Raw genomic sequence first — 519,400 nt, 5'->3', positions numbered from 1 at the left:
CAAGCTTATTTCCAAATTTTTAGAGCTTTATAAGTGACAGAATTGTGGATAAGGGATTGTGGACATATATCAAAGGTTATCAGTTTGGGGAGATAAGAAAAAAATTTATATTTGTAACCCAATATTTTCCCCTTGTGTATGGTTTATTACTATCAGCCTTTTGATAAAAATTGGTCAATTCATGGAAGAAAGGTAAATTGGAACAACAGATTGACTATTTATTAGTATGACCAAAGGACTTTATGCATACAGTTCTCAAGTCAACAGGAGCTGCTGTGGAGAGGATCAACTTTTGACAAAAGTGATAGGGAGAAAATAAAGCAAATCATGTCAACTATTTGGAAATTAAGATTCAAAGTTGAGGTCCGAGATGGATGCATAACATTCATTAAAGAAAGTTAAGCAGAATTTAAGTTACGGTATTTAGATTAGATGGGTAAGAAAATACATTTGTTTAGATTTAACTACCTAATCAGGGTGATTATACCATTGTATTTATTTATTTATATTTTATTGATTGATTTTTTGAAACAGGGTCTTGTTCTGTCACCAAGGCTGGAGTGCAGTGGTGTAATCAAGGCTCATTGTAGCCCCAACCTCCCAGGCTCAAGCAATCCTCCCACCTCAGCCTCCCAAGTAGCTGGGACTACAGACATGTGCCACCACATCCGGCTAATTTTTAAATTTTTTGTAGAGATGGGGTTTCGCCATGTTGCCAAGGCTTGTCTCAAACTCCTGGGCTCAAGAGATCTGCTTGCCTTGGCCTCCCGAAGTGCTGGGATTATAGGCATGAGCCACTGCGCCCAGCCGGTTATGCCAGTTTAAAGTCCTTATTCTGTGTGAAGCTTTGTGTTACTTTTGTGTTTCAGTACGTTCCCCTACCTAATCCTTATAAAACTCTGTCTAGGTTATGCAATTTGTGGGGCCCAGTGAAAAAAGAAAATGTTGGGCCCCTTGTTCAAATTATTAAGAATTTCAAGATGGCAACAGAAGAGCATTGAACCAAACACACGGCACTTTGCAGCTTTGCAGTGTGAGCCCTGCAAGATGGCACGAGTCAGATGCCGTGAAGCTGGGTGTTATGTCCTCATTTATCACAGGAGGAGACTGAGACACAGAGGAGCTATGTCTTACTCAAGGCCAGACAGCTTGGATGCTGAAGGTGAGCCTTATTGGTCATTGTACCCTGAGTTCATCTCAGGGTAGATGCTCAGTGAATTCTATAGGACAGCAAATTGGGACAATCCAGCACGTGTCAATAAGTATCTAGAACTTTTGTAGCTGTTGTTGCAGCACAAGAGAGAGCAAGGTAAAACCCGACAACATGCACAAATAGTTCATGCGAGTAAATCACTGCAAACATGCAGGAGATCCTTCTCCCGACTCCCCCGCCAGACTTTGTGGGGCATGTTTGTTCATTCCTCTGGGTGGGTGTATTAGTCCGTTCTCACGCTGCTAATAAAGACATACCCAAGACTGGGTAATTTGTAAATAAAGAGGTTTAATTGACTCATAGTTCAGCATGGCTGGGGAGGCTTCAGGAAACTTACAATCATGGTGGAAGATGAAGAGGAAGCAGGCACTTTCTTCACAGGGTGGCAGAAAGAAATGCAAGCAGGGGAAATGCCAGATGCTTATAAAACCATCAGATGGCATGAGACTCATTATCATGAGAACAGCACGGAGGAAACCACCTTCATGATCCAATTACCTCCACTGGGGTTCTGCCCTTGATACATGGGGACTATGGGGATTACAATTCAAAGTGAGATTTGGGTGGGGACACAGAGACAAACCGTATCAGAGGGTAACATGAGCCGTCTAACTTGTGAAGGTGGCTCATTAAACAATGATTTTGCCTAACTGTGGTAAATCAAACTTAATTCTAATTAGTGTCTTCCAAAGAGTAAAAATAGATCTTTAATCGCTCACATTCTTGCTGAGCACAGAGAGGACCGGGGAGCTGGGCTTTCAGAACTTCTTACTTTCAGAACTTTCAGAACTTTCAGAACGTCTTACTCCACATTTTACATATTTCATGCGAAATCTCAGGTCAGTTGCATGGCAGTTGCTGACACGCTGCTGACATGCTTGGACGTGGCTTATTTTTAGAGGCTGTTGTCATGAGAAACTCCATCGCTAATGGCTATAACTGTGCTTGTGCAACTATGACAAAGAACTTCCCCCACAATGCTGTGGCTGGAATGATGCTAGTGAAATTCAGGTGGCAGTTGAAGACAAGAAGATGGAGAACGGCCTGAGATGTGACAAATACTTGCATTCACCACATATGAAATTTGGGATCGGCCTTGGCATAGGATGGCACATGAGGACTTCGGTGTTCTCCCCTCCTCCTGCAGGATTCCAGCGAGATTGGAATGATCATGACAGCTGACACATCCAGCTGAGACTCCTGGCATTGCTCACTGGCCTAACATGAAAACGTTTCTTTTGCCTCCTACTGGCATGGAGGCTGTGGAACAAACACCACTGGGATCACTTAGGGTGCTCCAGGGAAGGTGCCCTAGATGATGGCATGGGGTCTGTCATCTCTCTCCCTGCTGTCCCAACAAGCACAGAGGAAGGAACCAGCAGGTGAGGGGAATCCAGCCTCTTAGGGATGTCACCAAGGCCTCTTAGCTCTTCCCATGCTTCCATTCCACCATCCCCAGCACATTGACTTTCATCCTCAGCTTCAGCCTCTCAAATCCACAAGACATCGTTTTCTCATAAAATTGTGCCCAAATACAGGAAGAGTGTCTTATTTTGGGTTCCCCTAAAAGCAGAGCCTGATATATAATTTGGGAACTGGTCCAGAAGTGGGAGTGAGAAACTGGGGACCGTGAGGCAGGAAGGGAGGAAAAGGCAGCGTAAGGGCTCACTGTGGAGGCAGGTGCCGTGGTCTCTGGGAATCATGCAGAACATGGTCAGAATTTGTTCACCTGAAGGTGATGCTCCTGGAGACTTCTACCAGTGCCCCTGTTCCCCAGCGGCTTGGAGGGTTTTGAATGCAGGTGTTTGGCATGGCAGTGGGGCAGTGCAGGAGAAAACTCAAAGGCAAAAAGTCAAGGTGCTCAATGTGGGCTTGGGGTGGTGCACTGCCGGCTCAAGGTGAGTCTGAGCTCGTGAAGATGCTCTCCATTATGGTGGTCTGAAGTGAAGGTTCAGTACTACGTGCTGCCTCAATACCTGACAGTAGGAGGGTAAGCTCCCCTCCACTCTGCTCCTACAGATAAGGTTCCCTAGCCAAACAATCCTCCTTATCACTGTGACCAGCCACAGTTCCTCCTTATTCTTATCCTGAGTATAGGATTCAGTTCCCTGCCAGACCAGGGAATTATTCAAATAAGCCAAGCGCATCCTCCCATGGGACTCAGGGGGCGCCTCATCCTCTTGATGCTACAAAAACTGCTTCCCACAGCCCCTGCTTATTCACCCTGTTCCCAAGTGCCCTCTGTTCCCTGGGCCCCGCTTAGTGTGGAGTGTGCTGTGTTCTCTTCCACAGGCTGTGAGTATGTGTGATTGATAAACTGCTGGCAGCGCATCTGTCCAGTGTTGGGTGTTGGGAGTTGAGTGCTTAGCTATCCCCATTACCCTGTGGTGGGACTCTCTCCCTCACCAGTGGGGTGTCACGGAAGGAATAAAAATCACTGTGACTCAGAATGTCCATCACCACTGCAGCTGAAATTAAGGTGGGCTAAGGGATTTGATGCCGGGAACTACAGGCATCTCCTGCAAGGGGGGAAGTTGGGGGATTTTTTCTGTTCTTGTGTCTCTTTTTATCAGGGTTGGAGAATCTTTCCCAGAAGCCCCCAGCAGGTGCCTCTCATGTCCCATTGGACAGAACTGGGTCACCTGCCTACCTCGGAACCCATCGCTGGCAAATGACAAGGGCATTAGCGTGACTGAATGGAACTCATCACAGTTCCCTGTGTAGGGGTAGAGCCCCTTTCCATGATCATATTTCTCCTCAAGGCCTGAATGAAACTGGGGTTCTGTTAGTACCAAATAAAGGAGGAACAGCTGTTGTGTGCACAACCAACAGTGTCTATTCTCCAGACAATGGAGAAACCCCTCAAGGCTTTAGAGGACAGAAATAGTGCCATCCCTGATGTGTTCAAACTCTGGTGACAGTAGGAAAAATAGAGAGGCAAGAAACTGGGCAGGCTCACCAATTAGCTACCTGAGCTGAAGACAGTGACCAGAGCAAATAGCAAAGAATATGGGATGTTCCCTGCAATTGTGGTCATCATTTAAATACTGCATTTTATTGGTTCTCAAACTTCAGTGTTCTCAGAATCCCTGGGATTCTGATTCAGAAGGTCTGGGCTGAGGCCCAAGAGGATGTATTTTTAACTCACATCCCCCAGGTGACTCTGAAGCAGTCACTTGGCCCATACCTTGGGTATCACTCCTCCAGTGAGTTAAAAACCCAGGCTGGGACTGTGACAAACACAGCGGCAGCCCCAGCAGGAGTAGAAGGTAGGCTTAACCCTTCCTGAAGTTTACTTGTCCAGCCCCTACTTGGTGCAGAATCCAACACCACTGCAGACCAGTTCCACCGTCTTGAACAGTCATGCCAGGAACCTCCAACAGCTCAGGTGCTGCGGTTTCAATGTCAAACTTCTTACTCAAGTGGGACGACTTCTCCTCTTACCCTGGTGCCTCCTTGTGTATCTGGTGACCCTCATCCTTGGGTTCATCGGATAGCTGTCCCTGCCTTTCATGTGCTGGATTGGTTTTGTTGTACCTTCCTGTGACTGCTGACTTGGCTTGAGCCAAACATCATCCCACACACATGCTTCCTCATTTCTTCTTTTCATTTACTGCGAGCCTACGTGCCAGGCATTGTTCTAGGCTATGGGTTTCTGACGTGGAAAAAAACGGGCAAAGTCTCTACTCTCATGACACATGACATGAGTCACACAGTAAGCAAATCGATACAGAGTGTAATAGGTTGAATGGTGTCTCCCCAAAATATGTCCAAGTTCTAACCCCTGGTACCCGTGAGTGTATCTTATTTGGAGATAGGGTCTTTGCAGATGTATTAAGTTAAAGATCTCAAGATAAGAACATCCTGGTTTTAGGGTGGGCCCTATATCCAATGACTGATGTCCTTAAAAGAGAATAGAGAGGGAGGTTTGAGACAGAGACAGATGGGAGAAGGGGGAGGCAGAGATTGGAGTGATACTGCCTCAAGTCTAGGAACACTTGGATCACCAAAAGCCTGGAGGGGCCAGGAAGGTTTCTCCCCTGGAGCCCTTGGAGGGAGCACAGCCCTGCCGACACCTTGATCTTGGATTTCCAGTCTGCAGAGCTGTGAGACAATACAGTTCTGTTGTCTCTGCTGCCCAGTTTGTCAGAATTTGTGATAAAAGCCCCAGGAAACTTACACACACAGTAAGTCAGCAGTAAAAGCTGGGAAGGAAAACGAGGTAGGTTAGAGGTCGCAGCGGGCTGGCGGGGAAGGAGATGCAGCGTAATTAGGAACACCTGGGTCCTCATCCTGCCTCTGACTCCCCTGACCCCTGCCTCATGGCCTCTTCATATTCGTTCCACCCCGGCTGTGTGCTTAGACCCTGAGTCATGCTCTCGCCTCCCACTCATCTGAAGATGGTAGCTCAGTGGGGACTCTGTTTACTCTCTGGGGAAAGTAAGCAGCTTCCTTGTGGGTAGGAGCAGGGGTCACAAGCTGAGATGAGGACGTGGGTGAGGGGCAACCCAGACAGCAAATGTCCCTTCCTCACAGGCAGCTGCTGCATCGCGGGGATTAGGTGGACATGGCCAGATCTTCTACTTTCTCAAGAGAAGCTAGAAATCTAATAGGAAAAATGTCTGACTCTTTTTTTGTTGTTGTTCATTCACTTAAAAAAATTGAGCTGAAATTAACATAGGATGAAATTAGTTAATTTTTTTTTTTTTTGAGATGGAGTCTCACTCTGTTGCCCAGGCTGGAATGCAGTGGCTGATCTCAGCTCACTGCAACCTCCGCCTCCTGGGTTCAAGGAATTCTCCTGCCTCGGCCTCCTATCTGGGATTATAGGTGTCTGCCACCACGCTCGGCTAACTTTTGTATATTTAGTAGAGATGGGGCTTCACTATGTTGGCCAGGCTGGTCTCGAACTCCTGACCTCAAGTGATCTGCCTGCCTCGGCCTCCCAAAGTGCTGGGATTACAGGCACGAGCCACCGAGCCCAGCCTAAAAGTAATCGTTTTAAAGTGAATGATTCACTGGCATCTGGTACACCAACAAGTTTGTACAACTGCCACCACTATCTAGTTCCAAACATTTTCTTCACTGCAAAAGGAAGCCCCATTCCCATTACATCGGCCACTTCCTATTCTCTCTAAACCCCAGCCATGGTAGCTGCCAATTTGCCTGTTTCTGTGGATTTACCTGTTCTGGATATTTCATATAAATGGGATCAGACCATTAAATATTAACAGCTAACAACAACAAAAGACACCATGTGGACCGAGTGAACTGGCCCCCGGACTTTCTGTTTCTGACCTCCTGCTTGGCCTCTCCTATCAGTGATGGGGTTCACAGGGCAGCTGTCTCTGGCTTGTTGGGATGCCGAGAATGCCAGGTTAGGGCCAGGCTGGGGCCAGGCTGGGAAAGTCTGCCCTGGGGAAGTGGTTTTGGTGGCTGTGCTGTGAATCTGATCTTCTCCCTAAGAGGAAATGGGGCTGCGCCCCCAGGCCTGGAAGGGCAGCCCCTTCCTTGTCTGTGAGAGGGCTCTGAGGGGTAAGAAATGATGCTCCCCTTCTTGATGGTCCCTCTAATGTGCTACTAGGTGAGGGAGAATGCTCTGGAAAGGCACCTAAACAAGAGGCAAGTGCAAGGGTGATAGCGCCAGCGCGGGGCCCAGATCTCATGGCTGCAGAAACCCATGTGCTCAAGGATGCCCCTTTTCTGCCTAGAATTGTGCTCTGCAGAGCAACTTGTCTACAGGTCTGTTGTTTTTCCCCAGGAGAGGTGAGATCACACTCTTCCTTTCAGTTTAAAGCAAGGACAGCATTAGACGTTAGAACTGGAGGCTGCGCTCATTCCTCCTGAGAGAGTTATTCGTTCTTTTTGTAATGGTTCTCGAGCACCTGCTGGGTACCTGGTTGGATAAAAACACATGAACTGCCAGCCTGCAACTGTTAGTACAGGGTGACAAATTAAAAAAAAAAAAATCAGTGTTTCCAAGTGTTAGCAATAAGGAACAACAGGGTCAAAAGTAGGGAAAAAAAGATTTTACCAGGAAGATGGGGAGGGGGAGTCATAAAAAATTCCATGTCCTTCTTCTCACGCCACTGCACAAGGTCCTGGAATTTGTTCTCTGCACAAAAGCAGGGGTGGAGGTGGTTAGGGGAAGGGCTGGAGGGCAGGGCAGGGGGGTGAGTGGAGATCCAGCCCATTTGCTTACTCACCAGGCCCCCAAACAATGGCTGTCAGCAGCTGCTGCCCCAAGTAGGTGCTTTTTCCTAATTCCTTCAACCCGGGGGGCCACCTTTTTCTAATTTGCACAGAAGCGGTGTGAGCTAGGCTCAAGGCTTTGCATATTTCTGCTCTTCAGTTTGTATTTTGGGGTTCAATTTTGCAGTGCCTTTGCTGTTGTTTTTGGAATATAGGTATATATAGAAATGGGATTTATTATCGTTGTAAACAATCCTTCTCCAAGCAGCTTTTAAAAAATATGATTACCTCCCTTCTGGCTGGAATGATCGAGGTGTGGTGCTGCCTAAAGACCAAGCGAAGGATACAGTGACTCACTTAGATTCTTTCCAATGTTTAATTCAATGAATTAGGTTTTCTTTAGAGCCTATGAGTCACTTTCCCTGCTCAGTGACTTGCATGACAGAGCGGTGAGATAACCGGGAAGTTAGGGAGCCAACTGGTAGGTTTAGTGAAGGATTCTAAAGAAATGTAGACCTTTAAAAGACCTGGGAAAAACCCAGGGTCCTGGACAAGAGTCATTTGCGAATGCAGTCCCCAAACAAGGAGAAACATCTTCCAGCAGTCACGTATTTTCACCTTCTCACATTTCACTTTTGTTTAAGAAAAGAGTCTGACATCACCAGCGTGATTTGCCATGTCAGAAATACCGCGGGTGCCTTTGCAAACAGCTGCAGCGTTTGTGCTCTGCTAATTCTGCAGTTTGGGGAACTGTTTTGTCCACTGAGGTTAGAGTAATTGCCTCCCACTCCCTACTTAGCTAGTCTGCATTCCCGGCCTACCCTGTGAGAGGGATCTATAGCAAATGCCATTTTCATCTCAGAATCATCAGAAGGTGAACTTGAATAACGTGATCCCTGTGAGCAAAGCACCTATATATCTGGGTGCTATGAAATGCATGGAAGGATGGTGAAGGAAACAGATGTTATCTTGTTTCCTCTTCAAATTTGGGTTGAACAGTGAAAAAGCTGTTGTGTGTCAAACATGAAAATGGTAAAATGATCAAAAGAATGTCCGTCCTGTCGGCTCAGTCTGCACGGAGAGGACATGTTTCCTTTTTATCAGTGTTTGTAACCTGCAAAGGAAAAATGGTTTTATGGGCAACATTTCGAATTGGTCCATGGATAGGCTATTTGTAAGAAATGCAAAATCACTGTAATTGTTTTTGTGTGTGAATTGCCATGTGCAAGAGGGGAGAGTTTGTTTTCTTGTGACTGGTTGTTAGCCTGGCCATTGGCTATGATTTGTCTGGCATCATGAACAGAAGGAAGCTACAAAATGAACTTGTGGTATATTCTGGTTATCTGTTGCCATGTGTCAAATTACCCCAAAACTGACCGGCTTAAAACAACAGCCATTTTTACTCTTTGTGCTTTTGTGGGTGAGGAGTTTGGGCAGGGCTCAGCTGCTCCGTTGTTCTGTTCCATGTAGTGCTGGCTGAGGTGGTGGTGTTGTATTCAGCTGGCAGATGGACTGGTCTGGAGGGTCCAGGACAGCTTCCCTTGTAAGTCTAGCACCTCAGTGGGGATGGCTGCAAGGCAAGGCTCAGCTGGGATTGCTGACTGTGTGCCAACACTTGGCTCTACAGCACCACAAGCACAGGAGTCCCAGGGAGAGAGCTCCAAGACACCCATGTCAGGCTTCCATAACCTACCCTTACTAGACCCTCAACATTGGGCTTCCATAACCCGCAATTAGCAGACACTCAAAGCAGCTGTTTGAAACCTTTTCCACTACTTTCCCTCAAACCTTCAGCCCTAGCACCTCCTAGCTAGGACATGTCTTTATTCACACCTTCCTGATAAAACATGGGCCATTAGGCATAAACCAAGTGAAATAGAAGAAAACAAAAACCACGTGGGTTCTTGAGCCAAAGGACCCATGTTCAAAAGTCATCATTTATCGTCCTTGAGACCTTGAGCAAATTACCCAACCGCTCTAAGCCTTAGTTGCTGATATGGTCTGGCTGTGTCCCCACCCAAATCTCATCTTGAATTCCCGTATGTTGTGGGAGGGACCCGGTGGGAGGTACTTGAATCATGGGGGCAGGTCTCTTCTGTGCTGTTCTCATGATAGTGAATAAGTCTCACGAGACCTGATGGTTTTAAAAACGGAAATTTCCCTGCAATAGTTCTCTTCTCTTGTCTGCCGCCATGTGAGACGTACCTTTCACCTTCCACCATGATTGTGAGGCCTCCCCAGACAAGTGGAATTGTAAGTCCAGTAAACCTCTTTCTTTTGTAAATTGCCCAGTCTCGGGTATGTCTTTATCGGCAGCGTGAAAACGGGCTAATACAGTTGCCTTATCTGCAAAAAGGGGTTAAAATACCCAAATCATTATTGATTGAATGAGGTATGTATGACAAACACATTTTACAGGCATTAGTAAGTGTAATTTCAAATGTAATTGACTTCATGTACTATTTCTGCCCAACCTGTCTTAATATGGGCTCTTTACCTGCCATTGCCATTTATTAGAACAAATGTAGAACAAATCGCTAAAACTCTCTCTGAGAACCATAATTACTTTCAGAGCTGAAGAGATGACTAAATAAAATGGCGCCTGTGAAAGCCTATGTTGCTGTCAGGTGCATTATAATGATGAATAACAAATCAACAGCATCAGAATTACAATCGGCTCATAATTGCTTTGTATTCTACATGGTCAGAAGTGATCACCCATTTCTCTGCCTGTTGCTTATTTTCACAATGCTCTCAATGTTGGAGATGCTATGGAATGAGGAACAGAGAAAATAAACTTGTTCAAGGGTGAGAACAGACAACAGACATCAGCAATAATTGATGTAGTCTAAGCATATGTGCATAATTCACTATTATAATGAAATAAAACTCAACCAAGTTGATCTGACACATTTAATGATATACATATTTAATGATATCCTTACTTCTACTGCATGGTCATTTGGCATAAAAAGTAAGATTTAATGTAATGTAAATAACTGTAATTAGTATCACTTGGGTGCCACCAAAGCAAATTTGTAATTCATTCTATCTTTTGTTATTTTTTCTAGGATCCATAATTAGTAATGACGTTAACAGTTTTCCCTGATAACACCTACTGTTTAGTTTTTTCGTTCATTAATTTACTTTTCATTCATTCATTCATTCATTCATTCCTTAATTCATCCATCAAATATGTATTGGGTGCCTACTGTATGCCAGGCATGGTTCTAGGTACTGTAGATACAGCTGGTCCTGGGGAGACAGAAAATAAAAGAGCTTATTTCAGTGCACTGTGAACTCTCCCGTGATAGGACGCTTTGGGCACTATAAGGGCGCAAAAAGGGGCACATAATCTAATTTTGAGGTTACAATGAAAACTCACTAGAGGAGAAGATGAGCCTTAAAATATGACTAGAATTTAACCAGGACAAGAGGTTGGGTGAGGGGAAGAACAGCAAAAGAGAGCTTGTCACTGGGCATAGAGATCAAGTGGGGTGTGGCTGGGGAGGAGAGGGAGGAATGAGCTGAGGCCAGCTCAGGAAGGGCCCCACTGGCCACATTAAGTGGCATGAAGCTAATAATAAAGATATTTAAGGGAGCCAGACTTGGTGACTCACTGCGTGTGGGGGCCTAAGGGAGCAGGGGAGCTAAGGAGGCCATCTACACTTTCGAGTTGTGAAACTTGGTAGAGAGGACTGCATTTTACATTTTATTTCATTTTAATTGATTTACATTTAAATAGCAACATGTAACTGGTAGCTACTATATTGGACAGCACAGATTCAGATCCATATACCAACCATCTAGGACGCATCTTCTTGGATGTCTGATACACCACTCACACTCAACGTGCTCACAACAAATATCTTACCCTCAACACGGCTCTTCCTCCTGTCTCAGAGGAATATGGAGGCTTGGAAGTTGAAGAAACTATTTCAGGATTATGAGTGTAGTCAAGGGAATTAAAACTGCAAGAGGTGTAGTAGAAAAGGGTGGAAAAGAACCCAGGGGGTTTAGCAGACAGAAGGCTGTTGGCAAAGACCTTTTCAGTAGAGTAAAAGGGCAGAAGTCAGATTGGGTTAGGAATTAATGACAGATATGGAAGAAGAGACAATAGTGGTGGCAATGCGAATAAAAGCAAATTCAAGGGACACAGGCCAACTGCAAGGCTTGGTCCCAAGATGTGGCATTGAGAGAAAAGTTGAGAAGATTTGGGAGAGGTTTCTCGCTTGGGGGTCCAAAAATGTGTTGATGTGCTCTAGTTGAGTGCAAATAGACAAATGGGCTTCTATGGCACAAATCATCCCTGTGCTGCAGGTGTGGCTGTCTCCCTTTGGTGGGGGTATGAGGAGAGTATAATATAGCTGGTATAAGCTGTAAGCAGACACAGGAAGTAGGGGAGAATCAAGTGGAAAGTGGAGGGGGATGACATGAACTTCAGTTTTGCACTTGTTGGATTTTAGGTGTCTGGGGAATATTGATTGGCACTGTCCATCGGGAAGCTGAATATGCTAGTCTGAGTCTTAGGGTAGAAGTAAGGAATGGACGGATGCATTGGGAGTCCTTTGTATTCAGTGGCAGTTCCAGTTTATCTATAAAGGAGGGCTTTGAGGGCAGCAATCTGGCTGGAAGTAGGGAAAAGGGGCTGCATTTACATAGCTCCTTACATGAGATGAAGAAAATGTCAATTGTCTGCACTGGTGAATGGAGGGGGCACGGAAGTGGACTGTCCCAGCCGCTTGGCTACCATCACTGCTGTCTAGAGGTGCTGCTGAAGCTGCAAAGGTGGAGGACCTCTCTCATAGAGAGAGTGGCTCTGTAATTTGTCATACAACATGAGACACTTTGGGGAGAGAAAGCGGGACAACAGGTGTAGACTAGGACTGTCCTGAGGACACTGGCCTGTAAGGTTACCAGACCCAAGGAGTGATGGTGGAGGGATGGGGGGTGGTGAGCAGGCACTGAGCAGAAGCTGCATTCTAGGGTTGAGGGAAATAATGAGGCTGATGAAGGAGACAATATGCGTAAGGTGATGAAGAACGAGAGGAGAGTAATGTCCCAGGGGTCAAGGTTAAAAGGAGTTGAAAGGAGGTGGTCATGCGTGTGGCCAAGTCTGTGGTGGTCAGGTAGGAAAAGGAGCAAGACAAGTCCCATAGGTTTGTTCTTTAGGAGTCATATAAGGAATGTGTCCTTCACAGAGTTATGAGAGTGGTGCTGGGATTACAGGGGTAAGGAGAGAGCATGGGGGCAGGAGCAAGAGGCTCAATGACAGCCTACTAGGTAGCAGTTTGGTGGAAGATCCGGCAAGGAAGAAGGCATTGATTTCAGGCAGGTGTATGGTAGAACACTGCTCTGGGGAAGTGTCAGTAGGTGCTCCTGGGTAACAGGTATTTGGTAGCAGTGATATGGCATTCCCCTTTTGAAGATTCACAACTCATAATAACCATTATTTATATTAACACGTTAGAAATGACTGCACATTAATTAATATACATAATGTGGCCAGGCGTGGTGGCTCACACTTGTAATCCCAGCACTTTGGGAGGCCAAGGTGGGTGGATCACGAGGTAAGGAGTTCAAGACCAGCCTGATCAATGTGGTGAAACCCCGTCTTTACTAAAAATACAAAAATTAGCTGGGCGTGGTTGTGGACACCTGCAATCTCAGCTACTTGGGAGGCTGAGAGAAAGCAACACTCTGTCTCAAAAATTAAAAAAAAATACATAAACTATGTATATATATACACACACGCACACATAATGTAATGCACATTAACAAATACACAGCATAATAATACTCGTGAACACTTACATAGGGCTTATATTGTGCCAGGCAATGTCTTAAATTCTTTACCCAGAAAAATTAATGAAATCCTTACAATTACCCAAAGATGTAGGTACTCTTATGACTCCCATTTTATCGATGGTGAAACTAAGAGGTTATCACTTGCCTAGGGCTCCCAAGCTGGTGGTGGTGGTGCCAGGATTTGAGTCTCCATCTTTGCATAAACCTGTTTATTCTATAAGGGGTGGAGGGCTGATTCTTGGTGATGTTCAGGACCTTTAACTAAGAAAGACCAGAGGAGAAAGTGACCCAAATCAGAGCAGAAGGAAGGGATTTGGGGCTGAAGGAAGGGCTGCTGCTGGAGTGGCAGCCCACAGTGTCTCCTTCTCACTGAAGGTGACATCCACGGTGAGGAGAGAGCAGGGTAGGAGTGGAGGTGGGGAGCTGAGACAAGTGGGAAGGTTTGTAACAGCTGCAGAGAGGAATGGAAAGGAAATCATGGAGTGATTAGGAAAATGATTGTCAAGAAGCATTCAGAACCCAGCTGTGAGACGGAAAGCATGAATTTGTGGTGGAATCACTCAGCTCAGTTAAAATTTCTTGCCATCAGCATTTAGGCAGTTACGAAGCAGAATATGTTGTCTTGACCCCAACTTTTTGCTCTATCTATGCTTTGGGGGTGATAGGTATGATTGCTCCGTTAGTTTTTTGGGCCCACTAGACTCCTTCCCCTTCCTTCTGACTAATAAGACTGTGTTCAGCTCTCTGCTCCCATCCCAAAGACTTGAGACAAAAGAGAAATCTGAGCTGTCACGATGTGAATTTCCTACTTAGGACCTCATCTGCAGAGTCCAGGTCAAACCTGGTGACTCTGAAGAACTAGGGGTCCAAAGTGCCATCAGGGAGAAAAAGAGGATGGGGGGAAGGAGAACAAAGAGCCTCACACAGCACCCTAATTGTCCTCTCTATGCCAGGTACCAGAGGGCACCCCATACAATCACCATTCAGGGTCAAATGCTGTGCCAGTGTTCCATCCAGGGACATCTAAGGGAGCCCCCAGTCACTGATTTGGAGGCAAGTTGAGCTAAATCATTCTCCCTGCCCCAAATAGAGAAATATCACAGGCTCCAGCATGGGGGAGACAGAACAGACAGAAGGGCCCTCTGTGGCCAGCTGAGGTTCCAGTAGAAGGGTAGAGTAGGAGGTAGCACCTACAGAGAAATGGAAGCCATTTTAGGGGCAGTAAGAAATTAATGTCAGATCCTTTTGGGGTCCATATGGTTTTAGGCATGCTGCTGATCAGGTCGCAGAGGATAAGTAAGGTTCGTGCGGAGGAAGAGAAATTTCTGCAAATAATAGGGGCTCTGCAACAAGAAAGGGACATCTGAGGACCGATCAGACTGACACCAGAGCCCTGTGGGGTGCAGAGCAGCACCAGGCAGAACCAGGATGAATCAGGGCAAGGAAAAATCTGGCTGGACCAGAACAGAAACATGATCTTACCTCCACAGGGTTCCTCGTGGAGAAGGCAGAAATGACTAACTCTAAGTCCACTTCCTCTTCCTCTGTGTCATTATCGTTTCGGTGTCTAATTATGTTTAATCAACCATATTGTAAACTACCTTTAGTTTTCATCCTGTGGTGTGAATTCAGTCATTCTGACCAAACCTATAAGTATTGTTAAGGATAATTTTCTGAATGGGGTGGCTCCCTCCTATCTATCAAATTCAAAGGTTTAATTCCCACAGTGGGAGAAACTGGGACACCTGTTGCTGCTAGAAAAGGTTACTAGTGTTAGACTTACGTCTGTTGGGGGTGTTATCTCCCAGATAGTTTACATTCAAGAACGTGTTTAACTTAACCTTAAGTCACATGGAATGTGTTTCCTCCTCTCTCTTTTACAACTTTACGGATACTTATATTTCAAATATGATACAATATACCCATGTAAAGTGCACAGTCCAAGGATTTTTGAGTATATTCATACAATTGTGCAGCTGTCACCACAATCTAATTTTTCGAAAATTTTTTTTTTTTTGGAGACAGGGTTTCACTCCCATCGCCCAGGCGGAAGTGCAATGGCATGATCTCGGCTCACTGCAACTTCTGCCTCCTGGGCTCACGTGATTCTCCTGCCTCAGACTCCCAAGTAGCTGAGATACGCCACCACATCTGGCTAATTTTCATATTTTTTGTAGAGACAAGGTTTTGCCATGCTGCCCAGGCTGGTCTCAAACTCATGGGCTCAAGTGATCCTCCTGCCTCAGCCTCCCAAAGTGCTGGGATTACAGGCATGAGCCACTGTGCCAGGCCAAATATTACAATATTTTTAGTATCCCAGAAAGGAACCTCTTTTCATTAGCAGTCACTCTCTATCTGCCCCCCTCCCTTACCCTAGGAAACCATTAATGTACTTTCTGTTTCTGTGGATTTGTCTACCCTGGAGAATCCACATAAACTGAATCATACAATATGTGGTATTTTGTGACTGGCTTCTTTCCCTCAGCATTGTGTTTTTAAAGTTCATCCATGTTGTAGTATGTATCAGTACTTCATTCCTTTTTGTTGCCAAGTAATATTCCATCACATGAACAAATCGTTTTTTGTTTCTCCATTCATCAGTTGGGTTGATAACATGGTATTTCCATACAGTGGAATATTATTCAGCAATTTAGATTATATTTCCACATTTTGCCTTATGAATAATGCTGCTATAAACACTACATCCAAGTTTTTGTTTGAATGTATTATTTTAATTTCTCTTGGGTCTATACTTAAAAGAGTAGAATAGCTAGGTCACATGATAACTCTATGTTTAGTATTTTGGGGAACTACTAGACTGCTTGCCAAAGTTGATGTACACATTTTACATTTCCACCGGCAATGAATGAGGGTTCTAATTTCTCTACATCCTTACCCACACTTGTTGTCTGTCTTTTATTTCAGCCGTCCTAGTGGGTGTAAAGTGTTGTCTCCTCGTGGTTCTGATTTGCATTTCACTAATGACTAATGATGTTGAGCATCTTTTCATGTGTCCTCTCCTCTCTCTTTACCTTCCCTCCTCCTATACAGGTTTCTGGAGAGACTTCAATGTACATAGCATGGGGACAAAATCATGTCCTCCATGATTTTCCAATATTGTCTCATTATTGGCAGCATAAAAACAGACTAATACATTCTCCTTCTAGTGACTTCAAGGTCTGGAAAAGGACAGGACCTGCAGCGGGGCTCCACAGGCAGGGGGTGTAGCAGGCTAAATGTAAAAAGGAGGTGAGATGTCCAGAAAGGAGAGATGGTAACTGGGCAACCCAACAACTGCAAGGGTTGGCTATGGCTTTCCTAGTTGGCTAATGACCATAATACTTGACTTGAATGGGGAAGGGTCTTGGAAAGTACCCCTAGAATGAGTGGGGAGATGCTAATGAACTTCCCACACTTTATACTCTTAAACTCTGCCAAAAGGAGGAAAGAATGTGGAGAGGATGAGTCTCTCACAAAACTGATTGATATATTGTTGAATGGTAATGTCATCTGCCATTAACTTCTTGCTGCAGAATGACCAAAGTGACAACATTGTGGGTGCTAATCCAAGTGGCATTTGTTGTTTGTAATTGGGCTTAGCATTCATATATGATCTTCCATCTATCACAGTTCTTGCACTTGATCAACCATCTGTGCTTCCCAGAGTTTTAAATCACATCTTGTTAAAATATGCACACCCAAAGTAGCTCGAACATTAACCCTCTTCACGGCATCCCCTATTGTGGTACAGCTCTAAGCAAACTGAAATAATGCTACATTACACTGAGAACACAGTACCTTCTCGTACATCCTAGTACCTTCGGCCCGTGGAGTCTGGAAAACAGATATTGCCACGTATTAAGGGACACGTGTCATTTGACATTAACAAAGATATTAATAAAATTGTTATTGGTGGCTAGGCATGATGGCTCATGCCTGTAATCCCAGCACTTTGGGAGGCCAAAGTGGGCAGATAACTTGAGGTCAGGAGTTTGAGACCAGCCTGGCCAACATAGTGAAACCCCATCTCTACTAAAAATACAAAAATTAGTGGGGCGTGGTGGCCGGTGCCTGTAATCCCAGCTACTCAGGAGGCTGAGGCAGGAGAATTGCTTGAAACTGAGAGGCAGAGGTTGCAGTGAGCCAAGATCACGCCACTCCACTCCAGCCTGGGCGACACAGTGAAATTCTGTCTCAAAAAAAAAAAAAAAAAAGTTACCGGTGTACACAGAATCAAGTTTCTTAGAACCAAAAACTCTTTAAAAATCCATTTAATGAAGGCTAGTTTTGAAAAGAGTAATATCATCACTGTGTTTTCATAATGAATGTTCAAGTGGAGGATCCACTGTTTAACCTGAACCAAGTCAATGAATTTTCCGAGTTTGACTCTCATTTCCGGTTATTCATGTTGTAAAATGTACACATCCACCCTTGCAATGATTTAGAGGAAAATAAATGCACATTTCTAAAAAGAGCACGTCATGCTTGATTGCTGGCAATGAATTTTCCCAAACATTGGTGCCACTCGATAAATGATAGTTTGGAGAAAATTTAGAGGGGGCTATCTTATGATATCAAAGAATAAAAATCAAATAGATAAGAATAAATAAAACAGAAAGGAAAATATTTCTTTAGTCACTCTTTTTCAAATACTACCAAGAAAAGATGCCATTAGGGTGAAACTGGGGTGGAGTTGAATGTGTTATGTTGAGTTTGCCAGGCTCGTTCCTCCTTTTAGCTGCTTAACCTGAAAATGCAATCTGCATGATTCAGCCTCCTGGCAGAACAGATAAGGTCTTCCTGCTTGAATTTCACCTTCTCAAAACTGTCCTAAAGGCAAGCTAGGGCTTACCTGGCCTGGTCAACTATGGGGGGGCATTCCACTTTCACTCCTGTCAAACTGCTAGGGAGAGGGGAGGGCAATTCAGATAAGGAAAACTGAAAGGGATTTTCAAATATTTACACACACACACATGCTGCATGCACACACACACACACACACATATCTGCATCTCTTACTAATTCAGACAAATGAGTGAACTTCAGATTTTTTTTTAAGTACAGTGTTTATTACTTTTAAATATACGCAGCAATTAGGCCTAGGATAGCAAAGCATTGCCAGCAGGAGTCCTCAGGGAATCAGATTTGATGACTGCGTAAGAATGCTTTCCAATTAACTTATTAATGATTTATGAATACATGGTTCTCTGGAGTGCCTACAAATATTTAAAAAATGTAATTACTTATAGGAAGATTCAACAGGCTAAATTTTTTTCCTTCAAACAAATTTTGAATACACCATCCATTTACTTAGCAAACTCCTTCTTTACACATAGCAAAAAGACGCATTGGAGACCAATTCTTATTTTTGTTATCAAAAACATCCAGTTTTGAGGAGTCTAAATTATGAGACTTTGTGCATCTAGAATCTTAAGGTAGTCTATTCACAAGTTTACCTAAAAACAGGGGATTTGTAGGGTCACCCCAGCAGGAAAGGGTTTCCCAAAGATCTTGTTACACCATTTTTGCCCTGGTGAGAAAAACCTGAGAGAATGAACAATGACTATCGCACTAATAGTAATGGCAAGTGATATAAGTTGAGATTCATTTAAATTTTAAAAATCACATTAAATAAATATTAATTTTATTTAAGTCTTCATATATCTTAAATCTCATCTAACTTTGTAATTCAATTACTTAAAAAAATGTTTCTGGCTGGGCGCAGTGGCTCACCCTGTAATCCCAGCGCTTTGGGAGGCTGAGGTTGGCAGATCACCTGAGATTAGGAGTTTGAGACCAGCCTGACCAACGTGGTGAAACCCCGTCTTTACTAAAACCACAAAAATTAGCCGGGCTTGGTGGTGGATGCCTGTAATCTCAGCTATTTGGGAGGCTGAGGCAGGAGAATCACTTGAACCTGGGAGGCAGAGGTTACAGTGAGCCAAAATCGTGTTACATTGTACTCTACCCTGGGCAACAGAGCGAGACTCTGTCTCAAAAAAACAAAAGTTTCTATCCAGACTGACCTTGATGATCTTAATCTAAGGGTTGTATGTATAAAAATATGTGGTGATGGCACTTTAATTGTTTGATGGATCCAATAAGGAACTGGTTTGAGAGAAATCTGAAGCTCTAGTATGTTTGACCATTAAAGAGAATGGTCATATTTATCGAACTAAAAATTTCTTTACTTGTTTAAGGAATCTAGTGGGCTCTACAAATGTTCTTTGTTGAGAGTAAAAGGCTTTAAGGAGTATAGATTCCAAAGAGAAAGCATCCCTATTATAGCAACTCTGGAGAAAGGTTTCACAATTTGCCCAGGAAAAAATCTAATGATAACAAAAAAGTACTGAAGAGACTAAACAATTGTACAGTGGGAAGTAGGTCTTCTTCAGTGTTAGGGCCACTCAAAGATCCCCTTGGTCAGGAGTTCCTTGAGTTCCTGTCATATTCTCTTCTGTGCACCCAGAAAACTTTGTACATACCTCCTCTAAATGCACATAGTGTTGTACTGTTTCTTTGGCATTTATAGATCTTACTCTCCCTTTGGCCAGGGAGATCCATAAGGGCAAGGAGGGTGTCTCATTCATCTTTTTTCCCTAATATAGTGTCTGGCATTGTTTGATTGATGAATGAATGAATAAAGAAATTAATGAAAAATTATGGCATGAGATGGAGGCTGAAAGAGTGGGAAGAAAGGTTCTGCATTCTTGAAGTTGTCCCTTTCAGCTTGTAGAAGACACTTGCTAGGAAATGAAATAGGTTCCCCCAAATTTCTCTGTTGAAGTCATACCCCCAACATGACTGTGTTTAAAGATAGGGCTTCTAGGAAGTAATTCAGGTTAAGTGAGGTCATAAGCATGGGGCCCTCATCTGATAGGACTGGCGGCATTTTAAGAAGAGGAAGAAACAGAGAGAGAGATCGATCCCTCTACGTGCACATTTACTGAGGAAAGGCCAAGTGAAGATACAGTGAGGAGGTGGCCGTCTGCAAGGCAGGAAGTGAGCCCTCCATAGAAAGTTTTCATGCTGGCATCCTGATCTTGGACTTCCAGCCTGAAAAGCTATGAGAAAATAAATGTCTGTTGTTGAAGCCACCCAGTCTATGGTATTTTGTTATAGCAGCTTGAGCAGACCAAGACAGCACCTTATTCCATGCCCTTCCTTCTCTGATAGATTCTTCCCTCTCACAGGGATGGATCCCTTGGTCCTGCTGGCTTCACTGGTCAGGGCTGATTGGACCAAGGTGAACAGCAGCCCTAAGATTCCCTCCAAGAATTGGGGTTAAGACACACTTGCCAGTCTGTCTCTTGTGGGTGTTTGAACTAAGGGTTTTAAAACTTGGATGTCATGGGGTGTGCATGTCGAAGCCAAGGTCTCCAGGGAGAGTTATGCAGAGAGAAGCAGAGATTAGGAGGGGGTCATACTGGGGCCACTGAGAGGTGCTGCTGGCTGGATGCTTCTGGCCGGCCATGGTATTCCTCCCACCCTTCCTTGTGATTCTTCCTACATCTTCCCTGTACCTCATTCTCTTTCCTTCCGACAATTTGAATGAGTTTCTGTTACTTTTCGTCAAAGCAGCTTGACAAAGATGAGGCGTTTTGAAATTCACTTTCCCTTTCTGGCTTGTGTTCTCAGAAAGGAGACTATAGATTAGGAAGCATGTAGAGGCATGTGACAAAGCCTCCTCTTCATTGGCAGGAAACATTTTTCAAGTGCCCAATTTTAGGAATTCTCTGGCATATTTTCTTTCTGATATTCCTCCCCCAGTGTAATCCTGTGATAGAGTGTAATTCTATGGTTATTTTTGTCAATTGGTGGTAGATCGTATATATAATGTTTTCCAAATTCAAAATGGCAACTGAGAAAGAAAACTGTCCCAAACAAGGTCTGCTATAGAAATTTTTTGCCACAATTTATAACTCCTTTTGGGAAGAAATTAGCGTTTCTGAGCAGTAGTCTGACACACTTGAAGAAGGTTAAATAATCCATTTGGAAAGTTATCTACCTACCCACCCAACTGACCATCTGCATTTTGAGAAGTCTGATGTCACCAGGCATAGTTGATACCATATCATAACAAAGTATCATTAAAAAATTTTAAAGCATGATTCTCATATAAATATAAAACAGGATATGTCAACGCTTTTTCAACTCATTAACGAGAGATCCATCTGGCTTAAGAATTAGAGGACATTCTGAAGTATTTATTATCAGTGAAGAGTGTAAAGATAGCTATCAAACTGGTTAATGTCCCCCATGACAATAAAATAGTAACTCTTTTGATTATCATATATGCACACACACATACATATATACATATACACATATGTATATGTATGTATGTATATATGTATGTATGCATGTATATATGTATGTATGTATGTGTGTGTATATATATATATAATGTGTATATATTTTGAGATGAGATCTCACCATATTGCCTAGGTGGGCCTTGAACTCCTGGGGTCAGATGATCTTTCCACCTCAGCCTCCTGAGTCAACACAGGCACAGAGTACCACATCCATGATTATCTTTGCGCCCAGACAGACATCATTTTCATGTTTACTGAACAGAAATCTATGAGTTACCCTATAACTTCACAGAGTCTGTGACCTAGTCAGTGATAAATACTCATTCAAAGGTACATTCCCCTAAAGAATTAAATCATCTTTGGATGGGATAATTAATAATGCTCCACTCTAAGACTCAAAAGTCACAAAAGCTTCCTTTTTCTTATTTCCAAGTTTGGAAAATGTTTCTTTAGTTGCTTCTTTTTTTTTCTCTTTTCTTTTTTTCTAAGACTTCTAACAAAAGGGACATCTTTGAATTGGTTGCTTCTTCTCTGTGGAGAATTCAGAATAAAACTTTGACACTTTTTTTCAATTGGCTGAGAAATTGCTTTAACACTTCAATATTAAAAATTATTAGTAAGGTCATCCAAGTGCCAGAAAGCAGCCATTTCTTGGACAGATTATTTTTCACCATTATTTGTTTCCAACCATTTAAAAATGAATTGGCTACATTCTGATATAGGTGGAAAATATTGTTTTGATAAAACAGCAAATCCACTTTATGAAGCTTTATTATTATTATTGTTTTTATGTATTTATTTTTAGGCAGGGTCTTGCTCTGTTGCCCAGGCTGGAGGGGAAGGATGTGATCATGGCTCACTGTAGCCTCGACCTCTTGGGCTCAAGTGATCCTCCCACCTCAGGCTCCCAGGTAGCTAGGACCACAGGCATGAAACACTACACCTGGCTAAAAACAGACACTTCTCAAAAGAAGATATTTATGCAGCCAAAAGACACATGAAAAAATGCTCATCATCACTGGCCATCAGAGAAATGCAAATCAAAACCACAATGAGATACCATCTCACACCAGTTAGAATGGTGATCATTAAAAAGTCAGGAAACAGGTGCTGGAGAGGATGTGGAGAAATAGGAATACTTTTACACTGTTGGTGGGACTGTAAACTAGTTCAACCATTGTGGAAGTCAGTGTGGCGATTCCTCAGCGATCTAGAACTAGAAATACCATTTGACCCAGCCGTCCCATTACTGGGTATATACCCAAAGGATTACAAATCATGCTGCTATAAAGACACATGCACACATATGTTTATTGCGGCACTATTCACAACAGCAAAGACTTGGAACCAACCCAAATGTCCAACAATGATAGACTGGATTAAGAAAATGTGGCACAAATACACCAAGGAATACTATGCAGCCATAAAAAATGATGAGTTCATGTCCTTTGTAGGCACATGGATGAAGCTGGAAACTATCATTCTCAGCAAACTATTGCAAGGACAAAAAACCAAACGCCGCATATTCTCACTCATAGGTGGGAATTGAACAATGAGAACACATGGACACAGGAAGGGGATCATCACACACTGGGGACTGTTGTGGGGTGGGGGGAGGGGGGAGGGATAGCATTAGGAGATATACCTAACGCTAAATGATGAGTTAATGGGTGCAGCACACCAACATGGCACATGTATACATATGTAACTAACCTGCATGTTGTGCACATGTACCCTAAAACTTAAAGTATAATAATAAAAGAAAATTTTTTTTTGTAGAGACAAGGTCTTACTATGTTGCCCAGGCTGGTCTCGAACTCCTGGGCTCAGGCAATCTTCCTATTTTGGCTTCAAAAAGTGCTGGGATTACGGGTGTGAGCCACCCCACACACCCAGCTTTATTATTTTTATTAGAACATTGCACCTTGGCAGAAGTAAATGCAATTTTATTATATGTATTACCTGGTTAGCATTTACTGTAATTGTAAACCCAAAACTGCTTGTTGAATTTTACTATTAGATATTGAGGTCCAGACAGTATTTTTGTTGGTAGTATTTTCTCTATTTTAGATAGAAATATTTTGTTAAGCCATGATTCTACAAATATAAGGTCCAGTGGAAAAGCCTTTGGGTTTTCTTTTTTGGTAGGGTCCTTTTTAGCTTAATCCTTCTGTGGCAGTTTTATATTTTCTCAGATGGATAAAAAAAGGATTCATCTTCTGTGCTTAGCTTTCTATGTCATAAGATTTTATTTTTGCTGGGGTCTAAGTTTTAATTATAAAAGCATTTTTATTAATAATATTTTGCAAATAACAGCACTTTAAAATATATCTCTGTTTGTTTTGTAGCAGAATGCTGTCAGCAAGTAGTCATTGTCTAAAGGCTTTAAGATAAAAACTGAATCTCTCTGAAGAAGCAGCAATGTTGCCTGTGGGCTGCAGCTTCAGCTCCTGCACAAGTTTCCAGCCTGCTCTACAGATTTCCAACTTGCCAACCCACACAATTGTGTAAGCCAATTCCTTGAAATAGATCTCCTCACATATAAAATATATACAGTTTGCATATATGGGTGTGTGTGTGTGTGTGTGTGTGTGTATGTGTGTGTGTGTGTGTGCATGCCCACATACATGTATGCATACATATACATCTTACTGAATCTGTTTCTCTGGCCAAACCCTAAATAATAATACACATTTGTGACTGGTAAACAAGGCTAGGAACTAGGAAACCACCTTCCTCCTTCCTACAAAGAGACTCCCTTTGAAGAGCTTAACTTTTAGAATTTGCTCCCCAATTCTGAGAAGGTTATGTATACTATGCTACCTTACATCTCTCCTTCTCTATTTTCATAATTCATTTTGTTAATTAGCATTCCCAAACTTTTATAAAGTACATTACACAAATACTGCTAAAGAGTCTTGTAGTATCAAATGTGTGGGTGTATCCATCAGGATTCTTCTTTTTTTAAAAATTAAACTTTATTTATTTTAAGTTCTGGGATACAGGTGCAGAATGTGCAGGTTTGTTACATAGGTAAGCGTGTGCCATGGTGGTTTGCTGCACCCATCAACCCATCACATACAGCACATTAAGCCCCACATACGTTAGCCATTTATCCTGATGCTCTCCCTCCCTGCCCCCTAACAGGCTCGGGTGTGTGTTGTTCCCCTCCCTGTTTCCATGTGTTCTCATTGTTCAGCTCCCAGTTATGAGAGAACATCCAGTGTTTGATTCTCTGTTCCTGTGTTAGTTTGCTGAGAATGATGGTTTCCAGCTTCATCCATGTCCTTGCAAAGAACATGATCTCAAAAGTTCCTTAAGCTGAAGTTCCTTCAGCAAAGTCTCAGGATACAAAATCCATGTGCAAAAATCAGAAGCATTCCTACACACCAATAATAGGCAAGCAGAGAGCCAAATCATGAATGAACTCCCATTCACGATTGCTACAAAGAAAATAAAAAATACCTAGGAATACAGCTAACAAGGGATGTGAAGGACCTCTTCAAGGAGAACTACAAACCACTGCTCAAGGAAATAAGAGAGGACAGAAATAAATGGAAAAACATTCCATCCTTTTAGATAGGAAGAATCAGTATAATGAAAATGGCCATACTGCCCGACGTAATTTATAGATTCAATACTATTCCCATCAAACTACCATTGACATTCTTTACAGAATTAGAAAAAAACAAATTTAAAATTCATATGGAACCAAAAAAAAGAGGCTGTATAGCCAAGACAATCCTAAGCAAAAAGAACAGAGCTGGAGGCATCACACTACCTGACTTCAAACTATACTACAAGGCTACAATAAGCAAAACAGCATGGTACTGGTACCAAAATAGACACATATACCAATGGAACAGAATAGAGATCTCAGAAATAAGACCACATATCTACAACCATCTGATCTTCTACAAACCTGACAAAAACAAGCAATAGGGAAAGAATTTCCTATTTAATGAATGGTACTGGGAAAGCTGACTAGCCATATGCAGAAAACTGAAACTGGACCTCTTCCTGACACCTTATACAAATATTAACTCAAGACAGAGTAAAGACTTAAATGTAAAACCCCAAACCATAAAAACCCTAGAAGAAAATCTAAGTAATACCATTCAGTACATAGGCATGGACAAAGATTTTACAATGAAATTGCCAAAAGCAAATGCATCAGGATTCTTAATTGCAAACAACAGAGATTGACCATCACTGATTGAAGCAAAAAAAAAAAAAAAGAATTTATTAAAAAGATATCAGGCAGCTCAGAATAGTTGATAACGTTGAATGGCGAGGCTTGGAAAACGGCCAGGTGGATATGTCATTTGCACCCAAGAGCACAGTCAAACATCCTGCCATGAAACCAGTGTGCTGAGGACATTGCTACAAGCCATACTGGCTCCTGGACACGTGACTTAGAGGCTACTGCTGCCCAAGCTGCCCTTGCAAACTCAATGCCGCTGTTGCTACTGCCACCTCTGTTGGAATATACTCTCTACTGTCGCGTGTTTTGGGGTCACCAGCTCCTGATTCAAGTCCAAGGTGGGTGCATTTGATTAGTCACGTCTGGGTCACATGATGATGCCCTAGTTGTAAGTGTGCCTGGGAAAGCACTTCGTACTTTTAGTTTCTATGGGGGATAGAGGGCTCTGCTTGGGAGGAAATTCTCCAAGTACAGGAAGGCGATTTGGATGGCAGTCAGCTAAAGAGGACAAATATCCACTACTGTGCCTTTTGGTACCACTCGTCTGTGGAAGGCAGCATGGCAGTAGCAGCCTAGATGCCATGGCACACATCATGGAGTTCTTAGCTGTTATCAGCATGAAAGCAAGACTGGGAGAGACCGGGAGGAGCAGACTGAGCAGCCAAGTGACTAAAGGGACCTGAAGATGCTACCCATGGGCTTGTGGACCACAATGACCAGCAGGAAAAGGGTGCCTGCAAGGAGTGAGTGCTGTCCATCGTCAGCCACAGATCCTTAAAGGAGCATCTATGAATGAGGAGGGGAGCCTGCCTGCAGCCCTACTCATCACCATCAGGCAAAAGCATCCCAAGGGGGGCCAACGCCTGGGCATCTGCTCATACAGCACTGACACCTGCCTGTGCCTGGAGACTTTGGAAGCTCATCTGATTGACATGGGGTAGACATTCCTGATTCAACATCCAAGGACACTTGTAAGCCATCTTATCCCCTACCTCCAAAGCAGAGAGTGGGATGCTGGACACCCAGGTTGCTGGGGGCAGTCATGGAAGGGAACAGATGCCACTCACCCAGCATCTGTCCTTGGGTGGACCTGAGCCAAACCAATTTGAGATTTCATTCACTGATTGTTTAACTCATGCCACCCCTCCTCCCGTAAGGTTGGGATGGTGGTGAAATGAACCTCTGCTTATACAACTTAAAAGTCTTAGATTTGTAAAATAAAATCGACCCACAAAAATATCTGAGAATAGTTGATAGTTGCTGTATTGATTAGGAATGCTTTTAGTTTTGGGCAAGAGAAAACACAATTGACAATGCTTTAAATAGACAGGGGTTCAGTTTCCCCATGTAACAAGTGGGTTTGGGAGAGGCACCTGTTATTGTTGGTTCAGAGATTCAGAGATGTCAAGGCTATCATTTCTGTAATTTGAATGGTTATGCCCTCATGGTTATAATACGGCTGACTGCAACAGTTCCAGGCATCAGGGCCAAGTTCCAGCTGGAAGAAGGTGTGAAAGAGACAGCTGGGTCTGCCTCTTTCATCAGGAAAGCAAAAGGATTCCCAGGGGCCCTAGTAGACTGTCATTTAAGCCAGAATCATGTCATAGCACCACCCATAGCTATGAAGGTGGCCGGGAAATATTGACAGTTTCCTGTTGCTCTGCTAGAGGCAGGCAAAGACATTGAAACAGGGATGGATGAGCCAACAAACAGTGACTTCTGCCACTGCCAAGTTTATCACGTGAATTAATATTGATTTTTGAACTGATTCCTTCATTGTATGTTGACACTTGCTAGCCCACAGTTTATGACAGGCAACAAAAGTTTTCCCCCAAAATTATGAAAGTAAAGCTGTCAATAAAATTTTATTTAGTAAACTCTGTCTCTCTTCTGCAAAATAGAAAGAGGTTACTATTATATGACTGTAATAATGGGCAAAAATGATGAATTGCATGGAGCGCTAGTGAGCTAAGAGAGCACTGTAAAGCTCTGTAATCCTGAAAATCAGACCTAGAGAATGAAAGCTATGATTTTTAAGCATTAAAATGTATTAAAACACAGCACAAAAAGAAAACTTGGTTTCTAGTCCTGTTTCAGTCAATAAATAGCTATGTGACCTCCAGTGAGTCAGTCCTTGTTTTCTTTTTAATAAAATGATCATCTTCTCTTTTTCTTTTCTTTTCTTTTTTCTTTTTTGAGATGGAGTCCTGCTCTATCACTTAGGCTGGAGTGCAATGGCACGATCTCGGCTCACTGCAACCTCCACCTCCAGGGTTCAAGCAACTCTCCTGCCTCAGTCTCCTGAGTAGCTGGGATTACAGGCATGTGCCACCACACCTGACTAATTTTTGTGTTAGTAGAGACATGGTTTCCCCATGTTGGCCAGGCTGGTTTCAAACTTCTGACCTCATGGTCCACCTGCCTCAGCCTCCCAAAGTGCTGGGATTACAGGCATGAGCCACTGCACCCGGCCACATAAAGTTATAGTCTTTTCTATAAAATAAAACATATTCTCAATTGGTTATTCTTAGATCTGAAATTTTATACTTCTCTGTGATTAGTCTTCATGTCTATGTGGGTGGACAAGAAAGAAATCATTATGTGTCCAATTATTTAGTCTTCTAAAATTCAAGAGTTGTTTCTGAGCACCTACTGTGTGCTAGGCAATGAAGGCACCAAGGATAAATCTCATGTTAAAAGACCAGTTGAGTGGAGGTTTTAGATTGAGGCTTACTTTAAAATTTTCTCAGGAGGCTGGGCATGGTGGCTCAGGCCTGTAATCCCAGCACTTTGGGAGGCCAAGGTGGGTAGATCACTTGAGGTGAGGAGTTCAAGACCAGCCTGGCCAACATGGTGAAACCCTGTCTCCACTAAAAATACAAAAATTAGCCAGGTATGGTGGCACATGCCTGTAGTCCCAGCTACTCGGGAGGCTGAGACAGGAGAATCGCTTGAACTCAGGAGGCAGAGGTTGCAGTGAGCCGAGATTGCACCACTGTACTCCAGCCTGGGCGACACAGCAAGATTCCATTTTTAAAAAATTGTTTTTAGGAAAAGAAATAAATGGAATTATTTCCTGAGGCAGTTTAATCTAACTCCTTCAATGGTAGGATCATTTCCGGCCATGGTCTGGACAGGCAAGATCAAAGGAGCCTGCAAGCTCCTTCACCTCCAGCATCTTCCCCACCAGCCAGTCATCTCACTCAAGGTTCCCATCACTGAGCTGATTCCATCTCCAGAAGGTCAAGTTTACGAGTATAGCTGTAGGAAGGGTGTGAGAGCCACCTGAGCCAGCTATCTTGTTCTGACCAACAATTTCTCACTGCAGAAATTAATCTATAATATTAGCAGGAAAGCCACAAGGGGGTCCTACGGGGGGTAGTGCCCCGGGGGAGGGAGTTGTTCAGTATTAATGGTAGACCAGGATGGCTGGGGAAGCTCTGAAACCCAGGCCAGACCCAAGGAAGTCCACTCTAGCTTGGGGATCCTAAACAGCATACATCTTTCTGGGAGCAAAGGACTTTCAGCAGGAAGGGAACATCAAAGATAAAAGTGTGTAGGTCACATTTTGCCTAAAAAGGCACAGATCAGGGAACTGTAAGATTGTATTAGCCCAGCTTTACCCCCGGTCTCTTTCTGAAATCAGAAAGACTCGTGTCAGCACAGAAGTGCCCAACACAGAAGCTTCCCTGAAGATGCCCCTCCCTCGACGCCCGCCCCACCGCCCACCTTCCGTACTGTCTGTCATCTCAATAGAGTCCAGAGGCACGAGGTGGAACCAGGGCTCCCAGCTCCTTCTACTCTTCTACTTATGTAGCCTCGGGGAGGCCACTTCATCTTTCTCTGTGTCTCATCTGTAATAGGTAGGGGCACTGATGATAATGGCCAAGTTTAGAGGATGTTTTAAGATAAATTGAGTTAATACATAAAATTACCTAGACAAGTATTAGTTCGCATGTCCCCTTCTTAGACCTGCCCTCTATGGACAGACTTTTCCCTGGAAGCTGCATATTTTGACCAAGCAGAGTTTTTACCTCTGTTAAAACAAACACTGTTTTCTTGAGGGCCTGGTTCTAAAACCTTCTAAGGTGATTATGAGGGTTACACTGAACTCTGATGATATTCTAGTGAGGGAGGCAGGACAATGACACTGTGCATTCCCTGACAGCAGCAAGGAGCCCAGCGACCTTGAGTCCCAGGCTGGCTTCCTCTTCAGGCTAACACGAGAGGTGCCACGGGGCAAAGATACCCTTTGCAGGCAAAGTTACACAAACTGTCTACAAAAGCGGACGACTGGAATGTCATTTCTACTTTTCTCAGTTTCTGAAAAGTGTTTTTGCCACTTAAGGATGTTTCCCCCTCTGGTGGGAATGGGAACACTTGTTCAAGAGTTAATTAGGGCCCAGCACAGTTGCTCACACCTGTAATCCCAGCACTTTGGGAGGCGGAGGGATCACCTGAGGTCAGGAGTTTAAGACCAGCCTGGCCAACACGGCAAAAACCCGTCTCTACTAAAAATACAAAAATTAGCCGGGTGCTGTGGCGTGCGCCTGTAATCCCAGCTACTTCGGAGAGTGAAGCAGGAGAATCACTTGAATACGGGAGGTGAAGGTGGCAATAAGCCAAGAGGGTGCCACTGCACTCCAGCCTGGGTGACAGAGCAAGACTCTGTCTCAATTAAAAAATAAAAAATAAAAGGCCAGGCACAGTGGCTCACGCCTGTAATCCCAGCACTTTGGGAGGCGGAGGAGGGCGGATCAACTGACATCAGGAGTTCGAGACCAGCCTGGCCAACATGGTGAAAACCCATCTCTACTAAAAATACAAAAAAATTAGCTGGGTGTGGTGGCAGGTGCCTGTAATCTCAGCTACTTGGGAGGCTGAGGCGGGAGAATTGCTTGAACCTGGAGGCAGAGGTTGCAGTGAGCCAAGACTTGGCCATTGCACTCCAGCCCGGGCAACAAGAGCTAAACTCCGTCTAAAAAAAAAAAAAAGTTAATCAGGTTTTAGCAGGCCTGACAAGGAGACGAAATCCTCCCCGCCTCATGGAGATCTGGGGCTGGTCTTCCTAGAGTTCATAGTCTAGTGCAGGGGCTCCCAACCCAGGTCTGTGGTCTGTTAAGGAACCAGACCTCATCGTAGGAGGTGAGAGGCAGATAAGCCAAAGAAGCTTCATCTGTATTTACAGGTGCTCCCCATCGCTCACATTACTGCCTGAGCTCCACCTCCTGTCAGATCAGCCAGGGCATAAGAGTCTTATAGGAACACCAGTGCTATTGTGAACCGCCCATGGGGGAGATCTAGGTTGCACACTCCTAGGAGAATCTTAATGCCTGATGATTGGTCACTGTCTCCCATCACCCCCAGATGGGACCATCTAGTTGCAGGAAAACAAGATCAGGACTCCCACTGATTCTACATTACGGTGAGTTGTATAATTATTTCATTATATATTACAATACAATAATAATAGAAATAAAGTGCACAATAACTGTAATGTGCTTGAATCATCCGGCAACCACCCCCTGCCCCATCTGTGGAAAAACTGTCTTTCACGAAACCAATCCCTGGTGCCAAAAAGTTTGGAAAGCACTGGCCTAGTGGATCTGCTGTGACCAATATAGTAGCCACCAGTCACACTGGCCATTGAGCACTTGAAATGTGGCTAGTCCAAATTGAGATGTGCTGTACGTGTAAAATACACATCAGATTTCGAGGACTAGTACGATAAAAGAATGTAAACTGTCTCATGAATAATTTTTATATTGGTAGCATATTGAAATAATATTTTGGCTGAAACAGTAATGACTTCATTAATGAATGAAGAAACTGAAACATACTATTAAAATTAATTTCACCTGCTTCTTTTACTTTTTAAAATGTGGCTCCTAAAAACATAAACTTTCACATGTGTCAGGCATTATATTTCTATTGGACAGTGCTGGCCCAGATGAGAAAGATTTTGCAGATACGAAATATTTCTATTCAAATTTTTTTGGAAAGTGCTTTAAGGCAAATTTGCTTGGAATTCATACATGCCAATGAGGTATTATTCTGATGGGTGTACAGTGTTTAGAAAGTTATCTTTATTACCTATAGATTAAAACTCAAAGTTAAACGTTTCTATGGAGGTCTTAGCTGGAGAAATAGCTGTGAAGGTACCAGACACGGAAGCAATGAGAAGAATCTAAAACTTACAGTCTAAGACTAATAATCAAGACTGTGCGAATTAATGTTGAAATCTTCTAAATTTCATTTTGAATTATTTTTTCCTCCTAAAGCTAGAAACACTCAAAATTCCACATTCAAACAAATGCTAAACAATCAGGGGAGAGCTAAGAGAAACCTAATGGAAAATAGTCAAGAAACGGCACCTGGGGCCCAGTGGCAGGCCAGAAGCTCTGGGCTTCCCCGGAACCGGAGCCGGCTCCGAGCATGCAAGTAGCTCGGGAGCCGGAGCCCGGGAAGCGCCGAGCCGCGCCGCGCCGCGCTAGGGGCGGTGGCCAGGCCCAGGCGGAGCATTGCCCGTCGCCATGGCAACGGCAGGGGCAGCAAACAGCCGGCTAGCCGCGCGGCCTGAGCGGACTCCGGAGAGCAGACGAGGGCAGGGCGCGGCGGCTGCGGCGGGGTCCTCCCTGCACCGGGGGATCGCTACGAGTCCCAGCGGAGCGCCGCAGCACAGCGCCATGGACAAGCTGGTACTTTGCGCGCTCGGGCCACGCGGCTCCCACGCCCAGCCAGGGCCGCCGCGGCGCATGCGCGGCCGAGCGGCCCGGGGTTCCCTGGCTCGCGGGGTTGGCGGCAGAGACCAGGGAGGGGCTCGGCTTGTGGTCCGGGGTTTTCAGAGTTTGGGGGCCAAAAGCACTTTCTTGACCTTTTAGGGCTGGGATTGCTGTTTCTGGAATTTCGCACGTTTTTTTCCTCAGGTGGTAGTTGTCAATCACGCCTACCAGGGCACCCCAAAATGCAAAACGCACTAAGTTCAGGGACTTCCTTCTCTTCCTCTTGCTGCTAAAAAGGCCATTGGTTGTCTGCGACGTGGACCCAATCCACCCATTGTCCCATAGCGAGCATCAGAGATATCCAGGTGTGGCGAAGGTCGCTTTTGTGTCTGTCGTTCGTTGGCTGTTACCAGCTCTCATTAGCCTTTGGGTTTGGACAAAAGCGAATGTTTAGTTCCCCTGGAGAGAGGGAGGGGTACGGTGGGCAGAGAAAGCCCCGCTGGGTGGGTTCTTTCCGTCTCTTACATTTGCCTCGGTGCTCATCGGAGCAGGTGCAGCTGGAAACGCACGCTGTACATTTACATCAGCTTTCATGTCATTAGTCTGGCTCTTTTTTTTTTTAAGTGAATATTGTGGATTTAAGAATAATCCAAGTACAGTACTTGTTTTTGCATTTATCTTCAAGGACGATTGCATTCATATATATTTTCATCAGGTACGCTATAGTCATATAACTGTAGGGATCTATTATGCTAATCGATAAAATATGCACTTTGTCATGATTTTAAAGATATAAATTTATACTTGTTGAATTAAGAGCAATGTATCTAGATTATGCAAATAATACTTCAGCGTTTTCCTCCTCTGTGTAGATATTTACCTTGCTCAAAATTGGCTTTTATTTTTGTGTGTATCCTTTTATAGTAGACACATATTAATATTCTCATTTTCATATAATTTATGTCATAAATACTTGGAATTTTCACTATATTTTGTGTTTATTGAAGACATACTCGTTAGCTCTTTTTAGTATTTCAAGTGACTGTTCTCATTTTCTGTCAAAGAAAATGGGACCCTGAAATGACAGATGACATTGTTACTTCTAATACCAATAAACCAATGACTTTTTCTATGTCTTAATTTTAAATCCATATGTAATACAATCTTACATAAATTTACCAAGTTTTCCCCTTGAAGGATATAAAGCATGGCTATTATCTTTCATCTGGGTTGTTATATTTTATTAATTATGCTTGCTTTCAGGTTTCAGCGCTATGCTCTTTGCCCCTAATTTTCTCTTGGTCTGTTCAAGTTGAACTTAAAGAATTTGAAAATTATCAAATATCTCTTATTTAACTTCCATAGTAAACTAGGAAATTACATTGATATACCTCTTTTCATCGATGAAATTTGCAAAGACCTCTCCCCTCCCTCCAAGTGTTGCTAGAAAACATTTAATAACATGGGAAAATGTTTACAATTAATGAGTGAAAAAAGTAAATCATTGAAGCAATAGGTTCCAATTTTATGAAAATAAAAACGGTATATAAATATCTATAGAAAGCAGAATAAAAGGACATACACCAAAATATTGATACTGATTATCTCTGGCTAGTGGCATTAAAGAGGATATTAATTTTCTTTATTTTTAACATTTCTATAATGAATATACAGATTTTATACATACATAATTTATAGTTAGAAAAAATTATGAAGAATAGTGACCTCAAAAATGTTTGCACAACATTTTTCTCCTAAGACACACTGAGCATCCTTTGGTAAATATTTTTGGTTTTCTGTTCACTCGGGCACATCTTTGTAAACACTGGCTTACAACTCTTGCTCTCCCCAGCTAAGTAAGCAATCCCCATTTTACTTAAGCTGGAAGTATGGTGGAAGGTGGTAAATGAGCATATGCAGATCAAAGTGAAGACCAGCAATCATGAAACAAACCTATGGCCCAGTCCTCCTCTGTTTCCTGTACTGCATGATTTTCTTAACCCTCATATTGGCAGGTTAGTGCCCCTAGTCCAAGATTGATTTGGAAAGGATTTTGGTAGCCCTAATAATTGATTATGCATTCTGCAAATATGGATTTTTGTGGTTATATTATTTAGAAAAGATAGAAGCAAATAGACACTCAAGCAAATAGAAGGTGTAGAAATTGTTGCATCCCTGAAATGTCACTTTCACAGAATGTTCAATTCTCGCAGGAAGGCAGGGTCCCTTGTGTTTGTTTTCCCCAGGTGCCTGGTAATGGTGTGGCCAAGGCTTGTCTCAGTATTGGGAAAAGGATACAGTGAGTATGGCTATTTCGAGGAATTGGTTCCTGCTGCATAAGAAATGCTAGGAGGAAGTTTACCTGTTACATTTTCTCCTTTAGTCACGCTAAGCTCTTTCCTGGCACTCACCAGAGCGGCTGTTTATTTATACCTCTGTTCTGTTTGCATTTGGCTTTGCTTCTTATGGCCTTTCTTTTAACAAACAGACAAAAAAAAGAGTTGAGCAACTGCTCACTCATTACTTTGTTTAGGAATAAAAACCGACGGCTTCAACTCAAGAGTAAGTTACCTACCGGGGATATTTGTATTTCCCAGAATGTTGAGTTACAGTCCTGCCAGGAAACCAGCTTCGAGACAGGACATGGATCAGTTTGTCCTGTCCTTGCAGGGGCAGGCCCGGCCCATAGCCAGGCCCGATGCATGGGGTGAAGGGCGTAGAACTGGTGGAATGAATGCTTTCTTTTTCTGTTTACCTCTCTCTAGAGAAAATGCTTAGAAAGTGAGGCTGGAGTTGAGAAAATGGTATTACAGATACCTGGGCAGTTCAGTTCAATTCCATAAATACTTATTAAGTACCTACTATGTTTAAAGTACTGTGGAAAGGTTCTGGGGAATATGACCTTTCCTTTCTTCTTTTCTTCCTCCATTTTTCCTTCCCACTCCACCTTGCCCTCCCTCTTTTGTTTTTGTTTTTCTTTTTTTTTTGAGACAGAGTCTCGCTCTGTTGCCCAGGCTGGAGTGCAGTAGTGCAATCTGCAACCTTCATCTCCAAGGGTTCAAGCAATTCTCGATTCTTCTGCAATTCTCATACCACAGCTTCCTGAGTAGCTGGGATCACAGGCACCTGCTACCAAGCCCTGCTACTTTTTTGTATTTTTAGTAGAGATGGGGTTTCACCATGTTGCCCAGGCTGGTCTCGAATTCCTGGGCTCAAGTAACCCACCCGCCTCGGCCTCCCAAAGTGCTGGAATTACCAGGCATGAGCCACCGCACCTGGCCACCCTCCCTCTTTCTTTCTTCATTCATCTCTTCCTCCCTCTCTCCCTCCATCCCCTCCTCCTTCCCTCCCTCCCTCATTTCTTCCTCTTTCCCTCTCCCTCATCCTCTTTTTCCTTCTTTCCTTCCTTCTAAAATACATACTGCATGCTTTTCTTTTCTTTTCTTTTTTCTTTCTTTCTTTTTTTTTTTTTTCTAAGACGGATTCTTGCTCTATCGCCCAGGCTGGAATGCAATGGTGCGATCTCGGCTCACTGCAACCTCTGCCTCCTGGGTTCAAGTGATTTTCCTGTCTCAGCCTCCCGAGTAGTTGGGATTATAGGCATGTGCCATTACACCTGGCTAATTTTTGTATTTTTAGTAGAGACGGGTTTTTGCCCTGTTGGCCAGGCTGGTCTCGAACTCCTGACCTCAGGTGATCCACTCACCTCGGCCTCCCAAAGTGCTGGGATTACAGGCATGAGCCCCTGCACCTGGCCTACATACTGCATGCTTTCTGACAGACCGTTTTTTCAAATTCCCCTTTAGGACGCTGGAGCTCTCCTAACATTCATTACACAATTAATGATGCTTCCCCTCTTTTTTTGTGAGGACCAAATGAGATGAACAAATTGTGACCGCTGTCCACTGTTTTTGGGTAACTTACAGCAAGATCAGTGGCCTGCCTTCCAGGAGATGGAGTCAGTGTATTGAGAAAGGAGAGTGCACATGTGATAATTGTCAGATTCTTATGAGGAATCTGTCCAAAGCTTATGCTATTTTAATGTCTATTTAATAGAGAAAGCCTGCCATTGTACCTATCCCAGATGGGGTAATAGAATTATGATCAGACTCCCATAGGTCATCATTTCTGCTCTGAGGAGGTAACACGAAGAGTCAGAATATGAGAATATCTTTCTTTTTTGAAGCCGCTTCCAGATTGGGCCACCAGGGCTTGGCTGTGGGGATGTGGCCTCAGCTCTGTATCCACCCCAGGGAGTGGGTGTGACTTTTCTGGACTGCTTGGACATTGGAAAAAAAAACAAAGTCATACTCTTGGAAGGCTGAAAGCTCTGTGGATCATTTCTGAACACTGTTTAGCCTGTTGGCTACACAATGAAAGAGCTTGTGATGCAGTGGTGTCCTGAGATGTCCATCTGATTGTTCATTACAAAGAACTGGGCAAGGCCTAGCTCAGAGAACGGTGTCATTGCTGACTCTAGCAATGTTCCCCAAAGGAAGATCAACTAAGTATCAGGAACTGCGTTGGGGCTGAGGATATGTCAGGGAAGAAACAGACAAGAGTCCTCACCTGGGTGGAGCTGACAGCCTTGCGGGGCTATGGAGAGGGCGTGGAGGGCCTGGTCCACATCCAGAAAGAGACCAGGAGAGGCCAGAGGAGGAACAGAGCTGTCCAGCCAGAAGAAATGACCTCTGAGAAGACCCAAGGCCACTGGAGGCTCGGAGCGGAGCTCATTGTGGAGGCAGCAGCAGGAGGCAGGAGGAGATGCTGCAGCCAGGGCCGAGGACCAGATAGGGCCTGGGTGATCATCAATAAGAAAGAATAAAAAAGACCAAGCCCTCCTGTCAGTCAGCCCACAGCACTTAGAATTTAGTAAAAGGACATCAGCATTGTAACTGACAAGGCAGGTTTTGATAAGTACCACAGCATAAGTGCTTACTATGTGTTATGGGCTAAATTATGCCCTCTCCAAGTTTGTACATTGAATTCCTAAATCCCCAGTACCTTGGAATGTATTTGGAGATAGGGCCATTAAAGAGGTAGTTAAGGTCAAATGAGGTCATATGTGTGGGCTCCAATCCGATATGATCGGTGTCCTTGTAAGAAGAGATTAGAACCCTGACACACACAGACCGAGGGGTGACCATGTGAAGATCCAGTGAGAAGGTAGCCATCTGCAAGCCAAGGAGAGAGGTGTCAGAAGAAACCAAACCTTAATCTTGGACTTGTGGCTTCCAGAAAGCAAATTTCTGGTATTTAAGCACCAAGTCTGTGGGATTTGGTTATGGCATCCTGAGCTGACTGCCATGCTGTGCTAAGCAGTTTGCCTAGTTCATCTCAGTTAGTCCCTGTTATAGCCTCGCGCTGGTATGTCAACTGGATTTTACAGGTGGGAAAATTGAGGCTCAAAGAGGTTAAAGCTCAAGGTTGGCTCAAGGGCATGCAGCAAGTATATGTTAGGGATGAACTGAAACTCAAGTCATTCAGAGCGAAGGTCTGGACTCTTGCTCACTTCATCTTTTTGAATAATGGGTGATGGGAACACAACGCCAGGGTTGGGTGTGGGGAGGTGTTGGGTGGGGGAAAGAAGCAAGACAAAAGGTGTGGGTCTGCAAGGGGGGTGGGTTTGGAACAGGGGGCTGCAGGAATCAGGACTTGAGGAATGGAATAAGCTCCCCTGGGAGTGATCCCCAAGAGGCTGAGTCCCTTGTCCCTGGTGGTTTTGCCTTCCGGCTGCCTCCTTCATTCTGCCAGCCCTGTCCAGCTGTCAGGTGTGGGACGCTCCCTCCTACCCTGTCTGTTTTCCCATTTCCCCTCCAGACTCATTCTCAGCCTTTTCCATGCTAGAAAATTATCTGTGTGCTTTTGTTCATGGAGTTTCCTCCTTTAATTCTGGATGTGAATTTAAAATGCAAACTCCAGAATATAAGGAAGAAAAATAAAACACCATATTTTTGGTCTTTCAAAAAGTCTTTTACCAAAACTTATCGATTGTGCAACGATGACTTAAAAGGAACACATTCAGGTGCTGCATTTTGAAGATTTTTCTCATCAGCTGATGCAAGTTAGGACGTCCAGAGTCTGTTAACCCCTCAAGGAGCTGAAGTGGTGTGAATTCCTGGCCACAGGCACAGCAGCAGTTAAGTGTGTTGTTTGCTCAGCATTCTGTGCCCCACAAACCTTTATTTTTGTGTTCCTGTGATGTTGAGGATAATGAGATGAAAGATGGACAAGTACCTGCCCTCAGGGAAGTTAAAACTGAGCTGGAAGAAACAGAGAGGCCATTTCAATGATTATGTTAAGTTCTAGGTTGGAAGCATTCGCTGGACTGTTTTTGTCATAGAAAGCTGGAGAACAGACTCCTGCCTGGGAGGGTCAAAGAGGGTTTTCTGGAAGGCGATGCTTGAGTTGAGGTTAGATGAGGAAGTGGAAGGTAACAATGTGGCAAAGGGGAGGAGGCTGGCAAAGGAATAGAGGGCTTGCCACTGGTGGGGGACTGAGTGGTTTGGTGCAGCTGGGGCGGGGGAGAGTGATAGAAGGATGTTGAGGCTGAGGCTGCAGAGGGACTTTCAGGTCCCACCATGAAGAGGCTCGTGTGCTGAGTTTCGGGACTTATCCTTGAAATATGAGCTGCCTTGCTGAGTACCACGGTGGCTCTGGAAGCATGCGTGGGATGGTTTGGGACACGATGGGCCAAGAGAGGGAGAGACAAGTTAGGAGGTGATCGCAGAAATCTAAGGAAGAAAATAATAAAGGAGATTGAGAGGCTATTGAGATCAACCCATCATTTCACAGTTTAAACCAAAGCTCAGAGAGGTTAAGTCAGTTGCCTAAAGTCACACAGCTAATGAGCAGCATAACCAATACTAGAAAAGAAAGATGGAAAAGTAGTCATAATTTCCAAAGGCCTGCTCTGTGCTATGCATGCTACATACATGTGCAGTTTCCTTTCACCTCACAGAGTAAGTGTGGTGGTTTCATTTCAATGATGAAAATGCAGAGGCTCAAAGAAGTTAGGTGGCTTGCCCAAAGTCAAACAGCTTGTAAGTGCAGTGATGAAACCCAGATCTTTGCACCACAGTGTGCTGCTGCCATTGGGTATTGATAACTTTTGCAACGCAAGATGCATTATTAATAGGAAAAAGGGAATAGAAAAGGACTCCTTGTTCTTTAACTCCTGGGCGTTTCTGACTCCACATTACTTGGATTTCAAAACAACTCTGTTGTTTGGTACTCAGGACTTTTACCTTCTTCCCCTCTCTGGTATAGGCAGCAAAAGCCTTTAATTAGCTAGCCCGCAGCTCATCAGAGAAAGGTGGCTGTAACTGATCTCTCCCTTTGCTCTCCATGTGGCCTGACATTTCACAGGGTTCTCCTCTCTTTTTCTCTTTCAGATAAGGAACAGCTGGGCCAGGGGGACTCTTGACCTAGATTTGGTGGCCCTGTTTCACAATAAAAGATATTTAAACAGACACGAAGCAGCAATATTTGAGGCATTTCTTTTCAAGTGAAAGAGGAAGTTCCAGAAAGTTGGAGCTTGTTCTTGATGTCATTGCTGCACAGCAGATTACTCCCAAAGTTAGTGGCTTGAAATAGCAACAATCATTGTATTTTCTCTTCCGATTTCCATAGGTCAGGAAACTGGGGAAGGGATGAGTTGGGTGGTTCTGGCATGGGCGTCTCTCCTATGGGGCTTGGGAGGCTGGAATAGCTGGGGCTGATCCAGCACCTCTCTCTCTTTGTGTAATCTCAGACAGCTCCACGTGTTGTCTTCACATGGGTCACTTTGGGCCTGCTCCCAGCAGGGTGGCCTCAGGGCAGTGGGCTGCTTTCATGGTGGCTGAAAGCTTCCAAGAGAGAGTATTCCAGAGAGCAAGGCTTGGCCGCATCACTTTTATGACCCAGCCTTGGATGTCACTTCCACTGTAATCTATTTGTCAAAGCAGTGACAGTCTCTCCTCCACTCTGCATTGAGAAGTGGAGACCCCACCTCTCAATGGGAAGAATGTCAAGCTCACACTGTGAAGGATGAGCATGTGGGATGGGATGTTTTTGTGGCCATCTTTGGAACCACTGTCTGCCTCAGAAGTCATGAATGGAGTATGACAGAGAGGTGAGAGGGAGGAAGGACTAATTTGCCTTCTTTCTGACCAGGGCTAAAGGTAATCTCTTAAGTGGCTTTTAATTTGCCATTAGATCTTACCTACCAAAGAAGGCAAAGTACTGCTCACATTATAAGTGAATCTCTATTATTCAAATCAATACAGGATGAAAAATGCACATCCATTTTCTTCACTATCAAAAAACAAGAAATGAAATTCTCCCAGGCCCAAACTTTTTTGGTAAGGGAATATTTATTATCAAGTGGAAACATTTTTAAGAATTTTATGTGTAACTCTGATGTTTTCTTCTTCAGATTTATAGTTAATAGCAAGAATATAATTTATAGAAATAGATCAGTTAGATTAATTTACTGCTATTAAGACAAAATGAAAAAGGACAATGAGAATGATGTATTTCTATTATTAGGTGACTATCAGAAATACTATAAAAATGTTAGTCATTAAAAACAAAACGTTTTTGCTTCAAAGCATCCAGGGGTTGTATCAACTGGAAGTTTAAGTTGTACATTCTTTTGTTTATCAAAAAGGACATCTATTGCTCAGTTTTCAGTTACTATCATAGTTGTGTTTTGTTCTTTAAAATGATTTTGTTCTTATAAGCACAACTTATGGTTGTTCTTTGATTTCTGCCAAAGTGGCTTTTCTGAACAAATATAAATATATATATTTATTAATAAAAAGTAAGTACATTTGAAAGATTATATCAAGAAGTAGATCCTAAAATTAATTAAAGTAAGGAAAATCTTTTTAAAAAAGTAAACTCAAATTCTTCTGTTAGACATTGCAAATTTCTAGCATTAGTGGGAACTTTTGATCTGCTAAACAAAAATACTTGTAGTTTTTTTAAGCTACTGTGTGTGTATGTATCTGTGTATTTTGAAAATATGGATCTATGTTTATAATGGTAATATCTTGATGATTAAACATTGTTTACAGAATACTATTTAAACACATATTGTTTTGCCAGACAAACCAAATAAATAAACTTCATTTTTTTTTCTCGTTGAAGTTACTAAATTTAGTCAAGTTGATCTGGTTTTAGAATTATGTAAACTCAGCCTCAAAATTTTTCCAATTTTTTGATATTGTCAACTTTAAAAGTACATTTATGTGTTTAATTTTTAACCTTAGAAAAAAACATAAAAACATCAGATAGCCAGAAAAACTCCCCAAACATAATGTTCTCTTCAGATGTGCACCCCTGAAAAGATACACATATGCACTTCACTAGAACTATGCATCTGAATTGTTTTTTCTAACTGATTTTTTTCAGTATTGTATGAATAGCCAAAGATATTAAAATTCATGGCCTGGCACGGTGGCTCAAACCTGTAATCCCAGCACTTTGGGAGGCCGATGCAGGCGGATCACGAGGTCAGGAGATTGAGACCATCCTGGCTAACATGGTGAAACCCCATCTCTACTAAAAATACAAAAATTAGCTGGGTATGGTGGTGCACGCCTGTAGTCCCAGCTACTCAGGAGGCTGCAGCAGGATAATCACTTGAACCTGGGAGGTGGAGGTTGCAGTGAGCTGAGATTGTACCACTGCACTCCCGCCTGGCGACAGAGCAAGACGCTGTCTAAAAAAAAAAAAAAATTCACACCAGCAAAGGGTTGGATCACCATTGGGCTTATTGCTTTATTCTGGCTTTGTTGGTGCATGAACTCTCTAATGGGCTGAGTGGTGGGCAACATCTGCCTTACACAATGCGCTTAGCTGTCTGTATAGGGTATGATTGGTGCCTCAGCTTCTCTTTTGCTTCAAATTTTACCAAACTAAAGTCATCCCTTTCAGTTATAAAGTATCCTAAAAAAAAAAAAAAAAAAAAAAAAAAAAAAAAAAAAAAAACTAGGCTGGGCACAGTGGCTCATGCCTGTAATCCCAGCACTTTGGGAGGCTGAGGCGGGCGGATCACGAGGTCAGGAGATCGAGACCATCCTGGCTGGCTAACACGGTGAAACCCTGTCTCTACTAAAAATATAAAAAATTAGCTGGGTGTGGTGGCGGGCGCCTGTAGTCCCAGCTACTCAGGAGGCTGAGGCAGGAGAATGGCATGAACCCAGGAGGCGGAGTTGGCAGTGAGCCGAGATCACACCACTGCACTCCAGTCTGGACGACAGAGTGAGACTCCGACTCTGTCTCAACAACAACAAAAAAAAAACACAAAAAATCACTAAGTATCTCAAGGGAAGAAAATTGCATTACTTTTCTTTTTTTCCAACTTTTATTTTAGAATTAGGGGATAGGTGCAGGTTTGTCACAGAGGTATATTGTGTGATACTGAGGCTTGGAGTGTGAATGAATCCTTCACCCAGGTACTGAGCATATTACCCAATAAATAGTTTTTCAGCACTTGTCCTCTCCTTCTCTCTCCCCTCAAGTAGTCCTCCATGTCTGTTGTTCCCATCTTTACGTTCATGTGTACCCAGTGTTTAACTCTTACTTATAAGTGAGAACATGCAATATTTGGTTTTCTATTCTGTGTTAGTTTGCTTAGGATAATGGCCTCCAGCTGTATCCATGTTGCTGCAAAGGACGGATTTCATTCTTTTTAATGGCTATGTAGTATTCCATGGAGTGTATGCACCATATTTTCTTTATCCAGTTCACCACTGATGGGCACCTGGGTTGATTCCATGTCTTTGCTATTGTGAATCCGTGCTGCAATGAACATACCAGTGCATGTGTCTTTTTGGTAGAATGATGTATTTTCCTTTGGGTATGTACTCAGTAACGGGATTGCTGGGTTGAATGATAGTTAACTTCTTAGTTCTTTGAGAAATCGCGAGGCTACTTTCCACAGTGGCTGGCCTAATTTACATTCCCATTCTAATAAGCATTCCCTTTTCCCCGCAGCCTTGCCAGCATCCTTTTTTTTTTTTTTTTTGGCTTTTTAACAAAAGCCATTCTGATGGGTATGAGATGGTATTTCACAAGTAACTCCATTAAAATGTGGGCAGAGGACATGAACAGGCACTTCTCAAAAGAAGGCATACAAGCAGCCAACAAACATTAAAAAAATGCTCATCATATAACTATCATGAGAGAAACATATTCATTTTCTAGGGCCGCAGCACTAAATTATCACAAACTGGGTGGCATAGAGCAACAGAAACTTACTCACTCACAGTTTGGAGGCTGGGAGCTGAAATCCAGGTGTTGGCAAGGGCCGTGCTCACTCCGAAGGCTTTTTCCGGGCCTTGCTCCCAGCTCCTGGAGGCCCCAGGTGTTCCTTCGCTCCTAGCTGCATCACTCCAGTCACACGGCTGTGTCCTCCCCGTGTCCTCACATTGCCTTTCCTCTGTGCTTGTCTCTGTCCAACTTTCCTCTTTTCAGAAGGACGCCAGTCAGATTGGATAGAGCCCACCCTAGTCACCTCATCTTAACTTGCTTAAATCTGCAAAGACCCTATTTCCAAAGAAGGCCACACCTTGAAGTACTTTGGGGGTGGTTGGGGTTTCCAAATATATTTTGATGGGACACAATTCAACCCATAACAGTATTATGATGCATGAACCTATTATCAGTAATTTCTCTGTTAGTGTGAATTCTTTTTTCCTTTAAAATACATGATAAATTGTTTTTTAATCTAAAAGTCAAACCCTCAATGAGGTGTTACCGCACACCTGTCAAGATGGCTATCATAAAACAGCAGCAGCAACAACAAAGTGCAAGTATTGGAAAGATGGGGAAATCCTGGAGCCCTTGCACGCTGTTGGTAGAAATGCAGAATGCTGCAGTTGCTACCAAAGACAGTATGGAGGTTCTTAAAAAATTAACAAATACAACTACCAGATGATCCAGGCACCCCTCATTTCTGGATATTTATCCAAAAGAACTGAAATCAGGATCCCAAAGAGATAGCAGTGTTCTCGTGTTTATTGCAGCAGTATTTACAATAGCTAAGATGTGGAAACAGCATAAATGTCCATCAACGGATGAATGGATAAAGAAAATGTGCTGTATACATACAATGGAATACTATTCAGTTTTAAAATGAAGGAAATTCTGTAATATGCAACAACCTTGAAGAGGTTATGTTAAATAAAATAAGCCAGTCGCAGACAACTAACGCATGATTCCACTTAGATGAGGTATCTAAAATACTAAAATTCATAGACGCAAAGAGTGGAATGGTGGTGGCCAGGGGGCTGGGGGAGCAGAAAGTGGGGAATTGTTAATTAAGGGGCATGCGGTTTCAGTTAAACAGGATGAGTAAGCCCTAGAGATCTGTTGTACAATGTTGTACCTATAGTTAGCAATAATGTATACTTGAAAATTTGTTGAAAGGGTAGATCTCATGTTAAATGTTCTTACTACAGTAAAATAAAATTTTAAAAAGTAATTAATGGCAGGCCTGTCACCGTGGCTCACACCTGTAATCCCAGCACCTTGGGAGGCCAAGGCAGGCAGATCACTTAAGGTCAGGAGCTTGAGACCAGTCTGGCCAACATTACTAAACCCCGTCTCTACTAAAAGTACAAAAATTAGCTGGGCATGGTGGCGCATGCCTGTAGTCCCAGGTACTCGGGAGGCTGAGGCAGGAGAATTGCTTGAACCTGGGAGGCAGAGGTTGCAGTGAGCTGAGATTGAGCCACTGCACCCCAGCCTGGGTAACAGAGTGAGACCCCGTTTCAAGAAAAAAGAAGTAATCAATGGCCATGGGGAAAAAAGAAAAGAAATTCTCAAGCAATATGAATGTGTGTGCAATTCAAAACATGTATTTATCCCAGCCCTGCCCACTAGCTCCCTCACTAGAAACAATCATTTCAAGAGTTTTTTGGACTATTTTTTGTTATCCTCTCAGAAAGAATATGCTAGGCATTTTCATTTATAAAATGGAACGTTACTTTCCTCATAAGATAATGTTTAGAATAAAATGAGTCAGTAAATGTAAAATACAAGGTGAGATAAGGTACTTAATAAAAGTTATTCACTTTCCCAACTCAGAATAGGTAGCCTAGAGTTGGGTTTACACTGGAGCTATTGAAGCTTGGCTTTCAGAGCCCTTCACATACATGGGAAGGGCCAAGCAATGTGTTCAATGTGCATGTGTTTTTGTAAAATCTGCAAAAGTAAAGTTCTGTTGTTTGAATGTCTGTGTCCCTCCCAAATTCATGTTGAAACTTAATCCTCACTGCAGTAGTATTAAGAGGTGGGGCCTTTAAGAAGTTATTAGGTCGTGAGGGCTCTGCTCTTGTAAATGGGAGTAATGTCCTTATAAAGGGCTTAAGGAAGTCTGTTAGTCCCATCAGCCCTTCCACTATGTGAGGTGCAGCAACAAGGTGCCATGGATGGAACAGAGAGTGAGCCCTCGCCAGACACTGAACCTGCCAGCATCTTGATCTTGGACTTCCCAGCCTCTAGAATTGTGAGAAATAGGCCAGGCATGGTGGCTCATGCCTGTAATCCCAGCACTTTGGGAGGCTGAGGCAGATGGATCACCTGAGGTCAGGAGTTCAAGATAAGCCTGGCCAACATGATGAAACCTGAGGCAGATGGATCACCTGAGGTCAGGAGTTCAAGATAAGCCTGGCCAACATGATGAAACCCCATCTCTACTAAAGATACAAAAATTAGCTGGGCGTGGTGGTACACGCCTGTAGTCCCAGCTACATGGGAGGCTGAGGCAGGAGAATTGCTTGAACCTGGGAGGTGGAGGTTGCAGTGAGCCGAGATCACGCCATGGCACTCCAACCTGGGTGACAGAATGAGACTCCATCTCAAAAAAAAAAAAATAGAATTGTGAGAAATATATTTTTATTATTTATAAATTATCCAATCTAAGGTATTTTGTTACAGCAGCCCAAATGAACTAAGACAGAAATTGGTACCAGAAGTGGGGTGCTGCTGTAACAAATACTTGAAAATGTGGAAGCAGCTTTAGAACAGGGAAATGGGCAGAGGCTGGAAGAGTTTGGAGGAGCAGGCTAGAAAAAGTCTGCATTGCCATGAATGGAAATAAAGGATAATTCTGGTGAGGGTGTAGAAGAGGAGAGCTGTAGAGAAAGCCTGTATCTTTTTAGAGATTGCTTAAGTGGTTGTGATCAGAATGTTGGTAGAGGGGGTATAGCTCAGGGGTAGAGATTTGACTGCAGAATGTTGGTAGACATATGAATAGTAAAGGTCATTTGATGAGGTCTCAGATGGAAATGAGGAATATGTTATTGGAAACTGGAGGAAAGGCCATCCTTATTATAAAGGGACAAAGAACTTGGCTGAATTGTTTTTGTGTCATAGTGTTTTGTGGAAGGCAGAATATTTAGTGGAAGAAACCTCTAAGCCAAATGTTGAGGATGTGGTGTGGCTTCTCTTGACTCTTATAATAAAATATGAAAAGAGAGAAATAAATTTAAAATGGAATTTATAATCAAAAGGGAAGCAGAACCTAAAAAGTTGGAAAATTCTTAGCCTGTAAAAAATGAGAAAACATGTTCAGGAGAGAACACCATGGATGTGGCTCTACTAGGGCCACCCCTCCAAAAGAAAAAGTGGTAAACTTTGGTGGTATCATGATGCTAACTCAGCAGGCACCCAGAGTGCATGAGCTGTGGGGGAATGGCTGTCTCCAGCTAGATTTCAAAGGATGCCCTGGAGAGTGTTGGAGTCTGGGCAGAGAACTGCTGCAGGGGCAGGACCACCACAGAGAGTCCCCAGTAGGTAATGCCTGGCAGAACGGTGGGGTTGGGACCACCACAGGCAGCCTACACTAGGGCAATGCCTAGTGAAGCTGTGGGATTGGGGCTGCCCCTGAGATCCCGGAATTACAGAGCCATCAGTGTGCAACCCCAGCCTAAGAGGGCTGCAGGCACAAGACTCCAACCGTGAGAGCTGCCCTGTGGGCTGTGCCCAGCAAAGCCATGGGGCCAGGCTGTCCAGAACCTTGGGGGTCTAACCTCTGCCCCAGAGTGACCAGAAGGTGGGAGATGGAGTCAGCCTTAAGGTTTAATGTTGTTTGCCCTGTTGAACTTTGGACTTGGTCAGGTCCTGTCACTTCTTTCTTCTTTCCTATTACTCCTTTTTGGAGGGGGGATGTCTATCCTATGTCTGTCCCAAAATTATATTTTGGAAGCACATAACTTCCTTGATTTCATAGGTTCACATGAATCATACCTTGAATATCACCCACATCTGATTTAGATGCTATTGGTATGAGACTTGGGACTTAGACTTTAAAGTGGAAGCTGGAACCAGTTAAGAGTTTTTTGGGACTATTGGGATGGAATGAATGTATTCTGTATGTGAGAAAGACATGAATTCGGGGTCGGGGGTGGCGGGAGAATGCTGTGGTTTAAGTGTTGTGTCCCTCCAAAATTCTTGTTAAAATGTGATGCCCAGTGCAATAGTATTAGAAGGTGGGGCATGGAAGCGAAACTACCCTGTGGAGGAGAGAGTAGATTTGAAATGCATGAGCCGGAAAGCCAGAAAGCCAGTGTATGGGAAACACCTTTAATCATCAGAGGTGCCCAGAGTGGCAAATTGGAATCTCGTCAACCAAAACTGGAAATTTTCTACCGTCAAGGCTATTTCTGATAATGCAGTGATACAGTTGTAAACACACCATACCTTTCTTCCTTTATGGTAGGAATTGTGTATAGTATGCTTTATAAGAATTCCTGTGTTTGTAGGGTACAAATCTGTAAACTGTACTGCAAAGAGCCATGCATCTCTCTGTGAAGTTGTGTGTTTTTTGCATTCCATCTCTCCATTATAAAAGTCAAGTTCCAGTCAACTCTGCTGAAGGAAGGACTAAATTATTTTTGTATTCACTCTGGAAAATATTACCAAGTTGTTGAATAAAGAGAGGGTCAAAAAGTTTGTGGCCAAAAACACACCTATATATCTATATCATCTATATGTATTATCTGTCCATATCATCTGTATATTTGATATGGAAGTCTTTCAGGAAGTTAATTAAAACATTTTGCTACTTTTTTTAACCTGGATTTTGTGTTGTCAGTTTAAAAAAAGTTGTAATTTGTTATATTTTATTTTTTGTTTCTAAGTAAATATTCAGTTTAATACCTGGCTTTGTGTTCATAATTTTCTAATTCTCTTTCTTAATATGGACCCCTCAGTTTGCATAAGCCTCAGGCCCCACTAAATCGAGATGCAGCCCACGTAGGCCTAAGTCAGTTGCTACCCTGGTGACATGGAAGCTCGTGCAATGGAAGGAGGGAAGCAGGAGGGAGAAAGAGGATACAAGGATGGAAGAAAAGAGCTAAAGATTAACTTTGCTTTCGTCACAGTTACCCTGAGGGCTGACTTTGGGGGTTTGGACATCAGGGCATTGTCTGTAATTGCCCGCTACTGTATATGTGGTGCGCTGTATGTGGCAATGTGGGAGACTTAAGAAGAAACTGAAAATAGGGCATTAGTTCTCAGCCTCCTCATCGGAAAGACAAGCTTGCCAAGCACTGCTGAAAAACCTACACAGATGAAATGAGAAACGAAAACTGACTCAGCACAAAAACGCATGTGATTATTATGGCATGAAATGCATGGGAAGGGTCAATGTGGTGTGTAGTCTCAAATTGGCTTCTACCAGCCACCCCAGGTCCTGTCTGTGACAAGCTTGCCACCCTGAACTCCTGGAACGGGTCTTCTGGCTTGCGTGGATTCTTGTTTGCTGAAACTCATGTGTGATGGATGAATGCTGCTGGAGATGGATTGTGGCAATGAACACACGCAGCTGTTCCCAGTGAACCTAAGCAGGCGAACAGCTAGCCACGCAGGCAGAAGAAATTTTATAGGCAAATGCGGTAATGGCAGTAGACAAATTAGGTGAGCAACAATCTGAGCATCTGTGCTCAGAGCCAAGGGGAAGAGGTGGGTGAAGAGCTCTCAAATTGAGGTCATTCATCTCCAGCCAGCTTGTGGGTTCCCCTTCCATTTAAGCTTATGAGCAGAAGAGACTATTTGACCTATGGTGTGACTCCTTTCTAGCAATACTACTGAAGAATAAGATAACCTTATTTTCTGTGTCAGGTCAGGCTTTGAGTGTAAGTAGTTGTGTCAGGGTTTAGGTATCTTTTCGTATCAGAAATGCGTAATAAGTCATTTTATAACAGGATTCTACTCTTTTTGTTCTTCATGGTCAGGTTATTTTGCATGGTAAGACTGTAAGTTGCTTACAGTAGTAATTTTTAAGGTCTATGTTTCTTGAATTTATCTACCGTTGGCCTTTACAGAATGATGATCGTACTCTTCTAGGTCAGTGTAAATAATTCATGATCTCAGCGGCAAAATTCCTTTTTGGGGAGGAAGTTGTCTTTGCTTGTTGGGGGCTGGGGGAACTCTGGTTAGGTCAGGAGAGTTAGGAGATAAGACCTGGGGGCAAAGGCAGAGTGAGCATGGAGAATGATTTATAGCAGTGCCACCATCTTAGGGCCGGCCGGTGGGTGGCTGAGAGGCAGAGAGGTGGAGGCGTGCGGGAGGAAGCGCAGTGGGAAGCCTGTAGGCGGAGGCTGGGATGCGTGCGGGGCAGGAGTCATGGGAAGATCCCCCGGGTCAGAGGTGAGCAGAGGACAGCCTGACAGCAGGCATGCCTGAGGCTCACCTGGAAATTGCCTTCCTCTTTCCGACCTTTGAGGAGGTCTGCTGTCTTCACAAGCCACTTTATCACTTCGTGGAATTTGAGCAATGGGTTGCATTATATACCTGCTTCCCTCAGAGGAAGGTCACAGCTGGAGGTGATCTTGCACCCTTAGCCGTCTGGGATCTGCTGAAGTCTTGGGGAGGGTGTGGACTGTGTGTTTGGGTCAGATTAATCTCAAGAAGCCAGCACATTACAACCGATTTCTGGCTTTATCATTGCGTGGGGCACGTCTGTACATTAGGCAAGCTGATTCCACAACCACCCACGAAGCCAGTCTCTTTTTATAGCTGTGCTCATGCATGTGAAGCTTTTTTGGAAGATGGGATATAGGATTCACGTTATTTATGCCCTTAAGCTCTTAAGGAAATACTTAAGATTATGTCTAAGTCAATGCTGAGCATATAGGGCAATTACACTTACATATTAACCATATGATCTTTTCATGACTAAATTCTATGTAATCTATATTTTGTTATATTTGTAATAGTACAGTGGGGTAGAATATATGAGTTTTTTTGTTAGCTGGTAAAATTAATCTCAGAATCTTTGGGTGTTGGGTCCCCTTTTCTCAGGCTTGCTTAGACCTAGAACCTTAAAAATGAGAATCCCTCCCAGCCACTCCATTTATCTTTAAAATATGTTCCACCTGCTTAAAGAGAAAATTTAGAGACAGTGATAAAAACTCAGAGTATTTAACTCCTTTCTGAATGTGTTGAGCATCTGCATCATGATTACATTTGTTCATTAACTTCATAATGACTTTGGATCCTAATTTTATCTATGTTAGAATTCTGCATTCTCCATTGGAAAGCTAAGCATGCGTAGACGGGCATCGCTAAGGAAAAAAGTGGACACCCGTTGCCTCTTCATTGAGGATGTTAATCATGCTCTGTGTCTATGACTTTCCATTGCCCTTTCATTGGCTTATGTCTAATAGCCGCAGACTATGCTTTAAGGGTGTTAATGAATAACAGAAATAGATTTCCACTTCTCAAAAAAGAGCTTTGGTGTTTCTGGGACTAATTAAGGCATCTGAAGAAGTAACTGGGTCACTGCCTAGCAGTCTCTGTAGTGATGATTGGTTTAAGAGGGGAGAGGCTGATTAAGCTTCACCTTGGGACTTTTAATTATGTCTTGGTAACTGTATGGAAATATACACCCAGTGAACTAATAACTTAAATCTTATTATAAAGATTTAAAAATGGCCAATAATGTATTTTTACCTTTTTGATCTCCTTTTAGTATTGGGAAATAATGACATTAGAGGAGAGTGGAATACCGATCACTCGATAGTTGTTCATGAAATATGTTATGTAAGTACAACTCCATTACAAGGGAATCCCCTGGATATGAAAATGTATTCTTGCAGTGGAGTTTCTGAAAACTAGACTTTTAAAGTCAGGTTTTTAGGCCACTGGCACCAAAGTGAAATAAAACAGGGCCCAGCACATCACTAGTAAATTAGGAAGTGCAAAGAAATCAGGTTAAAATTTGCATCCATTTTGGTCAAAGCAAAATTAGGTACAAATGACCTTTACAAGAAAGTGATACAAAAATTCTGAAAAGAGAGCTCATGGGCTTTCCTTCCTTCTCATTCTTATGTCTATCTGTTTCTCAATTTCTTAAATGTGATTTGTGGGATTTTGTGAGTGATCTGGGGCCATGGTGGTTTTTTTGTTGGGGTTTGAGGCCTTGGTGGGATTAGGATGCTTGTGGAGGAGATGGAAGAATCAGTCAACTGAGGCAGAAGAGTGAGATTTTGAAGAACAAGACTTGGCATTTGCAGTGACATGAATAATAGTATTTTAAGACAATCTAATCCTTGACTATTTAAAATATACTTGTTCAATGGAAACTGTAAGCCAAATGGGCAAAAGGAACCTTGATTCATTCCCTGTGAGTTTGTGAAGCTACTTTGCAGCTCTTTGGGTGTTTGTCTTCATCTCTTGTCTAGTACCAGTTTTATTTATCTGAAGATTACTGTTTAAAAGTCCGTTCATTCTGCTTCGTGTACTGGAGGATTTGCTTCATGCTTGTTAGAGATGACACTCAAACTTCTTTACAGAATTTAATCCTGACCCTGTTTTTAAGGGGTAGACACATTTATCTCTTTCGCAGATGGAGATTTTTGCCTAAAGTCTGTGCTGAGGGACAGAGAAAAAGAAATAGTTCTCTTCCCGTTTTTAGGCTACATGGGTTTTCAAGATATATTTGTATCCCCTTTCTCAACATGTAAACCTCAGTCATAGGAAAATGAAGGGCTCCCCCTCACACCTCTGTTCTGTCTTCACGCCTCCCTCGTTTCTCCATGACTCCTCTTTCCTCCTGACTCCTTCCTCATCCTTGTATACAATCTCCCTCTCCCCTTCCTCCTCTTCCCCCTCCTCCTCCTCTTCCCCCTCCTCCTCCTCTTCCCCCTCCTCCTCCTCTTCCCCCTCCTCCTCTTCCTCCTCCTCCTCTTCCTCCTCCCCCCCTCCTCCTCTTCCTCCTCCTCCTCTTCCTCCTCCCCCTCCCCTCCTCTCCTCTTCCTCCTTCTCCTTCTGTTCCTCCTCCTCCTTCCACTTTTCCTTCCTTTCTTCCCCCTAATCCCTATCCTTGGCTCCTCGGGTCTGGGTCTGTCTGACAAGCAGGCATTTAGTCCAAAGGGAACGATTCAGCCCATATCTTCTTTCTCAACCCAGTACTAAGCAGGGCAGCCGTCTTAGTCCACCTGAACTGTTTTCTTTTTTGCCGTAGACCTCAATGGACTTCATTTGTTCCCTTTCAGCTCTCTGGTCTTGAAGGAGACAAAGTTTTTAAATAGTGCAGACTAACATTTAAGGTTTGCTTTGCTCTTAGCTTAGGCATTTTCCCTTTCCCTCTTTTCACAATGTGGTTTTCTTTTACCTAGTTAAAAAGAAAAATTAGAGCTTTCATGCCAGTCAGGTTGGGGCATGCTCTAGAGAGACAAAGTCAAGACTTGCAACTGGCAAGAAGTCAATCCAGCCCCCGACACCTACTGTGCTCTGAGAGGGGAAGCAGCCCGCGGGAGGGATTTTAGAAAAAAAACTCAAACTGCCTCTTATTTAAAAGGTGTTATTTGCATGTTTCTGGCTCTGTGCAGTTAATTTATTTAGGGTTAAATATTTCAATGTTATCTTTTTTCTGGTTACACTTTTTCTTTTCCTTCTTTTTTTGTGATGGAGTTTCACTCTTTTTGCCCAGGCTGGAGTGCAATGGTGCAATCTTGGCTCACTGCAATCTCTGCCTCCCAGGTTCAAGTGATTCTCTTGCCTCAGCCTCCCAAGTAGCTGGGATTACAGCCACGCGCCACCATGCCTGGCTAATTTTGTATTTTTAGTAGAGACGGGGTTTCACCATGTTGGCCAGGCTGGTCTCGAACTCTTGACCTCAAGCAATCCGCCCGCCTTGGCCTCCCAAAGTGTTGGGATTATAGGGATGAGCCACCGCGCCTGGCCCCAATTTTTTTATTTTACTTCATTTTGTTTTTTGAGATGGAGTCTCGCTCTGTCGCCCAGGCTGGAGTGCAGTGGTGCGATCTCAGCTTGCTGCAAGCTCTGCCTCCCGGGTTCACGCCATTCTTCCGCCTCAGCCTCCCGAGTAGCTGGGACTACAGGCGCCCGCCACCACGCCCAGCTAATTTTTTCGTGTGTTTGGAAGAGACAGGGTTTCACCATGTTAGCCAGGATGGTCTCTATCTCCTGACCTCGTGAACCACCCGCCTCGGCCTCCCAAAGTGCTGGGATTACAGGCATGAGCCACCGTGCCGGGCCGCCGGGCCCCAATTTTTTAAAGTTTTTAGAACAACTGTGTGTTGTTCTCTTGTGAGTCTCTTCCCTATCCCCATCCCTGCCCCCCTCTTCTTTCCTTCCATCCTTCCTTCCTTACTTTTTCTTTATGCTTTTAATTTACTTTTTCTCATGTTTTATTATTTAAGTGCACAGAAGCTGGAGCTGGACTTCCTGGGTCTGAATCGGCTCCACCACTCATTAGCTGTGTGACCTTGAGTAGGTCACTTAACCTCTCTGTGCTTCAATGTTTTAATCTATAAAAATGGGGATGGTAATAGTACCTACTTTGCAGCCCTGTTGTGAACATTAAGTGAGTCAGTATTTATGAAGTGCTTAGAACAGGGCCTGGTATAGAGTAATGCTAGTGATTGAAAATAAGACAAGTAAACCAAGGAAAAAGAACATTAAAAAAATCTGGAAACCTACCTCTAAGTCTCAGAAATATTAATCACTATTAATAGTCTCCCTCGGCTGGGTGCGGTGGCTCATGCCTGTAATCCGAGCACTTTGAGAGGCCGAGGTGGCTGGATTACGAGGTCAGGAGATCGAGATCATCCTGGCTAATACGGTGAAACCCCGTCTCTACTAAAAATATAAAAAATTAGCCGGGTGTGATGGCGGGCGCCTGTAGTCCCAGCTACTCCGGAGGCTGAGGCAGGAGAACGGCGTGAACCCGGGAGGCAGAGCTTGCAGTGAGCCGAGATCGCGCCACCGCACTCCATCCTGGGCGACAGAGTGAGACTCCGTCTCAAAAAAAAAAAAAAAAAAAAGTCTCCCTCTACATGTATGCACACATTATTTATTTATTACAAAAATTTATTTTTTACAAAATTGGATCATACTTTTTTGGGACCGGATTTTTTTTTTCATTTTACAACATATCATAAATGTCTTTCGACTTAATTAAAATGCTTCTTCAAAACCATTTTTATGGCTGCATAGAATTTCATTGTATAGCACTCCAGTAAATGATTTTATGGATTTCTTATTGTGAAGCTGCACTTTTTCTTGTAGAATATTTCCTCACATGAATCATTAGAAAGAAATAGTTCCACCCACTGTTGTTATCATAATATCCCTACACTTCATTTCCATTCTGCAAGCAACTCATTCCCCACTACATGGCTCTTTCTGCTTTTCTTGGATCTCCAGTGACCCTGCTTACCACACACCTTCCATCTCTACCCCGGCTGCATTTCAGAAATGCTGTTCTAAAAGACTTTTTGGGCCAGGTGTGGTGGCTTACACCTGTAATCCCAGCATTTTGGGAGGTCGAGGTGGGCGAATCACAAGGTCAGGAGTTTGAGACCAGGCCTGGCCAACATGGTGAAACCCCGTCTCTACTAAAAATACAAAAAATTAGCTGGGCATAGTGGCAGGCACCTGTAATCCCAGCTACTTGGGAGGCTGAGGCAGGAGAATCACTTGAACCCGGGAGGCAGAGGTTGCAGTGAGGTGAGATCGCACCACACCACTGCACTCCAACCCAGGTGACAGAGTAAGACTCTGTCTCAAAAAAAAAAAAAAAAAAAATTTGGGCTGGGTGCAGTGGCTCATGCCTGTAATCCCAGCACTTTGGGAGGCTGAGCGAGGCAGGTGGATCACTTGAGGTCAGGAGTTTGAGACCAGCCTGGCCAATATGGTGAAACCCCATCTGTACTAAAAATATAAAAACTAACCAGGCATGGTCGTGCACACCTGTAATCCCAGCTACTCTGGAGGCTGAGGCAGGAGAATCACTTGAACCCTGGAGGCAGAGGTTGCAGTGAGTTGAGATCATGCCACTGCACTCCAGCCTGGGTACCAGAGCCAGACTCTGTCTCAAAAAATAAAAATAAAAAAAAATTGGTGTTTTGGTTTTCATAACACCTCCTGTAAACAGCAAACACAATTCCTTCCAATTAAAGTACAACAGAGCCACAGCCCTCCTCAAACATCCTGTGATACAAATGCCTCCCTCTCCAGAATGGGAGACCAAAGGGACAGTGGCATCAAGGTTTGTATAGTGATGGGCAACTTAAACAATTCTCTACGATTTACATTCATTCCACTTTTATTTTATCTATGATACTACGATTTTCTACTGTTTTAATTTTCAGATTTCTTAAATTCTCAGATGATAGCATAGTAAATTTCAGTTTGTCAAAATAGCAAATCCTTATCAACCAAAATAAGAGCGGAGGCGACCCGGGAGTGAACCTTTAAACAGGCAAAGATGATGAAAGCTCACCACCTAGTGGCTTCCCATGAAATGGCTTCTTTGAATTTGATCCTATTTTGGTTTGGGTTTCCATGTGACAGGTTTTTCTAGTTTGTGACTCTATGTTCATTTTTTTTCTACAGGCAAAAGTAGACATTATTTGAAGGGTCCTATTGAATAATCTTATTTAAGATTAAACAAGATTAAATTCTTTTTTTTTTTTTTTTGAGACTGTTGCCCAGGCTGGAGTGCAGTGGCGCCATCTTGGCTCGCTGCAATCTCTGCCTCCTGGGTTCAAGTGATTCTCCTGTCTCAGCCTCCCAAGTAGCTGGGACTACAGGCGTGCGCCACCATGCCTGGCTAATTTTTTGTATTTTTAGTAGAGACAGGGTTTCACCATGTTGGCCAGGCTGGTCTTGAACTCCTGACGTCAGGTGATCTGCCTGCCTCAGCCTCCCAAAGTGCTGGGATTACAGGCGTGAGCCACTGCACCTGGCAAGATTAGATTCTTATACAAGATTCAATTCTCTTGTATTTGAGAGGTGGTGAGGCCTTAAACTTGGTTTATTTGCTAATATCTTATTTTCATTCTCTGGTGTGAGCAGTTGATTAGTGTTATGTGGCTAAAGTAGCTGTCACCGTAATCTGCTTGGAGGGGTACCGGTTGTTTTACAGCTTCAGTTAATTTAGTATATATTACATTTTCAGTTACCAGAAAACTAGCCAAGACTTTTTCATCTCTACTATATTCAGTGTCTAAGTGTACCATAGACCTCATTTCAACCAAGAATGTCTTGGATTGAGTTCCCTAAAAAGCAGAGCCTGAGGCAAGGATTTGTGTTATGAAATTTATGAGGAGTCCAATCCCAGGAAGGCAAGAGTGAGGGAAAAGTGTGGAGATGCAGGGGAGGAGGGAGAATCAATATGAGGGCAGGTTATTTAGCTGGTTGCATCCAGGTAGCAGTCTGGCGGGCTTCTGCCATGAGGCCACATGAAACCAGGGCAGTCGAGGAGGGGGAAGGAAGGAGAATTTTTCCTTGCTCCGGCTTCCCACTGGCGGACGTTTCACTTAACCGTATTAATTCCTCTGCACTATTAGTTACGCATGATGCGTGACAAGCAGATCCCAAGTGTCTTGTGGAACAGGGAATCCCTGGGACAGGTGGCGAGAGGCATGCAGACTGTTCATCCCAGATTCTGCTTGCAGGAATCTATAGAGGAACGAAGTAAATATCGATTATGGATCTTACTTTGTTTTCTAACAAATGCTTGCCACCCTTACAATAATGATATCTGGGTTAGGATTCTGTTGCTTGCAAAAAATGTATACCTACTAAAGCAGTGAAAGGAGCCTGGGCCAGGGTTGTCTCGGGGAATTACAGCTTGGGTAGTGATGATGCCAGGTCTCAGGAAGGTGCAAGAAGCAGATGCAGGTAACCTAGGGCTCTCATCTCTGCACACATGATGTGTCTGCATCATTCTTGTTCCTGTCTTTCTGAAGACTGGCTTCGTTTGTGTCCATAGTCTTTTTGGAGAGAGAAGCCAATCACTAGTGTTTGAGCTTCACATTTACCACCATCAAAGAGACAGGTTCTAGCTTAGCTCCAATTCCAAATTCAGGGATGGAAACTCTGATTGGTCCAGCTTGGCCCGGGGTTCTCCTCTGATCCAGTCAACCCTGTAGGGTGAAAGGGCTCAGCCATTTCTGGAATGACTTGAAGTGGTCTAGAGGCAGTAGAGGGGAGGTTACCAGGGAAGTGGAGGATGTAGGCTGATGTAGTGATTGACACACTATTTTCCACCCCTGGGCTGCTGGGAAGCTCAGAATGCACACACACAGTCCTTCCAATATTCACTCCCCAGCGAATCCTCTTGGAGCCACAACGCATTTCCCCTCATCCCCTCCGCCTCCGGCAGGAGACCCTAAGACTGTGTCCAGCTTTTGCACTTACTGGGGATGTCTCCAGGTCTCTTGCTGGTGGGCACTCCTTCGGTGTGGTCATGATCCAGGCCAAGGAGTACAGCAGGGGGCTAAGTGCTAAATTATTTAATCATCCTCATGACAACTGATGCAAAGTCACGGAGGGGGAAAAAGGAGGGCTGATGAAACCAAAATGCCCGTTTGAAAAAATCCCAAATGGAGCAGACGCTTCATTGAATACTTTGGAGATTGGTCATTGGCACAGAGCCCGGGCCATTTGTGGACAGGGTTAAGGAGCTGAATGGGGTCAGGGGTTCTCATGGGCATCCTGTTGTTAACTGGGCTGTGGTGTAAGTTCCTTGCTTGGCTTACTTGTTTATACCAAGTTCTACCCACAGGAAGGAATTCCCGACTCAAGGGTCTTCTGGTGAGTTCTCTGTTGGGGCAGTGTTCAGGTGCTGGTCAGTTTTGCCAGGGGTATACGCTTCCTTTGGCTATTGTAACAAATCACAAGCTTAGTTGGCTTAAAACAACACACATTTGTTATCTAACAGTTCTGCTGGTTAGAATTCAGGCATGGATCTCTCTGGGCTGAAATCAAGTCAAATGCAGTCAGATGCAGTCATGGCTGCATCTTTCTGGAAGCTCTTGGGAGGATCTGCATCTTTGCTTTATATATATATATATATATATATATATGATTATACTTTAAGTTCTAGGGTACATGTGCACAACGTGCAGGTTTGTTACATATGTATACACGTGCCATGTTGGTGTGCTGCACCCATTAACTCGTCATTTACATTAGGTATATCTCCTAATGCTATCACTCCCCCCTCCCCCAACCCTACAACAGGCCCCGGTGTGTGATGTTCCCCTTCCTGTGTCCAAGTGTTCTCGTTGTTCAGTTCCCACCTATGAGTGAGAACATGCAGTGTTTGGTTTTTTGTCCTTGCGATAGTTTGCTGAGAATGATGGTTTGCAGCTTCATCCATGTCCCTACAAAGGACACGAACTCATCATTTTTTATAGCTGCATAGTATTCCATGGTGTATTTGTGCCACATTTTCTTAATCCAGTCTATCATTGTTGGACATCTGGGTTGGTTCCAAGTCTTTGCTATTGTGAGTAGTGCCGCAATAAACATACATGTGCATGTGTCTTTATAGCAGCATGATTTATATTCCTTTGGGTATATACCCAGTAATGGGATGGCTGGGTCAAATGGTATTTCTAGTTCTAGATCCCTGAGGAATTGCCACACTGTCTTCCACAATGGTTGAACTAGTTTACAGTCCCACCAACAGTGTAAAATACAGAACCAAAGACAAAAACCACATGATTATATCAATAGATGCAGAAAAGGCCTTCGACAAAATTCAACAGCCATTCATGCTAAAAACTCTCAATAAATTAGGTATTGATGGGACATATCTAAAAATAATAAGAGCTATTTATGACAAACCCACAGCCAATATCATACCGAATGGGCAAAAACTGGAAGCATTCCCTTTGAAAACTGGCACAAGACAGGGATGCCCTCTCTCACCACTCCTATACAACACAGTGTTGGAAGTTCTGGCCAGGGCAATCAGGCAGGAGAAAGAAATAAAGGGTATTCAATTAAGAAAAGAAGAAGTCAAATTGTCCCTGTTTGCAGATGACATGATTATATATCTAGAAAACCCCATCGTCTCAGCCCCAAATCTGCTTAAGCTGATAAGCAACTTCAGCAAAGTCTCAGGATTCAAAATCAATGTGGATAAATCACAGGCGTTCTTATACACCAATAAGAGACAGACAGAGAGACAAATTATGAGTGAACTCCCATTCACAATTGCTTCAAAGAGAATAAAATACCTAGGAGTCCAACTTACAAGGGATGTGAAGGACCTCTTCAAGGAGAACTACAAATCTTTGCTTTTTTGAGCAGTTAGAGGCGGCTGCATACCTTGGCTCCAGGCTCCTTCAAAGCTGGCAACATTGCATGTCTCCGTCATGCTTCCTGTCATGTCTTTCTCTGCCCCCCTCTCCTGCCTGTCTCTTCCACATTTAAGAGCCCCTTATGATTACATCGAGCTCTCCTGGATAACCCAGGGTAATCTCTCCATTTGTAAATCAGCTGATTAGCAACTCTACTTCCACCTGCCACCTAACGTAACTGAAAATGCCACAGGTTCTGGGGATTAAGTCATGGAGGTCTTTGGGGGCCAGTAGTCTGCTGACTGTATCAGTTGTTTTCTGTGGTTCCAGCGCTTGCGTCTGAAAATTGTCTGAGTGATTGAGCCAAGAGGCAAGCTTGGAGTGGTTCTGGCGTTTTAGCTTCCACAAAACCTTAGCTGATTGCCTTGTAGATGCCATTTTTGAGGACTCTCTTTTCTTCCAGTTAAACAGGAAATGATGTCATCCAGAGTTTGGTCATGCCTCCATCAGTGTCCTCCAGGAAGCCTGGGGGGCTCTGCTCATTCCCATAGCCTAGAGGTTTTTAAAGCATGGTCCAGGACCCCAGATCCTTTCAGACGGTCCTAGAGGTCAAAACTATGCACGTGCTTATTCTACCTTGCCTGTGCAGCTGTCTCCCAGGGGCTCTGTGATGTGGGCAGCATCATCACACTGATGCTGATGGAATGTGTTTGTGTATTCTTGTGTTTTAAACATGTCTCAGTTTCAATTTTTGTACAGTAAATATCAATAGCTATAACCTCCCCATACAAAGGTTCTTTGGAGTCCTTGATTATTTTTAAGAGTGTAAGGGGTTCCTGAGAACTAAAAGTTCAAGAACCACTGCCCCAGCCATTTAACGACTTCAGGCTCCAGGTTTGGATGGGAACCAGCAGGGTGGGGTGTTGTCTGGAGGGTCACCCTCACCCACAAGCTCAGTGGAAGAGGAATGAACTCCATTTGGAAGGTGTTCTCAGCCCTCACCTTCATCCAGCATGGAGGCAGCTGGGCACTTGTGTCCACCCTGCTGCTGGGACTGGTCTTGGGATTGCATCAGCATCAACTAGGAGTCAGAAAAATCCAGATTCCTAGGGCTTTTGTGCGGTGGTTCTGATGCAGTGGGTTTGCAGCAGGCTTGACAATCAGTATTTTCCCAAGCAACCCAGGTAGTTCAAATGCCTGCCAGGTTTAAGAATGGCTGCCTAATCTACCAGATATGCCCCTTTTCAGAAATCAGGAGACCAAGGTTGTGGAGGGATTCTAAGTTCACCAAGAGATGGAAGGAAGAGAAAGCAGAAGGGGAGCAATAGAGGCTGTGAAGGCAGAGCTCACCACAAGGCCTTGCCGTGGTCTTCCTGCTCCAAGGGTGAGGGACCTGCTGATTTCTCTCTGCCTCTTGCAAAAAGGCAGAAGGAAACCAAAATGATGATGAAAGCAATGCAGTAGTGCATATGTCTACTCACTCATGCAATAGTGCATATGTCTACTCACTCATGCAATAGTGCATATGTCTACTCATTCATGCAATAGTGCATATGTCTACTCACTCATGCAATAGTGCATATGTCTACTCATGCAATAGTGCATATGTCTACTCACTCATGCAATAATGCATATGTCTACTCACTCATGCAATAGTGCATATGTCTACTCACTCATGCAATAGTGCATATGTCTACTCACTCATGCAATAATGCGTATGTCTACGTGTGTATGCACATACTGAAAGGCTGAGCAATGGGGTAGGATGAGGCAAATAGAGAAAATAAAGACAACTAACTTGGGCATGAGGGTCTAACAAATAATTTCCTTTAACCAAAATACAATCAGATAAAATTAGGAAAAAATTGAAAGTTTATTGTCATACGATAAGAGAAAGTATAGATCTTCATCCGGGAGATTTCAAACCAGGTGGTAAGAAGCTCGCCTTGCAGTTTGGCAGCACAGTGTTTAGGAAGCATAACGACGGAAGTATTTTGACCTTTTTCTTGATTGGTTGTTATACATGAACATTCTTTTTAGGGCAAGTAGAACTGTTAGGGCTGATTTGTCTATAGCCGATTGGTTTAATTTCACCAAATCATGCTGACAAGGACGTAAAGCTTACGCCTTGTGTTTCAGTTATGATTAGAGCCAGCACTTCTAGCATCTCAAGGAAATCAGGATGACTTCAGTGTTGGCCACATGGTTATGGGTGGATGGCCTTGGGTACATCTAAACTGTGACCTCCAGTTTTACTTTTCTGTAACTCTTCTTTCCCCTCCTTGACCGAGAAGGATTCAGAGATCAAGATGATGTCAGACTGATGGAGATCAAGATATTGATCTGTTATTACTGATAAAGCTGATTAGAAGTCTACAGCCATTCAGACATCCCCACCATCTGGATGGATGGACCCTCCCTCTTAGGGGCTGTCCTGGTAGCACTGATGAGAGCAGACAGACAGCAACTGCTTGGAAGATGGGGGAGAGAGCCAGCACATTCCACTTCTTTCATAGTGCCAAATCAAAAAATCCACTTACCTTGCTTCTTCCCACAGGCAAGGGATGGGGAGAGAGGCCAGGAGTGTGAGTCTACCTGAAGTTCCTCCACAAGGAAGTATGAGGCACGAGGAATAACTGACATTCAGCTCCATCCACTCCTTAGTCTCTTTAATAATGTTCCACTCTAAGCCAGGCACGGTGCTGGGTGCTGGGGCACAAGTGTGAACAAGACACATATGTGACCTTAAAGAGCTCATGATCAAGTACATTTTCTTCAGAAATGTATTTCCTAGACCACTGACATCTGAATCATCTGGATTTTCACTCAACACACGTTTTGAACACTTGCTATGAACCAGGGGCTATTCTGGGTGCTGGGAATACAGCCGCAGACACAACAGACCAAGACCCTTCCCTTCTTAGCTTCCATTCTAGTGGGGATAGTATGTACTATGTCAAAGGCTGTGGGCAAAAATAAGTGAAGCAAGGGAGCTGGAGAAGGTTGCAGAGAGTGGGTGGGAGGCAGGGCTTGCTACTTTATATAGTGGGGATCAGAAGTTGGCTCACTGGTAAGGGAGCATTTGAGCAGGGACCTGAAGGACTTGAGAGAATCATGTGGCTATCTGGTACATGGAGTTCCAAGATGTGGGAGGATCACATGCAAAGGTCCTGTGGCCTAAGCTTGCTTGGCATCTTAATGTAACAGCTGAGGGGGACCCAGTGCCTGGAGGGGAGTGAGCAAAGAGGAAAAGTGGTAGGAGATGGAGTAGGAGAGGTATTGGGATGATCGTGGGGCTAGCAGGAAAAACATGAACTGACCTCCATTCTGAAAGGACAATTCTGGTCTCTGTGTGGGAAAGTGGAAGGGGAAAGATAGAACCATTTGGGTGCTACTGCAGTAGTGTGGGTGAGAGATGATGGTGGTGTGGCCCAGAGTGGTAGTCGTGGATGAGCTAGGAGGTGGTCAGATTTGGGCTATATTTTGCAGCAGAGCTGGTGGGGTTTCAGGGTGGGTTAGAAGTGAAGGGGGATGAGAGAAAGCAGACCGCAAGGCTGGTTGCCTTAGCAATGGAAGGAGGGGGAAGACCGAGAGAGGAGTGGGTTTGGGACAGAAATGGCACATGATGTGGGAGATGCTGAGTTCGATGCCCGAATTTGAGATGTCCACACAGAGAACAGGGAGTTGGACATCCATGTCTGGAGTTGGAGGAACGTTCAGGGTTGGAGATAAGAAATTGGAGGTTCACTGGTGTCACCTCGGGGGGTTAGAATGAATGGAGAAGGGCTGAAGCCTGGGCTCTGAGCCAACATAACCTTAAAGGTCTGAGGGGTGAGAGACTGAGAAGGAGAAGCCAGCAGGTCAGTGCAGGGTCAGGAGAAGGAATGTCCTGGTCGAGTGAGGAAGGCATTTCAAGAAGAAGGGATGGGCTGGGCACGGTGGGTCACGCCTGTAATCCTACCACTTTGGGAGGCTGAGGCAGGTAGATCACAAGGTCAAGAGATCAAGACCATTCTGGCCAACATGGTGAAACCCTATCTCTACTAAAAATACAAAAATTAGCCAGGTGTGGTGGTGGGTGCCTGTAGTCCCAGCTACTCGGGAGGCTGAGGCAGAAGAATCACTTGAACCAAGGAGGCGGAGGTTGCAGTGAGCCAAATTGCTCCACTGCACTCCAGCCTGGGCAACAGAGCAAGACTCCATCTCAAAAAAAAAAAACCAAAAAAAACCCCAAAAAACTTTGCCAAATGCAGTTGATCAGTAAAACAAACTAAACAAAAAACCAAACAAACTTTGCCAAATGCAGTTGATCAAGTTTGCCAAATGCAGTTGATCAGTAAGATGAAGCTCAATAGGCTTTAGCCACGTGAAGTTCTTAGTGCCTTGATGAGCTGTTTCCATGTAGCTAAGGGGACAAAAGCCAGGTTGGGGTGAATTCAAGAGAGAATGAAGAATGCAATGGAAGTCATAGAAACCATTGTTTAGAGGCATTTTGATGAGAGGGGAGCCGCTGGGGCTGGTGGTGGTAGTGTTGTGGGACCAAGGAGGGGTTCATTGATTTCACACATAGTTGTTGAGCACCTACTGTGTTTCAGGCTTGGCTTTAGGAGTTTGGGCTACATTGTGAATGGAACTAAAAAATCCATGTGCTGGGGAAGCTTACATTCCAGTTGAGGGTGATGACAATAACATTAAACCAACACATTTTATTGATATGTGGGAAGATGGTTCATGCTATAGGAAGAAAGAAGGGAGAAGGTAAGGAGCCTCAAGCGTGTATGGCGGGGGGAATTGAAATTTTGAATAAGGTGGGTGAGTAGGCCTCATGATGAAGGTGATGTTTGAGGAGGGACTTGCTGGACATGTAGGCTTTGGGTATACGTACATATAGGGGAGGCCATTGCTGCAAAGGGAACAGTGAGCCGGAAAGCCCTAGGTTGGAGTGTAGGTGGTGGGAGGGAGTCATGAGGAGAGACTAGGAGATGAGACCAGCAGGGGGAAGGAACTAGGGTGTCTGTGTAAATGGGGTGGGGTTCTCGAGGCCTTCGTGGAGATGTTGGCTTTTACTCAGAGTAGAATTGGGAGCCAATGGAGGGCAGAGGAGGCTGGCCAGGTGAGAGTAGAGTGGTGAGACCAGGTGGCAGACATTGTATTAGCCAGGGTTCTCTAGAGAAACAGAATCACTAGGATGTGTATTTATGTCTAAATTCACATACACAGTCATATTCACTTAATGATGGAGATACATTCTGATAAATGTGCCATTACGCAATTTCATCATTATGTGAACATCATAGAGTGTACTTACAAACCTGGATGCTATAGCCTGCATATCCTTAGGCTATATGGCATAGCCTATTGCCCCTAGGCTACAAACCTGAACAGCAGCTTACTGTACTGAGTACTGTGGGCAGCTGTAACACAATGGTAAGTATTTGTGTATCTAAACATAGAAAAGGCATGGTAAACATATGGCATTATAATCTCATGGGACACTGTCATGTATGCGGTCCATCGTTGACTGAAATGTCATTATGTGGTATGTGACTGTATATACACACACATATATACACATAGACACACAGAGCCTGGAGACTACGGAGAGCAGATATTGCAGCCTGAGTCCAAAGACAGTCTAGAGGTGGAATTCTCTCTTCCATGGAGTCCTCTGTCTTCATTCTATTAAGGCCTTCAACTGACTGGAAGAAGTCCAACCACATTCTGGACGGTAATCTCCCGTACTGGAAGTCTACTGATGTAAATGTTAATCCCATCTAAAAATGTCTTCACAGCAGCATCTAGAGTAGTGCTTCACCAAATATCTGGGTACCATGCCTGGCTGAGTGGGCACATGAAATTAACCACTGCAGTGGTGGTGAAGGGTGCTGGGCTCTGGTGCGAGGTCTCTCTCTCGGCCGGAGGCAGGTGCTGTTACAAGCTTGAAGCCACAGTGTGTCTGTGCGTGAAAGTGCTCCATATTCTCCCCTCCATAGGGACGATGCTTGGCCCCTTGGGCCTCAAAGCTGCACCTGCTCTTCCACTCAGCTCTCACAGAGTCCCCCATGGAGCTTATATACGCAGCCTTTTCCCACAGGAGTCAGGCCTGAGTCAGGTTTAGGGCCTGGAATGTTTTCCGAGAGAGTCACCTCTCTTTCTCTCCCTCTCATGATTCTCCCCTGGGCTCCTGTTTGAGACTCTTTCCCAGTGGCCAAAATAAGATAAAGGGAAGAAAATCCCTCAAAACCCTCCCATAATTCAACTCTTGTGAACCCTCCCAGCCCCCACCAAGGACTTCCCCTGCTCATCTCTCATGTCCAGATGTGTCCAGGTACAGTTGGATCCCATTTGGGGTTGGATCCCATCCTGGGCTGGGACCCAGGATGCTGATGTGTGAGATCTTGGAAAATTTCCTCCGCCTTCAACGGAGAAACTGGAGTTGCTAGTCTGGCAGTGAACCAGTGAGGCAAGAAAGGGGGAGGATTCAGTCAAAGCCAGGAAAGAGGGAGGAGGAGGGGAAAATTGAGGGGAGGGAGGAAAGTTAGGAAGGTCTGCGTGCAAGACTTGGAGCAGCTTGGGATGTGTGAGAATGAGGGAGCAGAGGATCTTGGACTTCCCAGCCTCCTGAGCGGTGAGAAATGAATTTCTGTTGTTTATAAGCCTTTCGGTCTATGGTAATGTGTTAGAGTGGCCTGAATGGGCTGAGAAAGGAGCTGGGGACAGAGACGGGAGAGACATGTGCATCCCACGTCCTTCACAGTGGCTTTTCAGTGAGGTCCCGGAGAACCTGGGAGATGTCCTGGGCAAGCCTCCACCTGAGTGATCATTGCATGGACAAGCAGAGGCTGAGAAGTTACAGCTCTTAAAAGGATGCTGGAAATATTGATTACAGCTCCTTTCCCAATGATTCCTAGAGTTGCAGTTAATAAGCCTTCCTACCAAGACTGCTAACAGGAGTGACACTGTAATGAAACATTTCCAAAACACCTCTGTGTCCCTCCTTAGCAACAGAATAGCTTGGGAGTAGCCCCACCTTGTGGAGAAGTCTAAAAATAGTTTAGTGACACACCGTTCAAGGTTAGGGAATTGAGACAAAATAAATTTGAATTTTAATATTTTTACTCTCCAGAAAATACCTGGAAGTTTTATATAATCAGACCAATATATTTTATGTGACACTTATAAATGTTATTTTTCATAGGTGATGAAGTCACTTTCATCAGTTGGTATGAAGTCTTTGTAATTGCATGAATACAGTAATCCCTCCTCATCCTCCGGGAATGTATTCTGAGACCCTCAGTGGATGCCTGAAACCACAGCCTGGACCAAATCCTGTGTGTGTGTGTGTGTGTGTGTGTGTGTGTATACACACACATTGTTTTTTTCTATACATACATACCTATGATAAAGTTCAATTTACAGATTAGATACAATAAGAGATTAACAATAACTTAGTATAAAATGGAACAATTACAACAATATACTGTAATAAAAGTTAAGTGTGGCCTCCCTCTTTCAAGACATCTTATTGTGTTATGCTCACCCTTCCTGAGATGGTTTAAGATGTTAACCCAGAAAGCTACTGAGTGATGGATGGGCGGGTAGTGTATACAGCATGGGTACTCTGGACAAAGGGATGATTCACCTCCTGGCTGGGACACAGCACGAGTGTGAGTGAGATTTCATCACACTACTCAGAATAGTGTACAATTTAAAACTTATGGATTGTTTATTTCTGGAATTTTCCATTTAATATTTTTGGACGACTGTTGGCTGCAGGCAACTGAGGAAAATGAAACTGTGGATAAGGGGGAACTACTGTATCTAACAATAAAAAGCCCATATGGCTTACCCTTAATTTCTTGCACAAAGAATTATTTTCATAATTCTAATGCATTCCCTTATGTTAGTTTTAACTAAATCTAGGACAAAGTGTGCTTGTGATTATCTTGGACTTGGACTTCAATGTCTCACACTGTATCTCTCTCCTCAGAACTTAGTTCTTTTAAAAAAAATTTTTTTTAGACGCAGAGTCTTGTTTTATTTCTCAGGCTGGAGTGCAGTGGCATGATTAATGCAGACTTGAACTCCTAGGCTCAAGCAGTCTTCCTGCCTTGGCCTCCCAAAGTGCTGGGATTACAGGCATGAGCCACCATGCCTGGCAGAATTTAGTTCTGATTCAAAATCTTGTGCAAGTTTAGCTGACTGGAGGAGCAAAATTATATATGGAACCCTAAATGCAAGATAGCTGCACAGGAGTCTGGGAAATGTAGTTTTTAGTGACAGGTTATTATGATACAAAAGAGCACAAATACTAGAAATGTATTAGAATGGATGTTGAGTGAGCCAATCTTCAGTATCCACTAGACACTGAAGACTGCAAAACAGAATTTTATATAAGGCTGAAATTCATCAGATATGTACTGGTACAGCCATACTAATTGTTGGAAAGTTGAATACTTTCATTCCATATGGTAAGTAAACCCTGCCTCAGAACTCTTAAATGCCCCCATTTTTGCCCTGTCCATTCTGTCTTCTCACTTGGGATCCTTTAAATTTCTCAATCATCCAGCAATGTAAGGACTAAATTAATCCTGGCACAGAGCTATGGGCTGGCATCTGTTGTTTGTTGGTGCCAGATATGGTTTGGCTCTGTGTCCCCAAGCAAATCTCATCTTGAATTGTACTTCCATAATTCCCACATGTTGTGGGAGGGACCCAGTGGGAGATAATTGAATCATGGGGATGGTTTCCCCCACACTGCTCTTGTGGTAGTGAATAAATCTCACATTAGGAAAAACCCGTTTTGCTTGGCTCTCATTCTCTTTCTTGCCGCCGCCATGTGAGACATTCCTTTCTCCTTCTGCCATAATTGTGAGGCCTCCCCAGCCACTGGAACTGTAAGTCCAATAAACCTCTTCCTTTTGTAAATTGCCCAGTCTCAGGTATGTCTTTATCAGCAGCATGAAAACGGACTAATACAGTGCCCAAGTTCATCAATGCCCCTACAGTTCTGCCTCCTGGATGCCTGCCGCGGTATTTGCTCCCTCACCCTGTGGACTCCAGAGGGCCAGTCTGTGCCTCATCAATACTCCCCAGCTCTTGAGAAGCCCTGGAACATCATGCTATAGGGCTGCCCTGGCCTTACCAGCCTCCTGGCCACCGATACCAGCTTTCCATGGCTTCCGAGCCATCTTGTGTCTCCTCCTGGCAAGGTGGGCTCAGAGGCAGTGGGGGAGTAGCGGTGGTAGTAGTGGAACCTTAATGGGCAAAGATGCTCATTGAGGCCTGTGAAGCTGTGGCTGCCGACTCATGGAAATTGTAGTCTCTTTAGGACTTTGGATATAGAAAGCCAGGAAAAGAGGGTGGGTAGCAAAGGGTGTCATGCAGGCACCAGTTCAATGTTTCAGCCTCCCTCGGCATGAAGGACATAGAGAAGGATGGATGGGACTTATAGGGGGTGATTTTGGGCCAGGAAATCTCCTTTTCACCATCCCTATTGAACTTTACCTTGATTAGATGAGACAAGTTCATTAAAACCCATCAAATGCCATCCTATCATAGGTATTAATGAATATGTGTTGTCAATCCAAATAATAGAGAGGGATATTCTCTAAAAGAAAATGATGTTGCTGGGCATGATGGCTCATGCCTGTAATCCCAGCATTTTGGGAGGCCAAGGCAGGCAGATTGCTTGAGTCCAGGAGTTCAAGCCCAGCCTGGGCAACATAGTGAAACCCCATCTCTACAACAAACACAAAAAATTACAGGTGGTGGCACTCACCTGTAGTCCCAGCTACTTGTGGTGGGAGGATTGCTTGAGCCTGGGAGGCAGAGGTTGCAGTAACCCAAGATCGCACCACTGCACTCCAACCTGGGTGACAGAGTGAGGCCCTGTCTAAAAAAAAAAAAAAAAAAAGAAAAAGAAAAGAAAAGAAAAAACTAATTAAAGAAAAGACAAAAGAAAATGATGTTTATTCAGGAATAGGGATCTCAGTGGGAATACCTGTGCATAGCAAACTAAGTGCGTATTCAGGAAAGTAAAGGAAGGCACAAGTTTGAAAAGGAAAAGTGAGGATGATCACATAATTGTTTTTAGATAATTATCCTTGGCCACATGTACCAATAAGAAGAGTGACGTCAGTCGGAAGTCAGACAGGCAGTTGATGGACAGATGTCCTTGCAGAAGTATTTTGAGGTTGCAATGGCTTTTATGCAAGGTTGTGGATTTTGCAGAGTCTTTCGTGGTTGTTCTTGCCATCGGGCATTCGCACACGAGAACCTTCTGTTTATGACCTTCTTTGGTTCTATTTGCCAAGTTTTTTTTTTTTTTAACATAAGTGACTCCATTTTGATTCTGACAACTTGCACAATGTATATCTCTATATGACTATAGATATCCACATCTCACTGCTCTGTGCCAAGGGTTTTCTAAAAGAAGATTAACTCATTTGGGTCCTATAATTAACATCCTCCTCCTCTCCATTTTACAAATGAGGAAACTGAAGCACAGAGAAAGTACTTGAAGCCACAGCAGAAGAGGAGCAGCTCAGCTGCAGGGCCATCCCCTGAACACACCCATCTCATGGGTTCGAGCTTATGAGTTATGATGTGGCAATGAACACTCTCGAAGACTTAGTGGTTGTATTAATTTCATATTCTTACTGTAAGAAACTTGGTGACCTAAAGCAGCCCAAATTTATTCTCATACAGTGGTTAGAGGGCAGGAGTCCAAAGTCAGTTTTACCGGGCTAAAATCAAAATGCTGGCAGTCATTCCTTCTGGAGCTTCTAGGAGAGAATCATTTTGGTCCCTTTTTCAGCTTCTAAAGGTCATCTGAATTCCTCGGCTCCTGGCCTCCCTCTGGCATTGCTGCAACAGCCCTTCTTTTATCACATCAACTTTTCTCTGAACTTGCCTCTCCTGTCTTCCACTTATGGAGATCCTTGTGATTACATTGGGCCCACCTGGATAATCCAGGCTCATCTCCCCCTCACTGAATCCTTAATCTATTCACATCTGCTAAGCCCCTCTTGTCATGTAAGGTAATATATTCACAGGCTTCCGAGATTAGAAATGGACATTTTGAAAAACATTTATTTATTTTTAGAGATGGGGTCTTGCTATGTTGCCCAGGAACACGGGCATTTTTTGGGGGGCAAAATAATAATGTTCAGAGTCTAAAAAAATAGCAGATAGGCAGGATTAACTTGCAGCTCCCACTCGAATGGACAGAGCAGCATGTGGAGACTCACATCATGAACTTTTGCCCCAAGAACTACTGCAGGAACATACCAGGAAAGCTGAGAGAATCCACACACACTTTGAAGGAAGTGGCTTGCTGCTGCAGGCCCCATGAGACAGCTGAGAAACTCCGAGTGCCCAAAGTGTGAGAGGGGGAAGGTCTGCTCCCGAGCACTCATCCTCACTGCGGAACCTGAAGGTCCAGATCACAGGAGAAGGATTTGACCTTACCTAGAGCTGAGATGAATTGAGAGAGTCAAGTGAAATGCAGAGGTAGAGGAAGCAGCGGGAAGAGTCCTGTGGGCACTCTTGGCCTCCAGGGAAGCCATTCCTGACTTTGTTTCACAGGGGTCCTTGGAGAGAGCTGCCAGTGGAATTGGGGAAAGACCACAGGGAGAAGGAAACTTCCAGTTGAACTTTGTAACAATTTTGACCAAACGTGAAGTTTCTTGGACAGAATCCCGGGGAAGGGGTGAACAGGGAGTGTAGCTATGAGCATAGAAACTGCGCCAGGTGGGGAGGCATGGAACCTGACAGCCCTGCTTGCTTTCTCAACAGGGAGGCTTGTAGCCTGAGGCAAGTTCTCAGCCTGCTCACCGGCTGCCTGGAAATAAACTTGCTGCTGTTGGGGGGCCACGGTAGGAGTGAGACTGGCTTTCCAGCTGCATGGGAGCTGGGTGAGGCCTGTCACTGCTGGCTTTTCCCCACTTCCTTGGCCACCTGTATGACACAGGAGAAGCAGCCATAATCCCCCTGGGAATGTAACTCCATTGGCCTGGGAACCACACCCCCATCCTCCACAGCAGCCACAGCAAGCCCTGCCCAAGGAGAGTCTGAGCTCAGACACGCCTAACACTGCCCCCACCTGATGGTCTTTTTCTACCCACCTTGGTAGCTGAAGACAAAAGACATAATCTCTTGGGAGCTCTATGGCCCTGCCCACCACCTGAGAAATCCTAATACATATCCAGGTGACCCTAGAGTAAGCTTGTATCCTCCCTATACTACCACAACTGATGCTGTCTTGAAAGCATCACCTCCCAGCTGGAGGCCAACCAACACAAAACCAGCACATTAAGCAAAACTACCATCAAGGACCCTCACAGAATCCACTTCACTCCTTTGCTACCTCCACTGGAGCAGGTGCTGGTATCCACAGCTGAGAGACCTGAAGATGGATCACATCACAGGGCTCTTTGCAGACACTCCCCAGTACCAGACCATAGCCTAGTAGGTCCACTGGGTGGCTAGACCCAGAAGAGAAATAACAATCACTGCAGTTTGGCTCTCAGGAAGCCCTGTCCCTAGGGGAAGGGGGAGAACACCACATCCAGGGAGCACGCGGTGGGACAAAAGAATCTGAACAGCAGCCCTTGAGCCCCAGATCTTTTCTCTGACATAGTCCACCCAAATGAGAAGGAACCAGAAAAACAATTCTGGTAATATGACAAAACAAGTTTCTTTAACACCCCTAAAGGATCACATTAGCTGATCAGCAATGGATTCAAACCAAGAAGAAATCACTGAATTACCAGAAAAAGAATTCAGAAGATCAATTATAAAGCTACTCAAGGAGGCACCAGAAAAAGGTGAATACCAACTTAAAGAAATAAAAAAATGATACAGGATAAAAATTTCCAGAGAAATAGCCTAAATAGGAAACAATCACAGCTTCTGGAAATGAAGGACACAGTTAGAGGAATGCAAAATACACTGGAAAGTCTCAGCAACAGAATAAAACAAGTAGAAGAAAGAACTTCAGAGCTTGAAAACAAGGCTTTTAAATTAACCCAGTCAGACAAAGACAAAGAAAAAAGAAAAAAAATGAACAAAGCCTCCGAGAAGTTTGGGATTATGTTAAACTGCCAAACCTAAGAATAATTGATGTTCCCAAGGAAGAAGAGAAATCTAAAAGTTTGGAAAACATATTTGGGGGAATAGTTGAGGTAAACTTCCCTGGTCTTGCTAGAGAGCTAGACATCCAAATAAAAGAAGCTCAAAGAACATCCAGGAAATTCATAGCAAAAAGGTCATCACCTAGGCACATAGTGGTCAGGTTATCTAAAGACAAGATGAAGGAAAGAATCTTAAGAGCTGTGAGGCAAAAGCATCAGGTAACCTATAAAGGAAAACCTATCAGAGTAGCAGCAGATTTCTCAGCAGAAACCTATAACCTAGAAGGGATTGGATCCTGTTGTTAGCCTCCTTAAACAAAACAATTATCAGCCAATAATTTTGTATTCAGCAAAACTAAGTTTCATAAATGAAAAAGATAGTCTTTTTCAGACAAACAAATGCTCATAATTCACCACTATCAAGCCAGCCCTACAAGAACTGCTAAAAGGAGCTCTAAATCTTGAAACAAATCCTCAAAATACACCAAAATAGAACCTCCATAAAACATAAATCTCACAGGACCTATGAAACAATAACACAATGAAAAAAACCAATGAGGTATTCAGGCAATAACTAGCAAGATGAATAGAATAGTAGTACCTCACTTCTCAATACTAATGTAAATGCCATAAATGCTCCACTTAAAAGATACAGCAAGGCAGAATGCATAAGAATCCACCAACCGAGTATCTCTTATCTTCAAGAGACTCACCAACACATAAGGACTCACATACATTTAAGGTAAAGGGGTGGAAAAAGATATTCCATGCAAATGAACACCAAAAGCGAGCAGGAATAGCTATTCTTATATCAGACAAAACAGACTTGAAAGCAACAACCGTTAAAAAAGACAGAGGGATATTATATAATGATAAAAGGACTAGTCCAACAGGAAAATATCACAATCTTAAATATATATACATCTAATACTGGAGCTCCCAAATTTATAAAACAATTACTAGTAGACATTAGTAATGAGATAGCAACAAAATAATAGTGGAGGACTTTAATACTCCAATGACAGGTCGTCAAGACAGAAAGTCAACAAAGAAACAATGGACTTAAACTATACCCTAGAACAAATGGATTTAACAGATATTTACAGAACATTCTACCCAACAACTACAGATTATACATTCTATTCATCAGCACATTGAACATTCTCCAAGATAGACCATGTGATAGGCCACAAAACAAGTCTTGATAAATTTAAGAAAATTGAAATTATATCAAGTACTCTCTCAGACCACAGTGGAATGAAATTGGAAATCAACTCTAAAAGGAATCTTCAAAACCATGCAAATACATGGAAATTAAATAACCTGCTCCTGAATGATCATTGGGTCAACAGTAAAATCAAGATGGAAATTAAAAAATTCATTGAAATGAAAGATAATCGTGACAAAACCTCTGGGATCCAGCAAAAGTGGTGCCAAGAGGAAAGTTCCTAGCATTGAATGCCCACAGCAGAAGGTCTGAGAGAGCACAAATAGATAATCTAAGATCACACCTCAAGGAACTAGATAAACAAGAACAAACCAAACCCAAACTCAACAGAAGAAAATAAATAACCAAGATCAGAGCAGAACTAAATGAAATTGAAACAAAAAAATTACAGAAGATAAATGAAACAAAAAGCTGGTTCTTTGAAAAGATAAACAAATTGATAAACCATTAGTGAGATTAATTAAGAAAAGAAGAGAGAAGATCCAAATAAGCTAAGTTAGAAATGAAACAGGAGATGTTACAACTGATAACAGAGAAATACAAAAGATCATTCAAGGCTACTATGAATACCTTTATGCACACAAACTAGAAAACCTAGAGGAGATGGATAAATTCCTAGGAATATACAACTATTTTAGATTAAACCAGGAAGAAATAGAAATTCTGAACAGTCCAATAACAAGCAGTGAGATAGAAATGGTAATAAAAAAATTGCCAACAAAAAAATTCCAGGACCAGATGGATTCATTCACAGCTAAATTCTATCAGACATTCAAAGAAGAATTGATATCAATCCTATTGACACTATTTCAAAAGATGGAGAAAGAGGGAATCCTCCCTAAATCATTCTGTAAAGCCACTATCAACCTAATACCAAAACCAGGACACGACATAACAAAGAAAGAAAACTACAGGCCAATATCCCTAATTAACATAGATGCAAAAATCTGTAACAAAATACTACCTAACCTGATCCATCAGTATATCAAAAAGATAATTCACCATGATTAATTAGGTTTTATACCAGGGATTCAGGGATGGTTTAACATATGCAAGTCAATAAATGTGATATACCACATAAACAGAATTAAAAAGAAAAATCACATGATCATCTCAATAGATGCAGAAAAAGCATTGGACAAAATTTAGCATCCCTTTATGATTAAAACCCTCAGCAAAAATGACATAGAAGGAACATACCTTAAGGTAATAAAAGCTATCTGCGACAAACCCACAGCCAGCATTATACTGAACAGGGAAAAGTTGAAAGCATTCCCCCCAGAGAACTAGAACAAGACAAGGATGCCCACTTTCACCACTTCTATTAAACATAGTACTGGAAATCCTAGCCAGAGCAGTCAGACAAGAGAAAGAAAGAAAGGGCATCCAAATCAGTAAAAAGGAAGTCAAACTGTCACTGTTCTCTGATGATATGATAGTATATTTAGAAAACTCTAAAGACTCATCCCAAAAGCTCCTAGCACTGATAAATGAGTTCAGCAGAACTTCAAAATACAAAATTAATGTACACAAATCAGTAGTACTGCTATACACCAACAGTGACCAAGCCGAGAATCAAATCAAGAACTCATCCCCTTTTACAATAGCTGCAACAACAACAAAAAATGAAATAAAATACTTAGGAGTAAACCTAACCAAGGAGGTGAAGGACCTTTACAAGGAAAACTACAGAACACTACTGAAAGAAATCATAGACAACACAAACAAATGGAAACCCATCCCATGCTGATGGATGGGTAGAATCAGTATTGTGAAAATGACAGTGTGGCCAAAAGCAATCTACAAATTCAATGCAATTCCCGTCAAAATACCACCATAATTCCTCACAGAATTGGAAAAAGCAATCGTAAAATTCATATAGAACCAAAAAAGAGCCCATACAGCCAAAGCAAGAGTCAGCAAAAACAACAACAACAACAACAACAACAAAACCAAATCTGGAGGCATCACATTATCCAACTTCAAATTATACTATAAGGCTATAGTCATCAAATCAGCATGGTACTGGTGTAAAAATAGGCACATAGACCAATGGAACAGAATAGAGAACCCAGAAATAAAGCCAAATACTTACAGCCAGCTGATCTTCTACAAAGCAAATAAATACATAAAGCAGGGAAGAACACCCTATTCAACAAATGGTGCTGGGATAATTGGCAAGCCACATATATAAGAATGAAACTGGATCCTCAACTCTCACCTTACACAAAAATCAACTCAAGATGGATCAAAGACTTAAATCTAAGACTCGAAGCCATAAAAATTCTAGAAGATAACATTGGAAAAACCCTTCTTGACACTGGCTTAGGCAAAGACTTCATGATCCAGAATCCAAAAGCAAATGCAACGAAAACAAAGATAAATAAATGGGACTTAATTAAACCAAAAAGCTTCTAGGCCAGGTGCAGTGGCTCATGGTTGTAATTCCAGGACTTTGGGAGTCTGAGGCAGCTGAATCACTTGAGGTGAGGGGTTTGAGACCAGCCTAGCCAACATGGCAAAACCCTATCTCTACTAAAAATACAAAAATTATCCGAGTGTGGTGGTGCACATCTGTAATCCCATCAACTTGGGTGGCTGAGGCAGGAGAATCACTTGAATCCAGGAGGTGCAGGTTGCAGTGAGCTGAGATCACACCACTGTACTCCAGCCTGGGCGACAGAGCAAGACTCTGTCTCAAAAAACAAAAAGCAAAAAGCAAAAAACAAAAAACAATGCTTCAGCATAGCAAAAGAAATAATCAGCAGAGTAAACAGACAGTGGGAGAAAATCTTCACAAACTATGCATCCAACAAAGGACTAATATCCAGAATCTACAAGGAACTCGAACAAATCGGCAAGAAAAAATCAAACAATCCCATCAAAAAGTGGGCTAAAGACATGAATAGACAATTCTCAAAAGAAGATATACAAATGGCCAACAAACATGAAAAAATGCCCAACATCACTAATGATCAGGGAAATGCAAATCAAAGCCACAATGTGATACCACTTTACTTCCACAAGAATGGCCATAATCAAAAAACCAAAAAAGAATAGATGTTGGTGGGGAGGTGGTGAAAAGGGAACACTTTTACACTGCTGGTGGGAATGTAAACTAGTACAACCACTGTGGAAAACAGTGTGTGAAGATTCCGTAAGGAACTAAAAGTAGAACTACCATTTGATCCAGTAATCCCACTACTGGTTATCTACCCAGAGGAAAAGAAGTCATTATACGAGAAAGATACTTGCACACAGATATTTATAACGGTACAATTCACAATTGCAAAAATATGGAACCAGCCCAAATGCCCATCAATTGACGAGTGGATAAAGAAAATGTGATATATACACACACACACACACACACACACACACACACACACACCATGGAATACTACTCAGCCATAAAAGGAAACAAAATAATGGCATTTGCAGCAACCTTGGATGGAATTAGAGACCATTATTCACTTAGAGTGAAGTAACTCAGGAATGGAAAACCAAACATCGTATGTTCTCATTTATAAATGGGAACTAAGCTATGAGGATGCAAAGGCATAAGAATGATACAATGGACGTTAGGGATTGGGGGAAAGGATGGGAGGGGGTGAGGGATAGAAGACTATTCAGGTGATGGGTGCACAAAAATCTCAGAAATCACCACTAAAGAACTTATCCATGTAGCCAGTGGTATCTATGGTTACACCTGTTGGTGTCCATGGAACCTTGGTATCCTTGATATCCATGGAACCACCTGTTCTCCAAATACCTATTGAAATAAAAAATAAAATAATAATAATATTCAGCTCACTACAACTGTTAGTGAAGATTTTGAATATGTAAAAATCTCAGTATTAGGAGGGCTAGGACATTTTCGAATATATTTGCTGTTAATTCAGGAGGAACTGGGTGAACATCCAGCCCCATGAACAATATAACTGATATTAAAGAGAAATTCTCCAGGACTTTGCCACTGAATAACTGTCAGATTAATGGAGGAAATTGGTTGGAAGAGACTGATGCAGTTCTCTATGCCAAATAATGCCTTAAACAAAGCGTGTCTTTTGGGATGATATGTGAAACATAAGACTTTGTTAGTTGTTCTATATACAGTTTGAATGTTTCATGAGAAACTTACTGTTTTCTAAGGTATGAAAACATGATTTTCATTATTCCTTAGAGTCACATTGGTTTCCTGTGAAAAACTTGCATTATGACATGTAAATAAAAATATTATTTTACTTAGAAGAACTCAGTTTACATACAATAATTCAGGTGCTTATCAATCATGTCCAGTTTATCCAGAGAATAAAAGGGAAGGCATTAAAAAAACGGATTTGTCTCTTGACTTACATATCAATTTTTTTAACATATAGGTTTAAAAATATTATTAATGCCCTCTCAATAATAAACACTTGAGGGGCTCATTCTGGTAGAATGGGAGAGAGTTCTAGAAACACATGTTGACCCTCTAGGGTGCCGTGTGTAAGAATGAAAGGCTATGATGATGGAGGGGAGGGACTGGCGTTAGGGAAAGCACCTTGAAGGAGTAATTACTAACCAAGTTGGAAACAAAGAACAGGAGCTTCCCCAGTGGACGAGGTGGAGGGATTTTTCACGGAACACAGTATTGGGAGACACATGGTATGTTTTGGACATTGAAGGTATTACTATCTGGTACAAAGGGGACAAAAGAGAGGAGATTTAGGGTGAGAAATGACAAAGGGTCCTGGGGCCCAAAGGCATTTATCTGTTTAATTCACAATATTGGCACTATTTTCTCTTCTCATTCCTGATCCTACTTCAGATACTGTATATATCTTTAAACACACGTTGGCATCACCCTCAGATCTTTGTATCCCCAACTTCTGCTCAGCCACCAGGTTCTGTCAGTTCTGTCTCATCTCCAACCCTATGGCCACTGCCATGGTTCAGGGCCTTTACTCGGGTCCACTGATCTGGGACTTGGAATCAGGAGGGAATGATCTAAGGTCAAGGCTACTTGCAGCCCAATTTTGGTGACCACTGAGGCAGGGCTGAGAGTCAAGTGCAGCTGGAGTCCATGTCCTCCAGTGTGACCTTGAGCGATCTCTCTGCCTCTAGCCCCTCTTGGTTCCCATCTAGTTTCTGAGCCTGATCCTCCTGTCTGTCCTGTGTGCCTTTTCAGTAACATTCCAATAACCTCCTTTCTTGCCATTTACCCAGTCACTGGGAGTTGATTCCAGGACCATCAACCAAGTGGGAGGTCTGAGACTCAGGAGAGACTCACCCAGTCACTTGCAACCGTGGAGGAGCCAGAGGGGCTCAAAAGGCCCGTTTTGGTACTAAGGTGCTCAGTCCTTGCAATGTTCTAGGTGACCCTGGGCTGTCTGCTCTGAGTCCTATCTGGGGTGCCATGATTGTCAACTAAAGGAAAAAAAAAGTCAAGTTTTTAAAGAATTAAAGTTAGCTTTATTTACAGTTTTACTGAGGACTGTAGGCCAAGGCCTATAGCTGAGGAACAGTCCTATCAGACTACTGTGGACAGTGTTTTAGCCTACTGCTTATGTAGAGGTGGCCAGGGATCGGTACATGTAAAATTACAATAGACTTGTTTAGAAGGTATATTGAAGCAGAATTGAAGTTTGCGGTTGTGTGCAGGGGTGCATGCCTGTGATCCCAGCGCTTTGGGAGGCTGAGGTGGCAGGATTACTTGAGGATAGGAGGATAGAGATCACGTCTCTACAAAAAAACATAAAAATTAGCTGGGCGTGGTGGCACACGCCTGTCGTCCCATGTACTCAGGAGGCTGAGGCAGGAGGATCATTTGAATCCAGGAGTTCCAGGCTGTAGTGAGCTATGATCGTGCCACTGTGGAGGAGGGGGGTAGTGGGGAGAGCAATTTTATTAATGTTTGGGTATAAGAGTATATCTGGTTATAGATTATGGAAGTATAATTACTAATCCTGTCAGACATTATCTTACGTGTAGGAAAAAACAAGACTAGGTTATTTATTTTTTATTTATTTATTTATTTTGAGACAGAGTCTCGCTTTGTTGCCCAGGCTGGGTGCAATGGTGTGATCTTGGCTCACTGCAACCTCTGCCTCCCGGTTTCAAGCGATTCTTCCTGCCTCAGCCTCCCGAGTAGCTGGGATTACAGGTGCGCGCCACCACACCCAGCTGATTTTTGTATTTTTAGTAGAGATGGGGTTTTGCCACGTTGGCCAGGCTGGTCTCGAACTCCTGACTTCAGGTGGTCCACCCGCCTCGGCCTCCCAAAGTGCTGGGATTATAGGCGTGAGCCACCGCGCCTGACCAGGTCATTTATTTTTTAAGGAATGTAATGATTTAGGCAAGAGGCATGGAGGACCATATGCTCTGTTTTGTTTGTCTTTTTGTTTTTAGAGAGTTGTATGTCATCTCAGAGTCAGGGGCTTTGTGAAATTATTCTGGCAAGAAGAAATGAGCAAATATGGCTTTTTATGATTGTTACTTTGTCTCACACCAAGCAGGAGCTCTAGCGGATCCAAGCAGTGATAGGAACAATATAAACACAGGGAGAGGGAGAAGGTGGCTGGTCCTCAAAATGGCGGAGCACTTGGGCAGGGAGATGCTCCCTGCTCTTGGGACACGGCCACTGTGGTGGATGCACCGCCGCTGTGGGGTGTGATGGACATGGCACTTACCTGTGAGGCTGGCCGAGCAGCTGCCGGGACAGTTTGTCTTTGCTTGTGTGTCTTAAACTCTCATTACCTGTGACAAGGACTCCCTTCCCTGACCAAATTTTGTCAGGGCCCTCTTTTTGACTAGCTGGGTTCTTGGCCCTGTCCTTGGCCTGCCAAGCCCAGTTTTAGCAGGAATCTTGCTAAGCCAGTTTAGGGAGAACCCGTTCCATCCCCTTTATATCTAATCAAGTTCTTCTTTCCCACCACACTTGATATCTCATCAAATTCCTCTTAGTAATTTTCCATCTACTGATGCCTGCCTGTTGGCTAAAAATCTCCAGCTGCTTTTGCTGTATTTGGAGTTAAGCTCAGTACTGAAGTCTGTCTTCTCTAACTGCAGTAGCTTGAATAAAATGTCTTACAATTTTTTTTTTTTTTTTTTTTTTTGAGACTGAGTCTCGCTCTGTTGCCCGGGCTGGAGTGCAGTGGCGCGATCTCGGCTCACTGCAAGCTCCGCCTCCCGGGTTCACGCCATTCTCCTGCCTCAGCCTCCCGAGTAGCTGGGACTACAGGCGCCCGCTACCACGCCCGGCTAATTTTTTGTATTTTTAGTAGAGACGGGGTTTCACCGTGTTAGCCAGGATGGTCTCGATCTCCTGACCTCGTGATCCGCCCGCCTCGGCCTCCTAAAGTGCTGGGATTACAGGTGTGAGCCACCATGCCCGGCTCGCTTTACCTTTCCATCTCTGAGTTTCCTCATTTGGAAAATGGGAATGGGAACACTCACTTTTGTTAAAAATTACACATACTGGAAACGTACTTTGCCTTTCTCACTCTCAGTTTCCTCATCTGGAAAATGGGTATAGTAATACTCTCTTTTATTTTAAAAAGCTGATTTTTATATTATTAAATATATACAGAAAAGAACTGGAAAGTGGTCAAGGGAGGGAGGTATAGAAAAACTTATTCAGCAAAGAAGCTTCTTCCTCACCTGCCTTTCCTGACTCAAAGAAATCTGTCCACAGCAGAACTGGGCCTGGGGAAACTCATTCCAATTTCTTTCCTCCCTTGGAGGTTGGGGAAAGAGTGGAGATTTCAGAGGCTTTCAGGATACTGAAGAAGGTAGGGGGAATGATAGGAAGCTATTGCAGCCTTTTCCAGTTCTTCTCTCTTCTTGTGGAACTAAGCCCAATCCCATCTCACAATACTCGATATCAAAAAGATGACCCCATGGAAGTGGGCACACGTGGGCACCTATGTGCTGAGCATGAGGCTGGTTGTGATGAGTAAGTGAGGCATGGTGCGTGTGGAGTAGCCACGGGGAGAGGGTGGGTGTGGGAGGAGGGATACTGAAGGACTCCCAGAGAGGTGAGCATGGAGCCGGGCTGTGCCTTGGCCAGGGGTTCCCCTATGCTGACATAAGAAGAGAGGCACAGCCAAGTTGTGTGTGATGTTGGTTTAGACCAGAGGCCAGCGAATTTTTCTGTACAGGACCAGATAAATAAATATTACAGACTTTGCAGCTCTCAGTTGTAACTGCTCAAGTCTGCCATTGTAGCATGAACGCAGCCATGGGCAATACAGAAATGAATAAATACGTCTGTGTTCCAATCACATTTTGCTTACAAAAATAGACAATGGGCCAGATTTTGCACATGAGCCATAGTTTGCCAACCCAGAGAGTTAGGAATTCTGAAAAAGGGATATTAGTTTCAATCATACCCCAGCAAGATGATGACGATGCGAGCCCATCAGTGCCTAGTGTTCACCCCTCCAGTGTTGGGGTTCACTCATCTGTGCACCTCCTCACATTCACTGTAACACAGTACAGTCCACCTCGTTTCTCCTCACCTTGCTTCTTGCATTTGCTCCACCAGAGTAACCTAAACTCAACAATTTTTTAAAAATCTCCTGGGATTGAAAGAACTTTTACAGCATGCTAAATCAAAAACTAAAGATTTGGATTTTTTTTTTTTTTTTGAAGAAAAAAGTGCTCCCCTCATGCCGTAGGGAAGCAGAACACTCCTTTTCTATTCTTGTCTTTGCATTTTGACTGTAACTGGGAGTGAGTCCAGTTCTGGGGGTGTTTTTCCTGGACTCAGTCATGAGGAATCTTTTTTTTTGAGATGGAGTTTAGCTCTTGTTGCCCAGGCTGGAGTGCAATGGCGCAATCTCGGCTCACTGCAACCTCCACCTCCCGGGTTCAAGAGAATCTCCTGCCTCAGCCTCCCAAGTGGCTGGGATCACAGGCATGTGTCACCACGCCTGGCTAATTTTGTATTTTTAGTAGAGACGGGGTTTCACCATGTTGGTCAGGCTGGTCTCAAATTCCTGACCTCAGGTGATCTGCCTGCCTCAGCCTTCCAAAGTGCTGGGATTACAGGTGTGAGCCACCACACCCAGCCGAGGAATCTTGATAGAACTCACACAGAATTCCAGGGAGAGGACTTGGGGTAAGGAATGAAGAGGGAGACCCACGGGGGTAAAACCACCTCCAGGTCCCACCTTTTCTCTGCCTTGGTGGCCCCAATCCTTTTCTCAAGGACCCCACTGTCCTGGGCGCTGGGCTGGTCCGAAAAGGGACCTGCACTCATGGCATGAAGATGTGAAGCCTGGTTCTGACTTGGGGCTGGTTTGGCCAAGTTGGCCTGATGAGGGGCACCTCTCCCCAACCTTCACCACCTGGCATTCTCGAAGACATAGAGAATCCACACTTGTCTGCCTCTTCCCTCTCTATCAGTCTTCTTGAGTCTTCAGTGGGATTCATTATATTCAAAATGGCCTGTATCTGCAGTTTGGAGTTCTGCAAGGACTCAAAGAACTCTTTCTAAAATTAAAAGCCATTGAGAACCAGGCACAGAGGCTCATGCCTATAATCCCAGCATTTTGGGAGGCTGAGGTGGGCTGACCACTGGAGGTTAGGAGTTTGAGACCAGCCTGACCAACATGGTGAAACCCCATCTCTAATAAAAATACAAACATTAGCTGGGCGTGGTGCCACATGCCTGTAATTCTAGCTGAGACAGGAGAATTGCTTGAACCTGAGAGGCGGAGGTTGCAGTGAGCCAAGATCGCACCACTGCACTCCAGCCTGGGTGACAGATGGAGACTCCATCTCAACAACAACAACAACAAAAAGGCTGTTGAGAAACATAAAATTCCTTCATGATTAATTTCTGACATAACATTGTAGGAGCTTGTGATTTGTGTGACTTCTCTTTAAAATGCATTAAGGTTTTGTGTGTTCTAATAATTAATTTTGTTAACTATCTATGGCACTGTAAGATAATAATTTGGGGGAGATTTTAAGGTTTAGTATATTCCTGTTAAAACATTCTATTAGAACATCCTTTAACTATCGTTTTTGTTAATGTTACCTGTAGTTCTAACAGATTTTGCTTATTTTATTTTAGTACTGGTTTTTGGCACATAGCTACTGTATATTCATAGTTAATTTTACTTCTTACGAAAATAAAATGGCTGTCTTGGTGCAAATCTTTAATGCCTTTGTCTTTAATTCTACTCTATGTAAGAGTAATATTGAGGCACCTATTCCTTTTTCTGGATGTGTGCTGTTATCTTTATCCAGTCTTAAAAATAAAATCAATGGAAAGAAAATTATCAGAAGAAAAATAGGAAGGGACATGAACAGGCAATTTACAAAAATAAAAACAAAACAAAACACAAATACCCAGTAAATAATTTTAACATGTTCAGCTTCACTTGTCAAAGATTTGCAAATTAAACTTGCAAGAAGATAACAGCAACTTACCATTTCTCATCTACCATATTTGTAAAGATGAACAAAATTACATTAAATTTCTCATGGAAATCAAAGAGTATAATTTTGGAGAGATGAATTTTATAATAATTTATTGAAATTAATAAGTAGAGATTTATACCAAGGATTTGTATGCAGGGATATCCATTATACTGTTATTTATAATAGTGAAAAATTGGAACCAATCTAAAAGTAAAAAAAAAATTGGCTAAATAAATCAAGGCCTATGTAATTGATATGCTATGCAATCGTTAGATCATATTTTGAAGAATATTCAATAATATGAGAACGTGTACATGATACATTTTAAACTAAAAATAAAGGTATATATACATATATACATATGCATGTGTGTATTTTATTTTTAAGAAAACGGGAGCTAGAATATTTATTGCTCATGGAGTAGAAGAATATATGTTAATAGTGTTCATATTATGGTGATTTTTTCTATTTTCCAATCAATTTTTATTATTTTCATAATAATAAAGTATATTTAAAAATACAGGTATTGGAATTAGTTAAAAGCAGTTAATGATCTTAAAGAAAAGATGATGTTACATTTTAAATGAGAGGAAATGATCAAAATCAACTCAAAGAGTTCACTATGTAACTATCAATATTGGGATTACTATATGGATATATTTACATATTTTCCTCTTTAAAGATTGAGATAAAAGTTTTTGCCTCTTCAATGTACCATCTTCCACACAGTAAGATATATTTTATTATTTATAATTATTTTATTATTTAACTTGGGCCATATGATATAGATAGAGAAAATGTCTAAATTGGAAATTTTTGAAAGGGAAATCATCGGAACATAAAGACAAGTTTCTTATGGGTTAGAATTGAAAAAGAGAAGACTGGCTTCTCTTTCATTAAAGCATTCAGTAACTTTCCCACTATTCTATCTTCTTTGTAAATATGAGACAATAAGTGTAAATAATTGATAACCTTTGATGTACTCATGAGACATGGGTCTGTTTTGTATTTCCTTAGCTCTTCAAGCAATGGTTAATGGGTGAATTATACTTTCAGCCACTGGATGGCAGCTAACCTCCACTAGTAGTCAGCTGTTTCCAGAGTCTCTCCTGTAGTGTAGACTGTGCTTTGTTTAGTGTATTGTGCTTGAAGGGAGAAAAGAGTTCAACATGCAGTATCTCTGGATTAATCTCATTTTATTAACCTCCGAACATAAGATTTTATAGGGCATGAGATTGAAATGCTGTAAATCTTGTAACTGGAATCTGAGGATTTCTTCTTAAAAAGAAAAAAACTAGATAAACCTGTCTGTTGATTGCAGGTACAGTGTTGTTTTCATGGTCTGTAGATCCATTACTAATAGTAGAACTTTGCCAATTTGGCATCCCTGCACTACAAGTAAAATTGCAACAACAATTCCCTGTAAGGAAAATATTTGTGAACTTTAGCTGAGCCATGGTAAGTTGATGCTCAGTATATTGAAATTCACTCTTATGAATAATTCAGTTCATGAAATTTCAGTGTGCAATTCTATCCCATTTGATAATCACTCAATAAAATGATAATAAAAAAGAGCACCTGCTATGCAGGAAAAAATGTGGCAGTTGAATCATGCTGTAAACCTCACACTTCGGTCTCTGCTAATAGAGGAACGTAGAAGTGCAGGATAAGCAGTTTCTCTCCTCTGTCTAACTAGGGGCACACATGGGCAGAGTGACACTCAAAGGAGGGGCTGGGATTTGCCTTTTACACTTACTTCTGAGTTCTTTTACTGCATATCTTCAAATAACTCACTATCTATAGCAACAAGTTGACAAAGATAAAAGACAATAACAAAAATGAGAACAACAATGGCATGAAAAAGGACACCTTCAAGGGGATAAAAACAGAATAGAGGTATTACTTAATGAGAGAAAATAGTTTTGGTTGATGACTATACACAGGATAGATGATGTTTAAAAATTACCATTCAACATATATTTAATGAGCACCTGTTATATGGCAGATATTGTGCTAGTCACAGTATTCATAGTCTTTATTTTAAAAAAATATCCCAGCATAAAGTTTATTTCTAAAATGTAATTATTATTTAGTATGAAAATGATTCGATTCAAGGAATGAGCTGTAGAATTTCAGAGATGGGAATCATAAGATTCAGAAAGAATGCTATAGAGGAAGGGCCATGGGAACAGATTCTTGACATGTGAATGGGACAGTGACCAGCAGAGATGGAATGAAGTGTGTGTCAGACCCTATGAAAGTGCATTTAGGGAAGAGCATGTACCACTCCACTGGTGAGCGTGGACAGTGGTGGTGGTTTGCAGGGAAGGTAGGAGATTCTTGTTCTGTTTTTCTTCATTGTTGCACGCTCTTGGCAAGGACTTTCCCTCCCCTCATGTCTTGCTTTTCCGCTGTATATTAGAGTAAAATTTAATATTGAAATAAGAGTTTTGAACTGATTTTAAAAAGGTTTAATCTCTACCAGAGTTAAATAGAACTAATTAGGGAAATATAAACTCTAATTAGATTGTTTACTATTTTGAAAACCTTCCGTAGGACAAACTTTTGTGATTTAAAATGTTTTCCATTTTATTAATTTTCTTTTTTTTCTTAAAGAGAAAAAAGTAATTCCCAAATGAGGATAACAGTTTGGAGAAAAATTGCCTTCAGCCTTAGTTCTTTTAGTCGTATTTGCCTCACATTTTCTCCTAGGAGACTGCTGTTTTCAACTTTGTGTATTTCCTGGATTAAAAAAGCGATAGATTTTCTCTTACTGCTCTACATCACTCAGTGAATTAACCCCTCCAATTTTTGTTTCTTTGCGTTTGTTATTATTATGTAATGAGCTGGGCACATCCTGTTTTCTTCCATTCTTTGTTTGGCAGTGAAACCCACTGAGGATGCTGAGTTCTCTTGGTGTATTAGTCTGTTTTCACATTGCTATAAAGACATACCTGAGACTGGGTAATTCATGAAGAAAAGAGGTTTAATTGATTCATGTTTCCACAGGCTTAACAGGAAGCATGGCTGGGGAGGCCGCAGGAAACTTACAATCATGGCGGAAGGCGAAGAGGAAGCAAGCACATCTCACCATGGTGGCAGGAGAGAGAGAGAGTGAGGGGGGAAGTGCCACACACTTTTAAACAACCAGTTCTTGTGAGAACTCAATCACGAGACAGCAGTTGGGGGACGGTGCTAAACCATTAGAAATCATCCCATGAGCCAGTCACCTCCCACCAGCCTCCACCTTCAATACGTGGGGATTACAGTTCCACATGAGATTTGGGTGGGGACAGAGAGCCAAACCATATCAGTCTGCCTTTGACTTCGCGTTGATTGTGTGGTCCTAAGTTGTTGCAAAATGAAGCACAGAATGGCAAGAAAATTGGTGATGAGTGAGAGTGGACGTGTGAGAACTGGCTGAGATGATTTTCCTTTAGGCTTCAGGGTCAGAAAGAAGGGAGATAGAAAGCAGCCAGGGAGGTTAAAAGAGAAAGAGTCAGAGATGTCCCAATGTGGAAGGCAGAACAGGCCTCACTCAAAAAGTAGCAGCGAGATCAACGCTGGGGCAGTTTAATGGGCAACGGGGAAACACTGCCTTCCTTCTGGAATTTTCTGTTGGAACAGATTCGAGTGTTAACCCTCTACTTTGGGAAAGGGGGAGGAAGAAAGTGGAGAAGCAGAGAGAAATGACTTTCCCTGGCCTGCTCTCGCTCACTTTCGGAACACCTCTCTCAGGAACATATTTTCCTTTATTTTCTTCTATTACAAAAGGAAGAGCTTGCAGACTTTATTTAAGCTTTTACATTTTTCCTTCTAATTTTTAGGCATGCAATTGCTCCTCCTTCACTAAAGTGATTTAGACCAACTTCAAAACTGAGTTTTATGAAAAGTTCTTTCATTATCCTGTAAACCTTATTGCATATAAAAGGGTATATTTTCCACGTGTCGACTCATGAGCTTGGTATAGCAGCCTGGATTCCTGCAACCTTCATAAGGTCTTATAATTTAGTACTTTATTATTTCACTTAGTTAGTTTTATCTCCTTTAATGGATTATAAGCTCTTTCTGGGAAGGAAGTGTTTTATAGTTGAATAACATCGTGCAGGGTATATCAGGGAAGCTTAATAAATATGTTTTGATTGCCTTTGGTGAGATGAATGAGTACACTAAAGTATTTTCTTAAAATATGTAACATTTCCTCTTAAATCACACCTAAAATATGGACTTACTTTTCTTACCATGTAGAAAAAAAATTTTACCACCAGGTTTGACCTTTAGGGTCTTTACTGTCTTTTGTTTCTATTAAAACAGGAACTGGCCGGGCGTGGCAGCTCGTACCTGTAATCCCAGCACTTTGGGAGGCCGAGGTGGGTGGATCACATGAGGTCAGGAGTTCAAGACCAGCCTGACCAACATGGTGAAACCTCGTCTCTACCAAAAATACAAAAATTAGCTGGACGTGGTGGCAGGCGCCTGTAATCCTAGCTGCTTGGGAGGCTGAGGCAGGAGAATCACTTGAACCTGGGAGGCAGAGGTTGCATCAAGCCAAGATCGCGCCATTGCACTCTAGCCTGGGTGACAGAGCAAGACTCCATCTCAAAACAAAACCAAAAATAAAACAAAACAGGAACCATCCCACATTTTGAATGATATAATATTTGAAAGTTAAAACAATCAAAAGAAAGTAATTGTTCAGATTAATTCCATTGCAAATACAGAATCACCAAGTAAGGGCTATATTTTCAAAATTCTTGCCTTATCTTGTTCTTTATGTTTTCATAGCAAGGTCCATTTATGTCCCCAACTTGGAATTTACTTCAATCAATGACTGTTGATTTATGTAGTTAATTGTGCCATTTCATTTGAATGTTTGAACCTACCCAGGGGCTACATTTGAATATAAGGCCCAATGCTAACTGTTTCTAGTAGAAGAGTTCATGATAGATGGAAAAGCAGGAAGCTGACAATTCTTTTGGAAGCAGGAACAAGGTATTACATTCTAAAGCTATTGTCAAATGTATTTATGATAGAAATGTATATATATATACACATTCACTTTAATTGGGTGTCATTTCACCTCTGCTCTGTCAAGAAGTTGTGATGTTGGTTTTAGTAAGAAGTGTTGAAACCCATCCTCAAGAAAACTCTGAAGGGACATTTGATCCGTACAGTTTCTATAATTTAATCTTCTTAGCAATAAGATGAACTTATTCTTTATGTGTATGAAAAATGAAGTTTATGTTTGGTCTCTAAAATAATATTTTATTAATAGCAATTTTGCTCTTGAAGGAAACAGCAGTGTCAGAGATTTGTCTTGTGACAACACATTAAGTAGCAATGACGTTTATCCCAAGTTATGTTACAGTGTTTAAGAAAGGTGAAATACTGAACACACAGATAGTCTCAGCTACTTGGGAGACTGGGGTGGAAGGATTTCTTGATCCCAGGAATTCCAGGCTGCAGTGAGCTATGATCGCACCACTGCACTCCAACCTGGGCAACAGAGTGAGACCCCGTCTCTTTAAAAAACCCTGAAGAAAACAGCAATGGGTAAATAAACGGGTTATTTTTGTCCTCCTTGGCAATGTAAATTTTGTTTTCTTGATAGTGGAGTAACTCTAATACAATTTGTAATTGTTGGTAGTTTGAAATTTAAAGACATAATTAGGTCCTGGATGGGATTATAAATGGGCTGGTGTTCGTTTAATGAGCAGTTGGAAAACCCAGAAATACAGTCATGGGTAAGACATATCGATCCCTGCCCTCTGAATTTGCGGTGATATTGGTGGAGGTTGGGAGTCATCAAAAACACAGCCCCTGAGCTTCCCCTTGAACTCTGATCTGCCACCAAGTGCTCTCTTTCTGGGGTGATCAAATCATTCTTTCTCTGGCTAGAAACATCTTCCTTTGATGTCTCCCTGAGCCTATTTTTAAGCTTTTCAGAGACAGAACTTTCTTTGCAGAAATTGCTGCGTGCTTTAAAAAAATGGATTTGCTCTCTCTGATCACATTCTTGTAATCAGGAGTTTTCTGCCTTTCAAATCAATGCATCTCATTTTAGTTCCAAACTCCTTAGTGTGGGCGTGAGTGCTAACCATCAGTGTTTATGGATATGTCTTGCTTATTTTCACGGATTTTTATTTGTGATAAACGTCAAGTTATCCCAAGTTGGGAAATCCCTCTATGATGGTAGTTAATTAATGTGCTTCTGATGGGGTGATGTTAGAGGCCCTGGGCTGGGGTGATTCTTTGTTGCTTTTAGAAGATGTCTCTTGAGTCAACAAACAATTCCTATTATCAGGATTTTATTTTACATTAAATGCCATTTGATTCACTTTTCTCATTAAATCTTTCTATAGGAAGATAACATGATTTTGAGGTTACCATTTTCATGATATCTTAGCACAAGAGAAAAGCAAAGAGGACCTAAATGCAGGGTTAAAGGAGAATTTTTATGTTTGCTGGTAAACCTAACTCTACTTTTTACTTTCTCTTTTTAATGAAAACTAACATAGCTGTGATAACAGCAAAGATAGCCCCCAAAATGATCCCTCAGGGAAACTGGAGCCCTCCACTTTCCTTTCCACAGCTGTCTGGTTTCTGCAGGGTGGTGTGTGTCTGTTGATGGGACAGAGCAAGCACAGGAGGATGCAGGCTGGCGAGTTTCTCCCCGTTATTAACTGCTGCTTGATGTCTTCAAAACCAGGGACCAGATCTTGGCATGAGTAATGACTTATGAAATGAAATATATTTTCCTTTTCAATGAATGCCTTATAAACTCAATCACAATGAAAAAAACAGAGAATATGGGCCAGGCATGGTGGCTCACGCCTGTAATCACAGCACCTTGGGAGGCTGAGGCGGGAGGATTGCTCGAGTCCAGGAGTTCGAGACCAGTCTGGGCAACATAGGAAGACCCCATCTCTACAAAAAATAAGTAAGAAATTAGCTGAATCTGGTGGTGCACACCTGTGGTTCCAGCTATTTGGGGAGCTGAGGTGGGAGGATTGCTGGAGCCCAAGAAGTTGAGGCTGCAGTGAGCCATGACTGCATCACTGCACTTCAGCCTGGGCGACAGAGCAAGACCCTGCTTCAAAAAAAAAAAAAACAAAAAAAAAACCCCAAAAAAACCAAAAGAGACAGAGTATATGAATATTGTTACTTTATATTCAGGAAAATAATCATGATTTGGTGCCCTAGAATGCCAATGTGTGAAGTGGAAAAATATCAATTAAAAGGTAGCAAAATATGAAGACCATCAGCTCCTAATGCTTTCATAAAGCAAGAAGTATCACATTAATAAGGGTTCTCTTCCTATCTCTAATTAATTGTGGTGGTATATTTGTATGGACTTTGAATTTCTGAAAGTACAAGTAATTAAGGCATGGGGTTATTCCCAAGCTGTTGGTTGTCCTTTAGATGATAACTACAAACAAGCTTCTAATAAAGAAGTTTTTTTTTTCTTGGTTCTATATGCCATAATGCTGAAATTTTGGTTCTAAGCAAGTAACAACTGCAATAACCAAGCTAGGCGATACTATCTGAAGAGACTCAACATGAAACATAACTGTGCTATGCAGCAGGACCAAAAGCAGGATGCCAGAAAGACTTACTATAATAATCTTGGTGATTTGCACCTAAAATTGAATTTACATGTCTTCATTCACAATCCATGAGCTTTGTGTGTGTAGGTTTGGGAGAAAAATTTCAGAAAGCATTACAGCTTTATATACAAAGAATACGGCTGGGCGTGGTGGCTCATGCCTGTAATCCCAGCACTTTGGGAGGCTGAGGTGGGTGGATCACCTGAGGTCAGGAGTTCGAGACCAGCCTGACCAACATGGAGAAACCCCACCTCTACTAAAAATACAAAATTAGCCAGGCGTGGTGGCGCACGCCTGTAATCCCAGCTACTTGGGAGGCTGAGGCAGGACAATTGCTTGAACCCAGGAGGCGGAGGTTGTAGTGAGCCAAGATCATGCCATTGCACTCCAGACAAAAAGAGCAAAACTCCATCTCAAAAAAAAAAAATACAAGTATCATGGTTTGGGGAGCAAAATTTGTTCAAAATATGGGCATCTGGAAAGGAAAAAAAACTCTTATGGAGAAAACACTATTACCATAGGCATAACAGTACTGCAGTGTTTAAGTGATAGGCCTCATCTCAGATGATCAAGTGGTCTCATAAGTTTTCTAATGTTTTGTGTACCATGTTATAAGATAGTACATGTAGAAATCATATTAAGATAACATTGCAGTTACTTTCAGCATGCAGTATGCTTGGGATCTGAGATCCTTCACTTAGGTTGTGCATTTTTCTTGGAGCCAGAAGTTACCTGCAAGATCACTGGGCCACCCATCTCATATAATTTAGGGGAAAATGGGGCCAGTGTAGCTGGCTCGTTGTTAATCAGAGGCCACCTAAGCAACCAGTATGTACAGGATTCAGGATCAGAAGCATAACGTCCTAAAGCCAGGACAACATTATTTCTACAGGTATGTGGAAGTGTTACCAGGGAAGACAGAGATACTTCTTAGACAGTCTTTTCTTTAATGTATCCCTCCGTTAGTGCCCAATATTCCTAATTCTTACACTTTCTACATGAAAGGCACTATGCAAGATAACATCTGGGAAGTGCGTTTAGCCCCAAGCCGCTCTCTTCCTCCAAACGGCAGAACTTAGATGCTCTTAGTGTTTACTCTAAATGCATCCGCTTTCTGTGTCCTCCTCTGGAGTTTCTCCTCTCTTGCCCATCCTCTCTTTTGAATTTTGACAGATGAGGCTCCCAGGAAACTTGTGCATCTTTTCAAGATTACCCTGTATAATTTCAGTCCATAAAAATGGTGACAAAATCAACCAACCATATCACTCCATTTGAAGCTCTTAGAATCACTATCTTCTTTTGTGAGTATAGCTCAAATGATTATGGCATCAATACTATATTATTGGTTCCTTTATTTCCTTTTTATTATGAGTTTTTTCTTTTTATTGTGAGTTTTAAAATTACAATTGTATAAAGAAAAAGATACTGGATGTTTATTGTCTTGCATATAATCATACTGGCCTTCATGTTTTCAAGATGGAAAGACCAAAAGGAAAAGTAAAGAATTAGAGCTTTATTTACATTTCCTTAGTCATCTAGTCTCCAAAATGTACTTTTTCTAGATTCCTCTGCTTCTGCTTAAGTTATGATGATTCTTTACCCAAGCTGGGAAACATGGAATCCTCTCTGACAATGGTGTCCTTTTCTCTGTTACCGGTTGTCAAGTTCCATTGTTATTTGTGTGTGTTTTTTTTCTTTCTGGTGTGTTCTATCTGTTCTTTCTCATTCCTTCCTCAACCAGGATTTCTCTAGAGGAGTAGCTTAGGGGCAGCAATATATTGGACAGGGACAAGGAGACTTGCCTCTTTTATTCAGCTTGCGAGTTTATTCATTTTTAGGTGGTTTGGGTGACCACAGTTTCCACCTCCCTCTGTTGAATTCTTTATTTCTTCATGCCCAGGAGACTGCCTTCAGTCTCTCTCTACTTCATCCTTACCTGCATGCAGCTATAATACCAGCATAACCTTCCTAAACAAGACTTTCATTAATTCAGTGATTCCTTAATTGCCTGCAAGGCCCACTACCTTAGATTGACACCCACCATTCAGCCTCAACATACCTTTCAGAGATGAATCAATCATTTTTACTTAAAATTGCAGCACAAGACGGGCTCTGTTGAATTCCAGTCTCCAAGATAATTTTTCACATATGTTACACTCTAGTTTTCCTATCTACTAATTTGAATCTTATTCTTCTATAGGGCTTGCCTTAAATTCTCCCTTCTCCAAAAAGTTTCCTTTGATCATTAGAACTCACAAAACTGTATTCATCTGACCTAATCCATTATCAGATGAAACACATTACTGTGTCATTAACCACCAAGAAGGAAAAACACCTGTCCATTAAACTAGGCTTCATTGCTTTCTTAGAATTTCAATTTTATTTTAATTGAAGCTCTTTTAAACATCACCCCCGTGCATCCATACAAAGATAAGTGCAATGAATTAGTTAAGAAACTTCTAAAACTTCTTCACATGTAGGGTCTGACTCTTCTGGGATTTTCTTCCAATCTACTAACATCCTTCCTGCAAGTTGCAGTGCTGGTGTTTTCTTGATCTTCCCAGAAGGTGACAGTGAAGATTTTTAGAAAACAACCGGGACACACATTTCTTCCTCACATGGAGCTTCTGTGGTTTGTTGGCTGTAACTTCCTGGTATTGTTGTGGCCTTGTGGTGCGACTTGGGTGACAGCTGGGTGTGCACAAGCTCTGGTAAGGACACTCATGTCATGATTTTTGTCTGGCCAACAGCAATTATAAGAGGGCATTGAATATAAGATGCAATATCATGTTGCATTGGGAATGACCACATTTCCATATGGTAAAGCGTGAAGACAAATGTGCAACGCTTAATGGGTGAAATATGGAACTCTTTCATCCCACTGAACTCATTTGCCATTTTTATATGCTGTAGTTTGTATCATTGTTTACAAGGCTATTAAACTGATGAATGTGTTTGATCCTGTTGGGCCTCAGTAAGACATTCTTAAAGATGGAAATCCATGAAAAATGTGTAGCTAGTAACTGATAAAACTTGGATCCACTCTTTTGCTAGGACATACTCAGAATTTGAGAGCAAAATTTTCAACCAGCTCTCGACTGAAATGTGTGGGTTAGGTTAAGATTTAGGGATTTGTCCTCTCCATTGATATTGCCATAAATGGTAGTCATAACTCTTTTGCAGATAAAAAATGTGGTTATATATTTCATTTATTAGGTGCCTATGAGGATCTAGGAGATTTAAATATATTTAAATCATTACCAGTCTGTTAGGTAAGTGGTTTTATTTCTAACATCTAATTTAGGAGACAAAATATCTGATGTCACATAGCTGGGATTTAAGTTCAGGTCTGTCTGACCCCAAAGTTGCACTTTTCTATTAAGCCATATGGAACGGGATGTACATACGAGGCTTCAAGATGCAGAGTAGATGACTCCATAATTTAGAGATGAGTTTAGAAAATTTTACACTTTGGAATGTAAGCATAAAGGTAACAATTCAGAACATATGTCCACATAAAGCTTATACCTTATTTTCTTTTAAAATGACACTTATCAAAATTTGTAACATTTTACTTGTAATTATACATTTATTTATATATTTGCTTAATATCTACCCCCAGTAAAGGCAAGAATAACCATTTTTTATTGATTATGAGATGTACATTTTTCATATTTTAACATCTGTGAAATCAGAATGCACCTTAAAATGGATATGTTTAATAGGCAGCATTATTTTTTCATTCCGAGTGTTGCATAGGATAATTATGCATTCTACAATTAATATTTTTAAATGTCTGAGTAAACATCTGTTTTTATTAGCTGTTCTATTCATAGTGTATAGTGCAGCGTCTGGCTGTGTAAAAGGCACTCACGAGCTTTTGTTCAATGAACGAAAGGGGAACTTCAAACTTTGCCTGCAGGTACTTGGATTTCTGGATGAAGCCTTCCGCCCACGTGAGGTCCATTGTCTACTCTTGTTTTCCCATTATGTCTGACAGGATTTGTGTATGACCAATATTTTCAGCCTGGAAGGATGTACTATCCGCACAGACGGGGCTGCAGACCTCCCTCGTGTGAGTCCTATATATAGAGCCCTGCCAGCTGAAGCTGTTGCCTGGTGGAAACTATTTGTAGGCAAGCCTTTCTGAGTTTCCTACTGAACAATGTTTGATCATTTCCCTCCAAATACCAGAAATTGACTTTCATTCTGGCAGGGGCTGGCGGGGGTAGGTGGCCTGTTGTAAATTCAGCCTTGGCTTGCTTTGTTTGTGTTGTTCAACAACTTCCAGTGAGCCTGAGCGCTCAAGAAGATACCTTAAGACACCATCTACCTTGCCCGAGGGGTTGAAATTCAGCCACACAGACTGGAAGTCTTCGTGGTTTGCTGTAAAGCCTCAAGAGAGTCATGGTTATGCCTGCCAAACACAAAATGCATGCCATCAGCCATCTGTGGAAGTCTTCCCAGGAAGTAACTCTCCCCAAGCGATGCGTTGTAAATGGGCTGCTGCTGCAATGAGGATGGTGCCTAAAATACCATTAGGGAAGCACCGATTTAAATGTAACTAATGAAAGATAATCGGCGATGTAATGAATTGTAACATGTTTGTCCTGAGGTCATGTGTTGACGGAGGATTCTTGGGGTGGATAGGAGATGCCATGTGAGGAGGATCCGATCCTACTGCTATTTTGTGGTGTCTTCAGCACCACACAGAGAAGGGACTCAGAGTCTAGATACCGTCTTCAACACTTTTTATTAGAAACGGACAACAGCAGCTTACCAACAACCAGAGGTTGACTTCAACAAATATCCTGCAGGGCCTGGCCTGGTGGCTTATGTGTATAATCCCAGCACTTTGGGAGGCCGAGGTGGGCAATTGCTTGAGGCCAGGAGTTTGAGACCAGCCTGGGCAATGTGGCCAAACCTGTCTCTACAAAAAATACAAAAATTAGCCGGGTGTTGTGACGCTTGCCTATAGTCCCAGTTACTAGGAAGGCTGAGGTGGGAGGATCACCTGAGCCTGGGAGGTTGAGGCTGTGGTGAGTGGTGGTCACGCAACTGCACTCCAGCCTGTGTGACAGAGTGAGACCTGCAGGTCTCAAAAAAGAAAAAAAAAATCCTGCAAACAAACTTAAACTTCCTGTGTTCTAGTTATTTACTTACCAAATAATATTGAGGTCTAAATGTTGTCTGTTAACCTGACATATGGAGGCCGTGCCCTAGCATTGGATATGGACCAAGTGAATCTCCATGTTCTGAAACCATGTCAGCACCCTGCCTTCCAAGTCAGGCTCCACAGAGGTTGACTAGCAGGATGTTACCAGGATGAGTTCCCAATTTCCTGATTATCCTTGGATGACCTTTTAGGATTTGAGTTGCTGGACTGTGAATTCCAAGGACTAAATTCTAGATTCAACAAGACCAACCTTAAGTGTCCTGCCTTTTATTCAACTCGATGGGAGAAACCATACATGAGAGATCTCTCAAAGCATTTGGCAGTGTTTTCCCATTACATCTTCACAGTTAAGATGATCAAGATGTTTAGCCACATAGGATAAATTACCTTGGCCGAAGTGTATGTGCAACTGTGTGAGCACAAGTAATTTATGGACATGGTTTGCTATTTGCATATGAAATAGACTTCTTGTTCTTTGTGGTGGAGAAAATGGCTCCTATGGGTCACAATTAGCCTATCTGGCAATTAGTCACAATGCTGGCAGTGCATCGTGCTTGCAAAGTTGTTTACACAAAGTAAGACTGAGTTTCTCGACGTGGACAATATATTCAGAGCTGTGGCTTCTCAGATTTCTAATCTGATATGGTTTAAAGTTTCTCATTGTTCAAAGAAACTATTTAGATATCACTGTTGACTCAATGCTTATTATTGGGCAGTGAATAGAATTAATTGAACAACAGAAGGAGTTGTGTTGCTACCGAGCAGTTAAAATGCTTTGATTGCTTGATAAACATGATTAAGAGGCATGGTTCAACTGTATAGTGTATAAACAATATTACCCTAACAACACCAGGCTTCGAGAGAGAGGAGAGGCCCAGGGCAGACACTCTAGGAGAAAAACTTGAGTGGTATAAGTGGAGTTTTAATTTTTATTCGGTGAACGTAGTGAATAATACATGCAAATTAGAAATGTGAAAGTAAAATGGAAGTAAAAGTTTCCATTTGGAAGCCTGTTGGATGTTGAGCAGGTCTGCCAGGAGTTAGAAGACCATTCCAGAAGAGCTGACTCCAGCCTGTCCATGCCCGGCTACAATGTTTAGGATTGGGAGGAGACAGCTCTGGAAGCAGAGCGTCACTCGAGTTTTAACGGTAAGGTGCTGTTGTCTGTACCTTTACATGTGTGTTTGGGATTATCATCTGTCACACCTGGGTGGAAAAAAAAACTTGAAAAAGGTTCAAAGTCACACACTGATGAATTTGCGAGAAACACATTTTTTAACTAATGTTCACATGGTGCATAGGCTACATATTCATTTTTTAAATAAAAAAAATTTTGCATCTGTAGGCTTTTCTGCACATTGCCGCTTAAACTACACACATAGAAATTCATGCTGCATCTTTTGGGAAGATGCTTTCCTGGGGTCAAAAACACATTCATGGTGGTTTGGGCACTTTGTATTCTTTCAAACCTGTAAACTTTAGTTGGTGATTAGAAATAGTTAAGGCAGATTCTAGGCTGCAAGGTTTAGGCTTTGAAATCACTCCCCTGTTCTATATGCCTGCAAATGAGGTCACAGACAGTGGGATGCATGGCTGTGCCTTTGGAAATCACATTGAAGAATGAGCTTCCCTAGCATAGGGCTCAGCTCAGCAGCTTTTTATTATGCAAATGCATAGAGAGGGATTTGGAAACCTCTTCCACTGCCAATTAATGTCAGAAGAAATTGGAGGTTTCTCTAGGACTCAGTTCTCAACCATTAACCCATGCTTCCTACTGGGCTTGATCACTGTGTCTTTTGTGTATCCCCAGAAGCTCACATGATCCCCCCTAGCCTGTTGTTTTTACCACAAAAGAGCAGGCATCTACCTCTGAATTTTTTAAGTATGCCACCACCTGCCACCCCTCACTTGCCCAAGCCACAAGATTCTGATGCATCCTTCCCAAGGTGAGCGTCTTCCAGCCAAGCCCCTGAACTTGCTTGCTGGAGTTAGAAGACCATTCTGGAAGAGCTGACTCCAGCCAGTCCATGCACTGCTTATTCTTTAAGACCAAGTGCTAGTGTTACCTCCTCTGAGAAGCGTCCCCTGACACTTTGAGGAGGAGGTGCGAGTTTCCTTCCTGTACCCTGTCAGCACTTTCCTTCCATGTCTTATAGAGTCCTTGTCACATCACTGTAGTGAAATGACATTTACCCACATGTCTCTTTCTCTTGCTAGATTGTGAGTTCTCTTCATTTTAAAATAATCTTCCTTTAACACAGAGCTTGGTCCATAGTATATGCTTGGTCCTTAATATATGCTTGTGGAATAAGTTGAATGAATTAAACATTTCACATGTCTGAACATTTTTCCTGTGCTTCAGTACCAAGTCTGAAACACCACAATTGATGATAAAATCTCAGATATAATTAATGAATTATTCTTCCTTGACATGAACAATGTTTTGAGAGTAAGTCAAGTATTTTGGAGGTTTCAATTATATATTTAGGATGCTGGTTTGGTTCACTCCACTGAAGTATAATATTAACAGAATTACCTTAATAGTATTGCAGTGGATTATGTAAATAATTACACAGTTTCTACTTAGTGCACTGTGTTAAAGAAAAAAATTATTCAGCGACACTTGTTAAAGCATGGTAAAGTAAGACTTTATTCATGACCGTCATGTTAGGTATAAGGACCTATCTGGGGAGTGATGGGAGAGATTGGGCTCAACTGTGAATGTGGCATGGCCAAGTGAGGATTTGTAGCCAAGGAGCAGGGCAGGGGTCAGTGGATAGGAAAGTGCTTAGAGGAAACATCAATGGGGAGGGGGATTCTGGCTAAACTGACGACCTACCAGGATTCTTGCTGAAGAAAGGCCAGGGGGATGAGACAGCATGTGGGGGATGGTGGAGGATGAGGAACCCAATCCAGCGACTGACGGTGATCAGATATTGAGTACCCTCTACAGGGGTTCTTGTTAACTGACTTAGCAGAGTTCTTTGCTAAAACTAGATTTTACAAGGAAGTGTACAGATGGGCCTAGGAGAAGATTCAGGAACCTGACTAAAGTTTGGCCAAGCAAAGAAAGTTTGTCAACTGATAAGATAGCTTATTATATTATAACTTCATGATCGAAAACGACCAATGGGAAACATTCCAGAGCTACCTAACTATAAGTATGCATGTATTTAACTACAAGTCCATATATATTTAACTAAGTTCCACGCTAAGGTCTGGAACTATTATTGAAATGATGCTATGTTATAATTAGGCTACTGTAATGTAATAATTGACTTTATCCATAAATATCATGCCAGTAACAACCAAATGTACCATAAACAAAGTCAAGCCATATGTCTTTTCTCTTGTATAATAAACACACATTATTTTCATTAAAAAACTTGAAATTATTCTGTATATATTCATTCGCTCATTTGCAAAAATTATGGTCCAGATCTGATGTCTGTCTTTTTTCTGCTTTTCTCAGAGATAAAGAATGCTTAGTACCAAGTTACAGGTGTAAGATGGACATGAATTCCAGACTTGTGAATTCTGTTTTTCTTTAATTCCCTAAAATGAAACTGAAGTCTATAACTTTGTTGGTTGACTTTGTTGACTTCCAGAAAAAGGAACAACTTGAAAGATAGATGGTAGTCCTCTAGACTGTTAAATTTACCTAATTGCAAAGCTGGTTTTAAAATGGAGAAAAGTCTTCTCCCCACTGCAGCGGAATGTGTGTTGTTCCTGTTTTGTGCTGTATGTGTTTGTGTTAGGGAATGCTGTTGCTCATGAACTTTCAGATTGCTGCAGGTTTTCTCTGAACGGTGAATCTCTTGTGGGTAGAAGCTGTGGGGGAAGAGAGCACACCTCCCTCTCCCGCTGAGAAGCTCTGCAGGAGGGCAGCCATTGTTTCCAGTGGGGTGCTTAGTAGAAGCCAAGACAGAAAGAACCTTTGCTCTCAGATTATCTTTTGAAATCTGAAAAGATGTCAGTTTTCTCATTCTCTGGCAAATTAACCAAACCATTTTCAGTGTGCTGTTAATCAGGCCCAGACCTGTTTGGCCAAGTCAACAAATTTCACATAGAGCAGATCAAAACCATTTCCTTAGAGCACTGGAAGGTGAATGGATCTAGGGTTTAGCTGGGAAGAGAGAGGTACTGTCTATTTAAAAATTGTTTTTTCATTTTTAGAGACAGTCTCACTCTGTCACCCTGGCTGGACTGCAGTGGCGCCATCGTAGCTCACTGCAGCCTAGAACTCCTGGGCTCACCAATCCTTCCACCTCAGCCTCCTCAGTAGCTAGGACTATAGGCATGCATCCCCGCATCTGGCTAATTTTTTAGTTGTAATTTTTGTAGAGATGGAGTCTTGCTATGCTGCGCAGACTGATCTCAAACTCCTGGCCTCAAGCAATCCTCCCGCCTCAGCCTCCCAAAGTGCTGGGATAACAGACATGAGCCATTGTGCCAGTCCTGGTGCTGCTTGTAAAGGCCCACTGAGCACTCTCTAGCCTGAACTAGTTAAGGCCAAAAGATGCCCCATCATTATCATGCCATAGCTAGACCCTGGGGGAATGTAACTGTATGTGCAAAACCTATCCATTCCACAAATCTCTCTTGGATGCCTACTTTGTACTAAGTGCTGTGCTCTGTGATATGACAGGGAAAAACCCTTCTAGATGCCATGGAATTTAGAGCTGAACTTGTTCTTTCTATCATTCAATTTTTGCACAAGTCTAATAAGGAGAAAAGGAGAAGTTAGAGTTAGAAGATCCCAAAATTTATGTCCTTGAGCTTTCTCTGTTAAGTTTCTACCTCAAGTGAGAACTCGGTCATACTAATCCATCAGGATCAATTTGTAAAATGACTTCCTTGAGAACAGTGATGTCAGGCTGGGCTGTACATTAGAATCACCAGGGGAGCTTTGGAGAAATGCCGGTGCTTGGGCCCCGCACCTGACCAGATAAATCAGAGTTTCTCAGGGTTGGGAGGCCCAGGCATCAGTATTTTACTGCTCTCCAATGATTCCAATGAGTGGCCAGCTTTAAGCACAGTGGTTTGTTGTATGAATAAGGGAAGTTTTGGAATTCCACTCCTGTGCCACATATAACGTGAATGGTGACATATTATATATATATATTTTTAGCATATGGGTAAGGGCCATTTGAGTTATATGGTCCCTGCTGCCAGAGAGACCTCTTGAAATTCTGCATGAGAGGCATTTCTGATTTTGGAGTGAAATCACTGTGGGGTTAGGGAAAGAGGATATATGGCCATGTGAAGGTCCACCAGATCTCACTTCAGGTCCAGAAATTTGGTGTGCAGAAAACAGACTCTAAGTTAGAATTTGGATGATGGAATGTCGGGGGAGGTGAGGCTGTGGACACTGGGATATGCCTACAGCAGATTTGGGGTTGGTCTGGGTGAAAAATTCACACATCGTAAATGCTAAAGAGAGAGTTCTTTATTTGCCTGGAAGGAATGATAGGTAAGGGAGTGAGTAAATAGGGAGAGCTAGAGGCCTTGGGAACGCCAGCAAAAATAGACAGGATGCCAAAGTTTATCCCTGGACAGAAGAAAATGGATGGTACCACACGCTTAAGTGCTATCTCTTTGCAATAGAGGAAAGTGTGGCTCTTGTTAAATAGAGGAGGGCTTCACTAAAGCACCTGCTGTGAGTGGGATTAGCCAGCGTGTCATCTCTTTTCTTTCCCGAAGCCACTTTACTGAAGTGTGCTTAATTCTGGAAGGAGGTGCGGTGCTTCCTCTGCAGCTGTGGCCCTTCACCGGGAAAAATGAAACGAAAGGGGAGTCAGAAAAGGCGAGACTTGAAAAGTACAGTTAGGAGTGGAGAGTCTCTAAATTGTGGTTCTCCCAGCCAATTAAAGAGCAGGTTAGGCTGGGCTGGGAAGCATCACAGAGCAGCCTCTTCTCTCTGGGAGAGGCTGGGAAAGGAGATGGGGCCCTGTGGGTTGAAACAGAAGAGCCGGAAGACAAAGAGGGAGGCTTTTCTCTGGGGAAGACAGGGAAATAGGGTTGATTGTAGAGGGCTCTAAGGGTAAATGAGTTAGAGAACTGCTTCCCTCAGTTTCTCTAATTCAACAAAATAAAATGGGAGGCAGGTAAAGCAAGGTTAGCTGTATTTGCTGTAAATTGAGGGGGAGCTACTATCCTACCCAGGGTAGAATTCTGTGTAGTCATTTACGTTCCAGGCACAACAGCATGGATCCTATTGGCTTAATTTTGATTCTGCAATCGTGGACTCACATTGGTCTAGAATAATTTGTTCCAGCCCTTAATTACTTGAGAGTGACTTGTAAAATAATTTTTAAATTATTTAGAGATATTAATTGAGGATCTTCAGTGTGCCAGGGCCTGTTGTTGGCACTGCTGCTATCGAATAAATCAAAATGGAAAACATCCCTTCCCTGTAAAGCTGGTGCTCTGTAGGAATGATGAGATTCTCTTGTTATTTACTTTGTTTTACTGCTCAGGAGATAAGAAGGATCAGGTAATATATGTGGCAGATAGGAGAACTAAACCATTTGGTGTCTTTAAAGAAAGAAAAGAAACACATATTTTACCAATAACCAGGTATTTCAGCCAGGCATACACGTTGAATAATTTTCTTTTTCTGCTCGTGAATTTGTCCTGATTCATCCACAGTTGGGGAAAGTGAAATAAAGTGAAGTTAGCTTGCCTGAGATGATCAAATCCATGTCCTTGGTTTCGTTAGCACTGTGTTCTCATCAAGTGATCAATTATCTGTGGACTTGAGATTGACTTTGACAGCCAAAGGGAAATCAGTCATGGATGTATTTACCTTAATTATTTAAGATAAGGAACTTTAACCATATAGTAGTTCTGTCTTATCCAGGGGGAATATATTCCAAGACCCCCACTGAATGCCAGAAACCATGGGTAGGATTGAACCTATATATACTATGTTTTTTTCATATATATGTATATATATGTACATTTATATATTTACATTTTTATATATACATATGTACATATATACACCTATGACAAACTTTAACTTATAAATTAGGTGCAGTAAAAGATTAACAACAACAATAATAATAAAACAGAACAATTATAACTATATACTGTAATAAAAATTGTGTGAATGTGGTCTCTCTTTCTCTCTCAAAATATCTTATTGTACTGTGTCTACCCTTCATGTGTGGATGTGAGGTGACACGAAGCCTGCATAATGAGATGAAGTGAGGTGAATGCTGTAGGCATTGTGATATAGTGTTTGACTGCTACTGACCATCTGATGGTATAGCAGGAGGACCGTGTGCTTTGGGTGATCCTGGATCATTGAGCTATGATGATGTCAATGATTGGGTGCCGGGAGCAGACGATGTTGATGATTAATGGTTAGGTAATGTCTACAGTGTGGAGATGCTGGATGAGGGGATGGTTCATATCCCGGGTGGTATGGATTTGGACGGCATGAGATTTTATCACATTACTCCAAAGGGCACAAAATTTAAAACTTATGAATTGTTTATTTCTGAAATTATCCATTTAACACTTTTGGAACAAGGTTGACCACAGGTAATGGAAACCATAGAAACGGAAACCTTGGATGGGGATAGGAGAATGGCTGTAATTCATAGAGTACATTATTTACAATGATCTCAGATGGGGATTTTAACCTATATTATTCTCTATTATATTTGTTACATTACTGTATGAATACAGATATATAAAGAACAAAATGCTCAAGTCAAACAAATAGAAATATATTCATTTCAATGTGTGCAACTGAACTTCCTTAAGTCAGATCTCTTTCTCTTTCTCAGATTCAGATGTGCAACAAAGCTAATCATGTCACCTAGAAAAACTTTTTTCTTTTAACAACCAAATATTCTTTGGCTGCAGAACCCATTCCTTTCCCTACCCACTTCCCCGTGCAAAGGTATTGTATGAGGACCTGGTATATGCAGTATGATGTCGATAACAGTGATACTGTCAGATGGAAGCAGCAGTGAGTAGGGGGAATCTGGAGCGTCACCTACTGACTACCCAAATGAGGAACTAACCTCCGAGACACTTTCAGGAGTAGAAGATGGGGTGACGGTGTTATCATTTTCTGAGAGACACAGGAGTGCAGTGAGAACTGAATACATTCATCCCAACTGGAAGCACCTGGGTACCAGTCCACACTGGCACTAAAATACCACTGATATAACTCAGGAAATCAGTGCTAGTTAACTGGTCTCCATCTACAACTCCTCGTATAACCCTTGTATGGGGTCTCCTGCTAGAGCACACTAGATAACTGTTAAGCGCATATTTTTTAAAAAGTGCTTATGGAATATCAATTTGAAGTTATGCAAAATTCTTAGTTGCCCTTGGGCATCCTATGTCTTGGTCTGGTCCTGTGGACAGCAAGGGCTTGATTCCCAACCCTGCCACTTTCTTAGTTGTGTGCTTTTGGGAAAGCGGTTAATGGTCCATAGTCTTGATTTCCTGGTGTGGAGATAATAATGTCTGCTTCGTAGGGATTTTGTGACAATTAAACCAAAACATAGTGAGCAAATGATGACTAACAGAACCAAGCTGGCAATGCAACCAGGGCAAACAATGCAAAATATACACTTCAGGAGGGTCTGGGAAAAGATGTCCTTACTTAGGCACAAAAGAACTCTCAGACCCAATAGCCCCATCCTCCATCCACTTCTGCTGGCTGCCAATGGGGTCAGTGGAGTAGATCTGTGTCAGGAACAAACCTGTCAACAAGGCAGAGCTTCATAAGGGTGTAGGAAGCTTAAACATTTGTACAATTAAAAGAAATCGTTATGAAAATGTTTTGTTTCACTTAAAATTTGATGTCCAGGATCAAATCCTTGGTCATGCCATTTTAATTCGAGTGCTGTTTGATTTAGTGTGATCACCAAACTGCATGCAATTTAACCCTCACAAACCTCTTTCAAGTTGGGACTTTTATCTCCATTTTACTTTTATCTTCATTTCTATAAGGTCTCCCATATAGTTGAGGATTATAAGCCTAGAGACAAAATGAAAGACTGATCATGTATGTAGTTTATACACAGTTTGTGTATATAAGCATGCAGACTTGGACTTTGGTTCTACAGAGTTAAAGGCAAATGTTAGTATTTTTTAAACATCAGATGGATAGATTAGTTTTGAGACAGTCACAGAGCTTTTTGGGGTATTCATTAGGATTTGTATTTTAAAATTTTGAGCCTGTAGATTGTGTAAACGTTTGAAGTCATGAGAAGTAGTCCACATATTGAAGAAGGAATGAACCTTGGCTGTCACCTAGTCCAACACTTTCATTTTGTAATTGAGGAAATTGTGGCCTGGAGAGGTTAAATGAAAGATGTGAGGTCTTGCAATTAGTGTCAGAGCTGGGACTAGAACCTTACCACCTCATTCTGACATCAGTGCTCCTTTGTCTATGGGGGATTGGCTACCTGGGAAGCAGAGCTTCTTTCTTGTGAGGTAGTACATTAGCCACTCTCCCATTCTAAGGCACTAATAACATATCACAAATTGCCGCAATGTTTTAATGCTGCTCTAGATTTCCTTGGACATTGAATAGGTTTCTGGCCATGTTCCCCACCCCTGTTCATTGGTGCTTTTTCATGCAATGCAAAACAATTTTAGTAGGACTCCAGAAAAGTCTTGACATAGTTTACCTCCTGCCTTCTTAATCCCTCTCTGCCTTCACTTTGCAAGTGTCCTAGGTGTTTCAAAGGCCAGCAGCACAAGCCAACCCCCAAAGAACTAGTCACCTGACTGCTTGTTGCTGCAGTTCCTTAGCAGCCAGAAAGCTGCAGGGTTAGGTCTGCGGATTGACAGTGCGCTGTTCTAATTACTAAATATTTGTTTGACATTATTGACTTTTTTATGGTAGTTAAAAAGCAATTTCAATATTCCCAGGATACCTTAGTGTAATGCAATGAAAGTTGAGATTGATAAACATTGTGGCATTTCATCTATATGACACTAGGATTGACTTCATATTACTTGTCTTCAGGCAATAGAACAATCAGTTTACATAAGAAAATATATTCAAGTCTTAACGTGCTTTTAAATATATTAAATAACTTCTGAAAACATTTACTTAAAAATATGTCAATAATTAGCTTTGTATAAATAAAGCCGCTTTGGAAGTTTCTTTCTCCTGTGATATTTAAGTAAAAATAGAATAATTAGTCTTCTATTTTAGGGAGTGATTTCCCTCTTTTTCATTAGAATATTTTTTCCTCTGGAATCAGAAACAATTGGGTTATGAAGTAATGTGTTGCCATGGGAGAATCTTATTTAAATCTCTGTGTTCTTTGGAACGCCTCAGTTCCTTGCCATGGAAGAATCTTTTTTAAATCTCTGTGCTCTTTGGAAGCCCTCAGTTCCTTTACATCTTGAATCTTCTGGCTGTCTACTTCTTTTATTTTTAGTTTTGGCTACCAAGCATTTGCCATCTCTTTGTGTTGTTGCTGAATTCCTGGCTCCCTGGTTGACCTCTGAGTTCTCAAGCTGCTAAAGATATTTAGCACAAACTTAGAGTGATCACTTAGAGAAAAGTCTTTTATTTCTCCCTGCCAGGAAGGCAGAAAACAATTCAAAACAACAGGACATCTTCCTGGCTTTAGTGACATTTGAAAAAAGTTTTAAATGTACTTTTATTTGATGTTTATGGAATGAACTAACATGTTTGTTTTTAAAGAAATGGTGAGAAAACAGGTAGATTATCTATTTTTTAAACCCGAATCCTGCCTCTTGCCACCTCCCCAGCAAAGTTGTCTCTCAGATAGGTAGTCCTTCAAGTTCAGAGAAATGTATGTCAATTACATAGGTCTAACAATAACCTTTCAATTGCTCTGAAATCTCCAACTTTTTCATCTTTACTTTTCCATAAGTCTTTTGTACCTTAAAAAATTCTTTCTTGACTCTAAATTTTCCTCTCTATTACTACGATACCCTATTCCTTTATAGTCAAGTTTCTGGAAAAAGTAGTTTATATTCAGCATTTTTATATTTCTCTTTTCCCAATCATCCTTTTCTCAAGTCTATATTTATTTCTGTCCAACCAGTGAAATTATTCTAACAAAATTACTCTATTATTTATTTTTGCATTACAAACCATACCAAAACTTAAGGGCCTAAAGCAGAAACAATCATCTGTTATCTCTCTTTATTCTGTGAGTGACTGGGCTCTGCTGGGTGGTTCTTCTGCAGGTGCCATTGGCTGGCTTTCTGTCATCTGTAGGGGAAACTTAGGTTGGAACATCCAAGACAGCTTACTCAAATGACTGAAAGTTGGTGCTGGGGTCAGCTAGAAGGTCAGATGGTACCGCTGACCAGAAGGTTTTGTTCTCCTCCATGTGGTCTCCCTACATGGCTGAGTTCTGAGGCAACATTCTAAGTGCAAAGGCAGAAGGTGAAGATCTCTTAAGAACTAGCCTAGGAAGTCCCATCTCATTTACCCTCAGATTTTTTTTTGGTGAAAACTGGCCATAGGGCTAGCCAAATTCAAGGGGAGGGGAAATACAGTCTGTTTCTTGACAGGTTAGTGGCACAGTCACACTGCAAAAGAGCTGTGAGAAGCTGCAACCATCCTGTAAACACAATCCCTAAAGATATCCTAATTAACCCAACCAATCCTGTGTAGCATTGTTTCTATTGGTCACTCTCCATGATTTATTGATACTACGGTTTCTTGGTTTCCTTTCTATCTCTTTGCACATTCATCCTTAGCTTTTTTTTTTTTTTTTGAGGTGGAGTCTCACTCTGTCACCCAGGCTGGAGTGCAATGGTGCAATCTCGGCTCACTGCAACCTCTGCTTTTTGGGTTCAAGTGATTCTCCTGCCTCATCCTCCCAAGTAGCTGGGATTACAGGCACATGGCACCATGCCTGGCTAATTTTTGTATTTTAGTAGAGACAGGGTTTTGCCATGTTGGCCAGGCTGGCCTTGAACTCCTGACCTCAGGTGATCCACCCGCCTTGGCCTCCCAAACTGCTGGGATTACAGGCATGAGCCACTGTGCCCAACCTCATCCTTAGCTTTCTTTATTTGCACTTCTTTTTCTCCTTGCTCCTGGGATACTGGTGGTCCCCAATTTTCTTCACTTTTTTAGTGTGTTTTCATTTCAATATGTCTGTTAGAAAATCATATCTGCACTCATGGTTTAAACTTTGATTTATTCATTCATTTGACAAATATTTATTGAATGCACATACCACCTGCTGGTTGAAAGAGCTGTTGATGTGTACTTTTGCAGGTTCTGTACTGCACAACTCCAACAGGTACCACATTGTTTTCACACTGATTTGACATTGTAGCTTTTATATTGACTGCCTTCTCTATGTCTATGTCTATATGTGCCTATGTCTATATCTATATATATGTCTGTATCATATCAGTGGTTCTGAACAGGAGAAGTTATTTTGTCCCACAGGGGCCATTTGGCAATGTCTGGAGACATTTTTTATTCTCAGGAGTTGGTGGTGGAGGCTACTGGGACCTAGAAGTTAGAGACCAAAGGCACTGCTAAAACCTCACATTGCACAGGACTGCTCCTCACAGCAAGAATGGTCTGTCTCATAAAGTCATCGTGCTAAATTGAGAACCTGCATGTTATCTGTATCTGCAATGCAATTTCCCCTTGAACATTTCCAGTGGCCTGTCTGCCTCGTCCACCTGTGTATTGAGTCACCTCAAAATCTTACACATCCAAAAGCTGAACTTATGATTGTGTTGCTTCAACCTGTTCCTCTTGATGAACCCAGTGTCTGGGAATGCCACCATCACCCACCTGACTGCCTCTGGGCATGCATCACGCCAGCCTACTTTCCACACTGCTGCCAGAATGATGGATTTTTTAGTGCTGCACAGACAGCTAAGCACCTATCTCTCTTGATTTGAAACTCATCAGTGATTCTCCGTGGATTTTACATAACAGTTAAACTTTGTAATGTGGTTCAGAAAATATTTATGATCTGACTTTTTCCTCATTTCCTATTATGTTTTCCTAGTCCTTTTTAGTTCACACATCCTGGCTACCTTGTGGTTTTCAGAATGTGCTTTTGTGTGCCTCTCAGCCTTTGTGTATGCGGAAAGGCGACTGTCCTAGGAGTATGACCAACCCTCCTTCAATGCTAGGCTTCAGCCACCTCCTCCTGAAAGCTGTCCTGTCATCCCCACCCCTACCCCTTATCAACTCCAGGCTAGAGTGGGAGACCCTTCTTTTTGCTCCTTCTCTGTAGACCCATAAATGCCCCTGCATTTGGAGACCCATAAATCTGATGCCCCTGTGGCAACTGCCATGCCATCTGTCATATTTAAATTCTCAGCTCACATCCTGCCAGCCAGGCCATGAGCTTTTTTGAGGTTACCAGGTAGTGTTAGTCTCTTCAGTGCTGGCACATATTAGGGGTTTAACAAATGTTTGTTGATTAAAAGAAGGGATCCAGAGGGGCCACTTTTCCTCTTCCCAGTGGGAGCTACTGGTTGGCATTAAAGGTAATGTATTATTCCAAGAATGAATTGGAAGCCGAATGTCTACCAGTGTCAAAATAGTTGAATAAAGTATGGTACATTCATACTGAATATTTTTGCAGCTTTTACACAGGATGGAATAGTCTGTATTAAACTAGAAAGAAGTCCATGATGTATTGTTAAGGGAGAAATGCATGAAAACATTTGATAGTATGATGTAAATATAGGTGTGTGCATATGTTTGAATAGGATTGTATGATCATACAGTATAAGGAAAGACATGCTTCAAACTGCCAACATTGGTTACATTAAGCATGCCTTATTCTCATAATTAACAATTGATAGTTAAAGAGCAAGCAATGGTATTCAGAAGTTAATTTCAAGACCAAATATGTAGCTGTAGATAAACAATAAAGATAGGAGATACTGTAGAAAAAATATTACTTTAATGGCTTAGGAAAATGTTTACAAAAATGGAGATCTCTTTTTTTGATATTCTGTTGAATGCTTATATATGCATAGAAATAGGTGTGTAAAGATTTAGAACAAAATGTTAACAATAATAATTTCTGGATGGCAGATGATTTTTCTCTCTTTTGGCTTCTCTGTATTAGGCAATTTCACAACAATGAGCATGCTTTATTTTCATAAGAGAAATAAATTATTTCTAAAAATAGAAGATAGTACATAAAAATTGGTACCATTAAGCTGTCTGTTATCTGGATACCTAAGACTTGAAAAAACAACAATTGTATGAAATTATTACAAAATGAATCCACTTGAGAACAGCAGTTTCCATGTAACATTTTTGTTCTTTTCTTTTAGCAAAGACTGAAGGAAGAGAAGGAAGCCAAGCGGGCTCTTTTGGATGCGAGGCATAACTACTTATTTGCAATTGTGGCTTCCTGTTTGGACCTGAACAAAACCGAAGTGGAGGATGCCATTCTTGAAGGGAATCAGGTGGGATGCGTTTGACTTCTCACTGACTTGATTATGGAGGGCACAGATGGTCTGTTGACACAGTCCTGTGGCAGGATCCCATGCTGTGCCCAGAGGGAGGTGCCTGTCTTAACGTGGACAGGGCTCCATTCTGACTCTGTACTGGTGCTTGCAGAATGAGCTTAAGGCTCTCCAGCTCTCCATGTTGAATAGGGGCATTTATAATTGTGATTTGAATTCCGTGATTCTGATGGCATTGTCTGCATCTGTCTACATCCAGTGAAGCTGGGCTCTCATGCCATTTTGGAAACTAAAGCTGGGGAACAGAATCTCCTCTCAAGTTGCCGATTCGTCTTGTGTGCATTTCCCCTGTTCTAGGCACTGGATTTGTGCCATGATTTTCTGGCTTTCACTTTGGTTTGACAACTGAACCTGCTTTCTTTTGTTCCTAACCTGCTTGCTTTGGTTCCCATCTTCTGCTACAATTTTTCTTTAAAACTGGGGGTGTGATTTGCTTTGTGTTTGACCTTGGTTGGGGAAGGCCAAAATATGGGAAGATATAATTTCCTGGGCAGTGAGAAAAGCATATAAGCAGCCCTATGATGATTCCTGAAGATTTTTTAAAGAAACTAATTAGACATTAGGAAAAAAAAGAAAGGAGACAAGCCCTTTTTGCTGACAGGGTGCCACGCCGTTGGGAATTCTTTTCAGTGGTAGTCTTGTAAATTTTAACAACTGGATTTGGGCAAGGTTGGAAGAAGTAGGCAGGGAGGTACTAGTTTGAAAATCTGCTAATTTCTGTGGTGTAAATTCTCCCACAATGGCTGGTTCCAAACCACTATCATCATGTTAACGAAATGTTGAGTTGGAAAGAGTTATGATCCATTGGATATCCTGGGCCAGTACGAGCCATCTGTGGCACACCACTGGCTTCATTCCTTCCTGCTGGGCTACTCTGGTGGGGTTAGTAGGAGTTGGGGAACAATTAAGAATGGATAACACGAAAATGGGTAAACTACAGGATGGATCAAGCAGGAGCTGAGGAAATGTGCTTCTCCTCTTTCTCCTTCTCCTCATAGCTGACACTTATTGAATGTTTACCATGTGTCGGTCCCTGTTCTCAGTCTCTTTCATCTGTGACTTCATTTCCATCTTCATAATACCAGGAGGTAGATAATATTATTCCCAGAATATGGAGACATAAAAGCAGAGAGGGCCACTTGGGGAGATTGTTCCAGAGGTGAAATGCTTAACTCCACCCTGCTTCCCAATTCAGACATCTGGATTTGGGAATATGCAAGGGGAAGAAGCAGGCAAAAGTTCAGCTCTGTAGGGATACCAGGTTAAACTCCTATGTCAAGGTCAGAACCCAGGAATGTCAGAACCTGGAGGTTTAAAGAAAGCATCTGGCTCAGGCTCTCAAGCACAGAGGGGAGGGATAGGAGCTTCAATACTGGCTGTGATGGAAGCATGCCCTTCACCGCATTCTTGGCCTGGAATTGAATCTTGGGGAGTCCTTCCTCCTCGTCCCTGTGGCATCTTCAATCATGGTGGAAATTGAAGGGGACTTATTTTTCACGTTTAATTGTTCAGGCTAGATTTTATCCTTTAAAAACATTATTTTAAGATGTAGTAAATACACATAACATAAAATTCACCATCTTAACCATTTTAAGTGTACAGTTCATTAGTGTTAAGTACGTTCACATTACTGTGCAATAAATCTTCAGAATGCTTTTTATTACAAAAACAGAAACGCTGTACCCATTAAACTACCACTCCACAGTCCTCCTTCCCTCCAGCCCCTGGCAACCCCCTCATTCTACTTTTTGTCTCTAGGAATTGGACTATTCCATAGGTACCTCACACAAGTGGAGTCATGCAGTGTTCATCTTTTTGGGATCGTCTTATTTCACTTAGTGTAAGGTTTGCAAGCTTCATCCATGTTGTAGCATGTGCCAGGATTCCCCTCCTTGTTAAGGCTGGATTATATTCCCTTGTATATGTATACCACATTTTGTTTATCGCTTTATCTGTCTCTTTCATCTTTTGTGGAAGCTATTGTGAGTAATGCTACTATGAACATGGGTATACCAATATCTCTTTGGGAGCCTGCTTTCAATTCTTTGGGATATATACCCAGAAGTGGAGTTCCTGGATCATGTGGCAATTCTATTTTTAGTTTTTTAAGGAGCCTTCATACTGTTTTCCACAACGGCTGCACCATTTACATTCCCACCAGTAGTGCTCAAGGGTTCCAGTTTCTCCACATCCTCGCCAGCACTTGCTATTTTCTGTTTTTTGGTGGTAGCCATCCTAATGCCTAACGGGTGTGTGGATTTTATCTTTTTATTTTCATATGAATTCCAAACTGTGCTATTGACTATTTAAAAGAAGTGTTTCTGTTGGTAGCAGGCCATTTGTTAGACTTGTAGACTTACAGCGAACCTCAGGGATGGGACTCTTAGTCCCAGCTTAGTGCCAGGTTCCTTACTGGAAGGTGTGTTCATAGTCAGATATGTTCTCATGGCAGTTTTGGTGATTATTGTAATTTAATATTAATTATCTCTAGAGTGTTAGACTAAGTTTTGAAAGGTTTGTTCTTGCTTATCTGCAGTTGACTGAAGCACTCATCTCTATTTAAATCTCCCTTCAACAGCTCAACACTTTAGGGAATTTGCAAATATGGATGGACCATGCTTTTCAGATGTGCATAAGTAGCAAATATTTCTATGATTCATGAAATTACTTTTTTGAACAGAGTCTTTACTATGGTGAGACATTTATTCTTTTGATGTAAATGCTCCCTTTTTTATAGGATACATTAGATGCAGTCCTGTTTGAATAAGAAAGATGACAGTAAATTTTCCTTTTTTATATTATTAATGCTGATTTAATTGCAGTTTCTAATTTGGATTGAAAATCATTATCTTGCCTTTTTCTTTTTCCCAGATTGAAAGAATTGATCAACTTTTTGCTGTTGGAGGTCTCCGACACCTCATGTTTTACTATCAAGATGTGGAGGAAGCAGAAACAGGTATCTGAATTTGATGTGACATAACCCAGAAATGAGTTATTAGATTTATCTGAGGGTAGCTTGAAGAAGAAAGCTACTGTGAGAACGGACCTGTTTCACCTTGCGGGCGGGAGGGAGGTGCGTGTGTGGGTCCATGTGGGAAACCATTAGTGTGTAGGGTGTGGCCCTGTGGAAGAAGTTCTGTTTCACCTCAAGGATGGAGGACAGATTACAGTTGGTATTTAGCCTGGTTGTTCTAACTTTATTGGAGTTGTCTCGTTTTCCTTCTCAGGCTGTGCTGGCAATGAAGATAATAAAGTAGATTACGTTTGACTTCCTTTTCTTATATTCTAGTTCATTCTGTGTTTTATGTTCTAGAACTTATAATGGGCACCTGTTTCACATGTATATAGGCAGTATTTCTTTTTAACATAGGAATTATTGCCAGTATGTGTAACACCCCTTTTTAGTTAGCTATCACATTGTGTTAATTTTCTACTGACTCTGCTTTAAATAAATAATATTGGATGACAGGTTTCATCATTCTCATTTATGAAAAATTTGCAAATCTTTTTTGTTGTTGTTGTTATTTATTATTATTATTTTTTGAGACAGAGTCTCTCTCTGTCACCAGACTGGAGTGCAGTGGCGCAATCTTGGCTCCCTGCAACCTCTACCTCCCGGGGTTCAAGCAATTCTCCTGCCTCAGCCTCCCAAAGTACAGTCCCAGCCTGTAGCTGGGACTACAGGTGCGCGCCACCACGCCCAGCTAATTTTTGTATTTTCAGTAGAGACGGGGTTTCAGCATGTTGGCTAGGATGGTCTCGATCTCTCGACCTTATGATCCACCCGCCTCGGCCTCCCAAAGTGCTGGGATATAGGCGTGAGCCACCGTGCCTGGCCCAAATTTGCAAATCTTTCTATAGATTCAACTGGCGTAGTCTATTCTACTTTTAAGTGGATTAATGTAATTTTAAAGGCCTAAGTAGGAACATAAGTCAATATCTGATTAAATGTATTAATATATTAAAATATCATATACATCCTTTTTATGACCCATTTGATAAAAGGGAAAATAGCTATTGCTCTTGGCATATAGTAAGACTATACTTCTTTGTTTAAAAACTGAAGAAATTATGCATGCAAATTCGAACTGGCATTTTCTCAAAGCTGTCAATTTGATATTTTGTGCTTAGAAAGCTTATTACATTTTAAGTGAAAAATCAAGAGATAGAAGGTTTGGTTTCTACACCAGATTGCAAAACATAAGCTCAAATGAAAGATCAAGTTTATCCATGAACGGAGCACTGGATGAAACTGGCCTTCTGTGTAAATTTTACTTGGACCAAGAAGTGTTCGTAGGATGTAAACATAAAACCAAGTTTAACCTTTAAATCTTCTCACTGGTGATAGTCCTTCTTCTGAACTTGGATTAGAATGCAGGCAATCCTGTGACTTTGCTGGATGTTCTTAGATTACAAAAAATTCTATAGTCATTTCAAATTACAAACACAACCTTAACTCAAAAAGCAAAACTGTCCAGTTGATGGAAAGCGAACTATTCTTCCCTCCTCATCCTTGAACCTCCCATTTCTCTGAAGGTTGAACTTCTCAGTAGGAGAAGAGGGAGGACCATGTGCTCTTCTCCCTACCTTCGTCTTCCACCCCTTGTCCACATCAGCTTAACTAAAGTGGCTGACTGTGTGAGGCCAGAGGCAGGGCAGAGGTAAGAGGGAAGAGGGGCAGGAAAGTTTTTACTGGACTGGCACTGTCATGAGCTGCTGACCTTGCACTCTTACCTTGCTCTTGTGGGCATGGTGGTGGGTTCTCCCGAGGTGACAGGCTATCCTGATGATGGCCTCTGAAATTTGGTAGTCTAAGCCACCAGTCTCGCTCACTCTGTCCCATCCTCCCTCAGGTGCTCCTTTTGAGTAGGATTTAAGGTGGCTCCAGTCTGGCTCTTTTCAGCAGGGGCCCCACCTGGGTTCCTAGGTCCCTGCCCTCCATGGTGGTGCTGTTAGCTCCCAGTGCAGTCCAGTTTCTCTCTATCTGCCTTATTGAGCACTGTGCTTAGATTTCTTGGTCAGGTGTCATATCCCAGTCATTTTGTTCCTAAACTCCGGGAGACATAAATCAAGCTCTTTAGGTGGTTGGGTTGAAGACCTTGTTTATTGACTGGAGTGACTGACCGTCCTGATTGTAGCACTGAAAGTCCTGCATCCCAGGAAACCCCCCTGTCCTGGGCAAGCTGGGACAGTTGAAGTCTCATTCTTGACCTGAGGTAAAAGTAGGAACACTTTATAACCTCACCGTTTGCATAGCATGATATGGTTTGGCTCTGTGTCCCCACCCAAATCTCATCTTGAATTGTAACTCCCACAATTATCACATGTCTTGGTAGGAACCTGGTGGGAGGTGATTGACTTATGGAGGTGGGTCTTTCCTGTGCTGTTCTGGTGATAGTGAATAGGTCTCATGAGATCTGATGGTTTGATAAGGGGAAATCTGTTTTGCTTGGGTCTTATCCTCTCTTTGCCTGCTGCCATTCATGTAAGACGTGACTTGCTCCTCCTTGCCTTCTGCTATGACTGTGAGGCTTCCCCAGCCACGTGGAACTGTAAGGCCAATCAAACCTCTTTCTTTTGTAAGTTGCCCAGTCTCAGGTATGTCTCCATCAGCAGCATGAAAACGGACTAATACTTAGCATAACTGTCCTCACAAAATCCTTCCTTAGTCTACACGCTCTTGACCCTTTTGCATTCTGATGGGGGCCAGGAAGAAGATGTCTAATCAGTTCTAGGACAACAGCTTTGAAATTTCTGCAGAATTTTTTTTTTCCTTTGAAATTCTGTTTTCTGATGTCTATCATGCGTTGGTGCCTTGGTTGAAACTTGTTGCCTAACATCTTATTACTCATGAGACCCAGGTGATATTAGCCAGGAGCGGGATGCAATTTTGAATGAGGGGGAGATTGATCTTCTAGTTACCTTTAATGAGGGTTCACTGTCCAAGCCCCAGTCAAGGTCTCTAGCCTAGCACCATGGGAGGAAGATCCCTGAGGGAGGATTACTCCAAGAGGTTCCAATCCCAGGATTTTAGGATTCAACTTCTGGTCCACTCCCCATCCCAAAGTCCACCATTAGCACCATCCTCCCACCGCAGTGATCCTGATTGAGCTACCGGTCCATTTGGAGATCTAAACATTTCTTGGGCAGGTAAGAACACAATGAAATAGCTCAGAGTGTATTCTATGTACTTAAATTATCTACTCAATGAGCCACACGCTTGGATAATCAAAGATGACTGTTCAAGTACTGATAATAATAATGCTTACAGAGGCTAGGATTGTTATGTGCTTTTCTAAGGACTTTACACAGTGTGTTGATTTTCACAACAATTTCAGATGCTAAGTTCTAGTATCATTCTTTTTTTTTTTTTTTTTTTTGAGACGGAATTTTGCTCTTGTTGCTCAGCCTAGAGTGCAATGGTGTGATCTTGGCTCACCACAACCTCCATCTCCTGGGTTCAAGCGATTCTCCTGCCTCAGCCTCCTGAGTAGCTGGGATTACAGGCATGTGCCACCATGCCCGGCTAATTTTGTATTTTTGGTAGAGACGGGGTTTCTCCATGTTGATCAGGCTGGTCTTGAACTCGTGACGTTAGGTGATTCACCCGCCTCGGCCTCCCAAGGTGCTGGGATTACAAGCATGAGCCACCACACCCGGCCATATTATTCTCATTTTTAAGATGTGAATATGAGAAAATGGAGGCACAGAAAGATAAAGTAACTTGCCAAGGTCACATGGCTGGGAGTGCAGCCTGAGATTGAAGTTCTGAGAATCTGACTCTAGAGCCCACATTGTTAATCATTAAGTGGTCCTACCTCTACAAGACCCTGACTGCAGCAGTATTTGCAAGATAACCAGGTATGCTGACTATGACAGAGTAGGGACAGCATGGGGAAGTGGGGGTTCCGAGTTTTGTAGTCAGAGCTGGTTTTTGACCTTGGCTCTGCCACCTATTGGCTGTTTGACTTGGAACATGTCACAGCTGCCTCAGAGTTGTTTTTGTTTTTGTTTTTCAGACTGAGTTTCGCTCTGTTGCCCAGGCTGAAGTGCAGTGGTGTGATCTCTGCCCACTGCAACCTCCGCCTCCTGGGTTCAAGTGATTCTCTTGCCTCAGCCTCCCAAGTAGCTGGGATTACAGGTGCCCACGACCACACCCAGCTAATTTTTGTTTTTTTTTAGTAGAGACAGGGTTTCATCACGTTGACCAGGCTGGTCTTGAACTCCTGACCTCAGGTGATCTGCCCGCCTCGGCCTCTCAAAGTGCTGGGATTATAGGCGTGAGCCACCGCACCCAGCCGGGTTGTGAGTTTTAATAATGTACACAGGGTACCTAGCAGAGGGTCTGGAACACAGTACATGCCAGGAGATACATTGTCCTCCTTCCCTCTTTTCACTGCCCCTGAAACAACAATTTTGAAGTGAACCTATGATCTGGAATCAAACAGATTTTTTAAGATCCCTGTACGGCTCATGCTAGAGATTGTTCAAGAGGTGGACCTACCTAAGGCACGTGGACAAGTCAAAAATGGCAATATTTTAACAAGGAAACTTCATTCCAAAGGGAACCACATGAACCGCAAAAAGCATTTGTGAAACTAAAATTATTTTGCTTTTGTAGGACAACCTGGCTCTCTAGGAGGGGTAAATCTTGTTTCTGGAAAGATTAAAAAACCTAAGGTGTTCGTGACCGAGGGAAATGATGTGGCTCTTACTGGGGTATGTGTGTTCTTCATCAGGACTGACCCTTCCAAAGCCATCACCCCTGACAACATCCACCAGGTAAGGGGCAAGAGCCATTGTTTACTCTGAATTACCAAAAAACACACAACTTGCACACAAATATTCCTCTGGTGGAGACAGTCATTGTATTCACTACAGTATCTAAAACTACTTTCAGAGAAGTATTTTTTAAAAATTTAAAGAAAGAAATTAAGAGGACATTCCCTTTAAATCTTTTGAGTAAGAGGACTTAATATTCAATTTATTAACAGAAATTGATATAACCTTCTGGGTGTGTGTATAACAGTGAGGGCTTTCTTTTTCTAAAGAATTCCCCATGCATAATTTACTTAATGGCAAATTTTATACATTTAAGATAAGATTTCTGAAAGTGGATATATAACTTTATTTTTTTGTGCAAAGTAAAATGCATCTGTACAAGTTTTCCCCTTCCCTCTGACAGGTGCACTATCTTCTTGGAGCAAATAAACTGGTAAACATCTGGTATTCTATTTATTTCATGCTTTTATTTTGATGATTACAATTTAGAATAGTGTAAAGCTTATTTCTTAACCAGGTTGTCAAACTGATTTTTTTTTTTTTTTTTTGAGACAGGGTCTTGTTCTGTCACCCAGGTTGGAGTGCAGTGGCGCCATCTTGGCTCACTGCAGCCTCTGCCTCCTGGATTCAAGTGATTCTCCTGCCTCAGCCTCCTGAGTAGCTGGGATTACAGGTGCCTGCCACCACACCAGGCTAATTTTTGTATGTTTAGTAGAGATGGGGTTTCACCATGTTGCCCAGGCTGGTCTCGAACACCTGACCTCAAGTGATCCCCCCACCTCAGCCTCCCAAAGTGCTGGGATTATAGGTGTGAGCCACCACACCTGGCACAAACTAATAATTTACTGGGTATTTGGTAAAGTGACAACATTTAAGAAATGACTTAGTAGTTGTGTTGCATTTGAGGATGATTTTTACAATAAAAGATCTCCTGCTTGTTTTCCAGGAGGTGAGTTTTAACATGTTAGATGCGGCAGATGGAGGCCTGCTCAACAGTGTGAGACGTTTGCTGTCGGACATCTTCATTCCTGCTCTCAGAGCCACGAGCCATGGCTGGGGCGAGCTCGAGGGACTTCAGGACGCAGCTAACATTCGCCAGGAGTTCTTGAGCTCCCTGGAAGGCTTTGTGAACGTCCTGTCGGGTGCACAGGAGAGTCTGAAGGAGAAGGTGAGGACGAATAAGCTGTTCCTTTAAAAATGATCAGGTGGTCAACAAGCACAGTACATAAGTGTGTAATGCTTCTCTTAGATGGTCTTAATTCCTCTATGTTTCAGTTCTTCAAAAATTTTTGTAGGCAATTTTATTGCTCCTTCAAGATGTGGTGGTGATTAGATTTAAATTTCTACAGTTTGTAATGATCAACACATTCAGGGGTTCCATAAAAACGTTGGCAGTGTTGTAGGGCTTTACTCAGTCAGTCAGATGAGTGACTCCAAAGGCAAGAGTCAGAAATGCTTGTGGCACTGCTGTGCATCCTAGAATGAAAGGAATTTGGAACTGAAGTGTGTGTGTGGTGGGGGGGGGGTGTGTGGGCAGCAGATGGAGGTGGGAAGAGATCCTGAAGAAGCAGAAGAAGGAAAGAGGAATTGGTATGTTTGGAGAGAGCAAGTGTGATCCTGTGATTCAGCCAATGATCAAAAGGGCCTTTAAGAATAATTTTGGCAAAGGTGACATTTAGTTTCTGTATGATTTGTGCTATTTATAATAAATCTGTGTGTGTGATTACTTGGGGCAGAGTTTGATGGATGTATGCTCGTGTGTGTGTGGGGGGGGGAGTGACAGAGAGATAAAGATAGAGCGAGAGAGAGAGAGAGAGAGAGACAGAGAGAGAGGGAGAGAGAGAGAAGATAAGGGAATAAGAGAGATGACAGAGCCCAGATCAGGAATGTAGGGGCAGGTAGGGAAATGGATCCTATGGTAATGATGACAGTGTGACACTCTGCCCTCCTCTCCCGGGAATGCTGATCCTGCTGGGATTGGGGAAGGGGCATTATGCTTTCCAAAGGATGTGGAATGGGGGAGTTAAGCAAATTTTATCCAGACAGACACAGGATGACTCCAGCTAACACCCGAATTATATTTGTGATTGACTGTGATGGAGGGCAGACCAAATTGCAGGTTGGACCAAATAAAATTGTTGGCATTCTACATGTTAAAAAAATTTTTTAATTTTATTATTATTATACTTTAAGTTTTAGGGTACATGTGCACAACGTGCAGGCTTGTTACATATGTATACATGAATAAAGCAAACATTTTTACTACTAAAAAAAATAAAATTGTTGGCATTCTATCTAAAAAAGCAGTGTTTTTTTTCATATGGGTCCACTTCGTATTGCAATAAAAGTATTACCAAAATGGGATGGGTCCCCAGGTGGGAGGAGGCATTCTTTCTGAGTGGGAGAGGGCAGTGGGCTTTGGGTTGAATTGTGAGGTTGTGTAGGATCACAGGGAAGTGTTGGAAGGTCCCGTCAGTCTGGGGGCAGCGTGGACAAAGGCATGTGGGAGTGGAGAGGAGGTATGTGCTACCTGGTGGGCTTTCCAGAGCGCTGTCAGAGTGCAGCAAAGTGGAAAACACAGGGCCCACGGTCTATGTGTTTTACAAAAGCATCATCTGATTATTTAATTTTCATTCTAATTAGGTGAACCTTCGAAAGTGTGACATACTTGAACTGAAAACCCTAAAGGAACCTACGGACTACTTGACTCTAGCAAATAACCCTGAGACTTTGGGAAAAATAGAGGATTGCATGAAAGTATGGATCAAGCAGACAGAACAGGTAATTTTGAGAAACCAAACATCAATTTCAGGTGCCACATTACTGCACTAGACAATGGAAGAAGGTGTATTAACATACGACATTCCATTTGTTAAGCGTTTTACTGTAAATCCTTGAGGAGGTGAGAGGTCCAATGTGGTTTTCCTTTACTGTCATGAATTAAGAAGAGGTAGTAAGAATTCTAAGAAACAAAAGAAAATGGCTGCATATACTTATATCACTCAAACGCTGCACTTTGCCAGTTTCTTTTCTCAATGTCTAATTTACTTTGGAGAGAACCCCTGTAGAAGCATGAGGAGTTTTCTAATTCAGTATGTCCTCCAAAAGGGAGCTTGAGACTTCACCTTAAACACAAATTCAGAAAAGTCCTCAATGAAGGAATGAAGGTGGACATTACATTAAAAAGTAAGCACAATTAAAATCCACTAGCCTGAGCCATGCAGTTTAACAAGGCCATGTTCCTCCAAGGTTATAGAGTAAATGAATAGCCAAGAAAAATTTCTGAGGTCATGGCCTTCAGAAGCTCATTACAGCTCATTAAATAGGTAGTTTTTGATTGCAGATTGGGTGACCGTAGTTAGCAACAGTATAGTGTATATTTCAAAGTGTTAGGTTGGTGCAAAAGTAATTGTGGTTTTTGCCATTACTTTCAATGGCTAATTACTTTTGCACCAATCTAATACCTAGAAGAGAGGACTTGAAATGTTACCCACACGTAGAAATGATAAGTACTCAAGGTGATGATACCCCAAATACTCTGACCTGGTCATGACACATTCTACATATATAACAAATACTCACATGTACCCCATAAATATGTAAAATAAGTATCAATAAAAGAAAAAAGTACGAATCAAAAATCTTTAAAAACCCCCCAAAATATAAACTATTTTCAAAAGAGGAAAGCATAAGTGGTTTTCAGTTAAAACAAGTCAAAGAAATTTTCGTTGAAGTTTTAAAAATGGATACATGCTAAGTGAGTAAAAGATTGTTATTGGAAGCAGGGAATACGCATATATCATGATCCAGATAGGATAATTGATTTCCTTATTTTTTTTTGCTTGTTTATAACTTTAGCATCTCCAGCCCCATGCAATGCCTCGTGTTTTTCCCCACGCATTTGCAGGTTCTTGCTGAAAACAATCAGCTGCGGAAGGAAGCGGATGACGTTGGGCCACGAGCGGAGCTGGAGCACTGGAAAAAAAGACTCTCCAAGTTTAACTACCTTTTGGAACAATTGAAAAGCCCGGATGTGAAGGCTGTGCTGGCAGTGCTTGCGGCGGCCAAGTCGAAACTGCTGAAGGTCGTCAGCCATTTCATTTTGCCTTGTGAAATGGGAATGAGAGTTCTCTATGCATATTTTCAAGGCATAGAGTGATTAGGAACAAAAAATGTTATTATACCTTGATGAAAAACATTTAAAATTACATACTTCCCTCACATCACTTTGGAGGCTGCGGAAATAGTCTTTGAATGAAAGGCAATTGTTAGCTGGTGTACATGTATGTATATGTGTTATTGGCATTGTATGTAATTAAGACAGAACATGATAGCGTGTTTATATATATATCTATGTTTTATGATTTCAGACCAGCTAGAAATAATAATAATGAAAACTCACCCTATCTGTATTTATTTTTTAGTCCTTGTATATTAGTTTCATATTGCAAAACAACCCCCAAACTTAGCAGCTTAAAACAGCCAATAGGCCAGGCGTGGTGGCTCACGCCTGTAATCCCAGCACTTTGGGATGCCGAGGCAGGTGGATCACAAGGTCAGGAGTTTGAGACCAGCCTGGCCAATATGGTGAAACCCCATCTCTTAAAAAGCACAAAAATTAGCTGGGGCATAGTGGTGTGTGCCTGTAGTCCCAGCTACTTGGGAGGCTGAGGCCGAAGAATCGCTTGAACCCAGGAGGTGGAGGTTTGCGGTGAGCCGAGGTCGTGCCACTGCACTCCAGCCTGGGTGACAGAGTGAGACTCTGCCAAAATAAAAAACAAAAAACAAAAACAGCCAATATTTCAATCTCACACTCTATGGGCCAGGAATCTGGGTGCAGCTTAGCTGGGTGCCTCTGACTCTGGGTATCTCATGAGGCTGCAGCTGTGATGTGGGTTCATCTTAGGGCTCAACTCGGGGAAGATCTGCTTCTGAGTTTACTCATCTGGTTGTTGCTGGATTCAGTTTCTTGCTGGCTGTTCGCTAGAGGCTTCCTTCAGTTCCTTCCCACATGGGCCTCTCTGTAGAGCAGCTTAGAACATAGCAGCTGGCTTCCCTTAAAGGGAGCAAGTGAGGGAGGGCAAGAGAGCCCCCAACCTAGAAGCCACAGTCTTTATGTAAATTAATTCTGGAAGTGACATCCCATCACTTTAGCCATATTCTCCTTATTAGAAGCAAGTCACTAGATTCAGCCCATGATCAAGGAGAAGGGATGAATACAAGAGCTTGAGTACAGGGAGTCTGTGGTCACTGGGGACTGTCATAGAGGCTGCCTAACTCACCTGGCACTGGTGCTGGAAAGACTGTTTGTTAACTATTTGCATGGGTGTTATTAGCTATTTGCATGTTTTGATACGTAATAATTTGTTGCAATAAACGTGCTATAGATTTACCTTAATATTATTCCTCAAAGAAATAGCAGAGGTGAGCCTTGCAATACAGTTCAGAAATACTATCAGTCAGACTTCCATGAAGTCAATGGAATGTACTGACGTGCTAAATAATTTCCTTTTACTTCTCTCACTTTTAGATTATCTTTCCATTTCTAAGTTCCTAGCTCATAGCACAGTACTGGCATACAGTTGGCAGATAATAAACAATTACTACATTAATGGATAAATATATAGGGATATAGGAAGGGAGTTCAGGTTAGAATAGAGGAAAGGTAGAAAATATGGAAATGTGGTATCAAATGGGTCTGCTAACCAGTGCAGGGGAAAAGGTGTGAGTTTAAAGGGCGGTGCTGCCCTCCTGGTGTTCTGTGATAGTCATGGCATAGATTTTATATGAGAAGCCCTGGAAGATATGCTTTAAAACATTTAATCAAAAATTTTAAATTGCTTTCCAGCATAGCAATATCTCTTGCCCCTCTGGATTCAGTTTTCTGTAAGATGGACAGAAAGTCTCGCCTAATGGACTTGTGGTGACTCTTAGCAGTGGTTATGTTGGAAGTTCCTCTATTAATAATTACATTAAAATTGCTTTTCCCTATTGTGCTTAGACTTGGCGGGAGATGGATATTCGAATCACTGATGCAACTAATGAAGCGAAGGACAATGTGAAATACTTGTATACACTTGAAAAATGTTGTGACCCTTTGTACAGCAGTGATCCCGTGAGTTAAGGATTTCTACTCTTTCAGTCTATAGATAACCCTTTTTGCACTAGCTGAATTGAATATTGAATTTTGTTTCATCAATATTACAGTTCATTGGAAAGGTCTTAGAAACTTTATTTTCAAGAAAATTACATATATATAGGTATATACATGCATACGCACAGGTATCTGTATTTCTGTATCTATTTCTCTAAGCAGTCTATCTCCTATCTATTGAAGATGTATATGAGATGTTATATTTTAAAACATTTATTGCATGTTACATTTTCCATTAAATATTGCAAAGGACATTCTGAACTATATACCCCAAAGAACTGTGGGAAAAGCCATTAATTAGCTGGTGATTTTTTTTTAATCTTTTAGCTTTAGGAAGTGCCTGCTTTTACTTATTACAACATTAACTGTTATTAACAGTTTATCCTTAATAATAGTTAACAGTTAACTTGCTGTTGCTTGTCCTTAACAGTGGGTCAATGTTTCTTCCACTGAAATTAAATTTGATTAACCATATATGACTAATAAAATTCATATTAAATATATTATTTTCATGTAAAGCATTAAATAGTATTTTTAAATCTTTAATAGAAAGCTCTTAAACTTTATTTTAATGCAGATGGAATGGTTAGTCTATTAGAATTTTGCTGAATTTGATGATTTTTTTCTGAAAACTTTGATGATATCTTTCAGCTATCCATGATGGATGCTATTCCTACACTTATAAATGCAATTAAAATGATCTATAGTATCTCTCATTACTATAATACCTCTGAGAAGATCACATCTCTGTTTGTGAAGGTAAGTGCATGATGTAGAGTCCATGTTCATTTGTATTTCTTTGCCAGTGATGAATTTTTTGATAATTAAAAATTACCACATTGGCTCAGTTCAATATGTATGTATCTTAAAATTTTAAAAAGGCTTAGGCTATCAATAGAGATAGAATTAAATTTATGTCAGAGGCTGATTCTAGCAAATCATAAAGCATTATTTCCCAAAGTAATTATTATAATAAATATTTTATTATTTATATAATACAAATGAAAAAAGATTGCTCTTGGAATTTCTTTCCTATGTGGTTTAGCACATCATGTATTCCTACTGGGTAAATTTTAATTAAGAAAAGCTATATTTAACTGGCTATCTCCTGTTTCATATTTCATATGCCACTGTTCCAAATTTATTTGATGCCACAGTTGTTTACTTGGTGTTATTAGAACAGTAATCATGGTAATAAAAGCCACTTGCAATGTTCTAGTAATCTATAAAGCAATTATAATGATTCTGCCAAAAAACATAACGATGCTTAAACCTTATGTCCTAACTCATAAGTGTTTATAGTAAGCACTGTTGCTATTCTCATTTTGAACTGTCTCTAAGAAGTAAATGACTTTTTCATTATCAAAGCAAAAATCTTAAGTGTTATATTAAAATAGAAGAATTTTTGACGAATCAAGACTCGTGTTCTGAATACTAACGCAGTAGGAAGCACAATTCTTCCTGGGAATAAAGACATCCAGCCTTAAGAGCTCAATGGGAAACGTTTTCCTTCTGTCATGTAGGTAGTTCAGGTAGACAGGAGGGATGGCTGCAAGATTCCCTCCCAACTTCCTTATACGTTAAAATTATATGTTAGGGTTGCGAGAGTATTCCCTGGGTAAATGACACCCACAAGTAAATGTGTGTTATTAATTAAGATTTTATGCATATTATTTGCAAAACTTGATTTAGCATAAAATAAGGAAACCACCATTTATCTAATTGTAAAAAACCTTTCATTATGGAAATGTTGAATTAAGTACAAAAGGAGAGAGAATTGTACACTGGAATGCCATGTACATATCACCTAGATTCAGCAGATATCCACGCATGGCTGATCTTGTTTCACCTATACCCCCACCCCTTGCACTGTAAATCCTGGGCATCATATCTTTCCATGGATACAGCATAGTCATTTAATTTTCCTTATGCTTTATTCAAAAAATTAATACATTTCTGAGGATTTTTGTGAAGTTTGGAGAGATGAATAAAATGTTAGTGGTTTTGTACATTAGTTTTCCTTCTCTCTGCGGCCTTCTCCTTTTGACATTTCCATTGCTGATCATGGTCACATGAAAAGATCAGGATTGGCAGTACTTTACATGGTGCTAGTAAACTGTGAGTTAGATATTAGAGCAGGCTACCTAAGGAGATTTGGGGAAACTCATCAGTTTTTAGGGAAGGAAATGAATCCTTCCTTGGTTGGTGAAGACATTCATCCTGCATAGACAAGGTGGCCTAAATTGTCGATTTCCATGGTGCTTCTAACTCTGTGATTTCACAAATGATTTTGACAATATCAAAGGGTTATTGGTGGATTATAACTGTGATGGAAAAAAAAATAAACCCAAGCTCAAGTTAGAAGATTGTGAACTCTGAGAAGTAGAAGAGTTAAGGACCTTCTAGTCCAGTTTACAATCCATGGCTGTTTTATGTGCTTAACATCATTTTATTGGAAAATCCCAGGTGACAAATCAGATTATATCTGCATGTAAAGCCTATATTACCAATAATGGAACCGCTTCCATCTGGAACCAGCCACAGGATGTTGTTGAAGAAAAAATACTATCTGCGATTAAACTGAAACAGGTAATGGTCAGTTTAGTATTTAGATGTTCTATTCTTTTTATCTTATTTTTGTTGAGACCATCTTAAATCATTTTGTAATTATTATATCATTGGTTGATAAAAAGAACAGTGATTCTTAACTATGAAGAAAATGGAATGTTAATATACCTTCCCAGGAAATTTATTCACCTTTTTTTTACCCTCCTTGGGAGCCTACTATGTGCTGATATCACAGTTAAGTACTAGAGATACAAAGACAGCTAATACGAGGTAGTTTTCCTTAAGCATCTTAAAGATGAATGGAGAGAGAGTCATAGAAGGATGCTATTACCAAAACCGTGGGACCAAGATGGGAAAGCCACACCTTTGAGTTGCATCATGAGTAACCCGATTAGAATCTAGAATTGCTAGATTAGAGGAGGCAAAAAGATGATTTTCCAGGCTGATGAATGAGTACGTGCAAAGGCATGAAACTATGAAAAGGCTTACGATTCCATCCTAATTTTGCTGTCGCCTTCACTTAAGAAAATAAAGTTCATACCTTTCTTGTTCCCTTTGTTGTATATTTTTCTTTTGATTTTAAGGAATACCAGCTCTGCTTTCACAAGACAAAACAAAAGCTTAAACAAAATCCAAATGCGAAACAATTTGATTTTAGCGAGATGTATATTTTTGGAAAATTCGAAACTTTTCACCAACGCCTTGCCAAGATAATAGACATCTTTACAACCCTCAAGACGTATTCAGTCCTGCAAGATTCCACAATCGAAGGGCTGGAAGACATGGCCACTAAATACCAGGTATTGTACTTCAAAGCTATATTTTATAACATAATCCACAACTAAACTTCAATATTTTATGCAAATAACAGTGTTTAGAATGATTCAAATCATCAGTCTGTAAAGTAAAATATAAATAATCTCATGGCCTTTTAACAATAAAGAAATTAGATTTGTTTGAGAATTGTGTAATGGTGCTAATATGTTCTTTTCAGGTGTGTGGTTATAAGAATGACTTTCCAATAGTCTAAAATTAATCACCATTAAAAAAGCATTTTCATTAGTAGCACAAGAAAAATGTTTAAATGTAACTTATTGTTTTATTTATTCTTGCAAGAAATATTTAATGAAGAGTATACTGTGTCAGGCACTAGTTGACACCAGGTACTGTGTGGCACTCAATTATCTCTGCATTTAAGCATTTTATTTGGACCCATATTAAAAAATATAAAGGACCTGATTTTATTCTAGATGTGATTTCCCTAATTATTTTGATTTTTAACTGCTTTATCTTGTCATGGTATCTGTGTGACTAATTTTAGTTTTGAAAGGGGGCATAGTGACCTAATAACATTTTGAAGATTTTAGAAAAACAATTTACAAACAATTTGCTTGAATTCTTAATATGGACATAGTCAATTTTTTTCTTTTTTGGGGGACAGTGACACTAAATCTTAAATTTTTTTTGGTACTTGAATTTGAAAAGGATCATATAATTAACCACTACACACTAATTTTTGTACTCTAACAATTTAGCCCAATATAAGGAATCTTTTTCATTTCCTGAGTATACCAAGTTTTGGGAGAGATAAAGAAAACACCTTTATATAGCATGAAACATTTTAAGTTTACTGGCACATAGTAGATGTGCAATAAATATCTGTCAAGAAAATAATTAAGTAGATTGAGTTTGAGTAGTTGATGTAAAGGTCACGATTAATCATTTCCTTTATTTAACTTAATAATCTTAAGTGACCATTAAATCCAGTCATAGAGCAGGATTTTCTCAAGTTCCCAAATCTTTAAAATTACTACATCAAAATGTAGTAGCTTCTCCATACTTCTTTTAGACAATTTATATAACACTATATATGTGTGTGTATATATGTATATAGTGTTATATAAAATGTCTAAAAGAAGTATGGAAAAGCTACATGTGTATGTATATATGTGTATATATACATACACACACACGCTTTTGATTCTTCTGATTTTAAGGGATATCAGCACTGTAAATCCTAGACATTGTATCATTCTATGCATATATATAGTGTGTGTGTGTATATATTTTATATAACATTCCATGCATACACACACGTTATATAAAAAAGTATATATATATATACATACACACACAATTTCTAAATAGAACTAATTTTGTAGTTATGCAGCATGAAAAAGTAGGTTGTTTTATCTAGTAAACTTGATTCAAGAAGTTATGCTGTTTATACACTTTTGTCTATTGAGAGATTTGATGTTTAAATGGAAGTGACTTTGAAGAGGAGATTGTAGAAGAAGGAGGCCCAATATTCTTCATAAAAATTATATGCTTCTGTCAACAGTGTGGGCACCTGAGTTTGAGAATGGCTTAGTACCTGGTTAAGAAGAATCGCAGAGCATTATAGCTCATTATTCAAAGCAAACAAAGCTTCTGATAATAGTATTTTCAAGGAGATAAACTTCCTAGTTTGTACTTTCCTAGTCACAGGCTGCAGCTTTGCAGGGCAGTAGGAAACAATTAATTTTAGAAAGGTTTTAAGTGGTGGATTCTGGTCTGACATTTTTAAGATGTTTGAGGCTTGGAAGGTAGTAACTCATCTGTAGATATAACATCATTTATTTTCTTCCTATATTGTTTGTGTTCTGTGAAAGCCTTATTTATTTTCTGAGAAGATTTAAACTATTCAACACAGAATATTTTAGTAAATTCTACTCTGGGCTTTAAAAATTATTTCAGATATGATTAACAATAAAATTAGAGTGGAAAAAATCTTTCCCAATTTTCAGGTGTGGTTTTTATTTCATTTTTTCAAAAATACATAAAACATCATGAAAATACTTTCCAAGTGATTTCTTTGAATGCAGTAGGGCAACCTTATACTGCCTGTAAAATAATAAGCACAAAACAATGTGAGTAAAAAAATAAGGCTTCCTTTAAACTTATTTTTTCTGGCAATTATTGTGTAGGCTCTACATTTAGGGGTCATATTTAGTTAGGTAATATAAGAATATTGAAATATTATCTAATTTATCTCATAATGTTTCAGGGCATTGTGGCAACCATAAAGAAAAAGGAATACAATTTCCTAGACCAGCGGAAAATGGATTTTGACCAAGATTACGAAGAGTTTTGCAAGCAGACTAATGACCTTCATGTAGGTTGTATAATAAAATTCCTGTTGACAGTCGTGTGTTTATTTTTTCCTTTCTGTATAATGCCATTAATCATTACCCATTCAGAAGGCAGAGGTATCTTCATCATGGAGGTGACCGATAGCAACCTCAGCCTGTGTTTCGTGATTTCAGATTAATAATTGAAGGCTGTTTTTCATGGATTAAAGGGTCATAAATATAGCTTTGGCTAATGATGTGTATCAGACTTCCACATGTCTTCCATTGACGTTCTTAGAAAGTTAACTTTCATCTTCTGTTGAACATTGCGGCATGATTGGAATGTAGACTCTTATTTCCATTTGTCACTGTGTAGCAATGATTATGACCAGAGGTAGCTCAGGCAAATGGTCAGCAATGTCTGGCAGATTCCAAGGCAGGGCTGCCACTGGCCTTAGAAACGGTGGCGCCAGGACTGACTCAGCACTTGGACCCCGCTTGGTCTTGCAACCCCTTTCTCTTCCTTCTTTCACCTGCTCACTGCAGACCAGCCATCTTGCCTTGCAGCTCACATGAGCAGTTTATGCCATTAGCAGCTTCTGAGACTGTTTCACAGGACCAGGCCAGCTCCAGATTCCCAAGGAAGGGGTTGGGCTAGCCAGTTCTGGTGAGGTGCCTAGTACTGGGCCTCTCAACTGTGAGATCCTGTGGTGGACACAGGCGGGATGGGATCCACTGGGTCATTGGGAATGTTTATTATCAGGAAAGGGGAGTCAGGGTGGGTAAGATGGGAAGACACCCAACAGGTATCTACCATAATGAATATGCGGACATTTTCTCATCCCGGTGAGGTGCAAATGTCTATCTTTCTGACTATAAGAGGAAAATAGCCACTCTATTTCTTCTTCCCCAGGGTTTTTGATTTGCATTAAATTTGTGCACTTCAAAGTAAAAGGAGCTCTGAGACACCTTGGGAGGAGCGAGTTCAGTGTTAGAATGAGTCGTAACAAAGCTAGCTAATTCTATGTGCCAGGCACTGTTCTAAGCACTTTGTATGTGCTAATTCATTTAATAATCATAATAATCCTATAAAGTGGGTGCTCTTGTTACTCTCATTTTGCAGAGGAGGAAACTGGGAAACTTCACTGTGAGGGGAAGTGGCTTGCCTAAAGTCACAGGCATAACAAGGGGTGGAGTTGGGGTGAAAGCCAGGCAGTCTGGCTTTAGAATTCAACTTTTTTAACCATTGTGGCATGCAGCAGCCTTCATTTGATGGGAAGAGAGAGTACCTATAATAATTTAAGCAATGAATTCTTTTGGGGGCAGATTCAGACATAAGGACAGTGAATGTTGGTCTCTTTTTGTTGGAAATTGATGAGTAATGGCAGATTCTGATGTTCACCTGTGTTTCCTCAGCAGTGTCTGACCACATGGTACTTCTGTAGCTTATATGTGGAATATAGATGGTGAGCACCTCAAATGGCAGGGATCATGTTTTATTCCCATATGTTAATAAGAAGATGTAGATTTATTGCAATGAAACAAACGTTTGCTATACAGCAATTATGTATTAGACTTCTATGCTGTAGGTTATGAATACAGAAATAAATCAAGTAGATATGCCCTCGCAGCTCATAGTCAGATAGGAGGCAGATGGTGAAATGATGAAAATATAAGCACATACATTAGAACAGAGTAATGAATTTAGCATTTAAAAAAGGGCAAATGGGGTTAAAATGGCTACTTATGAAAGAATACTACTCTGATACTATATGAAAAAGTGAGGATTCAAAAATAAAGAGACATAGCTCAAGGCCTACAAAAACGTATAGGGAGATCAGGCCTGCAAAGCATTACGTAGAATCTCATCATGTGAACCTAGGAAAAGATAATCTGATACTTCTGCTTGGCTGGGGTTAGGAAAGGCTTCAGAGAGGAGGCTGTGGTTGATGCTAGAAAGATGTTTGTGTGGTTATATTTTTCATGGTTTCAATTACTCAGGGTCAACTGTGGTCTGAAAATAGGTGAGTATAGTACAATAAAATATTTTGAGAGAGGGGCCACATTCACATAACTTTTATTACAGTATATTGTTTAAAATTGTGCTATTTTATTATTATTGCTGCTCATCTCTTACTCTGCCTATTTTGTAAATTAAACATTATTATGTTTGTATGTATGTACAGGCAAAAACATAGTATATATAAGGTTTGGTTTCAGTCACCCACTGGGGATTTTGGAACATATTCCTGAGGATAAGAGGGTACTACTGTATTAGTTCCCATTCTACTCAGCCTTCTTAAAAGAAATTCAACACTATTATCCATCTTGTCTTCCATGTCAGAAATTGTTCACTTCTGTCTTTGGTTTGCCAATGAGTTTTTCTTTGACTTACACTTCTTTATTCCTTTGTCCATTCTCTTTCTCTTAACTAATTGTTCTGCAGTCTCTCCTTTAAATACTCACCCACTCATGAATTCAGCCCTCATCTTTATAAAACTGGGGCAAAAATACCTTCCCACGACTCTGAATGGAGTAAGGGCGGTGATGCGTCCAGGAGTCTTGGAGAGACTCAGCAACAGTGGAATCTCAAGTGAAAGTCTTCATGAGTGATTTGGATCAGGGTGGTGTCAAAGGGATCAGAGCCTGGAATCCTCTCCAGATTTAGGGTTCGTGCTGGTACTAACAGGTCAAAGAGGGCAGCATGTTGGAACCAAGTGGGCTGTTGGAAGTCTAGAAGCATGCTGATCCCAGCAGATGGAGAAGGCACTACTTAGTAAAGGATGGGTGTTGAGATGGCAAGCTGAGTTAAAGGAAAACTGAGTAGGAGCTGAGACCCCAAAACTAATGTGAAGACGAGTATGAAGATTCCACAACCCAGACCCCACAAACTGTAAGGATGGACCAAGGCTCAGAACAAGAAAATTAAGTCTAGGTCTTACATGTTGACAGAGTTCAGCCCAGGCCTTTGGGAAGCCATAGGGTAGAAAGGCAAGGAAAACCAGGTAAAAGTGTTAGGGCTCAGTAGAGATTTGCTGGTGTCTGAAGGAGAGGGAGGCAGTGGAAGGGTTATAAATGCTCTAGTTTTGCATAATTTATACATAGAGATTTTTTATGTAGTGAAAAAATGTAGATGTTTATTTAGGTAGGCTAATTGTACTGTTTTTTAATGCAGGAACATTTTTTCATCCTAGGATGTGGACTTAGCAGAAGAAATGATGTCACTTAAAAAATACATATACTTCCAGTAGAAGTAGCTGAAACTATTGAGGGCAAGGAAGTATTGTAATAGGCTTCCAGCTCCTTCAGTTTTGGAGCTTTGCTGGATCAGGCAGGTTTGCAGCTTACCCATCCCCCACCCTGCCAATAGCTCCATCTCCTCCACAGGTAGTATCTCCTGTGGTGGTCTGGATATTGCCAACTGGTTTTCTTACCATATTACTTCTGACCTAACATTATCTGAAATCAAACCCATTTAGGTACTAATCTTATCGCATATCAAACTAGTCTCCTCATTTTTTTTTTTAAATGTTACAAATATTTATTAATATTTTAAAATTTTGCTGGCGAGAGTGGTAAGATGTACCAAAGAGCATGAAACAAAGCCTTTATTACTTTGCTTTTAATTACTAGGCACAGAACAAGTACTAACTCAGTATTCAAATTAAACATGTGCTATTGAAATGGAAGCTTCTTTTTTTTTTTTTTTTAATTATACTTTAAGTTTTAGGGTACATGTGCACATTGTGCAGGTTAGTTACATATGTATACATGTGCCATGCTGGTGCGCTGCACCCACTAACTCATCATCTAGCCTTAGGTATATCTCCCAATGCTATCCCTCCCCCCTGCCCCCACCCCACCACAGTCCCCAGAGTGTGATATTCCCCTTCATGTGTCCATGTGATCTCATCGTTCAATTCCCACCTATGAGTGAGAATATGCGGTGTTTGGTTTTTCGTTCTTGCGATAGTTTACTGAGAATGATGATTTCCAATTTCACCCATGTCCCTACAAAGGACATGGACTCATCATTTTTTATGGCTGCATAGTATTCCATGGTGTATATGTGCCACAATTTCTTAATCCAGTCTATCATTGTTGGACATTTGGGTTGGTTCCAAGTCTTTGCTATTGTGAATAATGCCGCAATCAACATATGTGTGCATGTGTCTTTATAGCAGCATGATTTATAGTCATTTGGGTATATACCCAGTAATGGGATGGCTGGGTCAAATGGTATTTCTAGTTCTAGATCCCTGAGGAATCGCCACACTGACTTCCACAATGGTTGAACTAGTTTACAGTCCCACCAACAGTGTAAAAGTGTTCCTATTTCTCCACATCCTCTCCAGCACCTGTTGTTTCCTGACTTTTTAATGATTGCCATTCTAACTGGTGTGAGATGATATCTCATAGTGGTTTTGATTTGCATTTCTCTGATGGCCAGTGATGATGAGCATTTTTTCATGTGTTTTTTGGCTGCATAAATGTCTTCTTTTGAGAAGTGTCTGTTCATGTCCTTTGCCCACTTTTTGATGGGGTTGTTTGTTTTTTTCTTGTAAATTTGTTTGAGTTCATTGTAGATTCTGGATATTAGCCCTTTGTCAGATGAGTAGGTTGCGAAAATTTTCTCCCATGTTGTAGGTTGCCTGTTCACTCTGATGGTAGTTTCTTTTGCTGTGCAGAAGCTCTTTAGTTTAATTAGATCCCATTTGTCAATTTTGGCTTTTGTTGCCATTGCTTTTGGTGTTTTGGACATGGAGTCCTTGCCCATGCCTATGTCCTGAATGGTAATGCTTAGGTTTTCTTCTAGGGTTTTTATGGTTTTAGGTCTAACGTTTAAATCTTTAATCCATCTTGAATTGATTTTTGTATAAGGTGTAAGGAAGGGATCCAGTTTCAGCTTTCTACATATGGCTAGCCAGTTTTCCCAGCACCATTTATTAAATAGGGAATCCTTTCCCCATTGCTTGTTTTTCTCAGGTTTGTCAAAGATCAGATAGTTGTAGGTATGCAGCGTTATTTCTGAGGGCTCTGTTCTGTTCCATTGATCTATATCTCTGTTTTGGTACCAGTACCATGCTGTTTTGGTTACTATAGCCTTGTAGTATAGTTTGAAGTCAGGTAGTGTGATGCCTCCAGATTTGTTCTTTTGGCTTAGGATTGACTTGGCGATGCGGGCTCTTTTTTGGTTCCATATGAACTTTAAAGTAGTTTCTTCCAATTCTGTGAAGAAAGTCAGTGGTAGCTTGATGGGGATGGCATTGAATCTGTAAATTACCTTGGGCAGTATGGCCATTTTCACGATATTGATTCTTCCTACCCATGAGCATGGAATGTTCTTCCATTTGTTTGTATCCTCTTTTATTTCCTTGAGCAGTGGTTTGTAGTTCTCCTTGAAGAGGTCCTTCACATCCCTTTTAAGTTGGATTCCTAGGTATTTTATTCTCTTTGAAGCAATTGTGAATGGGAGTTCACTCATGATTTGGCTCTCTGTTTGTCTGTTGTTGGTGTATAAGAATGCTTGTGATTTTTGTACATTGATTTTGTATCCTGAGACTTTGCTGAAGTTGCTTATCAGCTTAAGGAGATTTTGGGCTGAGACGATGGGGTTTTCTAGATAAACAATCATGTCGTCTGCAAACAGGGACAATTTGACTTCCTCTTTTCCTAATTGAATACCCTTTATTTCCTTCTCCTGCCTGATTGCCCTGGCCAGAACTTCCAACACTATGTTGAATAGGAGCGGTGAGAGAGGGCATCCCTGTCTTGTGCCAGTTTTCAAAGGGAATGCTTCCAGTGTTTGCCCATTCAGTATGATATTGGCTGTGGGTTTGTCATAGATAGCTCTTATTATTTTGAAATATGTCCCATCAATACCTAATTTACTGAGAGTTTTTAGCATGAAGGGTTGTTGAATTTTGTCAAAGGCTTTTTCTGCATCTATTGAGATAATCATGTGGTTTTTGTCTTTGGCTCTGTTTATATGCTGGATTACATTTATTGATTTGCGTATGTTGAACCAGCCTTGCATCCCAGGGATGAAGCCCACTTGATCATGGTGGATAAGCTTTTTGATGTGCTGCTGGATTCGGTTTGCCAGTATTTTATTGAGGATTTTTGCATCAATGTTCATCAAGGATATTGGTCTAAAATTCTCTTTTTTGGTTGTGTTTCTGCCCAGCTTTGGTATCAGAATGATGCTGGCCTCATAAAATGAGTTAGGGAGGATTCCCTCTTTTTCTATTGATTGGAATAGTTTCAGAAGGAATGGTACCAGTTCCTCCTTGTACCTCTGGTAGAATTCGGCTGTGAATCCATCTGGTCCTGGACTCTTTTTGGTTTGTAAACTATTGATTATTGCCACAATTTCAGCTCCTGTTATTGGTCTATTCAGAGATTCAACTTCTTCCTGGTTTAGTCTTGGGAGAGTGTATGTGTCGAGGAATGTATCCATTTCTTCTAGATTTTCTAGTTTATTTGCATAGAGGTATTTGTAGTATCCTCTGATGGTAGTTTGTATTTCTGTGGGATCAGTGGTGATATCCCCTTTATCATTTTTTATTGTGTCTATTTGATTCTTCTCTCTTTTTTTCTTTTTTAGTCTTGCTAGCGGTCTATCAATTTTGTTGATCCTTTCAAAAAACCAGCTCCTGGATTCATTGATTTTTTTGAAGGGTTTTTTGTGTCTCTATTTCCTTCAGTTCTGCTCTGATTTTAGTTATTTCTTGCCTTCTGCTAGCTTTTGAATGTATTTGCTCTTGCTTTTCTAGTTCTTTTAATTGTGATGTTAGGGTGTCAATTTAGGATCTTTCCTGCTTTCTCTTGTGGGCATTTAGTGCTATAAATTTCCCTCTACACACTGCTTTGAATGCGTCCCAGAGATTCTGGTATGTTGTGTCTTTGTTCTCGTTGGTTTCAAAGAACATCTTTATTTCTGCCTTCATTTCGTTACGTACCCAGTAGTCATTCAGGAGCAGGTTGTTCAGTTTCCATGTAGTTGAGCAGCTTTGAGTGAGATTCTTAATCCTGAGTTCTAGTTTGATTGCACTATGGTCTGAGAGATAGTTTGTTATAATTTCTGTTCTTTTACATTTGCTGAGGAGAGCTTTACTTCCAACTATGTGGTCAATTTTGGAATAGGTGTGGTGTGGTGCTGAAAAAAATGTATATTCTGTTGATTTGGGGTGGAGAGTTCTGTAGATGTCTATTAGGTCCGCTTGGTGCAGAGCTGAGTTCAATTCCTGGGTATCCTTGTTGACTTTCTGTCTGGTTGATCTGTCTAATGTTGACAGTGGGGTGTTAAAGTCTCCCATTATTAATGTGTGGGAGTCTAAGTCTCTTTGTAGGTCACTCAGGACTTGCTTTATGAATCTGGGTGCTCCTGTATTGGGTGCATATATATTTAGGATGGTTAGCTCCTCTTGTTGAATTGATCCCTTTACCATTATGTAATGGCCTTCTTTGTCTCTTTTGATCTTTGTTGGTTTAAAGTCTGTTTTATCAGAGACTAGGATTGCAACCCCTGCCTTTTTTTGTTTTCCATTTGCTTGGTAGATCTTCCTCCATCCTTTTATTTTGAGCCTATGTGTGTCTCTGCACGCGAGATGGGTTTCCTGAATACAGCACACTGATGGGTCTTGACTCTTTATCCAACTTGCCAGTCTGTGTCTTTTAATTGGAGAATTTAGTCCATTTACATTTAAAGTTAATATTGTTATGTGTGAATTTGATCCTGTCATTATGATGTTAGCTGGTGATTTTGCTCGTTAGTTGATGCAGTTTCTTCCTAGTCTCGATGGTCTTTACATTTTGGCATGATTTTGCAGCGGCTGGTACCGGTTGTTCCTTTCCATGTTTAGCGCTTCCTTCAGGAGCTCTTTTAGGGCAGGCCTGGTTGTGACAAAATCTCTCAGCATTTGCTTGTCTGTAAAGTATTTTATTTCTCCTTCACTTATGAAGCTTAGTTTGGCTGGATATGAAATTCTGGGTTGAAAATTCTCACGCCTGTAATCCCAGCACTTTGGGAGGCCGAGGCGGGCGGATCACGAGGTCAGGAGATCGAGACCATCCTGGCTAACACGGTGAAACCCCGTCTCTACTAAAAATACAAAAAATTAGCCGGGCGTGATGGCGGGCGCCTGTAGTCCCAGCTACTCGGGAGGCTGAGGCAGGAGAATGGCGTGAACCCGGGAGGCGGAGCTTGCAGTGAGCCGAGATCGCGCCACTGCACTCCAGCCTGGGCGACAGAGCGAGACTCCGTCTCAAAAAAAAAAAAAAAAAAAAAAAAAAGAATGTTGAATATTGGCCCCCACTCTCTTCTGGCTTGTAGGGTTTCTGCCGAGAGATCCGCTGTTAGTCTGATGGGCTTCCCTTTGAGGGTAACCCGACCTTTCTCTCTGGCTGCCCTTAACATTTTTTCCTTCATTTCAACTTTGATGAATCTGACAATTATGTGTCTTGGAGTTGCTCTTCTCGAGGAGTATCTTTGTGGCGTTCTCTGTATTTCCTGAATCTGAACGTTGGCCTGCCTTGCTAGATTGGGGAAGTTCTCCTGGATAATATCCTGTAGAGTGTTTTCCAACTTGGTTCCATTCTCCGCATCACTTTCAGGTACACCAATCAGACGTAGATTTGGTCTTTTCACATAGTCCCATATTTCTTGGAGGTTTTGCTCATTTCTTTTTATTCTTTTTTCTCTAAACGTCCCTTCTTGTTTCATTTCATTCATTTCGTCTTCCATTGCTGATACCCTTTCTTCCATTTGATCGCATCAGCTCCTGAGGCTTCTGCATTCTTCACGTAGTTCTCGAGCCTTGGTTTTCAGCTCCATCAGCTCCTTTAAGCACTTCTCTATATTGGTTATTCTAGTTATACATTCTTCTAAATTTTTTTCAAAGTTTTCAACTTCTTTGCCTTTGGTTTGAATGTCCTCCCGTAGCTCAGAGTAATTTGATCGTCTGAAGCCTTCTTCTCTCAGCTCGTCAAAGTCATTCTCCATCCAGCTTTGTTCCGTTGCTGGTGAGGAACTGCGTTCCTTTGGAGGAGGAGAGGCACTCTGCGTTTTAGAGTTTCCAGTTTTTCTGTTCTGTTTTTTCCCCATCTTTGTGGTTTTATCTACTTTTGGTCTTTGATGATGGTGATGTACAGATGGGTTTTCGGTGTGGATGTCCTTTCTGTTTGTTAGTTTTCCTTCTAACAGACAGCACCCTCAGCTGTAGGTCTGTTGGAATACCCTGCCGTGTGAGGTGTCAGTGTGCCCCTCCTGGGGGGTGCCTCCCAGTTAGGCTGCTCGGGGGTCAGGGGTCAGGGACCCACTTGAGGAGGCAGTCTGCCCGTTCTCAGATCTCCAGCTGCGAGCTGGGAGAACCACTGCTCTCTTCAAAGCTGTCAGACAGGGACATTGAAGTCTGCAGAGGTTACTGCTGTCTTTTTGTTTGTCTGTGCCCTGCCCCCAGAGGTGGAGCCTACAGAGGCAGGCAGGCCTCCTTGAGCTGTGGTGGGCTCCACCCAGTTCGAGCTTCCAGGCTGCTTTGTTTACCTAATCAAGCCTGGGCAATGGCGGGCGCCCCTCCCCCAGCCTCGCTGCCGCCTTGCAGTTTGATCTGAGACTGCTGTGCTAGCAATCAGCGAGACTCTGTGGGCGTAGGACCCTCCGAGCCAGGTGTGGGATATAGTCTCGTGGTGCACCGTTTTTTAAGCTGGTCTGAAAAGCGCAGGATTCGGGTGGGAGTGACCCGATTTTCCAGGTGCATCCGTCACCCCTTTCTTTGACTCGGAAAGGGAACTCCCTGACCCCTTGCGCTTCCCAGGTGAGGCAATGCCTCGCCCTGCTTCGGCTCACGCACGGTGCGCGCACCCACTGGCCTGCGCCCACTGTCTGGCACTCCCTAGTGAGATGAACCCGGTACCTCAGATGGAAATGCAGAAATCACCCGTCTTCTGCGTCGCTCACGCTGGGAGCTGTAGACGGGAGCTGTTCCTATTCGGCCATCTTGGCTCCTCCGAAATAGTCTCCTCATTTTAATACTACATCAATTAATGTCTCTTCAAGTTTGCAAAGACTTAATTAAAACTTCTGACTGGTAAGTTGAAAAAAAGTTGTTCACTTTGTCTTGAAGCATGAAATATAAAATAAGGAAATAATTTTTCTATGTTTTATTTAACTGAATTTAGATTTTAATTATAGCTCTGCACTAAAGCTTAGGATGCCCAAAGAATAAATTGTGCTTAGTTTTTTGGTGCAGTTTTTTGGGGGGAGGGTCATAGTTACATAATAGTATAAGATGTGTGACGTTCTCAGGAGAACCCATAAAGACCATTTTGGAAAACATATTTGAGGGGTTCATGAAAAGGATTTTAAAAATCTTTGATATTTAAGTCATTCTTTTTACAACACATGTTTCACCTTTAATGCTTTTAGAACAATTTTTATTCTTTGATTAATGTCATTACCATATTCCCCCTTCTCTCCCCCAGGTTCTTTTTTTTGGGGGTTGGGGGGGGACAGAGTTTCACTCTGTTGCCCAGGCTGGAGTGCAGTGGCACGATCTCGGCTCACTGCAACCTCTGCCTCCCGGGTTCAAGCGATTCTCCTGCCTCAGCCTCCTGAGTAGCTGGGATTACAGGCACGCTCCACCACACCCGGCCAATTTTTGTATTTTTAGTACAGATGGGGTTTCAGCATGTTGGCCAGACTGGTCTCGAACTCCTGACCTCAAGTGATCCACCTGCCCTGGCCTCCCAAAGTGCTGGGATTACAGTCGTGAGCCACCGTGCCTGGCCTCGTTCTGCTAGATTCTAATTTAACAGATGCTTTCGGTGTGAAATTGCATTCACCCCACTGCCCTTGGTTAATTTTGCCAAAGGTTAGTCTGTATTATTATTTTTCCCAAAGAGCAGCTTTGGAGATGTTAATCTTGTCTCTTACTTCTTTGTTTTTAATTTTATTGCATTTTGTTTTAAAACTTTTTTTTCTTCTTTCTTTGGATTTATTCTGTTATTTTTACCTTTCTTCAACTGACAGCTTAGCTCATTAATTTCCATTTCTTTTCTTTTTCTCTTTAAAATAGGTGCATGAAAGTCTATATCTTTTCCACGAAGGGTCACTATTGCTGTTTCTTACAAATTTTAATATGTAGTACATATGTTGTTGTTGAGTTTAAAGTATCACGTAATGTTTGTTATGATTTGTTATTTTACTCATGGATTATTTGAAAGCATTTTTAGCTTTTTTATTGTACTGTATTGGCTCTCATTTTATTTTGGCTTAAATTATTATATTTTGATGTGAGAACATGGAATACTTTATGTCAGTATTTTGGTATTTACTGAGATGTCCTCCGTGGCCTAGTTCGTAGTTAAGATTTGTAGATGTTCCATGTGTACTTGAAAAGAGTAGTGTTTTCTGTCTGGATTTGGGGTCTTTGGATGTCACTATATCACACTTTTAATTGGGTTATTCAAATATTTTACGCCTCATTAACTATTTTTTAAAAATGACTTTTTAAAGAGAAGTTTTAGATTCACAGCAAAATTGAGAGGAAGTACAGAGATTTACTATATTCCCCCTACTCTCCCCCAGAATGCATAGCCTCCCCGTGATAGGGTGGTACATTTGTTACAACTGATGAACCTAAATTGACACATCATTATCATCTAAAGTCCACAGTTTACATCAGGGCTCACTCTTGGTGTTATACATTCTATGGGTTTGGACAAAGATACAAGGATATGCATCGACCATGGTAATATCAGGCAAAGTGTTTTCCTACCGAAAAGTCCCCTGTGCTCCACCTATTCATCCTTCCCTCTCCCGGTAACTACTATCTTTTTACTGTCTATGTAGTTTTGCCTTTTCCATCTAGTCGGAAGCATACAGAATATGCCCTTTTAGACTGGCTTCTTTTAGTTAGTGATATGCGTTTATATTTTCTTCATGCCTTTTCATGGCTTGATAGCTCATTTCTTTTTAGCACTGAATAACATTCCATTATTCAGTTGTGATGTACCAGAATTTATCCAGTCACACATTGAAAGACATCTTGGTTACTTCCAAGTTTTGGCAACTATGAATAAAGCTGCTATAAACATCGGTGTGTAGATTTTTCTGTGGATATAAGTTTTTAACTTCTTTGAGTGAGTACCAAGAAGTATGATTGCTGGATCATATAGTATGAGTGTTTTTAGTTTTATAAGAATCCATCAAACTGTCCTCCAACATGGCCATACCATTTTGCATTCCCACTGGGAATGAATTAGAGTAGAGTTCTTGTTGCTGCACATCCTCACCAGCATTTGGTGTTTCCAGTGTTCTAGATTTTGACCATTCTAATATTTGTAGTGGTATACTGAATGTTTTTTGATCTTCTTTGTCTGAGTTCTTTTTGTGTTGCTATAACATAACTGCAGACTGGCTGATTTATAAAAAAAAGAAATTTATTTCTTACAGTTCTGGAGACTGAGAAGTCCAAGGTTGAGGAGCCCGTATCTGATGAGGGCCTTCTTGCTGCATGGCAGAAGGCTGAAGAGCAAGAGAGCTTGAGAAAGCAAGAGAGGGCTGAGCTCGTTTTTTATAACAACCCACTCCTGCGATAACATTAATCCACCGATGGGAGCAGAGCCCTCAGGGCCTAATAACCTCTTAGTGGTGCCACCTCTTAATATCATCACAATGGCAATTAAATTTCAACAGGAGTTTTGGAGAGGACATTTAAACCATAGCATGCTTGATCCATGGGTTTCTAAAAATCTGTGTATATATTTTGATTCAATTGGTTAAACACAGACTCGAAATTGGCATATCTGCCAAAGAAATTGTTCCCTTTAACGCTAAATTATGACCATATTTATCTTCGCCTTACAATCAATTTTGTGAATTATTTATATTGCTACTTCGACTTTCTTTTGGTTATTATTTACCTGAAATAAACATTTTTTTCTGTTCTTTTACTTCCTACTATTTCTTTCTTTCTTTCATTTTCTTTTCTTTTTTGAAACAGGGTCTTGCTCTGTCACCCAGGCTGGAGTGCAGTGGCGCGATCTTGGCTCACAGCAGCCTCGATCTGCTGGGCTCAAATGATCATCCCACCTCAGCCTCCCGAGTAGTTGAGACTACAGCTGCATGCCACCATGCCCAGCTAATTTTTGTATTTTTTGAAGAGTCAGGGTTTTGCCATGTTGCCCAGGCTGGTTTCAAACTTCTGGGGTCAAGGGATCTGCCAACCTTGGCCTCCCAATGTTCTGGGATTAAAGGTGTGAGCCACTGTACCTGGCCTACTATTTCTTAATTATTATATTTTAAACATATCTCTTTAAAAGAGCAATGGTTGGATTATATACGTATAATACAAACACACACACACATAATCCACATACATAGAATCCATATATATAAAATCAATATATCTATAATTTATATATAATATCCTTATATATAATTCACATGCACATATATAATCCACATATATATAAAATCCATATATCTATAATACATATATCTATAATTTATATATAATATCCATGTACAATCTACATAAAAATATAATCCATATCTCTCTATATAACATATATGTATATATAAAAAACAGCTGAGACTCTCTTTCCTTTAATTGCAAGTTTAAGCCATTTACATTGATTGTTGTTTTTAGTATAGAGTTACTTCTACAATCTATTTTGAATTTTCAGTGAGGTGAACTTTTTTTCTTTGACTTTTTCCTTTTTATATTTTGTTGATTAAATTTTGTTATTCTCTTTATTCCTCTTCTATTTATATTTTTAATATTGTATTTATATTTTTAGTGGTTTTAGCATATATACCTGACTTTAAAGAGTTTAATTGTTTTATCAGCCTACCTCTCATTCATGCTATGGTTGTCTTGAATTTTAGTTTTACCTTTGCTGCTAAACTTTTCAAACTTGTTATTACTAATAGTTATTTAAATTTAGCAACATGTTTACAGTTTGCTTTGCTTATTCTTGCTTCTTGTTAGTAATCGTATCTCTCCCTCTTTTTGGGTTCATGATCGTTCTTAAAGAAGTATATCCTTTAGTTTTATTTTAACAAGAGTCTGTTAATGGTAAACTCTTCCAGTCTTTACACCCAAATGCCTATAAAGTTGCCCTCAATCTTGAATATTATTCTCGTTTTATATGTGATTTTAGTTTGGGTGTTATTTTCCGTCAGCCCTTAGAAGATCTTTATTCACTGATTTTTGTCGGCTATTGTTCTCCACGAGGTATTTGCTATCAAATAGTTATTTCTTTATAGATAAATTTGATTTCTCCCTTTTGTGATTTTAATATTTCTATCTTTTAATATTAATATTACTATTATTTTTCTTTTAATATTGTTTTTCTCTTTACCTTTGGCATCTTTCTGTGAGTTTTAGGTGTGATTAAAACATATTTCTCTTGTTCAGAATTTGATGTGCTTCTTCCATTTGAGGACTAAGTCTTTTTTTAATTGTGGAAAATTCTCAGCCTTTCCCATTTTAAATATCTTAGGTTCTTCTTCCAAGATTTCCAATAGACATATGTTACACCTTATTTTTCTATCTTCCATGTTTGTTAACATCTTTTTTTGTATTTTTCCATTTCTTTATTTCTCTGCTATACTTTGGGTGATTTTATTTGAAAACTGTCTTGTAGTTCATCAGTTTTCTTTTCAGGTGTTTATAATTTGCATCTATTGCATTTTGAATTGTAATTATGTTCCCCTTTATACGTCTAAATTTTATTTTTAAAAATCTGAGTGTTCTTATTTTATTCTGTTCTGTTCTTTTTATGATTTCTGTTTCTTCTTTACTCTTTAATCACTTTAAATATACTTATTTCATAGTCTCCTTTAGACTGCTCTATCATTTTTAGTACTTGGTTACTAATTCTGTTTGTGCATTCTGCTCCTTCTCTCTCAAAGATGATTTTCTCATGGGGTTTTCAAAAACTTTTTGAGCTTCTTTAGAAGTTATGTATTTATTTTTTTTCCTGTAGGAATCTTTTGGCCCTGGGCTTTGAAAGTGTTTCTGTAGAGTGGCTTTTCTTGAATTCTGCTGTGGTCCTAGTGGTTTTACTCTCCCAGACTAGCTTTTATGTTAATGTCTTAGGTTATATCCCTTTCTTCATGTGTAGTTTAAACCTGGACCCCTTATCTAGGTGTGGCACCGATGTGGGATTTCAGTTCCTCTAGGGCAGGGGTCAGCAAACTATGTCCAAGAGCCAAACAGTGCCCTGCCCATTTGTTTGTGTACTGTCTATGGGTGCTTTGGCATTGCAGTGGTAGAAGTGAGTAGTTGTGATGAGAAAGCATGGGAACCCTATTGTAGGGTGACTTATTTTCCTATTCAAGGGTTTGGGCAGATGTCAAGCCTCTTTGCAGCTTTCCCAACTTGTGAATCAATTCCCTTTGCATGTACTGGGCAGCACTTCAAGGATCCCTGCTTTCCACAGGCTCTGTTGAGAATGTTAGGACCCCATAGCCCTTCTCTCCATATTGCGATAAGGCCCCAGTGCCACCCCCCAGGCTCTGTGTCTGGCCCAGTACCCGTGGAACCTGACGTGGCACCAACTCCCATGGCTGATCTGGCTTTCAAGTCTCTCTTTGTTTCTGGCTTCTGGTCATTTATTTTTCTTTTAAGCTCATTCAATTTTCGGTTACATTTTGTTCCATGTTATATGTGTTTGCACAGAATGGAAAGCTCTTTTATCTTGTTGCTAAACAGTAAATTCCCAATTTTATTGTTCATCATCAGATTTTATTCCGTTTTAGAACGAGTTGCGGAAGTTCATGGATGTTACATTTGAAAAGATTCAAAACACAAATCAAGCTCTAAGAATGTTGAAGAAATTTGAAAGGTAAAATTTTCAAGAAATTGTCTATTTTCTAAAATTGGGATAGTTTAGCTTTTATTGTTGTTATTCCTATTATTATTATTTCATATTCTGATGGAAAGGAAAACCTCTCTTGGCAATTTGGGTCACAAGGTCATAGTTTTTAAGTTTTTCAGAGGATTAATCCTTTTAAGGATTCAGGATTTATTTTATTTCTACAAATAGAGAATACTCTTAGCTTTGAAGTACCTTGTGACTGCCTATAATAATATTTCCTAATGTATAGATAATTTGAAAAATGTCTTCCCAAGTTAATAGTTTTGCCTACATTTTATGGATGAGTTTTATTTTTATTCTTTTAATATTCCACGTAAATATCTCATTCTTTTCCATTAGCATTTTAACAAATAAATATTAATAAATGAGATTACTAGATATTTTTATTGTGTATTTTATTTATTTTATTCCATTAATTCAAGCTTTTAACTTTTTAAAAAAATCAGATTGAATATACCTAATCTTGGTATTGATGACAAATATCAACTTATCCTTGAGAACTATGGGGCTGACATTGATATGATTTCAAAGCTGTATACAAAGCAGAAATACGATCCTCCTCTGGCTCGAAACCAGCCTCCCATCGCTGGAAAGATTTTGTGGGCCCGCCAGCTCTTCCATAGGATTCAGCAGCCCATGCAGCTTTTCCAGCAGCACCCAGCTGTGCTAAGCACGGCAGAAGCCAAACCTATAATTCGCAGTTACAACAGGATGGCCAAGGTCCTCCTGGAGTTTGAGGTCCTCTTCCACAGGGCGTGGCTTCGGCAAGTGAGTCCCTAAATTTATACTCTTCCCATTGTTGGAATCATGGGAACCCCTCTTCTAGCATTTGACAGTGTTATTTCTTTAGAAAGCTGGATTTGTAGGTGTTTTGTAAGGCAGATGGGTTGAATCTAAGCATTCAGAGTGTAATATGTCCACAAAGAAAAATAATTATTAGATTTGAAAAGAAACCACAAGCCAGGTAACAGAACCCCATTTTTATTTAATTTACGAACTCCAAAGTGAGAAGATCTTGTTTATTGGTTCCTATGCCCAATCTATTAGGATATCTTCCTTTTTAAAATTCAGTCAGATCCTAAATGTGTCAGTAAACACTAGCACATCTGTTAAACAAAGTTTCAAATTTTCTTTTGTTGTACAACTGGTTAATCATAGCATATCCTACCAATACATGTATTTCTTTGTAGGCTGTCAGGATGCGATGTCTCCATAGCTGTGTTCATTGTTTTTCTAGATAAGTAAAAACTGAGTTTAGGAGGTCTTACGAAACTTTTATTAGGAAGAATAATAGAGTAGGCATGAAGGTATCAGGTAGCTAAATGGCTTTTGAGACGCCACCACTGTTGCAGTGTCCACTTATTTATCAGTGTCAGAGTCATTGAAAGGTTTTATTGAATTGACTGCCCAACATCAACACCAAGAACTTGAAGGCTATTGTATGAGACTGGATTTAGGAGAAGAGTGAGTGATCTTATTGCCCTTAATTTAGGAAGCTCAAATCCATGGAAGAACATTTAATGATCCTTATTCCTAGAGAGAGCTGAGCTAGATACTCTGCATGAATTGAACTTTCTAATAGTAATGCTGTTGGTTTCTTCCCACAGATTGAAGAAATTCATGTAGGTCTTGAGGCTTCATTATTGGTGAAGGCTCCAGGCGCAGGGGAATTGTTTGTAAACTTTGACCCTCAGATATTAATCTTATTTAGAGAAACAGAGTGCATGGCCCAGATGGGTCTGGAAGTCTCTCCATTGGCAACTTCCCTCTTCCAGAAACGAGATAGATACAAAAGGAACTTCAGTAACATGAAGGTATACTACTTTTATTTTTTCCCCCCATTCTTGGCTAGCTCTGGAATGTCTTATAAAAAAATATGGTGATGTGTCATATTCAAGGAGCAGAAAGTGGCCAGGATGAATGGAGTGACTGAGGGGACAGTGCCATGGGGTGCAGCTGCAGAGTTGGCTGGGGCCAGGCCGTTACAGGTCTTGCAGGCCAAGATGAGAAGCTTGGGTTTTATTTTGAGTGTACCAGGAAACCATTGGAGGATTTCGAGCCACTGAAAAAGGCACGATCTCTTTTTATAATAAAAGTTATTCTTTTTTTTTTTTTTTTTTTTTTTTGAGACGGAGTCTCGCTCTGTCGCCCAGGCTGGAGTGCAGTGGCGCGATCTCGGCTCACTGCAAGCTCCGCCTCCCGGGTTCACGCCATTCTCCTGCCTCAGCCTCCCGAGTAGCTGGGACTACAGGCGCCCACCAACACGCCCGGCTAATTGTTTGTATTTTTAGTAGAGACGGGGTTTCACCGTGTTAGCCAGGATGGTCTCGATCTCCTGACCTCGTGATCCGCCCGCCTCGGCCTCCCAAAGTGCTGGGATTACAGGCGTGAGCCACCGCGCCCGGCCTAAAAGTTATTCTTACTGCTGGGTGGAAAATGGATGTTAAGGGGGACAAGGGGTATCAGCGGGAAGCCCGTTTGTGAAGTGTTGCACTGGCCCAGGATGAAGATGAGAGCTTGAACTAGGATGGCAGCAGACTTGTTTGGAGAACTTAGAGTTATGACAACAGTCAGGTTATGAGAGAACTCGAGAATAATACCTGTGCTTTTGGTGTGAGCAATTCCATGAATTAAAGCAGGGGTGCCATAGAGTGCTGTGTAGGTTGCATTCTTCATAACTTGCACAATACTATGCAGGGGCCCTGACTGTAAGTTCAAGTTATGGAGATGGCCAAAACTGAAACTAGTGTATTTGGAGCAGCAGGAGGGAATCAGTAGTTCCCATTTAAGTACAAGATAGTTTTTAGACAGCCAAGTGTCAGTGTTGTCCATGCAGTTGGATACGTAAGTCTGGAGTTCAGTGGAGAAGCCAAAGTGGGAGGCATACTTCTGAGAGTTATCAGAATATCATTGTTATTTAATGTCATTGTCCTGGATGAGATCTCTTAGGGGAGAGAATACAGACAGAGAAGAATGGAGGGCCACTGGGCCAAGCACTGGGTTGTTCCAGTATTAACAGATCTGAAAGAAGAAGACAGATGTGCAAATAAAACAGAGGATTGACCTTTGAGCTGGGAAGAAACCAAGTGTCAAGGAGACCAAGGATGGCCGGGCACGGTGGCTCATGCCTGTAATCCCAGCACTTTGGGAGGCTGGGACTGGCAGATCACCTGAGGTCAGGAGTTTGAGACCAGCCTGGCCAATGTGGTGAAACCCCGTCTCTATTAAAAATACAAAAATTAGCTGAACATGTTGGCATGTGCCTGTAATCTCAGCAACTTGGGAGGCCGAGGCAGGAGAATCTCTTGAACCTAGAGGTGGAGGTTGCAGTGAGCTGAGATTGCACCACTGCACTCCAGCCTGGGTGACAGAGTGAGATCCATCTCAAAAAACAAACAAACAAAAAACAACAAAAAAAGGAAGCCAAGGGTATGAAAAGGCTACTGAGAGAGGGACTGGTCACCAGTGACAAATGCTGCTACCCAGGGGATGAAAAAGGTGAGATCAGAGATGCGGCCATGGAATCTGACAACATGGAAACCATTGTTAAAATTTCATAGTGGTTAACATCACGTGACAATACTAAGCCCATGCACTTGCACTGTACTTTACATTTAAAGCCATTTTCATGCTCATTATTTCATTTGATCTTTTCTACCACCACGTTAGGTAAGTAGGACAGAATACTATTATTTTATTTCATAGATGACAAAACTGTGGCTTAGAGAAGTTAAAAGATTTAGCAAAGGTCTCATAGCTACAAAGTGGCAGAAGTAAGACCGGAACCCAGACTTGTAGTCCATCGTCTTCCCACCACTTCCTGTCATATTAAAAAGTTGTATTGGCAATGGACAGACATTCCTCAAATGTAGACTCATAAAATACCAGTCAGCATGTTGAGATTCCCTTTTAGACTCTTTCACATTAGGAAACTCACTTAGTCAATTTACATATTCATAAAGAAAATCATATTTTTACTAAGAAACTATAATTATAAGATTATGGAATTACTGATAATTTAATTGTATTTGCAGAGTTGTTGTTTCAGTTGTCTGTTTCAGGCAACAAACACTTGTAAGCACGTTGTAGGGTTTACAATAACCGTATCATTATATCATGACTTTATGGGTAAAGAACTTGAGTGGGGCTTGGATAGGTGATTCTTCTGTTCCATGTATTGTTGACAAAGGTTGTTTATTGGTATTCAGCTGGCAGATGTTCAATCTGTAAGGTCCAAGAAGGGTTCTTCTAGTTTCTGTTTCTTTCCTGAGGAAAGCTGGAAGGTACACTCCAGTGGGACTGTGAACAGGCACATCTATACATGGCCTTCCAGTATGGAGGCCTCTGGCTAGTAGAATGTCTTATATGGCAGCTCAGGGTTTCAAGAACAAGCACTACAGTGAACAATAAAGAAGCCACATGGTCTTTATAATAGCCTCAGGTGTCTCACAGCATCATCTCTGTTGTACTCTGTTGGACTGTAAACCTACCCAGATTCAAAAAAAGGGGATGTGGTCCCCCCTCCCCCATGAAGGGAAGAGGATCAAAGAATGTTTTAAATGACAATTCAAGGGAGTAAATTATCATCTCGTTAACACTTATTATCTTGGAGGTTGAGAGTTAAAAGTTTCTGCTCAACCTGAGTAGCTGGTCAAAGCAGATCTATTGGCAGGTTTAGGTGACCATCTGAAGTGTTGGAGAATTATTGTGCTGAATATTTGACAGAGCTTTCAGGCTTTTGCAGATATGCCAAAGTAGCTGAGAATTTGTTTCTTTATCTGTTCCTTGGAAGACAGTTTAACTAGAAAGAGAAGACCAAGTACAGGCTAATAGTTACAAATATAGGTTCTGAAGCCAATTTAATCTGGATTCAAATCATTATCTTTGGGTAAATGACTTCACCTTCTAAGCCTGGGTTTCTCTTTTGTCAAAGCAGTTGAGTAATCCCTTCTGGGATTAAAGGTGGGAAGTAGAATGCCTGCTAGAAGCAGATTCTAAGAACTGCTTCCAGATAGAATAACTGGTGGACATTGAAAAAAAACAAGCAGTGGATACAAGTTTCAGGAAATATATAAGTAGCTGCTAATAGAACCAGAAAATTTAGACTTTTCTAAAGTGGCTTTTATGGACATTGAAAGAATCTTATAGAAATTGTGGAAAAACATTATATGAGGAAAGGATTATGAGGTCCATTTGGGAAATACTGTGTTTAACAAAATTTTCAAAGCCTTGCAAGGCTTCTTACTTCCTTAAGCAGGTTTCTAAGAATCATTAATATTAGCTGTGACCACCCAAGAGGGGAGATATTGTATGCAGCATTTTCAAAATTTATCTATCAAAGGGACATTTTTTCTTATAGAATCTCTTTGACCTAGTACTCTAGGCAAAACAGTTTGGAAAACATTCATCTATTATCAAGGTAAAACCAACATGCACATATATGATCTTAATACCAACTGTATTTATGGGGCACATTAAAGTTAGTTTCTTATAATTAATGATTATTAATATTGACATGGTTACATATGAACAAAATATTGACAGTTTGACATTATGTAAATAATACTGACACAGTTTGACATTATGTACCTTTCAGTGAAAGATGAGAATGCCCATTTCAGATGAAAAATCCTTGTGATAACAACTAATTAGATAGATATTGATTTATTATCTCCTATGTGCCAGGCACTGGTTCAGGCTCACTGGACAAAGCAGACAAAATTCTTGTCCTTGTAGAACTTATAGTCTAATTGGGTAAAACAGAAAATGAACACTGTAAGTAGGCAAATTAATATAGTCTATTGTAATAAAGTGATAGTTATTATGGACAAAAAAGGGGGATAAAATGTGTGAGTGGTTTTGGTGGTGGTTTATAATCTTAAACAGGTAGTCAGGACAGGTATAATTGAGAAAGTATCATTTGAGTACTTATTTGAAGGAGGTGCAAAGGCCCTGAGGCTCAGGACCAGAAAGGAAGACAGTCAGGCAAGTGCAGGTAAGAGAGGGAAAGAGTGGTTGGAGATGAGATCAGAGAAGTAATGGGACAAAATCAGGTAGATCTTTATAGAACAAGCATCTATCCAAGTCCTTTGTATAAAGGTTTGTAGCCCTGAATTAAATGGGAGGCTATGTAACCATGTGAGCAGAGGAGTAACATGATCTGAATTCTCATTTTGAAGGGATCATTTTTGCTGCTAAACTGTACCTAGACTTATTGGGAGGGTGAGTGGAAGCAGGATCTGACTTGCTTTCCACATTTACAGTTACTGCCATCATTGGCTCCTACCTAAATTATTGGGATGATCTACCATTGTCTCCCTGCTTCCATTCACCCTCCCAATAAGTCTAGGTACAGTTTAGACAGCAAACAAGATATCCTAATGGATTACCTGTGTGTGTGTGAGTGAAAGAGGAATCAAGGATGACTCTGGGTTTTGACCTGTGGACTGGAAGGATAAAGTCACTCTCAGCTGAGTTGGAGGATGCACTGGGAAGAGGTTTTGGGAAAAGAACAGACTTTCAGTTTGGGACTTATTAAGTTTGAAATGTCTGCTATATATTGATGTGGAAACTTTGGGAGGCTGCTGCCATTTGTGAATCTAGACTTTCAGGAGTGAGATCTGGGCTGGAGATGTAAACGTGTTTGTGTCTGGCATCTGGATGAAATTCAAAGCCGTGACACTAGTTGAGATCAATACTGGTTCCCGGTGTGCTTTGGGTCTTGGCAACAAGATTTGGCCTATAATCCTAGCAAAGGGCTGAGGTAGACCTCTGGCGACCCACATGTTTTGGGTGATGGGTGTAGTCTGCAAGAGGTCCCCAGAGGAGCAGCACGCATGTCGTATCAGTGTACAAAGGGGAACAAACAAGCCTGGTGATGAGCAGGTGAAGGTGCCATTCCCGTGTTTCTGCATGGTTTAGAAAAATTACTTGGCCTTAGATTTTCTCCCTTTTTAGGCTGTGTAGGAGGTGAGACACTGTTAGTCTTAAATTCTTGTTCATCTTCAGTTGTATTTTTTTGGATTAGGAATTTGTATTTATGGAGAGAGTCCTTGTCTTCTTTTCTTTTTATTGTTTTGGCTACTCTACCTGCCATTCTATTAGAGCCCTACAGTTTAACCCTAAATAAAAGTAGTCATTTTGTATGAGACATGAGATATTAACAGACATTAGAAGTGAGATATTAATTGATTACTTAACCCCAATTTCATTGCAGATGATGCTAGCTGAATATCAGAGAGTGAAGTCAAAAATACCTGCTGCCATTGAGCAATTGATTGTCCCTCACTTGGCCAAAGTGGATGAAGCTCTCCAACCTGGCTTGGCTGCACTGACCTGGACATCACTGAATATTGAGGCTTATTTAGAAAACACTTTTGCAAAGATAAGTAAGTCTGCCTGAATAATTAGTATTTCTGAATTCTAAAGGCTGAGTTCCTAACATCTGTTGAATAATTTCTTATCAATATGGAGATATAAATAATGAAATGGGGAGTGTTATTCTTAAGCTGTTTCATAAGGAAGTGTTCCAAAACATGCGAATTCAGTAATTTCCTGGAAACTATAAATATTCACTATTTAATTTTATCCCCAGAGATTAACCACATATTTTCATTGATTTGTATTTTTGGACATTAGGATTTAAAGTATCTTTAGAGTTATTCAGCTTTTTATATAAATAGTTTAGTGTATTTTGAGAGCTTGATTTGAAAGATGTGGAGATTTGGATAGAGTACAGTGCTGAACAACAGGATAAATGGGAAAAATTTAAACAAACACAATTTTCCTTAAAAAGAGATATAATAGTCTAAAATATATGTAAGGTAGTATATTCCATAAAATGCGCTTTTCTGGAATGCGTACGGGTATGTTGCAAAGAAGGGCTCAAATATGTCTGGGAAATCAAGAGGAGCAGTTGGACAGGTTTCTTTGCTGGACGACTTTTCAGAGCCTGTAACATGCCGGCATCCAGTAGGTCTCCAAAAATGGCCTTTTGCTTGTGGCATTTCCCAGAATTCCTTGGCTGCCTTCCAGGAGGACACATTAACACCTTACAGATCCTCTGTGGCAGACAGTGTAGCACAGTTTGGAACATGGTAATGGTTTTTTTTTTTTTTTTTTTTTCTCAGAAAGACTTAGACATTGCTATTGTCCTCTCCTAGCCAGTGTCTTACACCCTCTCCTCTGCATGGCCCAGTCCTCCCCACTCTTATAGCCCAGAGTAAGCCTTGCCCCTAGAAGGCTACTCTGATTACTCTACCTCCTGTGACGGCTTCCTCCTGTGACCTGTTGGATTTATATTTGGGACCAGAGACTTGATATTTTGGTTGTCTTCTAATGGTTTAGTACAGTTTCATCTTTCTCCTCAAACAGACTACAAAGGACCTGAATATCAGGCTGTTTAATTTTTTTTCTTTTTTTATTGTAAATTGATAATTTATAATTGTATAGATTTATGGATTCTGTGAAGAAGGAGTTGCGTGGGGAAAAATTGATGGGATACAAAATGGTGTTACGATTTAGGAATACAATGTGAAATAATTAAATCCAGGCTGTTTACATTTATACTTCTTTCGTGTTATTCTCAGCTGGGTGTGTAGGAGACATCCATATACTTGCAGATTCATAATAGCAATAATTTTATATACTTAGTCTCTCTTCATTTCTTTATCACTGTAACCCTGTTCCTACCCCTCAAGCCCATTACCTTATTTCTGGATACCCCTTCCTGGGCTTCCCTTTTAGATAGCTCTCGTGATGCCTCCTTTTATTCTCTCTCTCTCTCCCCCAACTCCGCCCCTCAGGTCTCTCTCTTGTTCTGGAATTTATGGCTGTTAACATAGTACCTAGTCCATTTATAATGTAAATTGTCAAGAGCTTGTCTTATCAGTAGATTTTCACCGTACTTTCCAAAAAACTTAGGGTTCAGAAGGTCCAGGTATTTAAATAGCCAGGTACTTTATATTTAAGAATATTTGAGAAGTACTGGGTTGGAGGGGAGTAGAGTGAGAAATTATGATTCAGCCCATACCTCACCTTTGTTATGCGTTATAGATTGGGAGCTGGACTCAAAGACAAATGATAATGGAGTTTTTGAATATGAATGAATATCAAGCCAGAGATGCTAAATGGCTTTTAATGTTACATAGATGTAAGAAATAATAATGAGTTTAGAACCCGATTTCCTTGCTCTAAATTAATATTTCTTCCAAAATACGCCTCCCCAGGAAATAAAACAAGAGGAAACTGGCTAAAATTTCCTAAGGAGGCACTTATGAAATGTATAAAAACATGATAATGAGTTATCATAATCAAATTAGAACAGGCGACCAAGATAGACTTTAGTAATATCCTTCCTTTAGAACACTAGTATTAAAGTATTAACAATTTGGATGTTTTATTAGATTGTTAGCTGGAGACAAGGAACTAGTTTCTAGAGAAACTTCTTGTTCTTGTTTTCTATTATGTTTTTCTTTTTGTAATTTAAGGAACTGAAATAGAACAAAGATGAAGTTTCTTTGAGAGAAAACTATGTAAAATCTCAAGTGCAGTTGGATTTTAATTGGATTAGTAAGCCAATCCTACTTACAGGTGGTCATTTGCATCATGCATTTAAGAGAGTATAGATAATCTGGGACACTCTCCGCATTACATAATCCCTAACTTGATCACATCTGCAAAATCCCTTTTGCCATATAAGGTAACATTCACAGGAGATTAGGATGTGGACATCCTTGGGGACTATTTTTTTCAGCTTAACACAGATGTCCTTAAAGATGAAGAAGCAGTCTGTTAGAAAGAGTAGAGAATTTTATTGCTCACACATACTTAAATGAAAGTGTTGGCTCTCTTTTAGTATTGAATCAATTTACCAGGCAGAACTATTTGGTATCTTGAGTAGCCTCTTTAATAATTAGCTTAGAAAAAATAGAAAACTTTTAGGCTTTTATTCTTTAGGAAATAAAGGTATTTATTTAAGGAGGTGTTTACATCTCCGATACAGTGTTGGTATGTAACGTTGACTTTCCTGTATTCAATTTCAGCTTTATTTCCCAGGAGAAAGGAGTATTAGAAAAAGAGAAATTTTACTGTATGGTATCTGTTGAAAAATGTATTACCCTTAGATGGATATCCATTAGTAATCATTCCTACTTTTGATGTGCAGTTGTTGTTAGTTTGCTTCAGAGTTGGCCTTTGCATCCATTGAACTTAGCATTCAATATTACTTCAGCACAACTAAAAAAATGTACCCTATGATATTTACAGTGAAAGAAAAAATAGGGAACTTTCACTTTAGTCAAATTTGTTGAATACTTCTTGTGGAATAGGCACCGGGTTAAATATTGAAGATGTAAGGATAAAAAATATGAATTCTAAAGAAGATAAGACACATGGGTAGACAATCCGCAGAGATGGAAGGATGCTCCATCTGTGGTTTTACAGGAGGAGGGACCACTCCAATGCACATGGATTCACCCAGGGCCTCTGTGGGGAAATGCACTTGAGCTGGATCTTTAAGTATGAGTGAGAGTTAGGCAGGCAGGAGCTCAGAAACTGGTTACAGAGAAGGAACGATGGCCCCAGGAAATAAAACAAAAGGAAATTGGCTAAAAGTCCCTAAGGAGGCATTTATAAAATGTATAAAAACTTTATAATAAGAATTATAATAATCAAATTAGAAGGGGCTATCAAGATAGACTTTCCATTCTCCCTACAGAGTATTAGTATTAGAAAGTTAACAACTTGGATATTTTATTAGCGACAACCAAGTGTGAATCAGTGGGGATCTGGGGAACATACGTAACTGAGAATCTTTAAAGCTGATTTTACTACTGTCATTTAATCAAGTGTTGATTTTTTTAAAAAACAAAATGCTTTACTTAATCTCTTTTATTTACTTTTATTTTTTCCCGAAGAGGACCTGGAGTTGCTGCTTGACAGGGTCAGTGATTTGATTGAGTTCCGCATTGATGCCATTCTAGAAGAAATGAGCAGCACACCTCTTTGTCAGCTTCCCCAGGAAGAGCCACTAACCTGTGAAGAGTTTCTCCAAATGACAAAGGTCATTAAAACCTTGATTTTTTTTGTTTAAGGTTTTTGGTGATTCATTTTCCTATAAAGGTCACTTTTTTGAAGTTATAAGTTAGATTTTTTTCTCTGCTTGCAGTGCTCTGTGATAGAAGTGATTCAGACATGGAATCTTCTGACAATAATTTGCCAGTGAAGAGAAATGTATCTAAGTAAGCGGTCACTTAGCTATGGGGAACACATCATTTCAGATCAGTAGGAGAGAAATTGCCATAGAACACACTTGGAATTTTTCCATTTTTTAATGAAGGATAGAGCTATCTTGCAGAAGTGCTTCTCATAAGCTAGGGTTAATTAATGAAACAATTGTTTTGAACAGCTTCTAGACAAAATTTCTTCTTTAAACATTTTTGTTGAGGGGGGGTTTCCCAAACTGGTGTTCTATAGCACACAATTCTGGAGCCATTGCTGGGAATCCTGAGAGAGGCAGGGAGTGAGTGCAAACTGCTTAGGGTAAAGACTGTGCTTACAGATCCGCTACACTTCAACATGTTAAGATAAAGTCCCTCAGAAGATCTCCATTTAACATTTTTTTTTTTTTTTGAGATGGAGTCTTGCTCTGTTGTCCAGGCTGGAGTGCAGTGACGTGATCTCAGCTCACTGCAACCTCTGACTCCCGGGTTGAAGCAATTCTCCTACCTCAGCTTCCCGAGTAGCTGGGACTACAGGCACACGCTGCCACGCCTGCCTAATTTTTTGTATTTTAGTAGAGATGGGGTTTCATCGTGTTGCCCAGGCTGGTCTCTAACTCCTGAGCTCAGGCAACCTGCCTGCCTCGGCCTCCCAAAGTACTGGGATTATAGGCATGAGCCACTGTGCCCGGCCCTTCATTTAACTTTTCGTAGCTCATTATTTCTCCAACACATTTGCAAATGGGATACTTTCTTCCCTGTGCCAGGAGTAAGCTCCTGGGAGCAGTGCTCCATGAAGTGCCCCTTCAGGCATGTCACGTTAGCATCATTTACGATATTCCCAGTGGGCATCTTGAGGATAAGGACTCCTTGATCATGATTTTAATATGATGTGCCGGGGTCTCCAAGACCACCCCCACTAGGAGGACTCATGGAACTCAGCACGTAGTTGCACTGCCCTGACGTAGTTAAGAGATGCAGCCGGATCATAAGGAACAAAGACAGGTGGTGTCTGGGGAGTCCCTGTCCAGGCTTTTTCATGCTGTCTCCCTCCTGTGAGGCTCGCCCGGAGCTCACCGTCCCCTCTGTGCAATGTTTCTGCCCAGGGAAACCTATTAGAGACTCAGGGCCCAAGGTTCTTACTGGGTCTGGTCACACACTCTGCTTAGCATGGACCAGAATTCCAGACTCCCAGAAGGAATCAGGTGTTCAGCATAAACTACATTGTTTGCACAAGCAGTTTAGGCACAGCAAACTATCTTTATCAGCAGGGCAACAGGGGGAACCCTCCCAAAATCCAAGCTTCCAGACGCCGGCCAAGGGACCACCTCCCAAGCAGGACTTTCTAAGGAGAGCAGTTTCAGGCCTGCTGTGTTCACCCCTTTCTGCATATATGGCAGGTTATATTAAGTCATTTTATACGCAAAACTTACTGTCTACATGTTAGAAATTTCTAGTCCCTCCTCACATTCACTAACTGTGGGTACACCTAACCATCCCCTTGTTCTTCCTCATCATTTAAAAAGCTATCTCTTCCTCTGAAAAATCACTTGCCTCCATGGTTTTAGTCTTACCCCTTTTCTGATGATTGTTTTATAAAAATACACTTGTTTTAAATTTAAATTTAAAAGAAAGTTTTAGAATATTTTAAAAATGGAAAGAAACTAGCCTATTAATCAATTATACCATCATTATTATAATATTAATGCATTTTAAGCTTTTTAATAAAGTCGTGATCTCTACTCCATATATATCAGGTTTTGAATAGTACTTTTTTCTCCCAGTTAACATTTCCTCACAAAATATTCTTCATGTTGCTACATGGCTTTCATAGGCAGCCTTTTAATGGTGCCTTCGGAATATTCTGTTGAGTTGATATACTGTAATTTACTTACCAGTTTCTTATTGCTGAACCTTTAGATGGCTTCCAGAGTTTTGCTAATTTGTCAAGAGCTGCAGTGAATATATGCATGTATCATGTATTTTCTCCTTTAATGTTATTCCCTCCCCAAAATAAACTTATTGTGTCAGAGAGTATGGCCTTATTGGATGGCTGTTGATATTGGTAGCCAAATTGCTTTTCAAAAGGATGTTATCAGCTTACAATGCCACCAGCAAGGCAGTACTACCAATTTCACTTCCAACAAACACTGTTTTATTATAGTTTACTACTTTTACTTTAAGTAGCAAAATCGTGGAACCCAATTTGAGTTTGCATTTTTGATTACCAATATAGGTATTAGTAAATCATTTCTCTTGAGTTTGTTTATTTGAATTCATAATTCAATTATGGAGAAAAATGAAAAGGATGATGGAGAAAAGGAGTACCTGACAGAAAGTTGTGATTTTATGTTCATGGTCACTGATGACTTCTATGGTTAGATTTGAAGAGAGGGAGTGAGAGTGCAAGCTATGTGAACATTTTAGTGGAAGAACATGCCAGGCAGAGAGAATAGCATGTGCAAAGGCCCTGAGGTGGAAGCATGTTGTAGCTGGAGAAAGGTGTTGAGTTGAAGTACACTGGGTGTTCATATGCTCAGGTGGAAAATTAGTAGAGAGGAAGAAAGGGGTAGGCTTGGTTTCTGAGGAAGCCAGAGAAGCTGTGATTCAGAACTCAGGTTGTGGAGTTAACCTCGAATAAAAGGAGAATGATTGCATTCACCAAAACAAGAGGAAAAGGGGCTCATGATGGAGGCCGATTTGTCTTCTGCATGAGGGCAGTGGGAGTTGTTTCAGTCCCCGTGTCATGACCTCCATTTGCTTTGTGCTGTAGAAATCAAGGTCATTCTTTGAGTATGATGAGGAAGGATGGTGTAACGATTTGAGGACACAGGGATTTGAAGACACAGCTATTATGGAGCTTGGTAGAGGGAGGTGGCTATAGTCATGTAGAATGATTCCCGAGTAGCATTAGGGGCCAGTTTGAGTTTGGGGACCATGAATTCCCAGTGCCAAGCTTCTGCCTCACCATGACCTATGTGTGCCGGTGGAGAGGGTAGGTCACCTGGTTCATTTGGGTTGGGCGTCTCCTGGGTGGGGCAGTGGAAGGTTGAGAGAGTGATGGAGTAAAGGATATTAGCAAAACAATGGTTGAAGTGTGAAATCGTGTTAGGAGAGGGCATGAACCAGGGAGTAAGGGTGAAGAGACCTTGAGAAGACATGGCGTCTAGTAGGTTCCTGGTTTGCCAAAGCTAAAGCATCATGGGAATGAGGAAATGGTGGAGCCCCATGCTGATTATTCAAGGAGGACACCATTCAGGATTGAAAGAAAGGCCCTTTTGGTGGGTTTCAGCTTTTGGGTGTCATCATGGAGGTTAGTTGTTGAAATGAAGCAGGATAAGTGGAGGCAGCATCTTTCATTTATTTTATTTGTCCTGGGGGATATTTTAATGAGTCTATTTATTACTTCTTTTTCCTCATTGCGTTTATATTCTGCTTTGTTAATTTCTATGCTATTTACATTTTTATGGTTATGCCTTCTCACAGAGAGAAAGAGTTAAGAGATGTAAACAACGTTGTTGGAACTATATTAGTCTTTGAGAGGTTATCAATCTCATCTTCTAGAACCCTCAATACAAAGGAGTTTTATGATCTCAAACACGTGCTTGTGTTACTGAGAGGACTGAAAGAGCTGCAAGTTAATTGAGGATTCCCTGTGAGAGCTGGCCCTGAAAATGGAGACCACATGTGTGTTTCTCTCCAAGGTAGAGTCAGAGGACTTAAGATTCAGACTTTAAAAAATATTAGTGTTCTCTCAGAGAATTGAGGAGTTAGTTTACATGGAATGAGTTGACTAACCTTTGCAAATATTTAGGTCCTGTGGATGTTTGTGATTTTCCAACCAATAATAATAACAAGCACTTCTTGTGTGCTTACTTTATGCCAGGCACGGCTCTTAGTATTTTACTTGCATTTATTTTATGGAATACTTGCAAAAACTACAGTGAGTTCTACTATATCACCATTATACATATGAGGGAATTGAGACTGAAAAGAATTTTCAGGATCATGCAGAGCAAGGATTTGAATCCTAGTTTTCAAGCCGTGTAAGTTTAAAGATGTATAATGCTGGAACTTGGAATGGAGCTGGACACTGTGCCTAACTGACAGTCTGTTGTTTCATGGGCTTACTTTCCAACCAGGTGGTAAATCACTGATTCTGTCTATATCATCCATCTATAACTATCTGTCTACCTAATCTCCTCCAGAATTGATCACCATGCCTCAAATCATGTTAGTTTATATTTATTAAATCCATTCTTGAGAAATGTACAATATAGTTAGAAGGGTGGGTAGTGTCTTTGAAATTAATGAGGGGATGACTATGGTTTGTTGGCAAAAACAAGGAGAGAAAGAAGGGTGGCTGGATCCGATTTATGTGGTATGAAGGAAATGTGACGAGTAGAGAGGCTGCTGATGGCTTTTGAAGATATTTTCTCTACTGGTGGAGAAGTGCCTGTAATTTTGGTCCATCTACACTTATCCAGTGGGTTCTCTTGTCCTAAACACATTCCTTTAGAGGACACCTGGCCTGTGCTATTGTGAAGGATGTGGCCAAGCATCACTGGGGCTGAAATCTCACCTGGAGGCTGAGCCACAGCATTGCTACCACTGTTTCTGTGCTCTCAAAAGCTAGATAAACCATATACCACTGTGCTATCTTTTTTTTTTTTTTTTTGGTTAGGATCTTTGTGTAAATGGTGCACAAATACTACATTTTAAAAGCTCATTAGTGGAGGAGGCAGTCAATGAGCTTGTAAATATGTTGCTGGATGTGGAAGTTTTATCTAAAGAAGAAAGTGAAAAAATATCCAATGAGAATAGTGTTAATTACAAAAATGAAAGTTCAGGTAAGAGATGGGGTAATGAAAGGGTCTTGTTTTTCTGTGACATTTACTAAAAACTAAAACTGCATTTTCTACATAGCAATTAATTTCATACTTCTAGAAACATCCTCTCGATTTTCTAATGATATGTATAAATCTGAAATTATGGCCCTGAGCATATTTTAGTGACTCTATGTTGTTAATTCCTACTACTTTTGGTTAAACTTTGCAAACATGCACTTTGCATTGGCCCTGGTTAGCTTTCTTTGCATTTATGTGTGGGTGGGTGTTTTATTTTACCTTATCAATAGAGTTGGATGGATTATTGACTGGAATTCCCCTTGGAGAGCCTCTAGACTGAGCGCACCTTTTGCAGGACAGAGGAGAACAGAGAGATGTGGATGTGAAGAAGGGAAATTATCCCCCCAAAGTTTTAGGGTTATTGGTGGGAAGTAGCACCAGAACCCAGGTCCTTGGGGGCCAGTGTAGCTTTTCCAGCCATAGCTCCTGCCTCTCCTGTTGGCTGTTTTCTTGTATTGAGAAGGAGATGCTTCCATCAATCCCTCTGGTTCCTGATTTCCTCCTACTTTTTGATGTCCTCACTTCCTAAGAAGTGTGATGTTTAAGTGATACTAAACTTGCATGTAATTTATCCTTTAATTGCAACAGATGATTCTATCTATCTGTCTATCTATCTGTCTATCTATCCATCCATCCATCTAACTTATCTCTATCTCTATCTCTTTCATCTTGTAACAGCAAAAAGAGAAGAAGGAAATTTTGACACCTTGACATCATCTATTAATGCCAGGGCCAATGCCCTGCTTTTGACGACAGTCACGAGGAAAAAGAAAGAAACTGAGATGTTAGGGGAAGAAGCCCGCGAGTTACTCTCTCATTTCAACCATCAGAACATGGATGCTCTTCTGAAAGTTACAAGGAATACACTAGAGGCCATTCGCAAACGTATTCATTCCTCTCACACAATTAACTTCCGGGGTAATAATCTTGTATGGTTTGCTTAGTGGATGATCAGGCATAGTTGCTGGGGTATGTGTATGTGTGTGTGCACGTGTGCACGTGCATGTACGTTCCTGTTAAATTTAAATAATTAAAAATATTCATCTTTTTTTTAATTTTTATTTTTTGAGATGGAGTCTCGCCCTGTCGACCAGGTTGGAGGGTAGCGGCACGATCTCAGCTCACTGCAACCTTCGTCTCCTGGGTTCAAGTGATTCTCCAGCTTAGCCTCCCAAGTAGCTGGGACTATAGGCGCACGCCGCCACGCCTGGCTAATTTTTTGTATTTTAGTAGAGACAGGGTTTCACTATGTTGGGCACGCTGGTGGCGAACTCCTGAGCTCAGGTGATCCGCCCGCCCCGGCCTCCCAAAGTGTTGGGATTACAGGCGTGAGCCACCGCACTTGGCCATATCCACCATTTATTTAGTGCCTTCTCGTAATTTTAAACATTATGAACTTTGATCATCCCAACAATTCTATTAAGTAGATACTATTACTACTCTCATGTTAAATCAGAGAACTAGAGCACAGCACAGGGAGGTTAGTTTGCTTAAGTTTTTGTTAATAACATGAAAATTGGTAGTACGTTTAATCTTTTTGTAATAAGATGAAAAAATATAAAATTATTTTAATTGGTGAAAGAAAAAAATACATACTTTAAAGGAAGTTGTATGGAAACAATTCTTTCATTGTTAAATCATTAAGTTTGTTAGCCAGTCTTACAAAGTGGAAACATCTTACTAGTGTCACACTCTTCAAAGGATATATATGTATTTTACTATTTTTATGCTAATTTAGTACTTTCCAGGTGGTTTCCTCATTTTCAATAGCATCATCTTTTCCTCGGCACAGTTCAGAAATAGGTGTTGTATTTCTCAGGTGGGCCACAAAAATCTGTCAAATCTAGAGGCATCCTGAAATTAAATTTTAAGTTAAAAATGGTAAAAAGAAAACAAATAATAGTAATTAATGAAAACTGAAATAATAGGATAATAAATTTTTAAAATATATTTTGAATATTGACATTTAAAGGAAAGCATCTTCAATATTTAATTAAAAGTGGGTAAATAAAAGTGGAAACTCTGAAAGATTTTTTTTTTTGTTTGGTGCCATGGCTTATTATGTTTTACTTCATTCAGGATGGAGGATAGTTCTTTTCTTTGACACAGCGTTATTATTAGAACTTAATAAATGTTGGCTGATAGGCTAAATATTCAATCCCAATTATTTCCCAGCTTTTCTATTACAGATATTTGCAACTACATAAAGTTATGCATGATACACAGACACATATACATACATGTCTGTATCTACAAACCTATACCTATGTTCAACCTTAAAATCTCCTTCAGTATGAATGGCGAATTACACTTTATTTCTTTTCCATTTTTTTAACTGCTTCACATGTGGATTTTACACACCATGGTAGGAAAGGCCTATGATTTATCTGAAATTCCAAAGTGGTTATTTGTTCTAACTTTGGCTTATGCTGATAGTCTTGTTCTTCATTCCTGGCTTACTTAGCTACATTTAGCTAATTTGTTGGCATCCTGTTATTTGGAAGAATCATCTTTAATATTTTAGAGAAGTGTTTATAATTTAGCCTGATCCCACACAGTGGGTTTCATTGTGGAGAGTATTCCAAGAAGCTGTAAACAGCAAAAAATGCCTTGGGTTCCCCTGAACTGCTTTGTTATATTGAGCAATACTAGATCCTCCATTAGTTTTAATTGACTCATTCATTCAACAAATATTTATTAGATTTTATACCTATTATGTATTGTTTTAATTTTTATGGTTACAAAGGAAGCAAATCTTATTTTGTATTAAAAATGTGAATTCTTCCTTGTTTTGGGTTAACTCAGACAGTAACAGTGCCTCTAACATGAAGCAGAACAGTCTGCCCATTTTCCGGGCAAGCGTCACTCTGGCCATTCCCAACATCGTCATGGCCCCTGCCCTGGAAGATGTACAGCAGACCCTGAACAAAGCCGTGGAGTGCATCATCAGTGTCCCTAAGGGGGTCAGACAGTGGAGCAGTGAACTGCTGTCCAAGGTGGGTATGGGGTGCAGAAATGGTTTCATATGGAAACCACTTCTTTTACAGATAGGACAGAGCTGAAAAATATCCTTTTACATTGTAGAAAAAGATACAAGAAAGAAAAATGGCTGCTTTGCAGAGTAATGAAGACAGTGATTCTGATGTTGAAATGGGAGAAAATGAACTTCAAGGTAAATGTTCTTTTAGTCTTTTAAAAGAGGCATTGTAAATCAACATTCATTGAGCTTAAATGTTTTTTAACCCCTCCATGTAATTCTCAATTTATTTTACATCAGAATATTAATCTATGAGCCAATTTGAAGTTGATAAAATATCAAGGTCCACGTATTTTAATATCACCATTTTAGTTGACTTCTGTTAATATGGTGGATCACATTTATTGATTTGCATATATTGAACCAATCTTGCATCCAGGGGATAAATTTCACTTAATCATGATGAATGATCTTTTAATGCACTGTTGAATATAATTTGCTAGGATTTTGTTGAGAATTTTTGCATTTATGTCCACCAGTGATATTGGCCTGTATTTTTTTTTTTTTTTAAATTGTAGTGTATGTGTCTAGCTTTGGTGTCGGGGTAATGCTGGCCTTGTAAAGTGAGTTTGGAAGTATTCCCTTCTCTTTAATTTTTTGAAGTGCTAGATAAATATTGGTATTAGTTCTTTAAATGTTTGGTAGAATTTAGCTATGCAACCATCTGGTGGTAGGCTTTTTTTGATTGTAGACTTTAAATTACTGATTTGATCTTCTTTTCTTACTATTGGTCTGTTCAGATTTTCAATTTCTTCTTGATTCCATCTTGGTAGTTTAATTATATGTTTCTAGGAATTTATTCATTTCTTCTAGGTTGGCACAAAATTGTTCTTAGCATTCTCATGATAATTTGTATTTTTGGGTTATCAGTAGTAATATCTCCTTTCATTTGTGATTTTATTTACTTGAGTCCTCTTTTTTACTTAGTCTAGCTAAGGATTTGTCAATTTTGTGTAGCTTTTCAGAAAACCAACTTTTTGTTTTGTTGATCTTTTCTATTGTTTTTCTAGTTTCTATTTCATTTGTTTATGCTCTGGTCTTTATTTCCTCCCTTCTGCTAACTTTGGGCTTGTCTGTTCTCCTTTTTCTAGTTCTTTGAGTTGTAATTTTAGGTTATGTATTTGAGATCTCTCTCCTTTTTTGACTTAGCTGTTTATTTTGCTATACCGTTTCCTCTTAGAACTGCTTTTGCTGCATCCAATAAATTTTGATATGTCATGTTTCCATTCTCATTTGTCTCAGGATATTTTAAAATTTGTCATCTAATTACTTCTTTGATCTGATTTGAGAAGTTTTTTTCAGAAGCATATTGTTTTATTTTCACATATTTAAAACATTTGCATGGTTTTTCCTGTTTGATTTTTTTCCTGATTGATTTCTAGTTTCATACGATTGGTTTGGAAAATTTGTTATAATTTGTTATAAGATCAAATTTGTTGTAATTTGATCTTAAGTTTGTTAAGACTCGTTTTGTGTCTAACATATGATCTACCATAGAGAGAATGTTCTGTGTGCACTCGAGAAGAATGTGTATGCTGTTCTGTTAGATGGAATATTCTGTCTGTTAGGTATATTTGGTCTAAAGTGTAGTTCAAGTCTAATATTTCTTTATTGATTTTCTGTTTAGATGATCTGTTCAGTGATGAAAGTAAGGTACTAAAATCCCCTACTATTATTGTGTTCTAGTCTGTGTCTCTCTTCAGATCTCTTAATATTTACTTTATATAGTTATATGCTCCAATGTTGGGTGTGTATGTATTTACGATTATAATATAATTTTGAAGAATTTATTCCCTTTTTATTATATGATGATCTTTGTCTCTTTTTACACTTTTTGATGTGAAGTCTATTTTGTTTTTTCATTTATATGAACTTTATTTTTTCATCCCTTCACTTTCAATCTGTGAGTGAACTTTAAGGTGGAATGAGTCTCTTGTAAGCAGCATGCAGTTGGGTCTTTTTTGTGGTCTTTTAGTTCATTTGGCCACTCTATGCCTTTTGATTGGAGTATTTAATACATTTACATTCAAAGTAATTGTTGATAGGTACAGACTTACTCTTGCCTTTTTGTTAATTGTTTTCTGGTTGTTTTGTAGACCCTTTGTTTATTTCTTCCTTTGTGGTTTGATAGCTTTCTCTAGTGATATCTTTTTTTTTCTTTTATGTATCTCTTATGGCCTTTTGCTTTATGTTTACCCTGAGGCTTACATAAAACATCTTATACTAATTATAGGCTATTTTAAGTTGGTAACAACATAGTTTTGATTGCATATACAAATTCTATACTTTTACTCCCCACCTCATACATTTTAAGTTTTTGGTGTCACATTTTACATCTTTTTATAATTTGTATCCCTTAATAAATTTGTGTAGCTCTAGTTGTTTTTAGTAGTTTTGCCTCTTAACTTTTTTACTGGAAATATTAATGATTTACCCACCACCATTACAGTATTAGAGTGTTTTGGATTTGCCAATATACTTACTTTTATGAGTGAGGTATTATATTTTCATATGTTTTCATGTTACCAATAAGTGTCTTCTTCCTTCAGCTTAATCTCCATTTAGCATTTCCTGTAAGGTGGGTCTTGTGGTGATAAACTCTCTCAGCTTTTGTTTGTATGAGAAAGTTTATACCATCCCTTTGTTTTTGAAAGATAGAATTGCTTGATATAGTATTCTTAGCAGTTATTTTCTTTCAGTATTTTGAATATATCACTTCACTCCCTTCTAACCTGCAAGGCTTCTGCTAAGAAATCTACTGATAGTCTTATGAGTGTTCCCTTACATACAATGAAACACTTTTCCCTTGCTACTTTCAACACTCTTTATCTTTAGCTATTGACAATTTGATTATAATGTGTCTTGGTGTGAGTGTTTTTGAATTAATCTTATTTAATGTCCTTTGGGCTTCCTGGAGCTGGCTTTCGATTTCCTCCCCCAGGCTTGGAAGTTTTTGCCATTATTTCTCTGAGTATGTTTCCTCTGTCTTTCTTTTCTCTTTCTGGCAAGCCAATAATTCATAAGTTGTTCCTCTTGATGGTGTCTCATAAGTCTGTTAAGATATCTTCATTCTTTTTCATTCTTTTTATTTTTTGCTCCTCAGATTGGATGATTTTCAGTGACCTCTCTTTGAATTCACTGTTTTTTTTCTACTTCTGCTTGATCTAGTCTTCTGTGGAAACTATTAAATTTTTGTGTTCAGTTACAGCATTCTTCAGTTTTTTGTTTGCTGTTTGGTGCTTTTTTATACTTTCTGTCTTTGTTGAAGTTCTCAGTTTGTTTTTGCATTTCTCTCTTGATATTGGTGAGGATCTTTATGAATATTACAGATGGTCCCTGACTTACAATGGTTTGGCTTCACATTTTTTTTGACTTTATAATGGGGTTATCAGGAAGTAACTTTATAGTAAGTCAAAGAGCATCTGTACTTAGAATAGTTTGACTTACAGATTTTTAACTTTACAATAGGCTTACTAGGGTATTAAGTGCACTATTGACTTAGGATATTTTTGACTTATGATGGATTTATTGGGATGTAACTTCATCATAGGTCAAGGAGCATCTGTATTTTGAATTCCCTGTCAGATAAATCACATATGTCCACTTCACTCAGAGCAGTTTCTGGAGATTTATTTGGTTATTTTATTTGAACTGTATTTCCCTGTTTTTGTTCATTTTCTTTGACCCTCTGTGTTGGTTTCTGTGTATTATAAAAGACAGCTACCTCTTTCAGTCTTGTCAGACTGACCTCATGTGGGAGGATCTCACTATTTTGACTACCCAGAGATTTCAAGATGCCTCTCTAATCTTAGTGTTTGTCCAGACTGCTGTCTCTATTTTTTGTCCCCCCTACCCTGGAGGTTCAGATATGATATGTCCTGTCAGTACCCCTAAGACTGGTAAGGTAGGAGCTAGATTCTCTAGATGTAGCTGGAAATGTTGGAGTGTTGAATGCATGCTCCAATTTTTTCTGTCTTCACAGTGAAGCTGAGCACAGGCATTTATCTTCAGTTCTCTGCATTAAGCCAGAGAGAGGATCTGTGGCAAATGCCTGCCATCATGTTCAGGCTGCATCCTCTGATTCTGGCGAGATAACTGATGGAAGTTGGCCCATTGTACATCCACCTCGTTGTTTTCCATGGTCTCTGGCTACTCAAAAGTGCAAAGACCCACTGACTCCCAGAGCTAGCTAGATCATTAAAGAGACAATCCTTTGGGTAGGAGCTATAGAAGTTATGGCACTTGGTGCGTGTCGTAGCTCCTTCCAGAAAGAATGGCTAGGCCTAGGCTTATCACTAGGGGAGCCAGAGGGAACACTCATGAAGTGCTCAGCTGTGGCTCCAGCTGCTGGAGGGCTCCTGTTTGTTTGCCTCATTAGCTCTCTGATGTACAGTTTCTAGAAGCCAGGCCATCAAGTAGACACTAGGTGGGGGGGGGGGGTGCCAGAAGCCCCTTCCCAGAAAGAAAATGGAAGCTGCACATTCTTGATCCTTTTCTGCCTTGTTCTGAGGGGGTGTAGCCCCTGGTAGTGTTTCCATGTCCATTTAAACTTCCTTTCTGTTTTGTGATCTGGGGAAATTCACATATGCCTAATGCCCTTTCTTCACGTAGCTAAGAGGTTTAGGATTGAGTCCTTTGGGAGGTGGCTGCAGAAGTTGGGGCACTCAGTGCATAGCATTAACCCCTTCTGGACAGAAACAGAAGACTGTGTTTTTTAAGCCCCTTCTCTGCACTGCTCCTGGGGGATAAAGCCTGTTGAAGTGCTTGTGTGCTCATATTAAATGGCCGCTTCTTCCTGTGGTCTAGAGAGACACACAAATGCCAGTCCCGTCTGCTCCCAGAGATAGGAGTTTTAGAATGTAGTCCCTTGGGTGGAAGCTGTAAATGTTGGGGCACTTGATGTGAGAGAGAAACAAGGGGCCATAGTTTTAAAGCCCCATCTCTGCACAACTTCCACAGAATGAAGCCTCTGTAAGTGCTTCATGCCTGTGTAAAGCCATCACTTTTTTCTTGTGGACTAGAGAGACTCTTGTGTGTCTAATCCTCTCCACTCTCAGAATTGGTGAATTAAGAGCCAAACCATGGGGAACCTTAAGAGTTATGGTGATACATGTGAGGTCCAAAGCCTCATTTTCCACAGAGAGAAACTGTGTGTTGCAGATTCCTTTCCCAATTCTCTGGTTCAGTGCCTGGGGCAGGATCCATGTCCAAGTGTGTCTCCATTTTTCCTGCCCTTTGATGCGGATATGTGTTTGGTTATAACATAAGCAGGAGTCTCTCCACTGGTCTCTGACTTTCTCTCAGATGGAATTGATCTGAGAATAGATGTGTATTGGGTGTGTCCATGGGTGGAGGGAGAGCCAGGATATTCTTATTCAGCCATGTTGCTGATTTCATTCTTCTCCTTTCCCAGATTTTTAACTTTTTTGGCCAACCTCTTATTTGCCCCCAACTAATATCATTGCCTCAGGTAGCTGTGAAGTTAAGCAATTGTTGCTGATAGTCTTTTGACAAATGCCATGAGGATAGGACTTTTTTTCTCAGAGAGCTCTGAGTCAGGTCAAATAAAAATAAACTATTTGAACAGGGCTTTTCCAGGGAGCTCCCAGACAGCTCAAAGAGTGAGAATTCTATGGAGCTCCGTAAGGAGCTCCAAGCCCAGGCTGGCCCTTCCAGGGACTGCTAGGCTACTGGTAGGTTTTTTTCCTCCAGTGATAATGGTTGTAAGGCTGCTGTTTTTCAAGGCTACCCTATAGCCAGAGAGCGGCAGTGGGACTAGAGCAAGTCAAAACACCACAAAACTTGCTGTTGTTACCAAGATTTAGCATTGTTCTTGAATAAACACTTTTTGGATTATTGCAAGCTTTGATTAATTTACAGAGTCCTGAAAAGTTGACATTGACAACTCTTTCCATTATTTTCATTGTTTTTATAAAGGAGAAGATTTTCAGAAGTCCTTGCTTTACTATCACAGAAATATCCTCATCTCCTGAAAGTACATTCTTGTGTGAGTAGTGTAAAGTTTTCTCTTCTTTTTTTCTTTTTAGATACCTTGGAGATAGCATCTGTAAATTTACCCATTCCCGTGCAAACCAAGAACTATTATAAGAATGTTTCTGAAAACAAAGAGATTGTAAAATTAGTTTCTGTGCTTAGCACAATTATCAACTCCACCAAAAAGGTATGTCAAGAGGGTCTGGCAGCCGGACCTTTTGCTTTGCAACATGCACTTGTGTGAAGGTGAACATCACAAAGTTGTCCTGTATGTAGCCTGGGTCTCACACACTGTGCTTTCAGGGAGCATCTTGTGTGTGCTCAGCAAATGTTTGTCTAACTGAAGATCTTTCATTCTAGATTGCAAGGTGAAAGAAAATTATTCCTACTCTCATATTGTGTTTTGTTTAATGCTTTTAATATCTTCTTTTAATACAAATGAATCTAACTTAAAAAAATCTAATATGTTCCAAACTACAAGTCAGACTGTTGTTATAATTCACCTTCAAAGAACCAGTGATACTAACATATTTGAAATAGAATAAGGTTTGTAGTCATTTTTTCATATTTGAGTAGTCAGGCAAATGTTATAAAATATCAGATAAAAATTTATTTATATTGCCACATAGAAATTAGATGAAACTGAGAATAAAGAAGATATTAGTACTATCGATACAAACTTGAACTGGACATGAATGTACATTCAAGGCAATTTTTTCTTTCAACATACTCTCCTCTCAACTTCCCCTTTTTTGTTCATGCAAATCTATTTTACAGACAAAAAGATTTAAAACCCTGAAATCTTCTTTTATTTTTTAAAAAACTCTTCTAATTCACATGACCAGTAAGACTTGTTGACTTATTAATAATGTTTCCCAGTGTTTAAGGAATAGTTGTTGCTCAGTAAGTGCATTTTTTCTATTACTCAGTTTTGATACAATCAGTTACGTTCATTTGAAAGCACTCTGAAAAGCTACCATTGCTGTAACAATGTGAGGAAATATTATTAAGTTTAGTTTTAATGTGTTCCCAAGGGAACTGGAAATCTTTTGCATTTATGGACTTTTAATTTTCCTTTCTTAATATATTGAAGGTCCTGTATTTAATTTTCCCCTAGAGACAGTATTCAGGTAACTCAATAAATATTTATCTAGTACTTAGATTATTAAGCTCTATACTGAATGATAAGCAAAGTATTCCATGATAACAATAAACATTCAGAAATATTTTCAAGTGTCTCAGTATTCCTAGAAAATAAAAGAAAATAAATCAGCAATAAGATCCACTAGTTTCTCTAGTATGATCAACCACTATTATGAAAATCTAAGAGGAAGAAATCATAGTTAACATACAGTGCTGGCCACAAAATACTTATCTCTGTGTCTTTTTTTTTTTTTTTGAAGGAGTTTCACTCTTGCTGCCTAGGCTGGAGTGCAATGGTGCAATCTTGGCTCACTGCAACCTCCGCATCCCAGGTTCAAGTGATTCTCCTGTCTCAGCCTCCTGAGTAGCTGGGATTAGAGGCATGCACCACCACACTGGGCTAATTTTGTATTTTTAGTAGAGACAGGGTTTTACCATGTTGGTCAAGCTGGTCTCAAACTCGTGACCTCAGGTGATCCACCTGCCTTGGCCTCCCAAAGTGCTGGGATTACAGTCGTGAGCCACCGTGCCCGGCCTCTGTGTCACTTTTATTGCATTTGCTTTTACTTTATATGAAGGAAATGCTCAGATATTAGTTTTCCTTAAAACAGTAGAAAAGGTTGGCATTTATAACAACTTGAAGAACTTATTCCAGATTTATAGGATAGCCAAATTGTTTCTGGGAGAATATATGTACACTTAGTCATAGTATTAGATATAGCCAGCCCTCCACAGCCATAGACCTTTCTGAATGATTCTGCCTCAACCACAGAAAGTCCTATGATCCCTGCCCCTTTCCTGTTGCTATAGCTGATTGGATTAGAATGTAAACCTAACCTGCCTTTAGCACGCCCATAGGTTGGTCATCAACTTCTAACACAACCTGGCTTAAAAAGATGAGCTGAGGCTGGATATAGTGGCCCATGTCTGCAATGTCAGCACTTTGAGAGGCCAAGGCGGGGGATCACTTGAGGCTGGGAGTTTGAGACCAGCCTGGCCAACATGGTAAAACTCTGTTTCCACTAAAAACACAAAAATTAGCTAGGCATGGTGGCAGATGTCTATAATCCCAGCTACTCATTAGGCTGAGGCATAAGATTTGCCTGAATCTAGAAGGCAGAGGTTGCAGTGAGCTGAGATGGTGCCACTGCACTCTAGCCTGGGTGACAGAGCGGGACTTTGTCTCGAAAAAAAAAATATAGAAACGTTGAGCTGGACCAAACAATCAAAATAACCTTGGTTACATAATCAGAACAACTCTACATATGTAGTTCATCTAATTTTCCTACTGAGGTCATTTTCCTTTCAAGGTCTAGGTTACCTTCATGTGAAAAAGTTCCAATTTAATAAAGACAGACACTTTAAAAGAATACCCTCCAACATGTTTAGTTAGGGTATATTCTTAATATTGTAAGCTTGGGTGGTGAGAGAGCTCCGGATTCTGGATCTTCTATCCATTTCTGGGAATCTTCAATAATCTGTAATTAATTCTTCAAACCATCATACATATGTGAATATGTCTACATGCTGTTGCAATGCATTCTTGGTCTGCATGTCAACACTTCAGTTCATGCAAACGAATCATTTGTGGTTGGGATAGGCAGTGATAGGTTTAGCTTTCTGCATTTTAATGGATGGGAAGTATCAACATCCATTAAACCTGAGGCTCGGAGGGACATTTTAGCTGTATGTGGGGAGTTGGAGTGGAACTGCTTCTTGGTTTGGTGCAGATTGGTGCAATTTACTTAAAATAATCAGACCATTTAGAATCCTGTAATGCTCAGTTATTTCAGATAATTGCATTGTTTATTCTTTATCAGCTAAATTTGTTTTTCATGCACATGTAACTCTGAAATCATAATATAAGGCAGTGGAAATACTTGATTCACAAAGGAATTAGAAATGAAGAGACAAATTTTTTGGCTAGGCGCCGTGGCTCATGTTTGTAATCTCAGCACTTTAGGAGGCCGAGATGAGAGGATCACTTGAAGCCAGGAGTTTGAGACCAGCTTGGGTAACACAGTGAGATCTTGTCTCTACAAAAATAAATAAATAAATAAATAGTAATTAAATAAAAAAAGACAAAATTTTAATTATTTGTAGTTGATACAATTGTCTGCCAAGTAAATCCAAGAGGCTAATCTAAAAAAGAAATTGTGGCCCAACAAGAGTTAAGTTAGTCACCAATGGAAAGATAATTATATGAATTTTTCATAGAATACAATAAACATGTTCCTGAAAATCATCCTGTTTTGAGAAGTTGCATATTTAATATTAAATAATAGGGATGATGAGAAAAACAAGATTGAGGCAGACACAAAATCTAGGCAATTTGTAACCAGGGTAATAAATAAAACAATAATAATCATAGTAAAATAGTAACAGTAACAATCTTAGTGAAATATTCACATATTTAATAACACTATAGTAATTACAGAACTTTACTATAAAAGATGAAAGAAGCTTGGTAGAAGTGGGAAAAGGAAGAGATTGTGGAGGCATAGAAGCAAAGATAAACTCTACAAAAATCAGGCCAAACTCTGCAAAGAACATTCTTTCTTTGTTGTTCTTTCTGCTTTGATTGGTATTTATTTATTTATCTATTTTTATTTGTACAAATTTATGGGATACATGTGCAATTGTGCTGTATGCATAGATTGCATAGTGGCCAAGTCAGGGATTTTAGGGTATCCATCACCCAAATAATGTACATTGTATCTATTGGCGAATTTCTCATAGCCCTCCCTTCTGAAGTTGATGAGAAATCTGACTCTTCTGAGTCTCTATTATCTATCATTCTGCTCTGTATGTCCATGCAAACACTTTTTTTTTAGCACTAACTTATGAGTGAGAACAATATGCAAAGATATTCTTAAGACAGGTGGTAGCCAAATCAATCCAAAAGGAAGAAGTGATGGAGGGGGAGTGGCACACAGGACTGTACTCCTCTGTGACTTGCTGCTTTAGCTGGTACAAAGCAGTAGCATTTGTTTTGCTGGGAAAAATAGCATTTGAAAACATGACCTCTGCATTATGTCAGCACTGTCCCCTATTTACCAATTGCCAGAGAGTCATTTCATCTTTACAGATGCATACTTGGTTAGCAAACTAGACTGTTGATTTACAAATAAATTTTAAAAAATGTATAAGCCATTCATAGCCAGTTATAATAATAGTGTAAAATATCTTGTTTACAATGACAACAGCATTGAAAAATACCTAGAAACATGTATAATAAGAAGTATCTGGGGTCTCTATGAAGATTACGCTAAAACTTAAGGAATTTTTGAAAAAGATGACAAGATATGGAAACATGCACTGTGTTCCTGGTTGGTTAGATGTAGTATTGTTCAGATGTCAATTCTAGTTATATGAATTATACATTTTATGTGATTCCAGGCAATCTCTCATTGAAGTGATGCTCGCTATGTTCTGTTTGTCCTTCATGCCCCTAAGATCTAATCTCCATTCCCTCCATCTATCTGACCTTAGGCAACATGTCAGTAGATTCCCATTGAGGCTTCCAGTGGGTTCAGTCAATGAAGAATCTTGGAGGAGATCTGAGGGGAGGGGGGAAAGAGGAGAATGACCTCAGAGTATATTTTTCATAGCACCTTCCCTGTAGTGTGACCTTGAGCTGTGGTTTTTGATCTAAGGCCCAGCTCCAACCAAGAGGGCCCTGTCCACAGGATCTTCAAGAACTGTCTTCTAGTTTCTAGAAACTGCTCCTCTCCCGTTTAGCTAGGGACGATAACAGTGAAACTGTTACTAGCCCTGGGCTACTGTCCACACTATTGTATATAGTCCCAGTTCTTTGGCATTTCCAGATAATCACACAGTTCACTAAACATTTTAATAAATCCATAGGAACCACCAGCAGTTGGCAAATATTCAGTTATATCATCGTGCCTTTCAGATTCTTCCTTCTTAACATAAATCTGTTATTTGCATTCAGGAAGTTATTACATCCATGGATTGCTTCAAACGCTACAATCACATTTGGCAAAAGGGAAAAGAAGAAGCCATTAAGACATTTATTACGCAGAGCCCCTTGCTTTCTGAATTTGAGTCCCAGATTCTCTATTTCCAAAACCTAGAGCAGGAAATTAATGCTGAGCCTGAATATATCTGTGTGGGTTCCATTGCTCTGTACACAGGTTGGTTCATTTTCTTTCATATAGCTATATAAATTAGCCAGTATTGTTCTGTCTCTTTACCTAGATTAGTATTCCAGAGAGTTCTACCTGTCTTGAAGATTGACTTTATGGGCCTCAAGCTTTAAGACCAATTTGTAGATTTTAAAAAAATTTTCTTCTGCATAATTATTGATTCTGGACTATTTTGCACACTTTGCTGCTAAACCTTGAAAAAAAGGCTAAGTCAGAGAAAGGAGATGTCTGTTATATTTTGAATTAAAATTTACCCTTTGTTTAATAAATAACAATAACAAACCTTTGAGGCTTATCCCAGAGGGTTCTGATATGTGCTTTTTTAAAAAAGCATTTTGAAATGTGTATTGAGTTGTTGTAAAAACAAACTTTATAAAATGAATGAATATATAATGAGTAGGAAAAATTATGATTTTTTCCAGTTCAATTTTTTGTGGGTTAGAGGGCAATAAGCTATAAAATATTTACTACTGGAGAACAGCGACAGTTTGACTTTTCGTACTGATTCGAGTTTTTAAAACTCAACTGTAGACATTTGGGTTTTTACAGCTGACTTGAAGTTCGCCCTGACTGCTGAGACAAAGGCCTGGATGGTTGTCATTGGACGCCACTGTAACAAAAAATACCGGAGTGAGATGGAAAACATTTTTATGCTTATTGAAGAATTCAATAAGAAACTAAATCGTCCAATTAAGGACCTAGATGATATTCGGATTGCAATGGCAGCACTGAAAGAAATAAGGGAGGAGCAAATCTCCATTGACTTTCAAGTAGGACCTATTGAGGTAACTAACGATCATTTGTTCATTATAGAAATATTTCTACATGTTGGATGCTATTAGCTGAAATATTGACTGGGTCTGGAGTGAAGTTACTAAATGGTTACTAAACCAAGACGATAATTTCAATATTGTTGATGATACCGAACCCCTATAGCATGCCTTCCATGGGCCAGTTTTCACCTTCACATGTCGCCTAAGGTCCTTCAAAGCAGAGCCTGAGATAAGGATTTCTGTGCAAATGATTTATTGATGAGTGCTCACCAAAGAAGGGGAGCGAGGGAATCAGGAAAGGAAGCCAATCAGCTATGGACTAACTTCAGCCTGATCCCATGGGCACTCTACAACATCAATTGAGTTGGGCCCTCCTTCATGCAAAGGAGACTACCCTTTCTACTCCTACCAGTAGGAAATGGGCTATAACCTCCCCATGAGAAGGCTCACATTCAGCTGAGAAAAATTTTCCAGGGAAGGGACAGCTGCAGTCCTTACAGCCAGCACTCTCAGTAGTCGGGGATGGGAATACCAGCTGGTAATCGGGACCTGGATGGGGCGCTAACAGTGTCCATATATGCATTAACTCATTTCATCCTTACTATGGCTCCTCCTCCTCGCATAAGGAAACTGAGGGTCGAAGAAATTATGTAATTTGATCAGTGTTGCACATCACTTTTATTTGTATACCATATCATACTATCTTTTCCAGATGAAAATATCTTTTTTTGCAGTGAAGTCTGCTTTTATTTACTTATTAGTTATAATATTATCAACAAACATAGTGTAATTTAAGCAATGGCAAAAAAGACAGTTGATTTCATTACAAGCAGACACCCTTGAATAGATTCACTTGAGTAGACATCATCTCTTTCTAAGGAGTCTCCTTAGAAATCTCATGTTAAGCCACCAGCAAAATCAGTCTTAGCAACAGCCTTTTTTTAAAACAAACAAACAAACAAACAAACTCTTTTTTCCCTAATTAAAAAGTAGCATTGTAGAAAAATTAGAAAACACAAAACGATTGTATAAAACAAAACTTCAGAATTACCATAATATTGTCAATCAAGTACATACCAAGAGGTTGGTATATTTCTTTCCAGCTCCTTTTAATGTCTATGTATGTGTGTGCAATTTTTAATTCCATTTTTATTCATCTTGTAATACTTATATTATCATTAGAAATGAATGAGTGTGAATTATTAATATCATTAATAACTTTCCATAATCATAATTGTTGGTGCATGTCTTTAAATCTTATTTGCCACTTGTGATTGTTGACAAAGACCCAAGAGTGGAGACGTTAAGGAAAAGCACTTCTCAGCCATGGAGGCACCGTGGGGTCAGGGGGTGGTGTTAACCTCCAGATGAAAATGTCTTATCAGAAGTGGGTCACTGTATTTGTTATTTTTAAATGAGACTAGTTTAATTGTAGCATTAAAAAAAAACTCCAGTTGTAAAATCATCATCTTTTCATCACACTATAATTGGAATGTCTGGGCTTATACTCTGATGGTCGAGATCAGACTCTATTCTCCCATTTTCTGCATCCCTGTTTGAATTTTGAAAATTTTCACATTACCATGAGAATGGTACAGACTACTACACATTTTCACTTCTGCTGTGTTGGGCCAGGGGGATCACATGGTCCAACCTGCTCTCCTTGGGTTGAAACATCAAGGCAAAGAGACATTTCTTTGTGCAGGATCAGGGGATACCCTCAAGTATGAAGAGGAGGTACAGTAACCGACAATCCTATTTTCTCCCACCTAGGAATTAAGAACAAAAGTAGAATCAAGTAGACAAGATCAAAACATCACCTTTATACCTGATGGAAGTTATTCGGAAGACATAACTTAGTGTATTACTCCAGTTATTCCCCTCCCTTTCATACCCCCAAACACACACACACACACACACATTATGAGCTAGTGAACACTAAATCCCAGGATTATTATACTTCCTCATCCATCAGAGGCAGTTTTGGAAAGCTGTAGGTCTTGGTATTACCCTGATCCAGTTTATGGCACTGAGGTGCTGACCACAGGCATGCCTCCACGGAGAGGGAGGGAAGAGAGAGAAAGGCACTGGGCTCTCCTTGCTCAAATCAACAATTTTTTCCCCCAAATTAATAATCAGGCACTCATTCCACCTCTATGGGGAGGAGTAATGGTGGGAGAAGAGACTAGAGATATTTAGAGAAAATTCTTTCTTATGAAAACCAACCTTAGCCTCATTTTAATCTTTTAGAGAAGAAAGCCATCCAGGATTTTACATGCTGAAGGGAATGACTTGGCCCAGGCTCTGATTCAAGAATCCTCCCTTGTGTCTTACTATTGGAACCTCTTATCGATCGCGTGAAATAAGACAGAGTTAAAACCCTGATTGATTTTGTTATTCTAATATTAGAATTTAAATTATTTTGTTTTTTATTTACTTGATAGAATTTTGTAGTGATCAAATACAATTTGGGGGCCTAAGTAAAAATATCTTTTATTTGTCTAATGGTTTATGGTTTTCAAAATGCATTTAAAATGACATTTTTCAATAGTCTCAAAGATCCTGTGAAGTAGCCAGAAGATTTTCCCATTTTATAGATGAGGAAACTATAGCTGAACAGCTCAGTTGCTCAGTTAACCTCTTGCAGTTTGAAGTAGAATAACTGGAACTCTCAGGGTAGTTTCACTATTATTCTGGTATTTTCCATTCTTATCATTTAATAAATGGCTGTGTGTAGATTTATGCATCTGACTGGCCAAAATTAAGTTTTTGCTGTTTTTTTTTTAGGAATCTTATGCCCTGCTTAACAGATATGGACTTCTGATAGCAAGGGAAGAGATAGACAAAGTTGATACACTGCACTATGCTTGGGAGAAGCTGCTGGCACGTGCTGGTGAAGTCCAGAATGAATTAGTCTCACTGCAGCCCAGTTTCAAGAAAGAGCTTATTAGTGCTGTGGAGGTATTCCTCCAAGATTGTCACCAGTTTTATCTGGACTATGATTTGGTATGTCTCTGGCTTTCTCTGTATGCATTTTCGGGGATGAGTGAATACAGCATGCAAAATGTAGTTGTCTAAAAATTATGGGTAAATTTCTACGAAACTTCCTAGGAATTCCCAGGGAATGGGAATTTTATTTTCATGGGAGAAAAAGATTTTTTTTCACAATTCTTTCCCCTTAGAGTTTCTATTAGTCTGTTTTCACACTGCTATAAAGAACTGCTCGAGACTGGGTAATTTAGAAAGGAGAGAGGTTTAATTGACTCACAGTTCAGCATGGCTTGGGAGGCCTCAGGAAACTTACAATCATGGTGGAAGGCAAAGGGGAAGCAAGGCACCTTCTTCACAAGGCAACAGGAAGGAGAATGCTGAGTGAAGAGGGAAGAGCTCCTTTTAAAACCATCGGATCTCAAGAGAACTCACTACCGAGAGAACAGCATGGGGAAAACCGCTCCCATGATTCAGTTACCTCCACCTAGTCTCTCCCTTGAGACGTGGGGATTATGGAGATTATGGGGATTACAATTCAAGATGAGATTTGGGTGGGGACGGAAAGCCTAACCAAATCGGATTTCATACATAATAATTTCAACAGAAAATGATAAATGTAAAAGGGCTAACAGTGTATAATTTGGTCTGTTACTGAAGTTGTTTGGTAGCATTCTAAATTTGTGTAGAAAAGTGCTATTCACATGTAGTTATAATTGTCCTCCTTTCCACGGCGTTCCTTGGTTACACAAATAACATAGAGCTCAGCAATTGCTGGGCGCTGTCCTTGGTGCTGACTACACAGTAGTGGATAAGACAGATCGAGCCTTGCCCCCATGGAGTCCATATTTTAATTATCCATATAGGTTTAAGTACTGAATCTTCTAATGTAAATATGTTGTGTAATGAGACCCATCTCCAGGCAATTATAATGTGCTGGAGAAGGGAAATATGTAGAGTTTAGGGTAAAATTTGTACCTATTAACTAGTAGCACAATAAACCACAAAATTAATCAAGTTAGAAGATTGGACCCATGTACCAACGCCATGGATGAAGAAGCACAGAAATCCACATATTTAAGATTTTCTAATGTTGGAAAATCTGATTGGAATGTTAAGATTATAGGCCACTTTACAAGTGGGTATTAGAATGATAAAAATCTATGAGTTATATGATATTAGCATTTAGCTGAAAAGCAGACTTTATATGTGCTTCTTATAGAACAGGCATTGACTCCTCTTTGCCTGTGTTACCTAAGAAATGAATAATACATATTTTTAATCTTAAAAGTTTCTTGACTAAGGGAAGTTCTGGCATTAATTTGGCTTTTTTAGACTAGAAACATATGTCTAAATGAATCACTTTGTGAGGCCCTTTTTTTCTAACAAATAAAAATGAAGTTTCCTATCATGCATGAAACCTAACTTTAATATTTAAATATGGATTGAGTTCATGAAATTTATATGCAAACTCTTCGTTCTATTTTTCTTTTTTTACTTTTTGTTCAGAATGGTCCAATGGCTAGCGGCTTGAAGCCCCAGGAAGCCAGTGACAGGCTTATCATGTTTCAGGTAATCTTTTTAGTTTCTATGACTTTCTAAACAATGAAACTTTGTTGTGTTTTAAACACACATATGTTTTCTTCTTTGTAAGATAGAGGGCCCTATTGTGGAATATGGTATGTACTTGCATGAAAAATACGATATTGTAGAATTACAATTAGAAGTAGTTTCTATGAATTAATTATGCCAACTTAGTATTCCTATTTACATGTGCCCAGAGATCATACATCTCTGGCTTGCTTGTTTGCCAGTCTTATATTTTCATTTGTATGTTGATCATGTATAAATCATTTTGATGAGTTTTCACTTGTGTTTTTATTAGAATCAATTTGATAATATCTATCGGAAATACATTACGTATACTGGAGGAGAGGAGCTTTTTGGCCTGCCAGCTACACAGTATCCTCAGCTTCTTGAAATAAAGAAGCAACTAAATCTTCTACAGAAAATATATACTCTGTACAACAGTGTCATAGAAACTGTAAATAGCTATTATGATATTCTTTGGTCAGAGGTGAATATTGAAAAAATTAACAATGAACTCTTAGAATTCCAGAACAGGTAAGAAATTAAATGTTTAGCATGCCCAGCAATTGAACTTCAAATGCTTTCCTCTTTGATAGGCCCCCGAGTTCTCTTTTCACCCCAGCTATTTCAAAAGCACATCTTGCTGCATTGTTGTTGTCCATTGACATCACTCTTGTCAAATGCTATTTATTAATTACTCCTGTGTGTACACAATGAGACAAGCACATTCTATCTATCAGGATGAGTCATGTTAGGGGCTTTTCTGCAGCTTGGTGGGAGCTGATTTTTATTTATATTACACTTATGAAACATTTGAAGTTAATGTTAGATTATCATCTGGAACAAAAGCAGGGGCCCATGATTTTTCTGTATTGTTGTAGCTCTTGAATTTAAATAAAATGGAGAGCTGGCTGGGTGCAGTAGCTCATGCCTGTAATCCCAGCACTTTGGGAGGCTGAGGTGGGCAGATCATGAGGTCAGGAGATTGAGACTATCCTGGCCAACATGGTGAAACCCCATCTCTATTAAAAACACAAAAATTAGCTGGGCATGGTGGCACGTACCTGTAATCCCAGCTACTCAGGAGGCTGAGGCAGGAGAATCGCTTGAACCCAGGAGGTGGAGGTTGCAGTGAGCCGAGATTGCACCACTGCACAGAGCTATACTCCGTCTCAAAAAAACAAAAAAAAGAGCTGTTTGTTGCATATTTCACTTGACAGCCTGATACACTTTGCTATGCTTTGTGCTTAGTAAGTTCTCAGTACATGTTTGTAGAATTGAATTAGCTTGAACAGCACCTCTACGCTCTAAAATAATGCCTCTAACTAGGTAATAGTTGTGAAGGGTTGGAAAAAATCTTTTCTAATGGAGAGGACAATTTTCTGTAATATAAAAGTCATCTGTATATTATATGAACAGATAGCCTGCAAGTCATGGGATTTTAAAATAGGATAAGTATTCAAAGAGACTGTTTTTAATAGAAATACTAGCAGACTGTCTTGGTCCAGTGATGTCTACCATCATATTTCAATGGCCTTTCATGTTGGTGTCCCTTCACAGATGTCGAAAGCTTCCCCGGGCCTTGAAGGACTGGCAGGCTTTTTTGGACCTGAAGAAGATCATTGATGATTTCAGCGAGTGTTGCCCGCTGCTGGAATACATGGCCAGTAAAGCCATGATGGAGCGGCACTGGGAAAGGATAACCACCCTCACCGGGCACAGTCTGGATGTGGGGAATGAAAGCTTTAAGTTAAGAAATATCATGGAGGCACCTCTTCTGAAATATAAAGAGGAAATAGAGGTAGAGTATGATGTGATGGAAGATTGCAAGGTCTCATGGGATTTATTTGATAACATTTCTATATTATGGAATATTGGATCAGTAAACTACACTCAGACAATTGAAACTCTTCTCCTGGCATTCAGCCACTAGTTCCTTCAACAAATGCGTATTTGGCCTAAGATGGGACAGATTCTGCATCAGGATATAACAATGCAGTCCTGCATTTACAGATTATTAAATAATTTTACAAATAAAGGCATAGTTATAAGCTGTGGCAAATACCATTGAATAAAATGTATGTTGTTCTATGAAAGCCTATGGTAGATGAGTTTGGCTCAACTCGGGGTGATAAAGCTAGGAAGGACTAGGATGCATGCGTAGGACTGGCTGGGTGAAGGGAGTGTGGTTGTGTGGTTGGGGTGAGGGGCTTGGAAAGTGCAAAGAAGGCCATTCCAGGCAGATGGTGCATTATGCATGGAGCATCTGAAGTGTGTTTGAGGAACCAGAAGAAGGCCCATGTGGCTGAGGCGTGGAGGCAGGGCAGAGAGGAGACAGCAGAGGCCAGGGAGGTGGAGTGGGCCTACATGATGTTATCGAGCAATGGGCACCAGCTGGGAGGTGTGTTTTCAGCAGGGGCTGACATGGTTAGGTTGACTGTTTGTAAGGATCACTCTGGTAGTGATCTTTGGAGAAATAATTGAAGGAGGACAAGGGAAGAATGATGGAAAAACCAACTGAGAGTTTCTAAGAGTAGCTCAGGCAAGAAATGATGGCTTGTTAGATGAGAGGGGAAGTAGTAAAGCTGGAGAGGAGAGAAAGGATCAGGGATATTTGAGGAGAATTCGGTGATGAAGGGAACATGGTAGGAGAAGGAAGGGGAGGGCTAAAGATGAACTCTAGATTTCTTGCTGAGAGACCTAAATGGATGAAGGTGCTGACCACAGAGATGGGGAACATGGGAAGGTGATCAGATTGGGTGACAAGGTGCAAAGATCATGGGCTTGATTAGGGACATGAGTCTGATATTTCACAGACTGTGTTTGGGGTTTCCTTGAAACATCTCAGCAGGGAAGTTCAGTAGGCAAATGGATGTGGGTCTTGCCTGGAGATATGAAAGTGATTGAATTCATGGGTGTAAATGAGCTCACCCAGAGGGGGAACATAGGTGGGAAGAAATGAGGGTAAAGGAAGGGCTTGACTAATGGTCTAGGAGAAGGGTGAGGCCATAGAGGAAACTGAGAAAGTGAACAGAGCCATGGGAGAATCAGGTTTCTGCTACCTGTGTTCATTCACATGCTGCATTCACTTGACTTTAGAGGTAAATCAGAAATACATTGAATTTTGAATCAGTGATTAAAGTTTCAAAATTTAAAAGTGATTTGCATATATTTTCTGTCATCTTTCCTTTTGGGCAAGTTTGCTGGGAAATTTTATAAATTAAAGTTCTATTTTTCAGTCATATCTTTATCTCCATCTCTCTTCATGCATCAGTATCTGCGTATACACATTCTGTTTATTATATGGCATTTTAGGTCTGGAAATATGAAAGTTTATATATATATTTATATATATATATGAAGCAAATAGTGAAGATGGGGTATTGCACGTAGACCATTAAGGAAGGATGTGTGACTTTCATGCAATAACATGAGAGCTTGCCATTTTGATAGGACATCTGTATCAGTGCGGTGAAAGAGAGAGACATTGAGCAAAAGCTGAAGCAAGTGATTAATGAATGGGACAATAAAACATTCACCTTCGGCAGCTTTAAAACCCGTGGAGAGCTCCTCTTGAGAGGAGACAGTACCTCGGAAATCATCGCCAACATGGAGGACAGCTTGATGTTGCTGGGATCCCTACTGAGCAACAGGTGGGAAAACCATCTATCTTTTCCCTTAGATTTGAGAACCATAATAGCAAACATTTCAAATTAATGAAAAATCCATTACAATAATAGCCTTCATATAGTCTACTCAATGTTGAAAATACTTGTTTTAATTACATTGATTAATTAATTAATTTTTTTATCCAAAACATATTTTTACTCAGGTACCCACTTATATATAAATCATCAAGAGATTATATTTCAATTATTCTTGTTTTCATTTTGGCCTCAGGCACATGTTAGAGCATGTGTAACTATGGTTTTATTTCATTATCCTCTGTTTGTGGGGTATGTCTGAGACCATCCACTGGACAAAATAATGCAACGTATAATTAGCCACTTGGATCTTGGGAACATTTCAGCTTTGCTGCTGACAAGCCTGACTGCACAGCTGATAGCTCTATAGGCTGTAGAATCCAGGAGGAACATTATTTTGAATTTCAGAATAATCATTTTACTCGAAAACCTTTTTTACCAATATCTGTGGACTAGAAACTCTTAGTTGTTTACATACTCTATTTTTTATATTTGTACAAATTTATGGGGTACATTTGAACTTGTTTGTTTTTTTTTGAGATGGAGTCTTGCTTTGTCACCCAGGCTGGAGTGCAATGGCGTGATCTCAGCTCACTGAAACCTCAGCCTCCCCGGCTCAAGTGATTCTGCCGCAGCTTCCTGAGTACTGGGATTACAGGCAACAGCCACCATGCCTGGCTAATTTTTGTATTTTTAGTAGAGACAGGGTTTCACCATGTTGGCCAGGCTGGTCTCAAACTCCTGGTCTCAGGTGATCTGCCCGCCTTGGCCTCCCAAAATGCTGGCATTACAGGCATGAGCCACTGCGCCTGTCCACATGTGAACTTTCGTTACATGTATATAATGCATAGTGGCCACCCCTCACATTTTGGACATACAAACCATACAGTCATGAATTTACATTTCCTTGTTTCATTGCTTCCATTTGCTCTTTCTGAAATAATGTTTTTGTTCCCCAGAATCTTCTCAAATATATGGTAATTGTGCAGAATGTGGATACCATTGAGATATGAATTTGTTGTTCTATTCTAGCTTTAAAATATCACCCAATTCTCCGTATATACATGTATCAATACTTTTAATGTTGGAAATACTGTGTACTTCATGCTATTTCAAAAAAATTTCTCTTATTTCAGTTTACTTGTTACACTAAAGTAATATTGGGATATAAAGTTAGACCATTAGTAATCTTGAGTTTGGACTTCTCAGGATTTAGTGAGTTTTAATGAACTTGGTTACTATTCATACCAAACCAGAATAAAGGATAGACAGGCAATAATATACCCTAGGGAGATAGAAAAGACACTCATATAAATTAAGTTAAAATTATCTGGTTGGGGTGGGGAAACTTTTCTTTTCAATGGCATCTAATCTACAGATAGAGTTATTGGGAGGAGTATTTTTTCAATATGTATTTATTGAACCTTTACTATGTGTGTGATGTACTCTTCTAGGCGCTGTGGGTAGAACAACAAATAAGGGAAAGATCTCTGTTTCTATGGACCTATATTTCTCGTGAAGAGCATACAAATATTCAGAAAGATGCATGGAATATTAAAACAATTTGGTTAACAATTAAGAATATGGAAATTAAACTTTTATGCAATAATACGACTTCAAGTCCATATTATGTAGGGCTAGAGAGAACCATGAAGGGATAAGAAAGAGAAGAAGAGACATAAAAGTAGGCTGTATAATCATTTAGGATTAAGTTTGTCTGTAAATAACAGAAACACCACATACAAAATGGCTAATATAACACTGATGTTTATATTGCTCACGCGTAAAAGAATTCCTAATGTAGGTGGTTCAGGTTGGAATGGGGGCTTCACCACATCATCAGGGACCCAAGCTGGGTCTGGCTCACTCATCTGTCTTTCCCAGATGTGACCTTATTCCCCATACTACCCATTACATCCAGTGCCACAACTCACATTTCGTGTAGAAGAGTGGTTCTCAATCTTTGCAACATACCAGATACACTGAAGGAACTTAAAAAAATCCCAATGCCAGGGCCACTTCCCAGACCCATTGAATCAGAGTCTCTGTACGTAGGACCCAGGCAGGCATCAGTAATTTTTAATGCTGGCGAGATGATTCCAGTGTTCAGCTATGAGATCATTCCAGTGTTCCGCTAAATTAAGCACTGTTGATGTGGAACTTAGTCTTCTGACTGCACATTACTGCAAAGGGAAGCTGGGAAATTCAGTAATTTAGCTGGGTAATTATGAGCCCACATGGAAAAGCAGAAGGAAAAAAGGACATTGGGAGGCCACCCACAGGCAGTCTGTCTCAAAGAGGAAAAGGGGAAGACAGATTAACTATGGAAGAGGCAGTAATCTTGCACACATGTACATCAAACGTGAGTGGGTTGGACACAGGTGCGTGGGAAGTTAGAAAGAGACTCAGAAAAGGGGAGGCTAAGGAGAGAGTCCAGGTGTTATCATATTTGAAGATTGAATTAGTTGTCTGGTCCCCACTGATGGTTCTATAAAGGCTCCATATTATATGAAAAACCAGAGACTCCATGAAATGGGCACAGAAGCTCAGTAGAGCAAATATTATTCTCGTAGCCATAGCAGCACTGAGGGTAATTATATTACCCTGGAAGCTTGGTGGAATCAAGTCTAATGCCTGATCTACTCCTTAGATTATAAATCTCCCACCCTTCTCTATGCTCTGGATCAAAAGGGAAAAAGCTAGACTAACAATGCACAATAAGTGGGGATGAATTAATCACTTGGTTGCATCACTTTAAAAGCCAGCAACATAATTAAGGTTGTAAAGAAAGAGGTTAAAATTAAGATTTTTAAAAACCTTTTTAATTTGAAACAACAGCACAACAAAAACAAAACCAAATCCTAAACCTATTTTTTATTTTAGGTACAATATGCCATTCAAAGCCCAGATTCAAAAATGGGTGCAGTACCTTTCCAACTCAACAGACATCATCGAGAGCTGGATGACGGTGCAAAACCTGTGGATTTATTTAGAAGCTGTCTTTGTGGGAGGAGACATTGCCAAGCAGCTGCCCAAGGTTTTGTAATCTTCTTTATGATTTCATCAGATTTTTCAGAGAAAGATCTCAGAACGAATACCCCCTTAAATAATGCAGTAATATTCCACCTCTATTGAACCCCCTTCCTTCAATCTTTTTGTTGTCACTGTTAATGCTGTTATTCTTCAAAGGGAGTGAGGAATTGTGGAAAGGAAAGGGGTGACAATCAGAGTAAGAATGCTGCAAAACTGTGGAGGTTTGATAGGAGATAGAGGGTTAAAAAAACAAAAAATAAGTGGTCGCATAATTGATATGCTTCTTTAGATAATTTCAAGGTAGAATTTGGAACAGTGTAGAATTATGGTGCAGTTATCTTGATGGTAGGCTAATTTGTTCTTCTACTACAGACATTTTAAAGTAATGCATACTATACAATGTACCCAATTATATCTGTACAGTAAAATTAAGGGATGGAAATGTGCAGAAAAAATCTCCAAAACAAAAAGACCTTCTTTTCAAGATGTCAAGTATATATTTATCATCAAATCGTAATCATCTTACTGGGTATATATGGAGTATATTTTGAGATTTTTAAATAAACATTTTAACCAATTCTCAAGGATTCTTATTCAATTACCTTAAGTCGTATGCAAGATTATAACATTTTAACAATATATTTCAGTTTTAGAAGCATGATTATTTTAAATGTTTTCATCACATAGGTTTCTGAACTTCTTCTTTGGTTAGTTTTCAGTTTAATTACAGATGACAGATAAAATCAGACTGCAGACCATTTATTTTGGAGGCAATAGTGAAATGTATTCACTCACTAAAATTTTACTTTATTTTTGATTTGTATTTGTGCGTGTTTTTCATCTTCTTTTTTTAAAGGTTTTAAGTAGGAGGTTTGGATTTTTTTAAAAATTATATTTAAGTTCTGGGATACATGTGCAGAATGTGCAGGTTTGTTACATAGGAATACAGGTGCCATGGTGGTTTGCTGCACCCAGCAACCTGTCATCTACATTAGGTATTTCTCCTAATGCTATCCTTCCCCTTGCCCCACACCCCCTGACAGGCCCCAGTGTGTGATGTTCCCCTCCCTGTGCCCATATGTTCTCATTGTTCAACTCCCACTTATGAGTGAGAACATGCGGTGTTTGGTTTTCCATTCCTGTGCTAGTTTGCTGAGAATGATGGTTTCTAGCTTCATCCATGTCCCTGCAAAGGACATGGACTCCTCCTTTTTTATGGCTGCATAGTATTCCATGGTGTATATGTGCTACATTTTCTTTATCCAGTATAACATTGATGGGCATTTGGGTTGGTTCCAAGTCTTTCCTTTTGTGAACAGTGTTGCAATAAACATACGTGTGCATGTGTCTTTGTAGTAGATTGATTTATAATCCTTTGGGTATATACACAGTAATGGGTTGCTGGGTCAAGTGGCATTTCTAGTTCTAGCTCCTTGAGGAATCACCACACTGTTTTGGCTTTTGTTGCAATTGCTTTTGGTGTTTTAGTCATTAAGTCTTTGCCCATGCCTATGTCCTGAATGGTATTGCCTAGGTTATCTTCTAGGGTTTTATGGTTTTACGTCTTATGTTTAGATCTTTAATCCACCATGAGTTAATTTTTGTATAAGGTGTAAGGAAGGGGTCCAGTTTCAGTTTTCTGCATATGGCTAGCCAGTTTTCCCAACATCATTTAATAAATAGGGAATCCTTTCCCTATTGCTTGTCTTGTCAGGTTTGTCAAATGTCAGATGTTTGTAGATGTGTGGTGTTATTTCTGAAGCTTCTGTTCTGTTCCCTTGGTCTATATATCTGTTTTGGTACCAGTACCATGCTGTTTTGGTTACAGTAGCCTTGAAGTATAGTTTGAAATCAGGTAGCATGATACCTCCAGCTCTGTTCTTTTTGCTTAGGATTGTCTTGGCTATAGGACTCTTTTTTGTTTCCATATGAAATTTAAAGTAGTTTTTTCTAATTCTTTGAAGAAAGTCAATGGTAGCTTGATGGGAATAGCATTGAATCTATAAATTACTTTGTGCAGTATAGCCATTTTTATGATATTGATTCTTCCTATCCATGAGCATGGAATGTTCTTCCATTTGTTTGTGTCCTCTGTTATTTCCTTGAGCAGTGGTTTGTAGTTCTCCTTGAAGAGGTCCTTCACATCCCTTGTAAATTGGATTCCTAGGTATTTTATTATCTTTGTAGCAATTGTGAATGGGAGTTCACTACGATTTGGCTCTCTGTTTATCTATTATTGGTGTATAGGAATGCTTGTGATTTTTGCACATTGATTTTGTATCCTGAGACTTTGCCGAAGTTGCTTATCAGCTTAAGGAGTTTTGGGGCTGAGACAATGGGGTTTTCTAGATATACAATCATGTCATCTGCAAACAGAGATAATTTGACTTCCTCTTTTCCTATTTGAATACACTTTATTTCTTTCTCTTGCCTGATTGCCCTGGCCAGAACTACCAACACTATGTTGGATAGGAGTGGTGAGAGAGGGCATCCTTGTCTTGTGTCAGTTTTCAAAAGGAATGCTTCCAGCTTTTGCCTATTCAGTATGATATTGGCTGTGGATTTGTCATAAATCGCTCTTATTATCTTATTATTTTGAGATGTGTTCCATCAATACTTAGTTTATTGAGAGTTTTTAGCATGAAAGGATGTTCAATTTTGTCAAAGGCCTTTTCGGCATCTATTGAGATAATCATGTGGTTTTTTCATTGGTTCTGTTTATGTGAGGTATTATGTTTATTTGCATATGTTGAACCAGCCTTACATTCCAGGGATGAAGCTGACTTGATTGTGGTGGATAACCTTTTTAATGTGCTGTTTGATTCGGTTTGCTTGTATTTTATTGAAGATTTTTGCATTGATGTTCATAAGAGATATTGGCCTACATTTCCTTTTTTTGTTGTGTCTCTGCCAGGTTTTGGTATGAGGATGATGCTGGCCTCATAAAATGAGTTAGGGAGGAGTCCCTCTTTTTCTATTGTTTGGAATAGTTTTAAGAGGAATGGTACCAGCTGCTCCTTGAACCTCTGGTAGAATTTCTAGAATAAATTTATCCATTTCTTCTAGATTTTCTAGTTTATTTGTATAGAGGTGTTTATAGTATTCTCTGATGGCAGTTTGTATTTCTGTGGGATCAGTGGTGATATCCCCTTTATCATTTTTTATTGTATCTATTTGATTCTTCTCTCTTTTCTTCTTTAGTAGTCTGACTAGCAGTCTATCTGTTTTGTTGATCTTTTCAAAAAACCAGCTCCTGGATTCATTGATTTTTTTGAAGGGTTTTTCATGTCTCTATCTCCTTCGGTTCTGCTCTGATCTTAGTTATTTCTTGTCTTCTGCTAGCTTTTGAATTTGTTTGCTCTTGATTCTCTAGTTCTTTTAATTGTGATGTTAGAGTGTTGATTTTAGATCTTTCCCACTTTCTCCTGTGGGCAGTTAGTGCTATAAATTTCCCTCTAAACAGTGCTTTAGCTGTGTCCCAGAAATTCTGGTATACTGTGTCTTTGTTCTCATTGGTTTCAAAGAACTTATTTATTTCTGCCTTAATTTCATTATTTACCCAGTAGTCATTCAGGAGCTGGTTGTTCAGTTTCCATGTAGTTGTGCAATTTTGAGTGAGTTTCTTAATCTTGAGTTCTAATTTGATTGCACTGTGGTCTGAGAGACTGTTTTTTATGATTTGCATTCTTTTGCATTTGCTGAGGAGTGTTTTACTTCCAATCATGTGGTCGATATTAGAATAAATATGATGTGGTGCTGAGAAGAGTGTATATTCTGTTGATTTGGGGTGGAGAGTTCTGTAGATGTCTGTTAGGTCCGCTTGGTCCAGAGCTGAGTTCAAGTCCTGAATATCCTTGTTAATTTTCTGTCACATTGATCTGACTAATATTGAGAGTGGGGTGTTAAAGTCTCCCACTATTGAAGAGTATGGGCATTTAAATGTAAGATTTATGATGAAAATCTAAGTGGAGTGGTTCTTGTCAGTTTACTTTTCATATTGAGTGATGCATGAGATAGGTGTTCAGAGTAATATTCTGCATCATAGTGAGAGAGAAGCATTTTTTATTTTACTTAAAATTAAATTAAATGTAATTAAATTACTAGTGAATCATTTTACTGATTGTACTTTTATGCTATAAAATGCAGTACATTTGAAAATTTTTAGGTTATGTGTAAGCTTAATTTTGTAATTAAACATTTCTTTAACATGTTAAAAAAAGTCTCCCACTATTAAGTCTCCCACTACTAAGTCTCTTTGTAGGTCTCTAAGAACTTGCTTTATGAACCTGGGTGCTCCTGTGTCGGGTGCATATACATTTAGGATAGTTAGCTCTTCTCATTGCATTGATCCCTTTACCATTATGTAATACCCTTCTTTGTCTTTTTTGATCTTTGTTGGTTTAAAGTCTGTCTTATCAGAGAGTAGGATTGCAACCCCTGCTTTTTATTGCTTTCCATTTGCTTGGTAAATATTCCTCTATCCCTTTATTTTGAGCCTATGTGTGTCTTTGCACGTGAGATGGGTCTCCTGAATACAGCACACTGATGGATCTTGACTCTATTAAATTTGCCAGTCTGTGTCTTTTAATTGGGGCATTTACCCTGTTTACATTTAAGGTTAATATCGTTATGTATGAATTTGATCCTGTCATTATGATGCTAGCTGGTTATTTTGTCCATTAGTTGATGCAGTTTCTTCATAATATCAATGGTCTTTACATTTTGGTTTGTTTTTGCAGTGGCTGGTTCTGGTTTTTCCTTTCTGTATTTAGTGCTTCCTTCAGGAGCTCTTGTAAGGCAGGCCTGGTGCTGACAAAGTCCCTCATCACTTGCTTGTCTTTAAAGGATTTTATTTCTCCTTCATTGATGAAGCTTAGTTTGGCTGGATATGAAATTCTGGGTTGAAAATTCTTTTAAGAATGTTGAATATTGGCCCCCACTCTCTTATGGCTTGTAGGGTTTCTGCAGAGAGATCCACTGTTAGTCTAATGGGCTTCCCTTTGTGGGTAACCCGACATTTCTCTCTGGCTGCCTTTAATATTTTTTCCTTCATTTCAACCTTGGTGAATCTGATGATTATGTGTTTTGGGATTGCTCTTCTTGAGGAGAATCTTCATGGTGTTCTCTGTATTTCCTGAATTTGAATGTTGGCCTGTCTTGCTAGGTTGGGGAAGTTCTCCTGGATAATATCCTGAAGAGTGTTTTCTAACTTGGATCCATTCTCCCCATCACTTTTAGGTACATCAATCAAATGTAGGTTTGGTCTTTTCACATAGTCTCATATTTCTTGGAGGCTTTGTTCATTCCTTTCCGTTATTTTTTCTCTAATCTTGTCTTTGCGCTTTATTTCATTACATTGATCTTCAATCTCTGATATCCTTTCTTCTGCTTGATCAATTCGGGTATTGATACTTGTGTATGCTTCACGAAATTCTTGTGCTGTGTTTTTCAGTTCCATCAGGTCATTTATGTTCTTCTCTAAATTGGTTATTCTAGTTAGCAATTTCTCTAACCTTTTATCAAGGTTCTTAGCTTCCTTATATTGGGTTAGAACATGCTCCTTTAGCTTGGAGGAGTTTGTTATTACCCACCTTCTGAAGCCTACTTCTGTCAATTCGTCAAACTCATTCTCTGTCCAGTTTTGTTCCCTTGCTGGCAAGGAGTTGTTATCCTTTGGAGGAGAAGAGGCATTCTGGTTTTTGGAATTTTCAGTCTTTTTGTGCTGGTTTTTCCTCATCTTTGTGTATTTATCTACCATTGGTCTTTGCTATTGGTGACCTTCAGATGGAGTTTTTGTGTGGTCGTCCTTTTAGTTGATGGTGATGCTATTGCTTCCTCTTTGTTAGTGTTCCTCTAACAGACAGGCCCCTCTTCTGCAGGTCTTCTGGAGTTTGCTGGGGTTCCAATCCAGACCCTGTTTGCCTGGGTATCACCAGCGGAGGCTGCAGAACAGCAAAGATTGCTGCCTGCTCCTTCCTCTGGAAGCTTTGTCTGAGAGGGGCACCTGCCAGATGTCAGCTGAAGCTCTCCTGTATGAGGTGTCTGTTGGCCCCTGCTGGGAAGTGTCTCCCTGTCAGGAAGCATGGGGTCAGGGACCCACTTGAGGAGGCAGTCTGTCCCTTAGCAGAGCTTGAGCCCTGTGCTGGGAGATCTGCTGCTCTCTTCAGAGCTGGCAGGCAGGAATGTTTAAGTCTTCTGAAGCTGCATCCCACAGCCGCCCCTTCCCCCAGGCGCTCTGTCCCAGGGAGATGACAGTTTTATCTATAAGCCTTGACTGAGGCTGCTGCCTTTTTTTCAGAGATGCCCTGCACAGAGAGGAGGAATCTAGAGAGGCAGTCTGGCTACAGCAGCTTTGTGGTGCTGCAGTGGGCTCTGCCCAGTCTGAACTTCTTTGCGGCTTTGTTAACACTGTGAGGGAAAAACCGCCTACTCAAGCCTCAGTAATGGTGGACCCCCCTCCCCCTACCAAGCTGGAGCATTCCAGATCGACTTCAGACTGCTGTGCTGCCAGTGAGAATTTCAAGCCAGTGGATCTTAGCTTGCTGGGTTCTGCGGGGATGGGATCCACTGAGCAAGACCACTTGGCTACCTGGCTTCAGCCCCCTTTCCAGGGGAGTGAATGGTTCTGCCTCAGTGGCATCCCAGGTGCCACTAGGGTACAAAAAAAAAAAAATAAACTGGCTGGGCGTGGTGGCTCACGCCTGTAATCCCAGCACTTTGGGAGGCCGAGGTGGGCAGATTACCTGAGGTCAGGAGTTCGAGACCAGCCTGACCAACATGGAGAAACCCTGTCTCTACTAAAAATACAAAATTAGCCGGGCATGGTGGCACATGCCTGTAATCCCAGCTTCTCAGCTTGAACCTGGGAGGCGGAGGTTGCAGTGAGCTGAGATCACACCGTTGCACTCCAGCCTGGGCAAAAAGAGTGAAACTCCATCAAAAAAACAAAAAACAAAAAAAACTGCAGCTAGCTCAATGTCTACCCAAACGGCCACCCAATTTTGTGTTTGAAACCCAGGGCCCTTGTGGGGTAGGCACCTGAGGGAATCTCCTGGTCTGCAGATTGCGAAGACCATGGGGAAAGCGTAGTATCTGGGCCAAATAGCAGTGTCCCTCACAGCATGGTACCTCATGGCTTCCCTTGGCTCAGGGGAGAGTTCCCCAAACCCTTTCACTTCTCAGGTGAGGCAACACCCCACCCTGCTTCTGCTTGCCCTCCGTGGGCTGCACCCACTGTCTGACCAGTCCCAGTGAGGTGAGCCAGGTACCTCAGTTGGAAATGCAGAAATAATCTGCCTTCTGTGTTGATCTTGCTGGGAGCTGCAGGGTGGAACTATTCCTATTCGGCCATCTTGCCCAGGATTCCCATGTTTTTCTTTTTAATGGATGAAGAAGAATCTAAAATTGGACTTATAAATTTTCATGTAGAATATTTAAGGTGCTAGGTGTTGTTTCTTCCTTTCATATTTGATGGTATATACTCATTGGTAACATACAGAAAGCTTTAAAGAAGAAAATGAAAATTTGGGGCCGGGTGCAGTGGCTCATGCTTGTAATCCCAGCACTTTAGGAGGCTGAGGTGGGAAGACTGCTTGAGCCCAGGAGTTCAAGACCAGCCTGGGCAACATGATGAAACCCCGTTTCTACAAAAAATAAAAAAAAATTAGCTAGGCATGGTGGCACATGCCTGTAGTCCCAGATACTGGAGAGGCTGATGTAGGAGAATCACTTGAGCCCAGGAAATCAAGGCTGCAGTGAGCTGTGACCGAGCACCTGCACTCTGGCCTGGACAACAGAGTGAGACCTGTCTTAAAAAAGGAAGAAAATTTATATGATTCCTGCCCTCTCAAGATAATCTGTGCATTTTCCATTAAATTTTTTTACAATATTCCAGTTATACTGGAATTAATTTTGTATCTTTATTTTTAAATATTTTTTTCTACATAAACAATCCAGTGCTCAATAGAGAAAATATAAAAATAGGAAATCTACTTCATTTAGAGATAACCCGTGAAAAGAAATGTGTGTCCTTTCTTTTCATATTTCCTTGAATTGTATTATTACTTTTGTATTCATTTCTTGTTGTAACTTAACATAATGGGAGTACCAAGGTTGAGCTAAGGATGCTTACTTAATACAGGGGATGATATGGCACAGAAAGCCCAATAAGAACTTCAATAAATTGTGTGTGACATTAGGCATATATTGCTTGGCTATCTGGACCGGTTAAAACTCTAGCCTCAGCTGGAGGAATGTGAGATACTGTCTTTGAGATCACAGATGTGTCCAAATCTAAGTGTGCTTTGTTACCTTGTTCTCATAGGAAGCCAAGCGGTTTTCTAACATAGATAAATCTTGGGTGAAGATCATGACTCGGGCACATGAAGTGCCCAGTGTAGTCCAGTGCTGTGTTGGAGATGAGACCCTGGGGCAGCTGTTACCGCACTTGCTGGACCAGTTGGAAATATGCCAGAAATCCCTTACTGGGTAAGTTCACTGGCTCTTTGAAAGTTCTCGGTATCCTTGAGACAAAAGGATACAGGGTGACTAGATAGCATTAGCCAAATTTGTTTTCTTTTGCTAAGGCTGAATTTATGTATAAAGCTGTTGCACAGATGAAACTGATATTTTGAAGCCTTATATTCTCATCAAAGACGTGCTAGATTTGTCCTGATGTTGGACTCATAGGACTTAAGGTTGCTTCCATCACTGGGATAAGACTGTATAAACATCCTCATACAGTCCCTGCTTTAAAAAATTAATACACCTATTTTCTGACATTCTTCTTGAATAAACATTTATAGAACCAACATATTTTATTATACTCATTATATGAAACAGTGTTTAGTATATACATGCAGTCAGGATTATATTAAAAAGTGTCTAATATCTATCTACACACACATTTATGTGTACAGAGGCGTTGTGAATTCCAAGAGTCATAAAGTTTTTTTTGTTTGTTTTTTTTTCCTTTGGTTAATCACAGTAAAATAATGTAAGTAGAAATATGTTACATAGTAATATGCTAAGTATACATTGACACTTAAGGAAGTTAAACTCAAGCACCTGAGCATTTAACTTAAATAATGATGTCTCCTTGGCCTACTCTGGGAGACAGTTGATCTTTCCCCATGAATACATCCTGATGGCCTCATGACCTGTAATAGTGTCCTGTGAATAACCAGCTTGTCCTGTGCACTGCGGGACTCAGGTCATCTAAGCCAGGCTGCCCTCATAGACACAGTTGATGGCTAAAATACTGGGCTTCAAATGGTGCTTTGGCAGGATCTCGATGAAATAAAGAGAGGAGTTTATTAAAATTGAACAAAAAAAGTGACTATGCTAAAAATGGAAAAAAGACCTGTAAGAGGGTACTTGTAAGCAATATGGATTACTTATTTATTCTTGGCTAACCAAAAAAAAATTTGAGACGGCTGCTGGAAAATAACAATGCATGAGAAAGTTAAGGTCAAAGGAAAAAAAGGGCTAATAAGCTCAGAGGGTAAAATTGGTGCAGAGAAAAACTACAAATGGACCTTAGATTTAGAGAGCAAAGATCCTTCCTAGGTTCCAAGGTAAAGGGTGGCATATGATAGGTTCATAGGATTCATAGAATAAAAGTTACTTGGGGAGACATTACGTTTTGTTGTCCTCAAATTGATAATTTGGAGGAATTTCTATTGTGTATCGTATGAAAAGGGAACCCAGAGCGGAGTCTCCATCTGCTTTCTTATCACAGCATGAGTCAAACATGAGCCTCTCTAATGGAATGGCTTCATTCAGAGAACTAAGGGAATGGAATCACTGCATACACTTCAATGAATCCTCCATGAATATCACTTTCATATCCATGTTGGTGGAAGGTATTGGGCAGCATAAAACGTGAGAGATGTAAACCCTGACAAGAATGCAGAGGACAGGGAGTCTGCACTGCTGGTTAAGGACAAATTCACAGGCTTCAGCATACAGCTGGGGAGATGTGGAAGTTTGTGGACTTTTAGGAAAGTTGAAGAGTCTAAACATATGTAACTAACCTGCACGTTGTGCACATGTACCCTAAAACTTAAAGTATATAAAAAAAAGTCTAAACAAAACCATGCGTACATGGTTGTCCACCCCACTACCTTGAAGCTAGAGGTAGGGCCAAGATTTTCTGTAGCAAATATTTGCAAGTTTACTCTAATTTAGGTGATGGGTGTTTCAAAGGCCTATGCTATAGAGCAGGGGTCCCCAAACCTCGGCACCAGTCCGTGGCCTGTTAGGAACAGGGCTGCACAGCAGGTGAGTAGCAGGTGAGTGAGCGAAGATTCATCTGTATTTACAGCTGCTCCTCATCACTCGCAATATCACCTGAGCTCTGCCTCCTGTGAGATCAGCAGCAACATTAGGGTCTCATAGTAGTGCAAACCCTATTGTGAACTGCGCATACACCCGATTCTGAACTGCACATGCGAGGGATCTAGGTTGCGTACTCCTTGTGAGAATCTAATGCCTGATGATTGGTCACTGTTTCCCATCATCTCCAGATGGGACCATTTAGTTGCAGGAAAACAAGCTGAGGGCTCTCACTGATTCTACATTATGGTGAGTTGTATAATTATTTCATTATGTAATAATAATAGAAATATAAGTGCACAATAATAATAGAAGTGAAGTACACAGTAAATATAATGCGCTTGAATCATCCTGAAACTACTCCCACCCCTGGTCTATGGAAAAATTGAAAAATGGTCTTCCATGAAATTGGTCCCTGGTGGCAAAAAGTTGAGGACTGCTGCCATAGAGTATCACCATAAACCTAAGGAGGCTTTTTAAACACCATGGCCATAGCCAGCGCCAACGTCAGTAAAGCACCCTTTGAATGTTTACTTTAAAGCAAAACCATTTGCAAGTAATTCTTCTAACATAAAGATTTAGAAAAATGGAGTCTTAGGGATTAATGAGTTTATCTCCCTTATAAAATTATTAGATCAAGTCAAGTAATTGTTGAAGGACAAAAAGATTGTTGTCTAATGATTGATGCTGCACCATTCCATTTAGCCTAATAATTATTTAGCATGACCAAATGCAGTTCAGGCACCACTGAACAGTTCTTGGATATAGATCCAGCAGGAATGCTCTGTGCCTAACACCAGGATCAGGTCAGAGAGAACGAGAAAAGGGTTTCTGAAAGTTTCCCTGCTCTGGGGGTTCTTCAACATGGAAGGACTGAGGGGCAGGGACCACTAAGACATCAGGCAGGTTCAGTTACCACTAAAACACTTGCCGAGGAACTGTCTACTGGACTACCTACAGCTGAGTTTATTACTTTTCTCTCCCTTCCTCATCTTCCACCCACCACCACAGACAGACAGACAGACAGACACACACACACACATGCACAATCCCCCCTCTATTTTTTTTTTCTCCTTTTTTTTTTTTGAGATGAGGTCTCACTCTTTTGCCCAGGCTGGAGTGCAGTGGTGCAATCTCGGCCCACTGCAGCCTCCGCCTCCCAGGTTCAAGTGATTCTCCCACCTTAGCCTCTTGAGTAGCTGGGAATACAGGGGCATGCCACCATGCCCAGCTATTTTTTTGGCATTTTTTTTAGTAGAGACGAGGTTTCACCATGGTGGCCAGGCTGGTCTCAAACTCCTGACGTCAGGTCATCCACCCACCTCGGCCTCTCAAAGTGCTTACAGGTGCGAGTCACTGTGCCCGGCCTATTTTTCTCTTTTTTTATTCTTTCTTTTTACCATGAACATATTCTATTCTGTCACCCAACATTTTGGCATTATTTCATAACCCTGCAGAGAATATGTCTACTCTAAAATTGTTCACACTTTTTTTTTTTAACTGAGCTTTCCGTGTCTTTTGATTTTGTTACCGAGAAGAGGTTATAAGCAATATATGTAAGCCTTGTATAGACATTTGAGAAATCATACTTATACAAAAGCAACACCCTCCCAAGCTGTCGAGAATCAGCATGGACAGGAAGGGTCTTTACACAGGTCAGATCGTAATTGGAGTTGCGGCAATCATACTGTGTCCGTGAAGATAAGGTATCTTCTCTATACCGTCACAGGAGTTTGGCTGTCACACACCACAGCCTCCTTCCATACTGGTCTAACGGGACAGAAAACATGACCCAATTCCTCACCAGGATCAGACCGGGCTACTGTAAGGAAGATAACAAACACATCACAGTTATTCAAATAAGGATTGGGATATTTGAAATAACAGAATTAGTAGTTTTAAACTGAGAAAAGTTTAGTTTTTTAGCTAAAACAAAAGTAAACATTACAAACATTTAAGTAAGACTTTAAGAAAGTGAGGGGGAATAGAAGAAAATAGACTCTACAGGCTGTCTCATGTCCAAAGTGAACAACTCCTATCGCTGCAAGAGCTTGTTTTACTGAGGATCCTGTGAGAGCTGGATAGAATGATTTCAACCCACACGCCCAGGCTTATCCATGGTCATCCCTGTACACATGTCCATTTCTTTCCCAAATTCCTTACTTAGCATGACCCTCTCTTTGTATCTCCTTCTTTTCTTTGCCTTTTTCTCAATGAGTGCCCTCCTTTGTCTTGAGGAATGTAGCTCATATTTGTCCTCAGCCTGGACATCCCACTCAGCAAAACGAATCCAGCAGTTGATGAATCGTGAACTGTCCAGCACTCCTCATGCATGCCCTGGGAGGTTGCCATCAGGCTCCGGTTTCTGATCCAAGTAATCCTCTAGTAAAGACTTGATTTTTCCTAGAAAGTGAATTCTGCTGTTATGAAACAGAAATGTTTCCTTATAATTTTACACAGGAAATAAGTAATACAATGTTCACAAAGAAGTGAACAACAAACACTGGGGTCTACCTGAGGGTGGAGGTGGCAGGAGGGTGAGGATTGGAAAACTACCTATCAGGTACTATGCTTATTACCTGGGTGATGAAATAATCTGTACACCAACCTCCCAACATGCAGTTTACCTGTATAACAAACCTGCACATGTACCCCTGAACCTAAAATAAAAAGTTGGGGCCAGGTGTGGTGGCTCATGCCTGTAATCTCAGCACTTTGGGAGGTTGAGGCAGATGGATCATTTGAGGTCACAAGTTAGAGACTAGCCTGGCTAACATGGTGAAATCCCATCTCTACTAAAAAAAAAAAAAATATTAGCTGGACGTGGTGGCACAGGCCTGTAGTTCCAGCCACTTCAGAGGCTGAAGCAGGAGAAACACTTGAACCCGGGAAGTAGAGGTCGTAGTGAGCCAAGGTCATGCCACTGCACTCCAGCCTGGGTGATAGACTGAGACTCTGTCTAAAAAAAAAAAAGTCGAAAAAGGCTAAAATGAATAATAATACTAATGATAAGGGAAGAGCAAAAATTAAAAAAAATAAAAATTAAAAAAGCTGGTAAAGTTTAAAAAAGAAGTACAATTAAAAGCATCATAATTATAACAAAATATGTTAGAAAATGAAGATAGAGAGCTATAGTTAAGAAAACAACAGAATACACATATCCATAACATCAGGAATGACCATAACAGAAAGCAAATATAGAAATGAAAGCTCGGCTAAAAGCAGGTCAGCGATTGGGAACATTCAGTGGATTTTGGAAACTCCTGGAGGCAGAGACAAGTGCCACAGCTTTTCCATGGAGCTCGTCACAGCTGGGTTTTGCTTCTGCTTGGATGACGAATTCATTGGATTCTCTTTTAAGTCACAATTTCAAGTATTGTAGGGAGCTTTTAGATGGCACAGTGCTGGGCTTGGAAACCCAAACCCAAAACCAAAACCTGCCTGGGTGTGTTTTTATCTTACTCTCTACATAGTGTTTTTATCTGACTCTCTACCTAGTATATACAAGATTTTCCAGACTGTGCAAAATGTGTACATTATAGTTGTGAAAAATGAGGGAATTCTGCCACCAATTTTGGGAAAAAATTATTTCTCCATCAGAATGTGGAATGTTATTTGAAAACATTCTTAAAAAATTGAAAAATTAAAAACAGTGAGAAGTCACGTAGGAAAATCAGATTGTCACAAGTCACACAATCTTCTCCCCTTTTCCCATCCAGGTTAATTTATTCCTTGAATGACCAGCTTTGTGTAGTTATAAAGGTTTATGTTTTTCCTCTCCTCGTAGGTACTTGGAGAAAAAACGACTGTGCTTTCCTCGGTTTTTCTTCGTCTCAGATCCTGCTCTTCTAGAGATTCTGGGGCAGGCGTCGGACTCCCACACTATACAGGCCCATTTGCTGAACGTGTTTGACAACATTAAATCTGTCAAGTTCCACGAAAAGGTTCGCCTAATTCTAATGGCAGGCCAACAATCACCGTACCTTCGAACCTCAACTGTCTAAGTAGCTCTTCGAAAACGGGTTTATAACAAGAGTTGCTTCCCTGTTCATTAGCTCTTGGCCAGTGACTAAAAACAAATCTCGGGGCCCAATTTACCTTCAGAACTGTGTAATTTCTTACTATCCAAAGTGTAGATTCAAATTTAAAAAATGCTAGTTTAGGATTAAGAATGCATTTATGTAGCATTCATGATTTTACACACCAAGTTAACTAGTCAGAAATCCAACAAGATGAAAAACCAGCTGTTCATAAAATAGTGTCTTAACTAAATGGAATTGCCCTCATGATGTAATTGTTTTAATCTGGTTTTGGCATACTTTATTCAAACTGTTTTTGTCTTTTTAACACTTCCATGTGTATAGAATCATGAAGCTGCATGAGACTCACGATAGGTCATTTAACTTGACAGAGACTACACTTGCACAGCTGCCGAAATCTATTGTCTAATCCATCCCTCCACCCAAATTCCCTAGGAAAGTGACTCTTCTTGTTAGATATTGTATTCAGTTTCCCTCTGGTGCTTCATACAAACCCCTAGTAACATCCATTTCTTCATCCTAGCATGTGGTGTTACATTTATTGAGCAACTACCATGTTCCAGATGTCATGCTTAACACTGGGAATACGCTAACCTTCCATGAACTTGTGCTGTGGTGGAGGAGACAGGGAAGTAAACAAGTAGCCTTCAGAGTCCAGTTAGGGAGTGTTAGAGCTATTCCATTCGAAGCAATTAGAAGCCACTTGTTAAGGTCAAGCTTCTTGCTGTCTGAGAGACATGATGCTGGCCTGGGGTTCCCAGGAAGAGTGTATCATGATCAACACTGAAGTCAGTTTTATGTACTTAACACTCAAGAGAAATTGGGCAATTAAATTGCTGATAATTTTGGACTTGAATTATTATTATTGTGCTTCATTAAGCACAAAGAACGTGAGAATGCCCATCAGGGAACCTGGTTGTATGGGGGTGTCGGGGAAGGCTTTCTGCAGAATATAAATTTGCACTGATGTTTTGAAGGTAAGTAGAATATCACCTTGCAGGTGAAGAAGGGAAGTATGGTCAGGTCAGAAGAAGAGCATGTGCAAGGGAAGTGTGGGCGCTCGGAAGTGTGGGAAGCCCAGGATGTCAGCAGCGTGGATGTGTGAGGGAGTGTATTAGTTTCCTAGGGCTGCTGTGGCTTAAAACAACAGAAATGTATTCTCTCAAAGTTCTGGAGGCTAGAGGTGACCACATCTTAAATTGATCACATCTGCAAAGACGCTATTCCCAAATAATGTCACATTCACAGGTATCAGGGCTTAGGACTTCAGTATATCTTTTTGAGAGACACAATTCAACCCACAACAGGGAGCCATGAGCAAACAGAGAAGGGGGATGGGCAGGATTCCAAAGGCCAGGTGCATCACATTACGGAATTCAGCTTCATCCTGAACATGATAAAAAGCCATGGGAGGTGTTTAAGCAGGGCAGTGACCTGATTTGTGTTTCAGAAACATTCTCTGGTACAGTGTAGGAGGCGGAATGAAAGGGGGCAAGGAAATCAGTGTAAGAAGCCATTGCAAAATCAGGATAAAAAAGGCTGAACAGCTGTAACAAGGCTTTGTTAGAGGGGACAGAGAGGAAGGAAAACAGGATGGATTTTAATGGTTCAAAAATAAATGTTTCTTGTTGTTTTATGGGATGTGTGGGTTGAAAGAAGGGACTAAATTCATCAGAAAATTCTTCCTGATGTTTCGCTTAAATCCTCTGCCATGGCACTAGGACATCATGGTCCAAGAGCAAAGCTTCTCACTGTCTCAAGTTGTATGGAAGATAATTTAAGTGTCTTTCAGTATCTTATTTACTGTGTAGCTCCCTTTTGTGAATTAAATGCCCACAGACTTTTAGCCTTTGTTCTTAGCAGTTGTTTCTTAAGATCGCGTTGCTTTTGTTTTTTGTTGCTCCTGCCATAAGGTTTCTACAATCGGGGGCAGATTTTGGTTGTGTGGGTGCTAAATCTTGTAAAATTATAAATACAAATTCATATTCAGGACCTTGGAAAGGGTCTGTGTAAGTGAGGGGCCCTGAAACTGAAGCCTCATTAGCTTTTTGGTAGATCACTTCTGTCTACGGCTAAGGAGGACTTAGTACAGCACTTTAGGTTTTAGAAGCCTCATTTCATTTGAGAAACTTTAGAGATTTTAAAAATCGTCATATTTGTATTAAATATTTCTTTTAAAAATAAGTTTCCCCCCTTACAGTATGGTTTATTTGGAATTGATTTCTTTCTTTCTTTTTCTTTCTTTCTTTCTTTTCTTTTCTTTCTTTCTTTCTTTTCTTTCTTTTCTTTTCTTTTCTTTCTTTCTCGCTCTGTTTGTTTCTTTCTTTTTTTGAGACGGAGTCTCGCTCTTGTTGCCCAGCTTGGAGTGCAATGGCACGATCTCGGCTCACTGCAACCTCCGCCTCCTGGTTTCAAGTGATTCTCGTGCCTCAGCCTCTCAATTAGCTGGGATTACAGGCGCCCACCACCGTGCCCAGCTAATTTTTGTATTTTTAGTAGAGACAGGGTTTCACCATATTGCCCGGGCTGGTCTTGAACTCCAGACCTCAGGTGATCCACCTAGAGCGGCCTCCCAAAGTGCTGGGATTACAGGTGTGAGCCACTGTGCCCGGCCTGGAATTGATTTTGTATTGCCTTTTAGATTTCATGGCTTTTTTTTTATTGTTTTGAAGTAGTTTATATTTGGCTTTTACAGTATTTTATAATCTGTAGCTTTACTTTCTTTGGGAAGGACAAGTCAATAATTGGTTTTTACTTTTTATATGACTATAGCTTTTTTTTTTTTTTTTTTTTGGTTTCTAACATAGATCTATGATCGAATTCTGTCAATTTCCTCTCAAGAGGGTGAGACGATTGAATTGGATAAACCTGTCATGGCAGAGGGCAATGTGGAAGTTTGGCTTAATTCTCTTTTGGAAGAATCTCAGTCCTCATTGCATCTTGTGATTCGCCAGGCAGCGGCAAATATTCAAGAAACAGGTTTCCAACTAACTGAATTTCTTTCATCCTTCCCTGCTCAGGTCAGTGTATTGAAATTTGAAAGTATGTTTTGTAAAATAGTCATTTTAAATCTCAGACATTACCTATTGTAAGCTTCAAAAATGGCTATAATTTAACTCTAGACCAGTATTAAGATTTTCATAAGGACCCATTAAATATACTTAACCTTTCAGATTTTAACTACAGATTATATGGTCATATATCTATAGACTTAAATGTGTATTTGGGTTATAGATATATTTGATGTATTGTCTTTAATTTAAAACGGTTTTTTCCCTAATCAATCTTTTGATGTAACAATGTACAAAAATCATGAAAATGTACTGATTGAACACTTTACTAAAAAAAGAAAAATAGATTCAGCATTAAAATACAGGAAACAATGTTTTCTTAGTTACTGTGATTAATAAAAATTTGGTGAGCATCTACCCTGTCTCAACATTATGCTCGTTTGGGTAAAGCAAGTTTCAGACATTCTTTGCCTGCAAGCAACTTAAAATCTAGGGAGAAACGTGACTTCAACATAAATGACTTAAAATGATAAGAAATAGAATTTCCATAGGTTATGAAAAAAGGTATCAAAGTTGATGTAATCATGGCTTTACACTTGTGTAACAATCACAGCTGTTGATCACGTTGTATTTCTATTTAAATACATAAATATGCCATACAAATTCATGAAGCCTTTTTTATTTCCATAAGGTTGGATTATTAGGAATTCAGATGATATGGACACGGGATTCAGAAGAAGCCCTTAGAAATGCCAAGTTTGATAAAAAAATCATGCAGAAAACTAATCAGGCTTTCCTGGAGCTACTCAATACACTGATAGACGTCACCACGAGGGATCTGAGTTCCATGGAACGAGTGAAATACGAGACTCTGATTACTATTCATGTGCACCAAAGGGATATCTTTGATGACCTGGTAAATTCTTTATAAATGCTGTGGCATGTAGAGAAAAACAAATTCTAGACACTATCTGCATTTACCCAGTAGAACTAGTTTGATTGAATTCAAGGAAAAAATTAAATTCTGGCAAAGAATCATGTTTGTAATCAGAGCTTGTTATCAGCTTTCTTTTCAGTCTTAACTGAACGTAAGTCATATTCTGATGATCTATACTAAGATGTTATTGAGGCAATTAGACTTTATTCAAAAATGTTTTAACGTGATGATTTTTAATGTTAAAATTGTCATGTAGCATCTGAAAAGCCTTCATACATCTTTTTTGCTTTTTACCTATTAATTGAAGATCACCAGTTTCTTGCTATGAAAATTATTAGTAATATTGCTTAGTAGAGCTGTTTAGGACTTCCCTTAAGCCTTTTGAAAAATCACATTCTTAACAAGTTTTGCTAAATTTTATGTCATTGATTGCAAATGGCCTTTCCTAATAGAGCTTCTGACATTCAGGTGTCACACATTTTTGCTTTTAAATAGAGAACAAGGTGGGAAAAGAGAGTTGTGTAGCTATAGAAAATGGGAAATAAAAAGAAGTGAAATTTGTCCTCTACTATAAAATAAATTAGAGGCAAAAAGCTCTTATTTTCATAATAATTTTCTGGATTTGTCTCATCCCATTATGTAAAAAAGATTATGAAAGATTGGTCCTGATATAATGGAAGTAAAGGCAGCACATCAAAGCTATTGTGTGCTAATCTCCTGTCTTAATAGTTAAGCACACTACTTACCTTTCCGAGGAATAAAGGGCTCAGGCTAATTTTAGATTTCTTCTTTGTCAAAGAAAATGATGAAAGTGGCTTAAAATTTTGGTTAAAAAATCTGGACAAAAGCATTGCCAGGCAATGGCCTGTCATTTAGATGTTAGAAATTTTGGCCCAGTGTAATTCTTGGGAAAAATAATTACTGGATTAAAAAACCCCGACAGCGTACTTTGTTATAGTCTTAAGAGATGTCTTTTTCCTAATGAGATTGTTTATTGCTGTCTTTGTGTGTCAAAACATGCTTTTCATAGATTATATTTCATGGTGAGGACTATAGCATTAGGCATGTCAGGGTGAAATTTAAGAAATTAATATCTTATTATTAAAATACGTAAAGGCACTTAAATTGGAGAGGCATAATTAGGGGTTTCACTTGAGTTTTCTTATTCCTATATCTTCTAGTTTCTTTTTTACTGATCAATATATGAATGGCTTGGCTGGTGATATAGTTGACACCTCTGAAATAGTTCGGTTGTCTGTGAGTTTCATTTATTTCACTTTATGATCTACATGAATGCTAATAACGTGTATATTTAATGAGTGATTCTCATCAGAGCTCTAAAATATACCTTTTGAATTTCAGTGTCATATGCATATCAAGAGTCCCATGGACTTTGAGTGGCTGAAACAGTGCAGATTTTACTTTAACGAAGATTCTGACAAGATGATGATTCACATCACAGATGTGGCGTTCATATACCAGAATGAATTTTTAGGCTGCACTGACAGGCTTGTAATAACTCCACTTACAGACAGGTGATGGAACCCTTCTCCCCAACCCCCACCATTTTTATTCTCTCGAGTTGCTCAGGGGATTTTTGCTTAAAGTCTCTTGGGGTTTATAGGCTCTTTATACTAAAACCTTTGAAATTTAGTATTTTTAGCTTTATTATCAGCTTTCTTTTCACATGGGATTTAGGTTTGTGACTGACACAGACCTTGCTTCCTTTGCCTTCAGTCTTATAGAGGCAGAGTTTAAATGTGTAAACACTGTGTGGACACAGAATGGGCAAGAAAGGGAATTAATTGCTGTGTGTTGTCAGGTGCAAATCACAGTGGGCCTTGCAGGGGCTGCTTGAGTATCTGTTCTTACTAGGAGACAATTAAGATTTTCTTTTTTTTTTTTTTAAGCAGGAAAGAAATTGAGTATCAATGCAGGTAAAAGTTGGGAGAGGGCACTGGAAAGGCCTCCAGAGTGTTAATTCTTCCCTTGGCCTGCTATTTACAAGTTGTGTTAGTGACACCTGCCACTGCAACCTCCCTAGATTCAGTCTCCTCATTTGTAAGATGAGCTAAGCCAGTGGTCCCCAGCCTTTCTGGCACCAGGGACTGGTCTCGTGGAAGACAATTTTTCTACAGACCAGGGGGTGGGTGATGGTTTCGGGTTGATTCAAGCTCATTCCATTTATTGTGCACTTTATTTCTATTATTACATTGTAATGGATAATGAGATAATTATACAATTCACTATAATTTAGAATCAGTGAGAGCCCTGAGTGTGTTTTTCTGCAACTAGACAGTCCCATCTGGGGGTGATGGGAGACAGTGACAGATCATCAGGCATTAGATTCTTGTAAGGAGTGGGCAACCCAGATCCCTCACATGCACAGCTCACGATAGGGTTCACGTGCAGTTCATAATAAAGGTTGTGCTCCTATGAGAATACTGCCGCTGATATGACAGGAGGCAGAGCTCAGGCAGTTATGTGAGCCATGGGAGTGGCTATAAATACAGATGAAGCTTCTCTCACTTGCCCGCCGCCCACCTCCTGCTGTGTGGCCCGGTTCCTAACAGACCATGGACCAATACTCTGTCCTCATTCAGCTCCAATACTGGTCTGTGGCCTGGGGGCTGGGGACCCTGAGCTATGTTGTCTCTAAGGGTGCTTGCAGGGCTAATATTCTGTGATTTGCTTAGTCTAATTTGAACTTTGTAATATCAACTACATTGTATATTTTCGCTTCAGGGATGCACTGAATGCTCATTATTGTCAAATGGCTTGCGTTAATCATTCCATATTGTATTCATATAACATAACATTACATTGTGCCCCATAATAATATACAATGATGATTTGCCCATTAGAAATAATGTTCATTAAAAAAATGGACTGGGCATGGTGGCTCGCTCACGCTTGTAATCCCAGCACTTTGGGAGGCCGAGGTGGGTGGAACACAAGGTCAGGAGATGGGGACCATCCAGGCTAACATGGTGAAACCTTGTGTCTACTAAAAATACAAAAAATTAGCCAGGCATGGTGGCATGTGGCCATAGTCCTGGCTACTCAGGAGGCTGAGGCAGGAGAATCGCTTGAACCTGAGGCAGAGGTTGCAGTGAGGCAAGATCACGCCACTGCACTCCAGCCTGGGTGACAGAGCAAAACTCCGGCTCAAAAAAAAAAAAAAAAAAAAAAAAAAGTGGAGTTCCCAAATAGGAATTTCTCATAAAATGCTTATGTGGTTATTTTATGTCTTCTGCCTTTCAAGTCTCCAGCACTTCCTTGTCTTCCTCTGTCTCCACCGAAGGCCTTATTTCATTTTTTTTTTTTGAGAAGATAGACGCATTCATCTCCACCACCATGTGCGTTAACCTGGGTGCCTGTTCTCATGCAGCTGCTTTCTCTCCAGGTTCGCTGTCCAAAGCCAACACCCCCACTGACCCCAGGATTTCCTCTCTGGAAGCAACATCCATTTTCACTTTCTACTGAATCCTTTTCATCAACACACAACCATGCTGAGATTGCTTCTACCCAGCGAACCCTACCGTGATTGTCCTGGTTTCCTTCCCACTCCATGCTCCCTTCAAAACCCCTCAAAAGCACAGTTTCTCTCCACCTTGTTTTTCTTCAACTCACTTCATTCAGGCTCTCTGCTAACTTTGTATTGCTGCCATAACAAATTGCCATAAATTTAGAAGCTTGAACCACACAAATGTGTTCTTTTTGTAGTTCTGTCCATCAGAAGTCTGATGTGGGTCTCACGGGATTGTAATCAGGTGTCCGCAGGGCTGTGTTTCTTCCCAGAGACTGAGTTCTGTTTCCCGCTCTTCCAAGTTGTTGGCAGAATTCCTTTCCTCCTGGTTGAATGACCCAGGTCCCCATTGTCTTAGGTCAGCTCAGGGCTGTTCCAGCCTCTGAAGGCTACCACGTTCCTTGATCCTGACTCCTTCCCTCATCTTCAAAGCCAGCAGTGGTGGGTCAGGTGCCTTTCGTGCTTTGAATCTCCCCTCCTTCTTCTGTCTCGTGTCTCTGACCCACTCTTCTACCTATCTCTTCTGCTTTTAAGGACTCATGAGATTAGGTTGAGTCCACTTTATTATCCAACATAATTCCCTCTTCTCAAGGTCCTTAACATTAATGACATCTGCAAAGTCCCATTAGCTGTGGAAGGTAAGATGTTTACAGATTGCAGGTTGCAGAGATTAGAACATATTTTTGGGGGACCATTGTTTTGTCATACTTTCCGCATCACTCTGATAAAACAGCTCTCCTGAAAGTCACCCAGACCTCTTGCTAAATCCAGTGTTTTTTCCTGAATCTCGTCTTTCTTGAGCAATCAGCTGCATGGGAGCAGTTGATCATTCTCTCCTTTTTGATACACTTTCATCACATGGCTTCCAGGACACCACACTCACCTGGTTCCTCCCAGTGGTCTGGTTGTCCTTTTGTACCTGTTTCTACTCGTTCCTCTTCATCTTTCTGACCTTTAAACATAGAACTGCCAGGCTCATCTCTTCTCCACCTCTACTCATTCTTTAGGTGATCTCACATGGCTTCAAAAACCCCAAACTCTGCCTCAAACCAGGGCTTCTCTCCCGAACTCCAGACACACATACGTATTTGCCTATGTGACGTGTCTGTTGGTTGCTTACAGTATATTTAACCTTAGCGTGTTTGATCAGCCTCACAAAAGTGCCCTCCTGTTGTTGTCTTCATTTGAGCAAGTGGCCATTCCATTTTATCAGAATGATGGGGGGAAGTGTGATAGTAAGTATAATGGCCCCCAAAAGATGTCCATGTCTGAACCCCTGAAGCCTGTGAATACATCACCTCCAAATGGGCAATCCAACACTCCCTGGAGTAACCCTGAAGCCCTTCCTTCTCTCTCACCTCATTATCCAATAATCTACCTTCAATTTGGTCAGCAGTGCTTTCAGGTTCCTTCTAGAATGTGACCATTTTCACCCCTTTGCCTTACTGGTATGGCTCCGATGACTGGAGGAACAGCAGGGTCCTTTGCCTTGTGCCGATTAGATAAACACTACGGACACACGTGGAGTCGTTTCATGGGGTGGAAAGTTAAATAGGCAAGAAAGAAGGAAAAAGCTCCCCAGTACAGAGACAGAGGGAGGGGTGCTCTGAGCAGAGAGAGAAAAACCACGTAAATAGGGGAAAACAGTAGGTTATATTAGGAGGCTGGAGGAGGCGTTGTCTGATTTACATAGGGCTTAGGGTTTTGGTTTGACCAGGTGTGTCATTCATGTAGCCCTCGAAAAAACTGGCCCTCCAACCCCAGCCTTTTAATATGTAAATGCAGATCGCAATGATGTCCTGCACACATGGAGTTATCTGGAGGCAGCCATGATGCTTGGCGCACGTGGTGACAAGGAGAAGAGGGTGGGAATTGCCCTGTTGGATGGACCCAGTTTCTAATCACCAGCATTTGCATATCAAAGCTTGCCGGCCTGGCTCTTTAAGACGCTTTTCTGTTAGAAAAGAAATGTTTCCGGAGCCACTTTCATTAAAAGAAACAAACCTTACCGAGGACTCCTTTTACCCTCTTTATCTGCCTACAGTTATTTCTATATCATTACTACTATTTTTTTTTTTTTTTTTGAGAAGAAGTCTCACTCTGTCGCCCAGGCTGGGTCACAGTGGTGCGATCTCCGCTCACCGCAACCTCCCAGGTTCAAGTGATTCTCCTGCCTCAGCCTCCTGAGTAGCTGGGACTACAGGTGCGTGCCACCATGCCTGGATAATTTTTGTATTTTTAGTAGATACGGGGTTTCACCATGTTGGCCAGGGTGTTCTTGAACTCTTGACCTCAGGTGATCTGCCCTCCTCAGCCTCCCAAAGTGCTGGGATTACAGGAATCATTACTACTCTTATCCTGACCTGCATCCTTCTGACAATGTTTTAACTGGCTTCCCTGCCTCTGTTGTTGTCCCCGTACAGTCTGTTCTCAGTTCAGACACCAGAATGTAAGTCAGATCCTTTGCCCCAAAACTTCTCCCATGGTTCCTTCTCATGCAAAGTAAAAGCCAACGTCCTCACGTGGGCCTGTGAGGCCTGGTACAATCTGGCCTCTGCTACTTCTCTGTTTCTCTATCCTCATTCAGCTCAGGCCACCTGCTCCTTGCACAGCTGTGGCGCAGCCCTGCCGCAGGGCCCTTGCCCTCGTTATACACTTGGCCTGGCACCCTCTTCCTTCAATAGTGGCATAGCTTGCTTCCTTCTTCCTTTAGTCCCCTGCTAGAGAGTCACCTCAGAGGGTCTCCCAACCTCCCGCAATCTCCAAATCTCATAACCCTCTTATCCTTGGTGCATGGGCTTCATGTGATTTGTTTGCTAGAATTGTTCTGTCACATAACAGATGCTAAATAAATAGTTCTTGAATAAATGAAAGAAATGATTATTTCCAAAATTGCATCTTAATGGTGAAAAATTTACATGGTACAGAAGAACATGAAGTAGCATGTGTGGGAGGGAAAACTTTTCTATTTTTAAAAATGATCAACAGTTTATTTTCTATCCCTCTGAAAACTGTGGATGCTTAGATATTAAAATCCTTTTTCAGTTTCACATATAGGTATCATAGTTTACAGTCTTTTCTGCAATTTGATTCTTCCACTGTGTTCATTGTCTTGTATTTTTTTATATTAAAAAACTGAGAACTTTAAAAGCAAAATAAGTATTTTTAAGTATGTAAGTAAAGGGATTCTGAAGTTTGTCTGTTTACCCTAAATGCCCATTTGTTTATTTTTCTTTAACCAACTTGATTATGTGGGAAGTGAGTTATTAATTTTCGATAGTAACTGAGATTCCACTGCAAGATTTGCTTCCCTTTTGCAAGAGAAAACTCCTCATTGAAATTAGTACTTTTAAAAAGTCAAATGCTGGAGGCACTGACATGTTGTCAGCCCTTCACTGACTGACCTGTGAATTTAACAGCTGTGGCAGCTCCCTGGATTCTGGGAAGCTCAATGCCATGTGGACAGAGTTGCAGACATTTCAGATGATAAAATAGCTATTATAATATGATAACATACAGCACTTGTCTCCAAAACTCGTAGTATTTTTAATGAAGACTAGAATTGTCCTGACTACTGCTGTCACTTAAGCAGAAGGCAGAGGAAATTGAGGGCTGATGGAGGCATCTTATCTGCTTGATAAGAAATGTGCACAGGACTTGTACCTTTCTCTGACATTCCCACAGCTTCTGTGAGTTTTGCCTGAGTGCTGACTGCTCAGCTCTGCCCCTAGCAGCTGTGTAGTGTTGGACAAGACACCTAACCTCCCTCATTCCCTTGTTTGGGAATCATTGTGTGGACTAGAGGCAACGTAAGTACCCAGCACAGGGCGTGACACAGCAAATGTTTGTTATTATTATTATTATTCTTGCTATCACTGTTGCTTGTCAAAATTGCTGATAACACTTTTTTTTTTTTTTTTTTTTTTTTTGGGAAGGAGTCTCACTCACTCTGTTGCCCAGGCTGGAGTGCAGTGGCGTGATCTCGGCTCACTGCAACCTCTGCCTCCCAGGTTAAAGCGGTTCTCCTGCCTCAGCCTCCTGAGTAGCTTGGATTATAGGCATGTGCCGCCACATCCAGCTAATTTTTGTATTTTTAGTAGAGATGGAATTTTGCCATGTTGGCCAGGCTGGTCTTGAACTCCTGACCTCGTGATCCATCCGCCTCGGCCTCCCAAAGTGCTGAGATTACAGGCATGAACCACTGTGCTTGGCCTATGATAACACATTCTTTTTTTTTTTGGATAACACATTCTTTAGCAACCTTGTCTTTGGTTTCTCCTTAAACATGCCCTATAATCAAAGAGTCTGTAACTAAACCAAGTTCTCAAGGAAGAAATGTACTCTGCTGATGCACGTACCATTGTTTCTTAGGAAACTTTTCAGCAGTTTAGAACCAATAGGAGTTGAAACCATTTCTGGTTTACCTGTGACAAAATGCACTGACAGTGCTATGAATAGTTACGATGAATGCTGGTGATAGATTTGGTTAGTTCGAGTGCTAATGAGCCCTGGGGTCATGGGGTTGGTTGCTTTTCATTTGGCATCAGGGTCACATTCTGCATCTCTAATTCCTGTAGCTGTTGGGACAGGAGGGACCAGATAAGAATGAATGGCTGGATCAGCGCAAGCCATTTATTCAACCAGTGTTCATATAGTACAAGGTGCCAGGGGTTAGGCAAGTAGTTGAGGGTACAAGTGTGAACCAAACCTAGCTCCTGACCGCAGAGAGTTTATCGCAGTTTAACTGAAGGTTATAAAACTAAAATGGAGTTGACCACAAGCAACTAAAACACATAAAGTTCAAACACTGTTCATGAATGGAAACGGTTTTGAAAGTAGCCAATAGATAGACTAGAAAGGAAAGCAGAGAAGGGAGGCAAGAAGGGAGATACACTCACATGTAGAATTCTCTAGACACACAGGGAGATGCTGTGACAGATCCATGCTTGTCACCGAAAGGCAGTTTGGGCACCAGTGTAGCAGTGGATCTGAAGCCCCACCTAGCTGAGCCAGGGAGAAGTCTCCAGGCATGCCCACCTGCTTTTCATGTAAATAGGATTGATCTGTTTGAAGCAACTTGCTACTTGTTCAGTTTAAATATAAACCCAGTGGTCTCAGTTGTAACAAGGGTCTGCATAACATAGCAGCCGAGTGATCAGAGTTGATGGAGATGTAGTCCCTTTTTTGTGTTTGGTATTTTATTTAATCTTTTTTTTCAGTTTTTAATTTTTAAGTTCAGGGGTACACGTGCAGGTTTGTTACACAGGTAAACTTGTGTCATAGAGGTTTGTTGTATAGTTTATTTCATTGCCCAGGTATCAAGCCTAGTGCCCATTAGTTATTTTTCTTTCCCGGATAGAGTGGGCTTGTCCCAGAGCTGGGAAGTGAGAAGACTTGGCTTGTCTCAGCTGTCCTGCCGTAGTCCTGAGAAAAGTCACTCAATTTCTGTGGCCTTTTTCCTTATCTCTATACAGTGGGGGAAAGGAACAGTAGCTTCCTTCCAGGGTTCTCTGGGGATGAAACGAGATGATGCATGTGGAGCACACTGTGGTGTCTGTTGTTGTTACAGACTCTGCTTTGGAAGGGATGGCAAAAATGCAACAGGAGAAATAATACCTTGGGTTAAAAGGCAGAGTAAAAGTGAGAGCAGGCATTCTCCTGATTTCATGCCCAGATCTTTTCCTCTGTATCCAGACTCTGCATACATTAAGGGCTGAGTCATTTACTTGCCTTTATAGCACTCGTTTCCAGTAACATTGAGAACCTGGAACCACCCCCAGCTGGTGCACTCAGTGTTCATTTCCACTGCTCAGGCTGGATAGTCACTTCATTTCCTTGGAAGTCTTTTTCAAGTCCGGATGAATGCTTTATAGTTTGGCCATAAGAAAACCCTACATGGCACCACTTTATAATTTGTCTCCTTTGGTAACACCAGGTGGTGCTGGCAAACAAGTAATTCATCTGCAAGTTATCAGGTGAAAAATTTTCCTTTGCAGGCATTCTTGTATTCTCTCACCAAATCTTTTATTTGTTAATCTCATATAGTAAGATGCAATTGAAAGCATGTGCAAGGTTAGTAGATACTCACAGAAATAGATTCAAGGTGTGATTATTTAGCAGTGTGTGTTTTAAATCCCAACTACATCAAATGGCCAACTCTTAGATTCAAAAGGGGATTAATCTATCTGAAAGGATCCCGATCTGTTTCACAGAATATATACATTTTAGATGGGGGTAGATTTCTGCGAAAATGTTGCCAAATACATTTTGGAAATGCAATGTATTATTTTTATACCTGGAGATTCTCTCTGCATATTATGATAAGAAAGCCTGAAAAATTCAGCAGTAAAGAAACCTGTTTAACCTTTTAAGGAGTTTTTAAACTTAGTTGATCATAGACTACCCCCTCCTTTTCCTCAACATATGTTAACATTGATAAGGATAAGTGTGTTTTAGGATGTTGTATTCGAAATGTTAGGTAGGGACAATGGCCTTTTGTTTTTTAATCTTGTGTGCGTTTCATGCCTCTGTGATGTCTCAGAAGTATTTCCAGGTGACTGAGGGCTGGTTCTAGTGATGTTTCTACCCATGCAGATGTTACATCACGCTGGCTCAAGCTCTGGGAATGAGCATGGGGGGAGCCCCTGCCGGACCTGCAGGCACAGGCAAAACAGAAACCACTAAAGACATGGGACGATGCCTCGGGAAATACGTCGTGGTTTTCAATTGTTCAGACCAGATGGATTTCCGAGGACTTGGACGGATTTTTAAGGGTATGGGTTATATTTTTTAATCTGGTGAGAAATTGCAGCCAAGGTGGAATATTTTGCTAAAATTTGTTTTCAACAATTGGCCACATTTTAGAATCTTTTTCAACTTTGTAAAATTTTTTGGAAAATCTTCAATCTTGCCAGGTTGTGTGGACCAAATGTTACTTCCTCCTGACTTTTTTTGATATTCCTTTATCTTGGGTGTTTACAGGTGAAGTGCCAAATTCTGAGCTGTTTTGGGTCACTTGATGCATAGATCTATTTGTTGCACTTTACTTTTGAATGAACTTACATCTGGCTCATTTTAGCAGCTACATAATATCCTTTTTCTTGGTTTTCTAAAATTATATACTAATTGGATTTTCCATTTAATTTCCTTTCGAAGGACTGGCACAGTCTGGATCCTGGGGTTGTTTTGATGAATTTAACCGTATTGATCTACCAGTTCTCTCGGTTGCAGCCCAGCAAATTTCCATTATTCTGACATGTAAAAAGGAGCACAAAAAGTCTTTTATCTTTACTGATGGAGATAATGTGACTATGAACCCTGAATTTGGGCTTTTCTTAACCATGGTAAGGAGCTGCTAGAAAAGCTACTGAATTTCAGCCTTCTTATCACAATTTTCATGCATCTCCCTGGTCATATGTCATCTGTTTTCCTGAATGGAAATTGGGATTGTAACTTTACCTCCTTTTGAAAACCTTTTGGTGTTAAGCAAAGATCATATGAATAGCTCATGACTTAGCCTGTCCAGGTAAAACGAGATTGAGATATGTAAATGAGTTCCCTGGTTGTCATTCCAGATTTGTTGTGTGTACATAATGAATCTTTTAATATGATGCTGATGTGTGCTTGATTGCATCATTCATCCTTGGGCTTTATTTTATGTTTAGAATCCTGGCTATGCCGGACGGCAGGAACTCCCTGAAAACTTGAAGATTAATTTCCGCTCAGTGGCCATGATGGTGCCTGACCGTCAGATTATCATAAGGGTGAAGTTGGCTAGTTGTGGCTTCATTGACAATGTTGTTTTGGCCAGGAAGTTTTTCACGCTCTACAAACTGTGTGAGGAGCAGCTTTCTAAGCAGGTGTGTCATCCTGGAGGTCTTATGCACTTAGGCATGTTTCATTTTTCTATTCAGCAGAATGTTCTCATTTTGAGAAATTCTAGACTGGGCTTGTTGACAAAGGATTTTATTGACACTGAGTAGAAAGGTGTATTACTACAAAAATAATTTTATATGCATAGTTTTTTTAAGAAGTACATTTAAATAAATTAATATTTACAGCATAGAAATGAAGTGAATATTATCTGCACTGGATTAAGAGCCAGAGACTTATGGATATTAACATTGGCTGTTTATACCACTTATAGATTCATTGTTATATGTGTTATGTATTTTCATGATTTGTAGGAACCTCCCAATGATTTATTCTTCTTCATTCTAAGCTCACTTGAGTATTTGACCAAGGTTTACTAACTGTCTTGTTTATATGTTGCAGCCTTCTTGCTAGTTTCCTCGATTGTTTAGGGTAGCAGGTTCAGGCATCATGAGGTTTCATAGTTAAAAGTCATGGAATTAAACATATACTTCTGCATTAGTTATCTATTGCTGCATAACAGTCATTTAACAATCATACCACAAACTTTGTGTCTTGTAACAACGTACATTTATTACTACATGGTGTCTGTGGGTCAGGAGTTAGCTGAAATGAGTCCTGTGGTTTGTGTCTAACAAGGCTACAATCAAAGTATTGGCTGGGGCTGTGGTTTCATCTGATGCTCATATGGGGACAATCTACTTCTGAGCTCACTCAGGTTGTTAGCAGAATTCTGTTAGTTGAGGGTGTAAGACTGAGGGCTTCGATTTCTTGCTGGCTATTTTCTGGAGGCCACCTTTAGTTCCTACAGGCTGTGCATAGTTCCTTGCTATATGGGTTTCCCCAACATGACCACTTACTTTCTCAAAGTCAGCAAGGAAAGTGGTTTCAGCCAAATGAGTCCTACAGTCTAATCTAATGTGACCACATAATCACACACACATAATCACATACAACCTGTTGTCTCTGCTGTATTCTATTAGTTAGAAGAAGCAAATCACAGGTCCTGCCTAGTCTCAAGGTGATATCATATAAGGACATGACCACCAGGAGGTGGGCATCATGCCACAATTTTTTAGTACATATCAGTAAAAATTACTAGAAATATATGCTAAATAATGACACAGTGCAATAAACATGAGACTATAACATGAATAACACTTCCTAACATATATAATCTTTGTTCCATCTTATCACTTAGGCTTTAATTTCAAACTTCTTTGAATCTTTATTACTTTTTATACCCACAGGTTCAACCTAATTACATTCCTACTAAAAAGTTCTTTTCCTATGAGTGTTCAGACACACACAGACTCTTCTGGCTCTGGCCATTGAGCCTTTCTGGTTAGTCTGACCCTAACATTTTGTCTCCAACATTCTTGGTTTCTTCTGCTTGTTGGAGCCCTCACTCACTCATTCTTATTGTATTAGTCTGTTCTCATGCTGCTAATAAAGACATACCTGAGATGGGTAATTTATAAAGGAAAGAGGTTTAATTGAATCACACTTCAGCGTGGCTGGGAAGGCCTCAGGAAACTTACAATCATGGTGGAAGGGGAAGCAAACACGTCCTTTTCATGTGGTGGCAGGAAGGAGAAGTGCTGAGTGAAGAGGGGGAAAAGCCCCTTATAAAACCATCAGATCTCATGAGAACTCACTATCATGAGAGCAACATGAGGGTAACCGCCCCTATGATTAAATTACCTTCCACTGGGATCCTCCAGTGACATGTGGGGATTATGGAACTACAGTTTGGGATGAGATTTGGATGGGAACACAGCTAAATCATATCATTTTGCCCCTGGCCCCTTCAAGATCTCATGTCCTCACAATTCATAATACAGTCGTGCCCTTCCAACAGTCCCCCAAAGTCTTAACTAATTCCAGCATTAACTCAAAAGTCTAAGTCCAAAGTCTCATCTAAGACAAGGCAAGTCCCCTCTGCCTATGAGCCTGTAAAATCAAAAGCAAGTTAGTTACTCCCTAGATACAATGGGGGTACAGGCATTGGGTAAATACACCTGTTCCAAATGGGAGAAATTGGCCAAAACAAAGAGGCTACAGGCCCCATGCAAGTCCAAAATTCAATAAGGCAGTAATTAAACCTTAAATTTCCAAAATGATCTACTTTGATTCCATGTCTCACATCCAGACCTGCTGATGCAAGAGGTGGGCTCCTAAAGCCTTGGGCAGCTCCACCCCTGTGGCTTTTCAGGGTACAGCCACGCTCCTGGCTGCTTTCATGGCCTGATGTTGAGTATCTGTGGCTTTTCTAGGTGCACAGTACAAGCTGTCAGTGGATCTACCATTCTGGCATCTGAAGGATGGTGGTCCTTTTCTCACAGCTCCATTAGGCAGTGTCTCAGTGGGGACTCTGTGTGGGGGCTCCAATCCCACATTTCCCTTCTGCACTGCTCTAGCAGAGGTTCTCCATGAGGGCTCCACCCACGCAGGTAACTTCTGCCTGGACATCTTGGTGTTTCCATACATCCTCTGAAATCTAGGTGGAAATTCCCAAACCTCAATTCTTGTCTTCTGCACACCTGCAGGCCCAGCACCATGTGGAAACTCTCAGAGCTTGGGGCTTGCACCCTTTGAAGCAATGGGCTGAGCTATATGCTGGCTCTTTTTAGCCTCAGCTGGAGTGGCTGGGATGCAGGGCACCAAGTCCCATGCCTACACACAGCAGGGGGACCCTGGACCTGGCCCAGGAAACCATTTTTCCTCTTAGGCCTTTGGGCCTGTGATGGGGATGGGCTGCCATGAAAGTCTCTAACATGCTCTGGAGACATTTTCTCCATTGTCTTGGTGATTAACATTCAAATCCTCATTACTTATGCAAATTTATGCAGCTGGCTTAATTTCTCCTCAGAAAATGGGGTTTTCCTTTCCATTGCATCATTGGGCACAAATTTTCAAAACTTTTATGCTCTGCTTCCTCTTGAAAGCTTTGCCACTTAGAAATTTCTTCCACCAGATACCCTAAATTATTTCTCTCAAGTTCAAAGTTTCACAGATGTCTGGGACAGGGGCAAAATGCTGCCAGTCTCTTTGTATAGCAACAGTGACCTTCACTCCAGTTCCCAACAAGTTCCCCATCTTTATCTGAGACCACCTCAGCCGGAAATCACTGTCCATATAACTCTCAGTGTTTTGCTCAAAGCCATTCAACAAGTCTCTGGGAAGTTGCAAACGTTTTCATGTCTTCTTGTCTTCTGAGCCCTCTAAGTCTCTAGGAAGTTCCAAACTTTCCCACATTTTACTGTCTTCTTCTGAGCCATCCAAACTGTTCCAACCTCTGCCTGTTACCCAGTTCCAAAGTTGCTTCCACATTTTCAGGTATCTTTATAGTAGCACCCCACTCTATGTGGCACCAATTTACTAGTCTGTTCTCCTGTTGCTAATAAAGACATACCAGAGACTGGGTAATTTATAAAGGAAAGAGGTTTAATTGAATCACACTTCAGCATGGCTGGGAAGGCCTCAGGAAGCTTACAATTATGGCAGAAGGGGAAGCAACACATTCTTCTTCATGTGGTGTTAGGAAGGAGAAGTGCTGAGTGAAGAGGGGGAAAAGCCCCTTATAAAACCATCAGATCTTATGAGAACTCACTTACTATTATGAGAACAGCATGAGGCAGCGACCCCCATGATTCAATTACCTCCACCTGGTCCCTCCCATGACACATGGGGATTATGGGGACTACAATTCAGGATGAGATTTGGGTGGGGACACAGCCAAACCATATCACTTATCTTTCAAATAAATATTTTTTCCATGCTGTTTCTTGAATGGAGAAAACTTCCCACATCACTGGCTCCTGCTCTTATCTTCACTACCACTTCACTACTTCCCTCACTCCTACCACCCATGTTCACAAGATCATTGTGAAATGTAATACATCAATGTGTGCAAAATAGTTGGACTCATACTGATGTCTTGGTGAACATTCTGTGACTTTCCCTTCATGCCCACAGATTTAACTGCATCCAACTCTGATAGGAAGTTTCCCATGATTAATTTTACTCACCAACACTTTTAAGTCATTGTTACTTTTATACAAGTTTATTCACATTTCTATTTTATTATCTTTATTAGAATTTAAATTCCCTGAAGGTGGAAACTCAATTTGAATATTTTTTATGTGCTCCATCTTCCAAATGACCAGTCTTAAGTGAGGCATACTGCTCCCAATTACCTTAGCAGAAAACTGTAGTTTTTTCCTATACATTTTTTTTATTGTGGTAAAAGCATATAAAATTAAATTTACTGTCTTAACCATTTTTAGTGTACAATTCAATAATGTTGAGTATATTCACAATGTTGTGAAATAGATCTCTGTAACTTTTTCATCTTGAAAAACTGAAACTCTGTGCCCACTAAACAACAACTTCTCTTTTTCTCTTCCCTTAGCTCCTGGTAACCATCATTCTACTTTCTGTTTCTATGAATTTGACTACTGCCAATAGTTCATATAAATGAAATCATATAATATTTGATTTTTTGTGACTGCCATATTTTACTTAGCATAATGTCCTCAAGGTTCATTCATGTTTTAGCATGTGACAGGATGTCCTTTCTTTTTATGGCTAAATAATATTCTGTTATATGTATATACCACATTTTGTTTATCCTTTCGTCTGTCAATGGACATTTGGGTTGCTTCCACCTCTTGGCTATCATGAATGGTGCTGCTATGAACATGGATATGCTGATATCTCTTTGAGACCATGCTTTTATTATTTATTTATTTATTTATTTATTTATTTATTTTTTGCGAGACAGAGTCTTGCTCTGTTTCCCAGGCTGGAGTGCAAGTGCTATCTCGGCTCACTGCAACCTCTGCTTCCTGGGTTTAAGTGATTCTCATGCCTCAGCCTCCTGAGTAGCTGGGATCACAGGTGCACACCACCACACTTGATTAATTTTTGTAATTTTTTGGTAGAGATGGGGTTTCATCATGTTGGCCAGGCTGGTCTCGAACTCCTGGCCTTAAGTGATCTGCCCCACTTGGTCTTCCAAAATGCTGGGATTATGGGTGTAAGCCATTGTGCCTGGAACATTCTTTCAATTCTTTTGGCTATATACCCAGAATTGGGAGTGCTGGATCATATCATTCCGTTTTTAATTTTTTGAGGAACCACCTTACTGTTTTTCACAATAATTGGACAATTAAATTTTGATTATTCACTTTATATATGCTGAAATTTGACATAATTGAGCTTTTGTAAATATTTAGTAAGGGAATGACAAAGCTGGGGGCTTAGCTTTCTAATTTGTCCTTATCCTTCCTCCTTCAGGTAATCCTGAAGCGCGGGTGCTTTTTTTCTCCCCGATTCTCCTGTCTTCTTACTTATCACGAAAAAGGCACATATATCTCTATGTATATGACAGTCATGAGTGCAGTCCTAGTTTAATTCTGGTTCTGAATTTTAACTGTAGAGATATGAGCAAATTTCCTTATGTATGATTGATTAAGAATAAGCTCAAAGGGATGTCTGTATTCCAAGAAGAAATTTATTCCTTTTTCCCTGCCAAGCTGTAGCAGCTAGTTCTGATCTAAGGGCTTAAGCTAATGATGGCACATGGGAGGACTCTTTGGGATATTCCCTATTTGCTCAAAAAGTATATCTATATAGAAATATTTTACCCCATTGTGTGTGTGCATTTTCTGAAGGAAAATCAGCATTTATTCATTATTGTGAATATAATTTCTGTCAGATTCATATGGCTTCTGCAAGTATTTTAATGTTGAAAATAAGCCCAATGTATCTCACATTCTCTAGGTTCATTATGACTTTGGCCTGCGTAACATTCTGTCAGTTCTTCGGACCTTGGGAGCAGCAAAAAGAGCCAATCCAATGGATACAGAGTCCACGATTGTCATGCGTGTACTACGGGACATGAATCTTTCTAAACTGGTAAGACTCACAGATGGAAGTGTTCCATCTACTTGGATATCAGTTAAACTAACTGCCCATACATGAGACTTCAAAATATTTATTTAAAATGCTCATTTAAAATGCCTAATTGTCAGATAAAGTGCTGGAGAGCATCACTTTAAATTATACTTTTTCAGACATTTTTTTGGGTAATGATTCCTATCCACTCCAAAATGTGCCTATTCCAATAGAATTGCAGTGGATTTAAAAAAATACACATGTTAAGATGCCAAATACCTTGAATCATTTTTGTGTTTTAGAACTCAAATCTCACCTTTGGAGTCTGGTAGAGCCTGGTAGGAAATAATGTGTAAATTCTACAAGTGTGTGATAGTTTCACACTATTATTTCACAATAGAGACTGATAATCAATGCCCACTATCTGTGGATCTACGTAAAGGGTGACAAAATGATAGATTTTTATTTTAAATTAAAAGTATACACCAAATTCCAATTCACAAACCTGCTATTAATTTCAAATTTAAAAATTCTTTTAAGTTTAAATTAAAAATTGTAGACTATATGGTATCCCCCAAAACTGACTAATTTATGGAAAGATTGTCACATAGACAGTATTGTCTTCCTTCCATTTCTTTCCTTTCTCCCTGTTCTTTTCCTCTTTATTTTATTTTTTTTAATTTATGGGAAAGATGAGGAAAATATTTCTTAACTTCAATAAAGGTGATATGTTATTTGTTAGTGGTTACATTGCAATAACCCGGACTGTGTTGGGCATTTCCAGTTTATCTGCATATTGCTATGTTTATACCAGAATAATTGGTCTGATTTCCCATTTTCTTTTTTAGATTGATGAGGATGAACCCTTGTTTTTGAGTTTGATTGAAGATCTCTTTCCAAATATTCTTCTGGACAAGGCAGGTTACCCTGAACTGGAAGCAGCAATTAGTAGACAGGTAATATGCTTCACAGGGCATCGAGGGCTGGTGTCTGTTTCATCTGAATTTAATGGGAATAAAGTGGGGCTGCTGTGGCTCCAACCTATGCACTCTGAGCAGCAAAAATAACAACAGTGAGGCTAACACTGCTGTCTTAAGGGAGGCCAATGCACACCACGAGTCAAACTCCCCTTGCCCTGGGTCTCCTACCATTGCACAGCCAAATGTCCAGCTAGTCATGTGCGAGTAGCCCTGTTATTGGTGGAAACCATTCCATAGCAGATGCAGAAATGAAATGTGATTGGTCAGCAGAGGGTGGATGGGGCTCATCTGGCTGCCTCTCTGGAGCTTGGCTTAGCTTGTTTCTGCCCTGGTGTTTGCTGTGTCGCCTGCCTCTGCGTGTTATTTGCAGTGATCTCATGTGGCTTCTCTTTCCTCAGTACTTGTGGCTTCTTGCTCAGACTCTGGGGGTGGGATACGGTGGGTAGGGTGGGGGAACCCACCACACTATGTATATCATGATGTCTCTGGACTTCCCATGGTACTTGGTGCAGCTTTAACTTTTTATAGTCTTCCTAGGAATGAAAATTAATTACGTAAACCTTATGCCTCAATTTCTTTTTCTATGAAGAAGAGTTTGGAAAAAAATGTTTTATAGAAGTGGTGATTAGCTCATATTTATAAATTGCACTTCAATTCCTTGAAAATATTTGTAATAAAAATCAAATGTGGCCAGGTGTGGTGGCTCATGCCTGTAATCCCTGCACTCTGGGAGGCCAAGGTGAGTGGATCGCTTGAGCCCAGGAGTTTGAGACCAGCCTAGGCAACATGGTGAAACCCTGTCTCTACCAAAAATCCAAAAAATTAGTTGGGCATGGTGGCATGTGCCTATAGTCCCATCTACTCTGGATGCTGAGGTGGGAGGGTCACTTGAGCCTGGGAGGCTGAGGCTGCAGTGAGCAGTGATTGCACCACTGCACTCCAGCCTGAGTGCCAGAGGGACACTCTGTCTCAAAAACAAACAAACAAATGAAAAAGAAAAAAAAAAGGAAATCAAAATGTATCAGTACTTAGTTTATATTTTGCTTTAAAAATTTAGTATATAAATGTCTGAATTTTCTGATGAGGTAAGAGTGATAATTTGTCTGCAAGTGGTTTCTTCATCTTTTGGCTAATTTTAACACTACCTAAAAGCTAAGTATTGGGCCAGGGGTGGTGACTCATGCCAATAGTCCCAGTGCTTTGATAGGCCAACGTTGGGGGATAGGCTACTTGAGGCTAGCCTGAGCAACATAGCGAGACCTTGTCTCTACAAATAAATTAAAAAATTAGCCTGGTGCAGTGGTGCATGTCTATAGTCCCAACTACTCACGCAGCTGAGGCAGGAGGATCACCTGAGCCTGGGACTTTGAGGCTGCAGTGAGCTGTGATCATGCCACTGCACTCCAACATGGGGAGACAGAAATGAGACTCTATCTCTAAAAAAAATATAAAAATATAAAAAAGCTAAGCATTAAGTAATTGATATGATGACTTACGTCAGTAATTTGTAGCATATAAAAATCTGAAGAGCAAATCATAGCATAAAGTGATACATGATTATTATAAAAAATTATTTAAGTAAAATTGAAATCATTACGTACTGTGAGTTCAAGCATAGCATGACGATTAAGTGCATAGACCATGGATTTGAACTTCTTGGTCTTAAATCTGCATTCCATAGTTTCACAAGCTGATCATCTTGGGCAAATTGCTCAGTCACTCTGCTTCAATTTCCTTATCTGTAAAAGGAAGATGTTAATAGCATCCCTTCCATCATGTTATTATAAAGATTTCCATCATGTTATTATAAAGATTGATCTTAGAATAATATTTGGCACAGAGTAACTTCCATACATGCATTGATAGATAGAAACTCTGCAGTGGACATATAAAGACAGCTTGAAATTTATATGGAGTTTCAATCAACATAGTATGCTATCCATTTTTCTAGTTATAAGTATCACCTTTTAAATTAAACATTTAAAATACATTTTGCTGTTTGAGTCTTTATTTTTAAGTTGCTCCTCAGAGGTTCATTCAATAGAATATTTATATAAATGTTTTCAGTTCCCAAAGATAAATGCAGATATTTCTTATTAGTTTGGGATAACATCTTCATTACATTCAGCTAGATTTTTATCTATGTAAATATGTATTTTTCATGCAATATATTTTTTATTATGGTAAAAATACAACATAAAATTTACATTTTAATCATTTTTAAGAAGAATTAAGCACACTTACATTGTTGAGCAACTGTTATCACCACCATCCATCTTCAGAACCTTTTTTATCATCCCAAATTGAAACTCTGTACTCATTAAACAGTAAATCCTCCTCCTTCCTCCCTATGTCTGTGTATTTTTTTGTGGCACAATGGTAAATTGAGATTGTCATTGACGTGTTTCTTTTTTTTTTTTTTTTTTTTTGAGATGGAGTCTTGCTCTGTTGCCCAGGCTGGAGTGCAGTGGTGCGATCTCGGCTTACTGCAACCTCTGCCTCCCAGGTTCAAGCAATTCTCCTGCCTCAGCCTCCCAAGTAGCTGGGACTACAGGTGCCCACCACTGTGCCTGGCTAATTTTTATATTTTTTTAGTAGAGACGGGGTTTCACCATGTTGGCCTGGCTGGTCTTGAACTCCTGACCTTGTGATCTGCCTGCCTCGGCCTCCCAAATTGTTGGGATTACAGGCGTGAGCCACCGTGTCCGGCCGTCATTGTTGTGTTTGAATGTGGGGATTCTTTTATGTTTTCAGGTTGAAGAAGCTGGTTTAATCAACCATCCTCCTTGGAAACTGAAGGTCATCCAGCTATTCGAAACGCAGAGGGTGCGACATGGGATGATGACTCTGGGGCCCAGTGGGGCTGGGAAGACCACCTGCATACACACCTTGATGAGAGCCATGACAGGTACAGGGCAGCCAAGGTCAATGCCTGGGGTGGCCCATTTAAATAGTGGTGACCCATTTGAATGCCCAAGAGGGATACACAGGCAGATACAATAATATATTTTTATAGGAGGAAATACTGCTTTATTAATTATTGGGAACATTTTAGAGATAACATATTATATTAATGAACCAGAGAGAAAAGAAAAACATTTTTAGGTGACTTTATGCACTGCACTGTATGTTTTACATATGTTATGTAATTTGATTTTCACAATGATCTTGAGAGGTGGTTATTATTATCCCCATTTTGTATAAAAATCAAGGCTCAAATTCAAAAATGCCCAAGGTCACAAAGATGGTAAGTGATGGGACTCAGAGTTAAGGTCAGGGCGCGCTTAATAAAGCCCAGTTTTCCCAACATACCATGCCATTTCCCAGTAAAAACAAAACACAACACACTGTCTCCCAATAAATAGAAAATAATTCCACACCCAACTCTTATGTTCTATATGCCGAAGTCATCCCAATCCCAATCATAAATTACCTTCCCATTTGGAATCAGATTTATTTTGGTGAAGTTAAATAAATGCATTTCATTTCCAGATGTCCCTAAGCCTTACATCTAAAGTCATCTAAGGATAATGGACATTACCACATTCATGATTATTCTTGTATTCTCTGGTTCTGATCAGACATGGATGACTCTCTTTCTAAAAATATTGGCATCCTGTAGACATTCCAAAATGTCACAGAACCTTGGCGGTTGGAATGCAAAATATATAGCAGTGCATTGAGGTTCTAGGAGCTGACTGAAAGCCCATCCAGCAAAGAGGTACCTGGGTGGGCTTTCAGGCAGTTCCCGGAACCTCAGTGCACTGCTACTGATGCAACACCGGTACGTTGTTGGTGGTTGCTGAGGATTGCCAGTATTTACTGTGGGACCCTGCAGGTGTTGGATTTGGTCTTTGTTTCCTCAGTTATTGGAGGAAGTGAATTCTGTCTATCAGGACTCTACCAGGCAGTCCTCAGACTGAGATAAAGTGTGTTCTCAGCTAACATCTACCTCTACCAAAATGGACCACTCCAACCTGCAGGACTTATCACGTGGTTTTTCATGTATGCTGTTAAGATTCTGTTTTGGGATTTTTATGTTTCTTAAATGATTGTGTTCTTCCTCTCAAATTTTTCTCAATAATATTTTTGTTGCAGTGATGAAGCTGCCTTCTGTTAACAATAAACTTTAAATGCACACGGTACGATGACTCGAACAAAATGAGTACTAAATATTAAACAACATAGATACATTATGTATGGTATATCTAAATGATGTAATCTGTATGGCATCACTGATTCTGGAGAAGTTCCTTGCAAAGAAGAATTAATCATTAGACTGTTTGCTGTTTATGAACTTGGTTTTGATTTTAGTAGTAGAGGAAACATTAATCTTACTTAAAGAACCATTGTTTCTCACTGAAAATGTTAATAATCCAAAAGGTTGAGAAGATAATTTAACTTCTGCTGACGACGTGGAGGGCTGATGCATATTATTTGTCCCCTGATTCAGCATATATCTCATCAAGTGTCTTTAATATTGCATACTTTGAAGATCTGTCAGGTTCTGTATTAGAAGCAGGACATAGACATAGACAGAGATAATTATAACTCAACAGGGAATTGCCATAAGGAAGGTTTGGACAAGTATCCCATGAGTAGAGGCCAAGGTGATGAGAAAATCCTCTAAGGAATTATAGAAAGGCATACAGACCAGGTGCTACTTCATCCGAGGCTTGAGGGCTGAGTCCCAGATTGATAAAAAATGTTTTTAGCAGAAAAAAGAGTCTGTGTCAGTAGGAGGGACTGGAGAGAACATGATATACGCAAGGAAGTGCTTTGGCACTTCCACCATGCCCGGCTAATTTTTGTATTTTCAGCAGAGACGGGGTTTCACCGTGTTGGCCAGGCTGATCTCGAACTCCTGACCTCATGATCTGCCCGCCTTGGCCCCCCAAAGTGCTGGGATTACAGGCGTGAGCCACCGCGCCCTGCCCATTTTTATAATTTTATACTTTAAACCTTATTGTTCACTCTTCTGCTCATTAACCACAGTCCCTTATGCACAGAATCCCAGCCCATTGAAGAGTCGGCTTAGGGTGTGAAAGATTTGAATACGTTTCTTGAATACATTTCTTGGTCACAAAAGAAAGTCCTTGATTCATGCAAAATTCATTTAGCTTATCGTTTTCAAGGTGAGCAAGAAAACATATCACAAATCAAAGCTGATAATGCAGTGAATGAGGCATCTTCTAGGTGATATTTCAGGCAGAAGATTTAATCTAGTGTAGCTTAAACCAAAGATTTTTTTTGAGCCATGAAATTTAGAGAGCTTCCAGATTATATTAGTACCTTCATAAATTCCAGCATGGTATCTTTTTTCACCCCTAAACAATATGCAATTTTCTCTAAAGAAGATAAAAAAGTGCTTTAGTCAATAAAGTATAATGAAGCTAATTATGATAACTTAGAATGCAGTAAGACATATTTTCAATGTAGTTCTGCAGTTTTCATATTTTGAGCACCTGCTGACAGTATACCACACATTAGTGCAATGTTGCTTAATGATGGTTCACTTCCCATCTGAGATGTCTAAAATTTGGATTTACTTGGTATAGATTGTGGAAAACCACATCGGGAAATGAGGATGAATCCCAAAGCGATTACTGCCCCACAGATGTTTGGTCGGCTGGACGTTGCCACAAATGACTGGACTGATGGGATATTTTCTACGCTTTGGAGGAAAACATTAAGAGCAAAGAAAGGTAGAAGATAAATTACAAGGATTATTTTTGATATATACTTCTAGATAGAATCCTTGGAGGCTATACAGAATTAGTAGAACAACTGTATTTGCTGTATAATATCTTAGCCAAGACTAAGAAGTCATAAATCAGTATGATATTTGTGAAAGTTGAAATAATGGAATTATTGATTACAGTATTTAAAATGCTCCCTTTTAGGAAATAATATTTTCTAAAAAATATGTCTGTATCCCTGTGATATTTTAGAATAAAATAGATGGAAAAAGCTGTTAAGGAAAGTTGATAGTATTGAATAAAGTGATTTTACCATAACTATTTTCACTGAATATTTTACCAGTGTTGCTCTCATTTAAGTACAGCCTATTTTTAAAGAATTGATTTCTCTATAAAGTCACAGAGAAAATGGGTTATTTGGGAGAGAAAATTGTATATAGCAAAAATGAAGTCTACATTGAACTAATAAATTATTCTGTGTAGATGGACATTGGTGTTCAGTTGTTTAAACAAACTCATTAAGGGCTAGCGGTTCAGTCTGAATAGTCCCTCACTTATGGACTTTGTAAATTGAACCCAATGTTCTCAGAATATAAATTCGGTGGGAAGAGGTGACATCAGCTTTCTTCTCATTTGATTTCCTCACTCCTGAGTGAGCAGGCAAAGGCAGAGTGAATACAATTGCAGAGAGAAAGAAGCAGGAGGAGGAGGAGATATTTGGGCTTCCTGGGTTTACCCTTTGGGCAACAGTGTCCTTCTGAAAAATGTTTAAAGTAGTACCATTGACGTTCGCATTTAATAACACTAATATAAATTGTCGAAAGAGAAATGAAAATGCTTCATTTAAAAAAGTGCTCATATTAGAAATTGTTTTTGTTCTACTGGAAATAAATTGAATTTTATTCCTGATTTGTTCCACTAATCCACTGTAAACACAGACCCAGTGACCAAATGTGACTTAAAAGAACAAGAGCTCAGAGGTTTTTTTTTTTCCCCCTTTCCACATTAAAAAAAGGCAACATATGCTTTTTCTTTCAAAGTGACTCTGGTGATTAGATCACCATTTTACTTGAATTGCTAGTTGAATGCACTTGATTAGGATTTTCAAAGCATTTTATTTTAAATAGACTATCCCACGGTTGTTGCATAGCAAAGAAAATTTAGAACCACAAGACAGGTCATGGTGTTGGTGAGTAAGAGAAGGTAGTAGTTGAGAAATTAAGAGGAATGCTATTATTAAATCAAATACCTAAATTTACAATGACATTCTTGTTGAGCAATCTGCTGATGTTTGTCATTTTCTCTACCTCCAAGTATCTCCTTGTATGACTGCCGTCAAGTTTTTTGCCCAGTGTTCCTCTGAAATTGCTGTATCAAGGACACCCCTGACCTCCAGCTTGTCAAATACAAATTGCCAGTTCTCAGTCTGGTACTGCCCTGAGGAGCATTCGGCACAGTTGATCACCTGCCTTCTTGAAACCCTTCCTTCTCTGGGCTGCAGGGATTCCTCATCCTGCTAGCTCTTTTTCCACTTCTGCTTCCTTGAGAAGTCTGGAAGAAAGGGGAGCAAACACAGGAGACCATGCCAGAAGCCTAAGGGTTACAGAGCCTCTGTCTTCAGCCCTCTTCTCTCTCCACACTTATCTAGAAGAAACTTACCCAGTCCCACAGCTTTAAATCCCATCTCTGAACTGGTGACTTTCACATTTTAATCTCCAGCCCTGACCTCTCTCCTGAATTCCCAACTCAGCAACTCTACGAGGATCTCTGTTGGATGCCTTCGACTTAGGTGCAAACCAGAATGGGTTCCATAGCTCTGTCTTTCCCACTGCCCTCATATACCTCTCCCCTTCCTCCTCTTTTTGCCCTTCAGGTTCAACTTCTTACTGTTCCTGGAACGTGATCACCTTAGTTTGGGATGCTAGAGACTGGGTGGCTTATAAACAATAGACATTCACTTCTCATAGTTCCAGAGGCTGGAAGTCTGAGATCAGGGAGCCAGCATGGTCGGGTTCTGGGGAGGGCTTTCTTCATGGTTGCAGTCTGCTGATTTCTTGCTGTACCCCATGTTGCAGAAGGGCAAGGGAGTTCTCTGAGGTCTATAAGGGCACTAATCTCGTTCATGAGGATATTTTAGGGGAACACAAACATTCAGTCCATTGTATTACACTAAGCCTGTATCTGCTTCAGGGGCTTAGCACTTTCTGTTCTTGCTGTCTGGAATATTCTACCTCTAGATCTTTACATCACTTCATTCTCTTCCTGGAATATCTTATCGACCACCTTATCTAAACCATGCCCCATGCCCTCATTCTACTTAGTTTTTTTGTATGTTAAACTTTTATTTGTTTGCTTGTCATCTCTACTTCTTAGAATGTAAGCTCTACAAAAGCAGGACATTGTCTCATTTACCACAATATCCTCAGCCCCTAGAACAGTGACATATGCAAGGTGCTCAATGAATATTTGTCCAATAAACAAACTACTTTTTGATTTAATTATGGGCCTTGACTGCTATATAAAGATCTTTGAAGATCCTTTGTAATAAAACAAGGTAATCATTTGGAGCAAAACTGTATTTAAAAATTAATGAAAATTACATCGAATATAATAGTTCTTCAAGCTATTTTAAACTTATGTGTACATGCACTGCATGAGTGTATGTATTTTTTTTTCCCTTTGGTGGGGTATTCTAGGGGAACATATCTGGATAATTCTTGATGGTCCAGTAGATGCCATCTGGATTGAAAATCTGAATTCTGTTTTGGATGATAACAAAACTCTAACCCTTGCCAATGGTGATCGGATTCCCATGGCTCCAAACTGCAAGATCATTTTCGAGCCTCATAACATTGACAATGCTTCTCCTGCCACCGTCTCAAGAAATGGAATGGTTTTCATGAGCTCTTCTATCCTTGATTGGAGTCCTATTCTTGAGGTATAATTGAATCCTTCTTTTGTATAATTAAAAAGGAAAACAGATCCTTTAGCATTCTTTTAGTGTGTGTGCCAATTTTTCTGCAGATGGCAGTGTAACTGTATTTTTATGCTAATGTTTGTGGAAGATACCTTGAATGCACTGGGACATTCAAACCCTGATTGCTCCTAACATATTTCTTCATTACTCTTCCAATCACTTTTGAACTGGGATTTCCAACCTCTGGGTTGTAGAGTAATTGCCAGGCCTGTATGAACCAACAGTCTTGCCAAACTGTGTCTGAGGACTGAATAAGTAAAATTTAATTTGATCAATCTGGGGATTCATGATATTTTTGAAAGGTACACATTCACATAAAGTTTAGGAGGACCATCTTAGAACATTAACTTGGAGTCAGTTTATTAAAATTGCATATAAGGAATTTTTATGAGATTCATTAGTTATAACGTTAGTTCCAAATTTGAACTTGGCAATAATATTTCAGACAACATCTCATCAATTCATAATCAGGTATATTATTTTATTACCAGCAATATATCGTAGAATATATTGATCAAAATTATATTATAAATAAATGCCTTGCATACTTAGATATTTTGCTATGTAAATATTATAATGTAAGGCAGAATGTTTATTAGATAAGCCACATGAAAAATCTTGTTTTACATAGTTGGTTATATTGATTACTTTCATCACCTAAGTTTTTCGGAGATGATTTTGATTGAAAACATTTAAATTCCTAATTTAAATAAAGTAGATGTTTATTTACATTATATCATTACATTTTCAAACTTTTATTTCTATATGGTTATATCCTAACTTTTTACTAATGTCTTTCCAGAATTTACTCAACTCTGTTGCAAAAGGCTTTAGATTTGGTATGAAGATGGGAAGAAGGAGGGAATCATATAGCAAAATGATGTTGACATAGAGTTGAATGTGTCACTAAAAATAGTTGTAAAGTTTTCAGATTTCACAATTAGATTATCCACCCATTAAGGAGAATAAAAGCAGAGGGTTGCAACCCTGTTTTTGCAAAAGTAATCACTAATGACAATTCTTTAAAATACAGATGATTGGGTTACACTTCAATCTTACCAAATTAGAATCTCTGGGAGGCAACTCAGGATTGTTTTTTTTTTTTTTTTTTTCTTTTTAGTGCCACAACATTTTTTTTTCACATAGCCAGGCTTGGAAACCACAGGTACAGCAAACTACCAGTGAAAATGTATATATATGATTTTTCCAAAATACTTCAATTTCAAAAAGGTTTTTGAAAAATACTTTTATACAACTAGCTAAGGAATACTAGCTAATGCATGAGTTTGCTATTTATAAAATAAGCTCTTGCTATAGTCTGTCCATACTGAGACTGAATAAGACCTTTACTTTAATGCTATACCCACCTCATAATATCCTATATGTTTTAAATAATGCATTTTCTTTTTTGGAAATTGTTAGGAAAAGCAAGACTCATGAGAAGAATCAGATTGGAAATGTTTAGAACAGGAAGGCCAGCTCTGAGAGTTACTAGAGGGCAGAGTAATTGAAAAGTTGTGTTGCTGACAATCTGTCAGCTTCAGGGAGCCAACCTGGTTACCTGCCCTAGTGAATGTCGTCTTTCGGTTCCATCAACTCAAAAGTGCTGTGTTATGTTTTTGTCGAGGTAGAATCATGGTAAATTCATGAACTAATGAATAATTCAGAATCAACATCTTATTGCTTCTGTTCAGAGTCTCTAATTGTTTCTTGGAATACTGAGGTGAAGAATGAGCTGATCTCTTGACCTTAAGAGAACTTGCCTCATCTTAAGGAAATGCTGTGTGTTAAGTGGTATTTATGAGATGCAGTTTCTTAATACTAGGTTTCTCAAATGACCAAATTCTCCATTTTCATGAATATCCTTGATATTTTTCTACATTGTTTATTAATTAAATTAGAAGAAATAAAAAGAAACAACTAATTGTAGTAAATCTTTGTTTTCTGTTAAAAAAAAATATGCCTGTAATCCCAGCGCTTTGGGAGGCCAAGGCAGGCAGATTGCTTGAGACAAGGAGTTTGAGACTAGCCTGGGCAATATGGCAAAACCCTGTCTCGACAAAAATTACAAAAATTAGCTGGGTGTAGTGGCATGCACTTGTGGTCCCAGCTGCTTGAGGGGCTGAGGCCAGAGGATCACCTGAGCCTGGGAGGTGGAGGTTGTAGTGAACTGAGATCATGCCACTGTATTCCAGCCTGAGTGACAGAGTAAGATCCTGTCTCAAAAAAAGAAAAAAAAACCTGTGTATGGATTTCCTTTGTTCATCTTTTATTCTTTACTTTTCCCCCCTGAGTTATTTCCATATATGTGCCTTCTCATTTTCTCCCAGCATATTTTAATCAAGAGTTGAAGACTATTTCTCCATTTGTGAGCATATGGATAGTGTAGTAGCTGAACATGTAGGCCCAGGCTTTCTGCGTCTGAATTCTGCCCTTGCCACCTGCTTGCAGTGGGCTCCTGAGCAGGCTACCTACACTTCCTGGGCCTCTGTTTCCTCATGTGTAAAAGGAGGATAATAACAGTTCTTACCTTGTAGGGTTGTTTTGAAGATTAAGTGAATTAATACGTGGAAGAGTTTGTAACAAAGCCTGGAACATAGTGTGTGGTATAATCATTAGATATTATCATTATTAACAGATACTTTTAAAATTTTTGTCCCCAAATGACCATTTTCCTAGTGTGCTAATAAGTTTCATGAATACACTTGTCTGTGAACTGACAGGGTTTTCTTAAGAAACGCTCACCTCAAGAAGCAGAAATTCTTCGTCAGCTGTACACCGAGTCTTTCCCGGACTTGTATCGCTTCTGTATCCAGAACTTAGAATACAAGATGGAGGTGCTGGAGACCTTTGTCATCACACAGAGCATTAACATGCTTCAAGGCCTGATTCCTCTGAAGGTAAATTGCTCAACTTTCTAGAGAAATTCTCTCTTATCAACTTAGCCATGCTGCACAGAGAGTACTATATTTTCTCTCTTATTAATGTAGCCATGCTATACAGAGAGTACTATATTTGAAATTAGATTTGGTTAGAGCTGTTGGGGAGGGGGAATATTTCAAACATGGATCCCACATATATACTTATTTTTTCATATCCCTTTAACAAAAAATACAGCTAACCATGGATTTGGAATTTAGTTGCAGGTTAACAAAGTCATGCAACAGGTATCCCAAAATTATTACTGTGTGCGTGTTTTAATTTTTAATTTTTGTGGGTACATAGTAGTTATACATATTTATGGGGTACATGAGATATTTTGATACTGGTATGCTATGTGTAATAACCACATCAAGGTGAATGGGGTATCTATCACCTCATTCTTCATTTCTTTGTGTTATGAACATTACAATTGGATTCCCTCAGTTACTCTAAAATGCACAACAAATTATTGCTGACTGCAATCACTGTGTATTTTTGCACCCATTCATCATCCCCATTTCCTCCCCCCTCCCCACTCCCCTTCCTAGCCTCTGGTAACCATCCTTCTACTCTATCTCCATGACTTCAATTGTTTTAATTTTTAGCTCCCACAAATGCATGAGAATATACCAAGTTTGTCTTTCTGCGTCTGGCTTATTTCACTTAACATAATAACCTCCAGTTCCATTCATGTTGTTCAAATGACAGGCTCTCATTCTTTTTTATGGCTGAATAGTACTCCCTTGTGTGTATGTAGCACTTTTCTTTATCCATTCATCTGTTGATGGACACTTAGGTTGTCTCCAAGTCTTGACTGTGGTGAACAGTGCTGTGATAAACCCTGTTTTTTTTTTTTTTTTTTTTTTTTTTTTGACATGGAGTCTCGCTCTGTCACCCAGGCTGGAGTGCAGTAGCGCCATCTCAGCTCACTGCAAGCTCCGCCTCCCAAGTTCATGCCATTCTTCTGCCTCAGCCTCCCGGGTAGCTGGGACTACAGGCGCCCGCCACCACCCTCGGCTAATTTTTTTTTTTTTTTTTTGTATTTTTAGTAGAGACAGGGTTTCACCATGTTAGCCAGGATGGTCTCGATCTCCTGACCTCATGATCCGCCCGCCTCGGCCACCCAAAGTGGTGGGAGTACAGGCATGAGCCACCGTGCCCGGCCAACCCTATTATGTTTAAAGGCAGCTTGCTATTCTCAGAGATCAGTTCTTCATTTGTTCTCCAGTTGTATTCATCCTTTCCCTTGTTCGTGGAGGGCAACTAGTGTCTTGTTTCTATGTTTACTGTTTCCATTGAAACCCTAGAGCAACGTTTGGGTTTCAGAATCAAGTTATTAAAAAAAAGTGTCTTTCCTTCTCAGGAGCAAGGCGGGGAGGTGAGCCGGGCTCACCTGGGGCGGCTGTTCGTGTTCGCGCTGCTGTGGAGCGCGGGGGCGGCGCTGGAGCTGGACGGACGGCGCCGCCTGGAGCTCTGGCTGCGCTCTCGGCCCACAGGGACGCTGGAGCTGCCGCCGCCAGCGGGGCCCGGGGACACCGCCTTCGACTACTACGTGGCGCCCGACGGTGAGGACACCTGCCCGTCCAGACGGAACCCATGGGGGCCGTTCTTTCCTACATGGCCAATATTTACACCATATATATTTTTTCTAAATGAGATTTATAATTATTGGCTGTAAGATATGAAAACGTTCGTGTGTGAAGAAAGTGAACAGTGGTTTCTTTTTAAAAAATCTACTTTGTATTTCAAATGCACATTTTCCTCTTGTTAAATGTATTGTGCACTAAACTTTCAATGAATTAAGAAACATTTAAAAAACCAAATCAGATCCATTTCTGTCACTCATTCAATATAATCAGCAATTTGTATAAAAGTCACAAAGTTTAAAGTATATTTTTGCCAAATACGTGTGTATCTATAGCTGTATATCTCTATCTCTGTATGTATATATACTTTAAGGTTATTGGTGTATGTATAAATATATAAAGTACATTTATACAGAAAATGAAGTACATATCTGTGGGTGTATAATAATGTATTAACTATTTAATATACATATGCATCGGCCTAGGATCTTTTGCCTAATGAAAAGTGTGAGATTAGACATTTGAAAGTGACTAATGATTTTAGATACACACTACTCTCACTCTGTTCTGTATTTTTATACATACTTCATGCTATTGAAAACTAATATATATTTTTAAAAAATTCCAAAATACTTCCTAGTATTTCCTAGGTTTACCACCTTGAAATTGTTCCTTGGGACGTTTTGACTCAGCTAACACATACTTATGTACTTAGATCTCTAATTTTAATGATCTTCATTTTATGGGGAGAATTTGGAAGGTGACCTCATAAGATTTCAAGGATGTCTGCTCATTACAGTTCGGAGTTGAATTATTAATATGGAGATGGAAATGTCCTCTGTTCACCTCAGGTACATGGACGCACTGGAATACGCGTACCCAGGAATACCTGTATCCGTCTGATACCACCCCAGAGTATGCTTCTATTCTGGTGCCAAATGTTGACAATGTGAGGACTGACTTTCTAATTCAAACCATTGCTAAACAGGGCAAGGTATGACTTTTAATTTTTATTAACTGTAGCATATTTTAAGGGGAGACATGAAGCATCCTGCATTTATTTATTTAGTTATTTACTGAGACGGAGTCTCACTCTGTCGCCCAGGCTGGAGTGCAGTGGCGCGATCTTGGCTCACTGCAGGCTCCACCTCCTGGGTTCACGCCATTCTCCTGCCTCAGCCTCCTGAGTAGCTGGGACTACAGGTGCCCACCACCATGCCCGGCTAATTTTTTGTATTTATTAGTAGAGACAGGGTTTCACCATGTTAGCCAGCATGGTCTCGATCTCCTGACCTCGTGATCTGCCCGCCTCGGCCTCCCGAAGTGCTGGGATTACAGGCGTGAGCCACCGTGCCCAGCCAACATGAAGCATCCTGCATTTATTATAAAATGTTTTATGTTGCAGTTTAGAATACACGAAAATGTCACCTAACCTACTATTCCTTTATTATTCCCCACTAAAATATGAGTTGAATAGTTCTAATTCATAAGTAAGTAATTATTTCTTATGTATGAGTTGACAGAAAGTAAATTTTGACTTGCTTTTCCCCAAAGGATTCCTTCTGCTTTGATCGCTGAGCTAGTTTGCTAGGGCTGCTGTAACCAAATACCACAGCCTAGGTGGCCTAAACAACAGCAGTTTCTTTTCTCTCTCTTCTGGAGGCTGAAAGTCCAGGATGAAGGTGTTGGCAGGCTGGGGTTCTTCAGAGGCGCCTCTCCTTGGCTGGTAGATGGCTGCCTTCTCACTGTGTCTTCCCATGGCGTTTCTTTGTGTATACAAATTTCCTCTTCTTTTTTTTTTTTTTTTTTTTTTTTTTTTGAGATGGAGTCTCTGTCACCCAGGTTAGAGTGCAATAGTGTAATCTGGGCTCACTGCTACGTCTGCCTCTCGGGTTCAAGCAATTCTCTTGCCTCAGCCTCCCGAGTAGCTGGGATTACAGGTGCACACCACCACACCTGGCTAATTTTTGTATTTTTAGTACAGATGGGGTTTCACCATGTTGGCCAGGCTGGTCTCGAACTCCTGACCTCAGGTGATCCGCCTACCTCAGCCTCCCAAAGTGCTGGGATTACAGGTGTGAGCTACCACACCTGGCCACAAATTTCTTCTTCTTATAAGGACACCAGTTAGAGTGGAATAAGCCGCATCCAACAGCTTTATTTTACCTTAGTCACCTCTTTAAAGACCTTATCTCCAAATAGAATCACATTTTAAGGTACTAGGGGTTGAAGATTCAGCATATGAATTTTGGGGGGACAAATTCAGCCCATCACACTCATTTATTTCATTTCTTTTTTTTTCAATTCCCTCTATTTTAGGCTGTGCTATTAATTGGTGAACAAGGAACAGCCAAAACAGTAATAATTAAAGGATTTATGTCAAAATATGATCCTGAATGTCACATGATCAAGAGTCTGAATTTTTCTTCTGCAACCACCCCACTGATGTTCCAGGTACTGGCTCTTTGGTATGGCTCAGTAAGCCCAAGTTTGTGATGAACTTTGGAGGCTCAAATCTCTACTATTCTGCTTAGATTGAATCTCATCTGAATTTTCATAGCCATGATAAATCACCCACGTACGTCTTCCGTTCTTTCAATTATTCAACTGCAATAGTTTCCCTAGTTAGAATATAACATCTTAAATTATGGAAACATTAAAAGCTTATATAAGGTGCTATAGGCCTCAATGCGGTTTAAAATATCTATGTAGAAAATATTGTGAACACGCAAAATCCAAAACTGAAAGAAAATCATTTATTCCCCACCTAAACCTACTTCCTTTCCCTAGAGTCTGCTTGCCTGAAGGTGTTCCTAATACTCTTTTAGGCTAGGCACTTTGTAATCATCTTTAATGCGTCCCTCTTGCTCAGGTCTCAAAGGCTGTTACAGTACCAAAAGAAATGCATTTCACATCTATTTCTTTATCTTCATGCTCCTGGTTTACCTCTAGGTAATCCACTTCTGCATGATTGCATACCAGGTTATTGGCATGGAAGAATCCCCAGCTATGATTGGTTCAAGTTGAATTCTCTTTCAGTCTAGCTTTTATACCTTCCACTCCTTATTTCCTAAAATGCCGCTTTAATCTTGTTGTTCCCCGACTTAACATTCCACCCTAGCTCCCATGCTCAATTGCAACAAGGTATAAAATCTTAGACCCTTAGATATGAAATATTTTGCTCTATGTATCACAGAAGTGTGAGAGAAAAAAAAACCCTCAAGTTTGCATTATTTTTTTTTTCCCAATGAAACCACCAGGAATGACCTAGATTTGCAGTGGCTTAAATAGTTCTTTTTCTCCTGGTCCTAAATTGTACAAGACCTTATTGAAACTGAGGAGGAAATCCTAAATGTCAGTACATGCTTCAGTGATTTGCAAATTATCTCTCATATTTTTATTAGCACATTAATATATCACCAGAAGATACATGTCATAAATTGCAAATAGAAGGGAAATTTTTAGGGGAACACAAATCCAAAGAACTTTGCTTTTAATGAACTTTGTTGTTCTTTAGCTGTTGGAATGAAAATATCAGAGCAATGAAACTTGTTGAAGGCATGGTTAAATCACGCCTTTTTATCACTTAATTTAACTGGTGACAGCAGAGTGCCAATACACTAAGATCATTGATTAAACTTCTAAATAAGACTGTCAGCTTCATTATACTCTTCTGGAGGAGACAGGATTTCCAGTATGGGCTATCTTTCTATCAAATAAATACCATTCATATAGTGTCTGGGTGGGCAGATCTGGATGGATGGTCAACCCCAAATTGCAGTGACTTAGCAGTGGCATTTTCGTGTTTGGGAAAGGACACATTAAATTACCCTAGGCTGGCAAGATGCTAACATTGTATGTGTTCCTTTAATACCGCTTTACAATTGAAGAGCTTTTGTTAGTTTTACCTTAGGAGGACATTCTCTTTAAAGGTTATAATTATAACATTATTTGAGGATAAAGGTTTTAAAAAAATCAGATCAGAGTGTGATATTTTTTCATTATGTGGGGTGATTTTCTAATGATCCACACTTCATGAGACTGTATGAACTCTTTAGGCCTACAATGTAGTTCTGATTGTAACTATGGCAGAGCTAATGCAGACTTCAGAAGTGAAGGGCCGAGTCCCCACAAGACTGCCCTCACTCAGACACCAGCCACAAGCTCAGGGGTTCTCAAGAGACCCATACCTCTGACCAAGTGGCTACAAATTAGGCCATTCCCTCAGCCCTCTCAGTTTCCATAATTCACTAGAATGACTTACAGAACTCGGAGAAATGCTATGCTTATCATTACAGCTTTCTTGCAAAGATACAAATAAGTGTCAGTCAAAAGAAAAGATAAAGAGGGCAAGGTTTGGGAGGGTCTCAAATGCAAACCTTCCCTGTCCTCAGGATGTGCTACCTTCCAGGCATATCATGTATATCACCAACCTGGACACTCACCTGAGCCTTGGTGTCCTGGGTTTTTATTGGGGTTTTATTACATAGGCATACTTGATTACATCATTGGCCATAGGACGAGACTCAGATCTTTTTATTTTTTTTGAAACGGAGCCTTGCTCTGTCACCAGGCTGGAGTGCAGTCGTGTGATCTTGGCTCACTGCAACCTCCACCTCCTGGGTTCAAGCAATTCTCCTGCCCCAGCCTTCTGAGTAGCTGGGACTATAGGCATGGGCTACCACACCCCGCTAATTTTTGTATTTTTGGTAGAGATGGGGTTTCACCATGATGTCCAGGATGGTCTTGATCTCTTGACCTCATGATCTGCCCGCCTGGGCCTCTCAAAGTGCTGGGATTACAGGCGTGAGTCACTGTGCCCAGCCAAGATCTTTAAGACTGAACTCAAATCTCCATCAGCTCCCCTCCCAGGTCAACTGATATCATGTGACTTAAAACTTCAACCTTCTCATCACATGGCTGGTGATGAGTGGTTGGCATGAGTGGTATGAGGGGCCCATGTGAGTCCTTTCTATCACTCAGGAAATTTCCAGGGTTTAAAGACTCCATCCCAGGAGCCAGGAACAAAGGCCAGTCCAATCTTTTATTATGCAATGAGGCCTTGTCACTGCGTTTTTGTTACCAACTCTGTGACGTTTCTCTCTTCCAGGTATTAAAGATCTGTGGTTTCTGTCTCTTTAACATGAAATATGTACTCATTTCCTGGAAAAAGCCATATGTTATCTAGAAAACCTGTTGTTTGATATACAAATTCATAAACCATATAATAAATTTCTAGAAGTGGTACCATATTCAAATATAATAAATAGAAGAAGAGTGAAGTATTCCTTAGGCTCCCATTATCTGATACACATGGCTTTAGCCAGATTCCCCACTGTTCTTCAGTGTTAAGATGGAGTTAACACATCACTATTTCTTTTTTCTGTTCAGAAGCATCACAGGATCATCCACTCTGTTTCGTGCCAGAGACTGTTTTGACTGTGGAGCATCAGGGATTTCTATTAAGCAAGACTCATTAGTTTTAGAAAGCTTTCAATTAGCCAAACTGTTGTAATTAACTTTCTCACTGTAATTTTCAGTCATTCATGCTAAACAGGGCTGATGGAGCAGAGCATTTGTCTCTGCATCTCCCACATATCTGGATCCCAACCAAACTGAAATTGTAGATGAGAAAATAGATACTGTCCATTTCTCAGCTGTTACCAAGATGGCACACTGTCCAATGAAGGGCGCGTGTCTGTTACTTCACAGGTTGTTTTCATCATGATGTAACTTTCACATCTTTCATCAGTAGAAGGGACTGTCACTTTTTGCCTCGGACAATCCAGGTTACTTTCATTGTCTCAGATTAATAATTAATAGCATCCTTTGCCACTATCAAAAGTTTGGACAAAAATTATACAGTCACTCCATCTTTTGGCTAAGGGAATTTAGTCCGTTTTTTAAGAAAGATTCCTCATTTTCCCCCCCAAACTAATATTAATTTTTTATTTTTGAAAGTAATTCATACATAGAAGTAGAAATTTAAGCAATACAAGAAGGTGAAAAGAAGAAAGCAAAAATTAAGATAATTTCTGAAAAGATTTCTAAAAATAATTATAAAGTTTTTTGAATATAGCTACCATCTTACAAATGGTGGCATAGCAATAGGTTTTATTTTTTAAAAAATAAGACTCCTAGACCTGGAAGGAAATTCCACAGTGTTTTTTGGACCCAGAACCACTTTTCCAAGTGACATCTTGTGCAGTAGATTAATCTATGAAATAAGTAACCATGGATTTGCTTTGGTGGAATTGGAGCTGGGGTCCTGCAGCCCATTCCAGCCTCATCTTTTCTTCCTGCAAGGGATCCCTGTGTTTGCAGAAAATCCTTTTGGCTCCTCAGAGCACAGTTTGAAGACTAGTTTCCTAAGAGATAATATGTGAAAGTATATTTGTGTCATAAAGCTCTCTTAAAATGTCAGGTTTTACGGTTAAGACTGATGTACTTGGGTGGAAGGAGATTCAAGCATTGTCTGAATTCACTTAGTTGGTGGCAGAACCTAAGCTGGAAACAGCTGGAAACCAGGGTCCATGTGCTCTGCTGTGCTGTGCACCCACATGCTTCCTTCCAATGGCCTTTCTTTATCTATATTAATATCTAAAGGGCTGGTTTATCACTTAGTGCACTTGTTTTATTTTTAGCTTCAGTTATGCATTATTGTATTTTCATGTGATTTTTGACATATTTTACTTTTTACAATGTACTATTGAGCATTTTAAACTTTCCTAATGTAAGACTATTTTTGTTTGAATTACAATAAAATGGGAAGGTGTTATTAGGCAGTAGATTTCTTAATAAAGAGCATAACTCTCCATTTTTATGTTTTAGCTAATAGCACACATATGAAAACCTAAAATTAAGTATATTTTATATTTCTGTTTAATTGTATGTAACGTGCATGAAAAATGATTTAGGTGCTAGTGTATAGAGCTACACATAGAAATAATAAAATAGCTTTACATTTTATACTACATTAAGCTCATGAATTGCTTTCATATATATTATATATCATTAATGCATAATAGTCTGTAGCAAGCTCATGAATTGCTTTCATATATATCATTAATGCATAATGCATATATGCATATTCATATGCATATTTATGTACGTACATATGATTTACATATCTATACACACTTTCATTTCTGGGTTGTATTATACCCAGAAATATTAAGTGGCTTACCTGAAATCATAGAGTTGATAAATGTGAGAAGCAGTAGTTTAGTTCATTTTTCCTGACTTTCAGCCTAGTCAGAGCTGTTATGTAAGACCTTGCAGGTTGTGCAAATTTTGCACTGTGTCTCATTCACAAAGATGATCGCGTGAATGTTGTACCTAAGAACTAGGCAATGCACCATCGCCTCAGCTGCACATGATCCTTCCAATACCCCTTCCAATGTTGCTTTCCTCCCTTTGTCTTGTTGGGGAAACAGACATGTGCATAGCCAAGTGTAGTTGACAAGATAAGTGCTACTTATGGCAGAATCTCAATGCTGTACTGTGGAGTCCGGAGGAGGAGCCGATTAGTTTCCATAGGGGATTACAGAAATCAGCATAATGAAAGAGTTGATCATTCCTTGGGGGAGTTTATATTAATTTCTAGGAATTATAAAAGCTGAGTTGTCTATTGAGAAATTAGTTCAGTAATTGAATTGTCCCTAGGTTTAGGGCTTCTAGCTCAGAAAAGAGCCAGAAGGGAGCTCCATTCCTCAGCCTACCTGGTTTTCTGACCATCTGGTTTTCATGTCTTAAAATGCTGCTGTCACAGCTTGGGTTAATGATATCCTATGTGTGTAGACAGACAATGAGATTGGAATCTTGTTTAGGTTTTATAAATTGCATAAGATGCTGTCATGCTGACTACGATTCCCCAATTTCAGAGTAAAGTGACTGTCTATTCTCAAAGAACAGTATATGTCCTTAGTGCAAGTCCTTGCTAGAGACTTAATTTTTTTTTAAAAAAATCAGTAACTGGATTGACAGAAGTGACATTTTTAGAAGATCACTCATCTAAATCAATATTTCACAATGTGAATTTGGCTAATGATAATCCTGAGAGATTTTTTTTTGGCTTAGAAATGGCTACTCTAGAAATATATAAATAAGGATCCCATAAGGAATACTGTAAGCCAGCCTATAAGGTGAACATCACTTCACAGTCTATGTGTTTTTTTTTTAACTGTATGTAAATGAACTAAGACCCTGAGGGTCCAGAACAAAGATAGTGAGAAGGACTGTCTGGAAGTGAGACTGGAGGAGTAAGTAGTGGGTACCATAGAGTTCCCTGTAAGTCACTGACGAGGAACCCCCTGGAGTCCTGAGGAGGATTGCATTGCCCTTTAGAAAGCTCGTTCTGGCTGTAGAGTGGAGAACAAGATGCAAGAGACATGGCTGCACTCAGAGAGACCTGAGAGGAGACAGTCGCAGTCATTTCTCAGGAGGGAGGTTGGGCTGGACCAAGATGGTAAAATGAGAAACGAAACAGAACAAGGATGCATTCAACCTTGGTTAGGAAGTGAAACTGCCAGAACTTGTGATTGGTTGAGTAGAGGTTTATGTTAGTCTGTTCTTGCACTACTATAAAGAATGACCTGAGACTGGGTAATTTATAAAGAAAAGAGGTTTAATTGGCTCACGATTCCACAGACTATACAGGAAACATGGCTGGGGAGGCCTCAGGAAACTTTCAGTTATGTTGGAAGGGGAAGTAGACACTTCTCACGTGACCGGAGCAGGAGTGAGAGAGCAAAGGTGGAGGTGCTACACACCTTTAAGCAATCAGATCTCATGAGAACTCACTCATGAGACAGCACTGGGGGGATAGTGCTAAACCATTAGAAACCACCTCCATGATCCAGTCACCACCTCCCACCAGACCTCACCTCCAACATTGGGGATGACAATTCCACATGAGATTTGGGTGGGGACACAGAGCCAAACCATATCAAGGTTGTTGGAGGAGAGGCATAGGAGACAGTGAGAAAAGTCAAAGATGACTCCAGGTTTCTTGTATTTATTTATGTAAAAAATATTTAACAACAAACACATAGTACCAGACACCCTTCTAGACACTGAGAATGAAATAATGAGTAAAGTAAGGAAGACAAGGTGTCTTCCCTCCTTACCTTCTAGTGGAGGAGACAGGCAATAATGTAGTAAGCGAACATATCTACTTGGTTTTATTAACTGGACCACAGTTCATAACAGCAAAACAGTGGATGAGGTGGGAACACCAATCAAAGAGATTGGGAGGAATGTGGGTGGCAGAATACTACACAGATGATCCATGATTCTTTAGACGGATTTCTTTGGGGGAGACAAAAAAATTCTAGGTAAAATTACAAATCATGCAATATAACCATTGTGTATGAGTCATAAGGAAGTTTCCAGGATTGACTGCAGTCAGGGAAGGCAATTTAAGGGGTCATGACATTAATCCCTGTGAGAAAGAAAGACATAATGGAATGGGGGCCTACTGTTGTTTAGGTAGGAAGAGATACTTTAGAAAGGGTGTTGAAATTATAATAGAAAAACTCAGTGTTGTTAGATGTGGAAATGTTTGGATGGGGCAATAGGTAGTTGGTGCCACTTTCTGAGTTGAGCACCCCAAAGGGGTGCAGACTTTGTGCTGAGTAAGGAAGTGGAGTTTATGTTTGAATATGCTTATTTTTGTGATGTTATGGAACCTCCAGCTTGGACAGATCAGATGTCCAAGTATACAGTTTTTTCGAACAGCCCCAAATGGATAGCTATCCAAAGGAGTAGAGCATGCAATACAGGAGGAACATGCCTAATCTGAAAATCTGAAATTCAAGTTGCTCCAAAATCCAAAACTTTTTGAGCATTGGCAAGCTCAAAAAATTTCACACCTCACCTCAAGTGACAGGTTGTAGTCAAAATGCAGGTGCACAACACACAGTTTATTCAGCATCCCCAAGGGAAGAAAGACCCTCCCAGCACCCTCCAGCTTTCATATCTTTTCAGCACACTACCAGATTCCCCCATGCAAGCATGTCCAACATATATTGTTCAATGTACACGAATGTTGTTTCATGCACAAAATTGTATAAATATGAAATATTTAATTTTAAATATTTTAAAATAAAATGTAAGTAAACATATAAATACACATTTTAATAAATACACACATACATACATAGCATATAAAACTACTTCCTGGCTATATATATAAAGTGTATATGGGAAACACAAATGGCTTTTATGTTTAGATTTCGGTTCCATCCCCAAGATATCTCATTATGTATATGCAAATATTCCCAAATCTGAAAACATTCAATATACAAAACACTTCTGGTTCCAAGCATTTCAGAGAAGGCATAACCAACCTGCGTTGTGTTTCAGGCCTTCAGGAGGTCTTACCAAACTTCAACACTCAGGTAACTATTGAATCTGCAACAATTCTAAAAATGGAAAGAAATCTCAACTTCTAGGTTCTCAGGTTGCTTAATTTTTCTCCCTATTTTGTTGTGCTTTTGTCAATTTAACTCTTTTATGACATGTATAGCTTAGTGGTGATAGGGATGATTTCCTATCATTTCAAAAAAATTAGGGTTACAGTGGAGGGGAAGAAAATATAGGTGTGTGGCTATTACTCTGTATTACTCTGACTATACCACCTAGTACATTTAGCTCTTGATAAAGCTTCCCAATACATAAAATCTTCATGTGCCAAAAAATGTTCTCATTAATAGACATGGGAATGTCTGGAAGTCCTAGTTGGCCTTAAGGAGGTGCATTTAAATTCATTGAAAAGAAGAGCAAATTTAGCAAATGCAAACAATTTTGCATTATGTGGGGGGGGGGTATGAAATTCTTTTTGCTATTGTACAATGTCATGGGAGATTTGTTTTGTAATTGAATGAGTTGTAATATATTTATATCTCATTCTATTTAAAAATAGCGAAAAATTTTCACATTGCTTGCTATTATTCATTAAAATGATGAGGCCAGGCACAGTGGCTCATGCCTGTAATCCCAGCACATTGGGAAGCTGAGGCAGGTGGATCACCTGAGGTCAGGAGTTTGAGACTAGCTTGGCCAACATGGTGAAATCCCATCTCTACTAAAAATACAAAAATTAGCTGGGTGTGGTGGTGTGCACCTGTAATCCCAACTACTGGGAGGCTGAGGCAGGAGAATCGCTTGAACCCGGGAGGCAGAGGCTGCAGTTAGCCAACATTGCACTCCAGCCTGGGTAACAGAGCAAGACACTGTCTCAAATAAATAAATAAATAAATAAATAAATAAAATAAAATAAAATAAATAAAATCATGATGAAAATGTACACTGTGCAATTACTGTGAAGATTCTCAAGGACAGTTGTATAGAGTTTTGCTTTTTTTTGTCTTATATTTTGTCTCATTTTGTGGTTATATCTTGTTCATAAAATTCACTTTTAACTGGTTTGTTCTTTGTCATGAAATAAAACATCTTTTGGATAAGAGAAGGAGAATTTATTTTATCTTAACATACCTCCACTTTCTTCTGTATTTATACAACATCTTTAACATGATTTAAAATCATGCATTAGTGGATTCCTACAGTTATAGAAATGAAATGAGCTTTTGAGTTTTGAAGCTTCTGGAGTTTGAGAACTTCAAAGCCCTTTCTGTTTGCTTTGCAGTGCTAGACTCTGGTTACTCATGCATACATTTTGAAAGACAATTGATTCCCAAGCCACATTGCACTACCATGGACATGAGAACACCAGTCAAGAGCCTGGAGTCCTCTCCTCAGATCCTCTTCCTACCCCTTCCAGTGTCCCTTCTTTCAGTTATTTATTTATTTATTTTATTATACTTTAAGTTTTTCTAGGATACATGTGCACAACGTGCAGGTTTGATACATAGGTATACATGTGCCATGTTGGTTTGCTGCACCCATCAACTCATCATTTACATTAGGTATTTCTCCTAATGCTATCCCTCCCCCAGCCCCCCAACCCCCAGACAGGCCCCAGTGTGTGATGTTCCTTGCCCTGTGTGCAAGTGATCTCATTGTTCAATTCCCACCTATGAGTGAGAACATGCAGTGTTTGGTTTTCTGTCCTTGTGATAGTTTGCTGAGAATGGTGGTTTCCAGCTTCATCCATGTCCCTGCAAAGAACATTAACTCATCCTTTTTTATGGCTGCATAGTATTCCATGGTGTATATGTGCCACATTTTCTTAATCCAGTCTATCATTGATGGACATTTGGGTTGGTTCCAAGTCTTTGCTATTGTGAATAGTGCTGCAGTAAACATACGTGTGCATGTGTCTTTATAGTAGCATGATTTATAATCCTTTTGGTATATGCCCAGTAATGGGATTGCTGGGTCAAATGGTAATTCTAGTTCTAGGTCCTTGAGGAATCACCACACTGTCTTCCACAATGGTTGAACTAATTTACACTCCCACCAACAGTGTAAAAACGTTCCTATTTCTCCACATCCTTTCCAGCATCTGTTGTTTCCTGACTTTTTAATGATTGCCATTCTGATTGGCATGAGATGGTATCTCATTGTGGTTTTGATTTGCATTTCTCTGATGACCAGTGATGATGAGCATTTTTTCATGCATCTGTTGGCTGCATAGATGTCTTCTTTTGAGAAGTGTCTATCCGTATCCTTTGCCCACTGTTGATGCGGTTGTTCGTTTTTTTTTTCTTGTAAATTTGTTTGAGTTCTCTGTAGATTCTGGATATTAGCCCTTTTTCAGATGGGTAGATTGCAGAAATTTTCTCCCATTCTGTAGGTTGCCTGTTCACTCTGATGGTAGTTTCTTTTGCTGTGCAGAAGCTTGTTAGTTTAATTAGATCCCATTTGTCTATTTTGGCTTTTGTTGCCATTGCTTTTGGTGTTTTAGTCATGAAGTCCTTGCCCATGCCTGTATCCTGAATGGTATTGCCTAAGTTTTCCTCTAGGGTTTTTATAGTTTCAGGTCTAACATTTAAGTCTTTAATCCATCTTGAATTAATTTTTGTATAAGGTGTAAGGAAGGGATCCAGTTTCAGCTTTCTATGTATGGCTAGCCAGTTTTCCCAGCACCATTTATTAAATAGGGAATCCTTTCCTCATTTCTTGTTTTTGTCAGGTTTGTCAAAGATCAGATGGTTGTAGATGTGTGGTGTTATTTCTGAGGCCTCTGTTCTGTTCCATTGGTCTATCTCTCTGTTTTGGTATCAGTACCATGCTGTTTTGGTTACTGTAGTCTTGTAGTATAGTTTGAAGTCAGGTAGTGTGATGCCTCCAGCTTTGTTCTTTTTGCTTAGGATTGTCTTGGCAATGTGGGCTCTTTTTTGGTTCCATATGAAATTTAAAGTAGTTTTTTCCAATTCTGTGAAGAAAGTCATTGGTAGCTTGATGGGGATGGCATTGAATCTATAAATTACTTTGGGCACTATGGCCATTTTCATGCTATTGATTCCTTCTATCCATGAGCATGGAATATTCTTCCATTTTTTTGTGTCCTCTTTTATTTCGTTGCACAGTGGTTTGTAGTTCTCCCTGAAGAGGTCCATCACATCCCTTGTAAGTTGGATTCCTAGGTATTTTATTCTCTTTGTAGCCATTGTGAATGGGAGTTCACTCATGATTTGGCTCTCTGTCTGTTAATGGTGTATAGGAATGCTTGTGATTTTTGCACATTGCTTTTGTATCCTGAGACTTTGCTGAAGTTGCTTATCAGCTTAAGGAGATTTTGGGCTGAGACAATGGTGTTTTCTAAATATACAACCATGTCATCTGCCAACAGGGACAATTTGACTTCCTCGTTTCCTAATCGAATACCCTTTATTTCTTTCTCTTTCCTGATTGCCCTGGCCAGAACTTCCAACACCATGTTGAATAGGAGTGGTGAGAGAGGGCATCCCTGTCTTGTGCCACTTCTCAAAGGGAAAGCTTCCAGTTTTTGCCCATTCAGTATGATATTGGCTGTGGGTTTGTCATACATAGCTCCTATTATTTTGAGATACGTTCCATCAATACCTAGTTTATTGAGAGTTTTTAGCGTGAAGGGCTGTTGAATTTTGTCGAAGGCCTTTTCTGCATCTATTGAGATAATCATGTGGTTTTTGTTGTTGGTTCTGTTTATATGCTGGATTACATTTATTGATTGCATATGTTGAACCAGCCTTGCATCCCAGGGATGAAGCCAACTTGATCATGGTGGATAAGTTTTTTGATGTGCTGCTGGATTCAGTTTGCCAGTATTTTATTGAGGATTTTCACATCAATGTTCATCAGGGATATTGGTCTAAAACTCTCTTTTTTTGTTGTGTCTCTGCCAGGCTTTGGTATCAGGATGACGCTGGCCTCATAAAATGACTTAGGAAGGATTCCCTCTTTTTCTATTGATTGGAATAGTTTCAGAAAGAATGGTAACAGCTCCTCTTCGTACCTCTGGTAGAATTTGGCTGTGAATCCTTCTGGTCCTGGACTTTTTTTGGTTGGTAGGCTATTAATTATTGCCTCAATTGCAGAGCCTGTTATTGGTCTATTCAGAGATTCAGCTTCTTCCTGGTTTCGTCTTGGGAGGGTGTATGTGTCCAGGAATTTATCCATTTCTTCTAGATTTTCTAGTTTATTTGTGTAGAGGTGTTTATAGTATTCTCTGATGGTAGTTTTTATTTCTGTGGGATCGGTGGTGATATCCCCTTTATCATTTTTTATTGCATCTATTTGATTTTTCTCTCTTTTCTTCTTTATTAATCTTGCTAGCCGTCTATCAATTTTGTTGATCTTTTCAAAAAACCAGCTCCTAGATTCATTGATTTCTGAAGGGTTTTTTGTGTTTCTGTCTCTTTCAGTTCTGCTCTGATCTTAGTTATTTCTTGCCTTCTGCTAGCTTTTGAATTTGTTTGCTCTTGCTTCTCTAGTTCTTTTAGTTGTGATGTTAGGGTGTCAATTTTGGATCTTTCCTGCTTTCTCTTGTGGGCCTTTAGTGCTATAAATTTCAATCTACACACTACTTTAAATGTGTCCCAGTTCTTTCAGTTTTAATATCTTTTTGTGTACTGCAATGAAGGTTTATTTATTTATTTATTTATTTATTTTGAGACGGAGTCTCGCTCTGTCACCCAGGCTGGAGTGCAGTGGCGTTATCTTGGCTCACTGCAAGCTCTGCCTCCCGGGTTCACACCATTGTCCTGCCTCAGCCTCCCGAGTAGCTGGGACTACAGGCATCTGCCACCAAGCCCGGCTAATTTTTTTGTATTTTTAGTAGAGACAGGGTTTCACCGTGTTAGCCAGGATGGTCTTGATCTCCTGAACTCGTGATCTGCCCGCCTCTGCCTCCCAAAGTGCTGGGATTACAGGCATCAGCCACCGTGCCCGGCCTCAAGGAAGGTTTTTTACAGAGTGCAGCGTGGTCTTCTCTTGCACTGCCTAAGCTCAGAATGTAAAAATGAGAGAGAAGACATAAGTGAGCTTTGTTCACTCTGTGTCAGGGAATGAGAATTGAATCCGTGTAACTGCATTTGCCCAAAAGAGTGGGTATGAGCTGTGCCAGGTGACAGCAGCCAGTTTCAGCCTTCAGACCATGATGGGCTGTGCAGCTCGGAGTGCAGACCTCAGAAGCTTCTCACACCGTAGCCTTGTTTAACTTTGTTGCTGGTTATAGGGAAACTATTAGCAAGACTTTGAATAATGGGGAACATAGTGTCACCAACAGAAGAAGACAAAAGTAAATTTTTAGAAATGGACAGACGAGTCTCATCCCATTCAAATTCACATTGGTTAGAATTTCATTTCCTTCTAAATTAAACTGGATTTTCAAATTTTGTGAATGTTATACAAGATAATTTAGGTACTTTAGAATTTGTTAGAATTAAGGGGGAAATTTGGCTTTTTAGAAATAATTCATATCAGTTCAAAGGTTACCAGTTTTTGTTGTTTTTTAAAATAATTGACCATGTTTTAGGTGATATTTTCACAGATGTTTCAGTTGATTTTTTTTTTTCACAGAGGACGATAGAGAGCTATGTGGATAAACGAATGGGTACAATGTATGGCCCTCCTGCGGGCAAGAAGATGACTGTTTTTATTGATGATGTGAATATGCCAATAATCAATGAGTGGGGAGATCAGGTATCATCATTCTATTGTGCATTTTATTTCTTTAATTTGGTATTGATTTATTCTTAGAAGAGTTTTTCAAATTTTAAGTTTTTACTTTTTCAAGATATAATTTCTGAATTCCAGTAAAGTTCTTTCTTTGGAAACACTCAAGGAGTTAGGCTCCGGGGATGGAAAGGAATGATGCTTTAATTCTGAAAGTTGTCTTTCGTAGGTTACGAATGAGATAGTGCGACAGCTGATGGAACAAAATGGATTCTATAATCTAGAGAAGCCTGGGGAGTTCACCAGCATCGTGGACATCCAGTTTTTGGCAGCCATGATCCATCCTGGTGGTGGACGCAATGACATACCCCAAAGACTCAAGAGGCAGTTCTCTATATTTAATTGCACGTTGCCCTCTGAAGCTTCTGTGGACAAGATCTTTGGTAAAGATCAAGAGATGTGGGGTGGGAGGGTGAGGAAGAACACCTGCTTGGGTTCCTTTCTGAAAATCTTCACCCAAGACCCACACAGAAAGAGCACTGGGTGGCTCCTTGGTCTACAGCCTCCATCACTCTCAAGCAGTGTATTTCATTTCCTATAGGGATTGATTCTAGGTGTTTCCTGATTTGGATGACTTGGTAGAGCTTTTCCATTTATGGTTTTCTTTAACTGTTTCTAACTTCTTAAGCAAGGAGGTTTAACATTAAATGAACATGGAAATGAAATGGTTTCCCCATACGTGAGATTGTTTCCTCATGGTCACATAGTTTTGAGGTCTGGATTGCTATGTTCCATGTCAAAAGTTTATGTAGCTTATACTTTAACCAACCCATAGAATGATTTTGGCCAAAGAAATAATGGCACCCAGAGCGCAGATTAGACACGGTCTGAAATTCAGAGTAATTTACTGGATTCTAAGAAGTTATTGATTAAATATGTAGTATTTCATAGATAATTTAGCTGAACAATCACTAGCCAAATAAGTAAGCACATATGCCTACCCGAGTAATGATTATGCACTTGTGACTTATTTGTGCAGAAAAGAGTGTAAAGGTTTGAACACATTTAGGTTAAGTATTTTACAATTTCTGAAGCTGCTATTGAGAAAAAGCTCATCAGGATTACCCTAATTAATTTCTGGCAAACGAAAATGTCATCTGGGTGCCCCAGGCTAGTGAAGTATGGCAGTAATCTCCCTTCAGTCACAGCAGTGAGCAAGGTCTGGAAACCAACAGACATTGGAATTATCTAAGCTTGGGAAAAGAAACATGGACCAGAAAAAATGACTGTTATCATTTTTAATTATTCCTTATTGCCTGGAAAATTTTACATAAAAAGTAAATGAAAGTATTTTATAATGCATGGAAAGGCAATGACAAAAACTAGAAACCTTAGAGGACTTATAAAAACTTTTTTCTTATCTTATTATAAGGTAACTTCATGCATTTATCATTGTTACCCATTCAATAATATTGAAGTGGTGCAACCAGAGTCTTCGGCAGTATTTCTTAATCAGTTTTTCAGTGTTTTGAACTTATTTTCTTAAACTTGTATCTATTTTTTGTTATACTGTATTTGAAAAAACAAGAGAACATTAACATACTTTTCTTTTATATGTGATTATATATTAAAATGTATAATGACATTTTTGCAAACCCTATGCTATAATGCTTTTCATTTTCATTTAATTTATTTGAATGGCTAATCAAAATGCTGTAATTTCCCCCTTTTCAGGTGTGATTGGAGTAGGCCACTACTGTACTCAGAGGGGTTTCTCAGAAGAAGTGAGAGATTCTGTGACAAAATTGGTGCCTCTGACACGCCGACTATGGCAGATGACCAAGATTAAAATGCTTCCTACCCCTGCGAAATTCCATTATGTGTTTAACCTACGAGATCTTTCTCGGGTCTGGCAGGGAATGCTGAACACTACTTCAGAGGTCATCAAGGAACCAAATGTAAGTGACACTGAAGAAAGAAAAACAAATAACATTGCTATTAATGATATATTCTAAATATTTTTATTGATTTATTTTTTACTTGAACTGTGAACATATTTTGGAATGTTTCAGCATGGGTATTCTTTACTGATTTTAAACTAACATAATGAAATAAGTAAATTATGTCAGAAAATGTCAGTCAATGATAAATTCCAATTAAATTAGGTTTGTGTTTTAAGAACATCATATACACAATTATTCTTTAATGAAAAGAATAAAAGAAACAATTGATTTATTTTCCCAGTTCTAGTATGAGAAGAAGATACGTTTCTTATACTAAATAATGGAAACAATCACTGTGGATTTTACTATATAATAGTCTTCATATTTTAAGCTTGACATTTTAACTTAAAAAGTAATTATCTTTATAATAAATATTCAAAATTAATAAACCCATTTTGTTGATAATCATCCATGATTTTTCTTTTCCATGTAACTGGATGCACTAAAAGAATTATGTACATTGGTAAAATTGAGGAGAGGCAGCAGCTTACAAAGTTCATTTAATAGAAAAATGATGATTTGTACACACACTTGAATATGACATTTCCCAGTGTTATAAGAATTTCCCTCAAACTAAGAATGCTGTGTGAAAATCCAGTATGCTTTTGTTCCAAAGCGTAGCCTATGTGCCCAGGCTAAGACAGGGTTGGCCTCTGTTTGAGCCTTTCTAGAGCTAAAGAAGTAATTAAGCAAATGGGTTTTAGGGGACTTCTCCATATAAACACACAGAGACAGTTGAATTATCAACAAAACTGTTCATTAAGCACAAGTGTTGATTACTAAAAAAACTCACCTCTGTCCAGATGCTTGCAATATAGGTAACCAAACTTGCTGATTCTTTTTTTTTAAAAAAATTATTTGTTGATTTATTTTTAACTTTTGTTTTAGGTTTGGGGGTACACGTGAAGGTTTGTTCCGTAGGTAAACATGTGTCATGGGGGCTTATTGTACAGATTATTTCATCACCCAGGTATTAATCCCAGTACGCAATAGTTATCTTTTCTGCTCCTCTCCCTCCTCTCACCTTCCACCCTCAGGTAGACCCCAGTGTCTGTCATTTCTGTCTTTGTGTTCATGAGTTCTCATCATTTAGCTCCCACTTATAAGTGAGAACATGTGGTGTATTAGTCCGTTTTCATACTGCTATAAAAACTGCTGGAGACTGGGTAATTTATTAAGAAAATAGGTTTAATTGACTCACAGTTCAGCATGTCTGGGGAGGCCTCAGGAAACTTAACAATCATGGTGGAAAACGAAGAGGAAGCAAGGCACCTTCTTCACAAGATGGCAAGACGGAGAAGTGTGGAGCAAAAGGGGAAGAGCCTCTTATAAAACCGTAAGATCTTGTGAGAACTCACTCACTATCAGGAGAACACCATGGGGGAAACAGCCCCTATGATTCAGTTACCTCCTTGTGGTCTCTCCCTTGACATGTGGGGATTATGAGGATTACAATTCCAGATGAGATTTGGGTGGGGACATATCATGCAGTATTTGGTTTTCTATTCCTGCATTAGTTTGCCAAGGATAATGGCCTCCAGCTCCATCCATGTTCCCATGAAAGACAGGATCTCATTCTTTTTTATGGCTGCATAGTATTCCATGGTGTGTAGGTCACACATTTTCTTTATCCAGTCTGCCATTGATGAGCATTTAGGTTGATTCTATGTCTATGCTATTGTGAATAGTGCTGCAATGAACATTCACGTGCATGTGCATAGTAGAATGATTTATATTCCTCTGGGTATATACACCCTGTAATGGGATTTCTGGGTCAAATGGTAGTTCTGCTTTTAGGTCTTTGAGGAATCACCATAGTGCATTCCACAATGCTTGAACTAATTTACACTCCCACCAATAGCATATATGTGTTCTCTTTTCTCTGCAACCTTGCCAGCATCTGTTATTTTTGACTTTTTAATAATAGTCTTTCTGACTGATGTGATATTGTATCTCATTGCAGTTTTGATTTGCATTTCTCTAATGATGAGTGATGTTGAGCTTCTTTTCATATGTTTCTTGGCCACATGTATGTCTTCTTTTGAGAAGTGTCTGTTAATGATGTTTTGGGGAAAACTCACTTTCCTTCCTACAGAGAAGTGAGAGTCAGTTTAGCAGCGTGAATATTTTAACTTGATTTTTTTCCCTCAAAGTTATTTACAAGTTAATGGAATTGTTGAAGTCAGTTTTCAAAGATTACTATTGAAATAGCCATTTTTGATGCTTATTTTAAATCAGCACAAACAATTCTAACAATTGATGTTATCATAAACTTTTGTCTTAACTGAATCATTGAATATACTTCATTGAACTCCTTTTATATTCAGGCAACCAGATAGCATTCTATCATTAGTAATGCAATGGCTTAAAAATCTGTAACCTGAAAAATGTTACGAAGCTAAGAAATTTCCACCAGTCTTTCATATCAAATAATGAGCTTACACATACATTTGTTATTCTTGCTTACATACATTTGTTATTCTTGCTATATAAACAGGAGTATTGAGCAATTAATTTCCTCAACTTTCAGTTAACCTTGGACCTTGGATTATCCGGATTAGGTGCTTGCTTTTTTTGTTCAGATAATCCCGTTTTTGCCACAAATTTTATTCACTTTGTGTTAAGTGAATACACCTTTGTAATTTTTCAGTTGTATACGTGAGAGTTGTTCATATTCTGTATCTTATGTTATACTCTGGCCACATGAATGTAGATGTCTTATTAAAAAGACTAATTTATTACAAACTGAAGACTTTTACGTAGAATATTAGTTTGTTGATTGGTCAGAGCAATTTTCAATATTATTGTTGGAGGATTTTTTCTTCTTACTTCAGAGACTGCAAATAAATAGACTACTTTCTATTTAATATACTTGAATGAGGCCAATTTGAAGTGAAGTTGAGCATATTTGAACCCTGACTTTTTAAAATGTTGCATCTTAAATCAGGAAGGATAATACTCTACAGTACTGTCAACCTGAATTCCCAATTATGGCATAACAGGAATTACTAACACATTTTAATTATACTTTCAACAGGATCTGTTAAAGCTGTGGAAGCATGAGTGTAAACGTGTTATAGCTGACCGTTTCACAGTGTCCAGTGATGTGACCTGGTTTGATAAGGCTTTAGTAAGTTTGGTAGAGGAGGAGTTTGGTGAAGAGAAAAAACTTTTGGTGGATTGTGGAATTGACACATATTTTGTGGATTTCTTGAGAGATGCACCTGAAGCTGCAGGTAAACTATTGAAGTGGAATTTGGAATTCCCCAAAAGGTGTTCCCTAAAGGGAAATCTGAAGACAGAAGATTCAGTTGATGGATGTTGAGTTTCTTTCTAGTAAACTTTATTGATACAAGCCTGAGACACAGTAGATGCTCAATAAAACTAGGATGAGTGAATTAATGCATTATCATGGAGTTTAAAGATGAACTAGTTTATGCATATCACGCTTGGATATTAAAGTAGAGTTGGGGGGCAGGATTCGGTAGGAGAGCGTGCACAGGACTTGTAGTCTGGCAGACAGAGGTGAGTTTGAGGAAGGAATCCACCACACATTAGTTAGCTGGGCATCTCGGCACTCTCTTGAACCTCATTCATAAAAATGAAAGTATTACTATGTGCATCACATGCACCGTGGGGAGTCCATGAAATGTTATCTGTAGAATGGCTTGGGCAGTCTATGGCCTGTAGTCACTGCTAAATGAAAGGCAGCAAATATAATGATACTTATTATTATTCAGGTCATCCTGAATGTTGAAAATAAAAAGGAAAACTTCCAATTGTATGAGAGGGTCATTAAATGTAATTGGAATGAGATGGCTGATGTGGGGCAAGCTTTTGTGATTATGGTTCCAGGGGAAATTGAGATATATGACTTTTCTTATGAAAAGAGGCAGTGCTCCACTTTTTTTCCCCTCAGAAGTAACTAGGCTTAGTTAAAAATATTTTTCTTTCATTTAACCTCTTCTAATACTGAGGATGGATTTTAAGTTAATTAGCAGATTTTTAAAAGCATGTTTAAAAACATGCTATGTATATTTTTTAAATGATTGGAAATGACTAGGCAGTGCTTCTCTAGATTTTATAACTGTAAATGTGAACTATCAAAAGTTTCTGAGTGACAATTGCAAAATAATGTTTATTTCTGGAGATGCAATTGGAATGATGCTTCTACAGAAAGAAGCTGACACATTTTATTTTAATCAGGTCAAACACATACAAAAATACTGTAAGAGTAAGGGCATCTTACAAGGTAATTAAAATGTATGTAATTTATTCCTGTAATTCAGAAGGATAAATAATCAGATTATGATTTTCAAGGACCAAAGCACAACTGCTGCATTTTGGGGGCCGGGGGAGGGTCTAGAGACAAATGCATAACCTTTTGTGTCATTGAAACACTATTTCTCAAAGCTTGATTTGGGCATTTATGAGAATTGTGACTACTGGAATTTGATTAGTGAGAGCTTTGCAGATAGGTCAATCTTAATGATTGTGTTAAATCAATCTCATTTGTTATAAAAAGATTAACATACTATTATGTTAGGACACAGTCAATTGAAAATAATTATGTACTATAAGGTTAGAAAGACCCACTCATTCTTCTTGTACCCAGTGAAATTCTAAGTTGTTATTGGTATATTTAACTAATGTGTCCCTTTTTTCCCTGTTACTAATGTTAATTGATTGTGAATTTATAGGTGCCCAATTTAGCTTTTTCTTGGGCATTATCCCTTTTTTTTTTTTGAAACAGAGTCTCACTCTGTTTCCCAGGCTGGATGCAGGCTTAGCTTATGGCAACCTCGGCCTCCTGGCGATTCTCCTGCCTCAGCCTCCCGAGTAGCTGGGACTACAGGCACACACCAGCAGGCCTAGCTAATTTCTGTAATTTTAGTAGAGATGGGGTTTCACCATGTTGGTCAGGCTGGTCTTGAACTCCTGACCTCAAGTGATCTGCCCACCTTGGCCTCTGCTTTGTAGTTAACACTGGAAAAGTGTTAAGCTGGTATATTATATGTTTCTAATTTTTTAAAAAAGTATATTGATTTTAATACATCTTGCCCTAGTGAAATAATCGAATATGCTTATTCATTTTGGAAATTATTTTTCTATTTCTCTCAACCCTCCACCCCATATTCTAATTCACTTCTATTTTTACCACTGACCTGAGATTCATGAATTATAAAAATTTCCTGAGTAAATGCAATAACCTTTTTCTTTTTATTCTTATCAAACAGTTTTGTAATTCTTGACCTCCCTTGCTGATTCTGACATTCAGCACTTGACCATTAAGCTAATATATCTGGGAGGACCTTTGAAATGGCAACAATCAGTTGTGGGTTCAAATTCAATTCAATGACGATAACATTATTTGAAATTGACTCTTGCTGGATAGGAAACAACAAAGACTGCATATGATCACAAAAATCCTAACGCTTCTATTGTTGTCTTCTGTTTTTGCAAAATACACACTATGGCATTTACCTTAAAATGAATGTTATTCAGTGTTAGGTTGTAGAGCTTTGAGTGTATTAATTTAGATTGAAGTAAAATGCAGGTATTTGCAGAAACTTAACTGATTCTTATTTCCCACCAAAGGTGAAACATCTGAAGAGGCTGATGCTGAAACAACTAAAATTTATGAGCCAATTGAATCTTTTAGTCACCTAAAAGAGCGTCTGAATATGTTCCTGCAGCTCTATAATGAGAGCATCCGTGGCGCCGGCATGGACATGGTGTTCTTTGCAGATGCCATGGTTCACTTAGTCAAGGTACAGTAGCCACTCTGAGTAGTGCCTTGTGGAGGTGACAGACATTTGGCTTCACACCGTGGTCCTCTCCCTCTTTTATTTTCATTTCCTAGGAGAATCTTCAGTTTAAAATTAGACTCCATGCTATATTCCAATTTAATTTCTAAGCTGAATGCAACATGTCGCACCTTATAGACTTTAAATAAGAGCCTGTGTACTTTAAATGTGTGATGTGATAATTTTATTCAGTGTTTCTATATGGCTTCCAGCTCAGTGCTTTCACCACGGAGGATGAATATGGTTGACATCTGAGTTCAGAGCACAGGCAAAGTCTACATCTTTTTGTATCATGCAAAGAATATCCTATAAAAAAATAGTACATAAGCCTTGAGGACATTATGTTATGTGGAGTAAGCCAGACTCAGAAGGGTAAATACTGTATAATTCTACTCATATAAATCCCCAGTGTAGCCAAAATCAGAGACAAAAAGTAGAATGGAGAATTCCAGGGTTGGGTGGAGAGACAATTGGGGAGTTAGTGTTAAATGGGTTCAGAGTTTTAGTTTTGCAAGATGAAAAGCATTGTGGAGATCAGTGGTGCTGATAGTTGCACAACAATGTAAATGTACTTAATGATATTGAACAATATACTTAGTGGTTACAGTGGTAAATTTTAGATTATGTGTATTTTACCACGATTAGAAACAATAATTTAAAAATAGTGTATAAACAGTTGACTTTGAGATGAAAATTCTGTTAGAATGAAATCCACCAGGAAAGTATAATTTCTATTCTAGTTTGTCATATGAGAAGGGGTTCCCAGCCCCGGGGCCGCAGACCAGTATGTTTCTGTGGCCTGTTAGGAACAGGGCTGCACAGCAGGAGGTGAGCAGCAGGTGAACATGCAAAGCCAAGTTCTGCCTCCAGTGGCATTAGATTTTCATAGGAGCCCAAACCCTATTGTGAATGCTCATGTGAAGGATCTAGTTGCACGCTCCTTATGAGAATGGAATGCCTGATGATCTGTCACTGTCTCCCATCACCCTCAGATGGGACCATCTAGTTGTAGGAAAACAAGCTCAGGGCACCCACTGATTCTACATTATGGCGAGCTATATAATTATTTCATAGTATATTACAATGTAATAATAATAGAAATCAAGTGCACAATAAATGTAATGCGCTTGAATCATTCCAAAACCATCACTCAGCCCCGTCCCATCCATGGAAAAATTGTCTTCCACAATACTGGTCCCTGGTGCCAAGAAGGTTAGGGACTGCTGATATGAGTCATTACTGTATCCATTTTTAGGACAGTTGATCCTCAAAGGTTGGAAGTAGAATATATTATTTTGTTTGAAAACTTATGTGACTTAATTTATCTACAGTGCAAGAAAATGCCATTTAAAAATCCATTGTTGATATTCTCACTTTGTTGATATCAACTACTTTTCCGGACTACATCCTTTTAGTTAGAAAGAAAATGATTCGACATTGTCTTCCATGATTTAGGTTCCACCGTGAGGAACCACTGCACAATTACAAATTGTCACCTCTAAAAATTACTGAATCTACAAATGGAGGGGGCTTTAGAGGTTATCTAGTCAACCATTCCTCTGAAAATAGGGATTACCTGCTCCTTTTCCCTGCAAGAAAGAAAAGCATTTCTGCAAGGCTGGAGTAAGTCAGAGAGAGGGAGGAAGACAGAGAGGCTGCTCAGGAGCTGGGTCTCCCCAGCACGAGGGCACTTGGCTTGGCAACTCTGTGGATTCTCAGAATCTGAGACATCTGTACCCAATTATGAGCTCAAATATTCTTCCAAAGCCAACTATAAATAACATTTTGAAATTCGCTCTTAATTTATAGTTGATTAAGAGTTGTTTCAGGAAGAATAAACATTCTGTCATTTTTAATAATTAAAAGGAAGAAAAAGGAAAGGAAAATATATTTTCCAAATGAGTATTACCAAAGGCAATTTCATGACAAGTAGCCTGCCTGCTGGAGACAGAATCTGATTGACCTGGGATTTCATAGCTCAAGTTGAAGATGCAGTTATTTATGTTAAGTGTCGTGCTTGAGCAAGTTCACTAGAACTGCCGTTTTCTCCGTGATTCGCAGCCCAGATGATGAGTGAGGAGGCTTTCTTGAAACACTTTGGGTGTGATGTTGGAGGTGTGAATGCCTCGGTGCTGGGGCCTCGCTGGTGTTTTCTCTCACTCTCTGCCTCTTGTCTGTCTGCTCTGGAATTGGCTGAAGAATCCGTGACTAGAGTTTTTGAGCTAAAATGTTGCATTCCTCTCCACTTCCCGGCTGGCCCTGTCTTCTCTCATTTTCTGTGCACAGCGCATCCACGCTCTGTGTCATGCTGCTGTGAGCCTTGAAATACGTGGCCTAGTTACAAGGCACGATAGAAGCCAAGAGTAAGAATTGCAGACAAAAACTGCAGCAAAACAGGATATGATATGAGACCAAGCCTATTTCTTAGTTCCTTTCTTAGTTAGAAACTCAATTTTCTTTCAATACAGTGTATCTGTGTGATACCTCTTTTGTCTCTTTGGTGAAAGTTCAAACCATGGTGTATATGGTTTTGCATGATCTAGTTCCTGCTTACCAGCCAGCCTCCCGAGTCATGCTCTGCCTGGTGTGTGATCCAGAACAACGGGCTGCTTATGGGTAAACAAATCATGATCCTGGAGCGCCTCCCCCATGTGTATTCCCCACCCATATACTACCTTGTGGAAAGTTTATCTGTGTGTTTGTCTCCCTATCAGAAGACTAGGCTCTAGGAGGGTGGGTTCCCGTCTTAGTGACCTCAGTCTTGACAGGATGGACCACTGCTGAGAACCACACAGAGAATCTGGATACATTGTCTGGAATTTAATCAAGTCCCCCAAATAAGCCCTAAACAATCCTTTGCTGCCTTATATCCTGATATTTCCGTACCTCATACTGAAGTTCTCACCCCAGGGGGCACTTCAGGCCTTTTGCTAATTCTGAGATACTGTGTGTCTCACTCCTTCTTAAAAGGCAGCTCAGCTCATGCCTGGCACACCACCTTCTTTGTGTGATGTACTTCTAGTCATCCAAGTCAAAGTCCAGCTCTGCACCTAAGACATACCTCACCCAGGCGGGGATGTTTCCCCAGCATTCTTTTCTCTGGTTGCCATCACTCCTGTCTCTGTGCCAGTGCTCACCATGGCTCATGACCCCAGCCTCTGTCCCCTGTTCCAGCGTGAGCTCCTGAGGGGCAGGGTGGACATTATTCATTTTTGAGTACTTGCTGATGAAATTAAAAACGCATATCTCCACCTCACAATCTGTATATAACAGGACAAAATAGCCCTATTTGAGGGTCTCACTGGATTTAACTAGATTATGAGGTTTTGAGTCTGCTTTGCAAGCCTTCTCTGTTCATGTATCTGTTCCTTTGTCAGATATGTTTTGAGGGTTTACCATGTGTTTTAATGTAAGACCTTGGCCCAGTTCCAAGTAAAGGTTTTGGGATGAAGATTCCTTAATACCTAATTAACAACATCTTGATATATCTACCCACATCAAAGGAAATGATGATGGTTGAAAAGTGGCAACCAAGGAAAGACACAGAATGTTCTAGTGTGGCTTCCAGTAGCTCCTTACCCACCGTCTGTGCCTCTTGAAGCTGTGTCAGGGGAAGATCTGAAGAGGCATGTGTGACCACCTCCACCCACAATGACTTTGGCGAGAACCACATAGAGGGGACAAGCAGGAGGCTGGAAAAACAGGGCATATGCACCTACCAGTCCTGCAGGTTCTCAGGTCCACATAGAGATGGAAAATATGTTCTCCTTTTCCCAAGGTTCACACTAAACTGGGGAAAGTAATTCAAAACCAGGCATATTTTCAACAGGAATAGAACGCACTGCAGCTAGTGAGGGAATTCTGAGAAAGGATGTTTAACAAAACCTTGGCAGAATGCAGAGCCCCAGTGACTACAGGAAGCTTCCCTGGCTGTGGAGAAGTGACCCCTTCCAGTCCCTGCCCAGCCTCTATCATTCTTCTAAGAAAGATGGACATCGCAGTGATACCCCTAGGCTCAAAATGCAGTTAGGAGGGAAAGAGAAACAGTTCTCGCATAAGGTATAAAGAACATCAAGGGGAATTCTATTCCCATCTCTCCTAGGTAGGTTTGGAAGACTGATGGTGTAACTAGTCCATTCAACACCAATAAAGCCAAATAAACATGGACTTCTGCCACAAGGGGGCTGTGGAATAGTCTTGGGCTATTGAACAGCGTGAAGTGGCCCCCCTGACCCATCTATAATCACTTATTATAGATACCTTAGGTATCACTGTCTTTGCCAAGTAATAGGAGGGTGTTTATGCTCATTTTCTTTCTTTTTAAAATTCCAACATCTATACCACATGTATTAGTTCTTTTCATGCTGCTGATAAAGACATACCCAAGACTGGGAAGAAAAAGGTTTAATTGGACTTATAGTTCCACATGGCTGGAGAGGCCTCAGAATCATGGTGGGAGGCGAAAGGCACTTCTTACATGGCAGCGGCAAGACAAAAAATGAGGAAGATGCAAAAGCGAAAACCCCTGATAAAACCATCAGATCTCATGAGACTTAGTCACTACCACAGGAACACTGTCGGGGAAGCCGTCCCCTTGATTCAATTATCTCCCACCAGGTCCCCAGCACAACACGTGGGAATTATGGGAGTACAATTCAAGATCAGATTTGAGTTGAGACACAGCCAAACCATATCACCTCATTTTGGGGGTTTTTCTTCCCTTCAATTTAAATTTGAACACTTTTCAAATGTGGAGGATATTCTCATCAACCACGATGCCCTGTATGCCAAGGGTAGACATTGTTCTGACATTTCTGTTCTCCTTCCTATCATACACTATTAGGTCAGACCAACTAACAGGAATCCTCAAAGCCCCCTTTAGATAGATATCTCCTTTAAAAGCCAGAGCAAGCACGGTCTGGGCTGTGTGTTGACTTTTCTGCCCTGGTGTCCTCCTACTTCCTAAAGGCACACCCCACGGTTCCCACCCTGTCTGATGCAGCCCAACACTGTTCTATTTCAGAAATGCCCTCATTCCTTCAACCAGTGTGTCTCCAGTCTGATCTTGAGACACCTATATCTTCCAAAATAATAATTAGGCCTTATTCATATATTGAATAAATAGGAAAAATAGAACATTTACATGTTGAAAGATACATACTTTTTCTGTTCCATATTACAGATCTCTCGTGTCATTCGTACTCCTCGGGGAAATGCCCTCCTGGTCGGGGTGGGCGGATCAGGAAAGCAGAGCCTGACGAGGTTGGCTTCATTCATTGCTGGCTACGTTTCCTTCCAGATCACTCTGACGAGGTGACAAGCTTTTACTTTAACAAACCTAACATGGATTTTGATAAAAGGTGCTCAGAGGCCACCTGAAGTTCAAATGCATTTCTCTTACATATAAAGAGTCACAGTCATTTTCCTTCTTGAATGTTAACTTATCATCTTCCCCTGTCAACCTTTATCATAGATCATAAACATTTCACCGTCATAATTTGCTTTTGAAATATTTCAAACTCTCACTTAGTAGCCACCTCCCTACTTTTATGTTATATATGATAGTGTATTACATGCACTTCTTTTGGTGAATTTCAGAAGACAGTTGTCCCTATTGAGTGTTAATTCAGATTTCAAGAATGTTAATACAATGGAAAAATAGATGAAGATTTTATATTGGTTTACTCATTCCAACATTTCAAAATAGTTATTGAACACTGCCTATGTGTCAAGCTGTGGCTAGGTGAGCAAGGTGAATCTAGCCATATCATCAGGGATTTTGTAGCAACTCAAATGGACAGACAACTAAGCAACCCAACCCACCCAATAAGGTGTGATTCATAGGCACCATCTATGATAAGGAAATACATGCGGACCAAATCCTATTGAAGCTTGAGGGAGGAGCTCCTAACCTAGTCTAGGGGATGATTAGAAAAGACTTCCTGGAGAAAGTGATTAAACTGAAACCTCAATATGAGGAAGACTGAGAGCAGAAGAGCAGTTAAGTGTGTTCAAGGCAGAAGAATCAGCACAGGTGAAGTCAGTCCTGGAAGAAGTTAAATACTGCAGAGTGTACAGTGTAGAGTGACAAGTGGGAATGGAAGAGAAATGGAGGCCTTTAAAGTGATAATAAAAAGTCAGACTTCATCCCAGAGCAATAGGAAACCATTGATGAGTTGCCCCTAGGGAGGACATGTCAGGTACATTTTATGTACAGAAAATAGAAGGAACTAAAATGGAATAGTTATAAGGCTGTCTCGGGTCTGGGCAAGCCATGATGCTGTCATGAGTGGCAGCAGTGAGAATGGAGAATAGAGAGTGGAAATGGAAAAGATCATCAGGAAGTTGGAGCTTCAGGGCTTGGTGCATCCTGGTTTCTGGCTTGGGAAGCTATCTAGATGGTGCTGCTTCTTATCAAGACAAGGAACCCCAGGGGAGTTGACCACAGATGTGGGTGTAGTGCAGGGAGAAAACATAATTAGCACATGAAAAGTGAACATGAAGAGATAAACAGAGGTGATTTGGAGAGGTGAAACAGAATTTCAGGATTAACCAAGATAAGGTTAGAACCAGGAGACCAGTTTGGGAAGTTAGGTTGGGCTGAAAATCATTTGACGTTAATTTCTAGGTGTAGGAGCAAGAAGTCAGGCACTGATAAGCAGAACATGCTGCTGACCTGTCTCGTTGAGGGAGGCCATAGATACCTGCTAGGATGAAGGCTGAAAGTTACTAAGCATTGGGTTTGGAGATTCAAATATTTAAGCTGTTGTTACACTCTGTGTTTTGTCTGACCTATAGGGTTCTTCTTGGAGAATAAATCCAAAGATTACTGTTTTATTCAAGTACTGGGACAGAGAGAAATAATTCTAGTTACCTTGCATATGATTCTTCTAGTTTTTGGTTAGAAATCAAGCTACATAAAAGGCAACCTGCACAGGAAAGGGATTGGACTCAAATTTTTGTTCCGAACATTTGTATAAAACCTTGTAGTTTTCAAAGCACTTTTATATGCATGAGCTAATTTGATCTTCAAAAAAACCTTGTGAGTTAGTAGGACAGATAGCAGTAGCCCATCTTGCAGCTGAAGCTCAGAGAGGCTATGGCTTGCCCAACATCTCTGATCTATCTGGGAATTGATTGTAGGATTTCTGGTTTCTAGTCTTGTGTGACTTTTACTGCACCACAATGCCACATCCAGTATACCCAACCACCACTCTCACTGTGGCAGACTAGTTCCTCTGCATGTCACACTGGGAATGATCCACTACTGATGAGACGAAGGGCCAGGGTCTTTCTTTCCTTTTCATAGCTTTCAAGATGTTGTCAAACTTCTAAAGGCTTTGTATAGCCATGTGGCTAAGGCTGAGATGCAAGAGACTCTCATTTGGGAAGCACAACTATTTGTTGGTGTCTTAGGCCATATTATTTGAGGCAATGGGCCCTTGAGATCCAAGAGATTGGGTTGAAAATTTCCCCCATATCACAAGAAGCTGGGTGAGATGTTTTCCTCTTTTCTTTCTTTCTTTTTCTCTTTCTTTCTTTCTTTCTTTCTTTCTTTCTTTCTTTCTTTCTTTCTTTCTTTTCTTTCTTTCTTTCCTTCCTTCCTTCCTTCCTTCCTTCTTTCTTTCTTCTCTCTCTCCCTCACTTTCTCTCCCCTCTCTCCCTCCTTTCCTTCCTTCCTTCCTTCCTTCCTTCTCTCTTTCGTTCTTTCTAGAGGCTGCATCTTCTAATTGTTTTCTGATCTCTCGGATCTCACTTCTTTAGGTGTCTTCTAGAAGTATTTGTTTTCTGATCTCTCAGATCTCACTTCTCTAGGTGTCTTTTAGAAGTATTTGTTTTCTGATCTCTTGGATCTCACTTCTTTAGGTGTCTTCTAGAAGTATTGATGCATAGTTGTGATATTTCCAATTCTAGGGTGTAGGTTACAGAAGTTGGAAAAAGGTAGAGTTAAATATTCACTAGTTTTTAAAAAATCAGATGGCTCTTTTCTCTTGCACCCTGAATTCTGAGTTTATTTCATGACTAAAGTGCAAATAATAATTTAGTAAGTCTGAGTCTCCAGAATTGGGATAATTTTATTTATACTTTTGGCATAATGTAGCACTCCACAGTGGGAACTCTCTAATATTTCCTGATTGTAGGTTCACTTCCACCTAAAGATTGCTTTGGGTAATTAGAGAACCTTCAGACTGGGATATTTCACACTGTAGTCTAGTACAGTGTACTGATTGCTCAGAAAACAAGCTTATTTATGTATAATACAAACATGCAATGATGATAATGGTGTTGGGGGATGAGGCAGGCACTGTTTATAACAGGGCATCTCACTCACCCTGTATAACCAAAGTTTGCATTTATTTATTTTAGTTTAATTTATGAGTTGTCATCTCAAATACCAATTGCCAATCAAATATCAATAATTGAATTTGACTTTTATCGTCAAAAAATTTTCAGAAAGATACATTTTGAAATGTAATGACATTTGGTTGTGATAAAAATTCTATTTTTGTTCCAGGTTGACTTTTCAGTATAGTCTTTTATGTAGAAACATTAATTAATTATAATGTTTTATGAAATGTGGATTTTTAAAAATTAACCAGTAACATTCATATAGAATACATACGTATACGATGGAACAAAATCAGCATTTTTTTGTTAGCTAAATGGTATAATGCATTGTTACACGGTTCTTTCCCTCTCATGAAAATATTTTAGCTAATGACAAAATGAAAATATTTCTTTAGATCCTACAACACATCAAATCTGATGGAAGATCTGAAGGTTTTGTATCGAACAGCTGGTCAGCAAGGCAAAGGAATCACTTTTATTTTCACAGACAATGAGATTAAAGATGAGTCATTTTTGGAATATATGAACAATGTTTTATCATCAGGTGAGGTAGGAGCTCATTTATTCTTTATGTGTTTTATCCCTTCAGATTTCCTCCAGCTTAGAGCTCTACATGTTTTCTTCCGTTAGTGGTGTGAATAAGTGCTATTGGGGATGGGTATTAAGTGATCAGTATGAAGGATGGGTTTTTCTATTGGGTTTTTGAAGAATAAAACTCTCCATCAAAATTTGGAGCTAAGCATTTAAAACATCAGTGAATGTTCCAATAACAAATGAAAAAAACAGAAGAGCGAAGTTAGAAAGAAAGCTAATTAGATTTTTGGCATGTCCATTTACTCCTTTCCGGGGCTACAACTTTGCAGTTAATAGTAGAATCATTTATTTATTTTAAAATGTGGTGTATTTCATCTTGAAAACTTTCAATTAGTTTTCTGTAGGTGAGTTCAAGAACACAAATGGAGAAAAGACATTCTGTGTATTAAGCTCTACATTTTGATCTATTTTCCTATGTGTGTACTGAATTTGCATGCCTGTACTTCTTTTTAAGGTCTCTAACCTATTTGCTCGAGATGAAATTGATGAAATTAATAGCGACCTGGCATCAGTCATGAAAAAAGAATTCCCCAGGTGCCTTCCTACCAATGAGAACCTGCACGACTACTTCATGAGTCGGGTCCGACAGAACCTTCATATTGTGCTCTGCTTCTCGCCAGTGGGGGAGAAATTTCGAAACAGAGCTTTGAAGTTCCCTGCCCTAATTTCAGGATGCACAATTGACTGGTTCAGCCGATGGCCCAAAGATGCTTTAGTTGCTGGTTAGTATGGAAATGTTTATGCCAGGGCATAACATGTGTTCAAGGATTCTAGTTCTTTCAGGGATGCTTGAAGGCTCTGCCTCAGCTGGATCTCCAGGCAGGCTCCAGGATGTCATGGGAAGACACAGAAGTTTAATCTCATGGACAGCATTTGTGTTCTTTTTAAGTAGGTTTGTCAGCCCAAGAGTAGTTAAAGCCAAGTATCTCTTGGACATTTCCTTCTCAAGGCTGCAATGCTGAGAATCAAAGAGGAAAACATCATCCAGCAATTCTCTGCTGGTTTCTGTCCGTGACAAAAGATGTTAACCAGCATGGTCTCTGACTGGACCCTTTGCTGCTTCTGCTTCTTTCTGATCTTCCATGCCATGGACCATTAGTGCTTCCTTACTTTGCAAATGAAACTGGAACATAAAAGTAGTAGAGGAGAGGTTAGAGAGCATACATTTAGCTTTTTGTTTTTTTTTTTTTTGAAAGCTTTTGGTGAGAAATTGTCTGTTTATATTTTAAAAGAAACAGATACCCAGGTCTCATCCCTATTACATCAGAACATCAGGAGAACCCTGATTCAGGACAGTAGTTTTCAAATTTTTAAAAATGTTTTATGCAGAAGAGCCTTATTTTCCAGTAATACCTTACAAGTAGTCCTAGTAGATAAAACAGTGAAAAGTAGATGGGGGTTGCCGGAGGAAGCATTCTGGAGTCTCATCCTCTTACTCCCCACTTCTACTGCCCTCACCATTGCCTCTACAGCTCTGTGGTACCCCATCTGAGAATGACTGATTAACCCATCTCTTGCTCTTTAGAGAAGGAGAAACTGAGGAGCGTGAAGTTGAGGGTTGCCATAGGTGGAAAAAGTTAGTGGGATCAGTACTGAGACTGAAACCTATGTTGTCTGTCTGTCTGTCTGTCTGTCTGTCTGTCTATCTATCTATCTGTATTTCTCTCTCTATTATCTATCTAAATATCTATTAATTATCTATCCATCCATCCATTATCTATCCATCTATCTTTATCTGTCTATTATCTATCCATCCATCTATCCATCATCTATTTATTGATTATCTATCAATTACCTATTCTTAAATTCTTACCTACTGGGGAAGTTTTATTCTCAGCGCTTCACTATTGACAGTAGTGGTTTTCCAATCTGTGGCTTTTAAACACAGAATATTTTAACATGTTTGTGATATAAATTTACAGCACAGTTCTGTCTTTTGTCTTAGAAGTTTGAGAAAAGGCCAGTGATTTAAAATTTAAAGTCCCATAAAAATGTAAATATAACTGGAGGTAAGATTTGAAAAAAAAAAAACCAAAAAAGAATGTAGCTCTTAATACAAAAAGTCACTGATGAAAGGAAGGAAATTAATAAAAAGAACAAAAGACCTTAAAAAAAAGATTTTAAAACTCAAGTAGGATATACATGCAGAGCACAGATCAAGAGTATTTCAGAGCTACGTTAAAGTTTATTATGAAATACAGTTATCAATATGCAAGTACTTCATAAAATGCTCTGTAAGGTATTAACAATAGAAATAACAATTTCAGGTGACAGATACTATAATATGCCAAATTAAGATGATTTACATATGAAGCTCTTTTTGTTAAGTTCCTATTTCAGTCACCTCTTCTTTTGTAGACAAAGGTCTTATTGATCCCTCCTTTGTTAATTTCTCATTGTCCCATTCTTTTAAATCTTATCACACCAACACAAACCAAGATTACATGGAGGGCAGAGAAACTTTCCTTTCTTTATCCTCAGTTGCTAGCAAATATCCCAACCTTCATGCATTAATCTGTTTGTTCATTTATTCAGAACGTACATATTGAGCTTCATGATGTTATTGGACAGACTCAAGACAAGACAGACTTGTCAACAGACACAAGACAGATTGAATTCTGTACTCCAGAGTCTCTCCCCAGGAAAGCTCATCCACAGCCTCCTTTATAATACGTGCCATCAATTTTTTCTCCAGTCTAGTCTGTCTCCTGGCTTGAAATCTGTGTACTCAACTGCCTGCCTGGTCCATTCTTATGGATGCTTCACGAATTTCTTAAACTGAAAATGTCTGAAACTCAAATTGTCTCCCCCTTTCAGGAAGGGCCATTATCGCTCATCAGACTAGGCAACCTGAGACCCCTTTGTCATCAACACCTCCCCTTTTCTCCAACTCTCAAGTCTTGTCCATCACCAAGTCATCTCCCTTTCACTGACATCCTAGGCCAAGCTATCATTGCTGCTCACCTGGAAAACCCAAATAGCTTTCTAATGATCTCTTCAACTCTTTCACCTGTCCCCCATCCATCTCACATTGCAGACAGAATAACGGTAAAAACACAAATACAGTTGCATTTATTTCTGCTTAAAACCTCCATGTCTTCCTATTGTTCTTAGGAAAAAACACAACCTTTAGCAGGCCTTCGTGCTGGGAAGAGCTGACCCTACCTACCTCCCCAGGCTCTCCTGAGGTCCCTTTTCTTTCCTGCTCTGTTTTCCTGGATCCTTGAATATGCTCTTTTTTTTTTTTTCCCCAGTTGTGTTCCATGCAATGCTCTCCTCCTCCCATTTCTCCCCACCCACTCCTCCTTTGTCTGGATAATGCTGGCTCAGCTAAATGTCATCTCTTCAGGAAAATCTTCCTTTGCTTCCCTCCGTTTCCCCCCTAAGCCAGGTCCTCTGTTATCCATTCCATAGCACTCTGTGCTTTTTCTTCTTGGGATTAACCACAGTGTGTAATTTATGTACCTCGTTGTGTTATTTATTTGATGAATGCTTACTAGACTAAAAACTAAATTAATGTCTTACTAGACTAAAAACTCCCGTGAGTTCAAGAACTACACATCCTTTGTTCACAATTTCAGCAGCTACTGGTGTTTGATACTTATGACGTTGAATGAATGGATCAGACTGTAGAAATTCATCATCTTTCCATAATATGGCCTTGATCACTTGCAGTCTTTCTCTAGTTCAACTTTGGATATACCTCTTTTCCCTCTGAACATGCTTTAATCATCCTTATCCTTTCACACTAGTCCCTCTACCAAGAATATTCTTCTCCATCTTTTTTATTTATTCAGTCTCCAAGGCTTAATCAAGATACATCACATCCTTCAATCCTCCTTTGTTCTCTTTGGAATATTTGAAATTTTCCCATTTTCTTGGACCTCCTATATCTATAACACTTATGCTTTACATAATTTACCTGCACATTTAAATCTTTTTAAACCTTTTGATAACCAGTAATTTTTGTGGTTATAGCTCCAATTTAGTCTATTTACAGCCTGCACACTACATAAATGTTTAATACTATGCTAGTCATAGTAATGGATAAAAGAACTAAAAGACATAAGACATGGTTTCTTTCTTCAATAAATAGAAAATCTTGTTGGGAAAATCAATGTCTCCACACCCAATACTAACCTGCCTAATGTTATCCTGAAAGAATACAATCTGTGAGTATTAGAAGTACTTAGACACTTAGGGATTTCAGTGTTATTTATTCTTTTTAGAAAATTAGCAACAAGGTTTCTAGAAAAACTGTTATTTTAGTTGCCTTAAGGATATTGATTCTGAATTAAATTATTACCTCCAGCTGCATCTAGAAAGAAATATATCATTCGTTTGTGTTAGCATTTCGTTTAGATCATAAGAAATATTTCCAATAAAATAAAAGTATTACATTATTATGTGTTTTTCTAATTTAAAGAAGCCCCTAGGGCTGATACTGGATTTTGTAGTAATTTTAATAACTTCTAAATACCTTTGGAAAAAAAGTGAGTTTTTTATATGTATGAATTTAAATGGACTGAATCTGTTGATGAATCATTTAAAGAAAAATATGCTTTATGTTGTAAAATCCCTGGAGGTAGCCCCAAAACTGGCATTACTGCCTTGGTGATGGGATATTGAAGATGTCAGAAGGGTTTTCTGGCCTCTTGACTGAATCTCAGCAGGCACGGGTCACTCTAAGAGGGAGTGTTCTGCTTCTTTCTGTAACCTTTCCTGCACCAGAGATCCTGGGTCTGTGGAAAAATATACTTAGAATCCCTCCTGATTTTATTCTCTTTGACTTTTTGGAGAGACAAAAGGACAATTTGCTACGTAAAGAATAAGGTCACCATTATTGATACTGTTTGTTCAGATAAGAAGGAAGAAAATCATTACATGATAAATACAAGGAAGATTTCAGAAAGCGGGCACTTCCCCGAGAATATCCCATAATGCCAAATAAAGCGTTTAGCATCATGCCTGGCACATGGTGGACATCGCAGCCATTGTGGTTAACACCTACACAAAATGTATCATAAGTATGAATTGTTGTATGGTTCCAGTACCTAGACTTGAACTTCTTAGAGTTTAAACCGTTCTTTGTACTGGTTGGCTAACTTATATGAGAAAATGTGACTTAATTATTGCCTTTTGGTATATGGTAAACTGTTTTTGTAACGAAGCTGATGAATTGTCTCTATTATTTACATAAATGTAAATACAGCCCCACAATAACAGCCTTAAGAACTTAATTTAGTGATTGGGTACTGATGGTGATAAGTACTATTTGTATGTCTTTGCCTTTTTAAGCCTTGCTTACTTGATTCATTTCTCTCCCATTTTATTGACCATATTTCTCTTTACAATACTTATATACATAGGTTGTTTCTTCTGAGATACATAGAAATGGTTGTGATAATTTTAACCGTATTTTGTGTGATGCTTGTAGATTCCTTGGGGTTGAGACCAAGTTTCACGTTCCTCTTTCATTCCATGGCACCCGTCGCAGTGGTGGCTCCGCAACAGGCATTCAGTGTACATGGTGATTGATGAGCCTATTCCCATAGCAGGGAAGGCTGTCTTAGAATTGGTCCCCAATTTGGCACTGTGGGGAAGGTAAAGGTCTCCAACAGGATACTTTTTACCCAAACATTCTAAAAGAATACTGTAAATAAGAACTGACCACAAATGACCAGCTGCCACATTTAAGAACAAGATGACTCCAGCATAAAAAAATTTAGTGATGAGCGTTTCCACATGCCAAATGCAGTCAGAGCCAGGGTGGACTAAGGGTGTGATAGGTTCTGAGTGACAAAATAAATGGCATTGTTAAATATGAGTACGAGGTGGGCACTGATTTCTGAGTTATTTGTACCATTTGTCCTGATGTAAACCATAAAACAGGTTGGCTGCTGACCAGAACCTGCAGCTGTGTAGAAGAGATGTCTCTGCACAAGCACCAGGCAACAAAGAGTGATGATAGGCTTAAAGTGTTTTTATAGTTTTATATGTACAACAGAAAATAAAATTGTTGATGTTATAGGACTGGGGCCAAAAATGCTGACACAGATCTACCTAGCTGGGGCTACAAAAATGGTTTGCATTCCTAAGAAATGTCTAAGTTTTAGAAATAAACAGTTAACTTTTAAAAGGGTAACTTACATACATATTTCACACACTGTCATCTTTATTCTCTCTAGTGTCTGAACACTTCCTCACTTCCTATGATATTGACTGCAGTTTGGAAATCAAGAAGGAGGTGGTCCAATGCATGGGCTCCTTCCAGGATGGGGTGGCTGAGAAGTGTGTTGATTATTTTCAGAGATTCCGACGTTCTACCCACGTGACGCCCAAATCATACCTCTCCTTTATTCAGGGCTATAAGTTCATATATGGAGAAAAGCATGTGGAGGTGCAGACCCTGGCCAACAGGTAAGTGTGATGTTCTTATACAAAGCTATATTAAAGCCGTGGCTCTCAACCAGGGACAGATTTGCCCTGGTGGATATTTTGCAATGACCAGAGACATTTTTGTGTATCATAACTGTGGCGGCAGGGCAGGGAAGGGGTACTGCTGGCATGTAGTGGGTAGAGGCTTAGGGATGCTGCTAAACTTCCTGAAGTTCTTTTCCTCCACAACAAAGAATTATCCAGCCCCAAATGTCCGTGGTGCTGAGGTTGGGAAACCCTCCTCTAGAGCCTATTGACTGTTCCTTGCCCAGTAGGATAAATTATTGCCAGGTTTTTATGTGGCCTACTGCGTTCTATAATATTGAGTGACATCAGGATAGAAATAATAGACCTGGACGGGAGTTGCGAATGCAAACATCCCCTCTTCCCTCTTCTTGCCCTTCTCTTCCCATCCCTTCTGAGTGACTGAGAGGGAAAAGCCAGGTTGATGCATATGTTCACTGCCTAAGGAGTATCCCTGCTTCCCTGAAGTTTCTTCCAAATGTCACTGCTCTGCCCTATGCTTTTCTGATCAGATCATCTTCCTGAGCGTGGCTAGAATCAGCCAGAGTAAGGAATCCCTGGGTGGGCAATTACACGAAATGACTCGGAGGGTTCCCATCTCTATGGTCACGTTATTTCAGGTTCAGGCAGGCAGCTAGTTCCTTCCTACAGCTGTTCTGATGGCTTTAAATTGGTTTCTTAAGCCCACATCATTCTTCTTTTAACTTCATTTGTCTCTTTTGAAAAACAGGCGTTATTTTCCTTCCTGCATGACTGAGCTTTAAGCATTTGAAGTCTATTGTCATTTAGCCTAATGTCATTAAGTATGTTTCCTGCGTGATACAGATTCTAGCCTTACTGTTGTTCCTAATTTCATGACGTGTGTTCTAGCAGGTTCGCTGTTCTTGCACGTGGTCTGTAAAGAACATACATGTTATCAGTCTAGAGTCAAGACTGGATCTGTATCCTTTTTGCTAAGCCCTCTTGGGTTTGCTACTTGCATACATGCAATCTTCAGATATAACCATTACCACTCATTATTGGACCAGTACTTGAGAATTGCATCCAAGTCCTACACATTTTAACATTGCTTGCTTGGATTTTCAATCCCAGAATGAATACTGGATTGGAAAAGCTCAAAGAAGCTTCAGAGTCTGTTGCAGCCTTGAGTAAAGAACTGGAAGCGAAAGAAAAGGAGCTACAAGTGGCCAACGATAAAGCCGACATGGTGGGTGGGCATTTACACATGTGCCACGTTCCTTTTGAATTCTCAGTTCACAAGTGTTAATGATCTATGCATATTCACTGGCTGTAACTAGTGAAGTATACATTAACTTCCATTGGAATAAAATACTCTTAATTTTATGTATAAAAAACTGGGTAAGTGCAGGAGGCGGAGCTTGCAGTGAGCCGAGACCGCGCTACTGCACTCCAGCCTGGGCGACAGAGCGAGACTCCGTCTCAAAAAAAAAAAAAAACTGGGTAAGTGAACAAAATCAACAAATCAAGGCAAAAATGTGCATTTTCAGCTGGATGTTTAATACTGTTTGGTGAAGTATTGCTTGCTTTATATTGAATTAGGTCTTAAAAGAAGTGACAATGAAAGCACAGGCTGCTGAAAAGGTCAAGGCTGAGGTACAGAAGGTGAAGGACAGGGCCCAGGCCATTGTGGACAGCATCTCTAAAGACAAAGCCATTGCCGAAGAAAAACTGGAAGCAGCAAAACCAGCTTTAGAAGAGGCAGAAGCTGCATTGCAGGTGCATCTACGTGATATAACAGATGTCAACTTTAGGGCTTAAGAGGCAGACTAATGCTAAAAAGACTAATAACAGCAAGGAAATGCTCTACTGGTTCAGATGAAAGCTCTATCCACTTGAGTGATTTCAAGTAATATTTTTTGCTTGAGACTTTATTAGCTCTTTATAGGTTTTGCCTATTCTGCTTCACATCTCACACTCTTCACTCATCAATGTTGGGCAATGCCATATACTGGTGGCCAAGAGTCCTGGGTCCTCATTTCAACTCTGTTGTCAATAAGCTATGTAATGTTGGAAAAGTTACATCAACTTTCTAAGGCAACATTCTCTCATTCATTCATTGAGGCCAATGGAGTAGGTGATCTGTAAGATACGACGTTTTCTGTCTATGCATTACCCAAATAAAGAACTACTGATCTGATGTAGCACATTAATGAGAGAGTTTGAGCAGGCTTCCAACGCAATTAAACAGTACAATTGTGTATTAGTCTGTGTTCACACTGTATAAAGATGTTACCTGAGACTGGGTAATTGATAAACAAAAGACGTTTAATTGACTCACAGTTCCGCATGGCTGGAGAGGCCTCAGGAAACTTACGATCATGGCAGAAGGTGAACGGAAGCAGACACTTTCTTCACAAGATGGCAGGAGAGAGATCAGGGGAAACTGCCACTTTGAAACCATCAGATCTCCTGAGAACTCACTCACCATCATGAGAACAGCATGGGGGAAACTGTCCCCATGATCCAATCACCTCCCACCAGGTCCCTCCCTTGACATGTGGAGATTACAGTTTGAGATGAGATTTGGGTGGGGACATAGAGCTAAACCATATCAAACTATGTGGCAATACACCAATGGCAAAATTACAAAAGAGGTTGGATTTTGAGAAAATGAAATGAGTTTAGTGAACTAGGCCACACCTTAAAGGCTGGTCCAGTTTTGAAGACTCACTTTTACTAAGAAAGTTCCGGGTATGTACAAACTCTTTAACATTTTGACATCAGGTTACATAAATCTATTCAACAAATAAGACAACAAATCTTGTGCAAAGAATGTGTCTCTTCCTATCTTGATATTAATGTGACTTTAACCAGCTCAGAGCAAAAATAAAAAATACCTCCAGATGTTAGATAACTGTTCTATTGCCACAGCATATAGGAGATTATATAACAGTCATATTTCTTGGCCTGCAGAAAAGAGAGGACTTTAATGCTTAGGTGAAACAGGTTGAGTTTTTGTTCCCCTCTCCAACCTCTTTTACCTGGGCATCTAACACAGCTGAGCACCTTGCTGTTTGAAAATTATTTTTAAAGCTAAAGTAAAGTAAGCATGCCTAGCCCTTACATTTTATATAACTTTAATTTGACCCTACCCTACTTTCCTCACTGGCTGCTGTTCTATTTTTCTCTTTTCTTTTATAACTGTGCACCTCAAATAAAGGTCTGTTTGCCATTTTCAGTTCTCTACTACACATTCACCCTAACTTCCAGCTGTCTGGCTTTCATAACTGCTAGTATTAATATATTAAAACAGGCTGGGCATGGTGGCTCACGCCTGTAATCCCAGTACTTTGGGAGGCTGAGGTGGGCAGATCACCTGATGTCAGGAGTTTGAGACCAGCCTGGCCAACATGGTGAAACTCTGTCTCTACTAAAAATACAAAAATTAGCCAGGCATGGTGGTGCGTGCCTGCAGTCCCAGCTATTCAGGAGGCTGAGGCACGAGAATCACTTGAACCTGGGAGGGGGAGATTGCAGTGAGCTGAGATTATGCCACTGCACTCCAGCCTGGGTGACAGAGTGAGACTCAGGTCTCAAAATAAAAAACAAAAGCAAAACTATATATATACAAACCTTTTCAAGGTATGTAATTACATTCCTAATTTACCAAGTTTCGTGTTTTTTCTTTGTCCTCAGTCCTTGGAGAAAAAATCATTCACTTTTATGAGAAGGTCATTGGTTACTGTCTTTTGATAGAAAGGATGCAAATACAAACCAGATGGATGTTTTGAAGATCTGGAAGGAAGGAATATATACTATTTGTCTTAGAGATAGGATTGTTTCCAATTCTTACATTTAACACTTTTTCAATACTTATTCCGTAGTGAGTTTTAGGTGATTGAGCAGTTATTATCAACCAAAACAGGTGTATGTGACTATTAAATCATTTACTCTGTAAGTGTATACATACTAGAAATGGAATGGAACTTTTCTAAGAGAGAGCTTAGTAAAATTCATATTGCTCAAGTCCCATCATTTAAAGGTCAGTTCCCAGCTAAGAAACCTCTAATTATTCAATCTGTCAGCCCTGTGGCTACCCTCTGGTGTCAGTCCACAGTGAGGAGCCTGAATTGTTTAAGAGAGAGAGGCAGATTCTTGACCTACATAGCTAATGAGTAAAAAAGCACCGCAAATACTGTAATTTTCCTGGTTTTGAACCTCGAAGTCTACTTATGTGCTGACTATTCTTTTTCTTTCAGATTATGCCTTTCTTTTTTCTGGCACAAAGCCATCTGTGCACTTTTAGAGAAGTCACAGCTCCTTATCTGCTCGCCAACATTTCTTTCCTGTCACTGCTAGTTTGAATAGTGGAAATGTGAACTTGTTGGGACATGGTGTTTCTTTGGGATTAAATATGCATCTAGACCCCGTGGCCTGCATCTAACTTAAAACAGTTTTCTGTCCTCTGTTGAAATAGCAGCATTTGGACATGCAAGGTTTGCTTGTCTGTGCTTTCCTATCTGAGGTTGGGTGATCCTTTCTTTCATCCCCCAGACCATCAGGCCTTCGGACATCGCCACTGTCCGCACGTTGGGCCGCCCCCCTCACCTCATCATGCGGATCATGGATTGCGTACTGCTGCTGTTTCAAAGGAAAGTCAGTGCTGTGAAAATTGACCTGGAAAAAAGCTGTACCATGCCCTCCTGGCAGGAATCCTTAAAACTGATGACTGCAGGGAACTTTTTACAGAACTTACAGGTTGGTAGTTCAGTGGTGATGGGCTAAGAGGGAACTCATTCTTCACTGGTGTATGAGTCCTTTTGGTAGAATAAGTTTCTAAAAAAAGAACTCACTCTACATACATGATTTTTTCAGAGTAAAACTTTCTGTCTCAAATATAAAACATTATAAGCATTAGAGTTTTTCCTGACAGATTTTGGTTGTATTAAAGCATCATCAGTGTTATGTATACTTCAATAAAAGTTAAAAAAATCATTTTAAGAAGACAATAAGTATGTATTTATATTATATTCACATGAATACAAATATTTGTATTTTGCATTTCTCAGTAGTAATTTTTTAGTATTGACAGCTTTTTTAATTTTATGAGATAGAACTTAACATGAATAAATGCACAAATTTTAAATGTATAACTTGATGCATATTTACATATGTATATACCTATTTGTGAACACTGGAAGAAAAATATATATTTTCAGACCCCAGAAATCTCTCTTGTGCCCCAACCAAGTCAATAACTTTCCTTAAGGTAATTATATCCTTACCTTTATCCAGATAATTAGCTTTGCCTGTTTTGAAATTTGCATATGTGAAATAATATTGTATGAACGCTTTTGTTTTGACCTCTTTCATTCAACATGTCTGTGAAATTCATTCTTATTGTTGCAAATGACAGTCTTTCTTTTTTCATTGTTATATAGTTTGCCAGTATATAAATGTGCTGTAGTGTGTGTGAGAAATGTTTAACAACTGATTCTTAAGGGAGAAAGGAAAAAAAAAAAAGAAAGAAAAGCTCTGATTTGAAGTCTTGTCATAGTGTAAGCACTCCCATGATGGCTGTTTTAAGCTGCCAAAATGATGTTGCTGAATCTAGAGTTGAGAAGAGGTGCATGGTAGCAGCCATTGTGTAGTGTTTCCACCATGTAGATACAATAGTTGTAAATGACCTCAAAAACACAGATGGTAGTCAAATTTAGTCTAAGAATTAGCAAGTTATGAGCTTTGACTATAATCTTTGTTTGAGATATCATTTATTTAATTGTAAGCTTATATATTTTAATTTTTAATAATGGCGGAGTCTAACAAGTTTGCAGAATTCTTGGAAACTTAACAATCATTTTTTACAAGCCTGTTTGAACCAGCACCAGTGTGAAACACTATAATATGCTTCATTTTGTTTGTCCCTTGTACTTTTGATGAATTTTGGGCTTAGTATTAATTTATGGCTATTATAAATCAAGCTGCTGTGAATATTGGTCATTTGGTGGCTCTAGGTATGCATTCCTGTTGGTTTCATACTCAGGAGTGGAATTTCTGGGACTTTGGTTATACACATTTAATCAGCTTTGGTAGGCAGTGCTGAAGAGTTTTCAAAACTGATGGATCTGTATATATACCTACCAGCAGTGTATAAGTTGCTCAACATCTTCACCATTTTCTACTTTTAGCTACTCTGATGAGTTTGCAGTGGTGTCTTACTATTGTTGGCTTAATTTGCATTTCCCAACCTTTTCATAGGCTTATGAGCCTCTGGGGAATTCTTTTGTTAAGTGCCTGTTGGAGTTGCTTGTCCAGTTAATTTTTTTTATTACTTTGTAGAATTTCCTTATATATAAAATATGACTAATTTGTCATTTATATGTTTGCAAATATCTTCTGCTGCTTTCTGGCATTAGTTGTTCCCTCGATTAATGGTGTCTTTTGATAAACAGAAATTCTTAGGTTTAACGTAGTCCAATTTCTTAATATTTTCCCTAATAGTGCTTTCTATGTTCTGTTTAGGAGATCTTTGCCCACATCCAAGGCAGATTTCTAGTTTTCTTCTGGAAGCTTTATTGTCTTTTCTTTCATGTTCAAATCTCAAAACAACTAATTGGGAATACCCAGTCCACCTCTATTTCCCAAGTTGTGAATTCAGCGCCATCTTTCTTTTGGTTTTCAATTCAGCATTGCTCAAGTGACTGCTATGTCTGGGGCCTGTGGTGAGGTGCACACAGCAGCTATAACGATAAGTAGCTTATGAAACTAGTGGGCCAAACAGACTTGTCCCAGATAATTATGCTATGAGACTCTGCCAATAGACTTGGACTTTGGATGGAATCCTGACAAGTGATTCCACGTTCCTGACATTTACCTGGTGGCAAAGCCCCTGCTCTTGGACTCTCCCTTGCTATTTGTCATTGTCACCACTGACCTTCTGTTGCTCCCAGACATTCATCTGGCTTTTTTTTGGGTTACAATTTTTCAAGTCTCATAAAAATGAGTTACATTAAACGAGGTCTGAATGCGAGTGTGTTCTACTATACATTATGTGTTCTGCGAAGGTTTGTGTCACTAAATTATTTAGTTGCTAAATTTCTTTCCGCTTGGAAAACATTTAATCATCCTCTTTTAAATGATCAAACACCACTTTTAAAAGATCCAATTTCATTGTTTGGTCAGTCTTCTTTTTGTGATGCAGAAAGGCATTCTTAATTCATTTCTGTTACTATTTTAAATTTTTATCCCACCAGAAGATAATAATTCTCTCATATTCTTGATAGTTCTATGATTAAAAATTAATTCATCACCCTCAAAGCCTAATGCCCAAGTTATTATCTTCACATTTTAGGTGAGTTTAATAAAACTTCTGTCTGAATGTATTAAGCATTTAGTTGCTGATAAATGCTAAATATGTATGTCCTCAGACTGAATACACCTGGGTGTGTTTGGTTTTCATTGTGGATTTTATGGGTTTGAAATCATCCATTTAGGATTAATGACAAAAAATCTTTATTGCTTTGGAAATTCTAATAACCATATTAGTGTTCATCACCTAAATAATTTACTCTTTCCCTGGATCTCATTATATTTATTTAAGGTTGGTATCTTTTCTACAGAAGACAAAGTGTACTCTAACAGACTTCTTTGCTGTCATTTCTTACTGTACTTTTACTTTTAGGACTTTTGCCTCATATCTTAAAATAGTGACAAAATATAATGCCCTTCATTCATTTGTGGTCATTCAGTAGTTTCAGTGGCATTGAGAGCATGATGCAAGTATGACTTTATGGAAAGAAGTGTTTTGACTTTATTTTACTCTTTTCTTCCATAGCAATTCCCAAAAGACACAATCAATGAAGAGGTGATAGAGTTTTTGAGTCCTTACTTTGAAATGGCTGACTATAACATCGAAACTGCTAAACGCGTATGTGGAAATGTAGCTGGTCTTTGTTCCTGGACGAAAGCTATGGCTTCCTTCTTTTCTATAAACAAAGAAGTACTGCCTCTGAAGGTAAGCCTGCTAGGCAGACCTGGGTGAAGGTGGCTGGGCGGAGTCTCCAGGTTGACCCGTCTTATCTTTACAGGAGCACACGTGCCTGTGGCTTCTGGTGTTAGGATACTCAGGCCCATGGGGAGAGTGAGCATAGAAAGGCCAAGCATGGGATGTTTCTTTCTTCTTTGTAATCCTGTTCTAATCGGAACCATATGAGCCTCTAAGCAGGGACAGACTCTCTACAAGGATGCTCCCTACAGGTCCATCGTGGGCTGCTCGATATTTTTCTTCCACAATGTTAACTTGAAAAAAACAAAAACAAACAAACAAAAAACGCTGCAAACTGTAGCATAGAATCCTCTGCTGATATTTCAGATCTTTATCCAGAGAATCCTATGAGTGAGGTAGGGTCAAGACAGAACATGCTGAAAGCTGGTCTTAGCTTGGCTTAAGACATGATGTATTCCTCCCTTTTCCATTTTTGTTTTGTCTCTCAGGAAAGAAACTGAATATCTGAATATTTGTTATTTAATGTGACTTTTTAGACATGCTTTTTATTTCCTTTGTGTAATTGAATCCTTAAGCTTCGTTTTTGCATATTCCTCTACCATTAAAAGGTCAGTCTTCAGCAAATGGAGAGGCAATGGAGAGTGTGTTTTTTGAAAATGAAATGCTGATGTCTCAAAATCATATCTCATGGCTTGGTTGATTATTTTGCTTTTGTATGAGTCTCATCTCTCTTAATCATCAACTACATTCTACTTACACTTGTTAACTACCCAAGAAACTTAACAATCATCATACAAGTAATCAAGAGTATCAGGAAGACAGGCATAGAGTTGCAAGTTCTATTTCGTTTCTACTTGTTGTGATACCAGGACCGTATATTCAGCAATTGAGGCTCTTGAGGTCCCAGGACAACCTAAAGGGACAAAGAGTCATTTGAGTCCGAGAATTTCAGAGCAAATAATTGATGTCATGCTGTCTGGCACCATGGATATTGTGACTATTGAAGACTTCAGCATAGCTCAAAAATGTACAATCTGATATTGACTGAATTAGAACCATTATATCAAGTGAAAAGTACAGGTCATTCTTTGCATACTTTTCCAGTGGGTAACCATGCATAGTGTCTTTTTTTTTTTTTTTTTTTTTTGAGACGGAGTCTTTCTCTGTCACCCAGGCTGGAGTGCAGTGGCTTGATCTCAGCTCACCGCAAGCTCTGCGTCCCAGGTTCACGCCATTCTCCTGCCTCAGCCTCCCGAGTAGCTGGGACTACAGGCGCCCACCACCATGCCTGGCTAATTTTTTGTATTTTTAGTAGAGATGGGGTTTCACCATGTTAGCCAGGATGGTCTTGATCTCCTGACCTCGTGATCCGCCCACCTCGGCCTCCCAAAGTGCTGTGATTACAGGCGTGAGCCACTGTGCCCGGCCACATAGTGTCTTAAAGAGAACTACAGTTAAGTTCATGATGCATAGTTTTTTTCTGTTATTGTTGTCATTTTAAGTACATAGCTGAAATTGTTAAACATGGACATTCTGAACAAGGCTTGCATAAGAACAATGAGATCTCTTCCCCTGTGTTCAATGCCATCCACATTTCAGCTTTCAGCTTGTCTCAAGACAATCTGGGTCCTGCAGTAGGAAGTGAAGGGAACACTATCAGTAGTGGGAACCTTTTTATTTACTCCTACAACCTGTGCTTTTCTTTCTGAGAAGTCTGTTCTCTTATATTCTTACAAGTATCTAGCATCTTGGACCACTCAGCTTGTCAGGTTCCTCTTACGTCAGTCCGAAAAATACATGCTGTTACACAGACCCACATTCACTGTGTAGGGAGGAGTAGAAGAGGCAGTGAGTGCATATTGTCACCAGGTGGTTCTGTTGAATATATTAAGAAATTCAGACCTAAGACTTTAACTTCCCTTCTTCCTGGAGGGGCTTCACTTGCAAACCCCTGCTTCTTACGTGAGGAGAGGTCAAGGGCATTCCCTAAATTCCAGGTGGAATCTCTTAGACACTAATTAGTAATGGACACACTGAGGAGCTGTTATCTTTCATCTTGCAATCCTTGTAGTTGGGCTAAGTGACTTCTAGTAGTGAATAAATTCAAACAAGTATGAATTAACGGCAATAGCAATTTAGATTCTATTCAAGTTCCTTATAATGAGATTCTCCTTGAAAACTTTATGGAAATCAGTATCAGTACATATAAAGAGAATGTTATAAAAAAGCAGAACTTAAATATTGAACATAGATAATAACAGTAACAACATCTACTATTTATTGAACTCATGTTATGTGCCGGGGACTAGACTTGGGATTTTACATATGTTATCTTATTTAATCCTCATAAAAAGTCCTAGGAGTTAGTTTTTCAATATTTTAATGAAGAAACTGAAGCTCACAGGGTTTAAGCAGCCTGCACAGAGTTCTACAAGTCCTAAGTTGAGCAATTAATTGGGTTTGAAGGATTTTGATTAGCAATTGTTGACAGCTTCATTTAATATAAATTTTATTTATTTATTTATTGGTGAGTAAAGTACTAGAAAACGTTCAAAATCTTTGGGTTTGCAAAGTTTGTCATTAGCAGGTGACTTTAAGTTGTTAAGTTGCTTGACACGGTGACCTTACTTTTTCCTTCCATGTTTTGAGCCATGGGAACAGTTGCAGCTTACAGCAGAGCTGAGGAAAAAATGTTCCACCAGTCAGGTTCTTTTTAAATTGTAACTTACAAGCGATGCTTTTGCCCATCACTGGATCTAGTCAATTATGGAACTCTTGAGTTTTTCCCTAAAGATTTATTCTGCCAAAATTTGGAAGGCTGAAGTTTTGAGATAGGAAAATAATTTATTTCAAAAGTGTTTTAAAAATAATCTTTTCTCAAATACTTCAGAAAGAATATGCCTTCTAGTCATCCCATGAAAGTCAATATTAACATTTTGTAAATTTAAAAGGGAAAAATTTGGTTTCAAAAATGATTTTAAAGGATCTAAATTTCTTAGGCATGAACTACTTTTTTACATCTCATCTTTTGCTAATATTGCTTTTGGTTAAGTCTTTTGATTCTATCTTAATAGCTTCTTTAAAATAAACATTTTTAATTAGTCACAGCTCAAGGTATCAAATATGCTTTCCAGAAGGCAAGAAATATATGAAAGTGACAGGAACAATGTCAAGACCACCACGATACACAAAACCTAGATATTTATATTCAGTAAATAATCATTTTACATCCTTTATTACTCCTCAACAGTGATGAGTCCTGCTAGGCAGATAGTTCTAAATATTGTTTTTTTCTACAACTCTCAATATTAGCATGTTTTATAATTTACCTATATACATTTAATATTACAGTGTTCTGATCTAGGTAGACTATGGCCTGTGGGCTAAATCTAGCCCACTACCTATATTTGGATGGCTTGTCAAATAAGAGTAGGTTTTACATGTTTAAATAGTTTTAAAATAAGTACATGAACAATAATTTTGATTTTGCCTCTTGGCCCAAAATATTTACTATCTGGCACTTTAAAGAAAATATTTGCTGACCTCCTTTCTAATGAAGTGTAACTTTCTGCTTATACACATTTATGTCAAGTTCACATTAAGATTTGTTCAGGACTTAATGTGATTTGAAAGGATTCTGGAGCGGGAACAAAGCAAAGGTATAAACATGTGGTGTAGCTGAGTTCTCAGACCCTGAAATGTGGGATGTTTTGAGGTTGGCTGCCCATCTCTTCACTCTGTGTGTGTCCTGTGCAGGCCAACTTGGTGGTGCAAGAGAATCGCCATCTCCTGGCCATGCAGGATCTGCAGAAAGCCCAGGCCGAGTTGGATGACAAGCAGGCGGAACTTGACATGGTGCAGGCTGAGTATGAACAGGCCATGACTGAAAAGCAGGTAACTGCCCTTTGTCATGGCAGGGACTGTCACACATCTACATGGCTTCTCTCTCCAAGAGTTTGGGTTCTTGTGGGGTTTCACTGAATCTATACATAATACATACATAGCACATAATGGACACCAAGGGTCTTTGGTGAGACAACAGGATGGTCAGTCAAGATGGCTGTCAGTGCTGGAACATAGCCATTCTGAGTTTCTTTGTTAGTGGTGATGGTAGTGATGACAGCATCTGGTATACTAGCATTTTTGTTATGTTTTTCAAATCATGTCCTCCCATTTTTATCTCATTTAATCTTTGAAGTAACTTGCAAGGTAGGCAGGGTTTATTTATTTATTTATTTATTTAGACAAGGTATTGCTCTGTCGTCCAGGCTGGAGTGCAATGGCATGATCATGGCTCACTGCAGCCTTGAATTCCTGGGGTTAAGTGATCATTCCACCTCAGCCTCCCAAGTAGCTGGGACTACAGACATGCACCACCATGCATGGCTAATTTTTTGTAGAGACAAGTTTTCACCATATTGCCCAGGCTGGTCTCGAACTCCTGAGCTCAAGTGATACACCTGCCTCGGCCTCCCAAAGGTTGGGATTACAGGTGTGAGCCAAGGCACCGTAGTGCCTTACCTATCTTTGTTCTCATTTTAGAGCATTCCAGTCAAATGCCTAAAGAGATCACAGAGGAAAAGTACCTGAGTTTCTAAGTAACCAGGATCTTGTCACTTTTTTTTTTTTTACTTTAAATACATACTGATTTTTTTTTTTTTTACAAAGTGGTCTCCCTAGAGTATATAAGCTTTTGGCTTAATAAAATCTGTATCTGCCTCTGATAAATCCAATATTTGGTAAATAATAGCTAGATTCACTCTGTTTTAACTTGATAATTTTATGAAATTCACCTGTACCCCTTCTCAGCCTTTACTTGGCCGAATTGAAATTCCTGCCTTGTTAGTTTTGTAGGGGTCCCAATAAAAGAGTTTAGATAAACATTTCAGTTTCAATATCTGCAGAATGTATGATATAATGTCTTAAAGATAAGTCTTCCACAAGCAAAGTAAATGCTTTTGGAAGCTTTAAAGAAGTAGCACTTTTGAAAAATGTCTGTTCATGTCCTTTGCCCACTTTTTAATGAGTTTTTTTTAAATTGTGAATTTCTTTAAGTTCCTTATAGATCCTGGACATTAAGATTTTTTCAGGTGCATATTTTGCAATAATTTTCTCCCATTCTAGAGGTTGTCTCTTCGCTCTGTGGATAGTTTCTTTTACTGTGCAGATGCTTTTTATTTTAATTAGATCCCATTTGTCAGTTTTTGCTTTCTTTACAACAGACACTTTTCAAAAAAAGACATACATGCGGCCAACAATCATATGAAAACAAGCTCAGTATCACTGATCACTAGAGAAATGCACATCAAAACCACAATCAGTTACCATCTCACACCAGTCAGAATGGCTATTATTAAAAAGTCAAAAAACAACAGATGCTGGTGAGATTGCGGAGAAAAAGAACGCTTATACACTGCTGGTCAGAGTGTAAGTTAGTTCAACCATTCTGGTAGATAGTGTGGCAATTCCTCAAAGACGTAAAAACAGAAATACCATTGACCCAGCAATCCCATTACTCGATATATACCCAAAGCAATATAAATCGTTCTGTTATAAAGCCACCTGTGTGAATATGTTCATTGCTGCCCTGTTCACAATACCAAAGACATGGAATCAACTTAAATGTTCAACAGTGGTAGACTGGATAAAGAAAACGTGGTACATGTACACCATGGAATACTACGCAGCTATAAAAAAGAATGAGATTGTGTCCTTTCAGGAACCTAGATGGAACTGGAGGCCATTATCCTTAGCAAACTAACACAGGAACTGAAAAACCAAATGCCACATGTTTTCACTTATAAGTGGGAGCTAAATGATGAGAACACATGGACACATAGATGGAAACAACACACACTGGGGCCTATTGGAGGGTGGAGGATGGGAAGAGGGAGAGGATCAGGAAAAACAACTAACAGGTACTAGGCTTAATACCTGGGTGATGAAAAAATCTTCACAACAAACCCCCATGACACAAGTTTACTTATATAACAAACCTGTACACATACCCCTGAACTGAAAATGAAAATGAAATTATAAAAAAGAAGTAGCACTTATGTGGGTTTATATACTTATGCCTCATAAAATTCACTTATGTATGGAAAACATTATGGCAGTCTGAAAGAATCTACTTTGGAAGGAGTGTTAATTTCTACCATTTCGGATGCTCATTTGTATCAGGAAGCTCTACTGAACACAGTGAAAATACTTTACCTTCTCATTTTATAATGTGTACATTTTAACATTTTTACCTTAACTCATTCAGCAAGCTTTATTGTTTTTGAGCATCTGCTATTTGTTAGGTAAATAATCATGGGACCACAGAAGAACTGTAACATCATGGCTCTAACTCTAAAACTTGAATTTCAACAAATGTCAAATTCCGTATTAAAAAAAAAATCTGGGCAGACCTACAACCAACTTCTGAACTTGATCTTCAGTCATTTTTGTTGCTCTTCTCCCTCCATAGGACTCCATGAAAGTCCAGGGGTTTGTGGGCCTCCCAGAAAGCAGAAGGGTTCCAATCTGCAGTTCACCATGGCCCAGGCCTGCATGGCCCATTGAAGGAGAGTGTGTCCTGGCTGTGCCCCATGCAGAATCCAGTGCCTTTGCCTAGGGTTCAGCTTGCCTAGGCCTGCTGGAGAGCCAGTCACCTCTCTGGGACCTATGAGAGAGTGGGCCTGAGGAGGGGGGTACTACTCAGGGAACCCAGTAAGTCCCGTGTGCTCCCCTCAACAGGCTGGGGGGAACTCACGGAACTTACGGCTTTCTTTCTCTTGCATTGTCAACATTTACTCCTTTCTCTTCTCCCAAATTGTAATCCCCCAAAGAAGCCTGGGCTTCCAGAAAACAAAAGCCAGAAAGGGAGAGGACTGGTCATTTTCTGATTTGGCTGATGGAATTGGGATTGCAGAATTTAGAGAAAGCAAATCAATATTAAAAGTATGTTACAAATAAAAAGTTTTTTTTTTCTAATAAACAATGTAGGATTGTCCTTCCCAGCTGGCACCTTCCCTCTTGAGGGAAACAAACAGATGTGAGTAGCCGTAGTTGGGGGATGTTTCTCTCCGACGGACTGTTAGTTTTTTTGCCTTAACTCCAGAGGAAGAAAATAGATTAGGACGAAGTGGAATAAATATCTTGCTTTTGAAAAACACTGTAATGTGTTATTATTACAAAAGCAATTCATGTCTCTATACAAAATACAGGTAACCCTGGAGATGAACATTAATCATATCCTGTTATTATTCATATCATAATATATGCCTTTCAGATGCATTTTGAACTCAACATAACTGATAATTTAGGAATGCCATTTTATAAATCGAATTTTTAACAATATATTGTGATCTGCTTTCTTGGTCATAAAAATTTTTATAGGATTTTTTTATGGCTTCTGAGTATTCTTATTCATGGATACACTATAATTTATTTAAATAATCCTCTATTGTTAGACATTTAGCATGTGTATATATATTTGAACACCCAGTGACTTGTCAGGTAGCTAAACCTTTGTACATACCCATTTTATTTCATAAGTTTAGATTTTTACAAGTAGAATAAGCAATTGTTGCTTAAACACTAAGAAACAGAGCCATTTGTTTTTTGCTTTTTGTGTTTTTTTGAGCGGATTTGAGCGGCACGATCTTGGCTCACTGCAATCTCCACCTCCCGGGTTTAAGTGATTCTCCTGCCTTAGCCTCCCAAGTAGCTGGGATTACAGGCACCTGCCACCACGCCCGGCTAATTTTTGTATTTTTAGTAGAGATGGGGTTTCACCATGTTGGTCAGGCTGGTCTTGAACTCCTGACCTCAAGTGATCCGCCCGCCTCGCAGCCTCCCAAAGTACTGAGATTACAGGTGTGAGCCACTAGAACCATTTGTTTTTAAGAACTAAGCACTGGTCAGGTGTGGTGGCTCATATCTGTAATCCCAGCACTTTGGGAGGCTTAGGTGGGCGGATCACCTGAGGTTGGGAGCTTGAGACCAGCCTGACCAACATGGAGAAACCCCATCTCTACTAAAAATACAAAATTAGCAGGGTGTGGTGGCGTATGCTTGTAATCCCAGCTACTTGGGAGGCTGAGGCAGGAGAATCACTTGAACCCGGGAGGCAGAGGTTGCAGTGAGCTAAGGTCATGCCATTGCACTGCAGCCTGGGTAACAAGAGCGAAACTCTATCCAGCCAAGTTCCATGGGCAGGGGATAAGAGAGAGGACAGGGCAAAGGAAGAGGACTGGGCTGACAGACACATGGAAATAGAATCGCATGCTTCTCGTGAAGTAATGGCTCACATGTCTCAGGAAGGCAGATAATATGGCGTGTTCTACAATTATATTTTTGAGCCAGTGGCTATGTTTATTTCAGTAAAAGCTTTCTTGTGATTATGACCTTTGTTAGACCTTGCTTGAAGATGCAGAGCGATGCAGACACAAGATGCAGACAGCTTCCACGCTCATCAGTGGCTTGGCAGGTGAAAAAGAAAGATGGACAGAGCAAAGCCAAGAGTTTGCTGCACAAACTAAAAGACTTGTAGGTATGTAAATTTCTTTATTAATGAGATTGTGTGTTGACTGTGATAGGGAATTCGAAAGCTTATACTTTAATCAAATTCCTTTGTGTGTCCAACATGGTGCATGTATACATACGTAACAAACCCGCACATTGTGCGCGTGTACCCTAAAACTTAAAGTATAATAATAATAAAATTAAAAAAAAATTCCTGTGTGTGTGTGTGTGTGCCTCCAACCATTTCAGAGAAAGAGACATTGTTCTGGCATCTATGCTGTCCTTATTAGATGTGTTAACTACCTTTATGCCTTTTATTATCAGGTCACTTTAGAATTCTGTGAGTGCATGGGTATATTAATGAAGGTCACATTTAATGAAGGCTCTGTCTTATGAGGTTTGATTCTCTTAAACTTAGAGGTCATCTTTTCACTTCTAATGAGAGTAAAGATAATCCAGTGCTTGACTGCTAGTAGGTATCACTTGGTAGGCCACTTGGACCTTATTGACTAATAAACCAGACTACTGCTTATTCACCAGCACAGCCACTTGTGCTTCCAGTTTGATTTGTGGAATTTAGTTTAAAAGAATTATTGTCTTTTTAATTTTTTTCATTTTTAATATGCTGTACAATCACAAGGATGAATGTAAAGTATTTCAATGGTGTTTGTTTTCTATTTTAGGGGATGTACTGTTGGCTACAGCTTTTCTATCTTATTCTGGTCCATTTAACCAAGAGTTTCGTGATCTTCTGTTAAATGACTGGCGGAAGGAAATGAAAGCCCGGAAAATTCCATTTGGAAAGAACCTAAATCTCAGTGAGATGTTGATTGATGCTCCTACTATTAGTGAATGGAACCTCCAAGGTCTGCCAAATGATGACTTGTCCATTCAAAATGGAATTATTGTCACGAAGGCATCTCGTTACCCTTTGTTAATTGATCCACAGACTCAAGGCAAGATCTGGATTAAAAATAAAGAAAGCCGAAATGAACTCCAGGTAATTTGTGTTTTAGTATGTTTATGCTACCGGTTAAGTTTTATTGCCTCACATAAACAAAAATCCAAGAGTAAAGAAATATTTGAAAACACTAGAGTTGTTTTTGTAATCCTAGGTAGAGCAGTAGCAGATGCAAGCTTAAATCTAATATAAAAATATTTTCTGAAACTTTCATTATTTGCATTTGTGTTGATCTCTACCAATGCCATCTTTCAATGGTTTCAGGCTATTCTGTCAGGGTCCAGGGCTCTCTTTGATAAGTACAGAACGGCAGAGCTGTATCACACAAAGTGTGCAGCACTTTGCATGAATACTTCCTAATTATTACATTATTATTTGTCACAAAAGTGGTACTGGTGAAGAAAAAACATTGTTCCCACACGGAGCCTTTACATGCTTCCCAATAAAACAAAATGATAGTTTGTTAAACAACAATGGAAACAGTTAAACTTCTTTACAATTTCACCAAGTGTGGGTTTCAAAGCCAAGGATCTCTAAAAATCTATATGAAAGTTGAATGCCCCTTATCCTAAATACTTGGGATCCGAAGTGTTTCAGATTTTAGATTTTGGAATATTTGCATGTACATAATGAGATAACTTGAGGATGGGACCCAAGTCAGAACACGAAATTCATTTATGTTTCATATACACCTTCTTCATATATTTGAAGGTAATTTTATACAATATTTTAAACCATTTTATGCATGAAACAAAGTTTGTGTACATTCAACCATCAGAAAGCATAGGGGTCAGGTGTGGAATTTTCCACTGTGGGCGTCATGTGGGCTCTCAACAAGTTTTGTATTTGGGAACATTTTGGATGCTCAATTTGTATTTGTCTCTTGCAGTAGAATGCTTTAGGTTTCATTTGAAAACAGTTATCCCTGTGCATTGCTTCATGGTAATGTCTGTCAATAGCAACCTTGTGATCCTGTTCCTAGATCACGTCTTTAAATCACAAGTACTTCAGAAACCACCTGGAAGACAGCCTTTCTCTTGGAAGGCCTTTGCTTATTGAAGATGTTGGAGAGGAACTAGATCCAGCACTAGATAATGTTTTGGAAAGAAACTTCATTAAAACTGGGTCTACCTTTAAGGTAGGTTAAACCTATGGATGACAATGTGCAGAACAATTACCATGAGGCCAGGTCAGTGTGACACAGATAGAATTCTCTCAGTAGGCAACAACTTAAATTTGAGTCCTTGGGAAAGGTTTGTTTTTCTCTTCTACACTTCTTGACTTTGGATGAAAATATCCAAGAGCAAGCCTTTTAGGAATATTGACTTCACTTTTGTAATGTGAAAAGGGTCTGACTGCATTTGATGCTGACAGCTTTGAAGCCTCTCCATGCGCCTCTCCCCTTCTGCCCCACCCACATCTGGGCAGGCTGATAAAACCTGGGTGCCCCCTGCTTTGGCACAGGTTGAAAATTCAAACCATGCAATCCCCTGTCCACACCTATGTATGGGAACCCTCACCCCAGCTCTACCCCCTAAACACCACAAAGCCCTAGAGCAGCTGCCCCTCCCTGCTCTCTCAAGCCAGTTTTTGGGACCTGTTTGGGAACCTGCTCTGATCTCTCCCAAAATCTTATCATGTGAGTAATAAACCTTTTTATACTCTTTCGGTGCATGTGTAGCATCATCAGTCTCAACCTGTGAACTGAATTTTGGGTAAGGGATCCATCTCACTCCTGCAATGTGATCACAACAATTTTGGTGTTAAATTCTATATTCAGTCCATTATATATATGTGTGTATATATATGTTTCTTCCTCCCTTCCTTCTTTGCTTCCTTTCTTTCATCCTAGTTGTCTGAAGCTGTGCAGACGCCTCATGACCATTTCTTTTTTAGTATACAAATGATCTCCAATTATGTAATTATTTAAAACAATACTTGATCTGATACAAAAAAGACACAGTAAGGTATATCTCTATTTTATTACTTTTAAATTTCTTTTTATAAAAAAGGTGAAAGTTGGTGACAAGGAAGTAGATGTGTTGGATGGCTTTAGACTCTACATTACCACCAAATTGCCTAACCCAGCCTACACCCCTGAGATAAGTGCCCGTACCTCCATCATTGACTTCACTGTCACCGTGAAAGGTCTAGAAGATCAGTTACTGGGGAGGGTCATTCTCACAGAGAAGCAGGTGAGTGAAGTGTGGCTCCCTCCCATTCTGCATTGCTTTAATGTCATATTTCATTGACAAAAATAAGATAATAACAGTTGTAATAGGACTGAGTTTCTCTCCTTTTATTCCCTGTGTTTTTTCCCATTAATCTCCAAGTGTTTTCTTTTTTTCCTAAAGGAAATTATTAACCAATCATCTACTCATATGTTTCACAAATGTCTCATAAATTACGTATGTCATCATTGCCTTTATACAGACTGATGATGAAACTACGAGGAATCAGTCTCATTTTCAGCATCATTACTCTGTTCTTAAATTACTTGATTGTTCTGAAAAGTGTGTTCTATTATGAATTCAACTCATCTGTTGACTTTTAATTTTCTAGTACACATCTAGGTTTTTCTTTCATTTGATTCATTATTATGCTTTTAGAATATAAAATTAGAACTTTGTACTCATAACAAACACATTGTCAGTTCTCATTTGTGATCTAAGAGAGCCCTGTAGTATGTCCTGATGGGATCTGATGTGAGAAGACAGAAGTTTGTGCCACCTGAGTTTCACTCTGTAACTTTTGAAGGCTACTGACTTAATTATGCTAATGAAACATAACTCCATGTCTGCCTTCTTTACTTCTGTTTTATGGAATAACTTAATGCTCAATGAAAAATGGGCACACATTTGTAAACTTCCTTCTTTCGAGTGAGCATTTTCTTTAGGGAGTATGTGAGGCTTCAGCAAAGAAACGTGGAAGATTTTAATGGGAATGTTATGGTGAAACTGCACGAACTCTTAACATTGCTATTGATTTGCTCCTGGGTTCGATAATAATGAGGAATTTAGTTAACTTTATGGCACCTTCTACGCTGACCTGAAGATTATTTATGTTAATACAGTCAGCAAAGTCTTTGGGGTCTGTCCCTCCCCTTGTCTGTACCTTTTCTGTGTGTTGTACGGTGCTTGCCCATCTGAGCCCTACCACATGTCTATCTCTTTCTCCTCCACTTCCTCCCCTTCTCTCTCCCTTCCCTTTTCCTGAACATTATTGTTAATTTATAGCACATGAATCACAGAGTCATAAAGTTGGAAGCTGCATTAGGAGCATTTAATCCAGCTTCATAAATTCGCATGGTTGAGTGATCTCAGAATGGCAGATACTGATTCTGGTTCCTGCCACTGGGTTGCTGTTGTGGTAATGACCGCCTTCAAAATATGTACTTGCTTAGTTTTTGAGTCCCGAGTTAAATCTCAATAGAGGTGGTGAAGGAAATTTAGCATTGTCATGTAATTACTTCAGGCGGGACTGGGATTCTTGAGCAATAGCGTGTGACCTGGAGCAAGTGGAAGTTCCTGAGGGTCTTTTGGGCCACCTCTGTCACTGGTATTTGAGACTCTCCTTCCACCTGTAGCCTTGGCTTCATGGAGATAAGGGGCCCTGACGGCAGTTTGAATAATATTCTTGTCCTTGGTTTTCTTATATTCAACTGAATGAATACAGTCTCCTTGGAACAAATAATTTGATCTGACAGACTTGGATTGCAGCAAAACACAACAACAGCAACAGCAACAACAAAAACAAAAATAAGCCCATCACTGGGCCTTAATTCCTGTAGCAGAGGTTTAAGATGAAATAAGGAGCTTGTTAAGCTCATTTGAAAACACTTGGAGCAGCCCTGAAAAGCCAGTATGGATGCAGGACCAGGCTTTTTCTTACTTCTTAGGAAAATTGAGTGTCTTGAGAAAATTACTCCTTTAATATTATCTCATTATCAGAATCTGTTCTGGGGTCACAGTAAATAATTCTTACAAAATGATCAGCCAGAATAATGTGACACTCATTTTTTTTCTTTCATAATAACAGACACTCGTTTTCTTTTATAATGTGAACAGCATTATAACGCCTAACCTTTATTTGTTTTGTTCCCAAAATGAGGTCTTGTGATAGAAGAAGTGAGCTGCTGGGCTTAATTTTGATGGATTTTCAGCAGTATGCTTGTTCTAAGGGGCTTTTACTTTTGCAGCTTCTTCACTTCCCAGCATATTCCTGAATCTGCTAACACTGCTGGACCTTCTCAGTCTGGGTGGTACAAATGGGTCTGAGTTGATCTCTGCTGCTTTTGGGTCATTTCCTACAGTCTAGTTACTCAATTGAAAAGAGTCTTATGTGTGCCTTATGAACACAGATATATCAGTTCTGGCCAGGGCAATCAAGCAGGAGAAAGAAATAAAGGGTATTCAATTAGGAAAAGAGGAAGTCAAATTGTCCTTGTTTGCAGATGACATGATTGTATATCTAGAAAACCGCATCGTCTCAGCCCAAAATCTCCTTAAGCTGATAAGCAACTTCAGCAAAGTCTCAGGATACAAAAGCAATATGCAAAAAGCACAAGCATTCTTATACACCAATAACAGGCAAACAGAGAGCCAAATCATGAGTGAACTCCCATTCACAATTGCTTCAAAGAGAATAGAATACCTGGGAATCCAACTTACAAGGGATATGAAGGACCTCTTCAAGGAGAACTACAAACCACTGCTCAACGAAATAAAAGAGGATACAAACAGATGGAAGAACATTCCATGCTCATGGATAGGAAGAATCAATATCGTGAAAATGGCCATACTGCCCAAGGTAATTTATAGATTCAATGCCATCCCCATCAAGCTACCAATGACTTTCTTCACAGAATTGGAAAAAACTACTTTAAAGTTCATATGGAACCAAAAAAGAGCCCACATTGCCAAGACAATCCTAAGCCAAAAGAACAAAGCTGGAGGCATCACGCTACCTGACTTCAAACATACTACAAGTTTACAGGAACCAAAACAGCATGGTACTGGTACCAAAACAGAGATACAGACCAATGGAACAGAACAGAACCCTCAGAAATAATACCACACATCTACAACTATCTGATCTTTGACAAACCTGAGAAAAACAAGCAATGGGGAAAGGATTCCCTATTTAACAAATGGTGCTGGGAAAACTGGCTAGCCATCTGTAGAAAGCCGAAACTGGATCCCTTCCTTACACCTTATACAAAAATTAATTCAAGATGGATTAAAGACTTAAATGTTAGACCTAAAACTATAAAAACCCTAGAAGAAAACCTAGGCCATACCATTCAGGACATAGGCATGGGCAAGGACTTCATGACTAAAACACCAAAAGCAATGGCAACAAAAGCCAAAATTGACAAAATTGACAAAACTAAAGAGCTTCTGCACAGCAAAAGAAACTACCATCAGAGTGAACAGGCAACCTACAGAATGGGAGAAAACTTTTGCAATCTACTCATCTGACAAAGGGCTAATATCCAGAATCTACAAAGAACTCAAACAAATTTACAAGAAAAAAACAACCCCATCAACAAGTGGGTGAAGGATATGAACAGACACTTCTCAAAAGAAGACATTTATGCAGCCAACAGACACATGAAAAAATGCTCATCATCACTGACCATCAGAGAAATGCAAATCAAAACCACAATGAGATACCATCTCACACCAGTTAGAATGGCGATCATTAAAAAGTCAGGAAACAACATGCTGGAGAGGATGTGGAGAAATAGGAATACTTTTACACTGTTGGTGGGACTGTAAACTAGTTCAACCATTGTGGAAGACAGTGTGGCGATTCCTCAGGGATCTAGAACTAGAAATACCATTTGACCCAGCCATCCCATTACTGGGTATATACCCAAAGGATTATAAATCATGCTGCTATAAAGACACATGCACACATATGTTTATTGCAGCACTATTTACAATAGCAAAGACTTGGAACCAACCCAAATGTCCATCAATGATAGACTGGATTAAGAAAACATGGCACATATACACCATGGAATACTATGCAGCCATAAAAAAGGATGAGTTCATGTCCTTTGTGGGGACATGGATGAAGCTGGAAACCATCATTCTCAGCGAACTATCACAAGGACAAAAAACCAAACACCGCATGTTCTAACTCGTAGGTGGGAATTGAACAATGAGAACACTTGGACACAGGAAGGGGAACTTCACACACCGGGGCCTGTTGTGGGGTGGGGGGAGAGGGGAGGGATAGCATTAGGAGATATACCTAATGTAAATAATGAGTTAATGGGTGCAGCACACCAACATGGCACATGTATACATATGTAACAAACCTGCACGTTGTACACATGTACCCTAGAACTTAAAGTATAATAAAAATATATATTAAAAAAAACAAGGATAGTACATAGTTTTAAACTTTCTCAAGTTGTTTCTGCTAGAAATTTATTCAAAGGACAATTATTGATATTTTATAGAAAAAAAAATGAGCTAAGGGTAAAAGAAAATGGATCAAGCCTGTTTGCTTAACAGAGTCATGAGCGTATTGCCTGCCAATCTTTTTTCTCACTTGGGAGAAACTCAACCTGAATCAAATATTTGCTGTTAATACTAATTGCCTCCCATATTTCATATCCTACCTGTTGTAAATCTTAAGTTTAAAATAAGAGGGTTTAAGAGTCAATACCCCATAAATATAGTGATACATATTAGTTATTCACCCAAGATATGATACTTCATAGGCCTGTGGAAATTCTGACTCCTCTTACTAACAGGCCAGGTGCCCAGGGATCTGTAGTGCACAGTTGCAAACCGTGTGTTGGCCTGTCCTCCCTCTTTCATGCATTCAGATATCACCCTTAGGTATAATAAACTCAGGGCCTTCTGTAATTCCACAAATTTAGTAACCTAACAAATAGATTTGAGTTCACCTGTTAATAGAAGCAGCAACCTGAAGCTTCTGGATTCTAGGTGAACATGATTAGAGACTGAGCACAGGTCTCCTCCCAGGAAGCTGTCTCAACCCATCCTCTCTCTCCACAGCATTGTCCTAGTAAGAGCTTCTCCAAACTGCAAACATCATTACACACAGAAAGAATTGCTCTCAGTGGCTTTTTAACAGAGAAGTTTGACTCATTTCCTTAGTAAAAGTGTTCTAAGAATAAAAAGAAATAAGGTATTTTAAACTTTAAGTTTTTTCAGTAATATTGATGTTATATGAAAACTATTTTTATGTTGTCTTATAAGTCAAGGAAGTAATTATGTTAGTTGTATTAAGATTCAATCTTTTTTAAAGTAATGGAAAATAAGTAAAAAATAAGTGAAATCATAAAAAATAAAGTCCAAATTACTCCTTTGACCTCAGTGACAATGCAGTGTCTTTGACTATAATCTCACTTCTTGAGTGATTATAAATATAAAATATCAATTTGAAATTTTATTGATTTAAGGAGAGCTGTTGATGCTAGGAAGATTACACACAGGAAGGAATAGGATATCCCAAACAGAATAGGAAGTTGATGTTGGAAACCATCTGAGGAATGTGGGGCTGAAACAAAGGCTGAATCTCTTCAGTGGGGATGAGTCATGACTTCATAGGTTTGTTGATTCTTCTTGTGAAAGGAGGCTCTGAGCAGTAATTGATCATGCAAGGGAAAGACAAATCTTTGACTCCAAAAATTCATCAGCTGTTCTGTGTCCTAGGGATACAGAGGCAATGAGGGACCTTATTATCACACATAATCGGGTCTCATGAATGCTCAGTTGTGTGCTAGACCTTCAGGTTTGTTTGCTTCAGAAACACGTGGAAACCTTAGAGTGTATGAATGCAAGGAAGCATGAATTTTAACAGAGTTATATTTTCTGTGTGCTTCAAAACAGTCATTTTAAATGCATGTGCTGTTCAAATTCACATCAAGCCTATATCCAATTGTTTATCTGATGCACCTGTGAGTAGATTTGGACATTCTGCTGTTATTACCAGAAGGTGATGTATCTAGACCATTTTGAACATGCAGGAAACCAGTAAGCCTACAACAACCTTCCTTTATAGAAACCAAATCTCTTAGACTCACTCTCACTTTGATCATAGAGAATAAAATAGAAACTTAAAAAAAATCTATGTTCCATTGGGAGAAAAATGCCAATGTTGATCAATAGCTCCTGCTGGTCACACAATATAAGGCCTCAGGGATCATCATTGTTCAGAATTCTGGATGAACAAACAGGTGTGTGATTTCCTTTTGAGGTGCAAGTACCTGAACTTGGTGAAACTGACATGGGAAGTAATTTAAGAAGGACATTAAACAGACATCGTTATCACCAGCTCACTGGTGGTGGGGGGAAAAGAAATCTCTTTCTGAGTTCTCTTGTTTGATCTTTCTATTTTGATTACTAGTGTAAAGTACAAAAGAGAAATAATATTTGGTAATGGAGGCTGTGTGATACCTTTAAGATTGAGAACTCTGGCTGCCATTTGTCTTTTACTGATTTCAAAACTTTGGTTATAAATGCAGTTTAAGTACACAAATAAGTTTAGTTTTCATTTGCTTCTTTGTTAAGCTACTTACAGTAAAAAATCATTTAATTAACAAATGCTATGTTCACGAAATTTTACCAAACCACCGTGTACGTGTAAATTTTTATTTTATTTTTAATTGACATATAGTAACTGTACATGTTTATGGGGTACATAGTGATATTTCCATAATATAAGGTATAGTGATCAGATTGGGGTAATTAGCATATCCATCATCTCAAACATTGATCATTTCTGTATGTTGGGAACATTCAATATTTTCCTTCGAACTATTTGAAATTATATAATATATTATAATCATTAAGTACAGTCATCCTATAATGCTATAAAACACTATAACTTATTTGTCCTATCTAGCTGTAATTTTGTATCTTAACAAATCTCTCCCTCTCTCACCCTTTCCCCCACCCTTCCCAGCCTCTAGTATCCTCTGTTCTACTTTTCACTTCTATGAGATCAACATTTTTTTTTTAGCTTACATATGTGAGTGAGAATATGTAGTGTTTTACTTTCTGTTCCTAGCTTATTTCACTTAGCATAATGACCTCCAGTTCCATCCATGGTGCTGTGAATGACAGGATTTTATTCTTTTTTATTGCTGAATAGTATCCCATTGTGTATGTATACCACATTTTCTTCATCCATTCATCTGTTGTTGGGCACCTAGGTTGATTCCATATCTTGTCAATTGTGCATAGTGCTGCAGTAAACATGGGGATGCAGACATGTCTTCGATACACTGATTTCCTTTCCTTTGAATAAATGCCCAGTAGTGGGATTGATGGATCATGTGGTAGTTCTATTTGTTTCAATGTGTGTATCCATGTGTGTACTTTTTTGAGGAACTTCCATACTATTCTCCATAGTGGTTGTACTAGTTTACATTCCCACACACAGCGTTTAACAGTTCCCTTTTCTCTGCATCTTCATCAGCATTTGTTATTTTTTGACTTTTTGATAATCGCCAACCCAGCTGGGGTGAGATGATATGTCATTTTGGTTTTGATTTGCATTTCCCTGACCATGAATGATGTTGAGAATTTTTTCATATATTTCTTGGCCATTTTTATGTCTTTTGAGACATGTCTGTTCAGATAATTTGCCCATTTTTTAATTGATTTTTTTTTCTGTTGAGATGTTTGAGTTCCTTGTATGTTCTGGATATTAATCCCCTCTTAGATAAATAGTTTGTAACTGCTTCCATTTCATAAGTTATCTTTTCACTCTGTTGATTGTTTCCTTTGCTGTGCAGAAGCTTTTTGGTATAACCCCATTTGTTTATGTTGGCTTTTGTTGCCTGTGCTTTTGAGGTGTTATTCATAGAATCTTTTCCCAGACCAGTGTCCTGAAGCATTTCCTTTATGTTTTCTTCTAGTAGTTTTATAGTTTCAGGTCTTACTTTTAGATCTTTGATCTATTTCTTACTTTTAAAATTCCCTTTGGAATATATCACAGTTTATATAAGAATTTTACATTGTAGCCTTAGAATTTATATAGAACACTTAGCACAAATCTTTACTTTTATCTATCATCTATCTCTCTATCTACCTACCTATCTATCAATATATCTGTCTGCCTGCTAAGAGATAATCCCTTTGGTGGGAAAGAGACTTATGGATAAAATTATTTTGATTAATTTTGCCTCATCATATTAATCTGAAAAAGTCTTACCTTCTTCTTATGAATTGGTGGAATGAAAGTAATTGTTTAATACAAATGTTTAAATCAGCCATATAAATGAAAATATGCCTATAACCATATCCCTAAGTAGGTTTTCAATCTTTTAACCTTGAACAAAAACCAAGCAACAATTGTTCTATTTTTTTTTCTCAAACTTTCTTTTGCCAGTAACTTTCTAGAGCCCAAGTATTTGGCCACTTGTTTCTATTTAATATACAGATTGCTTTTGGGATTCCAAATAGTATTTTCAATTATACTGTTTACTTAGTATATTTTATTTTCATCCGTTTCAAACTTTGGGGAAATGTACTTAGCTTTATTTTAATCCTTTGGGAATATAGGCAATTACTTTAATCGACAAATTTGTTAACAATGATATTAAATTGACTACAGCCATCTCAATAATGTTCAGTCTTTTTAGTTACTATTTTTGCTTTATCAAGAATTGAATGGTTTGCCACTCATTGTATACATCGTTACTATGTTTATTTTATTAATATTTGTTTCATAAGCAACATGGAGGCATGATTTTAACCCCAATTCATAGTTCTCAAGTAGAAATAAGATTAGAAAAGTAGATTGTGACAGGTTTTACCAACTATATTGAGAATTTTTGGACCTTTCAAAATAGGTAACGGAGATCTCCTGAGTGACTGTGAGTGGAAAAGGGTCAGCAGGAAGACCAGTTTTGTTAGAGTAGTCCATGAATGACAAGTAAATTCTCAAGTAGGGCAGTGGTTATGTGATTGAAAAAATGGGCAGAAAGGTAAAAGTTTTTGTGCAGCAAGAATTGAGAAGACCTGGTTCTGCTTTTGAGTTTGATAGTCCATGCTCTCATTCCCAGTTGAAACAAAAGTATTTGTCCTTATCATTCTAAGTTCTCCTTTCTTATCCCTTTTCAGCTACTTTATTATGCACTTTTATGATAATATGTGAAATTCAAAATATCATTTATCATTTACTTTGTGCCACATTTCAACTTGATTTTTCGAACTACTTATTTTTACAATAAGCATTATCATGCTTCTGAAAATTTGGCCAGAAATGAATCAAGGGAGAAGATGGAAGGGAAGAGACATTTTGAGCAGTTATCATAATCCAGCCACTACTTTAGCTGCATTACTGGTGATATCTTCACCATAATCCTATGAGCAGTTTTTACATACATTTTGTGGATGAAAATACTGAGGCTTGCAGAGTTTTAAAACATGGCAAATGTCAAGTGGCTGAAGGGTTTTGAGAGCTGTAATTCAAACATATGTCTTCCTGATGTCAAAACCATCACTCTTTCTACTGCTTTACTTTTCTTCCCTTACCTGTCTTCAGGTGAAGACCTTTAAATGCTCACCCTCTGGAACTCAGAAATGATAGTGATAGTGTGTGAAATTTATAAATATGGCAATAAAAATTGTTTGAATTTTCATTATCACTTTTATTTCCTAGTACAACCATAATGTGAGGGCTTTTATTATAACTGCTTATGGAAATTAATTTTATAGCAGCCATTAAATGTCACTTGTTTGTACTAATTTCTACATTTTCCAAAATTTGAAATTCTCATCTAGTGAATCAATGAATTGAAATAACCACTAAGGGAGCTTTCATCTGTAACCAGATAACAGATGGAAACAAAGATGATAAGAGCAAGTTTTGCTTGAGTTGCTACATCTTAAAGAATTAAGAATTGACACAAAACCTGAACTTTTGTTTTGCTTAAAGAGGGAATTCTTCCTTTCCTCGAATGTCCCCAGACCTGATTCACTGTGCTCAGAGCATGAGTTGTGAGTCTGGTGGGGTCTTACCAACTATAACCATTCAATCAGTGGTGATTAACTGGCTGAAACATAAAGCAGAGGCCAGGGGTCTTTGCTGTTTGCCTTCATGCAGTTTTGTTAACACCTCCTTTATTTTTAATGTCATGGTTTTCAGAGATTGAGCATTTCCACATCTGCATTTCTGGCACAAAGACTAGATTTTCCAGTTCACTGTGTGTTTCAGTTTATCAATTTGAAAAGAGATGCAACATTTAATCATTCAATCTGCAGTGTTAATTGAGTGCCTACTATGTACCAGGCTTTGTTTCACTAATTTAGGAATTTATCAATGAACAAAATAGACTAACAGACCAAACTATCCCTGGAGCATAACATATAAATAATTTATGTATTATGTTAGAAGATGGTAAATGCCATAAAAAGTACAGACATTGGTGAGCGGGAGAGCTGGGGAGTCAGCTGGTGGGCTAGCATTTTAAAGAGGGTGGTCACAGTGGGGCTTACTGAGAATGTGACATTTGAGGAAGACTTGAATAAGGGAAGAGAGTGAGTTATTTGGAAGAAGAACAGACCTGACAGAGCAGCAGCTAATGCAGAGGCCCTGAGGCAAGAGAGTTCCTTGTGTGTTTAAGACAGTGAGTCTCAAAGCATGTTTCCTGGAATAGCAGCATCACATCACATGGGATTAGAAGTGCAAATTCCCAGATGCTGTTCCAGGCCTACAGCACAAGCCTTCCAGGTGATCCTAATGCACTGAAATTTGAAAACCACTGATGTAGGAAATAGCAAACATGGCTAGAGCAAAGTGAAAAAGGGGAGAAAAGTAGGAAATGAAGTCCCAGCAGTAATGAAGGAGGGGGCAGCTTGGTAGAGCCTTATAGGCCTTGGTAAGGTCTTTACCTTTCACTCTGAGTGGAAAGATTGGCCACTGGAGGGTTTTGAGAGAGGAAGTATGTTTTAGTAGCATCATTCTGACTGCTGGGCTGGGAGTAGACCAGGGGGTAAGGCTGGGGTAGGGAGACCTGTTTAGACCTCCTAATTTAGAGGAGGGTGACGGTGATAGTTTAAACCAGGGTGGTGATAGTGGAGGGAGTGAGAAATGATTAGATTCTGAATCTCATTTTGAAGTGGAGATCATAGAACTTGCCAATGAATTTGTTGTTGAATTTGAGGAGAAGAAAGTGACCAAGCAGGGTTCAAAGGTTTTGGCCAGAGCATCTAGAACAATAGTGTTGCCATTTGCTGGGCTGTGGAAGGGTGAGGTTGAGCATGTTTGAAGGGAGGATCAGACGTTTAGTTTTGCTGATGGTGCTAAGTAGGAGACGTCTCTTAGATGTCCAAGTGGAGAGTTGAAAGGAGGTATGATCTGAAGCTGAGATATAAACTTGGGAGTCATCAGCATAGCGATACTGTTTAAAACAAAATGTAATTCATGGAGTAGTATGGGGATAAGTTTCTCGTAAGCATAAACTAAGTACTAAAAATGAATAATTGTAAGAGCCACTAAAGGGAAGAACTTGAGTAATGGTTAACAGTGACGGTTTGGGCTGGGTCTGGCCTCTCCTTTCCCTCCATGTCTGTGTGCATACCGGATCATAACAAAGGTAAATTGTGTAATTAATCATGTAATCAGTGAGTAGTCCATTATGTTTTATATGGTTTCATATGATTCATCACTGCATCACTCTAGATTTCTGGCTCTCTCAATAGGGAGTAGAATCTATAAAACCTACTGTATTAGTCCATTCTCTCACTGCTATGAAGAAATACCCGAGACTGGGTAATTTATAAAGGAAAGAGGTTTAATTGACTCACAGTTCTGCATGGCTGGGGAGGCCTCAGGAAACTTACCATCATGGCGGAAGGCAAAGGAGAAGCAGGCACCTTCTTCACAGGGTGGCAAGACAGAGTGAGTACAAGCAGGGGAAGTGCCAGATGCTGATAAAACCATCAGATCTTGTGAGAATTCACTCACTGTTATGAGAACAGCATGGGGGAAACTGCCCTCATGACCCCATTACCTTTACCTGGTGCCACCCTTGACACTTGGGGATTGTGGGGATTACAATTCAAGGTGAGATTTGAGTGGGGGCACAGAGCCAAACCATATCACCTACTGAGTCATATCCAGAGTACCCAATTGAGAATGTAGATTTCTGAAGCTGGTCTAGAGATGTGAGCTTGGTACCATACGTTCAGGTAGCTGCCGTGAGTCCAGTCAGAACTGTCAAACACACTGTCAAAATCACAGGTAAAGCTCCTGTGATTTTGCTGTTTGTCACCTGCACTTAACCCTGGTTTCTCCGTATTTTACTTATAATGAATTGTACATTATAAATGCAGTTAAACATAGGCAAATTGTCAATGGACTCCATATCCAGGAAGCTCTTCAAATAAACTCTCTAATACATAAGTTTCATTTTAAATTTGTACGTATCATTTTATTGTTCTTTCCATTTTTGATTCTTTTCTTTAGCATCACAGATAGAGTCTCTCATATAGCAAGTTGATATCCATGTACAATTTGACTTGGTGCCAGAAGCATATTTCTGTTTTGTCTTCCTGCCTTTGGGCTTCCTCTTCCTGTGGCTTGCTTGGTGTCACACGTATTTCTCCTTCTCCCACCCTTGCCACCACCTCCATCTTTTCTGTCCTTCTCTTCCTCTATCTCTCCCTCTCCAAGCTGCCAAGAGGAAGAAAAGGCCAATAAGGATAATAGTCTTCCAAGGCTTCACTCTCCCAGCTGTCTCCAAAGCTCCCTCAGAAAAGATGCAAAACTTTTCTGCTTTTGGAGAGAACAGCAGGCCAAGAAGACTTTTCAATTTAAACGTGCTCACAGTTGCAGCTCAGTTGCTTGCCTAAGATTTCCGAGAGTAGTTTTTCACAGACTTGGATACTTTTTCAATTAGCAAGTTTGAAATAACCACATTTAAACAATAATGGAACTCTCTTAAGAAAGTAGGCAGAAGTAAACCTATTTAATCAGAGATATATATCTTTGTCTTCAAATATATTTCCCCTTCAAAAGAAGATTATATGTATAATATTAAATATAATCACAGCAATCACTTGAAACTGATGTGACTTGAGAAAATAAATGGGTGATTAAAGGGATGCTGGTAGTATTTTTTGCAGGTTTCATGTTGCTTGGCACCTACTCTGCCTTCCTCTGTTACTTCTCCTCCTCCTTTTTTTTTTAACATTTTATTTTTTATTTTATTTTATGTTAGAGTCTCACTCTGTCGTCCAGACTGGAGTGCAGTTGCATGATCTCAGCTCACTGCAACCTCTGCCTCCCTGGCTCAAGGGATTCTCCTGCTTCAGTTTCCCAAGCAGCTGGGACTACAGGCATGAGCCACCATGCCCAGCTAATTTTTTTGTATTTTAGTAGAGACAGGTTTTCACTATGTTGGCCAGGCTGGTCTCAAACTCCTGACCTCAAATGATCCACCCGCCTCCGCCTCCTAAAGTGCTGGGACTACAGGTATGCGCCACCACACCCAGCTATTTTTTTTTGTATTTTAGTAGAGACGGGGTTTTACCACGTTGACCAGGCTGGTCTTGAACTTTCGACTTCAAATGATCCACCCGCCTCTGCCTCCCAAAGTGCTGGGATTACAGGTGTGAGCCACTGCGCCCGGCCCTTCTTTTTTGATGTCCATATTTCCTGCAGTTGATTATGATAAATGCAGTACGGGAGCTTCAAAGCAGCCATGTAGGTTAACGTCTTAAGGAATACTCAACAAGAGTTGTTAATTGAGGTAGAAAATATATTTATGCAAATTAATAGGAATTGGAGAAAGAAAGAACTCATCTGATGGAAGATGTAACTGCAAACAAAAGAAGGATGAAGGAACTAGAAGATAACTTGCTTTACCGCCTGACAAGTACCCAGGGGTCCCTGGTAGAAGATGAAAGTCTCATTGTCGTGCTGAGTAACACAAAAAGGACAGCCGAGGAGGTGACACAGAAGCTAGAAATTTCTGCTGAGACAGAAGTTCAAATTAACTCAGCCCGGGAGGAATATAGACCTGGTGAGTTTGGTAATGAAAGACAAATGTCACAGGAAAATGAAATGAGAGAGGAATGAGAATTAGAGAAATGGAAGGATGTGAGGGAGTTATACAAATGATTATGCAAAGTGGAGGTGTTTTGTGGAATTTCTGTTGGGAAATAGTCTGTAAAATGGAGGTCAAAATTTTTTTATAATGGTATAAATTTTCTGGGTACTTGTCATTCATGTTAGTTGGTAAATCCTTTAAGGTTCTCATAAACTTATTTTGATGTTAGAAAGTAAAGAAGGAGAATTTTTAAAAATCTGATGACTACAAATTAATGAAATCTGAGGAATTAGTGCACAGTTATTTATCGTTTGGTAACACTATGTTGGTATTTTGTTTATAGTTTTTGTGTTAGGAAGGTAGTTCTGTGGTCTCTTGGGAGATTTTTATCCTCAGCCACCAATTTGCAAATTGGCCTTGTACAAGAGAAACCTGCTAAATAATTCAGTTGGATCGGCTATCTTTTAGTATTTTATTATTCCTCTTAACAAATAATCGGCCGGGCATGGTTGCTCACGCCTATAATCCCAGCACTTTGGGAGGCTGAGGTGGGCAGATCATCTGAGGTCAGGAGTTTGAGACAAGCCTGGTCAACATAATGAGACCAGCCTGGATAACATGGTGAAACTCTGTTTCTACTAAAAATACAAGAGAAAAAAAAATTAGCCAGGCATGGTGGTGGGCGCCTGTAATCCCAGCTACTCAGGAGGCTGAGGCAGGAGAATCTCTTAAACCCAGGAGGCGGAGGTTGCAGTGAGCCGAGATCACGCCACTGTACTCCAGCCTGGGGGACAAGAGCAAAACTCCGTATCAAAAAAATAATAATAATAATTAAAGTGTCGTTTATTGTTAGAGAGGCAGAAGCATCATCTTTGCAATGGCTTGTTTTGCAGACTTGAAGCCCAGGTTAGGCATGGCTTCTCCCTGGAACTTAAGGATGAGGTCCCTAATGGCTACCTCGCTTGCTGGGTGTTAAACACACAACCTTTGAAATCTCTTTGGTTGTCTTTTCTACCTGCAGTAAAAATAGTAAAATATTTTTACGAGGGGTCTAGAGATTCTAAAATGAGAAGTACCATTTAATAAATACAAATAGTTGATTACTTACAAAATGTTGTAAATAATAAATAAATATATTAATAAATGAGTATTGCTTTGTATCCCATATCTGGTAGGCAGCCACTGCCTAAAATAAAAGTTGTTGTTTTCATTTAGAGTTTAGGCTGATCTCTTTGCATGGATCATTTATTTTCCTCTCTCGTAGCACATGCAACCTTGCTCTTTGTCTTCCAGTGGCTACGCGGGGCAGCATCCTCTACTTCCTCATTACTGAGATGCGCTTGGTTAATGAGATGTATCAGACTTCGCTTCGCCAGTTTCTGGGCTTATTTGACCTTTCCTTAGCCAGGTACGTCTGTACGTGGGAAGCCAAGCTGAATTCTATATCTGTGCACTAAAATGATGACATTACATTTATAACTTCCTTCTCCTTTGTTAGTAAGAGTCTCTTTCTTTTTTAAATCTCAGATCAGTGTAATTACCAATGTGTTAACAAATCATTCTGATTTGCCATTTTATGCCCAGAGAAAACTCTACCAACTATTTATCCATTGATTTGATTCCTTTGGCTTCGTATGTTTCTGTTAAACAAGAAAATTCCCAAGATATCGTTGTGAGTGATGATGCCCTGCAGGTAGAATTGATTTAGACAACATTCGGGATTCTGTTATGTTATTTCATGTTGAGAGAATTCTTGTTATTTTAGATTTAGGAGGCTTTCTCTTGATGTGTAAAAATAAGAGTTCTTCCTCCAAAGTTACTTATTTTCCATTAAAGACAATTGTTTTTACAGACAATTGAAAAGGGCAGTGGGATAAGCCTGATTTAAATGTTCTCTTCACCAGGTCTGTCAAGAGCCCGATTACAAGCAAGAGGATTGCTAATATCATCGAGCGCATGACCTACGAGGTTTATAAGTATGCTGCCCGAGGGCTGTACGAGGAGCACAAATTCCTGTTCACCTTGTTGCTTACCCTAAAGATTGACATCCAGAGGAACCGAGTCAAGCATGAAGAGTTTCTCACTCTTATTAAAGGTCAATATAAGAATAGAGACTATAGCGCACAGGTGCAGATGGAGGAGTTATTGTGAAAGCCTTTGCAGTACATTTTTTGGTTATAACAATTTCCTTGCATTATGTAAGACTGCATTTAGATGAGATATTTTATTTGTTCTTTTCTTGACTGATAACTGTCTATTGAGGGCCTACTGTATACCTGGGCATGGAATAGGTATTTGGGGCATGTCAGTGAACAAAAACCCTTGAAAAGCATATATAGATTTAGGGAGGGTACAGAAAAAAATAAAATAATAAATGAATTTTATAGTGAGTGGGAAGATGGTAAGTCCTATGGAAAACAGAGCAGGATGAGAGGGATGGGAAGTTACAGGGCATTGTGAAGTGGGAGAAGCTTCAAGCTTTAAGTGGGGTATTCAATGGGATATTTAATGGGGTGGCATTCCTAAGAGATCGGTAGGTGGGCAAAGACCTGAAAGAGCAGGAGGTGCTGGCCATGGGAACATTTAGGGGAAGAGGGCTGAAGCAGAAGGGATGGCATCAGGTCAGGGCCTCTGGTGGAGTGAGGCTGGTGTGATGTAGATAAAACAAAGTGACTGGGTGATGAGTGAAGCGGATGAGGACCCTGTGCAGCTCATCCTGTGGATGATTTATTCTGCATCTACTGAAGCATTGCTCACAGCCGTGTCCCCTGGGCCATTCAAACGAAACAGCCCAGCGGAAGGCTGGAAAACATAAATTCACTATCACATTCTTGAATGTCTTGAAAAAAATATTTGAAGTAACTGTGTATCTTAGTTCTCAATGCTATAAGAAATTACTATAGACTGGGTGGCTAATAAACAACAGACATTTATTTTTCACAGTTCTAGAAGTTGGAAGTCCCAGATCAGAGTGCAGCACAGTGGATTCTAGTGAGGAGCCTCTTCTGGGTTGTAGACAACTGTCTTCTCATTGCATCTTCACATGCTGGGGAGCAGAGAAGAGGAAGCAAGCTCTCTAGTGACTATTATAAGGGCACTAATCTCATTCCTAAGGGCTCCACCTTCATGACCTCATCTAATCATAATTATGTCTCGATGGCCTCACCTCCCAGGACCGTCAGAATTGAGATATAGGGTTTCAACATATGAGTTTTGGGGAGACACAATATTCATCCCATAACACTATGAAAATGATGCCAGGGTCTAAATAGATTCATCTAGTATACCTTTCTAAACCAAGTCTTTAGAGATACGACATAATTTTATCTAGCAGGAGATTTTCATGCTTAACATGAGAGTAGGTTTGTAGGAGAACTTGAAGATGACCCCTAGGGGAACAATAGGGAAGGAATGTAGGTATACACATGCTGTGCCCTGGTGGGGGTTATAGGTCCATAGTCATACATATGCAAATGCATTTTCATATGCATATACATATGCATGTGTGTGTATATATATATCTTATAGTAGCAACAAAGACCCATCTGTTTAGATTTGAACTTAGAAATGGTTAAATTATAGACAATCTCTCTCTCTTTAATTGTGTCTAACCATTAAACACTTACTCTTTAGCTATATTTGAACCTTATTTTCCAAATTTCCTAAATCAGAATAAGTGACAGATGAGTCTCTGGAGAGAAAGATGTGTAGATGTAAGAGCTGCCTTCTCTGGTGAACCCTTAATATGTTACTAATTTCTGGCCTCAGTGACTCTAGTCCCCCGTTTCTAGAGCTTTTCAATGGATTGTTGTTCCTGTCGTTCTCAACTCAGGCATGAAATGTATTTCCACATAGAAATAGCTTTGAAGAGAGTGTCCAGCTCTTGTTGAAATACTTTGAAGCATATCACAGTTTGTCTTCATGATAGCAAACATAAGATTTAGAGTTAGGAAGTTGAGAGTTAAAATATGTGTTGGCTTTGTCACTTTCTTGATCTTGAGAAGGTCATTTACCCTTTTCAAACTCCAGTTTCCTTGTCTATAATACAAGGATAGTAAAATCTACATAGTAGGATTATTGAGAATTTACACAGTTTATGTAAATCCTGATACATAGGATATGCTTAGCAAATGATGGCCATCATTATATTATCTTCATCACTTTAGTTATTTTGATTAGTCTGATGCTTGTATGGGTTGGACTGGTTGTCATGGGTCTTTGGCTTTCAACAGCTGTTTGTAACGCTGCTTTATGAAACAGTTTCAGAGGAAACTTTGGAGCAGGATTATGTTGCAAATCTGCCCTTCGATGGTTAGGTTGATGAGAGCTACCTGGTGACATAAACTCTCTCTGTAAGGACTTTAAAATCATTTAACATAATTTAAAATGTTATTTAGATAGTGTTATGGTGCAAATGTTTGTATCCGACTAAAATTTGTATGATGAAAACCTAAACCCCAAGGTTATGGCATGAGATGGAGGGATTTTTGGGAGGTGATTAGGTCATAGGGGCAGAGTCAAGATAAGGGATTGATGCCCTTATAAGAGAGGCCCACCCAGGTGCGGTGGCTCAAGTCTGTAATCCCAGCACTTTGGAAGGCTGAGGTGGTCAGATCACTTGAGGTCAGGAGTTCAAGACCAGCCTGGCCAACATGGTGAAACACCATCTCTACTAAAATACAAAAAAAATTAGCCAGGAGTGGTGGCTCACACCTGTAGTCCCAGCTACTTGGGAGACTGAGGCAGGAGAATCATTTGAACCTGGGAGGCGGAGGTTGCAGTGAGCCGAGATTGCGCCACTGCACTCCAGCCTGGGTGACAGAGCAAGACTCCCTCTCACAAAAAAAGGGGCTCAAGAGAGACCCCAACTCCTGCACTATGTAAGAATTGCAGTGAGAATATGGTCTTCTATGAACCAGAAGTGAGCTCTCACCAGACACCAAATCACTGGTGCCTTGAACTTGGAATTCCCATCCTCCAGAACTGTGATAAATAAATTTCAGTTGTTGATAAGCAGAGTGCCTCCTAGAATGTGATATTCTGTTGTAGCAGCTTTTAAGCCCAATAGCCACAACAGATTTCCATTTTTTTTTTTTTTTTGAAGACAGGGTCTTGCTCTGTCACCCAAGCTAGAGTGCAGTGGTGCAATCACAACTCACTGTAACCTCAAACTCCTGGGCTTAGGTGATCCTCCTGAGTAGCTAGGACTACAAGCTCATGCCAGTACATCCAGCTAACTTTTAAATTTTTTGTAGAGATGAAGTCTCATTATGTTGCCCCAGCTGGTCTCAAACTTCTGGGTTAAGCTGTCCTCTTGCCTTTTCCTCCCAAAGTCCTGGGATGACAGATGTGGGCCACTGCTCTTGGCCTCAACAGTATTTGGATGGTGGTCTTTCAGTCATTTCTAAGATGGGAAAGGCTCAGCCTAGATTATTCTCTAAGTCTGCCTTAGCTGTGACAATTTATGATTGTGTGGCATAGCTTGTATAAAACTTTCATTATAAGCATGTATCATTTTCACAAAGTATTACGGTAAAAACCCCAACTTACTTTTTTTTTTTTTTCCCAAAGCAAGAGTTTGAGGAAAGAAGGGAACAGCACAGTTCTCAATTATCTGGACAATTTATTTCGAATTATTCCTTTCAGCTATTTATTCATCAAGGGTCTATTTAATTTGTTACCACATTATTCAGGAATATGTTCTCTCCCCCAAGTTACAATCACTATTTGTGCCTAATTGTGTACTTTGGGAGCCGGCAGGTTAGTCATGACATAGTTACCGGCTACTAAACAATGAATAATACTCTGGCCCGCGAGGAACACCCTTTCCTTTCTGTGAATAGCCTTTCCCTAACCCTCTGGTGGATGTCTTACTCTTTTCAATTTGTTGGAAAATGGACAGTTGCTAAGGTGCAACATTTTATTCAACACAATGCATTGTCTTTAGGTCTTTGCTCACTGGTGTTAAAACAATCTGTTTTCATTTTACGAGCTAATATTTTCTTCAAATTGGCTTCAAGGCCATACTGACCTCATTGTAAATACATTTTGATGGATTTGGCAAAAAATAACAATTTAGTAGTGTACATGGTGCCTGGATAAAATAGATATTAGCTCAATAAATATCTTGAGTATTATCATTTGTTTATAACCTACTCTGTTCAAACAAAGATTTTTAAAGTGGCCAAATGGATTGATTTTATCATTTTATGAATAATGCGTAGGCCGGGCGCGGTGGCTCATGTCTTTAATCCCAGTGCTTTGGGAGGGAGGCTGAGGCGGGCAAATCACCTGGGGTCCGGAGTTCGAGACCAGCCTGACAAACATGGAGAAACCCCGCCTCTACTAAAAATACAAAATTAGCCAGGCGTGGTCATGCATGCCTGTAATCCCTGCTACTCAGGAGGCTGAGAAAGGAGAATTGCTTGAACCTGGGAGGCAGAGGTTGGGAGCCGAGATCACGCCATTGCACTCTAGCCTGGGCAACAAGAGTGAAACTCCATCTCAAAAAAAAAAAAAATAATAACAGCACTTTGGGAGGCCGAGGTGGGCAGACCACGAGGTCAGGAGATCGATACCATCCTGGCTAACACGGTGAAACCTCGTCTTCACTAAAAATATGAAAAATTAGATGGGCATGGTGGCGGGTGCCTGTAGTCCCAGCTACTCGGGAGGCTGAGGCAGGAGAATGGCATGAACCTGGGAGGCGGAGCTTGCAGTGAACCGAGATCGTGCCACTGCACTCCAGCCTGGGCTACAGAACGAGACTCCATCTCAAAAGAAAGAAAGAAAGAAAGAATAATGCATAGAGCATATTTTCCTTGATATTCTTTAATGGATGTTATTTATTAAATAGTATATTTTATCCTTAATTCTTAACTTTATCCTTTATTCTTAACTCTTTTTTAAAATACGATTGCTCACACATTCAGTTGTTCTGAAGTGGACAACAAAAACATTTTTAAGGTGTCATTTTTGTTACATTGCTGTCAGAGTTATGTGGGTTACATGAGCTTTGGTAAATCATCAGTAAAAAGATAAGGGTCAGTACCAAATGGAAATGTTTGTTGTGGTTAGCTTAGGGTATAACCACAGGCATAAGTGATATAGCATGGAACCCTTGGGGTGTGTTCAAGGTAGATGTAAGTATATACTGATTTATAGAAGAGAATCCTTCAAACACGTCTAGTACTACTAACATTTCTAGATAAAGTATGTATTGAATATTAGCTTGTGCTAATATTGGGCAATTCTTAATATTGACAACTGATGCTCATTTAGTGACCCTCTGCCATGTCCTCTATCCTGTTTTGTGTGCTTTACACGCATACATTGTGACACAGGTTTAATTATTCTTATTTTACTAATTTGGAATTAGAGACCTAGACAAATGAAATGGCTTGTCTCAGACCTTGTCCGGGGGAAACTAGGACAGAATCCAGCATCTGCCTGATTCCAAAGTTATATTACTGATGATTACATGAGTTTTTTCTAAAATTATCTATTGATTTATTAAATGTTGCATGTTTCTCACTATGATTTATATTTCCGTGCTTAAAAAAGTGAAAGTAGTAAAATAACTAAAATTAAAATAATACAAATTTTACTAAATAGATTGTTTTACAGTGAAGGAAGGGAAATCTGATAATTTAATATTTAATTTTAAAGGAGGTGCCTCATTAGACCTTAAAGCTTGTCCTCCAAAACCATCAAAATGGATCCTGGACATAACGTGGCTGAATTTGGTGGAACTTAGCAAACTCAGACAGTTTTCAGATGTCCTTGACCAGGTAACTGTGCTTTGAATCAACTTAAGCTAATGTCATGTTGAGCAGCTTTCTGATTTATCACTGGATACAATATTTGTGGAAGAGAGAGAGTTCTTAATATTGTCACTCTTAAAATGGTATTACATGTGCTTGACCTTCTTGAAAGCACACTTACACTCTGATAAGGCATTCTCTGCTCATCGTTAACTGATCTTGCAGGTAGAAATGTGCCCAGGAACTTTAACCAGTGCCATCCTGGGCCATATGTTAGTATCACCAATCGGATGTCCACAAGTAGAAAAACTGATAGATGCAATTAGATTAAATAATTAGATAGACTTAAAAAGCCTTTTCCTTCTTTCTAGAGGTTAAATGAAAAGACATATGAACAGCCTGCCTCTAAATGCTAAATTTCCTTTCTTGCCTCTTGTTTCTCTCCCTCTTCTTCTTCCTCTCCTGCCCTTCCCATTATTTGACTTAGTTAGGCACCTGGGTATGAATCTCCTGAAATCTCTTTAGAAGTTATCATCTTTCTAGAATCAGCCAGCTCCTGATGAACTTTGCATGTGCTGGAATCATGGAAGTTGGGTGTAGAGAATTGAATTGGGACAAGCCAAGAAACAGGTTATTGAAAATCAGGTGACCATAGAGAAATGAGTTTGGCAGCAGGGTGGCTTTATCCAGCTATAAGTTGAAGGCTTTTTTTGATGACGAAATGTCTTAAAGTTGGTTCTTGACTTCCTCAGTTTAAGTTGACCATTTGCTTATGTTCTGCTATCCTTTTATGTTTTGGCTTATCACTGGTGGTGTTTATTATTACTACCATGTACTTAGGGGTACAAACCATTCTTTCGGGTTATTCCCCAGTAGGATTACCCCCAGTGGCCTTGCCTAGACCATTGATATTGAAGTTGCTACCTTCTGGAGATGATATCTTATGCACGAAACCCCTCAATATTAAGTAGTCTTTCATGATCGAAAGAAGTTACTATTTTTATTCTTACATGGTACTTTCTAAATATGAACCTGGAATGATTTGCCTTTGATTATATCCCAAGAAAGACATTGGAACCCTTGATGAAAAGGAATATACCAGAGAACATAAGATGATATTTATCTGTAGACATTATTTGTTTGTTCAGTGTTTCTGATCTGCTTACCATTGTAATTCCTGCCTCTCTTTGGTGTTTTAAGCTGCAGAGGCTAATGTACTATGTCCTTTTACTCTTTCCCAGTTGCCTAAGGGTAGCAGGTGTCTGATCATTCATTTGATGATATTAACTGGCGTATTTCCAATTACTCTAGATTAATAGAGTATTGATCAAAAAGCTGTTCATTCAATAATAAACATGTGTTAAATGTCTTCTTTTGTGTCAGGAGTGGTCCTGGGAAATGAGGAAACATAAGTGAATGAGATTTGGTTCCTGACATGAGAAGATTTTGTGGAGCAAATCGGACTTCGTTGAAATAATGAAAATGAGTTTCCATTGATTTTGTTGTATTCTTTACAAATTTGTTACCACAAAGGCATAGAAGAAATTAAATATCCCACGACTCTCCCTACTTTGAAATGTAGTTGTAGGCTGATGTTAGTATAGACTGACTTTGGAGCAAATGACATTAGATTTTACACTGTCAAACTTTCTATAATATAAAATAAAAAAATAGCCGAGGAATATAATTTACACATATCTGGAGAGGTCAGAGGTTTGATGAAACATATCTATGACCTGTTACTGAAAGATTGTTGGGTGGCATGACACAGTTTTTATCCCATGGTATTTTCAGATATCGAGAAATGAGAAAATGTGGAAAATTTGGTTTGATAAGGAAAACCCGGAGGAGGAACCTCTTCCAAACGCCTATGATAAATCTCTTGACTGCTTCAGACGTCTTCTCCTTATTAGATCCTGGTGTCCTGACAGAACCATTGCCCAGGTAAAAAGTCCATATTAAAGAGAAAAATGAGAGAATATTTTTAAAGAGAATTTTCTTTTAAATTAAAAAAATATTTTAAATGTGAATTCCAGTGAGAATTTTCTTGTAGGCCTCTGTGTGATTTTCTAGCAATATGTGTGAAAAATGGAAAAGTAAACAAATAGATGTCTTGAGGCATACGTTTGGGCTAAGTGATTTAGTAACTTTTTCTGACCTAACTGCTACAATAGGAGTAAATGAGAAAACCATGATTCTAAGGTTGGCATATAGGTATAACATAAAGGTAATGCGTTATTCTTTTATATCATTTTATATTCAATCAAAGATTATATGGCTGCTCCATTTTGCTGGTAGTAAAACAGTGTTTCTGAAAGCAGGAAGAACATAAAGGCATTAGGGTGAAGAGAGTGGGGGAAGGACAGTGTGCCCAAACCGTAGTCATTTCCCCAGAAAAATGTCACAGCTCTAGATGTCAGTAGGTTGTCTTACAACTGAATTTCACATATGGTTTAAATGTGAATCCTGCCTCCAGATGATTCATCTGTTTAAAGACCTTTAATTTGCTGGCTTAGTATCATGGGACTTTACCCACTAAAAGGACTTGTGTCTTGCCTTTATGATGAAAAGTTTAACGCTGATATTCAGCCCAGGTTGACTCCTTAAGGGCTTTTCCAAATGAGCTGTGGAGTAGCAATAGCCTTGGGTTTATAATAGAATGTAAGATATTTTCTCCTTCATTCTCCAGAGGGAGTGTTAAAAACTTATGGAGTAACTACCTCCAAGTCCACTTAGGTACTGTGGAATCATGAAAACAACCAGATTCAATGATTTATTGAGAAAAGAAAAATGAGTTTCACAGTTCGGGGCACTGAGATCACCTTTCCTTTCAGTTTTTCTTCTCAGTTTCATTACTTTTATCCTGCCCAACTGAATTGTGAAATGGTTGCCTTATTTAAGGACAGTGTGGAAAGAAATGTTTGAGTAGTCTCTTTCTTATCTTTTTCCATAGAAAGCTATATTTGCTTCAATGCTGAAATTTAAGTAACTCTTTTTTGTAACTTTATCTTCATCCGATCCCTTTAGCTTCTCCGATCCCTGGACTTACCACAGCCATGGCCTCATACCTGTTCTCCTTACATTTCTTCTTGTATACTCTAGTCTACTCTGCACACACTAGAAGAAATGCAAATATGGTGCCATTCATTGGCTTTTCAAGTCCTGCAGTATCTGCCCATGGCCCTTATAGTGCCCAGGTCCTAAACAAGGTTTAGAAGGCCTGTTGGATAAATGTTCTCTCAAGTTCTTATTCTCCTTTTAGAATCCTTTTGTGATTTTCAACCTGACAACTTTCTGGGAAGCATATTAGTAGGTCTACAATGTAGATACATTCAATCCCATTCCCCATAGGCAGCATCAGGCTATATGCATTTCTTATTCTCTGCATTTTGGCTGAATGTGACTGTCCACATCTGTGCTTGCCTGATTGCAAAAATGCTGCACTGTCCGAGTGTGTCTCCTGAGAGGTACGCATTTGTGTCTTAAAAATCCTCAACAGGTCAGGCGCGGTGGCTCACACCTGTAATCCCAGCACTTTGGGAGGCTGAGGCAGGTGGATCACGAGGTCAGGAGTTCAAGACCAGTCTGGCCAACATGGTGAAACCGCATTTCTGCTAAAAATGCAAAAATTAGCCAGGCATGGTGGTGGCACCTGTAATGCCAGCTACTTGGGAGGCTGAGGCAGGAGAATCTCTTGAACTTGGAAAGTGGAGCTTGCAGTGAACTGAGATCGTGCCACTGCACCCAGCCTAGGTGCCAGGGTGAGACTCCATCTCAAAAAAAAAATACTCAACAAAGGGAGGTTGGCACAGGTGTGCAGGTTATTCGTTCATTTTCTCCCCCATTGAAAGGCTGAATCTGTTGCATTGGGACCACATATTGGGATGAACAAGTTCTGCAGAGCTGTGTGAAGAGCAGTGTATGAAAATGCAGCACTCCACAGTGGGGTGTTGGCTTTCTTTAAAGGCTGGCAGGCTGTGCAGAAGCCTGGCTTGCCACACCTGAATTAACTCTTACATCAGTTATTATGGGTGTCCTCCTGTCCCTAGCCAGTGACTTGCTCTTTGCTCCTTCAGGGTCTCTGCATATGTTTCTTCTGCATAGAATGCACATGCTCTGACCCACTTAGCTGTCCTCTTTGCCTCAGTAAATCCCACTCATCATCCAAGCAACAGCTTAAATGCTTCTTTCACAAGGGAGCCTTCTCTGACATATTCCTGCAAGATTAATCAGTTTCATACTTTCATGTCACCCTGCAAGTCATAAATCCTTCAAACTAGTTATTTTGCTATTACTTGCTCAATGTATGTCTCATCCTGGCATGGAGGTGGGGGGCAAGCTTCATAAGGGCTGGGCCATTTGTCCACTGATCTGTTCCTAAAACCTGTTGCACTGCCTGGGACAGAGGAGAGGGTCATGGACCAAGGTTTATATCTGTTGCATGAGGTGAATTATCTAACATGGTTTGTTCGTTTGTGCGTTGCTATAAATAAATACCTGAGACTGGGTAATTTGTAAAGAAAAGAGGTTTCATTGGCTCATGGTTCTGCAGGTTGTACAGGAAGCATGGGGCTGGCATCTGCTCAGCTTCTGGTGAGGCTTCAGGAAACTTTCAATCATGGCAGAAGGTGAAGGAGGAGCTGGCATGTCATATGGCGAGAGCCAGAGCAAGAGAGTGGGGGAGATGCTGCATACTTTTAAACAACCAGATCTGGGAAGAACTCACTCACTACCATGAGTACAGCACCAAGCCATTCATGAGGGACTCACCTCTATGACCCAAACACCTCCCACCAGGCCCCACTTTCATCACTGGGGATTACATTTCAACATGAGATTTGAAGGGGGCAAACATTCAAACTATATTATTTCTCCCATGGCCCCTCAAATCTCATGTCCTTCTTACATTGCAAAATACAATCATCTCTTCCTAACTGTCTCCCAAAGTCTTAACTTGTTACAGCATGAAGTCCAAAGTCCTAAGTCTCTCTGAGACTCATCTCCTCCCACCTGTGAGCCTGTAAAATCAAAACACATTATTTACTCCCAAGATACAATGGTAGTAAGGCATTGGGTAAATATTACCATTCCAGAAAGGAGAAATTGGCCAAAAGAAAGGAATAGTAGGCCCTATGCAAGTCTGAAACACAGCAGGGCAGTCCTTAAATCCTGAATCTCCAAAATAATTTCCTTTGACCCCGTGTCCTGCATCCAGGGCACACTGGTGCAAGGGATGGGCTCCCAAAACTTTGAGAAGATGGGGAGACCGAGTAATGCCTGGAATTATTGTCCTGCTGGCTGGTGAGATAATGCAGGGTGTTGGGTTGAAGTTGAAGAAAAGAAGATGAAGAAATGTACTCTTTCTAATGCATGCATGTCTGGTTTCAGATCCATGACTACCGCAGTGGGGCCTTCCCTGGGATTGCTGAGCATCCTTGCATATTACATATTTGCCCCACAGACTCATTACAACCCTTAGGCTTGGAGCCAATTTGAACCGTGACTGTGACCCTATTTAAGAATGTCCCTGCCCAGGAACTGGAATTATGACCAAAGGTCCTTTCTCCAGATATAAGTGAAGCAGCCTTCCCTGTGGTTATCTATTCCAGAGGTTGGCAAACTAGGGCCTGCCAACAACATTTGGCCAACTGTCTGTTTATGCTCAGCTGGTGACTTAAGAATTATATTTTTAAATGCCTGAAAAAAATCACCAGAAGACTAATATTTTGTGATAAGTGAAGATTGTATAACATTCACATTTCAGTGTCTCTAACAATTTATTGGAACATAGCCATGCTTTTTATTTGTGTGCTTACGACTGCTTTTGTGCAACAGTGGCGGAGTTGAATAGTTGCAATAGAGATGATTTGGCCACCAAAGTCTAAAATATTTACCATCTGGCCCCGTAGTATTCTAACATGTTAGCTCATGGCTTGGATGGTAATACCTGAACTGGGTCAATGCTGAGTTATATGGCAGAACTGGCCATGTTGAGCCCCTTGCTATCTTGGGATAGAAAGTACTTGAATCTTGATGAGTTGCACTATAGAGATGCAGTGATGGTGGAACATGTGGCTGAGAAACATCTGCAACTGTGGAATGCCTCAGTGTCCAGCCTTTGAAGTCCTTCCTGATCACAGGACTCCCTGCTTCAGTGACTGTGACTGAATGTGTACATGGAGTAGACATTTGGGGAAGTCAAAGAACATATCAGGCAAACTTATTAAACACCTGCCAGAGGCTGTAGAAAAATATGTAGGCTTTTATATACAAGTTAGAGATTTAGATATTGGATCTGTCCAACCTAGAAAAAGTATTGAGAGGTATGAAAATAAATAGCATCCTGTGCCTCAAATTCAACTGGACTGAAATTCACCTCCTCAAAACTTCCCAGGCACTGAACTAATAGAGAGGAAGGTCAGAAGGGGTGAGCCTCTCTGTGAGTGAGGGGCCAAGGTGCTGTTTGGTCATTTCATTGCCAGTGGCCTAGTCCTGTCAAAGAGGGCCTGACCACCATTTCTTGTTCCTTTGGGAAACCAGGTAGAGGTCTTTCCCCAAAGCCATCTAGAAATAGTTGCCAAGGCAGAAATCCTGTGTATTCTACAAAGTTGGCATGCCTCTTAATCTGCCATTGGTATGGGGGAATGGACATTATGAGGAGGATTATGACTTTAGAAGAAGGAGAAGAGATTCACAGTAAAATGGTCCAGCTGTTTCTGAATTAGCTGGTATGAGTTAGGGAATGTGAATGCTCCTCTTTTTGTGTTTTGCACTCTCATGAGGAAGATGGACGTTCCCTGACGACCAATTTTCAGACACTCTTTACCTGGCTATATGAATGATGAAGCTTGTTTGAGAAGTCTCCACACACCAGGTGGAATCAGAAAGTAGGACCAAGCCAGTCGTTCAACAGTCTAGACTCATGTGGCACCCATTTTACCTCTCTTACCAAGCCACGAGAGGACATAGTAAGCCAGGAGATTCCTCTTGGGTGGACACTTCTCTCTCATTGTAACCCACAAAAGAGGGCAAACACAAGTGGGAACCATCGCACCAATTTGTAAGCTCAGATGCTTGGGGTACATTTTGAGGATGAATAGGGGATAGCAAGATATCGAAGATGAGGGATGAGCCAAGATTACTGGCTGCAAATCAAACTCTGATGTTTTAAAGTCAAGGATAATGACTGAACCAGCTCTGGCTCCCCTTTGGTCCGGTTCTATCTGAAATCTGTCTGATTCAAGGGAAGCTCCATCTGAAGCTGTTTTGTGTTTCTCCGGGAATTGGACTGGGGAGGCTCACCTGCCTAGCCCTTGGGAGAGTTGCAGGTCATGTTGCACCCACGCCTAAGTTATGTGAAAATGATTATTGTGGAGAATGCTACTGGGGAGAGAAACTTGGGTTTTACCCATCGAAGGTGGAAGAAGACCACCAGAATAGGAGGAAAAATGTTTTTGAGGGAATTTAATTATTTAGAAGGCGGAGAATATAGACTAAGGATCATATTCACAATACCATTTGTTGAAAAATAAATTATAACTCTTTTACCTCATTTGTAAAAGGACTTTGTTGTTACCAGAATTTTTTTCTATGGTTGTAATAAAGTTGACAAAATCTGTGATATTTCCAGTATGGATTTCATTCAAAACAAAATTAACAGTAAACGGATGAGCCAAATGTGAGAAAGAATGACGACAATGATGAGGAGAGAGATTATGGATTAAATCTTTAAAAACTAATTCATTCATTCAACAAATATCCAATACATTTCATAAAAATAGTCACTCAATAATTATCTATTTAATCAGTACCCATTACATTCCAGGTATTGTGTTGCTTACTTGATTATTTAAATGCAAATATATTTGCCTTAGAGCATGCTAAACAATAGTTTCCCAGTATTTTTATTTTCTGGTCTAGCAGGAAGCAAGCAGTATATTGAAATGGGTTTCAAACCAGGAGTCATACAACTTTGGTTCTTTTGACACTCTGATTTTGTACTGGGTAAGCAACACAGTTTTCCCACTTACAGAATGGAGATATAAACAAACAAATATGGAAAACAGTCTCTACCCTGTTTGCCTGACAGGGTTACTGTGGCCATCACTGAGATAATTACAAAAATGAATTTTGGAAACCACACTACATTATCTACATGAAAGAGTTGGAATGACTTTTACTGACTTGTATACTGTTTTTGGCAGGCCCGCAAGTACATCGTGGACTCCATGGGAGAAAAATACACCGAAGGTGTTATTTTAGACTTGGAGAAGACGTGGGAGGAATCTGATCCACGGACGCCACTCATCTGTCTCCTGTCTATGGGCTCAGACCCCACAGATTCCATCATTGCCTTGGGGAAGAGATTAAAAATAGAAACCCGTTATGTGTCCATGGGCCAGGGCCAGGAGGTCCATGCTCGGAAGCTCTTGCAGCAGACCATGGCAAACGTAAGGCTGAATGTCTACTTTTGTGCCATGCTGTTCATATTACAGGTTATAGAATAGCAATGCAGAAGAAAAATATAAATCATTAGGAGTTTAAATTTACATGCTGCCTGCTGTTTACTAAACAGCATTTTTTTTTTAAATTTAAGCTAACATTAAAACTTTTGAGGCAATGTGGCAAATAAATCAACTACCCAAGGATAGCAAAGTGGATGGTCTACTCAGTAAGATGAAAACAAAACATTTAATGCAGAGAATGGAATCCCAAAGAAATGGGATTCTGTGGGTGAAGATGGAATATCAGAGTTCTCACCTAAGAAGTTTAGATCACCTGGGTGCGATGCCTCACAACTGTAATCTCAGCACTTTGGGAGGCCGAGGCTAAGGATTGCTTGAGCTCAGGAGTTCAAGACCAGCTTGGGCAACATAGACCCCATCTTTACAAAAAAAAAATTAACTGGACATGGTGGCCTGTGCCTGTGGGCCCATCTACTTTGGAGTCCGAGGTGGGAGGATCACTTGATCTGGGAAGGTAGAGGCTGCAGTCACTGCAGTCCAGCCTGGGTGACAGAACAAGACATTTTCTCAAAAACCAAAACAAAGCAAAATACAAAAGAAGGAAACTCAAGTCAGGGTTTACTTCTATGCTGGGTAAAAGAGAGGAACTGAAGTCTTTTTGTAGTTGCTGTGTTTTATATTGAATTTCCTTTTTGTTTTGAATTGTGGACGGTGTCAATTGAAATTTTCAAACGGTAATGTTTAGATAAGTTATTCAGCAGTACTGTAAATTTCTGAAGAAAATATAAGGAAAATGTGAAATCTCTAAATTATCAGTTTTACGTGTAACTCTGCTAAGACTTTAGATCTAGTGCTTGTTTTTTTTTTTTGGTGTTTTTCTTTTTGAAAGACAACTCATGCAGCTCTAGTCAGTGATCTAAGATGGGTTATAGAAAAACACCTCAAGATTATGATCTGGATCTAGTAGATGATTTTAGCAAAAATATTTTATAGATTAGATATTGAGGAAATTATTGTTACATGACCCCCAATTTTGCCTGAGTTGCATTACACAAAGACCTTCCTATACTTATGGTATAATTCAGGCAAAAGATATGGCTTATTATTTTCTAAGGCTCTTTCTCTTCTTAGTGTGGTCAAATTCCCAGGGAAGGTTCTTCCACATGCTAAAGGGTGCATGCTCAGTTGCCAGGATTCTGAGAACTAGTGGGAGGCAGGAAGTAGCAGGTCTCAAAATTCAGCAGGCAATCATTCTTTCACCTGGTTTCAGTGTGGTACCTATTCCCTCAATGTGCTGGTATCCTCCAATCTAGACCCTGTTTTGCCTTCTGTAGAAAATCAACTTCTCATTTTTCATTAAGGCAGGCAGAATTTGGGGAGTTATGTGGTATAAATCAGGTTGCATCTCAGCTTTCCCTAAATGCTAGCTTAGGATTCAACTTTCCTGAACCTCTTTTAAATGTTAATGATAATGCCTTCACTCTCTCTGTCATTGTCCTTAAGAGTTCATGCCTTTAAAAATTTTCTTCATTGTAGTTTTAATGGAATTTGGGGAGGGATCTGAGTTAAATGGATGTTTTCAATCAGCCATCTTTACTTGGAAGTCCTTTTATGTTTAACTTCGATTATATTCATGATTGCGACCATATAGTATTGGTACAATTGCATACTAGTGTACACTGGAACAAATGCATGGACCAAAAATAAAATAGCTTATCGCAATTAAACATTTTTGTTTTCTTAGATTTGACCTGGATTAATTTAAAATGGTTAGTGTTTTTCTATTAAATTTTAAGTACTTAATTTCTAAAGAATGTAATAATTTAGAATTTGGGTGAAATACAAAACCACCTAATTTCCGTTTACTGCTATTGACAGGGAGGATGGGCACTTCTGCAGAACTGCCATCTGGGACTTGATTTCATGGATGAGCTGATGGACATAATCATAGAAACTGAGCTTGTACATGATGCGTTCCGCCTCTGGATGACCACCGAGGTTCATAAGCAGTTTCCCATTACACTCCTTCAGATGTCCATTAAATTTGCCAACGATCCTCCACAAGGCCTCCGGGCAGGATTGAAAAGAACATATGGTGGTGAGTCCAGAAATACTTCCGAGTCTACAGGAGTTTCCTTACTTAAATTGTTTTCCTAAAAAAATTATAAAAGGATTAGCTAGGATACAGTTATAGCAAATAGTACTACTGTTTAACCTGATGGGGAGGTGATGGTCCTCTTTTGTGAATATGTCCCGGCAGTGTGAAAGAATCAGAGCTCATGATTCCCACCTTCTAGTTTCCTATTTTCCCAGTACTGCCCTATTTAAGCCCATGCTGTTCTCCAGCTAGACATAATTAATATCAAAAATGAACAATTTTGTCATTTATGGTCTTTATTCTCCATACTTAAAGTAGTACAGTAGTCTCTTCCAAGAGGAGAGTCTGAATTAAAGTCATGCCTGCCTGCCTTTCATTAGGGCCATATGTCAGAAGGTAGCTAAGTTAAAAATCCAGTGGCAGCAAACTCAGGCCCAAATGCCCCATCATGACTGGGGCTGAGGTCACTCTCTTGGCCATTGCTTCCTCTGCTTCATAGCTTTATGTATGGGGCTTGCGGTCATGAAAAGAACATGGAACTTTCAGTCAGAAATCCTGATTCTGGCCCTTGCTGTTGACAATTACTTTGTTCTCTTGGGTGTGAGTCATTCCATCTGAGTTTCAATTTTCTCATATATAAAATAGGGACAAGAGAATCTCTCCAGGAGAATTGAAATAAATTGTAACTAAAATCATGTATTTGATAACCATAATAAATATAATTATTGTATTTCAATCTGGAAAACCTGCAAAGAGACTTTTGGGGAGTTGCTAACAAGGCCCAAATTCCTGCCAATCTATAAGATAATGTGGGGATAAAAGAGAGGTGGAAGGATAATGGCAGTAAAAAATAAATAAATAAATCTAATTATATATACAATATAGTATATGCATATGTATCAATCATTATTATTTGGAGCATGTACTCAGGTGCAAAGGGCTTCTATATATACTATCTTAATTAATATAAAATTAGTTAAAAGTATATGCCCCAAGTATATGCTCAAAACAACAGTAATAATAATAGAGTAGTAGTTATAGTAATAGTGGCAGAATTTATTTAACTGTCGTTACCCTTCCAGCTTGATTTTACCCCCACGTGATCTTGTTAGATTGGCAGGAAGTTGACCCATGTTAGCAAGCTCCTCCCCTCCCCAAAGTCTCTTTGAAGATTTTTCAGAGAGAAATGGCCTCTGGACACCCAAAAGTTAAATTATTATTGTCACATGAGTGTCATAAAAACAATCCAAAGTAAGTGAATTTTAATATCAGGGATTTACAAAAATGATTACTTATAAAAGTAGTAGAAAATAAAGACATTTGAGAGATGATACATTTTTCACCCAACTGACCACAACAGGTGTCAGCCAAGACCTGCTGGACGTGAGCTCTGGGTCCCAGTGGAAGCCCATGCTGTATGCAGTGGCTTTCCTGCACTCCACTGTCCAGGAGAGGCGCAAGTTCGGTGCCCTGGGGTGGAATATCCCCTACGAATTTAACCAAGCGGACTTTAATGCCACTGTGCAGTTCTTCCAAAACCACTTGGATGACATGGATGTCAAAAAGGTACTGCCGCGCATGCTGCCTCATGCCTCTGGTGGCTGTGGGCTTGGGCCATCAAGCTCACGGGACCTCCTAACTTTGGGGTAAATTATATAAGAGAATTTGCTGTGCTTGCAAAGTCATCTTTAAGTCATAGCAATTTGGGTCACACTTGCCTCTTGATTTCAGGAAAAATTGATCAAATTTTGATTATTATTTTATTTCTCAAAAGTGAGTTGACATTCCAAAGAAGACAGCCTCAAGGGGCCTGTTCTCAGGGGGTGTGGGTGGGGAAGTTTGTTCTTCAAAATCCTAGAAAATGAAAATGGGAGTCCAGATCAGTTGGAAGTGTGTGCTTTCTAAAGAACTGCCTCAATACCCTCAAAAAGCAAACACTATTTTCTATTTATATTGAAGTATGAAAACATACGAATGCATCAAGGAAGTCTATTTCAAATCATGGACCTGAGCATGGAGTAACTACTCTTCTTTACCTTTTTACTTTTCTTTCTTCACTTTCTCTTTGCAGTACTAATGAAAAATGACTGACTGAATGATGTTGAAAGTGAATACATGGGTGTGACTTGGCAGGGAAATAATAATGCAACGGTAGTCAGTTCTACATAATTATTCTATAAATTTTCCCAGGGTGTCTCCTGGACCACCATCCGCTACATGATAGGAGAGATTCAATATGGAGGCAGAGTCACTGACGACTATGATAAGAGATTGTTGAACACATTTGCTAAGGTTTGGTTCAGTGAAAATATGTTTGGACCAGATTTCAGTTTTTACCAAGGATACAATATTCCAAAGTGCAGCACAGTGGATAACTATCTTCAGTATATCCAGGTTTGTCAACTTTAGAATTTTATGCATAGAGCAAATACCTGTAGCCATTTGAGTTTTGGGTATTAATTGCACTGTCTATATTGCTTTTACAATACATTTTAATGGTGATATATACTAATGCTTTTGCTGTGAAGGCTTTCTTCGTATTTTTATACTCAACGGATTATTAAAATGTTTATGTTTGTTCTGAGTGTGTTTTGTGTGAATCGTGTTTCTATCCCCCCTCTTTTTTAATGCCCCAGGGAGGAATTTTCTTTGAGGAAGATGATAGATTAGGCAGATTTAGAACTAGGAGACCTACACAAATCACCTGGAGTTCTCTGTCTGTGAAACTTCAGCTGCCACAGCAGTAGAGCAAAGGCAGCTTCTAGACCCAATTTGTTCTGTTTTCCAATCCATTTGACAAATCCCATGACATCTGTTCCTTAACCCTGGCCTAATGGACAGCCTATGGATATGTCCAGGAAGCTGCTTTGTGTAAGAACTTCCTCTAAGACAGGGTTTCTCAACCTTGGCACTATTGACATTCAGGGTTGGATCTTTCTGTGTTGTAGGGGGCTGGCCTGCGCTGTTCAGCAGCATCCCTGGCCTGTATCCACGGGATGCCAATAACAACCCCATACCCAACTGTAAGAACCAAAAATGTCTCCTGAAATTGCCAAATGTCCTCTGGGGGGCAAAATTGTCGCTTGTTGAGAAGCACTGACATAAGAAGGAATAGGCAGATTTCTACAGGCAGTTTGGGAATAGGTGGGGAAAAAATTCTGATTTTCAAGGTGACTGCGTCTCCTTTCTCTATACCTAAAATTCATTCTATCATTATTTAGCAGTCTCTTTGGTCTCTATCTAAGATTTATCTCAGAGTAAACAAACTAAAACATAACAGCCCCAGAGGGCTAAATTTATCAGTATATTTACATGTTGCTTTGATATATAAATGTAATGAGTTTATCATATATTACCGCCTCTGCACTTTTAGTAATTCAAATCAGCAAATATATTTGTCTTACTGTACTGCATGTATCTTTAAATCATCAGCACTGAATAAGAAAAGTGGCCATGAAGGTATAAATTTAGGGGTGCTTGTACATATATTTTTATATACACCCCATCTCACAGTGCATTTGAGGTAGCTCATAAGAAGATATTATGCAAGAGGGAATAAAATGAAATAAAATGAGGGAGCAGAAGGGAGGGAAATACGAGTATGACTCATATTAAATAATTAAGTTAAGGATAAGATTCATACGTAGAAATATGTGTCAAATTGTCCGTAAATTTTCCTTTTTTTCAAACGGTTGGGGGATCTTTTTGCCTGCTTCTCCTGCTTCTGCCTGTGTCCCACACCATCTCTGTCTCTGTTTTTCTCTCTGACTCTGTTGCTTTCTCAGTTTCTCTCTTTTCCTAGTCTCTGTCTTTTTCCCTGGGAGGGTACGACTCCCACGTGCTGCCTTTATTTGGACCACGATTACTAAAGCTGTCATTTCCTGGTATCTTCTAAACCTAATAACCATTAGTTATACAACATTGATTTGGACAACTGGTTTGAAGTCTATTAGACTGTCAGAAAGCAAAACACCAATCCACAGCTCCCTTTCTATCTCACATATTGTATAACAAGACAGTCTCTCTTGATTAAATTTTGTTTGAGGTGCAGACTGTAAAGAGCCATGAGCCTACTGTCTGTTTCTCAATGTTAATTGTTTTTTTTTAAAGGAAACTTTTGATTCTTTTCTGGAGAAATTATTGAGGTTTGTAGCTTGACACCAATAAGACTGAAGTAAATACATATCCTCATAAAAGCATTTATGTTTCCTAAAATAGTGTAATTTAGACGGTGCTTATGTTGGCAGTCTGTGCTTATCTGGGGTGTTTGTTATTCAGAGTTTGCCTGCCTATGACAGCCCTGAGGTGTTTGGGCTGCATCCCAATGCTGACATCACCTACCAGAGCAAGCTGGCCAAGGACGTGCTGGACACCATCCTAGGCATCCAACCCAAGGACAGCTCTGGTGGAGGGGATGAGACCCGGGAGGCGGTGGTGGCCCGGCTGGCTGATGATATGCTGGAGAAGCTGCCCCCAGACTATGTCCCCTTTGAAGTGAGTTGATGAAATCCTGATAAACTGTCAACTGGGGTTGCATATCTTTGGTTGGGAGAGTGAGGAAGAAGAAAGGAGGGCAAAAAATAATTTTCCTGAAATTAAAAAACATTCTTTTAAAAAACAGCTTCTTAAAGAACCAGAAAAAGAAGTTTTTGCCTCCATGAATGTAATGTAATCTTTTCAATATATAAACCACAAGGAAACCTGTTGAGAATGTTAATACTTATGATTGATTTACAAGTGGGTACTGATAGATTAGGACTGCTTTTCTCAACCTTCCCTGAGGTACTTTACATTGCCATTTGTTCAAAATAAAGCGAAGTATTATGAAAACACCTGATTATTTAAAAAATACATTTTATGTAGTTTAATGCACACCTTAAAATTTCAGACCTTCATTTCAGAGAGTGTACATTTATATCATTACCTCTGCAGCTTCTTCATCGCATTAGTTTTGAAAATTGATATTTTTTAGTATGTAAGTAGTTTCTAAGCAAATTTATGATGATGAAAGTTAATTTTTTGACATCTTTTTAAATTGAATTAATTAAAAAAATTTTTTTTCATGAGTTATTGGGGTACAGGTGGTATTTGGTTACATGAGTAAGTTCTTTAGTGGTGATTTGTGAGATATCGGTGCACCCATCACCTAAGCAGTATGCAATGCACCATATTTGTAATCTTTTATTCCTCGCCCCCCTCACACTCTTCCCCTCAAGTCCCCAAAGTCCATTGTATCATTCTTATGCCTTTGCATCCTCATAGCTTAGCTCCCACATATCAGTGAGAACATATGATGTTTGGTTTTCCATTCCTGAGTTACTTCACTTAGGATAATAGTCTTCAATCTCATCCAGATCACTGCAAATGCTGTTAATTCATTCCTTTTTATGGCTGAGTAGTATTCCATCATATATACATATATGTCGGTATATATATATGTGTGTGTGTGTCGGTATATATATATATATATATATATATATATATATATATATATATATACACCACAGTTTCTTTATGCATTCGTTAATTGATGGGTTGGTTCCACGATTTTGCAGTTGTGAATTGTGCTGCTGTAAACATGCATATGCAAGTATCTTTTTTGTAGAATGACTTCTTTTCTTCTGGGTAGATACCCAGTAGTGGGATTGCTGGATCAAATGGTAGTTCTAGTTTTTAAAGGAATCTTCACACTGTTTTCCATAGTGGCTGTTCTAGTTTACATTCCCACCAGCAGTGTGGAAGTGTTCCTTGATCACTGCATCCATGCCAACATCTACTGTTTTTTGATTTTTTGATTATGGCCATTCTTGCAGGAGTAAGGTGTTATGGCGTTGTGGTTTTGATTTGCATTTCCCTGATCATTAGTGATGTTGAGCATTTCTTTCATATGCTTGTTGGCCACTTGTGTATCTTCTTTTGAGAATTGCCTATTCATATGCTTAGCCCACTTTTGGATGGGATTGTTTGTTTTTTTCTTACTGATTTGTTTGAGTTCGTTGTGATTCTGAATATTAGTTCTTTGTCAGATGTATAGATTGTGAAGATTTTTCTCCCACTCTGTGGGTTGTTTGTTCACTGTGCTGACTGTTCCTTTTGCCATGCAAAAGCTCTTTAGTTTAATTAGGTCGCAACTATATATCTTTGTTGTTATTGCATTTGCTTTTGAGTTCTTGGTCATGAAATCCTTGCCTAAGCTGATGTCTAGAAGGGTTTTTCCAATTTTATTGTCTAGAATTTTTGTAGTTTCAGGTCTTAGATTTAAGTCCTCAATCCATCTTGAGTTGATTTTTGTATAAGGTGAGAGATGAGGGTCCAGTTTTATTCTTATACATGTGGCTAGCCAATTATCCCGTCACTATTTTTTGAAAACGGTGTCCTTTCCCCACTTTAGGTTTTTGTTTGCTTTGTCGAAGATTAGTTGGCTGTAAGTATTTGGGTTTATTTCTGGGTTCTCTGTTCTATACAGTTGGTCTATGTGCCTATTTTTATACCAGTACCATGTTGTATGATGCCTCCTGATTTGTTCTTTGTAGTTAGTCTTGCTTTGGCTAGGCAGACTCTTTTTTGGTTACATATGAATTTTAGAATTGTTGTTTCTCATTCTTTGAAGAATGATGGTGTTATTTTGATTGGGATTGCATTGAATTGGTAGATTGCTTTTGGCAGCGTGGTCATTTTCACAATATTGATTCTACCCATCCATGAGCATGAAATGTATTTCCATTTGTTTGTGTTGTCTGTGATTTCTTTCAGCAGTGTTTTGTAGTTTTCCTTGTAGAGGTCTTTTGACTTCTTGGTTACATATATTCCTAAGCATTGTATTTTTTTGCAGCTATTGTAAAAGGGGTTGCGTTCTTGATTTGATTCTCCACTTGGTCACTGTTGGTATAGAAGAGCTACTGATTTGTGATTTGTGTACATTAATCTTGTATCTAGAAACTTTGCTGATTTCTTGTATCAGTTCCAAGAGCTTTCTGGAGGAGTCTTTAGGGTTTTCAAGGTAAGCGATCATATCGTCAGCAAGCAGTGACAGTTTGACTTCCTCTTTACTGATTTGGATGCTCTTTATTTATTTCTCTTGACTGATTGCTCTGGCCAGGACTTCCAGTGCTGTGTTGAAGAGGAGTGATGAGAGTGGGCATCCTTGTCTTGTTCTGATTCTCAGAGGGAATGCTTTCAAGTTTTCCTCATTCAATATTATGTTGGTTGTGGGTTTGTCATAGATGGCTTTTATTACATTGAGGTATATCCCTTGTATGCCGATTTTGTTGAGACTTTTAATCATAGAGCGATGCTGGATTTTGTCGAATGCTTTTTCTGCATCTATTGGGATGATCATGTGATTTTTGTTTTTAATTCTGTTTATGTGGTGTATCACATTTATTGACTTGCGTATGTTAAACCATCCCTGCATCCCTGGTATGAAAGCCACTTGATCATGCTGGGCTATCTTTTTGATATGTTGTCGGATTCAGTTAGCTAGTATTTTGTTAAGGATTTTAGCATCTATGTCCATCAAGGATATCAGTCTGTAGTTTTCATTTTTGGGTATGTCCTTTCCTGATTTTGGTATTAGGGTGATGCTGGCTTCATAGAATGAATTAAGGAGGGTTTCTTCTTTCTCTATCTTGTAGAATAGTGTCAAAAGGATTAGTACCAATTCTTCTTTGAATGTCTAGCAGAATTCTGCTGTGAATCCTTCTGGTCTTGGATTTTTTTATGTTGATAATTTTTAAATTACCATTTCAATCTCACTGCCTTTATTGGTCTCTTCAGGGTTATCTAATTCTTCCTGATAAAAGCTAGGAGGGCTGTATTTTTCCAGGAATTTACCTATCTCTTCTAGGTGTTCTGGTTTATGTGTGTAAAGGTGTTCATAATAGCCTTGAATGACCTTTTGTATTTCAGTGGTGTCAGTTGTAATATCGCCTGTTTTGTTTCTCAGTGAGGTTATTTGGATTTTCTCTCTTCTTTTCTTGGTGAATCTTGCTAATGGTCTATCTATTTTATTTATCTTTTCAAAGAACCAGCTTTTTGTTTCTTTTCAAAGAACCAGCTTTTTGTTTCATTTACCTTTTGTATTGCTTTGTTTTGTTTCAATTTCATTTAGTTCTGCTCTGATCTTGGTTATTTCCTTTCTTTTGCTGGGTTTGAGTTTGGTTTCTTCTTGTTTCTCTAGTTCCTTGAGGTGTGACATTAGAATGTCAATTTTTGTCATATTACCAGAGTTGGTTTTCTGGTTCCTTCTCATTTGAGTAGGCTCTGTCAGAGAGAAGGTCTTAGGCTGAAGGCTGTTGTTCAGATTCTTTTGTCCCACAGGGTGTTCCCTTGATGTAGTAGTCTCCCCCTTTTCCTATGGATGTGGCTTCCTGTGAGCCGAGCTGCAGTGATTGTTGTCTCTCTTCTGGGTCTAGCCACCCAGCAAGTCTACCTGGCTCTGGGCTGGTACTGGGGGTTGTCTGCACAGAGTCTTGTGATGTGAACCTTGTCTGTGGGTCTCGCAGCTGCAGATAGCAGCATTTGTTCTGGCGGAGTTGGCGGTGGGGTGCAATGGACTCCGTGAGGGTTCTTAGCTTTGGTGGTTTAATGCTCTGTTTTTGGGCTGGTTGACCTCCTGTCAGGAGGTGGTGCTTTCCAGAGAGCATCAGCTGTGGTAGTATGAAGAGAAACCGGCAATGGGCAGGGCCCTAGAACTCCCAAGATTATATGCCCTTTGTCTTCCGCTACCAGGGTGGGTAGGGAAGGACCACCAAGTGGGGGCAAGGCTAGGTGTGTCTGATCTCAGCCTCTCCTTAGGCTTGTCTTGCTGTGGCTACTTCAGTTTCTTCAGTGGGGGTGTGTGTTCAGGAGAGGAGGCTCTCCCTTTCCCACTTCTGCAGTTGGGGCACTCACAGTATTTGGGGTGTCTCCTGAGTCCTGCAGGAGCAGACCGCCTCCTTCACAGAGTCTGTGGGTTCTCTAGGGATTGCTGCTTTGTTCTTGGAGTAGATCCGGAGCTAATGTTCACAGTGCAAGCCTCTGAACACTGCTCTGTCCATCCGAGTCAAAGCTGCAATCTAGTCTTGCCTCTGTCCCCCATTTGTTTTCTTTTTTAACATCTTAATGAGTATTGTGGAAAGAGTTACCCTGATAGTATTTTTTTAAATCTTCAATTATCCTTTGAGTTACAAACAATTCAATTACATATGCACTCACAAAATTTTTTTTTTTAAATTACAAAATAAAAAATAAAAAAATAAAAATCTTGATTAAACCAAGACTAAGAGGTAGCTGATTTTCCATATAGTTTTAAGAGATGACCTGGACAATCATTTGGTGCTGCTAACACGAGCCACCCTATTTCTTTGTATTTTTCCCCTGTGTACCTCATTTTCAAGAGGAATCCTATAGCATTTTGTGTCTTTTGTACCCCACTGTTTTCTACTAAGCAGGCAATTTTGGCTGCTAATACTACAGACTGAACTTAAGGACCTTTAGTCAAGGGGATAATGTCCCTGGAATAACCTCTGATCACTTGCTTGGAGAAAAATCAATACTGTTATCAGCTTTCATAAGCACTCTTCATTATAGGATCAGGAAAGGTGTCATTCGTGTCTAACAGGGGTTGAAATAGTTAGGAAGTGATAAAAATGTCTAAAAATAGAATGATAACTACATAAATAAACATGGTAAGTAGCAGGAGTTAGAAGAGTCTCCAGCCTTTTGCTGAATTTGTCAGTGCTACCTTAGGTTATAGCAACTCAGCCTAACACAATATCTGATACATAGAAGACTCTCAGTAAATACTTGTAGGATGATAATGAATGGTTGGGGGGATGGATGGATGCTTTGATGGAAAAAACAGAAAGCTCTTAAAAGAGAATTCTAGTTTTTTGAAATAGCCAGCAGAATGGTTGTGTGTGTGTGTACATGTTTGCTTGTGTGTGTCCACATGTGGGTTTGAAAGAGCTCGGATTGGCAGAAAGGGAGTTTCCCAATAAGCGCATTTGCTGTTTGGAAGACTGCATGGTTGTGGTCATGCATTTTACATTCTTCTGTGAATTCATGGCTGCCTGTTCCTTCCCACATGGCATGAAAATTCGGGCTGGTCATCTAACAGATACTTTTTTCTGTTTTCTTTTCTTTTTTTTTTCTTTTTGCCATGCAATAAAATAGAAGCTTATTATTTATGGAATAGTAAGAATTTGGGCCTGTTCAGAGGCCCCAGGGCACCAGGTCTATAAAATCCTTAGTAGCTAATTGTTAACATGTGCTTTGAATGTCTCCATGGCAGGTAAAAGAGAGGCTGCAGAAGATGGGGCCATTCCAGCCTATGAACATTTTCCTCAGGCAGGAAATAGACAGAATGCAAAGGGTACTCAGCCTTGTCCGCAGCACCCTCACTGAGCTGAAACTTGCTATTGATGGCACCATCATCATGAGCGAAAATCTGCGAGATGCATTGGATTGCATGTTTGATGCTAGAATCCCTGCTTGGTGGAAAAAAGTACGTATAAGCCTGCTGTTATTCTGCCTGTTCACTTATTATTGTGAAGAGTTGTAATTGGCAAGTGGAAAGCATGAAAGGATAATTTACTCAACATGATTCTTTTGCACAGGGACTAAGCCCCTTGTAGCCCTGTATTTTTAGACCATAGGTAGGGAAGGAAGTTTTTTTTTAGCAAATCCCACGAATCAGGTTCTCTGCTAGGGCATTTACATGCGTTATTTTACTTAAATTTTGTATTTTACTGCTCTTATTTTACAGATGAGAAACTTAAGTTTGGGACAGGTTAAGTCTTTTCTCAGATTACACATCTAAGTAGTCCAAGAATCAGAATTTAAACCCAAGCTCCTGGACTCCAAAGTCCATGATGTTGGTTTCATAGAAGGAAACATGCCTCACCCTAACATCAAAAGTCACACCAAAAGAAAGAAAAAAAAAGTTTCTGCTACATGCTGTCGAAATGGGAGGAGTTCCCTTATCCCCCTCACAGGGCGTGTGACAGGGGTGTGGCTGGGTTTTCTGTGCCCTGCTGCTCAAATCCCTAGGGGGAGCATGCAGAGGGGCAGGTTGTGGGGACTGTTCTGGGGCTCCAACCCCATGGCAGTATCTAGGGTTAGTGTTTACAGCTCCCGAATGGGCGTGTGTTACAGTGTACTCTTTCAGTTTTGCCATCTGCAGATGGCTCGCGTTAATCAGCTCAATTAGACCCTCTTCTTTATCGCAAGGACAGAGGGCTTTCTGTTTCCTGGGTTCTTGCTCTAGTGTACTGGAAAAATTGCCTCACATGTGGGCTTAGAGGTCGGGTGCAAGGTTTTATTGAGTGGTGGAAGTTGCTCTCAGCAAGATGGATGGGGAACCAGAAGGGGGATGGAGTGGGAAGGTGGTCTTCCCCGGGAGTTGGGCCGCCCAGTGACCGGACTCTTCTCTTACCATGCCTGAGCAAATTCCACGTCGTCCCGCTGTCAGCGGTGTCTGTTGGTCCTGCCAGTATATGCTGGTGCCTGTCAGTGTGCCCTTCTGCGCTTCTACTCCTCTCAACATCCAGCCACTTGTGTGTGTGCCCGCTATGGTCCCTTGGGTTTATATGGGCACAGGATGGGGGGTATGGTGGGCCAGAGTGGTCTTGGAAAATGCAACATTTGGGCATGAAAACAAGAGTGCCTGTTCTAACTTAGGTCGGTCTTTGGGCACAAGCCTGAGGGTGGAGCCTTCGCCAGGGACCCTGCCCTTCTCTACCCAGCACTTCCCTGCCCTGCTCTGGTATCACTATATCTGTAAATACAGTATGTAGTATGTATATATCAAAATAAAAGGATAAGAATTTAACAGCATGCTCACTGGTTACTGGTTAGTAATTGTGCTAAAGACAGATACAGTTTTAAGGAATAATTTTTCACTTGGAAAAGTAAAGTGAGTTCCTGAGTGTCTTTGTAAGTAGGAAAATAAGTGTATTTTAGTAGAGGACATTTGAAGGGTTGGAGCCTAAATGGTATTCTTCTCTTTGTTCTGTATTTGTGTGTGCATGTTTGTGTGATGTGTATGCACACCCATGTTATGGGGAGATGTAAGTGAAGTTGCTAAGATTAATTATGGTGAAAAAATACATAGGAAAAGAGTGGGAGGTGTAGCTGTCTTCTATAACCTATTTCTTGGGAAAATCTGGATCTACCCCATGGCTTCCTTTCCATCTGACTCCTGCCATTGTCTGGGGGACTCCACACCCACAGCATGAACCCAAGCAGGGCTGACCTGACAGGTCACTCCCAATGTCCTGCTCCCTAGATTTTCACTTCTGCTCCACTTCCTCATTCACTTGCCCTGCTACACCTAAAGGTTGGAAGGAGGGGGAAATCAAGACAGAAATGCAGGCATGGAAAGGCAACAGGATTCACCCCTTTGAGATCTCAAGTTATGCATGTGAATGAAACCAGCTTTCACTGGTGTGCATCGCCTCCAACTGGCTTCAATTGCCAGGAGTAGGCCTGGGAAGGTAGATACTTGAGGAGCTTCCGTGTTGGACACCCACCTGGAGAGTGCAGTGGCAGGTGTGGTAGGATTTTTTGACTGCCATAACAAAGTACCACCGACTGGGTGGCTTAAGCAACAGAAGTTTGTTTTCTTGCAATTCTGGAGGTGGCAAGTCCAAAATAGAACTGTTGGCCAGCCGTGCTCCCTTCAGAGTGTCTAGAAGAGCATCCTTCTTTGCTTCATTCTACTTTCTGGTGGCCCCAGGAGCTCCTTGGCTTGTGGCAGTCCTAGTCCAGTCTCTCCCTTTGTCTTGTGAAGATATGAAGATATGATTTTCTTTGCCCTGTGTACATTCACATCATCTTCCCTCTGTGCACATCTGTCTCTGTGTCCAAATTTCCCCTTTTTATAAGGACAGCAACATACTAGATTAGGGTCACCCTTATGCCCTCATTTTCACTTGATTTCCTCTGTAAAGACCCTGTTCCCACATAAGATCACGTTGTTAGGTGCTGGGGGTTAGGACTTCAATGTATGGTTTTGAGGGGACACAATTCAACCCATAGTGGGAGAGGTAGCTAGGTCATGGAAGCCATTCTCAACGGGGAGATTATAATGATGGAAGGTGAGGACGAGAGGAGAGGAGATGGGACAAAAACTGTTAAAGACTTATTTTAAAATTTATTTTACTTGACAAAAATTATATATATTTATGGTGTGCTGCATGTTGTTTTGAAAGATGTGTATGCTGTAGAATGGCTAAGCTGGGCTAATTAACATAGGCATTACCTCACATACTTAATTAACATTTTCTTGTGGTTCAGACCTAAAAGCCACTCTCAGCAATTTTCAAGAATACGGTCCATTGCAGCTGGGTGCAGTGGCTCATGCCTGTAATCCAGCACTTTGGGAGGCCAAGGCGGGCGGATCACGAGGTCAGGAGATCAAGACCATCCTGGCTAGCACGGTGAAACCCCGTCTCTACTAAAAAAATACAGAAAATTAGCTGGGTGTGGCAGCATGCGTCTGTAGTCCCAGCTACTCGGGAGGCTGTGGCAGGAGAATGGCGTGAACCTGGGAGGCAGAACCTGCAGTGAGCCAAGGTCGCACCACTGCCCTCCAGCCTGGGTTACAGAGCGAGACTCCCTCTCAAAAAAAAAAAAAAATGTCTATGCTATAAACTATAGTCACCTTGTTGTAAAATAGATCTTTTGAACGTACTTCTCCTATCTAACTGAAATTTCATACCCTTTGATCAACAACTTCCTATTCCCTCCCTCCTCACTCCACCCTCTAGTCTCCGGTAACCACCATTCTACTTTCTATTTCTATGAGTTCAACTCTTTCAGGCTCCACGTATAGGTAAGATGATGTAGTGTTTGCCTTTCTGTGCCTGGCTTATTTCACCTAGCGTAATGGAGATGGGACAAAATTTATGGATGAGGTGAAAATCATGGAACCAAAGAACTGGATACTATGCTTAGGTCAAAGGACTGTCCTTGAACAAGTGAACTAGAAGTGGAGGTTGTGGTTGAAGAATGGAATGTGGAATGGGGGTGGTGCATGTTGGATTTCTTAAGGCGGCTAAATAACTAGCTCTTTTCTCCGCCTGAATTCCAAAGCAATTAAATGGCAGAAAAGGAGTGGTGCAGATTAGAGAACATTTACTGATAAAGCTGATATTGAACAATGTGGCTTCAATCTGCTGGAAGGTGAGTTTTGCAGTTTTAAAAACAGTATTCGGAATCAGACAGACTTACCCACCAGCAGCACTACACTAGACAGCTTCCTCTACAGAGACTTCCCTGTGAAGCGAGAGTGTGCAGGAGCACAAGAGAGAGTGTGGGAGCAGAAGAGAGTGTGTGGTCCCTTTCCCCCTGCTACCCCCAGTAATAAAAGCAGAAGGGGCTGGCTGGCTGGGCTTCCTAACTGTATCTCTATCTTTCCACTGCTGCTATGGCTTCTCCAACCTGCTGCTGCCCTAGTGCCAAGCCACTGATCATACTTCAGGAGCTGCTGTTATAGCTGCACCCTACTTCCTTATGCCCCTCACCAGCTGGGTGCATCCTTGGGTCCAGACAGTTACTCTGGGACCCTCATTGTGGAGGCCTTGTCATCTGGGAGCTGTACCACCTGGAGCATGTGGCCTCTGAAGTCATCACAGCAGAGGGAAGGGAGATGGACAAGGCACCCCAGGTCTAGACTTTCTGGATTAGGAAGTGACCCATGCCACTTTCATTCACAGTCTGTAGATCAGAACTAGAGCCTTGGACCCAACCTAACTGCATGTGAGGCTGAGAAGTATAGGGGGCACATGGGACATCTGATGAGCAGAATGTGTCTCTGAAACAGCCAGAAACCAGATGAATTTCTTTACCTCCTGGGAGTGGGGAGAATGAGAGGGTCAAGGATCTTGGAATGTTATATGAAAGGAGCTCTCTCCCCATAGAAGGAAACATAGGAGTGGAAAAAATGCACCTCCCAACAGGCTAGTGTTTGAGGATGACAAAATTTAACATGAGAGCATGGGAGCAGAGGAATGAAATGGAATGGACATCAGGGTGATTAGAGAGCAGAGGGTCATGAGATAAGATAATAAGATGTTAAATGCATCATTCACATGGATGCTGAAGTCACATAGAATGATTAATGAAAGTAAATAAAGGTAGTCTATGGGTTTTGAGTATGCACTTACTTGGCCAGAATACCCAGGTTGAAATCATGTCTCTTATGGGCTATCTAACTTGGGGTACACTAGTTGCCTTGTTGTGCCTCAGTTTCCTTATCTGTAAAAGGGAAATAATAGCATTATATAATTCCTAGCATTATTGTGAGGATTAAATGAGTTGATGTGTGTGAAGTGCTTAGAACAGTGCCTGGCATGTGGCCAGTGCTATGTAAGTGCTTGTGATTATTAATAGCAAAACTGCACCACCACCACCATCACCACCACCACCACCACCACCAACACCACTAACACTATCATAGTCATCATCCTCATGATTATTTGGGGGATTGAGTAGAAGAGTAAATCAGGAGCCAAATTCCTTCATGAATAAAAGGAAGTGACCAGCAGGTGATAGAAACAAGAAGGGGTAAGGACAGTACGTCCAGATGGCATGAGACTCAAAGGAAGAGAATGATGTAGCGTGATGATCTGACAATAACAGTCAGAAACGACAAGGTCACCTCCTCTTCTCCTGGCCCTGAGGGTTGTTGAGTATGAGGAAAGCAGTAGCCTACATTTGGAGAAGGCTGTGAGGGAAGCAGTCTGTCCTGGGTAGAGGGTGTGGGGTGGGGGGCAGACTTCAGTTAAGAGAAGGGATGGAGAGAATGTTCCAGAATGAGGTGGAGGATCTAGAAGAGTTTTCTGATCATGGCACTGAAGATGCTGAAGGTAGAGTGGAAAGGCTTGGGAGGGAGGCTTGCCCCTTCTTATTGCCAAGGACAGAGGGGGATTGCGTCAGCTTGGGGGCTGCACAGAGAGGGCAGCCTACAGACGTGAGGTTGGTGGGTGGGAGGATAGAGGGTTGGCCTCTGTAGGTTACTTGGCTAAATGGGAAGGTGGTAGGACTTGTTTAGTGCTGAGCCTCAGGTATGTCATCCCGGGCTTCAGCAGATTACAAGGCAGTGAGTTCTGCAGGCAGCATATAGTGAGTAGGACTGCTGCTTCTTTTCTTCTCCATGTTATTTGATGACACCACCCTCCATCCCTCCCATCACATAGCTTAGAGACTCAGAATCAGCTTTGACCAGACCCCTTTATTTCCTTCTCATCTTTAATAAATCCATTGCCCATGCCAGAGAGTTTTCTATCTGAATTGCCTCTTCTCATTGCCAAGGACAGAGGGAGATTCTTCCAGATCACTGGCCATTGTGAGTTCCTTCCCTACCAAACCAGATCACCCACCTCGGTAGGACCCGGGAGGCTCTGGAACAGGAATCCCTGTCAGGGGCAGTCTCTCGTTAGCGGCTCCCTCTGCCCTCAGACCGAACGTAGTATAAACACACATCTCTTTTAGTTAACAGACCTATAAAGATAGCAGACAATGAGTGATTTAATTCTTAAATTATGATCATTTTATTCAGGTTTTTATTCTTCTCAGCTTATTATCAGACTTTGGAATCTCAATAACTCTTGAAAAATAGGCAAATTAATTCTTAAGGTATTTGAAATTCAAGTGTTATACCCAGGTTGATTACTACATTTATTCATACATATTGCAATTACAGTAAAATGTTATAATCTATGATTTGAAGATACCTTACACTGCTGCTGCTGATGACATTAATGACATATTCATGCCAGTTGTCATAATGGAAGCTCCACAGGTGAATTCAGGGAGAAAGTCCGAAGCAATAAATGCAAATAGTTTGTGGATGATAAAGAGTCTTGGGTTTCCATTTTTTGCTCCTTCAAGAGAGGAAATAAAAATGTATTCTAAAGGGATAAACATTCTGGAAAATAACTGTTGTTTACCCCGTTAAAATTAAGTGTAGCAAGTCTTCTACAACTTATCCATGGGATCTGTTTTAAAGTGTTGATTTATCTTGATAAGGCCATGAGCATATTTAGGTGAATAAAAATCCTTTTTTATGTGTTATATATTGAAATTGTAACCTAAGGAAAAATGAGGAAAGCCTTTAAATTTAATCCAGTAAATTGTTTTGATTCCTTTACAGCAGAATCAGTGATGAATATATTGGTACATGGAAAGTGATTCAATTGATGTTAGATATCTTGAACAGCTCTGTGAATTTATCGGATGTTCATGTGATGACTGGTATATTCTGTCATATCTTAGTAGCATTACTATTATTAAGGAGAAAGAATAACTTGAAACACTTATGCCAGAATCCAGGGAAAATTCATGACTTAGGGACTTTTTACATTATAAAAGTGAAATTGATATTTCATCTTTTTTTTTTTTCAGTGAACATAGCTGGTTTACACTGCAGTATTAAACTTACATCAATTAATTGTTTTAATGTCTTCATTGCAGGCTTCTTGGGTTTCTAGTACGCTGGGTTTCTGGTTTACTGAACTTATAGAAAGAAATAGCCAGTTTACCTCGTGGGTTTTCAATGGTCGACCTCACTGCTTTTGGATGACAGGTTTTTTTAACCCCCAGGGATTTTTAACTGCAATGCGACAGGTAAGAGCTCTGATTTGCACCCGTTGCGTTATTATAATTTTCCTCCACAGGATTTTCTGTCATTATAGTTTTAAAGACTATAATAAGACAGAGAATGACTGTCTCTTTTTGGTACTAGCAGTTACCTTGTCATGTACATAAATCCCAGCCAGTTGTTCTGAGGCTGCTAGCTCGACTTTCAAAATATTTATTTCTTATTTTTGTATTTGATTTGATTTTGTATTTCTTTTTAAAGTAGACATAGCTCAATTAGGATGTGGTTTTTTTTAATGAGGGAATCTTGCTAATTCTTTAAATACTATTGTACGTCCTTCGAGTTAGAGTGATTCGGAGCCAAGCTTTCATTATTGTTATGCTCTTTCTATTAAGACAAACCTCTAACCGCTCCATTCATCTTTTGCTGCCCTGAATAGGAAATAACTCGGGCCAACAAAGGCTGGGCTCTGGACAATATGGTGCTTTGCAATGAAGTCACCAAATGGATGAAGGACGACATTTCTGCCCCTCCCACAGAGGGTGTCTATGTCTATGGCTTATATCTTGAAGGTGCTGGCTGGGACAAGAGGAACATGAAACTCATTGAATCAAAGCCAAAAGTGCTCTTTGAGTTGATGCCTGTCATAAGGATTTATGCAGAAAACAATAGTAAGTTGTCTTGTACCTTCAGTAAGGGCTCGCATTGTTCGTTTGGATGACATTATCAACACAGGATTTCATTATTTTTGTTATCATGTAGTAGAGATTTTACTCTCTTATCTATTAGCTTTACATTCACACCCATGTTTAATGGGGACTTACTGACCTCTAGGCACTTTCTTGAGTATATTGAGGAGGCAATAGTTCTAGATAGTACTTGCTTATCTAATAAAGCAGATTAACATGTGTGGATACTCATGAAATATTAGCTGATGAGATAAGAAAGAAATGTTTGGCATAATTAATAGGCATGGGAAAGGAGAGTGAGATAACAGCGGGATGAAGTGAGCAGGGCCTGAGTCTCAGGAGCATTTGGGCCTGGACTGAGCTTTGAAGAATATATACAATGTGGTGGGGTAGGCTGTGGTAAGGAGACTTTCTAGATAAGACTGCACAGGGCTCAGTTGAAGGCTGTGGTTCTACCAACTTGGAGGTTTGAACCAGGCAGTGAATTCTAGATTGAATTCAGAGGCATTTGGCTTAATCCTGTAGCTAATGGTAAAATACTGGGTTCTTACTTCAGTCTTTGAATGTAATAACACTTCTGTGAAGTACACACGTGATTCTAATTAAACAAAATTATCAAAGCTGTACTTGACAAGTCTAAAAATGCCTAAACTATTTTCCGTTATTGGATTGATGTTTTCTGGAGGCTTTTTTTGTCACCTTTCACTCAGCTAACATCTCTACAGCAATAACCACATTTCAGCACACGAGGGAATTCCCTGTTCGTTTTAGAAGCATAAACCATAAACTCTAGCCATGATAGTGGATCCCAAGGAGGTACTGATTTTATGATAGAAGCACAAAAGATTCTAACAAGTAAAGGGATAAAATAATTTATGAACTATAAGTATTTATTTATTTATTTATATGAGACAGAGTCTCGTTCTGTCACCCAGGCTGGAGTGCAGTGGCACAATCTCAGCTCACTGCAACCTCCAACTCCCGAGTTCAAGCGATTCTCCTGCCTCAGCCTCCTGAGTAGCTGGGATTACAGGCGTGCATCACCACATCCAGCTAATTTTTGTATTTTTACTAGAGACAGGGCTTCACCATGTTGATTAGGCTGGTCTCGAACTCCTGACCTCATGATCTGCCCCCGCCTTGGCCTCCCAAAGTGCTAGGATTATAGGCGTGAGCCACCATGCCCGGCCCCAAGTATTTATTTTTTAAGCAAACATTTGCTGGATGTCTATTAGTTACCAGCCATAACCTTAGGCGCTAGGAATGCAAAGATCATTATGAACCAGCTCCCAGAGACTCACAGTCTAGTGAAGGAGACCCATAGTAAGTAAATAATGAAAATACAAATTGATACATGTTACAAAAGAGGTGCTCAGAAAGAAAACATAAAGATGTCTAGGAGTTTAGGGGTGATTGCTTTTGAGATGTGCTTTGGAGGACAAGAATGAGAGTTATGGGGAGTTAGACTTTTCGTGGCAGAGGGAAATAGCATTAGCTCGCTTGGTCATTCAGTAACTACTTACTGACCATCTGCCAAACACTGCCCTAGTGCTGGGGTTGCAGCACTGAGAAAAGACCAAACAGGCTTCCCATTCTCATGGAGCTGAGTCGCAAACAGGGGTGATAGCCATAAAAGAAACAAATATAGTTGGGCCTTGTTGCTCACAGATTTGTATTTGTGAATTTGCCTACCTGCTAAAATTTCTCTCTAGCCCCCAAATCAATACTAATGGCACTTTTATGGTCATTCACATGGTCATTCACAAATATGTGCAAAGCAGCAAACAATTGGAGTTGCCAGACATACCTATTTCTAGCTGGGGCCAAACAAGGTGAAGCTGTGCCTTTTTGTTCCAGCTTTCATATTACAACTAAGTGTCCTGTTTGTTGTCTCTTTAGTACTATGTTTTTCAATTTTTGGGGGGTACTTTTTCCTATTTAAAATGGCCCCCAAGTGTAGTATTTAAGTCTGCTGTTTCTGAGCACAAGAAGGCTGTGCCTTATGGAGAAAACACATGTGTTGGACAAACTGACTTCAGGCATTAGTTATAGTGCTGTTGGCCTTCAGTGCAATGGTAATAAATCAACCATATATATTAAAAAGATATCCTTAAACAGAAACACACATAAAGCAAGATTATGTATTGACTGCTTGATGGAAATGTTGTGACCAGAGGCTTGCAGGAAACTAACCCTGTATTTCCCCTAGGAGAAATGGCTTGGCGTTTGTTAATTCAATATTCGTGGTAACTTTATAGGACATAACTACTGTGTATAATGAGAGTTGACTAGAAATGAACATACTGATTTCAGATACTTCTTGTTTCTCTGCAAAAAACACATGCATGGTGTCTTACTCCATTTTCTGTTGCTATAACAAAATACTACAGACTGGCCATGTGATAGACAATAGAAGTTTATTTTGCTCCTGGTTCTGGAGGCTGGGAAGTCCAGGGGCATGATGCCACCATCTGGTGAGGGTCATTCCATGGTCACAGACAGAAGGTAGAAGTAAGCATGTGAGACAGAGAGGGGCACCAGCAGCTGGACTTGGTTTATAGCAACCCACTCTTGCAATAACTATCTCACTGGCATGATGATGACATTAATTCTTTCATAAGGGATTCACCCTTTTGACCCAATCACCTTTTATCAGACTCTACCTCCAAATATGATTGCACCAGTGATTAAGTTTTCAACACGTGAAATTTTAGGGGACAAATTCAAGCCATACACATGGTTTGAGTGTAAGATAATTTAGGAGTTCTGTGAGAAATATTGAGCTGAGATCCAAGTGATAGAAAGAGGCTATGCTAACATCCTGGAGCAGAGGTAAGAGTGGAAAGTCATGAGGTGGTAATGGATGTGCTGGGTTTGATGAAGAGTTTAGTTCTGGGATTTAGAAGACAGACCCAGTCCAGGTTAGCTGGATGTTAGCAGTGTGTAGGTGGATAACAAAGTTTCCACATGAAGGAGGTTCTTCAGGTAGACGTGGAAATGGGGGAGTTGGAAGAGAGAAATGATATTTATGGAGAATGTTTAAAGGTGGATTTCACACCATGTCTCATTGAGTCTTTGCAAAAGTTTGCTAGAGAAATGATTTTGCTTTGAGGACAACAAGCTAGAGAGGCTGTGATTTGTTGAAGGGAATAAGGATTACCTTGGGAGGGGACCAGTGTTTAAAACATGAAGGAAGAAGAGCCTGTGGAGGGGAGAGTTGAGCATCAGATTAGGAACACGAAGGTTCTCAGCACACTGCTTGGCACATGGTGTAGTTCAATATTTATTAGTTGAATCTAAAAAGATAAATGTGTCTACCTGGGCTTAGGCAAGCATACTGCCTATGGCTTTGTATTTACTGGTTCTTAGGGTAGTGTGACATCTTGGGACAGTAATTATTTTATAGAAATAATAATCAAGTGTTCCTTTAGCCAAAAATAGTATTTTAGAAAAATTGCTTTATCATATCATTGCATCTAGTCAACATATTGTAAAAATGTTTCCCTTATAAAATGAAATAAAAACCTTTTTCCAGTTGAGTTACATGTTCCTGTTTTTTCTTGTGACTAAACTATAAAAATCCATGGCAATTTGACATTGAACATCTCAGCATGGTAGTAATAAAGTAATAATTTTATAATACTGGCAATTCTTTATGATTTAAGAACAGATTTTTATAGAAGAACTATACCCACCCTGCTGGGTATTAGCCCAGTGGTGATGCTCATTAGCAGCAGGTAAGGGAGAAAATAAAATAAGCAAAGGAAAAAGGGGCTAATTTCAAAGTATTAAAAGAAAATTTTAGTTCTTTATTCCTTTTTTGATTTCAGTAAGAGTTGGTGGAAACTTGGTTTGCCAAATAGCTTTGTTGTTGAAGAGGTGTTTCTTTAGTGATGGAAAACTAACATTCTGTTATCCCTTTCATGCGATATATTTAATTTTTACTCAATTTTGATAATTGAGCAGGGCTCTAATTGACTTAAAGGGGTGTGTAGCATCATTAACGACCAAAGTGCAGCATTTAAAAATTGGAATTCTTATAGTTAACAGTTTTTACATTAATATGAAGGAAATTTTTTGATTTAAATAATCATTAAAATATAGATATAGGACTGGTTTGTTTTCTACAAGAAGAAATCTAGATATTTATTTTAACTCTAAAAATTGAGTGATATACCCTGAAACTTGAAAAAGAAATCATGTTTCTTGCTAGAAAATCACGGGAAAGTCATTCAAATAGTACTAAATTCACCAAGAGGGTAAAGCCACACACACACTGTCTAGGTCCTCTATTCTCAAAGGAAGCTGAAAAGGACAGATAGAAGAAAGATATGTGTCTTCACAGATTTATTATATGAGCAGATTGATGATTCTCAATGAACTTCAGAGCTGTAGCTGCTGTGATGGAAAACCGTGATTGGAACATTTGCGAGGGACGAGGCAAGCCTTCTACGTACCTCTGGTCACTAAGCAGGTGCAAGAGGGGTCTCAACGGTTATTTCCTGCTAAGGAAAAAGTGTATCTAAGAACACCGTCTGGCCCATTCTGACCTGAGACTGCAGATTTGGGACTGGGGTGGGGATAGCCATATGTGGTGACCAGGGGTAGAGACCTCCTGGCTCCTGAGCCCACAGGATTTAATCCACTGTCAGCTTGTCAACCTGGAAGTCTGTTAAAGACATGGGTAACATGAGTCTGGGAAATTGTTTTAGTGAAAAGGTCCATGCGTAAGTAGATGCATGTGTGTGTATGTGCATGTGCATGTATGTGTATGTGCATGTGTGGGTATGTATGTGGGCCTGTGTATGTGTGTGTGGAGACTGAGAGATAAAGAAGTGTCGAATAACGTCTCTATCTTAGGCACCTTCTACATTCCAGGCTTTATACTATACCAGGCACATACATGTGTTAACTTATTTAATCTTTACAACAACTCTGTCAAATTTATCATCCTCATTTTGCAGATGGAGAAATTAAGGCTTGGAGACACTGGGTAATTTGCCCATGATTCCTGGCTACTGACAGGGAAAGCTGGTATTAGAATCACATTTGTTTGTCATGAGGTATATGCAAACCTCTGGGAATTCCCATGGTTAATCTTCTACTTGAGATTCTGTGTTTACATGTCCTCTTAGTGCCTGGGATGAAACTTGAAAATGAGGACAGCTAAACTCAAAATGAGGACAGCTCCCTTGAATTTCGAAGTCCTGAGTTAATTTTTCTCAGGTACCTGCTAAGGTAGACTGTAGGCAGTGGGAGGGCACAGGGAGAGCCCTCTGTGGATGGTGCTGTCCCTCCCCATACCTCCCTCCATCATGCTACAGGCTGAAAAGTGCTTGTGCCCCTGTTCACTGGTAGAGGACTGTGAGCCGAGGGCCAGGATACTCGGGTTGTTCTCCTGGCTTTTATCATCCTAGTCATTAGTCACGTGGCTTTGGAGGCATCTCAAATATGCCACAAATTGAACTCAGGTTTCTAGTTCTGTCCATTTCATTTTCATGTTTTCTGCAAAGGCAGAGGTATACATGCATAGTGCTTCCCAAGTATTGCAGAGATGAAGCGGAGAGGCCACGGATCCATTCTGACTAGGTTTCATTCTCAGTTATCACTATAGCTCTCTAATCTTGGACAACTCACCTCCTTCTGTTCCAGTTTTTGAATCTGTAAAATGATTAAATATTAGTACCCATCATATAGGATTATTGAGAGAATTAAACTGACAATGTTATGTACATAGGAAGCATATAATAAATATTTTTTTCAATTGTTACTTTTATTAACATGCTTAGCTCACATGCTTTTTAAAGGATTGAAAGAAATAGTGTATGTTAAGAGTGAACTGGCTAGTAATTTAAATGTTATTAGCAAAAGGGTGGTTAAATAAAAGAATGACTTAACGATTCTATAGAGACTCTCTATGTAACGATTATTTTGGATGTTGGAAGGAATATATGGAATGTATACTCACATGCAGATGAAAAATGCAAGATAGATAGGGAAGTTAAATAGTCAGAAAATGAAATTCCCCCAAGGTGTTTTATTAAAACCTTTAAGATCCTAAAGGGTATGGCTTGCCAATTTGCACAATCTCTTCTCTCTCCTCCTCCTTCTGGAACGCTAAGGCTTTAAACATACTTAGTTGATTTGTCCTACCTACCTAGCATGCTTATTTTTGTCTTCAAAGTTATTTGTCTAAGCAGGGGGATGGTTTCGAATCATCTGCTTATGTAGTTGTTTAGCATCTGTCAACGTTTTCACTATGAAATTATATCTTCAGTGGCTTCTAATCCTGCCGCAGAAATTTGCTGCACGCTGTGACTTGGCATGAGCACCTTCAGCTCTGAAGCAATTAAAAATAAATAGAATTGGATAAATATTTCAGAAAATTATTTTTACCTGCTTATTGAAGAGAATGCTATTTTTTCCCTCCATTTTTCTGTTGGGATTAAAATCCAAGTAGTCAAATACTTCTCAAGTTGTAATTATTGTAATTATCATGAGATTCAGATGTAAGGCACCAAAGGCTTACTTCAAGGTTTATAAAATGGTTAATCAAATCTGCAGCAAGAAGAATGACTTTTATATGTTTTACATGTTTAAAGATCCTAGGATTAAAGGATTTAACTATATCAGTGAGTATAGTTAGTGTTAACCGTATTGCATGATTCATTGTCATTCATTTACTTGTTCAGAATTTTTCATATATATTTACCTAATTATTATCACTAGTGATACATGCATAGAAATTGGAAAAATTATACTCAGACTTAAAAATTAGGTATCACATTGTTTTAGGTTGTTCCTAATGATTAATTTCATGAGATTAAGGAAACACAGAGTTTTAAAATACTATAAAATATCTTTGTTGTTTTAGAAGAAGGTTTCTCATTCTCTTGGTACTGTTGACATATTTGGTCTGGATAACTCTTTGTTTTGGGGGAGCTGTCCTGTGCATTATAGGATGTTAGCAGCATTCCTGACCTCTATTCATGAAGATGTTAGCAGCAAGCACACAGTTGCGTTAACCAAAAATGTCTTCAGATATTGGCAAATGTCCTCCGTAAGTAGAATTGTCCCTGGTTAAGAATCACTGCTTTAGGATTATTTATTTTATATTGAAACTTATGTATAACATTATTGTATTCAAATGTTTCACTTCTTCTAATGCAATTAATTAAATTTATAGTGGATATGTAAAAACACAGGGCACAGCAGGTTACAAGTTCTATTGGATCAAATAATGAGACTTTAGTTTCTGATAGTGCCTTGCTTTTGTAATTTTCTGGAAAAGGTAAATTTTTGAGCATGTCAGTTTTGAGAAATAAATTCACTAACTCTGATGTGTTTCAGTGCCCATGTTTGTAACATTAATTCACAAAAGCAGAGCATCCTCTTAGTTAAATGTGATTTCACCTGAATAGTTAAGTGAGGGTTTTAAAATTTTTTTATAATATTGACTTTCCGGAAGAGTACAGGGATGGGTGTAGACACACTCTTGTCCTCAAAAAATGTATAATCTGGAAGAGAATATTAAATCATATACTGTTTCCTGAGATGCATGTTAGGAGATGTGCAGATAAACTACTGTGGGCAGAGTGGATTTCATAAGAAGCTAATGAGGCTTAAACTCCCAGGCTGCTCACAGGCAGAGTCTCCTTCCAAAGCCTACTTTTTTATTTATAAATTTTACTCCTTTTCTTAAAGAGGGCCCTCATGAATTGTATAAGTTTAAGTCCCCACAGACCTGGACCTGTCTCTGAGCATGGGGTTTCCAAGGCTGGAGAGAAAGGGAGCATGTGGGTGGAGATGGATGTGTTAGAAAGGATCTCTGAAGGATGGACATACATAGATTGCCTTTCATTGCAGTGTCATTTTGGAAACTGCATCTATTCTTCTACTCCAGAAAGGTAGACTGAGTCTCAGGGAGGTGAATTGGGCCATTAGTCTCTGCGTCCCAGCAATTTTATTTCTCTACATATATGGAGAATTCACAATACCTGATTTAGCTGGGGGGTGGGGAGGCACCCTCTGTCCTGGGATTTAAAATGTGATGTAGACTATGGCCTGCAGGGTTGAAGATTTTGAAATAGTAAAGTAATGCCCACTGGTGCTGGATGCCTGAGTAAAAGTGAGATGTGTGTGTGCTCAAGGTTTGGTGAGGAGGTGAAGGATAACAGGTGGAGGGGATGTTGAGTGAACATGTGCAAAGGAGAGAGAGGAAGCATGTGGGCATGAGTTACTGTCCATGGTTCAGGGCAAGGGGCCAGCAGAGGCCACCAGAGGCTGTCTGGGTGTCTTGCCACAGCTGTTGGCACCGTGTGGGAGCATCTGCCTCACATCTAGGGATTGCCTGACCTCAGAAAGAATGTCCCTCATTCAGCCAAACCCATCTGTTTTTGAAATGACCTACAGAATGCAGAAGCATGGCTCTGCATTCTCCTTGGGCTCTAAAGTGGAAAATTCACCAAGTTCTTTTCTTTTATGTTTTTTGTAGCTTTACGAGATCCTCGGTTTTACTCCTGTCCCATCTATAAGAAGCCAGTTCGAACGGACTTGAACTACATTGCCGCTGTGGACCTCAGGACAGCCCAGACCCCTGAACACTGGGTGCTCCGTGGGGTTGCCCTTCTGTGTGATGTCAAGTAACATGTGGGGAGTGTCCCCACCCAATGCTTTGGAAAATGCAAGATCTAAATTATTGTAACCTTTATTTCTGTATGACTGCTGGACAGTGTATGTTAGGTCGTTTATGCAATTAATGAGCTGCATAGGTTTTCCCCACTCCTTAATTGGATGCTTATATTTTACTTGTTTCATCATTAGTGACCAATGTCTGAGTTTGTTGAAAATGTTATTTAGTGATATAAAAGTAAATTTACAGCATCCTAATGAAGTGTGGCCCTCAAATCCACAGTAGTATATTTTCTTCTTACTTCGCTCCGAAGACTGACTAGGGTAAGCAGACAGTATTTCTCTGGGAGGAATATTCTTCTGTTAATGTGGCCTGGTAACAGCCAAGTTCTTGAAGGTAACAGGGCAAGTTTGTGCTGATTTTGCTTCTATTGCCTTTCGTATTTAGGTCAAGTTAAGAGACTTATTTTCAGGGTTTCAAGCAGCCAATTAAAAATACCTTTTAAAAAATAGAAGGAAATGGAAGAATGGATTAAGAATGTAAATAGAAAATTTATGTAAACATAGAGAATAAACGTAGAACAATGCTTAAGCCTACTTATAATTAATAATGAAATACTAATTGATAATTCTTATAATAAAAATTAAAGCTAAAAGTAAATCATAGCATGCTCTCAGTAAAACTGATCCACTCACAAATTGCTGGAGCAATGTAAATCAACCCAACCTTTTTGTAAAATGATTAAATACAGAAAGAGCCATAAAAATATTCACACACTTGGATCTTTATTTTCTCTACATCAAGGAAACAATTTAAAAGACTGAAAACAGTCTATATAAAATTGCATTTAATAACAGAAAAAAATGGAAAAATCATAAATATTCAATAGTCAGGCTATGGTTAAGGAAATTAAGAGATATTTGGCAACCATAAAAAAACAATTTTGAAGATTCCATAATATGAAATGGTAGACCCAGACTGTTAAGTGAAAGATTTAGTTTACAAAATATTGAGCTCACTGTGATTATAACAGCAAATATATTTGCATGTGGACAAAGATTAGATGGCAAGATAGAAAAATAAGAACAGATGTGATAGCAAGAATTATAGTTGGCTTGAAAAAATGTGATGATCAGGAGAAAAAATAAAAAAAGGGTAGAAATATTAGACGGTGCGTAGGGACTTTCTATGGACTTTTATTAGGAAACATTATCAAAGGAACTTTTCACGTATTTTTCTTTAAATTCTGGTTAGATGTTATTAATAATTCTTCATCTAACCTATTGACTAGAAAATATAGTCAGTACTAAATTAGAATTGTGGTTTACAAACTTCTGGTTAGCTCTGGATCTGTATAACTGCATTTTTTTGGATAAACAGTTTTTGGTAGGTGGATACCGGGAGACAAGTTTGGGTCCCTCTCACTGGGCTTCATTCTGTGGACCAGGATCATTATTTCATGCTCATGATCATGAGAGTTAGGACTGAGTGGCTCCTGTGACTCCCACCATCTTAGATGATACTGTTTTCTTGTGAGTTCTTTCTTTTGGTGTGGATTAGTATATCAGTTGATTTGTGTGAATTGTGGTGAAACAATCATTTCATTTTGAAAAGCAAGTAATGAAAATGTCAACATCATGGGAATTAAGAAAATGTTTTTACTAAATTCCTCATTCATAATTGTTGTTTATCAGAAAAGGGGGTAATTGGCACTAAGTATCTAGAAATAAGCTTTCAAGACTGGATTTTTTATCAAATAATTTGAAAATGTGTCATTCATATGATTTTGTGATACACATCTGTTAGTATGCATGCATGAGTCTTGGAGACCCAAAGTAGAAAAAGACCATGAAAACAACTAAGAACTTTTAGGAACTAATTCAACATGGCTGGCGCCTGAAGCAGTGATGAGTCAATGAGGCCCCTTTCTGCATAGCCACCTACCCCTACCCAGGCTCCTCCCACCAAAAGGTGCTGAGCATTCCACAGTCAGGTAGGCAAGGGAGGACCAATTGAATGAATCTCTCCTGCAATGGAGAGGCTTTCTGATGGTCTTAGACATGGAGAAAAAACAGCCAGGGGCTTGGTACCATTGCAGAGTCATATAACAGTCTTTTTCAACTGTCCCAATATTGATTTACTAAAAAATATTTATTTTGCACCTCCTGTGAAGACTCTCTGCTGAACTGGTGATGCAGTGGTGAAAGAAAAAAAAAAAAACAGTCACAGTGCCTAATCTCATAGAATTCACCTGAAAGGAATAGATGCAGAATATAGCAATTATTCAGGTACACATGTAGTTGTATGAGTCCATTTTCACACTGCTATAAAGAACTACCTGAGACTGGTTAATTTATAAACAGAAGAGGTTTAAAATTGACTCACAGTTCTGTGTGGCTGGGGAGGCCTCAGGAAACATAATCATGGTGGAAGATGAAGAGGAACCAGGCATATCTTCACAATGGTGGAGCAGGAGAGAGAGAACGTGAAGGGAACGGCCACACACTTTTAAACCTTCAGATCTTGTGGGAACTCACTCTCTATCATGAGAACCACACAGGGGAAACTGCCCCCATGATCCAATAACATACCACCAGGTTCCTCCCTCGACATGTGGGGATTACAATTTAAGATGAGATTTGGGTGGGGACACAGAGCCAAACCATATTGTTCCACCCCAGCCCTTCCCAACTCTCATGTCCTTATATTTTAAAACACAATCATACCTTCCCAACAGTCCCCAAAAGTCTTAACTCATTCCAGCATTAACCTAAAAGTCCAAGTCCAAAGTCTCATCTGAGACAAGAGAAGTCCCTTCCACCTGTGAGCCTGTAAAATCAAAAGCACCAAATGGGAAAATTGGCCAAAACAAAGGGGCTACAGGCTCCATGCAAGTCCAAAACCCAAGAGGGTAATCATTAAACCTTGAAGTTTCAAAACAATCTCCTTTGACTCCATGTCTCATATCCAGGGCACATTGATGCAAGAAGTGGCCTCCCAAGTTCTTGGGCAGCTCTACCTCTGAAGCTCCATAGGGTACAGCCCCTGTGGCTGCTTTCACGGGCTGGCATTGATTGCCTGCAGCTTTTCCAGGTGCACAGTGCAAGCTGTCAGTGGATCTACCATTCTGGGAGCTACAGGATGGTGGTGCATTTCTCATGGCTCCACTAGGCAGTGCTCCAGTGGGGACTCTGTGTGGAGGCTCTAACTCTACATTTCCCCTCTGCACTGCCTTAGTAGAGGTTCTCCATGAGGACTCTGCTACTGCACCAGACTTCTGCCTGGACATCCAGGCATTTCCATACATCCTCTGAAATCTAAGTGGAGGTTCCGAAACCTCAAGTCTTGTTTTCTGCATACCTGTAGGCCCAACACCATGTGAAACCTGCCAAGGCTTGGGGCTTGTACCCTCTGAAGCTGTGTCCTGAGCTGTACCTTAGCCACTTTTAGCCACGGCTAGAGCTGGAGCAGTTGGGATGCAGGGTGTCATGTCCCAAGGCTGCACAGAGCAGTGGGGCCCTGGGCCCAGCCCATGAAACAATTTTTCCCTTCTAGGCCTCCGGACCTGTGATGGGAGGGGCTGCCATGAAGATCTATGAAATGCCCTGGAGACATTTTCCCCATTATCTTGGCTATTAATATTCGGCATCTCTTTACTTATGCAAGTTTCTGCAGGCAGCTTGAATTTCTCCCCAGAAAATAGATTTTTTTTTTCTTCTATCACTTGGTCAGGCTGCAATTGGTCAAATTTTTATGCTCTGCTTCCTCTTTAAACATAAGTTTTAATTTCAAACCATCTCTTTGTGAATGCATATGGCCGTACGCTGTTAAGAGCACCCAGGTCACATCTTAAATGCTTTGCTGCTTAGAAATTTCTTCTGCCAGATACCTTAAATCATCTCTTTCAAGTTCAAAGTTTCACAGATCTCTAAGGCAGGGGCAAAATGCTGTTAGTCTGTTTGCTAAAGCACAGCAAGAGTGACCTTAGCTCCAGTTCCCAATAAGTTCATCTCCATCTGAGAGCATCTCAACCTGGACTTCATTGCCCCATCACTATCAGCATTTTGGTCAAAACTATTCAACACATTTCTAGGAAGTTCCAAAGTTTCCCACCTCTTCCTGTCTTCTTCTGAGCTCTCCAAACTGTACCAACCTCTGCCCATTACCCAGTTTCAAAGTTGCTTCCACATTTTCAGGTATCTTTACAGCAGTGACCCAAACTCCTGGTACCAATTTTCTTTATTAGTTCATTTATACATTATAATGAACTACGTGAGACTGGGTAATTGATAAAGAAAAGAGGTTTAATTGACTCACAGTTTCACAAGGCTGAGGAGGCCTCAGGAAACTTACAATCATGGTGGAAGGCCAAGGGGAAGCAAGGCACGTCTTACATGGTGGAAGGGGTGGGGGCTGTCACACTTTTAAACCATCATATCTCGTGAGAACTCACTATCCTGTGAACAGCATGGGGGAAACTGTCTCCAGGATTCAATCCCTCCCCCCAGGTCTCTCCCTTGACACGTGGGGATTACAATTCAAGATGAGATTTGGGTGGGGACACAGAGCCCAAACCATATCAGTAGTTATATATAATCTAAATTTATGGTTATATAACATGATGTACATTAGGTGTCTAGAAGATAATATAAAGATTGTGCATTAAGTGCTATGAAGGAAAATACTGGACGTCGTGAATGAGAATAACAGAGGAGACTGCAGCACATCAGTTGTGTCACCACTATCAGGCAGAAGCCATGTTACAATGTCACCATTTATTTTTACTGTTTTATTGATATTTTTAATTGATTAACTGATTATATTGCATTTATGGAGTAAAATGTGGTGTTTTGATATATGTATACAATGTGGAGTGATTAAACAAAGCTAATTTACATATTCATAATCTCGACATTTATTATTTTTTAAATTTAAATTGATGTTTTTAATTGACATATTGTAATTGTACATATTTATGGAGTAAAATTTGATGTTTTGATACATATTTATGTTGTGTAATGATCCAATTAGAGTAATGTGTATATCCAGCATCTCATGCATTTATCATTTCTTTGTGGTGAGAACATTCAAAGACTTCTCTTCTTCCTAGATGACATTTATTTTTATGGAGGACATACATGCAATAGCAGGGAGGTACTCCCCTGAGCCAGAGCAGCTGCTGCACATCCTTGCCTGGCTTTTCTCTGGTTTTCTGGTTCCCTTGTTCCCTTGTGCAACTCACAGCTTCTGGTGACCCTTTCTGTGCAGGTAAGGTCCTTCCAGAATTGATTGAGTCTAAAAGGAAAGTCTTGTCTCATAAAGAACTGTCTTTTTATGTATGGGGCTTATTTCACCATTCCATAGAAGCATACCTTGGCTTCTCTGAGCATCTTTAACGGAATGCTGGCAAACATTGAACCACCTCAGCATTAGTGAGGCCATGTCACCATCAGTGGAAAAAGCCTAGCCAGGGTCCAGTGTCCTTGAACAACATCTCTACTCAGGATACTCTTTGCCTGGAGAGACTTAATTTGATTGGACCATAAGGAAAAGCAGCTCTGAGAAGGTGACATCTAAATTTAGATTTAAAGGAGTAAAGGAAAACATCTCAGACCCCCAAGCGCTGGGGACTGGCCTCTTGCTCCCTAAAGGGAGAAAGTGGGCACAGTATCTGCCGGACGGGTGACAGGAAAACCTGACTTGGAGTGGAGGGATATGGAGAGATGTGGAGGGCTGTTTTTAAAATGAAATTTCACACCTTATTATGATGGCTGCCAGTTTGGAGTAGTGGTGGATGGAAATCATGTGTTTCTAAGTCATTGGAATGAGGAGTACTTTTTGTTAAATACCATTTGCAATGGAAAAATCTCATTATAAAGAATTCAGTATTAAGAGACCTGATGAAACAGCCACAAATTTTATACTTAAGTAGCTTGTAGGATTCCATAGTTTAGACAAAATATACAGCATCAATGTCATTATTCGTGATAAATTTTTGTTCAAAGATGAAGCGTTATATGAAACTAGGGGAAGTGGGCATGGTTAGTGAGTACAAAAAATAGAATCAATAAGATCTAGTATTTGATAGCAAAGCAGGATGACTATAGTTAATAATAATTTAACTGCACATTTAAAATAACTAGAAGAGTATAATTGGATTGTTTGTAACACAAAGGATAAATGCTTGAGGTGATGGACACCCCATTTATCCTGATGTGATTATTACACCTTGTATGCGTGTATCAAAATATCTCGTGTACTCCATAAATACATATACACCTACTATGTACCCCAAAAAAATTTTAAAAAACCTAGGTATGTGAGTGCATACTGATAATATAGTTTCTGAATTTTTTTCAGTATGAAGATGCTTAGTAATGATATAAATAATAAAACATATGTATGAGTAATTTTGTCTGAAAGACAATCCTCTCCCCAAAATCTGCAGTACACCTTTATTTTCCTAAAATGGCTCTGATGACATGCATAATTGCTTTTACATTTTAAATAATTTTCTCTTGCAAGTATTAGGAGTGATTTTTTTAAAACTACGCAACTGATCACTGTTGATTAGTAGCCCCTGTCAGCACATCAAAATAATGCCTCTTAAGGACAAACAAGTGGTACACTTATATTCACAATATGGCTCTCCATAGTCTGAATCCTTTGGAAAACCAATAAACCAATCAGTCGGTTTTGAAAACACGAGAAGGAAATCTAGTGGTATTCTTGAGGTTTATGTGCTCTGGTCAATTGACTGGCATCTGCTACGTCCAACAAGTGCATATCAAGTTTCCGTAAATATCCCCCATGAAGGAGGATAAGAAGGATTCAAGGTCAGTTTTAGAATCAGATATGAGATTTGGCTAAGAAACTGAATTTACAAACACGTTCTTAGTTGTCTTAAATGATGAGACTTATTCTGTGCTGCACTTTAAACAAAATTAATGTTATCTATGCAAGAATAGAATGTGTTGCTTGTCTGATCTGCACCCTGAGGGGCTTTTCTGGTTCTGGTCTTCAGCCTGGAAAACCATAAATCTGAGCAGCCAGGTAAGTAGTATTTATAGACAGAATTCTACTCTCCTTTCATTTGCATAAAAAAGAAAATATAGAGAGCAGGTGGGAGGGAAGGAACTTGAAGTGAAGAATGAAGTATCAAGAGTGGGATGCAGTGGCGGATAAATGGCCTCATGTTTCTTTTCCTCAGACGCTGTTAGAATTTGTTTATTAGCAATAACCCTTGATCAAGACAATGAATTAAACTCAAAACTCCTCAAATGAGCCTTTTAAAAATGGCTTCTTCATCCCCCGGATTTCAGAATTTTCTTGCAAAGTGCCAACAGTATTATGATCTAATATTATAATGTCAATGGCTTAAAGGATTTTATCTGAGGTCTTCTGAAAGTCCTATCAGCTCTTTTCTCTTAGGAACACCCATAAAACCACTGTGTGGACCTGGCTAATGAGTATTCTTTCTCTGCCTTCTTAGTGTCTGTCTCTGATTTAGGACTCCATTTAGTTTTCCAAGGCTGTATTGGCAAATAGGCATACTAATTGTTTCCAAGTCTGCGTTTATGTTGGGTGGATGCAGGGCCAAGATCAGAAGCTTTGTCCTCTCTTTAATTTGCATACCAAATGGTATTTTTCATTGGGCAATACATTATTGCTCCTTGCTGTGCATCTTGTGGGCAGAGCCAAGACACATTGTGCAGCATGATGCTTTGCCCCTGTTCTAGTAATGTTTTATGATCACTGGAATACCTTTCTTCATTTATTTCTTCACTTAGGCTAATATGCACAGAATTCATATCAAACGTAATCACAAACACTCTACCCTGGAAGGCCAATTAAGTTTTCCCCAATACTTTGTGCAGGAGTCAATTTTAATAAGACCACATAGAGTGTTCATTCTGAGTAGTTGAGAAGAGAGAAAGATTAAATGTGATGAAGGACACCGAAGAGACTACCTGGAAAGTCACGGAATGGAGAGACCTGTGAAGGATTATGAATCAAAACCTGTGCTGCAGCTGATATTGAACACTCCTCTTTATTGCTGAGCACAGTTTAAAATTCACTCTTGAGTTTCACCTCACTCAATGCAGTCAGCTGTGATGGATCCATTTATAATTTATTTATGCAAATACTTAAAGCAAATCCCCAGAGACCTCTAGGAAAAGAGCTTATAAAACATTTTAGTGTTTTATCATTTGAAAAGTGGTCATTTGCATGCAGCAATGAAACTTTTTGCTATTCTAGCAATAGTGAAAATGTTTTTAGTGTTTCTGGGACATAATACATTGAAATTCACATATGATATCCCCTGATACCTGGTAACCCAGGTAACAAAGATTTATAAATGGTACAAATGAGGGGCTTTTAAAAAGATGATTGTTATAAGTTGAACCATATTACTAAAAAACAATTTTTTCTAGATATTTTAGTTGTATTAGAAATCAGAAAATTGAGCATTGGCTGGAGAATATATCCATATTTGCTTTAGCTTATTTTGGCTTATATTGAATGAATATATCTATATTTGCTTTAGCTTATTTTGGTTTGTATTGCTTGTTGTTGGTTTCCCTAATCTGTTTTTCTCATGCTAAAAGTCTATCAATAGTCTTCAGTAGAAAAGAGCAGAACACATTATTTGACCTGTATTGGTACCTTATAAGGATGAAAAATTCACTGATAAATTAGAGCTGAGTGTGGAATACTGAGAGAAACTTTCTAAGTTAATGTTAGAAATATAGAGTTTTTGCAAATTTAATTTTTTTTGTTCTCTGATGCTAGCCTGTTTGCATTTAGATGTAAGTATATTATTGTTAATAGAAAATATCTTCTAAAATCAATGCTTGTGCATGAACAAAATCAACTAGCTTATTTTGGGAAAATTTACATCTCTTTAATAAAATGAGTGGGTCTTTAGGTGAATGATAAAAGAGAATGCAGCATTGTCGAGAAATTAAATAGACCTTAGCAATATAATTTCATGCCAGCCTCTTCACAATTGATATAAATACATCTCATAGAAGAAATATTACACCAGAGCCTTATACAGATGTATGTCCGTATCATGCTGCAATGATGTCTTCATGGTTCTACTGGGATAGAGTCCGTGGCAGGCAGTCCCTGCTAGTGGTGAGCTTCAGAATGAGGTCTGCAGTCTCTCATAAAAATTGCAAGGTTGTTTTCAGTTTATACAGACTGCGACAGACCTTTGCCTAGTTGTAAAACCCTCAGATTGTGTCTTTGTAAAAAGACCCTTTCCTCTACCTTGCTGCCACCTTCAGCCATAATCTTGACACCTCCCAGATTAAACTGCTAATTGTTTAAGATGAGAGCCCCTTGGAGGACTACTTGTATTTAGATAGAGAGCTGGACTCAAAGAGATCTTTGCTTGCTATTCTTTGCTGGCCTAGACTCTTCCTTTGCCCTTCAGAAAACACAGCCATCATTTTCACTGAAGCTTATCTTTGCAATGTGGGCAATGGTTGACCTAGAGAGCACCACGGATTGTCTTTCAAATTTAACCACATGTTAAAAGGTCTGCATCTCATACATGAGACTATGTCATAAGCTGCAGGTTCAAATTAATCCTGGCCTAATAGAACTATTATTAATAATATTTTGCCGCAAATAAAAAGTTTAGGAATGTCCCCAAACCTGGAATGTCCTGGCCTAATCAGTCACCCCTATTTAGTCACATTATTTAGGCCCCAGCCAGCTCACTAAAGGCTCTGTTAACCATGAGCACCTTTATAAATAATCATGCCACTAATCATAAGCACACAGGCTACCCTGTAATTAAATGTCCGTGGGAAAAAGTGATTCAGAGTTCTAGATTCGGATGCTAATATGCAACCCCCGCCATCGCCACTGTCATCTCAAGCCCCTACTTCCTGCCTTGCTCTATTAGGGGTTCTAGTATGCCTACCAACTCCTTGCCTAGCTCAAATCACCTTGTGGTGGCTTGTATCATCTGGAACGCATGGGAATAGGAGTGTGAGTAACCCTAGGCTTTGGAGTGTCCCACCTGGAAAACTTCCTCCTCTCAGAGATACTTCTCATCAACTGGCTTCCTGGTCACATCCTTTCTTGATTAGTATCATGCCAGGGAGGTGGCAGGGTGACAGGGAAAAAGGGGCATTTGGAACTTGAGACTGGTTCAAACCCTGTATGCACCATTTACTAGCTGGGTTTATTTGGAAAGTTGGTTAGCATTTCTGAGGCATTGTTTCCTTATCTGCAAAATGGGTGCACGATATGGTACCTTCCTTGTGAGGTTGTTGGGATGAACAATAAAGGTAAACAAGTTGAAAGTACCCAGGACAAAGGAGGGCTCACCCAAGGTGAGTTTCTGTCTCCTGTTACAGGTCAATTCAGGTACAGAGGAGAGACAGTGAACAGCCACCACCTGATGTGACAACATGTTTTTAGGAGGAGCGCTTAAGGACCAGTGGTGCTGTGGTCTGAATATGTGGGTCCACCCAAAATTCATATGATGAAATTCCCAGTGTGATGGTAGTTGGAGATGGCGCTTTTGGGAGATAGGTCATGGGCAGGGCCTTAAATAAATGGGATTAGTGGGCTTATAATAGAGGCCCAAGAGAGACCCTTTGCTTCTTCTGCCATGTGAGGACACAGAGAGAAGGCACCATCCATGAACTGGAAAAGAACCCTCACCAGACACTGAATCCATCTGTGCCTTGGTCTTGGATTTCCCAGCTCCAGAACTGCTGTGAGAAATCAGTGTATATTGCTGAAGCTACCCACCGTATGGTACTTTGCTAAGGCAGCCTGAACAGACTATGACAGGTAGGTACAGTCCTTTTACTCCTCCTCCTAAGGGTATTAAGCCCAGCTTCATCTCCATCAATGCCATTCTCTCCTTGTTTTCAATTTAGAAGCAAAGTGATTTCCTGGAGTTTCTTTTGTTCTTGTTGTTTTGATGGGAACATGCTTGTGAGTCAATTCCAAAGTAAAGCCCTAGAACGTCTCCAACTTCTCTCTGCATGATATGCATAAATACACTAAGTTTGTATAATATGCCATTTAATGCTGATGTCTGATGCTGATATTCACACCATAAGTTATTAAATGATGCTGCTTTTTCCTTTGTGCCTGTTCAGACTAACAAAGCCTGTCATGTATTTCATTTACTAACTAGTGACCATCCATGTGAGATGACAAAAGGGAGATGTAAAATAAACAGATACTGGGTCACAATCAAAGTTACTGCTTTTGTTTACTATAAAAACCTTTCATTTATTAAAATAATGGCATTTAACCTTGGCTGTACTTGAGAATCACTTGGAGAGATTTGTAAAAATGTTGATAATAAGGCCATAGCCCAGTCTAACTAAATAAAAATAACTAGGGTGAGGGGCCAGGGCATCCTGTTAAAGTGGCCAGGGTTGAGAACCACTGTTTTGAATACAGTAGTCCTCTCTTATCCACTGTTTTGCTTTCCAAAGTTTCAATTACTTGTAGTCAACCAAGGTCCAAAAGTAGGTAAGTACAGTATAATAAAATATTTTCAGAGAGTGAGAGACCACATTCACATAACTTCCATTACAGTATATAGTTTTAATTGTTCCATCTTATTAGTTATTATTCTCTCTTACTGTGCCTAATTTATAAATTATACTTTATCACAGGTGTGTGTGTATTTATAAACTAAACTTTATCACAGTTGTATGTAATTTATAAACTAAACTTTATCCCAGGTGTGTGTGTATAGGAAAAAACAGAGTATATATAGGGTTTGACACTATCTATGGTTTCAGGCATCCACTGATAGTCTTGGAATGTATCCCCCAAGGATAAGGCAGGAATAATGTTGGAATAATGTTTGTTAAAAACAAAAAACACCCACCAATAAAATAACTGGAAAATACACATTTGTGGTTAAAAATCCTTCGAGCAATTTATAACTAAAGAGAGTTGAGGTGGTGAAAACTACTCTTTAGAATGTTATACTGCAATGCTTCTCATATAAAGCCTCTTTTAAGTATTCCTCAATTTTCAAATCTCTATTATATACTATTGTTGCTGAATGCTGAATGCTGTTACTCTATGAAACCATGAAACTGCCACATTCTCTTAAACTGCTATGCAAACATACCACCTGAGTGTTTGTTCTTTATTAGAAATGTGGCATAATGTATATCAGTATTCTTAGATTTTCTGATGCAGTTTAATTATGTGGAGATCTTGTTATAAATGCAGATTCTTAATTCATCTGACCTTAATCTTAAGGTCAGGGGTAGGGCCTGAGACTCTGCATCTCTAGCAAGCTCCCAGATGGTACAAATGCTGCTGAGAAGATGCTGCATATTTCTTCATGGATTTTGAGGCTCTGCTGCCAGATAATTCACAAATTAAGAATTATTACATCTTCATGGTGACTTGACCTCTTTGTTATTATGTAATGTTATTTCTGTTTATCATTGGCAATATTTATTTTTCTGATGTTTCTTGGTTTGATATTAATATAGCCACTACAGATTTATTTTGGTCCTATCTATGTACCCTTTTATTTTCTAGCGTTTTAAACTACCCATGCCTTCACATTTAAAGTGAGTTTCTTACATAGTTAGTTAGGTCTTGCTTTTTAATGTAGTCAGACAACCTCTGTTTTTTTAATGACCATTTATATTTCATATAATTATAAATAAGGTTTGATTTAAATATGCTGTCTAACTAGTTGTTTTCCACTTGTCCCATCTCTTCTCTGTTCATTTTATTCTGCCTGCTTTTGAGTTGGATGTTGTTTATGATTCCATTTTATCTCCAATATTTACCTAGTAATTACAGCTCATTTATTTTTACTTATTTTTGATGGATGTCCTAAGGTGACCAAGACAGCTCTAATGTTCCCCTCAGATTGACTGAACCTTAGATAGTCTTTTTTCTGACCATAGACTCTTGATTCTCTTTTCTTAAGGGCACTTACTCTAGAAAAGTTGCAATGGTAAATTCTTTCTCTGCCCTTTTAAAATATAAATCTTTCTCAAGAATCTGGGAGCCATCCCTTTGAAATGTAATCAAGAAAGATAGATAGAGCCTCTATCTCCCAGTATCTATGGGAGGGTAGGGAGCCTCCCTTTGATAAGTGACAATTAGCAAACACAAGTGCCCTAATCACATTGACTAACCTCTTTTCCACTGTCATCCAGTAGAGGTCATTAACTCACACCAGCATTTAAAAATCCTTCAATGGAGTTAAGTTCAATCTTCCCCCCCCTGCATTTCAGTAGTCTTGAATAAAGTCTTCCTTGCCATTTTTAATAAGTGTCCAGTGCAGTTTTTCTTTTACAAAGGTTTACAATATACATCTTTCCTTATCACAGTCTACATTCAAATTGTATCTCTTCATGTATAAGACTCTTACAATTTCCCCTCTCTCATCCTTTGTGCTATTTTTGTCATACATTTCACTCTTACATGCATTATAAACCCCATAATACAGTAAAACTACTTTTTGTGATAGTAAATTACATTTTAGACTGATTAAAAATAAGGGAAATGTTTTTTATATTTATCTTACTATTTTCATTTTCTTCACTCTTCATTACTTTGTGTAGATCTAAGTTTGCATCTGCTACCATCTGACTTTTGCTTTAAGACTTTCTTTGAACATTCTCGAAGAGCATTTCTGCTGGCATTTTTCAGCATTTGTTGTCTGGAAAAGTCTTTATTACCTCTTCCTTTTTGCAAGATATAATTGATGGGCATAGAATTCTGGGTTGTAAGTTTTTCTCATTAAAATTCCTTTTAACATGTGGTTACTTTTGAAAAGACAAACTGTGCTCATTTTGTTTCCAGTTTCTTTCAGGGACAGCAGGTAGGATGCTTGCTGATGCAACCAAGTACCCTCAGATGTGAGGGTTTGCAGAGAGGTGAATCCTGAGCACCCAAGAGCAAGGATGGCATTAGACATTTTCTGGGTAAACTCCCCCAGTACTCCAACTGCAAAGATGCTTGTTTGAAAATTCCAAGGGTGTTTCTTGAAGTGTGAAAGAATAATGTAGGCCAGTGAAGCATAGAAAACAAAGTTCCCTTCAATTCCAGATCTCTAAGTTATAATTCATAGTTCATATGACCTTTTCTCCTGTTAGAAGGGGGATAACTTTCTTTGACACCTTCCACATTTTACACAGAAACATAGTACCATTGGCCTTCCATATTGGTGGGTTCCACATCCATGGATTCAACCAACTATGAATCAAAAATAGCCAGAAAATAAAATTCCACAAAGTTTCACAAAGCAAAACTTGAATTTTGCTGTGTGCCAAGTATTATGCATACAGCAGGATGTGCATAGATTATATACAAATACTACACCATTTTATATAATAAACTTGAGCATCTGCAAGATTTTGGTATTTGAAGGATGTCCTGGAACAAATCCTCCATGGATACCAAAGTATGACTGTATATGATTTTTCTAATTTCCTAAAAATAAAATCTCATTGTTAGTATACCATTAGTATCTTTATGCTTTTCATGAAGGTCAGAATCCTTATTTAAATAAAGAGAAATAATTTACTCTGTAAAGTGCACAACTTTGAGATATTAGTAATTTAGCTTGTATACATATAAGTGTTTTATTAAATAATTAAACCATTGTATTCCTTTCCTATAAATGCTGTAACAAATTTCCACAAACTTAGTAGCTTAGAACAATAGAAACATATTCTCTCAGAGTTCTGGAGGCCAGAAGTCCAAAATCAAGGTGTCAGCAGAGCTGTCCTCCCTCTGGAAGTTCTAGGGGAGGATGCTTTCTGATCTTTTCCAGCTTCTGGAAGCTTCTGGCATTCCTTGGCTTGTTGTAATCTAACTCTTCTCTGCCTCTTCTCATCACTTTATCTTCCATATATGAGTCTAGTTTCCTTCTCTCTCTTACAAAGACACCTGTGATGGCATTTAGGGCCCACTGAGATAGTACAGGATGATCTTATCTCAAAATTCTAAACTTCATGAACACATCTGCAAAGATTCTTTTTTCTGGTAAAGTAACATTTACAGGTTCCAGGGATTAGAACATGATATTTTTGAGTGGCCATTATTCAGTCTATGGCGTTAATGTTACCATATTTTTCCTATACGCAAACTTCTCTTGAAAAACACTGGTCTTGAGGGTTGGTAGAGAGTTATTGAGACATTCTGTAGGTAAAGGGAAGGCTGGCTTGCAGAGTTCTTTTATTCTAGGCATTTAAGCAATCCATCATCATCATCATCATAATCATCATCATCATCATCATCTAGTATTTACTATTTCCAATGTGCCAGGACTGAGGTGACCTCCTGAAAGCTTTACTATCGAAAAGATGGTCTGAGGGCCAGCAATACTGCAATTGCCTGGGAGTCTGTTAGAAACACAGACTCTTGGGTTCCACACCACACCTATTCAACCAGAGTGCATTTGATTAAGATGTCTACTGATTTGCCTAAACATTAAAGTTTGAGAAAGCTCTTTTGCAGTATTAACTTATTTAAACCTCACAAATATTGTGGTCCATGCCTATTTTATAGATGAGGATCACAAGACTCAGAGAGTTTGAATAACTTGCCCAAAGCCACTTAGTTAGCAGGGATTGGATGCCATAATTCAGTCCAGATCTGTTGTTTCCCAGAATGTGCTATTAACCGTTTATGATGCCCTGCCTCTTCACATAGCAAACAGTGGACGTTGACTCATTAGAAAGCACAGGGAAATACACTTTCCAGCAGCTCTAGTAAATCCCAGGAGGTTCTAGTTTAAGCTTCTCCAAGCTATTCAGTCATTCAATATCAGCCCTATGGGGCTCCTTAAAAACAGCATTTCTAAACTGTAACCATCCTAGAAAAATTCTGCCAACTTGCTAAAAGGATCAGTTAGTCAATTGCTTGAGGGTTGGCTAACAAAATGACTTTTATTTTGCAGAAAATTTAAAAAGTGCCAATTAGAACCAAAACATGGGTGTAACTCCTGCCACCTGCCTCCTGTTCATCCACATAGATGCAAAAACTGAGAAGCAGACACTATATTGCAAAAGGGTGGAGAACTACTCACTACTCAGGGTAGGAATGTTTAGCCAGGGTTAGAAATGTTTTTCCGTGTAGCAATCTCACATACTGTCTGTCATTTTATAATGAACCAGTCCATCAGTTTATCAACCAACGAGCATTTGCCAACTGCTGGCATATTTCTGGAAACACAACAGGCTTAATGGAATTGGTAGGATATGGTTCTTTTCTCTATGTACAGGCTCCCTACTCACTATCTATAAAAGGGGATACAAGGGCCCTGTGGTATTTTCTGTCTCATAATGACTTTATGTTTATGATTAATAATTTCTCAGAAAGTGATATTAAGTGTGATGTCTGTATGTGAAATGAGTATTCTCATCACTCTTCTTTATCTGAGCATTGAAAATTGTTTTCCGCTCAAACCTCCTTCCGTTCTAAATTATAGTCATGAATTCTCCACACTGTGTTTATTGAAAACCAAAAATAGGCCAAGTGCGGTGTGTATTAGTCTGTTTTCACGCTGCTGATAAAGACATACCCAAGACTGGGCAATTTACAAAAGAAAGAGGTTTAATGGATTTAAAGTTCCATATGGCTGGGGAGGCCTCACAATCATGGCAGAAGGCAAGGAGGAGCAAGTCATGTCTTACATGGATGGCAGCAGGCAAAGAGAGACAGAGAACTTGTACAGGAAAACTCCCGTTTTTAAAACCCTCAGATCTTGTAAGACTTATTCACTTTCAGGAGAACAGCATAGGAAAGACCTGCCCCCATCATTAAATTACTTCCCACCGAGTCCCTCCCACCACACATGGCAATTCAAGATGAGATTTGGATGGGGACACAGCCAAACCATATCTTTGTGTTTCACATCTGTAATCCCAGCACCTTGGGAGGCCAAGGCAGGCAGATTGCTTGAGCCCAGGAGTTCGAGATCACTCTGGGCAACTAGTGAAACCTTGTGTCTACAAAAAAAAATTATGAAAAATATTGACCAGGCTTGGTGGTACATACCTGTAGTTCCAACCATTCAGTGGTCTGAGGTGGAAAAACACTGCCCAAGAGTCCCAGGTTATAGTGAGCCATGATTGTGCTGCCACTGCACTCCAGATTGGGTGGGTGACAGAGGGAGACCCTGTCTCAAACAAACAAATGATCAACCCCTCCAATCTAAAACAAACAAAAACAAAAAAAAATATTTTTTAAAAGAGATATTTATAAAAATATTTCTGTAAAATATTTCATCTCTTTCTGTAAAGATTCATATAATATTCATATAATATTTCATCTCTTTCTGTAAAGACTTCATTTTGGATCTATTTTACAAGCTGGAGCAGACAGTAGGAAAAAGAGCCAACATTCATCAACTTAGGTGGAATATCCACAGTGTCTCACTTATGTCCCAGAACAACCTTGTGAGGTAAAAATTATCTTCATTTTACATCTGAGAAAGCTTGATAAAATTAATTTGGTCAGGGGCCAAGGTTACAGAGCAAGTAAGTTGTATAGTGTGCCTGGCTGCTGTGGCTATTTTCATATTTTCAGTCCTTTAAATGCCCAAGATTCAGTTCAGTATCCCTGGCATTCATCTTAACTAGTCTTTATCAGCACACTCTGGAACTCAGCCTGGAGATAAACACCTGCTCTATCAGTGACGCTCTGACCTGCAGGTGCACTCAGGGGCTGGAGCCTGTACTGCTCATTTCTCAACTGCCCGTTCGCTGTGCTGGGTCTCAGGGACAGTGTGTTCTGTGAAAAATAATTTTCTGTTTGAAGGAGAAGTATGATATCATAGTTAGCATTTCTTATTCAAAAGAAAGGCTGTTCTTACAGTGTGACGGAGAACAGGAGGGCAGCTGTAGTGGTTTGTGCAGTTGAGAATATAAGCCCCCCCCTCCCCGCCCCCATGATGACATTCTCATCAAAGAAAGAGAGAAAGACTTCTGCAGGTGCACCTCACTCTTTGGATTCGCATACCTATTGACTATTCACAGTTTACCTCAGAGTAAGATTTACAGAGTCTTTATTAAATAGTTTTTACATTTTACAAAAAAGTCTTCATCTTGAACAAAATAAGTACACTATTTTTGAAGAGATTTAAGATGGTGAGAATGGCAGGTTCCTTTTGGAATGCTTGCTGCTTGGATATAGCTGAGGTTTTTATGTAGTGTGAAGTGAGCCTGCAGCCAAGACGTTTGCAATTCTTTCCCCCTGGTGAGAAGATTTATATTGAAAGATGAGGAAATGATCTCATAGCAGAGTTCACAGTTGTAAGTTTGACTTACTCCTATTCTCCTAGGTATGCAAAAATGGGATGGGAATTAAACAGTCCCTAAAAGAAGAACACACATATTTATCTGAGAAATAAGAAAGAAGCAACATGAATTCATATACTCTGCAGCTCACTGTTTAAACATTAGTTTGAAGCCATGTGGCAATTTAGGAAAAAGCAATTAAGACAAAGTTCTTCTTTTTCCATAAAGCCTTCATTCTGTATCATCTGAAAAATAGTTGTCTCCACTTTATAAAAATCACAATCTGGCTGGTTTTTCCTTGTCCCTGGATATTCAGTTCAGTCCCTGTCTTAAGTGCAGTGGGAAGCCCAACATTTCCTACAGTTTGTCAGAGGATTCCTGGCTCCTTCTGATACAGTCCACTCTGGTTTTGCTCTTTCAATCTTTCTTTTGTTTTACTACTTGTGCCCATTGCATTCTCTTCCATCTCAGTGTTTCTTTTATTTATTTATTTATTTATTTATTTGGAGACAGAGTCTCACTCTGTCGCCCAGTCTGGAGTGCAGTGGTGCGATCTCGGCTCACTGCAAGCTCCGCCTCCCGAGTTCACGCCATCCTCCTACCTCAGCCTCCCGAGTAGCTGGGACTGCAGGAGCCCAACACCATGCCTGGCTAATTTTTTTGTATTTTTTTGTAGAGATGGGGTTTCACCGTGTTAGCTAGGATGGTCTCGATCTCCTGACCTTGTGATCTGCCCGCCTCGGCCTCTCAAAGTGCTGGGATTACAGGCATGAGCCACCGCGCCCGGCCTCAGTGGTTCTTTTCCTGAATTTTCTCCAACAATAATCACATATGGCCATTGTGTGTAGTAGACTTTTTATTGCAGAGTTGGCTAATGTGGTGATAGGATTACAAAACACAGTAAATAATAGAAAGTAAAATTGAACAGAGAGTGCTGTTATAAAACAGTTTTCTGTCATTTCTTTACCCTACCTATTTTCCTAGTTCCCATCTCTTTTCTTGCTCCCTACCTCAGCTCTCCAACTGCAGCTGGTTTTCATCCATGACTTCGAAGATATTTTTTTGCTCCTCTTCTGGTCTTTCCATCTATTATGCATATGTTGTTGTGCTTAATGATATCCCACATTTCTTGAGGCTCTGTTCATCTTTTAAAATTCATTTTTGTTTTTGTTCTTCAGATTTCATAATGTCTGTTGATCTACCTTCAAGTTTGATATGGTTTGGCTCTGTGTCTCCACCTAAAGCTCACCTCGAGTTTTAACAATCCCCATATGTCAGGGGTGGGACCAGGTGGAGATAATTAAATCTTGGGGGTGGTTTCCCCCATGCTGTTCTCATGATTGTGAGTGAGTTCTCGTGGGATCTGATGGTTTTTATGGGGCTTCCCTCTCCGCTGGACAGTCATTCTCTCTTCTGCCGCCCAATGAAGAGGTACCTTCCACCGTAATAGTAAGTTTCCTGAGGACTCCCCAGACATGAGGAACTGTGAGTTACTTAAACCTCTTTTCTTTATAAATTACCCAGTCTTGATTATTTCTTCATAGCAGCATAAGAATGAAATCATACAAAGTTTATCTTCTATCTTTATGATCTATCTTCTATACTGATCTATCTTCCACTTCATCTGTTGCTTCAGATTTTGTAATCTCCATTGATCTATCCTTAAGTTTGCTGATTCTTTCTTCTGTCAATGCAGATCTACTTTCACACCTGTTATGGGTTGAGCTGTGGCCCTCCAGATTTATATAATGAAGTCCTAACCTCTAATACAACAGCATGTGACCTTACTTGGAAATAGGGTTGTTGCAGGTGTAATTGGTTAATATAAAGTCATACTAGAGTAAAGTGGGCCCTTAATCTAAAAAAACTGGTGCCTCTATAAAAAGGGAACTGTGATGGTCATACTGAGTGTCAACTTGATTGGATTGAAGGATGCAAAGCATTGTTCCTGGATGTGCCTGTGAGGGTGTTGCCAAAGGAGATTAACATTTGAGTCAGTGGGCTGGGAAAGGCAGACCCACCTTTAATCTGGGCGGGCACCATCTAATCAGCTGCTGGCATGGCCAGAACATAAAGCAGGCAGAAAAAATGTGAAAAGGCTAGACTGGCTTAGCCTCCCAGCCTACATCTTTCTCCTGTGCTGGATGCTTCCTGCCCTCAAACATTGGACTCCAAGTTCTTCAGGTTTGGGACTTGGACTGGCTCTCCTTGCTCCTCAGCTTGCAGATGGCCTATTGTAGGACCTTGTGATTGTGTGAGTTAATACTACTTAATAAACTCTCCTTTATATATATTTATCCAGTTAGTTCTGTCCCTCTAGAGAACCCTGACTAATATAGATATTTGGAGCCAGAGACACACACAAGAAGAATCCCATGTAAAGATAAAGGAAGAGATTGAGGTGATGCTGGAGAAGTGAAGGATCACCAAAGATTTCCAGCAAACCAAAAGAAGCTAGGAGACAGGCATGGAACAAATTGCTCCTTTAGAAGGAAACAAGACTGTGGACAATTTGATCTAAGACTTCTAGCCTCCAGCACTATGCAAAAATAAATTTCTGTTGTTAAAGCCAGCCAGTTTGTGATATCTCGTTATGAAATCTCTAGCAAACTAATACACATTCCTTTAGTGATTTTTTTTCCATTTCAGTATTGTACTTTTCAACTCCAGAATTTTCATGTGATTCTTCATATAATTTCTTTTATTAATGTTCTCTATTTGATGACTCTTTATGATCCTACTTTCTTTTGCTTTTTTTTTTTTACTTCTATTTTAGGTTTAGGGGTACATGAGCAGCAGGTTTGCTATATAGGCAAACTTGTGTCATAGGGGTTCACTGTACAGATTATTTCATCACCCAGGTACTAAGCCTAGTACCCAATACTTATTTTTTTCTGCTCCTCTCCCTCCTCCTACACTCCACCCTCAGGTAGGCCCAGGTGTCTGTTGTTTCGCTTTTTGTGTCCATGTGTTCTCTGATTGCCGACAAAGCTGACAAAAACAAACAATGGGGAAAGGACTCCCTATTCAATAAACTGTGCTGGGATAACTGGCTATACATATGCAGAAGATTGAAACATTCCTTACACCATATACAAAAATTAACTCAAGATGGATTAAAGACTTATGTGTAAAACCCACAACTATAAAAACTCTAGAAGACAATCTGGGCAATACCATTCTGGACATAGGAATGAGCAAAGATTTCATAACAAAGGTGCCAAAAGCAATCATAACAAAAGCAAAAACTGACAGGATGTAATTCATCTTAAGAGCTTCTGCACAGCAAAAGAAACTATCAACGGACTAAACATATAATCTCCAGAATGGGAGAAAATATTTGCAAACTATGCATTCGATGAAGGTCTAATATCCAGCATCTATAAGTAACTTAAACAAATTTACAAGAAAAAATAACCCCATTATGTTCTCACTCATAGGTGGGAATTAAACAATGAGAACACATGGACACAGGAAGGGGAACATCACACACCGGGGATGGTTGTGGGGTGGGGGGGAGGGGGGAGGGAGAGCATTAGGAGATATACCTAATGCTAAATGACGAGTTAATGGGTGCAGCACACCAACATGGCACATGTATACATATGTAACAAACCTGCACATTGTGCACATGTACCCTAAAACTTAAAGTATAATAATAATAAAATAAAATAAAAGGAAAGGAAAAAAATGTGGGCAAAGGATGAGAACAGACACTTTTCAAAAAAAGACATACATGTGACCAAGAATCACATGAAAAAACCATCAATATCATTGATTATTAGAGAAATGCAAATCAAAACCACAATGAGATACCACCTCGCACCATTCAGAATGGCCATTTACTAAAAAGTCAAAAAATAACAGGTGCTGGAGAGGTTGCCAAGAAAAGGGAATGCTTATCACTGTTGGCGGGAGGGTGAGTTAGTTCAACCATTGTGGAAATCAGTGTGGCAATTCCTCAAAGAGCTAAAACTATATTTTCTTTTAAGTCTTTAAACAGGCTTTCCTTTAGTTATACAAACATATTTATAATAGCTGCTTTGAAGCCTGCCTGCTGAGTCTAACATCTATATCACCTCAAAGAAAATTTCTTTTGCTTCCTCTTTAAACCCTTGAATATGGGTCATCTTTCCTATGTCTCCGCATGTTCTGTATTTTTTTGTTGTTGTTAAAATCTTGACAATTTTAGACAATGTATTGTAGCTAATCTGTGTACTGACTCTACCCCTCTCCCCCGATTGGGGCTTCTTTTTGCTCTCTGTTTGTTTCATCTGTTTGTTTAGAGACTTGGCTGAACTAGTTCTGTGAACTCTATTTCCCTGGCAGTGTAGGCTCTGATGTCCCAGCTTAGATTTTTTTCCCCTTGTTTTTGTCATTTAGTTCAGCTGTGCAGGGGTAGGTCTCAAGTCAGCAAAAGCCACTTTTCATCAAAAGGTTGTGCTTTAGCTCCTTAGCCCGTGCACATTTCATCTTTTATCATTGGATACATGTATGGCATAGGGGCTGGTTTTATAGTTTGGGGATTTTATGCTTTTGTTCCACATTCCACCAGGGACTAGTGGCTTGGAAGTTTCTCTTTTAGTCACCCCTGAAAAGATGCAGTTTTGAACATGCACGCAGTCTTCCAGACCTGTAGGGATGAGTGTGATTTTATTTTTAAGCCTGGCTTCCTAGGAACAGCCCCTGGGTCAGAATTGCTTATTTTCTAGTCAGTGTGTAGTCAGATGGGCCTACCAAGCCTCTTGCACCAGTGTTTGGTGCAAAAATGACCCATTGAGAGGTGGTAAACAAAGTCAGTTTCTCTCTCCCAGGACTAGTTCTGAAATCCAGGCCTCAAATTAACAAAAATTTATCCCTTGATATATTATTATTTACTGCTTATTTACACAAATCCTAAATGGCTGTGAAATGCCTGCTCTTGCACACAGTCTGCAGCTTGTACAGTCAGTCTTCCCACCCTCCAGGGTTGACTGTGACCTCTGGAAAGTTCTCCTTGGCTGTTTCTGTACCTGTCTTTCTTTTTGAAACTTCTGCTTTTCCATTGCATTTGTTGCTACTAGTATTATGGAACTACCAACCCCTCTTAATTGATCTTCACCAATTTGCCATTGTTTCTAATGCTTAAGTGTGCAATTTTCTATACTCTGTTCCAAATAAAGGTAGTTTTCTCAGGCAGATTTGTGGAGTTCTTTGTCCTTACGGCCTACCTTCTTGGTCTGCCTCTCTCTGGACAGAACCCGAATGACACTCCCTGCTCTACAAGAGGGAGACAGAGGGAGGTTTTGATAGCCTTTGATCTTCTTGTTTTCCTTCTTCAAGCATAGATCCTCTGCCCTATTAGCTTGTTTGGGTGGGGTTGATGGGTCCTCAATATTCCTGACTTGCCATTCCTGGAATACAGCTTCTGCCCCAAAGTGGGAATTGGGTGGGTGAAGGAAACCTGAGTCCCCTCCACCATTCCCACTGGGAGGAGAGCGTCTACAATAAAGAACTGGCGTGTTGAGAGATAGAAGCAGCCTGATCTGGAAAGCACAGCATTGGACTGCAAGCTGGGGGTGGAGATAGCCCCATCTTCTTGGCTACACCTCCCTCATGCAGAGATCCCATAATGAGTGGGGCTTGGGGTGGAAGCTGATCATGGTTCAAATGCCACAGATTTTCTGTTCTTACTGAGATTCAGTAGATTTTATTGAATATGTGTTCCTCCATTTGCTGCATATGCTTGTGACACTTCCAGAGACTTTATATGATTAAAAAAAATAATTTTAACCAGTTAAGTGGTTTTGGTACTGAGAGTATACTGGGGCTGTCATACAGCCATTCTAGAAGTCCAGCATGCCCACTTAATTTTTACTTCTTGTCTCTTATTCATTACTCAGCTTCCCACCATGCAGCTGGCCATTCTTTCTCTTGCCCAACCACTTTTCTTTTCCTTCCTTGTTTTTTATCCCATACTAAACAACTCTTGCTTTTTTGAATGCAGAATAATTCATCGATCTCACTTTACTCTTCTTAATCCTCCTTTCCAAACAAAAATGACCCATTGAGAGGTGTAGTAAAGAAAGTCAGTTCCTGTCTCCCTGGACTAGTTCTGAAATCCAGGCCTCAAATTAAGAAAAATTTATCCCTTGATACATTATTTTTTATTTCTTATTTTCTCAAATCCTAAATGGCTGTGAAGAGCCAGGCACTATGCTGGAGCCAATAAAGGAAGAGGCTTCTGCATCCGAGAGGCTCTCAGTCTTCTAGGGGATACAGACATGGGAATAACCCATGGCGACTGTGTGCAAAGGCTGAAACAGGAGGATGTGCAAGGGCTCTGGGGACCACTTGCTGTCTGGTAACCCAGACAAAGTTTCAGAGAAGGAGGCAAGGGCATCTCAATCAGAGGAACTACAGGGAGGCCAGGCCAAAAGGTATAAAATGGTGAGGTTTGAGTCATTACAAATCGTTCACTGAGAGCAGAGGGGACGAGTGTAGAGATGTGCAGATGTGAGAAACAAGAAAGGCAGACAGAGACTTGCTACCTGTGTTAACTTGGTAGTTCCAATTCTAGCACCCTAATTAGATGTGGTTTAACAAGGACTGACTCATATTGAGACCTCCTGCTATTCAGTTAATGAACTAGACTCTGCTGGACATAGTAAAAGCTTTCCATAGGTAATTGCTTAACTATTATCTGGAATACTGTCTGTTTTTAAGTTGACAATTAGAATCTCACATCAAAAAGATAGTAGGCAGACACCCGCATCCCAGGACTTGCTAAGAGATAGCTAAGCTGGTCCTCTGAAGCTCATCTGATTTTTCATCCAGCCCGTTTAACCAAAAGACTGGATCCTTAAGGAGAGTTCGTGGGCAGAGTCCCTAATAGAGGGGAGATGTCAGCTTAGGGATGGCGGTGAGGATCTGTTTCTCATCCCAGGAAAGTGAGGGGCACCAAGAGAACCATCTGGAAAGATTGGGAGTACTTCCCAGAGGGGGATCCTGGTACCTTACTCCTTGCCTGACACTTACTATGTGCCAGACAATATAGGATACACTTATATGTATCTAAAGTTATTTAATCCTTAGAGCAGCCACAAAATATTGTTATTTTGGTTTTTCAATTTTACGTATGGGGCCCTGAGACTTGCTCAAGGTCATGTAGATGGTAAACAAAAGACCCAGGGTTTGAGTCCGTGAGTCTGGCTGCCGTGCTGCCTTTTGCTGTGAGTGGATGGGATCAGGCCATCTTGGAAGAGCCCACCCTAGACAGCAGTTTGCTGGGTTGAGGGAACACTGGGCTGTGAGGAAGCAAAGCTGAGTAGGGCCATCACAAGAGGTCAGGAAGGGCGGTCATTGCCTAGTGAATAGGGGACAGAAGAGTGGAAGAGAGGAAGCATGGACCACACTCCTTTCTTTACTCTAGGTACATGGATGATGGGTGTGACCTGTATCAAGGCAGGGGTAAAGTTCTGAAGTATAGATAGAAATAGATCATAACTTTAATGACTGACAGTGCATCCCAATTATTATTGGGATTCCAGGAGGCAACACTTAATATACATATTTTGTGCCTGATTTCTGTTTGAATCAACTGATAGATTCAGAAGTTAGACAGAGGAAGATACAGCATTGTTTTAACTTTGCAGATAAAGCTGGTTGAAGAATGAGGCTTCTGTTGTATTGCACATGACTGCTAAAACCTTATCCCAGAATTCACTTGCCCATCCACTTACAGGCAATGTTGAACAACTGTTCAAGAAATAGTGAGGGAGGTAGAAGAGAGACAAGGCTTCCTCCAAAGGACATTTTCTACTTGGATATGTAAGGAGTAGTGAATATGTGATTGGAAAGTGATAGAACCTGAAATTAACCGGAGTCTGAAAGTGACAAGAAAACAATGAACTTCTCCAGAAATATTGGCAAAAGTAGGGACAAGACACTGGAGAGAGCATGTTTGAAGGCAGTCATTGGTTGGCATAAAGTCTTTCCCTGAAACCTAGGAGTTTGGCCCATTTCACATTTCACATTTCAGTTTGCAGAGATTATTTGTACCCATCTTCCATGTATGGAGAGAACACACAGCCCTAACTTGTTTCTAAGTGTGAAGGATGGTCTCTCTTCACTTACTTATTTCACTTCATTATTTATTTATTTTATTTATGCTTTCCTCCTTCCCAGTTCTCCCACTGATTGCAATGTTATTCAAGTTAATTTTCATAAATAAATTATTCCAACAATGGATTAAGTATAAATTAGTTGACATAATTGTGCATTCATTTTGGTAAATACAGAATGTGACATTAAGTATTTTATGCTAACATAAGCTCTTGGTTTCTTTGATCATTAACATTTTCTGAATAATAATAAATCACATCTTTCTCATTATCCTTTAGGTTCCTTTAAAATCCATGAATTTCAATGGAGAGTGATAGAGGAAAACAAAGATCATTCTTAGCTAGATTCCTGTATGGAATACAACAAAATAGAAAACACACACACTCAGGGCTTCCTTTCTTAATGAAAGTATGTTTCATTCCCATTAGTAGATCATTTTCTCTGTCTTAATTTTGAGGCACTTCCCAAAACAGCAAGATTGAATGTAGTTATTTAAAGGAATTCAAATCTTGAAAATTGGTGACTCCCTTCCATTCCATAACTCAAAGTAATGTGGGGCTCAAAGAGCATCCTAAAGCTAAAACAATTTATTTTAAAGATAACTTGCAGAAGGAGTATTCTTAATCACTGTCTTCTTTTCCATTTTCTCCCTCATGTTTCATTTCCTTCCTTGTCTTTCCCCCATTCTCCTTCCTCTCTCCAACTCTTCCCTCCTTCTCATCCTCCTTCTTCATACCTTCAACAGATTTAGACTTGCAAGGTCCTTAGGTTCCAAGACCCTGAAGGGAGAGTGTCCTTTTCCTGGGAATCCCAGCAAGGCCCTTGGAGGGCTTTGCTTGGCCTGGCTCAGGTCCCATCCAATGTATATGAAATGGCTTGAAGGATGTGACTCTGATGGGTCAGGACATGGTTATGATGTAAATCTGGAGAGTGGGAAACCTGGTGAGTCACAAGGCATGAGCAACAGGAAGGGGTGGTTCACAGAAGCATCAGAAATATTCTTTTGCCAAACAAAGTGGGGAATGGATGCTGGCAAGAAAGAACAGTGGAGTACTTCTACAGCTGTCATCTGTGTGTGTGTGTGTGTGTGTGTGTGTGTGTGTGCACATGCACTCGTGTGTGTTTAACCCAAGGGCTCTGCTAAGAAAGCCCTTTCCCAGTACAAGTGTATAATATTTTTATGTTTTTGCAATTATATTTAATGTGATAAGAATTTGTTCTGGGGTTAAGTAGTGGTATCTTTTGAATCCATTTTTTTAAAGTGGCCAATTTCTGAAGATGGTTTCTTAAATAATTCATAATTTCTCAACTGATTGTAAGAGTTTGTTTTTTGTTTTTTGTTTTTTAAGTTAAACTGCCCTACACACACCCAGAACCAATAGAGGACTGGTCTTTGCATGATTTGCTACACTGCCCTTCCTGTCAGGAAAGTTCACAGTTCCTTTCTTCCTTCCACCCAAACTTCTTGTTTTGTTTTTGTTTTTGATTTTGGCTGATGTTACTTTCCTATTGAGTAAAATGGGAGCTGAACATGTGCATAGACATGAGTGTATTTGAAAAGCAAAGAAAAGAAAGGAACAAGGTTAGAGCCACTTAGTTGTTAAAAAAAAAAAAAAATGCCCGGAGAAGTTTTCTCCATCTGTTGCTGCGTGTCGGCACACTGGAGAGACTTCCAGCAATGGGGGGTGTGGGGGTCACAGATCTAAGGGTTAGAAGCCAATGCCCAAAGGAGTAGGGGTGCTCTACCAGGGATGCGGGACTACAAGTAAGAGGTGGTCAGTGCGGCTCCTTGTGTCACAAAGTACTCTTGCATTCTGGCCGCTGGATTTTGACATGAGGATTGTGGCCCCCCAGGAAACAGTGTGGATCTGGAAAGGGCAGAGGGCTTTCCTCTTCAGATGTGGTTGGTTATGGACTTGGCACATGTGGTTTGGCTGATCTGCCCTTCCAGAAGGTAGTTTGCCCAGATGTGATCTGCTTGTGGGCATGCACACCTGCAGTGTGGCTGTCCTATGTGTCATTGCTCACTTTCTTGTACTTGCTGAGCGCAGGGTCCTCTTTGGCAAGCACAGTGGATTGCTGAGTCCTGCAGTGCCTGAGGGGCTCATGGCCATGGCCAGGACCAGGATGGCCACCAGGATCCTGGGTTGCATGGGGACTTAGCCATGGTCTGCTCAAATGCAGAGCACCTAGCATGGAGCTGCAGCCAGCTGTAGGGGTGTGAAGGGGGCCTAGTAACATCTTAGGTGACTCCCTAGTTGGGTTCTTACAGTCCCTAAGGTATCAGGGGATCCCAATAGCCATGAGCCCAACTTTAGCTTGCTCTTCTCTGAAGACCACTGTCATGGCAGCATTTGGATAACCGAGAACTTTTTGTTTTACATATGTCCATTTCTTTACCCACTTCAAATCAACTTAAAATCGACAAGTATATAGGTTTTCTTGGCCATCTTTAGGAAATAAGATGGGAGCAGAGACTTTCCTGCACATATTTTAAGGCATAAGAAATTAATTTAAAATAAGAACATTAATTAAGTATTCCATGATGGAAATAGCAGTAGATATGAAGTCAGAATACTCTTATTTATTCTGCTTGATAATAATCTGCTTGACCTTGGGCTTGTTGCCTAACTTCTAAGCATCAGTTTCCTCATCTACAAAGTGAGAGTAATACTGTGACTTGCAAGGTTATTTTAAAGATTAAATGAGACTTCTTGAATATCATTATCAATCTGGCAGTGTGTTCACATTGATGAGTCAATGCTCAAGTAGATGTAACTCATCTTCAAAGCCTCAAAATTCCTCTCATGTATCCATCATTGCCAAATTCTTTATAAATGTAGGAAACAGTATAGGAAACAGTTTAGCATAGCTTGCTCATGTTAATAAAGTATTCTCTATGTCTGTTCTAGCACTATTTATAGTGCTATTCAAATCCAGGTCCATGAATTTGAAAAATGAATGGAGGACAAATAAGTTGATAAGATTATAACTGCCTGGCTCATGGTAGAAGTTTCTCAAATGGGTGTTATTTTAAAATGTAATCAAGACAATTGAAATAGGTGTTCAAAACATGTGGCATACTATCGGCAGTAAATATTTTGGCCATACTCCCTGTGGAAGAATTAGTTTTAAAACTTTAAATAGTTATGTGTCTGTAATGCTCATGCACATGGGCTTATGTTATTCATGTTACCTATTTTGTAGCTTCTTGAAACTAGCTTTCCTCTGCCACATTTCCCTTCTCTTCCTGAAGGGCATGCACACTCTTCTGAGTGGTGGGAATGTGTAAACATGCCAAAAGAAGTGTGGGGTCCTGCAGTTTGTGATGGTGAATGGGCAGTGGTTGCCTCCATTCTCAGGGCTCTTCCTTGGAGCTATTTTTTTTTTTTTAATTTTATTTTTTTTATTATACTTTAAGTTTTAGGGTACATGTGCACAATGTGCAGGTTTGTTACATATGTATACATGTGCCGTGTTGGTGTGCTGCACCCATTAACTCTTCATTTAACATTACGTATATCTCCTAATACCATCCCTCCCTGCTCCCCCCACCCCACAACAGGCCCCGGTGTATGATGTTCCCCTTCCTGTGTCCATGTGTTAGGGCACCGGCTGCACTTAGGTGTTGTCGGGTTAAATTAAATGTACACCAGTTAGCATTTTCCAAGCAAAATTATATATGTGGGCACTGTCATATTTTTTAAATGCAAGCTGAATATGAGTGGGAGTCTGGTATTTTTGGATCTCTTTTGTGCAGACAGACTTGAGAGTGGCTCCCAAGATCCCCACCTCCTGGTGTTCAGTCTTGCAAGTGATCCCCTTCCCTCACGTGTGGGTGTGGTCTGTAACTTGCTTCTAGCCAATAGAATATGGAAAAAATCTATGTGATTTTTATGTATGTGGTTCTATGATTATATATATTACATAAAATTTCAGCACTGGTTAGCTGGGATCTCTTTCTTCCTTGTTGGCTTTGAACAAGCAAGCTTCCATGAATTGAGCAGCCTGGTTGGGGAAGCTCACATTGCAAGGAATTCTAGGCAATCACTAGTTGCTGAGGGCAGTCTCTGTCCTACAAACAGCAGGAAAATGAGGCCCTTTTTTCCACAGTGACAAGGGAATGAACTCTGCCAACAATCCGACAGAGCTTTGAAGCAGGTCCTACCCAGTTCAGCCTCTGATGAGAACACAGACCCAGGCAACACCTTGATTTTAGCTGTTTGGGACCCTAAGGCAGAGGCCTCAGCTAAGCCATGTTTAGACTCCTGACACACAGGAATTACAGGACTATCTACAGAAACCTTAGATAATAAATAGGTGGTGTTTTAAGCTGCTAAGTTTGTGGTTTTTGCTTATGTATCAATAGATAACTAATACATTTTCCCCCATATTTTTCACCAGATCAAATGCCCTGTTGTTAGTTAGCATCTGATAAGCCAATGAGTTGAAGTAGGAAATTCTCTTAATCCGTATGTATGCAAAAGGTTGCTATAAAGGGATAAATAAGTCAGCATTTATGGGCCAATGATATATTAAAAAGTGTGTGAAAAGCACTGGCCTGAGATTCATGTTCTAGGTTCCAGGCTTAACTCTAACATCTTATGTCATTCTCATCTTAGACCTTTCTATTTCTTAACTTAAAAAGGAAAATTTTGAATCAGGCAAATCTTAAGCTCCACTGTAGTTGTAAATTGTATTACAGGGTTTAAATTTACAGCTCTAAGAACTAGAACTTTGTTACCTCTAGTTAACTGTTAAATAAATCTCTTGTCTATTTTGGAATTCCTGATGCTCATAAGTGTCTGGTTGGGAATAAAAGGGCCTTACTTAATGACTGAAGAGAGCACATTAACTTCTCAGTAGAAACCAGCTGTTTAATTTACATAATATTTTTAAAATCTCATCTTTTTTTTTTAAGCTGGGAGATCTATCAGCAGGAATATGACAATTTAGGTACAGCCTGTTAAGTATAAATAGATTTTCTCCATTCATTACCATATTAAAGAAAAGAGGAACTTCTTTCGAAGCTGAAAAATGTGAAATGTTTTGGCCTTTATACATTTCCTGTCCAAGAAAAAAATTAAAAAAGAAAGAAAGACAAAAGAAAAACAAAACAAAAAAAGAAGATCAATCTGTTTGGATTACACAAAGAATAAAAATAATTTTATTTATTTTATTATTTAAAAAATATTTCGTGCATCCCAATTAGAATAGGGAATCTTTGTTGCCTTACTTGCAGTTTATAGTTCATGTAAAAGATCCTATCCAGTAGGTGTCAGCAAAGTAGTCTTACAAATCCTCACAGGGGGCTTCTCCTACTAGCTTTATAACCACTGCTAAGTAAATTATAAGAACTTTTCTTTCTACCGGGAAATATGTTACATCAGTGTATCTACAATTAAAGAAAAGAATGAAGAAAGAAAGAAAGAAAGAAATTTCCTGATAGAAAAAAAATCTGCTTTCTTCTCTTCTTTTTTGGCCCCATGTAACAAAAAGTCTATTCTGAGATATCATAGAGAGAAACAGCACAGCCTCCTGGTTTCGGATATCGTAATAAAACAGGAGATCATGTGTACCTGGGTAGCACTCACAGAAGATATTATGATGTTGTGAAAAGGTGTTAAGACGTATGTCGGTGTTGGGTATGTGCATATCTATCTCTCATAGTCTGAGAAGCCCAGATGGTAAAATCTGAGGTGGAAAGTTTCTGAAATAAACAGCACAACCACATTAACAACATCATTTTGAAATATATGGAATTTAGGAGGAAAATAGAACAGATAAGTATAATGCTAACCTAAGGTGGAATGTGTGTTCCTTCTTGCCTTCCTCTGAGAGAGGCCGTGGTAAGGGGTTGTGAGAAATCCTAGCACAACCAGAGGGTGTCCTGTGGGAAGAGGAGAGAATAGGTCTTAGAGAGGAAAGGAGAGCTTGTTTCTCAGGAAAGATGTGTAGGCTCAGAGGCGGCCACATTCCCAAGGAGGACTTGGAAAGTATCCAGCCTGATCACAGGACCGAAAAGGAATTACATTACAGTGGGGAAGATGGACTAACAACCATGGAACATAAAGAGAAGAGAAGCAGAGTACAATTGAGGGAATTTATTTCTTTTTTTGGTTTTATTGAATTTTAATTCAAGTATATAGGTCAAGAAAGTGCATGTATCTTAAGTGTAAAATTCAATAAAATGTATATATATTAATACGTAGTCTACAAATACGTACTAATAAAGATAAAATTTGCCCTACTGGCAGAAGAACTCTGAAGGAAGAATGGAGAATTGAAACAGAAAATCAACTTTTCAAAAGAGGTTACACTATAACTTGCAAAAGTAGAAAAGTTGGGCCAAACCAAACCAAACCAAACCAAACCATCTGGTGTGTTGTAGACTAGATTCAAACTCCTTGAACTGCAGCCTATTCAGATCTGTGTATTTCAAGACAATGGGGTAAACTGACCCAACAGTGACTCCAAAGGGATCCTGTGTTCTAAAGATAAGATGCCTGACTGTTCCAGACACTCGCCAGTTTACAAATTCAGACCATTCCCTGCCTGTCCTGTCCTGTGGTTAATTTCAACATCAAAAACATTAAGAACACCGCTTGTCTAACTCTTCTCTTCGGAGACATACCACAATTTACCATAGTGTTGATCTCTCTTGCTGCAGCAAGTAAGAAAAGTAACTGTTCTCTACAGGTGTGTTCCTGGTAATCTCTGACTCAGAGGCACCAACATACATCAACGCTCCTGTGTAAAGCTCACTCAGATTGAGAAACAACATTGCCAGCACCCCCGAGGTTCCCTTTTTTGGCCCCTTGCAGTTATTACCATTCCCTGTAATAACCAGTATTCTGACTTCTATCATTATGGATTTTTTTTACAAAAATAAAATCAAACACATGTACCTTTTTGTGTCTGTCTTATTTTGTTCAGTATTATGTTTTTGAAATTCCTCAACTTGTGTGTGTAGCATTAGCACATTATTCTTATTGATGTATAGTATGCCAGCATATGAATATACCACCATTTATTTAGCCATTCACTGTTGGCCATTTGGGTTGTTTCCATTTGATGCTAGGTCAAATAATACTGCTCTGAACATTCTTGTACATGACTTTTTGTGCATATATGCATGCACTACTCTAGTTGTGTGCCTGGGGGTAGAATCATAGGCTCTCCATTTGTTTAGTTCATGGTTACTGGAAAACAGTTTCCGAGGTATTTATCCCAATGGATACTTCCGTGAGCACTGTATGAGGCGGTAGTTTTCATCACTCTCATCCTATTAACATTCCAGATGCCTGAGGCCCGTCCTACAGCAATTAAATTAGAATCTTCGTGGGTGGGGCTAGAGACTCCTAGTTGTTAGGTGACTCCTAGGAAATTCTAATGTGCAAATAGGGTTCATAACCACTGATGTAAAGAGGTCCCAGGATCAGTAGCACTGTACCACAATGGGAAAGTCTACCTTATGGAGAAAGGATTTAGATACTCAAAAGGCCTCCAACCCTGGGCTTCCTAATGCCTCAGAAACACCCAACATGAACTGAGTTGAGTAGGATCTATGTGCGTAGGATCTATGGGCCGGTACAGGGGTCACACTTTGACAGCCACTTATCTAAAGCAAGCCCAGGGTAGGTACTCTTTCTGTGCTTGGTGAATGATGTAAGTTTAGCATACTAGCTCTAAAAGGGAAGCTTTTTCACTTAATCAACTCTGATAAATTAAATAGTACTTCAGACTAGAAATTTTACATCAGAAACAAAGATTGGTAATTCTACTCACAAGCTATTAGTGAATCATTTGGAAAAAGAGATGCCTTATAATCTAAATGGAGTTACATTTCTACAAAGGATTCTTTTAGATATATTCTTCATAGTTCAGGCTGATCCCTATTTTCTCTAACTTTCTTCAGTAGTTTTAGCCATTCTGTGATGGTGTGATGGTATCTCCTGAGGATTTACTTTGCATTTTCCTGATAATCAATGATATTGAGCACCACTTCACATATTTGTTACCTATTGAATATCTTTTTTTTTCTGTTTTGAGACGGAGTCTTGCTCTGTCACCCAGGCTGGAGTGCAGTGGTGTGATCTCCGCTCACTGCAACCTCTGCCTCCTGGGTTCAAGCTATTCTCCTGCCTCAGCCTCCAGAGTAGCTGGGACTACAGGCGTGTGCCACCATGCCCGGCTAACTTTTTATTTTTTTTTTAGTAGAGACGGGGTTTCACCGTGTTAACCAGGATGTTCTCTATCTCCTGACCTCTTGATCTGCCAACCTCAGCCTCCCAGAGTGCTGGGATTACAGGCTCGAGCCACCGCGCATGGCCCCAGATACTTTTTTTGATGAATTGCGGATTTGTAGGAAGGCTTTGGGATTTAGTTTGAATGTTAGATCTGGATTTGAGCCCTAGATTTGTTGCTTACTAGCTGTGTGATATTAGTTGGAGCTGGGACCATCAGTCTATTAGAGAAGCATTTAAGAGAACAAATTTTACAACAGTTTATGTGCAATTTCAATGTTAATCCAAAATCATTTCATATATATACATAATATATAATATATAACCTGCCTTGGTTTCTAAAAATCTCTATTTGACAAGGCTCTGTTAGATTTTGCTTTCCTGAATTCTGAGAATCTTTGGGTGCTAAGATGTACAGCTCATGGTTCAATTTTTTTGTTTCCTGACAACCCTTAGAAGGCTTTTTGCTCCATGGAGTCACCCCTCCCTTAGGCCTATTTTCCTCCGGCCTTCTGTGATCAGGAAACGGGGATTGGAGAAGTGGAACAATCTGGTTGAGACCCACCGCTCTTAGAAAGTGGTAGTGTATGGTATTCAACTCAGGCCTGCTGGGTCCGAGAGAGTAGACTGACTATGCACTAAACCATGCTGCCTCTTGATAGAGCCCCAAGGTTTGAATTGGAAAGGATTTTGTTGAGCTATTGCTAAGGGTGAGACACATTTGGGCATTGAAATACCATGCTATAGACTGTAGTCCTTGTATTATGTTCTCCTTCCTACGACGTGCATTATGTAAATATTTACAATCACCTGATATGCCTAACTACACATTTACTAAGCATATATTATAGCGATGATAAATACAATAATGAATAAGATACACGTAATTCCTCCCCACATGGAGCTCACAACAAACAACTATTTCAAAAGAGGTTTAGAAGGGCCATAGAAAGGTATTAGAATAGATACATATCTGTGTGTTGTGTGTGTGTGTGTGTGTGTGTGTGTGTTTTGCATAAGTACAAAATGAAGGACTATTGAACTCAGGGTTCTACCCCTCCTTGCCTCTTCTCAGGCCTTACTTGATCTACTGTTTCAAAATTTTTCTTCCACCTGACTTTTTCTCATTATTTAAGCAGCCCAGTTTCTCCCCTCTTTAAAACAAAACAGTACCAATGACAAAACCTCCTTCCATGACCCTGCACACTCCCACTGGAGGGCAGGGGAGGTGAGGTAATGGGGAGCAGTGTCATGGAAGAAGGGTGCAGGGTCATGGAAGGAGAGTGTAGGGTCATGGAAGGAGGGTGCAGGGTGATGGAAGGAGGGTGTAGGGTCATGGAAGGAGGGTGTAGGGTTATGGAAGGAGGGTGCAAGTTAATGGAAGGAGAGTGCAGGGTCATGGAAGGAAAGTGTAGTGTCATGGAAGGAGGGTACAGGGTCATGGAAGGAGGGTGCAGGGTCATGGAAGGAGGGCGTAGGGTCATGGAAGGAGTGTTTGTAGGGTCATGGAAGGAGTGTGTGTAGGGTCATGGAAGGAGTGTGTGTAGGGTCATGGAAGGAATGTGTGTAGGGTCATGGAAGGAGTGTGTGTAGGGTCATGGAAGGAGGGTGTAGGGTCATGGAAGGAGGGTGTAGGGTCATGGAAGGAGGGTGTAGGGTCATGGAAGAAGGGTGTAGGATCATGGAAGGAGGGTGTAGGCTCATGGAAGGAGTGTGTGTAGGGTCATGGAAGGAGGGTGTAGGGTCATGGAAGGAGGGTGTAGGCTCATGGAAGGAGGGTGTAGGGTCATGGAAGGAGGGTGTAGGGTCATGGAAGGAGGGTGTAGGCTCATGGAAGGAGGGTGTAGGATCATGGAAGGAGGGTGTAGGCTCATGGAAGGAGTGTGTGTAGGGTCATGGAAGGAAGGTGCAGGGTCATGGAAGGAGGCTTTCTCTTTGGTATTGTTGTATTTGAAAGAGGGATAAACTTGGATGTGTAAGTATTTCCTGCCTAAGCCTCTGGAGAGCACATCTCATCCCAATTCCTCATGGTCCCTTGGTCTTCAATGCGATCAGCCTACCCCTGCGGGTGCTGCTAGTTTTCTGAGACAACGGCAGTGGTGCTGCATTGAAAGCATGTTCCTCAGGCTCCACCTTCCTCATTTCTCAGCATCTCATGACTTAGCTGGACATGCCTTCATTCTTCTTGCCAATTTTTCTTCTCCAGTTCTTCCCATGACTTCTCAGTCTTCCTGGGTTTTTTTGTTTTCAGTTGGTCTCTCAGGATACTATCCTAGAAGTTCTTCTCTCTCAACATACTCTCCGTAGGCATCATCTCACTCCAGGATGACACCATCAAGTCTCTATCTTCAGCATCTATGACTCACAACTGAGATTCAGTCCCAAATGTCCAACTGTCCACTGGACATCTCCATGTAGACATCTGACAGGACACCTCAAACATCACATATTCCAAGTTAAATTCATTATCTGCACCCTTTGTTCTGTTTACTCTGTTCCCTAAATCAGTGAGTAGCACCTATATCTAAGAAGTTGTGAATTATCCTGGAATCTTTTCTTTCCTTTTATCCCCCACATCAAACCAGTTGCAAATTTTACCTCCTGAATTTTCTCCCTACCTCTCCACCATTGTATGGTGGAGACTCCTGTACTAACACGCTTCCTAAATGTTCTTCTGGCCACCAATATTGTTCCCACCAAAACTAATTTTCTTGCACCCGCTGGAAATTTGTGTCCTAAAGGGCAAATTGGTCATGTCCCTGCTATGTTTAGAACACTCCAAAAGCTTTATAATCCTCAGGAGCAATTGTAAGCCCTTTATCTTGACTTGTGAAACCATTTCTTATCTATACCTGGCTTACATGGCTTACCCCTCTGTCCTGTCTCCTCTCATTTTCTTTCTTCTGAAACAGAGTCTCACTCTGTCACCCAGGCTGGAGTGCAGTGTTGTGATCTCAGCTCACTGCAACCTTGGCCTCCCAGGCTCAAATGATTCTTGTGCCTCAGCCTCCCAAGTAGCTGGGACTACAGGCATGTGCCACCATGCCCGGCTAATTTTCCTTTTATTTTTAGTATAGATGGGGTTTTGCCATGTTGGCCAGACTGGTCTTGAACTCTTGGCCTCAAGTAATCCAACTCCCTTGGCTTCCCAAAGTGCTGGGATTTTAGGTGTGATCCATCATGCCTGGCCCCATCTCTCCTCATTCTTCCCTGCAATCATAGTGATCCTATTTATCTTTTTTTCAGCCCTACTCTTTCTTTTGCATGGGGGCTTTTCTCTTTTGTAACCCTTGCTTCTTCCTTCCACACCCCGTGATCTTACTCACTTTTATTCATCCTCACTTCTCATCTTAGCTCCCATTTCTCTAGAAAGAATTCCCCCTTTCCTCCCAGCCAGCTTGAATTAAGTGACTCATCCATATGTTCTCATAGCTCCTAATTTATTCTGCTCAGAGCTATGACTTAAAATTCACAGTGTGATTACCTGTGAGGGCAGCCATAGGACCGTGTTTATCAGGCTCCTTATTTCCCCCTAGCATCTAGAACAGTGTAGAAAGAATGTTTAAGGATTATATGTACATAAAAACTCCTCAAATATTTCCATATAAACTTTTTTTAAAAAAAAAAAAAAAGCCAAATGCAAGAGTTCCTGAACTGAGGGGTAATGCTTCTATAGTGATGTCTCCCAGACACTGTTACTTTCTGGCTATTGTTATTTCATTCCTGTAGGTCTCCTCTTAATCCTCTGTCTTTATTTCCCAATTCTCCTGAAATTAGAGAATCATGTGATAAATTGTAGGACAAAAAAACAAACCAATATATTTTTGCATTCTCTGCAAGGAGGAAAATTGGAGACAAAATTCTCTATGTTCTGTCATTCCATCAAAGGACACAATACAAAAAATGCCACAGGATCTGGTCTCTGATGTTGACACCAAAAATTGCTTTGTGGATAAGCTGTGTGTGGCATCACATCATTGCATACTTGTAATTTCCACATATTTCCAGGAATTCAACCATAAACATTTAGAAATATGGCTAATATCCTTAATTTTAACTTTCCTCTAATTATAGCGCTTTAATTGCTAATTGTGATTGTCCAGAACTTTTACACAAGTAAGAACTTCCCAAAGGATTTTCTGTGGAAACTAGTCCCTTAAGATGCTCATCTAGACAACAGTCCTGTATTTAATAAGTGTGGGAGCTATATGTCCTCTTTTCTTTCAGCAAGTCACAATACACATCAGCCTAATGCAGGCTCTGTGATGTGTGCAGTTATCTCAGCATCTCCAGTCCATTTTCAATCATAAAATCCTTTTTTCTGTAAATTTATTAATTTGCTGAAGAATGTAGTTTAAATAAATTGATTTTGGCTTCTTATTTCTGCCTTGTAGCACTCCCTGTGCTAACCAGATTCCTACCTTTATTAGCAACTGTATAAAATAATAATAGTGACAGTAGTTAATATTTATTGAGTGTTACTGTGTCCATTATTCTAAGTACTTTATAGGTATTAGCTCATTAATCTTTCCACCTATCTTATGAGGTAGATATTATCATCATCATCCACCTTATATAGACAAGAAAACTTAGGCACAAAGAGGTGAAGTATTTTGTCCAAGATCACATAGCTGTTGAGTAGTGGAGCTAGGATTTGAACCCAGGCAGTTAGATTTAAGAATATGGGCTTAGTATCATTTCTGGTGACTTATCTAACCTTATTTCCTTTTACTATCCTGGATCCTGCACAGTGCCTTTCAAATGGTAGGTGTATTAGTCCATTTTCACGTTGCTGATAAAGACATACCTGAGACTGAGCAATTTACAAAAGAAACAGACTTAATGGGAGGTACAGTTCCAAGTGGCTGGGGAAGCCTCACAATCATGGTGAAAGACAAGGAGGAACAAGTCACATCTTACATGGATGCAGGCAAAGAGAGAGCTTGTGAAGGCACAACTCCTGTTTTTTTAAAACCATCAGATCTTGTGAGACTCACTCACTATCAAGAGAACAGCACAGGGAAGACCCGCCCTATAATTCAATCACCTCCCACTGGGTTCCTCCCATGACACATGGGAATTGTGGGAGTTACAATTCAAGATGAGATTTGGGTGGGGACACAGAGCCAAACCATATCATTCCATCCCTGGCCCCTCCCAAATCTCATGTCCTCACATTTCAAAACCAATCATGCCTTCCCAACAACCCCCCAAAGTTTCAACTCATTTCAGCACTAACTCAAAAGTCCACAGTCCAAAGTCTCATCTAGGACAAGGCAAGTCCCTTCTGTCTATGAGCCTGTAAAATCCAAAGCAAGTTAGTTACATTCTAGATACAATGGGGGCACAGGCATTGGGTAAGTACATCCATTTCAAATGGGAGAAATTTGCCAGAACAAAGAGGATACAGTCCCCATGCAAGTCCAAAGTCCAGTGGGGCAGGCAAATCTTAAAGCTCCAAAATGATCTCCTTTGACTTCATATCTCATATCCAGGTTATGCTGATGCAAGAGGTGCATTCCCATGGTCTTGGGAAGTTCCACCTCTGTGGCTTTGGAGGGTACAGCCTCCTTCCTGGCAGCTTTCATGGGCTAGCATTGAGTGTCTGCAGCTTTTCGAATCAAACAGTGCAAGCTGTCAGTGGATTTACCATTCTGGGGTCTGGAGGGTGGTGGCCCTCTTCTCACAGCTCCACTAGGCAGTGCCCCAGTAGGGACTCTGTGTGGGAGCTCTGACCCCACAATTCCCTTCAGCACTGCCCTAGCAGAGGTTCTCCATTAGCGCCCTGCCCCTGCAGCAAACTTTTGCCTGAGCATCCAGGCATTTCCATATGTCCTCTGAAATCTAGGTGGAGATTCCCAAACCCCAATTCTTGAGTTCTGTGCACTCGCAGGTTCAACACCACATGGAAGCTGCCAAGGTTTGGGGCTTGCACCCTCTGAAGCCACAGCCCAAGCTCTCCACTGGACCCTTTCAGCCATGGCTGGAGCAGCTGGAATGCAGGGCACCAAGTCCCTAGGCTGCACACAGCACAGGGACCATGGACCTGGCCCACAAAGCTATTTTCTCCTAGGCCTCCAGGCCTGTGATGGGTGGGACTGCTGTAAAGGCCTCTGACATGCCCTGGAGACATTTTCCCTATTGTCTTGGGGATTAACGTTCTGCTCCTTGTTACTTATGCAAATTTCTGCAGCTGGCTTGAATTTCTTCTTGGAAAATGGGTTTTTCTTTTCTACCACATTGTCAGGCTGCAAATTTTTCAAATTTTTATGCTCTGCTTCTGTTTTAAAACTGAATGCCTTTAACAGCACCCAAGTCACCTCTTGAATGCTTTGCTGCTTAGAAATTTCTTCTGCCAGATAACCTAAATCATCTCTCTCAAGTTTAAAGTTGCACAAATCTCTAGGACGGGGCAAATTGCCACCAGTCTCTTTGCTAAAACATAACGAGAGTCAGCCACATTTGTTCCAGTTCCTAGCAAGTTCCTCATCTCCATTTGAGACCACCTCAGCCTGGACCTTATTGTCCATATCACTATCAGACTTCTGTTCAAAGCCATTCAACAGGTCTCTAGGAAGTTCCAAACTTTCTTACATTTCCTTGTCTTCTGAGCCCTCCAAACTGTTCCAACCTCTGCCTGTTACCTGGTTCCCATTTTGGGTACCTTTTCAGCAGCACCCCACTCTACTGGAACCAATTTACTGTATTAGTATATTTTCACACTGCTGATAAAGACATACCTGGACTGGGCAATTTACAAAAGAAAGAGGTTTAATTGGACTTACAGTTCCACATGGCTGGGGAAGCCTCACAATCATGGCAGAAGGCAAACAGAAGCAAATCACATCTTATGTGGATGGCAGCAGGCAAAGAAAGAGACTGTGCAGGCAAACTCCCATATTTTTTTAAACCATCAGATCTCATGAGACTCTTTCACTATCACGAGAACAGTGCAGGAAGGACCCGCCCCCATAATTCAATCATGTCCCACCAGGTTTCTCCCACAACACATGGGAATTGTGGGAATTACAATGCAAGATGAGATTTGGGTGGGGACAAACAGCCAAATCATATCAGTAGGCTTTTAAGAATGTTTGATGCTACCTGAATCATCTAGCATTCTGTCTTTGACAAAGAAACCAACTTTCATCCCATCTATATCATTCCTAACAATGTAGTTACCTAGAAGAAGCCAAAACCGTCCTCCTCCAACTTTGTTACCTAATTAAGGAAATAGAGCAGGAATTATATTGTAGTATATAGCCAACACATGGTGGGCATATTTGAATAATCTGTCAGAATGTAGATTGAAAAACATGCTATAGTCATGGGTCACAAAACAAACACAGACATCACAAAACAGACTGCTAGAGAATGACAAACATTTGAATATAAATTAAAAGGAGCTTTGCAGACACAGCGTAACAAAAAGCCCAATTAACAAAACTAACCATATGCTACCACCAGAATGGTTGGACACAGTGTAAAACACACATGCACATTAAATGCAAAGAAATCACAGATGAAACAGCTTCATCAGAGAAACTGGAACCACTGCCAAACCTAGATGCTGCAGTGATAAAAGGGCTTCTTTATAGAGTCACTTTAAATGTCCCCCAATAAAATAGTTATCAAAGGTACATACACCCTGAAGCCCTGAACAAATAGAGGTAGAAACTAAAGCAAAACAATAAGCTTTTGGAGCTGTTTTATTATTTTCTTCCACAATGAATAACCACATACCTTGATTTATTTGTAACATTTTTAAAGGTATTACAGAGTAGAGGTGAAGAGCATAAACTTTAGAATCAGGCAGGCTGAGGTTTAAATCCTAGCTGTGCAATGTGCTAATGGCATAATTTTTTTCCATAATGTTTAGTCTAAGTGACAGTACATATGGAAATGGGAATAACAATATTCTTTACACTTCTTTACAGTCTTATCAGGATTAACACTGATGATGTACCCAAATGGTATAGCATAGCATAGCGTTTAGCACAGAGTAAACATTTATTCTGTAAATAAAAGCTGCTATTATTTATTTTTTAAAGCTATATATATTCTAGGCTGCAAATTGGAAAGTATATTTTGAGCTGTTGACTGTTTAATTTTAACTGAGCAGAAAAGATTTCCATCTTGGAGAATTCCATCCCTGACATTATATTATTGTAACAATAGTGATAGTGATGGGTCATAAAATATTTCATTTGTTCACTTGTTTGTTCATTCATTCATTTATTCATCTGTCCATTTCATTCAACAAACAGTTCCTAAGCATCCTTTAGGCTCAAAATGCACTGTCCTAGGTGCTGAAGATACAGAACTGACTAAGACACAACATCCGCCGTCAAGATGCTCCAAGATTGGTGGGGGAGACATCCAGAAATAGAAATAATTGTGATACATAAAGTAAGTAGTAAAATAGATACAGGTTTTGAATATTGTGAGAGGGGCATTCGTTCTGTCAGGGGAGGGGTGCTCGGTGAGGAGTCATTTATACTAGAGTTTGAAGGATCCGTAGTGGTTTCAGGAAGAAATAGGGATTTGGAGATGTTTGAATTTGTTTATCACAGTTATTGAATAGTAGACCATCATTTTCTGGTACTATTCAACTAACTTCTAACCGCGTCATGAAGGAAGGAAGAATTTTCCAACTTTCTTCGGTTTATTACTCCTCCCAACCCCAGGCCTTGAGAGAACTCCACAGCGTTTACAATGTAGATATTTTAAATGTAGATCACAGCGTTTAAAATGTAGATATTTAAGAAAGAATGTGGACTTGGGAGTTTTCTAGATTTGGGTGTGGCTTTTCTTACCCTTCCAAATGTACTCTACATAGCTCCCCAGATGACCCCAGCAGGGTTGAGCTTGAGTTGCCAGTGGGCTTAGCCTGCACGCACACACTCTGTATTGGCCTCCTTTCCTTCCTGTCTCTCAATTTCCTCCTCTACTAGTGCTTCTGGGATCACTTCTAAAATAAGCTATTCACACTCAGACCCTTACATGAGGATCTGTTTTTAAGGGAACCCAAGCCAAAACAAGACCTCTCTGCTTGATTGCACATTGTCAACTTGGAGTTACTGAACCCATCTAAGTCTGTGAACTATGTTTCCCAGAATCCCCTTCCATGTATGATTTTAGGATGGACATTTGGAGAATGGAAGTGACCAGAAAGCATTACTCTCAGAAGGCCATGTCGGCCAACATAGTGACAGACCAATGCAGCTGTGCCTAGCAGGCCTCAGCTTCTAGATTCCAACCCCTGGCCCCACCAACAAACAGCTCCAATGCCAAAACCAAGCACTAGATAACATTCCTTCTGACCATTATGGTTAGTGACTTATTCTGATTCTCCATCTCCATCTTCCAGACCTTCACTTCCCCAACTCTTCCTACATTTGTTTGTGCTGTAATTGCTATAGCGAGCCTCTTATTACCATAGTATTTTAGTGACTCTGTTTTCCTGACTGACATCTAACTCTAATTCATAATAATTCAAAGAGCTAATGTGGAGAGTTTTTAGTGCTCATATTATACCAGACACTGGATTGAGAACTCTGCGTAACAACTCAATCAGTTAGGATTAGTATTGTAATTATTTCCAATCTATAGATGAAGAAACTGAAGGACAGAAACTCTAGATCAATCAGTTCAACATCACAAAGCCAATAAGTGATGGCACTGAAATTCAAACCAGGCATCTGACTTCAGAGCCTGTGGTGCAGCCAAATTTCTACCTCCCCACTGTGGTCAAAAGAAGGTAAATTATTCCATACTTCTACCAGTTCTCTCCTCATTCATTCTTTCTCCCCTGATTAAATCCTCCTTGGCCTGGGTCCATGTCATGGGGACCATGTACAAGTGACCCTTGGGAGGATGCCTCCCATAGGACAAGTTGTGTAGTTGGAAATTTCTATATAATATACACGATGTGCATTTATTGAAAATATGTCAAGTCCTAGTGTGATGGCTAATGTTATGTGTCAGCTAGACTGGATTAAGAGATGCACAGAAAACTAGTAAAGCATGGTTTCTGGGTGTGTTCTTGCGGGTGTTTCTGGGAAAGCAGAGCATTTGCAGGGGTAGACTGATCAACGATGACCTTCACCAGTGTATGTGGACACCATCCAATTTGTTGAGGGCTGAATAAAACACAAAGGCAATGAAATGACAAATTAACTTTCTCTTTTTGAGCAGGAATATCCATCTTCTCTTGTACTTGGGTATCAGTTGTCCTGGTTCTCGAACTTTGAGACTTGGACTGAGACTTACACCACTGGCTCCTCTGTTTCTCAGGTCTTTGGACTTGGACGACCCACAACATTGGCTTTTCTGGGCCTTCAGCAGCTTGCAGACAGCAGAGTGAGGCTTCTTAGCTTCCATAGTCATGTGATCCAATCCTTCATACTAAATCTCTTGCTATATGTTTCCTAGTGGTTCTGTTTCTCTGGAGAACCCTAATATACTCAGGTCCATACAAAAACCTTATGTATTTGTCTGCTCTCATGGTGCTGATAAAGACGTACCCGAGACTGAGTAATTTTAAAGAAAAAGAGGTTCAATGGACTCAAAGTTCCATGTCACCAGGGAGGCCTCAATCATGGTAGAAGGCAAAGGAGGAGCAAAGGCACATCTTACATGGCGTCTGGCAAGAGAATGTGTGCAGGGTGACTCCCATTTATAAAATCATCAGATCTCATGAGACTTATTCACTGCCATGAGAACAGTATGGAAGAAACTGCCCCTCTGATTCAATTATCTCTACCTGGACTCACCCTTGACATGTGGGGATTATTACGATTCAAGGTGACATTTGAGTGGGGACACAGAGCCAAACCATACCACCTTACATGCATTATTTAATGTGATATTCAAAACAACTTTATGGTATAGATTTTTAAAAAATATTTAACTTTCTTCTAGAACTGAGGCTTGTAGAGGCCAAGCAGGTGTGCCAAGTGAACACACCAGGTACGTGGTGAAATTGGGATTTGAAGGTTGGCAATTGGCCTCTGCAGTGTACTCCGCTAATCTGAACATGCTTCTTAAATGCACGATTTAAATTGTCTTTTAAATCTGATGTTGTCAAATATCTGAAATGGTTATATTGTACTGGAGCATCTGAAAGCAGACTAGGAAAATCACATGAAGTGCAACACTTTATTTGGGTTATCAGTAAGTCATTCTAGCATGAAATCCAGGGACTCAAGAAAATATACTAAAATTGAACCACAACTCTCCCTGCCATAGCCAACTACTTATTTTTTAAGTCTAATTTGAAAGTTTGAAAAAATCTAATGTAACCTCTCAGAAATCTGTTGCCTTAAGTAACTTTTTAAACATCTCAATTTCTCCTTTATAAAGAAATGGCTATCATATTATTAATTTGAAATGACTGACTTGGCAAAGCATATCACAGTACCTCTCTCCAGAGAGTAGCAGAGCACAGCAACTTTGATATGTGCTAGGAAGTGCTGAGGGTTTGTTTACTGACAACAAAAATGATGTGCTAGTTATTATATATGTGAATCCCATTTGTTTTAATTTCCCTTTAAAAAAATTTTTTTTCTTGTAATTCATTGCATTAACTCCTAGTCTTCCTGGATATCACTTGTTATCCATGACTTGAATTATTCTACTGAAGGATGCTTTATCATTTTAAGAAAACCAAGTGTTAGAAAGGACCTTTCATTTCTATTTGGATTACTTATCATTCAATAATTAGCCACCCCTCCAGACAAGGAATTCAAAATGGGAGTTATGATTTGCCAAGGCATCTCACAGTTCCAGCCATTAGTGTTCACCCAGCTGAAACTACAAGACTAAAAATAATCCAATTAAGTAACAACAGTATATTTTGAATCAGTACTCAACAGATGGTAAAGCATCCCCCATTCATCATTAATTAATGTTCATTTAGCACCCATAGAGAATGACTCTGGGTTACTGTTTCCTGAAGGTAGAGATGAAACTTCTGCATTGGAAGATCGTACCATCTGTTTGCTGAAAAACCACCTTACAGGGTCTGAAATAATTTTGTAGAATAAATCATCCCTGGAAATGGGAATGTCAAGGACCTCAATAAATTTTGAGACCTTCACAGAAGAATTTTAGGGATAAAGCCTAAAATCTATGATTTTTCTTATTTAAGAAGAATTTAAAATTACAAATCTATCTCCCTCCTTTCTCTACTTAACATGCCAGCAGATATACTGAATGATTTCCCCTTCTTTTAATGTTGCCTTTATATTTTTTAAATGTTAGGATTGTTTAGTTTGTATTTTGTATCTATTCTCTCTCCCCTGAGGTCTGTATGGCACTCCCAAACGTATATGTGGGTAACATTTAAAGTTGGTAAAGTGACTCTCAAGCCTAATCAGTCTTCCTGAGAGAATATAAATTTGGTAGATAATTTGTGGAATGGTTTATCATAATTGAATTTCTGTGCCGTAATAAGAATGGAGTAGACCCATGCCTCTCTTGAGCGTCTCTCTGTTTATAATTCTCTTTGAGAGTAATGTTTTCACTGTATTCACATATCATAATTAAAAGAGCTTTTCCAGTGTTCTTAAAAATTTCCCACTGATGGAATACTCATTAAAACAGTTTGAAAAGTTAGTTTACATATTTACTTTTAATAGCATTTTTATAGTATTTATTTTTGTGGACAAAGTGCCTTCCAAATTTAGACTTATACCTTTAAATGTATCCAATTTCTTTGTTTTCTGGTTACAAGCTATAACAATTTTAATTATCTATGGCAGCTAGTTGCCCATTCAACCTCCTCTCTCCCTAAATAGGAGATGGCAATGTGTTTAGCTAAAATTTATGATTTGTAACCCCTATTATAATCAGGAATAGACAATAAAATAAAAGACCATATATTAGGTGGTGGTTTTTGAGAATTCCCTTTAAAGGGGCTTACTCAGCTGGAATGCAGGCATATGACTGGTGTTCCAGCATCCATTTTGTTACTATGAAGTAATCTTGAGAATAGAAGTCACAAGCTGATGAAAGCAGAACAGATACTTAAATGGAGCTTGGTTCATGATGGTCATACCAGTTCTGGACTGCTTTTATTTGAACTTTATGTTATATGTACAAAAAATAATCCCCTATTTTGCAGAATGCATTCTTATCTTGGATCAATTCTCTAACCTAACTGAAACATATTTTCATAGTGGAAGTGGGTTTGTATAGTGACCTACAAAATCCCTACTAGATATGATTCCATGATACCTTTCTGACACTATCTCTTGCTGGTCTCTCCTTTGTACATTCTATTCCAGCTACATGGCCTCTTTGGTATTCTTGGTGTACATCAGGTATAATCCAGCCTTCAGTATTTTGTACCTGCTGTTCCCTCTACCTGGTGTACGATTGCCCCAAATGTTTACTCAGCAAATTCTTTCATGTCCTCCAGACTGTTGCACTTCTCTTTCACCCTCTCTATTGCTTCAACTTGTTATCCCCTGACATTTTATATCTCCCTTCCCCAATTTAATTTTTTCTCTTGCATGATCTAACATTGAGCATATTTTACTTTTTAATCTATTTTATTGCCTGTTTTACTTTAGAATGTAAGCTCCAAGAGACAGAGATTTTTGCCTATTTCATTTACTAGGATAGAGCCATATACTAGGACTGCACATACATATTTGTTGAATGAATGAATGTGATAAGGAATTTGTTGACCAAGGGAGATGAGGAGAAAAAAATATTAAGACTCTGACTTGGAAAGCTGGAAAGCTGGTAACACTTATTTTGTTTAAATAGCAGGAAATCATGACCAAATTTCAAATGCATAAGTGAAGAAGGAGATAATGCATATTTCCCAGATGAAAAGTATAAAGAATGAAGCAAGAAAATGCAGGAAGATGAGGGCCAATGAGCTCAACGAGAAGGGGTTGCTGTAGTCAAGGGTGGAGATATGCTTCTCTTAAGAGTAGGAATGAGAATACCTAGAGATTAAAGATAAGAGAGATTTTCATAATCTGGGGTGGAAATGGAGGAAACTCAAATCTGACAGTCTTAATCTTGTAAGAAGATCAAGATGCAGACAATCTGATGATTGTGAGGGAAGAATAGAGATGGAAGGATGGAGTGAGGGGGAAAAGTTTTGCAATATCCGCCACTGTAGGAAAGAGGAATAAAGCAGAACTAAATGAAAATTGCTACTGAGTGGTAGAGAAAGGCTGAATTGAAACAGACAATGAACATTTATAGTCAAGCCAATTGTCATGGTTTTATTTCTTATAATTATTAGCAGCTCATAGGCAGAAGCAGGAAATTAGCAGGAACAGGTGGTCAGCTTTTCCCACAGTTGGTAAATAGTAAGGTAGGCATGGCAGAATGTCTGGGTGGTAGTGGTTGAGTAGACTGTTAAAATGGCATCCAAGTTGGGAAAGGTAAGTGGAGCTAGACCGAGAAGGATAGAATCTGAGCTGTGAAGACAGGACATGTCCTAAAGTCTCAGTGACTGTGGACTCTACCTCTGTCCTCAACTGAAAGTAGATTTGGACTTTCCATTATACTTCTTCTTATACCATACCTAAAGTTTATATTCAAGGACTCAAAGTATTCTTTAACCCATTTGCCATTTGGACTGATGGATAAATGTGACCCAGTAGAAAACTTCTAGGACAAGATTTATGGTGCATACTCTCAGGTACTCATGCCGGGAAAGACATACAGCTCATCCAATAAGAATTCTAGCATGCAGCTGGAGGAGAAACACTGCTCATTTCTGCTTGGTTCTAGGTATGTGAACTTCATATTAACTCTCATTATTCCCAGCTCTCCTTTTTGTCCATGTGCTTCAGAGAAGCAAAACGAGGAGGTTGGGAACTTGGGCTCTGAAATCTGCTATCTGGGATCAAATCCCGGTTCCACCATTTTCTAGCCATGTGATCTAGAAAAACAAGGCATTTAACCTCTCTCCGATTCAATTTTCTTATTTTTGAAATGGGGGTCATGCTGGAACATACCGCATAGGATTATTTCAAGGATTGATGAGATCTGTGTAAAATATCTAGAAAGGGATCAGTGCATAAGTACACTTAATTACTTATGACAATAATGATGATGATGTTGGTATTAATGTGATAACTATAAGAATTCAATGGAGCCTGCAAAAAAAATATATCCATCATTCCTCTAAGGTGGGGTAAATGAGATATATGCCTTGTGAACATAGGCAGGGTAAAATTAATAATTAAGATTAGAACAGCACAAATTATCATGAGTACTACATGAATTAAATATCTGGCCTAGGGCTTCCCACAGAGCATATTTAGATAAAACAAACATAAACTTCCAAGAGACATCTAAATTGTTCAATGGCTTTCTAAAAAAAGATTCAGGTTAAAAATATTGATTCTCAATTCAAATCACTACAATTTCATTATAAGAAAATTAGCAAATAATTAAGAAAATTAAAAATATCCATAATCCCAGTGTCTACATATAGTCATGAATAGATGCAAATAACCAGGGATATCTGGAAAATTTTGCCTTTTTTTACTATATGTCATACATTTATATTTTTATGAATGTTATCCTTTAGTGCTTCATGTAGGAGTGGCTCATCTGTGTGTCTTTGGCTGATACTCTGTGATACTGGTGACTGGGCTATTTCCCTTGCAGCCTGTTCCCTCTCTTCTCTCTCCTTTTTTCATGTCTGTGCCTTACTGTACCTGTCATTACAGAAATCCAGAAATCTAGGGGGAAACTGTGGCTTTGTTAGACTTCTAGCCTGAGCTGTGGGCTCCTGTCCAACTTCACCAGGAATTCTACTCTGGGAGTGTATCAGATGGTGGCCTGCTATTAATAAAGTGACTTCCATTTCTACCCTATTACTTATCATTAACCTCAGGGGGAAAAGCCAAACAGAGCATTCTTAGCTTCCTAGAATGAAATATCATTGAATACTATAAAATTTGACCCAGGTTCCTAATATCCCATCTGTATTAACCTGTTCTCACACTACTATATATAAATACCCGAGATTGGGTAATTTATAGAGAAAAGAGGTTTAATTGGTTCCTGGTTCTGCAGGCTGTACAGGAAGCTTGATGCTGGCATCTGCTCAGCTTCTGGGGAGGCCTCAGGAAACTTACAATCATGGCAGAAGGCGAAGGAGGAGCAGACACATTACATGGCCAGAGCAAGAGTGAGACAGCAGGGCAGGGGTTGGGGGGAATAGAAGGGAGGTGCCACACACTTTTAAACAACTAGATCTTGAGAGAACTCCCTCTCTACCCGAGGACAGTACCAAAGGGATGGTGCTAAATCATTCAGGAGAACTCCATCCCCATGATCCAATTACCTCCCACCATGCCCCACCTCCCACACTGGGGATTACAGCTTAACATGGTTTTGGGCAGGGACACACATCCAAATGATATCACCATCTAATCCCTGGCTCCACATAAACACCTTGTATGTTCAGCTGAATACGTTTTCTTTCTTTCTAACTGTAATGTACACCAAACCCTTAGCAGAGTAGCTGACACATAGTTAGTACTTAATTTGTTTTAAGTATTACTTCATCTTTTTAAATATCTTAAATACAATAAATAGTAGAATATCAATATTTATTTATATTTATCATATTTATCTAAATATAAATATCAATATTCAACTCTTGAAACAATTATGATATACCATATCCTTTCAAATAATCAGTGTGTTAGAATTTTGGGTTATTCATTTTCTTAGATGTTTGTGATTACCCAAGGATCACCCACTGATGGAGGGAAAGGACCTAGGTAAGAACCTCCCAGGAGGGGATTTAGGACAATGTACCTTTAAGATTTTTGTCAGTGTTGCCACATTGCATGGGGTGGCCTTTCGATTGCATACCATAGGCATTCCACAACTTTTCACACAAAGTTCTTTCTTACTAAACTAATGATTAACCAAGTACAAGTCACTTTGATGGATTTAACGAGGTTCTAGCAAGAGAAGAAAATAAAATATTTTTCTAAAACATTACATAAATGAAAAAAATAAAAAGCTTCTGAAATCCAAGAATGACAATTTCATGGGTATCAAATTATATATTATATATAATTATGTTAATAATAATGATAATGAAAATTGTGATACTTTACAGTAATACAGAACAATTTCTAACATTTAGATTGTCATATAATTCTATAATATTCTTGTGATTTATAAGCAAATGAGGAAGAACGATGGGAAAGGAGTAATGATAAAAGTACACATTCGAATGCCTATGTTTCTTAACTGATAGAGTAAGCCTAGGTTTAAGATTAGACAATTAGTTTTGATAATCCCAACAGTATAGTTTTTCAAATGAATTATATTCAAAAATATTTCAGAATTTTTCAGGAAATGACAGTGCACTAAATATAATACATACCTAACCTAAAATATAGAATGACTTTAAATAACAATTTTATATTCTGAGCTTGTATGACAACATTTCAAAATAAGTTATAGTTTTTATGTGTAATTATAACTAGAACACCACAGCTATAAGGTATTGCATATTATCAAGACTATACTTTACTCATGTTGAGACACAATGTCAGTAATAATATTTTATGGTACCATGAAACATGCAAAACCCTCCTGTTTTCTGCACAATTATCTGACATGCCAAATCAGGCAACATTTTAGTGAAAATCTTGGGATAGTAAGTCATCAGTAATATTAGCCTAGAATGTTTCATTTCCCCCGGGATCATCAAATTATTAACTTACTTTTTATATCTCCTTACAAAGTATTAAGTGCTTTATATAATTTGTCCCATTTGGTCTGCAGGAGAATCCTAGGAGCTAGGCTTGGCATGTTTTATAGGACAGTGTAGCATAGTGGTTAACAGCACACATGCTGGTGCCAAAGTGCCTGCCTTTGAACCTTTGTTTTGTCCTCAGGAGCTTTGGGACCATCTGACTGGGGGCCAGTGGTCCAAACTGGAACAGGAGGATGGCCACTTCATAGTGGTAAGGGGTGACTGAGGTGCTAGACATGAGATGCTTGGAGCCCCACCTGGTTATGATAGACACTGGAGCAGTATCAAGACACACTGCCCTTGTCTTGCAGAGGAAGAGCCCATGCTCAGAGAGATTATATACTGCTTTTTCTAAGCATTTGCATCTTTTCCTTTTTGTAAGGTTGGCTCTTTTTTTGTGAAACAAAGGGAAAGGGGCTGGTTAATGCAACAAAGAAAAAGAAAAAATATTAAGAAATTGTACTTAAGTACAATTACTTAAGTGTATTTTCAAGAATCATTTGTTTAAGAAAAGCCTTCTACCTTGTTTACTTCTGTGATAATTTGAGTTGGTTATAGCTTGAGAGGGGTGGTGACAGGCAATACAATAACAAAAAAGCCCATATTTTAAGAGCTATCAACAAAGCAAATGCATTTTCATTTTCTACTTATGATATCAAAAGACTTTCCCTAATGATAGATTATTTCTATGATGACAAAGGCATTTTAATACAACTAGAAGCATTTCCAAGATTTTATTCTTCATTTGGCAGTGGCTGGATGGTGTTGCTCATATGTACTGCCTACATATATTTTTTTTCCAATTTTATTCAGGCATACATAGAGAGTGATGAGATTTCCCTCTTCTTTATAGGGTTAAGTTAAAACTAAACAGCAGTCCTGGCATGGTGGCTCACACCTGTAATCCCAGCACTTTGGGAGGCTGAGTCGGGCAGATCACTTGAGGTCAGGAGTTCAAGACCAGCCTGGGCAACATGGTGAAACCCCATCTCCACCAAAAAATACAAAAGTTAGCCAGGCGTTGTGGTGCACCTGTAATGCCAGCTACTTGGGAGTCTGAGGTGGGAGAATCGCTTGAACCAGACGGTGGAGGTTGTAGTGAGCCCAGATCACACCACTGCACTCTAGCCTGGACGACAGAGCAAGACCCTGTCTCAAAGGTGCAGACGTGGTGGAGACCAAGAATCACACCACACACAACCAGTCCTGAAAATGGCACAGAAACGGTATCAAGAAACCCCGATCACAAAGATATGACTCTCTTAAGAGGGTGGACCCCAAGTTCCTGAGCAACATGCACTTTGCCAAGAAGCACAAGAAGGGCCTAAAGAAGATGCAGGCCAACAATGCCAAGGCCATGAGTGCACGCACTGAGGCTATCAAGATCCTCGTAAAGCCCAAAGAGGTTGAGCCTAAGACCCCAAAGGGTGTCAGCTGCAAGCTAGATCGACTTGCCTACATTGCCCACCCCAAGCTTGGGAAGCGTGCTCGTGCCCGCATTGCCAAGGGGCTCAGGCTGTGCCAGCCAAAGGCCAAGGCCAAGGATCAAACCAAGGCCCTGGCTGCAGCTCCAGCTTCAGCTCCAGCTCAGGCTCCCAGAGGTGCCCAGGGCCCTACAAAGGCTTCAGAGTAGAGATCTCTGTCTGCCAACGTGAGGACAGAAGGACTGGTGTGACCCCCCCGGGCTACCGTCTGCATGGGGCTGGGATTCTCCTGTGCTATTTGTACAAATAAACCTGAGGCAGGAAAAAAAAAACCAACTAAACAAACAAACCAAAAAGCAACAACAAAAAACAACTAAATAGCAGATATTAGGACATTCGAACTACTGGCAGCTTTTTCTAAGCCTTTGAGGTGACTTGAATGACAGTCAGTGATAATAAGCAATAGCTTTCTTCTCTTTTCCCACAGTGCTGGGCAAAGGGTGATGGAGAACACCAAGAGAGAAGGTGTGTTTGTGTGGTGAGCTATTCAGTTTTATTTATCTTCTCAATTTCTAAATTCTATAAAGTTTGGCTCAAGTTCTTACCTATTCTCAACCTATGAGTCTCAGTCTTGGCTACATTTTTAAAGTATTTGGAGTCTTATGTACTAATTAACAGATAATACGTATATATGATGTACATATATATTTATTAGGTTGGTGCAAAGGTTATTGCAGTTTTGCCATTAAAAGTATGGCAAAAACCACAATTAATTTTGCATCAGCCGAATACACACATATACACGTATATGCCCATACACCTAGACACCTATATGCATACACAGACCCTACCCTTTGATGTTGGCTCCAATCAACATCTCTACTAACTCTCTAACCGAATTGGCTTAGCTACCACTGTCTTTCCAGGCTCTCTACTTTCTATGCAGATCTGTGCTTTGGTATAGCTATTCCCTCACTGGAAGCTCTTTCTCTTCCCTTTCTCTCTTCTCCATTCCTAACCCTCTGCATGGAGCCTTTGATTGCCTTTGGACTTCCCATCAGCTTTTACCTCAATTCTCATTTTGGCTTTGAATTATGTAGGGCTTTCTACTTAACTGTTCCAAGCATATCTATCTTGCCTTTTCAATTAGACTAATGACCAGGTTGGTCTAATTAAATACAAGAGAAAGATATTTCTTTTATCTTTATTTTTTTCTAATGCCCAGAACTACGTATATATCTACCATAGTGCCACATGCTTAGTAATCATTACTTGAAGGAATGAACTTCATCCAGGCTATCCACATTCATAGTTTAAAGGAAACACCTGTCCATCAGAATAGTTTTAGGCTGTAATCAACCTATTAACCACAATCATTACCTACAACTCATCTATTTTTTAAACTAGTTAAAATTTTAAATTGATGAATAAAAATTATATGTATTTATTATGTAAAACATGATGTTTTGAAAATGTATACTTTGTGGAGGGGCTACATTGAGCTTATCAACACATGCATTACTTCATAAACATTTTTTTTTGTGATGAGAACACCTAATACTTTTGGCAATTTTCAAGAATACACTGCATTGTTATTAATGACAATTACCATCTTGTACAATAGACCTCTTGAACTTATTCTTATCTAACTAAAATATTGTAAGCTTTGACCAATATCATTCCAACACCCTCACCTCCCTCTGAAAAATCCCCGATAATCACCATTATACTTTACTTTTATAAGTTCAACTTAAAAAAATTCCACATATAAGTGGGATCATGTGGTATTTGTCTTTCTGTGCCTGGCTTATTTCACATAACATATTGTCCCCAAAGTTCATCTATATTATCACAAATGACAGGATTTCCTTCTTTTTAAAATGGAACATCACACACCGGGGCCTGTTGTGGGGTTGGGGGAGGGGGGAGGGATAGCATTAGGAGATACACCTAATGTTAAATGACGAGTTAATGGGTGCAGCACACCAACATGGCATATGTATACATATGTAACAAACCTGCACGTTGTACACATGTACCCTAAAACTTAAAGTATAATAAAAAATAAAAAAAAATGAGCAATACATACAAAGCTCTGAGCAAAATAAATAAATAAATAAATAAAATAAAATGGGCATAGTTGTCTATTGTAGGTATACAACATCTTCTTGATCCATTCATCCATTGGTGCACGCTTAGGTGGGCTCCATATCTTGGTTATTGTGAATAACGCTGCAGTGAACATGGGGTTGCAGGTATCTCTTTGTCGTACTGATTTTATTTCCTTTGGATATATACCTAGTAGTGGGATTGCTGGATCATATGGTTGTTCTATTTTTATTTCTTTGAGCAACCTGCATACTGTTTTTCATAAGGGTTTTACCAATTTACATTCCCAGCAGTAATGTGCAACAACCCATTTTTTGACTTTAACCATATAACCAATCACCTATGTAACCTTTCTTCTTGGATGTCTAAAAGGCACTGAAACCTGTCATTTGACCCTCTGACTACATCAAATTCCTTGTCAGATGCTCTTATATTTATATCTCCTTTAAAATTTTACATTTATCTGTGCAATTATTTGCTTAATCTCTGATTGCCTCATTGGACTATAGACCGATGAGGGCAGAGAATAGGACTGTTTGGCTAACTATTCTATCTTTCATATATATCAGAAGGAAGCAATGAAAGATGGAAGGAAGGAAAAAAGGAAGGAAGAAAGAAAAGGGAGGAAAGAAAAATAAAAGAATGAGAAATGTTCACAGTCTATTGCTAAAACTTCAAAGCCTGTTAGTCCCTTTAGCTGTATGTTTTGATGTTTCTTTGCAGACTAAACTAATATTTCCAAACAAAATTGCTTTTAAAATTTAATACCAATCTCAATTTTCATTTCAAAATTGTGCCAGTTATTGAAAATGTTTTATTATTATGTGGTGTCACAAATGGTCTGGAAACTCCCTCAAACATGCTAGGCATTTAGTATTGGGTGTCTATGCCTGTCTCCTAAAGATAGCTTATCTAGTTATTGCTAAACAAACAAAAAAGAAAAAAAGAAAGAAAGAAAGGAAAGAAAAAAAGCCTGAGAAAGTAATCATCATGCTGTGTGTAAAATAAGTGCAGCAAATAGCTCAATAAAATAATATTTTTAAAAGAGACTTTTTCATTTTGTTTTGTTTTGTTTTGTTTAATGTCCCAGAACCTTCCAATTGAGAGTTAAAAGAAACTACTATAGTGAATAAAGTTGGTTGAAATTCAGAACAAAACCACAAATGCAGAAAGAAGAAAAGGGGTTGCGGGAAATTCAGATGTACATTTACATCCTAAACAATAAAACATACATAGAAATAAAAATTTCATTCTGGACTAGGACGAGACAGGATCCTCCCAGATGGTCCTTGTATTAGTCCATTTTTCACACTGCTGATAATGATATACCTGAGACTGGGTAAAATTAAAGGAAAAGAGGTTTAATGGTCTCACAGTGACACGTGGTTAGGGAGGCCTCACAATCGTGGTGGAAGGTGAAAGGCACATCTTACGTGGGGGCAGGTAAGAGAGAAAATGAGCAAGCAAAAAGGGAAACCCCTTATAAAGCCATCAGATCTCGTGAGACTTATTCACTACCATGAGAGCAGTATGGGAGAAACTGCACCCATGATTAAATTACCTCCCACCAGGTCCCTCCCACAACACGTGAGAATTATGAGAGCTACAATGCGAGATGAGATTTGGGTGGGGACACAGCCAAACCATATCAGTCCTCAAACAGAAGGCTTACCCAGGTCTGTTGGAAGCAACTTTCCACTCTCAGTGTGCAAACTATCCCAAAATATTTATTGTGAAATGTTTCTTCTAGATCTTGAGATCTCTAAAATGATAACAATTTTCCCATTTCTCTTAATGAAGATTGGCTCTACTACTGGTTGGATATCAGGAGATCATTCAGCTCTGCTAGTATTTGTCCTCCCTTGGAAGTCTTACAGGTTCTTTTCTCACCTGGGGTTCTCTAACTTTGAGAACTCTAAATTTCCTCTATTGTTTTCTTTAAAAAAAAGATTTGAAAGCATCATCCTCTAGAGAGTCTGTTTTAATAATTCTAGAGTGGTGGGTCCAGGAATTTGTTTTTATTTTATTTCATTTTTAAGGCACCATAAATGACGCTAATGAATCACCCCAGGTGAACCCAATGAGAAACATGGCATTACAGTTCTTAGCCCTTGAGAAAAGTCATATCTACACAGGCTTTATTTGCCCAATTATTTCAGCAGAGACTTATATTTAATATACTTGTTTCTCTTAAATTAAAAAATACTCTTCTTTTCCCCTGTTTTCTAGTACAGTTCTTTCCCTCTCTCTCCCCTCCCCTTGAGTCCTACCTCCCCTCACCCTATAGATCTATACTTGGCTAAGTAGGATAATAACCCCAGTTTTTCAGATTTTGTGTAGCACATTTTGTATGCATCTTATCTTGGTGTACCTTTTCTTTCTAATACCTCTTAACCCCCAATATTCTCCCTTTTTCTTCAACTAGTGTACTCTTCAGGGATATCAGCCTACATTGTCTGGGAGCCCTTACAATAACATTTCTGTTCTTCAGGGTATTGTTTTTCTTTGTATTCATAATTTACTGCTTTTTTAACATATTTAATTTTTTTATTAGGAAAGACATTGTTAAACTTCTATCACTTTTGGTTGAGCGTTGGGTAGGAGAGTGTGATGATGAGGGCTGAATATGATCCTTGAGCAGCATGAGTTTGAGCTGCAGGGGTCCATTTATATATGGATTTTTTTCAACAAAAGTTGGTCCCCGCTTAGGGGTGAATTCCACGTTCACAACCAGATGTGAGTGGAAAATACAGTATTCGAGGGATGCCAAACTTGGGAATATGGAGGGCCCACTTTTTGTACACGCAGGTTCCTCAGGGGTGACTACAGGACTTGAGTGTGTGCAGATTTTGTTTTCTGTGGATGGCCCTGAGATGAATTCCCTGCAGGTATCAAGGGACAATTGTACACACACTACACACACAGACACACTCACTAACACACACACAGGTCTTTGCTAATAATCCAAAAACTGTGCTTCCTAGATCTGATTATGATATCTGATTATGGTGATTTCTCTGTTATGGTCCAATCAGAAGACAGAAACCACTCGAGCCTTTCAACAGAGGCAGCTTCATTCAGGGAATTTGTCCTTAGGGAAGGGAAGAGCTGAGAAGCCAAATGGGATGGTTGAAACACTCAAGAGATTAGTAACACAGCCAGAAGCTATGCTCACTCTTAAGACTGGAGAGACATTGGGAGACAGTGGTGTTGGTGGTGTTACCAGAACACAGGAACCAGGGTCTCCTTCAGGGAGTGAGAATCATGACAGGGACGTGGTGAAATCTAGAGTTCCATGTAAGACACCACTGCTGGGCGTGCTGTGTGAAACAGAGCAAGAGGGAGAAATGCCCCTACTCCTTCCCAATATCTGACTTCTTTCTTCTTGCCCTCCAGTCTTCTGCCAGTACTATCCAATGGTTAAAGCTATGTGGAATCCAGAAAAGGGATCCTTGAAAATGTAGTTCCTTAAAGGAAGAGCGGAAAATGAATTTAAGAGAAAAAGACACATGACTGGCACAGTTTCTATACAAGCACGAGCTCATGTGACATATGGAGTCTGTCTTTTTTATCCAAGCAGGAATTACTCCCCATAGGGAGTTACTAAGTATTTACATCCCAGCTAGCCACAGAACCCAGAAGGGTCCTCAAAAGATCCTTAAGCTGGAGCCAACAAATGACACCAAAGAACATCAAACTGTGTATGGGAGCAGATGAAGTTAGATGGTGCAGACCCCAGAAAGAGCTGCAACAGACTGTACCTAACAATTGTGTTTTATGCTGTTTAGTTTTTACGACCCAGTGTGATGATAGAACCTCTGTGTTGTATGCTGGTGTCTCTTCACCTTTTCTACTTCCTTGCCTATCATTCTGTGTTTAGATCATTTCAATCTGGTTTGGTTAATTCCTCCTCTGAAAATGTTCTCTTAGTATGACCTACTGACTGCCAAATCCAGTGGTAACTTTTCTTGGGTATTTCAGTTGGCTATTTGGTAGCATTGAAAACTGTGGAGTACCTTCTTCCTCTTTAAAACTTTACAGACTTCATTTAAGATAATATTTGTATTGTTTTTCCTCTTAATTTTGACTGCTCTTTCTTCTGTTTTTAATTTTTAATTTTTAGGTTCAGGGGTACATGTGCAGGTTTGTTATGAAGGGAAGTTTTGTGTCATGGGGGTTTGGTGTACAGATTATTTTGTCATCTAGGTAATAAGAATAGTACATGATGGGCCGGGCGCGGTGGCTCACGCCTGTAATCCCAGCACTTTGGGAGGCCGAGGCGGGCGGATCACGAGGTCAGGAGATCGAGACCATCCTGGCTAACACGGTGACACCCCGTCTCTACTAAAAATACAAAAAATTAGCCGGGCGTGGTAGCGGGCGCCTGTAGTCCCAGCTACTCAGGAGGCTGAGGCAGGAGAATGGCGTGAACCCGGGAGGCGGAGCTTGCAGTGAGCCGAGATCGCGCCACTGCACTCCAGCCTGGGCGACAGAGCGAGACTCCGTCTCAAAAAAAAAAAAAAAAAAAAAAAAAAAAAAAAAAAAAAAAAAAAAAAAAGAATAGTACATGATGGGTAGTTTTTGGAACAACCTCCTCCTCCAATCCCCTACCTTCAAGTAGACCCTGGTTTCTACTGTTCCCTTGTTTGTGTCCATGTGTACACAATGTTTAGCTTCCACTTATAAATGAGAACACACAGTTTTTGGTTTTCTATTCTTGAGTTAGTTCACTTAGGATAATGGCCTTCAACTCCATCCATGTTACTGCCAGGGTCATGACCTCATTATTTTTTAATGGCTGTGTAGTATTCCATGGTGTATATATACCACATTTTCTTTTTCCAGTCCACTGTTCATGGGCATTTAGGTTGATTCCATGTCTTTGCTATTGTGAATAATGCAGAGATTAATTTATATGTGTTTTTATGAAATGATGATTTATATTCCTTTGAGTAACTATTCAGTAATGAAATTGCTGGGTCAAATTGTAGTTCTATTTTAAGTTCCTTGAGAAATCACCAAACTGCTTTCCACAATGGCTGAACTAATTTACATTCCCATCAGCAATGTATAAGCATTTCCTTTTCTCTGCAACTATTGTTTCTATTGATTTTTTTTTTTTTTTTTTACATTTTAAGAATAGCCATTCTGAATGGTGTGAGATGGGGTATCATTGTGGTTTTCTGTGCATTTCTGTAACAATCAGTGACGTTGAGCAGTTTTTATTTAAATATGCTTGTTGGCTGTGTGCATGTTTCTTTTTTGAAAAGTATCTGTTCATGTCCTTTGCACACTTTTTAATGAGGTAGTTTGTTTTTTGTTTAAGTTGTCTAAGTGCATCTTTGTCAGATGCATAGTTTGCAAATATTTCCTCCCATTCTGTAGGTTGTTTACTGCATTGATAGTTTCTTTTGCTGTGCAAAAGCTTTTTAGTTTAATTAGGTTCCTTTTGTCAATTTTTGTTTTTGTTGCAATCACTTTTGGTGTCTACATTATGAAATCTGCCAGGGCCTATTTCCGGAATGATATTTCCTAGGTTTTATTTTATAGTTTTAGGTTTTACATTTAAGTCTTTAATCCATCCTGAGTTAATTCTCATATATGGTACAAGGAAGGGGTCCAGTTTCAATCTGCATATGGCGAGCCAGTTATCCCAGCACCATTTGTTGAATGGGGAGTTCTTTCCCACTGCTTGTTTCTGTCGACTTTTTTAAAGATCATATGGTTGTAGGTGTGTGACTTTATTTCTGGGTGCTCTATTTTATTCCATTGGTTTATGTGTCTGTTTTTGTACCAGTACCCTGTGTTTTGATTACTGTAAAGTTGCAGGTTAATTTGAAGTCAGATAATGTGATGCTTCCAGATTTGTTCTGTTTGCTTAGAATTGCTTTTTCTATTCAGATTCTTTTTTGGTTCCATATGAATTTTAAAATAGTTATTTTTTTTCTAATTCTGTGAAAAATGTCATTGGTAGTTTGATAGGAATAGAGTTGAATCTGCAAATTGCTTTGGGTAGTATGGACATTTTAACAATATTAATTTTTCAGCCTGTTTTCTTTTCTTTCTCTAATTCCCTTTTAATTCTAAATATGTGTGTTCTCAAGGACTCCAAAATTGGGCTTTTTGCCTTCTCCCAGCCCACTCCCGTTTTACTGATGTGTGTTCCCTGGACTGTCTCATACTATGAAATCAATATAACCTACGTCCTTTCAAATGTCATATCTTCTTTTTACACGGGAAGCATCTCCTAAACTTTAGGTCGGCATTTCAGTTGTCTACAGATCACCTTCATGGGCAAGTATTACCTCAAATTCAGCATGTTCAAAACCAAAACTATTATTTTCTCTCCTTAAACCAATTCATATCTCAGTTAACAGTAGCATATTAACTAGAAAAACCTACTAATCTCTCTGACCTCTTCCGAGGTGAATTAGCAACTGTCATCTGTGCTTTCAGGACATATAATTTATTACTTTCCGCTATGGTCTGAATGTTTGTTCTCCCCCAAATCCAAATGCTGAAACCTACTCACCAATGCAGTGGTATGTGGAGGTGGTGCAGTTTGGACATAATTAAGTAATGAGGATAGAGGTCTAATGAATGAGATTAGCGCCCTTACAAAAGAGGTCCAAGAGAGCGCCCTTATCCTTTCCTGCCCTGTGCAGACACAGTGACCAGCAGCCATCTATGAGAACCAGGAGACAGGCCCTAACCAGACACCAAACCTGCCAGTGCCTTGATCTTGGACTTCCAGCCTCCAAGCTGTGAGAAATAAATTTCTGTTGTTTATAAACCACCCAGTTTATGTTTTTTTTCTTGTATCGGCCTGAGCATACTAAGGTACTCTCATATTTTTTTTGTGCTAAGTTTTTATTTGCCTGTAGTTTATAAATTGTGACTTCATCAAGAGCAGGGACTGTATCTTATTTATCTCTGAATTCCCAGGGCCTGACTCACTGCACGCCTTATTCTCATTATCCCCTTCCTTCTCAGATCCTGATTACCCTTCAAAAGAAAATGACAATGTGTACATCTGTTTACACATTTGGAGAATTCATGGTGTCTTTTATTTTCTTAACTGTTTTTACTTCAGTTGCTTACATTTTCTAATTATTTTAGAGTTTGGACATACCTATTTTATTTTCACTTGCCTGAGAATATGAATTCCAGCAATTTGAGAAATACACATTTTTTGTTTGTTTTTGTTTTTTTGAGATAGAGTCTCACTCTGTCACTTGGGCTGGAGTGCAGTGGCATGATCATGGCTCACTGCAACCTCTGCCTCCCCGGTTCCGGCAATTCTCCCACCTCAGCCTCCCAGGTAGCAGGGATTACAGGTGTTTGCCACCACACCTGGCTAAATTTTGTATTTTTAGTAGAAACAGGGTTTCACCATGATAGCCAGGCCAGGCTGGTCTCAAACTCCTGACCTCAGGTGACCCACCTGCTTTGACCTTCCAAAGTGCTGGGATTACAGGCATGAGCCACTGTTCCCAGCCAAGAAATATACATGTTTTGAACCACAAGAAATCAATTTGTCTAGAGCATGAAGTTCATTGCAGTGGAAATTTTACTTGTCTCCTATACCATATTTATTTTTATAATGTGGATGAAGAGGAAAAATGAGAATCTTTGATAATTATTTTGTTGTTGTTCATCATAGAGTTCTATAGATTTTGACTGTAACCTTATTTTTTTACAGTAACATTTTTATTGTACTTGAAAGAAGGTACTTACTTATAAAAATTTCAAAGATTTTCTCTATTTTTAAAACAAACAAACAAAAAGAAGTCTCGCCCTGTCACCAGACTGGAGTGCAGTGGCGTGATCTTGGTTCACTGCAACCTCCGCCTCCCGGGTTCAAGCGATTCTCCTGCCTCAGCCTCCTGAGTAGCTGGGACTACAGGCATGTGCCACCACGCCCAGCTAATTTTTGTATTTTTAGTAGAGACCAGGTTTCACCATGTTGGCCAGGATGGTCTTGATCTCTTGACGTTGTAATCCACCAGCCTCGGCCTCCCAGTGTGCTGGGATTACAGGCATGAGCCACTGTGCCTGGCTGATTTTCTCTATTTTAAAATTGATGAGTTTGCATATATCTTAGTATTCTACCAAGGATCTAGAACTTACTTTTAGTTGTGTCTCCATTCTAGAATTTGGACGAATGACATAATTCAAAAATCAAGTTTAGGTGAAACTTTATAAATTCAGTCTGAGACTTGGTCTCTTAGAAAACAGAATCTGATGCAAAGATGTGAAATATTGATGCTTTACTTGGGCAGTGCAACCCCAGGCAGCAGCAGAAAAGTGAAGAAAAAGTGCACCAAGAAAGAAAGATGTGAAGAGATGCATTCCCCAACCACTGCTTTATCACAATGAGCTATGAAAAGACACCGCTGGGCCCCACAGGTGCACCTCCTCAGCACAGGGCACTGACAAAGACTCCTGCATGGAAAAGCTGTGCCCACAGAGCAGCCCATGTGGGTGGTAGGGGTTGACTTCCTCCTTCTTCCTGTTGCCATTGTTCAAAGTATGCTTCACAGGGAGTTAACTCTCCTGCACTTCTTTTTATTTTAGAGTGGGGGTCTCCCTCTGTCACCCAGGCTGGAGTGCAGTGGCATGATAATAGCTCACTGCAGACTCACACTCCTGGGCTCAAATGATCCTCCCACCTCAGCTTCCCAAGTAGCTAGGACAACAGGTGCACGCCACCATGTCTGGTTACTTTGTTTATTTTATTTTCTGTAGAGATTAGGACTTGCTATGCTGCCCAGGCTGGTGTCAAACTCCTCGCCTCAAGCAATCCTTCCACCTCAGCCTTCTGAGTCCTTTTTTTTTTGGTACAAATGTATGGGGTAAAAGGGCAATTTTGTTACATGCATAGATTGAGTAGCGGTCAAGTCTGGGTTTTTATTCACCTGAATAATATACAGTGTATCCATTAAGTAGTTTCTCATCATTCATCCTCTCCTACTACCTCACCCTTCGGAGTCTCTGATGCCTATCATTCCACTCTCTACATCCATTGTGCACATTATTTAGCTTCTACTTATAATTCCACATGTGATATTTGTCTTTCTGTGTCTGACTTCTTTCACTCAAGATAAAGACTTCCAGTTCTATTTATGTTGTTGCAAAAGACATAATTTCATTCTTTTTTATAGTGGAATAGTATTCGACCGTGTATCTATATCACATTTTTCTTTATCTGATTTTCCACTGATGTTCACTTAGGTTGATTCTGTATCTTTGCTTATTCTGTTCTATGCTGAACAGTGCTGTAATAAACATATGATATGATTTTTTTTTCCTTTGGGTAGATACCTTGGACTGGGATTTCTGGTTTGAATGGTAGTTTTATTTTTAGTTCTCTGAAAAATCTCCATACTGTTTTCCATAGAGCTTGTAATAATTTACATTCCTACAAACAGTGCATAAGTATTCCCTTTTCTCTACATCCTTGGCAACATTTGTTATTTTTTGACTTTTTAATAATAGCCATCTTACATGGGGTAAAATAATATCTCATTGTGGCTTTATGTTTACTTTTTATTTTAATTTTCCTGGATAAATCTCATTTGTTTTTTATTGTCTTTTATGTTAAACTTTCTACAAAAGGACGTATAAATGGGTAAGTAGAGAATCTCTATCTACAAAATGTTTTCTCTGATGACTAGTGATGTTGAACACTAAAAAAAAAATACCTGTTGGCCATTTATTTTTCTTGTTTTGGAAAATGTCTATTCATGTCGTTCGTCCACTTATTAATGGGATTATTTGTTTTTTGTTTTTGTTGACTTGTTTGAGTTCCTTGTAGATTCTGGATATTAGTCCCCTGTTAGATGCATAGTTTGCAAACATTTCCTCCCATTCTGCCATGTTCTCTGTTCACTCTGTTGATTCTTTTGCTGTGCAGAAGTATAATACTTATAGGTCACATCATGTGATGGTTAGTTTTACGCGTCAACTTGATTGGTTTCAGGGATGCCTACATGGCTGGTGAAGTATTGTTTCTGGGTGTGTTTGTGAGGGTGTTTCCACAGGAGATTGATATTTGAGTCCATGGACAGGGGGAGGAAGACCCATCTTCAGTGTGGGTGGGCACCATCCAATCAGCTGCCAGCACAGCTAGAACAAAGTAGGTGGCAGAAGGTGGGATAAGTTGCTTGATGAGTCTTCTGGCCCTCTTTCTTCTTCTTCTTGTGCTGGATGCTTGCTTCTGCTCCTCCTGGCCTTGGACATCAAACTCCAGTTCTTTGGCCTTTGAACTCTGGGATTTGCATTGGCAGCTACCTGGGGGCCTTCAGGCCTCTGACTGTAGATCAAAGGATGTACTGTTGGCTTTTGTGGTTTTTGGGCTTTTGGACTTGGACTGAGCCACTGCTGGCTTCTCTCTTTCCCCAGCCTGCAGACAGAGTATTGTGGGACTTCTTGTAATAGTGTGAGCCAATTCTTCCTAATAAATGCCCTTTCATACATCCATATGTCCTGTTGGTTCTGTCTCTCTGGAGAACACTGACTAATACACATCATTTAGCTCTGCCTATGGTCATTAAGTATGTTAAATTCCATTCTGTGTGGGCAGTGTTATTTTTATTTCCCTGTTTTGTACAAGCTACAGTTCACCAATGGCTAAGCTCTGTTGCTTGAATTCTGGTAGCAGAGGCAGGGGCCACACACACATGGCAGATGGGCCAGGCTGCATGGTCGTAGCTGAGAGCAAGGGATTTTCTTGCCCTAAGCAGGGTCCAGGAGGCAAGAGAGTCACACATAACCCAAAGAAGTGCATAAAATTAGCATCTAATAGAGGTGTTAACTCAAATTCTCCTCTTCCAGGGTTACCTGGCAAGTTTACAGAGAGGGAAGGAGAGCAGAATATTTCTGCCCAGAAGTTGCATCAAGATGACCAAGTTGCCATGAATAAATCATCACAGAATTTTGAACTGAAAAACAGAAACAAAAGCATTGAAAGCTAAAATGCTCACGTAATCCTTTCTTGATTCTGTGTATCACCCTTGGAGAAGTCTGCATTGTCTCTTGCTGTAGGATGACTGCATGGGACACACTTAGTGACTCTTCTGAAGAAGCTTTCTGGTCTGCATTCCTTTTCCCATGGTTTTTAAAGAGAATCTAGCTTTCTTGCCCCTGCCTTCTGCTAAAATAAATGTTAAAAAAAAAAACTGGAAAAATTAGTGACCTACAGTTTTCCAGGGATAAGACTCACCTATGGAGAAGCATTACTCCGACGACGTTTCTTTGCTGAACTTGAAGCATTATTTCCAGAGAAAGGTATGTCCTGGCTCTAATTGCATTGCAGATTTTCACTTTTTCTTTGGTTAGGAAATAGAGTTGCAGGATGTTTTACCTTCAATGGATGTTTTAGGACCCAGCCAGACCATGAACAATTTTCCCCAAGGGCATGAAAAGTCAGCTGGTTCTAAATGTGCCTCCAGAAATGAGCAATCAAAGCTCTGGCTAGAAACATGTGTCCAAGTCTCTTCCCTATGCAGGGCTTTGGACGTTGACTCCAGTCCTCAATATGACCAATCAGGAGTTGGCACTCCTTACAACACCCTTCTTTTGAGGTCAGTTGTGGATTACCCGAATATTTTTTGAAAAATTTTACACAATGCCCAAGAGTAATCCTTAACTGCATTTGTTAAATCCCTAAAGCATTATAATACACATATTCTAATAGTTTATTATCTCTGAGCCCTCTTCTCTGAATTGTGCTTCTTCTGTTATTTAACTGAAAGGAGTGGTATCAAAACCTGCGTCTGTGGAGTTGGTCTGGGAGTCCTGTCCTCTGCTGGGCAGCTTATGTCCCTTTGGTGGCTGCTCCCAGTCAGTTCCTGACCTGTTGCTGCCCTTCAGTGTTTGCTTTTAGATATCTCTCACCTAGAATGCCAAATGATCATTTGTGAACTGGAACAGTTCCCTGGGGCTAGTTGGTGGACAGCCTATGCATTCCAGACCGCTGGCATCCCGAACTACTTTGAAATGGCCAATAAATGAGTGTTCTTTTTATTTTCCTGTTTTGTACGAGTTATATCACTAGTGGCCTAAGGCAAATGGCTTGAATTCTGAGATGTACATCTTATCATTTTTAAAGTCAATGCAGAGTAGTTTTTCCCAATATTTTGCTGACAATGGAGAAGGCTTGATATAGTATCTTTCTTTCCCTTCTTCCTGAAAGGACAGACTAACTCTCCAAATTGTTATCCAGCTTGACAGAAATCAATGAAATCCACTAGTGGAAATTCACATTTCACCCAACAACGTGAAAAGGCTAATAAATAAAAGTCTATTCAATTGTGCAAGTGCTTTGCAAGCTCTGTCTTGAAAGAAAAATAAAATAGGATGGCTTTGCTGATTTAAAAATTTGTTAGGGTGTTTCAATCTGGGTTAGTTCATGGCTTTATCTTGGAGATTTTGGCCACCTCTAACAAAGAATAGCTGAAAATTGTACTAGGCTGTTAACCTTCATAAAAGAGTAAGTAGTTTAATTTTATTGGATATTCCTTTTATTATATTGATCTGTTTTGTGGCAGGTGCTTTGTAAAGAATTGTGGGAGATACAGGGACTTGGTATGTGCCCTAAAGGGGTTATATTCCTGTGTGGGAGAGAATATGTGGATGATATAAAGATGACTTGTATCATTAGAGTTGAACAGGCTTGTACAATATAGCAATTGCTAACAGACATTGCATTGACCTAATTTAGGTCTAAGAGGATTCTCCACTGATTGTTACTTGCTTGGCTAAAGTCATATCATAAAATAGTAAATCACTGTCTTGATTGGGAATAAGTACTCCCAGAATTGTCTCATAAAGTATTTGAAAAAATAGAAATTATAGTAAATGAATGAATAAGTAAATAATTAATTAATATTTATTTCTTAAAATCAGGAGTTCTAAAGCTTACCTAGAGCCTTGAATGTTGGAAAACTCTCTTTAAGTCAATGCCTTTAGCTTAGTTCTGCAAAATGCACTAGTGTTTCTTCACAAGCCACCTTTAGTGATAGTTTTTGCTATTCTTTTAGTTTTACTAGCTGTGTTTTTCCTTACAGGGAACTTAAGGTCTCTAGGGATTACTTAGGGTCTTCTGTCAGTACATGCTATTCAAAGCACAGTTTGGCATTCATTGGATGATTTCCTTTTTTATCCTTACTTTCTTTGTCTCTGCTTCTATTCCTGGCTATATTTTCAGCTGCCCACCTCTGCATTTTTTTACATTATTGGTTCTTGGATCTATGGTAGAATGCCTTTTGTTTGTCTCCAGTACAAAAACAAATCATGAGTTGTTGGTTTTCTTTCTTTCTTTTTTTTTGTCTTCCAAAGAGTCTTTGCTATTAGAAACCACCTTTAACTGCATAAAGAGCACAGATAACTAGTAAAGTGAAAGTTTAAAATTTGCTAGAGGTAAAGCAACTATAGTAGCAACCCTAGATAGAGTGTGGTTCATGAGCTCGTGCCTGCCAGCCTAGCGCTGGTTAGCTCCACTGCCGGCTGTACATCCTAGGAAAACAGGCTTTCTGGATAGATATCAGAACTTGTGAGTGCTTCCAGAAATGACATGAAATTACAAATTGAGGAAGTCAGAAAATAATATGTCCATGTAATTGACCAAATTGTTGCTGACATTATTAAACACAAATGGCTAAGATCCAGGTGATCTGGTAAAAATATATATATTTTTGGTAGAAACCTTAGGATTTTAAGACACTGTTAAATGCCTCTGAGTGGCTGCAGTTATAAGTGTTCTTTTTTGTTGTTGTTGATCTTCATATTCTGTAATGAGATCACATTTTTTAATAAGAGAAAGTAATATTTTAAAATATGAAATAAAAGCAGTTGGAAACTTTAATTAAAATTTTTTTGTCAATTATTCCTGTTACATTTACTGTAGGGGCAGAAGGAAAACTTCTCTTATGTTCCCTCTTAAGTTTTGCTGAAATGAATGACAATAGACAGATTAATAGGAGGAAAAGGTATATAAATTTATTAATGTGTATAAGCACAGTAGCCATGTAACATTATGAGACTCAAAGAAAAGTCAGATGGTTGAAGCTTATATATCCTCTTCATAGGAGAGAGGGGAAGGGAGATTGGGGAAATGTGGGCAATTGTGAGGGGTAGTACATGACTCTCAGATGAAATGAATAAGCCTGAAGAACAATGGCCTGGAACAAAGCTCCTTGGAGCTCCAAGAGATGTGGTGGGAAGGTGAGGGGTGGAACTTCACTGTAAACAAAGTTTGTCTTATTATGCAGATAAAGTCTCCCAAAAGTCTCCCTGGCAATCTCCCAGAGTTTCCCTGAGAAGAATATATGAAAAGTCTATCTGGGTGAGGTGATGACTTTTAGTCTCTTTCCATCAACCATTCCTGGTGAGTTATTTGATGAGATTCCTAGGGAGGGGTTTTAAGACAACTGCAATTCTTCTGCAAGAACTTCCTTTAATCAGATAAGGGAACTTCAGAGAAAGCCCCTCCTGGTACTTCTGGAAAGAAAGGGGACAAGAGAGACAGGGAGTGGAGGAAGCTCAGAGAGGGAGCTTGGTCCCGAGGTTTATTTCTGAGGCCTTTCAGTTTCCTCTTATTCAAAGCACTCAGCATACCAAAGCACCATGCATACCAAACACAATATTGGAAAAGTAGTATAACTTTTTAAATTGTGAAAATTTGAGGAAAATGAAATGTTGTCAATCAATAGTTTCTTATACTGTATGTTTATCCCTTCTTGTGGCTTTAAAAATTATGGTGTTTTTAATATACATCTTACAGAAAAAGAATAAAAAATGATTAGAAATGGAAAAAAATCCAAAGCAGTAGAAAATAATGTTCTGAAAATAACATGAAGGATTGCAGAACTTCCCTGCAATGCCCTAAAATTTTATTTCTATGTTAAATCCCCACTGTATCCAACAGTAGAAACTAACTTGAAGCTGATTCTGGGCCTTGCTCACTTCCCCAAATCCATAGAGTTGCGTCTGTGTTATCTAGCACTTGTACAGTGCTAAACACGAGTGTGTGCAGTGTGAGGTCATGGCTCTTGGTCTTCATCATCCACCCACACGGGCAAGCACTAAAATATCCTTCTTGTCATTGGCCCTTATCAGTCACTGCTGTTCCTCCTGACTGAAGACTCTCCCACCGGCTCACAGGTCCCTCTCTCATGCAAGAAAAATATTAGACTGCTTCCATGTCTCTTTGATAATTTGATTCAAGCTTCTAAGGTCCTTCTGTCCCAATGCCACATAACCATGTCTAGGCTATTGTTCTAGCACCAAGATATCCCCAAGATTATGGGTCTTGACAAGTCCCAAGCTGTCCTTGGAAATAGGATCTCCTCTGTTAGTCAGATTTTGAGACCCTTCTGATGTTTATATTACCAGCACCCCTGGCCTGGGGTGAAGAGGCCAGGCAGAAATCCGAATGGGGGAAGTTAAGCAGGGGCATGATGTGATCTGATCTCCATTTTAAAATTAAATTCTGTTTGCTGTGTACAAAATGGAATCTAAGGTGTGCTCAGGGAAAGAAGGAAACCCATATGGAGGCTACCTGTTACTCCTATGAAATAAACTAGAATCGCACCAGAGAGGTAGAAGTGGAAATGGCAAGAAGGGATCAGGTATGGAGAACAGTCTTGACTAAGCTAGTCTAGACTAGGCTAGAATAGATAGGATATGACAAAATGAGATATATATATTTTTGGAGTTGATCAAACTTCTTGATAGATGGGATGTGCAACACAAAGGGGAAAAGAAGACTCTAAGATGAATTCCTAGAATGTTCTGTTGGTATTGCTAAGGAATACAAAGAGTTTCTAGGAAAGAAAGAGTGGTCAGCAATGTTAAGTGCTGCTAAGTGGTTGTGTAGCACAAGGACAGAGAAGTGAAGAGGCTAAGAAAAAAAGTTAAAACAGGGAGGGAAGACAAAGGGGTTTAAGAAAAGTACCAAGAGGGCTTTGGGACAGGAGAGGTGGGAGGAGGATAAAAAAGTAATACAGAGGCACCAAAGGGCACTCAGGGAGCCAAAGGAAGGTGCTTTGGACCATAAACTGCATTTCATGGAAAGCTTTATCATCAAATAGGAAGAGTGATTTCTACTAGCAGAGTGCTTATCTAGTCAATAAGCATTTAGAGGTATTTAGTCATTGTTATTATTATTTGTTTTTTGTAAATTGTCTGTTGACATTAATTGCCTGAAATACAAAGATGAGTAGAACAAGGTCCAGAATTAACCTAAAAACTGTTCTCAGGTTGGTGGGGGAGGTAAAACACAAACATGGACAATGCCTCCATGGTAAATGCGAACAGAGACCAGAGCAAGGAGCTGAGCGCCACAGCCAACCAGCCTTAGATGTTGGGATCTGATCAGCTTCAGGGTTAGGTTTCCAAAAGGAAAAGTGAGGGCAGATGTTTTCTAGGTGAAGGTATCTGCTACCGTTAGGAAGACATGGGTATGGAAATCACAGGGCTCCAAAAAGTAGAAGTCTGGCTTATCTGTAGATGTGGTGGACAACCACAGGATAATGGGTAGAAGTGGGAAACATTAGAATAAACATAAAAGGTGTGCAGGGACCAAATCATAAAGGGTGGAAGTTAAAGGAAAAAGACTACTGTTGGCTCTAACTGTGTGTCCTTAGACCAAGTTCTTTAATACCTTCAGATCCTGTCTTCCACATCTGTAAAACAGTGTTACTGGGTTAAATAAGTGGCGTCCTAATCTAATTTATATAATCAATCATCATCAGTCATTTGTCTTAGAAGAGTTATCACACACCTGCTAAGCAGAGGGGGTGCATCCAGCACTGGACCATTAGCTCTTTCATGGAAAAAAATCTTCCCTAGTTTTGTTACTTTCTTATTCTCATTTATAAGATGGTGATATATATGTATATCTTATATAATTATCAATACCATGACCATTTTTATGTGTGGTTTCTTTTTTTAATACTTTTTTAAAAATTTACTTTAAGTTCTGGTATACATGTGCAGAACATGCAGGTTTATTACATAGGTATACATGTGCCATGGTGGTTTGGCGCACCCATCAACCCATCATCTAGGTTTTAAGCATTGGATGCATTAGGTATTTGTCCTAATGCTCTCCCTCCCCTTGCCCTCCGCCCCCGGACAGGCCCCAGTGTGTGATGTTCTTCTCTCTGTGTCCATGTGTTCTCATTGTTCAACTCACACTTATGAGTGGGAACATGCAGTTTGTTTTTTCGTTCCTCTGTTAGTTTGCTGAGAATGATGATTTCCAGCTTCATCCGTGTCTCTGCAAAGGACATGAACTCATTCTTTTTTATGAATGCATACTATTCCATGGTGTATATGGCCACGTTTTCTTTATCCAGTCTATCATTGATGGGCATTTGGGTTGGTTCCAAGTCTTTGCTATTGTAAATAGTGCTGCAATTAACATATGTGTGCATGTGTCTTTATAGTAGAATGATTTATAATCCTTTGGGTATATACCCAGTAATGGGATTGCTGGGTCAAATGGTATTTCTGGTTATAGATCCTTCAGGAACTGCCACACTGTCTTCCACAATGGTTGAACTAATTTACACACCCACCAACAGTGTAAAAGCGTTCCTATTTCTTCACAGCCTCACCAGCATCTGTTGTTTCCTGACTTTTTAATAATCAGCATTCTGACTGGTGTGAGATGGTATCTCATTGTGGTTTTGATTTGCATTTCTCTAATGACCAAGGATGATAAGCTTTTTTTCATATGTTTGTTGGCCACATAAATGTCGCCTTTTGAGAAGTGTCTGTTCATATTCTTCACCCACTTTTTGATGGGGTTGTTTGTTTTTTTCTTGTAAATTTAAGTTCTTTTTAGATTCTGGATATTAGACCTTTGTCAGATGGATAGATTACAAAAATTTTCTCCCATTCTGTAGCTTGCCTGTTCATCCTGATGATAGTTTCTTTTGCTGTGCAGAAGCTCTTTAGTTTAATTAGATCACATTTGTCAATTTTGGCGTTTGTTGCAATTGCTTTTGGTGTTTTAGTCATGAAGTCTTTGCCCATGACTATGTCCTGAATGGTATTGCCTAGGTTTTCCTCTAGAGTTTTTATGGTTTTGGGTTTTACATTTAAGTCTTTAATCCATCATGAGTTAATTTTTGTATAAGGTGTAAGGAAGGGGTCTAGTTTCTTTTTTCTGCATAAGGCTAGCCAGTTTTCCAAGCACCATTTATTAAATAGGGAATCCTTTTCCTATTTCTCATTTTTGTCAGGTTTTGTTCTGTTCCATTGGTCTATATAACTGTTTTGGAACCAGTACCATGCTGTTTTGGTTACTGTAGCCTAGTGTGAAGTCAGGTAGCATGATGCCTCCAGCTTTGTTCTTTTTGCTTAGGATTGTCTTGGCTATACATGCTCTTTTCTGGTTCCATATGAAATTTAAAGTACTTCTTTCTAATTCTGCAAAGAAAGTCAATGGTATCTTTATGGGAATACCCTTGAATCAATAAATTACTTTGGGCAGTATGGTCATTTTCATGATATTGATTCTTCCTATAAATGAGCATGGAATTGTTTTCCATTTGTATGTGTCCTCTCTTATTTCCTTAAGCAGTGGTTTGTAGTTTTCCTTGAAGAAGTCTTTCACATCCCTTGTAAGTTGTATTCCTAGATAATATATTTTCTTTGTAGCAATTGTGAATAGGAGTCCACTCATGATTTGGTTCTCTGCTTGTCTATTATTGGTGTATAGGAATGCCTGTGATTTTTGCACATTGATTTTGTATCCTGAGACTTTGCTGAAGTTGCTTATCAGCTTAAGGAGTTTTGGGGCTGAGATGATAAGGTTTTCTAAATATATAATCATGTCATTTGCAAACAGAGACAATTTGACTTCCTTTCTTTCTATTTGATTATCCTTTATTTCTTTCTCTTGCCTGATTGCCCTGGCCAGAACTTCCAATACTATGTTGAATAGGAGTGGTGAGAGAGGGCATCCTTGTCTTTTGCCAGTTTTCAAAGAGAATGCTTCCAGCTTTTGCTCATTCAGTATGATATTGGCTATGGGTTTTCCATAAATACCTCTTATTATTTTGAGATACGTTCCATCAATACCTAGTTTATTGAGAGTTTTTAACATGAAGTGATGTTGAATTTTATTGAAGGCCTTTTCTGCATCTGTTGAGACAATCGTGGTTTTTGTCATTGGTTCTGTTAATATGATGGATTACATTTATTGATTTGCATATGTTGAACCAGCCTTGCATTCCAGGGATGAAGCCGACTTGATCATGGTGGATAAGCTCTTTGATGTGCTGCTGGATTTGATTTACCAGTATTTTATTTAGGATTTTCACATCAATTTTCATCAGGGATATTGGCCTGAAATTTTCTTTTTTTATTGTGTCTCTGCCAGGTTTTGGTATCAGGATGATGCTGGCCTCATAAAATGAGTTAGGGAGGAGACTCTCTTTTTCTATTGTTTAGAATATGTTCAGATGGAATTATATCAGTTTCTCTTTGCACCTCTGGTAGAATTCAGCTGTGAATCCATCTGGTCCTGGGCTTTTCTTGGTTGGTAGGCTATTAATTACTGCCTTTCAGAACTTGTTATTGGTCTACTCAGCAATTTTAATTCTTCCTGGGAGGTTGTATGTATCCAGGAATTTATCCATTTTGTCTAGATTTTCTCGTTTATTTGCATAGAGGTGTTTATAGTATTCTCTGATGGTAGTTTGTATTTCTGTGGGATCAGTGGTGATATCCCCTTTATCATTTTTTATTGTGTCTATTTGATTCTTCTCTCTTTTCTTTTTTATTAGTTTAGCTAGCAATCTATCTGTTTTGTTAATTTTTTCAAAAAAAAAAAAAAACAGCTCCTGGATTCATTGACTTTTTGAAGGGTTTTTTTGTGCCACTATCTGCTTCAGTTCTCTGATCTTAGTTATTTCTTGTATTCTGCTAGCTTTTGAATTTGTTTGCTCTTGCTTCTCTGGTTCTTTTAATTGTGATGTTAGGGTGTCAATTTCACATCTTTCCAGCTTTCTGATGTGGCCATTTAGTGCTATAAATTTCCCTCTTAACACTACTTTAGCTGTGTCCCAGAGATTCTGGTACATTGTCTCTTTGTTCTCATTGGTTTCAAAGAACTTCTTTATTTCTACCTTAATTTTATTATCTACCCAGGAGTCCTTCAGGAGTGTGTTGTTTAATTTCCATGTAGTTGTACGATTTTGAGTGAGTTTCTTAATCCTCACCATGCAATCAGACCAAATTGCATTATGGTCTGAGAGGCTGTTGGTTATGATTTCTGTTCTTTTGCATTTGCTGAGGAGTGTTTTACTTCCAATTATGTGGTCAATTTTAGAATCAGTGTGATGGTGTGCTGAGAAGTATGTATGTTCTGTTGACTTGGGGTGGAGAGTTCAGTAGTTGCCTACTAGGTCCACTTGATCCAGAGTTGAGTTCAAATCCTGAATATCCTTTTTAATTTTCTGTCTTGTTGATCTAATATTGACAGTGGTGTGTTAACATCTCCCACTATGATTGTTTGGGAGTATAAGTCTCTTTGTAGGTCTCTACATGAATCTGGGTTCTCCTGTATTGGGTGCATATATATTTAAGACAGTTAGCTCTTCTTGTTGCATTGATCCCTTTACCATTATGTAATGCCCTCTTTGTCTTTTTTGATCTTTTTCGGTTTAAAATCTGTTTTATCAGAGACTAGGATTGCAACCCCTTCTCTTTTTTTGCTTTCTATTTGTTTGGTAAACAGTCCTTCATCCCTTTATTTTGAGCCTATATGTGTCTTTGCATGTGAGATGGGTATCCTGAATACAACACAGTGATAAGTCTTGACTCTTTATCCAATTTGCCAGTCTGTGTCTTTTAATTGGGGGAATTTATCCCATTTATGTTTAAGGTTAATATTGTTATGTGTGAATATGATCCTGTCATCATGATTCTAGCTGGTTATTTTGCACATTAGTTGATGAAGTTTCTTCATAGTGTCATTGGTCTTTACATTTTGGTGTGTTTTTGCAGTGGCTGGTACTGTTTTTTTCCCCATATTTAGTGCTTCCTTCAGGAGCTCTTATAAGGCAGGCCTGGTGTAGACAAAATCCCTCAAGATTTGCTTGTCTGGAAAGGATTTTATTCCTTCTTCACTTATGAAGCTTAGTTTGGCTGCATATGAAATTCTGGGTTGAAAATTCTTTTATTTAAAAATGTTTAATATTGGCCCTCACTCTCTTCTGGCTTGGAGGGTTTCTGCAGAGAGATTCACTGTTAGTCTGATGGGCTTTCCTTTGTAGGTGATCTGACCTTTCTCTCTGGCTGCCCTTAACACTTTTTCCTTTGTTTGAACCTTGGAGAATCTGATAATGTGTCTTGGGGTTGACCTTCTCGAGGAGTATCTTAGTGGTATTCTCTGTATTTCCTGAATTTGAATGTTGGCCTGTCTTGCTAGGTTGGGGAAGTTCTCCTGGATAATATCCTGAAGTGTGTTTTCCAACTTGGTTCCATTCTCCCCATCACTTTCAGGTACACCAATTAATCATAAATTTGGTCTGTTCACATGGTCCCATATTTCTTGGAGGCTTTGTTCAGTCCTTTTCATTCTTTTTTCTCTAATCTTGTCTTCACACCTTATTTTAGCAAGGTAATCTTCAATCTCTGATATCCTTTCTTCTGCTTGATTTATTTGGCTATTGGTACTTGTGTATGCTTCATGAAGTTCTCGTGCTATGTTTTTCAGCTCCATCAGGTCATTTATATTCCCCTCTAAACTGGTTATTCTAGTTAGCTGTTCCTGTAACCTTTTATCAAGGTTCTTAACTTCCTTATATTGGAATAGAACATGCTTATTTAGCTTAGAAGAGTTTGTTATTACCCACCTTCTGAAGCCTACTTCTGTCAATTTGTCAATCTCATTCTCCATCCAGTTTTGTGCCCTTGCTGGAGAGGAGTTGCAATCATTTGGAGGAGAAGAGGCATTCTGGGTTTTGGAATTTTCAGGGTTTTTGTGCTGTTTTTTCCTCACTTTCATGGATTTATCTACTTTTGATCTTTGAGAATGGCGACCTTTGGATTGAGTTTTTGTGTGGATTTGGGTTTTGAGTTTTTGTTTATGTTGTTGTTGTTGCTTTCTGTTTGTTAGTTTTTCTTCTAGTAGCCAGGGCTTTCTTCTGCAGATCTGCTGTAGTTTCCTGGAGGTCCATCCCAGATCCTGTTTACCTGGGTATCAGCAGTGGAGGCTGCAGAACAGCAAAGATTGCTGCCTGCTCCTTCCTCTGGAAGCTTTGTCCCACAGGGGCACTGGCCTAATGCCAGCCTGAGCTTTCCTGCATGAGGTGTCTGTCGACCCCTGTTTGGAGGTTTCTCTCAGTCAGGAGGCACGGGTGTCAGGGACCCACTTGAGGAGGCAACCTGTCTCTTAGCAGAGCTGCTCTGCTGTGCTGGAATAATATCCCTTGTCAGGATCAGCTGCTGTCTCCACAGCCAGCAGGCAGGAAAGATTAAGTCTGCTGAAGCTTTGCCCATAGCCATCCCTCCGCCTAGGTGCTCAGTCTGAGGGAGAAGAGAGTTTCATCTGTAAGCCCCTGACTGGGTTTGCTGCATTTCCTTCGGAGATGCCCTGCCTAACCAGTCCCGATGAGATGAACTGGGTACCTCAGTTGGAAGTGCAGAAATCACCAGCCTTCTGCATTGGTCTCACTGGGAGCTGCAGACTGGAGCTGTTTCTATTCGGCCATCTTCAACTATACTTCTTGAGTTATTTTTCTATGTGTGGCTTCTTTAACAATTATGGAAATAAAGATATCAAATGAGTTTGAAGTAGTTTGGCAGCAAGATATTAAGTATTTCAGCATATTCATTAGAAATGACACCTGTTTATAAATAATCATTCGAAACATATTTTGACCCACTGATAGGTTTTATTAATTTTTTTATTTTTTATTTTTTCTGAGACAAGGTCTCCTCTGTCATCTAGGCTGGAGTGAAGTGGCATGATCACAGCTCACTGCAACCTTGATCTCCCAGGTTCAGGCGATCTTCCCACTTCAGCCTCCCATGTAGCTAGGACCACAGGTGCATATCACACGTCCAGCTAAGTTTTGTTTTTTTTTTTTCTTTCCATACAGGTGAGGTTTCCCTGTGTTGCCCAGGGCTCAAGTGATCCTCTTGCTTTGGCCTCCCATAGTGCTGGGATTATAGGCATGAGCCACTGTGCCCAACCCCATCTGTATGTTTTAGTCTAGTTATCAGAATAAGTTGTCTAATAAGAAAATGTCAATGATAATAAGGCAAATATTCCAACGATTGGAAACAAATATGTAAATGAGGCTCAAAATATAAAATCTGCAACAGAGTTTTACTTTTTAAATAAGCGAGGTGCAATATTGGTGTGTCATGCTGAGCATAAATGATACTTTGACTCATGTAGCTTCATTTTTCAGTACATTTAGGGAAATTATCTTTACAGCAAAATACATAGTTTGCTATGCTTTTGCATAAAAATGGAGAGACGACATATGAATAAAATCTAACAAGCATTACTTCTGGTCTTGTTTTGTACCCTAGTCTTAAGAAAGTGGTACAGTGTTAATAATGCAAAACTAAATGAAATCTAGGTGCCATTTTATGACTTCACTGAGCCTCATCACTGAGAATGTAATTTCTCAAAATATGTCTTCTATCTCTTAATGCTTTTTCTTCCTTTAAATTTTTGGGAAACCACTCCAAATATCAAGTGAAAGGATGAAGACACGGCATAAGTATCCTGAGTGGGCTGTGCGCAGAGGCTCACGCCTGTAATCCCACCACTTTGGGAGGCCGAGGTGGGCAGATCACTTGAGGTCAGGAGTTCAAGACCAGGCTGACCAACATGGCAAAACACTGTCTCTACTAAAAATACAAAAATTAGCTGGGCATGGTGGCATACCTGTAGTCCCAGCTACTTGGGAGGCTGAGGCAGGAGAATCGCTTGAATCTGGGAACTGGAGGTTGCAGTGAGCTGGAATCATGCCACTGCACTCCAGCCTGGGTGACAGAGTGAGACTCCATCTCAAAAAAAAAAAAAAAAAGGTATCCTGAGTCCTGACTCCTGGTTCTTGTTCCCCTTAGCTAGTTGGACTAGTCATTCACTTCTCTGGGCCTTTGTTGCCTAATTAGAAGGTGAGGGTGCCAGATAGAGGATCTCTCATGGATATTCCAATTCTGATAATTCATGGAGTGACACAGCAGAATTGCTGAGGTCCCACTGGTGAGCCAATTGATAATTGTATTAGATGAGCTGTGTTTTGTATATTCACTACTGAGAATGTTTGCTGTCTTGATGTCTTACCGTTTTGAGAGGCTTCCCTACAGATTATCAATCTCTATGTCTACGAACAATGCATATTTCTTAAAATGTCAACTTTATTTTGACCTTTGTATCTAAAATAGCTTGAATGGTTGCTCATCTCTATAGAGGCTGTACTGGTAAATCTTGTGCCAGTTACAGGGAGTCATTGTGGTTCTGTCAGTGGCAGTAGCGTTCCTGGGATCAGTATGGTCTTGCAGCAAAGAGGATGGGTTTGAAGTTAGCAGGCCTGGATTTGAATCTTGGTTTTGGTCTTTACCGGTGTATCAGAAGGTTCATTGTAACTATTGAGTGAGTCATCAAGATACAAGAAAGTTTTCAGATGGAGATGCTGATTTTTAAAGGAAGTACGTGGGAATCAATTTCACAAATTCCCAAGTTCATCACATGTAGGGAGGATATTAAAAGATTCAAAAAGAATGTAGAGAGAAGACTTGAAAGAAGGTAGGATGTTTTTTGAGAGCTTATGGAGTTCTGTGAGTCTCATATTCCTCCCTAAGCTACTAATGAGATAGCTTTGAGCTTTAACAGGACTTCTTAAATAGTATGAAGTTCTGACGATGGAGCACAGTATCTTTTAGAAATCTCTCAGTCCACAGGGTGGCTGCTAAAGTGTTCTGAGGGCTACAGTAGCAAAGAAGGGCTGTTGTGGGTCCTTCCCGGGTCTTTCCTGTGGGCCACATGTGAAAGAGCTGATCTGCAGTCATTTTACATTTTTCCTGAGAGGACCTCCTTGGAGGTCCAGTGGAGAGGTTGTTTCTATGGAATGGACCATGAGAAACCCAGGGTGGAGGGCCAAGGGACACCTAGAGGAAAACTGCGTCTCCTGGCCTTGGGAGTTGTTGCCAGAGAGTTCATGAAGGTGCCCACTAGAGATGGATTTGGCTTTTTCATAAGCCAGTTTCATAGGCAGTCAGCACAGGACAGCAGGTAGGAAGTCTCTGTGCCTTTCTGCCTCCTCCTTCCCTATATCTGATCCAGAAGAAACCTAGAGGCAGCCATGATGTGGGAGGGTAGGTCAAGGAGAAGATGAAATAGCAACTTGGAAACAGAAGGCTGAGGATTTCCTTCTGTGCTTCTTGCTGGAGGAAGCAATCAGATGTAATTTCTAAATTGTGACTATGAACTGGCCATAAGGCTTTAATTTTCTCATAGTGATCAAAAAAGTCTTGAGTTTGCCTGACTTTTTATCCAGCTGAGTACATTTCAGGGAACAGAAGAAACAAAAATAAACTTGTATTCTGAGTATCTCACAGGCAAGCTTGTACCATTTACTGGAATCTAGAATGACATTGACCTAGGGACCTTATTTAGAGTGGTAGAGTTCCATTGCCCCAGTTATCCTCAGATGGTGCTATCTAGGGAGACTTAGTGGACTAATGATCCTTTTCCCACTGTCCATTTCTTCATTTCTAAATATGCTGTGTTTGTGCAGAATCAGAGCAACAATGATGTTAAAATGTTTCACTCTTGGTAGGAGTTTGATCAATGATATCTTTCTTTAAAACCATCTTAATTTGAAATGAATTCATAAAATAATTTTGATTTGATTACAACCATTTTGAAAGAGAAATAAATTTAGAGTGAAAAGCATATTAAAACCCTTCAACTGTATTCTGATGAAAGGGTTTCTTTCTGCATATCCACAGCAGCTTTTCTACAAGGGCAGGCAGGTAGTGCGACCCTTTTCTCTCTTATTATCACAGCCAGCAATCAGAGCAGCAGGACCTCCTCCCTCTCCCCCTCTCAAAAGAGATGGGAGGGTGGGGCAAAGCTCATCTCCCAGGAGAGCTCCTGACAAAACGGTCTCTATGTTTAACATCCACGAAAGCTATACATTTTCTCAGACGATTCTTAGAATCAAAGGAAAGAGCATATTCTGGCCCACTAGGGTCTTAGAAATTGTCACCTTCTCCTTGGGTGGCTATTGGGGTGACAGTAAACAAGCAACAGATCTTCAACAAAAGCCATTAATAGATGCTGAAGCACTTCTGAAGCACTCAAGTATCCCTCCTCACATCCCTCCACCTCCTCACCTGGTGCAGAAACACAGAGACTCAGATGAAGTGAAGCTGTTCTTTCCGAAACGTAGCGACCGATGCCTTCTTACCTCTTGTTAACCCATGAGCTGTGTGAACAATGGGCAAGTAGTTCTCTTTTGAGATTGTAGCTGTGTTGGGTGCAGAAATATGGGTAATATCCACATTAGAATTTTCAGGAGTTACAGAACTGTTGTCCATTTCACTGGATAAAGGAGGATTCTCTGGAGTCGTCAGTGAGGCCGAATTTCCATTCATGATTTCAGGGGACATAGTTGACATTTCTGCCGTCATCATGCTGTGCTGGGCAGAGCCTTGTCACCATGGATCAAAAAAAGATAACAGAGGCTCCTCTGTATCAGAATCTGGAATGACATTGGTCTGGAGGCCTTATTTACAGTGGCCCCTGCCTCAATTCTCAGCAGAGACTTATTTCTGTAGCACAAACACCCGGAAACTTAGGCAGGCCGGACAGGTCATGTTCTGTGTGTGAAACGTGTCTGGGTGGTTTTAGTCCAGTATTAAAAACTTAATTTCATCAGCAGTTTGTCAGAATTGACTTTGTTAGGAAAGCACATTTTGGGTGATTACTAATACAGCAAGTATATCTATCGTTCTCTTTCTCAAATTAAAAAATTTGTTGATATAATACAAGTACAAAGATTCGCAAGTCAAGTAGTACTGGAGGGGATTTAATAATAAACAGCTATCTCCTGATTCACCCTTTCTCACCCCTCAGTTCCACTCCAAAAAGCCAACTATTTCCAAATTAGGAGTGCTTTATTCACCCTGGTATTTATTTCTGTATTTCTAAAGAAATTGCATATGCTTCCTGTTTCTTGATTTATCCACTTTAGTCATTATCTATTGTCTTTTTATTATAGAAGATAAAAATGTGGGAGGTACTTTTTTGAGATCTCACATATTAAAAATGTGTTTTCTAGTATCTCAGTATTAATTTAGGAGTTAAACTTTTGTGCTGGATGTCATCTTTGTTTAGAATTTTTAGGTCTCCTGTTACAGGTTTCATTCTGATTTCATTTTTTTTTTTTCTGCAAATATTCTCCCACCTCTCTAACCCTCAGAACCTTGTAGGATCTTTTCTTTATCCTTGGTTTTATGGACCTTATAGGAATGAGTCTTGGTGAGTCCTTTTTCTTTTATTTGGCTGGAATTTGCTGTGCCGTTTCAACTGGAAAACTTAATTTTATAATTCATTTGATAATTTCTTCTCCTCTATTTCCTCTGTTCTTTTAGTCAGGTATTATAACTTGGGGAGGTAACTTAGATATTGATTCTATGTTTAAAGTTTCTAAGTTTCTTTTCTTTATTTTAAAAATAATTTTATGGGTCCATAGTAAGTGCATATATTTATGGGGTACAATAAATATTTTGATACAGTCATACAATGAGTAAAATGCACTCCAGGTAAATGAGGTACCTATCGCCTCAAGCATTCATCCTTCCCTTGTGTTACACACAATCCAATTATACTCTTTTAGTTATTTTAAACTGTGTCCTGAATTATTGTTGACTGTAGTCACCCTGTTGTGCTACCAAATACTAGATCTTACGTATTCTATCTAACTATATTTTTGTACTCATTAACCATTCCCACTGCACCTCAGCCCCAACTACCCTTCCTAGCCTCTGGTAACCATCCTTCTATTCTCTATCTCCATGAGTTCAATTCTTTTAGTTTTTAAGTCCCACAATTGGATGAGAACCTGTGAAGGTTGTCTTTCTGTGTCTGACTTATTTCACTTAACGTAATGATCTCCAGTTTCATCCATACTGGTAAATGACAGGCTCTCATTCTTTTCTGTGGCTGAATAGTTCTCCATTGTGTATACATAACACATTTTCTTTATCCCTTCATCTGTTGATGGACACCTAGGTTGCTTCCAAATCTTGGCTATTGTAAATAGTGCTGCAATGAAATTATGGGAGTGCAGATATCTCCTCAGTATGCTGATTTCCTTTCTTTTGGGAATATCCCTAGCAGTGGGATTGCTGGATCATATGGGAATTCTATTTTTAGTCTTTTGAGGACCTCCATACAGTTTTTCACAGTGGTTGTATTAAGTTACATTCCCACCAACAGGGTGCCATTTTCTCCACATCCTTGGCAGCATTCATGATTGCCTGTCTTTTGGATAAAAGCGATTTTATCCAAAATGGGTGAGATGATATCTCATTGTAGTTTTGATTTGCTCATATAAATGGAGTCATACAGTATTTGTTTTTCTGTGACTGGTTTATTTAGTTAGTTTCACGCCCTCCAGGTTCATCCATATTGTCATATGTTGCAGGATTTCCTTCTTTCTAAAGGCTGAATAATATTCCATTGTTTGCATATACCACATTTTCTTTATTCATCTGTCAACAGGTTGGCTTCACATCTTGTCTATTGTGAATAGTATCACAGTGAACATGGGAGTGCTAATATCTCTTTGAGATCCTGATTTACATTCCTTTGGAGAAATATCAGAAGTGTGATTGCTGTATCCTATGGTAGTTCTAGTTTAAATTTTTTGAGGAATCTCTACACTGTTTAATACAGTGGCTGCATCATTTTGCAGCCATACTAACAGTGTACAAAGGTTTTAGTTTCTCTATATCCATATCAACACTTGTTGTTTTGGTTCCATTGATAATAGGCATCCTGACAGGTATGATGTAATATCTTATTGTGATTTCAATTTGTGTTTCCCTGATGATTAGTGACATTGGCCATTTAAAAATATATATGTTTACCCATTAATCATATGTACGTTTTCTTTGGAGAAATGTCCATTCAACTTCTTAACCCATTTTTAAATTGAATTATTTGTTATTTCTTTAACTACTGAGTTGTAGGAGTCATAGATTCTTGAACTTAATGAAATTTGTTATTTGATCTTTTTATGTTTGGCAATTCCCATTAAGCAAATCACTTTGCTGAGGTTGTACCTTGGAATAGAACCGAGTAGTTTCAGTTCTAAGTAGCCTTTGAAAACAATATGCTTTTACCTGAAAGTGGTCTGTAAAGATTGTATGGGCCCTTGATAACATGGGTTGGCTACTTACAGAAAAGCAGATGCTTTGGGTGAGATATGCACCTGCCCAGCCTTGTGTTATGTGGCCTTAATATTTTCAGTGTTAAAATCAGTTCTAGGCCAGCAGACATTTCTTCTATCCAAGGATTTTATGCACAGAGAAGCTGCATGGAGGAGTAGAATTCTGGAGGTAACATGATGATTTACCTGTGGAAAAGCGATGCCATATTTCACAAAGGCACCATTCATGGGTAAGAGCTGTAATTTACAGTTTGCAAGCCATTCTTTTTTGTGTGTGTGTGGTCTTGCTTTTTCACTCAGGCTGGAGCTCAGTGGCCCAATCATGGCTCACTGCAGCTTCAACCTCTCCAGTTCAAGCGATCCTCCCACATCAGCCTCCCAAGTAAGCTGACAGGCACATGCTACTGTGTATGGCTAATTTTAATTTTTTAATTTTTTTTGTAGATATTGCTGGGGGTAGGGGTCTCATTATGTTGCCTAGGCTGGTCTTGAACTCCTGGCCTCAACAATTCTCTTGCCTTGGCCTCCAAAGTGCTGGGATTATAGGTGTGCTGTTGGCTTCTTTATTGGTCACCTTTTTACTCAGTTTAATATTATGAATGGTAATGGAATTTAATTAGCCTTAAGTTGTTTGCTTAAGTCACTGCTTCAGTAGAGGAGTCTGGGATGAGTCATTGTAGATATTTCAGGATATAGGTAGGCAGTATTTGTTTCCTGGTCTTTATCATAATCACAAGCCCTTGAAAGAGACTCCTATAATGCACCCATAGGATAAAAATGTAGTGCATAGGTAATCTTAGCGATCAGCACTTTAGACTTATTTATTAGTGCCTCATGTGTGAGAGGTACCATGCTGACTGCTGGGTTAAGCAGGTAATTAATTAAAATGTTATGTTATTTTTCTGCAGTTTGGTATTTATGGTATTTGTCGGGTTTCAAATTTATTTGTTGTAAATTTTTTTATTTTAAATATTCACATTTGTGCCTAATTTTATATTCATAACTTTTGGTGTTCTTATTTGAAAGAAGTTTCTCCAAATTGAATTACCTAGAGGACCACACAACCTGGACAATCTGAACAACTACTGGCCTAACCCCTTTGGAATGCAGGTGACTTGGGAATAGGGACTTTGCCTACCGTATTTACTACTGTATTGTCAGTGCTTAGTGGAGCACATTGCTTTTCGCAGATTCTCAAACAAGAACATGATTGCTGTTCAGAATTTTTTGCAGCCAACATTGAGCATCTCCCAGAAACACAGCAGCCTCTGGGTGGATGTCCATAGTAGATTGTGTATACCTCATATTGAGTGAGGTGAATACCAGCAGCTTTCAAGAGTCAGTCAAAGGGAATACTGGGAAGCCTGCCTTTGTTTCCCTCCTTACTCTCATTCTTCTTTCCTTGAATACATAGCTTTCCATAATGTAAGATTTCCTAGTCTTTATTTTTGTGGCTTTGCTCTCTCATTGGTAAGGTATGGATTCAAAATGGCAGTGGCTCATGCCTGTAATTCCAACACTTTGGGCAGCCAGGGCAGGTGGATTGCTTGAACCTAGGAGTCTGAGACCAGCCTGGGCCACCCACAAAACATACAAAAAAATTACCTGGGTGTGGTGGCGCATGCCTAAAGTCCCAGCTACTCAGGAGGCTGAGATGGGAGGATTGCTTGAGTTCAGCAGGTCAAGGCTGCAGTGACCTGTGATTGCATCATTGCACTCCAGCCTGGGTGACAGAGTGAGACCCTGTGTCAAAAAAATAAAGAAAAAGAAAAAGCATATAAAAGTACCACTGTCTAGGATTTCCAAGGAGATTAAATGGGATAAAGTCTGTGAAGCACTCAGTACAGCGATGGGGAAATCTTAGCTGCCATCATTCTGATCTTATTCCTAGAGCGCTTGTCTCCATAAAGTCATAGTTATTGATGATAATGGTACAAAGTGGGTTTTTATATTTCCACAAGCTCTAGAAAACCCCGATATGAGGTCAGTCACAGGTGGTGGGAAATTCATGTTTAGGTTCCACAGACACCAAGGTACATAATAACAGGCTTCTGCTTAAAGTCTCCAAGCTAGAATCAGCATCATGAATCTTCGGCAGCAGGCCCACCGATATGCGACTCTCTAGAATCTTCAAAAGCAATGCTTAACATTGCTAACATCCAAATTTCCTGGTGTATATTGAAATGAATGTTAGTACTTGAAAACAGGTTTAACACATGATCCAGCTTTCTTTTTACGTGGTCCCTGTTTTTGTCAGAATATATTACATTGAGCCAACAAAGGCAGACAATGTGATTGTCTTAGTCTGTTTTCATGCTGCTAAAAAGAACTTCCCTGAGACTGAGTAATTTATAAAGGAAAGAGGCTTAATTGACTCACAGTTCTGCATGGCTAGGGAGGCCTCAGGAAACTTACAATTATGGCAGAAGGGGAAGCAGGCACCTTCCTCACAAGGTGACAGGAGAGAGAAGAGCAAAGAAGGAATTCCAAACACTTATAAAACCATCAGATCTCATGAGAACTCACTCACTATTCTGAGGACAGCATGGGGGAAACCTCCCCCATGATCCAGTCACCTCCCTCACTCAACGCATAGGGATTACAGGTCCCTCCTTCGACATGTGGGGATTATAATTTGAGACGAGATTTGGGTGGTGACACACAGCTAAACCATATCAGCAGATCCTTCATAAATATTTATTGAGTCCAAAACCAGAGAGCTAAATGCACCCAAAATTCCTACAACAAAACATGACAGAACCTAAAATAGGATAGAAACACTAATATCAAGTCCTGGAGTTTCCTGGTATTAAAAACAAAATAGCCCAAATTTTCTTCTAACTTGAACCACTTGAGAATTGACCTTTAAGACTATGATATAAAATTTAAATGAGATAAACACTGCCATGAAGACAAAGTCACGGAAACACAGTGATTTGCTAGGAATTAAAGAACTGCAGCTTTGGTGCTACAGGTCTATTCTGTTTTTGTTTTTGTTTTTGTTTTTTCCAGGGAGATATTGAACATCAAACAATGTATCATTCCAGAATGTTGTTTTTACATTTTTTTGGTGTGAAAATTTGACACAAACATGTATTGATTCTGGCTCTAGTGTGTAATAATTACATGGAGAAATACTGGCCCTCTGAATTTTGCTTTTAATTAAATAAAATTTAATCCCGTATTACTGGTGATATGCTGAAGCAGGAGGATACTTTGCAAACTTAATGTGAAATTTATTAAGTCTACAAAAGTTGATTGTACACTTAGCTAACGCCAGATGCTGTGATAGGTGCAAGGTTTCAAAAATCAATTTACTCTTCAAGGCGCTTGCAGTCTAGAAGAGGCTGGTGTGCAGGAGAAAGTCTTCGCAAGGCTGTCTGTCAGCTGGTATAACAGTACCACTGGGTATAAGCAATGGAGTGGTTAGAAAAGGTTTAGAAGGTATGGAAAGGAGACATTTAAGGAGGGGCTCGACATTGGTGCTCTTTAGTGTCTGGGGAATTAGATAAGTAAGGCTTGGGGAAGTAGGGATTTAGGGAGGAAACAAGATTTGGGAACTGTCTTCCTGCTACTGATCATTGGTCTGTGAGCACTAGGGAGCCACTGGAAGATTTTTAAGTACCAGAGACACTCAGTGACATCTGAACTGAAGAAAGATAGTGTGGCTGGGAGGTGAAATGAAAAAAATCCAGTCAACATGAACCAAGTTAGAATACCTCTGCTCCAATTTTCTCATGGAAGCAGTGTATGTACAAGTGTTCATCACCTGGACAACAAAACAAAACAACAGATGAAAAATAAACCTATATAAATTAAAATGGAATGATTATTTGCAGTGTAAAAGAACTCCTCCTCTTGACTAATTTGAATCACATGATTTTCAGGTAGCAAAAGAGAATTTAGTCACATTTTTAGAACACCTCCTGCCTCCCTTCCTCTAAGTTGGATACAACCAGGTTAGTAATTTATATGCAAGTATTTTGGAAGGAACCCTGAGGAAAAACCTAGGAAGGGATCCCTGGGATGACCACACTTAAATTATTTTTCTTCTTCTACAGTTATTCTACTTTAAATAAAATTTCCTTTGGGGTAACCATTTATTGCTCTCTTTGTGAAGCAATTCTCTTGCTCAAATTCTCAAGGGAAAGAGCCCAATTCAGAGACCCCCTTTCCTGCATCCCTTGCCTCTAATTATATATTGCACTTTACTCAGGTTTTTCTCAAATTTTCCCTTTCCCTTGTTTCTTGGCCTTCATGACATATTCTTAATAAGGCAAAGGAAAGAGATAGATAAGTCATAAGCCACAGGTGTGTTATCATCCCTCTGCATCATGGACCTGGCCTCTAGCTGGTCCTTTTCTCTCTGGAGATACAGTGGGGACAGGAGAGCATGAAAGAGATTCAGGATTATGAGAAGTACAGATTTGAATGGCAAGTCAACAAATCTACTTTCTCTACAGTAACTATACTCCCAGATAGGCCAATTCATCAAAAAGGAGTTTGTTAGGGAGGTGAAGGCCACTAAGCAATTTCCCTGGGAGACAGAATTATGAGTTTGGGGAGAAAGCCTCGAAATCCAATAGAAATAAAATGTGTTGGGCTTTGTATGAAAAGACAAAGACATTCACTTGGTCTTGCTTGGACTGTGCATCACTGCCTTGCTGCCCTGAAAGCATTTGCAAAGCCTCTCAGCATCTATAGCTCTGCACCTTCTTGGCTGTTGATGTCTTTTGTTACAACATGGTTCTTCCTATGAATCAGTGTGTGCCGAACCCTGGAGAGCAAAGCAGGCAGCATTTTGTTCTTGTCCTCTTCTATACCATCTTTCAAGGTCCACCCTTTCAGTACCTTTCTATAGTCCTCTGGTTAGCACAGGCTGTTTGGCAGCTCTGTAAGTCAGTCATGTCTCCCCTTCCCATGAGTGTACCTTTCCATTCTCCTTCCTTCAAAACTAGCCCCTGTATCTTAAGTCAGGGTTTGTAGAAGCACAGCCAGGGATTCAGATGCATGTGACATACTGAAGGAGGGCTCTTGGGATAAGGGGAGTGAAGAAGCAGGATAGGACATGGGGCAATGCTGATGGATGGGGTCTTGGCAGGGGACCAGTGTCATCCTGGTCCCAGTGAATGCTCTGGAGCACATGATCTGCACCACAGAGTCAGCTTTTTTTGAGATATGGGAGTTTGCTTTTTGTGCCCCTTATCAGTCAGTGATTGGCTGTGGGCTGTCCCAGGTTGGGGTGAAGGTTGCCTAACCTCTCAGGAAAGGCTGATGCCTTTAGGCTGAGGACAGTTGTCTGCAGAATGGACAGTTGTGGGCCATGAGCAGCCAACACTCAAAGGAGTTGGGGGGTCAGTAACTTGGGCAGTAGGTCAATCTGAGTGTAAAGGGGTCAGGGCAGAGCACCAATAGCATCAACTGCATGTACTCCTTGCCTTTAGGCCAGAGTTTCATACCAATCTTTAAGGGATGATAAGTGCCTATCCTGTTTTCTTTTCCAGGAGTGTTTGCACCATGTCCTAAGCTGTAGGAAATAATGAACAGTGGCGGAGCCACAGGCATTATGCATGAGTCATGTGGAGAATTCTTTGGGCAGTAGGCAGAACCATCCTAGTATCTAGTTCATCATATTCACAAAACTGGAGTTCTAGCCGGAAGCTTTGTGTTTCTGTCAACTACACATATTTCCTGGTAAAGCTCAGGGCTGCATGGTTTGATTCATGGTTTGTATGCATCCTCAGAGAGTTGTTTCTTTAATTCTCCAGGGTACACACATCCAGCTCAGATATGTGGCCCTAGGAAGCTGAGTTATACTAAGCATGGGTCTCTGCAGTGAGACTCTGTGATCCTGTAGTAGACATGGCTACCAGATTTGTGTAGTTTCTTCCATTGTTCCAATTCCTGGGAGCAGCTGAGTAGCCAAGGACTACATTTACTAACTTCCCTTGCATGAAAGTGAAGCCATACAGCTATTCTTGTCAATGAAGTGTGGGCAGAAATGTCATTTGTCACTTTGGGGCCCATGTGACTAAAAGGCAGAGATGACTTCTCCACTATCTCTGTTCTTCCCTCTGCTACGTGAATGTCAACATCTAGTTTGCAGAAAGTTGGGATGGAAGAGTCTGTGCCTGAACAACCTGTGGAACTCCCCAGCAAACACATAAATTGAACTGATATATGAGCAAGAAATAAATTTCTGTTGTATTAAGCCACGGAGATTTTGGGTTCCTCAGTTAAAGCAGCTGATGTTAATTTAATTTACACAGGTGTGGAACCCATAGTTGTCTGCAGTGAATGCTGACTCACAGGTGATCTTTGTGAATTAGTGAGGGGGAAGTTGGATGCTTACAGAAACAAAAGTTTCTCAGCTATGGTTAGGGAGCTTCCATTTAATGTAAGCATCCTAATATAAAGGTCATACTAGAAGTGCTGATGTGTCTTTATACTCCCATCATTGCAGCAAACACCGCCAAAGTGGCAGAACTTAGGGAAATCTCTCACAAAGTTTTTGTGATTTCAAAAGTGGTGTAGTGCAAACTGATATATGATCAAGACCTGGTCATTATTGTTAATCGTGGTCAAAGACAATTCTGACTCTGCAAAGCAGCTCAGAAAATACAGAAGGCAGTGTTGATAACCTCTGAAATAAATGCTGTAGGAATTGACAATTCATTTCTCTAGATATGATGGCTCAAGTTGCATATTCATCATTCTCTTATAGTTTTGAAATACTTGAAAGTTCTCTCTAAATCATTAAGAGATTAAATTGTATGATGTAATTCCCATTTATTATGTCTCCATGGAGAGATACTAAATGAAGTCTTAGAATACTAATGTTAGCGTTCCTCAAATATATGTAAGGATTCCTGATTCTTTGGATTGAATTGGTTAGCCTGGCTTGTTTACCAAGATAAAAGGGAAATATTTTAATTACATATTTGAGAAAACACATCATAGCCTCGTATAATCACTAAAACAATGACTTGTCCCCACTGTGGCTTATGAAACCAAATTAGCACGGAGGAAATGGGTCTCTTGTATTAAAATTTATTCCAAGCTCACTGCTGAAGGCAACTATCAGAGCTGATACACAGAAAAGAAATGGTGCTAACAAAGTGCTGCAGAGACAGGAACAAGTCAAATGTGCCAGGAAAGCAATTAATATAATGCTTACTTCTTCAGGCAATTGAATCAAGGTCAAGAAGAAAGCTCTAGTCTTTTGAAATTCTTACATCATCTCTTTACTTTGGACTGTAGAAGCTGAGAGTTCACTTGCAGAGTTCTCTCCTGAAATCACATAAATAGCCTAGATATTGGAAAAGTATTTTAAGAAAACTTCGAAACTAACGGTTAACTCTGATTTTTTGTTTGTTTAAAAAACAGAAAAGAGGGACATATTTCTTATTGAAAAAATTTAAGCCAAACAGAACGAACATGATAAAAAGTGGAAGTTCCCTATGACTATCCTTCCCAGTTACCAGGGTAATCACTAATATCAACTCTGTATATACCCTTCTAGGTACAGAATATACAATGCACCATATGTTATATTATACATAGTATACAGTATGGGTTATATACTGTATATGACATATTACGTATAAATAGAATATGCTTATACATACAAATGTTCTTATATAAAAGAATACCATATTTGTACACACCTGTATAATTTGCTTTTATTTCATTCAAGAATGCCATGAACAATTGAAAAACTGGGAAAAATGCTATGGTTTATGTCACAGAAAATGTTTTAATATCACTTAGTACATACTAAAGCTTTATAAAACTTGAGAAGAAAATATTAACAGCCATTTAAAAATAAGCAAGAAATGTGAACATACATTTTACAGAAAAGGATGTGCAAATAGTCATTAAACATGAAAATGGGATCAACCTCACTCACTTTAAGGTGGTTAAAATTATAAATCTACATTGTGAAACCATTTCTCGTTTGTCAGATTGACCAAATACTACAAGTTTGACACATCCTCTGTTGGTGAACAAGTGAGAAACAGGCATGTTCACATGCCTGTTTTATTGCTAGTGGGAATAAAACTATAGAAAATCTATGGAGAGCAATTTGTCAATATTTAGTAAAAGCGCACTTAACCTTTGACCCAGCAATTTCAAATCTGTAAAATTTCACTTCAGTGTCTCAAAAGGTCTATTGGAAATAATGCAAATTTACATTTGAACAAAGCTATTCATTGCAGCAATATTCATGAGCAAAAGCTGAAGACAATCCAAATCTTTATTACCAAGGGAGTAATTGAATAAACGTGATGCAGCTGTAAGAAAGAATGAGTGATATCTTCATGTATCATCATACATGTATCATGTACGATGTATCATCATACATAGATAGGTATGGTCATATATCATCATACATAGGTATGTATCATCGTACCTATCTTCATATATCATCATACATACATAGGTATGGTCTACTCTACAGGATATATAGTCCAGAGAAAAAAATTACATGAATAACAAACTATATAGAGTTTATTGACTTTTATTTTGGGGAAGAGGACAGACATACACATAGACCAAAAACCCATAAGAATGCCGGTTACATATTGGAAGATAGGGAGAAAAGAGGACATTGATAGAAACTAGAGTTCTCTGCATGTGTCTTTTTAAAAATAGTTTTTACTTTGGGAGCATAAAAATGTTTTATGCAATTATAAACCAAAATTAAAAAAAATTCAGAAGGCCATCCCTTAAATAAATAAATGTCTTGTTATTTTGAAACATATATATAATGACAAAGTAAATACATAATTATATTAATGTCACTAGCAACCAATAATTTCAGCATGAGTAAAAAGAATACAATCTTAAAAAGGTTCCTATGAAAACATGATTTATTTATGTCTGTCAATGTGTATGTTTCTAGAGAAAAGAAATAGATTTTGTTAAGAGCCCAATAGTAATGAGCACCTCTTAATGCCTACATTGTGTTTTCTAAATACATTATACTAAAATTAATCAAGACCCCTTGGGAGAAAAATATATAGTCGAAAATTTGGGAGCAGGAAATGTACAAGGTATGCTTCAAACATCATATTGCATTAAAAAGCAAAAGATGGGGTGTGGTGGTTCACACCCGTAATTCCAGTGCTTTGGGAGGCTAAGGCAGGAGGATCACTTGAGGCCAGGAGTTCAAGACCAGCCTGGGCAACATACTGAGACCCTGTCTTGACAAAACAGAAGAAAAAAATTAGCCAGGCATGATGGTATGCCTGTAATCCTAGCTAATTGGGAGGCTGAAGAGGGAGAATTCATTAAGCCCTGGATGTTGAGGCTGCAGTGAGTTATGATTATGCCACTGTACTGTACTCTAGCCTGGGTGACAGAGTGAGACCCCATCTCTAAATATATATAATATGCAATGTGTATATATATATATAGAGAGAGAGAGAGCAAGGGAGGTATCAAAGACGGCTGAGGGCTCTGTTAAAAGGATAAAGAAGCCATCTTGAAGAAATATCTAGTAGTCAGAAGTTTAACAATGTGAACACAGAAAAGAATGACTCCAAAAAAACTGCCTCATTGGTCATTGTTGGAGGTTATTAAGGCAACACCTTGTTATTCTTCAAGCTAGTAAATAAAAGGAACAAATCAAGTATTCACTGGCATTTCCTAAAAGTATTGTATTTCAGGGAAACCAAATAGTTGGGGAAAAGAAGTCTTTTTAGAGAAGAATTGCATTTCGTATAGGAGAAGGGAATAGCAGAATTTAAATATCACTCGTTGCAGCCTCCATCAAAAGAAAAGAACAGAAGTAGAGAAGTTAATTCAGAGGACATAGAAGAGCTAGACAGAATCAAATAAAAGCCAAAGGGGTAAAGTTTCTACCTGATGTTGTGGAAGAACAGGTGTAGGAATTTTGGACTTCTGGTTCTAGCTAATATGTGGTAAACACAACTTATCCCATCTCTTCGTCTCTCTCTCACTAGCAACAACTAGTAACCCTGGACTAAAATGCATAAAGCAACTATCAGAAGACATCAGAAGTTGGGAAAATATGGGTCTATTGAGTAAGGACCTGTAGGCCTCAAGTATGACCCAGTAGTGAATTCCTTGACTTTTTTATCTTTTTGCCTACCATTTATTTCTGTCTGGATGCTAGAACAGTAATATGGTTTGGCTGTGTCCCCACCCACATCTCATCTTGAATTCCCATGTGTTGTGGGGGGACCCAGTGGGAGTTAATTGAATCATAGGGGTAGGTCTTTCCTGTGCTGTTCTCGTGATAGTGAATAAGTCTCACAAGATCTGATGGTTATATAAGGGGGAGTTTGTCTGCACAAGCTCTCTTTTTGCCTGCTGCCATCCATGTAAGACGTGACTTGCTTCTCCTTGCCTTTTGCCATGATTGATTATGAGGCCTCCCCAGTCACGTGGAACTGTAAGTCCATTAAACCTCTTTCTTTTGTAAATTGCTCAGTCTCCAATATGTCTTTATTAGCAGCCTGAAAACAGACCAATACAAACAGCCTGAAAAAAGAACTGCCAATAAATAAGGCATTAAGAGCCCCAGAAGAGCCTACTCTCTCCAGCCAGAGGACCAAGTAAAGGAAGTCCTGTGGGACAGAACCTTTCTGATCTTACCTGCCCTACTCAAGGCAAACAACACCAAAGAAATACCACATCCTTTGCCCCACCTTCCACCCCAGCTTCAGCTTGGGATGCTACGGGAGGGAGCCCTGTGGCCTCTCCCCACTACAGAGTAAACAGCACCAGCAGACGTATGTTCCTCCCCTCCCACGGGCTCTGAGACTGCAGAACAGAGCTCTGTGGACTCTTTCCACCCTACACACATTCTGCCTGATTTGGGTTACTTTATTTTTGAGCACGAAAAACAGGAACATGGTTCTGAAAGTCAGAGGTGTATAAAACAAACGGTATTCTCAGAGAACACCTCTCCCACTGAACCGTTTTACATCATTTCTATTCCACTGTTCTTTCCACCTTGTTTTTGCTCACCCACCAATCACATCAGTTTCTGGTTTGTTCTTCCACAACTGAGCAAACATGTCTTTATTTTCTTATTTTTCCTCCTTATCTTCTGGTTTTAGAGTCTTTTTTAAGTAGAATAGAAGCGCCCGAATCCAATTGAATTGTTACTAGTCATTGGTTGGTTAGATTTTTTTAAACCCACCCAGTTCTGTTGGGAAGCATAACAGAATATTTGTTATTCTCATTTTTGTTGATTTCTAAGCGCCTGAGCACAGCCCATTAGCCAGGCATTCTGCTAAGCACTTTAAATCCATTATCTCCTGTAATCCTCACAATAGTTTCTGAGGTTAATACTATTATTATTCCCATAATAATAACCTACCTGTCTTGGTTAAAGATACCAAGACAGGTAGGAGGTGGTGGAGTCTGGATTTGAATTCAGGCACTTCGGACTCCTCCTTTACTCTCAACCCTGATGGTGTTTTTTCTGTAGAAACATCCTTTGCCTTAGTCCAATCTGATGCCTATATTTTGGGTTCCCTTTGTTGAGCTTTATCATCAGTTTGATTCCATCAGTTCTATACCTTTGAGAAATTTCTCTTCATCTTGTTTGCTGGTGAAGACCTTTTCTGATTCTGCTGTAATTTATCCTCTGTTGTATTATATTCTGGTCACATCAGTGGGACATTGGTTTCCAAAAAAGGCAAAAGTATGTGATCTCTTGGCTATCTTCAGTTGGAAGTTTCCCTATTTTTTCTTCAAAATATCTGAATCAGACTCCCTTTGTGCAGACAATTTTCTCTATGTGTTGTTTTGAAATCTATTTCCCCAAAATAGTAATGAAATTCCAAGGGTTATATTTTATTTCTAATTTCTTATTATTGTTTGTAATTTGCAAAAGTTCAGTTTTCAGTTTCTGTCCTGTCAACATTCATCTCAAGCCCAAAACTCATTTCTGAAGTGATTAGTGATGTAGAAAACACTTTTATGCCTGAATAAAACACATTCTAGAAAGCATATCCTGGAGAGTGGCAAATCCTTTGGATTAGGAAGAAAATTTCATTGTTTTTAAAACATCTTTTGCTCAATCTGGATCATCCTTTTTTTTTTTTAACACGGCATATTTGTTTGATACTGAGTGTTTTCTACTTACAAGATACAAACTTGACATGACAGACAAAATACTCTCCTACTTGATCTATAGCTATACTTTTATACTTTAACAGGCTTACTTGATGATTAACTAATTGTCCACATTTTTTTCATCTTCCAGTACCATGAAGAATTTTTAATTGCCATTCTTGTTCATTCTTTCCCATGGGATGGCTTTCATATACAAGAAGAAGGTCTTATGCTTCCTGTGTCCATCGTTTAACAAGAATACTTGAGTTTATGAAATTATCTATTACACTAAGATCTGGCTAAACACATTTCAGTAAATAAGGAGAATTTCCCTTGAATTTAAAGCTCTTAAATGATTTAGAGTTTTTTTTTTTTGCCTCCTTTCCCACAAAAAAATTTTCTTTCCTGTCAAAACCAGTGAAAATAATTTAAGTCTAGACTAGTATGTTGCTAAGCTACTAGCAAAATATGGATACACCATTCTGGCTAAAGAATTCTTAACTTTTTAATGTTCTGACTATAGGGTGTTTGACTCTGCAAATTTCTTCTACTGTGGATTTTCCTTCTACAATATTAATAGTTACAACAGATTGCTGTCTTCCCACAGCAGGGACTTTGGCACCAAAAAGAGCTATGATGGCAGATGTACTCTCACCTCTCCCACATGTAGCACTTATTTCATGAGGAAAGTTCTAGGATTCAAAATTAAAGAAGCAATGGGTTTTGAAGAATGAGCCTCATACCAGCTGCTTAGCAACAACTCACCATTCTTTATTCTTTATAATCCTAATGAAAAAGAATTAGTACTCCATTTAAGACTGCTATTAATACATGATAATGTTGCTTTCCCTTGGGATAGCCCATGTTATACAGTGCTGGCATGGTAACACTCTTTGGTGCTTGAGTCGTCTCTATACATTTGTGGTCAATGGCTGTTTATAGGCTGGGTGCATAGATGGAGTTCTGTCGGGAAAAAGAATTCTACTCAGATCAGACCTATCAACTAAAGAGACTCTAATGGAAAACTCTAGAGATGTAGCAAGATAGAGGGGAAAAAAAAACAGAGGATGTGGATCCACCCTGGGAGTCGCAGAGTTGGAAATTTGGGTCCTCCCATTGACTATGAAGCAGAGACCCAAGGAGCCAGGAAAAATCCAGCATTTAAGAATCAGATTTCTAGGACACAGAATGGTCACAAAAGAGTAGAAAGGGATGGGAGATGGGGGAGGGGAGGGCAAGCAGAGTGTAAGCTGCACACAGGTAATAGATTAGATGTTTTAAATAGGGTCCCTTTGTCATTTATCCTCATAACAGCAAGCTGACAGGCTGTGTTGCCATTTATAAATGAAGAAAGTAGACTTCAGACCCCTTACATCTGTCTAACGTCCAACAGGGAAGCAACAGTGGAGCTGGAATGCACTTGAATGTCCTCGAAGATGATGTTTTCATACTTTATGTAACACTGGCTTTAATATATTTTAATACAGGATCATGCTACTTTTATGCTGTAAATTATTCAGTAATTCCCTGTTATCTTTGAGATAATATCAGACTTTGTAGTTTAGCATGAAAAACCTGTCGGTATCTGGCCCCTTTTCCTCTTCAACTCATGTGTCGAGCTCCCAACATCTGAACCTCTTCACATTTCCTTACTCCCCATCCACTCAGTTTTCACATTTCAGGATGTTTGTAAATGTTGCACATTTTCGTGGTACCCTTTCAATTCAGTTTTCACCTCTCACCATCTAATTTTGGTCTTTCAAAACTCAGTTCAGCTACAGTGTCACTTCCACCTGGAAATGTTCCAGGACCTCATGCATCCAATCTGGGTTAGGCAACTTTCTCCAAATTCACACAACGTAATTTGACAGTCACAGTCACAGAACTAACTGCATGGTGCTGTGTGCCTTTCTCACTGGACTGTGTTTGAGGGCAAAGATTGCTTTTTATTTATCTTTTTATCCCCCAGGCCTAGCTCCCCAACTGGCATATGGAAGGCTCCACGCACTATTCATTGTTGAACAATGAATGAATACTCTGAATTATTGAGTCTTTAGCTTTTTTGCATACAATATTTACTTCTGGAGGGGAGAAGGGATACTAAATCCCCAGTGCTCTAGGTACAGGTAACATACATGTGCAGTGTTACTTCAGAGGATGTGCTACAGCATCAAAGGATTCACCTTCCCAAAATAAAAGAATTCCTTTGATACAGAACAAAAGCAAGGGGACATTATTGAAACACATTTACCTTAAAGTTGAAGGAAGGCTAACTATCTGCTGAAGCACATCTGATACACCAGAATAGATGGATCTGCTAGATAAAGAATGAAGAGTGACCCTCAGGTAAAATATATGACAGGTTTTAGCTATCTGGATTGTGGGGGTGGGATAGGTTGGGAAACAGCCCTGGAGATATTTGAGGACAATAAGGAACAAAATGTGCAATAGAAAAAGTCAGTGGACCAGCCTGGCCAACATGGTGAAACCCTGTCTCTACCAAAAATACAAAAATTAGCCCGGTGTGATGGTGGGTAACTGTAATCCCAGCTACTCGGGAGGTTGAGGCAGGAGAATCACTGGAATCCGGTAGGCAGAGGTTACAGGGTGCCAAGATCACGCCACTGCACTCCAGCCTGGGCAACAGAGTGAGACTCTGTCTCAAACAACAACAACAAAAAAAGTCAATGAAAATTCAGATGATAGCCCAAGGACAGACATTTGACTTTCTCCCTCTTAGTTCTTACGTGTGTGTGTGTGTGTGTGTGTGTGTGTGTGTGTGTGTGTGTGTGTGTGTGTGTGTGTTGCGGTGGAGGGGGGGGCTCCATTTCAAAAGAGAGAAGAAAATTAGAGAGGATTTGAGCTAACAGGGGAAAGATGATATAGAATAGCAAGTCAGGAAGATAGAATTGGAGAAATGAGAAAACAAAAACTGAGAGCCAGAAAGAGGTGAGATTGTCCATTAGTGTTTCTCAAATATGGTGGAGAGAGGTTGGAAGGGCAGTGATATGTTGGAAAATTGCCCAGTAGAAAGAGGAAGTGATTCAGTCTTCTCCTATTCTGTATCTTGGCTTTGCCTGGTCATGCTTCTGTGGTTTTAACTGAATATTAGAGACTAAATGGGTTGGGCTAAAAACTGTTGAATGTTACATAGATGGGGCCAGCAGGCAAAACTATTTATTAGAATAGAAGTTGAAGGCAGTGGTGAACGAAGATTAAATAAAAACTGTCAATTTGGGCTATTGTTTAAAGCCTAATGGGTGTTATGAAATCTGCTTTTAGTTTCATGGTTTTCTCAAGGAAATTAAAATTAATTTTGTGAGCTTCAGGGTAAAAAGGAACTCAAGAAAAATGCAAAATTTTGTAAGTGTTTTTAAGTGTTGGGAACATTTTGTTATGTGGAATTAGGAACTTTACTTGACTAATAATGTGAGAACAGTAGCAACATTTTGGCGTATGTGGGTTTAAAAATATTATTCATAGGTAGCATATGCCATGGGGGACTTCAGAATATGAAATTAAAAAACATATTTTAAAAATTGTGGCAGAATTTGAGGGAAATAAGAATTTAACTTAAACATGTAAGCACCCCCATTCTTTTTTCCTAGTTATGGCATAAGGAGATTTTGTATAATTATAGTCTAGTGCTGCTGTGGAAGAAAGAAAATATTAACAAATCATTTTTTTTCTATGAAGTGAAGGAAACATCTAGAAAGCTTTTCAGCTACTTTACTTGCCAGACAGTAATAACATATGTAAGTTTAAATAAAGTACTGAAAGCTACTTTTGCCCTCTGATGATAAAGTATTTTGTTATGCCTTTCAATAGGTATTTAATTTTTCTTTTGGCAGTGAATAGAAAACCTCTCTTTTCCAATATGTTTAAAGCTTTGACAATTTTTCCTCAGTGGCTGCATTGTAGATTAGGAATTAACTTCCAGGGAATGTGGAAGAGGCCATATGCTGAGAACCTAAACCCTAAAGTCCTGATTTTTGAGTATGTTAACAGATTTGGTGTCAGCACTTAAACTTGGTTTGTAGAGTGGTAAAAATTGAGTCCAAGACCACCCTATTACTCTCCTTACCTGTGAAAGTTAGAATGCTAGAAGATTGTCTTTTCTTCCCCCTACTTTATTATCAACAGTATTCATAAAAGAGAGAAAATAAGTTACTACAAAAAAGCTACATTCTTCATTTGCATTATATTACTGTGTTTTCCTATACAGTATTTGATATGAGTGAAAATCAAGGGGTTATTTTAGAATAGAAACATACATCAGAATATGGGGGTATTGGAATTGTCAAACTATGATTAGTTTTTTCTCTGGACAACTCCCGACTGTTAGGCAAGCCAATAAAGAGGTGAGTTTTGGACAAATAGAATGGTCTTGCTTTTCCTGTCTTCATTAACAGAGTAAAGATTTGCATCTCAAGATGAATTGTACTGTGTTTGTAGAGCCTCCCAAAGGTGCAAAGTATACATATTGATAGGGTAGCAATATCATTTTCAAGAGAATATAAGGCAGTAGTGACTAACAATGAAGTGAAGTTCTGCAAACGTTTTAAGAGCAATCAGGTAATTTTGGTCTATTTCTGTATTTTATTTGTTTTCTAAAATATGTGTCACCTTTATTAGATCACGAGCCTTTTGAAGTCACAGCCTATATCTTATGCATTTATGCATCTGCAATTCTTAGCACAATCCCTGGCACATGTGTATACTTAAGACAATTATTGTATAAAACTCATGCCTGGGTCCTATAGAAGAGGAGGCCTCCAGATGGAACTGAGGGCCTCACAATACATTCTTGTTCACACCTAAGACTTCAGCTTCCTGAAAAGATAATCTCCCCACCAGAGAGTAAGATAGTCTCCACAACTTAGCCTCAGGCATGCAGGTTTGGTTTTCAGGGACTCAGGTGCACCTAGGGCAGTCCTGGAGGAAGAGGGTAGACAAAATCCCACAAAAGCAGATGTCAGAAACATTGGAGATCATATGAAACTGGGTAGATTTACTCGTGTCTTTATGTGTGAGACTTGAAATTCCAGACATTCTTAGAGATGGATGAACTTTTTTTTTTTTTTTTGAGATGGAGTCTTACTCTATCACCCAGGCTGGAGTGCAGTGTCACAATCTTGGCTCACTGCAACCTCCATCTCCCGGGTTCATGCAATTCTCCTGCCTCAGCCTCCCAAGTAGCTGGGATTACAGGTGCCTGCCACTACGCCCAGCTAGTTTTTGTATTTTTAGTAGAGAAGAAGTTTCACCATGTTGTCCAGGCTGGTCTCATACTCCTGACCTCAAGTTATCCGCCCGCCTCAGTCTCCCAAAGTGCTGGGATTACAGGCGTGAGTTACCACGCCCAGCTGAGATGGATGAACTTTTAAGGGTTTAACTGTTAATGGTTGGTGTTTTATGTGAGGCAAGAATCTGAGATATCTGGGTTATTGCTATTAACACAATTCCTTTCTACTCGTGGACTGTGTAATGTACAGAAACTTCCTGATACTTCATAATAGACTTTTTATTTCGACTTCCTAGGTGCTGGACCTCCCTTTATTTATTTATTCAGAGAAACTTTCAAAAGGCGTATGAGATTTTTATTTTAAACAGCAGGGTAAGCCTAGGTTATGAAGAGATTAATATTGTTACCACATATTGGTATTGACTGGATTATTTGCTCTTAATTATAGAATCTTGGCTTCCTATTTACTTTGGCCTCATTGATCTGGGACAAACAGCATTGTTAATGAGGATGGTTCTCGTCATTAAATCCCTGAAGTTCTTGCCTTAGCATCTGCTTTCCTTAAATAGTTGTTGTTTTCTAACACACTAATGCCACTAATTGCAGTATTGAGGGTTAATAACATTCAAATGAGTCCATTGATTTACACAAATCAATTTGTGTGCAAACTGTTGATAGAAAACATTAACAGAAGAGTAGAGATTTTTTTACTTAAGAAAATGGGATTTATACACACTGAATTTATAAAACTGATTACTAAATAATGGTTTGATTATAAGAAAATTCTCCATATTTTAAATATTGATTACCAAAATATATTTAAAAATATAATTCAAAAATTGTTTCTTTTGTAGAGTTTTCTACATTAAAATAACCTCTAATTCCTGTGAAGACAGTCAAAGATAATCAAAACAATGTCAGAAAGTACCCAAAATATCTAACTACATTTAGAAAATACATTAAGAAATGCTGCGTTTTTCTATTGCAAAGGCACAATATTTTCTTGACGTTAAAATACTATCTACATAGACATGCTGTTAATTATGGCAGTTTGAAAAAAGAGAAATACTACTATGAACATATACATTATGATGTAAGTGCTGCATTCAGAAATGTAACGTGTGTAACTATGTGCTTATTAAAACCTTAGTACTTGTAAATTAACTTCAGGAATTGTAGAAAACTTAAAGAAATGGAGAAATATGCTATATCCTGGAGGGAAAGACTAAATAAAATAATGATATCATGTTTTTTAAAATTAATCTAAAAATGATGTTGAAATAAAGACAAGAAATTTGTAGGGAATCTGACAAATTAATGCTTAAGTTTACTACAAACAATAGCCAAAAAATTTGGAAGTTTGAAAAAAATTCCTGGTGAAGTGGAGGTAATGTTTTTTAATGGGTTATGATTATAAAAGTAGATTTCTTTCATTTCTAAAAATAATGAGTGGTCACACAGGTCAATGAAACAAAACAAAGTACAGAAATATTATATGTACTTATGCACACAAATGACAACTGTATATATCCGTATATATGGAATGAGAAAATTTTGTAGGTGATAAAATTTGTAGTTCAAGCCAGGCTAGAAAAGTCAAATTATTTAATAAGTGATAGTAAGACAGCTAAGCATTCATCTGGAGAAAAAACAATGACTATATAATGACATATTTCAATATTAATTGCAAATGGATTAAATATATAATTGTAAGAAAATTATATGAAACTATAAACACTCTAAAAGAAAATATGGGAAGACAAATTTATAATCTTAGAGTGTGAAAGTCCTTCCTAAGCATGACTGAACACCAAAAAGATAAAATGAAAATAGCTGAATGATTGGATTATATAAAGATTAAATGCTTGCCTATAGAAGAAGACACCATAAACAAAGTTAAAAGACTAAAATTAGAATGAGTAAAATATATGCAATATGTACTACAAAAGAAGACCAACAGTACTGACAAATCAAGGGTTCCTACATATGAAAAATAAGGACAATATGCAAAAATGCATAGAGAAAGAATTACAAATGGCCAGCAAATAAATGAAAAGAATATCAGACATTATCAATCAGAGAATTAGAAATTAAGGCAATTGAATTCTATATTTATTCTCCCTTTTGGCTTATCAGGGTACAAAAGTTTATTAAAAAAACTATTATATCTAGTTCGTAATGATGTAGCAAAACGGGCCATTATACTGTTTGTTGGTGTTATAAATTTATATAGCCAATATAAATGGCTATATAAATAGCTTTGGGGGTGTCTTTGGCTGCATTTCTTGCATTTAATGGGTGCAGCAAACCAACATGGCACATGTATACATATGTAAGAAACCTGCACATCTAAGTACCCTAGAACTTAAAGTATAATAATAATAATAATAATAATAAAAAGAATATCTACCTTGAGAACTAAGTTCCACATAAATACTTGCTGTCCTGTGGTTCCCCTGTAGAAGGATGGGATCGGTACCTACTCAAATTTGGTGCAGATATCTAGATGCCACGCATGTGACAAGAGAATATGAAAAAAAATTATTACATAATGAAGCTTTTTGAGGAGAGCAGAGCAGGCTCCCAAGCAGTGTGACATAGCTTGAGAGAGCAAAGGGGAGTGAGTGGCAATGGGGAACAACACACGCTGGGGCCTGTCAGGGGGTGGGGTGGAGGGAGGGAGAGCATTAGGAAAAGTAGCTAATGCATGCATGCTGGGCTTAATACCTAGGTGGTGGGTTGATAGGTGCGGCAAACCACCATGGCACACGTTTACCTATGTAACAAACCTGCACATTCTACACATGTACCCCGGGACTTAAAATAAAAATTAAAATTAAAAAGAGGAGTGAGTGTCTTGGAATTTAATTGTAGTTAGCAGGTTCTTGTGTGAGGCCAGGGCTTGCATGAATTGAATTTCCCACTGGCACAAGGGAAGAGAAAGCATGGGCTTTTCTTTCAGCTTCCCCAGATGTGGGGCAAGAGGGGAAGAGGGTGGTGGCATGAGGCTTGAAAGCTGTCAGCAGTCAAACATCCAGAAATCGATAAAGACTCTTCATTATACTTGCATGTAAAAACTCAGAGAGACGTTTATTAGGACATTCACTAGAGTGTTGCTTGTAATAAAGGGAGCATAGAAACAATGTAAATAGATCCTGGTCCACTTACATTATGGAATACTATAGAGTAAGAAAAAAATACACAATGGGGTAATTGTGGGGTTATTGATATGGGAAGATTTCCATCATTTGTTATCAAGCTAAAAGAATATATGTGTGTATAGTAGAATCCAACTTATGCAGAAAATAAAATGCAATTTCTATACAATGTTTTGTATGTGATTTATATAAAATCAGGATTATTCAGAGGACTACTTAGGATGGGTGTTGATTTGAAGAAAGACGAAACCCAGCATACAATTAAGGAACTATGTATACTTTTACCATGTTTGTTGGAGGAAACAAAGCAAAGCAAAACACAAGATTAGGTGGAAATGAGGTAACATAGGATGTATTCATAACATTCGGTAAATAATTTGGAAATTCCCATGATCCTTTATCTACCCCATTTTCACCTAATGTTGCAGTAACTTTCTAATTTTTTCTCCTCCAGGGTTCCTTCGAACCCTCTGAAGTTCAGCTCGCCAAGGTCATTTTTATATCTTTAGGATTTTCTCTTTTTTCTATGTAGTGTTTTCCTCTCTCTCTTTTTTTTTCATCAGCTCATTTCTCCTTCCTACATGAAAAGTCCGCTACCTCTCTAAATGCCTCTCTCCCTCATTTGCAACTCCCACTACCTCAACATAAGTTGCACAAATTTTTGGTATTTTTTAAACAAATATTTATAAGGAAGTTTATAAACACACGCAGTATATACAGTTTTGTAAATCTGGGATCTGTTTAACATTTTTTAAAAATTTAACATGAGAGCATCTTTCCCTATAACATTATATAGTCTGCCCAACATGAAAACATGTTGTATACTTTCTTGTCATAACCATACTGTAACCATAATCAGATGAGTAAACTTTAGTCAAGCAGAATTTAAGTAACTTGCCCAAAGTCAGGAAGTTAATAAGTAGACGAGCCATAGCTGACCCCAAGCAGTTCTGCCTCCAGGGAAAGGTCAGAACTCGAGCTCCATCCTTCCTTGGGGGTAAACTACCATGGAGAAAACTCCCCTCCATTTGTGTTTTGGCATTAGCCCAGGGACATTTTATTTATTTCATTTTATTTTTTATTTTCTTGAGACAGAGTCTCACTCTGTTACTGAGGCTGGAGTGCAGTGCTGTGATCTTGGCTCACTGCAACCTCCGCCTCCCGGGTTCAAGCGATTCTCCTGCCTCAGCCTCCCGGGTAGCTGGGATTACAGGCATGCACCACCAGGCCTGGCTAATTTTTGTATTTTTAGTAGAGATGGGGTTTCACCATGTTGGCCAGGCTGGTCTTGAACCACTGACCTCAGGTGATCCACCCACCTTGGCCTCCCAAAGTGCTAGGATTACAGGCGTGAGCCACTGTGCCTGGCCACCTAGGGAATACTTAAATTTTTCAACCTTATTTTATTTTATCAGTAAAGGATGTCTTATTGGCGAACTTACAGACAGAAGCTTGGTCTTGGGCATCTGCAGGACAGATCTCTGCACAGCAACCCCACCACACCCAGGGCTTGTATACCACAGGGAAAGGAGTACATGGTCTGTACAAGGCAATTAAAGACAACTCTCTAGAACAGGCAAGAATGCTGTGTGTCATAGCCTACAGTTTCTGCAATAATATCAAGGTTGGGTTGCTTTGATCTAAAACAGGAGTACATGTTCTCACACTACGCACACTAAATAAAGTAGAAATCAGGAGGTATTCAAGGGACTGAGGCTAATCAGAAGTCAACATGGCAGACTAGCATCCAAGATGGAGTCACTTTTGTCTCCACAAGTGGCTAGAAGTAATTAGGAAGTCACTGGTAAGCACTTTGAGCTGTGTGATTTCGACTTTTCTTTTAGATACAGAGGTACACACACAGGTGGTACACTTGCAGGTTTGCTACATGGAAATGTTGCATAATGCTCTGGTTTGGGGTGCAGATCCTGTCACCCACAAAGAAAACAAAACACCTTAGAATACAGCTAACCACGGGGGTGAAAAATCTCTACAAGGAGAACTACAAAACACTGCTGAAAGAAATCAGAGATGACACAAATAAATGGAAAAACATTCCATGCTCGTGGATTGAAGGAATCCGTATCATTAAAATGCTTATACTGCCCAAAGCAATTTACAGATTCAAAGCTATTCCTATCAAACTATCAATGCCATTCTTAACAGAATTAGAAAAAAAAATATTCTAAGTTTCACATGGAACCAAAAAAGATCCTGAATAGCCAAAGCAATCCTAAGTAAAAAGCAAAGCCAGAGGCATCATATTATCTGAATTTAAACTCTACTGTAAGGCTACAGTAACCAAAACAGCACGGTACTGGTACAAAAACAGATTCATAGACCAAGGGAACAGAACAGAAAACTCAGAAATAAAGCCTCACACTTACAACCACTTGATCTTCAATAAAGTCGACAGTAACAAGCAATGGGGAAAGGACTCTCTATTCATTAAATAGTGCTGGGATAACTGGCTAGCCATACGCTGAATATTGAAGCTGGAATGCCTACCTTTCACCCTATAAAAAAATCAACTCTAAATGGATCAAAGATTTAAACATGAGACCTCAAACTAGTTTAGAGATTTTTGAGAGTGCCACAAGATATTTCTGTTTCTTCAGGGAAACCCTCGGTTGTAATTTCACACCTGTTCATGAGGCAGTGACCTCTGCCTAAACTCCTTGGGCTATTACTACCTAGCATAGTGGGCCACTGTCTGGCCTACCTTGTGGAAGACTCTGGAGTCAGTCTGAAAAATTCTTCTTGGGCTATAAACAAGAAATCTAAATTCAGGTTGCCAATGAGAAGTGTGAGTAGTAATCCTAGATACGTGCTGTTCCAAGGGAGGTTTTATTTATTTTTTTGTTATTATATTTTTGGTTTTGTTTTTACATATGACTGTCTTGCTATTTTTTATACTAGACTCAACAGCAACAAGTTTTTATTTGGAAAACATTAAATACTTGCACAAAACTCTCCTTTTCCCCCTTTGGTATATATTTAGTGGGTTATACTCTTATCAAATAGTGTTTATATTATACATGCACATTCAGAAGAACTAAAGAAGTTCTTTTTAAAGATTGATAATTTGCACCTAGAGATATGCTTTGTTCCCCAAGTTAACTTAAAAAAATGCAAACATAGTTTTCTCATTCCTCCTTCTCCTGTTTACATTACATGGTGTAGTTACAAGTAACAACTTAACAAACACTCCATTACAGCATTGTTTTTTTCTAAGGGTGTAATTTGGTTCATCAAATTTCCCTCCAAGGCTGAAATGTAACTTATTATACAAGCTGTTAAGTCCAGGAGTAATTTTTTGGACAAAAATTAGTTTGGCCATCTTTTTTAAAGCTCCAAGAGGGATAAATAAATATGGAGGATTTTTTTTTATTGCTGTTCTTTTGCAACTTTAAAAAATGGCTTTGTTATATTGTATGATTTATACATCCATGTAGAGAACAAAAGCAATAAGTTCTTTCTAACAAACAACTTTGTCTTTTCTGAAATAAAATTCTATGTGAGAAATATATCCATAGTTGGTAGCTAAAATCTTTCATTTGGATGCAGGTAGAGAGGACTGATTTTATAATAAGATTAAACAATTAGAGCAAGTCACAGAGGGTTCAAGGGGTAACTAATAATTATTTATAACCTGCTATGGATTACCATGTTAAACATTGACAGGAAGACCTTTGATATCTAGGACAGTTAATATCCCAATGAAATTTTGTTAATGTTAACCTACTAACCTGTTTTTATAACTGTTATCTTCTTGCTGAAACTTATCATATGAAATGGACTCCAGGCAATGCTCCATTCTTTTCTCAAGTCAGGCATAATGATCAATTAGGGGCTACCTTACTGTCATCTCTTAATACCTTAAAACCTAACGGTTTCATTTAATTCTGTCCATCAAATACTACCCTTAAGTAGAATTAATAAAAAAATTCTTTAATGAATATAACTCAAAAGAATAAAGATCTAAGTTACGGATATTTTCTTTTTTAGCTTGATCAATTCTATAAAGCAGTAGCATCTAAACTCAGGGTTGTTTCAGCCTAAAGACGGTAAGTTTTCCTTCTCATTTATCCCATTCGTGCAAAGAAATATTATTTAAGAAACAAAGTAAGAAAGACCAATGTCTGTTCCAATCTAAATGCCCTAAATCCAAGACTTGCAATTCATTTTTCATTTATTATAATGTATAATCTTGACTTAATTGTCAGAGACCGTAGAAAAACAAAGTGACGCCATCTGAGAGAAGATGGGCTTTTTGGGGGCCAGGATCACATCTTTGCTTCTGGTGAGAAGCTGCCGTTAAAAGCCAATTGTGTGATTCTCCGCTCTGTATAATCAAAAGCTCTCAGAGGACTGAGGTGAAAGAGTGACAAGCGATAAAGGAGAAGGGATATGAGATAAATATGGGCTGTGCAGAGCAGGTTTTTTTCCTGATAAACTGTCAGTATATTGAGGGATTTAGTTTCCTATATACATTTATATGCATATGACTAACAAAAATCTGCAAAACTGTCTGAATGGCGCTAGGAAGATACCTAAGTGTTTTTCCAGAGAACAGCCCAACTCTTTGAAATTCTACCCTTAGAAATGGTGTGGTGTAATAGTCCAGATTTCCTTTTTAAAACAAGTAGGTAAGGAAGAATAAGGCCCAATCCAGGGATACCAATGTCTGGAATGTTCTTCGCCAGCCTTATTGCAAGCGTGGCTCTTTTCTAGCATTCAGGTCTTAATGCAGCCATTCCTGACCACCCTAATGAGGCTTTCACTTTATGGTCTGGTTCATTTATTTTCTTCCTAGCACTTGTAGTTTGTAGTTACCCTTTTATTTATTAGTTTGCATGTTTGTTTATTTCTCTGTCACTGGAATGTGAGAAAATGAGGGCAGGGCTCTTGACAGCCTTGTGAATGAATCTGTCCCCAGGAGAGCAACTGGCACAAAATAGCATGCAATCAATATTGGCTGTGTGAATAAGTCAAAGAATCAATGACTGAATGAAAAGAAGATTGACTCAGATTTATATTCCCAGGCATTGGTGAGCAACTGCAGGCCGAAGCAGATAAGCAATTGCTGGGTAAGCAATTAGGTAAAGCAGTGAAGTCTCTTCCTATGCCCAATCCTTTCAAAACACGCCCACCGTTTTTCACATCTCTGCTATGCCGTTCCAAAGTGCCTCTCATGACATAGGTGCCAAAAGTTGTAGCTACTTTTAAGTCATGAAGTCAGATTCCCTGGGAATGAAAATCCAATATAGTCACAGTTCTTGGTTAAACGCCCTTCTTAGGACATAATAAAATTTATTTCTCACTTTTAGATTCTATAAGAGCATGATTTTTTATAATATAATTTTAATATACATGGAAAGAACAGCTTCTTGCTAAACCTTGCTCAAACATTTTAAGTAAATTTTTCACAGAGAATGTAGATTTCATATAATTCAAGTGATTGAGTACTAAATGCCTACAACATGCTGAGTCCTGTGTGGGAAATTTAAAGAAAGAACTTATTGCCATTTCTCATTGAAATAAATTAGACAATTACAATATTATTTAGGAGAATCTAGAATTAAATGTCAAAATGAGTGTATACATATTGTGCAGATTAAGAAGTCAGAGGAGCAAAGAATCAATGTAGATTAGATTGGTTACAGTAGGATTTGTTTAAAGAGTAAAGCTTCATCTACTTTTCAAATGGAAAAACACAATGAAGCTAGGTGCAGTAATCCTCTTGAGGACCATAATGTTGAAGTCAGCATCTCTGTGAAGATGTAAAGATATTCTTGACAGCAGCCACCTATTATTAGAAAGGCCTAAGGGACTCTGTCTTGGTTTACCTGGTAACTTAGATTACCTAAATTTATGGCAATTTATTAACTCTATGTTACTTTCCATTTTTCCCTTCCTTAGACCTTACAAATTCTTTGACACTCCATCCTTGTGTCAGCTAGAAGCAAGGAAAAGGTGGCGTTATCTCTACTTAGGCCATAATGTAAAATAGGGAGAACCTACATGTATTAGGGTTCTCCAGAGGGACAGAACAAATAGGATGTATGTATTTATAAAAAGGAGTTTATTAGGGAGAACTGACTCACATGATCACAAGGCACAGGACCACGATAGGCCTTCTGCAAGCTGGGGAAGAGAGAAGCCAGTCGCAGCTCAGTCCAAGTCTGAAAGCTTCACAACTGGGGAAGCTGCCAGTGCAGCCTTCAGTCTGTGGCCCAAGGCCCGGGAGCCCCTGAAAAGCCACTGGTGCAAGTCCAAGAGTCCAAAGGCCAAAGAACCTGGAGTCTGATATCCAATGGCAGGACGAGCTTGGAGGAAGCTTCCAGCCCGGGAGAAAGAAGGAAGCCACAAGACCCAGCATCAAGGTTATCCCACCTTATTTTGCCTGTTTTGTTCTAGCCGTGCTGGCAGCAACTGCATGGTGCCCAGGCACATTGAGGGTGGGTCTTCCTCTCCCAGTCCAGGGACCAGCCATCTAGGCATCCTTCAAACCAATCGAGTTGACACCTCATATTAACTATCACACCTCACCTCTGTTTTTTGCATAAAGACATGACTATGATGGGAGTGTGATTCCTAAGGGTAACATGATTCTCAGCTTTTATTCAGGGACTGGGAGTCTGCCTGTTCTTCCCTACCTGGGATTGTTTTTTTTTTTTTTTTTTTATTAGGGAAGTCAGAAATGCCTTGTAGACCTCTCCTATCGTGTCCAGCATTGGTGGGTTCTTGGTGTCACTGACTTCAAGAATGAATCCGCAGACCTTCGCGGTGAGTGTTACAGTTCTTAAAGGCAGTGTGGACCCAAAAAGTGCGCAGCAGCAAGATTTATTGCAAAGAGTGAAGGAACAAAGTTTCCACAGTGCGGAAGGGGACCCGAGCAGGGTTGCCACTGCTGGCTCGGGCTGCCAGCTTTTATTCTCTTATCTGGCCCCACCCACATCCTGCTGATTGGTCCATTTTACAGAGAGCTGAGTGGTCTGTTTTGACAGGGTGCTGATTGGTGCCTTTACAATCCCTGAGCTAGACACAAAGGTTCTCCACGTCCCCACTAGATTAGCTAGATACAGTGTCCACACAAAGGTTCTCCAAGTCCCCACCAGAGAAGCTAGATACAGTGTTGATTGGTGCAGTCACAAACCCTGAGCTAGACACAGGGTGCTGATTGGTGTGTTTACAAACCTTGAGCTAGATACAGAGTGCCGATTGGTGTATTTACAATCCCTTAGCTAGACATAAAAGTTCTCCAAGTCCCCACCAGTCAGGAGCCCAGCTGGCTTCACCCAGTGGATCCGGCACCGGGCTGCAGGTGGAGCTGACTGCCAGGCCCTGCTGTGCGCTCGCACTCCTCAGCCCTTGGGTGGTCGATGGGACTGGGCGCGGTGGAGCAGGGGGCGGCGCTCGTCCGGGAGGCTCGGGCCGCACAGGAGTCCACGGAGGCGGAGCAGGGGTAGGCTCAGGCATGGCGGGCTGCAGGTCCTGAGCCCTGCCCCGCGGGAAGGCAGCTAAGGCCCGGCGAGAAATTCAGCACAGCAGCTGCTGGCCCAGGTGCTAAGCCCCTCACTGCCCGGGCCGGCGGGGCGGCCAGCCGCTCCGAGGGCGGGGCCCGCCGAGGCCACGCCCACCCGGAACTCGCGCTGGCCCGCAAGCACCGCGCTCAGCGGCGGTTCCCACCCACGCCTCTCCCTTCACACTTCCCCACAAGCTGAGGGAGCCGGCTCCGGCCCTGGCCAGCCCACAAAGGGCTGAAGGGCTCCTCAAGTGCCGCCAAAGTGGGAGCCCAGGCAGAGGAGGCGTCGAGAGCGAGTGAGGGCTGTGAGGACCGCCAGCACTCTGTCACCTCTCACTATTACCAGTTCTGTTCCTTTGCTGCTTCTTCTGGTTGTCCAATTCAACCAGCATTGTTTTATCTTTCTTTCTTGTCACATATAATATTTCATATCCTGTTTCTAATCTGGATTCGTCTTTCTCTCTACTTGGCCCTTGGGTTGCAGCCCCATGTCTCTCCTGGCCGGAGGCACCAAGACCTGGTGTCTGTCCCAGGAAAGTTAACAAGCTGGTCCACTTGCCTATTTACCACCTTGGATTTTGAGGCCAGGTGACTGGTGAGGGAGCCAGGATTGATTTAAAGCATAAGCTGAGTGATATCACTGCAACAAATAGTTACTAAGTGACCCATTTACATGGTGGAGAATGTTGATTCTGTGAGAAGGTCAAATCTATCAGGTACCTCATTATGTAAGTTGATAGTTAATTATATTTTAATAATATTATTTTATCATGTTTAATTATAATTTCCTGATATGCTAAAACACATCTGCTGCATTAATTTCACTTTGCTTAAGAGTCTTGTGGCATGTTGAGGAATGTGTACATACGTGTGTGTGCCTGTACACACAGCATGTATGCAGAAATATAGTTCTTCCCATACAAGTAATTTGACACTGTGATAATTAGAAAAAAAAAACCTGTATGATTTTAAAATAATTTAATGTTCTTGAATTCCTTAAACATGAAATATTTTCTGATGTTTTTATTTATAGGCTCTTTGAAAACTATGTCTTTCCCTTGGTAATTCCCTGACCTATTTGTTTATCAGTCTGACATGAAGTGGATAGATTTCTTTATAATCATAAACAAATCTGAAACTCTGTATGAAAAATGATAAGTCATAAGAAAGCACCACTGCTCATTTTCCCTTCTCGAGATAGAATTAGGTCAATACATTTTACACTGTTGATTTAAGTGGGATAGTATTCTAAAGCCGCATGTGTATGTGATGTATATGACCATGCGCATATATTTGCCGTCAGATTTCCAACAACCAAAGTTGACGGTTTAATATTTCAGCTTAAAAGTCAGGGGTATAAAATATTATACTAATTCATAAAAAGTAAAAGAACTCTTTTTTGCAAAAACATGCAAAAACTACAAGAAAGAAAATCTTTAAATGATTTTAAACATTTAGTTGACTAGGTAAGTTAAATCAAACTATTTTTTACGCAGATCTAGTGTGTCTATTTGTAATAATACTCATACCAAATACTCGATCGTTTGCAAATTGATCACTGTTTTAACTAACTGAAAGCAGCTTCTGACATTTCCTTCACGGGTCAATTTGAGTCAATCATTTGGTGGTAATTTGGTAATGGCCAAAATATATGACCAAAAAATATTTGGTCTGTGACTACGAGACTTCATTCCATATGGAATTCCAGTTTCTTATCAGATACCTCTTCTTCATAAATCTCTGGATGCCTTCCTCATTGGTGATCCTCCTTTTGTAAATCATCTGAATGTTGGTTAGTAAAGCTGGATGTGGTTCTATCTATAACATAACAGATCAAATCTGTAAAGAAAACACATCTGTCAGATTGCTGGTTTAATATTTTAAAGACAAATGTGGGTGTTTTGATGAATTATAATTTTAAATTTAACAAAACCAATTTGTATCTGGGCAAAGTTTAAATCTAAATTTACTTTTTTATTTCTTATTTTCTTTTTTTGGCATGTTGAAGCTCATTGGCTACAACAACATTGATGCATTTTTTGCGCGAAGATGGAGGCCTCCCTTTGTCTTCGCCAAAGCCAGTAGGTAAAGACATTCTAATTTTTATTTTTACATGTTGCTGTTTGCTGTATTTCAAAAGGCAATCAGAAATGTTTCTGAATGTATGTTTTATGAAATATATGGAAACAAACAAAAAAATTTATGAACTGATTTTCATTAAGTGGTACTGCTGTATTAATACCCTCAAATGATATAGTCTATTATCAATACCGAAGACATTAAATTTCTATGAAAAATTTTTGGACAGAAGGCTAAGAGAGTTATTCGATGCTGATAGGCAGATGAGGTAGGCTTAGCATGAATCTGGCCTGGAACCAACTCCTGCTACCTGAAGCTCTTTTCCACTGAGGCCACCGTGATCTGAGAATCAACTCAGCCTGAGAGGAGCGACTCACTAGTAGTTTACTTAATAATTTTAACAATAAACCGGGAATTGGTCATTGTATGAATCTTGTTCAAACTTTTCAATTTAAAATTTAAAATTAATTATGCTAGCCAGCTTGGCTCTCTGTCTCAGCAAAAAATCCCTTTTGTTGAAAGATGGGATTTTAAGACCTCTACTGGTACTTTTACATTACACCCTTCTCCCCAGGTGCCCCCGCCTTGGCAAAATTCTTATTCTTAATCATAGGGAATTTCTTGTTTTGGTAACTGAGACTGTTCTGCTCTTACATTGTTTGCCTGAGGGTCACTAGTTATTCTTAGTATTCTCTGCCAAGGTAAGGTTAGGCAATACAGCAGCAGCAAATTCATTTCAGTAATTCAGTGGCCATACATGCAAACTTTTTCTTCCCTATGCTACATTCAGTGAGGGTTGTTGGTGGTGGTTAGAGACCCAGGCCTACAGAGACACGACCATTTTGTGACATTGGCATCTCAAAAAATGGATCACTGTAGCAGAGGAAGAGAACATGGACAACCCACACCCACTCCAGAAGTGGCACACTTCATTCCCGCACAGGACTCATTGTCCAGAATAGGCACCTACCTCCTGCTAACCGCAAGGGGACTGGGACATGTTGAGAAACACACGCATATTGGTAACCAGTGTGTTTCTCTCCATGTACCCTAGAGACCAGGCCTCGCATGGGTGGGTGACCTTCTTTCATCATAAGGCCATTCACAATTGTCGGTCCTGAGATAAAGAGTCGATTTTGTTTTAGGCTCCAGACCATCCTGGGTAGGCCTGTGCTGTTTGGCTATACTTGCATTCATTTCTATAAATAATGATTGTTCACACAAATAACTTGCATTTATAGATTTAAATGTTTTCTTTCTTCTTTTTTTGAGATGGAGTTTCGCTCTGTCACCCAGGCTGGGGTACAGAGGTGGGATCTCGGCTCACTGCAGCCTCTGCCCTCTGGGTTCAAGCAATTATCCTGCCTCAGCCTCCCAAGTAGCTAGGACAACAGGCATGTTCCACCATGCCTGGCTAATTTTTGTGTTTTTAGTAGAGACAGGGTTTCACCATGTTGGCCAGGCTTGTCTTGAACGCCTGACCTCAAGTGACCCACCTGCCTCGGCCTCAAGTGCTGGGATTACAGGCTTGAGCCACTGTGCCTGGCTTAAATGCTTTGTTTCTGTACCCAGTATTTGGACCCTGGGAATTCAAAAGAACATTTTAAATATTTACTTACAGTTGCTAAAAGTACGGAAAAGCCTGTGTTTAGTGCTTCAATCCTCAGGGCTCTTATTGGTGAGGCAGATGTATCGCTTGGTCATGTGGCTTAGTTAAGCAAGTTTTTATTATTACAAACTTCAAGGCTGGCAGCTCTTCAACCCTTACACTGTGCAGACTTCTAGGTTAAATAATTTCTAATGGTGGGTGCCAAGTTTTGATACTTGTTAGTCTGGCAGTGATGGATTCGACACCAGGGAGACTCATTAAAATGGAGCCTTGGTCCTCAATCAGCTGTCAGTTTTCTAGCATGCGTGGCAAAACCCAAAATGTCTTCTGGGCTTGGCTGGATTTCTGATGGATTGGGTTACCCCAAAGAGGAGCCAAGGTACACGGTTTTCACATGGCACTGGAAATCATTTATCATTCCAAATGAATGCTGTATATAGTAATCAACATTTGGGGATAGAATTATTTTGGGAAAGCTATGGCCATTTGTGATCAATTAGGGACATAATCTGATAATGACAGCAGTGACCATGAGGTTGAATGTGTTTGCCATTATAAGCTGCAAACATTTAAAAATGAATGCTCAGTTTATTATACTTCAGATTGGCTAATAGGCACATGTAGGAATGCAGTGGCAATATTTATTAGATCTAAATCTTAAATACAGTTCATTGAAGAAACGAAAAGTAATCTCCTAAATTTTCCCAAAGACTGTTCAAGTATTATTGTTGTAGCAGCTGTTCTAGGAACATCTGTGTGTCATCCATCTGTTTAGTATCTACATCTAATTTATCTTTGTGTTGTATTATTTTATTGTTGCTTTACTGTCTGAAGTTACAACTATAATATTTGGTTTAAAGAACTCTGCCTTACTCTAGAATTGTTCATAAAAGAAAGGTGATATTTTCACACCTTTTGAGATACAATTTTATTTTCCTCTATTTCTGTTTATTTCACATTGTTCATATTCCTGTTACGGATGCCAATAGGAGAGATGACTAGAAAGTATATATGACTTTATTCCACAGATTTCAAAGTCAGTGGTTTACAGAAAACATAAAGCATAATGCTTTCAATGTTTATTGGAAATATTATTTCTAAATGGCAAGAGAAAGACATCACATAGAAAGCAGTGAGAAGATCAAATGACAGGATTGATATCGATATCTAGCTGTAGAAAGACTCTAGATTTTAAGAAATCTCAGTGTTAGTGCTAAATTTATCTCTTTATTGTAGGCTCTTAGAGTAGGACACATTCAATTAACTAAAACTAAATTCTAGCCTTTGCCCTGGCTCCCTTGTTTTAATAATAATACATGTTTAAATGAAAATTTATAAATTCACTTTTACCTTTCACACTACAGTGATTCAACATGACTAAAGAGAAAAAAATGGTTTAATAAGCTCAATTAAGTAAGTATTTGCTCAAAATTTTGTTATAACTGAAACAGCAGCAAAACAAATTAATGGCAAAGGAATTAATTCATAGGTATTCACTGGTATATGATGAATATAATTTTTTGTGATCCAAGATTTCTTGTAGCTACCTGAAGTTTAGAGCTTAAATAGAATTTAATATAATTTTAGTACCTAAATATAATTCTGTTTAGGTGCTTCCCTTATACATGAGGTAGAAATTATTATTATAATAGAACCTCATAAAAAATACCACTTAAGTTATAGTATGCCTTATAATCATCTACCTTCACTCTCATTTACTTAGGGGGTTCTTGATGAGTCTTTTCAGTGCATTCTTCAAAGATCTTCTATCATATGCCTTTCAGTGAGAAGGCACAAGGATGGGGAAGAGGATATTTTTCAAAGAAGCATGTGAGCTTTGTAATACCATTTGTGAGAAAAAAACCTTTTAATGAAATGGCCATGATCTGTTGTTATTTAGTTTAATTTTTACCTTTTCAGTGCAAAATTGGTGCACATTTTCCCCCTTTAGGAGTGCATTAGTTACTATGGAGACAATTTCATTGGCAAAAACAGAATTTTCAAACACTACACGTATAATGTAAACTTAATGTAAGCATGGGATTGGAAATTATGCCTTTGTAGTTAGACAATCTTAAAGTTGTTCCCTTATATGGAGCTGGGGCAATGGCCACTGCAATGATTGCATATTTACCCACCTGTGCAACCAAAGCAAGGGCCTAATTGGGACTTAACCAGAGAACTTGGTTTTAAGTTGTGAGAATTTCTTTTTTATCTACTACACCAAATTTAAATTTCTTGAGTCTACTCTTTGTTATCCTGCCAGACCTTAATATTTTCTTCTGACAAAAATATGACCAATTTTATCCTTCTTTACACATTTTTAAAACCAAGAATGATAATTTTCTGTCACTGGCAAACTTTTCTTAGCAAGTAGAATTAGATCCAGCTGACTCTTCGTGGCTGGCTTTGATATCCTGCATTGCCCATGGCTGGCTGTTCATCAGATAACCAGTCTTGACCCTCAGATTAAGCACATGGCGTATATGAAGTGGGGCTGGAAAGGAACAGGAGAGTGTTTAAGTGGGGTTCTCTTTTAGATTCAGCTTCTAACTGAAATAAACCAGAAGAATTCCAGATGTCAGGAGGTCTCAATTGGCTGTTAACAGTCCCCCAGATGCATCCATAAAAAAATTCACTTCTTTCTCCTGCCTCTCAAGTGACCCACGGAAAATAAAATAATTGATAACTGCCAAGTTGGAACATGTAGCTTGGTGTGAGGGTCAAATAGACCAGAACCACAGAACCGGTTGCAATTAACTGGCCAGTTGCAGAAAATGTTTGATTCCAGCTGTACCTCAACTGTGGAAGAGTGGCAGAGATGACACATTTCCTCAGGGGAGCTAGTGCCCCAGAGGGTAAGGGTAGAAGCTGACCTAAGCACTCGACTTTTTTCTTCCCAAGTGAGCAATCAGGAAAGTCACAGCACCACCCGTGGGGCAGAGTAATGGGACGACCACCTGTGGGGGCATGGAATATGAGGAGTTATGCTCCCCTTCCCAGCAGCCACACACACAATAAACAACCTAGGCCTTCTCTGGTCTCCTAATTATTTGATAATTCTCAGTTTGTTTCTCAGCTCTCGATTCCACCAACATTGAAAGACTTTGACCCCTTCTTTCGGGACTCTACTTTCTGGTTCTTACCTGTCGTCCTTCCACCTCCACCTGACATCCCTGTGGGCTGAACTTCACCTTACCTCATCCTCCTTGTCTGCTTTCAGGACCAATGGTTGGATAGCCACTTAGAGGTCACTGTCTCCCCACCCTGACCTACATCCACAACTACTTTGCCAAATGCCTGCCCAGGGTAATTCTTTATCTACTTTCTCCACTCTTCTACTTGAATTGACAAGCACTTTCAGAGAAAGTCACAGCCTAATATCCATTAGTTAACCTTGAAAAAAGAAATTGATATTAATATGGAGTTAGTGTGGAGGAAGAAGAGGTTGGTTTCCATTGAACCCTCAGTATTTATGAAATATCCTTTACTGGTATCTGATTAATTTTGTGTTTAAAAAATTCCATCCCACACAGTGAAGGCTCTGAAATTTTTTACTCATTGCAAGAAAACAACCCCTAATCTCCTCACTCTCCCAGATGACCACACCTGCTACTTTATTGAAAGTTAAAAAAGAAACCCTTTAATTTGGACTTTCTCAAATTTCTTCTTTTGTGTCTTGAGCTTTCTCCCCACATTTTTTTTCCTTTTAGTTTAGGAGATGCACTTGTCTGTAATTGTAAGGCCAGCCCATTTCCCTGTGCCTGTCCTTCTGTCCTGCTGCACAGCTTTGGGGATCCTGATTCCCTGGTAGCGCCCTTCTCTTTTGCTTCAGTGAATAACTTTCTGTTCACTGGCTCTTCCCCTTCTACCTACAAATGTGTTCAAATATCCCTATTTAAAAATGTCCCTTAGACCCTTTCATCTTCTCTAGAGATCTCTTCTTGTTCACGAACAAATTCCCCAATATAAATCTATGTTTGTTGCCTCCACCTCTTAAGGATTCATTCAATCTCTGACCCTTGGAATTTGGAATTGGCTTTCAATAACTCCACCGAAACATTTCTGATGATGGACGTCTTCCTGAGGGCTATATTCAGGAGGTTTTTTGCCTTAACCTGTCTTTAGCTTTTGACTCTAATGACTACCTCTCATTAAAGCCCTGCTTTCTTCCTGGGTTTTCACTTTTCTGAGAATTCTTGTTATCTCAAAGAGAAAGAACATTTTCCCCCTTTCTTAGTCATTTTCTACTGTTACCTACTTTGTAACATTAATCTTGTGACTGCTAGGGGTTCAATAATTACCTCCATGCAGATGATTTTGCTATTTTAATGAATTCTAAGGCCCATTTTCTAATTCACTGATGTTTATCTTCACCTCATATTGGCAAGAGTGCCTAAAGATCGACATGATTGATCAGCCTATTTATCCCTTCAAATACACTCCTTCTGAATTCTGGTTTCTATTATTGACCAAACTTTCCTTCCAGCTCTCAAGCCCCTCTTTCTATTCACATTAATTCAGTTCCTACTGATCTACCTCATCCATGACTCTTGAAACAAGCTTTCTATACTCATTCCCACTACAACTGCCCTAGTTCAGCCCTGAGTTGTCTGTAGCTTAGATTTTTCAATAGCTGCTTATTTTGTCTCCCTCCCTCAGTGCCTTCCAACTTCAATTTCACCCACATACACGAGATGAATCCCCCTAAAGCAAAACTCTGCTTGTGCTATAACTCGATGTTAAAGTTGAAATTTCAGCAATATACTAGACTAGAAACAGATTTTCAAAGGAGATATCTGAGAGTCAGCTTCATAAATCTGAAATTCCCCACCCATAAGGAATGTTTTGGTGAGTTGGGAGATTGAAGTTGGGAGATGATTTTGAGGATATTATTGGAAAGAGCTGTGCTGTGAGCCCTACCCACTGGCAATCAGCGGAGATGGGTGGATCTTCAAGACTAAACAGGGGTGCTTCAATGGGGGGAACTACATGTTCCCTGAAGTTGAAGGATACTTCAGGATGATCCCTAGCTCCTGCAAGAGGAAGCTGAGACAGTGTATTGCAACCTAGTAAAGGGCTACACCAAGGATGCCAATGCACAGCCCCTTCAGCAGGAACATGAGTCTGGGATGATTTGAAAGGGGATTCCGCTCCAGAGAGCAGATGTTGGAGTGGAGGGACCCAAGTAAAGTTGTGTGAAGAACAGTGCTAGGGATAGAAGCTGACTGGGGATGGGGAGAGGCTGGTTAAAGGCAAGATCCAGGTTCTGTCAAGGTTGTTGCAGGCAGTCGGGAGTGGGTGGGGGCACAGGAGACTCTGAAGAAAGTATGTGAGAAGTCAACTTCAAGTAGTTTCTAGGTCCAGAAATTACGAAACCTTCTCACAACAGTATTAGACAGGATGAGTTTTTCCAACCACCATGTTCTTCCTTCCCACTGCTACCCGCTTCAATCCTGGTGGACAAGAAATACCAGCTGGCAAGTGAGACAGCTGTTCATCATGAGGTAGCAATAAAAGGTCAGCTGCATGCTGCCTGCAGGCACCCAGTAGCCCATCTGCTGCTGAAAGAAGGGCAAAGCATTACATCTGAATGAGGGTTGAAGGATTGACCAGTGTATTAAATCTGATAAACTTAATCACTGAATTAAGATTATATCTGGGACAAAGTAACCATTTCTATCAATTAAGATTGACCAAAAATGAGACTCAGCATTTTTTTTCCAGAGAAGGAGGATAGTCTTACTGAGCAGGTTTAAAGAGATAGTGAGAGACTCCTTAAAAAAATTGATTTCATGATGACATGCTATATAGGTCTTGCTTGTATGGTGAACTGGACAAAATCACTGATGTTTTTTCAGGGTCTCCTGAAATAGAGCAGACTTTGCATGGTGACTTTTAGGGCAATCTCTTTCTCTAGCCTCATTTTTTCACTTATTTCATGCCTATCCTGGTGTGTGGTGACTGAAAGAGCAAAGATTTGAATAGCATGTTTGCTACTCACTAACCAGGCATTTTTGGACAGACTCTATAGTCTCCAGAGCCTTTATTTCCTTATCAGAGGTCCCAGTTCATCTCGTGTTGCTAAAACAAAATATCTCAGGCTGGGTAGTTTATAAAAAACAGAGGCTTATTTGCTTATAATTCTGTTGGCTGCAAAGTCCAAGATTGGGCAGCTGCATCTGGTGAGGGCCTCATGCTGTTTCAACTCATGGCAGAATGTGAAAGGGGAGCAGGCATGTGCACAGAGATCACATGGAGAGAGAGGAAGCAGCAGAGAGAAACCAAGGAATCCAGACTCTTTGTAACACCTTGCTCTCATAGGAACTAATCCAGTCCTGTAAGAGTAAGAACTCTCCCATAAGAAGGATTTATGAAGGATCCATCCATTCCGTGACCCAAACACCTTCCACTGGGTCCTACCTCCCAACACTGCCATACAGGTGATCGAATTTCAACATGAGTTTTGGCAGGGATAAACCACATCCAAACCATAGCATCAGTAGAATTGACTAATTGTTTATTAGTTTATTATAAACTAATAGTTTATTGTGAGGATTTAATGGGAAAATGTATCTAAAATACTTAACATCATGTATTAGTTATCTATTGCTGTGTAGCAAATTACCTCAAAATTAATCAGCTTAAAACAACACCCATTTATTACCTCAGAGTTTCTTTGAGTCAGAAACCCAGAGCAGGACAGCTGGGTGTTTCTAGCTCAGAGTCTCTCACAGGGTTGCAATCCAGGTATCTGCTGGAGCTTCTATCATCTTGAGGTTGGACTCATAAAGGCTCCATTTCCAAGCTCCCTTCTGTGACTGCTGCAAGGCCTCAGGTCCTGGCTGGAGATTGGCTGACAATGGAGACATCAGTTCCTTTACATAAGGCCCTTCCATTAGACAGCCCACAATGTGCCACCTGGTTTCTCTCAGAGTGATTGAGGGAGAGAGTGATCAAAGCAGAAGTCATAGTATCTTTTTAATCTAATCTTGGAAGAGATCTTTCACCACATCTATGTTATTCATTCTGAGTAAGTAATTATGTCATTATATTCGGCCAAAAAGCACGAGAGGATTGCACAGGGCGTGAATATCCAGAGGCAAGGATCATTGTAGGCCATGCTGGAGGCTGCCTGCTATATACAGGGTCTACAATAGATGCTATTTCCCGCTTTACATATCCTCACTCAGACTTCTGTATACCTTTCTCTCATTTCTCCAGTTGAAGGTGTTCTCTAATTCTTCTGAGTTCATGGAACATGTTGTTTATTTTTCTTATCACTTTCTTCCTTATATTTATTTGTTCATTAAATAATGACACTCTACTATGATGAGGATACAGAGATGAGATATTTTTCCTGTCCCCAAGAAGGGCCACCAAGTTGCTCAACTCCAAGGGAACTGGCCATATTGTATACAATATGCCTTTAATTGGGTCAAAGAGGTGCTTTTTTTCCCAAGGAGCCCATTGTTTAGCAAGAATAGCAGATTTGAAAATTAGTAGTCATAATAGTACAGTGAAAATCCAGAAAACTATCTGGTGAATCTGAGAATAACTTCATGGAAGAAAAGAATATGTGAGCTAGCATGGAAAAATGAAAAGGAGTTTTCCAGGCAGAGAAAGAAACAAAGTACATTGTAGACTTCAAAGAGTAAACAGTTTCTGCCATCCCAATTCTCTGTCCCATTCTCCCTGTTCCATGAGGGCAACTGGCAAACTAGAGCTCACAGGCCAAATCAGGCCTGATGTAAATACAGTTTTATTGCAATACAGCCACATCCATTGTTTTACATATTTTCTCTAGCTGCTTTTATGATGCAACAGAGTTGAGCAATTGTGACAGATTTTTTTTTATGGCCCGCAAAGCCTGAAATATTTTCTGTCTGTCCCTTTAGCAAAGACCGTTGCTGACCTCTGCTCTCTGATATAGTGAGAGCACGTGGTACAGAAGTAGGTGCTCAGGTATTTGCTAAACTAAAGAGCTGAATAATCACCAGTTGGCTGTGATTCCTTTGCAGCTGAGTAACAAATGAATCAGCATTTAGTCAACAGCTTAGATGATTTCTTACCAGTGATTCTCAACAAGTGTTCTAACTGACACATGGCTGTCCATAGTAATGAGAGTCTTTTAAAGCAAGAAATAAACAGCAATTGTGCTAGTCTCTAGATCTGAGAGAAAATGATGTAGTTTTTCTAGCTTAGGATATGTCATTTAGATGCATTTTTAATGAATATTTTTTCTTCCAAAAAATCAGCCATGCAAGTCAAGGAAAGATATGACAGATATAACAACAGAACTTGTGTAAAGAAAGGATGTTATAAGCCTAATAATAGCATAAAATAGGAGAATTTTTCAGAATTTCCTCTCCACTGAGCTTGAGGAATATCTTTCATGTCATTGATTGTTATAAGAAAATCCAATGTCATCAACCACAAACTCAGCATCAAGTGGCTTACACAATTTTTGCAGTTGGGCATGTTCATATTGTTCATAAACATAAAGTGGTACCACAGGCACATTGACTTAACTTTAATGAACTACAAGAAATTTCAGATATTAAAATGAGGTAAGTAATAGAAATTTGTTGAAACATTTCTTTTAAAAAACTTAGATACCCACTGAATAAACCATAGTGTCATAAATATTTGTATCAAAATAGAGTGGTGATTAAAATTTCAGCTTTTTTGTCTAGTCCCTTAAAATGGAACACAAGAATTATTAGAATGATAAATGAACTGAAATGTTTCAGAAAAACCAAATTTCTTTATTCCTTTTTTTTTTTTTTTTTTTTGAGATGGATTCTTGCTCTGTCATCCAGGCTGGAGTGCAGTGGCATGATCTTGGCTCACTGCAACCTCTGCCTTCCAGGTTCAAGTGATTCTCCTGCCTCAGTCTCCTGAGTAGCTAGGATTACAAACACATGCCACCATGCCCGGATAATTTTTGTATTATTATTATTTTTTTAGTGGAGATGTGGTTTCACATGTTGGCCATGCTTGTTTGAACTCCTGGCCTCAAGTGACCTGCCCCTCCCAGTCTTCCAAAGTGCTGGGATTACAGGCATGAGCCACCGTGCCTGGCCAAGTTTCTGTATTCTATATTAACTTTTTGTATATTCCATTTTAATTTATAGTTTGATAACTAAAATTTGTTGATTTACTGTTCCTGGTTTAACTAAGAATGCAAGTAGTGCCCTAAGTTTCAACACAAAGGCATATTCACTTCCTTGAGCTCTAGGAAACATCTCTGGAATGGTAGTACCTCAGAAGCCAGTCCTTAGAAATGCACCTTCTCCTCAATCATAGGCACCAAAGACAAAAATAGACCCCATTGTAGAGATGAGTGTTGGGGTTTGATGGTGAATAGTGGGGGTAGATAAAACACCTGAGTTGGAACCAATTGAAAAGAATAGTGTATTAGTCCATTTTCATGCTGCTGATAAAGACATATCTGAGACTGCGCAATTTAAAAAAGAAAGAGGTTTAATTGGACTTATAATTCCATGTGGCTGAGGAAGCCTCACAACCATAGAGGAAGGCAAGGAGGAACGAGTCTTCTCTTACATGGATGGCAGCAGGCAAAGAGAGAGAACTTGTGCAGGGAAACTCCTCTTTTTAAAACCATTAGATCTTATGAGACTTATTCACTATCACCAGAGCAGTGCGGGAAAGACTTGCCACCATGATTCAATTACCTCCCACCAGGTCCCTCCCACAATACGTGGGAATTCAAGATGAGATTTGGGTGGGGACACAGCCAAACTATATCAAATAGCATAAGATGGAGAGTAAAATATATTTTTTATCAATTTTAGTGCTATTTAAAAAAATAAACTTTTAATTTTAGACCAATTTTGGTTTTACATAAAAATTTAAAGGGTTTATAGAGTTCTCATATACCCTACACCCGGTTTCTCTTATTCTTAATATGTTATATTAGTTTGGTAAATTTTTCTTATTAATGAACCAATATTGATATGTTACTACCAATTGAAGTCCTACTTTATTCTGATTTTCTTAATGTTTCCCCTAATATCCATTTTCCATACCAGAATCCCACCCAATATAAGTTACACTTAGTTATCCTGTCTCCTTAAGTTTTTCTTGGCTGAGAAAGTTTCTGAGACTTTACCTGCTCTTGATAACTGTATTAGTCCATCTTCATACTGCTATAAACAACTACCTGGGACTAGGTAACCTATAAAGGAAAGAGGTTTAATTGAGTCACAGCTCAGCAAGGCTGGGGAGGTTTCAGGAAACATGCAATCATGGCAGAAGGCAAAGGGGAAGCAAGGCACCTGCTTCACAAGGCGGCAGGAAGGAGAAGTGCCAAGTGAAGGGGCAAGAGTTGCTTATAAAACCATCACATCTTGTAAGAACACACTCACTCTCAAGAGAACAGCATGGGAAACCACCCCTATGATTCAATTACTTCCACCTTTTCTCTCCCTTGACACATGGAGATTATGGGGATTACAATTCTAGATGAGGTTTGAGTGGGGACACAAAGCCTAACCATAACAATAACTTTGGAAGTTTTGAGTTTGGGCTAGTTATGTTGCAGAATGTTCCACTATTCTACTTATTATAATCTACATTATTAATTGTTGGGATTTGTGTGAAGTTTTTCTCGTAATTCGACTTGGATTGTGTGGTGTTTTTTTGGAGAAGACAATACAGGTAAAGTGCCATTTTTTAGCACATCATACCAACAGTGCATACTCTCAATATCACTTACCACTGTTGATGTTAACTTGGATCATCTAACTAAAGGTAGTGTTTCTGAGGTTTCTCATGGACATTCACTTTATTCTTTGGATTATAAACTAATACAATTTTGTTTTGTTGCTCAAGTTGTTTTAGCTTTGGCCATTTTGTGTATGTGTGTGTATGTATGTGTATATATATATATATATATACACACATATATAGCTTAGCACTTCCCTACTTTCCATCACTATAAGATGATTCAGGCTCATCTTGTATATTTCTATCCTATTAGTTGAATCAGCTATTTTTCCTAAGGATTCCTGGTTCCTTTCATTGGTGAATGGGATTAGAAACCAATATCTGGGCAGTAGGTGTGCTCATTGCTCCTTGAGGTGTCTTGCTTCTAGGCCTTCCTAGCTGAACAGAACAAGGAAATACATGTATACCAGTCCATTTATACACACATCTCTATAAGGACTTCCATGTTTAACAATCTGTACCTTTATTAAGCTAAACATGAGTTTAAGCTCTAATTTATTACCACATAGATCACTGTATCCTCTTCCTCTGGTCTGTCTGTAAGTTCCCACTTCAACAGTGAGAGACCTGGGTCTCACCATCTGCCACCCATGTGCTTAATTTTTCAATTCCAGTAAAAACATATAGCATTATTAGTGTTATGAATCTGTACCCTGCAATTGGAAAAAAGCTTGTCAATTAGAGTGTGGTGTTTACCTGCAGTTTCCTTTGTCTTTAGGTTTTACAGACCTCACTCTTTTCCGATGTTACTTAGGTCAGCACCTTTTGAACTCACCTCAATCAATAAAGTGGTTTTATGTATTTTTGATAGAGTTATTTTGTCACATTCTTCATTCCATCCTGATATACCCCCACTTTCTAAAAGATATTTTTAAAATTTGCATAAACTAAGGTTCACTCTTTGCACTGTTAAAGTCCATGGATTTTGACAAATGTGTAGCGCCATGAATGCATGATTGTAGTATCATAGTAACCCATTTCACCACCCTAAAAAATTTCCCTCTGCTCACCCATTCAGCTCTCCCCTATCCTTCCAAATCTCTGAAAATCCCTACAGTTTTACCTTTTCCAGAATGTCATGTAATTGGAATCACACAGTAGTATGTAGACTTTTTGGACTGACTTATTTCACTTAGCAATATGCATTTAAGATTTATGTGTCATATGAATAATACTCCATTGTACAGATGTATCAGTTTATTTCATTCACCTATTAAAGTACATTTTGTTTGATTCCAGTTTTTGGTGATCATTAATAAAGTTGTTATAAACATTTATGTGCAGGTTTTCGTGTGGACATAAGCTTTTGATTCATTTGGGTAAAAATCTAGGAGTGCGATTACTAGGTCATATGTTAATACCACGTTTAGCTTAGTAAGAAACTGCCAAACTGTCTTCCGAAGTACCATTTTGCATTCCCACAAGAAATGAATAAGAGTTCCTGCTTCCCTATATTCTTGTGAGCAATTGGTGTTGTTATTTTAAAAAAATTAGTGATAATAATAGGTGGTGTTTAGTTAATGGCATCTCATTTTTGCTTTAATTTTTGATTTCCTAATTACAAATGATGTTGAGCATCTCTTTGTATGCTTGTTCACCACCGGTGTATCTTCCTCGGTGAGGTGTCTGTTCAAATATTTTGCCCATTATTTAATTGGGTTGTTGTTTTTCTTATTGTTGAGTTTTGAGAGCTCTTTTTATATTTCGGATAGGTTTGTTACAGATATGTTTTGCAATTTTTGTTTCCCAGTTTATAGCTTGTCTTTCCAGCCTATTAAGAGTGTCTTTTGCAGATTAAAAGTTTTAAATTTTAATAAAATTCAATTTATCAGTTTTTTCTTTCATGAATTATATTTTTGGTTTTGCATTTATAAACTTATCATCAAACTTAGGTCATACAGATTTTTCTTCTGTGTTTTCTTCAAAAAATTTTATAGTTTTACATTTTACATTCAGGTCTTTGGTCCATTTTGGGTTAATTTAAGTAAAAGTCATAGGGTCTTTCTTTTTCTGGGTTCATTATTTGCATAAGGATATCCAGTAGTTCCAATAACATTTGTTGAAAAATATACTTTTTCTTCATTGAATTGCCTTTGTTCATTTGTCCAAGTTTTACTGATTATATTTGTGTGGTTCTTTATTTGGGCTCTTTTTAAAAATTTTTATTTTTAGTCCTGGGGTACATGTGCAGGATGCGGAGGTTTGTTATATAGGTAAAAGTGTGCCATGGTGGTTTGCTGCGCCTAGCAACCCATCACCTATGTATTAAGCCTAGCATGCATTAGCTATTTTTCCTAATCCTCTCCCTCCCCACTCAACCCATCCCCCAACAGGCCCCAGTGTGTGTTGTTCCCCTCCCCGTGTCCACGTGTTCTCATTGTTCAGCTCCCATTTATAAGTGAGAACATGTTGTGTTTGGTTTTCTGTTCCTGCATTAGTTTGCTGAGGATAATGGCTTAAGTCAAGAAACAACAGATACTAGTGAGGTTGCAGAAAAATAGAAATGCTTTTACACTGTTGTTGAGAATGTAAGTTAGTTCAACAATTGTGGAAGATGGTCTGATGATTCCTCAAAGATCTAGAACCAGAAATACCATTTCACCTAGCAATCCCATTACTGGGTATATACCCAAAGGAATATAAATTGTTCTATTGCAAATATACATTCACGCCTATGTTCATTGCAGGGCTCTTTATTTTTAAAATTGATCTATGTGTCTATTCTTTTGCCAATATCACATTGTCTTGATTATTGTAAGTTTATAGTAAGATTTGAAATTGAGTAACGTGAGTACAACTTTTTTCATTTTTAGTATGGTGTTTGGCCATTCTTTTGTTTTCCATATAAGCTTTAAAATCAGTTTGCCAATATCTATAAAACACCTTTCTGGACTCTTGATGGAGGTTATGTTGAATCCATATATCAATTTGGGAATAAATGACATCTTGACAATACTAAGTCTTCCTTTCCATGAACACTGAGTAACTTTACATTTATTTAGATCTTCTTTGATTTCTTTTTTCAAAGTTTTGTAACCTTTTATTAATAGACATAGTATATATTTTGTTAGGTTTCTACCTATGAACTTAATTCTTTTCCTTTTTGGTAATGAGATTGTGTTTTTATTTCCGAATTTCAGTTGATCACTTCTGGCATATAGGAAAGCATTGTATTCTACAACCTTGCTATATTTACTTATTAGTTTCAGGATTATTTTTTGATCTGTTCTTTGAGAGTTTCTACACAAAGAATGATGCCATCTACCAAAAAGGATAGATTTCTTCCCCATCTGTATACTTTTTATTTCTTTTTAAAAATCTTACTACAGTAGTTATGACTTCCAATGTGATGTCAAATAGGAAGGGAGACCATTCCCTTGTTCCCTACTTTAGGAAGAAAGCATCCAGTTTCTCACAGTTAAGTACAATGTTAGCTGTGGGGTTTTTGTAGATGTTCTTTAGCAAGTTGTAGAAGTTTCCCTATATTCCTCATTTGCTGAGAGATTTTAATCATGAATAGGTGTTGAGTTTTGTCGAATGCCTTTTTGGTCTCAATTCCTATAATTATGATGGATTTTATTGTATAGTTTTCAAATGTTCAACCAGCCTTGTATTATATATCCAAAATAAATTCCGCATGGTTGTGATCAAAGTTAAGGTAGAAATAAAAGGCAGCATGTCAAACTACATGCTAACTATTAAATGCAAATCAAATACTCTCACACTTCATTTTTTTCTAACACCAAATGACATTCCAATCAAAACAAACAAATGAACAAACAAACAAGCAAAACCTTTCCTAATTATAATCTTCCATAGTGATAATCATGGGTAAAAATCACAATCTGATGAGTATCTTTTGCAGGTGATTGGGATGGACAGATACTCAATTGTCTTCTCTATAAATGCTAAATGATTTCAGAGTGAGAAAGAAGGCCATATGGTTGGTTAGCAGCCAGTGAACTTAAGAAGACAGATTTATAGGGAGGGTTAGTTTTACCTGAAACTGTGTAGTTCAGTTCTAATTTACTGCGATTTGTATGTGTTATATAATTTATAAAATGATAGCTTTTCAGAAAAATCCTGTTTTTCTCATAAACTGACAATTTATAATTGTATAAATTTATGGAGTATGAAGTGATGTTCCTGTTTTCTATTAATCTATGGAATCAAAGTGTATGACTGAAAGAGATAGCATATATGGGTCAGTACCCTGGTCAATAAAAGTATTATTTTATTGCCCATGAGCTGAAACCAAAGCACTACTACTACTACTATGACTACACACACACACACACACACACACAGAGACACATATCATCAGACAGAAGATATATACTTGGCTACTATGATGAGTGGTGCAAATAAGAACTAGACCAAGACATCTGCTGTTTGCTATGGAAGTAGACATTAGGCAACATAAAAATATAGCTGACAACCATACATAAATGTTCTATGATCACAGTCAGGAACGAAGAATTTCAGGTATTTGCTTGCTGTCGTGATGAGCAATTCTAAGCAGGTTAATTAGAAAAACACATCCACTCACAACAGGACCACTTTCTCTTTTGTGGACTGTGTCACTAGAGAAATCTGACCCGTGATGTTTTCACTGTTACTTACACTAAGTCTTTTAATATAATGAAACATTATTTCCACTGAAATATCATGAGGACCATCTGCACAGTCTTCTTACACATTTTTGCCAGATTTCCTCTTCAACAAACTCCTGGGGATGCAACATCTTTCTTACTGAAAACCATCTACGGACAATTCCTCTGATAGACTGATTTTTCTGTCATTTGACAAGTAGTTCATTAATCTTTAAGTATTCTCCTGTGAATTATGACCATGTTACACCTTATGTGATTGAGATTGCTTCAAAGCTTCCAATGAGAGAGAGGAGATAGGGGTGGTGATTGGGTTTCTTACGTGTCATTTGGCCACAGGCCTCACACAGTTATTCGCATGACAACCATTGCATCTCTAGATCCACGGGTGCTTCAAGAGTTGAGAAGTAACTCTGTTAGATGGCAAAACAGGGCTCTAAGAGGGGATGAAGAAGGAACATTTGAGTCAATGTTGGAGAGTATTGAAGCCAAGGCACACTCCTGTCATACACATATTTATGAGTTGGATTACTGTGTACTTTCTACCATTTCTTTAGTTGTTTTTCCTAGAACTTCTTTCCTAGGAAGCACTTGGAACTAGTGATAACTGTCAGAACAGATGAAAGCAAGAAGTAACTTTAAGCTTTGTTTAAAGATTTAGTGTTTCTGTTTCTTTGTTGACATGAAATATCATATGAAATACTGAAAGTCAGAAATCAAATTTGTGTGTTTGAAATTTAGTAAAAAGTAAAGTGAACTTTGTCCAAATGCCATTCGAATATAAAATAATTTAATTGTAACTCACACTGCCCACATTAAGATTAGCTTGGGACACAGGAATTAGTTAAAAATTATTGATCTTTTAGGTTGATGGTCAGAGGACTGTAGAATTATAATACATGTATTAATTTCCTTGTTTGTGCCAGACACAGAGTTGGGCATTATCACTAGAGTAAAAGACAGTGTGTGTTGAGGGCTTGAGTAGAAGAATGCAGAGTGGTAAGCAAGTAACCAGAGGAAACTCAAAATAGACCTGAGGTCGGAACATATTTGTAGATGCAGGTCATGCTGCAGCTGGTTCTTAAAAGATACATGGGTGTAGTGGAAAGAATAATGATCCCTCAAAAATGATCATGTCCTAATCTCAGGAACCTGTGAATATGTTCCTTTGCAAAATGGACTTTGTAGAAATTATTAAGTTAAGGATATTGAGATGGAGGAAATTATCTTGAATGATCTGGATGGATCCAAGGTAATCACAAGGATCCTCACAAGGAAAAGAGGGTGGCAGGAGAGTCGATGCAGATGCGATGCAGAAAGTCAAATATTGCATATTCTCACTCACATGTGGGAGCTACAAATGTTGATCTCACGGAGACAGAGAGTAGAATGATGGTTACCAGAGGCTGGGAAGGGTAGAGGAGCGGGGCAGGAATAAAGAGCAGTTGGTGAATAGATCCAAAATCCAGTCATACAGATGGAATAAGATCTAGTGCTCAGTGGTACAATAACGTATGATTATGGCTAACAAGAATTTATTGTATATTTCAAAATAACTAGAAGAGTGGAATTGGAATGTTTGTAATACAAAGAAATGATACATGCTTGAGGTAATGGATACCCAATTACCCTAATTTGATCACTGCACATTGTATGCTTGTATCAATATTTCACATGAACCCCATAAATACATAGTATTATGTACCCATAAAAATTACAAATAGAAAAGTAAAAAATAAGCAAGTGTGATGATGGAAGCAGAGGCAGAGTGATGCTATTGCCGACATTGCAGATGAAAGGATGCCGTGAGAAGGCAGACACTCTCTAGAATCTGGAAAAGCAAGGAATAGAGTCTCTCCTAGAGTCTCGAGGAAGAACGAAGCTCTGCTGACACCTTGATTTTAGCTCCATAAGACTCATTTGAAACTTCTGTCATCCAGAATTGTCAGAGGATAAGTTTGTGCTGTTTCAAGCCACTAAGTTTATAGTAATTTATTACAGCAGGAACAGGAAACAAATACAGTGGGAATTAGCTTGTCTCAACTGCTGGTGAGAAATGGTAGAAAGCAGGGAACTAGGAAAGAAAGATATTCTAGGAGAGAAAACAGGCGCTGCTATGGAGAAAGGCATAGGAGACAATGTCCTGTTTGGGGCACTCAAAATCAGCCAATGTACCTGTAACAAAGTGTATGTGAAGCAATCTGATCAAAGTGGTGCTGCAAAACTGGATGAGGACACGCACCCTGAAGGGAAGCACTGAGGCGCTGCACTTGTCTGGAAAGCAATGGGAGCCACTCAGCGGGGAAGTGCAGAATCATACTTACACTTAGATACATCACTCAGGAGGCCCAGTGAATGCTGGGGTTATCCGCCAGCTGCAGGAAGAATCAGTTGTGAAGATCTGTGAAAGCCAGGTGTGAGACAGCCATAGGAATGCAGAAAGGGAATGACTTTATATGATATTGCAGGAGTAGAAATGAAAGAGTTGTTGACCATGTGGCCACAATGGGGAGAAAGACTTAGGCATTTCACATCATGTCAGTTTTTAGAATTGAGCGATCGAGTGCCATTAACTTAAAGAAGGGAGGGAAATGGTATTTGTTCCTGTTCAACATCTGCTTGATTTCCATCTGGGTTTTGTCTCTCCCTCCCCACTTTCAGTCCATGAGAAGGTATCCAAGACCCCTGAGAAGGGTGAGGCCAGGCCTAAGGAGAACAGAGCAGCCCATTGGATTCCTCTGGCCAATGTGATTGGCTCAGTGTTAGACATGGGGCCTAGGCCAGTCCAGTCGAATGCCTCTCAGAGCTGCTGAGGATGCTGGGAAAATCACCTCCATCATAGCAGCACAGCTCTGCCCTAGATTTTCTGCTTGACTAGGACCCCGATGCACGTGGTGGAGAAAGATGGGGGCAGCCATTAGGAACTACAAATGACGATCTGTACAAAGGTAAAACTTAAGAAATAATAAAATAAAATAAAATAAAATGGAACTAGCAGAACTGAGAGGTAGAGCAAGATCAGGCCAACTTAGTAACAGTACTGGAGTTTCTGATCCTATCCTGGATCCACAAGTTTGATTTTTTTTTTCTTATTTGCAACCAAAGTTATCTTAGAAGAGCAGAGAAGAAAGGGCAAGCTTGGATGTTTCTGTTTGAAGACACTTGGGTGGAGCTATGTACTAAGCAAATAGAAAAATGGATGTAATGATTAAAATGTTATGTAAATGAAGATATTTATTTGGGATTTATCAGCTCATTGATCATATTAACCTGAGGGTGTACTACGTGAGACTGCAAGAGGTTTAAAGTCAGAAGCTGAAGACTACCAATGGTCAATAGTCAGACATAGAAAAAACAGCTAGGGATAGTGAGAAACCATTACCAGAGAATGAACCTAAATTGATAAATTTGGAAAAATGAAGAGATTAAAATCAGCAGAAAAAGGCTTTGAGGTGGCCAGGTGGGGTGGCTCACGCCTATAATCCCGGCACTTTGGGAGGCCGAGGCGGGTGGATCACGAGGTCAGGAGATCAAGAACATCCTGGCTAACATGGTGAAACCCTGTCTCTACTAAAAATACAAAAAAATTAGCCGGACGTGGTGGCGCCTGTAGTCCCAGCTACTCGGGAGGCTGAGGCAGGAGAATGGCCTCAACCCAGGAGGCGGAGCTTGCAGTGAGCCGAGATCCCGCCATTGCTCTCCAGCCTGGGTGAGAGAGCAAGACTCCAACTCAAAAAAAAAAGGCTTTGAGGTAATTTATCAAAATATGAATTAGTATTGGCTATTTTGGGATATTGAGGATATAAATGGTTTTCTTTCATATTTTCTTCCACTTGTTTTCTAATATTCTGAGTATTCCTTCTAAAATAAAACATACATTTTATTTAAAGACAAATTAATTTAAAAATACACATCTCATGGATTTTTTTCAAAGGAGAATAAGTGATCAAAACTTTTCAAAGTTACTGGAAGAAGGGGCACAAGTACTAATTGGAAATAAGACACATTCTGAAAAACTTAAACATTAGAGTCTAGAGAAGCAATGAATAAATTTATTTCTAAAACCTTTACATTGCCTGATATTCTATCAACTTTGGTGCTGCATTTTCATTACTTAACAGTAGACTTTTTTTTAAAGAAAAAGCACACACAATAAAATATTATGGTAATAGTAGTATATACATATAGTAGGCTCACTGAGTAGGTTTCTCAGGCAGTTTAGATAGTCATGATTTGGTGGAAGATGCTTTATTCTTTATTCTTTTGGTAATGCCTAAATTCTTTTGTAGAGCAACAGTTTGAAAACCACGTTTCAAATGACTTCTTTTTTTAGTTTTTAATTTTTATGGGTACATAGTAAGTATATATATTTATGGGGTACATAAGATATTTTTATACAGGCATGCAATGCATGATAATCACATCAGGATAAATAGTGTATTCATCCCCTCAAGCATTTATTCTTTGTGTTTCAAACAATCCAATTATACTCCTTTAATTATTTTAAAATGTACAATTAAATTAGTTTTTATTATAGTCATTCTGTTGTGCTAGCAAATATAGGTCTTATTTATTCATTATAACTATTTTTTGTACGAATTAACCAAAATTTCTTTGTACTTTATAAGTATATACAGTTATTCTGTTTATGGCCAAAGAAATTCTGTGAAAATAACTTGCAATAGAGAACAAAGAGGCAGTGACACACAGAGATCAAAAGAGAACTTTGCCTTTGAAAAGACTTCAGAATAAAGTGTTTTCTTAAAGTGATGGAACTTATTTAAATGTATCTCAGCAGATCAACTCCTCCATCTCTCTGACTCTACATAGGTATATTTGTCACCATTAATTTTTTTGTAAAGTTGGGGTCTTGCTATGTTGCCCAGGCTGGTCTCAAACTTCTGGGCTCAAGTGACCCTCCTGTCTCGACCTCCCAAAGTGCTAGGATTACAAGGCATGAGCCACAGCACCTGGCCTTGACATCATTTTTGACAATTCTAGACATGATAACTAAACTACTTTCTTCACAAAAAATAAGAAAGAAAGGAAGAAAGGAAGGAAGGAAGGAAGAAGGGAGAGAAAGAAAGGAAAGAAGGGAGGGAAGGAGGGAAGGAAGGAAGGAAGAAGGGAACACTAATTAGTATGTCTAAACCTCCTGGAAAGCCCCTGAGCTGCTTGGTAATGAAGTTCTTTTAGCATTACAGTGACCAAACTACCTAGAACAGAACTCAAGATGAAGTTCCTGTTGTTTTTCCTATAGTAGAGGATTCATGATGAACTTTCTAGGGTCTTTCCCACAGGTGGGGTTGATATACTTTGGATGAATTAAAATAATAAACTGATTTCCTGGTGGATTTTCATTTACAGATATCTGGGCCTTACGATTGCAAGGTAGGTCTTGTCATAGTAGGCTCCAAATGAGATGCCAAAATGACAGGCGTGCCAGGCAGCATTGAGGACTCTGCTACCCAGGATGCACCGCCTCCTGCTGGCGCTGGCCATGGTGCTGGCCTGGAGCTGACATTGGCCTGATCTGGCCCAAGAGCTGTTGGCAGCCTGGGCTGGGCAGTGGCTGTGTGCTATGGCAACAGGGAGCAGAATGATCACCACAGCTACATTTCAACAAAGGATGTGGTGTTTCCTGTCACTTTGGGAAAGGGGTTTCAAGGAAGAGGAGCCCCCTTACCATGCCTTGACCTGGAAAACCTCCACCACAGGGATAGCCTAAGAAGTCCTTGGTTCCTGCAAAACTCACCCATGACTCTACGGGTTACTAGGCTGAGGAGCTGGAGTCCTCAGGATGAGGTCTTCACCAAAATGTACAAAGCCAAATATCCCATTGTGAAATACACAGCCCAAAGAATTCTTAATGAGAACAGGAGCTCCAGCATGGACTTGAAACTGAAAGCCCAGACCCATTTTGACATAAAGGATGAGTTCTGCTGTTCCATTGGCAGGATTAGGTTCTTGAGAGGGCAGGGCAGGCAGACACTCAGGTGCTAAATCTTCTGCAAAATAGGCTGCCTGAAGCCTCTGAATCACCTGAATAAAACAGTTAATTAACCTTGAATAAAAGTAAAATGACATAAAAAACTCTTTACAAGCCATCACATTCCTTAATTTTAATAAGTTAATTCATTTTAGCCTTCCCACTAGTGACAGTAATGCATATACTCAGAAATGTCTGGAATACTAATATTTTGAAATATATTTCTAAGTTTAGTTGTACATTTTAACAATTTTATTTTGTTCCACTCTTTCCTTCAGTTCTCATAATTCATCAAAATAGTGTTTGAATATTGATCAGTTTTCACAACAGGAGATTGATTATTTAAATATCTAAGGCAGTAGGACCCAGGACATGAATAATGTGTGGGGCATATAATAAACAATTCTAATTAATGATGACTTTTTTCTTATTTAATCCAAACGCTTTAATGACAGATTATTCTAATTTTTGATGATTCTGTTATGGAGATTTAGACTCTGAGTAACAGAAAACTGAATCAACAGTGGCATAAAGCCAATAAATCACATACAATAACAAGTTCAGAGGTAGACTGTTGTAGGGATGGTCAGCTCAGCAGTTCAACAGCTTCATGATCCAGGTTCTTTCTACCTCTCCAACCTGCTGTTGAATTGTTCTTTTAACCTGACTGTTCCATAGGTAAACGCCCAAGTTCTAGGCATCAAATGAAGTCCACAAAGTTCAGAAGCAAGAAAGAGAGGAAGTCTGCCATATGTCTCAGTTCTCATCCTGGAAAATCTTTCTGAATATTTGGAAAGATTTGCTTTGCCACCTTAATGCTCAGAGGAATCAGAGGCCTCAATTTAAATGAATCACTTACTGGGTGGAAAAATGATTGGAATGGTTCTCAGATTTGAGTTCCTGGGCCAGTACCATCAGTATCACCCAGGAACTTGTTAAACATGCATGCTCTCAGACTACATCTCAAGCCTATTGTGTCAGAAACTCTTGGAGCTGGGCTTTGCAAGCTGTTTTTAATGAGCTCTCCAAGAGATGCAGCTGAGGTAAAGACTGATTAACTGCTGGCTTAGACTGATTACAGTTCACCCTCTGGGCCTGGGGACATGTATGGCTTTCCCAGAAATCATGACATGTGCACTCAGAGGTTATGAGAAGCCTCTCAGAGGGTTTACTGCATTGTTCTTCCTTTTTAATCTAATGGTTAGGAATATTTTAAGGATCAAGTCCTTATTTAATTGTGATCAGGTGTCTGTCAAAATGACACCTCACTTGTTTGAGAGCTCTGTTTAGCTTTTTAAAACCTTTAGATTCAGTCAATTTTTTTAGTTTTGGTAAAATAAGTCTCCTAACAGAAGTGCTCAGTTGTGTAATGGAAACAATAAGCTAAAGACTAAATACCTGAATGACTTTTCTTGCTGCTGTATTGATAGTCAACTAAAGATAATTGAAACTGTTTCACTGGAGTTAAGTTTTAAGATAGCTTAAAGAAGAATTATTTCAGTGATTGTAATTAGGTATCTGTAATATAGACAGTTGTACTTCTCATGGTGGATATGACTCTTTTATACGTGTAAAAACTATTGCATCTATTTTGAAGTTTTTACCAACAGGTTTTTAGGTAGCAGGTGGAGCAATGGAGGCAGATTTATTGCAGCCAGTGACTGGAGCATTCACTGAACCTAAGCATTGCTCACTACAAGCCTTAATTCACTGTTTCAACGAATCAGAAACATCATTTGGAATCTTGTGATGTTGCCATAGTAACATTCATCATTGTAAAAAAAGTGCCATTGGAACAAAAGGAGAGAGATACTAACATATTTCCAGATACCCAAGTGTGTTCCTCCCGACCCAGTCAGTATTGTTTGCCAAACAATGGGAAATCTTAAAACAGTGGATGAGAAAGGTGAACCTCATCTGTTGAATGAATTTTCCTTCCATTCTTCTCCAGGATCTTTCTCCTCTAAGACTTCCTGTATTCCTTGTTTATTGCCACATAAACTGAAGGGCTTCAAATAACATATATTTAGTATTTCAGTTTCCAGGAATCAGGAAATCACAGCCACAGATTAGCTGAGTCCTCAGGTCAGGGTTTCCCAGGTCAAAATCAAAGTGTTGGCATGGGGGTCAGTGTGATCTCAGGCCCAGAGTCTTTCTCTATGCTCGTAGTTTGCTGGCAGAAATCCTTTCCTCACATTTGTAGAACTGATGGCTCCCTTCTCGTGCTGGCAGTTGGCTGGGGGTCATTTTTAGCTCCTAACAGCCACTCTCCATTTCCTGCCACAGACCCTCTATACAACAGAATAGTTGCTCCTTCAAAGCCAGCAGGAGAAGCTGTCTAGTACTTCAAATATTGAGAGTGGGGCATCCAGAATAATATTCCCTTTGATTTGGTCAAAGTCAACAGATTAGGGATTTCATTTACTTCTGCAAAATTATCTTCACTTTTGCCTTACAAAGTAACCTAATTATGAAAATGATATCCTTTCACATTTGCGGGTCCTGCCCATACTCCAGAAGAAGAGATTACACGAGAGTATGCACCAGTCTGGACATCTTGACCACCTTCTCAGAATTTTACTCATCACACTTCCCCTTCCCTTCCATCCCATCTCTTCTTCTTCTTGGTTGAGGCTTGTATGCACATAAATATCTATGTGTACCTGCACCTGTATCATATCATAATAACAGCAAAGCCCATGGAAAATAGTAATAGAATTGTCAAGCCCATCAAAAAAAAGATTTGTGATTTTTTTTCTGACAATTTACCGCTCATGAGAAAGTTGAGATAATTCCAGCTTTGAAAGATGCAAGTTCATTCAGACAAGTTGTTTTAAAAAAAAACAACACAGAACCTTTATAAAGGCGAATCATAAAACTGTACTTTGCTTTGGGTCTGACAGCCTATTCTGACATAAACTGAGAAGAGTGTATGAAGTTCTAGATTTTAGGCAGAGTATATGATGTCAGCAAATTTTAGTTCCTTGCTCCCAGCTGACATGTGCTTTCCATGTCTAGCAGAAGAGAGATCTCAGGACTTTTCCAAATCCTGATGTTCTAGTGGGGACTTAGGTTCTTATGGGGGGTTCAAGTGGTCTGCAAAATGAAGAAGTTGTAAAAGGTGCTGTTTGAGATCTCTGGAGCACCGGTGACATTGACTGCCACATTCCAAGATTGTGTGTCCTAAGCCAAAATCAAAATGCCTTTATAGAATAGTGCTGTTCATCCAGATCCAAGAATAGAATTAAAACCACTTGGCAATTCACTTCTTTGTGTTAGTAAAATAATTGCTGAGATAAAGACAGCAGATAGACCCTGAATTTTAAAAAGCTCTATATAGAAATTGCTGCCAGTTGATCCATAAAAAAGAGAAAATCTAAAAATTCAGCTTACTGACTAAAAGGAAAGAAAAGAAAAACTTCTTTTATTGTAAGTTATATGTGTAATTTTCTGAGTTAATAATTGTCAACAAACATGTCTTATAGATGGTGAAACTAATACATAAAAATAGCAGAAAATGTCTTAGGTTAATGCCCCTAAAGTTCCTCTGGGGACTTTTTATTGGTTTTGGTTATTATTATTATAAAAAACCTGATATAGACAGTGTGCTAGTTGTGTGATATAGCACAGTATTTTAAAACAGGTATTAAAATGCCATAGGCATATACTTTATTTTACTGATTTTCAAAGGTGTAAAAATGGTCCTAACCCCCCAGTGTCTGTGAATGTGACCTTATTTGGAAATAGGGTCTTTGCAGAAAGTCAAGTTACGATGAAGTCATTAGAGTTAGCCCTCATCCAATGTGATTATGACCTTTAAGGAAAGGGGAAATTTAGACACAGAGACAGACACACGGAGAGGAAGAGGACATGCAGACACAGGGAAAATGCCATCTACTATCCAACTTGAGGTTGACAGAAGCTGGGAGACAGGACTATTCGGAACAGATTCTCCCTCAAAGCCCTCAGAAATAACCAACCCTGCCGACGTGTTGATTTCCAGCCTCCAGAACCAAGGCAATAAATTGCTGTTATTTAAGTCACCCAGTTTGTGGTACTTTGTTACAGCCATCCCAGGAAAGTGATATACATGGGTTCTTCAATTTTTAACTTCTTTTTACCCAAATGATTTCCCCCAATTATTTCATTAATCTTATACAATGTAATCACTTAAGATTTGATTTTAATACTGTTTTATTTACATATTTTAAGTGGTTTTCAGTCAATGCCCCTAGTTATAAATGGCTTGCCACATGATCCAGAAAGTTCCTAAGTTTCTACTCCCAAGAGTTCTCTCTCTGTTCCTTCAAAGATATCACCTACCATAGTCTGAGACTTTGGGACAAAAATTTTTCTCCTTCTCTGGCATTTGTTATTGTTACAGGCATCATTTTCTTCTGTTTATCAGGACAGAACCTGAAAACAAGCAGAATTGTGCTGGGAAATTTTCTTTCACACACGAAGATTTGGAAGATGTCTGGGGAGAGGATATAAACATGGGCTTTTTCAGTAACTCCGTAGGGGATGGTATCTGGTAGTTTTCCATGGGGAGAAAAGCCTGAGAAATTGACCTCACCCAGCATGCTCCTGGGCCTGAGCATACAACATTTTTATTGCAAGGGTTTTATTTATTTATTTATTTTTAAAGAAAAATCCTCAGCCACACAGCATGAGCTCTATAATACCAGTTCTGCTAGTGGCACACGGAGTGGCTCTGGAAAGTAAATTTCTTACTCTTCTAATAATTGTAAACCATCTGCTAAGGTGATCTTTGGAGAACACCTAATTATGACTTTATATGTCACAGTGTAAAAAGTGGCACATAGTCTGGACAAAACACACATAGTGAGGAATAATGCAAACCTGCTGACAGTAGTTGGTTTTGAATATTGAAGTGGGAAATTTTCTTTTTTATACTTTAAATTATTTAGTATTATTTATATCATAGTCAAGATTAAAATAGCACATAATTTTTAAAAAACTAAAATGCCTCATAAGCATCAGCACTGTGCATAATTTACAGACTGTCTTTCCATTTTAGTTTGACTGACCAAACATGTTTGGGACTTGATCACAGCAGACAAATCCATTATGCCTATGGGGATGACCCAACTCTGCAGGGGACAGTTGACTTCCAGGTGTGGTGTAAACTGAGCAAAGAACTGACAAGACAATGCCCAGTGTTTCAGCTAATTTATGAGACTGTATTGCCTGGGTACAAAATGGACTTTTAAAAAACAATTTAAAAACTAAATTACATATATCCTAATGGTCATACAGTGCAAGAGAAATTTGCAATCAGCATAAGTTTAAAATTCATAAGTACTCTACATGGGCATACATTCTCTCAAAATAGCATAGGAATTTATATTTTAACGATTTTTCCACAAAATTCATTATCTTGATTGAAGCTGCTGAGACAGATGGATGCAGTTATAGCAATCAAGATCAAAACAAGGAAACAATCCTTAGTTGGTGGTGGTGGTGTGCAATTTTATTTTTTGTGTGTGTTTTTTGCTTGTATGTGTGTTTTATTCTGAAGCCTTAGGCTGAAGTGTCCTCGAGTGGCAATAATGAGAGGGAAACTAATAATAAGAGTTATTAGGTGTGAGCATTCTGTTGTTTATTTTTTCTAATCTTTCCACTCTTACTTTCAAATCAGACCTGTGGCAGTTGCAAACACTATTGGCCGGAAAGGAAGGTTTTATGTTTTTGTTGTTTGTGTGTTCATGTTTGTGTGTGGTGGGGGGATGTGTGAATGGTGGTCTGCTGTATTCAATTAACATTTTCCCCTAATGTCCAAAAAGAAAGGGATAAGGGATCAATCACAGCAATTAAACATTATTATTATTTTACAAAGTTAATTATAATCTTTTTTGAAGGATTATCGTTACACCTAGATGGGAGGAGTGATGGAAAATTAAGGTACAAGTGACATTCTGCTTATTATTTAACGAGTACCTGTAGAACATCAAGAGCCAGACTGACTGCTTATGTGTGTATTTCTTATCTCATTTACTCTCACAACAGTATTCTGAGGTGGCTTCTATTGTCTCTGCATCACTGGGAGGAAATTGAGACTAGGCAATTATATTCACTTTTTTAGTCTATTAGGGTAATACCAGCTGCTGTAACAAATAAACCTTAAGATATCAAGGACTAAACATAATAGATGTTGAATAGATGTTGAATCTCATTGTGTAACAAATCAGTAGTGTAAATGCTCCTGCAGTGACTCAGAGACCCAGATTTCTTTCATATTGTGGACCAGTAATCTCTAAACCCTCAGTGTCCTGTGCATTTATCTGCTAAAGAGGATATGAGAGGGCAGAGAAGGCAAACTCACTTCTTAGAAACTCTTGTCCAAAAGTGACACATAGCACTTGGACTCATATTCCATAGATGAGAGCCACTCGCATGGCCACCTGAGTGTAAGAGAGGGTGGGAAAACATAGTTCCCCTGGGTCGGCACGTTGCAGCAGCAACTTCACATTGTATGAAGGACAATATACATTTTGATGTACAGAAAATTGTCTCTGACTCTTGTTCATTGATACAATATTGCCCACACACTCAATATGCATCAGTGGTTTTCATAGCACTATAATTTTATTTTAAAAATTATATATGCAACTGGTATTCAAGAAACAGGTCAGATACTGATATAGTGATTTTACATTATAACAGGATACCTTGTATTAATTATCTTATACTTTAATATTAATGCTGAGGTGAAAGCATAAATGATAGATAAATGGTGACCAAGGAACTATTTCACCGGGAAGGTAGGCAGAATTAAGTAAGGGTTATGCTTGCCTAGAATAACTGGCTCTGTTCTACTGGATGGTTAGATGATTTCTCCCAGGGTTTCTCATGGTCTTGGCAAAAATTTACCCTTATAAGGAGGAATTTTAAGAAATAATACAAATATACCTCACAGTTTTCTTTTGAAAACAGCAAGGAGAGCATTGATGTCTTTCTCTAGAGAGGGAGGGCCTTTGGGTTTACCCAGTTTGCAGGCTAAGTTTGTACAAGTGTGTGTGATGGGGAATGGTGACAGAATGCTCATGGTAGCCATTCCTCCCACATGACTCAAGCTTAGGTTGTCTTAAATTTTGTGAAATCTGAGTGATTGGATTGAGGATCATCTTCAGTACTTTAATTTCCCTCAAATTGTGACCAAAATTCACAGATACAGCAATCACAGAGTCAGATGAGTTAGCACTAAAAGATATATTGGAAAGCCCCACTCCACATTTATGATTTTATAGATAACTAACAAAAAGCCTCAAAAACTTTGGCATAGCTAAGTTTAGAATTCAGTTCTCCCATGTCCCTGATCTGCATACATTTCATTGCCTTTTAAGTCCACCCAATTCAACAAAAATGTATTGAGCATCCTCTGGGTACTGAGCACCGAGCTAGGTTCTAGGGATATGGTGGAGTCCAAGGTAGACAGCACCCCATACCACTTCCTGAGAAATTAACTCTTAACTCTGACAGCCAAGGCTCACTTACCTTAGATCGTGAATAGAATTGTGGCTGCCTTTTACTTGGCTCCCTGCTGCAAAGTTACCGCATTTCCTATTGTATCTGTGAAACTCAAGATGATTTTTGTTTGTCCAGTCTTGTACAATTCAGCCTCTCTGTCTATGGTTACAAGTGCAATGAAAATACACGAATAGGTTTATTAACTCCAAATATACCATCATTTCATCTACCACCACCTCTTCTTTCCTAGAAACTCAAATTTTAAGGCACAATTGTGATTTCTAACTGGTGTTTCAGACTCTAAAGAGACTTGGCAGCAGCTGGACTGTCCTAATTATGTGCAGGGAAGTTCATGCAGTTGGTCAGTGGCAGTCTGCAGTGGTGATGGGCAATAGGACAGTCCTAATTTTCCAAAGGTACACATGCTTGCCAGGTTGCCCACGAATAGCAGCCATGCCAGAGGTGGGGAATAGTTATTGGAGATTAAAAATTATCTTTCTTTGGGCTAGGTTCCTAGTAAGGCTTTTTGGATGAGGATTTTCCTTTTGACTGGTTAGCCAGCATTTTTTGCTTGTATCAAGAGAAAAATGTAATTTACCTGATTTCTAATCTCACTGCAGGTATGTCTGGGGATTGTGAAGTTGGGTTGCATGCTTCATGTGTCCCAATTTTTGTCTTGAAGCACATTTACTCAAAGACACATATTACTAATTGTGGGTAGGCTCTCAATTTAATCCACGAATGCCCCTCCACGCTCTACCCCCAAAAGGAAGAACTAGGACAAACCATCAAACTCATAAAATAGCTGAAATGCAATACCATACAGCTGGATTAAATAAGGATAGCTTGGGGACTATCTCCATCTACCATCATTTCTGTTGGTGAACTCATTTCAGAATACGGTTTCAACTTACCAGCTTTCCATATGTAAAGCTATATAAAAATAGTAACGAAGAAGCAAACAATTAACAGTAACAACAAAAAAGCAGACAATGAGAGAGGAAAAACCCCTTAATAAAAACTTTTAGTATTAGAAGGGAATTCATAGTTTATTTATGATCAAATGCTTAATTTTTCAGGTAAGAAAACCAAGAAGCTTCCAGATGATTCCCTCCCATAGTGGTGTGAGTCATTCTCTGTCATTTGTGTTTTCCCAGCTGAGTCCCCAGACATTGCGAAGAGACAAGTTATGGCCACCATATGCTGTCTGACCCACACGATACACAAGAATAAAATGGTTTATTTTTTACATGATTGAGTTTTGGGATGGCTTTTTTGCAGCAAAGCTAACTGAAACAGACTGGAAAGTTGGGAGCTGGCAGCCAGTTGATTGGGTTAAGTTTTATTCCTGGAGAAGAAAATAAGTATAATTTATCCTAGTCAATTTAGAGACATCTAATAATAGTTTTCTTTCTCACTCCAAAAAGTTAATTTTTTAGACTTCTTTTATATTAGCAGAGAGAATGTTAATCAGAAAGACATAGATTGCAAACCAATGTCAGCACAGAAAAACTGACTTACCATGGCAACTGAGATAAAGCCTTGGTTTTAAAGTTCATCCTGAAATCAAAACAACCTTGCAGCAAATTCTTATAATCTTGAATTGATTTGTACACTGTTTTCTTGCTTTTAATCTTTTTCTCCTTCTATAAATACATTCTTTTTTAATTTAATGCTTATATACACGGATTACCTGATTTTTTGAATAGAATCTGAGTAACCACAGCAAAAATTCTTTATTTTATATTCAGAAGTATTTTGATGATTTTATTGGTGAAGAAATGTATATGTGTGCAATATTTTATTATAATATTTTATGTTTCTTTATGGCCTTATACTATATTACCATTAAAAAAAACTTTTCAATTCAGTCAAGTTACAAAACTACCTTTAAATACCTAAAATGTATTAGGAGCAGTCTAAATTCTGAAATAAATTAATAAAATATGTTTAATGTTAGACATCAAATACTAGCTAGATTATAACGTAAAAAATAAGGTAGCTATATGATTTATTTTGTCTGACCTGTATTTTAGAAAAGAGATACAATTTTAATAATACCTGGTAAGAAGATCCTTAATACATTTGTTATCATCTAACTGGGTTCTTCTTGCCCACTGCCCAGAAAATGCCAATACACTGAGGAAAGTAGGTGTTGCAGCAGAGAAAGAGTTTAATATTCACAGGGAGGCTGCACAAGGAATGACTGGATATAATTCTGAAATCTGCCTCCCCAAGAACTCAGAGGCGAGGGTTTTTAAGGGCAATTTGATGGGCAAGGGGCTAGGGAATGGGAGCTGCTGATTGATTGGGGATGAAATTTTAGGGGTGTTGAAGCTGTCTTAAGGTGCTGAGTCAGTTTCTGAGTAGGGATCACAGAACCAGTTGAGTCCGTTCTTTTGTGTGGGTCCTGAGTCTGGTTGGCATCAATTGGTCCACCAGAATGCAGACTTTGAAAAGTATCTGAAACGCCAGTGTTAGGTTTTTAAAATAGTGATGCTATTTATAGGGGTGATTAGGGAAGTTACAAATCTTGTGACGTCTGGCTACATGACTCCTGAGCAGTAAGTACATTAGGAGACACTGACTAGTTATTATTTAACTATGCCTAGGTCTTATCCGAATTCAGGCCTTTGCCACAATTCCAGCCTTATGGCCTTTCATTAATGCTATACAGGCCGTTCTGGTTCCTGAGTGAGGAGGGTGTTAGTTTTGGGAAGGGCTGTTATCATCTTTGTTTTAAAGTTAAATTATAAGCTAAATTCCTCCCACAGTTAGCTTGGCCTGTGAGCAAGAATGAGCAAAGATGGAGTCAGCTATGTTAGATTTCTCTCACTGTTATAATTTTGCAAAGGCAGTTTCACATTGGTTTACCCTTGAATTTAGACTTTAACTGTTAATGATAGTCACAATTTTAAAAGCACTCACTTTTAGTGTCCTCTCTATTACAAGTTTGTATTTTTTGGAAAGTAATAGATTCTCTTTACCCAATATATTAGCATTCCCCATAATAGAACATTTTTTGCAACTCCCAAAATGTTTATTTTTCCAGAAAAACAGGAAGAGATTTCAGTTTCTAAATATTTTTAATATTCTTACCCTCACAAATAGTCACTGTTGCAAACTTCTAGCTTAATGCTCACAACTATCATAATCCATGTAGGGATTATGATGTAGAAGGTGAGAAATTCTTGGCTGAAAGAAGAGTGATGTTAGCCTTAGAAGTGAAATTATTATTTGAGATCTTATGCCCAAGAAGCTTTTCTGCCCTCTGATAGTTTATCGTTTTTATTTATGGAATCATCATAGTACTCAGCTACAAATCTTGGGCTATAGAATCATTTCTGTATGAAGATTACTTTTTGAGATTCAGAAATGAAATTTTTAAAAAATCAGAAAGGAAAACTAATTTCACTTTGATGTATGCGTACAGATATGTACGAGTATCGGAACTTTTATTTTTTGACTGGAGTCTCATGGGATGTTGTGGTAGGTAGAATTCTAAAATAGCTCCCACATCGCCCCTTTCTCTGTGTACACGCTCTTCACAATCTCTAGCATTGTTAATTTGGTGGTTTTTTTCTCCCTTGATTAGAGTGTTATATGGCACAGCTGACTTTAAGAAAGGGCGACTATCGAATGGGCCTTACTGGAGGGAGTTGCAATTTGTTAGGACTGAGGATGACTCTAGGAAGTGAGCATTGGTCCAGCTAACAGTCAGCAAGGAAACGGGGACCTCAGTCCTTCAACTTGAGACATCTAAATTCTGCCAACAAGAATGAGCTTGGAAGCAGGTTTTCCCCTAGAGCCTCCATATGAGCACTCAGCCTGGCCAATTTCAGTCCTTAGCAGAGAGCCCAGTCACATCATGTTGGATTTTCTATAGAACTATGAGCTAATAAATGAGAGTCATTTTAAGCCTTTAACTTTATGGGAATTTGTTATGCAGTTTTAGAAAATGAAAATAGATGTGTATTTATTAGGGATCATTTTCTAACTTCAGCATTTATCTCTTCAATCTATTTACCAATGTTGCTTTATTCCTCTGTTCCTTTGCTTGTCTTGGAAGAAATAAGGCTTTGGTACAGTGAGAAGCAAAATCACAGTAATTCCCTCTACCCAGTCATGTCAGTGTGTGGGATGTTTTCCCAGCAAAGACTGAAAAAATATCTTTAAATTCTCTTCTTCATTAAGGTACTTAGGATTGAGTTCTGTGAAACTGTTATGATGAACAATTTTTTGCTGTCTTCACTGCCATCAAAGGGTTTGGGATAATTCCTTTGAGATTCTTGAAGTAAAACCATATTTTGACTAAAAGAAAATCTATGTTAATAACTCACCTGTGATGAGAAACACTATGAGAATAGCTAAGAAAGAAGTGAACCTAGGAGGTTACACATTTTCAGCTCAATTTCTTCCACAGTTGAATTGTTTGCCTTATGTTTCCCTTTATTTTATCCATAAGATTGGTAAATAGCCAAAATATTTTAACTAAAACAGAAAGAATAGTGATAATGTTTGAAATAGAAATTGAATTCTGGATAGCTGAAACTTTGGTTTCTGCTAAGGCAATTAGGCAAAATTTTTAAAACAGACAAAACTGCATATCATTTAAGGTAACAAACTACCATTTAATTATGGGCTAGAATCTTACATTTTTGTCCCTCCTTAGGACTCTAGAAGAAAGATTATCAAGCATCATTTTATATAATACAACAACTTTTCCACAGACTCCACTTATAATTTCAGCAGTGCTTTCTGGACTTTAATGCAAGTGCAAAGGGAATTTTTGTATTTCAAAATCTGTTTATGCATTGAGGAGCTTCCACCTAACTTTCCATTGGAAAGGCTGAATCTGCAATGTAATGACATGCTAGAAGGCAAATATCAAGAGAAGAATCTACTGTAGAAAAATTCTATAAATGCCTGGTTCTACAGGATGAACATGCTCAAACAAAATCATGTGCTCATGGATTCAGATCAATATTTGCTAGTACATAGATGGGTGAAAAGACATTTTCAAAGATAAAATACATAAAATTTAATCAATTTAGTCATAGGAAACATTCACTTTGAAGCCATATTAAGCAATATGTTATCCCCCTGCAAAAGAAGTTTATTAATAGAGCTGTATTACAAAAAATACTTACCTGTTATTAGTAGTAGTAGCAGTATATCTTGATTTTTGTCACTAAAAATGTGGGAATTTGTTCTGTTTCCTGATATATACAAACCTGCGTAATATCCTTGATTTTGCCATTTCGCTCACTATGCCTGAAATACCTACCATCCAGCCCATCTCAGATGTGTTAAGGACTCATTGTTTCTCATCTGGCTCCTGCACCCATCTTCAGTCATTGATACCTTTTCTACCTTGCTAACTTCCAGCCACATTGGTTTTGGTTTTTCTTCAGTTAATCAAAGCTGGTTCTTTCCTGCTGCAGGGCCATTACAACTGCTTTGTTTTTGCTCAGATAACATTTCTGCATTCTACTGGCCCCCATTTAAATGTAATTTCCTCAAAGAAGCTTTCTGTCACCTACACTGCTCCCTGCCAGTTAGGGCTGGTTCATCTTTGATAACTGCTTTATAAATCTTTCACTGGTCCTTCCTAGCATGTAAGAAAAACTCATGTAAGTATTTTTGGTACTAATTTTTGTTTAATTTCTGACTCATCCACTGGATCATAAGTTCCATTACAGCATGAACTGCATCTATGTTGTGAGCTGATATGTCCACACTGGTACATAATTAGCAATTCTATTTATGTGCACAGCCTGGCATATGGTTCTTGTTGAAAATCTCTTGAACGAATGTTGTGAGAATCTATGGCTGAAAACTCAACAGTGACTCTTCTAATAGCAAACATCAGGAATATTTCACTAGAGCAACTTGTAATAGTGGCCACTGGCAAAGCTTGATAACATAACTAAAGTATATAAACATATAATCACACAATAATTACAATGATTTATATCTAAATTCACCTGTTGGCTGATTGGTAAATAGAATGAAAGAAAGAATAAGTTACAAATGTTTTCACAGCTGACTCATGTTCTGCTGATGAAGATTCTAAGAATTGAGAGACAGTCTTGCAAATTCTGATGGGCTACTGAAAAGACCACTGGTTTCAACAAAACAAGAACTTGAAGATTAGCTGAAACTATTGTTTTCCTTATCCTTGTTCTTATCAATTGAGTTTACAGAACATCAATAGATTAATGGACCCTTATTCTGGGGTCAAATATGCTCTAATTTTGCCTGCTATCAATTTCTGTAATCATTAATCACAGAGATGTAAGGGAAATAGCACAATTCCTGGCCTGTATGGAAGTGGAATCTCACTTCTCCCAGACCACAGCTGGCCAGGCTATGGTTACTATAAAATATCTATTCAGGAGTACATGAGGCTGTATGTCCTATGGAAAGAAACTTCCAGTTTAATTAATCTATAGAAAACAGAATTTAAAGTCTACCACCATCTTCCCATAATGCAGATCCATTAACAGTTAACAGCGCACAAGTCCAATGAAAGTTCACAACCTATATGTCTGCATACAGTCATGCATTGCTTAACAACAGGGATACATTCTGAGAAATGTGTTGTTAGGCAATTTTGTCATTAGGCGATTTCATTGTTGTGCGAACATCATAGAGTGTGCTTACACAAATCTAGCTGGTATAGCTTACTACACACCTAGGCGATACTGTATAGCATAATGCTCCTAGGCTACAAGCCTGCACAGAGTTTTACTGTAGTGAATAACCACAGGCAATTGTAACACAGTGGTAAGCATTTGTGTATCTGAACATAAAAAGGTATAGCAAAAATACAACAGTATTATAATTATATGGGACCACCATTATATATGCAGTCTGTCCTTGACTAAAACATTATGATGTGGCTCACGACTATACTTAAAGTTATACATCACCCTAAAATATGTTAAATAAAATGTGTTTTCTCCTCCAACCTTGGCAAATATTTCTTCATAGCAATCAATAAGACCAGCTGCAAATTTAGAATTCTTGGACCCTGTGGACTTTCTCACTGGAATGTGGCAGCATAGGGAAGCCATTTTCTTCCCACTCCCAACTTCATCCTCCAATCCAGGAAACTTACACCTATGCGTGTGGACACAGCAGTTTGCATGTCCAAGCATAACTCACACCACACTTCAGCAAGTCACCAATCTTTGACCACTCCTGCCAAGGCACAGTGTGTACACATCTGGCACACAGTCTATTCCTGAGAGAGTAGATTTGGAGAAGAAACTCATCTAGCTCCAGAAGGGGGTTCTGAACCTTGTGGACAGAGAATTCCAGGATCCCATATAGTCTAGAACATGGGAAAACATTTTTTGTAAAGGTTCAAATAATAGTTTAGTCTCTGCCGGCCATAGTCTCTTACAACCACTCAGCTCTGCTATTGTAGCATGAAAGCAACCATAGGCAAAACATAAATGAATGGACATGGCTGTGTTCCAGTAAAAGTTTATTTAAGAACAAAGTTTGTAAATGCAAAGGGCTCTAGATTGTGGAAGCAGCTTCTGTGTAATCTCTCAAGAGCCTTGACACTGTCCTAGGCATAGCAGACCCGGGAATTCTCCTAGAAAATTGGCACCTTTGGGTGGGATGGGGCCCATGTGCCCTAGTTTGCCAACTCCTGGTTGAGAAGTCCTGTTTTTTGTCCACACTGATTTGTAACAAGAAAGAAAGAAAATGAAGAGATGGACAAAAAGAGGGAAGATGACATTTATTAGCAATAAGTAATGGTGTGTGCGGCCTAGCATTGACTAGCCCTACCATTGAGAACTATCTGGATATCCAAACTAGAGATGATGGACAGTGGTTTGGACTAGAGAACTAGAATGGGAGTTAGTGAAAATGGTCAGACCCTGGATGTAATTTGCAGTTAAGTCAGCAGGATTTTCTGATGGAGTGTGTGTGGATGTGAGAGACAGAGAAACCTTGCAATCACTTTGTCTGGAGCTTCTTGCCATGGAATCTATATTCACTTCCTAAGGCTGCCATCACAAAGCACCACAAACTAGGTGGCATAAAACAACAGAAATTTGTTATTTCACAGTTATAGTGGCTAACATTCTGAAATCAAGGTGTCAGCCAGATCATGCTCTCTTGGAAGGCACCAGGGGAGGATCTTCCCTTGCCATTTCCAGCATCTGGTGGTTATTAGCAATCCTTGGTGTTTGCTGGCTTGTAGATGCATCAGTCCAATCTCTGCCTTCATCATCACATGGTATTTTTCCTGTGTGTCTGTGTCTCTTCTTCTCTTCTTCCTATATCAATCATATTGGGTTTAGGATGTCCTTCCTTCTTCCTTTCCAGTATGACTTCATTTTAATTTGATGGCATCTGCAATGACCATGTTTCCAAATAAGGTCACATTTACAGGTACCCAGGGTTAGAACTTGAACATATTATTTGGGGGACACAATTAACTCATAATACAGTCCATAACTGGACTGCAGTGACTCATGACGTTTCTGAAATTTGTGTCATCAAAGAGTTCACATTCAGAACTGGAGCCCAACACTTTCACTGGATTCTTGAATGTGTATGGACCTCAACAAATCAAAGATCTAATTTAATTTTCCCTTTTAAGTATGTCTGAGCTCCAAAGTAGTCAAGTATCTTGAAGAAGCCCTTGACTAAATTGTGGTAGACCTACGGCAAGCATCATCTAACTTTTCTAGAATCTTTCCATGACTCCTTTTTTGGTTGGTGATATGGAAAAAATCATAATACAAAGAGATGCTCTATTACCTCACAAGATAATATGTAAGTGTTTTATGTTTCCAGCCTGTCTTTAAATGTTCCAGATGTGACTTCACTGCTGGGTGGAGTTCAGTTATAACCCACGGTAAAACAACAACAACAACAACAACAGCAACAAAAGTGCAGTTTTACAGAGCTTGAGACAGCGTGTGTGCCTGATGTACTTAGTCATGCTGACGTACACAGTTTGGAAATATATACAATACTGCTCTCTTGCTCAGTCCAGGCACTGGGAATTAGGAGAAGGCATTCCTGTGCAGATATGTGACATTAGTATCAAAGTGGAGGTGGGGAGAGAGAAAAGTATTATTAGCTTTAAAAATGATTTTCTTTTTCTTTCTCAGTCAAGGAGTCTTCTAACCAGGCTTCTGTTCTCTTGCATGTCTTCAGCCACATTTTCATGCTATTCAGGTCTCTCCAGGGCTTACTGATAAGACTGGCTGTTGTGATGGTAACACGCCCGCTTCCTGCTTCACTGTCTCTGAGCTCCTGTGTGTTGGCTATTTTACTTACTTATTTAATTATTATTAGTTTTTTTTAGAGACTGAGTCTCACTCTGTTGCCCAGGTTGGAGTGCAGTGGCAGGATCATAGCTCACTGTAACCTTGAGTTCCTGGGCTCGAGCAATCCTCATGCTTCAGCCTTCCGGGTAGCTAGGACTACAGGTGTGTGGCATCAAGCCTAGCAAATATCCTGTATGTCGGATGTCTCTGACACTTATGCAACAGACTGTGTGTCTTGGGTTCTTCAGATCAGGACCGGACTCTCGTTCCCTAGGACAGGAAGTCACACTTGCGCTCTGTTTGTAACAAACAAGAAAATAAAGATAGAGGCAAAAAAGAGGAACATGCCACTTATTACCAATGAGTAATGATGTAGCCTAGCACTGATTGAGGGAGAAAAATGTTATTAAGTGATCTTCCTTTCCTGATTGTGTAGTTGAAAATATGGCTTATTTTTTTTTGGTTTATGCTTCCCAAATAAATTGTAGAAATTGGCTGAAAATACCTAGGAGATGGCAGAGCTATAATTCACTTTTTAAAATGACTGGCAAAACATTGCAATTTTACTAATGTTCTTTTTTATTACCAAGGAAGACAAGAAATGATTTTTCAAAATAATGCAAATGCTCAAAAAGAAACAACTATTTAAAACATTGTTACTTTAATTTATTATAATTATTGATCAAAGAATCAGTCTTTAATTATACTTGTTCACTATGACTGTCTTAGGCAATCCTAAAAACACTTAACATCTCTGTCTCTTTATTATTAGGAAATTACTGTGCCTCTAACCTCCTGAGAAAATCCCCAGACCATTGCAGGAGCATTCTACTGATTGGACTCCCTGCTACTAAAAACACGTTTCTCTGCTCAGCCTTCCTCCTTGGTCTGCAATCTTGGCTTCAAGATAGAAGCCTTTCCCTAGTCAAGGCTAATCCCTTGGTAATTGGAGTCCCACGGTCTTCTGGAGAACTGTAAGAGCCAATCACTCCTGCTCTGAAATTGTTCACCTGTTTTTCTCTCAAGGCCTTTTCTCTTCATTGTATAAGCATAGCTATGTCCCTTTCTTCTTGTATAACAGACATCCCTGTTTACCTCGAGTCATCTCCCTATACCTTTCTTCATAGTCAAGTTTTATTAAAAACAACAAATTTTACTTTGTGTCTACTTTTATATAATATTAATTATACTCAGAAGATTATCCATTGCAACCCCACCATCCATTACAAATCATTTTCTGTCTGAAGTCACAGTGGTCTCTAAATACACAATAGAAGCTTTTGCAAACAATTATTTTACCTAATTTTTGTGTGTGTCAGATTTGACACTGATTTTACCCCTCTTTTAAACTCTCCTTCTCTTCGGCTCAGGTTATCCATTTAGCCTCCATGACCCCTGGTTGAGGGGCTCTGCCTCCTTGTCACTGCTGAGAGGGACGTGAAACTTGGTTCCCCACATGATCACCTCTGACACCACAGGGAACATGGCCTAATTACTGCTGTGTGATGGTAAAAATCCTGACTCCACTCTAGGCCTCCTCTGACACCCCCTGCAGGGAGAAGAGGGGTGCCTCCTGACAGCCAGGTGAGGATGGAAGGCCCAGTGACCTGGGACACTGTGTGGGGTGGAGGGGCAGTGGCTGGAAGGATTAAAGTCCTGAGCCATTTCATCTTAACTTTGCATTTCTACTACTTACAGCGTTGCTTAGAGTAATCACTCCACTGGTAGGAGTTGAAGGAATTAATACGTTAATGTGTCAATTTCCATATTAGTTTTCAATCACTACCATAACAAATTACTATAAACTATTGACTCAAAAGCCACAAAAATATATAATGTCTCAGTTCTGTAGATCAGAAGTCTAGAAGCAGCATGGTTCAGCTTGGTCTTCTTTTTAGAATCCCAAAAGGGAAAAATCTAGGTTTTGCCAGGGCTGTGGTCCTTTCTGGAGGCTCTGGGGAAGAATCTACTTCCAGGATCCTTCAGCTGGTTGGCTGAATTGACTGCCTTGCAGTTACGAGACTGAGGTTCCCATTTCCTTGCTGTCTGTCAGCCAGGGACCAGTTTGTTCTTAGAGGCAGCCACAATCGTTTTCATGTTTTTGATGTGGCCTGCTCACAACAGTGGCAGGTCATGTCTTCTTATTTTTCAAACCTTTTCAACTTCCCCTTCTGCCACATTTCTTGGATGGACTAGTCTACCTTCCTCTTCTGTATGTGATTACATTGAGCAAGCCTGATTCAGAAACTTAATTATAGAAGAAGGCTTGTGAATGGCATTCAAGATGGGGCTAAACTAGTGGAGAAATAATATCTCAAAATTTTGCATGAAAGAAAAATCACTTGAAATTAACTTTAGGAAATGCTATCTACTTATCCATTCCTTGGAGATTCACAGAGTGCTTAGCACATGTACTAGTTAGGGTGATTGAAGCCATCTGCTATAACAAGCATCTCTAACTTCTTAGTAGCTTCACACAAGCAAGGTTTCACTTGGGTTATAAGACATGGTCTTCTATGTGGCGATTTAAAGATATGGCTCCTTCCATTTTCTGGTACCTTCATCTTATAGAGCTTTCTTGGAGTTCTCTAAGGGATGCTCTGAATTCAGCTTCCCAAGGAGTGAAGAGTGAAAACATAATGAGGTGGCATGTTTGATGGTCAGGCTTGAAAATGGCACATATCACTCTTCCCAGATTCTATGGGACAGAATGAGTCCTATGGCCCCAATCTAAAAATAAAGCAGCTGGAAAATGTAGTCATCCTACGTGTCTCAGAATAGAAAATGGAATTGGCCAGCACTCAGCCAGTCTCTGGTATGAACCTGTAAAAGCTCAGAGAAGCCCTGCAGTAACTCGTCTGTTAAACTTTGTTTGGATTCGTGCTTTTTGAATTTAAATGACTATAAATTTTTATTCTGAAATTGATACCTGCTACTAATTCCCATAATTGGTCTTATGAAGAAGATAACTTAGGAAATTTGGTTGTAGGCATCTCTTTTAGCAACTTTGGGAGATACGCTTTTAGACCACTAGGCTGTTAAATGAGGACTTAGAAATCTTAGGCCTAAATGAATAAACATTTTTAAGATAGCATACTTTACATTTAGCATATAACTCCTTTTCATATATAAGATAATCTTATTACAGAATATTCCAACTTCACTAATCCAGTGATCTCAAACCTAGACGTTTCTGAAAATAAGCATGATTTCTATTGAATATGAGAGTGACCATTGCTCTATTTTTAACAGAATTTATTGTATAATTCAGAAGATCTTTCTCTTAACTGTTAAGAAAAAGCCTTTAAAAATTAGAAAGTATTTAAAGAGCAAAAATCTGGTCTTATGAAAAGAAATCCTCTAGAAAAATAAGATAATGTTTGTTTTTCTAGAACAGAGAGAATAAGTCATTTCTTTTGACATAAATGTATAATAATGTCATATTGAGAGATCATTGAAAATAAGGTGTAGACTCAGAGGAGGAAAGGCAAGTGCAGTGATGTGAGGGGCTAATGGTTGCTGTCTTGTTGATCTGAACGTGATGCTGGATTAAAAAACAGAATAATTTAAAAATTTTAAAAGATAAAATAAAGGGAAAAATGACATGAAATGTGCCCCCTTATAAACTTTACTCACTTTTTGATTTTCTTGTCTCACTATTTAGGTTTGTGTAAGGTTTCTGGTGGTCATAGGGAGAGAGAGAGTGTCTCTGCCAAGTCAGTTATGTTCCAAAATAGGTCTGCAAATTGTGATACCCTCTGAAAATTTTCCACTCAGAAACTCCCAACTTTCAACCCTAAAAAAATTCTTCCACATGAAACTTTTATGTCCTCAATGTCCTTCTCCTATCCATGGATTTTTATACCACTTTGGAAAAAGTGTCCCTTGGAAGCTGAACATTTCCATCATGGGTCAAACTTACTGTTAATGGCTCACAATTACGAGGAAAAAAACTTTAAAATTTTGACTAGTTAATGCTAATGTAGATCTTGTCACATCTTTATATAAGCAAATGCCCTAGGAGTTTGCCTTGAGGATAGACTAGTAGTCTAGGTACTTAATTCCCCCAAAGTAAAAAATTAACATTTATTTCATGGACAAGAGTCATTATCTAGCTATTTTATAAAATTTTAGGCATATTGCTCATTGTTACCCAAAATGGTAGCATGTTGAAGCAACCACTATGATAAAAGCAGACAAAATGACACAATTGTTTGGAGAATGAAATTTGGTCTGGTCTCCAGCTGAAGGTAGGGTCATAAATGATTCTTGTCTGTTGGAGGCTCCTAGAGCAAGCTCCTTACCTGCTGAGCAGTTTTGTACCAATTAACAGTTAGCCCAGGTTTAAGGATATGGGAAAGGGATGAGTAGCCTAGGCTCTACAGACCATATGGCCCAAGTACTGCTAGGACTTTGTACATAATAGAACATTTATTAAGCAAACATAGATTCTCCCTGAATCATAGATTCCTTATCCCATCAGTGTTTGCCACCATGATGAAAATGAGCCAATACAGAAAGTGATGATGTTTACCCTAGAGGGATTTAATGGCTGAAGTATCAAGGTAATTTCCTTATTTCTATTATGAAACCAACTCTAGAAATAATTGAGGGAGGAACTATATTTGATGGGTGGCAAATACCTCTGGTCTTTCTCTAGTAAACATAACCCTTGCCACTCAAAATGTGATCCCTGGGGCTGGGCACGGTAGTTCACGCCTGTAATCCCAGCACTTTGGGAAGCCGAGGCGGGCAGATCACGAGGTCAGGAGATCGAGACTACCCTGGCTAACACCGTGAAACCCCATCTCTACTAAAAATACAAAAACAAAATTAGCTGGGCGTGGTGGCGGGTGCCTGTAGTCCCAGCTACTCGGGAGGCTGAGGCGGGAGAATGACTTGAACCCAGGAGGTGGAATTTGCAGTGAGCTGAGATTGCACCACTGTACTCCAGCCTGGGTGACAGAGCAAGACTCCATCTCAAAAAAAAAAAAAAGTGATTCCTGAGTCAGCAGCCTCAGCATCACCAAAGAACTTGTTCAAAATGCAGAATTTCAGGCTACATATTGACCATTCAAATTACAATCTGCAGTTTAACAAGGTTTCTAGGTGATAGAATACACAGAAAGTTAGAGAATGCACTACAGGTATGTACACCGTCATGCATGCGCGCGTGTACACACACATACACACACACACAAAATTTTGAAAGCATGGTATCTGAACTATGCCAAATTCACTGCAGTTTGGGGTAAAAAATGAGACAGCTAGGAGAGCTATGGATTTCATATCTCCTTGCAGATTTTATCCTACCACTCACATTGAATGCCAAGACATCAGGTAGTTCCCCAGAAGCCAGCCAGCCCTGCACCTTGCCTCACAGGTCACCAGTGCCTCTGTGGGAGCTTTCTAAGAGCCAGGGGCTCAACAGTAACGTGAACTACACTGGAGGTCAGGGAGCGCTCAGTCTCATTGCTTTTCTCTTTATTTTTTCTCTGGATAAACAGAGGATTTTGGTCTCTTGGGCTGTCAATCCAACTTCTTCAACAAGCACCAAATTTTTTTTAAAAAAAGAAGAAGTAGGAAGGGGAGGACAGGAATGAAGTAGATAACAGGCAAAGCAAATATCACACAAAGTAAACCAAATGGTATATATAATCCAGTAGAAAGAAAGAACACTGGAGGGGTAGGGGAAGGATTTTGCAGATCCAAAATGTGGAGTGACTGAGCATCAGTGCTAGTGATCAAAACCCTTAAAAGAAAAATGGTATTTTTCAGCTGTGGTTTCTGAAATTTACCCCTTCTTTGTTAGATAGTTATTTAAATGGAAGGTGATTCTTCTAGTTTAGAGTTTATGTTACCATATATAAATTAACATTTTTCTTACATTCTACTGTTAAGTTTTATGAACTAGTTTATGTTAAGTGGAGTAGTGAATTTCTAAAATTTGTGCATCAACTGAACTGTGTTTTTTTGGTACATAATATAAAATTATTTTTTCATCAATATCAGCAGTATTGTGGCTCAGAAAACCATACCCCAAAATATGGTGCTTTGACTTGCTGAGCTAAAGAAGCAGCCACAAGGTCTCTCTGATCTTCCTCCTTCTCCTGTTCTTCAATCCTCTGTCTCTCTCAAAGCACAGGGTAAGGTTGTTCTCTGAAGTTCTCTTATCTACCTAGAAACTGGACCCGCCAAAGAGGAACACAGTTGCCTTCAATCAGCCCTGTGAAATGTCATTAACCAGAGAAAATTAAGAGACATATCACATATCACAGAGAAAAACTA

At 39.7% G+C, this 519,400-nt stretch overlaps 2 protein-coding genes across 2 annotated transcripts; both read left to right on the top strand.

Moving 5' to 3' along the window:
- Nucleotides 1-32,239: 32,239 nt before the first annotated feature.
- Nucleotides 32,240-364,584, top strand: DNAH5 (dynein axonemal heavy chain 5). Its single transcript, XM_008975442.5, has 79 exons — nucleotides 32,240-32,430; nucleotides 111,867-112,001; nucleotides 114,933-115,017; nucleotides 119,683-119,843; nucleotides 120,790-121,011; nucleotides 122,487-122,624; nucleotides 123,751-123,927; nucleotides 125,845-125,958; nucleotides 126,649-126,756; nucleotides 128,464-128,586; nucleotides 129,150-129,365; nucleotides 131,612-131,719; nucleotides 147,445-147,530; nucleotides 148,010-148,331; nucleotides 149,171-149,377; nucleotides 154,780-154,951; nucleotides 158,480-158,625; nucleotides 163,467-163,632; nucleotides 164,368-164,607; nucleotides 166,495-166,685; nucleotides 166,774-166,861; nucleotides 172,774-172,907; nucleotides 177,819-178,020; nucleotides 178,582-178,817; nucleotides 181,593-181,811; nucleotides 183,303-183,365; nucleotides 183,679-183,917; nucleotides 184,944-185,184; nucleotides 186,837-187,036; nucleotides 189,971-190,124; nucleotides 198,444-198,607; nucleotides 204,243-204,399; nucleotides 207,303-207,515; nucleotides 208,198-208,422; nucleotides 209,806-209,978; nucleotides 218,567-218,745; nucleotides 219,128-219,315; nucleotides 219,637-219,831; nucleotides 225,632-225,766; nucleotides 226,594-226,701; nucleotides 229,480-229,633; nucleotides 232,284-232,430; nucleotides 235,121-235,362; nucleotides 238,125-238,301; nucleotides 239,687-239,888; nucleotides 240,761-240,903; nucleotides 242,229-242,363; nucleotides 255,876-255,998; nucleotides 256,201-256,414; nucleotides 257,706-257,929; nucleotides 261,012-261,210; nucleotides 263,573-263,745; nucleotides 268,964-269,094; nucleotides 272,526-272,679; nucleotides 273,179-273,446; nucleotides 278,913-279,144; nucleotides 280,279-280,393; nucleotides 280,747-280,923; nucleotides 283,702-283,905; nucleotides 286,982-287,161; nucleotides 290,909-291,046; nucleotides 295,553-295,688; nucleotides 296,344-296,660; nucleotides 297,604-297,759; nucleotides 298,634-298,816; nucleotides 312,399-312,642; nucleotides 313,963-314,077; nucleotides 314,574-314,764; nucleotides 320,338-320,459; nucleotides 322,227-322,376; nucleotides 328,637-328,882; nucleotides 330,776-330,995; nucleotides 332,356-332,561; nucleotides 333,186-333,389; nucleotides 335,274-335,489; nucleotides 341,269-341,481; nucleotides 348,453-348,605; nucleotides 349,019-349,250; nucleotides 357,763-364,584. Exons 1-79 carry the CDS (start codon nucleotides 32,266-32,268, stop codon nucleotides 357,912-357,914), a joined length of 13,983 nt encoding a protein of 4,660 aa, XP_008973690.3. The 5' UTR covers nucleotides 32,240-32,265; the 3' UTR covers nucleotides 357,915-364,584.
- Nucleotides 364,585-411,254: 46,670 nt separating this feature from the next.
- Nucleotides 411,255-412,185, top strand: LOC100987126 (large ribosomal subunit protein eL29-like). The gene has a single exon (XM_034959592.2). It carries the CDS (start codon nucleotides 411,577-411,579, stop codon nucleotides 411,913-411,915), a length of 339 nt encoding a protein of 112 aa, XP_034815483.1. The 5' UTR covers nucleotides 411,255-411,576; the 3' UTR covers nucleotides 411,916-412,185.
- The last annotated feature ends 107,215 nt before the right edge of the window (nucleotides 412,186-519,400 follow it).

The sequence above is a fragment of the Pan paniscus genome, chromosome 4 (genome assembly GCF_029289425.2).
Source record: "Pan paniscus chromosome 4, NHGRI_mPanPan1-v2.0_pri, whole genome shotgun sequence".
Lineage (NCBI taxonomy): Eukaryota > Metazoa > Chordata > Mammalia > Primates > Hominidae > Pan > Pan paniscus.
This window is presented reverse-complemented; position numbering and strand designations above follow the sequence as displayed.

Excerpts from the sequence above, each read along its gene's own strand:
- LOC100987126 (XM_034959592.2), top strand. The coding sequence starts at position 411,577 with ATGCACTTTGCCAAGAAGCACAAGAAGGGCCTAAAGAAGATGCAGGCC.
- DNAH5 (XM_008975442.5), top strand. The coding sequence starts at position 32,266 with ATGGCAACGGCAGGGGCAGCAAACAGCCGGCTAGCCGCGCGGCCTGAG. Across the intron at positions 185,185-186,836 it reads AATATAAAGAGGAAATAGAG|GACATCTGTATCAGTGCGGT; the intron begins GTAGAGTATGAT and ends CCATTTTGATAG. Across the intron at positions 261,211-263,572 it reads AGATGCACCTGAAGCTGCAG|GTGAAACATCTGAAGAGGCT; the intron begins GTAAACTATTGA and ends TTCCCACCAAAG.